At 41.9% G+C, this 573,570-nt stretch overlaps 17 protein-coding genes and 2 long non-coding RNA genes across 53 annotated transcripts; 8 read left to right on the top strand and 11 right to left on the bottom strand.

Annotated features, from left to right (window-relative positions):
* Positions 1 to 17,934: 17,934 nt before the first annotated feature.
* LOC120757882 (leukotriene B4 receptor 1-like) lies at positions 17,935 to 19,190 on the bottom strand. Its single transcript, XM_040075572.1, has one exon. It carries the CDS (start codon positions 19,188 to 19,190, stop codon positions 18,180 to 18,182), a length of 1,011 nt encoding a protein of 336 aa, XP_039931506.1. The 3' UTR covers positions 17,935 to 18,179.
* Positions 19,191 to 33,152: 13,962 nt separating this feature from the next.
* On the top strand, positions 33,153 to 52,027 carry PLA2G15 (phospholipase A2 group XV). The gene is made up of 6 exons (XM_040075108.2): positions 33,153 to 33,358; positions 40,447 to 40,603; positions 41,963 to 42,081; positions 44,404 to 44,502; positions 44,937 to 45,161; positions 47,841 to 52,027. Exons 1-6 carry the CDS (start codon positions 33,220 to 33,222, stop codon positions 48,350 to 48,352), a joined length of 1,251 nt encoding a protein of 416 aa, XP_039931042.1. The 5' UTR covers positions 33,153 to 33,219; the 3' UTR covers positions 48,353 to 52,027.
* Positions 52,028 to 99,175: 47,148 nt separating this feature from the next.
* SMPD3 (sphingomyelin phosphodiesterase 3) lies at positions 99,176 to 202,171 on the top strand. Of its 5 annotated transcripts, none has more exons than XM_040075062.1 (9): positions 111,909 to 112,130; positions 112,253 to 112,533; positions 167,252 to 168,872; positions 180,767 to 180,842; positions 187,193 to 187,348; positions 191,233 to 191,322; positions 192,138 to 192,201; positions 196,537 to 196,699; positions 197,622 to 202,171. In XM_040075062.1, exons 3-9 carry the CDS (start codon positions 167,541 to 167,543, stop codon positions 197,721 to 197,723), a joined length of 1,983 nt encoding a protein of 660 aa, XP_039930996.1. In that variant the 5' UTR covers positions 111,909 to 112,130; positions 112,253 to 112,533; positions 167,252 to 167,540; the 3' UTR covers positions 197,724 to 202,171. The 5 variants fall into 5 exon arrangements, with proteins under 5 accessions (XP_039930999.1, XP_039930996.1, XP_039930995.1 ...); XM_040075061.1 differs by having other exon boundaries at positions 111,909 to 112,156; XM_040075065.1 differs by lacking the exons at positions 111,909 to 112,130; positions 112,253 to 112,533 and adding an exon at positions 99,176 to 99,277.
* LOC120757607 (uncharacterized) lies at positions 193,027 to 201,150 on the bottom strand. Its single transcript, XR_005702596.2, has 3 exons — positions 201,011 to 201,150; positions 197,598 to 197,735; positions 193,027 to 194,660 (listed from the first exon to the last, which is right to left on the bottom strand). It is a non-coding gene; the product is annotated as an uncharacterized LOC120757607 (long non-coding RNA).
* An 11,151-nt stretch (positions 202,172 to 213,322) lies between the features above and the next one.
* Positions 213,323 to 229,989, bottom strand: PRMT7 (protein arginine methyltransferase 7). Of its 2 annotated transcripts, none has more exons than XM_040075059.1 (18): positions 229,893 to 229,989; positions 229,217 to 229,392; positions 228,425 to 228,461; positions 226,970 to 227,119; positions 226,312 to 226,420; positions 225,482 to 225,594; positions 224,034 to 224,275; positions 223,699 to 223,876; positions 222,500 to 222,627; positions 221,560 to 221,719; positions 221,067 to 221,150; positions 219,996 to 220,043; positions 219,103 to 219,192; positions 218,315 to 218,476; positions 215,906 to 215,980; positions 215,343 to 215,503; positions 214,089 to 214,185; positions 213,323 to 213,537 (listed from the first exon to the last, which is right to left on the bottom strand). In XM_040075059.1, the coding sequence occupies exons 2-18, from the start codon at positions 229,309 to 229,311 to the stop codon at positions 213,382 to 213,384; spliced, it is 2,085 nt and encodes a 694-aa protein (XP_039930993.1). In that variant the 5' UTR covers positions 229,312 to 229,392; positions 229,893 to 229,989; the 3' UTR covers positions 213,323 to 213,381. The 2 variants fall into 2 exon arrangements, with proteins under 2 accessions (XP_039930993.1, XP_039930994.1); XM_040075060.2 differs by lacking the exon at positions 229,893 to 229,989 and adding an exon at positions 229,561 to 229,769.
* Positions 229,990 to 230,035: 46 nt separating this feature from the next.
* SLC7A6OS (solute carrier family 7 member 6 opposite strand) lies at positions 230,036 to 233,844 on the top strand. Its single transcript, XM_040074972.1, has 5 exons — positions 230,036 to 230,179; positions 230,821 to 231,198; positions 231,540 to 231,737; positions 232,605 to 232,728; positions 233,161 to 233,844. Exons 1-5 carry the CDS (start codon positions 230,036 to 230,038, stop codon positions 233,280 to 233,282), a joined length of 966 nt encoding a protein of 321 aa, XP_039930906.1. The 3' UTR covers positions 233,283 to 233,844.
* Positions 233,845 to 234,705: 861 nt separating this feature from the next.
* SLC7A6 (solute carrier family 7 member 6) lies at positions 234,706 to 264,461 on the bottom strand. 9 transcript variants are annotated; one of them, XM_040074957.2, is made up of 10 exons: positions 264,400 to 264,461; positions 259,622 to 260,185; positions 255,579 to 255,704; positions 253,635 to 253,779; positions 251,014 to 251,137; positions 239,567 to 239,670; positions 238,422 to 238,518; positions 237,598 to 237,747; positions 236,712 to 236,895; positions 234,706 to 235,540 (listed from the first exon to the last, which is right to left on the bottom strand). In XM_040074957.2, the coding sequence occupies exons 1-10, from the start codon at positions 264,434 to 264,436 to the stop codon at positions 235,446 to 235,448; spliced, it is 1,626 nt and encodes a 541-aa protein (XP_039930891.1). In that variant the 5' UTR covers positions 264,437 to 264,461; the 3' UTR covers positions 234,706 to 235,445. The 9 variants fall into 9 exon arrangements, with proteins under 9 accessions (XP_039930891.1, XP_039930892.1, XP_039930895.1 ...); XM_040074958.1 differs by lacking the exon at positions 251,014 to 251,137 and adding an exon at positions 243,515 to 243,611 and having other exon boundaries at positions 264,400 to 264,445; XM_040074961.1 differs by having other exon boundaries at positions 264,366 to 264,413.
* Positions 264,462 to 276,413: 11,952 nt separating this feature from the next.
* Positions 276,414 to 290,204, bottom strand: LOC120757555 (receptor-interacting serine/threonine-protein kinase 2-like). Of its 6 annotated transcripts, XR_009208206.1 has the most exons (15): positions 290,096 to 290,204; positions 288,689 to 288,760; positions 287,758 to 287,917; positions 286,746 to 286,899; positions 286,388 to 286,543; positions 286,099 to 286,247; positions 284,459 to 284,508; positions 283,729 to 283,890; positions 283,457 to 283,542; positions 282,080 to 282,148; positions 281,879 to 281,971; positions 281,626 to 281,791; positions 280,610 to 280,759; positions 278,168 to 278,744; positions 276,414 to 277,703 (listed from the first exon to the last, which is right to left on the bottom strand). XR_009208206.1 is itself a non-coding variant. In XM_040074953.1 (14 exons), exons 3-14 carry the CDS (start codon positions 287,901 to 287,903, stop codon positions 278,422 to 278,424), a joined length of 1,704 nt encoding a protein of 567 aa, XP_039930887.1. In that variant the 5' UTR covers positions 287,904 to 287,917; positions 288,689 to 288,760; positions 290,096 to 290,204; the 3' UTR covers positions 276,414 to 278,421. The 6 variants fall into 6 exon arrangements, 4 of the variants coding, with proteins under 4 accessions (XP_039930887.1, XP_039930889.1, XP_039930888.1 ...); XM_040074953.1 differs by having other exon boundaries at positions 276,414 to 278,744; XR_005702581.2 differs by lacking the exons at positions 281,879 to 281,971; positions 288,689 to 288,760 and having other exon boundaries at positions 290,096 to 290,197.
* OSGIN1 (oxidative stress induced growth inhibitor 1) lies at positions 282,016 to 337,659 on the top strand. 5 transcript variants are annotated; one of them, XM_040074970.2, is made up of 8 exons: positions 290,064 to 290,203; positions 296,197 to 297,145; positions 319,253 to 319,440; positions 330,931 to 331,036; positions 333,513 to 333,649; positions 333,981 to 334,172; positions 334,511 to 334,602; positions 335,264 to 337,659. In XM_040074970.2, the coding sequence occupies exons 4-8, from the start codon at positions 330,952 to 330,954 to the stop codon at positions 336,255 to 336,257; spliced, it is 1,500 nt and encodes a 499-aa protein (XP_039930904.1). In that variant the 5' UTR covers positions 290,064 to 290,203; positions 296,197 to 297,145; positions 319,253 to 319,440; positions 330,931 to 330,951; the 3' UTR covers positions 336,258 to 337,659. The 5 variants fall into 5 exon arrangements, with proteins under 5 accessions (XP_039930905.1, XP_058278017.1, XP_039930904.1 ...); XM_040074971.2 differs by lacking the exons at positions 290,064 to 290,203; positions 296,197 to 297,145 and adding an exon at positions 282,016 to 282,176; XM_058422034.1 differs by lacking the exons at positions 290,064 to 290,203; positions 296,197 to 297,145; positions 319,253 to 319,440 and adding an exon at positions 282,058 to 282,176.
* Positions 337,660 to 356,725: 19,066 nt separating this feature from the next.
* NECAB2 (N-terminal EF-hand calcium binding protein 2) lies at positions 356,726 to 430,814 on the top strand. Its single transcript, XM_040075241.2, has 13 exons — positions 356,726 to 356,939; positions 365,847 to 365,871; positions 394,169 to 394,277; positions 412,613 to 412,638; positions 415,261 to 415,358; positions 425,426 to 425,562; positions 428,145 to 428,263; positions 428,372 to 428,451; positions 428,742 to 428,798; positions 428,912 to 429,024; positions 429,325 to 429,402; positions 429,752 to 429,843; positions 430,016 to 430,814. The coding sequence occupies exons 1-13, from the start codon at positions 356,742 to 356,744 to the stop codon at positions 430,042 to 430,044; spliced, it is 1,161 nt and encodes a 386-aa protein (XP_039931175.1). The 5' UTR covers positions 356,726 to 356,741; the 3' UTR covers positions 430,045 to 430,814.
* SLC38A8 (solute carrier family 38 member 8) lies at positions 430,742 to 435,185 on the bottom strand. The gene is made up of 10 exons (XM_058422140.1): positions 435,015 to 435,185; positions 434,384 to 434,582; positions 434,015 to 434,168; positions 433,803 to 433,907; positions 433,441 to 433,498; positions 433,067 to 433,181; positions 432,788 to 432,935; positions 432,503 to 432,702; positions 432,280 to 432,331; positions 430,742 to 430,993 (listed from the first exon to the last, which is right to left on the bottom strand). The coding sequence occupies exons 1-10, from the start codon at positions 435,183 to 435,185 to the stop codon at positions 430,897 to 430,899; spliced, it is 1,299 nt and encodes a 432-aa protein (XP_058278123.1). The 3' UTR covers positions 430,742 to 430,896.
* A 2,662-nt stretch (positions 435,186 to 437,847) lies between these two features.
* Positions 437,848 to 462,268, bottom strand: MBTPS1 (membrane bound transcription factor peptidase, site 1). Of its 2 annotated transcripts, none has more exons than XM_040075806.1 (23): positions 462,182 to 462,268; positions 459,902 to 460,394; positions 458,503 to 458,760; positions 457,889 to 458,092; positions 457,411 to 457,521; positions 456,093 to 456,202; positions 455,601 to 455,717; positions 454,580 to 454,647; positions 453,949 to 454,051; positions 453,073 to 453,224; positions 452,081 to 452,242; positions 451,422 to 451,566; positions 450,183 to 450,371; positions 449,440 to 449,612; positions 448,716 to 448,831; positions 446,631 to 446,787; positions 445,731 to 445,855; positions 445,248 to 445,325; positions 443,567 to 443,707; positions 441,061 to 441,192; positions 440,429 to 440,555; positions 439,650 to 439,780; positions 437,848 to 438,638 (listed from the first exon to the last, which is right to left on the bottom strand). In XM_040075806.1, the coding sequence occupies exons 2-23, from the start codon at positions 460,086 to 460,088 to the stop codon at positions 438,442 to 438,444; spliced, it is 3,183 nt and encodes a 1,060-aa protein (XP_039931740.1). In that variant the 5' UTR covers positions 460,089 to 460,394; positions 462,182 to 462,268; the 3' UTR covers positions 437,848 to 438,441. The 2 variants fall into 2 exon arrangements, with proteins under 2 accessions (XP_039931740.1, XP_039931741.1); XM_040075807.2 differs by lacking the exon at positions 462,182 to 462,268 and adding an exon at positions 460,505 to 460,811.
* A 520-nt stretch (positions 462,269 to 462,788) lies between these two features.
* HSDL1 (hydroxysteroid dehydrogenase like 1) lies at positions 462,789 to 468,190 on the bottom strand. The gene is made up of 5 exons (XM_040075808.1): positions 468,143 to 468,190; positions 467,110 to 467,342; positions 466,057 to 466,502; positions 463,961 to 464,188; positions 462,789 to 463,071 (listed from the first exon to the last, which is right to left on the bottom strand). Exons 2-5 carry the CDS (start codon positions 467,327 to 467,329, stop codon positions 462,970 to 462,972), a joined length of 996 nt encoding a protein of 331 aa, XP_039931742.1. The 5' UTR covers positions 467,330 to 467,342; positions 468,143 to 468,190; the 3' UTR covers positions 462,789 to 462,969.
* Positions 468,191 to 468,283: 93 nt separating this feature from the next.
* Positions 468,284 to 479,891, top strand: DNAAF1 (dynein axonemal assembly factor 1). Of its 2 annotated transcripts, none has more exons than XM_040075408.2 (12): positions 468,284 to 468,525; positions 469,666 to 469,801; positions 470,619 to 470,710; positions 471,535 to 471,756; positions 472,495 to 472,661; positions 472,908 to 473,029; positions 473,551 to 473,735; positions 474,165 to 474,422; positions 475,024 to 475,133; positions 477,788 to 477,853; positions 478,912 to 479,260; positions 479,533 to 479,891. In XM_040075408.2, the coding sequence occupies exons 1-12, from the start codon at positions 468,390 to 468,392 to the stop codon at positions 479,628 to 479,630; spliced, it is 1,941 nt and encodes a 646-aa protein (XP_039931342.1). In that variant the 5' UTR covers positions 468,284 to 468,389; the 3' UTR covers positions 479,631 to 479,891. The 2 variants fall into 2 exon arrangements, with proteins under 2 accessions (XP_039931342.1, XP_039931341.1); XM_040075407.2 differs by having other exon boundaries at positions 478,909 to 479,260.
* Positions 479,892 to 481,207: 1,316 nt separating this feature from the next.
* Positions 481,208 to 510,426, bottom strand: HSF4 (heat shock transcription factor 4). 4 transcript variants are annotated; one of them, XM_040075223.2, is made up of 17 exons: positions 510,197 to 510,426; positions 505,551 to 505,604; positions 504,704 to 504,866; positions 504,290 to 504,333; positions 503,805 to 503,954; positions 499,768 to 499,876; positions 498,581 to 498,708; positions 497,603 to 497,727; positions 495,311 to 495,386; positions 493,869 to 493,933; positions 492,097 to 492,196; positions 491,258 to 491,382; positions 489,291 to 489,515; positions 487,909 to 488,014; positions 486,506 to 486,571; positions 484,884 to 484,971; positions 481,208 to 483,793 (listed from the first exon to the last, which is right to left on the bottom strand). In XM_040075223.2, the coding sequence occupies exons 6-17, from the start codon at positions 499,796 to 499,798 to the stop codon at positions 483,597 to 483,599; spliced, it is 1,332 nt and encodes a 443-aa protein (XP_039931157.1). In that variant the 5' UTR covers positions 499,799 to 499,876; positions 503,805 to 503,954; positions 504,290 to 504,333; positions 504,704 to 504,866; positions 505,551 to 505,604; positions 510,197 to 510,426; the 3' UTR covers positions 481,208 to 483,596. The 4 variants fall into 4 exon arrangements, with proteins under 4 accessions (XP_039931157.1, XP_039931159.1, XP_039931158.1 ...); XM_040075225.2 differs by lacking the exon at positions 503,805 to 503,954; XM_040075224.2 differs by lacking the exon at positions 505,551 to 505,604.
* TRADD (TNFRSF1A associated via death domain) lies at positions 507,841 to 519,262 on the top strand. Its single transcript, XM_040075229.2, has 5 exons — positions 507,841 to 507,895; positions 509,142 to 509,293; positions 511,791 to 512,068; positions 513,764 to 513,956; positions 514,900 to 519,262. Exons 2-5 carry the CDS (start codon positions 509,152 to 509,154, stop codon positions 515,205 to 515,207), a joined length of 921 nt encoding a protein of 306 aa, XP_039931163.1. The 5' UTR covers positions 507,841 to 507,895; positions 509,142 to 509,151; the 3' UTR covers positions 515,208 to 519,262.
* On the bottom strand, positions 518,370 to 525,318 carry LOC120757690 (uncharacterized). The gene is made up of 5 exons (XR_005702616.2): positions 525,182 to 525,318; positions 524,367 to 524,485; positions 520,530 to 520,746; positions 519,339 to 519,469; positions 518,370 to 518,464 (listed from the first exon to the last, which is right to left on the bottom strand). It is a non-coding gene; the product is annotated as an uncharacterized LOC120757690 (long non-coding RNA).
* Positions 522,017 to 535,016, top strand: B3GNT9 (UDP-GlcNAc:betaGal beta-1,3-N-acetylglucosaminyltransferase 9). 4 transcript variants are annotated; one of them, XR_005702615.2, is made up of 4 exons: positions 522,017 to 522,202; positions 528,843 to 528,881; positions 529,693 to 531,610; positions 534,348 to 535,016. XR_005702615.2 is itself a non-coding variant. In XM_040075228.1 (4 exons), exon 4 carries the CDS (start codon positions 529,757 to 529,759, stop codon positions 531,002 to 531,004), a length of 1,248 nt encoding a protein of 415 aa, XP_039931162.1. In that variant the 5' UTR covers positions 522,017 to 522,202; positions 525,921 to 526,093; positions 528,843 to 528,881; positions 529,693 to 529,756; the 3' UTR covers positions 531,005 to 533,028. The 4 variants fall into 4 exon arrangements, 2 of the variants coding, with proteins under 2 accessions (XP_039931162.1, XP_039931161.1); XR_005702614.1 differs by lacking the exon at positions 534,348 to 535,016 and adding an exon at positions 532,294 to 533,028; XM_040075228.1 differs by lacking the exon at positions 534,348 to 535,016 and adding an exon at positions 525,921 to 526,093 and having other exon boundaries at positions 529,693 to 533,028.
* A 3,693-nt stretch (positions 535,017 to 538,709) lies between these two features.
* PHAF1 (phagosome assembly factor 1) lies at positions 538,710 to 573,033 on the bottom strand. Of its 5 annotated transcripts, none has more exons than XR_005702612.2 (18): positions 572,475 to 572,674; positions 567,665 to 567,747; positions 563,780 to 563,863; positions 559,127 to 559,170; positions 558,762 to 558,841; positions 554,204 to 554,298; positions 551,677 to 551,774; positions 550,428 to 550,540; positions 548,295 to 548,428; positions 547,619 to 547,702; positions 546,840 to 546,922; positions 546,034 to 546,077; positions 544,176 to 544,219; positions 542,760 to 542,818; positions 541,150 to 541,222; positions 540,629 to 540,714; positions 540,248 to 540,506; positions 538,710 to 538,919 (listed from the first exon to the last, which is right to left on the bottom strand). XR_005702612.2 is itself a non-coding variant. In XM_040075221.2 (18 exons), the coding sequence occupies exons 2-18, from the start codon at positions 572,536 to 572,538 to the stop codon at positions 540,437 to 540,439; spliced, it is 1,338 nt and encodes a 445-aa protein (XP_039931155.1). In that variant the 5' UTR covers positions 572,539 to 572,602; positions 572,980 to 572,996; the 3' UTR covers positions 538,710 to 540,436. The 5 variants fall into 5 exon arrangements, 4 of the variants coding, with proteins under 4 accessions (XP_039931155.1, XP_058278023.1, XP_058278022.1 ...); XM_040075221.2 differs by adding an exon at positions 572,980 to 572,996 and having other exon boundaries at positions 538,710 to 540,506; positions 572,475 to 572,602; XM_058422040.1 differs by adding an exon at positions 572,980 to 573,033 and having other exon boundaries at positions 538,710 to 540,714; positions 572,475 to 572,602.
* Positions 573,034 to 573,570: the final 537 nt, after the last annotated feature.

Below are 573,570 nucleotides of genomic sequence, written 5' to 3'. Positions count from 1 at the left end.
GATGAAATCCCTTGATATTTTTGCTGGAGTTCTAACTTGCTCCTCTGTGCAAATTTTCTTTTTTTCCACCCCTCAGTTTCATCAAACAGACTGGCCTCTGTGCAATAGAAATAGCATCAGTTAGCAAGATCATGTCTTCAAGAGTTAACAATTTCAACCAGCAAATAAAATGACCCAGAAATGAGAATATTTTTTTTTTAAATTTCTATTCTTGTGTCTCCCCACTATCCCATCCAGGAAGAACACGCTGTCTTTTAGGCAAGTGCCCTGTAAACGCTTTCCTTCAGTCGCACACCTGATCCCATCCACCTCCTCAGGAGGAGAAGGTGGGGCTGTGTTTATTGAGCAGCCTCTAGCGGTTCCCCAGGGAGCCACCCAAGGCTGGAACTGTGCGTGCTGCAGAGGCAGCAGGTGCCTGCTCACACTCACACCTTGCACTCAGACAAATGCTCGCAAATTGCCATCTTGCCTAGAACACTGAGATGGCCTTTCTTCAGCCATCTCCGCTTTAACAGAAAAATTCTTCTAGCAATGAAAAATATTTACTAGAAACTAATCATTGGAATAAAACTTCTTTTTTTTTACTGAGAGATTCCTGCTTAGGCTAATAAAATCTTCTTCATTCCTAAAAGAGGTGGTGCTCGGGCAGCAGCAGTGTGAGCCAGCCTCCAGCTTCAGGGTTTGGTTCATGAGAGGTTGTGATGGATGGGGAGAGGACGGCAGGGGATGGAGAGATGGAGCCACCGTGCTGGCAGAGTTCATCCTGCTCATCTTCAACTGCTGTGGAGCTGCCCCGGGCCCAGCAGAGCCCAGGCTGCCTGAGAGTCCTGGTCCTGACCCCAGGGAAATAATCATCTGGGAAAGACGGGGATCTCACTTAGTGTCTTGCAAAATACAGTGAAAAACTTTATACAGGACCAATAATATAATATAAAAATGTTCAGCATATGAAATACTGAATAGATATTAATCATGAAAATATTAATTATAAAATTAATTACAAAGAATGTAAAATGATTTTCATTGCTTATAATTACAAAAATTAATTATAAAGGCTTTCTAGTTGTTACCACTGTTCATGTTTAAATACATAAACTTGGTGCTCTAATAATCTGTTATCTTGAGAACGTAATATATAGAACTTCAAGCTTTACACAGAAATTCGGGGCTCTGAAATTCACAAACCCATATCTAACTATTTTGTAATGATAGACTGATAATAATGAATTCTTCCAACTTCTAGTACCGGATTTTTACACTAAATATCAAGAAAAGAAGATTCAGCAGCATATGAGTTCACAAGTAAAAACTAGTGATCATCAGCAAAAACCAAAAGCTATATTTGAAGCATCTACTTTATAATTCCTCTGACAACATAAACCTTCAAACTCCAAAAAGCTCCTAGCGGTTTTTTGTTTTCAGCCTGATTAGGATTCTGAGAAAAGATTTTTTTCAGCTGATTCTCTGCATTTGCATCCTAAAACTACTGTTGAAGCTCTTCCCACCAGCAATTAATTACTCAGTGCAACGGGCATGTTTTCACTACAACTGAGCTCCACCAGCCCTGCCCCGAGGGGAGCACAGCTGCCCCACCTGTCAGCATGCAAATATGTTTGGTATGCCCAGTCACATTCACGGCAAAGCCTGCGAGCCCACTAGCAGAACGATTAAGGTTTCCTATTACTCTCAGGCACGTTTCCCGCAGATCAAAACAATGGACTGAATGGATACTCTGAAATTAGGAAGCCAAATTTGCAAGATTTTACGCTTCTACTAAAGATACTGTGAAACCCTAAAAGAAAAAAAACTCTTTTTTTTTTAGTTTCTGAAAACCAGTGCAGCCTGGGGTTTGATTTTTTTTCTTTTTTCCAAAATGTAAAATTGCTTTTGGGTGAAAAAAACTTCACCATTTTGGATCGTCGAATAATATTCTGAAGTAATATCTCATAAATCCAGGATCGTGAAATAATTTTGTGAGTCTTATATAAGTACTAAGATAAAGAATATTTCTGTAGTCATTGATTTGTTCTTATTTCTTGGTATTCCAGGCTAGTAGTCAGGGATACCCTCAAAAGGTGGGAAGTGCTAGGAAAGTTTGTCATCCAAGACCCGAGAAACAAAATCTGGACCCTCAAGAAATTGTGGGATGCAAATGGGACCATGGAACAAAAAACCTCTTCAATAGTCTTCTCTACAGAGTGATGGTGTCGAGGTTTTTCATCCTAATTTGGGCAACACAAGAGTTCACCCTCTATCTTGGTCTTTGTGGTTTGGAACAAAAAACTCCAAATGTGCTTGTGTCCTCTTTTTATTTGGCAATAGATTGGTTAGAATTCCCATTTATTTTTTCTTTCTCCTTTATTCCCAATCAAACTGCATGTCATCTCCATTCTTCTTCCTTTCTTCCCAGCAGAGATGAGGGGGAGAGTGTGTAAGGAAACACGTGCTGTGACTGCTAGCTTTAGGGTAATACAGGAGTCTGCCTCCCAGCCACCAAAGCTTGGCCAGGGCACACACAGAGCCTTCACTATCAAAATTTAATTTTTATACTAATTTTTTATCCTACCTTGCATAAGAAGAAGACCTGCATAAGAAAGTGATTTTAAGTGGTGTAAAATTACATTCTTAAAGGCTGAATCTCTCTACAGAGGAAATAAAGCATAATGTGCAGTAGTCCAGGGTGGATTTTATTTCCACATCCTTTAAGCTTCATGTCTCTGCTGATGCTGAAAATCAAAGGGCCAGTTAAGACAGATCTTTTTTTCATCAAGAAAAGTGAAGTATGAGCTATATTTATATAAAATTTTTAGTGACACACTGGATTGTAATCAACTTCACAGTTTAAAACAGACTAATTCCAGTTAGAGAAACTCTCTCACTAGCAATGTTTTGTTCTTACACTTCCTGCCCTTCAAACTGGTGGATAGTTCTTTGTGATGATGATGAACCACTTAAACTTCTGAATGGAATAGATATCAATTTGGAGGCCAGCAAAAAGAAACAACCTGTAGAACTACACCTGAAAATGTGTTCTGTCTATTTGCAAATATACCAAGAAAAATACCAAGAAGATATCTGTAAGTGAATTAGGCAAGTAGTGCCCCAGTTCTGCTTCTTTTTCTGTAGCTACCTGATCGATCATCTTGATGTCAAATTATCAGTTAATTTATGACTGAACACTCCTGAAATATATGCTGCTCTCTAGTGGCTTCCACAGAAACAATGAAGCACATTTCTACAGTCAAATACCATGAAAAGCAAAAATCTACATTTCAAACACTTGAAGGAATTTTCTTGCTATTTTGTGTTTTCTGTAGAAAAGTCTGTTTAATGAGTTCCCTCTCCCCATTTTGGGCTCACACAACACCTTGTGGGGCTGCATAATGAAACACACAGAGTAACTGACCAGTGTTAAAAATCACCATTTTTTCTTAAGTTATTAAAGGTTAAGTCAACTTGGAGAAAAAGGGTTATTTTGAAAACAGATAATTTCCCTGATCTGCTGAGCAGATGCACCATTACCAAGGACTAAGGAAGCAGGTAGGGGTACAAAGTGAGCAAACTTTGTAAACTGTCTTTGTCACTGAGAGAAAAAACTGCACCCACGGTCCAGATTCCTGATTTCTTAAAGATTGCTGTGGAGTGGCTGTGCACAATCAGCTCTTGCTTTGGCAGTAACCAGAACACTACCAAAAGGAATCAGAAGGATACAAAACAATCTATAACATACGTTTTAAATTAAGTCTTTCAGAATTGCTATTAAAATCAGTCAGAGGTTCTGTTACCATCTTTCATTTTTGCCACAGTCTCACCCTTACATTTCAATGAGTTTGGTCCTCCACATTTTCATCTGTCACCCAATACTCCCAGCCACATGTCAGTTTTGGCTGCCTGTTTATTTATGCCCAAACCTGTCTTTCCCACTATCCCTTAAATCTAGAAAACCCTGCTCAAATTAATTAGTATTCAACTTACCAACCTCAAGAAATGTTTATACTCCGATGTTTACAGTAAACTGCCAGTTACTGTGGAGAGGAGGGCTGCATGCAGGGAATTTTGATACCATAAACACTGTTTACTTCCAGCTTCAGGAAGTCTACTAAGTATGCAAATAACTGGACTTGTTTCTCTGTATTGTTTATTATTTCTTCCACCAACTTAGCTGCTGTAGCCATTGCAATACAGCTGAAATAAATCTCAATGCATTGCTTGAAGATAATGGGACAGAAAACTGACTATTGCCATGTCTCTTCTGTTTGATACTGCGGTTTTAATTAGTAATTTCCACATGCCAAGAGCAAAGCTGCCTAATCAACATTTATACTCAGGTAGCACTGTGCTCAGTTCACCTTTTAAAATTTTTTTAAACTCAATTTGATTTTAACTGTATTTAGAAGCAAGATTTTTTTTTTTTTTTTCCTTAAAGCTGTTAGTAGGATATCGTAAAATTTACATTTATCTGCCCTGCTTTGGCAAAGAACATTAAGGACTAAAGCTTGCTCTTTTACTTCAATCCTCACTCCATATCTCAAGGGAAAAACTCAGTCATCTGTAAAACAGGAAATGTAATAGCCCAAACTCCATCAGATCAAATAAGCTTCACCACAACAAACGGATCTGATTCTATACTATATTATGTAAGAAAGAAAATCATGAATCCCTGAAGTTTATAAGCAGGAACTCAGTTTATCCCTGATTTCTAATGTATTTTCTGTGCATAGGCACACACACAGAGAAGAAAAAGGGCTGTTCCTAGCAGCAGTGAATCTTTGACATTTCTGGTCTACTCAGCAAGGGTTAAGAGATAGTTTACAAATAACAAACTTCATTATTGCAGCAGTAGCTCTCACAATGTTAAAGTACGACTCACAGACAAAATAAATTCATTATGTGTTCAGAAAGGCTATTAATTCATGCATGATGTCATGCATTTATGTAGATGAGTTGAGAAAATAGACACACAAAATACTGAACAGAATAATCAGATCTCTCATGGTGTAGGCTCTGTTGTCAAATGCCACATGAGGCTGTTTTCATTTACAAGTTCAAGTTACGACAGAAGGAAAATTCATAGGATAGTTTTGTAAGACACAGGGTTAGCAGGACTTGTGTAAATGCCTCACTGCTACAGTACCTCAAACCCATCTTTCTTCCAATATTTGATTTTGGGAGTTTCCTTCCTTATGAACCAATATGAAAAAGTGATGTAAAACCTCTCAAAGAAGGGACTTGAATGACTGAAAGATGTGGCTAAGGAAACAAGGAGAAAATGAGGATGACTGTAGGAGAAAAAAGTTTCAAACTCAATATAAATGTTAATGTAATATGAATGTTACAATTGTCAGGAGATAGATACAAAAATAAAAACAACAAATGCACCAAAAACATCTGAGAAAGACAATCTAATGTGGAAAGAACTGCCATGAAATCAGAAAGTCTTGAGTCTTTCTCTGAATTATGTCCTGTGTTTCCAATAAATTGTACAGAGGTTACTTAATCTACTACATTTGCTGTCAGTAAAATCAGAGAGAATACTTATCTGATAGGCAACTCGGGGATAGAAAAATCTGTAAGTAATCTTCAGACCTCTCAAGTTTCATGCCCTAAAATGAGATTTCCACAACTGCTTCCAAAACCAAACTGTCATGCAGCCAGCCCTGCATACCTCTGCTGGGCAGTGCCACAGCTTCCCTTTTTTCCCACCTCTCAGTCCCAGTCCCAGGCTCCCTCCAGCCTCTGGTCCCAGCACTTTGCCCACACATCTGTTCCTGTGTGACCTGTGGGCAGGAGGACACGGCTTGTTTGAGGGGTCTCCTGTTTGTGCAGCTACAGATGTAAGATGCTACAGAACTGGAGAGAGTCAAATTCCTTCTGAAACAAACATCTGGCTAGATCCATAACACCAGGAAAAGACAAATCTCTGACTCAGCCCATTTGACAGGGGTTAAACAAATGAGTGAACAATTTTGATGTGATAAAAAGTGTTGTCTCTTGCTTTTCCTGAGGCTTTTTTCCTATTTGCTAGTGAAATCTTGCTCCTTCGCAACCACCTGTGGCTGGTTTTGTTTTGTCTTCTGGGAAAAAAACCTGAAATAGAAAAATATATGTAATTGGAAAAATACTCCAAATAAAATGTTATACAAAAGGCAAGTAATTGTAAAGACAACTATGTTGTTCAATAGCAAACAATATTCACAGATGAAAATTCTAGCAGATGTAGCCAAAGCAACTACAGAAGAATGCAAACATGATTCTGTAGCTAGAAGAAGACTAGAGAACAAAAGATATATTGTTAATGCAAATGATGGAATGGGAAGAATTATAAACAAAGTCATTCACTGAAAGAAAACATTGAATTAAGGGTTCAGCAAATAAGTTAATTTTTTTTTTTTTTTTAAAGCCCCACACCTGGAAATGTAAACAAAAGGAGTATTGAGAGAGAGATGCCAAACAGAAAAGGTTAACAATGGAAAAAAAGCAATTGAAAGCCACAGAATATTTTCCAGCTTGCTGTGAAGGTTGTATTTAGAGTAAGGAGGATGAAGGCAGGGTATTTAAACCACATTAAGTTAAACCTTTAGTTTAAGAAAATTAATTGGGAAAGTTATCTCCTTATTTTTAAGTGTAGTTGATAGACAAATAAGACCTTCCCCTAAATTGCTTTGGGAACTACTTCTCTCTACAGGCTAAATAGGGAGTCCAGAGAGTGACAAGTGGCTGAGCCAAATCAACAGCTTCTGGAGGGAGGGCATCAAGTCCTGTCCCCACCTTTCCAGCTTCTCTTTCTTTTCTCCTACATCTTTCTTGTGTTGCCTCTGAAGTTTATCTGATTCATTTCAAGGTCAGGCAACAAAACTCACTAACTTGGCAAAAAGTGTACACTTTGGAAGGTGGGCAAAGGTATCTTGTGTTGTTTTTTCAGGCTGAACAACCTGCAGCCACATGAGCTCCAGAGGCGGCTCAAGGTCAGCAGGGGGATCACATAGCCAAGAGCAGAGTGGGTTACAGGAGAAGGGCAGAGGGAAAAGGTAAGTGCTTTCTGGCAACAATTAGCTCTTAGCTGAAGTCAGCCAGTTTTGTAACTTAAGCACCTTAGTTCAATACCTTTAGATGGAGGGAACTGTGCCGCTGCCATCTCTTACGTACACACAGGAGGTGCTGTAACTGCTCTTGAACTTGTATCTTCACATCCTTATGTTTCTTGTTCATGTTAACCAAATCATCTCCCCAGAAGTTTATTAAAGCTGAATTAGGAATGTCCTCCACTGCCAAAATCTCCTGTGCTATTCTGTTCCACAGCACTGCATTTTATTATAGTACTGAAAGCGTGACACAAGAGGAAGCAAGTATTAGATTTACACACTTCTTGGTTTTATTGCAAATCTCATTATGCTCCTTGAGTTTTATTTTTAGCCTCAAAACCTTATACAAATAGATGACAATCTGCATTTTCAAATTTTCATTTGGTGGTGTTCTCTGTTTTCTTGTTTATAGAGCCTTTGGTTATTTATTTAAAAATCCCTGATGCTTTAATATACCTTATATATGCTTTGATCTGCCTTAGTCAGGAAGGCTCTGTATGGTGTTCAGATTAAATTTAGCAAACGTACAACTTTTTTTCCTATTTCTAATAGCCAGGCTGCTTGCCCCTATTAAACAAAGTTTAAGCAAAAGGTGAAACAAGGATTCCACAGCCTGTAGGAACAGATGTACAAACAAGCTGCTACAGGGCATGCCAGGGTGTGAACATGCAGCACATCACATGCTCTGCAGAAGCTCTGCAACCTGTTCCTTCTCTAGTTTATGTCCTCTTACTGCCCCAAACTGCACTTTATGATACCTTGTTAGCCAACAGGTCTTTGTGTACGATATGTACTTATTCAATCTACGTGACTGTGCCGGGCCCTTTGTTCTTAATATACAACATTATTTTCTTCTGGGAGTTACAACTTTCCAATATTTTTAGATGGCAAATGGATCTCATATTTCAACCACACGTGCTCATGGTAATAGCCTACTTGCATAAAGAAACTTGTGGACAACAGAAGTCTCATCATGAAGAGTAAATACACTTTAGGAGACCTTTATAAAAGAGAAACCCCTTGAAACTAGCTGTCTTTTGGGGCAATTTTCTATATTCTGGTTCCTTTGAAAATCTAAGAATTCAGCACATACTTATTTTTAAGCTTGGGAGTGGTCACATTAAAGTCAATAAGGGGAAATAATGCGTGCAACAGATTTGCAGGAACAAACTCTTATCAACATTATGGATCTTCCTTGCTTTTATAAAAGTTCTATTTGATTGACTTTAGTAAAACAGTCTATTTATACTGTGAAAACATGACACCCTCTGTACTCCAATCTCTCCCTATGTCCCCCAGGGTCTGTCCCTGCACACAGATGTGCGTACACAAAGACAAACAGTTCCCGTGTGCTGAAGGGCTCCTCATGTTGCTTGAGCAAAAGGCAAAATGATGATTTGTTAGCTCATCAAACCTTTTCTGAATAGGTATCATTTTTCTCTGTGTTCTGGTGGGTATGTAAATATTGTAGGTTCTAAAAGAAACGAATGCCAGAGGCACTGAGGTAGGTGTGTTCCATAAAAGTAAAGCTCAGAGAAAAGTGGTGTGGCTACTGCAGCCCCCGCCCAGCGCAGCGTGCTGGTAACAGGGTGAGAAGTGGAGAGCTGCGAGGAGAGGAGCAGTAACGCAGCAGCACAGCTGCATTCCCAAGGCACCGGCCTCTCCAAATGCGATGCTGCACCATGGGCAGCCCGAGCTGCCACCAGGTTTAAATTCCTGAAGAAAGCTGTCCGTGATAAATAGCTGAAACTAAGGCAGTACCTGAGATAAATATGTAGCAGACTGAGAAGGAAATCCATTTTGAATGAATGTACGGATGTAGCTTTCACCTTGTTTGGCTTCCCTGAAGTATAATTTGCCCAAAATTAAACTGATCTACAAAAATTCTGTCCTGTGCTACCACAGTCATTACATCTACATGGAAAATACCAAATAATTTTGAAACCTAAAATTAGAGACCTCATGTTAAAATCACAAATCATGACACAGCATACCAGAAAATACAACAGGGGTCTTAAATATATTAAAGATTCTTAAAGATATGCTTCTAAGGCATCTTATAGTATCCTCTAGGTTAATTTCTAAAAGAAGGGATTACTTGTGATGAACACAAACCAACTATTTGTGATCTTCCCTGTAAGTGTAAGAAATAGCCTGGGATTCCAGTCTGACCTCAGAGACATATTGAAATCAAATACCTAAAACATAGGGTTTAATTCTGGAAACTGTTATTTTTTAGTTTCTGAATTTTTTTTTTCAGATTAAAACTGCTGTTTTAGATTGCTTTGTGACTACATATTCCTTAAAACATCTTTAGAGACCTTTGCAACCAAAATGCAAAATTTTACTTTAATTAAGTTACAGGGTGCTTTGCCTATAAAGGCAATTATTTATAGCTTAAATATATACTTCAATCATTCCAACTGTACCCTGAGGAAATGTTAATTTTTAAACTTTAATGCACTTATTTTAATGTGACTTTCTCTGTTACTATTTCTGCCTTATTCTCAATTCAGGAAGCTACTTGGAAAACCCTACTAAGGTAAATTCTATACTAGTTTGAGAAGCCGACCTTCCTTAAGCGGTCTATCTACATACCTACCAAAGTAGTGTAAATTCCTATAGAATTTATATCAATTTGATGGAAAAACCTAACAGTTTTGATAATAAAATTTTTGAAGAGTTTTGCCCACCTGTGCCGTGTGAAGATAATTTTGTTAGACTTATATTTAACTATGGTAATACATTATTACACTTATCTCACTCTTACAATGGCAATTACTGTGTAGCCTTGGGTACTTCCCCTCACCTTCTGTTTTCCTGACTGTAAACCAGGAACAACAACAGCACAGCCTCTCTGGTCTGTGCACTGGGGCTTTGTTGGCAGTCAGGTCATCAAGACATCCCTTCTAACCTATTCTTATCTTTGGCTTTCCTTTGGAGGCATAATGAAATTTCTATACGGAATGTTTTATATTAAATACAAAACTGTACTCCTTGCCCAGTATCAACAACCATCTGAAGTTGCTATCAATGTGAATTCTACTCAGAAAGAAACACAAACAACACTCTTCTTTTGAGATGCAGGAAATGCTGGGGCGCTCGAAGGAGTGCCCTCCTGACCCCCGCTCATGTCCCGAGGCAGGAGATTGGATTACTTGGTATCATTGCTTTGGCTTGGATAACTGCTCATAAAGTTACAGAGTTTTAAAATTCCTGCAACACCGCTTCTTTCCACCAACACCTGCAGCTCTGGTATCCATAGGCCAGTTTCAAACTCAGTAGAGAAATATTCCTTGACTTTTACTGCCTTTCTTACCAAGGCTTCCCTTAATTTCTTGCAGACCAAATGGAGTACTACCAATTCTGGTAACCACTGCAAAGAAGCAATTTTTCATTTCCTGAACTTTTTGTTCAGCTTAAAATCCTTCTCCTTTAAATAATAATATAAAAAAAATAATGCTGTACTACTTATTTGCCGTCAGGCAATCATTAATTACACATCCAGAGTTAGAGTTTAAACAACAGATTTCAGAGATAATTAACTGTTGGAATTCGCTCAACAAGTTATAGAAAAGGAGATAAATCCTTAGGTTTTTTTCTGGCATTGTTGTTTTTTAGTTATTACTGTTTATTTAATATATGGCTCTTTGAAGACTTGAATACACTATTATAATATTAATCAAAATATAGGAAGTCGCTAGCTTAAGTGGCTTATCTTTATCTTCTTCTGATCAGACAAATGAAATTTGGTTTCCTGTGGGTTTAGGGTTTTTTTTTTTTTTCCCCCTAGTTTGTTCACTTTACAGCAAAGTACTGATCTAAGGCACGTTTCTACATCCCGGCTACAGCCTTTACCAGTGATCAGAGATACATCATACTTCTCCTTAAACAGGAATGATGGTGAGCTACTTCGGGGATGGAAAGGGGAACAAGCAGAAAGAAAAGGAAGTGGCTTTGCCTCAAGAACCTAAGGTGAAATACGTGTTTACACTTACCTAAAAGTAGGAAACCTCACTTTCCCAAGCTTAGCAATGCCACACTCGTGTTTATTTTCGCTTATACATGTAGGAAACGAGAAGGGTTTTTCTTGGCACACAAAAAGCAATGGCAAGGAGGGAATCAGGAGGGGCTCCGTTGGCGGTTGTCCCTCCGTGCCGCTCCCCGCGCCGACAGGAGCGGCAATGAGCTCCCCTGCCGCGGGGCTGCGGGCTGCGGGCTGGGGGCTGCGGCCCGGCGGGAGCGGCCTGCCTGGGAGACGGGCCCGCTCCCTCAGAAATGGGGTCCCAAGCTGCCATGCACCCCCAGGAACTAAGGGACTCCGGGAGCAGCTGAAGCACAAGAAGGGGCGCTATGACCCCTGCTGTAAGGAGGAATGTGTGCGTGAGGAAAGCGGAGGACAGACCACACTGCCAGCCCGGAGCAGAGGCCAGCTCACCTCCCACAGCTCCCTCACCCGCAGGGAAAAAACACAGCAAAATGCTCCTGGGCTCTTAAACAGTCCTTTGTTTTGATACACTTTAGTACTTGTGGATAACACCGGTAATTTAAAAGATTATACTACACCACAACCCCTCTGTAAAATTATCAGTGTGCCTAAAACTATTAACCTGAGTTAAATTATATAGCAAAGAGGAAACAAGTCATCTATAACTAATGCAATATGGATTTGGTGCTTGGGAAACACATAGCTATGTTTCCAAACACATACCAAGAACTCTTCTTTTATTTCTCTTGTGCTCAGAATGCTAAATATTTAACTTTATTCAACCAATGGTATTATCTAAATGAAATGAAAGATCCTATCATACGACCAGCCCAACACTTACACTGGGCTATTTAATTGTCTGGTTAACTCAAGCAGAAGTTCAGTGACCCACAGCAGGTGAAATTCTCAGCGCAAAGTGTGATAACATCTTTGTGATCAGAACAGCGTAGGCTTTCCTGGCTCTTGTGCTCAGAGGATATCTATGTATTTCCCATGGTTAAAAGATGTAATTTTCTGTATCTTGGAGAGAGCGAAGTATCTTTCTGTGTATCAAACACAGAAATCTGTGATGAGACTTGAAGAATCAAGGAAAGAAAAAGGGTCAGTTGTAGGATATACTCTGAAGTCCTTAAAAGTTCTTCTTCACTTGTAATATTAAAGGAATGTAAGTATAAGTGAAAAAATAGCAATCTGGAAATGTTAAAGTGTAAAAACAACATCATTTTTTCTAGGAAACTCCCCCACGTTTTACAAAGTTACTTAACTTAAGCCATTACATAAAACGGCAATTGTGGCTGACTGATATTGTTCCTTGAATAATTTGCATTTTCCTCTTCTTGTTGTTTGTGTTTCCATTTCTACTGGAAATGTATCAGGTCCCTGGGTGCACTAATTGCTCTTAATGACCCTCCACTCCACACACCCTGTCTCTAGGCCTGGGAGTCCCTATAAATTCAGGCCTGGAACTTCATCCCCTACTCCGCCTGCATTGTTGGAGTGCCCGCTTGAGTTCTGCCCTTGCCATGCCTGTGCTTGGCCATGTACCTCGTTGATACAGCTCTGACATATGGACTGACTTCCTGACATGACCCTGACTGACCTGTGTGGTGCTGCTGGGTCATCACTGGCTGGTCCTAATGATGTTTATTCTCAATGGACCTGATCCTGATCCTGACCCTGACATACAGACTGATTCCTTGGCCTCATCCTTGGGCCAGCGTCATCTGCCCAAAACAAAAACCAGGAGCCTGGAATGAACCCAGAGGCAGAAATTCTTCAATTTTCATTTTACTTTAGTTGTCAAAGAACAAAATAAGGTGTGTAATGTAAAATACTTGGGGTTTAGTGTAATATACAATGCAAGTCTTGGGGTAGAATGGAAATTTAGGGAAATGGTTATTGTGTAGAAACCTTTAATTCATGACGTCTTCTTCTTAGAAGTGTTATGAGAAGTTCTTCAGCAAAATCAGTTTCTTCTGATCGTTTTAAAAGTAGGATTAATCAATTAGTGTAATGCTATTCAACATGACAAATGTAAGAGGATTAAGACAAGCCTTGTTCAAAGACACCAAAACCATTACATACAGAAACTAAACATTGAAATAGAGAAAAAGGGTATTTGAAACGAAATCTATTGATTTTGTTTTCTGCTTTAGTCCTAATACTTCTCTTATTTTCTTAAAGGCAAAGCTTTTGCAATTTTCTTATCATGGATATCTTTAAGGCTGCAAGACCCACGTGTAATTTTAACCACAAGGAAGTCAAGTATTTTTGAAACTTTTTAAGAGCATCTCAAAACTACCAAAAAAGCTAGAAATCAATAATACCACCTGGCAGGAGATGTGAGCTACTCAAATTCAAGTCAAGGTCCAGCTCAACATGCTTATTGGTGCTTTTTCTGGGGGGCAAGGAGAAGCTGTTTCCAGCACAGACTTTTCACAAACTGGCATGAGGCAATTACATTCTGTCAAATCCTCTCTGCTTGCCTAATTTATGCAAGATTTGAAACAATGTGGGCTTAGGCTCCTGAAGAGCAAAAAAGAGGTGAACTAGACCACTCTGAAATGAAATTGAATGCTCAGTATGTTATTGTGGTTTTTTGTGAACATTTCTGTCTCTATGACCTGAACCTTAAATATGGTTCACAATTGAAACAATGAACAAAGTACTTCACTGCTTCTTTCAGTGACTTCCAGAGTATTAAAATTAAGCCTAAGTTTTTAAAATGGAAAAGCCACAGGGTGGCAGGAGAGAACAAGGCATGTAAAAAAAACCTTCTCAAGCACAGCTGAAGGTCTGGGTCTGTATTTTTAAATCTGACAGGCACTAACATAACTCATCAGTTGCAATGTTTAAAAAAGTGTCCATAACTTCTAAGTTCCTGATACTACTCACCAAGTTCACCAGGAATTATACAGTAAATGTTAATATTACAGTAACTTTTCCATCATTTAAATCACTGACATGATACATCCCATAAAAATAATTTTCTTCTAATCTGAACATTTCTTCAACTTCAATTCATTTTAAAATGTTGAATTTTACTAAGAATCATCCACATAATTTAATGGGAAAGAAGGCACAAAGAAATTCAATAGTATACGATTTTCTTATCCCCATATCCATCAGTGCAAGAACTTTCTTAGGACTGTAAACAGTGTCGTAAAATCTCTGAAATCCTTGTGTCCCCCATCATAGCCCTGGTCACACCCAGCTCTTAATGCTAACAGCAGCAGCATAAGCTACTCACCTTCTCAGAGGACAAGTTTATGTCTCTCTAAACTCTAGTTTACTGGATTTTTTTTCTTTAACCTATTGACCACCAGTGTGGATCACACTGAGAAGTTTTCAAATAAAGAGCTGTTTTAGTGATGAACTGATCTGACAAAGCATTCACAAATCTGAAATTGTCCAGAAACTGAATAATTTTCACTTCCCTGTCTGTTCTCTTTCTATATTCAGCTTTCATAGCTGAACTTCTCAGTTTCATTTTAAGTTCATATTATTATTATTAATCTAAACTAACTTATTTCTCCTGTTTTTCCACTCAAAAAACCCAATAAGTTTTCCTTTGTCTTCCCTTTTCCCAATATATGCAGAAAAGAGAATGATACAACAGCTGTACACTAACCTATAGAGAAATCCTTCACCACTGTTAATATTTGCCACTTCTGCATCTTCTAAAATGTGTATTCTTTACCAGACTCTTACTTGAATGTGAAAGAATTTGCATTCCTGTGTTGTTTCTGTGGGTCTGTTAGCTTCCAGGTTCTTTTATTCCTTTCACCCAGGCATTGCAGGCAAATCTTTCATTTAGTCCTGTTAATTGTAACCCTAAGAGTTCCATAACTGCAGACTTAACTGTCTTTAAAATGTGTTTCTACTTCTTCTGCTCTACTTCTTCCTAGAAAATGTTCTGGTGGTTTAAAAAAAATATCCTTTTCTTTAATATACTGCAGGTGCCCCACTTCTGCTTGCAGATAAGGATTTCTGGTTGCCCTTGTGCTGCTCCTCAAATTACAAGTTGCCTGTAAATATTCACAAATCTCCATTGTTTTAATCCAGATATCTGTTAGAACTCTTTTATCATGATGCTTAGAGAAACATTTTTTGTCAGCAAGCAACAAATAGTGTAAGGCTGATGCTTTTTCTTTATGTCCTTTTCTATCCTTACAGTATATTGGCTATGTGAACCAAAAATTCCTTCAATCCATTTAATACAACATGAATTCACTTTAAGCAGCATGATCCTACTACAGTAAATATGAAAAAGTCCTGATGTAAAACCATGGAATGTCTACAGCAAGTTTCAGGCTGGGAAATACTGAAATAAGAGATAAATGTTAGAAGATTATTAATTTTTACAAATGTGAGAAATTCAAACTATCTGGCCACCTCCTAGTACTCAGTGTTCTTAGCAGCGTTGCAGTGACTCCACATCATGTTCCCAGTGTAGTCTGAGGTGACCGGACTCAGGTGACTGAAGTGGCCCCCTCTCAGCTCGGCCTTCTGCCTTGCTGTGTCATGAGAAATAGCTGGACACTGAAACCACAGAGCAGACTTCATAAACAAGGGTAGAGGGGTTAGGAAGTTAAAAAAAGGGAACTCAAATTACATGAGACCTCTATTTTCTCAGGAGAATCTGAGTGTGTGTCGGGCTACTAAGAAGTCACCACTTTGATCTAGTTTGAACAACAGATAGATGTGAGAGCATGTTAGCACTGATGAAGGCTAAATGTGGCTGCATGGCTAGGTCTGATGTGTACCTGCTGAAGGAAGCAGCGGACAACCAAGTCATCTGCTTGTATTTTAGGTGGACTCTTGGTCCCAGTTACATGACTGTTGTGTTGATAAAAATATTAAATCAGTGAGGATTTTAATTGTGCAAACCAACATTTGCAAGAACTAACCCTATTTACTCTATGTAAAATTTAAATTAGTTAATTAGTTACTTTAGTATGCTTTAGTATGTTCTAATACTTCTCAATCAACCTTCAAAAGAAACACAGTTCTTAGAGATGACTGTCTACTGGAGCTAGACATTAATGAGACGGCCATCAATGAGAAATTAAGAGGGACGCCTCTAGCTCCTTGATGGGCCTCTTGATTTACAAGGACTTCAGTTCCATGAGTAAAAAGCTGTGGAGAAAATGTGAAAAATTAATATTGAGGCAGAAAATTCATGCACAGACTGATAGAAAGGAAAATACTGGTCAGGCAGCTTGTACTAAAGTTTGCTTGGGTGTTTTCTCCCCCTCTGAGTTGTGAAATGCTTGACTCCTTGTGGCCTAGAAGTTCAGTTGCAGTGCTCATGTGCTCATGAGATAGTAAATCTCCTCATCTGTTCTGTGTTGTTGTTGTTGAACACTGAGTGATTTCTATCTCAAGAACATATTGGGAAATACAGCTTCACTTTTTTGTGAGTAGATAAATGAAACTGCTGCTTTTTTTTGTGAGATAATGTCACATCACTATATTGAATGTCCTATAGCAATTAAAAGCCATTAGAGGGGTGAAAAAGACTGGTAGGTAAAGGATGGGGTAAAGTCTAAAGGGTTTCATCTGTTCCTTACTATTTGCTGCAAACAAGATGCTAAAGTTTTCTTTAATTTCAGTGAAGGTGTCCTATTGAAGGAAACCCCTCTGTGCTGTAGACTTTTCTCCTATTCAGGAGAAAAAATACTTTTTGATAAAAAGAAGGAATAATGAATACATATGCAAAATTTAGAGAAATATTCTTCCTTTAGCAGCTAAGGATTTTATTCCCCCTGTTTATTTCAGTTTACAAGCTAAATTAATACAACCCAAATATCCTTACACAATCAGACTTCAAAAATTCATTTCTGGTTATTATTTGTGATTTCTTTGTAAATATTAGTAATGTAGCTATTTAGCAGTTGTCCAGAATGAGGAATGTGAAATTACAATATGCTTCATAATCAGTAGTTATCTTGATGTTATTACAAATTATTGACTTAAAAATTTACAAAGCAAGCATAAAAAATGTTAGGCACAATTGAAATAAATAAACTTCAAAAGCAAACACTTGATGCCTGCAATTTTTCACAGTGAGTTTACACACATTCACAAAACTAAAGCCCTTGCAAATACTAATTTTATTGGTTTCTTCTGACAAAGTCCACTGTTCCATAAAAGTAAAAAATAATGCTTTTATTTGCAAGGTGAAGCTCTTATGATATGAGATGCTTTGTACTACCACCATAATTTTCTTACGAATAAAATATAATACTAAAAATCTCTCCTTCCTCTTCATGTGAGCCTGATCTGATTCTTCTACAACTTAATAGACATCTTAGAACTTCTTTGAATCAAAAATTTTGAGGATACTCAAACTACATATTTAATACACAAAATTGCCTCCGAAGTATACAATGCGTTTCCCATCAAATATAGCATGCAGTCTGCAGTGATGTTTGCCATACAACACAGTTCTCACACCTCCTGCTTCTTCTGGAGGGATGTCACACTCCACGTTTGTCTTGTTCAAACTTACTACCCCAAGATAATGCAGCAAATGAGCTTGACTCTGTAAACAACACTTATTACTTTCAAACCCAAATAAAGTAATGAATAAAAATAGCTTTAGATTTTTCCATCGACCCAGAAGAGTTTTATGTCATTAATACACTTTAAAACCATTCTTACCAGTATTAAGAATTTAACTTCTTAAAACTTTAGATTGTATAAGGATTTTTGAACACGTAACAATTTTTTTTTTCTGAAGAAAAACTTAGTTTTAAGCTTTCAAATCCCTTTTTTCCACATGCAGTTCTTTTCTGTTCTCTGCACACAGATTTTCTAGAAATCATAAATATTTTTAATGTAAAAATGCTGCATTACAATTTGAGCTTTAAGCCACCCTGATGAGGTCCTCAGCAACACTGAAATAGTGCTCATTTCAGGATGTGAATATTAACTTATGAACTAAACAAGGTTGTTTATATCAATTCTTATAAAACGCACAAGAAAACATCCAAAAAGCCTTTATTTCTCTCCGGCTTCCTCCAGACTGCTCAGTAAACGAAACTGAGAGAATGTGGAGAAAGGACTGCTGAAGGAATGACACAGATTATTCACTGAACTCCCTGTTAGAGATTTTCTGTGCCTACCAAAGGGTCTTCATGTTTGGTTACAACCCTACTTCTCTTCTTGTCTTCCTCTGTTACGCTCTGACTGATCTGTTCAAACAGCTTTGACATCTTGGCAAACCTCAGGTGGTTCTGAAACCTTCGTGCAGCAAAGGCGTAAAGCAGAGGGTTAATACAGCTACTGATGAATACAAGTGCTCCAGAGATGTACACTCCTGTGTCTACAATGTCTTCCAGTGCTGAAGACATCTCTTCATTTGAGAATTCTATTTCAGTTGAAATAATATCCAGGATGTTAAAGAGATGGTGAGGGAACCAACACAGAATGAATGCCACCACAACATTGGCAATGAGACGTTCTGATCGCTGCTTGGATTGGTAAGTCATTCTGCTTATTCTTCTTGCAACACACACGTAAGAAGTACAAATAATTAAGAAAGGGATTACAAAACCTGCAAGGGTCTCCAGCAGAAGATACGACACTTTCTGTCTATTAGAAGAGTAGTTGCGACACGTACATAGAAGTCGACCGTTTGTTTCTTCTGTCTCTTGAAATGGAATAACAGAAAGGCCAAAGGCAATAGACAGGAACCAAATGAGGAACACAATCAAAGAAATTTTTTCTTTTCTTCTGTATGTTTGAATTGTGAAAGGGTAAAACACAGCCAGTAGCCGCTCCAAGCTGAGTGCTGTAATCAGAAATATACTGGCATACATGCTGCAGTAAATAATGAAAACCAGCAGTTTGCAGAAGATGACTCCGAAAACCCATGCGTCAGCAAAAGAGTAAATCCAAATTGGTAAGGTGATCAGCACAAGGACATCAGCAATGGCCAGGTTCAAGATCAGCAGGACTGAAGGAGATATTTGCTTCATTTTTGTACAAACAGTCCAGATGACGATGCAGTTTCCAGGGGTGCCAATTACAAATGACAAGCCCAGTATTACGCTGACTACTGGCCTCACAATAGTCCATGATGAGTTGTCGCTGCTTTCCTCAGCTTGACTCATTCTGGGAAGTCTTCCGTTCTTGGTTGCTCTGCGCTCTGCTTTTATTCTGCAGGTGTTGGTGAACTATTTCAAAGTTCTCCTCTAACTGATGTTCTGAAGGCTCATACAGACTATGAGCTCACATCCTCATGCTCACTCTTACAGACATCTGACCACATATGGCAGTTCCTGCTGTTTAGGAGGATGGGTACTTTTGCATACAAAGCAAAAGTAAAAGAGGAGAAAGAAACCCGTTTTATGCTATTCTATTCTTGCTATGAATAACTCGGCACTTTATCTTGGGGGAAAAAAAAAAAAAAAAAAAAAAAAAAAAAAAGTGGTGAGTAAACTACAAATGTTTGACACGAATTTTAAAGCACAAAAATTGTGCTTACTACCTTCATGTCATCTTTTTTAATTCAGCAGAAAACAGCCAATCATATTTTAGAAATATCCTGGCATAAGCGAAATCAACTCTTTGTACTGTATTGGTACAATAAAGTGGGTGGGAGTAGTATTTCTAATCCTCTGGGAAATTGCAGTTCTTAACCAAAATATAACTATCAGAGTATTCAGTCTGGATGTACAGTTATAGAAGGAAATGCACAACATCAGAGAGAAAATATATGATTACTTTATTGTCCTGCTGTGCCAGCAGCAGGCTATGACTTTTATGATTTTTCCTAAGAAACTTGGTAGTCAGTGTAGAAATCAAATCCTAAATGAATCCTAAGTTCTTCAGAGTTTAGCCAAAGAGCATGAAACTATTTTGTTATCCTGATTTTGAAACATCTTTTGCAGCTCATTTCTAAAATGCTAGAGGAGGAACTAGAAGAGCAGAGCCAACAGAAATATTCAAGAAGTGGAACTGGAAGGGTATTTACCATAAAACAAGATTCACAGAAACAAAGGAGTTATTTATAGCTTTCTTAAATTTAAGAACCTGATCCAGATTATTTCCCTAATTTTACAAACCTGGCAAATGTAGTGCATGGTACTAAGTCAAAAAGTATTTTTCACCATGGAAAAAGGATTGTAACACCAGCACCCCCAAAGCAGCTTAGCTGGTTTTGCTTTCATAAGAGTATAATAAGATCAAAAGCAAATCCAAAATAACCCCACTGAAGTTAAGTATTATACCTTCAAAATACTATTTGTGTAATACAGATTTTAATTGGAATTTAATCTGATACATTATTCCAATTTCTTTCATTTTAATCTAAATTTAATGAATATCAGATAGGGGAAAATATGAAACAAGTTGTTTGTATTCTGAAGGGAATTTCTGAAAACCACTTGTGAGAATTAAATTATGGGAGGAAGTGCTGGGCAGTATCTCTTCTTCTAATGAAATTACCTTTACACACATTATTTTTCCAGAAGTACCTATGTAGACTATTTTTAGTTTATTGCCAGTGGCATGTCTAGATTGAACTAAGTTGCAGATTTTTACTGGAAAAAGATAATCAAGGGGAGATGCTCAGTACCTCTTGTCACCCAGTGCTTCAGGGAGTGGCAGGTTCTTTAAGTAAAGTCAACCAGGATTATGATTCTTGTGTCATACACTGATTATCAGGACTTTGACCTGAATTGCAGAGGGCTCAGGTGACTAAAAGCCTACATAACCAAAGACTCTAGATAGTAAAGAAAGCTACACTGATTACTAGAAATTCTGTTTAACTGAAAGCTGGGATAATTGCTAAAAATCCTGTGTAGCAGTAAGATACACTAACTACTAGAAATTGTAGATAACAATAAGGTATGCTGATAAATGAATTTTTATGTCATAACAAAGCTCTAATTGTAGCTACAATCTTGTGGCCAGTCCTCATTCTACCAAGGATCCCTAAAATGCCCTGTATGTTCTGTACCATTGCATGACACCTCTGTAGGAGATTTTTTTTTTTTTTTTTTTTTTTTTTTTTTTTTTTTTTTTTTTTTTTTTTTTTTTTTTTTTTTTTTTTTGCTAAAACTTTACTTTTGGTGGAAAAGAGCAGTTGTCTGAACAACAATTGGTAAAAGTATAGTTCTAATCCAGTAGTGTATGGACGTGGTTGTACTTCTGAAGCCTTATATTTTCCAGAAACATGTTTCTCCACTTGAGTTGAAGTTTGCTTTGCCAGATGGCCTCTGCCTCTGGCTGCGACTTTGATTTAAACAAGAAAACAAATTCATCTCTGAATTGCAGCCACAGTCTGGAATTTCTGTTTCTGAAAAATCCCAGAGAAGCGTTGAACTGCTGAGATTTCCTTGAGTAAGACTCTGAAGCCAGGCTATTAAATATTTCAGACATTAGAGTTAACATTAACTCAGGATCATGTTTCTGAGCAATATTATGTGACTGCTGGATCACTATGAAAACTTCAGACTGCAAGCTGTCTTTAATATTCTCTGAAAGTGTCTGTTGTTTATCAAATTTAAATTAGTAGTACACAAACTTTATGGGCAATTTAACAAATATTTCCATCAACAGGGGGAGCAATGTAGCGTAGTCAATAACTGGTAAAAACAACAGTGGCTAAACAATTCAGTATCTTACTCTAATGACCACATGTGGGTGGGCTTTAATGTATGAAAGCATTTGGACATCAGACCACAGAAGGTCTGGTCTACTTCATCACAGCAGTGAAATTAGGCTCCATCTGTATGTTTAAAAAAAAAAACAAAAAACAAAAAACAAAAAACAAACAAACAAAAAAAAACAAAAAACAAAAACAAAAACAAACAAAAAAAAACACTCTTAAGTTTTCTTGTGTGCATGCATATTATATGCAGTGCAGTACAAGAAACTTTCTGTAAGTCTATTACTTTTAGTTTGGCAAATAACTTCTGAAAACTTCCCAAGATCAAAAAGTCCATGCTACTGCTATGATGCATTTTAAAATAGAATTTGCTTTGCCTTAGATGTGTGTTTCTCTCACCTTTCAAATTATTTATTTTACTCTGAATGAGCATGAGCTTCCCTCTGGTGGATGTTCTGTAATTTACACTACCACTGAGCATTTTCAAACAGCTGTGTTTGCATCCCTAAATGTAAATTGAAATTGATATTTCCACCTTTTGCATATTTTTTCTGAGAAACAGAGTTTCACTTCAAAATGCTGAGAGTCTTTGGGCTAAGAGCCTCTGCTCAAAGTGTATCCATCCCTCCATGCTGTAAGAGCACCCCATAAGGATTTACAGAGTAGCTAATGCATGGTAAATGGCAAATCCAGAATGTGGAACTTGTATTTAGAGTTCTACCAAGAAGACTTTTAAAATCCTCTTTACATTTTGTCTTCAGAGGGATTCTTTGGATGTTTGTCTATTAAGTGATTGTAGAATAATGATTATCAAGTATCACTTACCTGCTGAGACGCTGCAAATTGATGTTATAACCTCATTTATAGTTAATGTGAAAGGGAAGAAGTTATTAGTCTTAACTAAGACTCAAAACCCCTCAATTCTTCAGCCATTGAATCGAGGTGTATTTGCAAGATTTGTACAAAAGTCTTATAACAAACTCAAGTCCATGTGCTACTGAGGACAGTGTGAAAGTGCCACCCTTTGCCTTGGTCAGAGAACTATGGGCTACTTCACAGCTGATCTAATTGTTGCTTTCTTGATTACAGGAGAGGCTCCTTATATAAGTGGGATTTCATGGGGATGTCCAGTAGCCAATAATGCCTCTGCTCTGCAATTACTGCAAAGGGAAGTGCAGTGTAGGAAAAGACACACACCAGACATTTCCAAGGTCTTGCAGTGTTTGTGACAGCAGCCCACAGGGCAGCACGTACAAATAAGAACACTCCCAGTGCTGCTTTATCAGAGAGAAAATAACTTGAGGAAGAACTTGGGATCAGTTCCAGAATGTAATAAAAGATGTGCACTTTGCCCTATAAAGTTTGAAACATTCTGTGCTGTGATCATTGTTGTTAATCAGTATTCTAATATTATTAAAAATTTGTATTCCTTACCCAGCTCAGTGGCAAATATCGATAGTTTTATATGGCTGGCTAGAGAAAAGATTTCCTGCTTGTTATGTTCAGGGAAAACTGCTTTAGGACTTAGGGAAGAGCTTCCAAGGCATCTGTTGTGTGTGCATCAGACATGGTTACACGTTGGCACCTTTCTTGCCCTAACAGACTGATCACTGACAATCAAAATATGTTTCCATGGTGAAAACCACAGGGAAATATTCTCCTTGTACAGACCCAGCAGGTGCATTAGATTAGAGGTATTAATTAAGATAGTGGAGAACTGTATTCATAATTCTGACTATAAGCAGGAATATAAAAACAATTATGCAGAGATTACAGGAAAACTTCTAGACACCTTATCTTGACATTATGCATGTCAAGTATTAGTGTCCTGTTACAGTACAAGCTTTTGAACAGTACATGTACAGATTTGTTACAATTTAAGGCAAGCTGGCCCATTCTGAATCAGCAATTACTAAGTAGCTACTTGTACACAAACTGTTGCTAGCCAAAATCCTTACCGATACAACCATATCTGGCGCCGTGGTTGCCACTGGGTAAATCAAATACACCGTTCAATGCTCTTCCTTTTGAGTAATAGCTTACAGATGACAAATACTGCTTGGATGATCTGCTGCCAAGCATTACTTGATTTGGTTTTTTTTAATTGTTTGGTCAAACCTACCGGCATTTCTACCTTGTTTACTGGGATTGCATGTAAATATTATTTTGCTATATGATCAATGTCTCTTTTTGTTATTCAGCAGTGACGAAAGAAAGCGTTTAGCAGAGCATGTCTTAGTGAAGGACCTGTGATTAAAAACCCGCGCAGACACCCGGCAGTGCCCGAGCAGCAGCCCCAGACGGCAGCAGCTGTTCTGCCCGCTGCAGGGAGCTGTCCGCGCACTTCTGTGTTTGCAGCGCAGGGCGGCACTGGGAAACCATCCCCTGGTTTTTGGCTGAGCCTGCAGGCCCCGACGTGATGCTTGTCTCTGCACGGGGTGCACGGCGTTCAAGGCCATGGTCCTCCACAGAACTGATTCTTTTGCATAAGAAGGTTTGGTAATTGTGACTAAAATTTCGATTAAAATATGAAGATTTTTTTTTTGTCTTGTTCATCACATTGTTTTTTAAATACTCATATTTCTAGCTCTCTCAGTTCTACTTTAATACATATCCATTTCCAGTGCTACATTCTGTTAAAAAAAAAAAAATAGCATTAATTTTAATTTTAAAAGTTTATTTTCTATGCCTCTGAAGGAACAAAGTTTGGAAAGTTTTGTAATTATATTAACAATTAGTCCTTCAGTATAATTTTCATTTGTGTGTTCTCTTTGAAAAGCAGATCAAATTGTGATCTCTTGGATTGTGAAACAACCCTGCCCAGCAGATATGAGCACCTCTGAAGACTTATTTAATTCCTTTATTACACATGCCTTAAGCTTGGTCCCAGTGTGACATGGAGTCTTGATTTTATGGCCTTGTGTCAGGAGGTTGGTTAATTGTGCTGAAATTAGCAGACTGTACTGATTTATGGGGAATAAAAAGATCTTTCTTCTGCTCTGTAGCAGCCACCACGTGTGTGTTAGGAATGCCTGTGTGCTCAGTCACTCAGTAATTAGCATACCTGACATTCTGTTCTGCGCAGCCAGAGAAAGCAGCACCCTGTGCCATGCTGCTCTTCAGAATGGTCTTGTCCAAGCATTCTTAATCTGAAACAAAAAGTAGTCAGGGTTCACTCTGAGATGCTACACAGCTATTTAGTAAACACACACATAATATGCTGTATGGAAAAGGTGTAAGATGCAAACTTCAGGCACAGGTAATGTTTTATCATTCTGTAATGTGAGCTATTGTTTCTGTAGAATTTCTGTATAATATTAGAAATTACTGTGAACAATGATAACTTCTCCATTAAATGAAGCGTTTTCACAGGGATAAAGTGGTAGCAACATATAACAGTTTATGAAATTTAATAGAATGTAAAGCTAATAGACTGTAAAATCATCTGACATCATAGTTTTCCTATATTTGACCCTTGAGCCTAATAATATGATCTGGATTTAGGCAGACTTACATCTTATGTTCTAGTGTTGAGTCAGATCAAAAAGTACTTTTAGCCCAGTATCTTGTCTCTGGTAGCCGCCACAAGCAGGTGTTTAGAGAAGAAGGTAAGAACGAGCCATGTGTGCCTATACTTGTCCTACACATTCTCTGGCATTCAGCCAATTACAGCTGAGGAGTTTCTTGAATCGGAGATGGTTTCTGTGTGTTTAATAAAGCTTTGTGGGTATTTATTCTGTACACTTCCTAAATATATCCTTGAACTCAAGTGAACTTTTAGCACTGCAGCTTTGATCCATGCTGTGTGAAGAACCACCTCCTTTTGTTTGTTTGTTGTTCTCCTGTTGGCTCCAGCTGGCTCCCCACAGTTCATCTGTTGGAAAAACAGTGAACAGCACACCCGTGTTCATCCTTTCCACAGTCCTTCCTTGATTAAAGCCTACATCTGTCAGTCATTTCTCAGCTGCAGACTGAAGAGTTCTTACATACGTGAATATACCTACAAACCTTCCTATATCCCATACAGAAGTGGTGCTGTGATTTTCAACATCCCTCCATTCTTATTGTCTCTTCATTCAGGTCTTTTATGTTTCTTTCAGTCACAGGAACAGACTAGTTCTGAAATTCAATAGTTCAATTAAACAAACCACAGTGTGCTGATGAGGGAAAATGAAAGAAATCAACAAATACTGAAGTCAAAGTTCCCCCTTCTCCAGTCTGTTTGTCTCACCTTGGTGCCGAGTAACAAGGCTGGCCATACTGAACTCAAACGTAATTTTTTTTTTTTTTTTCCCTAATTGGGGATTAGTTTAGCTTACATTCAAACAACAAAAATAATAATTAGCTTTTGTCTTTCTCAATGCCAGTCTGTGCTCTAAGATTTAGGAGACTTTGTTCCAAAGGTCACTGTGTCATTCTTCCTTCATACACTCCAGATGCTTCAGAATCATAGAAATCCTCATGTGATGCAATTACCTTGTAATCCTTAAACCATAGATTATCCCCTGACTGGTAGAGCTTTGTATCTTTGCTATGTGTCCTGGTCTGTGCTTAAACCACTAGAAGTTAAGTATAATCTAAAATTACATTTATTTGGTGTTGTATGAAAGTTTTAATTGCATCTGTTACCTTTTCTAGGTAGTTTTGTGTCTTGTTATGCCTGGCTGTGTGGGAAGCATTTAATCCTCCATGGTATTGAATGGTATCTCTTTAACACCTTTTCTGACACAGCAAGTGTGTAACTCCTGTTTCTCTCATGATTGTTGTTTTCCTATCTTTTTAGTTTGTGACTATTCACCAAGGCCTGTGGTATCTCACCATGGTGTCACTAAAGCTCTCACTGCAGCTCTGCTGCCCTGGCTCCCCTCAGGGTTAGCTGCAGGTTCCTCATGTTGGCCCAGTAAAGTGTTTGCCATGTGCAATATACCCTGATACACAGGGCTGTTTTTTGGCACATTCTGGGATTTGTTAGTGAGTGAAAAACAGACAACATAGAACAGAAAACATGGCTAGGATTCTTGGTAGATACTGCTGATGAGTATCAAATTACCAGGGATCCCCCTTGGCATACACTCTTGTATTTCTTGCTTTCAGCAGAATTTTTTTTTCGTGTCACATGATAGCAGTACCCATTTTTTACTGCTTCTTTGGCTTGTAACCTGAGCAGCTTCGCATCCAGCTGTTAGCCAAATTAATTTCACCATACCATGAAGAAACTCTTACGAGTGTTAGTCTATTTTCAGTGAAGCATGGCAAAGATATTCACAACATCTCAAGTTGTCTTTAGTACACTAATTTGAAAAAAAAAAAAAATCCAATAAACCCATCTTCTCAAAGTATGATGCTCAGATAGCCTTTGGCAAGCTTCCCCTTTCTAATATGTCCACAAGTGTCTCTAAAATATCATTATGCAGGTTAAAACATGACAGGTCAGCCAGTTCACTGCTGCCTGTTTAAAATGTCCTTTATTCAGTGTTATTACCAGGAATAACACTAAAAGAAATGGTGTTAGAGGAAATGGTGGAATTTTATCAGACTTTTCAGTTTATATTCACTTATTTGCCCAGCATAACTATCAAAATAATTGTCCTGATTCAAATTTGATCATAGCTATGATTTGAACACAAGGATTAAAATAATGACCTTCAAAAGTCCACTCCAGCCTTAATTTCCCTGTAGCTGTATTTTTTGCAGTGACATGTTTGACAGAGCCTCACATGATGCTACTCATGATGCTGCTGATTGAGCCATTTCCCCATGATTAACTGTTCCCAGCCACCTGTGTGCCTCAGTCTAGAAGGGAACTTCGTCCTTACAGGAATCATCAAGCAATATCTTTTAACTTAATCTGCCCAAAGGATGGGACAGTAAGTGCCTGTGCATTTGTAGCCTATCTGTCCCTTACTTTAGAACATGGTACCAGTGAACAGCAGATCAGGCATTTCTTGTTACATTCAGTGGCAGTCAAAAACTTAGATCTTAACAACTAATTTCGTTAATCTTGTTAATTATGTTCAGTGTTAATCAAGAAACTTTGGTAAAACGGTGGGTCTGGCCTATTCAATTCATAAGTGTAGTCAATTTGCCTATTCATATCTAGTTTTTGGTGTGGCAATCTGCATTTAAAGAATAGAAAATAAATGGATTGTCTAGGAACATTACATCTTCATATTTAAGATGACATTTGCTTTACAGATGCATCATTTAGTAGGATTGCATACACATTTCAGAGCCAGAGACATAAACTAAGGAAAAAAATTTTACATATCCTTTAAATTCAGGTAAACTCTAGTTTTTTAATGCACTAACTAAAGAGAAACGCTAAGATTAGTTCTTATAGGCTGAAGAGAAGTGTTTCAACATATGTGATCAGGGTCAGATGGTTTTCCATCCCTAAGCGTTGGAAAAATTTAGCACTGAAAATGACTGAGTAAAACCTTAAGGAGACTAGACAAAGACCAACATCCCCTTCGATACATGACTAAATTACTGACACCAGTTTCTGTTCTTCTGGACATACACGTACTTCCAGAGATGGATTCACTTTTGTCACTGATCTCTTGGATTCGGTAGCAGCACTGTTGTGTCTCTTCAGAAGCAGCTCTGAGCTAGCAGATTTCCTAAGCCCTGTATTCCCTGTGACTTCCCTGACACCCTGTCCAGCTGGGATACCAAACAGATGTGACACTGGATGAAACTGCTTATTAGACAGTGGGCTCTTGCCTTTTCATTATATGTGGACTAGAATCCTGAAATGCTGCTGCTTGACTCGTGTCACTGTGCCTCTCTAACCACACGCAGTCTTGTAAGACTTGTTAAGCTTTAGAGTGACAGCATACTGAATCCTGCTTTTTCTCCAAATCTTTTCTTCACAGAAAAAAGTACCTTGTCTGCAGATTAAACCGCCTTGTCAGCCTTCTGCCTCAGAGGGTCCAAGTTTCTCTGCAGAACAAAAGGTGTCAGGTTCTACCACTCTTGCAATGTGCTGGGAAGTTGCTGTACTTTGTGGGAACTTGTGCAAGACATAAACTGTCCCCGAGGGCTCAACCTACTCAGTTTTCATCATGACATAGATTACATTTTCCTCATATATTCATCCTACACAAAACTGTATCTCCCCATTTCATCTTCCCATGAAACCTTTTCTTTCTTATTTTTTATTTTTTTATTCCATATATTGCCTAGCTCCAATTTCAAAATTCTTCACTGGTCCAACCCAGAATACCAACTCTGAGTAAATCTTGAGTAAAATTCCCACTAGATAAGTCTGAGCATTCTTGCTAAAAATTTCTCACTCCCAGATTCTAACAAAATTTTCTTTGAGCAGGAATTCTGAAATTCCGAGCATTAGTAATTAAATCCTCACAATTTACTATGAAGCTCCATTACAAGGATGGTTTACAAGGACAAATTGATTTGCTTTAGCAAAATGTGAGCCAAAGGAGTAATATGATCTCTATTATATAGATTAGAAGTTTGAAGATAGTAGAGACAACAGTGACTGTTAATCTGTTAAGTGTGGTTATCCTACCTTGGCTCTGAGTTTGTGGGTTGATGGTTATGTAAACCTGCATTTCAGTACTCCTGCTACCCAACTGCTCTCTTCCCTTTTATCCAGTTTCTATTTGACACTGTAACCAAATTTAGCCTGAAAGACAATGAGGAACACAGTTTTTGTTTGCTGTCCTAATGCTACTGAGCAGCACCATGGAGAACAATATGGAAGTGGATGTGAAGAGCTGCGGAAGCAGGGAGAAGTGAAAGGAAGAAGTGTCTTTGCAGCCCAGGTTCAAATGCATGTCAGGTTGTGTCCTGGGACTGTGCTACTGTGCTGAAGTGCAAGGACAGAGTAGATTTGTCACAACACTTTTGGTTGTCCACACCTTTCTTTGAAACTGGCTGTCTTCTACTCATGTGTGTAACTCAGCACAATCATGTGTGAGGGTATTTGAGCCAATATAAACACCACTTAAAATGGCAAGGATCAGAGTCAAACAGAGAATTCTGTTCAATCAAATAAAAGACATCTAAGCAAATGGTAGATTTTGGGAAAGGATTATTTCTTTTAAATAACCAGTGTGTAAACTCATATCCAGTTAATGGTCTTTGTCAAGCTGCCAGTGCAAGTCCTCAGAGTCTTAAACAAAGGTAATGTTACTGACACTGTAGTTTCTGGGATTTAATATAATTTATTCCTATGGTGTGGGGGTTTTTTGGAAGAAGTAAAGAATATTTTTTTAGAAGATAGATTGTACACATGAAAAAAAAAATTCTATAGTTGTAACAAACTGGCCTCTGAAGTATGGATTTTTTTATTTTTTTTTTTCACTTCATACATAAGTGGAAAGGATGCAGTCCTCCTTTTATCAGTAGTTTAACTGTAACAACTTCATTTTCCATTTCTAGCCAACTTTGGACACGAAACATGTGAAGGAAGCGGTATATAGAATGTATTTCACAAAATAATGAGCTGGCTGGCATTTTACTGGCAGTTCCGATGTGTAGCTGCTTCTGTTATTCTTTGAATCTGCCTTGGATGATGGCTGGTAGATTTCTGTGTGGCTACACACGGTCATGTTCCTGAACAGCTGTTGATCTACAAATGCCCTGTTGTCAAGTCATTCTCTGCGGAGAAAGAGCTGGATTGCTCTTCTAACAAAGCAGCCCTTGGAAATAGTTACACTGACTCAATTAATAGCAGGGTATCGTTAGTTGGAAAGCAATGCCGTGTGTCCAGGTTCTTGGGTTTGTTGGTGTGAGTGACAACAGGACCAGGCACTCAGTGTGAAAACAGAAATTTGCTGTGCATGTTTAAACCTTACAAAGGCAAAGAGCTTAATACACTTTGTGTTTAAATGCAAATGGTCCTGATCTCACAAAAGGAGACAATAAAAGGAATAACTAACAAATGCTACTTGATTCATCAGCTGAAAGACCATTATCTAAAGAGCCTGGTCTTGCAGGAATAGCTATTTTGTGCTTAGAAGGCTTTTCCTGGGACCGAATTAGATGAAGAGTATTTTAATGAAGTTTGAAGACATTCCCAGCTGTCAAAACAGCACAGAGATTTGTAAATGAAATATTAAGATTGGTTTGAAGACATCTTGAGTTGAACCAATGAGGAAATGGTTACAGAAGTGATACATATGTGATAATCACTAGGAGGACTTGTAAATGCTGACAAATGCAAAGTGTACATGGAGCCCAAAAGGCCTGTGCTCTTAGAGGCCTACAGCCAGGCACAGAAAATCTGTCCCAAGATGATGTCCTGATGCCACCCAAGGGAATCCACAAGATGTAGAGGACTTTGACAGGTGTCATTCCTTGAACTTTGTGTCATAGTACAAATGATCCCAGCCAGGCTATTTGGACATGTGCATTCCGGGGCTTTTGAGTATGAGAGAAAACTGACTTCAGACACAGTCATTCTTTTAAATAGTGTTTTACCCTCCCATAAGATCTTTTGCTGTATTTTGAAACTTCTAATTCGTACACTGGGTTCCCTGTTGCAATCAGTTTTAGTCAGTCATACTTACACACCCCGCAGTTGTTTTAGTCGGAGGTCATTTCATGTCAACACTTGCACGGTGACTAAGCACCTGTCTTTGGTTTTGTTGGATGTAAACATAAAAGGTGCGGCTGCTGCTTACAAAAAGGCAGGTCTAGATTTAGACTTAGCCTTACCTTCCTTGAATGATTTGTTGCTTTTTCTTTTCTTATTTAAGGAGGAAGATTGTATCCTTCTCCTTCCATGTCAATGCCAAGACAACATTGTTGTTCTAAACTCCTCTCAATAGGATGTGTATCTGATTTACCAGACTCTGCCTTCACACACAGATCTCTGACATGTCTTTCTTCAAGATTTATAGAAGTTCTTGAATACTGAATTCAGTGAGGTCAGAAGTTCTACTTCTACTTGTCCTTCATTCTCATCTTCACTTGTGATATTGTTCATGCTTATGTATAAACCATTCAAGGTAGGAATATTTCTGAAAACTAGCAGATCCACTGGGGGATACAGGAAGCTGTGAAATAAGCAGTGCTTCTGTCCCAAAATAACTTTATCAGAAATAGCTTTATCCTGAGCATGAATTGCTAACATCTGGCTCAGAAAGTGTTTCCACAGCAGGAGTAGATATATGACTGAATCAAGGAAACCTTGTCAGGCCCATCAGCACAATCACTACAGATCATGAGCTGTGATCACACTGGTTCCAAGCACTGGGTTTTTTTCTCAGTTTAATTTCTACTTCTGTGGATACCCTTCCTTGTTCCTCTCCACAGGCGGACACCCACCAAATGACCTGTACACCAAACAGAGCACGTAGCCCCTACTAACTGGTATTGCTGAAGCACAAAGGCTTATAACCCTTCTGGTTGCAAATTACTGTAATTACAGGTCTGCCTGTTCTTGTTACATGTATAAAGGTCTAATGATTTTTTTTCTCCTCTCAGTATTGCCAAATGCCTGATCTCAGGGTTCCTCTGTACCAATTAGCTCTCATGTTAGTCGGGTGTTGCCTGAAGTGCAGGTATGTCCATGAGCTTCTCTATCAGATGTCCAGTCCTTTGACCGTGTGATACTAAGATTCCCTGCTCTTCCAAGCACTATGGCTTTCTCTTCAATCCTGACCACGCCCCTTGTGCGCTACTTATTTTTAGACATGTTTTGCAGCAAACGCCCATTACTTCGCTGTTAGAATTTATCACCGTCACACAAATGTAGATGTAATAATGAGAGATGAACGCTGTCTCCCCTCAGCACGTCTCCCTCCCTCAGCTGGAGCTGCCGGCCCCAGCAGAACGGGGAGCAACTGTCCCCTCCCTGTCCGGGGCAGCGGCCTGTGCCTGTGGCCGGGGCCGCCGCACTGGCAGGGCTTTCCGGGGGGATCGAGCTCCCACGGCCGGGATCGAGCTCCCACGGCCGGGATCGAGCTCCCACAGCCAGGGCAGCCACATTGACAGGGCTTTCCGGGGGGATCGAGCTCCCACGGCCGGGACACAGCTCCCACAGCCAGGGCAGCCACATTGACAAGGCTTTCCGGGGGGATCGAGCTCCCACGGCCGGGACACATCTCCCACAGCCAGGGCTGCCGCACTGACAGGGCTTTCCGCGGGGATCGAACTCCCACGGCCGGGGCAGCCACATTGACAGGGCTTTCCGCGGGGATCGAGCTCCCACGGCGGGGATCGAGCTCCCACGGCCGGGGTCGAGCTCCCACAGCCGGGGCAGCCACATTGACAGGGCTTTCCGCGGGGATCGAACTCCCACGGCCGGGATCGAGCTCCCACAGCCGGGGCAGCCCCACTGACAGGGCTTTCCGCGGGGATGGAACTCCCACAGCCGGGGCCGAGCGGCGGCGGCCCGGGCCCTCCGCGCTCGGCGGTGACGCGGTCGGGGGCGGGCCCGGCGGGGCGGGCGGGCCCTTTTCTGGCCGTGCCGGTCGGCGGGGCCGCACTCCGGCCGGGCCGCGGCAGCCCCGGCGCAGCGGTGGCGGCTCCCGGCCCCGGGGTTATGCGCAGGGGCGATGTTTCTGCCGGCTGGCGCTAGGCTCCTCCCGCGCTCCGGACGGAGCTCCTTCCTCAGCCTCCTCCTCCTGCTGCTGCTGTGCCCCGGCGGCGGGAGCTTACCGCGCCGCCGGCCCGCGGGGCCGCCCGTGGTGCTGGGTAAGAGCCGGGGGGCGGCGGGGCGGGCGCTGCGGGGCCGGGCCGAGCCCGCCGGCCCCGTTACCCACGCCCGGCGGGGCGGTGCAGAGGGCCCGGGGCGCTGCGGGCTCGGTACGGCCGCGGGGAGCCCCCCGTCCGCCGTCGGCAGTGCCCGGGCTCCGCGGGCCCCGGGGGCGCAGAGCTCGCACCGAGCGGCGGCTCCGCGGCTGCCCCAGCGCTGGCAGCTCGGCCCGGCCCTGCGGCGGGAGGTCAGGCTGGGGCTGCCTTGGCCTGGCAGCGGGAGGGGGACAGACGAGGCTCGCTTTAATACGCTTCGAGCTCATTAAGTAACACCAGAGCATCCCTGCTTAAGTCTGTCTTTGTGAACCTTTTGTGAAAGAGGTTGGAAAGAGATGTGGAAAGAGGAGTGATTGAGTATTTCAGCAGCTGAATTACAAAATTTTAAAAAAAGACTAATTTCATCATATAACATGAAAGATGCATATTTGCCACTGGCCTGTGGTTTCACCTGTTAACACAAACTAGTTTGTAATGAATATGCAGGTAATATTCATATAACAGTTCATAAGTAATATTTATTCGTTGCTTTTTGTATCCATTGATAAGAAGACATAAATAAATTTTTAAATGTTTCAATAACTTGTCTACTGAAACTGTAGTTCTTAAGCATCCCGAGACAGCAAGTACATTTGGTGGCAGTAATGTCATTAGGCAGTCCTGTGAATATATTCAGCATGTTGCAGGTTCTTATTATTGATTAACCTTGATGGTCACAGGGGAAGAAAAACTAAGGAGATGGGGAAAAATATGGGGAAAAGGATTAGCAGTGGCATGTTCAAGCCAGTTCAGTTCAGGCTCCATTTCTTGATAATAATTTAGGTTCTGATGCTAACTTTGTTACTACTGTTGCAGACTTCTGACTTAGGAGGACAAACTAACACAGCATTTAAAAAAGATGCTCTTGTTTTCTTGAGGAACAGTGTGTACAAATCCATAGTTCTTAAAAGGCTGTGGGTCTGGAAGTAGAAACTGTAGAAGGATGTCCTAGAGGCAGGAGTTGAAACAGGAAAAATTCTTTGAATTATGTCTGGGGAGGCTAGAAACAATCTCTTATGCCATTTTTCTACTCTGTATTGCTGGGATGTAGCAATAGGCCTTGGCACTGGCTCCGGTGCAAGCTTCTTGATGACAGATGTTTTAGTTGCTGATCCGATATTGAATGCTATCTGGGAAGGAATCAAAGATTTAAAAACAATTGGGAGAAAGGGTTACTGGTTTTAGAAGTGTAGATTTACTACTGATGGATCTACTGTAAGTATATATGTTCCCTAAGGATGGTTTTAAGAACTGACCTACATTTCCTTAAGAGACGTTGTGGTAAATACTGTGTGGCTGAGCACACATTCATCTGGAGTGCTTTACAACAGACTTTCTTGCTGTTACAGTGAATTTTCATCAAATGCTGCAGAACTTGCATCTCTTAGTGTTCTAGTCAGTCTCTGCATTTCAAAATTTGCTGGAGTTTTTGCTGCAAAAACTCAGCTTGCAGTCCTCATCCTTCTTGCATATGTGACATGTTAAAATAAGCTTTCTAGGAATTACTGCAATAAGGATGATGGAATAGCTTTGGAGAATCATTTAGGAAAGTATTCTAAGTGCTGGCTTAACACAGGTGTTTGGGGGAAGGGAGAAAACCCCACATCACCTGGATACACAAATGAAAAAGATTCAGAGGTGTAAGGCTGCATTATACAAGCTTTAGATGAATTTGGAGCCCATACCAGGTGGGAATACAGAGTTGATCCTCCTGATTTATCAGACTGGCATCTAGACTCCTAATTTCTCATATAAATTCAGCTTTTAAATAAGTTTTTACTGTTATAAGTAACAGGTAAACAGGTTCTCATGATCAAAATACTTGCTCTTGATCTGTTTGGAGATTTACACACCTTAGCAGAAGGGGGAATTAAGTTTGGTCATACTCTGTGTGACATGTTGGCCACCTGGTCTTAAGGAATAAAGAAAGAAGAAATGCTGTTTAAAGGAATGTTGTGAACATGGTGATCACTTCAAAAATGTTTTGGGCCAGGGTTTGTCACGAGACCCAGTGTAGCTTGCTCTCGAACTTTTTGTGTAACGACCCCACTTTGCAGTTGCAATCTCTGCTTACCCAAGTAACAGAGGGAGAACTAGAGCAGAATCTTGCAAAATAGGGAGTGTTGCTCCTATATGGGTAACTTTTGTTCTGCTGCCTGGGTACTGACAAAACTGCTGCTTCGAGTAAGCTCACATCTGAAAACAGCTGAGCTGCATGAATATAACTGTGTCACTCTTGGCCCTAGCTGAGACAGCCACAAGTCTCAGATTTGGAGAGCCCCCAGCTGGCTCAGGTGAAGGGTGTTTCTGTGGAACAGCTGTGCCAGTCTAGCAGCTCATTAATGCTCACCCAGCTTTCCTTGTACCTGTTTGTTGGCCACTTCGTGGAGTCCTTTGTCTTGCTAAAACATGAGGAAAAAACCTGGTGAGGAAGAAGTGATTAATTTTGTAGCTGAATTACTTTAATGGTGGAGCTGGCACAAAGAACGTGGAGAGTTGTGCCACACCACTTGGATTAAGTTGTTTTTTAACCTGGTCTCTGCATCCTCGAGGTGCCTTAGTAGCAGGAGCTGCTCTGCGTGGAGTTCGTGTTCGTTCATACCGAGGGAGCAACACCAGGGACCAAATTTCCACGGGTGGTAACTGACAGCAAAATACTGCAGTGCAATTGCTCAGTTTTCTCTGAGATTTAAATAAAAAAAGCATTGAAGTGTATTTATATGATAGTGATATCAGAGAAGAAGAAGAAACAGGTGAAAGTCAAAACCTTACTTACAGAACCTCCTTGAAGGCCTGATATTAGGTACAATGCTCATTAACCCTAAGGTGATTGTCTCAGATTCATTTCCCAAGTGTTTTGGGAGAAAAGGAGACTTATGGTGCTCACTTGCTTTTATGCCTTTTAAAAAGTTTTCTATTTAGCCAGGATGATATGATCATACAGAAAAATCTTTAAGAACCAAAATAGCCCACTGAATGTTTCTGTTCTACTAAAATATCTACTAAAAATGTATATTACATATATTCCATGCAATTAGTTCTGCATATCTGCTTTATATTTAGATGAATTATAACTTTTCACACTTTTTGGTTTGACATTCAATAGGCTTGTCTTTAATGCTTGTGTCAAGTAGTTTTTGTGGCCGTTCTTCCTCCTTCATTCTCTCATTCTTTCAGTCCATTGATAATTACTGCATAATATTTCATGTCTTAGACATTTTTGGAGCTGATAAGATCCTTATAAGATCAGTACACTTATATGAATGCACTAAACTCTTTACCTTTTAGAGCTGACTCAACACAATAACTATATCAATGTTCTGATACCTTCTGCAAACAATTTGTTAGGTACTTGGCTAAAGTTTTCTAGAGAGACACCTAAATTAAGTTTGTTAATAATTGATTTACATGCAAAAGAGCTTTGCCTGTGAATTCCTGCTGACTGCTAATTGAGCTGTGTGTGTTTGTATGGTCAGCTGGCTAGATGTCAGGAGTGATTTAAATGTTTATGCCTCATGTGATCCAAGGTATCTGGAAGTATCATGTGAGACGTTGTTTGCTTTCTTGTTCCTAATTTTAAACAAGGCCTTTTCTGTGGCAGTCCATGGAGTCTATGAGCTACTTCAAGACATTCTTCTCAGAGACCTGTAGTCAGAGTTTAAAATTAATTTTCCTGGGAAGTTAGTTGATTTTGAAGGAAGACTAGTTTATAGAACCAAAAGCATGATGGTTATTGAGGAAATAATACTTGTTAAAAAGTTACGATAGTTGATAAATACCCAGAGGCATTTGCATTTTAGATAAAAGCAGTAAAAAGGTACCAACTGCTGGCCCTCTCTTTTTTATTTTTCTCCACGTAAAAATATCCTGGCTCCCCACCCTGTTATTGTATAGGTACTTTTTTTTTTCCCCTTAGGATCCTCATATTTGGACATTTGTTGAATGATCTTTTTTCTCTGTTATCTGAACAGTCTTAAGACAATTTGCTTTTAGGGTGCAATTTGCTTATTAATGTCTCTTGGTGGGAACTGTGAATGTGTCATTAAGACTTAAGGATAGTGATAGGCAGGAGCAGGAATATATCCTGAAGCTAATTGCTGCAATTCACAGTCTGTTACCTCTCTTTAACTCTAACGATATTTCTAAATGTGCTTTTCCATACAGTTTAATCATACAAAACCACATCCCAGAGGGAGTTCTACTAGTTTTGTCAGGGCACGTGAGACCAAAAAATTAGCCAAGGATACCATAAATACTGGAAGTGAATTTGGCTTCTTAAGGTGGAGTGAATTTTGTGAAAAGGGAGGATGTGCTAGAACTCATAGAACACAAAATCTTATGGGAATTCTGCTGAGTAAGAAATCTACTTTTTCCAAATGTTGCAGTTCTGAAATCAAGAGAGGAATTACACAGCTGCAAATTAGGGAAGCAGAGTTCTGCTGAAGGTCTTGTCTTGGACATCCGGTCTTAACGAGTACTGATGTATTTTGCAGAACTTCACAAACAAGTTATTTCAGGGTCAGTCTGGAGGCTTTAAAAAGTTAAGAACTCTCTTTAATATTTCCAGAAAAAAGGCTTAGAAACTTTTTGATATTGGTAGTTGAGAAGGTGAGGAGAAAAATTGCATACAGATTACTCTGCCCACAGCTACGTCCTCTCTATGGCCTGAAAGCAAAGGGAAAGATGTTTTTCTACTGTTTTCAAATTCCACCATAGAAAATTTGGAAAACTACATCCTTAACCCACAGAATTAATCTTCAGTGTAATATTTTTTTAACCTGTTACTTATAAAAAACCACTAAGTAGTTCTCCAGCCAAAATGTAAATCATTAACAGTCTTAAACTGGGTGGGTTGATGTCTTAAGGTCTTGCATGTTATTTTTCCATAATCCCAAAACCCAAAATTTGTATTTTGTTTCCTATAGGTTCACCATGAACCATCTTCAGTTTGCAGAGTATACTTTAGAAAATAAAAAAAGCCCCAAGGTGTGAAGGATAGCGATTAGCAGCTTCACTGTTGATATGGAAATGTAAACATGACAAAAACATTTTTGCTAACCCCTGCTTTACAAACAAACAGGCATCATACTTGTACATGAGATTTTTTTAAAAAAACTACAGTATTTATCTTTGCACAGGTAGCACTTGTCCCTTATCTATCGTTTAGAATTGAAAAAATTACCATTTGTCATCTTGTTCCTTATCAACCCTTGAGTAAAAATCAGTATGTCATGTTTCTCGTCTTATGTCCTGAATTGGACACAGGAGCACAGCCTCTCTCCTCCAGGAGCATGAAGATAAAATATCTTAACTAAATGAAAGTTGCAGTTAATCTAAGATGATTCCATTAAGTCCAAGTGAGACTTTGTACAGTTTCCTGCTTTCAGTGCCTTTGTTGATAGATGTATCTTGGTTATAATCTAAAACTTCTTCAGCTGTGAGTTTTCCCTACTCGGAGCGGGAGTGATTGATTGAGTGCGGTTTGGAAACCTCAGCAAGTTCTCCAATCTCTAATACCCTAGATGTTTGTCTAAGTCTTTGAAAGGATAGCTTTGCTGGAAGAACTTTATTTTTTACCTAAGGAAGTGAGATTCCAGGCTGGAACAAAATGTCATTCTTCTTTGTTTTGCATTGAAACTGAAGACAAAATCAACCTGTTCTGTCCTTGGCAGGTCTGCTGCTGAAACTGGCCAGTCATGAAAGATTGATATAAATAGAATTACGTTCTGTTCCTTTTCCAATTAAAAGCACTGATACGGCAGGGGCACGAGACTGGAACAAGTTGTTGCCTTAGTTTTCTAAGCAATTACTACATAGGATTTTGTGAGGTTACAAGACTGAACTTCAGTAAACTCTTTCTAGGGTGTGATGCAATGCTGTAATCTCCCTTACTATGCTTTCCAGTATATCAGAGTCCTTGAAATATGACCTAAAATAAACCATGGTCAGCTACTGGGCCTTCTAATGTTTCACTTGAGTGACAAAAAGAAAGGCCCTAAAAACCTAATGAGAAAGTAGGAGTAGTTAATAGAGAAATTCTGAGGTACATCTTGTGGTGGGGCATAACCTACAGTGGTTGGAGGTTGTAAGAGTGTGGTTATATGAAGTTTTGGCCTTTTTCAGTTCTGCAATAAGTTTTTCTTGTAAAGGCATATCTGGTTTTCCAGTTAAATTAGGCATTCTGCTAAAAGATACTATCTCTTTCCTTAAACCATTGCTAAGTATCTGTGTATTATAGAGCTTGAACTGTTCTGATTATGTAGTTTACTGGGAGATGGGGGAGCAAATCTGTGGGTACGCCTCCATTTAAAAAAGGTGCAAATACCCAAGACACTTTCCTCCAAGTCTTACTGATGTAAGGTGTCCGAAGGAAAAAAAGTAAAACTGTTGTTGCCAAAACCTGAATGTAAAAGATATGAAATTGCATTTTTACATTGTTAGCCAACTATGTCTCATGTTGTAAAACTCCAGTGAAGAAGGGAAGATCTATAATATAAATAGATCTTTTGCCTTTTACATTTCTAATGTCAAATTGATTGCAGACAACTGTTTAAATAGAAAAGAGACTTGCATGTGCAGTTGTGATGCTCTGAATAAAAAGCTCTTTCAGAAAGGTTCAGTTTGTACTTGAGAACACAAGTAAGTTTGGTAACGTCCTAGACAATTTATTTTTTCACACTCATGGCTTTACATGCCCCTGTATAGTCTGCTCTTCGAAGCTAGGAGCTGTTCATCCAGAATCATTCTACATTTTGGGTTCTCAGCTAATGAGCTTTGAAAACATATAAATATTGTCAGGGGGAAATGTGTATGTAGTACCTTCTTATAGCAGTATTTTTTCTCCAATTAGAAAATCTGATCGCGTGTCTGGATGCAATGATAATGCATATACAGGCTGCAGTATTCAGCTGTGTATACTTCAATAGAAAATGTTATATGCTTTAATTAACTGTCTCCTTTTTATCTCTATCTCTCCTTTTTATACTTTCCAGTTCCAGGGGACTTAGGTAATCAGTTGGAAGCAAAGTTAGATAAGCCATCAGTGGTGCACTATCTCTGCTCTAAGAAGACAGACAGTTATTTTACACTCTGGCTGAATCTAGAATTGCTTCTGCCTGTCATCATTGACTGCTGGATTGATAATATCAGGTAAGATCAGAAATGTTGCTCGTCACAGTTCCATCCTTTCCTTAGGCTGACAAGCAGAATGGCTGCCTTTAAATTCCTTCTCTGATTCAAGACCAGTGAGAGGAATGACTTGGAATTCTGCTGGGTAGGCTAACAGGATGGATCTGATGTGGCTCTGTTGCATCTCAGGTGCTGTAACTGCTGATGAGGAGCAGAGGGTCTCTTAGTTTCTTCCACTTTCTCTTCTACCAGTGACTCAATGTAGGTTTGAGCACTTGAGCACACCTCTATGGCCCTTTCTCAAGGAGGAGGTTTTCTGCTCTTCTTTTTTTGCCAAGCAATAGGACAAGAGGAAATGGGCAGAAACTGATGCACGCAAAGTTGCAGCTGAAATATTTTGGTTTTAAAAATTGCCTAATTGAAAGATTTCACACTATTTCATAATTCAATCTGCTTTATTAGTGTTCCTGTAAAAATAATATAAATGTATGAAAACAAGAAATAATTTGCTGGTGTAATTAAAAACTATTGAGTTGGCATGTTGCTTTTTTATGAATGTACTGAGCTGTTGTAAATCAGTCTGCTTTGTCTTGCCCTATGCCTTGTGGATTAGAGAGATTTTTGTTAAGAGATTTGTGCTTCACTTAGATTCTTAGACTCCATCTAGGGGCAAAAACTTGCATTCAGAAATGGTAATTGTGTTGATATGGTACTAAAAACAAACCAACCCCCAACTATAATAGTAGGGATGATTAAAGAAATAAACTCCTGACTCAATGCTCCAGATTCTTCACCTCCTAAGTTGATTTGAAAAGTATTTACACAACACTCAATACTTCAATATGTTTCCTGAGGTGCCAGTTGTTATTAATCAGGAAATAAAGTATTCCGTTATGCTGGTATGAGTGCTTCTAGTTAAATAGAAACTAATTATTTTTAGGTAGATTAATATTTTTGATGTCTGATTTAATAGGTATTTTATGTCCTACTGCCACATTCCTATGCTCTTTACAAGTTTTTTCCATTTTGTGACTTGATGCAAAGTCAAATAGTATAGAACTATATAAAACAGCTTATATTTTAAAGATAAAGTTCAGTCATACTTCCATATACTCAATTTTCAGAGACAAAATGTCTTAGATTCTGCACATAAAGCATTGAAGTAATTAAAGTAATTGTTTGCATTGTATAAGCTCTTAGCCATGAGAGTACTCTGATCGTGTCTGCTGGGTTGGGTTTTTTCCTCCTCCTGAGTAACAGCACTTGAAGTTCTTGTACTGCACTCAGAATGTAATGCCCGGTGTAGTTGAGAGTTGTCATGTGGCAATAAAACATGTTTTATGATTTTTTTTTCATTGTTTTTCTTCCCCTCCTCCCCAGGCTGGTATATAATCGAACAAGTAAGATTACAGAACCACCAGATGGAGTGGATATCAGAGTGCCAGGATTTGGGCAAACGTTTTCCTTGGAATTTCTTGACCCAAGTAAAAGGAGTGTTGGTATGTACAAGCTGTGTCTGCAGTGCTTTGTCACTTAGAGGGTTTTTCTAGTTTGTCTTTATGCAATAAGCTTCTGAAGTATGATTTCAAATTACAGTTCTGTGAGCTCACTTGGCTTTTAAGAGTTTGCATTGCATTGTATTGTTTGTTGCGTGGCCTGATAGGTTGAGACAAGAAGATTCCATGGTGTTGTGTCAAATCTAGGTTTGGATGCAATCTGAGTAGGCATATTGAGGGCAGATGCTCTCTGAAAATGAGATGGGTTGGGTAGAAAATTCTTTGACAGAAGCTTGACAAGCAAAACTGAAATAAAAGCACAAGTTCTTGGTAAGATGTTCTTTAGCCTTAGGAATGGGTTAATTGGGTTGGGACATAGGGTAGCACAGTGCATAGCTCCTTGCGTTTTGCTGGTGTCAGAATAATTATATAAATGCATTTGTGCTGCAAAAGACTTCTGCATTAATGTGTTTGCAGGGTTTTTGTTTGGTGCTTTTGTAGAAGTCATGTTTCAGAAGACACTGAGTTTGATAAGCTGTTGTGACTTGTTTGCTGTGGCTGAAGACTGGAGCAGTTGAATAGTCAGTAGTGCACTGAGCTTCACATGCTGCATAACATGGATCTGTTCTTTCAGGGCAGTGATGTGCTTAACAAACCTAGGGACCAGAAAGGTATTAGAACCTCAAAAAAGCCTAGGGAACAGAAATGCAGAAAAGACTCCATTCTAAGAGACATTAGGAATTCAAGAAGCAACATGGCCACTGACTGTTTAATCCCCACCCAAAGGACAACCAAAAAATGCAGTTAATAATAATCAATACAAGTTTTTTCCACTCTCTCGAGCCCCACGTTGGGCGCCAGTAGAAAATATGTCCTGGTTTGGGACAAATTTGGGAGAAAACCCCTGTATAGGATCCCTCCAAGGAAGCAAACCCACGTGGCCCCTCCCTCCAACCGGTCCGGAAAAAAACCCAAAACCCTCTTTGGAGAAAAGTGGAAAAAACTATTTTACTAAACAAATGAAGTGCATACAAGTATAAAGAATGAATAGTATGAAACAATAAAACCTCTCCTTCTGAAGTGAGATGGCAAATTGAGAAAGTCCTTGCCGTGGGTATAGTTTGGCTCTCTCTCAGTGCCCCTCCTCAGTCCCAGTCCCTCCGGCGCTGCTGGAAAATGCCGAGCTCCAGGCCCCGGTGGGCCGCAGGTGCAGCCCTCAGTGCTCCCCTGGGTTTTCAGTCCAGAGCAGGTTTAAACAGTTCCAAGAAAAAGGAAAAAAAAACAGTCCAGGGAACTTCTCTGCCCTAGCTAGCTGAAACTAACTAAAAGCAAAAAAAAAAAAAAGATCTCTGTCTTGCAGTCTCTCCAAGCCTCCGCCGAACACGCCGTCCGCAGAAGAATGTGGAGGAGTCGGGCAGTTTTCTCAAAACAAACTCCGCGCTTCTCCTTGCTCTTAGAACCAGTCTTAAAGGCACAGGACTCAATATACAGCACAAACAGAACAGACGATTGGGGATACAGGCATCATAAAGTTACCCTAGGACATTCACTCATAACTAGAGCAGGGCTGTGACCAAATTCTCCACTCGAGGCACTGTCTGAAACATTCAAGACTAACGAGTGAGGTTCTGCTCAAAACTTAAATATGACTGTTCAGTAGACTGTTTTGACGCTGTTACTGAATGCATTTAGTCCTGATAATACTGAAATCCTGTGTGTCAAACCTTGAAATAAGTAACATCTTTCAGTATACTGTTTGCAACTGTTTCCCCTTTTTGCTATTAAAGCTTTATGTTCAGTTACTGAAGTCTTAGTCCACTACCCCAGAGATAAGAAAGACAGTTTGGGGGCAGTTTCTGGAGTTCTGCCCTGGGGTACATGATAAGCATTAGTTCCCAAGATGTTGGTGAAGTCCAGGCTAACTGTTATACCCTACCCAATGTTAATTTGCAATCAACAAAAGCTATGACTCTGAAAACCCCTCAGAAATTATGTTGCAGTTCAAGGGTAAGCTTTCCTCAGCTGAGTAAAATTTATCCACTTTGTGTATACTACATTTGGCTGCCGAAATGTTTGAGAGGTCAGCCAACTAGTAAGAAGTTTTAAAAGTGATATTCTCTCGATTTTGGGGGATAGTGAGCATTACTCATTTTGTTTAATATGCATGCAGCTTTCTAGATTCTTAAAGGCAAACTGCAAGTTTAATGTGTACAGATGGTGTCAGAGATGGTGCCTCTGGAACTTTGTTTTGCAGTAGTGTCTACACTTCTGCTTCTCACACTAACCATGTTACTCTTCTGTTTCTCTCTTATCTGATATTTACAGGAAGTTACTTTTATATGTTGGTGCAGAGTTTAGTAGACTGGGGCTACAAACGTGATGAAGATGTAAGAGGAGCACCTTATGACTGGAGAAAGGCACCAAGTAAATAATATGCTGTTACTTTAACAAAACTTTGACTCTCCTAGCCAGCAAATAATGTATTGGATTTGCTCTCCCATCCTTTACAATAGTATCTAAAAACTTAATGTAGTTTAGTTCTTGGGGCCTGGGTACTCCTGGGTGCAAATGCAAGCTCAGTGTTGGGGTTTGGGGTTTTTTGTTTTTTTTCTTCTTTAAACAACTTGCTACTTAAAACTTGCTTAAAAGCAGAACAAAAGAGCAGGGAAAAAAAGCAACAACAACATTTCACCAAAGCACATACACACAAAACCCCCAGCCTTCCCGTTTAATATTGGAATTTCAAAGGTCTATATTATTAATTCCACAGACAGATCAGTACAGTTATTTAAAAGCTTTTTTTTTAAAGCTCAGCATTCACAATTAGTAACTCTCACTGTGTAATCTTTATGTTTTAGATGAGAATGAAGACTATTTTGTGGCACTTCGCAAGATGATCGAGTTACTGTATGAGCAATATGGAAGCCCTGTAGTCCTGATTGCCCACAGTATGGGGAATTTGTACACCCTGTACTTCCTCAACCGCCAGCCCCAGGATTGGAAAGACAAGTACATCAAGGATTATGTGTCATTAGGTGCTCCATGGGGAGGAGTGGCCAAAACTCTCCGTGTGCTGGCTTCGGGTAGGTAATTTGAGGCTTTGCCCTGTGTTTTGCGTGTAGTGCACTATACTAATGAGGCTGTTGTCTGTAAGACTGCAGGATGAGAGTTTAAGGTATCATGAAGGGATAAATACTTTTCTTGTAAGTGATGACAACTTGGTGTTTCAAGCATTGCAGCCCAACTGTTATCTTTCATATTTCTGGGGGTGGACTGAGATTTCTCACATCCTGTGAACCGGAGCTTTCTCCCTTCTTGACCTCTCCTGCCCTCTTTTCAGCAGATTGTTGTGTTGTCTGCTGTTTGGCCTGATGCCTTCTCTTTCTGTCCCTTCTGCCACCAGCCTGGTTGCTCTCTGTTCTGTATTGCAAAGCTACCAAGGACTCCAGAGCATTCAGCAGTTTCCTTTGATTAAAGATCGCACTTGATCTTTAATGCTTGAGGTTAGCATTAAAGGAAATTTGTAGGGATGGTGGGGAACTGGTGTCCACAGTGTAAATGTCAAGTGAAAGTTATAACTCTACAGATTAGGAAAGTGAATCTTTGAGGTCTTGGGTTTAGCACACTGGATATGCCAGAAACTAAAAACCAAAAAAATTGAATAAAGTAGCATAGTGTACTTCACTAAGTAACTGAAAATGATTGTGGAAAATGTTCACTTCCCCCACCATGTGATACCATAATTACATCATGTGCTTTGACATTTAGTTCTTGATGTTTCTGGCTTGGTTTTGTAGCTTGTTTCTGACTTGTTAGCTTTGGATATCCACTATCTTCTTCCTAATCAAAGCTGACATCAAAAATTGGACTTGATCAAAATGCAAAACACGCAGAAAGAGCCAGCCATGCATAGACAGAGCAAAAGAATATTTTGCTTAGCAAAGGCATTTGATTCTGAACAGTAGTGCACTACTCCATCAGTAATTAGAAAACTTGACTCAATACAAACATCCAATTTACACGTTGTTAAAGCTGTTGAAATGCCAGTGTAAAAATTGATTTCCCTTTTTCCACAGGCTTTGTCTGACATATTTGCTTGCTACAGAAGTGGCAAGAAGTGAACAATGTTAATAAGACCCTCATAAAATTACATGATTTTATAAAATTCCATGATCCCATATCTCTGTTGGACTAAACTTTTGTGCTTCATACCTTGTCTATGCTTTATAACGCATCTCAAGCAACGTGGCTAATTCTACTAATGCATAATGAATAGCTAAATTTCTACTAAAATGTAGTCAGTTGTATTTTAATCTGTGTATCTGTTGTATTAAATGTTCATGTTTTTGAGTAGAAGTTTAAGAATTATGTGGAACAGTTGCATGGGCAAACATATCAGAATGTACAGTTTTAGGCTGTTTTTGTCTCAAATATCCCTAGTAAAGCACTACCATCAGCCCTTGGACTGCATTCAATCTATTTAAGAGTTTCTAAAATTATCAGGGTTAGTATGCCGAAAAATTGTTGCTTTAAAGAAAAATACTGCATTTCAGCAGGAAAGACAAGACACTCTATGAATGAATTCTTTCTGCTCCCATTCCTGTTTATGTGATGCCAGGAACTCCATGTCAAATCCACAGCTGTGTTATCAAAGTGGTCAACAGTACACAGGTGGAATTGTTTTCTGGAGATGTCTGTGATACTTTTTCAGCTATTTGTACTTGAGCTTTGCTGGATTCCACTACAGTGGGCAAAGACACAAAGCTTACAGTTGTTTGTTTCTAACTTTAACATCTCAAAAGGTTGAAATGGTAGCATTGTCTTCCTTACACCTAATGTTTTGTTGTGACTGATGTCTCCTGACTTAAATGTGGTTTTGGCCATCCTGTACTTCTTCACTTACAAGAAAAGTAAAGGATTTGAGAAGCACTTTGTAACAATTCTGTGAGAGAAGGCTGGGATAGTCAGGTTCTGTGTTTGATTATTCTACTGGAAATAAATCCTGTGCACATTCCTTTAATTGTTCAGTTCTGAACTTGGGCCTTCTTTGCTGAGAACTGCCAAGCAGTGTTCAGTAGCTTAGTGGTGAGAGTGCACAGTGAAGTGGTTACACCACCCAGGATCATGAGACCCATTTTTCAGGATCTTTGTGATTCTTGCTGTGCATTTGAGTTTTCCTTATTTGTTTCAGACTATCAATGTCTCTTGTGTCTCCTTGCTGAAGCAATAGTGCCACCCCATGGAACTGAAATAGCACCAGAGTATATTTTTTAGGAATAGTGGTTTCGGTTGTAGCATTTCAGTTTTTGTGGCACGGTTGACCTAGACCACTACATGCTGTAACCACCTGGATCTAATAATGGAAAATAAAATTCAAAGTTCAGCTGACAGAAGAATTAAGGTGTGACAGCCACTGTGATAATGAAAACAAACAAGGGATATTAAGCAGCTTTTGATTTTGTGAAGATGGAAGAACAATTGCTAGAATATGCAGAAAGGTGCATGTAAATTATCACTTAGTCATGCGTTAGTTTAAGCCATTTGTTTTAGTCATTCATCAACTCATATTTGAGTTTTGGAAGTTATTAAAAGTCACTTTACAGAAGTTAATTTACAGGAGAATGATAAATGAGGAAAAACTTTTCAAACTGTCACTGTAAAGCCAGGGGGACAAACTTATTATTCATGTGTGCTAGCAATTGCTGCTGATTAAGATTGATGTCTTGCTTTGTGGACAATGAGATTCCATTTTTTCCCCTAAGGTGACAACAACAGAATCCCTGTTATCAGTTCCCTCAAGATCAGAGACCAGCAGAGATCAGCAGTTTCCACGAATTGGCTGCTGCCCTACAACTACACGTGGCCTCCAGACAAGGTGTTTGTGAGCACCCCCACAGCTAACTACACGCTCCGGGATTACTGGAGGTTCTACAGGGACATCAGCTTTGAGGATGGCTGGCTCATGAGGCAGAACACGGAGCACCTGGTGTACCCCATGACCCCGCCCGGGGTGCGCATCCACTGCCTGTACGGCACTGGCGTGGACACCCCCGATTCTTTCCATTATGAAAACTTTCCTGACAAAGAACCCAAGATTTTCTACAGCGATGGGGATGGTACGGTGAACTTACAGAGTGCCTTGCAATGCAGAAAGTGGGTGGACGTGCAAAAACAGGAAGTGGTGATGTTTGAGCTTCCAGGAAACGAGCACATTGAAATGCTGTCCAATGATACTACTATCTCCTATGTGAAAAAGCTGCTCTTTGATTTGTGATAACCTTGTGTTGGTAGTTACTTTCCTCACCTGTGATGCCTTCCCTTAAATATGGATAAATGCCTTTTAATCCGTTGATATGTAGATGTTTGAATTATTTATTTTGCCTTTTTAAAAGGTTGTGTTCAAGTTGCTTGGTGTTCTAAATGATCGTTTGTCTCTAATTTGTGTTTCTGATGCTTCATGGTATTTTCACATTCTGCAAATTTTGTCAAATATGCATTTTGGTTTCTCTGGTGTGTCCAATGGTCATACAGACTTTAATCTGGAGATTGTGCAGCCCCTTGCACATACCACATGGAGTCATAGATCCCAGAGTTCCTTTGTGTGCTCTTTGCAAGTTTGGAGTGGAAGGGTAGGAAGGACAACAATTTTGGATGCCCAAGGGAAGGGTGTTAACAATTTGGCAAACACAGTAAGCTCTTTAAAGGGTCTTGCATATTCTGATCCACAGTTCCCAATGGAATAGTTTGTAAATGTGCATATCTACTAGGTAAAACAGGGAAGAGGTCTGCCTGGAGCTGTGCTACCATTGTTGTAATCCAGACTTTTATTTATTACAGCCTGGGGGGGGGGCAAAAAACAGATGTGTGAACTACTTGGAGCTTCTTTATTAGGTGCCCTGTTGGGTTATTTTAGAAAGAAGAAATTGTTTGCTCATCAACTTCTAGAATCCCTGACCACATTCAGTCTGGGGCCTGAGGAATTCTCAGCCTGTGCTTTATTTCTCAGTGAGAGAATGAAGCTAAACTGTGGTTGGTGCTTGTAATAACTGTAGCACTGTGGAGTGTAGCATACAAATCAAAGCTAATTGAATAGTGGCAAACAATCTATAACACATGGAATTGCATTTTGGGATGGAAAACAATCTCCTGTAGTGAAAATGATAATGGATGGTGGGTGGTATTTAAAGAAAAGTGAACTTCTGAAATGGAGTGGGGAATGGAAGCCAGCATAATATATGGAGTATAAACCTTGTTCTCAGTCAAATACTTTGGCTCTGATCCGGTTACCTGACTAGTGATTAGATCAACATTGCATTCCACTGAAAAGAATTTTTTTGCTTTAGGACTCAAAGTAATTTCCCATGGATTACACGTTTCATTTTTTACTGCTTCAAGTAGTTGGGACACATGGTTCTTTAAATGTTTCTATAAATTGCTGAACATGCAATTCTGTAGTTTCCTACAGTGTTGTTCTACTCAATGTTAAAATAGTAATTTCAGCTCTGACCTCCACAGAAGTGCTGACCTAAAGACACCTTGATTTATTTACCACCTTGATTATAGCAGTCCTGTTAGAGAAATAGTTATACTCAAAAATTCTCTTGCTTCCTTTAAAATCAGTCACCCAGTTAAACTGCACTTAGTTTTCTGAAAACACAGCTTTGAATGCTTTCAAAATGCTAGGTTCTCCAAGAAAAATATTATAAGAGTTTCAGAAACTCATCAAATTAAGGATTCATTACTTAAGAAATTGAATTTGTCTAAAGGCTGAAGTTTTAACTATTTTGGTAGCATGCCTAAAATGTTTTCTGCCATTGGACATACCAATAAGATGGTTGAACTGATGGGCTTGAACTCTTGCTATTGTAGAATGGAACCAGGAGGTAGTTTTAAGGCTTTAGTTTTAATTCGGAAATCTCTTGTTAATACAAAACAATCTGAACTAGGGCCATGAACAAGCTAAATATCTGACTAGGTTTAACTTCCTTATGTAGCTTTATTTCCCCCTCTGTACTTTTTCTTAGTGCTTATGTTGAGGGAGTGTAGACATTTTCCTGATTTTTAAAATGCATCATTGATCTTGTCCTCACTTGCCCAGGACTTCACAGTCCAGCAGCAATATTGCCTAGACTTTTCCAAGTACTGAGTTGCCCACAGCCTTTGTAATGTGAAATTGTTGAAATGAAAAAAAATAAAACAAGCCCACAACTGATTCCCCCCCCAAAATAAGAAACCCTACAACAACAAAAGAAGTTGCCCTTTAGTCAAGTGATCTATTTTATGCAGGGCTTGTCAGCTGGATAAGCTTCAGGCTTGTGTTCCAAGACTGCTCAAAGATGATAAAGCTCTTCCTTGGTCTGACTCAATTTTTGAATAAATGGCTATTTGAATAAATTGCAGAAAACAGCTAATCACAATCTGTATTTCTTGCTGAAGGAGAATGCTTGTTAATAAGCACTGGATTGAGTGGAGCTGGAGGCTGTATTGCAGGATACCAACATAGACATCAAGGGCTGAAAAAGGAGAAAGCAATGTAGGTAAACAATTCTTAACCTGATTGGAGAATGTTTGTAAGATTCATTTGGATCCTTACCTATTAATCAGTAGCATTTTTAGTCTCATAGCAAGAACTTAGCTGCAGGGGTTTTTGTGATTTGAAGTTTCAAAATACATGATTCAAAAAATACTTGTTCTTTTTCCTCTTTTTCTTTAGTACTTTTTAAATACACTTTTTGTGACCCAAAAGAGGGAAAAAAAAGTACAACTCTTTTATTCTTTTCTAATTTTGGCAACCTAGTACTGTGTTTCTGAGATTAGTTGGCTGTATCTTTTAACCTGAAGATTTCTAAACCAGTTTTCTGTTGGTAGACAAGCCCTAGAGTGTCTCCTTAAACTTGCCATAGTTAATGTGGTAAAATGAAGCTGAAGGTTTTCCAAGGCTTTTACTTGTTTGTTCTCTTTGTCCCTATAAAGCATTGTTGTACTGTTGTAAAGAAATGTGTGTAGCTAAGTACTGTGTGAGAGCAAGCACAACGCCTCTGGTGTTCTTTGATTGGATGTGGTGCATCTTCAGGCTGTAGTTTCATGTCCAGAAAGTGTGGGGGGTTTTTTGTTGTTTTGTTCCCCTACAAAATGCTCTTCAGCCCTTTCATTTGCAGTTTCTTGCGTGTTAGGATGCAGCTCTCATTGAAGAGGGGCTGCATTATTCCAGTTGCTGAAATGAAGCACTGCACTCTGTGCGTGAGGAGTGGCTGCTGCCTGCAGCAGATCCTCTGCAGGGACAGCACTGAGCATTGCTGTTACAGACCTGCTGCAGCCACAGGCATTGAGCTGTCTTGATTCTCGTGGGGAGAGAGGTTGGAAAAAGTCTTTAAGGAGAATGTGGCACTTTGATAAGAGGATTAACTCAGGTGCTTTGCCATGCTGCACAGCTGAAATGTCTGAATTCACTAATGTCTCTTTGTTATATCTAAAGCATTAATTATTGTCTCTTTCCATAATTTTTACTTAGTTTTATTCTTCCAGGATATTTTTGGAAACCAAACCTAGTCTTGAGGACCAAATGTGTTTCTTATTTTTGACAATGTTTATAGAAAATGCTGAAGAAGCTTTCAGCTGTCATTGTAGTACTTCTGAAGAGGCTCAGAGTCACTATGTGATTCTGTATAAAAGCAAAGCTTCAATAACTAGCAATAATTGCAAAGGATTTGCAGACCAAAGGAAGAATGTTTGGTATTAAGGTAGTTCTTGGAGCACAGTGTGTTCAAGGCCCTCTTAAATTCAGGGAATGTTTGGCAGTGACTTTGCTGCTCTACACTAATCAGTATTTTGTACAGAACATATTCTGAGGCCTGGCATTTTATATGTTCTTGTGTATGAATCTTGTGTTCAATAGATTTTGAATATTTTATTGTCAAATTTGATAATATAATAAAGTTGATCTAATACAGGTTGTCTCCTGTTGTGAATAACGTGCTGTCTCGGTTCTCAGAGGGGATGAAAACTTGGTGCTCTTTTTCTTCCCTAAAGATGCTTGGTGTCTCTCACGGTAATTACTTCTTGCTTCATCTCCCAAATGCACCTACTGTCTTGTGGTACATTTGGAGTTCAGTGTTAATTGTTCTTGAATTTATGGAGGTATGGGATTGAGACTACTCAATTTCTTCTTGCTTGCATCTTACTTGCTTGTCTTGTGTTTAAAAAAAGGTTCTCAGGATGCCTTATAATTCTGCTCAGGTAATTATTTTGAAATTAGTTTCTCAGTTGTGAAGTGTTTTAAATGCCTGCAGCTGCCTTTATACTGTTGGTTTCCAAACTGATCCACAAACCCATGCATGATGACCATACAGTTTTATAGCTGTATAAAACAACGTTTTTCCAATTAGAAATAGTGAATTGTGTCTCTGAAGAAACTGTAATGCTAGACAGTGATTCTGTGAGCATCTGGGGTCTTTTTTTACATGATAAAGACTGTAGTACCAGTTGAGTGCTAGTGGCTGCTCTCCCTCTCTGTGCCCTGGATCCACTGTTTGGACTTCTTGTCCCAGTGCAGATCTCATTCACACCTGCCTCAAGGTTCATGACCCTGTATGACTGCAGGAGAAAGGGGAATCTGGCCTTCTTCCAGCTGCCTATTAATATGGGGGAAGATCCTGCACTAAAGCCACAAGCTAGTTCTTGCAAGAAGCTGAGAAGGCTGGGAGCACAGGGAAGAGGAGGACAGGGTGGTCCCAGGCCTGGTAGAGTGATGCAAAGCCACGAGAGAGACACATAGTCTGATGCTGGAGTATAAATGTAACACTGGAGTTAGCACTGCTTGTGCAACCTTCAAATAGCAGCACTACAGCTACAGATTGTCTGATGCTATTTTGCTCTTCTATCTTAAATGATTTCATTAATGATGGGATTGCAGTTTTTAGAAATGATGTTGGCTTTCTCTTGCTTGAGTTGTGGTTTTCCTCCGAAGGTCTAGGTTAATAGTTTGATTTATGATTGATGTCCTTTGTGGTCATTTAGATCAGCAAATGAGTTAAGTGGAATATTTAGCTCCCAAATCAGCATCCTTTAGGCAAAACCAGAATGTAGCCCAGGAAATGCAAGGAATTAATATGCGATGTTTTACTAAAAATAGTGATGTTAAGTTTGTTTTAATGGTTTGTGTGTATATATATGTGTGTACATATATATGCAGTAGAGGGCAGTAGTATATAAATTATAGAGGGGTTTTCGGTAGAGTTGAATGGCATCTGTGTTAATTTCACCTGAGAGAGATCCAGAGTTGCAGGAAAATGAAGACCTAAGTTTGATAGCCACAAAATGTTTCCTATCCTGAAGCAATTGCACATATGCAGACTCTGCTACTGGAGGAACTTTTATCTATCTGATATAAAAAGCAAGAAACTTCAGCTTAATTCAAATTTGAGTAAAACAATCTAAGGCATGAATTAGATATTCACTCCCATTTACATGCTCTGATTAAAGCACAAAGTGGACATTACAAATATATGGAGTGAATTGGCGTGTGGTACTATGATGCATGAAAGAGGTCATGTATTTTAAAAAGTGCTGCAAATGCTGTCAGCTCAGTTTTCTTATTGCACTGCTGAATAACGGATAGATCTTGTACCTCAAAGTTTTCACTTTGCTTGTAACCACTGACTCACATCTAGTAACCTTTCTGGGAAAGCAGATTTATTGACTAAGCTGCAATTCCATGTGTAACTAAAAATGTCACCTTATGTGAGTAAAATCATCAAGACAGATGGTAAATTTGACTGCATGAAAATACTCTGCTTACAGATTAAGTTTTTTCATCACTATTAGTATTTTTGAGATTGTGTTATGTCTGAGGTAGTCAAAGAAGCATTCTAGTCCAGTCTAAGCAGGTTAAGATTAGCCAGGAGCACTGCTGTTGTCTTAGCTGTGCTAGCAGAGTCTTTGTAACTGTATTAAAAACAAAAGGCAAGATTACAATATAGGAAATCTCACTAAATACTTATGACTAAATACTATTGTGACCAGTGCAGGTGAAAGATGATAGTGGAATCTGTAACCAGATCTGGGAGACTACACTGGCAAGGGAGGCAGTAATGAGAGGTCCTTGCCTCTCCACATCACGAGAACATACTTTCAATGACCAAACCAAAGCATATCCTGTAAGTGTCAAAACTTGGATTGACCAGCCCTGCTTTACAGAGTTCAGGTCTGGAAGGACTTTGGAAGGAGAAATTATGAATGTTAAAGAGGTTTTAGTAGGAGTAAAATCATAAAACAAAGAATGATATCATCTCAGGTATATGTGAAATCCTCACTCTGGTGTAACAGCTTCAGCCTTGAGCTCTTGTGGTATTTCTAGATGCAGGAAGTACTGTTGTCCCTGTTTGACTCAGACATAGGTAACTTGTTCAAATTCCTTTAGGTAGAATCTAGTCATGTACCTTTAACTGCAAAGTTGTTCTTTTGTCATTAAACCACCTTCAGTCTGCAGATCATTTGCAAGTGAGTAAGTGCAGAGCAGCTGTGCTGCCCTTGGATGGAGGAAAGAATACTTGAGAAAAAAATGTAATGTGTGAATTAATGCATTTTCTGCATAACACATTCCTTGTTAATAATTTCATCCTGCTGAACTAACTCTGGGTTGCAAAGTCATTTATCCCCTATGAAGGTGCATCCTTGTTTTTTCACCTACTGGAAAGTATTTGTTGCTTCACATTTTCCATGTTTCTATTATGTCCATTAATACTTTTATGCCAGGATATGATCCAATGAAGAAAAGTAGAGCCAAAATAGGACATTATGTGGCAAGGAAGAATGCCTTCAAACTGAAAATATGTTTATGATGAATATTAGAAAGATATTCTTTACTGAGAGAGTAGTGAGGCACTGGCACAGGTTGCCCAGTGAAGCTGTGGATACCCCATCCCTGGAAGTGTTTAAGGCCAGGTAGGATGGGGCTTTGAGCAACCTGGTTTAGTGTAAAGTGTCTCTGCCCATTGCAGGGGAGTTGGCCCAAGATGGTCTTAAAGGCTCCTTTGAATCCAAACCTTCCTATGAACACGAAAGATTTTTAAAAACCCACAAAATATTCCATTTAAAAATTCCTCAGTCTAGTTTTGGCTCCTAATCCAGTGACATAAGCTCTTTCTTCCTTGCCTTCAATTCAAACCTTTCCAACCAGGCTTTTGTAATTGAGCCCAAGTTTTTTTCCTTGCTTAAATGATGCTTAAATTTCATCCCTGATGCAAAAATAAACCTTCCAAAGCCAAACACAGCATGAAAATCTTTCACACAGACAGAAGCAAATTTTTGACAATCAAGTGTTATGTAGAGTAGTCTCTTTTTGGAGAGAAACCAAATGCTTCAATAATGCTGCAAATTACTTTGAAGAAACCCATGTTTTCTTAGCAGGGATGCCTATACAAAGATAGCACTTAGCTCAGAGCTTAAGGGTGTCAGGAAATTAGAAAAGAGAACTGAAATGTCAGGCAGCAGGAAGAAATGAGAGCCTGGGCTGGTAGAATGATGTCTGTGGGGCTATGATGTATTTGTGTTTGTTTTTAAAATCTCCTTCATCAAAGCCAAAGGAAAATTCTGACTCTGTGAGAGAGAAGAAAAAAACATGCAGCTATCTGGACTGAAGTTACTGGCATTCTACACAGCAAGAGGCAATTTAAGGCTCCCTGGCCAGAAGAGCGTGATGTTGGATTGCTAAGCAGTGAAGATTGTGGCTGTCTGGGAATCCTGAAGTTATCAAATATTTGCACGGGATCCATGTATAAGTCATGTGTCTCAAGAGAAGATTTCCTGTGAGAAGCAGCAGAGGATCTGGCTTTGCATGTGGAGATAGAAAACATTGTCTCCTTTTCTCTAATTCTACTTAGCTAAAAGTCATTAAGCGCTGCAGGTTTCAGAGACCTCTGCTGTTCATGGTGAGTGACTTGCCCAGCTCTGGTCTCTAGGCTTCAGCCCTGAAGATGTCTCAGTTCCTAGTTAAGGAATTGACACTCACCTAAGAACCACAAGTTTCACTGTATTTTGCCATTTTTTCATGTCTTCCACTCTAAGATTACAGATAATAGTGTACTTCATCTCCCTGTTCAGAGCAGCCTGTGCAATAAATTCAAGGTCCTCATGTTATTCTTTTTCAAGCTGTTTTTGTTATGAGTGTTTTGAGGAGGATCACTAATTTATTACCCCTGAGACAAGGACATAAACACACAAGACAGTAGTATACATCTCTAAAACAGGAGTATCACCTAATTTACACAAGAATTTGTCTCTCTTGCAGTTTAACAGTAGAACAAGACAAGTTTTATTACCTAATTGATATGTTTATGATCACTCTAGAAGGATTCCATTTGTAAAGTAAAATTTAAATCTTTTGTGATGACAGTTCATAGGATTCAGGTAAGGAAATAATCTGCTCCATAGCAAAAGTTAGAGTTTTACCAAATTTATTTTAAAAATTGCTTGATTTTGTTAATCCATAAAATAAATCCATTTTGTCAATGTGATGTAATGACATGTTGGATGTATGCCCAAGTGACCGACTACTAGTAAGTGGTTTTTTTTCAGAAGCATGAAACAATGAGGTGCACCAGAAGAAATACTGCTGCTATGATTCTTTGCTTCTAGCCTCTGTTACATATTTACATTATTCAAAGTTTTATTTAGTTTTTCAGCTAAATACTGGTTTTGTAACACTTAAGGTTTAACATCACCCTATTTCTGTACAATGAAGCAGCCAGGACTTGGGATCAAATCTCATACTTAATGTAAGGCTTTTCTTGGGAATGAATATTTAGCATCAGGCCCTTAAGAGGCAAGATACATTAATGGAATAGAGTAAGATACCCTGCACTTGCTCCTTTCAGAAAGGCTTTTGTAAATGCTAAGTGTATGTTCAGTCACTATTTTTTTCCTGAATGTTTCAGGTCAGTAGAGTAAACAATTTAATTTGTTATTGGTTTTTTGTTTCTATTTCCTGTACTCAAATTAGTAAATTGAGAAATTAAACTGATTTGCCTGGTTTCACTAATGAATGGAAAGTGAATAGAAAGGTCAGGCTCAGACTGAGTTTTCAGAAATGTACAAACACCTGCTCCATAAAAATACTTCTTTTTCCAAAGAAGTGGCAGGTTGAAAACAGGAAATGCCATATTTTTCTCTGCTGACATTAATCAAGTTGTGATAGATACTAAGAGCAGTAGGGTTTAGACCTGACCTTACATTCCATCTGTTTTACTGCAACAGTTCCAGCTGTGACCAGGAGCCAACCAACAGCACCAAAACAGACTGGGAAGCTCTGGCTGCCCTGAGCAAAGAAGAGCAGGCTGTGGAGCTTCCTCAAAGTCACACAACTGACTGCAGCAGCCCAGAGCAAGTCATTGAAAACTCTTGATACTTGTCACAAATTTTACTGATAAATTGTTAGTTACTCCTTTGCTGTTGTCATGTCATCCTTACTATAATTCTGTTATGAATTGGTTGCAGAGAAAGAACTCATTTTCTCCCAAGCTCTGTGTGTGTCATCAAGGCAAGCAGTGAGTCAACATCAGAGCAAATTTGACTTCAGTGGTTTTGTGGTTTCACCCTCTGCAAGGTCCTTGTTTCAAGATGCTGCATCTGCAGCTTTCCAGTGCTCAACACCGGACCACCCTTCTCTGTGTTACCAGCTGCTCAGAGTTGGTGCACAAACTTGTCTCAGTAGCAAAGCTAAAAATTATGAAATGCCTATTAATTCAAAATGGATGTAATGGGTAATTTTCAACCCACTGCACTTGTAGTTTGGGACACAGCTATAAGACTCATTTACTTTTCTAAATAAGGCACCCTATTTCAAAAGGTGTGTGGGAAGTTGTGCACAAATGCAGTCAGTAGGAATTTGTATGCTAAACTCCCACATTGCATTAAAATGCCCTGCACCACAGGAGGTGGTATGTAGGAGTGGGTGGGCAAACTTCAGAACTGAAGTAGTGAATCACTTGAAAAAAATCTCCTTACTCTTTATTTATGTATTCAATTACTTGTTCCAGTTTTTACTCCTAAGCACTCTTATTTTTACATGGCTATTTCAAGGCTGAATAGAAGTGCTGCATTCTTGATGCAAACCTGTCTTTACTCCCACTTCCTCTTTAAATTTGAGATGCAAAATTTTACTGAAACATGATGAACCAATTCCCAGTGCAAGTTCCAAACCTACCTTGCAGTTGTCAGTTATTATCCAGGATCCCCAAACGATGGACCACAATTCTGCTACACGTGAATTAAAAGACATTCATCTTTTGTAGACAAACAAGTCCTGTTGTGTTACTGTTCACCTAAAACAAGGGAGATATATGGCACATATTGTAATATGGACTTCTATTGGATCCGTCAAGAAATGCAATTTTTCTTTTTGGTTCATCCGGGTGTTGAAACTGCCCCAGAGTTGGCAAACAAAATGTTCATTGGCTAAGAAGCTCTCCTAGAAAAATAGCAGTGTTTGAATTCTAACATTGCAGGGCTAGAAAAGGGACAATAGGTGGGTGCCTGCAGGATTCTAGAGCAGCACAAGCATCAGGGCCAGCTGCTTGGACTGCCAGTGGTTATACCAGTGACCAAAAGCTTTTTAAGTGGCCAAAATTGATTCTAAATTTGTGTGTGTTTATGCATTTCTCCTTTTACACAGACTTCAAGCCTGAGTTTGTTGCATCTAAAACTCCTCAGCTTTACCATCAATCTGCTCTCCAAGTTAGACTTACACTGGAAAGTCAGCTATGGAAGAAAGTGCATCTTCTAATTAATTACTGAATTCTCTGTTTCTGGTAATTTGCAAAACTTTTGCCTGAAAAAAACTATATTTAGGCCAGAGACATTATATCATGCTTTAAAATTAGCTTGTGCCTGTTATCTCCTGTTCTAGACTGGCAGGGTTTCATTAGAGATGTTTCCAAAACTAGTAATTACCCTCTTAATGAGCCCTTGAAGATATTGTTTATATTTATAATTAGATTTACAGAGGACACTCAATCACTTCAAACACAGCTGGGTGCATGATGCTGGCTGAGACTGCCAACCCACTGGAAAGTCCAGTCAGACACAATTGCCTTTTGACAAAGTTCACTGAGCACTGAGATCTGGCACCTTGCAATCTGCAAAGCTGATGAAAACACTGCTGCTTTGCATATTCCACTATAAAAAAATGGTGATTCTCTGCTAGAGGAAAGGGTTTTGATGTTTATTTTTTAATCAAGCTGACTCTCAGCTGTGTTCTCACTGAACTCTACAGTTTTTGTGAATATTTGGAATCTGGGGTGGTGGGTCGGGGAGGGTGAATGTGGTGTGCCATTTACTGAGGTACTTAGCCCAAGGACAAGGGGCAATGGCTTATAACAGAAAGAGAGTAGGTTTAAATTAGATTTTAAGATTAATTTTATTCACTCTTCTAAGTCAGAATTGTTAGAACAAGATGTATGAGTCCATGACCTTATGGAAACTTCCTTAACATAACTTGATGGCCAGTCCAGAAATATTGGGGCACAGCATAGCACCAACTAAATACAAATCTACAAACCAGACATTACAGCAGTTCCTAATGTTTCATTTCTATGTTGCTAATAATAAGCAATGTCTTTGACTCTTTAAAATCCAGAGATGTAAGAAGAGAAAATTTATGTACCTGTCAGGGTGATCTGATAACTTGTAGAAGTACTTAACCTATGAAGTGCCTAATGTTATTTATTCTTTACTGTGTAATTTCTTTCTTCTTCAATATATTTTTACATTGCCCTTCTGCCCTCCATTTATGTCAGTGTTTCTTCTACCCATGGTAAAGTTCTAACCTACGGTTTTCATGCCCATGAAAACTAGAGGAGCTCCATGGAAACAAAGGTATTCCTTTCCGAACTGACTGATTTTCCTTACATAACTGCCAGAAGATGACCTGGCAGAGCTAAGGCATTGATGAAGGTGCCTAGAATATGCAGGCAATAATGTATTTACACAGACTGATGTTTGCTTTAAAAATTATTTTCTATTGTTAAGTGCTATTATTGTCTTCTGCAGCTGGAAACTAAACCAGGAAAGATGTATGTTTCATTTTCTCTGTAACATGTTCCTCAAGCACACCAGCTGCAGAATAGAAAGCAAAGTTATAAAGTTGTTAGTAGCATTCTAATTTACTCTAGAAGTTTACATAGGGTTCCTAAGGCTGACTGACAAAATTTCCCCTGAATTTTAAAATAAAAATTAATGTAAAAATTAGGTTTCATCTTTGTCACTCAGCTGCAGCAGCATGTTCACACTCAATAATCTCCATCGCCATAGCAACACATGCTTGTCAAATCAGGGCTGAATTGCTGCAGGAGCCTCCCTGCAGAAATCTGCTAACCCTTAGAGATGCATCTCTAGAATTCACTGGAATTATTTTTACTTTTAGGAAGGTAACATTGTTATATAATACAAGATAAACATCTCAACCTATCTGGTCTGAATCTCTAACTTGCTTTCTAATAAACCGGAGTTCTGAAGCGCTTAATGCAACTAGGAACAGAAGTAGATTATTCATGTAGGAAATTGTAAATGGAAATAGAATCATAGATTATGCTGAGTTAGAAGGGACCCACAAAGATCATTAGGTCCAACTCCTGGCCCTGGAGAGGACACCCCAAAAATCCCACCCTGTGCCTGAGAGCATCATCCAAATACTCCTCGAGCTCTGCCAGCCTTGGTGCTGTGATCACTGCCCTGGGGAGCCCGTTCCAGCGCTCAAGCACGCTCTGGGTGAAAAACCTTTTCCTAATATCCAACCTGATTCCCCACCGGCACAACTTCAGCCCTTCCCTCGGGTCCTGTCACAGCGAGAAGAGATCGGAGCTGACCCTCCACTCTCCCTCCTGTGGAAGCTGCAGCCCACGATGAGCTCTGTCCTCAATCTCCTCTCCACGCTGAACAAGCCAAGTGCCCTCGGCCGCTCCTCGGATGGCTTCCCCTCTATTTAGCATTTAAATAATAGTACACAAACCCTGGATTGATATCCTGTTCCCTTTGGAGTCAATAGAGGCTCCTTCCCCCTTTTATCCTTTATAGAAAAATGTTTGTTCTCTTTTCACCTACAGTCAGTCATAAAACACTCAAGTTCCATTGTCATCGTGCGCAGCTGGATTAAGCGAGGTCGGGGTGCACAGATAAATGATTCGTGCAAGTTTACTTACAAACTTGGCATGAGAAATACTGTTTTGCAGCTCTGAATCAGTTATTACTGCATTTATCATTATTATGTATGCTACCATTTATATTTTCATCATTACCCGATTAAAAGAAAAAAAAGCAATAATAAAATCTCTCAGCTAATGTCGCACATTTCATCTGGTTCTGGGAATTCACCACGTAGAGTGCTAGGCCTGGTTTTCACTCTGTGGTTTAGAGCCTTGGTACATTTTTAATCAATCAAGCTCCAACTGGGTTATTGCAACATTCCTAATTCAAGACGTGACATAAATGCACAATTTAAATGGCAATCTTTAGAACAGATTGAATTTCAGGTTTGCAGTTAATGATCTACTTCCACAGAATATTTCTTCTTTTCAAAAATATGTTTTGAAACCCTTAAAAACAGAGCTAATTATGAACTTATTCTATAGTTTTAGGTTTTCTAGCCTCAGGGTGTGTAGTATTATTGAAATCATTAAGTTCTACTATAGATTTGTATCTGGGTGAGAAAAGATCCCAACCCAAGTGTCCTGGGCTCTACAACATGCACTAAGCCATCTGAGCACCCACACAGTGTGTGTGTGTGTTTATTAAGGAAAGGAAAAGCATGTGCACAAATACAAATTTAAGTTTAATTTGTTATACTTACATACCTAGGCTACCATGCAATAGCAATGTTGCTATGGGAACAGGTTTTCAAAAAAGTAGGAGATCACACATGACAAGCAGCACATTTTTGGATGGTTTTTGTATATTTTGTGCCAGGGTGGATAGCAAGGATGTCAAAGCAAAGGCTAACTTAAAGCCTTATATGCTCTGATCTACAATGAGATTCCATTGATAGTTTTGCATTGTATTTTTTTAAGGATTCTACAAAGCACTACATGTTTCCAGGTGTATAAAAACTCTTTCCCCTCATCTTTATATATTTAAGTTGTAATTTGTTATCTTCCTATCAGCTCCTCAATTTTATTTTCCCCTAAATATATTCATAATGCTCATTTATTCACTCATTCTTCCTGCCCATTATGTACCTCTTTCCGTCTTTTTTCACTCTTTTGCTCTATCTCTATTTTTCTCAGGATTTTGACCCCTCTTTTTATGTATTTCCTAGATTTAACCCGGGACAGAACACTCAGCAATTGCTCTGACACAGAGGCCAGCAGACACCCAGAGCCACTGTAACAGTATTAGAGTGGCACTTTTTTCATTCAATAAAATGGGATATGTGTTTCTTTCTTCCCCTTCCTCAAAAGATAACATAAGAGGAAGAGCCACTTCCGCTTTTTGTTTCATGCATTAAAAGAACTATGGCAAAATGACATACATTTTCATTTGTTCTTTCAAAATCTCTCAATAAATCCATTTTTTCAGGGTTTATTTCCTACTGTGCAGAATAGCAGTTATGATGTTTTCTGTAAACTGATGATAAAACCTTTACATCCTAGCAGAGAATTTCAAAAGCTTACATCCTCAAAGCTTTGAAACAGCAAGGTAACACAGGCAGCCAGCTGAAGAATAGCTAAAGACCATGCAAGTGTGCAGTATTCCAGAAATGTCGCATCAATTCCTTCTTTTTAAATGCCCATGAAAATGTTATTGAAGATTTTTGTTGATCTTAACATAAAAAAATGGTATTTCATGTCTTAATTTGTCTTAATATGCATTGAAGAGCTCTCTAGACTAATGACTTGCCTGACAAGCATCCTGTCCTGGGGTATGGAATCCATATTGTGTTCATTTGACATTTCGAGCTGTTAGTCAGACATCTGCAGTGTCAGGAAAACGCCATCCGAAGTGGAAGGTAATTTATTCAGGCCAGTTCTACTTCTCCAGCTTTCTGATTTCTTCCTGTTCCATGATTATTTTTCTGCATCAACATTTGTGGGAATTTGTAATTCAAATATAGAATTTTTAAACCACCAGCAACCCAGCTTCCATCTGGGATTTGAACAGTCAAGCTGAGCTCCTTCTGCTGCACACAATATTTACACCACCACTGCCAATAAATATTGTGAAATTAGAATTCTGCAGGAAGACTTTCGAACGGAACGGAACAATTTGCTCTTTCACACTCTTACTATGATTCTAATTATGATTCCCATAAAAACTAACTTTGTGAGGTAACATTTTTATATCCCAATCAAAACGTTAGTCACCTAAACCTAAATTCAGGTGCCTACTTAATAAAGTTTTAAAAACTGTGAGTATGGGTGGCATATCTATATGAATATGCACTGAAAGGTGTATATCACCAATTTCCTTGAGTGAGAGTGAACTGTGTGAATTGTATAAATCACTGTTGGGTGGTGGGGGTGGTTTTTTTTGGTTTTTTGGTGGGTTTTTTTTGTGGGGTTTTTTTTCCCTTCTTTCTGTTACAAAAACACAGAAGACTCAAAGTAAGCTTTTACAAAACTTAACATGCAACAAGAGTAGCGGTATAATTGGCTTATACATACAAAAACAGAAGAGATTTGAGAGTTACTGGCTTTAGACTTAATGTATTCAATTCATTAAAAATCCCAAGATCTGCAGTTTTCTACTGGAGACATTAATTTTCAAATAAAACTGTGTTGCATTTTTGTAAGATGTACCGTTTAATCTTTTCCATTTATAGTCTACAACTTCGTCTGCTGCTAACTCAGAAATACAGTGATTCTGAAGTTCACCATCACAGTAAAATTACTCACTATAAGCCATTTTCCCTCCTTCAACTACAATCAAGATAAAGTTGTATTTGTCTGGCAAGTACTTTAAATAGTTCCCATTTCAGATGAGATGGCTGCCAGACCACAAAACAAACTGCATCTACACTGCTTTGCCTCAAACTGCTAAAAATGAAGCTGATTTAGAAAATTGACTCAATGCACAAAATAAATATCAGAAACACAAAGAGCTTAAATATAGTGAGTTTCTCCATTTCTTCCTCTTGTTTTGATGAAAAAGAATGACATATCCTTATGTGAGTTATTGTGTGAGGTAGGAAGAAAAAACCAAAGCAGGTATTATTAGCTTTGTAAAAGGTCTTTAAGCACTCACAGCATACATACTGACTGCATGAAATCCCATCTGTTTGCAGGACAGAAGCAGAACAAGCCAATATTTACCAATTAAGCTTATTAAAAGAATTCAGCATTGCATTACAAAACATATTGTATGAGTAATATTTACAAAATCTCTGGGCCTATTAAAAGTTTTTCCTGCCCAGTTAAATGCATTTAGAAGCCCTTAGAAAATAATTTCTCTTTGTAATTTAGCTTCTTTGTAAGTATAGCATGAAGTGAGCACTCTCATATAGGATGCTATGGGTATCAACAGATCCTTAGGCATAAACACCAAACTGCAAGGCTGTAGCTGGGAAAAGAGTTTTTCAGTAGATGTGTATCCACAGACAACAAGAGTTATTGAACAGAGCACTACATGGCAAATACTAAATTAAACAGTCAGTAAAAACAGATATAAGCATTAGCTCTTTGCTGTTTATGCTCAGTTTATTCCTGAACGTGCAACATTTCAGAAAATCCCCTAACCCTCCAAGTGTACTTCTGGTGCAGGATTTTGCAGTTTTCCTCCCTTTGGGGAATGTGACACTAGATGGCACATCACACCATGAAATGTGTAATGAAGTGTACGCACACGCTGCTTGCACTAGAACACACTGCTCATTTACAAAGCTCCTTAAATCAATACAGTAACATTTCTATAACAGATTCGAGGTCTGCTTCTGAAAAAAGATCTTTGAATAATAATTTTCATGCAGTATTCATAGGTAGATGTTTAATTTACTACCAAATTAATCCTAACAGGCTTTATTATAAACTAAACTTCTATTATATTAGCTGATGCTAAAATACAATTTAATATCCACAAGACAGTTATAGGTATTAAGTTATGCTTTTCTTTCAAAATCATTTGCAAGATAATACCACCATGGTTTAGTTTCACTAGTGATGAGTTACTGTCCAAACTGTTATTTTAATTCACATAGCTTTGAGTGTAACTGTCAAACTTGGAGCTCAGAACTGATGGCTGCTTTTAGGACTCAGAACTCAGTGATTTCTTGCACATTAGAAATTACTAAGACTATAAAGTTTAGCTGTAGTCCTCCAGACCTCGTTTTTTCATAAAGTAAGATTGTATCACAAATCAAAACAGATCCAATGGTCAAAGCTGTACAGCTCAAGGTCTGGAGCTTTCCAGGCAACCAGTATATTTTATTCATAAGGCAAGTATTAAATGCTTTTTATGCCTGTAAATAAATATCTATGATTCACCTAGGTACTATATTTGTGATGCATGGTTGCCCTTTAAATTAGACCTGTATTTTGCATGCCTTGTAATGGCTTGGAAACATTTAAGCAGGAATCTAGCAGGCAGAGTATTCTTAAGCTACACTGATGTTTGATGCATGAATCGTGTAACAAAATGCAAAATAATCTCTGAGTAAGAATTGGCATGCACTTCTTTTAAGCTCCATGAATAAAAAAAAAAAAAAGAGAGCTTCTCTTTTCAGAATAGAAATAAAGGAAGACCTCATGAGGAAATAATTCAGTCAGTGGAAAACACTGCTTATACTTGCCTTCATATGAAGGCAAAGTGAGAACACAGACGAAACTGTAATTTTTTCTGGAAAAGTAATTTTTAGAACTCTATTTCATATAAACTGATTCAAAACTCTAGAATGTTTTAAATTACAATGTAATTGAAAGAAAAGTTAAATGGTTGCCATGGCTGCCTCCAAATGCCTTGATATGCTTTCCTGTCTTTATTTTTAATCCTAACTCTGAAATAACTGTGAATTTATGTCTTTTACTGCCATATCAGCCATTTTCCTTCAGAAGTTTATTTCCCTGCTTGATATCTTTAACTGGTAAGGCCAGACAACTTTGGGATAACAAGTCTCCCAGTCCAACATTTCAGTTCAACATTTTACAGGCTAAAAACAAGACTGGAAAAGAATACTTCAATATCTAGTTCCTCTGCTATGCAAAAATAACTGCAGTTAAACAATTATAGCTTTATTTACTTTCTCAGCATGATTTTTCATGTCTCTGGGTAGATCCGAGCCTAGAATAAGATTCTCTAGCTGTATAACAAGATTTGCTCCACTTATATAGGAAAAAGAGCCCATGGTGCTCTAAGTACAGCTAGGCAACCAGCACACCAACCACAGCTATTTTGGTAGCAACAGCACCTTACAGAGTGGGCTCCACAAAGATAATGTGGTTAAAACTGTATCACTCAAGGAGGTTAAATTGTCAAAAATAGCTTTCCCTCAAATGCAGTAATCAGGCTCGTATTTTTATGTTGAAATTACAGGCAGTTTTGCATTGCAAACAACTTTGTGGCAAACCAAAAATACAGGGTTTTTTTCCCTTCCCGATACCCACATGTTGATTTATGTCATCCATTAGGTAGAAGGAAGTTTCCTCAGTCTTCAAAATAAAGCAATCCTTTAATAAAATGAGTTTGGACTTTGAAATGACAAAATAGTAGCTGGGATAATGTAATCCAAAGACAAGCTCTCTCCTGTCATAATGCTGTGGCTATAACCACCATTATCCCTTGCATCCATTATTTTTGAAGAAAGATCCTGGTCTGTACTACCCATCAATGAGGCTCTGTTTCCAACAGAATTACACTCAATTTCAGACAGTTTACAGAATGCTGTGTTTTCCCCTGTAACTTAAGGGGCAAAATGAAAGTTGAAAGACTGGTCAGATTCTTCATGAGCAACCAATGCTGACAAATTATTACTGAAAGAACTGTGTTTGCTGTTATGGCATCACAGCATGAGGGTGCTTTTAACATATTTTATATAGAGATTATGTTTTAATTGCAGCATTACGTAGCATTCCATCCTAGGATGGACAAATTAAATACAAACAATAACATTGGGGAGATCTATATCTAATCTCAGCCAGCATCCAGATGCATATAGCTGCACAAACTGACAGTTATCAGTGGGTTTGGGAAGACTTCATTTTATTTCTGTTATTTTTGTGAGTGATAGTGTTAGAATTAGAAGCTGAAAACCCAAGGATGCAAAAAGATTCAGAGATAATAACACAGCCCTGAACTAATGACGTACTTCTGTACTATAAGGAGAGCAGTTCAGGCTTCAAGGATAACAACCAGCAACAGTTCTAAAGTCACTGTAGGATCGTGCAGGAGCACAACTATATGCACAAACTTTAAATAGCAAAGAACATGAAACCAAATAACCAGATTAAAAGGTTACTCTTTGAAAAATCACTGGAACTACATGCTTTGTACTTTACCATTTCAAGCCCAGACTTACAGCCTTGTGTTAGAGATCAAAGTCTACAATTAAAGGGAGAGATTCTTTAAAGAAGTCAACAGTTTCCATTTCGGTTAGAAATGAAAGAACTAAGTCTCCTAAACTCCTGATCAACCAGCAAGTTCCAGTCATTTCAGATATTTTTAACATGGCATTATTGAATTTTGAGGGCTAAATATGAATCAAGTCTTATTAAATAGGATCTTTGATGCAGTGTAGAGAAGAAGTTTTGAAAAATATTTTCCTTTAAAACATACTTTTAAAAACCAGAACTACCCTAAATTGTCATCCAGTCTCTCACTGCAGCCACAGTGTTGCAATGACTGTACTGCAGTGCCATCTTATTTGCAGCAACAAAAGCCCTACAGATCTGCCATCATAAAAGCAGAGTTCTGTGGCATGCCACCCTTAATAAACACTAGACAGTTAAACACCTGGTAAATTTATCCTGACATTTCTGATTTCTTTCTTTCTTTGTAAAGGGTACATATTTTTTAGCATTCCAAGTCTATACATCAGCAGAAAGCACAAGTTGTAACGTTGATCACAGTACAAAGCTGATTAAGGAGAAAATAAAAGAAGACAAGGCACATGCTTGGATCAGGAATCTGTTTGCAGTGATAGATAATTTGTACACGTCTCCTCTACTGCATATGGATTTATAGGAAATAAAGCTAAGAGCACAAGACTACTTTCACTCAGGAGTGCAGTTCATGAAGCTATGAAATCACTGAGTACTTTCTTTTAGTGTTTCAATTTAACTTAACAAATGATGTTCTCCATTTTTTGCACTCATTGTAAACTACATAATTAAAAGACATCATGCTCTGCCACTAAAGAATTCTTTTGTTCTCATTCCTTTTCCTAAAATAAATTCAAGTTAAGGTACATTATTATTATGGATGTCTAGGAAAGTAGAACACATCTAAAGCTTTTAAGTTCTCCTTCCCTAATTCAGTTATTCACATTAAATTAAAAACTTTCACTTCAGAATGTGCAGTTGATATTGCTATGGCAACGTTAGAGGAATGAATCCAATTTTTGGAAAGATTTGCTATCCAGATTTGTTGCAATATGACAAGCCATGGTTCCACTCTGGGACCCAGTGTTTCTCACCACACTCAAGCATGGGGGATTAAAAGAACTAATCAGGACCCTGTGCTGGACACTGCAGGTGTTCACAGATTTAACAGTGGCCTAGCAAAAACCTGGAAATCAAAGGTAAAGTCTACAATGAGCAGATTACCGATAACTTATCCAAAAAATGTCAGTAAATTCCCTCAGTATAGAACAGCAAGCAATGACAGCAGAAGAGTAAAGTCTTCCAGTCCTTGAGATGTCACAAATTTATGGACAACAGAGTAAGTCACGTAGGAGTGCAGTTTATTGCAAATTGAATTTATTACCAGCAGTAAAGATTTGGTGTTTTCACTTCTCATAGCAAATTTTTCCAATAACCCTCTGGAAAAGTTTAAGTAAACAGGAGAAGTTTGTTCAAGAAAAATGTTATCTCTATGACTGTTAAAAATGCCCTGTGTCATCTTATCTACAGCAAATGCAAAGGAAGAAATTTAAATATCTAATACCAGAAAGAGGCTTTACTCAGACATATGTCAATGGTGCCAGGCTTAGCTGAATACCATATGCCATGGAGACACGACTTACATTCATATGCATATGCAAGTTATGTGACATTTTGCTGGTCTATTAAATTAATATTTTAAAGGATATTGCAGAAATGGTGGAAAAGGGGTAAAAATCAGATTATATAGGTAGATTAGCCTTTGGCATTCTCTTTATTTAACTTTAAAATACTTTAATATCCGTGTGCATAATATAAGAATAATTCTTTAAAAAATAGAAGCCAAGATATAAGGAAAATTTAGACATAGATTCCATTTAATACAATCTTACCAGATCAAAGCCACCCTAGGCTTAATTTGAAATTCATATGTTTAAAACCACAGAATGGAAACTTCCAGTTATATTGAAAGCCATGTCCTGCATATAGCCTTTCCCTTTTGGAAACTGGAACCACAGCCTTGCTCTTTATTTACTGAACTTTCTCTGTAGCTGCTCATCACTGAAGTCTGTCATTATAGACTCTGCATAGTTCCAGGCCAAAACGCAGAACTATTTATGAACCTTTGTAGCAGCAGAGGTAAAACAGGGATACCAACAGGAATTCAAGGCATGTGTTAACATTCAGGATCTTGAGCAGAATCCTTTAGGCAAACAAGAAGGCGAACAAGAACGACTGCAAATACACTGTACATTAGTCCTGGATGAACATACGCAGCAGAATAAAATGAGCTGTCATTCATTCATTTTACTTCTATTTTTGTCCTTTTCATTTCCAAATGAAAACCTAGTTTGAAAAGAATCCTGATCTTCTCTATGATTTGACAAAACTAGAAAACTTGCTTGAGGTCTTTTCCTTCAGAGAAGTGTAGTTTAATTTTTTCACTTGTGTTCAGTTTTGAAGGATCAGTGAATGAACAACAACATATATTTGCACATCTATCAATGTGGAGAACAAAACTGGAATATTTCTTGATGATGTAGCTATGCTGGCGTAGGGATTAAGAAACAATCATTTTCTAGTCTAAAATCTACATGAATAAACAAAAACTCAGCAAGTAGAAAATTGTCACTAAAATATAAAGTCAATCTGGTACATGCCAACTAAAATGAGACATATTTAGCTGTTAATTTTGCTTTATAAAACACAGTGATTATCTATCCTTATCACAGCTTTTTTTTTCAGTTTACTGCTTATTACAAAACACTGTTAATGTAATATTAACATTATTACAGTCGTGTTTTATTGATGCATATCTCTGTGTGGAACAGAACTTACTGGTTAACCATTGTTATGATCCTTCAGCTTTTTATGACTTAACAAGCAATGTGTACTCACTAGTGTTCACAGCCCAACTATTTAATATCCTTTATTCTTCTAAGGATCTTACTATTAGCTGCAGTTTGATGTGTTAATTCTAAATTTAACTAAATTTTTTAAGATTTATGTGGTACTTGCATATCAATTGTAGTGTTAACTCTTCATTCACAAAATTCTCTTTTTCATGCCACATATCTTTCTTAGGTCATCTCAGACATTTAACATAAAACTAATTGGGAAATTCTACATAGTATGAGTAGGATAAACCAGGTTTTGTAATTATAAAAGACCCCAAGGAAGTGCAAATGAACAGTTCTACATATTTTCCATGAACCAACAAGTTAAAATAAGTGAAATAACTGTGTAATTATGAAAAAAATCCTATCATTGGAATTCCAAGAACAGCATAAGTAACCTACATTTCTTTTTTTTCCATTCCACACAAATTCTCTTGGTAATGTTCCTACCATCCAGAGGTGAACTGTCAAAGGAATAGAGAACATACATAAACATATGCAAGAATCATCAAATCAAAATGAAGAATGCATAGTCAGAGTAATCAGACTTCTCTATTTTTCAGACCACACTTGATCTCATAAAGTCAGAAAATGAAGTGTCATTATGTGCCTTAAACAGTTTTTTTTTCCATTTGTGCTCCAGAAGAGGAACTGTTAGGTGGATTTGAGCATTGCTCTTTCTACAGAAACAAAAGCAATCTTCTTCATTCTTCCTGTTCTATTTAAGTAGTTTCCTTGCTGGCTCTGATGACAGTCACATAATCTCCTAATTCGCACGTAGTGTAGAATCTGGTTTATGACTGGCAAGGTTTTTCATATAAATTGACTACATATATAATGTGCAAATCTAGATGCTAGAAATACTCATCATCTTTTCTGCTTTGCTCAGTTGAATCCCCTTAGAAATGGAGATAATATTATTTGAATATTTCAGACTTTGAGCAGAATGCTTGCTTATCACCTAAAACTAAATTATTTACATTTTTAAAGAAAAATGTCTGTGTTTATCACTATAATTGCCAGTGCAGAGAGGACCTGTTTCTAACACTGGGATGCACAATTAAAAAAAAAAAAAGAGAGAATTTAAAACATCCACATGCATTAAAAAATGCAGTTTAAATCAGCAATCTAATCCAGATCCTAGAAAGGGGCATTAGGATATAATATGCTGTTGTATTTTATGCTCTATTGCAGTAACATGAAATTTAAAAATGATCTGCAGGTTAAAAACATCTCTAAAACACAGGGCTATAGACACTCCTGGAATTATGACAAAGGCTAGTAATTTACTTTAGTTAAAAAAAAAAAACAACACCTTTTAAATTCAAGATTGCAATTAATTACCACATCTAAGGAAAGAACCCCAGAAGAGGCTGTTTTAGCAGAGAGTTACAATTAAGTTCTCCTTTCTTTATCTGATCCTCTCTGTAACATGCAAGGAGCTACCACCAGACACAGATTAGCATCACATTGCTGGAGCTGTAGGTAACTTGCAGAGATATTCCATAATCCTTCACTCAGAGCAGAGGATCCCAGCTCCAGAGGGGCTCATAAGAACACTCTACATATTTAACACATAATGAGGAGAGAGGCTTTGGGCAAGCCAAGTATGTAGGGAGAAGGAAGGTTGTAAATTATTAAATGTTTCAAGAATTAGGACTGTTACTAAATAACTGCACAGTTACACATGCTATATCATTTGTAAAGGGAGGTGATTATTAAACAAAACAGTATTAAAACAGAATGCTGAAATCAGTTTAAAGAACTCGAGAACTGTTCTCTCTTGACAGATTTATACCATAATATTCATAAAATATCCATAAAGATAGATTTTTCAAAACATAGCGAAATATTTAGCCACAGCATTCTGCTACTAACAAAAGAGCTAACTAAATAAATGCTAGCTTGGATAGGCTTAAAAATGCTGCAGCATAATAAACATGTCCATGAACTAATCTCTTACAGAGGGTTGACATTTTGATGTGCTTTTGAGGAAGAAATCTCGGAATATTCAACTGTTTTTCATATGATTGTCTATGTCAGACCAGGTGGCAAAACAATTACAAAATTTTCACTTGCTAAAGTCCTCATTATATTTTCTCTAACTCTTTATTTTTTTCTAAAGCTTCCATTTAAAGTTATTTGTAATAAACAAAAAAGAAGAATCCCCTTCAAACATCACTAAATGGGGTATGTTTCTACATAACAAAAATCAAAATCAACATTCCAGCTTGAATGCATGTTGTGCATCTCCTTGTTGCTGGTAAAGTACATCTTACCTTTATCTTTGCCAATTATGTGCATCATCTTAAGCATTATTTTCCCTGAGAATTGCTGCTCCTCGTAAAACTGCAAAAAAATAGAAAAAAGAAATGGTCACATTGTACTTTCTTAAGGTCATAATATAAATTGTCACTCCTGTTACTATAGAAACAGAATGGATTTCATGATTCTAATGCATGCAGTGATAATTGTTCTGCTTTCAGCCTATGGATAGGTAGTTAATGGTGCCAGTTGCTGTTAGCACAGACACAGACTATTGTCATCTAAGCACAAAGCTGCTGTCTCCTGTCCTGTCACTGTGAGCTTTCCTAGCCATCAGCAATTCATAAGGGAACATTCAGGCAGAATGAAGAGCTGTTCACAGGCCTCCATTCTGTGGCTGAAACAGAATTCCCTGCAGGAATTATGTTTTCAAATGAAAACCAAATAAATATGACACAGCACAGAGTGCTTCTTCAGATTGTCCTGTCACGTCATTGTACAAAAACTTTTCGGAGTGGTAGCTTGTAAAATTTGCATTGTATTGAGAAAAGCTGACATCCTGTCTATAGAGAAAGCTTTCACTGGTACAGCCAGATACCATGAGCTTACAACACACATCTCTGTGCAACTGTGTATTTTAGCCCTGAGTTGATAAACAGAAGAATGGGTGCTTAATAAATGCAAATACTGCAGTTCTGGGAGATCACAGTTTTTCCACAGGTGCTCAAATTTAGGCTCATTTAGAACAAGCAAGTCGAAAGTAATGCAAAGCAAATATGGGATAAGAGATCAACTGTCCAAATTCCAGCATTATCCAGTCTCAACCCAAAACTTAGTTGCATCAGTTTTAAAACAGATGCACTCTAAAATGAGCAGGTAATGTGTTACTAAAACTATTATTATCACTTTTGCTCAGGTTTCACTTAAAACATGAAATATTTATTCCCAATCAGTTATTGTCAGTTCATGTTAATTTGCCCATAACTAATGGAATATTATCCCCCATTATAATGGGGAATATTATCTTCTTATAAGAGATGCCGCTAATGTGTAGTTTAATTATTAATTAGCTTATTCTTTATAAGGATAATTGCAATGCTTAATATAGATTGGTCAAACATATAGATACTTTTCTTAAAACTGATGTGCTTCAAATCAATAGGGTTACAGGTTAACTATAAAACATTGTTTTCTGTACTTAGCCTTCCTCGCTCAACACCATGAAACACATAAATTGTGCACAGGATCATATTTCCCTCTTACATATGTCTGTGTAATTTGCTTCTGAAACTCTTTCACAAACCAATACTGTATGAAAAGCAATTGGCTTTTCTTGTCAATTTTCCCAGTCTAGAACTGACAAAAATGCTGTAATGAATTAGAGCAGTGCATCATCAAAAATAGACATTTATGCAAAGTACTATAAAAACTGAATTATGATTGGGATTATACTTGGAAAGGTCTGTTTAGAGGTCCCATCTGTCAACACAGAAAATTATAACAGACAAAATGTTGATGGTGGTATAATTTGTGAATATCTATAATGACATTAGCTGTTGCTGGCCAGATAAAACCACCAAGCCATACAATTGTACGGTTCTTCCATTCACTATTTCTCCTCAGATCCTAAGAATCGTAACATATGGATTCTTACTCATGAGATTTTATACAGTGTCTCTGACTCCTGAGGTTTTCCCAATTCCCCTGGGAATCTCTGTTGTTCATACATATGTACATACATACCCTACTTACTTTGTATTTAGGTCACATCAGCTGTGCGCACAGAGCAGCACCAAACAGGTCACCATATGTCCAAAAATTCCACATATATTTGTTATGTATGTGCATTCTCAAATGTATTTGATTTACCATGGTGAGCATATACATTTGTTTAGAAAAATGGCAACAATGCATCAGCTACACAGTAAACTTGGTTTTTTGGAGAAATGTCAGAGTTGCCACATGAGTGCTCCGTAGTGCACATACACATACAACTTCTCCACAAATCTCAGACAAATATGATAGCTTTGTGTTTTCTGAAGAGTTTACTTCTTTTGGCAGACAGCCAGGCAGAAAAGATCCTGCTGGAACCCTGTAAGCCATATTTGGTAATATCTCACTTCCTAACAAGCATATATAAAACTATGTGCGAGGAGAAACAAGGTTCTAATTCTCCCCCCTTTGACAGGAGCACAGTGAAAAGAGAACCAAGAGCGTTCTCTGCCAATGTGGCTTGCTGCAGAAAGCTGGGAATGGCTGTCACCAGGATTCCTGCCCTTCAAGCCCTGGCACATTTGGCCACAACCTGTCTCATCTGCTCAGGACAGGCATTGAGCTGGGACTTGGAACAGAAACAAAACGTGATCAGTGAAGTTGTGTTGACTTTTTTTTAACAAGTGTTTGCTTTGAACAATTATAGCTAAAATAAATAGACCATAATAAGAAGCAAGTAATTTAGGCATATTCAGCGGACAACTTGACTTCCATAATACTTTGCTACAGATAATATTAAATCCTTCACCTTCGTTAATGATACTGTATCACAATATACTGTTCCCTAACCTGAACTGAACCAGAATGCACTGTGTGGCAAAAAAACAAATGAAAATTAAGTAAGAACAAATGACATACAGTGGTATGAAGAACAACAGTACAATTAAAATCTGGAGAGCAATGGTCCAGCAAAAGTGGCATTCTTTTCATATTCCAAATATCAGGTATTGAGATCAGTACTTTGTAAGCAAAACTGAAGCATGTAAAAAACCTGTAACATTTCAAGACAAATCACCAATGCAATTGCAGCTTTTTTTATGATGAACAATACAATCATAAAAGGCAGAATGAACTCAGAGGAAAACCAGTTGGAAAAAGTTCACTGCAAAATATGTCTACAGCTCATTTGTGAGCTACTTAGATGAAATTGCATCTCTTCTTCATGGAGAGCTGGGCAGAGAATCTATGTCTGTGATCCAGGTCTTTTTGAAAGCCAGGTTTTGCACACAGAATAAAATCACCTTGCTTTCTTACAGGTGTCTTTTGTAAGAAGCTGTTAATTTTCTTGATGGCTTTTGTGCTTTCATTGTTATTTCCCCATACTTGGCATGGTGGGCAACACCAAAACCAACAGAAACATCTTCACTTTTACCAAAATCTAGGGCTCACAGTACACTTAATAGAACTTTTTAGACACTAATATGGAATAATTCCAGGCCACGTTCCCATACAGATATTAGAGAGGGGATTGAGACAGGAAATTACTTATTAACAACATTTTAATGTAGGCTGCCTTGTTCAGCAGAGCAAATTTGGTCTGGGAAGAAACCTTTCCCCATCAGCTCTTAAAATGATTCAGGTAATATTCTGCCTGATCAAAAGACTAACCAATTTCCTCCTGACCACATCCTTCTCTGCTCTGACAGTGAACGCCATGAAATAAAAACCTGTAGGTACATGCTGGAGTAAAAATATTTTTAGATTTTTAATCCCCTGGCTGGATACAACCATATTAAATATAGATTATTTTTTATGACTAGAGATAAAATGGAATGAAAATAGGAAAATTGTCACTGAATAAAAAATAAGTGTGGCAATGAAGATATATCATGTACTGTAGATCATACAGTATAGAGAAAGGTAATGTATATGTTCATCATATCAGGCAGAACAATGACGATAGTATTTCTGATGTATATAATTTGATATTAATAGTTTATAATTATAGTCTTGCTCTAATTCCATGACCAACACATTCTTGAATTTACAGGGTCTTATTTTAAAATGTCTTCTGTACAAAATGAGATTCAAGCACTTCAGCCTCCATTTACATAGTTATGTTTTGGGACATAGAAAAATGTAATGATTTTCCATTTCAAAAAACTCTAAAACTCAGTGATATTTGTACTTAATACACAAAGCTTCAGTTCCTTTGGTTAGTTTGCAAAACCAGATAGTCCCATTGTGATGAAAGATTCCAAATACAGCTTAGTGTTATAAATAGCATGATGAGCTGACCTTTCAACTAGGTTTTCACTGTACTGGTACAGTCAAAGAAGTTGGAGTCTTCCTGTTATAATTATAAATATGTTGGCTTTCTATTGAGATTTTAGCATATCTTCTTTTATTATGGATAAAATTCATATATTTCTAGAAATACATCTGCCTTTGATACAGGAATAAATCAAGCAAAGCAGTCAATCCTCTCTGTGCAGTTGACCACCCAAGTGCCAAGAGTTAAGTGGGATGAAACTGCAGCAGTGGTGAGCAGTGAAGTGACTGCTGGGAAGGACTACTGGGAAAATTGTTTGACTGCCCACTGAACAGTTTAGCAGCAGACAGAGAGAAAAACCATTAAATACTATGTTTTAAAATATTACCTCCAATTTATCCAATTTATTGCAAGATTCATATAGCCAATCTTTTCTGGCTGGAGCAGAGTGCATATAGGATGGATTGGGGAAAATGAAGGTGCTCCAAAGAGTGGCTCATGACATTCGTGTTACCCTCAATGGAAGTAGTAAGGGTTTCCTGTGAAAATGCTTCTTTGACTATTCCAGAATCCAAATTGACTGAGTTAATCTGGAAGCTTCCTTTCATTTGTAAACTTAAATCCTTTTCCTCGTACATCTTAATGACATACATTAAAACCCAAGGGCAAAGAAAAAGGAAAATACTCAACTCCCTACGCTTCGTGCACATTTTTCTACTCTGGTTACATAAATCTGTCATTTATGAAAGAAAAAAAGGAACTAACACCTTCACTTGCAACACAGGAGGAATATTAAGGTACCTAACTAGACGGCCAGTGGAATGGTAAAAGTAATGCAATTTTTTTAAAGTATTCTTTAATTCCACCCCCTCCTCCCCTCACCAAATATTATTATTTTGTATGTGATTTGGTCTGGTTTTGGGGTTTTTTTTCAGAACTAGCTCTTTTCCCAAAATGGCATGGCACACATCTGAAACACTAATCAACTGAGAGACTGGAAAAGTTCTTAGTGGACGCACCTCTGGCTAGAGTTTTCACAGAATAAACACTGCCACTTAGCAGCGACTGAATTTAAGGGCTCTGCTCCAAAAATAATGCAGAACTCCAGTTTTGCCTATTGCATAGAAGGAAAAAACATTGGAGTTCAACATCTTTCTGCTGACAAGAAAGGGTTATTTGGGCTGAAACTCCATATTAAAGTGTACTGTTCCTTTCTGTAAAGTAAGAATCATTAAATAACACTGAAGTATCTATTATTGCACAGTGTTTAAAACATTTTGAACTCATAGTCCTATTTGTGGATACTTCATTGTCCCTGTTTGAAATTTTGAAATTGTTCACAGCTTAAAGAGGAAACTGAAGGCAGCCTTTAAATAATTGCCTCTGCAGATGAAAGATAACTAAATTTTGAAGATCTAAGGAGTCAAGAAGAGCACAGTAGCACACAAAGCCAGTTTGATTACAGAGGGTCAGACTAGCCTATGTTTCATCAAGTGTTATACATTCTATTTTAAAAAAAACCTTTAAACTTGTGGAAACTTTCAATACATTACAGTATGTAGAATTGAGAGCATAATCCTTCACCTCTGATACTGAGCTGCCTTTGCAGAATTCCTCCCTCAAAATGTCTTCTATGAAGACTTCATATTAGCTAAAATAGTGTGTTCACAGAATTCTCCTCTTTTCATACTCTTCCTAAGAAACAGGTGTTTCTAATATTACTTCTGTTTCCAATGGTCCCTGCCCACTTCTGAGGTCACGATCCATTTTCCAGCTTCTGGTATTTTATTTCTTCTCCTATTGGAAGATCATCTTCTACCAATGGATGTCTGAAAGGAGGGTCATTTGAAACCTCACCACTTATGAGAGGCATAATTGTGTTCAGATTGGACACTGGTATAAACCAGCAGGAGTCAGTAAACAGGCATTGGCTCATTCCAGAGCTGAATTTGGTATTTTGTGTTTACATTAATTGTTTCACCATTTGAAACAAATGTTTATTTAAAGCTGATTGAGGTAAGAGCTGACACAGCGTGCCATTTATATCATCAGTGCCTTTGCCACTTCATCTCCGCAGGTTTTACTTTGAAGAGGCAAAAATAGCTTCATCAGACACTGAAAGAAAATCTTAACGTTCTGGTTAATCAGCAGCAGTCTGTGAAGAAAACAGCAAAGTAATGAAATCTCCACTTCTGAATAATTGTACTTGGGAAGCAGTGAGATTCCAGCATAAATTAACTTTGAGCATCCAGCTCAGTTTCCAGCTAGAATCAATCAATCAAGTACTGAAACTAAATTCACAGCTCTTCACAGCATACTCTTTTAGGTAGGGTGCAGAAAGATTAAAAAATAAAATTAAGTCACTAAATTTTTTTTTCCTACACAGGAGATCCATTATTTGCACAATAGAAATCAGTAACTGATGTAGAGAATTTTAATAACCTTATGTTCTCAATGTTCCAAATCTAAGTGATGGATACATTGGAAAGCACATTGAGGTATATGCCTCAGAATTCTAAAAATGATTTATTACTGGGGAAATGTTAGCAAATTTATCCCAACACCCTGCCACCCAATCTTCTGTTGTTTCACATCTTGTGCAATCTTTGCAGAAAGTACATTAAAAACTCAAGTATAAATTTTGAAGAGGAGTCCACATTAACCATGTTCCTCAGACTGAATTTATTATTACAACTGCTTTTAAAAAGTATAATGAAAAGAAAGCAGCTAAAGGGTTATTTAAGATACTCCATAAAACTTGGGGCCTTCACCACCATGAGGTGACAGGGAAGGGAAGGAGCCTGGAAAAAATTTACCCACAATATCTTGTACAGTGTCAAGTACCCAGTCACAGAAAATGAGAGTCACATCAATAGAATGTATGAGTAAGATGCAAAAATTACATCCTAGGTTAGAATTGGGCTGTTATTGCTGAGCCAAATGTACCTCTAAGATCATTCCACCTAAGCTAATCAGAATTTACAACTTGCTCCGATTTAAGTCTCTGAAGTGCCTGAAAACATATTTTTGTAATTTTATTCCATCACTGCACACATCTGCCTCAAAGAAAAAGTGTCCTTAAATCCATGAATATAACATATGCTACTCATTCCATTCCTTTGGGTACTTGACCAGTCTTCCAGAGCCCAGTGAAATTTAAAAGCCATTAAGAAAACCAGCAGATATTCTAGACCAATTAGAGAGCTGATAAAGGACAAAATTTTTGTGGAAAAATACCCTTCTTGTGACTGGAATTAGCTAACAAATATCTCCATTATTCTGCTGTGCTTCAAGGCAAATACCTGAACATTTAACATCCCTCAAAAAGTTTTAGCAATTTAACGCCTGGAGTTCTGAGAAACTTTTCTGAGGAGGAAAAAAATTTTTTTTTTACTAAGAAACCCATCACTAATTTAAACTGTAACTTGTGTAATCCCTGGAACCTAGCATTTTTCGAAGTGGGCTTTTTATTTGAAGAGAGATTCACTGTGTTTTGTCTTCAGCCTACAATTGAATGGCTTTGCTGAAGGCCTCATGACAGGGGAGTTGATGAGTTTCTGTGGTAAGGAACAGTGCACCATAGCAGTCAGTCTATACCAAATAATTTCAACATATGTAACATCTACCACTAAAAAAGCACCCTGACAGAGGAGCATAAGCTGTTCTTTGCTCAGCAGGACCATGTTTTCATCTAGGTCAGAGATGAATTGAAAGTAGAAAGGTTTAAGTTTTCTAAAAATGTTATCAGTACTAGAAAATGCCTTCCTTAATATGTAATTTTATATTAGAAAACCATATTATTTCAAATTCTGATCAATGAAGGAACTTCTCACTCCATGGTAATCTCTGCATCTCAGACAATTCATCTCCTCACCAATTACCAAATCACTGAACTAATCATCACTTGTTTTACAACAGTAAAACAAAGACCTTTGTAAAACTGTGTGTGCAATGCTGTCGAATTGGCAACCTTTACTCCAGTCTCTTCTGTACTGAGTGAATTTTATTTACTTGTGGTAGTGGGAAAATTATCTGCATTTCTCCTATCCTTTACTATAAGAATTAACCTGCACAATTTTTTGCTCTCTATTTTTTTTTCAGTTAGAGATTGTTTAAATGCTAAAAGATATTTTAGACTCTATTTCAGCAAATTGCTGAGCTAATGTTACAAGGATTCCTTCATTTGCCCTTTTTCTTTCACCTTTAACTAAAAGAGAAAGAATTAATTAACCTGGGACCAAATCTGAAATTAACGCCTCAAAGAAACATCTGAGAATTAACAGTACATGAAACAATTGTGTTTTCTGGAAAAACAAATGGAATGACTGTCAATGAATAAGCATCTTCTTGAGACTTCTTCCAATAAACCAATTGGAAGCTCACCAATAAATCTATACTGCTGGAAAGACAGAACACAGGGCACATAAACCTAAATATGACGGTTTTACATCATTGGAACAAGAGTCATGCATGTAAACTTCCCTCTGCTTGTCGCAGTATTGGAAGTCCTGCTGGAATTGTTTCTCAACCACATAAACTTAGAAGCTGACCAAGTATCAACTGAGAGTTTAATGTTGTAAAACGGAGTGTGGTTTCCTTTCTTCTCATCACTCTCTGAAGGATGATGATTCTTCTTTCCCCTTGCTTCAGAAGCTGGAAGCTCTCTGTTCAGTTGTTATGATATCCCAGGAGATCAAGAGAGACAGAAATTACACTGCCATGACTACAGATCTCAGCCTTTGCTTTCTGACTACAGCATCTCCGATTTCAGTTTTGTTTTTAATGCTCGCTACTGACCCACATCAATGCAGTTTGAAGACAACATTATTATGTAAAAGTCACTACAGAGTCCAAATTAAAGATCTCATAATTGATCTGAATGATGGGTCTAGCCATAGCAAAAGGCTTGAATTGCAAGGCTTGCTTCTCCTTAAACTAATGGTAGATTCCTCTGTGGTCTCAGTTTCACTCTTTATTGCTTAAATTAGATCAAAATACAGTAGTTAGCAATGATATTTTGGACCACATTCATCTCTGAAATTACTCCTGCAACTTGATAAAGTAAAAGTAATCATTTTTGCTTTAAAAAAATCACAGTGGAACTAGTATTTTACTATGAGAAGAGCTAATTATTATTATGCAGACAGGCGGTAAATTTAGAAACAGAAAAATAAAGCTTAAGCAACAGCAATAAATGAAAGATTTAAAACATGTTGAGGTAGCTCCTGGCTGCCCAGATGCCACAAACAAAAAAACTCAGCTGTCTTAAACTAGTGGTTATCCACTTTGTGGTCACTAGATTTTAATTTCCATGGTTTGGGAAAACTTTTTGACTTGTTTCTTTGTGACGAAACTCAACATAACTGCAAATGATGAAAATTATCATGAGCACAGGAAAAGCAAGGCAGTAAAACTACTTTTGCATACTGCAATAAAATTCTATAAAGCAATGTAGAAATGTCTTCCTCAGCAGTAATTAACCACAGGTCAGTTTGTTTCAAGCCAGATTTTGGGTGCAAATCAGCCATTGCAGTTGCTACTCAAACGCTATCCAACATCATTATAAAACTGATTTTACAAACAGGAATTATTCAATGTCATAACTGAAGCAGAACTTTAGCCCTTGTACTTTAATCAATAATGGACCACATATCACAAGAAGAAAGATGTTGGTTTATCACAGTTGCTATGAGAACTAGCAAAGTCCTGGGAATGAGCAAGATTGGCAAACTGTAGCAGCCAGCCCTGTCATGCTGCCACAGCAGACAAGAACATAAACTTCTTGCTTTTATACTTGGCATTATTAAAAAAAAATAAATAAAAATCTATTCTACCTGAACAGACCAGCTCAGCAAGACAGCGTCCCCCTACCAAGGTTATCCATGACACTTGATTGATTTCTGACATCCTCTAGGATTTAAAGAACATTATATCTACATAAACCACTGCAGTATAATCCTAAAACATCTCATCTATCGCAGTTATTTCAAGCTAGAGGTGTTTTAGGGATGTTGAAGGAGAATTCCATGGTAATGCAGCTCAACAGCTGTCAGTATCCAGCCAGTCAAACAGACCTAGAACCAGTACCCAAGGAAAACCCCCTCTCATGTCAAATTGAAAACAACACAAATGCATAATCCCTGAACTGACATGGAAATGAACCTTCAAAGTGAGTTACTCAAGGGCTCCTGCATTCCTGCTCTCTCACTTTTGTAAGGGATATTTATTTCAGCCCTCTTCTCCTCCACCAGCACAGACATGTACAGTCAACAAATCTGGGATCAGAAAGCTACATTTTCACCAAAGATCGATTTTCTGAAAAGCACAATCACAGCACCACAGATGCCCCCGTGTCAGACCAGCAGTGTGTTGCAAATTTCTGATCACAGATGGCTGGGCTTGGCTTCAGTCTCCTAGGAACTATAGCCTAAGTTCTTACTAGTTTGTGTATTTTATAATCCACTTGTACATCAGTAAAACTAAAACCCATTTCTATGCAATGCTCTCCATGGCTTTAAAATGTATTTGTGTATTCCACAGATGCTCTGGTAGGAGATCAGTGATCTTGCCAGAGGGGGGAAAAAAGAAATCTTCTAAAAGGTCATGTTTACTAAACTTGAAATGGTATGCTACTGATTTGCTAAATGGACAGATTAGGCAAAGTGCTACTATGAAACATTACTGAGCTTTCTTTGGCCACTGAATACTTTGGAACAGTCTACAACAATCCTTTACCATTAACTGCAAGAAAACTGTTGCTGCAGTTCATTTAATCAGAATTCTTGCAAGCACAGTTTCTTGTCTACATGTACTTACAGGCCAAGAAATCACTTACTACTGAGTCATTACAAAACCTCTTCTGGAAATTACTCTCACTGACAAAAGCCAAAACTCAATTCTGTATTGTTTAGTGTCCTCTCAGAAAGAGTCAGCACATAAAGATTACAAAGTTTCATGTGAATGATGAAAGAATTTAATTTATGCCTTATTTTCAACTTCTTGTTAACAAATATTCATCTGTTTGTCAAGGAGGATTTCATCCTTAGATCTGTTCTTTGCTACTATATGTAATTGTCATGTCAGATATTATATGGAATACACATTTGTCTTCCATCTATAAATTAATCAAGCTAAAAAATTGCAACAGTTTTTCATTCTCACATGCCGAGAATTGTGGGTTCTAGTTGGGAAAACCAAAGAAATTAAAATATCCTTGTTTTCTTCTGTGGTTTTTTCTAACTTGCATAATATAATGGAAGAGATCAGAATCAGTCCAAAGGATGTAAAGAAAGTGATGTTAATCTCATCCAAACCCATACCAATTATGTCTAATATATTTATTTACATAGTTCAGAACTAAATAAATACAATGATGCATAGTGCTTTTCTACTGGACTTTCCTCTTTCCTTATGTTATCTCAATCTATTCAGGGTGTCTGACGTTGTAGCAACTTTTATTTTACATTTTTTAGTATGTAAATACTGTTTAACTGATATTTTATACACAGAGGATTAAGTTATCTACTTGAGCAAAGACTTCAAAATTAGTGCTTTCTGATGATATTTTTACTCAACTGAGCAGAAGCTAGAAAGACAGAAATCATTATATTAGCTTGATTATGCCTATGATTAGCTCAGTCTTGTCTCCAGTGCTGGCCGATATCAGACACTGATTGCAAAAGCACAACAATTTTGAATCCACTTTGTAGGCAAACCAGGGAGTTACTTTTTTAGGTTCTGGGCTTGCTGTAGAGGTGAAAGTTTTCTAATAATTCTTAAAACCCCACAACATCAATGCAGTAAAAATCATACCAAAGTGTACAAAAAGGCAAAATTCTGTTCTGTAGTTAAAACTAGAAGAACTTTAAGAGTGTACCTCCTATGTCAGCTTAGAAGTGCCTCTCTTCCAGAGGGCTCTAAAGTCCATTTCTCAATTTTTTAGCAATTCTGATTCTAGATGCTGGGAGCAATATTTTACAGACCACAAAATGGCCTGGGGCCCTATGGAAGGGAGGAGGTAAAATGCTCTGTTGGATTTGTGGTAGAAGAGAACTCCATGGCAGATTTAACAGGTCCTGCAGAACCCAGTCTGAATGAACTCAGGAAGGTCACAGCTGCAACACAACGAAGGAAGGTTTCAGAGAAGTGTTCAGAGGAAGTTCAAGAAAAGCCAATCCTTTCTAAACTGAAAAGTGGGCATGTAAAACAAAGTCTGAAGTTCTGGACATGATTTTGACCCTCCTTAGGCTATAATCTTGGTTATACAATGCCACCCAATTCTCAGATCCATCTTATGTGAAAGATATTTATGTTATTATCTTGGTGAAGTCAACACCTAGGAGCTTAAATAAAGAACTTTTAAAAGAATTGCTCTAAGTGCTAATTTCTGTGAAGACTTTAGACCTCAGATCTCTTTTTCCTTGATACCTGTAGATTATTCCCAGTTCCTGCATATGAATTTCCCAAACCTAAAACCTCATTTTAAGATACCAGAGAAACTCAATTTATGTCAGTTTTCTGCTTTCACTTATAGTAAGAGCTAGGCTAGATTTCCCGTTACATTGTATAAACTACATTTTGATACATTTACCATGCTTTATAACTCACTCCTTCAGCTTCATAAAACAGACAGAAGACCCCAGAACTGGAGAAATGTATTTGTTTGTTATACCAAGTGAATTCAGAGTGCATATGAGCAAAGGGAGGGTAAAGAAAAACATAGTGTGAACATCTTAATAATTTGTAAAGGTTTCTGGTTTTACAAATAATATAACCACCTATGTATTTGAAATTAGGTGTTGTGAATTCTTGTAGCAGGTGGTAAGATGCCTGCTGCAGGTCATGCATGACAGTAGAAGAGTAAACAAAACCAGGCATAGCTTGTCCCGGTGAAAGGAGATGGGAACATTTTGCACAGAGATTGCATTTTTATTTGATTAAAACTTCAGCACTGCTCATGGCATTAAAAAATTTAATTAATTTACTGGAAGATTAGTTTCAATGCTGTGCCATTTAATAGAAACTTAACCTGCAAGCCAGAACTTCTGAGGTGAGCAAGACAACCAGCATACTTCAAATACCAATGTAACTCTTATTTAACAAAGCATGTACATATTTCTAAAACAATCCCATAAAGATCTATTGACAGCAGGAACACTCTCTATTAGTCAGGGTAAAAACAGGAGTTACTATCAAAAGTGAAGCTGGCAGAGTAATGTTTTTCCTGTTCATCAGTGTTCTGACAAGAAAAACAAATTCATTGCAGTCACAATGAAATCAAGGCTTTATGTGCATTCATGGAAGTATAAGAGGGAACTCTTGTCTCAGGTATTCACTGTTAAATTCAGATCCAAATCCTTGGCTTAGTTAATTCAAACCTGCTGCTAATATCCATACTACTGCCCCTCCATCCAGACAGCAGGTTTGCTCCAGAACTTCCTTGTTGATGGGATTTCATACCTGAACAGATCAACAGAGAAAAAAATACTAAGAGCTGCACCCTGAAAAAAAACTGTTTAGAGAAGAGAGCTCAAATGCAAACCAGCAAGTCCAGGTAAGAGATTATATTTTTCAATGTGCTCTTGACAATGGCTGTTATTATTTTTTGGCACACAGGTAGTAATTTTCAGGAAGTAATGAGGATTTGCTGTGTTCCAGCACAGCTTCTGCACACAGACGCTGTGAAAATACACTGTTGTCAAGATTCACACAGTAAGAAGGAGTGAAAAGAAGGATATTTGGCAGAAAGTTTCTCCAATTTGCACGACAAGCTATGTGTCTCCTTCCCATTCTCTTTGTGAATAAACAGATAAAAGGACTTAACAACTGTGCAGGGCTCCTCTATATATGTGGAGAGCATATGAGAACACACATGACTTTTTAATTTTCTGTCTGAAAAAATGTACAGAATATCAAGTCCTTGTGCTTGCTAGCTCATTCTTAAATACATTCCACACCAAGTTATTTTAAAATAGAGTGAAAGAAAAAAGGAAAACCACCAACAATCTTTAATGTTGTTCACTACTTGTGGTTAAGAAGTGTTCCCAGAGGACTCCAAGTGTATGTGTGTTTCAACACTTTTTATTTTAGTCTTCTGACTGAAAAATTAATTGCTCTTGGTCCTCTGATATGTCTTAGCAGATGATGTCTAATGACAAGATTCTGGTGTTTTAATAACAACAAGAAGAACAGCAATCTTATTTTATGACCTATGATTGGTTCTGCACCTCTTCTGTATTACAGTTAGATCAAATAGTAAGTAAATATATTTCTTGGCAAGTTTTCATATCAAGTGACACTTGATTGTGCATAAATAAATCCAACAAATGTTAACCAACTAAGCAAATAGTGTTACAATGCCACAGCACTTGGGAATGGTGATTATTATCAGGAACAGTAAAAAAAAAAAAAAAAAAAAATCTATTTTACCAGATTCAGAAACTAGAGAAATGGTTAATGTTATATGCAGTGCCCCAGCCAATTTACAAGAGCCACCATCACTCTCTTGGATGGTAGCTTACTTCAGAAGAGCACAGCTCATGTCAGAAGGAAGACAGGATCAGCTACAATTTTTTTTTTTTTTTTAATGAGGAAATAAATGTGAAAATGAGAATTGATATTGTGTTAAGCTAGTTTAGGTTTGAAATGAAAGTCAGGTAATTCAAAATTATGATTCTCACAATTAGAAATGGCATTTCCCCTTTTCTGCCATGACACAGCAAAGCACCTGCTCACAGGAACTTCACAGCAAACAGATGCGAATCTTCTGCTCCAAAACCCACCTGTGAATCCCTAAACCAGAAGATAATGTTTTATCTTTTATTTGCTGACCTTTGCTGGGATGCAGAGGAGACTGAAGTGTACTGTTTCAGTATGAGCTGATATGACTTAATCCAGCTGAGTATTCACCCTTCTGTAACCTTTGGTTTAGATGAGCTCTGGAGGGCCCAGACTTCTCTCCCTGGGTAAGTGAGTACTGAGCATAAATGTGAAGTGATGGTCTAGAGCAAAGCCTCTGGGTGTGTCTGGGGTTTGTATAAAGCTCTGTTGGTAGAATGGAAACGTTTCATGCTGCCTTTCCTTGTTCTGAAACTGATGCCTTTGTTCAGCCCTAAGGAAGTGGCCTGGAATGAATGAACTTGCAAGATTTGTGAAATAAAGTTTTAAAGATGCAAAGCACATAGCCTTAACAAAAGCAGAACTGCCAGGTGGTAAATAAGCTTAATGAAGAAATCATACATATCCTAACAAAAATCTTCTGGACACAATGTACGAACATGAACAATGAATATCCCAACAGTCGGCCCACCTCTTTTGGCTAATATTGAACCTGCTCTCATTAAGACCAAGCTTTTAAAGTAAACTCTACACTAAAAGTTTTAAAGCCCTGTTATATGAGCTAATGCTTTTTTCTGTTCTCATTCCCTCTCCCAGGAGAAATTATCTTCATACTGCATTCAACAAATATGCATAAGCATGATCAAATGGGTATATTTTATTTATTTCTGCAGAAGCTGCAGAATTCTCTTGCTTACTTAGGTGCTCTAAGCATTTGAAAATGAAAGATATTTCACTCATCTGTCAAAATAAGTGACAGAACCTTTGACACCAATGATCTAGAGAGATGCACAACATAAATTAGGCAGGCCTGTTGCAATAAATTGACAAATTGCTTTTACAAAACTGCTCAGCCCCACTTGGTATATAGAAATTAGCAGAAGAGGTTCTTAGCACCTCATCAAAGTGAGGAAATTTAACACTTTGGATGTCACTGCCCATGGCAGGGGTTTTGGATTAGATGACCTTTAAATGTCCCTTTCAACACAAACTATTCTATGAGTAAATGTTTCTTCTAAAATTGAAGTATTGTGTAATAAAATGTCTACATTTTAAGTTTACAACTTGACTATTGGAAATCTTGCTTTTAGCAGGAAATATTCCAATAGCAGTGGTGATTAAATAGCTTAAAATTTCTGGCACTTCTACCATCGTATCCCTTGAACTGTTAACTTGCTACTTTTCCTGAGCACATGTCTTTATGGAAGCCATTAGTGAAGGGGATGGGGCAAAAATCTTCCTTGGAGGAAATTGTGTCCCATTCCCCTTTCCCCTCACCCTCCTCCACCTCTCAATTCAATTCTTGATTTTAATTTCAGTGAAGATACAATTTTAAAAATGAAAAATTGGTTGGGAAGGAGAAATAAAGGGTTATTTAAAGGGCTTTAAACAAAACCACATTTCTGTTCATTCTCAATTTCACATCTAAATGGCTCGTGGCAAATGCTCAGCATAGATAAAAGTTCATAATCTTTGTAATAACAATTTGCCTGCTGTTCAAATCCATTTTATTTTTTGGTTAACTGAAGATATTTTGGAAAGTATCATAAAATCATAAGAAACCAATTACATTGTTTTGTTGGCAAAATCAATTTTTTATATCACAGGGTGTGAAACTGCTAAAATGCTAAAACTGGAAATTCAAGGATGAAGTCACGTAGAAAAAGAACTCTGAGAAATAAATTAGGGTGTTCAGTGTCATCTTCATATTCTTTTAGTTAGCATTGGAGAAAGGAAGTATTTAGGACAGAAATCCAGTCTGAAGCATGTTTTCTGCCTTCAGTTAGTATCCAGCCTGAACAGTGTTCTGAAGGTGAGATGATCTTGCACCTATTGTACAGTTTGAGGTAGTTCTGCACCTACCACAGTGAACACTTTCAAAAAATGTACTCAAGTGCCTGCGGGAAATAAAAGCAAGTAGCTTGGTAGTCTGTCACTTGAGAAATAAGTCTCTCTGACAGTAGAAACCAAAAGTTTTTCACTAGAGGAAAATACTATGTAATAACATAAAAAAAATCTAACCTCCCTCAAATTCTGAGTCAGCAAATCACTGAGATTTCTACCAAATTCATGTGTTCAGGTTCAATCTCCCTCCTGATTCACTTATTGAATCATCCTTAGAGGAATAAAGGATTTAAATAATCAGTAAGTTTTTAAGACCAACTACTTAGTGAGAATATCTTTAATCAAAAAATCATAGAACATATAGTTTTAAACACTAAACTCTTTTAAATACAGAAAGAGTCACACAATAGAGCCAACTTGCAAAATCACCCCAAGTAGCCACAAATGTCTTCAAATGCTTCATTGTGGATTTTTTTTTGGTTTGGTCTTTTGTTTGTTGGATTTTGTTTTCACCAAGAAAATTAGGAGAAAATAGAGAAGCTGTTAATTCTAGATTTTGGTCTGATCTTTTGATTTGTTTTAATGTAAATTTTGTCTCATCTCTCTAATATTTTTTTTTCTCAGAGGTTTCTGTTTTAGCAGATATTGAATTTGTTTCATAAAGCTCATTAAACTTTTTCCTAACTTTTTATTGGAGTAATTTTACAGTATTTTTTTCATCAGATAGGCAGTATATGCCTTCACTATGGACTAATACTTAATGAACCTTGCTTAATTCCTTCCCTCCTCCCTGTACTCTTTAATGATCTATATTCAGATAAAATATTCTTGAAGTAATCTGTTATTCGATGTTAATCTGAGAATCAAAGTCATTTTTTTTACTAGAACCTAATAAGGCAAACTGTTTATGGCAATTATTCAATATTAAACTAATTTGAATTACAAAACATTCTGAAATTTCCCAACTTGGATGTCCAAATGTAGGCTGCCTCATCTATGCTTAGGAATCTAAATTAATGGTCTGGTTCTTCAAATATGCTAAGAATTTTTTTTCTCTAATAAGGCTTAACTAATTAAATCTAGCACAAATTTAGTATTTTTGAAGGATTATGAAAGGGGCAAATACTTGGTTTTCGCTTTACAAATAGCTCGCAAAAAGAATAATGATATTTTAATGTTTTTATACTAAAAAGTAACATGATAAGTGGCTTTCTACTCCAACATAAATAAAACATTAAACAAAACAGTAAAATCATCCATAACATCAATGGAGTTGTCTTCTAAAAACCAAAGCATCCAATTCAAATGAATAATGAAAGGCTTCAGCACAGTTTTTACGCTTACAGTATTTACTTATAGATCATCTAATTTCCTCCTAAGGCTAATGTGGAAACTGGAAGCTGCTACCATACAGAATCAATAATCCTCTTAGAAGCTTAGTGTGCGATACAGGGGGCGTTGCCAAAAGTAGTCGGCCAGAAATTAAATTCATTTCAGTTTTGTTGCTGTTGCTGTTGTTTTAAGGAGAAAGCAGCTCAAACATTTCCCAGCATCTCTCATTTTGCCTACTGGCTTTTCCTTGCAAAGGATGATGTTCAAATAGTCTAAAGGTTTGTTTGGCTGGTTGGACACGATTTGAACTTGGAGAAAAAGCAACAAAACATTTTGTAGTTCATGATTTCTGTGAAATGTTGGTCACAACAAAGAAGGAAAAATCAGCTGTATTAAGCAGCAAGGCATGTTTAATAGCTTCACTGCTATTAAACATGCCTTGGGGCCTGAAGAAGGTCAAGTCACTCTGCGGGGGAAGAAATTATCTGGTTGCGTTAGAAAGTGGAATTCCAATAAAAGATCACATCATATGAAAGGTACACATGTTCTTCCTAGGAACAGCAAGAAGTAGAAACAGACTCAAATATAGAAGATGTTGCACATTTTAATTAATGCCGCTCTCTGACAACATCAAATACCCCAGTGCTCTGTGTGGATCGGCCTCTTGCACACTGGGGGAGAGAACCCAGTTCAGGCCAACATGAAAAACCTCCAGTTATGTAACTTAAGTGAACCTCTGAATTTAACTACAGAGTCCAGCAGTATTTTCCAGCTTGTGTTCTTGAAGTCAAGTCTAGAGAGCTACTCTTCTACAAGTGATCCAGCCTAACTCCTTAAAAGGATAACATTTTCAGAGAATGATTGGAATGGTCCACCATTAAATAGCTGCATCAGGCACTCCCAAGGAATAAAGCATTCAGAAGAATTATCCACTTCATCTAGAGTCACTTAAATGTCTAAGTTATTAAAATATACATCCCAAGTGTTGAGTGAGAGATCTGTAGGCACATTTAAGCTTCCCCACCACTGGGCCATCCAGAAAAATAAATATTAAGCATGATTTGGAGAGCTTCCAAGTCAAATGTAAGAACAAATTCTTAGATTCACTGACAAATTATTACTTTAATGTTATTTTTTTTAAGCTTTGAACAGAAGCTCTGCAAACCCCTTGTCTCCACAAGGGAAATTCAGACACTAAAAAGTGAAGGGAAATAATCAATTAAATGTGAGTTGTAAGGAGAAGGTAGTCTATTATTCTGAAATATCTATAATCCTCAAAACTTGGCAATACTATGCAAAGGGAGAGAACTGCCAAAAATCAAGCTAGGAGATTGCACTTACTACTTGGTATTAATTTCTATTCTGATTAAATGGCAAATCCAAAAATCATGGAAGGACAAGCATCTTTAAAAAATCAACTCAAACTAGTAAACACTCAAAGTACAAAGGACTAGCCAGAAAAATCCTTAAATTTAGTACCTGAGATGTGAGAGAATTTTGTGTACTCTACTGATTCCAGTTTGTTTTTTTTTTTTTTTAAATCAAGGTTCCCCTTTGTCTGGGGACCTTCATATGTCATGTAAATCCAGTAACGAAGGAATGTGTCTGCATTCCCAAGGATGGAAAGTGAACAAGAAGGAATAGAGATGAGTGTACAGCGCTGAACAAAATTATCAAAAATTGGAGACATTTTTATTTGTCCAGAGAAACCAGGTCTGTAGTGTCTATTACATGTCATTAAAATTATTCACAGGACAAGAGCTTGAGATGCCCTGATGTTTCTGGTTATTAGGACAAGACTAAAAGCAATCATCATTGGCTATTGCTTGCTTGGAAACTACAATTATCCTAGCCAGTAGGACTTGAAAAAGGATACCCATTCTCCCAGAAATCTGAAGCATAGTCTACTAGTCTGGATAATTACACTTAAATTGCTGCTTAAATTGCAGATCCAACTATAATTATTCAATCTGCTGAGCAACAAAAAGATCTGAAGCTGGAAATAAACATTTGGCTCCTATTTTACTGTCTTTTGTACATTTTAGCTAGGAACATAAGAATGGACCGTGTGCCTTCAACCTAAGCTTATCTGTTTTTCTGAGTGACTGTCTGATTTTAATCCTTCTCTTTCACATTTTTCTTCCACTAGGATCTTTCTTGATCTCAAAATATTTTTCAGATGGGAATTAAAATGAGATTTCTTGGACTTCTAATGAACAAATAAGAGAAATACAGGTCAAGACAGAGAAAAAAAGAAAAAAAAATCAGACTGCTTTCCAATCCTGATGAGGTAAAAACAAACCTACAAACTTCAGAATATCTTGTTCCCTGAAGATATCCAAATACTGCATAAATCAGTCACCCTCATTACCTTATATGAAGTAATAAAACCTCTTATGATTTTGAACTCAATAAATTGTTGTGGCACCAGATATCTGATGATAGCTAACTAAGTTAAGTGTAATACTGCTGTCTTGAATTTAAACTCTGAGAATTGAGAGAAATATTAAGTGAAAAAAAGTACAGGGAAATTGCTTTAATTATGCTATTTTTAACTCTCAATGTTTTCTAAATGCAATCTGCTCTATGCAGTTGATTTGACTACAATTTATATTAATGAAACATTTCAACAGCATAATGCTTTGCAATAAAAACTTGTAGATATGACCACAAGACTGATATAAAAAGAAGGTTTTGGTGGTGGTGTGAAGAAAGCTTTGTTAGGTTGCACCCAGTAACCGACACAGGTTGTGGTGGCTTTCCCCCCCTTACACGGAAATAGAAATAATCTGTCATGTTAAAAATTATCTCAGATTAAAAGTATTGCATTTTTTTTCCCCATTAGAGGAAGATAATTCTCATCCATATCCATAAAAATTTCCATCCATAAGTTACAGGCATCCTCAAGCTAACTCACGTACTATAAATAACAAAAGAGAATATTCACTGTCAACTACCGCATATCTTCATGTCTTAATCCATGGTAACTTTCCTTCTGGTTGTGACCAACAGGTGATTTAAAATAATTTTTGTAAGGCTGTAATAGTGGATTTATACACTGCAAGCATTCAGCTCTTGATGGTAAACTGAATTTAGACTCTCTTGTCAAGCAAATCCAAGTAATTTTGAAAGCCAGGAAATCCTGGCTTATGGGTTTATAACCTTATGGGCATTATTCTGATTGCATTTAGGAAGGTGAATGAAATAATTTTATTTTTAAGGATTCAGTGTTTAATTAGCACACTTGTTTTACTAAACTAGTTGTAGGGACATGATAAGTTTGTCTGCCTTTGGAAACTGACACTTGAAATGCTACTCCGCTAAAGAAGTTAAACTAAAAGTAGAGAAGGAGATTAAGCAAACTTGCTTTTGGGGGACCATGTCAATAAAATATTTTTCATTGTCATACAGCACTATTAATGAAAAACCCACCTAACTTTACTCTCTGGATCAACTTTTGTCTTCTACTACCTTCAGATATAGTTTAGTCATCATGAGATGCCTTTTCCTTCCTCGGCGACAGCAGGACAGTCAATAAAATCCATTCCCTTTTCTTTAAACAAAGCACAGCTGCCTTATGATGAACAAAACACAGATTTTTTCCCATAGAAAAAATATTCCTGCTTCAAGTTTCTTTCAGTTCATGTAGGTTTTGCAGTGAGGGTGTCAGAAGCCACAGCATAAAGTTAGACTGGAAAAATTAATTTCCCACTGTGGATACTAATAAATGGATGTATGCAATTAAATCATATCATAATTTAAAAAAGTCTCTTCATAGCAATAACAGAACAAAATTTGCTGACAACACTTCTAATACCTAGCCTGTTGCCTTACTGTTCACTATACCTTGCTTTCTCTGCTTTTTCCATTCTCTACTTTTATTCCTTTACCTGACTTGCTTTCCAGCAATACAGCTCAATTAGAGATACTGCATTGTGCTCCATTTCATTTCTGCAAACATGACAACTGTTGTCACCCTCTGTGAAGCCCACCTGATCACCTTCTTGGATTCTCCAAATCTCAGCAAACTACAGCAAAATATTGGACTGTCTAATTAAATTCTTTTAGCATTATTGTCTGACAGTTTCCTGTCATAATTATGAAGTCTTGCACATTTACAACTATTTCACACTTTTTTTTCTTCTGGTTTGTCAGCTGATGCTCTAAAATCAACTGCTTTCTCAGTTGAGTCTATTCTGTCTGTGCATTTGACATCTATGCTCTAAGCAGTGTTAAACAAAGCATTACGACTCCATACATAGATACTGTGCCACAGTATCTCTTACTGATAAAACACTGAACCTCCAATGGCAGAATCATGAAAGACTCCTGCAAGACACATCAAACCAGTTTGCAGTAATCTCTATGTGATTTGGAAGGTCTAAAAATAATTTCAAAGCCCTATTTAGAGAGTGACTACTTAAGGCCTGATCAAGGCTGTACCTATGAATTTTTTAAAACAGTTGTATTTTTTACCAAATACCTTGAATTTCTTCTTTTATATATCCTTTCACTTTTATGAGACTCTAACTGTATATGGCTGTGCCATTTATTTTAGCTATTCCATTTGGCACAATCTCAGCTTTTCTATTCTGCTAACAACTTAAGATAAATTAGTCTTACTTTATTCTGTCAGTTTATTTCTTTGCAAGGCAAAGAAAATGTTGGCCCTGTATGGTTATAATTTACTGAGGATGAGAAAATGGAGGTAGTGAGGGTGAATCATCACATCTGCTGTCCCTTCATTTAATAAGAACAAGCCTTTGAAAGCAAAATTGGGCAGTCCTCAGACAGAATGATCAGTGATCCTTCAGTATGTCTAATTAAATGTTTACTAAGCCCATCAAGAAGAATTTGGATGTACAAAACCTAAAAAGAAGAAACACATTGTGGTATCTGTTGAAAATAACAATATTTTTTTCTTCCTTTCCTTCATAAGATAGATGACCTACTGAGAAAAATGCAGGGATTTCATTGAAATTGGGAAGAAATTTAATCTTCTGTCTGGGTTTCCCTGAATCTGTTTTATGTGCGCAGGAAAATGGGAGTCACTGTCTCCAGGGTAAGCAGATTGGTTGCTGCTGACAACAGCACACTACAGCTGCTGTTAGCAGAAACCAGGATCCATGAATCCAGTGATTCAGCTGTACTTGAATGGCTGATGGCTTCTCATGTGAGGTCTCAAAGAACTTTTCATATTTGATTTGATAAAGATATTCCAATTTTACTTCCGTCTGGAATCAAGTGTAAGTGTAAAAACCTTAACCTAATTAGCCAGACCTAATTCCAGATTTGAAGGTAGTTCTCAGGAATTTCTATGAGAGCTTGGAAGCAAAGCAATGTTTATTCTTGTGTTTTGGTGCCCAGAAAGTTACAGTTCAGAACTGGGGGTATAAAAGAGGAGAGTAGGAATGATGTGAGCTTTTGATTAACTGTGTTACTATGTATTAAATTGTAGTAAATTGTTCCAGTCACTAAATCCTTTAGTTAAGACAATTTGAACTGTGTAACTGTTTGAAGTAATATATTTAGATTATTCACAATTATTTCAAAAGAATTTTCAATGTGTCTATGTTTCTATTTTTCTTTGCAAAGCAGAACATGGTTAGTAGTTTAGCAGAACCCTTTCAGCTAACAAAAGAACAAACTTCATTGAGACCAATGGGGTGGGGAAACAAGGAGCAATGAGTAGGCAGCTGTCCTCCACATTAGCCCTAAAAGGTTTGCTTACTTGTGGTCTTGTAATTTGGGAGTGTCCTATAGCTGCCTATACTCCAGGTTTTCCTCAGGCCTCGTGTTTGCCTCAGCCAGGCTCTTTGGCAGGGCAGGGCAGGTTTCCCACTGCCTCCATCTCAGGCAGCCTTCTGGAGAGGAAGCCTCAATTGCACACTACAGCCACAGCCTTGAGGAAGTACTATTCTATTGCTCTATTGTGAAGGAGATGCCAAATGGAAGAAATTGTTTTCTGTAATTTGTTCTTTTCTGTATCAAACCCACATCTTCAATAATCTCAAGAGTCATTATTCAAAGTGAAGAATTTGCCATAATATTTTCATAAATACTTTCCACATTTTCAAATGAGTTTCAATCAAACAAAAATTGTAATAACGTAAGTGCTGTTTTAAACTTATCTAGTATACTTTGTTACAACTTTCTAATGATGAAAAGTTCAGCAAGGTAGGGAGCAGAATATGTAATTCTGATCTAAGTGAGTCTTGTGGAAACACTGGGGAAGGTACTTCAGGAAGCAATTTAGTAGTCAGCATGTAGCAAAGTTGAGAATAATTATCAAACAGCTGTATATATTCCAAAGACTTATGCTGTGATCAAGTTAGCATGCTGGTGGCGTAGAATGTCATATCATATCAGGCATCCATTACAACAAATCTGGCAGTACTTAAATCCATGAACTGCTGTGCAAAATGTAACATCAGTGTCAACTTCCCACCCTTTCAGGATGGCTGCAGAGGAGATCTTGCTCAGTAGGGTGTGACTGTGTGATCCAGTTGCTGTCTGGAAACCTATTTCATTTAAGACCTACCCAAGAAAACATCCAGAAGTGGGGAAGAAATTGTTATAACATCTACCCACCAAATGAAGCAGTAAACCTAACTCCTGCACAACTGATTTAGAATAAACCACATAGGGATGAAAACAACCCAAAGGGGGGTTTTGCTAACACAGTATAAATAAAAAATACTGCTCTGTTTATTTGGCTGCCCCAGATTTCTGTCAAATTTCTTGAAAGCTGGCGGTACAGTTGCTAAAACCTTCTCTTAGATGAAGGCAATGCTTGAAAAACATGATTTCAAAGCATCAAAAGCAGGGACCTTCATGCAGCTCAAACATACTGGATCCTCCACACAAGCCTTCCGTGTCTTTCAATGCCACATAATTTAGGGTGAGATGGGAACACAAACTTCTAAATTTGTTTGGTAACTACTTGTTGTTGGGGTTTTTTGGGGTTTTTGTTTGTTTGTTTTTGTTTTTAAATAACACTTGAAATATCCTTCAATTGTAGGCATTAGCAAAAGAGTAAATTAACTTCTAATTTAAAACTACACTAAATAATGACTTTTTCATTTGATGAGCCAGTAAATAGAAAATGCTTGGAAATCCTGTACCATTTCATTTGTAAGTTAACTTATAATACATCCTGCTTCAGAAAATGCTTCATGACTACATGAAAAGCCCTGTATAAACATAGATATCAGAGGTGTCTTTCTAAAAGCCATCTGCAATTGGATTACAGGAATTTTTTTCCTACATTTTCTGCAATGTTTTGCTTTTGATGAGGCAGAGTCCTGACTCTGTTTAGCTGCTCTGAACAGCTGAACGTGTACTATACAGCATACAACATGCATCTTCTATCTTCTGAATCTTGGTGGCAGAAAGGAAAGCAGCATATCTTTCAGGACTCTCTCAAAGCCCATGAGAACCATGCTATCATTTATTTTCCACACCTCCCCCCCCAAAAAAAAAAAAACCAACAAAAAGGACAGGTGAACATTATGGGAATGCTCTCCATATTAAACCAGAGGAAGAGCCAGAAAGACAATTGCTGGGAGCAGTAAGGCAAGTGTTGAAAATCCAGTTGATGTGACTTGATGTTATTAGAGGTTCTCTAGTCTGTCAGCTTATATTCAGCGATTTAACTGGTTTTTTTTTTTTTTTTTTTTTTTTTTTTTTTTTTTTTTTTTTTACTATTTTTTAAGGTTCATATATGTAATTCCAAGATACCATACATTCATTATGTCTTATGTAGGCTGCAGAGTAGCATATTTTGTGCTTTACTATAATAAAAAGTTTTTTCTGCCTCCATCAAAGGGGGGGCAGAAAACCCAAAAAAAAGGACAGAATCAAACACTTTGGAAAGTCTCCACACAAAGCGCTGCAGTGCCAACACCCCGGGGCAGCCGCGGCCCCGCGGGCCTCCGTGCGGGCGGAGCTCCGCGCTCGGGGGGCTGTGGCTCCAGGCGCTCTCCCGGGAGCTCCCGCCGGGGCAGAGGCGATGCGGCCGCCGGGATCGGCCCTCGCGCGGCCCCCGGCACCGCCCAAGCGAGCCGGCGCTCTCCGCGCTCCACAAGCGCCGGGACTACACCTCCCGGCTGTCCTCGGAGCGAAGCCGCCTCCTCTCCGCGGGGCGGCTGGGAAGCGCGGTCACCGCCGCCCGATCCGCTCGGACGCCGCCCGGGCCGGGGCCCCGCGGAGCGCGGCGGGGCGGGGCGGGGCGGCTGCAGCGCGGCGGGCGGCGGGCGGAGCGCGGCCCCCCCGCGCCCAGGGGCGGGAGCGCGGCGCCGGCCCCGCCCGTGGCGCTCCGTGGAGCTGTTCAGCGCCCAGGTGCTGAGTCTCCCCGCGGCTTACGGAGGCTCCGGCGGCGTTCCCTTCGCGCCGCTCCCCGGCGCGGCCATGGCCCCGGCGCTCAGCCGGCTCCGTCAGGCGTTCTGAGCGACCGCCCGCCCGCCGCGCCCCGGCGTGGATGCAGCAGCTCCAGGCGCCCCTGGCTCCGCGGGGGAAGGCGGCAGGTAAAGCCTTTCCCTTCCCGCCCATCCGCATCGCATCCCCGCCCGCCATCCGCTCGGAGCTGCCGGCTCGGGGGTCCCTTGCCGAGCCCAGAGCCGGAGGCTGCCGGAGGCGCGAGTTGTGTGCAGGGAGCGAGCTCCGCGAGGCGGACCGCGGGGAACAAAGCGGTGCGGTCCTGATGGGTTTTGAGTAGTTTCGGTATTTTAGTTTCCGGGAAGTGGGGAAGGGAAGAGCGGGATGACTGGTTAACTGCAAATATCTGTACTTAGATGTAGGGGGAGATACCCCTACGTATATTAATTTGCTCATGGAATCACATTCCTATTCTCATGGTTCAGCAGGGGAAAAGACGTGTTTGTCATACAGGTAAGACAGTGCTATAGTCAAGACTGCAAAATGGTTTCCTTGAGTACCCTCCTTAACTGTAATGCTTGTGTAGATTTTGCACTGCAATAATTTCTCATTTCTTTCCGTGCGGATTGGCAGCCCCACTGAAGAGCTAGGACAAGCAGCAGAAGGTCAGAGTAGCAGCTACAGTATTTCTGTGATAAGGTGTCAGAAAAAGAGAGGAAAAAATTCCACTGTATTTAAGGCCAAATGGCAAGTTGCATCCTACATGAAGTCATTTACAGCCAAGCATTGTGCTGTTATGCCTGATGCTCCAGGCTTCATCTTAGTGCTGGGTGATGAATAGGGATTTGAGCAAGCATATTAACCATGCATAATCAAGCAGCAAGTGTTCTTCACTGCTTGTATGTGTAGTACCTTCTGTCACAGGATCAGCGAGTATTCCTGAGTTATCAAAAGACTTTTCCACCCTAAACTGAGTAGGATGCAGCTGCACCCTTTTTGTGTTGTCGGTACGACAGGTTAACTTGCACTTCTGAGACCGGCAGAGGAAAGGGAAGCCTGGCAAAACAGAAACTCAGCACTTTTCTCAGGTGTAGATGGTGAGAAAAGTTTAACCCGGGAGACTGCATGGAGTCAGACCGGGAACTTGTGCAGTTTCTGTGCTGATTTTCAAAAGAAACTGAAGGACCAAACTAAGATTAAAAAATAGCTTTCTTTAGAAAATCAAATGCAGTCTAATTAGCATACTCTTAGCAATTTGCCTTAACTTGCTTCTGCCCTGTATCTAGAATTTGTGTATTAAGCATCTCCTGCTCCCCATGTTACTGTATCATTGTCAGAAGAAAAGAGCCAGAAAAACAATTGCAGGGAGCAGTAAGGTAAGTGTTTAAAAGCAAAATTGTGGGACACACATAAATTCCCATTATATTAAAGATTCTCCAGTCTGGACAGAAACATAGTACTTCTCATTTTCGTTGACTTGGCTTTATTTTTTAATTTTTTTTTTTGTACTAATGATCAGGGTTTAGGTATGTAATTAATTTCTAAGATAGCGTGGATTCAATTTGTCTTATAGAGGCTGCAGATTAACAGATTTTATACTTTACTGTAATAAAAAGAAGTTGAATAGATTGAATGCAGTCTGACAGTCATCTCACATCCTTCCAATAGGCACCTTGGACATGCAGGGCCATAACATCTGGCTTTCAACAGTAGCCTTTTAGGGATCAATTGAGTTAATAATTACAATAGTGCTTTACTGTAAAATTAAAAATCAATTTGTGCACATGACTGTGTGCAAGGCAAGCTTCCCCTCACACTGGCAGAATTAGATTTCCTGACACAGCTCCTCCCTACGTCTGCCTTTTAGTCTAAGCACCATCAAAGCCTCAGAGCACGTGATCAGCTATGTGTGATTTAAGCGATGCTATTGAATTTTTTCCACAGGGAACAATTACTATAGAGTGACAAGTCAACCATTTTGATCTTAACAGATCCAGCTCTGTTTAGTGACGGTAACCATAGCATATTCTGCCTACCCCAGTCTGAATATCTCACTGTAGCAGTTTGCTTCTAATTTAAAAGGACACTGTTAAACCTTAAAGTAAGTTCTCATTTTTGGGGAGGAATAAGAGGCTTTATAACAGAAGTACATTGTAGACATTTCAGCTCCATGTTTGCAGTTGCTGCTGCCTGCAACAGCCCTCAAGAAGCCGCTAAAATATGAGACAATCTAAGCAGCATGCTCTGACCACACCCCTACATTGCCATAATTCATAAACTGAAACTCTATGCTTACTGCCACGTTCATATTTCTACCTGGTCGGTTAGGACAAAGACAAAGCTGCTTTGTCCTAATGAAGCCAGTGCAGCATGCTTTTAATAGAGCCAACAATCTGGGCTTCCCAAAATATATTAAAAAAGACTGTTGTGTTCCCCCAACATTGTTTATGCTAAAGGCTATTGCAATTGAATATTTCTGCTAATTACTTGTATGTCAGATTGGGCAATAAGCAATCAATATATTACTGATGTAGGATCCACTGCAACTTTCTCTGTCCAATTATCATGCATTCAGCACAGTAAATGAAATCTCAAGTTGTGATTTCTTTGTGGAAATGTTTATTTTAACTTCCAAAGGAGATTGCTGAAGTCATGGAAATGTTTCCATTACACTTAAGTAAGTAAAAGTCTATTTTTCAAAAAGGTTTGCACAGAAACCTGACCCGGATATATTTTTAATGTTAGAGCCACTGTTATGGTCACACTATACAGCAACACAGAAAAGGTAGAGGTTTTTTTAAGAATTTTAAAAAAAAATCCTTATAAGCACAATCTGTGCAAAAATGCTATAGTTAATAATCAGCATGCGCTATAGAAAAGCAAGACTTTTTAACTGCTGTCTGTATGAGGGAGAATGACAGGACACATACGTTTATATGGTATGGAGAATCAAAGTACTCTGTATTACCAAAACATCATTTTAATATTGTCCTCTATGTATGGCTGAGATGGCTTATGCATTTTCTACAGCTCTAAAAAGAGAAAAAAAAAAAGTATTGCATAGTGCCAATTTTCTGCTTGAATTCTAACAATTCTTGGCATTAAACATAACTAGATTTTACTTATCCCCATAAATGCCTGCAAATTGTTATATGATACTCCCAAGTCTACTCTTTAAAAAAGGCATTTAAATGCACACTGCAATAAGCAATTATGTACTGCTTCATTTTAGAAGAAAGGGCCTGCTAACTCAAAAGGAGCAATCCCAGTGACTTGCTCCAAGTAGCAAGTAATATTTTCAGTGATTTTTGAAGGTATACCTTCTAACTTCTAAATATTTGACTGTAGTGTTTAAGCTTTTAAATTCTCCACAACAGAAGAAAATTGTAGCTGCACTCCAGCCATTATTGCTATAATCATGTATTTTTATGTCTCGTAGGTCAAAGCCGCTCTAAAATCTGGGGAAATGTTATGCTATGGTTGAATTGTGACATTGTTGTAAAAAGGGACAATCCATAATTTGAGCTGACAGCACAATGCTGACAAGATTTGCAGAAATATTCACTTCTGTTTTATTTTGTCTTGAACAAGTAGTTTCTGAGAAATGGGCAGTTTGGAGACAGTATGTAGAATTGGAGTGAATACAAGATTTTCTTCCTTGAGTAAGTTCTACTCAGCTTGGTTTCTAGTGCTTGGGATGGGGGCAAGAAGAGGAAAACTATGGGATAGAGGGCAAGCCCTGGACATACATTTGTACTTATCCACTGGGAAGTCACCAGATTTTGGTAATTCCCGACTTGATCGTGCACATATTGCCCTTTGAGAGCTCTACTGTCAGAGCCACTCAGCTTTTACTCTAAAAGGAGGCAGAATGCTGTCATACCTTAAAGAAGTGACCAGCAAACATCTTCTTGAGTCAAAGCAGGAGCAAGCAACTTCATGATTATAGAAAATCTTGGTGAATATAAGGGAGACAGAGAAATCTCTGTCTTGAATCTTGTGCTACATGTTTGTGGTTTAACAAGCATATTTAAAGAAGCTCACTCTGTGTGAGCTGACCCCAGTCTCCTCGGTGGGAATAAGTGCCTGGGCAGAATGCCTGCTCCTCTGTCAGTGATGATTATTCTCTCTGGCCTAATACTTGATAGTTTGCATTCTTCACTCACCTGCTATTTTACAGAGCCGAGGTGATGGACCTGGACTAGCACCTGTTTGCAAGAACTGCACAAAACAAATTCTTCTATTATTTTTCAGATTTCTTTTTTTGCTTTTTTTTGAGACATGTCTGAGGCTGCTATCAAGAAATTACACTTGGGTTCTTTTAGATTTCTTGCAACTTGTCCTCAAAAAATGCAAACTGACAAAATTTGCAAATACAGACATCTGAGGTATTCCACATGATACACACAGGACCAAATCATTGAAAAATTCTGAAACAAACAAAATTTCCACTAGTTTCCATTTAAGATGGTTATACAGTCTTCTTTAAATTTGGAACCAAGGTGTCTCAGAAATTATAAAAGAGTAATGTATACACAACCAATATTCCACTCACAAGAAGTTTATCCTCTGCCTGTCCACTTAGCTTTGTGCCAGCTTAAAAGGATTATTCTTGCTACATTTGCAGTAGAGAGTTGCTCTGGTGACACGGTTTGCTGTCTTTGCTTCTAATGTTTTTTGGAAGTGCATTAAAACTTCAGCATCACTAATACAAAGCATAAAAAAAATTAAACTGGCATCCTAAAAGTATGGAAAATGATTTTTTAAGGTGCCCTTTGTTAACATTCACAGAGCATCTGTTGAAACTTGCATTTGGAAAGTAGTGTGTGACCTATGACACAGCTCAACTACAGAATAAGAACAAGATTTAACAGTTCAGTTCAGTTTTGAGATAATTAAAAATGTATATTCTTCAGATAATAAGAGGATGTTTACTCTAGAAATATGTTACCAGGGAACCATTTAAAATTAAACAACATAAGCTGAGAAGTTCTGATTTAAATATGAATCACATCAATGCTTAGACTTCTATCACTCTCTTTTGGGAAAAAACCCCACAAGATGCATGGTGAGTTCAGAGCAAACGGCAGAGAGCACATTCTGGGCTCTGTTCTGGGTAGCTGATTGCTGTCTCAAGGAGTACAGTTAGGGAAAAAATTTAACGTGGGTTTACTGTACAGTCACATCCCCACCTCCACTCCCTTGTCTTCTAAAAGACATCAACTTGAACAGCATTCTATTACTGTTACATAATTTCATAGTTTAACCACATACAGCTGCTTAAATCTGAAAGCTGAGATAATAAATGCAAGACAAGTATTTTCTCTGAGGTACTTAAGACTTCTGTTAACTAGTGTTCCTCAAGTACAATCTATTTCAGTATTAACAATAGCAAAAATACCCTTTAAAGTGACAAGCTGTATCTGCCACTCAAAAGTATACAAGCTTTAATATATTTTAAAACTGACTAATATATTTTAAAAGTAAAAGAGAGATAATAACTGGATTCCATCTGTCTCTCTTGACTATTTCTAAATGACTTAACGTTGATTAACAGTTTTGCTTTAACATAGGGTTTTAATGATTTTTTAGCTCTTTCCCACCTATACTGTAATTCAAGTATAGTAGAAGCTTTTCACTTTTAAGCAGGATGTCTCACTTCAATCTTTTCTCTGCCAAATGAAGAGTCAAGTGGCCATTTTATTCCTTTCACTTACTCCAAACATTGATACAGCCGTGTTGGAAAAAGGGGTAAAATTCCATAGATTTCTTTAGGGTAACTGCATTGCAAAGAGGCTAGCAGAAAAATTCATGACCAGGAAGCTGTGAAAATTGGTTTTCTTTCTTTATAAGGGAATTACTGGCTGGAGAAAAGCAGAGTTTAACCCTTTCTGGGAAGAGTTAATATCTAAGGAAAGGAAGCAGCAATCTGTTGAGAGGCTGTAGCTTTCTGTACAGGCTACTCCACCCTTCCCGGATTGCTAAGCAGAACTGTCATTGAAAACAAAGAGAAATTCTGTCTCAGTGAGAAATGACAAGTGAAAATACATCAGAATTATAAGTGTGCCCTGAAACACTTCAAATATCACAGGCTAGAAGAAGAAATACTCAGTTACTGACTCCTTCATCACAGTTACTTCTGTGAAATCAGCACTGCCATAGAGATGAGAGATCAAAGATTTACAGCTTTTCCTCTAGGAGTCCTTCATTGAGCTTAGAGCTGTACTCCATTGATGACCCTACCTGCAGAAAGAAAAGACAGGGAGAGTCTAGAAAACACAGCATGGACAGGAGTCTCTTATCCAAGCTAAGGAACTGGGAGCAAAAAATGAAGAAAGGTAAGAATCTTGTTAAGTTTATTATTTTTTTGTCAACTGACATGTTAGTAGATCTAGTCAGAGGATAGAGAGCAGTTGGTGTTCTCTTGTTGCCATGACTGAGAGGAGAGAAGGATAAAATCCCTCTTGGGATCCCCTAGTGCCTCTTTGAGAGAGAAAGAGAGGGAGGAAGAGTCCCTGACTATGAATTCCTGGGCAGGTAGATATAGACACTGCTGGCACAGGCTGGAGCAGGGGATCCTTGCTAGTCCCAGAGGATGCACACAGAACCCCTTTTTCATGACAGAGCTTTAAGCTGTTGTTACTCTGCAAGCATGGCAAGACAGAGCAAGTAAAGATGACCCTATAGTCTTAAAACAGTCCTTCATTGATTCTAGTCCCAGGGAAACTTTTCTTACTCCCACAGCAAAGCTGGAAAAATTACTGAAAAAATCTAGTCCAAATAAGGAGCAATTATGTACATTACTCTATTTACTGCCAGGGTATCATTATATGATAAACATTCCTCTGAAAGGACAATGTACAATGGAAATGAAGTACAAGAAGTTGGCTACCACAGCCTGGCAAACCTAATTCCAATGTATATTGCTGCAAACAAATGTGAATATCTTGGATATAAAAGGATTTTTATGCCCTGCAAGAAGGCCTGAACTTGCCATTTCACCTTCCTTGTTAAACTATTAACTTTCAAATTTTCAGGCACGGCTGAATCTTTATTGAACATAGACACATTTGTTGAGAGTTTCTCTGATGCATAGCACACAGGCTGCTGCTGCACATACCTAATTGCAACAATCCTACAAGAAAAGGCTATGGAACACAGAAGAATCAATGTGAAGGTACAGAACCCTCCCTACCCTACCAGACCACTAGGTCAGCACAAAATAAGTGTTCCTTCTTAATGTTGACTCTTTGGACTTTCCAAGACAATCTTGACAAGTAACTTACAGCAAATACATGATGTTCATCTCAGCCAGCAGATACAATGAATTGCTTTCATTATTTCCCAATGGCAAGGTCCTTCAGGTCTACTTATACATTAACCTTGCAGATTTTACACATTAAACTTTAGTCAGCTAAGCCCAGTCCTTAAAACTGGGTTTAGAAAGAATGAAAGGAAAAACAAAACCCAAAAGTAGGTTTCATTCAGATCTCTCATTCTCATCATGTCTTAATGTTTTTAACTATTACTTCTCACGATATTTTTTCTTGCACAAACAAGTTTCAAATGTCACACCTAAGAGGAGGAAAAGGATTTTTAGTTTGTTTAGTTATTGTAAATAAATACATCCATCATGCCCATTCACTCCTTCACCATGTGGTCTACCAGCAGCTACACAGAATTCTTCAAAAAGGCTCCATAACACAGCCACAAAGAAAGTTCTCCTCCAAGCCATCTCAGTTTCTAATGAATAGAAGCTAGGAAAATCCTGACAGATGGAAGAACCAGTAAACAGCTTCAGTCCTGGAATGGCTGCATATTAACTCAATGTCAGGCAGAGATTACAGCTCTAATTTCATAATCTGCCTCTGAAGAGTTACTTCTGACAATACTGCAAGGCCCAGCTCCAGATTTCTCCATTCAGAACTTACCTATAAAGTAATATCTGTGCCATGACACAGTCATTTTTACAGAATCTGAAAAGTCCCTTATGTTGTCATATTCTTTTAGCCTTCTGATTGTTTGCATTTATTTTTGTAGTGGAGTCTTCTCATGGATTGTAACATAAACAAAGTGATTATTTTGGCATTCCTTCTTGGAGGAGGGACAATGGAGGAACTTCTAGTGTGAGCAGTGGGATGGAGATGTATCGGCCTTGTTCTCCAATCCCTGGTCATTGTCCAGAATCTATATAAGCAAGGTCAAGAAAATAAACTTCCCTTTCTTTGCCCTGAACTTGACTGTGTGAGTACCATTCTTTTTGTATCCTCTAGCGACACCCTTAATTCAGTTTCTTAATGAACACATGATAGGTAAATGGAACAGCATGCCATGCCCTGTTTTTAAAAGTATGAAAAGGAACAGTAAACTCTACACAGTGATTTTTCTATTACTTTAGGATGTTGCATTTCTTGCCAACTGGATGGGACTTGCTCACATAGTTTTGATAAAATGTAAATCTACATAATTATAATACAATGTAAAACTATGATGAAACTAAAGCCACTATAAAAAGGTTTTATTAGCCTAATATAAAAATTTAATTTTTATTCACTTCTCTCTTCTTTACCTATATTGTTGGAAATCCCAGCTGGTGTGTTAGCAGGAATTCTCTTTGGTAACTGAGATTATTGAATGTGTAAAATCTTGAAATCTTGCGAGGCCTAACTTTTTTTTTTTTTCTTTTTTTTCTTTTTTTTTTCTTTTGTTTTTTTTTTAAGAGGGAATTAATTGAGATTCCTTTTAGTTAATAGCATGCTAAGTAGTAGCTAGCTCCTTCTAGCCTAGCATGTAAGTAGATTTTGTCTGCTCTTAAAATACCCCTCCAATCATATTCTGAAGAATAGTTTTATTCTTCTGAAACCAGTTTAGATGTTATTTCAAGCAGAGTAAGTTATTATAGGTAGAGTATTCACCTAACAACAATGACATTCCTTAATGTTCATGGGATAATGCTACATTTGATGCCTGACTACAGAGTATATCCTGGTAACAAGAAGGGAAGATAAGTTGTAGCTCACCAGTTTCTTCTGCAGCTTTCTTGGATTTGGATACTTGCTCTTTTTAGCATAAGACATCTGTAGCTTCACTTAATGAGAGAAGAAGTATATTACCAGTTCTCTGTTGAAGATTTCTGGACAGTTTCAAATTTCTTTGCCTCTGCTGGTTATATTTAATCATAAGACTTGCCATGATCACACCTGAGTACCTCACCTAATAGGTTTTTGGAGACAATCTCTGCTGTCACCTTCCTACTGGAAGTCACATTCTGGAGTTAGGGAGTTGATTTTCCTGAGACAAAGACAGAAAAGAAATTAATTTACTCTCACTCTCTTCTATGCTGCTGTCTTGCTTGACTGTTTTCACTTCCTGTGCACAAAGGAAAAAGAAGGCCTGAGCAATGGCAGAAAACCAGGGTGTAACTTAGTAAAACTTTTCTGTACTACTGGAATTACTTATTACACTGGCATAAATTCTGTTACCAATATGGTAATGCAGCTGTAACTTTCTAGCCCAGAAGGGATGCATATATTATGAACACAATTCTACCACCATAAGAGCATCACACTATGAGAAGGCCTGGTTCAGTGGCAAAGTTTCATTTGGAAGCAAATCTTCCCAAGATAGGCAGTCCCTTATGAGAGGCATTAAATGACAGGTCTAAATTTATCCTGGAGGTCAAAAGTACAGTAGGGAAATAAAATCCATCTTACTAATTATTAGTTACGACTGTAAGCATGCTCCGTTTTCTTTATCATTAAGAAATGCTAAGTGTGGAAGAAATCCAGAAGATTACAAACAATGACATCTAACATGCAAATCAACTGGGAGTTTTAATTTTCTGGGGCTTCTTCAGCTGCCAGCTGCAGATGCTTGGCTGACTAACTGGCACTAGGAATAAACAATATTTGAGTTTGTCAAGGAAAGGAGCAGAAGGTCTGAGAAAGGATTAACAATATACATTAAAAAGAAGAAAAGCTGCTGTCTCTACTGAAATTATTATCTGTGTGGTTCATTTCCACAGCTGAAAATTGCACTAAACCCAAGCAGTTGTTTATAAAGCTCTCAAAACTATCTAACTGAATCTTAGCTGTTGGAGGATTATAAAGCACGTATAGTGTATAAAAATAAACCAAGCTGCTACTATAATAAGGAATACTATACTCTCAGGACTTTGTAAAGCAATTTTGCATCCAGGCCTGACTGGCTTACAAGCAAATAGAACTTTTCATCAAAAAGATTGCTAGATTGTTTAGCAATATGCCAGCCCCTGAGCTACAAGACAATCTATCCTAAATGTAACACTGATACCACCACAAAGAAGTTATTATCTGACTTATTGACAAAAGATAAAGATCTTACACTTCTCAGGAGCTATTACCTGACTCGTGTTATATCTGAAAGTACTTAGATGCTTCTTGCAGTGATTGTAGAGTTACTGTGCCCCAACAAACAGATCTGGATTAGGCCTTCCTTGATTCAGACATGCAATCCCCAGATAGAATTCAGGGACAAGTTGTCAAATTGAAGAAAATCACTCTAAAACTTTCAGGAAAAGAAACTAAGTGACAGACAAACAACTTGCAAAGGAACCTGTGAAAAGGAGGATGCAGAAGAAAGCAACCATTAAGAGCCAAGGACGGGACAGAGAGGATTGAAATATAGGATATTTGTGCAGCATAATATGTTGTGCAGCAACAATTGTTTTAAAAGCTTCTGAATAAAAAATTAACAGCTGATGGCATACTAACTAGGACTTACATCTAGTCTGAGAAGGAGAGCTGTTAAGATAGTGAGCCAGCAAGACAGATGGCTCGTGAAGGAACTGACACTGCAAGAGCTGGAACATTCAGTAGAGAGGAAAAACAACAGCTATACCCATGAAAGGCCTGCTGCCAAGCACATAAGTGAAGTGAGCAGAATCACACAATCTCAACAGTTTCTATAAAAATGTCGATGATGTGCTGAAGTGCAGGCAATGTATAGGGCCCCGAGCTGACAGTTCTGCATCAGCGTAGAAGTGAATAGACAAAGGAATAATTAAAAGGTCATTACCTGAAAAAACAGCAGCAAATAGCTCAGAGATGTGAAATTACACAAGTGAGTGAAAAGAGATTCTACAAGTAAGGAATTGCTCATAGGCATAAGCACTGAAGAGATAAATATATCACCTAGGATTCATTTGCATATATACCTCTTGTATTCAATATGAATTACAGTTTCAGAAGCTAAGGATTATGACATCACCTCACCCTTCCTCCCCAACTTAAATCTGCTCACTAAGAATAAAATAGTTTCCACAAAGCTTGCATTTCTCACAGCTACAGATTTACTATCAGTAACATTCCAGACATTCAGAACAGTCAACTCCAAGGCCTGCACCTTGAAATCCACTAAATATTTGCAGTCAAGTTTCCACATACTTTCAAATATTTTTCGTACAATCCACTTCTCTTTACACTGACCAAAAAAAGAAATCCCTGAAAAATCTGGCCATATAATACTGTTGAAAATTGAGTGAATTAAATGCACAGGGTTTAGGGGTTTACGGTAGGAAGAACAAGTGTAAGAACTGAACGGCTTTGCATGCACAAGGAGGTGCCGTGAGGCCTCATGAAAACTGATCTTGAATTTTAATACTATCATGAGGAGAAATAGTTCTGACAAAAAAGGAGGCTTAGAATAATACCCAAAATGAGCACCTTATTTTAAAAAGAGTTTCTACATTGACTTTCAGTTAGCCAAGTTACTCTTTCCTATTACTTTTCCTTATTAGTTTTCCAGCCCACTACTACTGCCAATCATTGAGAACAAGAGGTAAATTGTATCCTTCTTTTGAGTTCTGTGATGGCGTTTCTGTATTTAGCATTACCACACAGACATACACTGAAGTACATGTTGATTTCATTAATTGTGCAGTGTATAAATGTTTAAGCTGTACAGTTCAAGAAAAAACAACTCATTGCTGAACAGATCTCCACAAATTATTTAAGCACTGATGAGTCTATTACAGCTACTGCAGTAGAAAAATGGCTATGGCATAAGTAGAATATTAAAAATCATGTCAGATTTCATACAGAATATGATTATCTTTCTGGTATTTGGGAAATTAGATTACTTTTCGAGATGCAGAAAGATTTTAATATAGAGTCCAGGCAAACTAATTAAATAAACAGCATGGGACGGCTCCACAACATTATAGATCACACATTAATGCAAAAAGCCAACATAATTATGAAGAACTCAAGTCAGGCATCGATAAAAGTAGTAGGGCTTATTCATTAGTATCAGTTAAGGCACCTTTTCTCCGATTTAAGAACTGTATTGTTAAAAGTTTGTTGCATACCGTTAAAAAGATAAAGGTAAGGTGGGGTGAGGCTTTTCCTCAAGAGGGCACTGACACTGTATTCTGAGGCCAACGTTAGATATCTCCGAACAGATATAACATTGAGGTGAATAACACACGGATCACACTTCATCTAGAGGAGAACACCGGCGGAGGTTTCACCCTTCACCAGAGCACCTGGCTCCCGAGAACAGGAGAATCTCTGACCAGATCTCCTGAGCCACCGCCGCCTCGGCGCCCCGAGCATCCCCGCCCTCACACCGCGCCCCCGGCCCTCACAACGAGGCCCCGCCCCCGACGCTTGACAGCCAATCAGAGCACGCTTGCCGCCGTCCCTGCCTCTTGGCAGCCAATCAGAGCGCGCGGCGGGAAAGCGGGAGCGGCGCGGGCGGGCAGGCCAGGAGCCTCAGCAGCCAGTGCCGGCCGCTCCTCCGCTCGGGTGTGTCACGGTAGCCCTGCAGAAGGAGGGAGAATGAAGGAGAAGAAGCGAGGAAAAAGCCTGGAGGAGTGCAGGAATAGCAGCAGCTGACAGAGGCTGGGGGGCGCGGCCACCATGTCCGGATGTTGTTGGTCATCTCCTCGAAGCCAGACTTTTGCTTATAAAGCTCTCGGTTCGCTTTTTCCAGCGTTGTCGTTGGAAATTAACCCTCCTGAAGGTGCTTAACAGCATGAAGCAAAAAAGGTGTTTCAATGGCAGGAGCTTTATTAAGTAATTTATTATTAAATAAGCATTGTTTTAATAGATTATTTTTATTTTTATTTTTATTTTTTCTGTCAGTGTGCAGATCCTTTCCCAGACTGTACCGAGCCTGAAATCAAAGCCTGGTTACAGTTTCTCTTGAAAGGAGATGCGAGGTAAAGCTTAGGGCAGATGTGCCCATTTTCAGGGCATCTCACGAGGGACCGGTTCAGTGCACAAAACGGGGAGTTAGACAAGAACAACAACAAATGATAATCCTGCCGGATGGCTTTCCTCTGAAATTACTGAGAAATGATGGAAACAGGAAGCTCATGGAGCTGCCATCCTCTCCCTCTTAAGTGAGTCAACTTGTAAATTGGGTAAGCACTCTTAATCCTCGAGGGTAGGCTGGGGTGACTCTTCTGTAAGCCTCCATCAGATTTTATTGAGGCTTTAGGATCTTGGGATCAAATTGATTAGCTATTCTGTGCTGTGTTTGCTCAAGGGACAGGAAGGAAACATTAAATTACGCCCACCTGAGGTTACTTGCTAATGAATAATGTAATTATACACCAGAGTATTAGAAGGGTTTTACATTTAATCCCTTAGGTTTTTGTTTTCTCTTAAGAATCGTCTATCTTTAGATAAGCTAGAATTAACATTGCCTCTTTGAAAAGTCTGTATTTGTTACAACAGTAAAAATAGTTTTTGTTAGGAAAATAACATGTTTAAATTATCAGGCCAGGTGGCTGAAGTGAAAAGCCAACTACTTCATGCATTTGCTTTAAAGGCAAGAGTTCCTTAACAGATGCATAGAGACTTCTCATAGCTCTGAAAAATGATGGCTCTTTTCCTATGTGGCAATTCAGGGATCTAATGGAAAGTGACTTTTTAGTGTAATAACTACGTGAATTGGCCAAAACTGTCATTTCTGTTTTACTTTTAAACACAGAAGCATAAACAACTACTATACTGCTAAATTCTAATATCCTCAAATAAACTCCAGTAACAGAACAACATTTATTTGTGTCTTTGGGACAAAGCATTGTGCTGAAGGCAGGATTTTGGCCTTGGTATTTCATATTAAAGTTCAAAGATGTGAAAGCTTTAAAATATGTAATTCAATCTCATTTTGCACAACACTTTCCTTTTGGAGTCTCTGGGGTGTGTGTTAAAGCTAAGTGATACCATTCTAGCCCACGTAAATAGCAAATGGTTATGTTCTCTTTCACAACTGTATAAATTTACAGTCGGATGAATATTCTGGTTTTGTCTTTTTTTTTTTTTTTTTTTTTTTTTTTTTTTTCTCCTATGGTGTGTAAACTGGGATAATTTACAGACCTTGAACTTGATTTGGTTACAGGAAAAGTAAGGTGTGAGGGATTGCTACATTTTCCTTCAGGCCAGCTCATTGTTCTGGCTCTTACCTACTGTCTCTAGCAACACCTCAGGCTGATATCAGTGAGGAATTGGCAAAAGAAGATGTGCTCAGTGCTGACTCAGAAAGACTGATGTATAAATAAAAAAGAGGCTAAACCCAAAAGTGGATGGTGCCAGTAAATGTAGTAGTAGTAGTAAGCTTTGTGATTTCAAATAGATTTATTCAGTAGATTTACTCTGTCTGTTCTAGGTTGCCTCTTGCCTTGCTCCTCCCCTGGTAGAAAACCAGTCAGGATTCCCTTTAGTGACTGCAGTGTTGGTTTTGAACATACAAAAATGGATTTTAAGAGCTTGGAGCCAGGTTTTCAAGTACTTGGCATCTATAATTGGGGCAGGTTTTCAAAAGAGGTTAGCACTGACTGTTCTGAGCTCTTGTGAAGATTTGTCCATTTTGATTTTGTGCCTAGCTGAACTGATCTGTTGAAAATCTGGTCTCCATAGCTAAGGATGACATTCTTAGAATGCTGTGAGGGCAGGAATAACACTTCTGAGGAAAAAAAAAGCTGTAAAGCACACCCCACTCAGTTCAGTACCCCAAAACTGCCACCCAGAGAGCAGAGTATGAGTAACACAGGGTTATAAGTTGGTGTCTGCTGCCAAACAGTTTTCTAGGATTTCACAGTGAAAACAAGTATGGTTTTGCTACTTCTGTTCTGGTTGTGTTTATTTAAAGTAAAAGCTGCTGTGAAAAGAAGCTATAAATATTAGTTATAAGAGTGCAAAAATGTCCTATGTGTTTGGGAAGCCACAAGAGAAAAATGCTTTAATTAAAAGTTACTGCAGCTGTCATTAATAATATTGTGAGTTCTGAGATAACTGCTTCTAGAGTTGTGCTGCCTTCTGACCTGGAGCCTGGGATAAACATTTTGATTGTCTATCACTGTAATCAATAGTGTAAATCCTACTGATTTTGATTTAGCAGTGATGAGTCCTATGTTAAAATAGTAGCATTATGGACAAAATTAATGTTTTGTGTTGGGAAAAAAAAAATTAAATCAGCCATGGTCTATCTTTTTTGCTGGCAGAGATGTTACAGGGTGGTAATATTGATTTATGTGGTCTTTCTGGCTAATTGTGTCACTTACTATTGCAGATTACTGCAGAAGATTTCTATTCCTGTTTTCAAATAGTTCCTTGTAGTTGAAATGAATTTAGTGTCCATTTCTGCCGTGTTTTGGCCTTGTTTTTGGTCTCTTAATCACTGTGCCTGAAGAATGAATTATTAATTGTTGCAGCTGAAGAAACAAACCAATAATTTTCTGTGGCCTTTTGAGGGGAAAAGATGAAACAAACCAAAACAGAGATTTATCTTTTGCCCACACTGTACTACTTTTGTGCTGTGCCTGCACAATTGAAGTAAGGACTTTCAATAATCCACAATAATACTGTGATTTTCATATAGGAAGGATGGGATACCTGTCTACATGCTAGGATTGCATTTATAGAATAGCTGAGTGAACCTCTGATAAACAAATGAAAATGAACTGCAGATGACTGCATTTGAGTTGATAACTCTCAGAGCAGCAAGATTCAGAGACATTCACATAGAGGTGATAAGGAAAAAGAGATGAGCTGTTGTTGAGATACCTGCTCTACAAACCTTTCACAAAATTGAACAGGAGATTAAGGCATGCTGCTATTTCTAGCTTGCCAGTGCTAGCTGGAGTGAATTTTAAGCTTTTAAAAAAATTAATAAATTAGAATAAGATGAGGATTGTAGGGAATGAAAAAACTTGCATGAAGGGAACTGCCTATAAACACTCACTGCTCTGTGAGCTCCAGGTACAATCTTATTCTGCTTCCATTTTGTCTGAGTGGTTGAATGGAGGTTATATTTCACTTGTTATTTAACTGTCATGTTGTGTCATTATTCTGCTTTGTTGGCATCAATTGCAAGTAAGTTTAATATTAAAGATTTTGGCCAGGCTTTGAGGAGTGTTCTTGTGTTCCTTGTTAGCCATGGGCACAAAGTTCTGCATTTTTTTGTGCTTATACTGTTGCATATGTACATACTGATAAACACGTGTCTTCTGAAGTCACTGTGCCACATAGATTCTGTATTTACTGATATCAATTCCACGTAGCAGTTGCTAGTATTTAATCTCGTGGTTTATTTATTTTTAGAAGTAGAACTTGTACACTGAAATGGCAAAGCAGAGCCTGTCCTGTAGTTCCCAAAGCTGTTTTCCCAGGCACATGGCTGCCTCATTGTGCTTTCTCTCTGTCTTTTATGGCATGTTCTTCAGGGTCACACTGGTAAATGTACAGCTTGGGAAAGGGTGTGTTTTAAAAAAATTTTGTTTTACTGATTATTTAGTATCTCCAGTTTTTGTGTTGAAAGAATCTCAAGGCTAAAGTAGTCTCACAGCAATCACAAGCCTCATTTTGGACAAAGAATATTTGATGTGCTTATAATAAGACTGAGCATCCTTTTGTCACACTTTTGGAGTGGTTGGGTAACTTAGCTCTCTTTTACATCTGTATCCCTTGAATGTCCTTCTGCAAATGAAAATTTAATTTGGTGAGGTTAATACACTGAATTTGATTCAGCTCGATCCTCACTGACATTGTGAGCCCATTATGGCATCATTACTCTCCAATTACAGGCATGAAGGTGAGAAGTGACCTAGTAATGAAGGGTACACACCCAGAATGGTGTAGTGAGAATTTTACTTGAGGTGTAAGGAGAAAGAAAAAAAATCTACTACACTGATATCTGCCCAAAAGGCTCTTTGTCATAGGTGACTACTTTGAAAGAGTCCCCAAGAAGGGCTTGTGCTGTTGCTGGGATGTGTTGCAGGGGCAGATATCTATAATTTCTATAGTTTTATGTGCTGCATAGTAGTTGCACAGAAACAAGGTCAAGCAGTTTGGTATCTTTATATTTATTTAACTTGTGAGAGTAATGTCTAAGCTACAGTTTAAAATAATGTAAGATGGAATGAAATTTTCTGCTTTAGTGCTTAATGTTCTTTCAGTTTTGAAAAAAAAAAAAAAACACAAAAAACCAAAAAAAACCTTGGTGTCAAATGTACTCTAGAAAACACAGATATTTACTAGCACTGTTATTTAGACAATTGTATTCCATGGTTTAAGATATTAAAAACCAACTTTGCCTTTCCAAAATGTCCTTTCTCTCGTGGGAGTAGAATTTTGTGAGAGTTACTGTTATGAGATCCTACAGGATACATTTTTAGAGAAACTGTAGCTGCTGTAGGATCACTTTATTGCGACGGTTCTGAATATGCTGCCGTGAACTGAAGGCTTGAGAGGAAGCAGCAGGATAGTAAGTGTCAATAGGAGGCAGAGTCCACGTAAGTTACATTGTATTGAAGAGTTTAATACTACTTCTAGTGGATGAGGATTCGCATTCTCAAGGAAGAACAGACCAACAGAGGACTGGTGGCCAGAGAAAATGGAATAAACCTGAGCAACTAGGAAATGACTTTGGTACAGCAAAAAGTGAAATCTAAGAAAACTGATAGAAGCAGAGGCAAAAGCTGCACATTCTTTTTGAAGGATGTATCTGAAAGTTGAGGTCTTCAGACAGAGCAAGGGATCCAGTGGAATATAAATAGTGAGGCTGTCAACTGGCAGAGTAGCAAGTAATAGTGAGTTTCATTTAGATTCTCTTTTTTTCCTTTTACCAATTTATCTGCAAATAGTCACATAAAGATACCAAAGCAGTCAGTTGCAGTGCGGTGTGCTGCGTAGTACTGTGGGGATGCAGACCCATGTTTAGTTTCAAGATGATGAAAATCAGTGCTGCTACACAGTTTTTATCTGCATCAGTTCCTTGGTTTAGTTAACTGTGCAGGGCCGCATGAGGTGCCAGTGACAAGTGCAAAAAATACCATGCACACACATATAGCAGGCAGGAAAAAGTGCAAACCAATCCTTTCTGGTAAAGGTTCACAGTGGCCAAGTCAAGAGTTCTGTGAATAGATGAAAAATGGTCTTGCACATAGTTTAGCTACTTCTTGCCATTTGGAATATTTTATTAAATTATTAAATGTCATCTTGCATTTAAATTTGTCCAGCTTTCTGCTCTGGTTTACTTTCTGGAAAAAATCACTGAAGTTTTCTAGGTGCCATGGAGACAGCACTGCTGTCAGAAATGTTTTCAGTGGGGGCCTGGAAAAGGGGGCCAGATGGCTGCAGTTGCTGGTGAGCATGGCTGGCTGTTGGTGCATAACCCAGCAGCGGAGTGCAGTGCAGAATTGCTGAGCTGGCTGTGGATGGGGTGAGTCAGGCTGGCAGCAGGGTGGAGGAGCCTTGGAGAGGCAGAGCTGTGAGCTTTCCCTGCTGCTGTGGTCACTGTGCCCTGTGGTGTCCCCACGAGCACAGCCACATCACATGGCTGCACTGGCTTCAATTCCTGCCCGCTCAGGAGCCTCTCATTTGCAGATCTGGGCCAGATTACACTGCCTGTTCACCTCTGGGTTGTTTTCCGTCCCAGGACATTATGAGATATCTTTCTGGTACTTATGTTGTCTTGACCTTTATAGACCTTTATTTTCTAGGGGATTCTCAACCCATGGGGGCTTTTATAAGACCTGATGACCAGGGGTGAAGGGACAGTGCAGGTGTGGATTGAAGTGCCTCTATTAATGAAATTAATTCTTGGGTTTTTTTAAAGTATTGAACTCTCGGGTGATGTTAAATGCTGTTGCCTTAAAAAGCTCATCACAGTATCTTGCATTGAACTGGAGCAAAGCCAGAAACAGTACCACCAAAAAAGCTTGCCAAATTCCAGACTTCTCCCACACTTTGAGAAGAACCTCCTTTTCTGTGAGCCTTGAATTCAATTTTGTGCAGTTGACATCAGTGTAGAACTCTGCTGCCAAGGTCACTGGCTTGGCTCTTGAGTCAGCCACAGTTCTCCGGTTGGCCTCTTCAGCACACGAGTGACGGGATCTTGCCAGCTGCTTAGCTGTGGTCTGCTCTGCCTTATCCACTGTGTCACTTGCTTTTAGTTTTTATTCTGAAGTACAGATGAACAAAGAGTCTTGGTGGTTTATTTATCAAACTTTCTAAAAAACCTCTTTTGTTTTACCTTTCCTCGTGTTTAGAAGAAGCTGCTTCTAAATATTTCTCAGGGTCACCTTTCTTCCTTTCAAGTCCATCCCTTTGAAACTCTTGTTTGCTGTGATACCTTTAAAGACTTTAAAGTGATTAATCTGTGCTTATCATGATGTTCATTTGTATTTTCCAGTGACTGTGTTCAGTTGCTTAAAAGTAAAAAGAAATATTCTGTAAGCTCTTCAGAACAGAGGCTGGCTTTTTGTACAAGTGTTTAGCACAGCAGGGTCCCGAAATCCAGGCAAGGGCCTACAATACCACCTCAAGAGAGAAGGAAAAAAATGTTTCCAGGTATGAATTATTTTTTCATATGAAGGTAAGTGGGGGGTGCCTTCAGGGATCATTTCTTCATAGTGAAATGTGCATTAATTCTAAGAATATGCAATGATTTTTAATCAGGCTGACGTGTCTACAATGGAAAGATCAAGATCTTATTTTTTTATTACTATTATTTTTTTTTTTCTCTCAATAGTATTTAGGACATTTAGTAGCATTTATGTGAGCTAGAATGATCTATGTGCCAAAATGATTCTGCTGCAAAGCTACAATTATTCTGTAAACTTCAAAATCCAGAATTCAAGATGAGAAAAAGCTGAGAATTTCTGCACTTGATTGGCTCAGGCTGAAAGCTAGAGAAAAAGCAGTTTGCCTTTTATGCATTCTGTCAGCTACAACAATGCTAACCAAAGAAAGTGTCATCTCCCTAGAGTCTCTTTTCAGACAAATGTGCCATAGGGCAATAATGAATCTTAAAAGAAATTCATGATGGGAAAAAGCAGTGTTTTGCATATAAATGTTTCTAATGGAGCTATGAGCATCAGTCTTTTGCTCTATTACTTTGAAAAATACTATGTGAATCCTTGTAGCTTTTAGTAATTTGAGACATGAAAGGTGTTATTTATTTTTATTTGTGTTATGTTCCTTATAAAATATTAAATAATCCTTTGGCCAAAAGTACTATTAGCTCTTTGAGATTCTACAGAAATATTATTTGTGAGTTCAAAAGCTTAAGTTGCTAATGGGTGACTTAGATGTAATCATCTAAACTGTCATCAGCAGAGAACAATTCCTACTGATCTCCTAGACAGGAGTACTAGAGATAACTAGATTAAAATTTGTAAGGAAGTCTATTTCTCCAGTATTGTTGACCTGATGAATTTTTTAAGAACAAAGTTATACTTTAAAGCCCCAAATAAGTCACTTAGATTTTGAACATTTTTCTCTTTGTATCATCTGTCATTATTATCTTTAGGGCCTACTCAGCGCAGATTTCCAGCTCATCTCTTTCACCATGGGGAGTAAACTCCCTGATTGACTATATTTTATTTTAAGAGAATTAAGATCCCTGTAATTTGCTGGAACCTTACAAGAAAAAAAGCCTAACTCCGACTATGTTAGGAGTTGTTAATCAAAAGTCAATTAGATCAACATTAAATTGAAAAGAATGTTAGAGGGTGGTTTTTTTTTTTTTTTTTTTTTTTTTTTTTTTGGTATTGCATGAGAAATTGATGACTGTTTTGATTGTCCATCTTCATGCCACAGCCATCTCACACTCTGCCCACAGAGTGTGTCATCAGGAAAATGCAACTGTGCCAAGATTCTGCTGCCACGTGTGATTGAAACAAATTTTGACACTTCTCGGAAATTTCACAGGCACATATGCAAGCTGAATTCTGTGCATAGGTTTTTTTTGGACCAAGAAAATATTTTACTGTTAGTACAAGTTTTTCCAAATTTGGCTGCTGCAAAATTCTTCTTGTAATACTTCTTTTTAGTAAAGCGGGAGTAAATATGTAAGCTGCACATGGGTGTTCTTGTTTGTTGTTGTTCCTCCTCCTTGCAGAACACATCTCCAGGGAATGACTATTACAGGATGATCTGACTGGGAAAAATCTGTGCTCCATTAAGGTTTTTGTAGAAGCAGCAATCCAGCCTATTTAGCAAATAGCAGCTTTATCCCATTGTCCTGTCATTGTGTTCCAGTGATGTTGCCTGAATAAGTTATGATAAAATAAAGGGAAATCGAGTCCTAATAAGTGGATATAATGTCAGTAGGTACTTTTCTGTGGTTCTGGAAAATATTGACAACAAAGAGTTTCATTTTTTTCTTGGGTGTAACTGTGACCTGGTTACATTGTGCATAATAGCTATTTTCCCCAGTTACAGTTTTTCACTGGAAATAAATTTAAGTCACTCAGGAGTCCCTGGCATTTCTTGCAACAGGGAGGGAATGAGAAACTCAAAAGACAAGCCCTAATTGCTTACTGTGTTATGTTTTTCATTGTTATTAGGAAGTACTGTAGTGATGGCTGCATGTTTCTAAGGCTTTTATCCAGTGATTCTATTTTCCTGACATATCTGGGCTCCAGTGGGGTCTGCAAATATTTTTGCCTGAAGACAGAGCCAGTTATGATGTGCCTTGTGCTGGTCAGTGTTTATTTTGCTAGAGTGTGGCAGTCATCAGTATCTGGTTACAAAAATAGTGTAGAATCCTTTGGGATGATTGTGCTGATTTAGAACTAAGAAGACTCTGTTTTCAAGGTTTAATGCAAGTCTGAAACTGGAGGAAATGCACCTGGTGGATGAGATGAGCAGCTGGTTCTGAGTTACTTGTGTGCAGGCATTATTTGCTTTGCCATATGCAACGTTTATCACGGATCTGGATTCCAAAGTAGAGTTAATTTTAACTAGATTTTTTCCTCTCCTAGAGTGTTTTGATGATTTTTTTTCATACAAAGTTTTAAATAGAGGAAACAATGAATTAATGGTGTGACTTAAATCTGTCTTTTGCTTTTGAAGTCAAGCAGTCAGCCAATAAAAACCTGCAAATAAGCTGGTATTGCACTCTAACCTCCAGAACCAGAGGAATTTGCAAAAGGTTAAAGGTTGCAGATACTTATAAAAGTGTTGCTAGACTGTATTTGTGGACTCTAAAGATTATGGTGTTCTTAGAAAAGTCTGTGGAACTACTCTTTGTATGATGTATCTTTTATGTTTTTCTCAGAAACACCGTGAGAGAATAGCAAACACTCTAGAGAGGGGGAAGGGAATACATGGGAAAAGAAGACATGTTCAGTTTGTAGTAGAGATTATTTTTGTTCCTGAGTATTAGAAATCTACTTATAACTATATCAAAATCTACCAATATTTCACATTCATGAATCTTATGCCTATTAATAATCATCAATGTATTCTTCATTCTTTGCTGCTGGGCACTGGGAAAAAAAAAAAAAAAAAAGATAACATTACAACAGTCCTTATTGGTTCTAATATCTTCAGTGTTTTGGTTTAGAATCAGAAATGCAAAGGTTTTCATGTGTCACATTGCCAGAGGAATACTTTTCTTTAACATGTTTTACTTTTTCTCACTTCAATAGTGACATCTCATAGAACTGGCTGATTTATAGCTACTGTTCAATTTTTACAGAAAAGTAGAATTTACATGAATTTCCTGTTTCTAATCCCTATTTGAGATAGCATTCTGTGTGTAGCAGGCTTTCTTTTCTTTAGTAAATCCTGTTTGAAAGAATTATCTGGTTTCAGAAATTAGTTCTGCTCCATTGTTAACTTCACAATTCTTAATTTTCCTTTGCTGTAAATCTGACTTCTGAAAAAATCTGTTGTTTTTCAGACAAAAGCATTTTTTCCCCCCTTTTGTGCATGGAACTTCATTCATACTATTTCTCCTTGCTATAAAAAAAAGTTGAAATTTGAATTAAATTTTGAGGGAGTGAAATTTATTTAATTTAGACTGCCTTTGTGTTAAATTGTTGTTCTTCAAAAACACTTAAGAGTCTTAATGTCCTCATTGTAAGATTTAGGGACTGGGAAATCCGGATTCTTTCAGACTTCTGATGTTACTTGATGGTTTCTTGGTGTGTCAAGTTGAAATCTTTCTTCTTTGTGCCTTTAGAAATGCTTACAAGTTATCCCTGAAAAATGTGCTGATTTATAGATGATAGGCAGTGCACACAATGTTTAGCTTTGAGTTTAGGTTTTTGTGTGATGCCTTGTGCCTTCCCTTGTAGGAAAACTCTTGTCTTTGAGTATTCTTAACTGCCAGCATATGATGAAAATACAAAGATGTTCTTTAGATACAGGTGTTTTTCTGTTCATGGTTTTTTTTTTTTTTTTTTTTTCCCCTGTTTAATTAGAGCTGAATTTTTAAACTGGCATGGATTTATCAGTCCAAGTGACCTTTTCTGCAGGTAACAAGGGAACAAGGACAAAGAAACAGGTGTTCTGGCAGGAAGTTCCAAACAGAATAACTCAGATTAGTTTCAAAGGCCAAATGAAACATGCAGGTTACATTGCTATGAGGAGTAGTCAGCTTGTGTAGCTTTGTGCACTACAGCATAAAACTCTTGTGTGCAAAACATCTCAGCTAATCCTCTGCACTTTTTTGGCTTTTTTTCCATTTTCAGTGGAAAGACAAGGGCACTTCTCTGAGAAGTGAGTCTGAGTGAAAACAGTTGCTTTACAGAGGTCAGAGCAGTCTGCCCTGCTATGCCCAGAACTTTTCTTGGATATATTTGAAAGCAAAGAAGAGCGCAACACTTTGGCTGTGTCTTTTATCACTTGGGATAATATTTAAACCCAGTATGCTCAAATGTAGAACAGTTTTGCTTGAAACAGGTTTTGTCCACACCTAGTTGCTTGTAAGAGGTGCAGTTGCTAATTCACAGCGCAGCTAAATGACTGCCAGCTCCTCACAGGGACTTGTGGCACCAGCAAGACATGCTTAATTTATCACATGCACTTCATATTGCTTTCATTTGAAAAGTGGAGCAGTCTGTATTTACTCTTATATTTACTCCTTCTTGATGTCAGGTTGATGTGTTGTTAACTCTAACGCTTGTGCTAAAGGTAACAATTAACTTAAATAATCAGGGCCGAAAGAAAATAGGAAGAAACCAGATATCTAGGGAAAAGAGAGCATTGTCGTGTTACTTAAAAACTAAAGCAGACATCTGATACAAATAAAAGTTGCAGTTTACAAAATGTTACTCCTGCCGTCTGCCTTGCTTGCTCAGGTGAACTGTAATTGAAGTGTAAATATTATGGAAATCGGTGGGTTTTTTTCAATCCTTAAAGACCTTGAGAATTATTAATACCAAGCTTTTGTGGAATGATGGTAAGGAGTAATTAGTTTGCCATGCCTGTGTCCTGCTTATATGTCTAAGGTATGTGTCTTACCATGTGTTTCTTTAGCCTTAAACCAAGAGAAAGTAAACCAACTTCAGATATAACCCAGTCTGGATAAGCACTGAAAGTGCTACATACTTAGAAATTGCAATACTTAAGAAAAAATTAACTAATGTTAGTGTTGCTCTGTAACCGAGGACACACTGGAGGGTAAGTGAAACTCAACATTTCACATTGAATAGAATGAAGGGAAAATAGACTGTAAAGGGTATCCATGTATAATCTAGTTACATAGACTGGCAAAGCAACACCATCTTATTGATACTAATGTGATGCTGATTGTGACTGTTTTGATGTAAAGTTGGAGGTTTCCTGCTGTAAACCTTTTTATAGGAATCAACAAGTAAGATGGTGTGAATTTGCTATTTGTTTTCTCTTTTCAGAGTTGTGGGAGATTTGCACGTTCTGTTGTAGTGTGTGTGAAAGACTGATTTATGCACAGTTATATGGATTGGGCATATGCAATTAAATACATTACATAGATTTTAGATTTGTTTGCTTTGTTTAGGTTTTTTATATTAATTTTTTAATTGTATAAAACCAGATGTAAGTAGCTTTTGTCAGTAGATAGATGTATCTTCCAGATGTGTGGGCAGAATCTGGCTATTCTGTGCTATAAAACATGAAAAAGAAGTAAAAATCCACATTAGAAATTTATATTTTAGCACCATCTGAAGATAGGTGCCTTTTTTTTTTTTTTTTCAGCAAGCCTGCAGTTGAAATAAACTGCGTTGATAAATCCTCAGAGTAGTTAAGTGTACTAGTTTCTGTTATTACTGCATTGCAAAGCAAGTACTGTCATATCAATTGCAATGAAGTACTATCTCTCCAGACTTTTTTGTTTAAATCTGCATAGCATTTATGCTCATGTCTTGTACTACTGTTCCTGGGTATAATGAATTTTGCCTTCAACATTGTAAGGAAGGCACATTTCAGAAGACAGTTACTGTAGATTTGCAGAATTATTCAATCAGATATGACTAAGCCTAAATAAAGTGTCAGGTATTTTTGTCAGTGATATGGCTCAGAAGCTGCTTCAGTGTAGGTTAAAAACAAACAAAAATGTGTAGTCTAGGTAAGGTTTTGGACTTGTGCTTTCATATTCCAAATGATGACTCAGTGATATTACAGTGTACTGTGGAAATGTTCTCTGACACACAGTCATCCATCACTATGAGTCTGTGATCCCATAATAAGAAGTACAGAGATTAATGTTTTATTACAGCAGGGTAGCTTTTACAATTACATATGTAATGAGAGAGGGAGCAGGGGGATAGCAAAGTCTCCATCTTTCTACAATTAATATGGAACTCGATGACAAAAAAATGAAGAACATCATGATCCTGGAAAAATTAGCTGGCTTAAGTTTCATTCTTCCCCACATCATGGCTCATTAATGAGGAAAATCCTTTCCATTGCTATTTTGTACAAAATGATATTCAGCAAGAACAAAGAGTGCTCATATCTCCTAGATGACACTGAATCCTCCCAACAGCCATAAAGAATAATTTCATCTCTGCAAATGCCTGTAGTTCATACTATGGTTTCTTTCACTATGGTTTGTAGTAGTGAGGTAGCTCCTTTCAATAGTTGGCTCTTTGTGTTCTTCAGCTTAGAAATTTACTGATAAGATGGGAAGAACAGCACTGTGTCTGCTTGATTCTGCTTTCTGTCCTGCTCTTAGGCTTTCTAAAATTCACAAGCATGATCTGGTATAGAAGGTGACTACTCCATAAGTCAATACTGTTTTTCTTCATAATTTACAGTTATGAATGGTGGGAAAGTTTTTTGTCATTTGTTCATTCCCTCAATTTGACTAGTACTGACCAGTAAAACCAGGTTTAACCTGAATACTGGGGAAGAGCAAGGTAAGGAAATCTACCCATAGTGACCAGAGTCATTCTATTTTGTTGTTTTCTTCTAATTCAACACCAGTTCTGGATATGATAAACCAAACTAATGTGTCCCCTTTAAAATCTGGTAACGGTCACTGAAAGCTACAAGATGAGAATTATACACCTGATTAGGCTTCATTTAGTCAGTAACAGACTCATCAATTTTTCAAGGTGTAACAAGACAGCTGAGGACCTGCTACACATTCTACAGCAGTCTCCTGAAATGTTAAGAGATCAATAGGCCTGTAAAAGGTCAGGGAGTGGGGCTGTTTAAAAAAAACCAGACAAACCAGGAACAACTCGTATTGAAGAAGGGTCATGGAAAGGAGAGAGAAGATGATTATCCAGCCAGCATCACAGCTTATCGGGGACACAACACTAATGCAGTTAATCTGTATAAACCTATTATAGACAGCAACTAAAAATGGGGGGAAAGGCATGCTCCTGAAACCTGGGAGCAAGGAGAAATCCATTTAGTTGTTGATTTGCTGTGGATGGTACTTGCCAATGTCCACTGTTGCAGTCAGTGGATAACTCAGCAGGTATCCTGCTGATTTTGTAGCTGACATTTGGGAGGTGGGCACAGTGGCAATAATGCTTCTCATGTCTGTTGTGTGTCACTGTATTGTCACTGTGTAGTGTAATAGGAATATGATTTAGGGAGCAGCCTTAAATTATTGAAATTGATAGGTATTTTGTTTATCTGCAACTGTGTGGTCAGGTTGACTCCTTTAGTGACCCAATTTGTAAAGCAATAAACATTCTTGAACTGTCTTCAAGCTTGTTGCTTTCCCCCACTGAACTGCTGTTAGGAGAAAATCAAACATAGCATCTGTTTCTCATTGACAGAATTAATAAAATAGAATGCAGACAGGATACAGAGCAAGTGCAATTTCAGCACTGCTGTTATGCATCATTGTTCCCCAGCAATGGAAGAGACAAGTTCAACTTGATATCCTGCAAGAGCACTCAGGGTGAATTCCTTTAAGTAAAGCTGTCAATTTCATTGTTACATCTCAGGTTTATATCAGAAGTTCTAATTGAAATATATGTAGCTTCTGTTATCTGTATTCTCACTTTAAGGAGAAGGAAAGGAACAAGAGTCTGATGCCAGAGTTGCTAGATTGATGTCAGAATTACCTGTTCCACTTCAGAGACTTGCATACTTGGTTGCCTGCCTGCTGTTAAATGTAACTGGGAACTTTAAAGGGCTGTTAAACTCTGTGGAGGTGCTTGCAGGGTTATACCCTCATTTTTCTTCTGCTCACTGCTTTGCTCTGTGGTGGTTAAAACATTTAAGACCCTAGTTTGAACCATCTGTTAAATAGACTTAATATTAAATTTTGGAACTGACTGGATGCTCAAATCAGCAGATAGTGTTTTGAATGGACATAGCAACATGTTCAGACAAAGAAGGAAGAAGAGCAGTAGAGTGTTAGAGGCTTTTGAGAGTCTTTTAATTAAACAACTCTCTCCCAAAAACCATAATATGCAGAGTGGAAAATTAAATCAGCACACGTTAGTTAGTGCCTTACCACTAAATAAGTTTTTTTGGCACCAGAACCAAACACTGTGGGAGACAGATATGAAAAAAGTTTCCACTTGGAATTTTATTTGGGTAGAGAGTTTGAGATAATTATTACAAAATTACTGTGGCTCTATAGGGGAATAAGTCCATAAAAACTTTAGATTTACTGGTTTTTTATTAATGTAATTGCTGTCTTGCTATAATAAAATATATTAAAATATTGCTTAAAGTATGTCTTATTAACCTCTCAGCAATCCCAGACATTTTTAAGCAGTGAAATTAACATTTGTTTAGAGCAAATAAAATTTTCAAGTTAGGAAGAGCTTACAGAGAGTTACAAGCTGTGCAGGATTATTTTTCACCCATTTTTCTTTTTTACCACAGCAATTAGGCAAGTTGCCAGGCAGCACAATGGAAAAGACATTTTCTTTAATAGAATTTTTTTTTCTACAGGCACTGCCGAACACATACAGACATCTCCTGTATTTTTGTTCCTGGTGATGCTCTCTCCCTGGTTGTATTTTTTGTGGCAAAGACTTTAGGTCATTAATTAATTTTTTTCTAAGTTTTCTACAGGCTATTTGGGGTTTGAGCCATGTCAGCTAGTAAGACAATTGCTCACACTGGCCAGAGTGTTTCTGGGGTTTTTTTGTCTTTGAGATACCATGAGGATAATTGATATGGAGCAATGTTAACTAGGGTACTGCACAAAGTACTTTCTGGAATAACATGTGCACATAACTGTCCTGCACGTTTTACTGAATTTACATGACTGTAAGAATCCCTCTGCAGTTCAAGTACTCACCTCTGTAGCTCCTGATTTCCAGCATGAGTCTGTGTCAAGAAAAACCACTTTACTGCAGTAGTTCCTTAGCTCTTTGTTTCACACTGATTTTCTATCATTGCAGGACTGGCTGTGTTTTCAAGAATAATTTCTTTGGCTGAAATGTTGAGAGCTTTTTGCAGGCAACCCAGCTGCAGAGAAAGGTTTTTTGTATTCTGCCTCATTTAAAAGGCTGTAACACAATTTAACTCCTGTTATTGACCCATAGTACGTGAGATTTCTAGAATATTCAGTGTGATTTTATGGTACTTCGGATTTTATTGAAATCTAGTCTACATGCTGTGTGGATTTGGTAGCATATGTTCTTCATTCTGCTACTGTAGTTCAACTATTAGAGTATGAATAATCAATTCTGGAGCTGATTTTAAAAAATCAGACTCTCAGCACTAGCAATTCACTTAGAAGTTGGAAGTAATTTTCTTTTCCTTTAAATATTTTTAAGCCTACATTTAGGCTTTCAGATATCAAATATGGGTTGGTTGGAATGAAAGGTGTTGGTAGTGAACAGATAATTTGATTTTAACCAGTTTTCATGGCTTCAAAATGCATGACCTTGAAATGATTTTCTGTTGTAGGCTTTCACCATCACTAGAAAGCTGTTTAGCAGAAACCAAACTGTTCTCTTCCAAGGTCTGTTGTGAATGCAAAAGTCCTCTTCTCAGTGCTGTAAATCTTTTTTTTTATTATTATTATTATTATAGTTCAGTGAGTTACTTAGCAAAAATATACCCCTTCTATTGTAGAGGCAGCTGTCTTTTAATGTTTATTATGCCTTTTAATTGAGACTCTAGTCCCAGTTTGTGTTAATGTAGCCTTTTCAGGAGGATAAAATACAGAATACAAAAATTTATGTTAGGTCTTAAAACTTCAAAGGCTTTTCATGGGCTGAGCAAATTTTGTATTAGGTTTTAAGACTTTACAGCCTTGTTTTGAATGGAGCAAATTCTGCAAGTTATTGCATCCAAAGAATCTGTGATGCTGGTTACTGAGAGAGCTTCTTCTTTACTTTCCATTTCTACAAGTGAAATGCAAACCTTTTGCGTGATTGTTGCCATCTTTCAGAAAATCTATGCTTCTTTTTGTTTGTGGGATGAGTTGAGAGGTTTTGACCATTTTATATAAGCTCTACAGCACTGGAAATATTTTAGTCATAGCACAGTAATAAGTGCCTGTTCTAGATTTGATTTCTGTACAGACTGAATAACTGGAGTCTCAACAATGGATGTTGTGTATATATATGTTTTGATGTACTAATACAATAAATAGTAATACAATAATAATATGCAAGCTGATGTGGAACTTGGTCTTGCTGAAATAAAGGGAATTAACTTGAGGATATAGAGGAACCATTTTCCTATGACTCTTAATTGCATATTCAGTTGATACTCAACTAATAAACTTCCATTGCTTGACTCGGGGAGGGGCACGGCCTCATAAAGGATCCAGAGAATTACAGTGACAAAATGGAACCATGGGGACAGGAATGTCTCCATTGCAGAGGTTGTGCTTCTGCCCCGGGCTTGCAACATGACCTCAACCCTTCTGTGAGCTGCATCTCAAAAGCTGCTGGGAGAGGATGGGATCTGTAGGTCCCCACCATTTTCACTCTCTTCATTTCTAGTTGTAGGCCAATTTCACCTGGTACACTTAGACCTAGGAGAGTACACTTAAATACAGGTTTTGTTCAAAATGACTTCAAAATTTGCATTCTAGACATCAGGGGTTTTTTCATTAATTTTTTATCTGTATTAGAATTCAAAGAAACTTGAGTGGGGAATTGAGGATATTTTTGCATGCTAAAGAAAGTGATTTTAGTATTAACTTTTCTAAGAGTAGGAAAAAATATCTACAGTTAAAAATTAATTGCACATAGAAAAAATACATTTGAAGTTGCTAGTAAAGAATTTAAGGTTTTGTTCATGGAAAATATAGCACATCTTCCACTACTTAGCTTCATGTATATAATATACTGTTTTATTTGAAGATCTCTGTTGGGGTGGAACAATTTCTCCTAGAGTATACAAAGCTTAATATTATTGTCTGGCACACATCCTGCTGAAGGACCTGGGAAGTGTCAGAAGTTTGGTTACTGAGGCTGATTTTTTTTCAGTTTCTTGCTTAGTTTGTAAGATGATATAGCACGTGCTCTACAGGCATGTCTGTGTATGCCATATACCTGCTGACATAATTTTTTGTTTCAGAGTGTCTCCACCTTCTTGATATAAAGCGATCATATTGACTACAGAAAAGTAAATTAAAAAGTAGTTGTGAGTCATGCTGCTGTATTGAAAGAAAAATCCTTATATGCTATTTTGCAATCTAATCACAAAGGCTTTTCCTTGCAAAAAATAGGATTAATACTTGGATATTTGTTCCCTCTTCATTCTTCCCCACCATTTCCCCATGTTTATAAATGTATTGCAGACCACGTGTTGATTTTTTAATCAACTATTGTGACCCTTTCATGGATGACATTCTGTTCCCTTAGACTGCAGCTGGCAAGTGGGGAAAATGGGTCACAACCATGGAAAACTGTTTAGAGGCCCCAGATATTGTATTTGCCTGGTAATTGGTTAGAAGCCAGTGTGGTACTAAATCTGAGCAGAAACTGCATCATTTTCTTCTGTGGTTCCTCCTAAGGAGCAGTCTGAGAACGGAGATACAACAGCAGCAGCTGCTGGCCTTGTGGCCCTCAACACTGATGGAAGTTGTTCACTGCTCCCTTCAATCTGAAACAGATCAACTAATACATTCTGGTAATAACTTCTTAGCTTGTAGTGACAGCGTATGTAGAGATATTTCATCTAAAAACTAACCCGAAATTGGAGTCCCTGTTAGGCAGCTGATGCTCTAAATCTTTGCTGTTTCTTTCCCCTTCTGCCTCTGGCTTTGAAACGCTGCTGGGAGGGTTCAGGAGCTCGGTACTTGTCCAGCCAGTAGGATGGAGTCCCAGCTGCACCGGAATGTTCCTTAGCTGGAGTTTCTGAGCCCAGGGTTGGTGTATTCTCTTGTTTTACTCTATTAGCTGGAAGTTTTGTTCAGATTTGATAAAAGCAGGAAGGACCGTCCCTATATAGAAAAGCTGTTTCATTATGTAACTTATAAGTCTTCTATCTATGTGAAATGTAATCATTTCTCAAAGTTGGCAGTCACTTTAAAAAATTATATACAAAGGCATTTTGCTATTTTGACTGTGAAATATACAATTGGATTATTTCAAACACATGTGAACCAATTTAAAATAGAAAACTAATAAGTGCTTTCCATTAAATCTGTTGATATTTATGGACTGATAGCTATGTGTGAATACTTACATTTTTAAGGGGAAAAAATCCTTTCACGCTTTCATTTATTTAAAAAAAAGTTTAATAATCTTCATTTGTTTGACTCAGAGGTGGCTTCATTTTATTAGAGATTTGCTGTCTCATTTTTGAAAAGCCCATTGTTTGCTTCTGAAAGGTTCTTAATAGAGCTTTAACAGGAGACTAAATTTGAACAGCCAGAAATATTTGAATAAAAAGTTTGTTCATTCTCACCCTGGATTGTTTAAATTTTGTTCTTTAGAACTGCAGCAAGAATCTTGAATATGTCTCTACTCTGCCTCTGGTGCAAATTTAGCCCTTGAATTTTTTCTCTACCAGCAAAATCTTGGATGTTCTGCTGATAATCAACATATTGCTATTTGTTACTATACACATCAGAATTTTACTTCTGAAATTAGATATTAGGAAATTGAATTTCTTTTGACTTGTGGGGATAAAAAAAATTATATACTTAGATATTTTGCACACAGACTGTTCTAAAAATATTCAAAGTACTAGATTATTGTAATTCTTGTAATAACTTCTATTTGATCAAAATGATGTTGAGTTATGCCTCAGTAACTTTGAGTTATATAAATCTATTTTCTGGTTAAGAAACAGTAGTATGCAGAAATAAGAGAGGACTGAAATAAAGCTTGAAACATCAACCACCAATCCTGCATCCTGTTTAGGCAAGGGTTTTTCACTCCTCAAGGTCTTGTGTAAGTGCATGAAGAACCAAGCCTAAAAGACAGGCTGAGATAACTGGTTTTTTCCTGAGGAAAATGTACTTTTGTTTTATTCATAAATCTGAAAATAATGGATTAGCACTTCAGCCCTAGCTAATAGTTAAAGGAAGATTTTCAAACACCCAAGTTCTATCCGTGTTTCCTAGCTGGGGACCAGAAATTTGTTATTGCTTAGTAAATTTACATGCAGGGAAGTCGTATGCAGTAAAACAAACTGTATCATTACATTTGTAACAATGTCACTAATTCCATGTAGTCTGAGAATATGAGAATGGAATTGTGTTCCTGATTGCACATGAGAAGTATAGATTAAAACTAAGTCTAGTGGTCCAAATATTTCACTGTTCACCAGCTGATGAGGAGCAGGTACTTTATAGCTGTGTCTTCCCAGCCTCTGCACGGCTGAGAAAAGCAGCAGTTACCATTTCCCACCTAAAACCAGTTCCTGCTGAGGAATATTGTAGAAAAGGAAACAGACTTTCTTGATGATTTTTTACATACATAGGTTATGTAGAAAATATGGATTGACTGAAAGCAAAATCATTTGCTGAATAGGATTTTTTTCTGTTTATCTCTTGCCTTAAGAAAAAACAATGTAAAGCCAAAATTATTGAAACATTATACTTTCATATTTTCAAAATTTAATATTTAGGTCGTTCATTAAAAATTCTTTTTTTCAGCTATTTTCTGAAGAAAAGTTCTAAAATCAAAACACAATTATTCAAAATTAATGACTTTGGAATCAAATTAAGATAGACGGGACAGAGAGTGGAAAATTTTCTATTTCTGAGGAAATATTTCAGTATTTTAGACCTTTGACTGTGCTGACAAAATAATTGCATAGAGAGATTTTCACAGAAAGCTCACAGAAAAGAATCTCGCATATTTTGGACTTCTTTTAAAACCTAGACCCAAAGGTATTTTCAGATGACTGTGTGGCCATGACAGAGGTGAGAGCAATGTCCGCTGCAATAGTGAACCACGTGTAAATTTTGATTGTGGACAATTTGTTAGCAGTTAAATCTTATCGGCACTAATAATTTGGGCCAGAATTGTACAAAACCGCAAGAGGCAGTGACCACTCCATCAAAGTTTGTCTTTTCTTCCATTTGGGTTGGTGAGAACTTTCAGCAAGGCAGGGAGATGGAGAGGGGAGAAATGAGCCCTGGAAATCCGAGAGGGCTGTGAGCAAGAGGCAAGAGCCTGAATCTATAAACGCTGGAGTGGGGATGTGACCCAGCAGCTGTGTCTGAGGAATGGCAGGGATGGAAGTGGGAGTGGGGAACAGATCTGCTCTTTCCCACAGGATTTTCACCGCATGTTTTAGCTCCCCTGTCACCTAAAGGGGAGAATTCTCTCATCTCCCTCAAATCACTTTCTTGGTGCTTTTTTCACTGCACGCTGTCTTTTGAAATCTACAGTGGGTTGGGGGTTTTTTGGGGGGGGAAGGATACGTGTGTTTGCTTTCTTTGGGAAATGCTGTCTTTTTACAAATTTTTAATGAATTTTTTGCATTTAATTTCTCCTACAGCTTTCTTTATTCTGTACTGGGTGCTCATTTCCTTTCTTTTGGCTTGATTTCTTTTCTTCCTGTTTGTTTTGCTCATAGTTTTGCTGTTGAAGTTTTCCAGAGATGCTCACAATTTTAAAGGTGTTTTTGTGCTTGGAAACCATAGTATTTGTGTATATGGGAACTTTTTATCTCTCAAAAAGTTTACAGACATTGTGGGCCTGTGTTTTCAAAAATCAGCTCAGCCATACTCACAGTAAAATGTTAAAATTTTATTTGCAGGTGTTGCTTGCATAAAGCCAAATATAATTGCTGGAGGAGTCAGCAGGAAATTGAATTCACTTGTACATGTACCAAGTTCACAACTGACTGCAGTGATGAGCAGCAGGACCCTTGTATGTCCAACTGCTCCCCTGCAGAAAGTCTTGGAATGATTTGAGAACCTGTCATCAAAAGTTTGTCCTATTATTGCAAAGGTTGAACTTGTCCCACATAGAAGACTACTTAAATCACAGTTGGTAGTCTCAAGCTTCCTATTTTCTTTAAAGTCAGATTTGACCAAAATATTAGTAACCAGCATGGCTTTTTCCCTTGCTTAACCACAGGGTACAAATCTCAGGTTTTTAACTGCTGCTAATCTGTTGCTGAATCCCACTGAGGAGAAAAGGTTGATGCATAATGATTTCCAAATAGGTATTTAAAATTAGAAAGCAATATTTTAATTGGGAAATTTTACAAAGTTCTCCTTGTCTAATATTAAATTTGAAAGTTTTGCATTAGAAATATTTTGTTATGCTGCAGTACTCTTCAGGGAGAAATTATTTTCAGGGACCAATAGCGTACTCATGGTTTTGTGAGGAAACACTAAACTACTGGGGTTGGTAAAGTCACTTGGTTTTGGTTTATTTTACAAATCTTCTCAAGAATTTGGTAATGGATTTTGTTCTGGAATGTTTACTCCAAGTAGCTGTGTAATCTTGGTAAAAGTAGGTTGCTGGGAGGATGTTTTTTCTTTTCAAGAAAGCTGTTTATAGCTCTTGAGTCTAGAAAGATTGGTGCATGAAAATTGACTTGTGAAAGCAGAGATGGTTATTTATAAGATAAAATCTGTGTTAGTAGCATTGCAGAAGCTTTTTCTTCCTTAAAGTCTTATGTGAATAGTCATGTTACTATTATGTGTTCATAATCATTTCTATTTAATCTTTCTTCATTAATAGCTGAGTACGCAGCTATTCTCACCTTTGGCATGCTGGTATTGCTAAAATCAGCAGCGTATGTGCTAGGACCTGGTGTGAATGTTCAGCTGTGTGCTTCCTGTTGATGTTAACAGAATAACAGAGCAAATGTTTTAGGACCCAGATCTTGAGTCCAGGGAAGTCAAGAATGTGTGTTCCTGACAGACAGGTCTAGGAAGGTGCTGTCTCCTGTGGCCAGCACTGGTGGAGTTACAGGGGCTCTCTCCATGAGGACAGCAGGATGTGGCTGCAGCCAGCATCTCTCTGCAAAACTGCAGTAATTATCTGTCACTAGGATGAGGAGATGTGCTGAAGTCTGCTGCTGAGAGAGGAGGGTGCTGAGCACAGTGCTGGAAATATCCTTAGCTGGCTGCTGAATACAGGAAAGAGAAATGGGTGTTTTGTTTTGCCTTTCTTTTTTTTTTAAAAAAAAAGAGTCCTGAAACTTCTGACATTAAACATTGTTTAGGAACATGCATATTGAATAGCCTTTGTTTATTTGTGAGAGATAAATATTGTAAAAAATGAAGATTTTTATGGGAAGTCAATATGTTCTGATATCTGTGAATTTAAGACACATCTGCACATCTGCTGTTAATTTCTTCTGTGTTGTACAAAATGTTGAATCAGTGCCTCTGAAAACTGATGGGGGATATGTCTTTCAGTCTGGCAGATTCAGAACGAGGTAGTTCAGAAGCACAATGAAAAGCAGTCATTGTTTTGTCTTATCACTTTTGTGCCATATGTTCATTTACTCAGCTGAAGTGGTGGCTGTATAAGACTATCCAATCTTCTCTACAAGATTGTCTGGAACTGTGTAAAGGGTTTCTGGCAGGTGTTTGTAGTAACTGTTGAGCTTAGGACTCGTCTGTACATTTCATTTTGCTTTTGCCACTTTTTTACAAGAAGTTTCTAAAGTGATTGGAGCTTATTTTCTTCAGAAATGTTGATTGTAAAGCTCTGATTACTGCAGAGAGTGCGTGAGGTGCTCGGTAATTCCAAATGGGATTAGTGGAACCTGATGGTAGAATAAAACCATAGAGCTAAATGTCAAGAATGAGGCACTGATATAAAGTAAAACCTTTCATTACCTGATTACCAAAACCAGCTCTAATGACTGTGCTTTGGCACATACCTTTCTCATGCTTTCCTTAGCAAAGGTAAATATGTACAACTCTGAAATTGCCATTGTTGCACAATTCTTTTTCAACAAAAACCTCCTGTGTTTCCCTTGAAGTTTCCTCTTCAACAGGCATTGCTGAAATTGATGAGAGAACAGTAAATATATCTCATGTGAATGATAGCAAGGCAAATAAGGTGGTAAAAATGTATTTTTTGGTTGAGGTTTTTTCTTATTGTTTTTTAGTGTGCTAATTTTAAGTCTGTTGTGACTGGAAAATATTGAAGTGTGGAACATCTCAGTTGTGGCAGAAATTAATGGCAGGGCCGAGTGATGCAGTTGAAAGTACAAAACAAATGTAATGTAATTTATTTGGCTTCGGTGACTTGCACTCCTCAAGAAAATCTGAGGTGTCTATTATGTATGACAAATGTGCTGGTGAATCCAGGCTTGGAAACACAACTTTTGATTACTACAGGGAATACTGTACTTGATTTTGTTGGGCAAGATTTGCCAAGAGCATAATGAGAATTGCTTTGTCATTTAATAGATGCTTAAAAGATGCAGTGAGCTTGGATGAGATGTGAGGGATCTCTATTAAGGAAGTGGTTACTGTAAGCCCCAGTGATGCTAGACTGCTAATACCATCTGCCCCTTTGTCTTCTGATTGTCTTATTTGAAAGTTTTCTGTTTGTGTAGTTTTAGAAGCTGCAGTGCTTCAATGTGTAGGATCTTTCAGCTATAATAACATTTTACAATATGGGTGGGGAAATTATTCCTGTACTGTTTGCCACCTGACTGTAAAGCATGATGAAAAGTGATTATTTCTTTTTTTTTATAGTGCAGATAATAGTAGAAGTGTCTTGTGGAACGTTTGAGATATATATTTACCAACTGGTGTGCCTAAATCAATGACAACATTTTCTGTTTATATGCATCCCTTCTGAAGGTTGTACGATTACAAGGTGTATGATGTTTGACCAGCTGGTGAGACATATATGCAGGGGATATTTATTAACTTTTGAATGGAAAAATCTGAGCCTTGGTACTAGACTTTTCCCAAACATTCTTTCTTGTTCTTATTTGCAGCACACTGTATATTGTGCATGGCAGTTACCTGTGTTTTTTCTAATCGCATCTGATACACTGTTATGAAGACACCACTGGTCAGGAGCCTAAATCTGGAGAGCAACCCCTTAGAGGTCACCTCTTATTCTTTACTTAAACCTGTGTAGTTTTAGTTGGTTTGCTAGGAGGGAATTCTCTCATTGCAATTGCAAAATACAGTAAGGTTTGGATATTGGTTTCAGTTTAAAAGGGAAGAGCAATAATGGAAGGGAAGAGGGCATTTTTGAAGTCTAAGCAAGTGTCTGTAAAAAGACTGTTGCATTTCCAAAAGAATGGAATGCAGAGAGGTCAAAAAATAATAAATAACAGACTTAATAAAAGATGTAATTAAGCAAGATTAAAGCAATAAAATATCTAATGCAAAGGAGTGGTGATTTCTTTTAGTCATGTTGGCAGTAATAACAAATTTCTCATGGGAAGTCTTGGTCAGTTTTAGACATTGACATATACTGCTGTCCTCTAAGCAGAATTTACAGGGTACAGAGAACAAATTAGATTATTTCTGTAAGCTTAGAGGTTTACTAATATGTAAACCACTATACATATTCTGAGTGATTTCACATCTATGATTTTGTGAAGTGTTAGAATTCTCCAGGGTGAAGAATGAACAAATAAAGTCAGCATTTGTTCCTGAGTGAAAACCACTCTGGTCTCCGAGTGGCTGATGAGCTGATTAAACTGGTGTGGGCTATTGACTCTCACAACAAATACTCATCTTTGGAGCAGGAAGGGGAAGACACCAGGTGCAGGAGAAAATAGAGCTTCTCTTCTTGCTGTGACTGTTAAGTAATGAATGATGACAGACACAGAAACTCAGATACAAAACTGCCATTGCACCTGTTGCTCTCCTGCTGTGGGATTTCGATGGTAGAAACACCTTCTAACAGTGTTTGAGAATAATTTTGGAACCATGTGTTTACCTTGCTTTCTCAGTATCCCACTCTATTTACTGTGGCACTTTGTTGTCTGTTTATGGGGAAGGACTTCCTGGGAATTCTATTTGAGTCAGTGAAGTAAATTCTGTCCAGCGTCTTGCACCTGACCTTTCAGATGCTGAAATTCCAATTTCCTGATCCAGATGGTTGAGGAAATAGAATAAGTCTCTACAGAATCTTTACAGATGCAAACAGTTCATTAATAATTCAAATTGCCTGAATTAAGACAGTCATTCCATTCTTTATTCAGTGTCTGAATTAGTGTAATCTTATTTCCTTTATTTCCTGTACTGCCTTTACCAAATCTTATTTTGATATAGCATATGATTAGGCCATGCTATGAAATAACATGTTGTAAAGGGTTTTATTGAATGACTTTGGTCTTAATAATTTAGACAGTGATGACTGGAATGTATTTGAAAAGAAATCTTTACATATAAGACCCAGAACAAATAGCTTGTAGAGTTATATAATTATGTGCCCTCGTTTGTCGTTACATCTCAGGATGACAATCTGGTCTAACAATAATTTGGATTAGAACTTCCAGACATAATTAGGTCTTCTGTTCAGTATATTCTGTGTATGTGGTTTTATGTAACTTTGGTGCTATTTAAATATTAGCTGGTTTAGCATTAGTTTTAAAATTGTTCATGGTTGTTTTGTCTTAAAAATGAGGTAACATTATTATTATTACAAATGAACATTTCTTTCACTATTAGGTGTTTTGAAACTAATCTCGCACTTCCATTTTGGGCACTAAAGGTGTCCTCTCTCTCTCACACGCAGAGGGTTGTGAGAATCCTTAAAAATGCTAAGTTAGAAAAGGAAGTAGGTGATCCTATGAATTTAATATAAATAAAATTTAACGGTGTTTCTGAGCAATGGGAACAATATGGAAATGAGTGGTAACACTTTAACTTTACGGGGGGAAAAAAAAAAAAGCAACTAATTTTTTTTAACTCTCATTGTCCATATAAGAAATGTTATGTTTAGATGGTAAGTTCATTGCAAAGCTGCTGTACAGAACCGTGTGTCAGTCAGCCAGAAATGCTGGTTAACCCATGCTGCCAAGCCTGGATCCTCACACTACAAGAAACGGCAGAGCCCTGCAGAGTGAAGCTTATGAAGCTGAGCTGAGCTCAAGTGCAGGTCGGATGCCTTATTGCTCAGTCAAGAGGAAAAGCTGTTAAATACTTATGAGTTCCTGACTGGTTTTTGGCAGTACCTGCCTAATCAGTATGTTCCCAATAACATTTATTAGCGAGAACTGGACTCTCCAGGAAAGTGGGGATTCTACGTACTAATCAGAGCAGGTTTGCATTTTTTTCCCCCTGATAATAACATTGTAAATGGATTAAGCTGTTTCAGTCCTTCATCTTGTAAACATTTCTTTGAAACATAGATAATTCCTCTCTCTCCTAGCTTCTTGTTTTAATAAAGGGATTTTCTTTGAGAGGGAAAGAATTGCCTGATTTAAAGTATTTACCTTTCTAATAGCCAGGCTCTGTAATGCTTGGCTGTAGAATTGACTTGCAATCGGTTGCATTTTGAGTTCTACAAAATCGAATGGTAAAGTAAGAGCATAACATGAAAGTCCCAGATCAGCCCCTCCCACACCTGCAGTCAACAGAAATGCCATTTCTGTAAACACCAGGCACACTGCACTGCGAGTGACAAGGCTTTCTGGCTTCTCTTTGTCAGGTAGCAATTGTTAGGTTATGTGAACAAGAACACAGAAGGATTTCCACGTCCTCTTGTCTCACTGATAGTGGCCAAAGCATTTTCAATGCTTTTTAAAAGGTCAGCTTTGTTGGTGGGAAGCAAGAAAGGGCAGTGGTTTTAGAAATCTAATGTTAGGAGATGTGAAGTGGAAGAACTGAGACATGGGAGGGATCCTATGAGCAGCCAAGACACTTCTGTTAATTATATTATTTTTTTAATTTCTTTTTTCTAAAATCTCTAAGGAGCTGGAAAAGAATGAACTTGAGATTTGATTAATGGTTGCCTAGACTGCAGTTTGAAAGAAATGGATAGAGTGCTTTTGAAATAGATTTGACTTTTAAAAAAGAAAGATAATCTGTTATTGCTCTATTTCTTACCTCATCATCTGGCAAATGAGATACACTTTGAAAGAACAAAACATAACTGAGATACCAGTGTGACAGCACATCTAATTCACAATCACAGAAACTTCCAGAAGGCACCAGAATCATGTTCTCTGTTTGTTTCTGCAAGAAGAGATTGCGCTACTCCTACACGTGTAGAGAGCCATCTCGTACTATAGGTGCCTGTAATGCCTGGAGGGTTGTTTTGTGCAAAAATAAACATTTCCTAAGCACTGAGTAAACTCCTGCATATATAAAAGAGAAAGTTATATAAACCTTTGGATTGGCAAGACTATTTAATTCATTCAGTATTTGTCATGGGATATCTCATAGCCCCTGGGCATCCCCATAGCGTGTCCACCACAAGCAGTGTCTAATGAATTTGTAAGGTATTTGTTATGCACCACACGCCTTTGACTGGATCATGTCAGTCTATACTGCACAAATGGAATGTGGAAAAGGGCTGCACTGATAGGAAATGGTTCACTTGGTCATTGAGGCAGTCCTGGAGACACTTACAGGCAAAGTTATTCTGCATGCATTGGGATTTTGACTTCTTTTCTGATCGCCTTCTAATATCTAGTGTTTCATTAGTCTGCGAGTTATTCTTCTGAGATAAAAATAATGGAAGTATGAGGAGCTCTTTTCTTTGTTTTAAATTTTAAACTGCCATTTTTTCTGTATTGGATCTACTAAGATGATGACTGTTATTACGATGACTTATTTAAAGGCTTTTTCCAGTTCTGACCATTCTTCTGCTTTACTACTGAAAATGATAATGAAGATATCAGAGTGAAAATTAAATTTAACCTGGTCTTTTCTTAACACATGACTCTAGTCAGATGGAAAAAGTTGTTGATGTATATTTTTTCATGACACTGTTTTGAGGATTATAGACATGTTTAACTTAATGAGGATTTGGGGTTTCTTTTTTGTTTGTTTTGGGGGTTTATTTTTGTTGTTATTGTTTTGTTGTTTTTGTATTGTGGGTTTTTTTTGTTTTGTTTGTTTGTTGTTGGTGTGGGTTTTTTGCTTTTTGTTTGTTTGTTTGTTTGTTCATTTGTTTTTAATAATCTACATTGTGCTTCTGCTCTTTCCTCATGTAGGATTGGTCGTATTTTCAGACAAACTCCCTTCTTTTTTTTTTTCCCCCCCAAGTAAGTAGTGCTATCAGTCTAAATTTACCTGATCCTGAAACTAACAAAAAACTCATATGACTGCTAATAGGGAAAGAAAGAAAGACATAGAGCCTGCAGTTACCATGCCAACACTGTTCCCTGGGGTGTAGCAACACAGAGATGGATGCTGTGAAATTAAGATCTGTGTGATAGGTAGGAGGTACCTTTGCACTACTTGGAGCTTTCACATACACTGTATTTTACCATTTTTATTTTTAATGTTACACACTAACTGCTCTTTATGTTGTTCCCTTCACTCTGTGTGCACATTACATTTTCCTATTTTTGTGGAATGAGAGAATTTGGTGTTTCAAAACACAGAGTGTATATAGTAAGTTTCATGAGAAAGGAATAATAAAATGGATAAGATCTGATGAAGAAAGAATGACTTCTGACTTGAATTCTATCTCGAATTAAATTGTCTCTGTAAAGCTGTTGGAGTGCTACTCTACTTTCACCTCACACAAGCACAATCTGTTTCTGGGGGCAATATAAGCAAAATGTTTCACAAGAGAACCTCTTACAAAACTTACACATGAGACTGGGGCAAGACAAAATTTACTTTGTATTTCTCTGCTTACATGTGATTTTTCTGTGTTTGCTTACAGCTGATCTTTAGGTATTTGTTAAATATCAAAGACAAACTTCTTTTTTCTTAATGTACTTGATGTGTTTACCTAATGCTGCATCATTCTATGAAGTTACAGCTTGTTCCTCACTACATAAGTACTCCTTCCTCAGATTCAAGAAGAGGGCTCTGTTCCATATTCCCTCTCCCACTCTGTGCTTTGTAGGCTGATGGGATGACAAGGGATTAGGGAGTATAATTAGTCAATATATAAGATGGTCATAAATCAATAGGACCTTGATTAGAATGGTGTATTATAATTCTACAATACTGTCTCATTTGAATGTTTTATTTAGTGGCTGCATAGGAAAACCCCTTTCTTAATACTTTCACACACTTACTTCTTGAACCAAAACATTTCTGAGTTAAACACCTCAATTTTCTTTCTTTTTTTCCTGCTGCTTTATTTGTTTCTCCATCCTCCAGTCATAAATACATGCAAAGCAGAGGCAGAGCTGTTTATAACATGGTGAGATTGCCAGGTTGGTTTACTTGAACTTTTTTTGAAGACTGTGGATTGGTTATGTAAGTAGAAATTCTGTGGGATATTTTACTGACACTTTTTCAAGTCTCTGAGAGGTTACTTTGTGCACTAGAAATGCCAGTATTGAAGGCTGAGACTGAAAGCAGCAGAAAGATCATCAGCTCCTAAATTTAAAGTCTGTTTAGATTTGTTTTTGTGGGTCTTAATAAAGATAACAGTCTTTAACTCAATAGCAGCTAATTGAAAATATTTAAATTGCAATGTTTTTGCATACTGATTTTTGCTGAGGTCAGAAAGCAACAAAGTGATATTCATGGTAACTGCACTTACATAATGTCCCAATGAGGTTTTCTTCCTTCCAGGCCACAGCTACATAAGAAATGTTCAGCACAGCTGCAAGTGCACTTTGTCAGTGTTAATAATTAACATTCAAAAAGCAGCTAAAACAAGAACTCAGCCAGAAAGGTAACTAAATCTATTACTGTGAGTTACGTGGAAGTATAAAAGGGATTAATATATGTTGCAATGACATTTGAAAAGCTGGTCTGCCACACGATAAAAACTTACCAAACCAAAATACCTGGCTTGTGGTTTAGATCTACCAGGCACAGCTAAGTATACTGGGGACTTAGAAATTAAAATTTAAAAGTAACTGAGATACTAATGCATCTGAGTCGTGTCAACCAGTGGTTCCTTCTGGGAGTGTTTTTTTGAGGTGGCAGCTAAAGCATCACATATTTAAACCTTTGCACTGAACCAGGCTCAGTGAAGCTGTTCTTGACATCTGCAAGGATCATGTTAATGAGGCTAAAGTATAGAAGGGTGGGTGAGAGCAGAAAATCTAACTAGGAGCTGCTGCATAACAGCTGTTACATCAAAACATAGGAACAGTACACAGATGAGGGACACTAATTTTGAAAGATAAATGTATATTTTGTGGGTGATGCACATAATTGCCTGTCTTGGATATATGTCTGATACAGTTTGTCTTGGATTGCCTCAATTGCATAGTAAACCACTTCCCTGTGACTCCGTATGAAGAAGGAATTCCTTGAACAACTGAGGCTAGCTCCTTATCTGTCTACAAAATTTGACAGTGAAAGCCATGGGAGTGGTAATTCTGACTTAACAAAGATTTTCATAGCCTGAATCCTTTCCCGTAAAACCTTATGAATTAATTAAGCTGAGGAGAAGGATCTGGAGCTATAAGTTACTAAAACTTACTTTTTTTGTGTTTTTAAAAAATTCCCTTGAAGTGATTATATTTTTCAGATTGTAGCCTGTAGGGGTTGTGTGTTGATCAGTGTGTAATAGTAATGAACTTTTCCCTTGAAAATATCCATAATCATGTATCAACTTAGCAGAATTTTTCTTGGAAGCAAAAAACCTTTATCTCTAATCTTACATCCTCAGTTTTGGATTTCTGTTGGTCTTTTAGCAACTGAATTCCATAATGCTGAATTCTGCAGATGGAACTGGAATGAAACTTCTGTTGCCACACAGAATGACCATTTGACATTATTCTTAAATGCCTGCTGATACTATACTAAAAAGAACTCTGTTATTATGTTTGTGATCCAGCTTGGAGGAAAACAGTTTTTCAGAAAAACCACTTTCATTTGCTCATATTAGCTAATGAACTAAGCAAGCCTCAAATGTGACACATTTTAAAAACAATATGTATGAATTTACTTTCTGTAGAGAGTAATGCCACTTTTGCAGCTACGTTAATGGGAACAACCAGGAAACAGTGGGACACGGCTGCTAGATGAGTTCTGTGTACCTGAAATTAAACTGAATTTTTTAGCCCTAACTAGTGGTTAAAGTAAAGCTTTTTTGATTGTGAATCACAGGAAATGAGTTCACAGAGGATACTTTAATCATGCATTGTCAGGCAGAGCCCCTGGAAACATGATTTAAGTGGTAACTCTAAGTATGGCATCTACCTACCTTGCACTGCACAGGAAATGAGCTTGGTGTGCTGATGCATAAGTGAGGCCATGCCTCTGGATCAAACCCATCAGATTGCCTGAATGTGGAAGTTAACCGCCTCCATAAATATTAACTCTAACTGCATTGGGAAAATAGAGGGCAGATTACAACGTCTAGTTAATAAACAGATGCCTTCTCTTTAGCCTATATTGCCCCTTATCCACTCCCGTTTTCATCAGGAATGTTTTCAGAAGATTGGCACTTGACTTCTCCTGTAGTGGATTAATTTGTCAAACAAAGCCCAAAGCCTGGGGTTTGCAGCTCGGTCGTGGCGTGTGCTCATATGCTAATCTTCATATGCTGAGCAGCTTTCCAGCTTCAGTCCCAAAAAATGTACTTAAAATGGAGATTGTACGTTCCCAAATAAGCCTTGATTTGCAGAGTGAAAGGGAAAATCTCAGCCAAAGAATGGGCTAAAAAGGAGCTGGGCACAGTTGATCATAATCCAGGGCTGGCAGCAGGGATTATAGTAAAAATATTACCAGCTGTATGACACTGGCAATGGGAGTCTCTCCCAGGAATCTCTTTGAATATTTAAAGTCAGTGCAGCAGAGCTGTGTGATTAGGACATCCCAAGATGATAGCTAAGTCTGTTGAATATCCCCATGCAATTCTAAAATCTAAGAATAAAATTGGCCTTGCTTAATTACTGCCCAAGAAAAGAAGCTAGAGTTGAACTGTATATCTGAGGAAAAAAAATAATAATTAAGACCTCTATATGCTTGTAATTGTGATAACATGGGAAAGAGATTCTGAGTTTTGCCGTGATGCTGCCTGACAGGGCTCAGTGCTGCTTGTTTTCTTGCTTTTGCTATCAGGAAAGCTGGTTAGATCAGCCCTCCTAGCAGATCTTGACAAAAATGAAAAATCCCATGAATATCTTATGTTGATGTTGGTACTGGTAAGGAGGTAGCTGTACTTAATGAAGCACCAAATTCTTCAAGTTATTTATTGTTTTCTTTTGAGAGGCATCGTCTTAATGCCAATGCTTGAAATTTCATTTTGGTAATGTTGGTTGTCAGAGTAGTTGGAAATTTTATGTAATTGTCACTCTTTAATGCTGTTGAACATGTTTACCTGTGAGGAGTGTAGTGACTGCATTAAAAAATTAAGATTATGGTAATGCAGTTCATCCTGAAAGAAACCAATATACAACAGTCTCAACATAACCCATTGTCACACTGGGTAGGTTTGCTCCTAGCACACAAGCTAGAATGCAGAACACAAGGTGATCAAGGGAAGGAGAGGAGCTGTTCAAGTGCATTCACATACAGTGTCTTTGCCATAAAAAGAATAACAAATACATGAGAGATGTTATTAGACATTCTCTGCTTTGTTTAGGGATTTTCTAAAACACTTCATCGTGAATGCACAGAAAGTGGAAGTGACCTTTGCAAAAAAAAAAAGAGCAACAACATTTGATCTGAAAATTCTCAGAAGGTTTGGTTTCACTGTCTGTTATGGTGTGAACTAAAGAGGAGAGCTTCTGCTGTGGGGTTTTTCTCCTTTATGTTACAGGTTTTTTTTTCTTCTTATACTCCCATAGAGTACTTTCCTTGAAGCTTATGCTGTGCAAGTGTTTGCAGGCACAGATGGGCAGCCAGGCATGCAGGGTTCAGTAATAACAAATAATAATAACATTTTACCTCTTTTGTCTGTATTGTGATAGCAACATGTATTCCATTAGCACTCTGGTTGCAGTGCTCTTGTCAAGATTCCTGATTTTGCTGCTGGATTCTAAAAGCACTTGGTCAATTGATCTTGGAAAGTGCTGAGCTTTTTCCCCAATTCTTTCAATGCTGGCTACCATCAAGTGAAATTTTTAGCAGTTTGATTCTAGCTGTAAGTAGAGGTGGATAAATCAATAAATGTTTAATTTTTATTTATTTATTTATTTTCTAATACTAGAGAATCAGAAATATATATGTAAGAGAAGTTTCTTCTTTCTGCAGTATTTGTAAAATTAGATGAATAATACAAGGATCTCCATAGGACACTGGGTGCTTTCCTTGTAGTCAGTAACTAAAAGTGTAATTTTTTACTTTCTGGAGAACTTCCTGTACTGTATGCTCTGCACTTACTCAATTTTTAAACTTGTGTATGAATAGGAGGCTTGTAATATGTGAGTCACAGGTTGTTTATTTCTTTGCATTTGAACTGTGTATTTTAAGTGTGGTTCTAATGGCACATTTTTTTCATATATAACCACATGCCTAATTCTACTTATAGCATCACTGTAATATAAAATGTTGAAAAGGAGAACAAATATGATAGGAAAGGCCAGTGAGTTTTTGAAATTTCCCAAATGTGAAAGGCTATCAGTAAATGGTGTGGGATCCTAATTCAAATCTAGAGTTGCAATGTGACTGTTCCAAACTTTGCAGCTGGTGCTTATCTGTGTGTCTGACAGAGCAAAGTGTGGACTTCAGTAACACATACCCTAACATTCAAGTGTTATTTAGTTTATATATGCATTAACAAAGACCCTTTGCAGTTGGAGTCATTACTCTGCAATCCTTACAAGGAGAACTGTGAGCTTGCTGGTTCTCTGACCTTTATCCTATCCCAGCCTAATAGGGTAAGAGTAGTTGGGTAAATGACAGGAAAAGCCTGCTAGAAGCCTTAAAGAAGAATCAGCCCAAATATAAACAGAGAAAAAAATCAGAGAAAAGCTGTGACCTGTGTATTTTGGAGAACCCTGTTGTCATACCTTCGTTCAGTTTTCCTGTAGGTTGGGGATAGGAAGCAGGGACCTCCCATCCCTCTAAGTGCAGCTGCTTTAGTAAACTCTTCCCTCTATCCAGAGTGGGGGATTTTGCTTCCTCCTTGTCTATTTCCCTGAGTCTTTACTGTCTTCTGCTGTACTTTGGAATTGTTTAGATTAATATTCTCTGCAAAGTGCTGTATACTGGAGAGGTTTGGGTTAAAATTTCTTTGATCCTATAAAGGACAAGAAGCCAGCTGACCATGTTGATAGATCTGTGGGGGAAATAGGGAAAGCAAACAGATCATTAAATAAATGACTGTTGTGGGTTGATACAAGAGGATTTAAATAAAAGATGTTTAGAAGACATTGTTTGAAAAGATAATGATGGAAGCTCTGTGAACTCTGCAAAGTAAAGATGGAGACTTATTTAAGCTACTGACTTCTAAAGAGATCAGAAAATCCCACCTTCAATGCTTTGTGTGGGGGGAATTCTTAATTACAAGAAACTTGTAGCTCTTTCTGTAGAGGAGAAACAAAGGACTGACTTGTAGTGTTGGAAAAGTCAGAGCTGTAACTAACTCACTTCGTTGGTGGCTTTCTATCAAAGACATTTGTAAAGGCATTTAAGCACCAAACTGTTCTTCGTGCCTTTGAAAAATCCCTCGTGTGAGAGCAAGGAGGATTTAGCAAGGGTTATCATTTGGAAAACCTTTGATAACACCACATAATTCAAATTTCACATTTTCAGGACAAACAATCTTAATTCATTCTTAACAGCAGCTTGCTTACTGATTAACTCACGCTTTCTCAAATACATTCTCAGTAATGAGTGAATGTCTGGATACCTGATGTGGATCCCTTAAAAGATGAGTTGTGAGCAGCGTGCCCTGAAAGAGGTGCCAAACACAGAGCAGTGCATCAGATCCTTGTTGACTTGCATAAATGTGCATTAAATCTTCCAGAGTGCATCTCCATATTTATTGCAAACTGGATTTGGTGCTGCTGCTTTCCTTCATGTTTCCTTCCTAGCTAACCCCTAGCTTCTAAGCCATGTAGCCTTGGATCCGTGCTGAAGTCGTTTGCTCTCTTGACATCACATCTTAGCAGTGGTTTTGTGTAGTCAGGGCTCTCTATCAGGCTGAAAGTTCTTATCAGTCTCGAGCTGCACATTGCCACCTAATTTCCATGGAGGTTATTCCAAGGAATATGCACAGGAACAAATGCTGGGGTACAAGCTGAGTTTCCAAGTGCAAAATCAGCTGTGTTGTTCCCTTATACTGGATACCATGTGGGGTGTCCCTGGGAGGCCAGGCCCTGGCTGCCACCCTGATGGGACACTAAAAGAGTTTTGCTGCAAAAAGGTGTAAAACCTTTGAAGAGAAGATGGAGATCATAACTATAGAGATGGAAAGTGCTCTTCATGAACTTGTCAAATACCCATCTCCACACAAAAGTCCATCTTGGTGACTATTTTTAGGAACATCACATCCAATGAAATGCCAAGTTTTTCTGAATTTCATTTATTTACAATAATCATACTTCTGCTGCAGATCTGGGGGAGAGACGCTGCATTTATGCCTTTGCTTAATAGTAAAACTAGCTTAATCTTCTGATTTCAGAACCTGTTAACACAAACTACATTTGAAAATTATAATTATCCTTTAGTGAAATGGCATTAATGCGGCTAAAACCTGCTTGGTAGCTGCATGACATTTTAAGGAATTTTGTGATTTTTGTGTGCCATGTGGCATCAGTTTACAGTACTCGGTGTCCTTTTTAAGGGATGCTAGACTAGAAGGGACCATCTGGGTTATCAAATACAAAGCCTCAAAATTTCAGGCAGAGAGAAACAGGCTTGGTACAGAAAGGCCCACAGAGTAGTTTTCTTTCAAGTATTCTCCCTTGCCAAATACAATAAAATCATTCTCAGAACCTTACAACAAGGTAAAAAAAGTTTTTAATTAAGAAGAGAGAAAACTACTGTGTCAGGTTTATCAAGACCAAGAAGAAAAGCTGAAGTGTAATGGATTGCATAGAAGCTGGGAGAAAAGAAAGAGCACTTACAATTAACTGAGAGCAGGATTCAGAAGACTTGCAAATTTTTCCAGTTTACTTATTGCCAGCTGCATTTCTAAAAGCAAAAATGAGCACTGCTTGGCACGCTGGTTGTATATAAACCTCTTACCAATTTGGAAGGGACATCAAAACTGTTGAAGAACGTCTGTCCAAAGCACAACAAATTATGATTCCGAGATACAAGGAATGTTTTGTTTCATAGTATAAATTATCTTTATATTTGAGAGAAATAGAAGCTAACTCTTATGAATAAATAGTTTAATAGTGCAACTATTCATTGTAAGCAATTTTTAGTGGGTTGATTTCAAGTTAACTTTGAAAAACAACATCTTTTGTTCAGAGAAAGGAGCTGCATGTGTTACCATAACATTATGCAGATCAGCTGCCATTACGGTAGCATTTATTTTAATAGGAGAGGTTTTCCTGCGGTGAGAGGGACAGGCAGTTTAGTTCCTTCTCGAGCGCAATTCTTTTTTCTTAGTGTCTCTTGAAAGAGATATCATTTTTTTTCATATCTGTGAGACAATGAACAGGTGTATGTACGTTTAATGTATCTGGAGTTTCTTAATCCACAGGGGCATGTACTCTATTGAATTAATCTCCAGAAGGGAGTTACACAAGGGAAATTCCTCTTCCCTGGCCCTTTTTCCCTCTCTGTACACGGAAGAGAGAGATATTCCTAATGAGGATTAAGTATTTTTTACTCTTTGCATATTATCTGTGATTACTTTAAATTCTTTTTCATTGCTTTTAGGAAGGTTTTGTACCATAAAATAAAAATAATTTAATACTATGAGGAAGGATGATCTGGCAGTGTTAAACATACACCACAGTGAATCCACCAGTTCTTTCCTACAGCTTTTACATGAGTGATGATAAAATAGCTTAACAGTTCTGCTTATCAATATTAATATATGCAAATACATCCAGGAGTGTTGCTGCAGACCTACATACTCATCAGTTCATATGGAAGAAGTCTTGGGTGAGTCAAGTCAGGAGTGTGGTTAGCAGGGTACAGAGTAAGTTCCCTCTTGAGAACGGTTTTTCCAGTGTTTCTGATTGGTTTTTGACAGGTGTCCCAGCTCCTGCCTCTTATTTAGATATAGTTAAGGTAAAATTTTCTTAATTTGATTAGAAATATTGCCTAGCAGAGACTGAAAGGTTGGTTTCCATGTGTTGTGTTTAATTTATATAGTACCCATATTTATTCAATTTACAATATTAATAAATTATATAAAGACTTTAAAAATGCCTTTTTCAACCTACTAATATACAATTAGAACAGTAGGAAGGAAAGTTATTAAATAACTTTGTGGATGGAAACAGAAATTTTCATTAAAATAATTAGGGTTACCTCATGCTTTCATAAAACCAGAGCACAATACAGGAAGTACGGAACACTAGATAATACATTCCAGAATGTTAAGAGTTAGAAATTAAAAAATAAAGCAGAATAAATAACAAAAATGAAAAAAAAAAATCCCTGTGTATTTCTCCAATGTTTGTGGAGCTCTGATTTTTTTTCTTAATGAAAACATTTCTGTCAAGGCAGATTTTTTCCAAACCCTTGCAAAGAAATAGATTCAGATTCTGTTCCACCTCTCATGAACTGTGTAACTTCAATATTGGTAAGGTTTTTTTGGCCCTATCTACATCTAGGTTTAAAACTGTCCTGTTGGAGTAAAAACTTCTGGTTAGCATTTCCAGTGCAGACACATAAACCAAAAAATCTGATAAACAGTGCACACTACTGAATGTTTAAAAAAAATGCTGAAGAGCATTTAACACAGAATTTCTGAGTGATATTGTAAGAGCATTGTTTCTGTGAAAGACAGCAATATCCTGCTGGTTAGATAAGCAGCATTACTGCTTTGTTGGGAGCTTCTTGCATCATTTTTATGAATATAATATTGCTTCTTTTTTGTTGTTTCTCATTGTTTCATGTTGCTTTGCTATTTGCATGCAAAGAGTTATCTCTCTCTAAGTTCCCCTCTTCTGTCTGCAGGAGACAAGGAGCAGCTTTCAAGAATCTCTTTGACATCATTTAGTAGATTGGACTGAGTGCTAATGGTGCTTTAAATTTTATCTTCTGTATCTCAGGGTGTGATACTAAATATGAACTGAAGAATTTCGGCACACTTAGACTGAAAAAACCTGCTCTGGTCGAAAATGAAAACCCCAGAAGTGACTGAGAAGCAGACAGAGCCCTGTCTTTAGGAGATAAGGAGGCTGGGATAAGTTGACACCAACATTTATGTTTTCCCTCAGTAAGATAGAGAAAGAATGTGGAAGAATTAATTTCTTTTAATTCCTTCTTCTATTTACCATATTCTTACATGCAATTAGAATTAATTTTGAAAGACTCGTTCTGGATCTCTGCATTTGGACAATGGTCTCTGCTCTTTGGTAGCTGAACTGTCAGCTGTTGCCTTTGCTGAGAAGCTGGTGAGTGAGGGTTCAGTTACCTGGGGCATTATGAATCCAGGGATGATGCAATTCTGCCTCAAGGGTCTGATCTTTCTGGGAATGTATTTCTAAGGCCTCAAAAATTTCAGACTGAAAGGTGAAGATTGCACTACAAGTGACAAAGCCTAGCTCAAGGGATGTGAGAAATAACTGTAGCTCTTACACAGCAGCAGGTAGCTGCCTGCATGAATCTGATCTTTCCCCCATAGTCCTTAGTTCATTGCAAGTGATGGTCTTCAATATGTTTCTAGTGACGATTCACTGGAGGATTCCAACGTGGGTCTTTACAGTGAGTAATTGGAATATGCTGAATACTTCCAAATGGTTCTTTGGGGTATGTGTATTTATTTGCTTTATTAGAATTTGTTTTCGGGGGTGGGAGTGAGAAGGGGAAATTAATGCAAAATAAAGTTATCTACCTCTATGTCTTTAATGTGAAATAGGTATGGCTGCTGTAAGTTGCTACTCTTGGTAAGAGCCTTCTCTATGATCTGAACATAGCATCTCTCTTCCCTGTATTCTGCATTTGCACTGACATAATGATTCTGAACTTAGGATCAATAACCTAAGAGAATTAGTCATTATGTATGAGTATGGTGGTTTTTTCCCAGGGAATTTAATCAGTAACGCCATACACAATTAATTTGAACAAATCTAAGCAGGGTACAATGGGATCAGGAACAAGAATTTATTCTTGACAATCAAGCAGCACCTACAATAACTGTTCAGATTAAAATTAGAATTTGAGTTAAAATTCAAGTGATACCCATTTGCCTTTAACGAATTTCTTGGAAATAATCACTGCTGAAGTACATATTGAGCCCTTTCATTAACCTCTAAAAGAATGCCTCTAAGTGTTGCTCTTGGCTGAGATGTTAATATGCTAGTCATGCTGATGACCTGTTCACAAAAGCTGAATTACCAGCTGCATTTGCATTGCTCTACAAATGAAGAGTGCTATTTCAGAGCTGTGGTGTTCTCCAGCTACAACTGTGTGCAATTATTTGAGTGATAACGCAACAAACATTAATTACATTGATGAAAATGCATCCATTTTTAATACAATGAGTATGAAATATATGATGGGAAATCCTATACAATGAACAAGAATTTTTCCATCAAAGGCAGCAAAATAGACAGTTACTGCACTCATAAAAGGTTATAGTGAAGGGGTGAGACACACGGCAAGAAATTGACTGGTCTCAGCGAGGAGAGTTGCTTGAGTAGCATTGCACAGCTGATTGTTGCCTCAGAAAATAAAATTGCCTCTTTTCAGAGGACAGCTTCACTTCTGTTATGCTGACTGGCTGAGGGTCACAGCTCACAGGCTCCTGATCAGGGAGGTGCCTCCCTAACAAACCGTGCCTAAATCCGAGGTGTACCACAGCACAGACCTCGGGCAGGGCTGGCAAAGGGGGCGGGGAACGAGGAAGGGCACACAGAGCTTCAGAAGCTCCTGCAGGGGCAGGTGACAGGTGCAGGAGCAGTACCTCACTTTGCTCTGTGCCTTTGCCCCAGCTCCTGCTGCTGGCAATCTCTGGATCACTGTGTGTGCTTGTGTTGAGCAGTGGGCAAGGAGGCAAAGGCAGGCTGGGGTCTGAACTGGGACCCTGGGTGCCACAGGTGGCAGAAATGGTGAGGCATATCTCAAGGTTTGTGAATCAGTGCTCTGTCCTGTACTGGCTGCCAGAACCTGGTCGTTACTCTGGTCATGACGTTTATCCTCCTGATACAATAGAAGAAAATAATGCAAATTATGTAAAGTTACAGTGTTGGGTTACTGTGGAGAGGTCACCCTTTGTTCTGGCCTGACAGTCCAACTAATAACAATGATGGAATTAACTGTCTCTTTGAGATGAAAGCTAGTGAAAAGACACATCTCAGGTTCCTTCCTGTAATATTTCTCTTTATTTAGTATATCTTGAAGATAGATTTTTAAGCCTAAAAGCAGGTAGAAGTGCTATGTTGAAAGCAGACATATGCTGTATAAAGAGAAAAAAGTAGAAACCAGGTGTATTAGCAATACTCACATGTTTGTGTGCATTTAAAGAAATCCATGAAACAGAAAATGTTAAGGAGAGTTAAAAAGAAAAACATGTTGTAAGATTTGTGCTTCCTTCTGTGTGAATGGCAAAGTATTTTATTGTTGATTAGTTTTTTCTTGTGTAGTTATACCTAACCTGTTGCTGTTGGGAGAATTTTCATGATGTAATAGTAATAATAATAATAATAATAATAATAATAATTCAGTTATACTTCCCAAATATGAAGAAATATAAATAATTCAAAGGATTTTTTTAAATAATAAAGGATGTAGTCACAGCCCATAGGGAAAAAGAAATGGGGATAAATATGTTCAATAGCTAGTAAATCCCTAGAAAGTAAGGCAAATAGGTTTGTGTCATAAAGCAAAACAGTTGAGTCACTCATCCTGTGTCATGATTACTTTTAGTATTTGATGGGAAAGTTTCCTAGATTATCCATTTATAAATAAGATTTTTTTTTCATTGAATTACAGTGTGAAGTCTGGCCTAGCCTCACCATATGAAACTGAATTTGCAGTAGTTAACCCCTATCAGCTTCCAGCCTCCTTGTATGAGGCCCAGTAACAAATAATCCTCAACAGTTCCTTGTTCAGTATTACTCAAGTCCTTTACTCTGAGATTTATCTTAAAATATAGCACTGCTACTGACGAGTATCAATCTGTTTTTTCAAACATGTTTTAAAACATATCCCAAGATTACAAAAGAAGGTCATCTTCTGGGCCCCACTGGGGAAGGTTGTTTAGAAGGTCCATGCATGGGTAGAAAAAAGAAAAAAATATAGAAAATTTTAAAATTACTTTTAGAAACTTCCCCCCCAAGAAAGCCAATAAACCTTTGAGTTATTTCAACTTTTCAAATATTATACTAAGCACCAGGTAGTAGAGAAATGTCTTGGGTTGAGGTCTGTCCTGTAAAATAATCCGTGCCTGTGCCGCCTGGAGTATTTTGGAGTTTGAGGTTCCTGATCTTTTTTCCTCTACCAAGTCAAGTTTTCATTTGAAGTACTTCTTTCACACGGCTGTTGCCACAAATAGATAGTATGAGTTTCTTCAGGGACTGACACTGATTGTAGCTGATTTTGGCATTCTTGAAGAGCCACAGCTACAATCTGAGAAAGGATCAGGCCTGGCGGAACTGCTTGTTGCAAATCTGTGGTGTAGATCTGTGGGTATGAGCCATTGTAGGTGGACTTGGTGAAGAACTTTCAAAATAGGCTCCTAACTTAACAGGCACTGGGAACTGTGAAGTATTTTACATAAAAAGTCATGGGGAAATATGCGTTACATAACTCGAGCAAGCGGCTGTAATGGAGCTGGGGAATGCAAACAGCTCCCGAGGGTCCTGGGACAGGGAGCAGCCCCCAGCCTGCCTGGAGACATCAGCCTTAATTACAAAAGAACTTGTTTCCTCAAAACTTGTTTGTCAGAGCTCTTGCAACTGAAAAGAGTAATGAATGTGATAAAACAAAGCAGCTACTTGGTTTCCAAGAAATATTCACAAACATAGAATTAGTGCTTTTATTTGTTGTTCTTCTGCTTTGTTTGTTTTCAGATGATGCTGCAGCACAGAAAATACTCGGTTGTAGAAAATGGAAAATCCTTTAAGACTTTATTTTATGTAGAAAATAGAAAATTATTTAAACCTGCATTTAAGTTACAGTTGACTTAAAAAAGCACCTCTGATTCTGGAGGAGCGGCTTTGGAACTGGAGTGAATTTGCTGTGAATTGACTTAGCTTCTATTCATGCCTTCCTTTCTTCTTCTGTTACTTGCTTTTAATTTCATTGACATATCTACTAGTGGTGTAGGTAAAAACATGGTATGCTAATGACAAAATTAATATGCCAAGCAGCACATGAAAGCACCTTGACAGGTTTGTGGTTTACCAACACTGGTTTTACAAGATTAGGCTGGAAGTCTCCAGCTGCCTTATGTGAGTTGTTTGCTCAGTCTCTCATAATGCTGAAAATTGAGTTATTATCAGCTGAGTGAGCAGCCAAGTGTTACCATCTTCAGTGCTTACCAGTTGGGCTTCTTTGCCTTAGTGAGCCAGTCATAATTTTCAATTAGTTTAAGGAAAATAAATTCAGAGAGCAATTTTGATCTCAGCTACAAAATGACTTGTTTACATGCTTAAGACAGTTTGTGATACAAAGAAAAAATTATTCATACATAGGGAAAAAAACCAAACCAGAACACCAACTGGTGTTGAATTGAAGAGTTGAATAGAAGAGTTGTTTTATCTGTGGATGGTTGAAATGGCTGGATCTTGCATGTGATGCAAGCTTACAGCTTTTGGCCAGTGGTACAGTGCATCCCAACAGATGGATGACGCTTTGCAGCAGGGTGAGCAGCAGCAGTACCTGTGCTGAGTGTCCTGAGCCAGGGCAGTGACCCCAGCCCAGGCCCTGCCCAGCCTGGTAACACCTACTCCAAAATGCAGCAGCAAGATTTAGGGACTTGGTGGTTTTTTTGGCTGTTGGGCTCGAGGGTGAATGAATGTGGTTTGTAAATTAAAGCTGCCTGTTCCCTAGGAGAAGGTGATCCAGTTTAGAGTAACTATGTGGAGTGTGCTGTTCCCCAGGTGTCTCTGTGAGAGCACTCTGCTACTCAGAGCTAAGGCAGTTATATCTCCTGAGCAGATTGCAAGTTGGTGTCCTTTTGGTGTGAAAAGTTTGCAGTTTAATTGCATAGACATAAGTGATTTCTTGTCACCTGTAGCCAAGGCACAGTGGAATTGGAAGTTCTGCTGTGTTTGCTGTACAATATAGTTTTATGTCACTTACAGAAGGCCTCAGGTCTCTTGATTTAGCAGCTTAACAGCTGTCAGATTCACAGAACAAAGTCAGAATAAAAATTAATGTTCTCTTTTGTGAATTCTCTTCACTAGAGGTAATCCGAAGGCTTTATTTCTTCACTTTTGCTGGTGCATTTACTGCACATAACAATAATTATCTGAGACAAAAATCTACTGTACTTTGACTCTCGTTGATAGTGAGGCTCATTACACCCCCATTATAATTATTACTCTCTTTATGTATACCTCGTTAAACACTTCAAAAGCTGGCATCCAGGGTATGCTGTTTTAAGAAACTATTTAAGTGATCAGGATGAATTATGTAAGACGTGAACAGTATGTTCCTTCTACCTCACTTCAAATCTTACGAAATTTCGGATGCATAATAATCAGAATTTTACAAATAATATTATTCTGTCTAACAGTTCTCTGACACTTTCCCAGTATGCATTTGCTTCACTAATGCAAATTTATCTCTGGGAGCAGTCCTAATAAAGGCAATACAGGAGTAAAAACCATGGCTAATAAACAAAGGGCATCTCTGTGTACAATACTCAATAAATGTGTGTCCTGAAAAGTGTAGCACAGGCTAGGGGCAGCCAGCAGAAATAGAAATGCAACTAATAGCTAAGAAGGATAATTTAAAAACAAACAAATAACCAAAACCTCAAGCATTTGTGTTTTATCAGAGAAGCAGTACCATTCAAGACACGAGCTCTTGCCTCTTGGTATGTGACAGCTTCAGCTGTGTAGTGGGGATCAGATAACCCAAAGCCACAGAGATTACCAGCAGCAGAAATGTTGCTTTACAAAATTTCCATCTTTTTCCTTGGCATTTCTTTGGCAACTGTCCTGTGACAGGAGATAATACAAACTTAGACTGAAATATGATTTTCATTTCAGTGCTGAAGAGCTTCACTTCCAAGAACACAGCATTCGATATATGAAAGCCTGCTTTTCTATTAAAGGCAATTGAATTTTTAGAAATGTATTTCTGCTCTGCAAAATGACTCTTAAAAATTGAATTCTGAAGTGAATCATAGGGCAAAACGAGTTTATTTAATAGCAGGACAAGACTGTGCTGGTTTGGGATATGTAGCAAAAGTCTCTACAGTTTAGGCATTGCTATTGATAATTCCTCTGTGTGGATGCTGTACTGTTTAGCAGTTCCATGAACCTGATAATTTACACAGATAATTTGCATATTTTACATGTCTGAGGATGTTCTTTGAAAACAATGGACTGCACAATTCGTCCAAAGAATGAAACAAACTTGACAAAAACATCAATGCAGGCCTTGTAAGGCCAGACTCCTAATTATCTTTTTGTGGTAGAATTGGTTGTGCAGAGTTCACTAAAAACAACCATTTTAAAAGTGGTTTGTTGCTTGTGCTGTGAATATGCATCAGAGGTATGTTAAAAAAAAAAAAAGAAAGGAAAATTTTTTTTTCTGACCATATTTGGACCAAATTTTAATGTACTTCATTTTTAAACCCCCTGGAATAACAGTGTATATCCAGAGTATTTTCTCGCTGAGCCATTGTAACAGTAAATCTTATCTGAGTAAAAGCAGCAATAACATCTGTAATGTTTGCTTTGCACCCTAAAACTAATACTGAGATCAAGCTGTTTATAATGGAGGTAGGCCCAGATCTATATCAGAGTCATCACTTCTAATTCTCTGCAGTTTTTTTTTATTTGGACTGAGATCTTATTTAACTTGTCTTATATTTTTGTGTATGAAAATATCATGCATGGAATGCCATGCATGAAAATCTAATCTGGAAATACCATTCGTGCACACAGCTTCTGGTTATTTATTAAGGAACTGCTGTTTCAATTAAACATTTTACTTTTGGTCACAATAAAAAAACTAGTAATAGTTGGACTCCATAGACATTTTTAAAGGCATATAAAATATTTAAACAACTTATCTGCTGATGACTAAGAAGTGTCCAGTGTACTTCATTTGTTGGTGATCACATAAGAACACTGCAGAGGGTCTTTTTAGATGTAAGCAAACACTGTCCCTCTTGCTCCTTCTGGATGTAGGAAACTTCCTGATTTCATTCTAGTTCCAAGAGTAAATAAAAAATGGGGTGTACAATGAAATATTTGTAGATTGTCCTGATCTTTACAAAAGCATTTAATAACAGAAAATACGACAAAGATTTGCTCTATTTTTATGGAAATAAAAGTCCACAGAATAGTGAGGTGAAATTTCTATCCATATATGCGTACCCCACTAAAGTATCTGCTCGTTTGCACTCATTCCTTGTTTTTAATCTTTTAGATTTTTGTCAGATTCTATTGCTGGGTTATGCTACTCTCTTGATTTAGAAGTAGTAGAATGTTGGGTATTTAGCATAGCTTTTCTTGTTTCTCTTCTAAATATGGACCACTTTGATTAACAGCAAAACAATTTTGATATTTCAGGTGTGTTATGGATTAAACATACATTTTGTGTACTACAAGAAACAAGATTATCCTTTATTCTTGTTTTTTCACAGAGATACAAAAGCTTCAGGCTCAGAAATAAGATTCCCCTCTTCCAATCCCACCTCAAATTTTGTGTTCTTTTTTCTACCAAGTCCTTTCCCAACTCATGCCCAAAAGCAGTGATGTCTGAAGGGCAGAGATCTCTGAAACCTGGAACCTGAAATGTTGAAAGGGAGCCAGGACCTCTTCTGCCAGCAGAGAATATGGGAGACTCTTGGGCAATTTAGTGTAGAATGCCAGAAACCTGGTTCTTATCAGGCAATGTCAGGAGACTTCAAAGGATGCTTTGTGAGTGAACATTGCTTCCTGTGCTTTAGCAGTGAGGCATCCAGAACAGACTGAGCATATTCTCAGTTTGTCAGGATGACTTGGAAGGCAAAGAGGAAGGATCAGCGTTTTCTGTGTAAGGCAGTGGTTAATAAAAAGTGAAGGAAGTTTTAGGATAAGTGGGAAACATATTGCAGTCCTTCTGTTTTGCATTCTTGTGAGAGTCAAAAAGATTTTTTTCAAGAATGTAATTTTGGCGGCAAATGCATTTAAAAAAAAAAACACCGTAGGGTTGTGGTGTTCCACCCTGAAGGGAAGCACCCAAGATTTGTATAGGCCCGTGCTTGAAAAGGAACCGCAAAAGTCAGAGGCTTTCAAAAAGACAGTTTTATTGGTAAATTATATGCTTGGCATGGAAATTGGTATGTTAGTCCCTTATCTTCTTGTGTAAACACAGTGGTGGATTTTGAATAAAGGGTAGAGTGAAAGAGAGAGGGAGAGACGGAAAGATGACCAGTGCTGGCTCCAGCGTTGATCCAGCACCCCGGGATGTGCACGCCGGGGCTTTGTGGAGGTAGGTTTTATAGATGTTTTCCCCACCTTGGAGGTAACTTTCTCACTTTCTATGCAAGTTGTTACAATGTGCAGTTCATTCTTGTTGGCATGTCTGGAAATGGATCAGAGTCCTTGGGGGGTCAGGGGTGGTCTTGTTTTCCCCGTACTGAGCCAGCCTTTGGTCCACGTCTGCTTCTTGACCTCAATCCCACGGCTGTGCTGTGCTGTGCTGTGTAGCAGCAGAATGTGTAGAGAGTCAGAACATTCTTGACATGGGGCTTTTTAGGTGTTCCTGCTCTCCCAGAGCTGCCCAGCCTGACAAGGAGGAGCGTGTTGCTGTGGAGCAGGCAGCAAAGTTTTGTAGTTAGAACGAGCCATGAGGCTTCCTAGAGAAAACCTGCACATCTTCTCCCTGCTTTCTTAGGGGTGGTTTTAAGACAAGTCACCACACTGATTTTGTGGTTTTAAATAATCCATTCTTGAGTATTTGAGAGATTAGTAGCTTTGTAATATCTGAGCTAAGTTTAGTTATGCTTTATGTAAAGTAAAGACGCCAAAAAGTATTCTTTCAGAGTGCTAAGTGATTGGATGGGGTAATTTAAAAAAAATCACAAAAAAATCATTCAAAATTATCGCTTTCTGTCTTCTTTTACATTCTACTCTGCAAGAAGAAAATATGAGAGGATTGGCACACTTTAGTCTACCAGTGTATTACAGTGACATGAATGCACAAATAAGTAAATGTAATATTTTTGCTTGAATTTGCTATCACATTTGAAAAGCCGCAAGTGTCAAGTGCTCTGGGTTGGTTTTTTTGGTTTTTATTTTTTTTTTTGTAAAGAGAATTTTAATAGATGTATGTTTGGCTGTATGAAAATATACAACAAAAGCACTCAGCCTATCTTGGAACAATTTGATCGTAAAAAGTTTGAGTTGGAATTCTTGCATTTTTGTCAGAATAGCTTGACATAGCAGCAAGTTTTGGGGGAAGGACTCGGTATTTATGTGTGGAGATTTGAGCAGTGCTGGGTTTTTTATGATTGCCACCATACAATTAGATCTCTGGGTCCTGGGGAAATGCACCTTTGTCAGTAGAGCTGGAAACTGTGAGTTAAGGAGTCTAGTCTTGGGGTTTCTATGAATATTTATCTAAGTTAAAAAGGCTCTGCTTTTCCAATTTTCCATAAGTAGAACATGAACAAATGTACCTTAATTTTTTTTATAAGGGTAGCTGTGTTTTAATTCAGTTGCATTGTATTTTAATTTTATTAAGTATTTTGAGAATTGTAGGTAAGCATTTTTTATAGAGGAACAGATATTTATTGTCAGCAAATTGTTTTAGATTTAATGTAGGTTAAGGTAACTTTTCTTCTGCACCTTTAAGAACAATTTCAACAGTATAAAAAATATCCACTCTGGGGAAAAATGATTACTTTATTCTTCTGTTGAGCTGTCTTGGAGTAACCAGGAGCCTGGAGGCTCAAAGTGCTGCTTGAGAAAGTACAGCTTTTCATTCTACAGGGAGCCGGTGCCCCCTGATAATTTATGGGTAAGGCATGGCTGTAGTCAGACCTCTGTAGGATTTAGATGGTGAAAGATGAGTAGGGAAAATTTTATCTCCATTTCTGTCTTGTGTACCTAAAGCCAATATTGTTCCATCTCACTGAGTTTTGTTAAACAAACCATCTACAAGGATCAGATTTATTTAGCCATTATTGAATTACTCCAGCTCCTGTAAAATACAAGGCTAAAGCACACTAAAAGGTGATTTTGTAAATAGAGCCCATTCTGTTTCTATTGTATAAACAGAGCTCAGTGTCACAGATTCATATTTTTGTAGGCTGCAGTTGTCTCACTATCGAAGTTCACCAAATAAGGTCTCAAAACAGAGAGTGTTTAGCTTTCCAGGTGCTGAGTGAGATCACCAAGTGGTCAGATGAACTTTTTTTTTGTCTAAATCTTGCCTGATAGCAAAGCTTTTCTGAAAACTTGGAGCTCTCTGTATTTGCAGTTATTTGCATCCATCAATGATTTTGATTCTACTTCTTACCAGTTCCCAAGGCCGTGAATAGGAATTGATAATTTGGAGATATGTGATTGTCCCATCTGCTGATTAGGATTTTTTTGGTATGGATTCTGAAGTAGTTACTTTAACAATGCACTCAAATTTATGTTCTAAAATAATGTCCTTGCAGATCAGAACTGACATTAGTTGTTGTTACTTAGTTTGCATAACCATGATATTTTTAGAGGCATTCGTGGCTTTGGCCCCTCTAAAATACAAGAGAAACCATCAGTCTGCTTCTATTTCCACTGAAATAAAAATAATTGAAGAAAGTTTATGGAGTCCAGATTTTTGGATGAGTCCTCATGTCCTCCTGTGAAGTAGAACTAAATACCCTTGTAAAAAGTTCCCACATGGCTTGTATTTGATTAGTTAGCTGATGTTCACAGGCTGGTACTGGTGCACTCACAGTCGGTAACAGAATGCACAAAGCTTTGAGATGTATTTTAGAATTTGGAGCTGGATTGGTGAAGTTTTCTGGGTTTGGGACAGGCTTTTGGGGAGTAATTGGTACAGCTGGGGTGTAACCACAGCATTCACTGTTGGGAGTGCAGCTTGTGTGTGTAGAGTAAAGAATAAACCTCTCCTAGGCTTGAGAGCTGTGATATGTCCCTTCTGCGTTTATGACTCTGGATGTAAGTTTTGAGCAAGTGTAATCTGTTCTGTCAGGGTAGGCTCAGTGTTGCTTGCAGGAATGTGAAAGCTGATTGTTTTCTGCAATAATGCATTCAGCTTCTATTTTTCATCCATTTTGAAAGAAAAAAGGGACAAAACTGACAACGTTTTTAACACTTTTCAATGGGTTATAATTGTTTAGTTCTTTTTTTAACTTGTGTTTCCACACATTATCATAATTGAATTTATTAAGTTTAAAGCATAACTCAATTTATTTAGGTAGCAGAAGGTATGTGGGTATAGGTTTTGGCCTAGGAATATGATCTGGGACTACCAAATTCAGATAATTTGCTTTTGGAAATGAGAATCTGTTGCCATGGCCCACGTAACTGTAAAGCTCAGAGCAAGTTTTACAGTGTGATCACAAAAAATTTCAGCACTTTGAGAGAAAATCTCCCATTTGGTGTGAGGAGGTATGTAGGGCACCAGGCCAGCTCAGTTTCTCTGCAGCTTCAGCCAATCTTTTGTCAGATGAAGGGGATGACTCCCACTCACTCTGCCCTTCTGGTGAGCGTAGGTACCTTGGTCACTGCTGATGCAGCTCTGGCAGGATGTGCTCCAGCATGGAGTGACCAGTGGGCTCCTAGCCCTGGTTCAGCTCCCTTCAGCTGTGGTTAATGACAACAGCATATCTCCTTCAGTGTTCAGCTTTTATCCATTCAGAGAGAGGCATCAATGAGATTCCAAGAACTCTTTAAGAAAAGTTAGCCCAAGCTTGATCCCTGCTTGTTTTGAACAGAGATTGCATCATCACAAGTCTACTCCCTAAATATGCCAGAGGTTTGAGCAGCTCCCTGAACTTGTGGGGGTGTTGGGTTTTTTTCTGCAGACACGTGCTTAACTGCTGATATCACTGGTATTCAGTGAGACTTGTAAATTCACACTTCTTAGTATTTTATTTTTTATAGGTTAGTTCAATTAAATTAGACATCATGTTTATACTGACTTCTTGCCTGATGGCAGCCTATGGACAGAAGAGACAAGCTGCAGGGCAGCCTGGCAGTGTTTGATTACCTTCTTTAGAAAGAAGGGAGAGAGTTTAGGCAGAAACTGGTAACTGAATGATGCAGTTGCAAGTCTGCAAAAACACTGTCCTCCTTCCCTTCTCCTCCTGCCAAATCCTTTGAATAGGTTCTGCTTTATTCATCACTACTGGTGATTCACCAAATTCAGCTTCCCATACCAAAGAGGATCCATGTTTTTACTAAGTTTTTACAAAGATTTTCCTAAGCTGTAAATTGTCATTGACTTAGGTGGAAGTTAAGGTGAGCCAGTAAATTCTACTTAAATTCCCTTAGCCTGCATTGTGAACTCCTTCGAGGGATGAGTCCCAACCAGGATGCCAGGGTTTCTGTTAAAACATCAGGCTGTGAAGTGATCACAGGGGAACAAGGAAACATCTTCATTAGAGCCACTGACCCCTTGAGATGGCTGCATCTCTGTAATTACAGTCATGTACTCAAGCATGGAAAGCAGTTCATATGGTTTTGGTCTTTTAGAGTAGGTTTTTTTCCAGAGGTTAGTTAGCTGTTGAACTAGACTCTAATTAAAAGCATGTATAAGAATAATCAGGGGAAAGACACTGAATAAAGGAAGGGAGATTTTATGAAGCATGTCTGGGAGGAAAACCAGATGAGAACAATGAGGAAAGCAAAAATTAAGTTGTGGTTTGTCTAATAAGCCTGAATGACATGAGAGCCTGAGTGAGAATGCCCTCAGTTACCTCAGATCTTCATTTCACCTGTGCTCACTTACAAACACTAATTTTTGCTGTTTCACATGGTGTAGTGGGACCATTTTTGTGAGATCGTTTTCTCTGATTCAAATTACAATGACAATAAGGAAATCAAGGTGACAAAAGACTACAGCCTAAATAAACTGCTTTTCTAGAATTCATTTTTAGATAAATATAGTTAAAATTTTCACTGGAGACCAACTGTCAGGATTCAAGAAACACTAGTTTTAAAGAGTTACCATCGGGTAACTTTCCAAATCAGTTAGTCCCTTCAGCAGTTTTATTCTGTTTTTAAATAAATAACTGTTCTGCCAGGGATTTACTTATAGTTTTGGAAATACAGTTGATATTACTATCATCTTTGAAGAAATTCTAGTTATCTGAATTTGAAAGTCTATTGTCGTTTCTAAGCCAAAGGAAGTTAAAACTTTTCTGACCATTTCTAGACTGTCCTCATAACCTTATTATTGCAAAATTTGTTGTTTTTCTTCTGTTTCTCTTATCACTTGTTGACTTGTATTGTCCTTTATTTAGTTTGCAAGCAATGCTGGAGCTAGAAACATCTCTTTTGATCTACGATGTCTCTATCATACTTCTGGGCATAATTATAATCATAAAAATCTTTGAAACCTTTCTAGCTGATGTCTTGTTATCTCTGAAGTCGGGATGTTCTATACTGCCACCATAAAAAAAAATTAAATAAAGTCTATTTTTAGCCTTCAAACACTCACAAAGTAATAAAAACCACCAAACGAGGCTGCAGTTTACGTCTTTGTAGCATACAAAAATATCTATTTCATTGCAATATCTTAAATTCTCCCTTAATCTCTCAAACCCCTATGAATAAAGCATTGGATTACCAAGTAATACCCTTCATCACAAGGAATTAGGCACTTTAGCTTTAGGCTCCATCTAAACCGCTGCATTATGAGAGTTGTTACTGACGTCATGTTTTCCAAGTTCCTGTTGACTCACATGGTGCCATCCCTCACCCTTTAAGAGCTTGTTGAGGTAAAATCTGTCTCTCATGACCCTCTTAATTCTCTTTTTTTGGGTGGCTTTGAGGCACTAGCGTGCATAGGATTTTCTAGCAAGGAGTCAGAAACTTAGTTCCTGTTTGTGTGTGTGCCAGTGAGTCTGTAAGAGAGCTTTGGTGAGTTTTGTGACTGCTTTAATCTGTAAGTTTAATAAGTCAGGATAATAATTTCCTTGCAAGAAAAAGGTTTTTAATTAGGACATTGACATGTCTATGTCTCCTGTCTGCAACATGCAAAAATTTAAAGGACATCCAGCTAATGATTCCCTCTTCCCTTTTGTCCCGCTATTTCATTTTAAAACTTGCTGTGGTACCAGAGTTTTTGTACTTCTGTGTCATGAGTTGTGGGAATTCTATTAGAATTCATGTAATAAAATGCACAGAATACAGGTGTGTACTCAAGTTCTTATTGCCTCCTCATTTCAGCAGGCTGGCAGTGAGGAACGTAGCTGGCATCTGGTCAAAAACTTTCCTGATTTTGAAATATGCTCTCCCTTTTTAAGGCAGAGGAAGTGTAGGAGTCAGCAATGTGGCCTTGAACCATCATACAGCCTTCAGTATTTACAAAGAATCATATTCTTGCTAAAAGTTGTTAAAACAAACCTCAGTCCAAACCAATTTGCTTCATGGCATGTGCTGTGCAATCTTATCCCACGAAAAGATTTGGGATTGCATTGATTTTTCTTTCATTTTACAAATACATGATAGTATGTTGGATCTACAGTAAGCATGAATTCCTTTTACGTAGAATGTCCCCACAATCCGGGTAATTGCTTTTGTGGAGCTGTTTTAGTTGGATGTTTCATGGTTTGCTGGACAGCTTTATCTTGTAAATTTATCTTGTAGATTATTGATACTGCAATCCATAACAGAACTGGCAAGAGTTGTATTGAATTGTTGTTGGTTTGTTTGGTTTTTTTTTTTACTTCAGCGCATCAACAAGCAAGCATTGACGGCTCTATCTACAAAACTGTCACTTGGTTTTATGTTCCCCAGGGAGTTGTAACATCCTGTCATCATATACTCAAGGAAATACCTATTGAAGCCATAATTAGGCAATTTTTATGGATCCATTGTGCTTTTGCATTTTGTTCTGGTGTGTTATTTTAAAATAGTAAAAATCAAATTGACCTTATATTCTGCAACGTTGCTACACCTTTCATCAGGAAGGTTGTGAGCCTGAAAGTTGGAATATGAGGTTTGCAGTCTGTCCTCACTTCACAGATCACAAACACAATGTTCTGTTTACCCTTGGCATGGCTGTAAACAAGAATCTTTCTGGTCTGCTGAGTGATTATGTAAATAGGGCTTTTATAAAGCATTTTAAGCACCCAGTAGAACAGAGTAAATTCTTTAGAGTTTTTTTCTTTTCTAATGGTAATTACATAATTGGATAGGTTTTAGGTTATTTTTTTCCATCTGATATGTAGATGCCAGAGTCACTTTTGAGCATTTTTACTGAAGAATCCTAAAAATTATTCAGGAAAACAAATCTGCTAGGCTTCCCCCTATTATCAACATCCCAAAATGTCTTTGGCAATGAGTAAATGTCAGACATTTGTTATTTGGCACTTGACTTGTCCCTTATTTCTTTGAACTCAAACATGTTGCATAAGATTGGTAAAGTTATGCTAAGCTAATAATTGAAACAAAACAAAAAACCCTAAATCCTCCCTTGATCCAACCTTTCTAATTTCCATCTAAATACACGAGATGTAATAAGCCTTTAATTGTTGTGAGAAAAACTCAATCTGCTTTAAATTTCCAATAAGTGTTACTTAAATTTCCAATATATTTTGTCTTTTGTTTCTGCAGATTTCTTTTTGCCTCTGGAGAGTTTCATTATGGCAGCCTCCAGTGAACAATGACATCCTTTGACAAATACAGATGCCAAAAAGCCAGACGAAAACAGTGGCCTTGTTTCGTTTTTACTCCAACACAGTGAAATGGTGCTCTTAATGTTTTGTTATTGACTCTCACTGGAAAAAAATACTAACTCCTGACTGGACCTTTTTTCCCCCAGCCCTCTCCCAGTGTTCTTATGGATGCTTGACACAGTGACATCATGTAGTAGGCCCTGAAGTGTTGTCATAATTGAGTTGCAATGGTTTTATACACTTCTCCATTTCCCAACAGCTTTCTGTCAGTTCTGCATTCTTTTTCCTGGGGCCTGATTTTCCCATGTTACTGGCTAGCAGACAGGCTCGTGGGCTCTTTTGTTCCAACCACCTATGAAAAACGTCAAAGAGCAGATGACCCATGCTATTTTCATGCACTCTGCATCATTATTACCACTCCCATCTACCTGGCACTCTTGGTGGCCTCTCTTCCTTTCGCTCTGATCGGATTCTTGCTCTGGTCCCCGCTGCAGTCAGCCAGAAGGCCCTATATCTACTCCAGGCTGAAAGACAAGAACCATGCCAATGGAGCCACGCTGCTCACTGAATGGAAAGCTGCAGGGAGTGGGAAAAGCTTCTGCTTTGGCAGTGCCAACGTTTGCCTGCTGCCCGATTCTCTGGCAAGGTTTAATAATGTTTTCAATACGCAGGCCAGGGCTAAAGAGATTGGCCGGAGGATCCGAAATGGGGCGAGCAGGCCACAGATTAAAATATACATAGATTCTCCTACCAACACATCCATCAGTGCAGCGAGTTTCAGCAGCCTGGTCTCCCCCCAGGCTGGAGATAACCGTACTGTTAATGCTGGCATCAAAAGGACAACATCAATGGAGTACAAAGGAGACAATTGTGGCTCAAACAACGGCGAGGAGAACAGAGAAGATAAAGGTGGAAGTGGAGAGCCACACGAGGGAGAAGAAAACACTTGCATTGTCCCTATCAATGGAGAGGAGAACGGCCACCTGTCAGACACAGAAATAGACACCGTCAACGGCCAGGCTCGTGCCAGTGGCCCAGCAGAGCCCTCACTGGAAGGTGACGCAGAGATCTCAAAAACACCGAACCACAAACAGAAGGAAGGAGATTCTGGGAGTTTAGACAGCTGCTCTGCCTCACGAGAGTCCCTAGTCAAAGTCCGTGTTGGAGATGGTACAGTGGACCAAAGCACTGTCAACAACAAGCTCCTCTACAAAGCTTCAATCATGAAGAAAGCTTCAGTGCGGAAAAAGAAACACACAGATGAGACCTTTGATCATGAGATCTCCGCTTTCTTCCCTGCCAACCTGGACTTTCTGTGCTTGCAGGAAGTGTTTGACAAAAGAGCTGCGGAGAAATTGAAAGAGCAGCTCCATCACTATTTTGAATACATCGTCTATGATGTTGGGGTCTACAGCTGCAACGGCTGCTGTAGCTTTAAGTTTGTGAACAGTGGTCTACTTTTTGCCAGCCGCTACCCTGTTATGGATGCTGCCTATCACTGTTACCCCAATGGAAGAGGAATGGACTCCTTGGCTTCCAAGGGAGCCTTGTTTCTCAAGGTAAGAGCCTTTTTGAAGCTGCAAGAATTGATTCTGTGTATGTGCCAAGTTATAAAGTTACATTATTTTCTCATTTTTTTAGACCTCAACAGAGGCAATATTAAGATTTAGATTTCCTGATATAACTTAATGGGTTATAGACACAATTTTTATGGGATCTGTAGCTTGAATACTGTGTTAAAATGATGGATGTGTCTGAAATAACGAGGGATTTTTGGAGACAGAAATGAAGTATGATTTCAACACTCAAAATTTGAAATGGTTTTCATGATAGTTTAGTTTCTTTCTTTACAGAAATTTTGGTAATCAAATGCATAAATTCTGAGCCTCATAACATGAGTACAGTGCAATTGGCATTACTGTTGGAAACCAGCTTGTGCTCGTTCTGTGTTTGGGAATCAAAAGAGAATCAAAAGCCTAAATGTCGGTATAATAAATCTAAAAGAATTGCAGGGAAATATATGGCTACTCCGCTCTCTTGCTTGCAAAAGAATTAGTAAGGAGAGATATGAAGAAGAATAAACAAGACAAATGTGCCTGGGACGCTGGGGAGAGCAGAGCTTTTTTGCATTATTAACACAGTTTACTTAAATTAACTAATGGCAGAGAGAACAGGAAGCCTGAGGTTATATGTCTGTAAATCATGAAAAGCAGAAATGAAAGCCTGCGTGCAATGATTTGCTTTTGCATTTAATTCTTGGGAGTACCCATCTGTGCTCTTTTGAAAGTGGACTCTTCTAGTTTACTGTTAATCAAGAGCCAAAATTTTTGCCAGACATCCAAGTCTATAGATCCAAACTTATAACAATCTGAAAACATGCAGAGTACTGAATTTCAGATTTTGTGATTTAGTCACAGTTTGGAATGGATTTCACTGACTGAGTCCTGACCAGCAGGATTGTTCTGGCCAGCACTCTGCCATCCCATTAAGAATATGGATTGTGAACAAGGATCAGTGGAAGGCTTTGTACTATGTAGTTTTTAACCAAAGCAAAAAACTTTTGGTACTGTGACTTATGTAAAAAAATCCCCAAATATTAGATTTTTGTTTCCAATAATAGTTCAGCATTTCATTGACATGAACAAAAGCCAATCCCTATCTGAATGCAGGTTTCCAAAAACTGGGTCTAAGCTTCCTATGTTGCACTCTTATGTGTTTATAAACAGCAATAATTTATTTTTTAATCACAAATTGCTGCAAGCAAAAAATGAACATAGATCTTGTGCAGTATAAATATTTCTGGGGTCACAAAGCCTACCCTTGAACATGCGCATATATTGGGGATTAAGAGATTAAAACCAATCTGTTTTTAACTGCCCATTGCTGAGTCATTGATTTGCCACCCTGCTAGGCAGGCTGCAGTGCCTCCATTTCTCTTGCAGAAAATTAAGCCTCTTTTCAAGATTCCACTGGGATGACGAACTTAATTATGGATCCAAGTTGTTAAATAATGTTACAGTTGAGCAGGGAATAGAGGTCAATTATTATGAAGTTCCAAAGATGATTCCATTCTTTTGAATATAAGAATACTGCCCAGCCATAAGACTGGTTTTCCTCCTGTCTGTGACATTCTGATATACTTTTCTCCATACCTAAAATATTTTTCATTCTGAGTTAAATTTATATTAACATGAATTTACTTTCTTTCTTAATTGTACATTAAATGACCAGTTGTACCTAGGTCATTACTTGATGACAGCAACAACATGGAGTAGGAATAATTATTTAATTTTGTCTTTGAAATAAAATAGGTTTAGAGGTTTTCTTGATGTGGTGCTTAGTCAGCAGCTGGGTAGGTGTGGACTGCAGAGACAAAACGACATCCAGTAAGTAGAAGCCTGGTTTGTTTGTGAAGTCAGTGGGAATCAGTGCAGTAACTTCAGAAGCCTCCAGCAGTTACACTGGGGCAGCAGGAAGCTGGCAGAGGGTGGCACAGCTCTGGGTGGCAGGTGTTGTCCTGGCCAGCACTCTGCCATGCCAGTGGACAGCTTATCTCCCTGCTTCCAGCCGGGACTTTTACTGGCCCTTAGAGAATTTCGAATGTCAGTCCTACATTAGAGTTTCTCTGATTATAAAGAAAGTAAGAGCTTGCAGAGCAAGAGTGTGCTAATTGCTTCCCACTCTGTAGGGGCATGGAGTTGAGCCTCTGTCCTTTGCAAACCCTGGGTTTTTAAGTTCCTACCTCCTGTGGAATGCAGTGTTCCCATTTCTGAAAGGCATCAATTGAGTTCTGTTTTGGAAGGATACTTGTGAAGGCTGTTTCCCTTGCACAGCTTCCATCTCTGAGTAAAGGAGCAGTTGCTCTCTGTGTTGGTTAAAAGCCAAAAGTTGTGCAAAACATTGAGGGGAGAAGGCTCATGTGTTTTGAAAACATGGATAAAGCCAGTTAATGTTTTCACTCACGGGGAGGAAGAAGCCTTTATTTCAATTATTCTGAGCCTAAAGAAACACCTAACATCTAAATTCAGAAGAACGTTTAGAGAAATAATCTGATTGTTGCTTAATAAGTATGATTGTCTCCTTACCAGAAATAGAACTGTTAGGGAGATAAACTAAAGGTCTCAGAATTAAACATTTAAAGAAAGAATTTGAAAATTACAAAACCGCTTTGGGGGACTCTGACACAAAACAGATCCCTACTGCCCTGGTACAAGTGTTTTGCACTTTTTTTTCATTTTAGAATGGGTTCTAAATAAGGACCGATTTTCCACTAAATAAGAATATTCAATTTCCAATGAATAAGAAATGATTTTCCATTGCCCTTGTCTTCCCTGCCCTGTCTTCACTATCTAGATTGTAAAGTTCAGGTAGAGATTTGGAAGGATTTGAGAGATTTGCTTAGTCATATAAAATTATTTTACATGAGAGACTTACAGAGCTCAAGGATTATTATTAGTAGCTGTAATAACAATCAGCTCTTACTTACTGCTTTTCATTCCTATGTCTCAGAGTGCATAATGAAGAAAGGTCAATATCTGCTTAATAGAAGGAGAAACTAAAGTACAGGAAGGTAAAGTGATTTGATTGTGGCTTAACACCTAGGGTGTTACAAACAAGGATCCAAGTTGGAAGTAAATTACAGTGGCTTTTAGCACAGTTTCATGCTACCTAACAGCTATCTGGAGACCTTGCAAAGGAAGCCTGCCTCTGTTCTCCTAAGGATGACTGCCACACGAGGTGCCACCACTGGCGTTTTCCTGACAGAGATCAGACTGGTTTTCCCATCTGGAGAGGCTGATGCTTTCCAGGTCAGGATGAAGACATGAGGATGACGTGGTTGTGAGGAGCCTTTTTGTGAAGTCCATTTTCTGCAAAGCTGGAGGACTAATTTGCATTTGGCACTTGGAACTCTTCAAATTTTACCAGTGTTTTTGTCTCCAATCTGAGGGTCTCATTGGGATGTAAGAAAAACACGGTCACAGGCAAAAAAAGTATATGAATGGGGAAAATGTCACATCCAAGTGACAATTTTGTGTCTGAAGTGTTAAACCATTGTTCTTAGTTGCCACTAAAGACTCGGAGGAGAAGTTAGCAAATACATAAATCAGCCAATCCATTTTCATACTTTGACAGTCTGGGCCCTTGGGAGACTCTGCCGTGACTCTGTTCCAGTGCAACATTTCACATTAATTTAAAATGCCGAAGAGAAGAGCCCTTGAGTCGCTTTGCAAGTTTTATAACTCCTGTTGTCTCTGCTGCTGCTCAGCTGCAGATAGAGGTGGGAAGTGGCCTGGCACAGCCACGGTGCTGGTGACTGGCGCTGAAAAGCTGCCTTGGGCAGCTCTGTCTGGAACGTGGTGCAGATTGCAGCGGTCTCAGCTCCTCTGCAGCTGCAGGTTTGACACACACATAATATTAATGCATCCTAGTTTTGATGGATTGAAAAGAGTTATAAAAGACACATCCTTTCCAGAAACTGGATGTTGATTTTACAAATCAGCATTGTCAAATCAAGTTTAAAAAGAGTCCGTGAGTGCTGAGCAGAAATTGTGTAATGCATCACCAGTCTATAATTTACTAGAAGGTTTTAAAATGTCAACATCCCTCTTTAGACAGAAGGTCTAGTGTGGAGCCTTAGTTATGCTGTGCCAGGGGTGCTGTGTAACTTTTGGACAGCAGTGCAACAAAAATGGAAACTTGACTTGGAATGGAAACATCCTTAACTTGACCTGGTGAGTTTGCCCATATTTTTCCAGGTGCAGCAATTTAATAAAAACTCACTTTTGCTGACAAATTTCACCTCTCTTGCCCTTAAATTGTAATAGTTGTAACGGTAATGTAAATCTAAGCTACCCAAGAGATGTAGATGCACAGTCTGAAAAGGGAGGTGAGAGAAAGAGGCATCATTCTCAAAATGGCTGTTGACTGAGAGAGAGGTTTTGGGGGCTTCTTCCTCCCAATGGGACTGGGAGATACAGAAGTATGGTGTGCAGAAGGCTGTTCTTCCTACTGTTCCTGCTAGGAAACTATTCTGGGTTCCAGCATCTGCCAAGAGAGTCTATTTTAGCAAAATTAAGGGTTTTAAGTTAAAACACAGTATGTGAACATAATGCAAAAAACTACAGTCTGACGTGGGAAGTCTGAACAGTTAATAGTATTCTTCAAAGTCAAAAGGAAAAAGAATGTCTTGTGGATTTTGCTAAATTTCTGCAAGAACTTGTGTTTAATTAATATTAATTCCTAAGGTTATTAACAGATTTACTTTTCAAATGCTCTGAAAATGAAGGCTGTTCTCAGGGAGTACAGTAATTGTGCAGAGAACGTGTTATTATTCATTGCTTAAAGGAAACCTAGCAACCTTTGCTTTGTGTGCAAAGCTCAACTTGTTTTCCAAAGAGCTGATATGGTGGCAACAGATGGTAGAAGGAGCAGCAGCTCTGATTGCAAAACTGTTTTGAAGCACAATTTTTACTGTTTTATCCTCTCAAGGAGCCTGCTTTGTGAGAAAATGAGGGTTCCCTGAATTAACCTCTGTGATTCTCCTTTTTGGTATTTCTGATGCAGATGCATTTTGCTCGGGTAATTCCAGCTGCCTTTGCTGTCCCAAGCCAGCTCGTGTGTGCTGTGCCTGGGAGTGAAGGGGCAGCTGCTGCACTTCCACCTGCGTTGAGGGGAAAGGTTTGGAGCTCAGGAGTGCACAGAAAAGGGGAATGGCTGCTTTCTGACCCCAGCAAAAGAACACCTAGAGTTTTCAGTGCTTAGATTTTCTTGTCCTTGATCAGTTGTCCAGTACCTACAGTTATCCCAAGATGTATAAAAGAAATGTCTGGTGCTGCTTATGAATTTGTTTAGGTGACTCTGAAGCTGTGCCATTTAAGGCAGAAGGGTAACCTAAACATTTTCCACATGCTGAGTTTCTGCTGTAAAATGTTAATGCAGGAATTGGATGGAGTCCAATAAACGGAGAGTTTTTTAAAAAAGAACAAAAAGACTCTACCGTGGCTCTGTACCATGTTCCTTCACTTTGATATAATTAATGCTATTAATCATGGTCTTTTTCTCCCTCATTAATGGGGATAAATAAAAACTGTTGTGCAGAATGAAATACAGATTTGAGAAAATGTGAGTTGTGGGCTTTATCCTCTTCAGAAGAGGAAGAGCCCTTCATTTGTGGCACCAATTTACAGCTACTTTCCCTCACATACAAGCTTAATGAAGCTTTGCCAAATAACAAATTCTCTGAGTTCATGGAATGGTAATTGTTGCATGTGGCAGGTGGGAAAAAAATAGGATTCTGAAATAATCAAGTGCAAATGTAACTAGAAAGAATTGCAGAGCACCTCACTGTTTTGGGTTGACTTCTGTTACATTTTAAACTTGTTTTATATACTTAAATACCATGTTAATAGTAATAAATTAGGGATTTAACTAATGTGTCCTCTTTAGAAGGTGTTATATATTTCTGAATGCAAAAGGTGGAGCTGTTAAAGGACTGAAAATAAGATAGATTTTTTTTTTTTTTTGCACCATGTCTAAGGCAACCAAAAATACATCTTTCTTGGGAGTTATGACTAATCCAAGTCATCTCTGTGGGACAGGAATGTTTGAAGTGGGAATGGGAGTAGCTGCAAGTTCTCTTTGGCATCTTCTGTTAACACAGGAATGAGAATTTGGGCACACAGTTTGGCTGTTCCAGTTAGGTTCTTAGTGCTGACTCTCCTACTTGGAAATTTGCTGAAATGGGAAAAAAAGTCCAGGAGCGGATACAGTTTGGAAGATTACGGAAACATTGTACTGGAAAGAAAACAAATTGTATTTTCAATTTCTTTCTTTTCCCTTCCTCACTGTTAACTCATTATAATTGCACTGGATTACATAATGGCGTTCCCACTGCAGTGGAAATAGGGAGGTGCGGAGCCTGTTACCAGCACACCCCAGAGCACCGGCCCTGCAGTGCGTGTGCAATCTCCCTGTGCACGTACACTTGCTTTAGCCACAGTAATTCACTTGAATCTCAGGCTCTTTTTAAGGGAGCTTCCCTTGAACTGAAACAATATTGGCTACATATGGTAACATGAATATTTCTGTGGGAGTAAGTCACATCGACTGTAAATTCTATTTCTGTGCCCTGCACTTACTCTCTGTCTGAGGTGTTTTATTTCCGACACAAAGAGTTACTCAAGGCCCCTGTGCAGGTGATGTTCTTTACAAATGCCAAGTTCATCCTTTTGTTTTTAGGGAGGGAGGGGTTTTTTTTCCCCAGAGCGTGCAGAGGTGCTTTCAGCCTGGTTAGCTTTTCTTCACAATATGACCATCATTAGTGTGGTTGCTGTCATGACTGTGAATTCATTTCCTGTAGAGCTCTGAAACTTTGGGTACTTATCCTCTTCAGAAGAGCAGTGCAGGGAGCAGTACTATGGTTCACATTTATTTCAGTGGCAAAATTGACACCTCTATGGTCACCTAAGTGGATGAAATGGATGGTTTTGCCCATTTACAGTCCAAGATGTGATTAAGCTGTACTGGCTGAAGCTGGAATTAACTGTGGAGATCCCAATTTACCTGAAGGAGTTTCAGTGTTACAGGCAGGTTATTTACCTTTCCCAGCTCTGGCTTTATTGGCTATCTGGAGATGCTGGGGTGGCAGACTTTGTGAAGATTTTTTTCCATGACTATGCCAAAATTTTAGTTATCCTCTGCTTTGCATACCAGGATTTGCTTCCCCTGAAGGGAGAGGCATTGAAATATGCTTAGACTTGTATGTAAATAACTCCTTTGTTTTGGAAGGTGCACATTTAAGAAACTATTTTATTTTGGATATTTTTGAGTGGCTCCCTCCTGGCAGTGTGAAGCTCCTAGAAAATGTCACTAAAGATTAAGTTCTCCCCGTAATGTTTTGGGTTTGTGTACATATTATTGGTCAGTATTTGAGACTCTACACTGGTTCTTTAATCAAGTGAGAGTTCTCATGCACAATTCAAAATTTTAATCATTAAAGAGCATTTCCTTCAAAACACCTGATGATTTGCTAGCACAGCAATGACCTCTCTGAAGCTGTTTTTCAAGGTGGTAAAGAAATACCCCAGTACTGAAGTAGCATTCTCATGGGTTTTGTTTAAGTATCTGTTGATGCTTTTCTTGACATCCAGACGTGATAGAATTGTTTTGCACTGCTGGAACAGATGTGTGTAAATATAAATTCTTAAGAGACAAGGTATTTGTCAAGTTTGCAGCTTTGTATACTTCCTATGCCAGCATATGGGAAACACGAGATGTGCAAGATTTTCCAGTTAGCCCAGGAAATTCCCATGATAGCAAGCAGTGTGATTAAATCCAAAGTTATTTTCCCTGGCTGTAGCTCTAAAATTTCAGTTCTTGCTACTCATCGGTTTTTCTTCCTGTCAAGAAGAATCCTTCTGCCATAACCTTGTTGGCTTGATTTCTTCCATAAGCCATTTATTACCTGATACCAGTCTCAGTGGAGGAGAGACCACTCCTCAGTCACGCAGGACAAGTTTTGCAAAACAGTTCTAGGAATATCCCCCATCTTGCACAGCACAGCACAGCACAATCCCAGCGTGGTCTCTCCAACAGATTGTACTAATGTGCTGTGGCACTGGGATGAAATTTTTTAATAAAAAGTACTTTAGTGTGCTTGACACAGCCAGTACTAGGAAAACAAAAACTCGGAGTGGTCAGTTTTGCACTTATTTATTTCATTTACAGGTAGGGGGCAAATATAAATATGCAGCAGCAGAAATTGGCATTTTGGATTCCAAACACACCCTCAGTAGGATTTCTCCCTTAAGGAAAAAAGTCTCTTTCCCATCTGTAATGAGGTTTTTATGCCCCCCTCCCAAGAGCAAACAAAATATAATTGTAAGTGGGGTAATAAGGATCTGAATCCACTCTTAGCTTCTCAATTTTTGACTAACTTGATTATTGCAAGTCTGGGGAGAATTGGAATACATCTTGCATATTTCAGCATAATAGTGAAAAATGCTAATTTTTAATGTGAAAATTATATAACTGGGCACTTTATTAAACCACCAATAGGTGCTGTCAGTTTTAATTTTACCTCTAGGTAACACTAGAGTTTAACAAGTTAAAAGTTCACATACCTTTTTCCTCCTGTAATAATTTGAAAATAAGTATTTTAAACCCTTACATTCAGATATTATCTTCCTGTACGTTTCCATACACAAAGAGGAATGCTTCATGGCACAACCAAGGCTGTGTGATGATTTTTAGGAAGCGGTGCCTGAAGTAGGTCCCTGCAGAAGGATGATTCAATAAATGTGTTACTGACACACAGGTACCAGCGTAGAGCAGCCGAGGTGAGCTGAAGTCAGGCTTATGGTGACAGAGCCACTCTGACTCCTCTGTTTACATATATTTCCTTTGTAACTGTGACTGTAGACGTTTCTTCTGTGTTAAGCAGCTAAAATTGGATTTGAGAAGTGCTGACTTGGCGTGGTGGAAGTGGAGCCTTCCTGCCAAGGTCCACGTTGGAGGCTGAGCCGGAGGCTGAGCGCTGTCCTCCTGCCACGTCGCTGCCCCGGCCGAGTCACCACCAGCCCAGAGAGCCTGGAAAATGCAAGTCTGAAATAGCTACGGGACCTGGCCACACTAGAGAATGTTTTCATGTGGAATTATAGGGCTTGTAGTTTTCAGAGGTCAAGTAGGTTTCCTGTCTGCACAACCCGCAGTCCTTGTCCATGTGCAAAATACCAAATTAGACTGGATAAACAGATTTTTCTTACTATTTTACTTCAGTAAATATTAAATACAGTAAAAATAAATACTTTACTGTGCTTAATACAGTAGTGCTTCTACTGTAGTTGGGAACTGACTAGGAGGATGCAAAGGTATTTTTTTACTCTCCTAGTAGTTGTCACCTATGTTTGCCTCCATTATGATTATATACCAAATATCCTCCATGCAATGGTTGCCTCTCAAAAGAAATTACAAAACCCTAAAAGTCAAAAAGGCTGGAGGAAATGTGAAATCTGGGAGACGAGCTGCTTTGGATGCACTTCTATGCTGGCACTTTCCAGGGAAATTGTAATTATGTTAATGTCTTCAGCTCTTGTTTTTGAGCTTTATTTTTTTTATTTGTCAGAGTGTTTCTGAAAGCACCTCTCCTTTCCCCGTGGGTCTGTGTTCCAGCAGAGCCCTGCGGCACCCTCCCTGCGGGCGTTTGCTGTGCTCAGCACCCTCCATACAGCACAGCCAGGCTCCATCCTGGGCCATTTCTTACCATTTTTGACAGCAGAAGATCCCAAGTCCATTTCAGCACAGATCTGTGCATAAAGGCACAATGAACAATGCACATTTATTCATGATTAATGGAAATTAGCGTGATCCTATGCACAAGTTGGTTGAGGAGTACAAGGCCTTGTCAGGCACTCCACCAAGGGTGCACAGGAAATTCTAGAGGCAGTTTGAGCTGACTCTTTTCCTCAATTGGGCTGTAATTTATGCTTGGATGTTCAGCTTTTACACTCAGATCTTTTATGCTTTTTGAATAGAAACACTGGACTGATTCCATCTGCTTTAGTCAATAAGGGGATTATAAGGAGCACATTCCTGCTATAGGGCAGAACAATTTATGTGCAGTATTTTCCTTCCAGAGTGGTTATGGTGGATGACATTGAAAGGTGTGTGACATCCAGGCTAGTCCTCTGCTGCAGGAAACACTGCACATTTGCAAACAAGTGGAGACTTTTTATCATTTAGGTTTTTGGGGTTTTTTATAGCATTGAAGAGAAACCCTGATTTTGAATTCCTAAGTTTGGAAAATATGGTTCACCCCCGTGCCTGTCCTAGCCAGTAGAGGAAATCAAGTGTTTTCCACTTTTCTACTGGAATGGCACATGTTGTGTAAAAGGGCTGGAGAGAAAGCTCCTTCTGATTCAGCAGTGACACTGAGATGTTCAGGCAGCCTGAGGGAGGAGGGAGAGGTCTGTGCAGGGCAGCTCTTGCAGCAGTCCCTGGCAGCCATGCAGCAGAGCTGCCCATCCTCTGAGCCTGCTGCAGCCTTGTGAGCTCAGGAGGATCTCCTCCTCCGGGGGTGGACGCACCAGTGCTTGCCTGCATTTGCCTCGTCTCCCTCCGCCTCCCTGAAGCAGGTTAGCTGGATGGGAACAGCATTAATAAGAATACCATCAACATCCATCTGTAAAACTGCAAAGAGAACTGAACAGACTGGGGACAGAATAATGCCAGTTGTTTATTACCTACTCCCTGGCTGGCACAAACCCTCAAAGTTAACCCTCGTTGTTGGGTACAAATGACTTCTAAATTCACTTACTGCAAAGCTGCCTTTTCAGTTATAAAATGAATCAGATGGTTCTTGAATAGCTGAAAAACAAGAAAATCAACCAAGCTGACAAAATTTTGTCAGTATGAAATGGAGCTCTGCTTGTTATTTAGAGGTGTCAGATAAAATCTGAGCCTAGCCTTGCGAAGTGGAGTCATCTGTGGTGGTGCTTTTTCTGAGCCCTGGGTACAACTTTCCTCTGTGGGCATTTTCTTTAATTCATGCAGTGTTGGCACATAAACTGTCAACAAGAAAACCATACTCTCAAACGAGTTTCTTGCCGCAATCCAAAACTTATCCACTTATCATTGGGAATTTTGATTTGCAGCTAAGTCCTGAACTACCAGAATTCTCAATAGAGTTGAAAACCTAAACCAGAACCTGATTTTGATTTGCTTGTGTGTATAGCTGCAAGTACAATTTTAAAGCATTGTATCTTAAGATGTAGATGAGGAATTATACAACAGTCCAGCTTCCCTGGAAGCTCTTCCTCTTCTGTGTGTAAGAACAGGATTCCGCACAGTGTTTTTTGTCTGCTTGACAAGCGTGGGGGCTGCTGCTGTGAGCTGAAGGATGCAAACACTGCTGGGGCATACCGAGGCCCCCAACACCTTTCCACAAGAATGTAAAAAATCCATCAAAATCCGAAACTTACAGTGGAATGGAGAAAACATGATCAAACCCAATATTTATTTCGTATTTCATCCTTTTCTCTAGGCTCCCTTGGCATTTTTTTCCTTTTACATTCCAGTCATAGGCTGGTAGCAAGAATTAGGCTGCTGGTAATGCCAGTTTTATGAGGCACTTGAGTGGTGGGCCTGAATCATACATGGAAATCGGAGCTGGGACAGGGAGCCAGTGGGACTGCGAAGAACAGGAGAAAGTAACATTTTTTATGTGTTGCAGATGAAAATCAAAACACAGAACATGGTGATGTGCAAAGGGCCAGTTCAGCGTGCTGGCCACAAGCCCCAGTAAGAGCAGTAAGCCTCAGTGTGCGCCTCTGGTGGTTTTTTCTGATTTCAAAATGGAGTTGCCTGGAAAGAATGGTAAAAAAGCTGCACAGATGGGCTTGGAAGTAGAGTTGAAAGAGCTCTTCCATTAATCACCTTTTTATTTCTTCCCTTCCAGGTGCAAGTGGGAAGTACACCTCAGGACCAAAGAATTGTGGGATACATTTCCTGCACTCACTTGCAAGCTATTGCAGGTACTGTCCTAGGATTCCTATCTTTGTTTGTCACTATTTCCAGGCCTCGGGTGGTATTTTTGTGCACAACATATTATATATATATATATATATCTTTGAGTGATGGTATTCCCCTCCTGTGTTTCTGACAGTCAGGTGCAGCGTGCGCTGCAAAGAAGGGCAGATGAGTACCTCCAACCCTTCACATATTCAGTCTCAGAGTAATTATTATAGGGCACAAACGAAAACTACCCCATGGGAACTTCTCTTTGCTCCCTTTCAACCAAATGCTGCTATTTTAGAAATACATTACTATCATTGTTACTCAACGGCATTCAACAACCCTCACAGTGAGTATCAGCATACAAACAAAAATCTCTTTGTACATAACTGGGGGATGATCAGAAGATACATGTTGGGACGGTACTTCTAGCTGCTGATTTCTGGTGGAAAAAGCCAAAATTCTCTGGCTTTTGACCTGCACATTTCATCTATAAATGACTAGCAAGTTAATACACTCACTGGAAAATTCTCTTGGTGATGTGTTTAAAAGCAGTTGTGTACCTAGAGTAGGTGTAGTTATAAAAGCCAAATCTACAGACCTTTACTTACGATCAGCATCTTATTTAGCCAGAGGGCTGGATCCCATGTATTCGACAGGGCTGTGGTTGTGGTGCTCCTGGCTGCTGGAGGCAGGACAGCCCTGCCACACTGGCCGCTGCCAGCCCAAGTGCTGGGGCCGAGGCAAAGCCGGGACCGCCCGTGTGAGCGGAGCGTGCGGGGCTGCTCCATCCCTGCCTCAGCCACACGCACCTGGGAACACAACTGCCAGTCCCTCAGGTCCATTAGAGACGCTGCATGGTTCTAAAAAAGATTAATGAATTTTTCAGCTACTTTTTAACAATGTAACATCCTGCTCTGCTTTTCTATTTTTAACTTATGGTAATGTACTGTGAGACTGCTGAGATTTACTGCTGTTCCACTTTAGTTTAGGTTTTTGGGGTTTGTTTCTATTTTTCAGTCCTGTTACTTTTTGCTAGCTAGTCATGTATTCTGAGTTAGTTCTTGATAACCACATTGTGAAATCCCTAAAATATTAAAGAGGAAGAGGGGGAAGGGAATAAGAAAGGGGAAGTAATGCTCTATTTTCAAAGTCAACCTGAAGTTTGTTCAAGGGTAAAAGACAACGTTTTATTTTCTTGCTTTATATTTTTAGGCTTATCTGGTTCAAACTCCATTCAAACAGAGCAGACAATGATTTCAGAGTCTGTCCCTAGGTATATCGTATTTCTTTATAAAGTGAAATGGAAAACTAAAGTTCATAAGTTCGGCAGAGATGAACTTTTCTAATTTGCATAATTTGGTTCATAACATTAATGCATTAAACAAATTATCAAAAAACCCAGTTTAACGATGTAAAGATGTGTATCTCCAAAAACAAGCAGTGATTAAAAGGTCAGCCATTTAAATCATCTTGTCATACATGGCTGAGTGCAACCTGGTTTCCCTCCTAGGATACATAAACTTACACTTGACAGTGCTGATACTTACATGAGTATTAATTAAATGATCCAAGTGCTCGTGATCAGGGAGCAGCTACTACTGCTTTTCCCAAGGTATGTGCTGGCTCAACTCTGTTCTGAGCAATTACTATTTGTTGAGACCTGACCCTCAACTTTTTCAAGAAATTTAGAATTACTTGTAGCTTTTCCTCAGTTTTCTGCCCAGTACTGGTTGCTGCTACGAAGAAGCTCTTTATTTCCACTGTGGAAATAGTTGCATTTCAGTGACAAATGAAGGGATCTTTTAATGAGATTTGATGTAATTATTTTCCACGGGGCTGTTAATTTTGCATGGTTCTTTTATGTCTGTTGATTAGTCAGTGATTAATGTTCTGGACAGGTTTTGCTGCCTTGAATCCACCCACGTCCCGAGTCCCATTGAGTCACGGATCTCAGACACCCCACCAAGCCACCAGTACAGAGTAAACCCCAAGTTACTCCAGCCCTAATTCCAGTGATGTAGCCTGCTGGATGCTGTCTCATAACCTGTTCACACCCCTGCTCTGCATTTAGTGTGGGTGTAGCCATTGGCAGCCCAGCTCCTGGGGACCCACACTTCTCCAGCCCCAGTTTCAGGCTCCCAAGCCTATACAGCACTGAGAAAGCTCTCCCAGTGTTTGAAATTGTGGTGGTGCAATCAGGAGTAGCTCCAGTGCTGAGCACCCTTAGGCAGGGATTCCACAGATGTTCCTGAAGCAGCAGAGCTGGTGTATCCACAGCAGGGCAGCCTGTCCTTCCCCTCCCGGCAGCTGTGCTACCCCAGCTGTCACAGGCTGTGCTGCACTCGGCTGGGGACCTGACCTAGCAGAAAAGAAACCCAGCAGAAGAAAGGGGGACTTTGTTCCTTCGTGGTTTTAGGTGGTTTGTTCTTAAATTGGTTAATTTATTTCCTCAGTCTGCCCTGGATTAAGTGTTACAAGTGCAGGGGTCTGCACACAGTCAGGCGGGACACAGCCTGTCTCACAGCTGAACCGAAGCCTTTGGTTTGTGACTTGGAAACATTTTTTCCTTGTGATTAGGCTTGACATGCTACACTTTGCAAGGTTTTTTTTGGCTCTTCTTCCCCAGGTTCCCTGCCAATACATCCCATAGTGCACTGCCTCCACTAGATCTTTTAATTTCCTGCGACTAGGCCTGTTTCTGCTTTGTCCTACAACCACAGTGCTCCTTCCAATGCCTTTCAGAATAGGATAGAGCAGCCAGTGTACAATACTTGCCTGAGCTCTGACCAGAGCCAGGGCTTCACTCAAGTGTTTCCCAAGTGAATGGAAAGGGCAAGTATGATTATTCTACAATGAACAAAGGTGAAGCGTTTATTTATGCTGGCTGAAGTTTCCCATATTACCCTTTCATCCTTCCACAAAATATGAAGCTGAAAGGAGCTTTCAGAGAATTCGGAAATGCTGACTGCAGGAACCCATCACGACACAATTATGTGCGTTTTTCCAGGCCAGTTGCTGAAGAAACGAGTGCAGAGCAATTAGCACAAATCTGTATTCTTTGGTTAATCCCTGGTGGCTGTCAGATCACTGATTCTATCTGAATGTTTAAGAAGTTGAACCTTTGTTGGGAGTTACTAACTAGTTCTTTTCTGTTAATATTTACTGAACTGCCTCTTCCCCTGAGTATGCTGGATGCAACTCTAGCTTCTCTTCTACTTGGGTGTCTGCTGAGTTCACTTATCTTCATCTCCAAAGCTATTGATCATTGGGAGCTGCTGAGACTCTGATCTGAGTAGAAACTTTTGCATGGGGATACCGGCAGTACCTGCTGAGAGCTGCAGGGAGCTGGATAATTCTAATCTCAGAAAACAATTACATTCAAGTGATTCATTAGAGAGATCCCATCTCGTCTCCTGGAAATGCAGCTGACTATATGCCCCTGCTCCCAGTAGTGCTCTGAAGATCAATTACTTCTATGACTTCTAGTGGGGATAGTGAGGGATGCTGGGCTGTCACAAGTCCACACTTTGCTAAAGACAGACGAAAGTCACATTCCCAGAGCTCCAAGGCTCCTGTTCACCCGTCAAGCCCTGAGGTTAAAAGCTGTGCAGGGCTGTTACAAAGGTTCAGCATCCTCAGAGAGAGATGCATGTCACTATGCAATTAATGCTTTTCTGGTAACAACAATGCATCTTATCAGGCACAACATCATTTTGCTTGTGTGTCTCTTGTTTTTCTCAAGATTTCTCTGTTGGTGAATTTTACCTTTTTGTGTTCCAGTTAAGTTAGTTTGCTGTATTTTTCACACTGATCTGGGACAGGTTGCTGCCTGAGTTTTATGCCCACGTGGAAATGGCCCTGTTATTTTATTTCTCATTTGGTGAAGCCACGCCAGATGGATAATTCACAGAAAATGAATAAAAAATCCTTGGCCATCCAGGAATGCAAAAGTGCATCTTAGAAAATGAAGCAATTTATGTAATTGGGACTTTGTGGGGAATGAGATTTTACTGCATTCTTGTCAACAAGCACCATGCTTAAAAGTTATCTTATGAGAAAGCAATGGCAGGTCAGGAAATGTGCAACATAAGGAGAGGAGACAGGAGAGGAAGATTCAGATGCTGCAAAAAGAGGACAGGCCATGAATTTGAACGAGCTTCACCAGGAATGAGAAAGCTGGGACAACTTCAGGAGGAGAAAACTCTTGTCCGAGTGTAAATACCTGATGGGAGGGTACAAGGAACGTGGAAGCAGCCTCTCCTCACTGGGGTCCAGTAATGGGACAAGAGGCACTGGGCACAAACTGAAATGCCATTTAAACACAGGAAAACGGGTTTTATTGCAAGGATGATGAAGAATCAGAACAGGCTACCCCGAGGTTATGGAATCTCCAACTATAGAGATTTTCAAAATCTGCGTGGATGTGGTCCTGAACAACCTGCTGGAGCTGATCCCTGTTTGGGCAGGGGGGTTGGAGTGGATGATCTGCAGAGGTCCCTTTCACAAGCTCCTGCATTCCATGAATCTGGGATTTTCCCCTGTCTTCAGCTGAGCAGGATGGATCTGTTAGTCACGCACACCTTTTGTAGTGAGTGTCACCTGCTCCAGGCTCTGTTTATTCCATGTGACCTATTTCTTGTGCTTTTGTTTAGCTCCATCTTCACTGTGGGGCTTTCTTGTGCTGTCGTAGCTGGGGCTTTCCCAAGAGTACATCGTGTCAAGCTGTGTGAGTAGGGTACACTCATCGTAGATTAGGGCATAGATCTGGGAAGCACATCTGCTTTTACATTACAGCCCAGCTGGGAAAGGTTTGTTAGGAGTAAAAGAAACAGAAGAAAAAGATCAGATTCTTGTTGGAATTACCAGCCTGAAGAGATGAGTCAATGTCAGAACCTACTTAAAATCCTCTTTCCCTAGACATGGTCCTTTCAATATTTCTTTTAATTATTTAGCATGACATCAAATAATCCTTGGTTGAACATTTCTGATTCTGTTTGTATTTAACTGTTGCTTTAACACCTTCCTGCTCACTCCTGCTCTGAGATGATGTTGAAATTCCAGCCTTTCACGGGGTTATAGTGGTGGGAAGTTGAAGCCCTCGTGGCTGGAGCTTGTGTGCTAACGCAGGGACAGCGCAAATGCTGCAGAGATCACTTTGTAAGGGTCTCTAAAGAGTCCTGGTGACAGCTGCAGTTGAGATGAGAGATTAATAAACTGTGAGGGTGCAGGCTTTAATATTCACCATCTCCACACTGGCCTCTGAAAGCAGCTCTGGACATGCATAACTGAACAGGTTTTACAAAGTAGTAAATTATGTCAAAGGAAAATTTTACTCAGACTAAGTAATATTTTTGGGCTTGCTGCTTTTCCTTCTGGTTCTGGCATTTGAAAACCAATACTTTATTTGAAGAAAAATAATGTTCTGACTTGATATATCTTTAAAAGTCTGAAACAAGAAAATGATAGCTGTTAATTCTAGGGACACAGAAAACAAAACAAAAGGGGAGACACTATGGTAAAGAATTGTTTCTAGAATGTATAATTCTGCTCCTTTGTCTGCATCAAAATGATTTGCTGTTATCATTGTAGGAAAGAGAGACAGTAATCATTTTTTATTAGACTTCATGTCACCTACTGTGCTCGAAGTTGAGTGTGGTTCGTTGCTGTAATTAAAGTGCTGGTTTGGGTGTCAGATGATTCCATTTGGCAACCAATCAATCTCAGCCTTTCCCGGTGTAACTCCACAGAACTGATTAAAAGAATCTGGTTCTTTTTTTCTGAATTTCTGCCCACCTAAACCCCTACCTTTAAAAATATGAAAAATACTTCCAGTTTAGGCATTCTCCTGACCACAAATAGAACGTTTCCTCAGATGAACTACTATAGTATAAGTAAGCTGAACGTACCATTGATGTATATTTACTAATTACACTTGAAAGCTAAACTTTTCCTTTTTAAAAAATTAGACAGCAAAGCAAGATCAAGTGATCCACCCCAGAACATAGTGTCTACTTCTGACTGAGGCAGGACTTTGAGTTTCTGGTTAGAAATGTAGTGCATCAGATTCTCCTATGACAAGAAACATCACTGTTTGGGGTGGTTGCCTGCAGCACAGGGAACTCGTCTTCTCATTTTTTCAGATGTGCCTGGTTCCAGAAGGAGATACTTAAAACCATCCAAAAGTGTGGTTCCTAATGGAGCTCCTAACTGGCTCAGCACTGTGAGTGCTCTTCTGGCCACAGTATTTCTTATCTTGCAGCCTTTTTCTCAGGATTTCTGCCAATAGCTCAGCAACTCATATATGGCTGAGTAACATCTTAACAGGAGGTCTTACTCTTTGTTTTGGTTGTTTGTTTTTTTGCCACAGGAGACACTACTGTTCGATGTGAGCAGCTGGATATGCTTCAAGATTGGCTGTCTGAATTCAGAAAATCTACCTCCTCCTCCAGTACAGCCAATCCAGAGGAGCTGGTGGCTTTTGATGTACTCTGTGGAGATCTCAACTTTGATAACTGCTCCTCTGGTAAGACAAGGTTTGACTTTTCCTGATGTCTACCAGTCCTGAAAAGGAATGTTCTTGATCCCTGTGGGTTTTAGCAGTATATGACTATATACTAAATTATGAATGGTTTTGCTGGGAAAAACTTAATTGCTGCAGACACCTCTAAAATAGGTATGAGTTCTGAGTGTGAGCTACTCCCCTTGGCTCATCCCATGAGCTCTGTGGAATTATTAAGCATGATGGATTTTAAGGCACAAAAAGCAATCATTTGTGACTTGTGGTAGCAATAATGAAGACAGAGCCAATGGTTTCGCTTTACTTGAATTAGGTAGACGTTTACTATGCAACAGTTTTAGTTACTGATGAGACACATGTAGAAAAAGTAGTAAATTCATGCAGTTAAAAATAATTTGGTAGTACATATATACAGACATAGGAGACTAATGCTGCAGAGAGAATTCAACATTGCTGAATCAGTCTTGGAAAAAAATTAACTAATGCTATGTACTTTGGGGTCTTTTATTTTAAGAAATTTGTTTTTTTCCTTTTAATTGGATGCCGAGGGTACTAGAAAAAGAACTCCACAAAGCCATAATTAATGGGTGGTGAGTTCCCAGAGATGGAAGCTTTTTCCTAACATGAACATTATGCTGTGTGACAGCTGAACTGCCAACGTGGAGTGCAGAGCATAGTGTCTTTGTATCCTCTGTTCCTCCCTCTCTGTCCAGCTCAGGCTCCAAAGTGGGATTCAGCAACTCAGATCACAGTTTGGGGATGAAATGTGAATTTGGCAACAGCACTCAGTGGATTCTGTAGTCTTTAGAAGAAGTCTCAGGTAACTGAGATAGAGAGCGACAACTGTACCAGAAGCAATTTCAACATAAAGCATTGTCTGATCTAAAAACCCCCAAACTGTTATTTCTAATCTCATTACTTGTATCAGGCACTTGAAATGGAGGATTTTAGCAAAGTCTTGTAGAAAAGACCCCCAGCTCTTCTCTCAGTCATTCCTAGCTCATATGAGCAAACTGTAAATCCATCACAACTTAGGCTCCACAGCAAACTCGGAATGGTTCGAGTGCTGGGTGCTGCAGTCAGACAGACTCATCTTAGGGTGCAGGATGGTGCAGCAGTGCTAGGGAGTTTTTGAGGGAATACAAGAAGGAAATGGTCAGTGACAGCTCCTCAGCTGCCCGAGCTGCCACACAGGCCGAGGAGGCTGCAGCAGTGCCAGGCAAGGGAGGCAGAAGCTGGGGACACAAACAGAAGAACATCTGCTGTGATTTGACCATTTCACTCGACTGTTGTTGGCTGGATGGAGTGGCCTGCAGGCAAAGGTGTCCATCAAGGAAATAAAGAAGCTGCTGCAAAGTGAACAGGAGACTGCCCAGGCAGATCACAAATGGAGAGTGAATGGGCTCTGCAGCACGAGGAGAGGAGATGGCAGGGAAGCTGTGAGGCAGAACATATGGTCAGGACTCTCCACCTGGGAAGTGTTGGCACTCTACCCAAGATCTTGCACGAGCCGCAGAGAGCATAATTAATGCAATTCTGGGCTGTCTTTTTAATGAAAAATTAAAATAACAATTTGCTTTTGCAAATAATAGTTGTAAACATTGCAACTACTGCTAAAGAGGATTGAAAAGTGGGTTATAAAAATTAACTTTATCTGTGCTATCTTGGATGCTTATCTACATCACTCTCCCCTTTAAAATGCACCCAGCCTGGAAACTGGAATTAAGCTGGCTATTTATTTTTTTATTTTCAGATTGCTTTCTTTCCATATGTACTAAGCAAGATTAATGTAATGTTTTAAAGTTCTCTCCTCCCTTTTTACATTACTCATTGTTTTAGGAACATTTGTTAGCATTATAGGTTAATTGAGTATCTTAAGTTTTTTTAAAGCAATAATCAGCTTCCTGTAATTCTCTTTGTGATTTTCTGTATCCTTTCCCACTCCACAGACTGATACAACAGCTAATTAATGTTTCAGTGAATACCAAGCTTCTATTCTTAGTTATATTGACAGTACAGTTTTCAAAGATCTTTAGGTCTGTGAGTGACCTTATGCTTATGACAAATTTTCTGCAACTCAGTGTTCCCCTCCAGCTTTACAGAACATTATGGCAACATTCCTACAGGGAATTCACACTTAGTGGGAATGTTATCAGAAAGTTACTTACTGTCATCTTGCTATGGACTGACTTGTGTAAAAGTCTGTTATGTTTTTAAATGTTTTAGCATAAGAGAAAAAAGCCTTCCAATCAGATCAGCAAAGTTTTGTGTTATCAGCTGTGACTTGTCATGGTCAGCCCCAGAGTTGTAGATTAGTATTTTTTAATCTATCTTGGTTTTGAGGGAGATTCTGTAGATATATGGTACAATGAGGGAAAACTTGGAGAAATGAAAAATGGCAAGGATTTAATCTTCTACTTTTCCATAAACACTAAACAAACCAATTGGCTGCTCAGACAGAAAGAGCAATTCTCTGTGTTGTTCACATGGCAGAACTTAGGGAGGGGCAGTTCTCCAACCATCTGCCACAACTCCATGATTCCCTGAAACATTAGTTTTTCAATCTCCTTGCAGTTCTGAGGCTGTTCTCAAGACTGAGAGCTAGCTGGAAAGATGTAATGAGACAGATGAACTGTCATTCAGCTGTACTAAAGACTCTGAATAACAAAATGGCAAAGGAGCCGACAGCTGTGAGCACAGCACTGCTCCACTCCACCTTTCTATTCAGCGAGAGATCAGCAGCTCCTTCCTTAGCAAGACCAGTGTTTTACACGAGGAGATTTGATGTGATCCTTGGTATGTGAGCTGGGCTCTGTCAAGAGACACAGCTCACAGTCCCGAGTTTTGTTTTGGACTTCATTTCCCATTTTCACACCCGCTCTTGGCATAGACAGTGACAAATACACGACAGCAGCAGCAGCTCCAAACTCAGGTGAATAATCTCCCAGGAGACAGCTTCAAGTCTTGCTAAGATGTTCTAGCCTTATAAGAGGTGTAAGTGCTGTGAGGAAGCTTTCAGGAGCTGTTTGCAGTTTCTTTGCCATGTAACAGTGGAATTGTTGCCGTGGACATTCTCAAGTTCCAGTTTGTTTCCTGGCTATGGGGATTGTGTTGATAACAGCACACACAGAACAGGATCTTGCTGGTTTGCTCAGGGTCTGAAATGCTGGTATGTGGAGTTTTGTGGGATATATTACCAAGTGATCCTAGGATCTTGATTTGCTTTATGCTTTCAATGCAAGGAGCACAGTAGCAACTAAGAAGAATTTAACTTAAAGTTTGATAGGTCACGCTGATTATGTTTAGAATGGCTTTAATGCTGTAGATACATCCCAAGTAAATTATCAGTTGCCTGTCCTTTCTTGTATCTGTTATAGTTTGGAAAACATTCAGTCAGTGAATTCTTCTGAAGCAAAGAAAGCATAAGGTTTTTTCTTCAAACTCACTGAGATATGTAAATATGCCCACAAACTGGCACTTCCTTTGCCATTGGGAAGCCAGCCCAGCTCTCCTCTGGGTGTTCTATCTCAACAAGAGTTTACTGTGTAAGCAAACAATGGCAATGGCAGAGGGACGCGATACACTGGAAAACATTCATTTCAGCTTAGAGCTAAAAACTACCAAAAATATCTTCCATTGAAAAGACTGTAAGAAAGCACAGGGAAACACTCTTAATAGCAAGCATTTTCTGGAATTTCTGACCGAGGCAAGATCCTGCTGTGCAGTAAAGCTGTGGCTGAAGCGACTCAAATCAAAGCTGTGTATTTAGGACTCTCCTACTGAGGAGAAACGAGGGCTTGGTGCTGCTCTTGTGGCAGAACACACAGCTGTGCTCAGGTTCACAACCAGGAGCTGATGTGCCTTTTCTTGGGGTTGTTCTTTCCCTGCAGAGGACAAGCTGGAGCAACAGCACTCTCTGTTTACACACTACAAAGACCCGTGTCGAGTTGGTCCTGGGGAGGATAAGCCTTGGGCAATTGGTAAGACCTTCTCTAGCTCTCAGTGGGGGAACACCTCCCTGTCTGTCACCCCCAGCCAGCTCTAAGCAGCAGCTGCTTCAGCTGACCAGCAGGAAGAGTTTGGTGGAGGCCAAATATTTATAAGGGGTATTTCTATACCATAAATTTGATAGACTGTAGAAATATCTTGTGCAATGACAATTAAGAACCAGAGATCTTGAACTGCAGTTCACATTCTAGAAGTCATGCATCAAGCTACCTGGATACCTTCCCCATATATTCTACTTTAAAATAATCTCTAGATTACTTAAGGGGGAAGGTAGCCAAATTATTGTTTCTGTACTTTGTGCGTGAAGTGAAAGCCTGCAGCTTCTGCTCAGTGTTCCATTTGGTGCTCAATAAATACAGTGAGGATGTAACAAAGCAAATCAGCTCTTAGAATTTGTAAGGTTTGTATTACAAAAGATTTCCTGGAACTCTGAGATATTGATATCTGGCATGACTCAGTTGAACTTGCTGAAGTTTTAGAACAGGGGTTAATACTTTCTCCAGAGGAACTTTAATAACTGTGAAGATACTAAAGATAAGTAGAACCTTTTAATAATGAGGCTTTACTCTGTGGTAGGAGAAAAACAAATTAAAGTCATGGGGGCTGAAAGTGGAAGCGTGGAGACATTTGCAAGGTGCCAGGCAGTAGGGAGGTCTGGGGACAGACGTGAACACGCTGTGCTCTCAGAGCAGTCCCCTCTCCCACACCCCTGTGCCTCTGCAAGCTTCCCAAGAGGCACGTCCTGGGAGCTCTGCTGGGACACTCACAGCTCCCTTTCTGTTCACAGGTACCCTGTTGGATCCTGAAGGATTATATGATGAAGAAGTGTGCACCCCAGATAACCTACAGAAGTATGCAATTCCTAAGATTTCCACATGTTTTAGTTGTGTAAAATGCAAGTTCATTGCCTGCTGTTTAACTTTTCAAATGTTCAGACTGAGAGGTATTTGATAGACTGAAAACAAAACAAATAATCATATTTTTACCCAGGGGTGTTTGGGGAAGAGGATAAAAGGGGCAGGAAAACAGGTTGGTTCTCTAAGTCAGTTAGTTGGGTAACTGAATTACCCATTCATTGCAGTAGTCAGTACCCCTTAAAACACCAGCTCAAAAATACAGAGAGGAATTAAACTGCACATCAGACAGAACTAGGAATATGGCTAAGGATCTTCCAGTGATACTAGTGCAGCATCACCTCTAAAGAGTGTCTGAGATTGAGAAACAGGTGTCTTTGCTTTGAGCTAGGGGAATTACGAGAAATAAAAGAAAATCTTAATTAGCAGAAGTCCTAAGATAAATTTCTTGAATACCTGTTTGTTAAACAACATGCCAGCAGAGAGAAATTAATAAGCTTTGTACATTTTAGAGCAGCACTTAATGAATGTGGCAATCCTTTTGTCACCTTCCCTACGATGAAGGCGAGTTTACTGTGCTAAATAAATACCTTAGCCTCATTACACACTATAAAAGATGTTCTAACTATGCATTACTAAAATATACTTCAGAGGTAAAATTATTTAAACTAAGAAGTCAGTCCAGCTGTTTCTGCTGACACTCATAATGGAAGTGGTGCCTTATAGGATGTTGATGTAATTACTCACCAAGCACAGTGCACTTTATGGCATAGATGGACACTTGGTTGAATGCATTGAGTGAGGCCACACCCTGAAGTTTTATTTCAGTTTTGAACAAAGAAATTGAATTCTAGACATCAGGTTTGGCTTTAGTTTACATCCAAAATAAAATTTTTTTACAGTGAATCCTGCTTTGCACATTTGAGAGATTACAAAATTTCCAGACATTTCTATTCACATGTTAAAAACATAACTTTAATACATGTGAAAGGGATTTCTGGAAAGCAAAAATAAGGTAATTTGGCCCTACAATCAAATTTGTTAATGCAAATCTGTATGTGGGTGTAACATTACATTTTATGCTTTCAAGAGCAAAAAACCCAAAACACCAAAACAAAACCTAACCCCCTTCATCCCCTAAGAAAACCAAAACCAAACCAAAACCAAACCAACAAAAGAAACAAAACCCAAACAAACCCTGTGTTTTAAAGTGGCCTTTTCAGCCAATGTGTCACAAAATTCCTGTTGGGCTATTATGTTTTATTCCCTGAAGGATTACTTGTGTTCAGCAACCACGTTCCACTGACAAATACATGACTAAATAGGGAGCCATCCAATAATCAATAACAAATGAAGAATACTACCTCTGCCACCTCTGGGTGTGCACTGATGAAATAACCCCTGTGGGGCTGTAATTTCCCCAGGCTCTCTCCGCAGGAGTGCATCCTCTGGAGGTGCTCCTGTGTTGGAGAAGCCGTGGTGTCCAAGGGAGGCCAAGGGAGCCTGTGCTGCTGCCTCTGCAAAGGACAGGCAAACAGGGAATGTGCAAAGAACTTCAGGGAAATTTAAAGCAATTAATGGAATCTGGGCTTTAAAGACATGTAAAAGTTAAATAGCACAGTGGCTGAGGGGCACTATCTAGCTAACAAATATTGTTCTTATACACAGCAAAGCAGGGTACCTCCTAGAATTGATCCATTCTCAATTTTTTCAATAATAAACCTTGATAAAGCTTTACAGACATTTAAATTGGCAATATCAGCTATCCAGGGAATTATTTCTTCATCAGCACTCTTCTCTGGTTTATAAATAAAATTAAGTATTCCACATTACTAAAATAAATAGGCCATAAAAGCAGCAGAACAACTCCTTCTTAAGCATCTCTTTTGTGTTAAGCACAGTACGTAAAACATTGGGCTAGAACAACAGACTTGGTACAAATAATGAGAAAGTAATTTATAATTATCAAACAGTTAATTAGCTAGATGCCACAGTCCTGGAAGCCACACAAGCTTCTGCTCAGAAAGGCTTCAGGAAATGCACACAAATAATCCCATCTCACAGAGATGACTGTCATCTTTAAATTAAGCACTGGAATAAAGCCATTTTTACCTCTGAACCCTGACCAGAGGCAGGCCTAGGAGAGCACATTCCAGCATAGCTAAGAAAAAATTTAAATGCAATTTTTTTCAATCTCCTCTGCTGGACAGGGGCTCACAACTCTGGGCCAAAGGCTTCAACAGCAGTGAGAAAAGTCTTCCTTAGCTCAGGTGCTTCTGGCCAGGATGAGAGATGGTCCCTCGAGGTTTGGGATGAGGGAATTTTGCTTTATGGCTCCCTTCCAGTCACTGCTCTCGGTGCTCCTTGGCTCGCTGCAGCTGGGTCAGCACCACACAACCAACAACAGAGGGATGGGGCTTTCCCCCTCCAGCTCTGGGGGGTTTGGGACTAAAGCCCTGGCAGGGAAAAACAAAGTTCCAGTTATTTTATTCTCCCTTTCTTCATATCCTATGAACCACGACAGTTATTCTGATCAAACTGAGGTTTAGTTGTGCAACTCAGCCATGATTAGAAACATTCCCTCGGGTTGTCAGCATTTAAGTGGCAGCACAGCAGAGCCAGCTGTCCTGTGCTTGTGTCAACTCCCTGGAGAGACAAACAGCAAACCCCTGTGCACAGAGAGGTGCAAGTGCTCAGCAGCAGCACATGCATGCACATTTACAATTTGCTTCCCTCACGTATTTGAAATTAATATTTCCCTTCCATGAGCACCTGGGCAGTTTAAGTGAATACCCAGCACTCACAGACTTTTTAAAAGACAACTAAAGCTGAAACAAATTCATGTTTTAAATTAATGCAAATAAGATTTTTTGCAGTATTGCTGCAGAGCTAATCAGCAGTTTCTTCTATTTTATTACTTAATTAGCTTCACTAAATATAAATACAAATTTTGAAAGAGGTCAATACCATCAAAGGACTTGCTTCCTTGAACCTAGAAAAAACAATCTAAGGAAGTGAATAATTTGCAAGAGCTCTTTGGAGAATCAAAATAGGGTGCAGACAATAAGCTAATTTAATGTGAGTTATTATCAAAACAAAGCAACACATAAAAGAAAGTTTACTTTCATAAACTGATTACAATAAGCTCTAAGAACCTTCAATGCCTTCTTAAGTCCAAAGGTGGGTTAAGAAAAGTTCTGACCAAATGACTACATGATCAGAGTTTTGTGACTGTTACCTGCTGCAGCGCACACAAAGTGCACCTCAAATGGATCAATTGACCCAAACTTAGAGGTTATAACACTACTGAGACCTAATCAACTGTAGCCAGTGCTGGGTCCCCTCTGCCACCATTCAGGTCCTTCCAAAACCCCAAAATATGACAAAGCAACCATCTGAATCTCACACATTAAAACCTATCACAAGTGCTTGTCCCTTGTTTTTCCTCCTTTATGTGCTCTCACATGTATGCATTAAAAAAATTCTTGAACCCAGCTCCATAAAACCCATCCAAGTCAAGTCTTAAAACCTACAGGTAATGTTTAAGCACCCAAAATAAGTATTTAAATGGGAAGGCAGCATCTTATTTCCTTGAACACAGGATTGGTACCTAGAAAAGCAATTCTCAGTTTTGTGTGCTTCTGGATGTGGCCTTGGGCTGGGTGATCTCCTTGCAAGGCAGGGGCAGTGCTAACACACCTCCTGAGTAACTCCTCCATGTGAAGGAGTTTGCAGTGCCATGTCCAGGAATCAAGTAAATTAAGCTGTCATTTCTAGTGAAGGAAGAGCTTGGTAATCTGATGCTGAAACTTGCTCAAGAGCAGCCACCATGTGCCCAGATGTGTGTTCCTGCAAACCAATCCTCACTCACACCCTGTCTGTAAAGCTGGATGCTGTAATTTCAGGAGCTGGTCTGATCAGAATGGAGAGGTTTGTATCAAAGCGCTCAGGTTTGTACTAAAGCAATCCAGGAAACAACTTCCTCCTCTGCCAGTTTCAGCAACACTGGCAATCAGCAGAGGGGCTCTGAGCTGCCTTACAGTACTGACAGCAGCTTCCCCTCTCAGTGTTTGCTCTCCTGGCTTCAAGGGAGCTCCAGCACAGCACCAGGGATACCAAGAGCAGGCTTTAAGAGCACTGTCAGCAGTTAGAGCAGCCTCATACTGGAAATCCCACAGGGAGAAAGATGTGCTTTACAGTTTTAACAGTCCTTTGGGACTGGGATTATCCTTATCAGGGATTTGGAGAGAACCTTGGGTAATGTGTAAACGGCCACGATGAGCAAACGTTTAAACATTAAACTTGCTTTGTTTGGTTTTTTTAATGAACTAGGGTGCTGGAAAGTGAAGAAGGGAGGAAAGGATACTTAGTCTATCCCACCAGCAAGAATCACAGTTCCAGTCAGAAGGGGAGGAAGGCATCACTGAAGGGAAACGGGAGGAGGATTGACTATATGCTCTATACAGAAGAAGGTCTCTACCTGGAATGGAAAGTGGTGAGTTTTACAGTTGCCAAAAAGGCTGTAACTTGCACAACACACTCCTCTACTCCTGGGAGGACCCGCTGCTTTGCTATTTCCCACTTCTGCATGCAGGTACCATGTTTGTAAAGCTACTACAAAGTTGAGTTTGAGGATTCCAGCAGCAGCACTGGTAGGTGTACTGCTCTTCTAAAGCAACCAACCAACCAACCTTGATTTCACTCCTTTTAAGCTTTTGCCTAACTGTTTTGTCTGATGCTTTTCCTATGCCTGCAGTCTGAATATTTTTTAATCTTTTCAAGTGTCTGGATGTTCCTCTATGCCTATATAAACCTTATATATAATATAAATTTATATATAAGGTGTGTGTATATATATATAAGGTATATATATAAAAGGTGTGAGTGTATCTATATAAAAGGTTTATATATATATATAAATATATATTATATAAATATATAAAATATAAAAAATATATAAAGTTACAACTTTGCAATACGTAGCTGATATAAGCTACCCAGAGGGAGAACTTGTAGGGCGCAGTCTGCTTGCTGGTGTAGGGCCTTGCCTTGTACAGAGTTCCATGATGAGAACAAGGAACCCCTTCACATCTATTTGCCATACCCTGCACGTGGATCACCTCCTGCAGCACTGTAGATGAGACTGTCTGGAACAACATAGATGTTACTGTGAATGGAAAGAAAAGGTGCAAGAGATTTCATCCAGACCAGCTCAGCTGCGTGCTGCCAGCGGCTCACCTCACCCTCTGCAGCACACTGCCATGCCCTGAGCGGCAGCTGCCCATCAGCCCAGCCAACCCAGGCTGGTCCCACACCACTGTAATACACTAAGGTAGTTCAAAGAGGCTGAGTTCTGATGTGTGGAATGACAGACGGGTTTTTCAGCTCCTTACCTTACTTTTGTCCTCCTTCTGCAGGAAGTGGAAGAGTTCAGCTTTATTACCCAGTTGGCAGGCCTGACAGACCACCTACCAGTAGCAATGCGTCTCATGGTGTCTACGGGAGAGGATGATCCTTAAAGCCGACCAGGTCTGAGAGATTAGAAGAGGGAAACGTGAATGATATTTCAAAAATATCAGAGGATAAGAATGAACTATTCTGGTGCCACGTTAGGAACGATGACCAGACCTGACCTGGGCTACTCCCAGAAAGTACCAACAATGTGGATCTAAAAAGGGAAGAAATGGAAGGGGCTGTGGCCAAAAGCCACTGTCACAAGTGGCTCAGGCAACAAGGCAGGCCTGTACTACAATGCTTTCACTGTGGACCGAACGGAACCAAGATGGAAGTCCTAATTCCTTCTGAACCAGTGCCATTCTTACTAAAACATGTTTTTATACTAATATATAGCACAATTTAGTTTGTACTTAGTCTGTGAGTTAGTGCCGCTCAATGGTTTTTTGCATCATTTCTTTGTCTAACTACGAAGCTGCAGCTTTTCCTCTTTCTTTAGCCTGTGACAGTTGTAGTTCGTGCTTGCAGCAGCCGCATGCGCCCGCACTGCATGCACCGGAGAGAAACCGGGCAGAGAAACCTGGCAACGGCAGCAGGGAAGGGAGGGCACAAACCAGGCCTGGCCGAAGGGGACTGGAAACCCTTCTGGCAGTGCAGGTACACCTTAAACCAAACAACTCTCTTCAATTTGCAGACCAGTATCTTCCTGTCTGATTTAAGGATAATTAAAAGGTTTGGAATTGAGACTTTGGGAACACAGTTCCACCCTTAGTCCAGCTGTGTTCCCAATGAAATTATGAACTGTTTTGTCTGAACGATGACTCCAGAATCAGGCCTTCAGCTTTCTAAATGCAACTTATTCCCTTAAGAAGAAATAGTTTCCCTGTAATGTCTTTTCTTTCCCATGTGTGGGACAGTTCTGAATTATGGTATGGGATATGTATGTTACAGTAGAGTGAATAGATTCCTGTAGTACCATTGGTAACACCAGAGCCAACATTCTGCCTTAGCTAGAAAGGGTAAGTGGGAAATGAATTGTAAAATGCATGCTAGATATAGAGTAAAAATAAACATAAGTGACATTTTTGGGGGGGTGGGGAAGGTGTAGAACGGTGTATGATTGATAAGGCAGAATAACCTGACAATTTTCTAAAGGAATCAGTACACTTAAAGGGGAAGTGGAACACGGCCAGCAGGAGAGTAGAGAATAGAACTGTGACTCTTGGCCTTTAGGTAACTGCTTCCCAGGAACAGAGGCTGTTTTGATGTCTGTGAGACATGATTCTCCATTTGGTATACACTCATAGACTTGAATGGGGGTCTTGCCATCTGATTCATTGGTTCTTTCCACTAAAGCTCTTCAAATGTGGGGCTCCCCTCTGCCATCTTGTCCCCATGACCTGACCTACCCAGCCTCTGTAACATTAACAAAAATAATGAAAAACTGAGAATCAGGTCCATAATGAAACTTGGCATTTTTTTAGGGATTTAATTTCAGAGGATTTGTGTTGTTGGGAGAACATAGAGACCCCTTCTGTTTTAACCATTACTTAGTTCCTTCTCCCTATCTCCTGTTCAACTTTTGTGTTATTTCCTCTTGTATTACAAATTCCCTGTGTTAAGCAGAGTTAACCCAATATCAGACGTACTCCATTTAATAACCTGTTTTAGTTACGCTGCCCACAAACTCCTGAGGACGCTCTTGTTTTGGTTTAGTTTACACCTGCTGTGAATCAGCTTGAGCTAAATCAGAATAGATCTAAAATAGGAATCTCCGTCTGCACAGCCTCTGGTACTTGCTTAGTTAGCTACAGTAAACAACAGAGCTTGTACTTAGATCTGATTTTGCAAACGGCGAAACTCGTAATAGTCATGAGAGTACAGGACTATCAGTATTGGCTAATTCCAAGGAGGCAGCAAGGCCACTGCTCACCCTCTCCCGCTGCACCTGGTCTTGACACATCTTACGCCTCGTTGTCCAGTCCCAGGGTTCCTTCAGCAGAGACTGCCTCTTAAAAGTGTACTGTGCCAAACCGTGGGGAAGTCTGAAGTGTAACCCGTGGGGACTCAAAAATGGAACCAGACTCAGTTCCCCTTTTTATAAAATTAGGAATTCAAGTTTACAGAATCAGAGACTTTAGTGTACTACCCCAGTGCACCACCAGTTTCCCACTTTGTATGTCTGTCTTTATACAGAGGGTGCACATACGTGCAATGTGTTTTTCGGGTTTCTTATCGCTCGACTCAATTCAGAAAAACTTGTACCCAAATCAATGCTTTTTAATCCTGTTTTCTACCTTGCTTGTATTTTATTAATCTTTTCTAAAAAACCCAAACAGTACCAGTAGCAATTTGTGTGCTGTCCAGCAGCTATTTCTCAGTAGTAAGACTAACTACAAGGTACGGTATTTTTAATAGTTTTCCTAACGATGTAAATTACGATTTGATATCAATTTCACCAAGTATCAGTTGCAGGAGCTGAATTTGACACTGTGTGGGATACAAACATAAAACTACTGCCAAACAATGTTACATTATTTACAGTAAAACTAACAGTCTAAATTACTTTAAAATTTGTTCTGTGGCTTCGTGCTGACTGAAAAGTCAGTCACTTTGATCAACTTTTTGAGATACGCCGAAAAAAAGGGTTTTTCAAATTTGAAGTAAACCGTTTTAGATTTTGATGTTCCTAGTTCCTCAGTGCTCAAGAACTGGCTAGCTGTAAAATATTCTCTTACACAATACACATACATTTAACCAGTGTAAGTAGCTCTTTCTAATTTACTGTCTTAGGGATGTGACTTTGCAAGGGAGTGATGCTGGGAGGTTCAGCACGGTGGCACCACTGTACAGATGCTCCTTGGTTTTTTGCATTGATCCTGTGCCTTCTGATGCCTCGGCAATGCTTGCAGGGGTCAGAGAGTGTCTGTAGCAGTGAGCTTCCCCTTCTAGGACAGGGACCTTCAGGAGAAAAAAGAGTTTTGCCTACACCACTCCAGCCACCACAGTTCCATCCAAGAGCCCACAGACTCCACTCAGACAATGCCTGTACTGGCACGATCTCAATCATCACAGGCCTTAGGCAGACACTATACAATAGAATATTTGCATTAAAAAAAAAAAAAGGGTGGGCGGGGCTGGGGTGAAGAGAACACACCCAGGACATCAAACCCTGCAAAGGTTTTTCAGATGTCAATCCTACTTTGCTTATGGATAGCATGACCCAATTTATAAGTAGAATTTTATATATAAGAAATCAAGTTAAGCTTACTCTACTATGCTTATCCCCCTTTGTACTGGGATTTCAGGCATCTTCAAGCAGTGAGTGGTAAGACTATGCTTGGTTTATTACCTGCCTCTCACCAGGGATGCTGGAGATGAAGTGTCGTCTTTTTACAAAAGCTAGATGACATCTTCTGTTTCTCTCCTTCAGCTCGCATCTTACAACAGCACTTGCAGAACAAGTGAACAAAAGGCCCAAAGAGGACAGCTGAAAACCAAGCATTTCCAGAGATTTGAAGGTGTCAGGTCCTGACAAAGTTGGTAACTTTAGATTACTTCAAAAATGCACCCTAGAGATGGATCCACTGAGCACCAGGGAGGTAACCCCAGCCCCATTTGACTCATTCCAGTGCCCAGTTTTATTCCATCCCAACCTGGACACTTGGCAGAAGCTGCCTAAAGCAAACAGAAACTACCAGAGCCTGGCTCCAGGAGAAGCCTGCAGCCTGAGAAGTTTTGTCCTGCTGGCTGCAGAAGGAGTTTATCTGCTTTGTGCCAGCATCATGAGAAAGTTTTATCCCAGAAACACTCTCAGTTAGTCTGGCTAGACCTTCAGGCCTATTTGTTGGGTAAGACAGTAAGATTTAAGGAATGTTCAATTCCAAATAGGATTTTTTTTTTTAATGGCCTTTGTTTGGTGGTGCAGATGAGGCCGATCTGATGGTCCCCAGTTTGGTGTGTGAGCTACCCTGGATCACACAGCAGCACAGCAGTGTCAGCACATATCATCAGCTCAGAAATGAAGCAGTTTTGCCTCCTCCTGGCACTACAGGATGAGGACAGAAATACAATTGAAGCACTTTGAAAACCTCCCAATTTTATCCATTATGAGGGTCAAATTGTTACTGAAGGTCTCACTTTTCCATGCCATTTTGTTTTAAATATAATCTTAATGCTTTTAAAGACTTGTATTATTGCTGAGGTTTAGAAGTCCTGTAATAAGAATAACCTTTTTTTATTTCAATGATTTTTCGGTATTGTATCCTTCTGGAACCTAATGTTTTTATATGGTAAGCACACACCTTCTGACATTTTGTTATAAATGTATTTAAAAAAAAAAAAGGAAAAATTTAAATATTTTCATTGGTTTCTTTACCTGCAAGAAAACCACAATCACAGACCTGATAAAAACAAGGTATTTTAAACAATATGGAGGGGTTTTTGTCTTTTATTGGTGCTGAAAGGAATAACTGGTTGATGCAAACAAGATAATAAAATTTCAAGGCTCAAATGATTCTGCGCAGTCGCTTTCTCTGGTTTTGTGATGTGGAGTCTTGTAGAGTCTGGTGTCACCAAGAGAGATCTGACTCCAAATCACAGTCTGGTGGGTGGGTCAAGTACAGCTCACTGTGCTACACCTGTTCTAGTGAACTTGCAGAAAATACAGGATGAAAGAACTGAGTCCTTTTAACTCCCCCTCCAGTGCCCAAAGAGCCCCTGCACAGAGCAGTTTTCCAGGTGTGCAGCCTTCCTGCAGAGCATTCCCCGTGCAACTCACACCAAGTCCCTGCCTTAAGGACAAGGCTCTGCACTGGAGCCTGGCCCCAGACTGCAGAACAAGCAGGATGCACAGCTGGGCACCACAACACTGATCTGGCCCCTGAGCTCAGGGAGAGCAGGTTTTTATCTCTGTGCTGTCCGGTCAAAGATAAAAAACACACATCACACCCCATGTACAATTGCTGATTTAACAGAACAATGTCAAGAGAAAATCCATTTAACTGGTTTAGTCTTCCTGAACAGTCCTGTAAAAGCCAGTAGGGAACCCCTCCTTGAAGAATTTATTTTTTCCACAAGCAGAAAGGATAAAATCAGTGGAATGAAAATGGGTAAGAAAAAGGACAGTGCACAGGTTTCTTATCGTTGCCTCAGGAAGGTGCCACCCCATCCTGTGAGACAGGACATTAGAGATGGATTTCTGCAGCTTTCTCCATTGCTGCACAAGTGATTTTTGTCTGCATTCTGACGCTACCACTGCATTATACTTAGACTTGATTTTCCAGTGGTAGATTCCTAGACTGCCTCTCTTGCAATACCTGACCTATTTTCCCATTGCTGCAGTTGGTTATTATGTGAGCAGCTCATGAGTGGGTTCCCTTCTATGAAGTGCTAAGGAACTACAAGTTAAAAACACAGTAATTTCTTGGATATTTGCATATTGCAGACAGTTATAAGAACAAGTATAGAAAACTGCAGCTCCTTCCTGCTCCCTGTGCCAGGAGTTGCAGTGCAGCTCATGATGAACCTGTGCCTACAGCTGCCTGTGGGTCAGCACTGTAACAGCACTGCCATCTGCCTCTTTGGCTGTTTTACAGACTCTCTTGGCAAAGCACAGTTATTAATACACAAACCTCCCAATCCCACTGAAATTCCTGCTCAGAATGCTGCTGAAACCATTATTCTTGTAGCCCTTTGACTATTTAATACTTTGGTGTAGCAATTCTTGTTGCAGCAAATTGAAGTGGCTCGTCTACATTTTCATGACCTTTCAGAAGATTATTCCAGATTTCCCATCTACCACTCCTAAATCTGTATCCCCATTTTCTTCCATGCTTTCCCTGACATTTAGGGAAGCCTCCAAGAAGCTACTTGTGAAATCAGTGTGTGGGGCTTGCTAGGAATACTGGAAGGAGAACAACAATCCCATTTCTCATATTTTACATAATGGTAGATTGAACCACTGCTCCTTACAACCATTAAATGTGGATGGGAAGATATATGCATTAATTGAAGGAAAGATTAGAAGAAAATGGGAGGAGGAAAAAAAAATCTGAGAATAGTTACAGAAAAAGATGGAATCTCAATCAACACTTAACTCAGGATGTATATTCCTCCTCCCTAAATGTCCTCAAACCCTTTCCTGAGTCTGATAAACATTTCATACTACTGAAGATCCCATGAGCTGCTGGAGTTGTGCTCAACCACTGACGCCTACCCTGTGGTACCAAGAATCACATCTGAATGGAAAACTAATCAGAAAAAGAGATTAACTATAATAGAAAAATGCTACAGCTTTCTTGTGTGCTTTAAAGGATGAGATAACTGAATATAACCACAGAATAAAGGGGCATTTTCTACATGGTCCTATTAACACACATCCTATTAACAGCTTTCAGCTGGCTCCCCTGTCTGTAAATGGTGGAATTCCTAGAAAACAGCACCTGCTTACTCTGCCCCCTGGAAGTGTCCCTAAGCTGATGCTTCACCTTCTGCTCTTCCCACAGGAGCATCTCATCAACTCACAGTGCCCACCACTGCCAAACCTTCTCTTCTCCTTTTTTAAGTAAACCTTTGATGTCTCCAAAGCCAAACCCAGCAGAACAACTTCAAAGTGCTTCAAGTGCCACAGTATTTGGTAGCCAGGTGTGTCAGAATATCCTTTGTAAACACCACAACAGAAGCCCAGAGCTCCACACAGCTTTCACAGTTACACTACAGCTGATACACCAGGCTTTGTGCCAAGCTCTGCTAAAGCTCCTCAAGACAGCAGTTTGTGTCCAAAGCAACCAAAAGCCTTCAAAGTCCCATTCCTATCTGCAAATGATTTGACCCTTCCAAATCCCAGCAACAAGATGCGTCAGCGTGCTGAGCTCAATAGAGACCTTAATGTGATCCTGAATGCTGGGCTGTCATTAGGACAGGAATATTGGGAATATTGATATCCCTGACCGCTTTCCACCCAGCTAAAATGGAATTTGCCTCACAGATACACACATTAAACACTGTATTAGCTACTAACTGATATAAATCCTTCTGCCTTAATAAGCCCAAATGGAGGACGGTGGCCAAGACACTGCAGTGTCAGAGCAGGGAGCCAGAGCTGCCTGCAAAGGACAGAGTCTGCAGGGCAGGGGGGACAGACTCCACAGATGTGACCTGGGACCCAAGAGCTGAGCAGGACCATGCACACAGAGTGCAGGATGCAGCTGTGCTAAGAACTGCTTTATTCTACAGCAATACTACTGGAATTTTGAGATTCTGGATTCAGGGATGTCCCATCCCTGGAAGTCTTCCAGGCCATGTTGGATGAGAGCCTGAGCAACCTGATCCAGTAAATGACATCCTCTCCATGACAGAGGGGCTGGAACTCAATGCTCTTTCAGGTCTTACATTCCAACCAAAGTCATTCTGGGATTCTGTGGATTCAAACAACAGAAGGAGTTTCCAATGCTGCCAACAGCATCACATGCTGCAGTCTGCTCAGAAGCCTCTGAACATCGTGGTAGTGTGATGTGGGAGTTCAGAACCTGACATTCCCCAGCGCTTCTGATCCCACCACATGAGCAGAAATTAACAGAAAGAGATGAGCTTGATGAGGGGAAGATGACATTTTTTCACATCAAAAGTAATGAGGTACCTTTCTTCTCATTAAAGAGGTTCGTGAACTTCTAAATGAGCAGAGGATTCTCATTTTGAACACCCAGCCCTGCTACATTGTGGGTAATGTCCTCAATACCTTCTCAGACCTACCTAGGTATAATTGTTACCTTCTTTGTAACAAGTTCTTAAATACCGAAAGGCCAATTCAGTCTTTTGAATACCCAGCAAAATCCAGCTGAATCTTTCTCTACATTTAAAGCTGCAAGGTCTACAGAACACCAACTAAACAAAAATGTTGGGCCTAGCACGGTGCCAAGCACTATGCTAAATATATTTCTAATGAAAGGTGTATTACTCAAGACAAACTAATTATCAGTATGCAACCTGGTCCATTATCTCAGCCGCAAAAGCAGACTGTTATGAAACAGATATTTAAAACTATTTTCTGTTATTCCTTGGTTACATTTAATTCCTCTTTTCCACATTTGCCAACAAAGTTTTTACAGCCACAGCAAACTCAGACTTTAACCAAACGTCTTGTGTGCCACAACAAGCACATAAGAAGGACTTCATGCTGCAGTCACTTCATTATAAGTGTTCCTGAAACTCTGTGCCACTTTTGAACTCACAGTGCGTACCTGGTGAGATCCTTTTGCCCACAGCTGACCTCGAGTGTCCTTTCACCTCACTGCAGAAACCTCACCATGTTTCAAAGCTCTGTTCCAAAGTCAGAGCAAATCAGAAGCTGTAAATGTAGCATTTATTATATACTGGCAGAAAGAAACACTGGGTCTGGTCAAGTATAAGAGGTCCTTGTCCAGGCCTGGATTCCTGGGCTGACAATTAGAAGGTTTCTGACCACAAGACCAGGAAAGTTCAAAATCAGCTTCCAAATGACCATAATGGAATGCAAAATAAACAAAAAAAGATTCCTCTCTGAAACCCCAATGCTTTTAAAACAGAGCTGAATGTATTTTTACAGAGATTCTATGCTAGAGCCAAAGGGATGATACAGAACAACCCAGAAGGTCCCACTCAGTCCCGTGTTTGGTTTGAGGACAGGGGGAAAAGTACAGAATTTCTTCTGCTTCTGGGTTGTGCTTATTTATAAGGGAAGCATAATTATCTGTTTGGGACCTTCAGTTTATTATTTAAAAAACCCCAACACTGCTATTTTTACTCATGTTTTAAACATGGACAGAACTGGAGCTTACAAGCAGAAGCTCTTGAAGTATGAATAGCTGCCTTTCAAGGCTCTGTATGAGAAGACTGTACTGCAAACACAGGGGGCAGGGGGAATGGAAGGAAAAGGAATGGGAGGAGATACTGGATCTGCAGACATACTGCAAAGATAGGAGAACATCTAAAAAGATTAAAAAAATGCAACATAAGAAGTTAAGTACATTAAGAAAGATTAAATGGCCCTTAATTGCTCCAGAAACATTCCCCAGAACACACACTGCTGACAAGTTTTGCTGGCGACAAGCATGACTACACCTTGCCTTTATTTTTAGACATGCTTTTTTTGTTAAATCTTATTTTAAATGTAATTATTTGATTAGCTGTTGCCCAGCCAACCCAGGGAAAGCAAATACAGACTGTCTCAAAAAGAGAATCAGAGCTCTCAGCTTTTCAGGGAGGTAAAAAATGGAGCAGTGTATCTCATTCCCAGCTCGAGGCAGGGACACAAGCGGAATATTCTCCCTGCAAGCAAAAGGATATGGGCTGCAGCATCCAAGAAAGCAGCAGGAAGCTGGCACTGGATGTAAGGTACTGCATGGACCTGAACAGATGATCTCCTGTGAGAAAATCCCAGTACTTATTCAGGGCCTGCCTGACTGGCACAGGGACACAACAAAAATAGCACCATTCTAAATGGGGACACATCTGCCATCAAGGGTGCCCTCAAAGAGAGTGGGATAAAACAGCATCACATCCTCACCAAAACCTCCCACTGATACCTGTGCTGCCACTCTGGAACAAGGAACACACTGCCAACCATTCCTGTACATTAACACACCCACAACGGGGCAGCAGGAGCTCAGCCTGGGCACTAACCTGCTTTGGGAAGCACTGCTGAGATGCTCTGAGATGCTGGTGCCCCTTTGGAAAGGAGATGCTGCTCTACCCTGCTGCTTCATTCATGTCACCTGTGACCATGAAACAAACCCCTCAGCCTGGCAGCACTGCACATGGATGAGACTGGCCTTAAAGTGCCTCGTGCCTGTGACAAGCACAAAACAAAACACGCAAAAATTAAATGTTTTGTCAGTACAGACCCCTGAAACCTGTGGAGCAGAGCACCCTGCTACAACAGACATAGAGACTGTTTTGTACTGAAATATGAGGACATGTATCTCCTAGATATTTCTCTTCCTTTTTCCCTTTTTGAAGACTTTTTTTCATGTATATTGCAGGGTATGTGCCAAGATAATGCAAGAAAAGATAAAAACCTAACATTTAACACAGAAGTTGACTTCACAGTTCATTTATTCTGCCGTGCAACACAGACAGAACTGCTAGTTTTTGCTGAGCACTAGTCAGTATTAGCAAAAAGTGAAGGGGCAGGGCAGGGCAGGAATCCAAGACCCTGAAATCTATAAAGAAATTTATTTAATGCATGAAGGAGAAGAGATGCAGCTTCCCTAAGTTTCATACAAAACAGAAACACATACTAAGCCATCATAATGCAATATGCCAGCACAGTTTTCAACACAGGGCCACCCATAAGGTCCTGATTTTCAGCAAGGCCAAGGCTCGAGAAGAAGCAATGCCAACAGGGTCACTTAAGGGCACATCACCTGAACTCCACTGACAGAATGAAACTACTTGAGTTGGAGTCCAAAGATCATTGTTACTCAGCAGAAACAGGCAATGAGAAGCATTATGGAAAACTCGTGAACAGCATCAGCTCAGGAGGTAAGAGACACAAAACTCCAGTGCTGATTTAAAACAGCAGGAACACGAACAGTCAATATCAAGCCACTGCCTTGGCCCTCAGTAGCATGTCCCAGCACGCCAGGACACACACGTGGCAAAAGAGCCAGCAAAATCATATGGTCTGAATATTCTCTTCACACCAGTTCATTACCCCTGTGTGCTCTTGGTTCCCTCAGGCTGAAGTCACACAGATACAAACTCATCACGTGAACTCTGGTTTCCCAAGCCCCACAGTTGCTCACAAAGCACAGCAGGCCTCTCGCCCAGCTGCTCTGTCCCTGTGGCTGGCAGCAGGAGCTGACACCTTATTTTGGGTGGGACACAGCCCAGGGTGCTGGGATGCACAGGGAGGGGTAAGGAGAGCGTGTCCATCCCCCCCTGCAGCTCAGCCCCTCAGGAGCCGGGCGGGAAGGGGCACGATGGCAGCTCGGGGCCGTCCCTGGCCAAGCAGCCCCTGGACGCTGGTGCTGCGGAGCAGCCAGTCCATTCCCAGCTCTGGATGCTCTCCCAGCCTTTCCACCCCACGGGAGGGTGCCTCATCCCCTCTCACCAGCCCCTGGGCACAAGTGACTTTGCTGCTGCCTGTCAGGCAGGCAGGAGATGAGACACACAGATCTGCTGTACAGCCCCTCCAACATTCCTAGAAACCCTGCAGCTGAGCAGGGACACGGCGTTTCGGAGCGCTGCAGCAAAGGCTGTTTGTCTCCTTCCCACCTCATTCATCGCTGCAGCTCGATTTATTTGCTGATTGTCAGGAGTGTGAGTAAGTGGTTTCTTAGACACCCTAACAGGAAGCCAGAAGGCGCCTTATGTGAGGACAGATAGAGCAGGATCCTGCAGAAGCAGCAGCACCCTCAGTAACCTGCAGCACCCACTCCTTCTCCCAAAGCACGAGTACATCACTTCCCCAAGGGAGTGATGTGCAAGGCAAGAGAGAGCAGAGGCTGTGGAAAATGACAGGAGTGAGGCACAATCCACAGCAAAAGGGCTGCTGCAGCTCATCACGCAGCTGCACTTCAGCAAAACCCTGAGGAAGAACCAGAGGGTCCACAGCCAGTCTTGAGTAAATTAAAGACAAGACACCCTGAGACTGTGCCCACACCTCTGTCAAGAGCAGCCAGACCTGCACCTGCAGGGCTTTCCCTGGGCACACAGGAAAATCATCAGCTCTCATTCATTCATTACTGCCCTCATCCACAAAAGAGGCAGCTTCAGGGCTCTCAAATCCTAGACAGAATCCTGCTGGGGGGGGAAAAAAGTGGGTCATCTTCATGACAGCTTTTGAAAACAAAACCAATGCTCTATAGCTTTGTAAATATACACACACACACACACACACATATATATATTTATTAAATATGTAACTTCTATATAATATATTTCACATGTGAGTTAAAACCCAGGTGGTTTTAATTACTGAGCTAGCCAAGTATTTACTGCCTCTGAGTCTTTATCTGCTGCATCTCAGTCAAACCTCATAAGGCTGCATCTGAAATCACACTGTGCTAAGAAAACAAATGATTAAAGCAGAGCTAGGGAGTCAGGGGATTAGTCTATTCTGCATGGCCTTGAGCAAGTCATTTTTAGCTCTGAGGGTCTAATCTTATAGTGAGCCTGGGGCAGATGAAACACTCACACACCCACACAAACCACAGTTAGTTTTTTTCTCATCTGAAAAACAGAGATGATAATACATACCTCTCTGAGAAGCATCTTAATCACTAATCTGCATTAAATGCTTGGAAATGTGAAGTATTACAGCGATTAAGTACAAGCCAAATTAAGATTTTGCAATGCTATCAGAGTCAATAAGGTAGAATGACAACACAAGCACCCATTGTATTCAGCTCACAATCATCACTGGAAAAATCCAACACTAGGAAGCTCTAATAGTCTCCTCCCCCCCCTAAGAACCAGCTGTAACTACAAATAGAATACAAAAGATGAGTGACTAAATGAATTAGCCCTGAACTGCATCCTCTGTCTTGTTAAATGCAGGAAGCCCACATAGAGCAGTTTCAAAGGGACTAATGAAGGAGAAAAGCAAGCTCCAGGATCTTAGTCCTTGAACTACCCAGCTTTCAGACAAAAGGTACCAGTTCTGCAAATAAAGGAACAAATCTTGCAGCTGCCGTGATTTAGAAAACATCCCTTAAAATGCAAGACTTGTCCTTCATTAGAGCCATGACAACTTCACTGTCCAAGGAGTACTATTCACTCTATTCAACATTTTGTTGCCTGCCTGCTTTAACAGTAGGTGCAGGTCTGGATTAGATTTACTAGCAGTTGCCACTTTTTACACTAGTTTCCCACTCCATGCATGTATGTACAGTGTATCTCGTAACAGCAAAAGTGTGATTTGCACGAGACAGCTGCATTGCAAGTCTGCATTTTCCTGATTTATAATGTGCTAGAAATGTAGAAGTGGGTTCTCAGCACCCTCTTGTGGAGCTGAGCCGTGGTAACCACCACACCTTAGTAACATTTCACTGCAGTTCAGAACTGCAGAACAGTTACTTCTGCAGTAAAGCCAAAATTGGGAAGTTAAATGTGAATGGCAATACCTGGTAGTTTATTATGGCTTTTACTACCTGACTAAAACCTGTGTCTCACATTAAAAAGCTGTCCAGCTATACACTGGATCTATTGCAATATCTGAACTGTAATACTGTTAGTTCAGTGCTGGCAGAGGATCCCGTTTCTATTAGAACATGCAACTGTGCCTGCAGGTCTAGTCACGATCAAAGCTGTTGTCATTTAGAAAAAAAAATTGCCTGTGGTGGCAGCACCGAATAAGTTCCTTCCAAGAGAAAATAAGATTCTTGCTCTGCTTATAAAGATGCCCATAGCCAGTAGCTCTTCCAGCCCAAAATATCACTGCAATGCTTCTGTCAGGTCTGGGAACAAATGGGAGGCTGACTGCTGCTCCTGGGTAATGTGGTTTTCTGACAAAGTGGTTTTCCTCCCCAAAGTGTGTGCCTGCAGTAAAATGTCCTTTGGAAGAGGACAGAGACAGAAGCAGTCTTTTATTTTGTTTTTGCACACATGTATAAGAAATGGCCAGTGTCCCCCTGTAAGCAGCTGTTTTCCATACAATTTACAGATCACATTAGGTTTTTAAGCCCAACCTGAAGAATTCATCTAAGTCAAGGAAGACTGATACATACAATAAATTGTCCTCATTACACACACCTGTGGTAAGGGCTTGCCTCAACTTAACAGCTCCCAGCAATTTTAACCAAATCCTTAAAGCAGTTGCAGTGCCTGTCTAAATGCACAAGCCAAACCGGCAAACACTACTGATGTTGGCAACACTCACAGTGAATTAGAACATGCACAAGGTTTCTTGAGAGTATCCATCAGATTTTGCTCCTCTAAGGAACCCATAGATGCTAAAATATGCTCAGCATTCCATCCTTCCAGTGGTGGGTTTTATTTTTTTTTTTGCAATGCAATTTTTGCTCCAGATGTACTGAAATTGAAGATATTCTTCCTTACATCACACAGCACTCAGCTCAGCCCTGGGAACACAGGTTGCAGATGGTTGCTACTGCATCCAGCTTCTGCCCTTCCCTTTCACTGCACCCACCCCTGAGAACCTCTACAATCCGAGGGCTCAAACACAAAACACAAAAAGGGTTTAACAAGGATGACCCTCAGTCACCACCCCTAATATCCACCTCAGGGAACGTGCAACTTCAACATATGTAACACTGATAACAAAATACAAATTCCCATCAGTGTGGATTTCTTCCCTTTGGCATTTTAACAAGTTTATGTTTTATGAACAGCAAACGATATATTCCAGAAAAGTCTGTAAGAGATAACAGACTAAAGTTAAGCATCTTAAAAGTGCAGTTTTGAAAAGTGAAATTCACAGACCTCAGCAGGAGCTACAGGGCTTCTGCTCATCAGGAAAATGGATCTAAAAATTAGGAATATTTCAGAAGGCTTGTGTCTATAAATATGATCACACTATTAGGGAAAAAGATGAATTTTTACTCACAAGAATGACGTATCATGGTGACCAGAAAAGCAGAGTAGGGGAGGCTCCTGCTTCCTCGTGGATTCTTTATGGTAATCCTTTCCCTTTGCTAAAGCTGCTGCTCAGAGGAAATAGGAGTAGCTTTGGTAACTGTTATCCCTGTGCACAGCTGACATAATTTGGGACTGGCAGGACATTGATTTTCTATCAAAACCTTAATAGGTCACACATACAAAGCAGATACACCAATTGATTGTTCATCTAAAGCAGAACTCATTTCACACAACGCCACTGCAGCCAATGTGACCTAGAGAGCAACTAAGAAAACCTCTGCTACTGCAGAGCACCATAAAACTTAGCCAAACTGGCAGGGATTATTTAGACCTCTGATGGAATGAATTTAAGGCCACATTTTTAATCATATATTGAACATTACATATCTCATAACGATTTGCTTTTTCCTTATGACTCTTCCCCTTTTGTTTCTGGTCAGACTACCATCATATTGTCACTTCCAATAATTTGAATATGTACATTTTCTAATTTCCAGTCACAGCTTTCCCGATTTTGGTCACTTTTTGGCAGTGAACTCTTCAGAAATGCAGCATCTCAGAACATCAGCTGCAGCAGAACATCAGTGCACCACAGTTTAATTCACTGGCCAATTCAGCATAGAACCAGCCACAACCTGGGGAAGACTGAGAACAGCTAAGCTGTTTCCTTCTCACTTTTAAATGTACTAATATACATACATAGCTTGATGTGGGATTTCTTTTTGTGCAATGTGGAGATTAATTCCCATTTTATGGTGGTAAGAGCACAGCCTAGAAATAGAGGTGTTTAACTCACTTTTCTCTAATGTCAGTGTAAGGCCTGGCATCCTCATCCAATGATGTGCCATACAATAAACAGCTGCTATTGTCAACTGTTTTGTACCTCCTTAACACTATGTAAAACCCCAAATAGATGATGAAAAGCATGTGTATATCTGTATATAAACCCTGACAAGAATACCTGTCCTGAAGAAATGGTTCCTCTCTACCTCACTAACTGTATTTTGAAAACAAACCCCAAAAGGTTAAAAGTATGTTAAAGAACAGTATGCTCTCTGAACAGAATGAAAGAAACCCTCTGCTCTACAAAAAAAAATACTGTATGTTTATTATAATTTAAGAATATGAGCAAGAGGAAAGTATTTATAATAGCTTAAAATCCATGGCAATCTCTCCTGTCTTTGTGTCAAAAGTTATAGCATATGTGATAGCAGTAGGGTCTGACAGAATTTCTGATTCAATAACAGAGCTGAAGAAATAAACAGCTTGCTTGCAGTGGGGATTCCATTCACAGTTTCCCTACAGGAGAGAGTTAAAAGTGAAAGCAGTCAAAATCTACAATATTATTATAATACAGTAACAATGCAGCCAGAGTTCTTGTTCCCAGCTGAGCACACAACGATCAGCAGTTACCATTTACACTGCCATCCACTCCACTACAGAACACGTAACTTGACATACCATCTGCTACACCACACACTGAAGTCACTGACTTAAAAATGGATTTGATCAAAGAATATTGAGATAGAATACTAAAAATATTTACTCCTTCCCCTCCAAATTTTTGCTTTTGTTAAACTGAGACGAGGTTATCTATATGAAAAAACTCTGCTTTGACCTAGCAGATCCTATTTAAATTCTGAATGTGATCCCAAACTAGGGAGCATCTGGATGCAAATCAGACTCTCTCGTTTTAAGGTACATCCCCTGCTCCCCACAAAAACATGAACAGATATTTTTAGTAATTCTGATGACACAGTATTCAGTGTTACAAGGGGTACTACACAAGCCAGCAGAGACTCACTGCCATCCTACAGACTTCGACATAATAAATGAGATTGAAGATCTACCTTTTCATTTGACAGTTGCATCAGTCCTGTACTAACAGAGATATCAGCAGTAAGATGATATTCCATCCACAGAACTGCTCCGTGGCTCTTTCCTTCCCTGGGGAGAGATGCAGGATAAAACCTGTGACTTTACACAATCCTGGCAGCTTAAACACTGCACTACTGTTTAAGTGAGAGCTACAAAAGCATAAACAACTTCCTTCCTTGAAAGAAAGCTGAACAGCTGACTGAGCTGGTAAATGGAGGCAGAAACTTTAAAGTATTTGCAGATATGAAATCTAAAAAAAGGCAAGGAAGAGAACATGTCATAACTACATCTGCTCAGCAGCACAGCCACTTAACCAGCACTGAATAACGTGGCATGAATTACACAGCATACGCTGAGAACTTCCTTTAGAGACCCCAGCTTCTACTGACTCTGAATTTAGAGGAAGTATTTACCACAGGCACTTCAAGTGCCTGCTCCACAAGAAGCAGAGGTCACGCCACTGTGCTGCCTGCAAACACAACTGCTGCAAAAGCACAGAGACCCCACACAGATGGCTCTGGACTCTATGAAAGCTTGGATTTTGTTTAATGAGAAACACAGCATTGTTCGAGCTACGTAAGCCCTAGGTAGTTAAAAAATAAACTTTCTCATTTTTTAATTCCTAACAGCATTTGAGGTTTGAACAGAATTAAGTACAATTCACAGTTATAGTGGAAAGTATCTCAGAAGATGTGGGAAAATATAAAAACTGCCAGGATTATAGTCAGAAGGAAGAATAGCATATACATTAAAAGCTATTAGCACAATAATTTTAAAGCTATTAAACATAATAATTTATTAAATATGGTAATTTGACAAGCCAAGTAGAAGCTTTTTCTGCAAGAATTCAGCAGTAGACAACAAACAAAACATTAAAAACATCCGGGTAATGTTTTATTTTCTCTAAACTATAAACTAATCTATTTAAATTTTAAATCATGGTGAGAACTAGTAAAATGTCATTTTTTTAAACAGAGGCATATTATCTTATCTAATAATATGGTATCACTGTATTATTGTTACAGCCTACTGTGAATACTCACAGGAAGCTTGTGTCAGAGCAACTTCCACATTCTTAGGTCACATTATTAAACAGTGCCAAGTACATTTGCACCAGTTAAGCGTAACACACTTAGAGGAGCTCTAACCTCAACTCCTCTAAAGAGCTTGAATAGGAGGTAAAGAAACAGACAATGACAGGAGTATTTACTGCAGAGAAAACTGACCGTAAGAGCTTTACAGAGCCCTCTGTGCTCAGACAGTGCTGTGGTACAGGCTTTGTGAAGTCAAATGTCAAAACTTCCTGTGGATCTGAGAGTGACTTGCAGGGATATTCCCATAGCGGGTGAGGTTCCGCTTCCTTGGATTCCCTAAAATTCAGAGAATCCTGAAGAAAGGAAGGAATAAAATTAACTGAAAACAACAGAAATGCAAACCCAGAGTATTTAAGCAATAAAGCTGCAAGAGGGCACAACTGCACTTCTTAGGCACAAGGGAGAAAATGTCCTACATGCATAAAAACAAATGCTGTGACTAGGGTCCTCAGCCCTGAAACAGAAATGGGCACTTTCAAAATACAATGCACTGAAATTTTTTTCTCCCTCAAGATGAATTCCACTCTATAATTGTCTGCACTCCTCCACAATTAATCTAGAGCAGAGCTCTAGAAACAATCTCAAACAATGGTGCTCTGCCTAATACACAAGTATTTCAACAGTCACTAAATGCTTTATTAAGACAAACTGAATTTTTGTTTTGCTAAGACTTGTGCTGAAATTATTTTTCTTACTTTAATCATATCATCCATAGTCTGGACATCAAAACCTTCACAGGTGCCACAAGGACTCCGGATTCTCCATAAATCCTATAAAAAACAACAGGATTTTGTTCGATTTTATTAAAGGAAACAGGAAATCTTGAAATAATTTTAGCTGCAGCTTAGACATTCAATAGCAAGCCAGATACTATTGCTAAACCATTACAACTACTGCAAGAATCAGATGATAATTCTAGGAAAAGGGGTTTTTTTAAGTTGGCTAATTCTTTAATTACTGTTTTCAACTCTAAAGAACTTTTCTTACAGTTTCTGTGTGTGGCTTACTTTAGTGCAGGTATGGATTTGCCAAGATCTAATCCTTACAGCCCCTCTACTTTCACTATCCAGCACAGGTAAGTGCTCCCAGTAGTATCAAACATCTCACAGCCTAGCAGAGAACCACACTTCCCTTTAGCCCCACAAAGTGGAGTGGGATCATTTTAGCCACTTCGTACCACGCTTCTCACTGACTTTAAAAACCCACTGGACACTGACTCAGTTCAACATTTGCCTCTTCTTAGACCTCATTAATGGTCTCTTACTAGAACACAAACACTCATTAGCTGTGGATATATACATTTTATTACCTGTCCATTGTCACACTTAATCTGAGATGCTCCTGCTTTACAAGCTGGCAGCAGGACTGCTGTACATTTAAACAAATACTGTTATAATTTTCATGCCTGACTACAGCATGAACTAGAGTGACTTTCAAGAGTCTCTGAATGGTACACCCAGAACTACCAAAACACACAGGCTGCTGCTGTCCTAAATGCTCTGCTCCCTAAATGCAATTTTGGATGAAACTGAAGTAATTCCATCAGTTTCTTTCTCCTGGATTCAGGTTTTGCTAATTGCTTAACCATGATGACATATCCATCCTGAGAGGACAGAACAACCTACAGAACAGGTTCTGCAGAAGACCTTGCAACACTGCGTCTGTTCCCTCCGTCTAACCAAGAACTGGCAAATGCAGAGGTTATTTTTAAAATCCCACTGATTCCAGTCTTTTAATCTAGATTCACCACTGAAAAAAGATAATGTAAAATTAAAGCAATAGCTTTGGGGTGGCCTACTGGAACAAAACACAAGTTAAATATTCTACCAAAAATTTTATGTGGAATCATCTCTGAACAAACCCTGTATATGAAAGTGTAAAACTGAGGCTTAGGTGATGTTACTCTACATTCTGCTGATTGCTGAATAATCTTCAGTCATTACTCTGCATGCTTTGGTTTCCTCATCCAGAACATGAAGAGAAAAATGCTTACTTCCTTAGAAAATGCTCTGAGCTCTAGAGAATTAAAGCCTCTAGATAAGAGAGCATGGAATTAAAATTTACTGCTTATTTCAATCTGATTACTGCTGATTACTTTAAATATCTGCTCCGTGTTACAGGATTCAGATTTACATTATTTACTCAGTATATATTTAAACTCTGTACATTTTTGCAGAAAACTGAAAAAATGCGCATCACAGTTGATTAGTCCCAGAGGGGAAAAAGAACAAACCTATTTTCACATGCACAAATCAAAGGCAGAAGTAAGAGAACAAGGTAAAAGAGCATTCGAATAAAGAAACTGTTAAGGGGGAGAAGGCTCAGACACAAAAACTACACAGCTGGTGAGCCAGAGGGGAGAAAAAGCTCCAAGAAAGACCTGGCATTTTTAACAGATAAACTGAAGGCTGTGTTGAGGTGAAAATTCGTTAGGTTATAGGCGTTTTTATTTAAAGTATGTACATTTATTTACACAATGCCAGACTTCAGAGCTCCCTCACTTAAGCTACTGGACTTTGCATATTAATGATGAAAGTACTTAATTTCTATTTTCATGGTAGGTAAGTGCTTCACAATCTTTTGTTACAAAGTCCTCAATAAATGAAAAAAACTACGTTTATAACTTTGTACAATATCTGAAAGATGACTTTTCAAAGCATTTTTAAGATGTGCCCACATTCAGAACTGTGCACAGCCTTAGGCAGTTAAAAAAAAAATCCACGTGCAATTAGGAATCTTGCCTACAGTCTTACAAAGCCTCATTTCAAAACCTGATACGTTGCGGAGTATCTACTTTATACATATATTTATATATTATATATACAACAAAATATCTAATTTTATAAATAACTACAAGTGTCACATGCCTCACCAATCTCTTATCTAAATAAATATCTTAAAATATGTAGCCCTTTCATTTTAAATGGCAAAATTACTTGAGCTGATTTGCTGACAAGAGATGGCTGAAACAGCAATTCACCCTTCAAGATAACATTCTTCCCTCAGGAGGTAAGTACAGAACATATTGGACAGCATTAAGGTGCAATAAAGCTGTAGAGTACTCAGTTTCAGGTAGATTTATGTAAGTATCTGACCAATCTCACCTGGAACTCCACAATCATCATATGCAAAGAAGCAGACTGAGGCAGGACTGTGACATTGCTGGCAAGGTGAGTGCTCACAGCTGTCCTGGCATACCAGAAATACAGGTTATGCCACGGCAACAGACTTGTCGTGAAAAACGGCTCTCCCACAAGGACAGAAATCTTGGCAAAGAAGGGAAGAGATAAAAAGCTTTATAATAAAGAACAACAACTCACAACACGGGCTCTTTAGGTTGTTTAGGTTTTCCAATAGCTGCCAGTGCAATATATTAAGTGAAATCATCTAGATAAAACTCCTGCTCCCCAGGGATTTAAATACTGTACACTGCACATACAACATACTGGACATTGTTCTGTGGGTTTAGTTACCACATTTTATATGGAATTTTCCCAGAACAAAGTTTGTGAGAAAATACTGCAGTTTGAGTTTGGAAGGCTTTGTAATGAGTTCTAGAATTCTGAAGTATGTTATTACTTCCAAACAGGTTGCAATCTTCTTGAGTGGCCTGTGACAGAGCTATGGCCTTGTAGAACCAGTTAAGCTGCCTTAACTATTGGGGCAATCAATTATGCAGCAAGGAAAGTCATACCCTTCAAAAACAAATCAAAACCCTCCCACAGTCTTTACTCTCCTTTAGTTTTAGTAGCACATGGTGTCAATCATTTACTCATTACATTTTATATAATTTGGGGTATAACAGAGTTCACTGTGGTTACAATTGTTTTTTATCTTCTGCTCCTTACCAGCCCCTGAAATTCAGTATAATGGACAACTTTATGTAACATACCTTTTTATCTTCCAAATGAGAAGGCTTCAGTAACTCAGGACGTGCTTCTATTATTTTAATTTTATCTTCAAGATGATTTGCTTTAAAAAACTAAAATCAAAAAGTAACACGCTGACTATATCGAAAGCCACAGTTGAGACCAAATTAATAATTTTATCGAAAATAAATTAGAAAAAAACCCTCAGCAGACAAATTTTATCAAAACTGCCTGCCATAACTCATGACAAGGGTAGAAATCCATTCTTGAAGGCTGCATGCACCAAGAACCAATGTGTCACACTCATGGAGCTGAAGTACATGTCCTCAGTATTCTTTAAATTATCTATATAAAAAGGCAGATAACACATAAGTCGCCTCACCTCGATTCATTTGCAATTTGAAGCATATGAGAAGGATAATTAAGAAAGGTAAGAATCTCTTCACCTGTGAATACACTGCATATTTGGCTTTTCTTTGAGACCAGGTTTGAGTCCTCCCTTGCCCACCATTCCTGGTTCTGCACTTCTGGGCCAAAGGCTGAGCCAGATCTCTTTCAAATACAATGTGTCCACTGAAGGAGCCACAGCCCAAGGATGACTCCAGGAAGCTGCTTCCAGCCCCTTACGCACCCGCTGCCTCTGCTGAACAGGCTCCACTCCACCGGCAGAGCCTCCTGTGCCCTTCCCAAGGCAGAGCAGACAGCAGAGCAGGCACTCCCAACCTGCCTCACTGCAAACAGAACTGCTGGATGCTGCTTGCCAGGTGAGACTGGTGCAAACTTTGGGATGCTCTCACTAATGCTCAGAAATAACAGCCTGGCTTTAACCACCAAAGCAAGGGCAGCAGCAGAGCAGCAGCTCAAGCAGACAAACCAAGGAGAGATCCAGCTTTAATAGAAAATGGAGAATACTCACTTTTTCCATGACAGAACAGGACACACCAGAGTTTTCTAACGTAAACACCTAATGAAAATACACAGCTAGTCAAACTAACTTTATAATTCTTAATTAAAAGAATACGTAACTGAAGAATGAAGGAACACTTTGATGCTCTAGTGAGCACAGTTCGTAAGAACCATGCATCTATTCCAGAGCCCACTATAATGAACCTTTTTAACAACAAAACACTCCCTAAAACTACAGGCTAAATAATTCTGTTTTCACAGCTATACAAGAAAGGAAAAAAAAACCCAACCCAAGAGAATGCAAATATTTATTTTCCACTTTTAAACTGCACACAGCCTATTAACATTTGTTCTAAGCCTTCATTTCCTCATGAACAAATGCAAGCATATTACCAGTGTGCCAAACTGTAAATACTGCTTAACGTGACCTGACTGTATCAGCTGGAAAGTGCTCAGAAGCCTCTTGCAGTAAAAAAAAAAAAATCGTTTTTATCCAAAATTGATGAATTGTTAGGCAATATGCTACATTCCTCAAGATTATATGACATTACACATTCCCAGATATTCAGTTCAACTCGAACAGATTTTCGTTTTAAGAGGTCCCCATCAAGGAGGTCATTTATATATGTGAGACAGCCAGGCAGCTCTCAGTTACACAGACCCAGTACTCTTACTGCTTCCTACCTGGCTCTTAGAGATCTTTCACTCAAGACTAAGTAATAAATGTAATTATGGAATTGCAAACATAAAATAAAGATATCTTGCTAGATACTTAGGCCCATAGAAAGAGTGTTTCCAACAGACAAGATTCAAGATGGTAAACAGGAAGCAGTGGGGAATGAGGAACAGCACTTTCCCTCTAAACTACACACTGGTAAATGTCAAATCTGGTAATTATTATCTTCCTAGACTTCAGCTTGACCAGAGATGAATTTAACCTCCCCTTCAACACAGTGTGAGCCTATTCCTCACTTGTCCCTGAAGAGGCACTGCAAATAGTTTAATAAAGAGCTGGAAATGAACTATGTGAGAGAAAAATACCAAGCTATAATGCAAAGATCTGAAAAACAGGACAAAGTACCTGCTTTGCTCCAAGATAGTGAGCCAGCACAGACAGCAGACTGCCATCACTGATACAAAGGCAAACACTATCTGTTTTCAGAACCTAGAGAAAACAAATAGTCATTGTTATTCTTATTCTAGAAGGAAAAGTTTTCCACACTTTCACATCAAATAATGGTAAAAAAATTCTCATGTAATGCGCTTGGCTTAGGTCTCAAAAAGTTTGCTCAAAAATGTATTGGATGTCTTTATTCAACTACCAATACTATATCTAACAAACACACAGAGCTGCTACAAATTCTATGCAAAAATGGCTGCTTACCATTTAAGAATTTAATACTAAAGTTTTCAAGACAAGAGTATAACTTCCATCTGCTGATGGAAGAAAAATACGCTGTGTGAGCAAAGTCCTTTGCAGGGGAAAAACAAATTCCACAAATAATTACTGCAAATAAACCAGTATGTGCATCCATCAGAGAAGCCAATAAAACCTGCAGGCAACAAGCACTCACTTTCCTCAAGGACTTGATGTATTGGCGTGTTCGGTTCTGATCATTCAGCTCCCCAAAGCGGGGCCTGTTCCAGAGCAGATGAGCACGACACCGACAGACAGGACTCTCCACACGAACATCTGCTTTATGCTCCTCTCCATCTGCTTTATTCTCCCCTTCTCTGTAAAGAAATTCAATGTAGGATCACTACAGCATCAGTAACACGTTTTTGCAAACAGGCACATTTATGCGTTTTGGCTGATATGCACAGTAATGAATACAAACTCTGCTGTCACTTCTTAGAAGTTACTGGCTCTCCAGAGACATTTCTGTAACCTGCACTGCCAAATGAAGAGAGGTCAAAAAGAATTTTCACCTTCTTTTACAGACAAAATCAAGAGCCATCCCCTACTTTCCCACTAACTGTGATGGTTAGGTACTTTGGGCTTTGCCCTTTCAGCAAAGTTACTTGCTTGGATTTTGGATTCCTAAAAAAGGCACAGCAAAATCTGACATTTTAAAGCTAGCATCGGTTTTAAAAATGTTTGCTGCTATTGCCATAACAACCAACATGACTAGGCTCTTTTTATCTGAGCAAAAGGCAGTAATCTCCAAAAGACAGTGCTGACAAGGAAAACAGAAAATAGAATGGCAATTATTTCATTTTACCTGCATGCCACTTCAGCTGTGCTGTATTTTAGGATTCCCAGGAATCAACCATGAATGTTTTATGCTGCTTTGTCAGAGAATGCAACCAGGTATGAGGCAGGAGCTTGCAGTCCAACTGAGTTTTTATGAATAATGTGTATTTTCCACCTGTGCATTGCCCATGAAGCAGCCTTTAATATTTTTCTACTCTTTAGGTTCTTAACTTGCTCTTCTACAAAAGGAGATGCTCAAAGAGTAGCAAATACTCCAGCTCGGAGTAAGACAGCAGCCTTTTTCACACACAGATTGTTACCTGGCTTTCTGCAGGTTGTACCACACAGAGTACTCGTCACGACAAGCAGTCAGGTACAGCTTCTCACCCTGCAGAACTGGCTCCTCACGTGGAAGAAAGTAAACACACTGCATCCAGTGATCTCTCCACTGAAAAGGGTTGATACACAAAACCTTAGGAATTCACTCATAAATAGCAAATGGAAAGTGAACAAATAGTAGGAAATCAATTAGGAAGAATGGGCATAACTTTGAAAATGCATGATTGATTTAAAGAATCTTGTTCAAGTTAGCAAGGCTGAATAAAGACCAATACCCCATACTGAATAATGTTCATTTTTGCAACAGTATAAGCCCGAGGCCATTGGCTTGCTCACTGGCCAAGCTTCTACTTCAACCAAATGAAAAACAACCCCAAACTGCTTTGCATTTATTAATGCTGTTTCATCTCCAAAGTTCACTTGTGTTAGAAACTTGTATTGAACTGCTGACAGCCTCATGCACCTAGAATTGTCACTTAGTGCCACTCTGATCACAGCACAACTATTTTGTGTTTCAAAAAGCTGGGTTTTGCACTGCAAATATCCTATGCTGATCAGTCATTCTAAGCTGACTGAACACCTCCAATTTGATAATTTCAAATTTTGTTCTCAAACATGCTAAGTGTAGACAATCAATCCTTTTGTAACTTCCTTTTGACTAAGTTCATCCTGCTGGTAAATACATTCACACAAAACAACAGGAATTTGACTTAATAGTGATAGTATTTCTGTAACAATTCATATCAATCCAGCACCAGCCTCTTTTTAATGAGAGTATAAATATACTACCATAAATATAACACTTATTTGAAAATTTAATAGAAGAACTACAGGGAAGCAAACCGCAGACTAATATTTTAACCAGGGATAGAGACTAGTTAAGGAAAAAGATATGGAAATCTTTATTTCTTGAACATAAAAGAAATAACAACATCTGGAAGACAGCTTCAGTCTTCAAGCTTTACATGAAAGATTACTCTTAACATTTAACATTAAAAAAAACCTAAAATGGACACACATCACGGCAAAAATTTCTACAATTTGCTCATTTAGCATCTTCCAAACCGTTAAATATTAGCAAAGTTCCCCAGCAATTTAAGGCAGAGCTGCTTTAACCCCCCAGAACTCCAAAGAGCTGCTCAGCCATCTGACAATGGGATCTGAAGGCTCAGTATTTTACCTGCAAAGCAGAAGTGGGTTTTACCCAGTAGGGAGCCATTGTGCAATTTATCATCCCAGAGGGGTCCATGTCAATATCCCACCAGGAAAGCACAATTTGTGCCTTGCCAGATTTCACAGGCTCCAGCTGCACTCTATAGTAGGTAGAAGCACTCTGTACTGGCTTACTGAAATCCACACTGCAGGAAAGCATGAAAATTGTAAAAAGAAATGACAGAAGAAAATTGTAAAAAGAGAATTCTTCAAAAATTCTCACCAGTCTCTTAAGCTGAATGCAGTTTATATGAAAGGCACAACAGGATAACTTTGTTTTGAACAAAACAATGTCTCCCTTACCTGAACATTGTCACCACATCACTGAGGATACTGAAGTCACTTGAAGGCATCTGGTTCAGTTGGATATCACAAACAGAAGGAACACCTGGACAGTTCTCCATTTCTGACGGTGGAACAAGAATTTTTTCACCATCCTCTGCTTCAACATGAACAGGAAACAGTTTCTTCCAGGACCACATTCTTCTGGATTCCACTAACTGGACATACACTCTTGCCCTGTGAGGCACTGCCTCACATCCTTCCTGAGTGTTCAAAACAAGGGTAAACACACTCAACAAGTCTGACTTATTAACATCAGTGAGAATTAAATCAATTGAAATGTAAACCCATTTAAAGAAAAGTTGGACTGGGAGCTCTGAAATCTGAAATACAAGTTATTTTAGAAACTTTTGTAACATCAGAGCCATTTGTCTCTCTGCGAAACAGAATACATGTATCCATCCTGTTCAGTGTGGTTCAGCAAGGCCAGATCACTTCATTAACCATTCAACATTATCAGTTTACTAGCCTCAGTGAAACTTGCATTTCCATTCTTGTTCCGAAATAAGAGATCTAGCCTGAGCTTCTCAAGGCAGAAAACTACTAAACTATCAACAATAAAAGGGAATTGCTGATTGCAATGAGAAAAATAATGGCTCAAATATTTATGCAAGGACAACTCTGTATCCACGTTTAAAGAGCGGAAAACATACAAGTTGTCGTAAAAATCCCACCATGAAATAAGAGCCAAGCATGTCCAAAACAATACTTTTACAGAAAAAGAGGCTAATTTCAATTTAGAGTTCAATATGGAGAGCAGTACAAAATTAAGGAGTGCTACTGTCTTTATGTGGTGTCTTTTAAACTGATGAATGGAAACCTGGAAACCTAAATAAAGTTCTGCCATCCACATTTTAATGAAGAGAAAATATTAGAAAACATAAAAGAGAAAGCCCTAAAATTTATACCCATAGATTTTAAGTCCAAAAAAAGAGATATTGTTTAAATACAGCATTTAAAATGTTTTCACATGTAAAATGCATATAGAGTAGTAAGAGCACAATAGGAAAAAAGAAACAACCAAAAATGAACCAACGCCTGGGAGGTGAAGCTCATCAAATTTAGAATTTTTTAAAACATCTTGGGACAAAGTTGTTATTAAGGAGATCTTCAGATCAGAACTGGATGCCTTTCTGAAAGACATTTGTTAACCAGCAAGTTATTGGTTTCAACACAAAGCACCTAGGTGTAATTTCAGAGCCTGTGATTTACAATATGAACTCAAATAGCTTTATTCTAGGAATGAAATTATTCTAGTAAAATATTGACTGAATAAGGAACTAGCAGAGCTGATGGTGTATTTACCAAGGGATACAGAAGCCTAAATTCTGTATAATCTCTATCCTACTTCAAAAAAAGGCAGAAGAATTTCTCTACTGATAGATGTGACACACTTCCTATTTTCTTACCTGTACAAGATATTTGTGTGCATGCTCATAGGTTGGTAAAGCTCCTTCTCCAATCAGCTCTGTATCAAATAATTCTGTTACCAGGATGTTTGCCCGACACTGCATATCTCCATCTAAAAGACACAAATTAATACTGTAATGCTAAATCTTTATCTAAGTCTTTCAAGAAGATGCTGTCCTGAATACACAAGTAATCAAAAAACTTACTTCTGTTAGAGAGTCTGCTGAAGACTGGAAATTATTTTCCATTTGAAATACAATGGTACTGAGATATTACTAGAACACTTTTTTTCAAAGTAGATTCCCAGTGCTGCTTTCTAGAATGTGGAGTATCATAGAATCCTTAAGGTTGGAGAAGACCTTTAAGATCAAGTCCAACCACTAACCCAGCACCATCACCACGTTCACCACCAAACCAAGTCCTCAAGTGCCATATCCACATGTTTTTGAACACTTCCAGGGATGGTGACTCCACCCTTTCCCTAGGCAGCCTTTTCAATGCTTTACAACCCTTTCTGTGAAAAAAAAAATATTCCTAATCTCCAATCCAAACCCTTCCTGGCACAACTTGAGGCATATCCTGTCATCCTGTCACTTGTCACCTGGGAGAAGAGGCCAACCATCACCTGACTACAACCTCCTTTCAGGCAGTTGTAGAGATAAGGTCTCCCATGAGCCTCCTCTTCTCCAAACTGAACCCTCCCGGCTCCCTCACTGTTCTCAAAGCCCTTGTTTTAATTAAAAAATATATAAGAAATAAGATTAAGACATATTCCTCTGTGGTTTTCAGGTACTTGTCAATTTTTTTAAGCCTAGCCTATTTTCCTCACCTGGGCCAACTGTGACTTCAGTGGAATGCTTGTTGATTATTTTGATCTTGTCTGAAAAACCATTTTTCTCCACTATCTTCACAGCAGCATTAGCCATAGGCTTAAACACCTGTGAACAGCAAGAGTATAACAAAATGCCCCTCAAGTCAGCTTTCAAACATGGAAGGGCACCAACACAAAATGCAATATATTTAGTTTTGAAAAAAAATAACATCTTCTGTATCTTTTCCTATGTTTGAAGTTCACTACTATGAAACAAGTAAACAAGCCTCACTTGAAAAATTCAAAGCTCCACTGGTAATCAGCTGCCTCCAAAAGCTACTCCAATTTAACTTTTGAAACACAAGAATACACATTAATATTGTAGCATTTACGTTAAACTCATTTCTTTGTTAAAATAAAGATATATATATACATACATCAACAGAAGCCCCTGAAGACTTACATGTGATCATGACATGTCAATGAAACCAAAACAACCAGCACTGAAATAGTCACTGAAGTATGCCAAAAACCTGCTGCATTAACAGTGTAATTGTGAAGAGAATTTCTGTTTCATTCAAAACAAAAGTAACAGAGATAACATATTAACATAGCCTGAAAATAAGAGCAGCATAAAGAACATGTTGAACATGTGCAACCCCTAAGAAACGCTCACCTCAATGGCATAGCAGAAATCTGCCCCAGCTGAAGCTGCCATCATGGACAGGAGTCCTGTGCCAGTCCCTATGTCCAGCACAATTGCTTTCTCACCTCTCTCTTTTACTCTGCTTACTGCAGCACGAATACCTTGGTAGTATTTCACATTCTGTGGAAAAGAAAAAAAAAATCAGCAACCTTTCATCCATTTATGGTTTTAATTTTTGCGTAGAAATCTTACATTCTTTGATTGTGAGTTTATAACCAGAAAAAGGCCTACAGATACTCTTTATGCCAAACAATCACATCAAAACCATCTTCAGCAATAACAACTGTATCTGGCAGGATCAGTCTGTTTAAAGTACATCAATATTTATCACAATGTTCATATTACCATTGGTCAATCAGCTATTCATAACATATGTATGATTTCTAAATGTGATGTATTTTCCTGAGCAAATAATAATCAGATCCATGGGAGGTCCTACAGGTTTTCTGATTCATTTTACCCCGCAGGACCACTCAAATTGTCATATTCTCCCTGAGGCAGTACAAGAGCTAAAATATCTTGGTTTAGATTCTTCTCTTCATCTACCAAAAAAGGTTCATGCAGGAGAATTAACCAGTAGATCCTGGGTTTTGGTTACAGGCCATTAAATGGAGCTACAAGCACACCAGCATCAACAGCAGGAAAAAAACAAATGCTGTCAGGCACTAGATACAGATTGATATATATGCTTATATTTCCTTTGTAACAACCTACTGTAAGACATTCCTTACTAAATGATTTATCAAGCCTCTCCAAAGAATACACAATCTTTGAACATTACACATTTGGAAAGCCTGCTAGATCCCTTTCTGAACAATTCTGGTCAACAACTTTGATATATGTAATTCCAGTAGTTGTTTTAATCACTCAGACACAACCTGCTGCCTCTACACAGCTTATTAAATGCCTGATCCCACTGACATGTTTTAATTCAATATGAATTCAAGACTCATCGTGGAAGCACCACAAAAATCCTTCAAAACGTTATTGATGGATGGTTGACTTAATGGCTAGAGGAAAATGAACATTTGAACTATTCACTCCAGACTTCATCATGCCTGTACATGTGGTAGAAATACCACAGAAGAACAGACTTTACTTACATTCCTATAAAAACTAAGAAACCCAGCTTCACTTCTACAGCCTTTGAAATTTCCATCTAATGAGCTCTCTGTCAAAAATGTTAAACACAGAACAGCAAAATCAGCTACTGAATATAAAAATGCTCTGCAGTAAACAATAGAACACTAAAGTCAGATGTAAGAAGGCATCTGTTGATCTAAGGTCTGGTACCATAGAGAGTACAAAAATGTGATCATTTATAATCTCTCAGAGAAACCCATATAATCACACAGTGACAGCTATTCAGGAGAAATGCAACGGCTCTTTTCCCACCATTCAAAAGGGTTTTGCTTCTATACTCACTCTGTCCTTATCGTGAAGCATATCAGCATAGCGTGACCTGCAATTAAAAATATTCCAATTAAAATACTCCATTCTGCAAAGCAACTGGTCCCCGTGGCCCATAAATGCCCAAACAACTGACACACTCCTGGAGGACCTAAAGTGTTCCTCAAATCTAAGGAATAATTCAATTTCAGTGATCTGGCCATCAGCATATAAATCAACTCCTGAACCGCTGGCACAAATCCCCTCCACAGCGATGGACCCAGGTACAGACCTATGGACAAACAGCTCTGAGGTAGCACCTGAGACAGATGGAGAGTCATACAGAGCAATGAAAGGCAGACTGCTTTTTACCAAGACTTAAACTTCTTTGGTTCCCATTTCTTCACGGGTTGCAGTACCCAAAAATACCCCCAAAATTTACCTTCCCACCTACTCTGGCTATTACACTAAGCTCTTTAAAAGCTAGAACAGGAACAGACAACTGGCAGTTACATGTGGCACTGGCACTTAAAAAATTTAGTCAATGCATTTTGTCCCAACTCAGTCACTGTAGGATCAGCCCCACAGAAAACATTTTAAAAAATTTAGAAGGAAACTACTTAAGAGATTGGTTTACAAAATTCTCCATTGACAGCTCTGCCCTGTACACCACTGGGCACATTTACTGACATTTAGACTATTCTACAGTCTGCTCACTTTATGCCCTTCGAACTTCTACAAAGACCCTCCCAAACTGCCATTTAAAAAAGGCTGGATTTGCTCATTTTTCATTGTCCTTTAATGAACAAGCTATGTTTCTAAGCATACCTTGCAATCTCCTGGTGGTAGTCATAGTCCTCACCCTCTTCTAACCACTCCATCGAACCAGTGGTTGGATTGGCTCTTCCACAAAAGGTCTTCATGATGAATCTCAATTTGTATTGTATTATTTATGTATTGTATGCAGCTTCGCTTTCACTTCGATATTATGCACCAAATATCGGCTGTGAGAAAAACCCAAAACAACCATAAAACTTTTAGTAAACACAACAGTTATGTACAAGAACAGTTAGTTCTTGTACATTTCCCCCACTACAACTGCCTAGGCCAGAAGTACTGCTGACCACTTTATGCTTTTTTCATAAGGACGTTTAAAAACTAAAATCTGTCACCTAGTCCTAGACTGAAAGGAGACCCTGACGTTCATCTAGGTGCAAGCCCTAGAACTCAGCGCAGAAAATAAACCAAGACAGCAGTGAATCCTCATGGAAGAACATCCCGAGAGTGAGCAGGTCGGGCCGGCGGCGGCCCCTGTCCCTGAGTCCCCACAGCCCGCAAACCCCGCGCCGGGACCGCCACAGGCCTCAGGAACGAGCTGCGATGGGGCACGGCCACAACGTTCTCCGCCATCCCCTGCCCGGACCAGCGGGGCGGGCCCGAGGAGCCGCGGGCTCGGCCCTCCTCACAGCCCCAGGCCGCAGCTCCGCAAGCCGCGCGTGCCTACCCCGGACACCGCGCGTGCCCTTCCGAGCACGCCGGGCCCTCCCCGCCGCCGCGGCCGCTCCCGATGCCGCTCCCGCTCCGCCGGCCCGGCGAGCCCCGCGCTGGGGCGGTGCAGCGCGGCCGCTCCGCCCCTCCCGCGGCGCCATGGCGGGCGCGGCCGTGCTGCGCGTGCGGAGGAAGCGCGGCGGCCCCGAGCCGGCCGAGGCGCTGCTCCTCGCCTGCAAGCGGCGCCGGGCCGAGCCCGTGGAGACCGACCTCTTCAAGCTGGTGGCCACCGTGTCCTCCAAGGTACCGGGGCAGGCCGGGCGGGGCGGAGTGGGCCGGCCGGTGCTCCTGCAGGGGTTTGGAAAGCAGCGGCTCTCTGTGGCTGCTCCTCGCGGGCCGCAGCACCCGGTGACCTCCGGGACGAGCTGTGCTCAGCACTCGCTTTTCTACACTTAGAGATGTTCTTCACGTGGAAACTACAGAACAGTCTATAAGCGAAGCTTGAATTCCTGCTGTGTGAGTTGCTGAAACTCAGCCCTACAAGGATAACAACTACCATCCGCCATCCAGCCTTTTATATTGATTAAGACTGGTCTGTCTTGGGAAATGGTCTTCTTAGGACACTGTAGAGGATATTATGCCCTAAATTTAGGTCCGTTGCAGTCTTCCACAGGCACGTGTTTTTGTTTGGAGAGCTATTCTGTACCACGAAGTTGTTAAAAAAATCAAATTGAAACAGCCTTAGGACTTCTAGATCTTGTGCTTTCCTTCTTTCTTAACAAGAGAATGTTATGGTTGTTATGTTGCTTAAAGTAATAGTAGAAGTTACTTCAATGTTCTTAGGACTATCGGTACTGCAGTTCTTCTCCCTTCTAGGAAGGAGTATGACCTGCTGTGCTGATGTTATTGTTATATTCCTCCTTCTTTTTGTTCCTTTTTCCCAGAACGAACCAGTTCAGAAGTATGTTAAAGATGCCATCACACGAGACAAGGCCGCTCAAAGCCTGCGCCCCTCTTTGGGAAGCACTCAGCGAATCCTTCAGGAGCTCCGTTCTGCCAAGCAGGTGAAAAGGAAGGAGAACCGGTACCGAGTGATATCCAGCCACCGGCCCCTCTGCCCTGACACAGCTGCACCGACACAGCACGGCGAGGCTGCGCCCCACGGGGACAGCTCAGAGTCTGAAGCACAGCAAGATGCTTCACCAGAGGAGAGCGCTGCTGTTGATAAGAGTTCAGACTGCTGTGGGAAATTCCAGCTGTTTGATATTGTACAAGAAGAGGAGACGGTGGGAGATTCCAGTGGAACCACTGCAAACACACAGGTCAGCTATGAACTTAGCGTGCTTGAAGTACTTTGGTATCACTGTTGAGTCGTACACGTGGGCAGACTGCTGTGGGAGTTTGTTTGCACTGTAAGTATTCCACTATTTAATAGGAGTTCTAACTAGATCGCAAGTTGGAATATTTCATGAGGATCCAAGTGCACTAATGTTGAAACAGGCAGCGTGCAGAGCTGCTGCTTAAGGAAGGGCTTGTACCGCCCTATTTTTTCTTTGCTCTGGTCTGATGTGTAAGTTCTCTTTTCATCTGAAAACTGTTGGCTGTAAATAAGACTTTGCATGACTTTAGTGGAAATACGCATTTTTTAATTTTTTCTCAGCAGAAGACTGATCCAGATGCAATTCTCTGCAATGCAGTAGAGATGATCCGTGAGCGTTTAAATGTTTCTGAAGACAGCAAAAAAGAACATGGTGACAAAGAAGATGAGTATGTTTATGACATCTACTATAAGGAAACATCAGCCCCTGACTGGATTGAAAATATCCTTTCTGTACAGCCCTATAGAGAAGAATATGAATGGGTAAGGGTGTAGAAAAAATAATCTTTCTCAGCTAGAAAGATCACAAATGAAAAATGTTTAAAGTCCTGCTATTAAAAGCTGCCTTGCCAAGAAAGGTCCTTTAAGACAGACACTACATATAGGCTCAGTGACTTCTGTTAGGCCTTTTGTAACTGCTGGTCCCATATTCCTGCAGGTTACTGTTGATCCAAGGACATCATATGACAAAATGGAAGGCATGATGCTCATGTAATGAGAAGAGGCAGTCTGGTTTCAAACTGCCAATTAAATTTTGGCACACGAATGTAAACTTGAGTAATTTTTGTCTTGCTTGTGATTAGGAGGCAGCCATTAAAATGTCAATGTAAATATGACTGAATGAAAAGAAGAGCAAGGGGGGAGAAACACAACTTTTTCAATATTTGAGGACTTGACTATAATCTTCATATGAAATTTTTTTTTTAATAAACTGTTCTTCACTGACTGTGGAGTCAGGAAGTTTAATGTAAGATTTAGTGTTGTACAGCTCCTGTGATCACCAGATTTGTATTTTGGGAACCTGAAACTAGTTTCTCTCTTCCTTGATCTATTACACTAAGTGAGTAGGATTGAGTTAGACATTTACATTGAAATGCAGGAGTGGAACATGTACATGTGTGACTTCACTCATTTTTCACCTGAAGCAGATTTGAAGTGTTACGGTGAATGCAGTGACAACTCAAATTCTTCTGCAGTGTGCCCTGTGTCACTGCAGAATTCCTTCTGCCTGCCATCAATAAGTATTTCCTGGCTTTCTGATCTGTACAGTATTGCACAGGTGGATGAAAACCCACTTAATATTCACTATAAATACAGACACTTAGCATTATGTTTTGTGTTGACATGCAGGTAAATGATGATCCTGGTCCAGAGGAAGCCTATGAAGATGAAGATGATGAAAATGATGAAAATAACTGGCGTAATGATTATCCTGAAGAAGATGAATTCTTACCTGAGGAAGATGGAGAAAAAGGTACACCTGTCATAAATACCATTTGCTTTCCTGCTGTGCATAAAAAAGCAACTTAACTGAGCGCTGCTGGGGTAGCATTCTGCTCTTAAAATGGTGAAATCTCTGTAGAGGAGGATTATCTTTCTTGGAACTAGAAAAGAAATCAGTGTTTTTGAAAAGACAAAATTAAGAATTCAAATTGAGGCTGCTGCAGTTGCAGAGGTTTGCTTACTTAGAGAAAGTATCCATGACTTAGGTCCATGTGCTTGTGAAACACTGCCTCTGCCTTCTAAGTCCCTACCCCAGAGTACTTCAAGCACAATTCAAACCTCAGCTCATACAGAAGTTGGTCAGACTTTGTTAGTTTCTCATGAAGCTTAAACTAGTCTGATGGACTTAAAAATTTAAGCAGAAAGAAGGGATAACCTAGAAGTGTTGATGCTTTCTCTACAGACTCTGAAGAGAGCTTCAGTGATGAGGACCAATATTACAGGAGAAGAACGTGGGACAAATATCGACAGGAGGTTTTGCAGGAATTCGGATACGATGAGATTGAAGATTTGGGTTCTGACTAACAGCCTGGTTTTGGAGATGAAGTGCATACTGAAGGTGAACATCTGCTGCTGCTGTAGAATGTACTATCTGAGCAGCCAACTTCAGCTGGTGGATGGATATTGAACAGATGGGTGTGGCAATGGCCACTTGACAACACAAATTTTTTTCCAAGCACAAGTTGCTCTAAACTTTAAAATAGAATTTTCTGCCCATTGCATGTGTTGAGGTTTTGAAGGGTCCTTTTATTTATTTTTGTTTCCCAAAGCTGCATGCCCAAGAGTTTGTACCTGTAGCAAATGTACAGATATGGAGGTACTGTTGGCAGCAGCCCTTCTGATCCTGACTGATGTGTCAGGTTTCCCAAGAAGATCGATGTGTCTGCCCTGATGGCAAGTGGAAGTCCTATCAAAAGGCACCCTGTCCTACTGCTTTATACTGCATTTGTTTTTAAAGTGTCAAATGACTTTTCTTCACAAGCATTTGAGCATATGAAATGCCTTGACCTGTCCATTATTCTCCGCAGTAGTTTTACTGTTCAAGTAGAACAATGTGCATTTAAATTGTAAATAAAATTTTTTTGACAAGCAAGCAAGTTTTTTTTACTCATTTTAAGATCACAGAAGTTGGTACAGCTGAACCCAGGTCACCATTCTAACTTACCTTTGTACATCTTTAAAACAATTCTGTTGTACTTCTTTGGACACACAAAGTATTTCAGCACTCTCCTACTTGAGTCTGTAAAAAATAGCTAATAGGATTAGCTCTTAGCTGGTCAATGTCATTCATAAACTGAGGCTGCAGCAGTACTTAGGCAAATCAGTTTTTACTGGTAATGTCAAGTTACTGGAGGCAAGGTATTTTTGTTTGCTTCTGAGAAAGGTTAACATGGCAATGCAAAAATCCAAATATCCCCACTATTATTCAAGTCGCTGATGCAACTGTGGTGCATCGGTGTGTATTGCTTCAGCCATAATCTTGTAATTACAAGATTTAGTTCAACTTAAATGCACAAAACCATCCATGTGGTCAAACTCAGATCAACTGAGATACACATTCTGAACTAAGGTAAAAATCTCAGGTATGTTTTTGAAGTACATCTCACTTTGCCAGACAAACAGGCTGGCCTTTTGCTGCACCAAAATTCAGTATAAAAACTCTCCTGATTTTAGGCTTACGGCTTTGGAATTACATAGACTATGAATTAGCATGTCTGTGCTGCAGTTGTACCCTTTACTTCTGTTTTTATTTCTGGTTTTTCTCCCTGCTACTTAGCTGTCAAGATCTAGTATCTGCCACAGAAGGAAAAAAAAATAGTTTTGGAGGGTTTTTAGATGGTCACTTTCTAGTGAACAGCTCTGAAATTTATTAAGGGAATTTTCTGACTGCTGAGGTAACTCAGCTACTGTGTCTTTACTGAAACAGTTCACAGACAAATTCACAGGCTTCAAACTGAACATTTTAATTTTGAAAGTTTCATAAAACCTAACAGAAATTGACAAAGTACTAAAGTTAACAAGAAAAAAATCAACAACCATTAATCAAATCTTTAGTGCCAAGGTGCTTTGCTGATTAAATCCTTGGCACAGTCAGATACATTTCCATGTAGCATAAAGAATAAAATCTTCAAGGAAGAAAGGTTGGTTCAGTCTATAAATAATGGAGCAGAACTTAATTTATCATTAGGGGCAGTAAAACGAATGAAGTAGTCTGCTATGACTGGTTTTCTTCGGGTATAAGAACTGAGATACTACAGCAAATCATTTCATGCAAACGTCCATCAGAATTAAACTGGAAATGACTTAGTCTTTGGAGTCAAAGTGGGTTTTAGTCTAACTTGATAATGCATTACTTCACCACCAGGTTCTGCAGAAATCTAATTTGATCCATTCGCTCTTATCATTTTCATACCAATTCTGAAGAATAAACAGTATTGACACACAGCTTGTGTGAGTGGGTAATGAGGAGGTAATCATTATCCAATGAAAACCTAACCTGAAAACATGCCACAGTTTGGAGGATGACACAAGGGCATGATTCACGTTGGAATCCATCTGCAAGTAAGAACATTGTCAGCATTTCTGAAAGACCACCGAAAACAGTTTTTCTGTGTCTTCGAGTTCCAGCTCTTCCTTTTCATTTGTGTAATTGCTTTATCCTTCTGCTTCTTGTAATGGCTTTAAACTTTAGTTGGATTTCATTTCTAACTTCTTTTCTTCATTTGGGTCCATCTCTGTTAAAACACAGCAACAGAGCAGCTGCATATTTCGTGTGACTGCACCTGCACGGAAATTGGAGATAGATTAGAACAACAGCCGCCTATCTCAGCTCTAATTACCAAACACATCTGACTAATGAAAGCTGTCAGGAATGCTGTCTCACTTCCCTTTAGGGAAACAGTAAGAGTTAGCAAAATAACTGTGTTCCACTCGTTTTTTTAACAGATACTATCTTAAACTGTTCTGTTGATATCCTGGGGTGTTTTGCTTCTTAGGCACCCTGCCAAGTAACTGAAGTAAAATCTTTTTTCTCTATAATTAAGAGCATAAAATTAGTGGAATAAAAAAAAAGTAAAACTAATAGCACACAGGGAAAGCTGCAAGATTAGAGTACATATATTCTACTGCAGCACCACATCCTGCTTGCAGCGTAAGGTTAGGCTATAAACCTTCCTTACCACATCCTTCATCATGGCTGTCTCACACAGTAACAAAAGAGCACCGATGGACAAAAGTTTAAATGTGTGTAATTTAACTGCTGTAATTCGACAGAAGGCAAAATTCCATTCTTTACTGACATAAAATCTATCTCTCTGCAAATAACTGATTCAGTAAAGCTGGACAGTTTGTGCTACCAAGAATGTTCATGCTTTTTCTAGTCATCAATCTTGGTTAAAGTAAAGAGTTTTTTCTGATGTTTTGGCTATTGGTGAACTGTGTTGGCACAGTATCAAGGCTTTGCTTCTTTCCTCTGACTCTGCTCTTCCTGCAGTCGGCAGGATGGGAGAGGGCAGGAAGTCTGGCACGAAGATGAGCCAGAACAGCTCACCCAAACTATGCAAAGGGTTATTTCATGCTATCCGATGTCATGCTCAACAATAGGAACAGGTTGAGCAAGAGGTGTTTGCTTGTGCCTTGTATCTTCCCATACAGGTGTTGCTTGGAGACTGGCTGCACACCGGACTGCCTGTGAGATATGACTGATTGCTTCTGCAGCAGCAGGGATTTTCCCCCTCTTCACTTATTGAACTTTCTTTGACTGACCCAACAGGTCTTCCCACCTTTGTTCTTCCTGTCCTGTCCCTCGTGCTGCTGGGCATGTTGGTGAGCCAGCAGCTCCCTGGGTACTCAGCTGGGGTCAGCCCACTACAGCCCTTTCTATCAACAGGCCAAGAGTCACCTATTTGCTTTTCCTCTTTCCTAACAACATCTCCAGCTAACAAAGAAACTTACCTATAATCCTGTTAATAAATTGAGGTCTCCGTGATGCAGGTAAATAGACTCCCAAGAAAAAGAATGGAATTCCAGATAAAGCAATGGCAATTCCAATCACTGAATTTACAAAGTCACTATAGAGTGGCACTACCACCAGAAATACTGTGCACGCACAGAATATAATTGGGAATGCCAGACTCAGCTGCAGACAGAAAAAAACATGATGTTAATGAAATACTCATTGTCTATAGTTACAAACATTATGATACAGACTTTTCTCTCTGAAACCCACTTTGTGAAATTCTCTGCTCTTCCTCTCATATATATAGCTATTTAGGACCATAAGCAAACGGCAGTATTATTAACAGAACTGTTGCTAAAAATTGCAAAAGTAATCAAGTATGGTAACTTTGCTGTGCTGACAGAAAGTGCATAGTGGCATGAAGTATTTCTAGACAAAACAAGTAAAACTTGGGAAACAAGAATTACTGACTTTTTTGAGTAGAGTGTCAACTTACAGTATGAGAGGGTTATTAGAGGATCAGATATCATCAGAGCTAAATGTGGTCCACAAACAGTTACTTAACTTGAGCATTTCCAATCAGAGAATTCTGGTAGATAAAAGGCTAACTGCTATGTTAGGCTGCTAAGACATTCTCCAGTGGGCAGGAAGAAGGGATACTTATTGAACTAACATATAATAATAGAGTATACTGACACAACAATCTTTTGTTCTTGCCTAGCAGACAAGCTAACTTCCATGGTAAAACATCAAATGGAAACCATGCTCTATGTCCTGATCAATCTGTAACGTTTAGTCTTAACATGTATGGTCCAGATTTTAGACAGTATTTTGTATTATATGGAAGGCAAGAATTTTAAACAGTTGTGTAATAAGTATTACCTTAAGAGGTCTTGGCCTATCTGGCTCTTTCCAACGTAGATATAACTGCCCAGCAATAGACAGGCCAACAAAAAACCAGTAACTGAAGCTGAAGTAATTAATCAGCCTGAAGACATCTTCCACAGCCAGGTAAATAAGGGTCATAAAACACTATCAGAAAAGAACAAGAATAAGAATCTAAACCCAAAAGTTTGAAACTTACTATTTATGTTGGTTTTTGCCCTTAAGTAACACCTTATACTCCTTCGTGTTTGGCACAATTTTATGCCTCAAAAAATCACTCTCTCAGCAATCACCTTGACAACAGTATATTTTGTCTCTTGGGATTTTTTTAAGTTTTCCTTTAAGTAATTCATATTCTTGCTCTGAAAAAGTTGTCTTAATTCATTGACTGGATCATAATAAATTACATTCTGCTTCAGGGGACTGGATTTCTCAGAGCTGCATTTAGATGCAATGAGGATCTGAGAGAAGCACTTTGGGTTCTAGAAATTATTTTGTCTTGAGCAGCATAAATCTTTGATATACAATAATGTCAATTATTAGCTGCAGTTTCATTTGGCTGAAAATGCAATCCATTGTAATCCATGGTAAGCAGAACACCGTTCTTATGGCATGGCCTTCTGCTAAACTGATGTTCTGATTTCAGCATGAAATAGAACACGTACTTGGACTAGTTAGTTCTTTTATACTTTTCTAAGGTTATTTTTTATACATATATATTTGTGTACATTTTTCTAGCCCGGTGTTGAAGCACCATTTTGAGGGAAGCTGTGCTTTGTGTCCCATCTAATCAGTTGAAAAGAAAAGCAATAACAACTTGCATTGAAGAGCAGCGCTGGCACAGGTGTGAACCTCTTTATGTGGATCATAGACAACAGATCAGGAAGGTGACCTTCCCGAGATCCTACAAAAAATAGCCTGAAAAAAAGCAATAAAACACATGTTGAGACCACAAGCAAGAGAGAATACATTACAGAAAATCAAAGAATAACACCAGTCAAAATAAATATTTACAACACTGAATTTCTGCCCTTTAAACTGGAACCTGGATTCAACCCTTCTTATAAAGATGTACTTACATCTTTATGGTACAACAACCATTGAAAGATAGATAAGCTTTTAGAAACATTCTGTTAACAACTATTTTTTAAAAAAAAAAAATCATCCTACATGAAAAATAGACAACATATATGTAACTGGAACAAATTTCTATTGTTTCACAAAATTCTAAAAGCTGGCACTGAAACATTCCAGCTTAGGGAAGAATAGTTTGCCAGAAGAGATTGCCAGGTCCCTAAAATGATGTCACTCAACCACAGGCTCAAAAAACAAACACACAAAATTTTATTACCAACTGTTCTATACTGACTGCTTCACCAAATGATCGTATTTCTTCTCAACAGAGGCACTGCAAATTCACTCAAGGGACAGGAAGAATATTAAAATGCCTGAATAAATCTATTTAAAACTTTGCTAGTTTCATCCACAATCAGTGCTCAAAGAAAAGGTTCTACACAGTACCCTAAGCTTTCTGATTGCAGCTTCATAGCAGTAGCAAGTTTTTAAGGGTTTTTCCAAGTACAAAGTTTTAAAGTACTGATTTTAAAAGGTCAGTAAGTTTTAGATTAATGCGTTTGAAAACAAAAACTTGCAAAAATTACTCTATCAAGTAAAATGGAAGGTAATGCAAACAATCAGAAGGCCTGAGGACTCACCACACAGACAAAATTAATTGGATCTTATAATTATGCTCTGCATATACTCAGGAATGCTTTGGGGAAACAAAACAGTGTTAAGGGTGTATGTACACACACACAGAGGTTTATTTAGATCCACTGTTTTATTGTGGCTATTCATTATGGGTTCAGTTAAAAAGTATTTTTGCCTCTCTCATAATAGATCAGCATAACAGTAACATGTAAAAAGACTTATGAACATTTTTCAGACTGAAAGAGATATGCACTACCTTGATGATGCTAGAATTGAAGCATTAAGTCCACCAAAACAAGAAAAGGCTACAGCAATGGGAATTATCCAGCTGAACATACCAAATATCTGGTCAGCAAATGCCTGATGAAAGGGAAAAGAAAAGGAAACATGAATATCTGAAACACAGACTATGTAAAACAATGATGCCAGAGCTTTGGCAATACGCCTGTATGGAAAAACAGGAACATAGTAAGGATAGTCCCTAACGCAGCACAAAGAATCACACAGCTTTCTTATTTATTTATGGATTCTAAATAAGCACAAACTTCTTTAGCTAAGCATCTGAAGTCGTATTTTCTGCTCACAAAAATAATGCTCCCAAAGGAAAACAAAATGTTTTGAGAATTTTCTTCCCAATCTTAATATATTTTATTATCTAACTGACCTACAGAACACAAGTGAACATTCTTTGGATTACTAAACAGGGAAGTGCCATATTGCAGTGAATAACCATAGCCAGTATCACACCTACTGTTTATATATACTACTCTAGGAATCTACTTTATTTTCCTTTTTTTGCAGTTTCCTAAGTAACATCTTTTCTTTTAGCTCCACTGGCAAGGCCTCTGGGCTCTAGTCTCACAGCCTGGCAAATGACAGAGCAAGCAATCTTATCAATTGCTCAGTAGTTGATGTTGCTAGACAATACTACAAGAAACTGTGGTGACTGTCCATGGTAGAGCTCTGAAACCAAGAAATCAGGAGCATCAAAGTTTAACAGCAAGTGGTAAGAGCCACTGATTGTCAACAGTCTTGGATCTAAAACAAAAATGGGTAATAACTTGCAATATACTCTCCTGGTCTATCCTGTTCAACCTCCTAGATGGAGAAAAAAGGGAGAGAGACTCAGAGTATCAGAAAACACATTTGAAACATGAAGAAATTTAATTCATGCAGACTGACAGGTATTCTACCTCCTGCCTTGGTCTGAGCATTGTACATATCCAGAGTAGCGTGAGGTCAGGCAGAAATCCCATCACTCTGTATTCAGCAGACATCGGTGGAAGCCTTCCTACCCATCCTAATTCTACCTACACATCACCAAATCACTGCCATGGTTTCTTTTACAGAACCAAACTAACAGTCATGGTAGCAAAAGAATCTACATTAGACAGCATGAAGTCATTATTTAAGGCAACAGAAAGGTACATACTCATGTATAGGTAGTATTCAAACAAAGATTTTGTACCTTAACAAGTAGCAGTAATCTAAGTAATCTAAACTTTTTATGAACCTTTCTCTAAATCACTTTCTTATCTCTCTCTTGCTTTATAAATGTCAAGATGCTTAGACAGGAAAAGCATAGATAGTAATTCAGCTTTCTGCAGGTTTGTCTATTATGAACATTTTCTTTGGTTTTTAGTATTTGAGTATTTTTAAACATCTTGCCCTTGACCTCCCCTTCAATGCACTGGTTTTCCTCATAATATTTATGAGCTAAAGAGCTCAATCAAGGGTGATAAACACTCATAACTGGCCTTTATCTGTACCATGTGAAGTTATCCCTATTTAACAGTGGTCAAATTTTAATTACTCCATGAACAAGATCATCAATAGGAGTGCACTACAATCTGTTTTCTTAATGTTTTCATAGGTCAAAAAAGCCTAAGTGCTTGATTTTCATGAGACAAAACCCTGTATATAATGTCAATTTTTAAGCCACAAGATGCTGGGAAATTCATTGACATAAACCAAAGCTTGGCCAGTTATAGTTTCCTGTTCTTTGTCTGCATGGAAAAAGTGCTTTGTCCAGCACATTATCCAGGTTAAGGGTCAGAATCCAACTCTGTGTACCATCATTAACACTAAAAAGCAGAACCTAGTCCATCCTTTTGTGTAATTTAGCTGAGCCTCAAAGGCAGACAGGATTTCCTGCTGCTAAAAGACAATGCAAAACCACATAATCACTTCAACAGAACCTTGCCTAAAGGCTCAATGCATCAACTGTGTCATCCTGGTTCTCAGAAAGGCACCTCACTTCCTGAGCTCTTTTAGATTATCCATCTTAGCACAGCCTCCCTCAAAAAGAAGCTTCAACAAAGAGGTGGAAAAATGCACACAGATTCCTACAGATATTATAAAAAAACCCATGAGAAAAGTATAAAAGAACTAGTCCATGTAAGTATTCTATTTCATGCTGAAATCAGAACATCAGTTTAGCAGAAGACCATTCCATAAGAAATGTGTTCCATATACCATGGATTACATTTTCAGCCAACTGAAAGTGCAACTAATAATTGACCTTATTGTATATCAAAGATTTATGCTGCTCAAGACGAAATAATTCCTAGAACCCAAAGTGCTTCTCTCAGATCCTCATTGCATCTAAATGCAGCTCTGAGAAATCCAGTCCCCTGAAGCAGAATGTAATTTATTATGATCCAGTCAATGAATTAAGACAACTCCTCCATAACGAGGACAAGATGAAAATTCTAATAAGCAATTGCTGTAATAATTTAAAGGAATATTTAAACCTGAACTGCTGATTTCTGAAGCCAAACAATAAGTGACAGACACAAAACTCCTGCAGGATTTTTTGTTTCAATATATAAAGTTAAGATACAGAACAAGATGTTAGAGAATTAAGATGTTTAGTAAAATTGCCTAAAGGATAAGCATTTAGAAAAGTAATATTAACAGCTGAAGCAAAAGACAGGGGAAAAAATCCTATGAATGTAATCTAATGCCAAAGGATGCAAATTACCTAATATATCATTTGGAGAATTTTTTCCCCCCCAAAGATGTTCTTTGCAAGCATTTTCTATTTCCTTTTGAAATATCTGGTAATGGACCAGTGTGAATGACAGGTGCAGGACTAACTCAAATGCTATTTCCATCCTGTAACATGTATACAATTGTTCTAGGAAATGCCAATACTCTTTCACACATCTTGGAAAACAAGATTCATTCATATGAACTGTAAACCCACAAATTATATACAGATCAAAATGCTAACAGATTCAATGCACTCTGGATGCAGGTTATGTTCTACATGAACTGTTGATCCAGCTCAAAGCCTAAATAAATGATTTCCTAGAGCTGCACAAGTCAGACTCTTCAAAAGAGAGAGTAATGTAGTGACAACCTCTACCAAACACTTTCTAATGCTGTAGTTGGGATTGCTGACAGAGCAAAGGGTGGAGAAACCTCAAGAGCTAAACTTGAGGTGAGGCAATACAAAAGACTGAATTGAGAATCATCAAAAAAAGTTCAGCTTGGTTTGCCAAGTAGGACTTGCAAAATTATCTTTCAGCAAAACAAAGCTGAAAGGTACCTAAAGTTTGGGTAATCTATCTATTGGTAATAACCAGCTTCACATGAACATAAAGACTCAACCACCTATAGGGTTTCATCTTCATTTATAACAAAAATCAGCCAAGTTCATTACTACTACTCAGGCACTTGAGTACAAATTTATAAATCCTTCAATACCCTCCTTTCAGCAGATGCCAAGAAATGTCTTCTCTAAAGCTCAGCTATAGTTTCTCGTGAACAAAGACAAACCCAAAGATCTCCACAGTGTTTCTTGCTAAGAGTTACTGAAGCCTAAGTAAAAGTGGCCACAATAAACATTCACTGCATGCATATGAGAGGATTATTTTGCATAAGAAGGCAGAGCAGAGAAAAGTACAACGTGAAATCAAGTTATCAAGCACACACACTGAGTGCACTGCACCAAGAAGGGAAGACAAGAAGGAAAAGTAGAAGAGTTAGTGGCTGCTTTCTGCTAAAACCACAATTGTACAATCACGGATCCCCCACAAATGAGCCAGACCCGGGCTCTGAGCTGAGCTTCTCACCAATTCTACTTTAACTACTACTACTTCTGGGAGTTGTGAAGTGCATTTATAAAAACAAATGAGCTGGCAATGAAGGAAAGAATGAACACTCACAAATATATGTGGAGGATGACAGAGGAGCCTACCTGGAGGCAGCTATAAGCAGAAACATTTAGTCCATCATAACAGGAGAAAGCCACCACTATGGGGATGGATATCATCTCAGGATTCTTCTGAGAAATTCTGAAGAGCGAGAAGGATTAAGAGATTAAATTGTCATCTCTGCTATAGTCTGACAAGTTCTGTAGTCCAGACTTAAATTATAATTGCTTCTAACAGCTTGGAAACAGAGAATTCAGAGAATTGCTGATGTAACACTTGCATTTTCAGATAGTGTTCTTTTATGCCATCCCATCCATTGAATATATAAGGTATACATAGATACATGCACACTGTAGGACATGCACCTGGAATTGTTCCCTTTAATTTTGATTTTTATTCCAAACCATCATCAGGGAATAATAATGAAGGAAGAGGCTTTCCAGCTGTGCACTTCTCAGTCGAACTGCCCTTATTTCATCCTGACTAAATGTCACTCCCAGAAGAATTGTCAAAAACTGAATTACAGCTTTGTTTCAAGGCATGAATGACTGATTAAACCACATTTCATTTTTGTCTTGGGTTAGTCTGATCTCATGATCATCAGCTGGTAAGTTGTGAATGGTTTGCAAGAACACGTTTTTCTCCTTTTAAAGGTCCAAACAACAGTTCTCTACAAACAGGTTGAACTAAAAGAAGCAGAAATTCCAGCATCAAGAATTTTTGGATCCAGCATCCAGCATTTTGCCACAACAAAATACACAGGGTACTGCCTCAAGCTCAGTAATTCAGGCACACAGGTGAGTAGCAAAACCCACATTCATATTACAAATCACAAGAGGAGAACTGTTTCATCACACTTAGCTGCACACTTGAAGTGCACTTAGAGGCACACAAGAAATGTCAGGTTACACTGAGAGCGTGTGGAGCCACAAGCACATGTGAGGCTGGCAAAGCATCAAACAGTATTGATTGGAGGGACAAATGCGGAAACGCAAAGAGAATGTATCCTAACATGAATAAGAAACTTCTACCAAAAAAACCTCCCAAAGATTATGAGGTGTTTCTATAAGGAAAGTTTAAAAGGCATCTACGGAGCTTCTTCATGTAACTCTTTTCAAGATCCTATTGTCCAGGAGTTTTTCCAGATCAGGTTCTATTGATATGCTTACTGTGAAAATCATAGAGAGTAGTAAGGGGATTGATTGATTGATTGATTTATATATGAGCAATCTGACTGGCATTTTGGAAACACAATTCTGCTTTGACATTTCTCTTGAGGTGAACTATAAATACATTCACACATTACAGGAAGATTTGACAGTCAGAACTACAGTATGTTTTCTTAATTTTGAGCTTCTGAGGACTAAGCTGCTATTGCCTAACAGAAACAAACTCTTGATTTATGGCAATCAGGAAGCTGCACATGCAAAAATAAAAGCACCTGAGCAGAAGCTGCTTTCTCCCACTGCCACAGATTACATTGTCAGGAAACTGTGTGACACCTCTCCCCACTAACCAAACTAGATTTAATGTCACACATATTAAAAGAAAGGAAAGAATGCACATCAACCTGTCTTGGATTATGTAACCTAAAAATGTGTATTCTATTTCATCTGTTGAAAGCTGTTTTTTGGGAGATGTTTTATCCTTCTTACTCCAGGAGGGAGGGGGCAGATGACGTCTGATAATGGCCCAGCCATTAAATCCAGGTGGGGCAGTGTTTCTTATCTCTCTCACCACCCCTCCATCCTCCAGGGGGACATCTTCTGATAATGGGCCATCAGGGCCCACCAATGACATGACACATTCCATCATCCCACTGTGACATGCTCCACAGCGGGGGAAGAGCCAGCTGTTCCCAGCTAGATAAAAACTGGGACTGAAGGACACAAGGGATCCTGGTTTTCCACTGGATTCCCAGAGGAAGACTGGACCCATCTCATCACCACTGGACTTTCTACAGGACCATCTCTACTCCACAGAACCACATCTGTTACTCCAGGAGGATTTATCTGGACTGCTTCCTGCACCAACAGGGTGCCAGACCATATCCCTCACTCTGTCAGGGTTTTTCCAGGATTTTTGTTTGCTTCCTTCCTTGTTTTTTTGTACTACTACATTTGTACTTTCCTTTTTTTTAATATTCCTAGTAAAGAACTATTCCCATATCTTTGCCTGAAAGCCCCTAATTTCAAAATTATAATAATTGGAGGGAAGAGGGTTTACATTCTCCATTCCAAAGGAGGCTCCAGCTTTCCTTGGCAAACAACTGTCTTTCAAAACCAAGACACAATCAAAACCAGAAAACTGTAAAGGTGCAAAAGAAAGCAATTTAAATGTGTCTCCTGTAATTCTTGTTTCAATTACCATGCTGTTGATCAATTCTACTCAACAGACATAATTCTCTCCTTGTATAATTGGCAACACCTTTACTGGGAGGAAAAGGTCCCAGTTAAAGTTACCAGTGCAGTAAAAGGTCCAATATAAAATTCCCACTTCATTTTTAGGTCACTGAATACAATCTTGTAGCAAGAGAACCAGCACTACTCTGCTGCATTAATACATTGCACTACTACTTGCATGTAAGATGTCCCTTCTGTACAGCCCACATTAAAATGTCAGCTCCAACAGTAAAACGGTTCCATTCATATTTTCATGGAGCTGCTGAAGATAATTTAATCTAAACCTTCTCAGGTGTTTATCCTCTTCTTGGCATCTCTCATAGCTAGCTGTACAACAAGGGCTCAGTGTTTTCCAAGTCTCTTACCTATCTCATACTGAAAATATAATTTACCATTCTCAAGTTCAGCTCAGCTTTTCAGCTTGGACTTCAAAGCCAGTGAACTTCCATGCAATTGGCATCAGGAATGTTGCACTGGCAGTGACAGCTAGCTCCAAGAAAGAAAGCAAATAACTTACTGAACAACTCTCCCTCTAAAAGCAACTGCCTGCCTCTAGTGAAGAGTTCTTCAGCTGTAAGGTATGGAATGTGCTGTTCATCCAAAGAAACCTTACTGGGAAGTGACCATGCAAGCAAAGAAGAGGAACATTACACTGATGGCTAAGGACAAGCAGGTCTAAGGTCTAAGAACTTAAAAATTTCTGTCTGAATTCAGTTAGAAAAAAGATACTCAACATTTATTAAACTATACACCAAAGAAGAATAAAACACACGGCATCCCACGTTCCAGTTCACTGAGGGAACGTGGCAAAGCAAAGCAAGCCTGCTGTAGAATACAAGAGTACCAGGGTGAATTCATTGGTCTTCACTGGACTCTCAAGATGATATTCAAAGATGCAACTGAAGTCATCCTCTTTATCTCCATTTTACTGACACAGTTGTACATTTCCAAAAAAGATGACAGCTGGCTATGCAGGACAACCAACTGTTTGTTTCAATCAGTTTTAGCTCTTCCAAGTAAAAGAAGTAAGGTGCCAAATATCATCTACTGTAGGAACTCAATCTAAGACCCACAGACATGACCAAACACAGTAGGTAACAAGCTGTGCACTGGCAGCCAGCATGTTTCAGGGCACAAAACAGCTCATAAAGTGCTTGTGGAATCAGCTGCCACTTTCCCAAACAAAACACAAGACAGTAGTCTCAAATGACAACAAAAAAGGTTTTTCAGTGACAGTGAAAGATGAGATAAAATGTCTGCTCTTCTTTACTTGTGTTTGTGCTACAGAGTAATTTTCATATCCGTAAAACTTAATACCAAAGGTTGTGATGGTTTGCATAAGGATGTAAAACAGAAGTCCATTGTGAAACTCTGACAGGAATCATTGAAAAAGTGAGTGATTTGACATGATCAGCAACCATCTGAAGAGCATTTGCAGAACTTTTAAGCTAGCTGTTGCTGTATCACTTAAATTTCTTCAACAAAAAAGCTGTTTAGCCCCAACACTGGGACTGTACCACATGAAACCAATTGTGATGCAAAATATGTGACATTTTATCTTTTTTTTTTTTTTTCCCCACATAATCCCTTGGTATGATTTCTTTTGCCTCACAGCCACCAAGAAAAACAGCACACAAGGTGATGTGGAAAGATACACTCATAATTTTTTTACTCAGAACTTTTAGTCCATTAAGAAACTGGAAATAGTTTCACTCTGTCCCTTTATAGCTCTGTCCTAGGTTACAATGTAAAATGTGCCCAAAGTATGTATTCTATCACCATCTACATGAAATGTTGTTGTGCACCACTGTTTCCCGTGCCCCCTCCCTCCAGACTATCTTCTGTTAATGGCCCATCAATACCGTCCTGCATGACTCATAGATAACTCTCCCCAGGAGCTATCTCTGTTTAATAGGCAATCAAGGACCCATTGCAAAACTGATAAAATGATATCAGTCCATTGTGAGATGCTCCGCCCAGGGGGAGGAGCCAAGCATTCCCACCTGGATATAATCGGGGCCTTGGGACAGCACAGGCAGCCTTACCCACTGGATTCCCAGAGGACAAGAGCTACCAGACCTTTCTGCAAGAACACTGCTTCAACAAGACCACTTCATCTGGACTGCCACCACCACGGTTTCAGGTTGTATTCTGACTCTGTCAGTGATCTTTTGTACCACTGCATGTGTTTTATTTTATTTTACTTTTTTTTTCCTCTCCTATTAAATTGTTTTTCTGACTTGGAGTCTCTCGCTGGTTTTGCCTTCAAGCCAGCACAAGCTCAAAGTCTTTTCATTGAAAAGGAGAAAGTTACTTCATTTCTTCCCAAAATAGCCACAAGGAGGATGAAATGTAACTGCTGCTTGACTACACCACAGACTGTAAAATGAAGCAATATTATTACCATGTTTCTTTAAAAATTCACTAGTGTAATTTTCACCCTACACCAACTTTCACCAACTACATAAAGCGCAATAAGTAATCTGTATCTTGTATCACATATAGAATATCTGAGCAGATGAAAGTAGCTTATTTTTATCAGATTTTTTTGAATAGCTCAATTATCACCTTTCATCACTTATCCACTGAATGCCCTAAGTCTTAAACATTCCACTGAGGATAAAACTCTCTTCCACTACCCAGCGAAATTTCACCATAAAGATTTTTACATTTTTGTATTATAGGAGGGTTTTCAAATACAGCCATTAGCTCTTCCCCTCCCCCCCAATTAAGTATTTGAATTTGAACTGCAAGCGCACTTTTGAAGCAATTCTCCAAATTACTGCCACTTACTGCTTTTCAGTTCATATTGTTAAGCTTCAGCACTAAAAGGAGCTCCCCTTTCAGAAGACAAGATGAAGTACAAGGTGCTGCACTCCCCCAGTGCAACTCAACCTCACTTTGCACATAATGCAAAACACATGCTATGCACATGTCAGGTCCTCGGTGTCAACTGCTCCGTTCTACAGACATTCTTCCAGAGGCCCACACACTTGGCTAATGTCTTTGTAGACTGAGTTTAAAGTTGGTTTCATTAAACTGGGCAATTGTTCATCTCAGTGAGAAGGACTCTTCAATAGCTCACGTGTTAAGCATTAAACTTCGGCTGCACTTTCACCTAATCATCCTAAAAGGGATGGAAGTAGTAGCAATCAGAAGAGCATTGTTTGCCAGCTGATGAGGCATCTCAGCAAAAATACCTTTAGATAGAACATTAGTTCAGCTTTTAAATTCAGGTATTTGACAAACCTGAGATGTAGTGAAAAATTAAACCTTTAGGTTTCCAGAAATCTGCGACATTGTTTAAGTTCCACTAAAATCAGCCCAACAAGTAAAACATCTAAAATAACTTTGGAACTCATAAACATACTTCTTCCTTTCTTCCTGGTCACTCTGTATCTCTATATGCAATTAGATTGACTAAGGACTTTATATCATTTTTAAGTCTTCCTTTTTTCTCCTCTGTTGTAGTGCATTAATTTGGTTTATATTGTGTTTCATTTTTATATTGGGTTTTGTAATGTTTTCCTCTGTATCCCCTGTTCCCCTTGGAAGCTGTATCACGAGGTTTGTCCCTGCTCGGCCCCTGCCCATCCCTCACACTGGAATGTAACCCAACTCTGTTCCACTCCCACCTTGCCCCTGACTGGGCAGTGGCTTTTCCCTGCCTCTAGGCCCTTCCCCCTGGGTAAAAGCCCTGGGAGGGAGGCAGGACGGTCTCTTTTGGTGAGGTCAGGGACGGGGCTCCAGACTCTGCAGGGGCAGGAACCCAAATAAAGCCCTGATTCCCCCTCAGAGAAAGAGCAGACTCTGCCTTTTGCCACTGAAGGTTGTCTGGGTCTCTCTAAAGAACCACCACACTCCTCCATGTTCAGATACATCCCGTAGTAAAGAGGAAAACCTAATCTGTCCAGTTCTGAGTATTACAATTTCATGCAGAGCTGTGAAGCATGAAATGTACACATAAATGAATACATGGACTCAATGATAAATATATACTCACTCTTGGTAAAAAAAACCAATCTGAAAGTACAACTAAATGAAGCGTATATAAAATCACAAAAATTTAGGCATGGGTTTCACACATACAGTAAGGTTCAGGCATTTTTCTCTCTTCCTTTATGTGGCCACCAATGCCGCTGCATTGCTGTCACGCGCTGTGCTCAGGAAGATGGATCGGGCAGGGAATCACTCCCCCAGTCTCCCAGGGTGAATCACTTTTCCTGATCCCATTCACCATCCAGCTGTACAAACCTTTGTGAGGAAAAGGGACAGGAGCAGCAGGGCAGGCACAGAATGCTCTTAGGGGCAGACTGGGCTGGAGAATTTCACTGCTGTCAAAAGAGTGTATTTTCCAAATTTTGTTAGGGAAAAAACAGTGTTGCTTTACAAAAATCAGGACAGACAGTAGACTGTGTACTGGCTTTTAGGTTTGTCTGAATTAAGTAACTCCTCGAGGCCCGACCCTTTGCCTGCTGGGTGATGCAAAGACATCTGAAGTGAGTATTTCACTGACCTCTGAGGAGAATTTTTCACAAGTACCAAGCTTGCACTGACTCTGTCTAGGTCCATAAACGTGCATATGCACATATGCTATAATAAATCTGGGATAAATACTGCTTTCTTAGATGTTCGAGTACATTAGATATCTCAGTAAGTTAGGCCTGTGATAAGGTTAAGTTATAAGCTAAGTTACATGCTGCTAAGTGGTGTTCTTTTGTTAAGTTGCTGAGCTTGACTTATAGGTTGTAAGTTAGCCTAAGTGCCACTAAGTACTATTTAATGTTAAGCTATAACTGAAGCTTAAGGTATAAGTTAAGTTAAAGTACTGTTATGTCTGAGTGTTAAGCTTTAAAGCTGCATTCCTTTTTGTCCTTGCTCTCACTATCTTTTCATCGCACTTACACACACACCCACCCACCCCTAGACAGTTCTTGGCTCAATTCTGTTGTGATCATCTGGATTGGATTTAGTTTTGTTGTTGCTTGGTGTGCCTTAACTATTCTCTAAGTAGTAGAGTGAATCTTGCCAATGACCTCAGTGTGCTGTTGCTTAATATTGAATCTGGTTTTTGCTCATACCCTTACCAATGATTTTTTAAGCGATCTCAAACACTGGTTTGTAACACTGGGTCAACTTACCACTGCCACAGCATCACTAGCAAGAACAGCTTGAGCATCCAGCACTGTATAGTAAGCGATATTGGTCATAATATAGATAACAGTCACAATTGGCATAGACACTGCAATAGCCAGGGGCAAGTTCCTGTAACACAAAAAAAACCAAAACTCCAAAACCCACAACTGCAGGAAAAGAAAAATACCATTAGTAACATATTAAAGTTATTTATTTTTATCATTTACAATAGATAGAAAAGTAATGAAGCCAGCATAAAGATTTCAAAAAAGGTATCTCTTGAATCAGAGTTTGGTTTCTTTTATAACTAGAAATTCTAATATGGAAGACTGGAAAAAAATCTGCTTTTTATATTAACTTAAAACCTAAATTATGTGTAAAAAGGGATTCTCTGCAAGTACTCTTCAAATACTCTAACTTCAAGGTTTCCAGATCTGTAGCAACAGCCTTCAAACTTATATACTTCAAATTATTTCCTAATGTCCATGTTAATTACCACAATTAGAACCCAAAGAGGCAGAGCTCTGAGGTACTGCACTCCTTCTCCCTGGGGAAAGGGGCTGTTCTGACTTCTGGAACTGGTGCAGGGAGATTTATTAAACCAACCCCCTGCTCTTCTCATCTGCACTCACCACAGCAGAGAACAAACTAACTGGGCCCCACAACAGAGATGCAGATCTAAAATTGCTGAACAGCTATGAGTCCCAGCATTTCGTGTATCTCACCAACAAACACGTGTCTAGAAAGCTATACAAAAAAAAAAATGTCAAGAGAAACAGGAAACCTTTAGATGTGAGCAGAAAGGAGTTAACTGTGAGAGAAACTCAGAGCCCTGAGTGTGCAGCTCCACAGAAAGAAACTATAGAGCAGAAGCAGATTTTTAATGTTAGGCTTTGGCTTTTCTCACCCTTATTCTTTCCTCAAACCTCACAGGAATATTCAAAATTTTCAAAAGGGGAAGCAGAACTGACAGCGTTACTCTCGTATTTGCCCAGTTTGAAACCAAACACAGCAGGGTGACATTGATGTGCATTTGCCATGAACGTTGTTTTCAATAACGATGACAAAAAAGACCTCCAAAAAACAAAATCCCAAAGCATAAAAATTATCAGTCTGACTGAAACTCTGAAAGTTTCCTCAAAAACTTCCTGAAGCCCAGAAGCCCAGCTGTTTCTGTCTGCTGCCATGGAAGCAGAAAAACAAACATACACCACAGTCCTCTACATAAATCAGTAAATTAGTAACTGGGAGTTCTGACTGTTCTTTCATGTGCATACTCATAGAGACCATGAATCCAAGCACAGAGAAGAAAAAGAAGCAGAAAACTGTAAATTTAAGTCAGAAATATTACACACTGTAACAAAAATCTCAAATCGCATTTTAAGGACTTTGCATCATCCAAGGTTAACGCCAAGGGATGATGTCAAACGTAATTTGTGGATTACATCTTTTGGGTGGACAAGCAAGAAGGCACTACCAATTCAGTGAACATGAAAAATATGTAATTCTTGCAGTAATTTTGTAGAAGTCTGGAATACCTCATTATTCCTAAGAACTATCAGTGCAGAAAGCTGAAAACTGAAGTTAACTTTACTAGCTACCATTCTACCAAGACTGAAGCTTGTATTGGCAGTGATGCCTATCTAGAGCAAATGATTATGAAGAAATTTTCATCTGCTAAATATCCTGTGAGAAAAATTGTTTTTCAAAACGATACATCTAATAGAAGAGCTATCAAACTGATAACAGAGAACACTATACTAACTTTAAAAGGAAGAAAAGGCATTGCAACAATACTCAAAAAAGAAGCTTTTCAGCAGAAAAAAACACGACTTGAAGGACCAAATGACTGATGAAAGTACAAAACATATGTCTTCTGAATAAGGGCATCAAATCTTTGCAAGATGATTCAAAGAAACAAAGTGTCAATCTGGAATTCATTCTAACTAAAAACAGCTAGGGTTTTTTTAGAGTTAAAGTACTTACCCACTATTTTAATAGATAACTTTCCTGGTTAGATAAATGTTCAGCATAAAACTCAACATGCAACATAGAAGGAAATAAACTGCAAAAGTCAAAATCAGTTGGGAGAACTAAAAAACCAGCTCATTCGTTATCATTCAGCTATAGCAATCTGAGCTATTGCTTATAATAGTATGCAAAATTCAGCAAAGGGTATTCTATTCTAATGTAAAGGTGTCTGCTTACAGACTCAAAACTGGGCAAGATTAGCCAGTCACACTTTTAAAGCATAAATTAATGGAAAAGATTAATATTCTTAAATATGAAATCAGAATGATTGCACAGGTAAACACAGACAACACTTAGGAACCTATTCCACTGCAACACTGACACATTATAATAAATAGTAATAACACCTTGAACTGAAAGCTTATCTAGCACTGAATACAGCATCCTGCAATCATCTACATTTATTTGTTCTTATGTTTTAATTTCTTTCTTACTTTCAATGGAGTTTAGTAAATCTTTGCTAGTGGCCATCCACAGCCTCACCAGCAGAGCACTTCTACTCATTTCTGTGTAAGCTCAGAATTTATTAGTGAATAACAGTCACAAACCCAGCAACTTGGGAACCATCCACATTTAGAAAGATCAAATAATTTACCTTTCTGGGTTTTTGATTTCTTCTGTTACATAATTGAGCGTATCCCAACCAGAGTAAGAAAACAAGGCAGAATATAATGCAAGGGAGATGTCTCCAAGATTAGAAGAGGATCCTTCAAAAGAGTTCTTAAAGTGCCATATATGTCCTGTGTGTAAAAGATGCAATGAAGGACAGGACAATGAAATACAGTAAGTAACACTTTTCCATGTGTTACAATTACAAAAACACCTCAGAAACAATAATTCCTTCAAATCTGCTTATTAAGACCTTTTTTCCAACTCTACTCCATGTTTTAGCCATGAGAATACATAGCACTTAAAACTATTAAAAATTATGGGGTGTGTATGATATTGTTCCACAATTAAACATCTGGTTTGTCCACAGTGGCACAAGAAGTTCAGGAACATTAAGCTCAGAATAAGTTATGAACAATTGGCAATGATAGTACTCAGGTTAAGTGTGTGGGGGGGGTTATAGCATATATATTTAGAAAATAACCCACTCTATTCTTCTAGATACTTTTAAATTTTCAAACATTTAGCCTATGCAGAAAACAAAGATTAGAAATTACTTTAGATAACTCTGACTTCTTTCTGACAAGAAAACCCCATACAAACACCTACACGGATGTTTAAGGTTTTGTTACTAAAAATAGAAAACTGAAAAAAATTAACAGAGAATAAAGTAGTACTGTTAAGGTAAAATTTTCCCAAGCTAAATGTGAGAGAAAAGAAGCAAAAAAATGCCACATATGTATGTTTTTGGACCAGCGTTTGTGAAAACATGTGCCATCTTTTGACTTTAAGCAAGTCAAGACAAGTTCACCAATCACAATTTATATATTCAAACTATATTTATATACAAACACATACAAACCCACCAAAAGCAGAAAGGCAAGTTACAGTGCCTCCAAAACATGTCCTATACTATGCATCCTGAAGTATTTAGACTCCATTAAAACTGTAATATTTGAGGCCTCTAAAATATCTTTACTTATTTCTCTCCTGTACTTTTTATCCCAATCAGACGTTGTTACTCCCCTGGCACAGACGTACGTGGAACAACTGCTGAGTTAGAAAAAGAAGACAATGCCAAGGAAATTAGGTGTGAACAAGCACAGTACCTACAAAACAAGGGACGGGCAGATGTGCTATGGATAAAACCTGGTGCTCATATATGCATATTCTTGATCGGTTCACAGTAATTATCTTGCTCATGAACTTTCAACAATAACCAGTTAGAGCAAAGGACACAAATTGTCAGATTACCAGCAAAAGACGGACCTTTATGGCAGCTTTGAAAGCAGGATAATTTTCTTAAGCTAACACATCAACAAATCCTTCCCAAAGGAAGGGCAAACAACAAAACTAAGTTCAGAATTTCTCTTAATTTGAAGGCACAATGCCCAACACACACCCTTTCTAATTCTCAACATCTATGACAGAACTCAGGCTTTGAGCAAAAATGGAGCTGTAGCTTCAGAAATCTACCTACATATTCTTAGCGTGTTTGTGCTTTAAGTTCAGACACTTTCAGACAGTAGATTCATTTTGTAAAAAAAAAATTCATCTCACTGTAAAGCAGCATGTTCCTTAGACAAATTTACAACTTTCGCCACTCCCACTGAATTTTGCTGTCTCTGTGTATTGCTGTTTTCACTTCCTTTTTAAATCTGTACCGCAGGCTGTAAATAACACAACATTGCTGAGCAATCAATTACCTTCTTTTACCAAGTTCAAAGTCAACTGAGATAAGATAGATATCTCGTGACACTGCTTTATGACAATGCCTAACATTGGTATTACTGGTATTTTCAAGGTGGCTGTATTATACTTTTTTTACTGAAGTATTTCATAAAACATACAGAGGTAGTTTACAATCTCTAGACCAGTCACTCAGTTTAACTGATAAACACAAACCTTTGCTTTAATTTTACAAGCTTACCCCGGCATATTTCAACAAGTCCGGTGATGATGATGGCAATAAGGGCAGCAACTTTAGCATAAGTAAATATATCCTGCACGCGTGTGCCCCACTTAACATAGGCACAATTTATAAATGTTAAAAGACCTAGGGAAGGAAGAAAAAAGAAAAATTAAAAGGCTATTTGAACAATGCTCAGTTTAACTCACTTTTCAAAGCTTTTAATTGTAACCTAAATATGCACTTTGTTGTTATACTAATACTTAGGTTAAACTAAGCCAAATACCCAGGCACTCAAAACACACTGGTTCCAACAAGGCAACAGGTAACAGACGTTTTAAACACTGTTTCAACAAGATAGAAGGAAAGACCTTCCTGTTCTCTGATTACATGCCCATTTTGCCTCATCAGCTGTACTCTGCAACTACCCTGAAACCAAAGAAACTGCTACGTGAAACACTTCATTTCAACATACCAATATAGTTCTAGTAAATGAAAGATTATCGAGAAATTCCTTTGAACAAACATTATTAAAAGAGTGTTTTAAAAGGTTTTTTTGTGCTTTGTTGAGGATGAGTTCAACACCATGGAGTAGCTGCAATGCTAAGTACGGTTACAGGTGACTCAATACTCTTTTCCAGTTCTACTGAACTGTATTATAGAGATAACATATCGATTTTACAAGGGCATGTACTGAGAGAACAAGGGGTAATGGCTTTAACCGGAAAGAAGCTAGATTAGATTAGGTGTCATGAAGAAGTTCTTCCATGTGAGGGTCATGGAGCACTGGCACAGGTTGCCCAGAGCAGCTGGGGGTGCCCCACTCCTCCAAGTGTTCAAGGCCAGGTTAGATAGGGCTTGAAGCAGCCTGCGATAGTGGAAGGTGTCCCTGCCCATGGCAAGGGGTTGGCACGAGATGATCTTCAAGGTCCCTTCCAACCTAAACCCTTCTGTGGTTCCAAAGAGCATATGCCTTACAGGTGATACAATAATCTGGATTTTTACAAACTGGTAAGAAATAATGAGTATTCTAAATGCATTCTAAGTAATAAGTATTCTATTCTATCCCAAAATAAATTAGTCAGACCTATTTCACAAGATTGCAATGAAACTTGAAATGAGACTTTCAGATTTCACAAATATTTTGCAGTTGCTGACTAAACTTACTCACATGACCAACTTCCCCAAGACAGTTCTAATGACTCTCAACATTTTGCTTTTGCATTCATTACCTTTCTCGGAAGTGGAGAGCCAGACAATCTCTGCCTGAACCCAAGGGCTGTATACTAAATAGGATTCAGTATCTTCAGTTGCTCTTTCTTTAACAAAATCCCAGTTCGGTACATATTTTTCTTAGCCAAATTATCACTGTACTTTTGAAACTTCTGTATTGGAAACAGTATTTCCCCCAAATCTCAGCTGTCGCTCTAGCTAGTGAAAAAGTGTTTATATACTACTGTACTTTTTATCTTCATAGAATTTTCTTGTACTGCGTATTTTCAATATGCATATAAATAAAAAATAATCTTGATTGTTTCAGGAGTAAGTTAGCAGTAAATAAAAATTAAATAAAAAGATGTGATATATTATTTCCTTTCCCAAAATCCAAGAATACCATGATACTACAGAGCAAAAATGACCTTAGCAGAGCTACCAAATTGAAAACAGTAACATTTAAAAGATAACAAAAGAAAGGTAACGATCGGAGAAGTATAGCACTAGTATGTTAGACAGCCTGGATAAGCTGGATAAGGTTCAACTGAGTGGGGCAAGATGAGGAGGAAAAAAAAAGGAGTTGTATCAAATTTCAAAAGTCAGGACTGCTGCAGCTCCTGAAGAGCCCTCAGGAAAAAAAACAACTCAGCTCAGTCTCTGCTGTTAAGTATTAATGACTGGAGTATTTGCTCGCTGGGTTTATTTCATCCTACTTTTTAAGCAACTTTCACTGGGATTAATTATTATTAGTGATTTAGGGCTTGATCTCTACTTCAGATGAAATGATACTCCGATACCTAATAAGGGAAAAAAAACCAAAAGAAAGATAATCAATACTCTGAATAAGCCACATCTCTCTCTCTCTTTTGTTAAAAATACAGTTTTCTTCAACTTAAGTATTGTTTAGCCACCTAAAGTTTCTGAGAACTGTCAAGTTTAGTTCTGTAGCACCAGATAACACTCCACTGTCAAAATGATTGTCAAAGTAATGCTGCGCAACACAAAGACCATTCTCACACTAGCTCTAGTATTACTATTATTAAAATTAAAAAAAAAAAAAACCAAAAAACACAACCAAATGACCAAACTAAAAGTAAATCCCACAACAAATCCACCCAGTCTCACATACAATCTGTATCTAACCAATGTGCAGACTTCCACACCCAGCAGCTTCATTTTTAAAGGATTAATCATATCCAGAGCTAGGGATGTGACAAACAACATCAGTCATTGACAGGACACGGAAAAGTCTAAGCTTTAACAGCTAAATGAAGTTGTAGAGCAGCGGTAAGTCTTAACACTGACACTAAGAGCAAGGCAGAACAAGCATAAAACCATAAAACAGACTGTTAAAGTAAATTGTTCCACCTGCCTGAGAGTGATCCTGCTGTCATATGTCTCCACTAAAAATACAGGTGCTATATCCTCTTTATTATCAGCAAATGTAGAGGACATCAAAGTATTTTTCTATACCTACTATATATATATATTAATTTTAATTGAATCACTTTGTCTTAATTTCCTGCTTTTTAATAAACTCCTTTTTATAAGGGCTAACTGCCCTCAGAGTGAGGGGATGCCTTAAATGGAAGAGGAGATTCTCCCACACTCCTGAATTAGCGCCAAGATACCTTGAGACAGTATCTGTTTAAGGCATGTGAACATGATATTACAGGCCCTTCACTCATTTGGAAGGGAGGGAACAGAACTGATTAAATTGACAGATTTCCTGGAAGAAGTTTGTGGTTATCTTTCCCCCTACCTCAACCAGCACGTCAATACTTTCAAAACAGTAACAAATAACAAAAATGGAAGGTGCAATCATCATAACCAGTTATAGAGGTCAAATATCCGAAGTACATGCTACTGCTCTGTCATTTCCCTTTTTTCTTTATAGACAGCTCCAATAAGGAGCATTACAGCTCTTCCAACAGATGCCTCAAAAATGAAGCAGTTAGAAGCAGCACATATTCATGCAGCACATTCGTTGTTGGCAGTAAGAGTCCTGTGTTAGCTTTTTGATACAGAATCATGTCAATACAGGTGACAGGCTCCAGAGAACACGGCTATGGATCAGGTACATCACAAAGCATTGTTCTATAGACTTGCTGAAATACAGTTTTCACTGTTTACTGGAAATGTAAAATAAGTATATAAATACTTCTAATAGGAAACACCTAAAATGAAATAAGACACACAGAATTCAACCCATACAGTTTCATTCTTCTGATACAGAAGCACAGTCCTAGTTTGAAGTGTGTGGGCAGCTGTTCCTCTATATTGAGGAACAGAGCTGGCTATATGAATACAAATATTTCAATATTTTATGCGCACGCAAAATTTTCACTTTTCAAAACAGCTTTGCCACACATACTGCTGTACTGAGGTTACAACTAATCCCAATTATAAAGAATAATCTTGTATGAATGATTTTTTTGAAAGCAGAGTAGTAACTGAACCATGTGACCATTGAGAAATTATTGCAAACCAATTTCACCAGAATTTATAGCATAAAAGCCATTCTGCAACAGCTCTTAAGACCACACCAAGAGCATCCTGAGGTTTGATTTAAAATACCTCTCTCAAGGGAAAACAATTTGTACCCCCACTTGTGCCAGGTAAGTAAGCTTGGAAGAGTTCAACCCCTTGTTCTGCTTCCAAATGAGAAAATGGTCGCTCACTGACTGAACACCTGCAAGTTATTGATGTGCCGGAATTTTCTTTTCCCCACTGTAACTCAAACCATTGCTGATCCAGTATGCAACAACTCTGAGTGTGGTTAAGATTTGTTTCAATAAAATGTACCCTGGATAAAAACTTAGCCATAGTAAATTTCAAGGAATACTTACATTCACAAGCAGCTGCTATGAGACGACAAGCCAGATACGGAGGGTCACAAGAAGGGAAGAAAGGCTGCACTATGTAGTTAGCAAAGGTGATGGCGATGATTGCCTGACTAGTTGGTTCAACAATTAGGAGCGAGGTCCACAAACGAATAAAAGCAATGAAGCTCCCAAAAGACTCCAAGATATATGCATAGCTGGCTCCTGACTTTGTAATAGTGGTTCCAAGTTCAGCATAGCAGAGAGCTCCAAAGACTGAAAATAACCCTCCAATTGCCCAAATTATTAAAGACAATCCGTAAGATTTGCTGTAGATGAGAACTCCTTTGGGAGAGACAAAGATACCTGAACCAATCATATTGCCTACTATAAGGCTTATCCCATTTATTAAAGATATTTCTTTCTTCAGTTGCAATGTATTTTGGTCTCCATCCTGTGTTCCACTTGGATCTGTCCTTTCTGTTTTATTGACGGGGCTGTATTCAGCCAGTGAAACTTGTGATTTTGTATAATCTGTCCTTTCTGCCATTGTGGAAAGACTCTGAATTCTCCACGACTCCAAATCACAATCTAAAACAAAATATAGACAGCTGAAATCATTATAATTTTTTTTATTCTTGCAAAATCTTCTTTCTACCTTTTTATCCTATGATTTACAAATATAAATTAAGATATTTCCTTTTGTTGCTTAATTTTTTTTTTAACTCAAAGTCAAATTCATGCACAGTTAAACAGCAGAACCAACACAGACAAACAAAGAGACAAATTCCTATGTAACTTAGGATAGAGAGGAACTTCTACCATTAGGAAAACAAACAAAACTGTAGGAAGGACAAAATTAAAGGACTCCTATCTTAAGAAGACCAGAAGAAAGGTCAGTGAGATCTTATCTATAAGGAAGCACCATAAGACCAAGATGGAAGTTCGAAGCTTGAACATAGATGCATCGGTCAGAAAATCTGATCTGACATCCCTGAACTAGAATGAAGATATGAAATTATAAAGATTATTTTCAATCAACTAAAAAAGTAACTTCAATTGAAATGGAGTACAGCTTTTTTATTGAAAAATATTGTATCTTTCATCTCCAACTCATAAATCTTTAGAGACTGTGTTCTTTTAAATAATGCAAAGTGAGATCCTCAGTCTAAACTGTTTAGTTGGATGCCTTCTGGTTTATCTTCCCCTCAATACTCCAAATATACACCTTAAACATGCCTAATTACTAACTACACATCATTTATACGATTCAACATCTAGTATAACAGATACATCAGAGGAGATCAAATTTTACACATAATTAGACCAAAATTTTTCTAACTTCTAGAAACTAATCACTGCCATTTCAGAGCTCAAAAGCTTGAGTACTATAATGAGACAAAATTAAATTGACTAGAAGAGAGGCATCCACACAGTTTCTACAGATGAATGCCAGCAAAACTGCAAAGGAAAAGCAAAGTAAATTTATCACACCAGTTGTCACCTGTTCCTCCTGTTATTTATTCTTCCACCTATCTTGTGCCAAATTCATTTGCAACCACTTACAGCCTGACTTTCCATTAGTGATGCAGTAGAGTTAAGTCTTCAAAAATACATGTGCTCTATAAATTCACAAGATTATTCGGCTTTACAAGAGGAAATTATTATCTATAAATGAATATAATCAATAATCAATTATAAATATTATGCAATCATTAGAAAGCTCTGCAAAACAGCAGACCAAATAATCAATGCAGTTGTTTTCATGACTAATTTGTCTGCAAGATGTGGATTTAAAAGAACACTTATGACCCATAAAAATATCATTCAATTCCAAACTTAGTCTTTTCATTTCCATGAAAGAACTCAGGACAGGACACTAGTTGCAGAAGTTTTTCAGAAGACAATTCACCCTGAACAAATGTCAGCAGAAGAAACAAGAATACTACAGCTATTATTACGACATTCTACTGGCACTTGAAAACAGGCCCTGTTCATTTTCAGCCCTTACAGCAAAAGGACAAAACTCCGTAAATACTTTAAGAACTGATCACAAATGTAAAACACCATTTTGGTGGTAACTACACAGATTTATGATTTCTTTCTCACATATCCTAATCATCATTCCCAATTTCCCATTCCTCAGAACACCTTCCAAAGTACAAATCAATCAGAAGCATACACATGATTTGGGATACTCAGGCATCTCGATGATTTAAGTCAATTGAAAAATTCAAATCACATCAAACCTGGTGTGTTAACACAGAGCCAGTACTCTTCTTCACAAGAAGAGTAACTTTGATTTAACTCATAGTCTGGAGTTCAGAGGTGCATCCAATTACCTGTGACTACAGACTCAGCCACCCTTCAAATGCCTCCACCTCAATTAGCAGCACGTGACTGCGGTTCTATAGTTTTATTATTGATGACCTTGACTGTACTTGCCCGATATCTCCACCTAGGAAAGAACAATCGCAGTATCTCTCAACCTTGCCTGTTCCGTCCCTCAACTCTCCTTCTTCCCCTCCAAAGAATTTCTGTTACTCCCAGCTTCAGGATTTGCTTGAAGGCATGTACAATGGTTCACTGAAGATTTGATACTTCATTCTCTTTTATCCTAATATACTGCAGTTAGAAATACTATCAGAACAATCTCTAACACTGTCAAAGCCCAGCCACAGGAGTGCTATGGCTAATGCAGGGTTCTGTCCTCACACAAGCTAACCAACATGTGAATTTCTTCCTTGTGCAACACAGCGTCTTTTTTTTTTGCTGATCACTGCAGCTGTGAGGAGTCTTTTTGCTGATATATGTATTTTTTTTTCCCCCTGAAATGACTTTGCTGTTGGTATAGAAAACTATGATATGAAACCAGGACAGAGTGACCTGAAACTAGGATCGCTTCACTGTTTCACCAAAAATATATCTTCTGGTAAGACCTATAACACCATGGCCAGGGACCAGAGGAGCTGATGAAGGGTAACATGCAATTACCAATGTACTAGCACTGAATTTCCTTTCAGAGGAAACCATCTGCCAAGATCTTTCTCCCACCGAGCAGAACAGTTGTCAGTTCGACCTGGGATGAACCTGCAAGTGATTTAATGACCAAGGTGAATTACCAAACTGCTAAAAGCTTACTGTGTTTGCTGTGCTTTTATACAATACCCACTCATTAGCAAATTCTATATTCCTTAGTTCTTGATTTCATAAAACAACTCTCATTGTAATACACCTTTACATACACACTTTTGACTATTCACATACACCAGGTGTAAAACTCCTATTTCTGAACACAACTGGCCCTATGAGCAAGATTCAAGATTGCTCTATACAGGCAAACAACATCAAAGTATTCAAGTAAGCACCAACAGATCAAAGGCTATTAAGTCCCAGAAATCCTTATTAATTGCAATGTGTATATTTAAGCACCTCATAGTCTGAACATTTACATGGGAAAGGCTTCAAGTTTGTCTAGGATATATTTTTCTTTTTTCTGGTGTGAAAATCACTGCCATACCATACATATGCTTGAGAGACAGGAAGCCCGTGCAATAAAAACAATTCCCAGTGTGAAGATCTAATCTGTTCAATCAAGTCTTTTGTGCTTGCATATACAAATACATCATCTTTAGCATGATAAAAAAAAAAAAAAAATCCTGCCAACAATTTTTGATCAAACACAATTGGTTGTAAAATCCGGGTCTTTTTTTTAAAAAGGACAAGGTATGTTTATCATGTAAAAAGGTATGAAAGAGAAGTTACTATGACATTTTTTTCACTTGATAGTTTATCAGTATGGCAGTAAGCCATATTTTCATATTTATTCGTGTTTTTCATTATTTTCATATTTCCAAGGGAAAAAAAACCTGAAGTAACCCCACAACAGGGACTTTGATCAGTCTGCTGGGAGTGTACTCCTGCAGTGAGAAGAACATCTGGCGAAATTTACACAATAAGCCCCAGGTAAAGAAAGAAGGAACAACAGCAGAGTTTGTTAAAGTAATTCACCTTATTTTTCATGCTGGGGCAGAAAAGTGGAAACCTCTTTAAACGAGGGAAAATAATGCCAAAAGGCATATACTACACCCATGTTTACTCTTTAGGTGGCACTTACAGCCGCACCTGATCAGACTGTAGTTAATACGCTTCATTTAAAAACACATAAAAGAAACAAAAACACTCCTAAAGGTCAGCAAGGAAAGGCGTGCTTGCCTAAGTGTCTCGCTAAGTCCAGCGTCTGCTTCACCGTCAAAAAGCAGTAAAGGAACATGTGGCTTGACAAAGTCAAGACACCATCGAGTCGCCATAAGCACGACCCCAGGGGCTGTCGCCGCCGACCTGAGCCCCCGAGGTCCTGAGGGACACGTCATTTTTAGCGGTGCCACTGCTATTCTCGGAGGCCGCTCCGCTCCCCACAAGCGGTACTGACCCTCCTTCTCCTTATAAAATAAGCGAGGTTCGCACAGATTTCAAGCCTTCTGGGGCAGCCTCGGGAAGGAAGTAGCTGCAGGCACCCGCAACGGCTGTGAGAGACGGGAGGCCCTTTAAAGACTAAACAGAAACACACACGGCATTTATCTTACTGCCGCCGCACACTTTGCAGTCCGAAGCCGCCGCCCCGGATGCTCTGCAGGGCTCTGCTCTGCCGCCGGCAGCCCTCGGACTGAGGCCGCTCCCTGCCCGCCTTCCCCACGATGAAGGGAGCCGAAGGAAAGCGGGGAAGGAAACCGAAACCCCACTCGGGCTGCGCGAGCTAGAACGGCGTTACCTCCGCTCCCGCGGAGCCGTCTCGGGATGCTCACCTCCGGTGCGCGATGGCGACTCCTCCGCCCCGCCCATGCGCCGCCGCAATTTCCACCGCCGCTTCCCTGGCGCCCCCTTTCTCTTCGTTAATGGAGGCTCGAGGGAATAGCCGCAAGCCCCCCAGCTTCGCAGGGGCTGCGCGGGACCCTCCGGCACCGCCGGCCCCGCGGAGTCGCGTCAGCCTCTTCGCTGCCGGTGGGTGAGGGGAGCCGCGATCGCCTCAGCCGGAGCAGGGGTCCAGTCTCCCCGTTTGCCGCGGGGGCAGGATGGAGAAGAGCCCTAGCGCTGAGGGTACGGGAACGGCGCCTTTCCCAGCCGGGCTGGGGGCCCTGCCCTCACCCCGCGCTCCCTGAGGGCCTCGGGGACCCGGAGCTGTCTTGGAGCCCCGGCAGACGGTGCACAAAGTTACATCCACATGAGTTACACCTCAGGCTCGAGGCTGAGGGGCCTGAGACGGTGGAAACCCTAAATTCTGGTGGTATTTTGGGTTTCTACTGTATAGGTCCTATGCGCCACTCATAGTGGATATGGAAATGAAAATAGAATAGTATCGTTTGTGTGTTCCAGCCTCCAAGAGGGGCATAGCTACTCCCAAAATTTGACTCCGTTAAAATACATGTCATGAACTTCCCAGAACCGTGATTAAAAGTGCCCCATGGTGCCTGAGTATAATAGCAAGGAATTGGCCATTCAGCAGATATATCTGGGGTGTGATGAAAGCTTTCTTGTTTTCCTCTAGCAGATTAATAGTTTTATCCTGTCTAAGCCCTTGAACCCCAGGCCACAGCCCCCTCTTCATGTTCTTTTATTGCCTTTTTGCTGCACCCTGCGGGGCAAAGGGATGGTCAGTACCTGGAAAGACAACAGGGCTTAGGAGACAGGATAGTCTCGCTCTAAACAATTTGATTACGCCTCCCTTCCCTGGTACACAGTTATCTACCATCTGACAGATAAGTGAGAGGTGAGGTTTTTTCAAGAGGGTAAAAATCTTAGGGGCAAATAAAAATTGTAAGGCTGTAAAAGAAGGAGGAAGGTGAAACGCTGCTCTGTAATGCCCATAAATGTGCTACTAAATGCAGTAGTGGAGTCCAATTCTATTGCCACACGGCTTACATTTCTGATTTCCATTCTGCTTCCTCTCTCAAAGGTTGTGTGTTTTATCAAGGATTTGTTTTCCTTCGTTGTCACAGAGACAATCAGGCTACCTAAGCAACTGCTGCGTTCATCTGTATCTCCAGATATTCATTACATTATGTTTGGATAAAAATGAATTAAGAAAATGTTGGGTTGTTTTGGTTTGGTTTTTGGGGTTTGTTTTGTTTTGTTTTGGGTTTTTGTTTTTTTTTTTTTTTTTTTTTTGTTAAAAGTTGGGGTTTTAAGTGCACATAAAGAAGATAATTACATTAGACTTTATTTCTAAACTATAGGAAAACAAACTCTGATTTGCAGAAGCCTGATCATTTCAGCTCTTTAATTATGTTTATCTCACAAACATGTTTAGCTTTTGTCAAACACAAGCTATGCTAAATCTATTACCTGCTAAAACTACTGACAGTGTTGCAAAGCCCCAAACAAAACCAGTCTGCTGCCTTCTGGGAGCTTAACAGCCCTGATAGGTGCCGTCATTGTTTTTAAGCCACTTATACAGCATGACAGAAGATAAAAACATAGATGGCATCCCCAGAATATAATCAAATCCTTACAATATGAAACCGATTGTTACAAAGATAACATGAACCAGAAGGCAGTCATTAGAAGGTCATAGTGTTTAGCCATTCTGCAAATGTGCTAGTGCTGTGTGTTCTGTAGTACAGGATTTTCAGGTAGGTGGATGTTTGCAACAGTTGTCTCACACATTCATCAAAAAGTGGATTGAGTGTGAATGTAAAAGATGCAGCTGATTTCAGTTGCTAGATGGCCTTTTGAACTCTCCCGTGATTGAATCTACTGAAGACAGAATTCAGTCCTCAAATAATGCACCCGTAAAATGTGAGCTAATTATAAAGTTGCCTTTAGGAACAAGAAATAGATGAGAACCAACAAGACACAGGAAACAAATTATTAGGCATATACTGGAAGTATAGAGAATTACATTTTACTTTAGAACTTTGAAATATATTTATTAGAGAAAGTGCCCATTTGAGGGTTTCAAAATAGAAGTTCACCTGGATTATGAAAACTTAGAACCATGTAGATGTTGGCATGAGAGATCCAGGTTAAGACACCATCACAGGGCTAGACAATGCTTCTGAAATATTTGCAAGTGAGCAGAAACAAACCTCTGCATAATCATCCAGGTAGATTTTTTTGTCCATTTTGGTAAGGTTCATATTTTATAAATAACTTTCCATTTTACTGTGGAAGCAAAATGTAAGTCTGGACTCATATTTCTTCTCTTGTTACAGATTACATAAATTGTATGTCTCTTCACTGATGCTCCATAAATGGCCACTGGTAAGTTATGTTTATACAGGAGTGTGTATTCTCTAAATGCCAGCAGACAAAAACACAGCTAAAAAAGATTTCATTTCCACTAGGGATCTGATACTAATTTAATCAAGTTAGGATCTTATCGCCTTTAGCTAATGAGAACAAAGTGAGGATGGGTTTTCGTTTAGTCTGTGAGTTTTGCCCGATCTGCTTTTTTGTGTCTGACTAATATTGCCACTTAGATACATCTTAGAAAATGTAATTCAACTAAAAAAGCTTGAAGATTAAACCAGTTAAATACCTGTAAACAAACCAATTTGAAATAGCATCAGATTGCAGGAAACCAAATCCATATGATATTCATTAAATGGTTTTAGAACATGACAAAACCAAGGTAAAAATTGCTGTTAAATCTAAGTGAATTTGGAACCTTATACATCAGTTTTGTACTTGTTCACAGGTTCATTCTGGTGAGTTTAAGCATATCCTTACAGCATAAGTCTCCCAAGAATGTGTTTCTCATGCACTTAATTAATGGAAGAATGATCATGCACTGAGCTCCTTAAGGGTCAGCACTGAAGGGGTGCTGTGTAAATGTAAGTAGTACTTATTGCAGCTTGGAACTTATGATGGAAATATTGCTTCCAGACATGTGTTTGATGGTTTATGCTGGTTCCTTTATAAATTCTACCATAGAGAGTGAGTCCTGAACACTTTGATGTTCAATTTGAAATGTTCATTTTGTGTACACAGGAGCTATTCACAGGGGTCATGAAATTATTCAGGACAGTAAATCTGGGAGTTTAGCGAGATCCCAGCAAATGACAATTTCTATAAGTACTTAAAAGCAGAGATTATTTTTTGGTAGTTTTTCAACCTTAATAATTTCAAACAACAAACACAGTATCAACCCCGTATTTCCAGAAACACAATCATCTCAAAAATAAGTGGAAGTGCACCTGTTTCTTTTCTTTGGTTAAGGCTGAGTGACTTTGTTTACAAAAACAATTCACTGATGCTTTGCCATTTCTTTTTGCCTTCATCTTTCCATCATACAAATTTCTGCAGTAGGTGGTTTGAGCAGGGTGAGTGCAACTTACAGATGGGAGTGACTGCAAGCACCAAAGTGATACGCAATTAAAGGAAAAAGTCTAAATTTAGGCTTCTATATTTACCTTCCCCTGCTCCTAGCTTTGTGTCTCCTCCTACTCCAGCGGCCTTCAGCATTTGAGTGGTGCTGGCAGTAGCCCAACCCCGTCTGTAAGGCAATTCTGTTCACTAAGCTGGCAGAAAACAATACTTTTATGAAGGTTGTTTTTTTACTCTCATAATCACAAAAGTACATATGTGGAGTAAGCTGGGAGCAGAGGAGGAGGTAGTAGAAAATATCACTTTAAGGAACAGAAACTGTGGGATGTCTCTGTCTTGTCCAATTGCAGTTATTTAAATACTCTGAAGATTAACATTAATCCTTCTTTTATATATAGCTTTTCTATACTGAAGTTTGTTAAAACAGACTGCAAAATAAGATTTGACATCCGATCTTTTAGCTTGATTTGTCCTGTCTGGTTCTATTGCCTTTCCGGTACTTTTTTCTTTTCACTGCCTCATCTATTCTCACCAAAATTTATTACTTGCTTACAGATACTTTTGTTGCACATTATTGCAAGCAGTTTTTGTTCAGTGCTGTCCATGCTGCAAAGCAGAAGTAGGAATAGATATATTCTAAAACATGGACAAGTTTTCAAATGTTAATTTTGCTAGTAGGGCAAAGAAACACCAGCAAAAATATCCCCATCTTCAGCTAAATGTCAAGGGTCTCTAGGATTTTTTTAATCACTTTTTTGGTTAATGTTACAAACTTTATATTTAATGTTACATTTCCTTGCTCATATAATCTTCTCTGTTACAGGGGGAATGTGCAATACATCAAGTTTTTCCCAGTCAGTTTTGGGGGTTTATTTGGAAAAAATAGTCCCTTGTACATATACTTGGTTTAAAACAGATGGTTTGACTTAATGTTTTAGACAGCTAAATCATTCAGCTTTGAGACCCTACCCTTTGATTATACAATTTGTCTTATTTATGTTGAATTAGCTTAATGAGTATCTGGATATAAATTAATGAGAGTGAATGAATCACAGTCTTTGTTTTCCTGGAAAACAACACGGGAGTTAGAATCGTTGTTTCACAAGTCTTATAACACTGCAGGGATTTTTAAAGATAATGCACTTTGTCCATGTTTGTTTTGAAGGTTATTAAAAGTGATTATGTATAAAAACAAACTAAGGAGGATTTGTAGGTGTAAAAAATAGCATCTTAAGAATAAGTAATTTTTGTTGTTGTTTCAGGTCCCAAATTAGTATATGGGTACTATGATTGAAGAGTGGGAAGTCCTTGGTTATAATGTTTGTAACCCAGTTCAACAGCATTTAAATAAATTTCTTCTGGATGAGACAGTTTAAAGACGTCTGTTGGGCTGGGTTGTTCTTTTATCTTAAATAACTCTGGCCTTCTAATACGGCTGCTCAGACTTTCTTCAAAACAGCAAAGTTCCTTTCTGTTATAGATTATCCTGTATTATTTTCAGTCCTTTGTTGATATATTTGTGGTACGTGTCTCTCTCTCTCTCTGATCAAAAGCAGGAGTATGGAAGCTTAGAATATTCTGATCATACTCAGCAGTAGTTGCATTGACACTCTGTTTGCAAGCAGCTGGTTACTAGAGGCTGAGGCCAATGTCATCATTTTGTTTGTATTATCATGCTGAGTCCAAACTTTGCCATTTAAATACAACCAGATGTTCCTTAGCAGAGCCACTTCAAATGCAGCATGTTACAGGATAACCCCAGCAGTGCTGATCCAACTCTTCCATCTTTGCTTTTGGTGCACTCCTGCTCCTTTTCTCTTAATTACTGAATTGCCCTGAAACATTTCTACAATACAAATAAACTTGGACCTTTAATAAAAGTTCTCTGCTATTTTATTTAGAGAACTCATAATAACACAATACTTTACAGTATAGGAACAGTTGTTGTATGAACAGAAGGACGGCCTTTATTCCCTAAACTTGCAGATTTCTGGGGGATTCTGTAGTTGTATTTGATCAAAATTTAGGTTGCTTTTAGAAGTAAAGTTTTCCAAAACATAATCTCAAAGACCTTTCTTATAGATTCTATTAGTGTGTGCTAATCAAATATGCCAATGCATGTTGATCTCATACATTTTGCCTCTAAGGGGAACAGTCTCGTGTACATGTGGCAAGAGTGATAAATAAGGTCTAATTAGCAAGCTTTGTAAAAGACAGAAAACCATGTTGTTTCACAAATATAAGATCAGAACACCTTTGAAGTTTTCACTCAAGTTCTTGCCCAAGACTACATGTTCCATGAGGGAGATTTTCAAAATGTCTCACTATATTTAAAAGTACACCTTAAGAATTGAGATGTAAAATACCTTAATGCTAAAAGAGTCTTTAAGAGTTGGGATTTTTTGCCAGTCCGTTTGTAAATAGGATAGACCTATTAATGGGTTTAGCCAGCATAGTTCCAATTTCAAATCCATTCTTTGTTGTTATTAGAAGGCAACCAGCCCTATAATTAAAATGATGGTTGACTTTACTAACTTTTCAGAAATGATTTCTCAGCAGGCTATTTGTGAGTGTTTTGCACTTTGCTCCTTTGTTCCCTGCTTGGCTCTTGATCATTTGGTGTGTGCAGTGTCCCGCAGAGCAAATTGTAGTGGACTAATTAAGAACTACCAAGAGTTTCCCAAGTTATGCAAGATCCCCAGAGCTATGAAAAGCTTTTTCAGCTTCCCAGTCACATACTGTGAAGTGCCATAAATCAAACTTTAGAAAACACTGAAGGCTGTGCTTCAGTCACTTACGGGTATACTTTAGTTCCAGAAGAAAGTGTTTACTTTTGTTGAAGGTTACTGCTATGTTTTTTAGTACTATTTATTCTCAGTTGAAATCCCACAGGCTGTGAACATTCTGAGTACCATTGATTTAATGACACGTGATCACTTATTGGTGACATTGGTGACATTATTGTCTTTACTTTTGCATGAGTTTGGAAGACTAAGTAAAGTGAGAGCAAACACTTGGGCTTCAGTGTTAGAGTTTAGGCAGGAGGATAAAGGAAACTAAACTCCGTGTATCATATTACACTCTGGAGGTCAGGGAGTTATTTTTACCTCAGTGTCATTAGTATGGGAAAGTGTGAAAGACATGTTCAAACTATAGGAGATGGCCCAGTTTTTTGTTAAGGTGGGTCATCAGTGAGACCTTGTGTGTTATGGTTGGAGTCCTGCAAGTGTCCTCACCCCTCACATTGGTCACTTGGTCACGTAGGTTGCTCAGTGTCCCGCTACATGAACAACTCTGTATTTGTCCTTACTACAAAGGACAAATTTTATTACTGAAGTGTTGTATCACTGGGGAAACTGTTATTTTGGATTATTTTATGCTAGAATGACATACATTGTAGATAAACATGAGGTTGTATCATTAAAGCAAAACCCAAAGATCTAGATTAGGTGGTTGTACTGCAACAATCAGGAGGCAGCTACATTGCATGCTGTTGGAGTTAAATCCAATGTATAGCATACAGTAAAATTACAGCTGTGAAATCCTGATAATTGCCTTTTATTTTCTTCCTTTAAAAGGCTTCATTTGTCCAAGAAAAACATCTGTGATTAAGTAGCCAGCTGTAAATACAAACAAGAAAAATCCTGTCTACATGCCCAAGCATATCTTCAAGTCTCAAATCTGGAGTGCACCTTTCCCTCTGCAGCTGTGTCTGTGCACAGTAACTGTGCACAGTTAATTGTCACTGTTAAAAGCAAGAGAGGCCTGACCACATACCAGATAATCCTCCTCTTGCTACTGAGGATAGACATAAAGAACACTGAACAAGAAATGACAGCTTTCACTGATGGGGTCTAATTTGGGTGAAGAAGCTGACAGCTACCATAAGATTTAAACCAAAATAAATAGTCTCAGACCAGCTAAGAATGCAGTGAACTTGGCAGTGTTAGGTTTACAGTTAGACTCAATGATCTTAAAGGTCTTTTAATTTAAATGCTTCTCTGTTTTTAAAAACTAATGGAATACAGGAAAACATTCTTGCTAAACACATCAAAATGCAACAGCTGAGGAGTTAAAATGCTATTATATATCTTTCAGAAAATTAAATGTAATTTTAGTTTTGAAGGCCTCCATATCTCTCCTCTCTTTTACATTTCATGAATTCTCTACATAAGTGAGGGTTTTCTGTAAACAGATAAATCTGCAGGTTTGAATACCAGCATATGATCGATTGCAGCAGAGAGAAAAGGTTTTAGCCAGAGTTGCCAAACTGCATTTGAACCAGCTCTGCAGGAGTCAGAGCAGAAGGGAGGAGGGCAGAGCAATGTCTTGTTTTGCAGAAGGCCTCCCTGAGTGGAAATATTTCCTTGGCTGTAAATCTTTTAGTCCCATACAATGTTTAATAAAACCTGTCCGAGACATGCAGTCTATCAGAAAAACAATTGAATTTCTGGGTGAGGTCATACACGTTCAGCACAAGTAACAACCTAATATTTTTTCTGTTATTTTGTTTGCATTTTAACATTATATGTCATAAGGGGTTCTTTTTTAATGTACCTGTGGTTTCATGCGAAAAGAAGGAGGAAAATACATGAATGTGAAGCAGTTCTCTCAGCAAACATTTAATGGACTGACAAAAATCTTGCTTAATAAAGACTGCATTTTAATAAAAATGGAAACATTTTCATTGTATTTGAGAGAAGATGACCAACTATAATCTGCTGAGAAGCAAAAATGTAGGAGAGCCTTCTTTTCTTTTAAGAATTCACAGCAACATTGTAAAGGGTGAGAATAATCTCCAGGGCTCTTTAATTCAAATTATTGCTATTCATTGTCCCAACAGCTGACTTGCTAACAGGCCCATGACTTCACAGGTGGGTGTTAGTGGAATAAACAGTGATTGAGTTACAGGGCACTTATAAATATTCATGTTATTTAGCTCCAAGCAAAAACGCATTAATTTTCCCCTTCAATCACCTCAAATGTTTATAGCTTGCATAAATAAACTGAACAGGCTGAGGGAAAGGGTTTAGTAAATCACTGTTGTTTGCATGAATTTTGTCGAGTAAAGAACCCTTGATCAGGTAGAAGAAAATTCCATGAATATTGCTAATTTCTCTGTCTTCAATATGGTCTTTAAATCTTTTTTAAACCCCTGCTTGAAAGCCAGTTCAGAATAATAAAGCACAAGAACAGACCAGGTACTCTGTTTCCTCACTGCATGTTCAGTGCCTGTGCTCCAGACTCTTTCATGTGCCCTTCATCTCCTCTTTGCTAGACCAAACACACACAATTTATCAGGTTTCCTCACTGCTTATCAGCTCTCTTCTCTCCTGGGTTCCTCAGTCCATGCTTAGAGCTGAGCACTGTTGTGCTGAAACGCTGCCTGCAGGGAATGGCGAGCAAGGGCTCCCTTGGCACCTTGCACACACAGGTGAACACGGCAGGCACTCGCCGTGCTCTCCTTCCACTTCCCTGTTCTTCTGTGGTAGGAGTGGCACAAAGACAACTTTCTTGGAAACACATTTTGCAGCTGTTACAAGGTTAAAAGTCTCATACAACTGGTATTTCTTATATTTTCCAGGTGTATTCCTTAGTCACTTTTCTCATTTTTTTTTCCCCCCACCAGGTAACATTCTAATGAACTGAAAAAAAAATTAGAGCCCTTTTTGGCCAAAGGACAGTAAATTTAATGTTAGTAGTCATTCTGTTAACTAATATGGTGCTTTTTTTCTTGGTATCTAAAGAAATAACTAACTGTACAGGACTTTCTGGGGTACAGCCAAGTTACTTCTGAAAGGGTGAAATTCAGGCATGCTTTCTGCTTTTATGAAAATTGCTTTTGCTTTGTGGTAAGTTCAAGTACAGGAAATAGGTGTTGAGATTCTTTGGCATGTTACCACATTTTAAGGGGTAAATTCTTAATCTAAATTACTGCCATTTAATTCATCCTGGTTGAAGGAGTCCAGAAGTTCTTTACTGATGCATGTCTTCTCTGAAAGAAGAAAGGTCAATTCATAAAGCCCCAGAAAAATGGCAGTTTGAGGCTATAGATTTCTGTAATATTACTTGGCATGTATTCTTGGCAAAGAGAAATAGAGGCAGGAAATACTGATCACAAATCATCAGCACAAGAGCCAGAAATAATATGTCTAAGCTTCTGATCTACCATTTTTGCTGGGGTTAAGCAAAATACTTACAATTAATATGTTCTTGCAGCTGCACTGAATTTAATGTAACCCAAATAAATCATTAAATATGATCTTTTCTGACCTTGTCAGGTAGTTTAATTTATGGTGGACATACCTTCAAAATCCTGGAGTTTTGTTTAACTCAGCTGACATACCATCTGTCAAATCAGCCATGTATTCAGTTAAGGGAATGTAGTTCCTGGGAGGCAATGAAGGAATTGTTTCTCTAGAAAAGGAACAAAATAAAACTGCTAGGGCCTTTTGAGCACCAGTAAAGTATTTTGCAAAAGGAGGGAGGGCCAGGCAAGGCTGTGTGCAGCAAAAGAATGAAAGAGAATATAGTGCAAGGCAAGATTCCCTGAGGCATAGAAGACCCCAGCAATCCTGGAGACAATATGTGTTACTGGAGGAGAGCATAGTTAATAACTGTACAGATCTGAGGTCAATAAATAGCAGTAAAGAAATCTAAATTTTCTGTGCCTGCCTTGATGATGTTTGGGTCCTTCCCTAAAGTATCAGGCCCAAAAGTACCTCTTTATGCACCTAACCTTCCTTACAAATCTTCACACGATACTCAATTAACTAAACCTAGGTTATGTAGGATTCAGACTTGATACAATAAAATAAGAACCCTTGAGGTTTAGTATGTTTTCATCAGTGCTTTAGGTTTTGTGCATTTTAGACTACTTATGTGGTGTAAAATTCTTCTGTATATGTTAGCAGTCCATTAATGCTGATGTTCTCTGGAACTGTTTTTAACAGGCACTGGTAATGACTTTTGAGTGGTATTTATAGCTTTGTTTTCCTTGCTCTCTACTGGAAGGACTCTCTTAAATGTTTCATTCCAGTACCTCAGATTAATTTTCCACAAATCAACTTCAAACAAATTCCAGTGCAGACATTCTTACACTGCAGAAACTGTTCCATCTCAGATAAAAGCATGGAGTAGTTAGGACAAAGGGCAAGGGACAGTCATCTTTTTGCAAATCAGCAAAAGATAGCTGCAACCAGTGTCAAGAAGAAAATTGCATTTCAATACCTCAGAAAAATAAACATCAGCCTACTCTACTTACCATTCCTTTAATGAATTTAAATAGCTTCATAAAATTTGTACAGCTTGTCATTTTTAACATCTCTTAATTCTAGTTTTGTATTTTCTGAGTAACTGCAACAGTTTTACTAACCAGTTTATATGATCAGTCCTGAAGTGACTTGGTTTTATTATTCTCCTTGCTGTTTTCTAGAGATACCCATGTTTTACATTTCCTTCCTGCAACTCCAGTTGTTCTTCAAATCCAAGTCTTGTTTCTTCTCATAGACCCTAAAGAACAGTTTGATTCTTTAATCTTTCCTCCTGCTCAATGCCATTTATTCTACATTGTTTCGTAATATCAAGGTAACTGCAGAAAACAGAGGTGAGGACAATAGAAATCTTAGCTAATGAAGAAGATTGGGCAGGAGCAAAATACCATATGCTTTCAGCAGTTTGATATTTCATACCAGTGATCAACATGAGGCATTTTTAACAGCTGACACTACAGGCCTTATGAGAGTATGTAGTTTTGGTGAGAAAAAATGATTCTAGTTCCAGGTGACTGCATTTTAGTTTGGTAGCAAAAATTTTTATATCAACAACAGTTTCATTTTAACAAATGTGTAGCACCTCTTCAAAAATACCACACTGGAAAAGCAGACAGCTTGCGCTCCCACTGTTTTGATGCCAGTTCTTCTATTAGCAGTTAAAACTGGATTTAGGTTTGGCAACAGATTATATTCTCAAGTAAGCAGCTGCTTCTAGAAAAGAGCCAAAACCGTTTCTGTGTCAAAACCACAATGACAAAAATTCAACATAGCCTGCCAGCCAGCACATCTTTCACAGGAGTATAAAGCGTCCAGCAGAACAACTAAACAGAATGATTTTGAAATCTGCCATTGAGTTTCAACAGTATTGCTAGTTTCTCTTTTAAAGGTCTGTAACTATTTTCCACAGGTGAATGTTTATTTGTTTTACTAAGTAAACTAAGTAAGTTTGCCTTTTAAAGAGGCAAAACACCATGACGGCAATTCCTTTCCTCACAAGCAAGACATTCTTTTTTAGCAGAGCCTGTTGAAATTTCCCATTTAAAGTGTAGATTTTAAAGTGAAAAAAAAAAAAATAAAATCAACTGTGAAATAAATATTTAGCTCCTTTAATAAGCAAAACTATTGTCAACATATTCTGATAGACATTGCTTTTAATTGTAACAATATTTTAATTCAAGCCCATCTCAAAGTTCAATGAAGTTACATTAAAAAAAAAAAGGTTTGGATGTAACACATTTTTTATTTCTTAAGTGTGCCTAGACAATTCATCATTACTGCATTTACAATCAGCCAAATGTCTGAATTCAATGAGAACTTTGAAACTGCGGAGAGAACAAAAGCAACATAGGGAAACCGATAACATGGTTTTTGCATTTGAAATACCTGTAGATGGTATAAGAAGTTCTCGTGCTAATCTGGTGCCATGAAGCTTGAAGAAACCCCGCGGGACCTTTAAAAATCCAGCACCTTATATCATTATTTTCATTATAAAGACAGTAATCTTATTATTTCCCTTTCAAATTATGCTGGTTTTGTCTGGGGTAGAGTTAATTTTCTCCATAGGAGCTAGTATGAGGCTGTATTTTGAATTTGTACTGAAAACAACGTTGACAATTCAGGGATGTTTTGTTATTGCTGGGCAGAGCTCACACAGAGCCAAGGCTTTCTGCCCCTCACCACACCAGGAGCTGGGAGAGGACAAGCTGGGACAGCTGACCACAGCTGGCCAAAGGGATACTCCAGAGCATGTGGCATCAAGCTCAGCTAGGGAAGGAGGAAAGGGTGGACGTTTGGAGTGATGGCATTTGCCTTCTTAAGTAACCATTACATGGGAATGCTCCCTGCTTTCCTGGAGATGGCTGAACAAATTCCATGTTTTCCTTTGCTTATATGCAGCTTTTGCTTTACATGTTAAATGGTCTGGATCTCAACCAACAAGTTTTCTTACTTTACTGTTGTGAAGCATAGTTGTCTGCTGGGGTTAAACCACAAATGTTCTTTTCAACATCCAATGTGAGGCTTGAAGGGTTGAAGGTAACAACAGATTTGGACTGGAATGTGCTGGATCACATTTATAGCTGCTGTTGCTGTTTATCTGTTGACAGACTTCTGTGCTTGCCATGGGACTTGTTTGCCTTCTGCACACAAGGTGACTGGTGCTCATTAGTGGCTGGTTTGTTGCTTCCACTGCTTGCTGTATCACTTATCTTACTTGACTGTGCCTGGGAACATTCTGATAACAGCAATGTTCTGTGCTGCTGTGCTGGACACACTGGAACTCCATGTGAACTCAAATCAAAGGGACCATGACCTGAGGATGAGTTCAAGCAGCAGCAGGACACTCCAAAGCATCTGTGACCATGGGTGAGTCCAGGCCAGAGCAAGAAAACCTCCCAGTATTCTCAGGCTGTCTCCCCTTAGAGTACACCCATGACAACAGTTCAGCAGGACCACCATTTCTAAATTATCAGCTTGGTATCTTTTCTGCCTGGTTTAGTTTTACATTTGAACTGCAGACATGTTTAGAGAGATACATGGATGTAAAGTATTAACATTTTTCCATTTTCCATGAGTACTCCAAGTCCGACATCTCCAAAACACTGATGTAAGTACTGGTACATTTTCGTATGATCATTTTTAAGGAAAATGAAGTAATTTATATGCATAATATAAAACTTCCAAATATTACTTAAAGCCCTGCTGAAGAAATATTTCTTGATTTTATGCAGCTTTTCACTCTTAACAGCTGGCTCAGATATGAGGGCAGCGAAAGGCAGTTATTTTTTTTTCTTCATCCAGTATTCTGTTGTTCTGTTACCCTTATTTGAAACTATTTATAAACAGCCATTCTTCCATACTGTGACCTCCAAAAAGTCATGATTCATTTTCCTCCCTTCTTTAAAAAAAAAAAAAAAAAAAAAAAAAAAAAAAAAAAAAAAAATCAACTAAATAAGGTCATCTCACTTGAACTCACCTGCTCGGGCACATATTGCACTTCTCCCATCTCTGAGGTCCAAATCAGTATTTGTTATACCAGTCTTGGCAATTTCTGTTGGCAGTGGTTGACTTGACCTTTTAATCCAGTTAGCTTTTTCCACCACAGTACTCAAATAATGGGCTGTAGGAGGAGTTGCCTTTAGTCAGTGGATTGTGAGACAATAATGTGAATCTTTGCCATCACAAATTAGTAGAGCTCAGATGCATACAACAGGCTGCGGAAAAAGTCAGTCACAACAGCAGCCGGTTTACCTTAGAAGGACAGTCTGGGCAATGAATGACTTGTCCCAGAGGACTACATTTTCTCACTGAAAGTGCAGTCACTACAGCTTGTGCTGCCCTCTCCCCGAGGCAAAGGCAGGTGTCCAGCAGCGCCCGAGCACGGCCGGTCACTGTGGGGTACGAGGTGATGCCTTCATAATCCATTCGGGACAGGGATTGCTGCGAGCGAAGCACATCCAGGATGTGGTTGAGGCGTCCTTCTGTCATGCAGTTCAGTATGGTCTGTCTCTGGCAGGCAAGGATTTGACAGCAGGTTCCTTTGCTGTGAGGACCTTGAGTGAAAGGTAAGCAAAATGAGATAAACCAAGTGCTTTTTTCCGCCGGAAGTTGTTAGCAAGTGATAGCATCAACAGCAGAAATATAAACTCAGTAGAGGAAGGAAGAGGAGTTTGTTTGTTTGCATTCTATGTTTGAAACTAGTCCAAAAGTATTTTCATCTTGTGTTTGAAACTCACTAAGATCAGATTACAGCAAGTAGGTGTTTCTAAACCACCCAGTGCTCCTACTGCATGAGGGGAGAAGATTTTCAGGTCTTGCCCTATTCATCTAGCATCTGTATTTAACTTCATGCAAGGCACCTTGACCGGACACAGATGAGCAAACTTTCTCCCATGAAAGTGGAAGGACAGATAACAGGTACTTCAGGGTAGCAGGAGTGTTTGAAACATGTAGCATGAAACTGAAAAAATTAATATACATCAAAGCCAAACTAGTAACAAAAGTAATACTCTTTATAAAATGGTTGAGAGCTTTGGGTTCTGCTTCCTTTCATGAGGTGGTTAGAATACCAAGTGCTGACATTAGGGTTTTTAATATACAGTAAATAGCATACTTCAAGAGAAAATTAATACCAAAAGCCATGTTGCTTTGGAGAACGTGCTTCTGTTATTCTGATTTCTGAGTGTTGCCAGGAGAGTTCTATGATGAACTTTTCCTGCATGGTCTAGTCTGTTGATTTATCCAGAAATTATGTCGTCACTCAAGTCACTTGTCATGGAGAAGGACAGCCAGCTAAGTTAAGAATTTCTATAGGCCAGTTTGTAAAAAGTTAGCATAAAAACCTCACAAAGCTTCACCCACAGGCAAAGAGTTTTCACAAATCAAAAGCTGATCCTTTCTGTCTCTGTTCTGCAGGAAGACCTGAGATAATGTGAGGGGATGAAAGGTCCTGTCACCTTTTTCTGTAGTCAATAGCTGCTTTTGCAGTTAGGCAATACACAGCTTATGATTATGATTGCAAAAGAATACTCCAGACCTAGACAACTAATGTATTTCACATTCAATGTGTGCTGTGTTTTTTGTATTTTTATTATGGTCTTTTCAGAACTGTTTCTAGCCTCAGTTGTGGCCCTGAAAGAAAAGAACAAGCCAATTGTGCTGGCTTGAAAGCAAAACCAGCAAGAGACTCCAAGTCAGAAAAAAACAATTTAATGGGGGGGAAATAAATATAATAATAAAAAATTAATAATAATATAAAAAATGCAGTAGTAAAAAAGATCACTGACAGAGTCAGACCTGACACCATGGTGGTAGCAGTCCAGATGAGGTGGTCTTGTTGAAGCAGTGATCCCATAGAAAGGTCTGGTAGCTCTTGTACTCAGGGAACCCAGTGGGTAAGGCTGCCTGTGCTGTCCCAAATCCCAGTTTATATCCAGGTGGGAATGCTTGGCTCCTCCCCCTGGGCAGAGCATCTCCCAATGGGCTGATATCATTCTATGAGTCTTGCAATGGGTCCTTGATTGCCCATTAACCAGAGATAGCTCCCGGAGGGAGTTATCTCTGAGTCATGCAGCAGGGCATTAACAGAAGGTAGTCCAGAGAGAGGGGGCAGGGGAAACACTGCCCAACCTAGTTTCAACGGCTCATGTAGATGGTGGTAGAATACATACTTTGGGCACATCTTACATTGTAACCTAGGACACCAATGTTCTCAGTGGTCAGTGCCTGAACTTCTGAGAGCAGAGGAGCAGCTGTACACAGAGACATTTGTATCAAACTAGAATGAGTTATTCCTCTGAACACCTGAAAATGTGCACAAAATTTAGAAATATCTCTTTCCTCCAAGTTTTAAACAATTTTATCACTAAGATCTGGCCAAGGTGAATATTGCCAGCTCAAAGTGGCAATGGTTCTTTACCTGTCACCTGTCCCAGGTGCATTTGCTGTGGTCTGTGCTTAAGAGCCAGTGGTGGGGAATTATGCTGACTGCTCTCTTTGCCTGCAGTTGAACCAGATGAAGGAGCTGTGCAAAAGGAGCTTGATTTTCTTCCCTCAGAGCCTAGGTGATCTAGAAAAAAGTTTAAGATGAGCAGACTAGACCTTTAAATTGAACAAGAAAACATTACATATATGTCAGCCACTACAGGAGACAGGAACTGAAGATTTACTTGAGATTACTTTGGCTCTTGTTAATACATGTTTATTCTTAGGAAAACTTTGGCATATATTACTACACACATCTGACTTTTCCAAGTTGTCTGTAGGAATTTGTTATTGAAGTTATGGAATGTTTTATTCTGTCCATAAGTCTGATGGCTATTGATCAGAACTAAAGTGCTTGGAAACACAGATGTTTCTACAGGTGAATTGACTTCTGATGTCTCAACTTCTGTATCTGAAGGCATGAGAAATACAGGCAATCTCTTCTTGACACAAATTTAAGTACTTAGGACAAATCTACATTGGAAAGGTAAAGAAAGTTATCGATATAGAACAGTGATTATCAGGAATTATTCATATGTTCCTGGCAACATTGCCTTTTTAAAACATATCTCCCTTTCTTAGGGGATTACAAAAAAAAGCAGTTATTCCTGGTGGCACAAAGCAGCATGATTCCCAGAAGGGACTTGTTCTCTCAAAAGCAATAGGCAATATTTGATGTGGGAGAGAAAGGCAGCTCTACATTTACAGCTCAGCATTCTTAAAAAAAAAGTAAAGTTGTTGTTTGATTTATGCATCTCAGTGGAAAGTTTTGTGGTGTCTCTGGTTTCCTGCACTGAACTCATGCTTCAGATAATATAGCAGAGAGCACAGCTTTACTCTGAGAAGTGACAATTTTACATGAAAAATTACATTTCTATATATTTTATATATATAATAACACTTGTCCTTTTCTAATAACAGCTGGGGCTGAATATAATTCAAGACAGTGACCTTTTGTTGCTGTTGCATCCTGTGGGGTTGTATTTGATACACCCATTTCAATATTATCTCTTCCTGCTGTATTTGCACTGCTGTCAAGTAGAAGAGTTGACAAGCTTGGCACTACAAGAGGAATTTTCTTGCTGATTAAGTGGTTGTCTTTTTGTGGACAGATGATCTGAAAGAGACCAAAATAGAAAAGAGTTATCTTCTTGGAAACTTTTGTTCCAAAACCTTTTCTAAACAGGAGAGGTTCAAAACAAACCTTGAGAGGAGGAGGTTGGTTTTGCAAGAGCAAGGTCAGAGTGAGCTGCTTGGAACAAGGCAAAACAGCTGGGTTTTGTTGGATGGAGTTATCCTGGTTAGGAACATTTTGCGCAAGTGTTTGCATTATACAACATCAGGGCTGTCAGGAGAAATAAGCAGCTGATGAAGTACTCTGAAGGCTCCTGTGCCACAAACTCACCTCTGAATTCCGTGTGCCTGTCTGCAATGTGTACCTCTCTGAGCCTTTGCATGCATTAAGCGCTCTCTCCTGGAAGAAGAAAACCACAGTAACTGCAGTAAGTGTAGACTTTGTTTGTTCTGCTCACTGCTGCCAGGAGCTACAGTTTGTAGTAACATAACTTATACTGGCAGCATATATTATGCTGTAAGGTGCACTTGTGCATAGTGACAGTTAACTGCGCAGAGCAAATGGGCATAGAATCTGAGAAAATTCTACCCTGTTACTCTTTCCAGGTTTCAAATTATTTTAAAACTCAGTGTTGAATCATGCAGCGAAAGGTGAAAATAAGCTCGTATTGAGAGACATTGGGCTAGCTAGAACATGTTTGCCTTTAAGTAGCCGAACAGCGTGGCCATCCCGTGTTCAGTGTGCCAAGCTGTCTGCAGTAAGGATGTGCCAATACTTGTAACTTTTTTCCAGTTTATACATCCACAGCAGATTCATTAAACTATTTTTTAGATTTTATACTTCAACAGTTGTGAATGAATTTCACAGAAACTTCAGTATCATTTTCAGAGTAACTTTGGACTTATCAGTTCAGTTGTTTGAACAATAAATAATGCTCACTAATAAATCTTCACAATCTAACAAATTAAAAAATAAAACCTCACTCAAGGGAGATTGAAGCATGAAATTATGGAATATTTGGCAGTACCATCTTAAATAAATTTCAACAGTAGTAAAAAATTACTTTGACTCTAACTATGCCACCTATTAAAACATTGATAAAGGCTGTTCTATAAGCCCAGAATGTGGTTGCAACATATAGAAATAGTGCAGCATGTACCAACATACGCAACAAACAGTAATGAATCCAACAACACAGCTGGGTTGTGTAACTCCAGATAGAGTCAGAGTCCTTGTCCCAGGGCCAGAACACGTGTGTCACTCTTTTCCCTCAGTGCCTATGTTAACCAGCTAGGATGTTGCTATGTTTGTGGCAGTCACATTTGTGCTAGATTTCCCATGGCAGTGTAAGCAGATACAGAGTTAGCTCTATCCCCTTCGTCACTGGCAATTCCCCATCTCCTCCTGTGGAATTAGAGAGCCTCTGAGACCCTGGGATGTGCAGTGTCTTTGCCTGAAAGCCTGGCAAGTTAGAAGCAGTCAAGGGTACAGAGCAGTGCAGTTACTGGTATTGCTACCACAGGTACAAGCATGGTTCAAGTTTTGAACTAAATGGTTCTAACCAGAACATACAAAAAACTGTCCTTGGTTCTAGCCCTAATCTGCAGGACTTGAGCTGATGTTTGTTCTCACTCACATGGGTTTGGCCAGTATGACTCCAGGTGGTGACTAGAAAGAAGTTGTCTTATTTTTAAAATTTGTACTGACCTTTGCATCCATCAAATTGTAGATTGCTGCAGAAATCACTTCCTTATTTATACCAGTCAAAACTCCATTTAGAAGGTATACACATTCTGCAGGAGTAATAAAGCATTTTAAATACCACATTGTATATGAAAACACGTATACATTTAGGCATCAAAAGTAGTCCAACGATCTAAAGACCACTTCCACTTCAGTTTTTCAGAGTGCTGGAGCAGTGTTCCCATAAAGACTGCCTCCATTACAAATCTTGCATAGAAAGAAGTCCTGACTGTTACCTGCAGTATGTGGTCTATAATCTGCTTCTTGATGCCAGCACAGAGCAATGAGCTGCAATAGCCTGTTCCTCTCAGGCAAATTGCTTGGTATGAACTTTTCTGAAATGCTTGGCCGCAAACTGTTGCGGATTCCCCTCAAAACATCAAGCAGGGTTGTTTGACCTACAATTTAAAAGAAAATGTCACTGCCAAAAACGATTAAAGACCTCTTAAAATTATATCCAGTGTAAGTCATATTGTGTATTTTAAAACAAAGACTCATTTTTTTAAAGAAAAAATATATTAACACTCTTGTAAGTCCATTGATATCTGAAAATAGAATATTCATTTTTACAGAGCAGCTGTAAAAATGAGTATTCTGCTCATTCAATTAGCTACTTGTCGCTGATTTTAAAATTTCATCTGACAAATATGAAGGGATATTCCTTCTCACTGAAGGTATGTGGAAAACCCAACTCAGAGGCAGTGCTTCAGCAAGCACAGATTGATGATACTAGTTGGGGAAGAAGCTCTGCCTTTTCCTTTCAGAAAGAGCAGCTTCTTTGGAAACATTTAGGATTTGGTGAAGAATTGTAATATTTGTGTCCTCTAACGCGGGGCTTTTTGTTTAGCAGTAAGGGAAGGCAAAGGGACATCTGAAACAACAGTGTTTGTATCATAATTTCACTACAATAAGGGAATTTGTGGACAAGATGTGGACAGCACAAAGTCTGACATGAACAATAAATACCTTCGAAAGGTTTCCGTCTGCTGAGGGTTTCCCAACACAGGATTCCAAAACTGAAAAAAAAAAACCAAAAAACAACAAAACAGTGAAAGATCATTCATTAGTTTGCAATCTGTAGCTACATTCTCAGTTTCAAAAGCAAGTTTATTGCTTTAAGAGAAAGGAGTTTTTCAAGACAAGCACATCAGTTAATCTACAAAAACTTGATTTTTATGCACTAGGTTTCTATTTTTTTCATCAAATTTTGATGGGGCTCCAAATACCTTTCTCCTTTTCCAACATCATAGGAATAATTGCAGTGGGGTCATAGATCTATACATATAACCCACAACTCAGATGCTATAAAATACAGTGGTTTAATAAAAAGTTCAAGCTTCAAAATCAGAGGCAGAAAATAAGACGCTGCTGGATGAGAAAAAACAGTCTATAATAAGTCAGAAACAAATCAATCAAAAGGGGAAGAGACAGTTCTAGGATAAACATATCTACTTATTTATATATCTTCTTGTAGTGATTACAGAGGTTAGATGAGGCTCCTCTTCTGCCTTACTTTCACATAGAGATCTGAAAGGTATTAATGTAATGTGGACATACATGTAACTTAAATGTACTTTGTATTTCATGTATGACAAATTTTTGCTTTCTCTGTTGCACCATTGCTTAGATGCACACATAATCTCATGCACCTGAGTCACATCTCAGCATATTATTATAGAATGCATTATATAATAAGTGTATACATTAAATCATATATATGAATGCAATTTTGGAAATTTAATTATGCTACCTGAAAGTAAGGCTCCACTTTTCCTGTGCAAAACATGAGATTAACCACATCATTTACAGGTCTCCTCAAGTGTATGCATTACTTGACTCATCTTAGAGCCTGCCTGTATGACAATAAAGCAGGAGTTTAAATGTGTAGGTTTCAAATTTCAAAAGCTCAGAAATCAGAAGGGTGGTCTCCTTTAAAAGTTATTTAAAATTTTAGTCCACGTCTCTGTGTGCTGGTCATGGTGATGTGTGTTGTCCATCCAAACCATCCAGACCACTGCCACCTTGAGGTCCTCTCAGTTATTGAGGCAGCCACAATGCATATAACATACCCAAAAGGACATGTGGCAGTGAGTAATCTCCCTCCTTTTTATAAATCACTTTGTTAAAGAGTACAGGTGCTTCAGTGGGTCAGTAACTTATCTCAGAAGAGATTCCATAGGATCTTAATGGGACACTATTGACGGAAAGTTCTTATTTTTACCTGGGCCTGATCTAGGCATAAACAATTCTTTCTGAAACTAAAGCCAACAAGAGTTCACACTTTTAAACTATGTGAAGCAGTTATGAGGCTTCTAAATATATCTGAAAGTTTTGGCAGCTTCTACATTTTTAAAACATTTAAGTCCGTTAAATAAATATTTATATGGCTGACTTTAAGAACAGTTCTTGACCTTGGTGTCTTATTCACCAAATATAGGAATTTAAGATTTAATTTACTGCTGTAATTACCCTCATGTGCCATATTATCCTACTGCATTATGTATGTCTGGCATTTTTACTGTAACGTCTTTGAAGATAAATGTTTCGGCAGCATTGTAGAGTACAGCATGGACTAGGTATGGTGTGCTCTTAGAAACTCCATTCACCTGTAAATATCACCTTCCTGGGAAGGGAGGCCTCCTTCAAGTATTTCGGGAGAAAGATACACTAAATCCTGGCAGTTTTTCTGATGGCAGTTCTGCAGGTCTGCCCTCAGTTGCTGTTTCCTCCAGTTGGTAAGGCCATAATCTGATATCTACGGAAATGCGAGCGGAAGCAATTTTAGTAACAATATAACAGGTCTTGGTATCGAATGTTGACTATTAAGATCAATATATGCAACAATAGGACAATCACTGGATTTTGTGGTAATGGAATAAAAGTAGAAGCTCCTACCTTGGCTCTGTACTGCACATCCAAAAGCACATTGGAAGGTTTCAGGCTGCAGTGACAGAGAGCAGGTTCGAGGCTGTGCAGATGATGCAGCCCTTCAGCCACATCCGACAGGATCCTTATGAGTAAGGGAAAGGCAAGTTCTGGGTACAGTTGATGCTAAGTAACACAAAATACAGGTTTTGGTATGGTGAAGTTGTTCCTGTTCCCATTATCATTTGAGAACAAACAGAACTACAATATGGAAGCACAATGCAGAAACGGAAGAACAGATTGTGACTACTGTCCATAATTTACATGCGGATTGTTCTTTGATCATGTAATTAATTTTATCACCTCAAGGATGACGTCTTTTATCTACCTCATGGATGAGGGAGTGGAGGGATCCGTTGTTCATCCATTCTGTCACTATCCCCACAAGTCCATGGTACTGGTAAATCCCAAGGAAAGGTAGGAGACGTTCAGACTCAGAGCGTCTGACACTTGTTATGTCCTGAAGCAACAGCTTCCACTCCCTGTAAAAAAACCAAGTCAGAGGCAGGTTAGACTGAAGGGAACTTCAGCAGGAGATGAGTGTAGGATGTGGGAATGAAAGAGAACCATATAGCTGAGCACGAGCTAGTATTATTTTACCAATAAATCCAATATCATATAATCTTCCAAACAATTTTAAGAACATGAAGCAGTTGTATTGTAGTGTATTTTTCTAATATAAAGTAAATTTAGTTGTTCTAATATGAAATTAAAGACCTCTGGATGCTTTAATATGAACATAAGAGCACAGTTTGAAGCTGGATTGAAGTGTGAAGGCAGGAAAAAAGAGGCGTATATAAAATGCTAGATTAAAAATAAAGTAAATATTTATCTTTACTGATAACTGATAATACAAATAACTTGTATTCTTTTGCTATTTGTGACATCCCCATTTGCAAGGAAACAATGTGTTTCCATGCTTTTCTCGCACATCTTACTGCTGCGTAACCCTGGCCATTACCTTCCCTCCTCTCATTTCCCTTGCTCTCACCTGTGCATGCTGGTTTAGATTAAATCCAACTGAGGTCTCTTCAGGGACCTCTAGAAAAGAAACACCTTAGCATACTAGTATTACTGATCCATGTTTGTAGACATTATTATAGTAGATTACTTACTGACTTCAAGATTAACCTCTACTTTATAAAAAATTGTAAAAAAGCACAGAGCTTGTTTCTCAGTAAAATTGCCTCCAAGTTGCCTCTTGGCTGGTCAGGATTTCTAGGAATGGAGATGTTCTTAGGGATCAGGCGATCCTGGATATGCCACGATTTGTTCTGGTGCCACCACTGAAGGTCTGTGCTGCCCACCTGTGTGGTTGGTTGGGCAGATAAGACCCTTACCTGTCATCCTGGCTGGTCAGAAGCTTCACAGAGATGGGAGTGTTCCAGGAAATATGAAAGGCTTTGAGTGCAAAGCCTGAGCCTGTCCTGGTCAAGGTAAAGCTTTCCAAATCTTCCTGGGCTACCACAGGTAATGGATTGGCCATTTCTTGATGGCTGGCTTGGGGAAAAAATGGGGCAGAAAAGAAAAAAAGTTGTAAGAGTTTTTTTTGTCACAATTACCAAAGCACAGTGAAGTTGAACCACCCCTTACTTCCCCAGCCTTCATTTCACCACTCTGTGTCAGACTTCCCTTATGAAGAGAGGAAAAATGCGCTAATTGCAAAGGAGTGTCAGGGCCATAATTTGCCATCTGAAGCTGCAAGGTGCTAATTAATTGCTCATGATTATTTATTTCTGATACCTTTGAAATAGCAGACCAGTACTTATAATATTAAATGTGATCTAATGTGATACTGAATTATGTAGACAACAAACGAACATCTTACATTTGCATGTCAGGCAAATAATTTCTCCACATCTCATAAAAGAGGCAATTATTCAATCACTCATGGCAGCATGTTCTGCATCATTCTGGCATATCATCTTTAATACATCATGTGAATGCAAAAAGCAAAGAAAAAAGCAAATTTCTTGCTATTGTGAACTGTCAGAATTCTGCTAAGTGGAGCTGCCAGTAATTTGGGCAGTACAGTGTCTATGCAGGACCTCTCCAGGGCCATCTGCACTTCTCAGACACTTTGAATGGCAACACACATGGACTAGAGACAACTTCTGCTAAACATCACTGCGTTACTACATGAGTAACACTTTTAGTTACATCTGTGAAGCTCCATTAGTCTAGAGATAGCCAAAAAAGTGACTGGTAAAGGAGGAAAGCAAGCAATCTAGGATAACATGGCATAAAACAGGTGGCAATGGTAAGGCTTACTGCAAGATCAGTGGTCAGTGAGCCAGAACTCCTCAAGCTGGAATTCTCCCTTTGGGGTCAAGTAGACCAGGGCTAGAAAAGGAAACAGTGAGGGAACTGAAGTAACTGTGAAGGACTGTTGAATGAGAATTGTGTCCTTTTAGATGTGCTCTACAAAAAGAGCTCCTGGGATGCAGAAAGCCTCGAAGCCCAAATAACCTTTTCTCCACAAGTCAAATAGAAACAAAAGCCTGAAGATAAATTTGCCTGTGATCTTGCTTCTAGTTCATGAACAATTTATTCTTGGTTAATCTCATCATCTTGGTTAGCCTCATCCTTCAGGCACATTCACAATATGAGATCAGTTTTGCCTCTAACCACAATCAAAATATTAAAAGCAGCAGCTGATTTACCAGTTGAGCTTTAACTATATTTGATTCTGTTAGGAAAACAGTTGAACTTTTTGCTTTTTTGTTAATTATTGTCATTTGGAAGCAATAACTGCCTTGGGTGCTTCTCTGAAGTTTCCTTAAAGAAAAGATGAGGCTGACAGGTCAACAATTTCATAAAATTTGAAAAGATTCCTTTCATTCCTAGAATAAAGATGATTTTCTAAGTGAGCAATTTATTCCTTAAAGTTTCGAAGACAGACCACAAAAATCTACCAGTCCTGAATGTAAAGGAGGTAATCAAAATGCTGGCAGACAAAATTATGTCTCATTTTTATTCTACACAGTAATAAATAACAATTTAAATAGCCAAAAAAATGTACTCCTCTCCAACCATAGTGCAAGGAAGACCAAATAATGGTTTTACCACCTAAACCGCTCCTGAAAGTATTTTTATTTGAAGTTGAATCAAGTAATAATATAAGCATTTTTTAAACTCTTGCTAGCTGGCTACTTAGAAAAAAAATTAAAGCTAATCATCAGCTCCTATTTTGGATTTGCAAAAACTGGAGATTAAAAAAAAATCAAAACAGAAACCAATCTTTATTGTTACAAACAATGTCATGACATGCTAAGCACCATTGTCAGTCTGTTTCTACATCTTTGTATTGCAAAGTACCAAGACAGTCTTTCAATAATTCTGCTCTTTTGAATACTTTTTCCCCCATATCCTTTAAAAATCTCATTATCAACCCCCAAAATCAATATTCCAGAGGTGACCTATGCAAGGAAATGATTTGCATTATTTTTTAATAAGACACTAAAAGACTTGGATAACTTTGTCATCCTTGCCCAGCTGTGCAGGCAGGGGCACAAAGAAGACTGCTATAAAGCCATTTATTTCAAGTTTCTAATTATAAGGTAATTTTTAAAAATTAATTCGTAGAAGAATTTATTTATTTTTTTTTTAACTATGAGAGAAACTACGTTAATATACAGACGTCTCAGGGAAAGAAGCTGGAAGTAAAAATCAACTTACCTCTGGAAACAGAAACATAAAACTCTGGAATGATGGAGTGAAACTTTGTGATACCAAGAGTGAGTCGGCTTTGAACTGCATTCAAGCTCAGCTCGAGATTTCCTGCCGGTGAGTCAGCTTGGTTGTTGATCTCTCCTTTTATTGGCTGCCTGCAAACATTTAACATTTCCTGGTCAGATACACAAGCTGTAACTCTTTAGTGGCTGCAGATGAGAGCGATTGCAGAAATAGGGGTTGGAGAGCTGCTCCTTCTATGTCAAGGAATTCCAAGAGGGGAAGGAATATAGCAGTGTAAAATACCATATTGGATACAGCCCAGGTACAGAATTATGTGGAGCTGTGCTCAAACTATGCAGCTGATAGTGATCTCTGCACTGGGTCAAGCTGAGAGCACAAGTTAAAAACCCTGTAAACTTTTTAAGCCAAGCTGTTGTTAAAACAGGAAATAAATGCTGGGTTTCTGGTAGGAGGGTGGGCAGGCAGAGGGTAATGTTGTGTTACAGAGAAGTCAGGTTCAATCCCTTGTCAAACAGCCCTCCTGAAGAGGATGTGGGGGTTTGGGTGAAAGTCAAGCTGGTCATGAGCCAGGAGTGTGCTCTCATCGCAAGAGGAGAAAATTACACGCTGGGCTGCATTAGAAACACGTCAGGAAAGTGAGATCAGCCATGGTGCCTCAGCACCCAGCAATGGTGAGGCTGCTGCTGAAATACTGGAATCAGCTTCAGGGCCCTCAGTTTGAAGAAAATAACAAACTGGAGAGGACACAGTCCAGGGCTCCCAAGATGGGGCCCTGGGACACCTTCCCTACGAGAGGCTGATGGCCAGCCTTGCTTCGGCAGATGCAGCAGGCTGAGGAGATATCAGCTAGGATCCTACAGCCGTTTGAAAGTCAGTTATGAAAATACAGACAAATTCTTCTCCATAGTGGCAGATAACCACCGGTGGCACAGGCAGGTGTCTCAACTTCAGAGGTTCAAGCCAAATGCTAGAAAAAAAAATGCACCAGATGAGTAATGCAGTTCTTTGTGAGACACTCAGGTTTCAGAGCCTCCAACCCTTAAAGGTCCTCTAGATTTAGCTAAACAAAACCATGGCTGACCTGATCCAGCACTGTCAGTCGTCCTGCCTTTAGCAGGAGGCTGGGCTAGAAAATGACAAAAGTTCTGTACACCTTTAATTTTGTGAAAACCTTACAGGCTCAGTTGTGTTTCTGCTAGGCCACTAGCATACACCTTCTCACTGAAAGTTGATGGGACTGCTGGATGCAAGGTGGAAACTTGGAGAGAGAGCAGCTGTTTCAGTTGATCACATTTTATGCAAATTTCTCTATTTATAGAGTCTGACTTAAACCCAGTGTTAGTCAATGAGATTCTGTCCACAGCCTTCTGTTGGTTTTGGATCAAATCCTATCCTCCCCCTCTCCCAGGGAGGGAAGGAGCAGTGAGGCACTTAGCTAATCCTCCTGTGATCACAGGAAAGTCCCTTATATCATAAAATCATGTGGCCAGGGCTGTGTGGCCTGAGAGGAAGCACACTACGAGTGGAAGTTCACGGTGTGCTTTTGCTGACAGCTGTAACTCTCTGACCAGCGGCAACTTTCTCTGCCCAGCACACCCCTCCTGAAGGGAAATTTAGTATGAGAAAGCAGAAGCTGCAAAGGTGAGAAAAGTGGGCTGTATAAATCCTGGAGAAGGCTGGAAGCATGCCAGGTTGTTTTGCTGGCACCACTGGATCCCCCTCGCCTTGGCATTGATTTATCAACACCACATTTTTGTCCATATTCTATACTTCTGTGGAAATTAAATTAAAAATGGTTTCCTCTTTATAAGGTGTTGGCCTGTCTGACTCAGACTGTGCTGCAGGAGATTCACAAACTTCAAAATCCATACAGCTAATTAAAGAAAATTTATCAGAGGAGCTTTGTAGATAAATTTGAAGGACTTAATTTTACGGAAATTCTTTGACACTTAAAGTAGTTTTAGGTACTTCTGTATCTTTAGAATATCATGTGATGGGGAAACAGAGTACTAGAACAATCCCCCATTTGTTTACTCCTTTTGACTATTGTTTTCAGCTTAAAAAAAACCTTTTAGTATAAAACCAAAAAGCTTAATTTTAATCCATATGTGAAGAAAGCAGAAATTACAGGCCAATTTGCAGGTCTGAGCTAATTAAATGTTGTTATTAACTGAACGTGTTAATTAAAAAAAAAAAATCAGTATTTTACCTGAATATAATTTATCCAGAGAATTTTAGAGCTTCCCACGTAATATGAACACTTCTAAATAATGGGCAAGGAAATCCTCTATAGGCTCCCACAAGGCTTGTGCAGAAATCAGACAGTTACGACAACAAAAGTTTAGTTTGACTGTAAATTGTGGAGTTAGTTTGGATTTTGGTTTTCCTTGTAATAATGTAAAATATTCAGAATAAGACCTTGCAGCAAAGAATAATGGCTAAGACAGACATTGAATCATTCTCATCTCCTGTATACAGCATTCATTCATTCATTGCCATACAGGCAGCTAAATACATAGATTCATATACATAGATGCTAAACACGTCAAAGGATGGACGCTCCTGCCAAAACCAGCAGCTGCTTGATGCCCAGAGGCTGTATGCTGTTCCCCAGGACAGCGAGAGACCGAGTTCCATTGGAAATACCACTGAGCACACTTCCAGCCATATGGAAAGGGAAACAGCAATGAACAGAAAGGTAATCTGAAGAGCAGCACTTAAAATGATCATTATGTGAATGCCTGCAGGATTCCTTTTAGTGAGTGAATCCAGCCATCACAGAGGGTTTGGCAGAGAGCATCTGACTAGAATTGCAGGAAGAATTCTGAGACAGTAGGTTATTTCACATATGTACATTCATGCTAGATGACAGCACAGGTCTTTGTCAGCAGAGTGTAAAAAACTCAGAGACCAGCTTTTATTCCATTCAGAAGACAAAGAAAACAGACCCTCAGATTGTTAAAGAATGAACAGTTAAAAACCATCATATTTAATTTTATTTACTGTTTAAAGTATTCAAATAAGGTCTTCTAAAGCCTAACCATAACAATGCAAGAAGAACTAGATTTTTTGCTTTTTTAATCTGAAGTTATTTTTGTGACTCACTCACAAGCTAAGACAGTTCATAGGAAACATAAATGTGTCCTTAACAACACCTTAGCATCCTGAAAGCAGGAATAATAATGATACCTAAAGGATAACGCAGGTGGTTTATAAGTCTTCCCCTCGTAACAGTCACAAAGAGTGGACCCAGTTACAATCAAATTTAGAACAAAATGGAGTTTTTGCAAGCAGTAATATTAAAGAGCCACAGCATAAGACAAAGCATGAATAGAGTGAGTGTATGCAATGAAAGAATGACACAGGACCAGAAGATTGAAGCATTGAGATGACCCAAATACCAAAGCCTCTGATGCATATTCAATAAACACTACACTTGAATATTTCAGAAGAGTTCCCGGCATCATTTCTCAAACTGGCTATTCCAGTTGAGCATCTGGGCAGGATAACTTTTGGCGAAGAGGTAAGTTCTAAGGTGCTGTTTTCTTTGGCATCTTGTCTATTTCAGGAGGACTTACAAGAAGATAATGTTAAAATGCTGTAGGTTTTAGATTTGCAGGATTCAAATGCTATGTAGTTCAGCTTTACAAAAGCTGGGCTGTAGTGCATGAGTGCAGCCAATGATTTAATTATTTTGCTCTGGAAGACAGGATCCAAACAGGCACAGTACTCGCTGTAATAGGATACTTTACGATACAAAAAATCGTGGTGTCCCTTTTCCATTTCATGGATTTGCAGTTGAACTAAGCCTTCCTTTTCTATTTTTTTGTTTGTTGGTTTTGTTTTGTCAATTTTTTTTTTCTTCAAATACCATGGTATTTTGGGAAATATTTTCAACATTCATTTTGCCATTAATGAGATGAGTAAACAAAGGTTATCACAGCTTCTGGCCTTAGGCAATTTCCATAAATTAGTGTCAAGTAGTGTCAAGTAGTGTCCAGCACCTCTGCTAATTAAATGCTGCCAAATAAATCTGTTGATTCTTTACCCAATTATTTATACAGTGAAATCATAAACAGGTGTGACACAATAGTTCATGTAAATTGGAACAAGATGAAGAACTCCCAGACTGCAGAGAGCTTAAGGGATCATTGTGCTACTCGAGCGCTAGTCCTCATCCCAAGCAGTTGTGATGTGTTTTGGAACACAACGTCCTAAACAGCGTTAAGACAGGGTGGAGGAATGCTAAACCTCCAGGTCTGTCAATTATGTACCTGCAGATAAGTAGTTTTAGTAAGCCAGCGGTGAAATGTCAGAGGTCTGCGTTGTGTGACCTTGCTGTGAATGTGTGGCAGAGGTGAGGCTTTATGAGCAGCTTTCAAAGCCTTCACACATACCAAGCAGAACCCAAGCTCTTCTAGGCAAAGACATAGTGAACACTCCCTGCTTGCTCCTCTAAGGGTACCTGTCCCAGGGTGAGGAATAGTGCAGCCATATTCACCAATCCCCTAAAGAATCTTTCCTCTTGGACAGCATAACAGGAATATATTTTCTGATGCCATGCCTGTCTCCTGGATTTTTCCACCAGAAAGTGGACAACGTTTTAATTGGCTTGATTCTAAATGTTGCCTTTTCTCTACTTGGCAAATCTGGAGTGTGAAAATATGCATCTGGGCACAAATTGTCAACAATAATTTTTTTAAAAGTCTGTTCTTGACCAAATGCTGTTTTTCAGTTGCAGTGCTGATTTGGGTTGATTTGAAAATTTTTTCTTTGGTTGGGTTTTTTTTTTAAGTTGCAACAACATGTAGATTAAAAGCATCTGAAACATACAGATTGCTTCTGACTTCTTGTAGTTGTTGGTATAATCAAGCCTGCTTGGAGGCCAACTGAATGTAGTGCCATGGAAGAAAGACTTCTGAACTGCTGCAGTAAACGTCAGTGGGCTTTCAGTCATCTAAAAAACCACTCTGCTTATGGTGAAATATATTCTCTGAATTTAGTTATTAGCATACTGAACTGGAATTAGGTCTAACACTGCCAGAAGTGAGAACTTCCTTCTCTTCTATGGAAAGTAGCCAACTAACACAGAGGATGTAAAAAGTGGAGAATTCACCTTGGTTTCCCAACAGTTTTCCCGCCACCTGTCACACAACACTTCACAGACTAAAAGAGCCTTTGTCAACCTTAAAAAATTTAGCTGGGCTGGAATCCAGCATGAGTGATGTAAAGAGACAGCATCTAAAAACGTGAGAGGACGTATTTTTATTAAAAAAAAAAAAAAATCTGCTTATGGAACTTCAATCCAGTTCCATAATTCAAAATTATTTATAAAGTAGTTTTAACAGATCTTGCAGTAATCAAGGAGCTAAGTTTCAGCTTTCATTTGGAGGTTGCCAAATCAAAACCATCTGAAATTCTATTCATTACAGACCCAATACTTTGGAAGACAATGAAAAGAAAAAGAAAACAAGACGTTTATTATACATAGTCTCATCAAATGCATATTAGTTTGAGTGGCTGAGGTTTTGAATGTTTGAGTTGGTAACATTGCAAACAAACTCCTCAGAGGAGGGTGGACATTGCAGTTCTTTGACTTCTACTTGGCACTTCCAGTAAATTTTTCCGTGGCTTAGTCCGTGGCGATCACTTTCATTTCTCCTGTGAAAGTGATGAGAGACCAGGAACACACAGCAAGAGCAACACACAGGCAGTGTCCAAACAGGCTGGAGAGCCCCAGTGCTGTCTGCCCTGTGAGACCTGTGTGCTAGCTTTCTTTGGAAGTCAGCATTTCATCTGTAGCAAAGACACTGGGGCCAAAATGTAGTAATAGCCCTATAGTTTAAGAAAATGTTGTGGTAATGCAGCGTAGTCTTTTGGGATTGATATTTTTTACTCTTTTAACTTGTCAGTGATCAATCCATTTTAATGCAGGCAAACAAACTTCACTGAAAAGTAAACAGTTCTAATAATATCACTGGATGTACTTTTTTGACTTTTGCAATTTAAAGCTGAAAATAGCGTGTGGCATGAGTGAGAATAGCCTCTACTGGCTGGACTTTGTTCTATTGTGTTCTCTCCAGGAAGCAGCAACAAAAAGCAACGACCTGTTGGAAATTCCCCGATTGTATTGCAAGAGACAAAAAATACCCCCGAGGCGAGGCTTACCCATGTCCTCGAGTGACATATGCTCCCACTTCCTCTCAGCTTCAGTGGTACAGGAAAGCAGGTATCAAATCGGCTCGACACTGAAAAGGAAACATTTAGAATTCATGCAAAAGCTGATAACCCCTAACACTGGCAAGCTTGGGGGAAAGCCATGATTTTCCCAGCTTACACAACTGCCAGCTGTAGGCTCTGGTACATGATTGTGAGAATCAACCGGCACCCAGTGCATTTGCACATCTCCAGGACGTGTTTTCCTGTTAAAGCAAAATACAGCAGCAGACATTTGACAGTTTTTGACAGTGTGTACACCAAACTCAGGGGCTGTCTGGATTAATAGTCAGTGGTTGTGCTGCCCCTCAGATGCAGCTCAAGAGGATGACACAAACAGGAGTCGCATGAAGATCAGAGGGGAATGTCCAGAGCCACAGGCCAGAGCGTGTGGGAATAACCCCAGGCACAGTACATGCTGGCAACAACCAGGTGGAAGGCAGCTCTGCAGGACAGAATTCTGGGGTCCTCAGCAGGCAAGCAGCTGAATGTGAGCAGCAAGGAGCCTTTGTGGCAGACGATGACAAGAATCCTGGGCTGTGTTCGGAAAAACGCTGGCAGTAAGTCAAGAGAGATCGTGCTCATCTGATGCATCCCCTGCTCTGGGATTCCCTGTGCATGATGGACATGGAGTAGGAATAGCAAAGGGTCAGGAAATTGATCAGATAATTGGACTGTCTAACATGGGAGGAGAGGCTGAGAGAATAGATTGCTTAGCTTCATGATAAAGCTCGGAGGGATCTTTCTGATGTACATAAACACCTGATGGGAGGAAGCCAAGATGGAGGAAGTCTCAATGTTCCAGTGAATGCAAAGGTACAGTAAGAAGAACTTGAAGTACAGGTAACTGTTTAAACATAGGAAATCATCATAAAGGTGATTGAACAGTTAAACAACTTGTCCAGAGAGGTGGAAATCTCCATCTTTAGAGGTACTTAAAACCCAGCCAGACATGAACCTGTAAGCACAGATTGATTAAATTCTTTGGGTTTCTGTAAAAAAAAATTTTCTGCAAAATAACTGTGAAATGTTGCTCTAAGAAAGGATGTGACATCAAAGACTTTCAACTGTTCAACATTGTTTTTAGCATTAAACAATTAGGAGAAACCTGCACTGAACTAGTTAACCCCATTTGACTTGAGTTCTTACATATGGCTCCATCAGATAACCAAAATAAGCTTATCTAACAGCTTTAAAATAATTTTTTCCTACCCCATGACATTATGAGGAAGTTGGGGTCAGAGGCTCATGGGTTTCATCACTACTTTTTCTTGCTTGCCTGCAGAAAACAATTGCTTAATTTTCCTGCCCTATATCTCTAATAGGGTCAAAAATTATTTGACTTGTACGTGGTCTTACTTAGCAATAGAACTAGTGGCTTTGCTATGCTATTGTAACTGTAAAAACTCAGTTCTTGAGACTTTCAAAGTGTGCAGTAGATTCTTTCTGCAGTGAAATAAGAGGGAGTAAAGCTATCAGAAGTGGTGATGATGAGAATAGACAGAAATAATGAAGTCCTGACACACCAACAAAGTAACTTGGAGAAGAAACACAGCTGAGGGTTTGAGCTTAAATGCAGTTCCTGAGCCAGTGGGCAGAGCACATGGGTGAAGGTCTCAGAGGAGGCTGATGAGGACAGTGGGGGCTCCTTGGTGCTCTCAGGGCCCTGACAAGATAAATCCCAGTAGTCACAGCTTATCTTCCCTTTAAGGTAGGCTCTTTGAAAAGATTGTGTTTGTATTTCATGTAGATTTACTAGGCTGTAATGAATTTTTAATCTGTAATTGTTCAGTAGGCTTTGGTAGGATCTGTTTCTGAATGTCTAACACTAATCTTGAAAAGAATAATTTCAATAGCATTGTAAACCATAATGCTGCTTCCTTGCAGTTCTCAGTAGATGCTGGCCAAAGCTGTGGAATTCAATACAGTTATCTCTTCTGGAAAAGTCTCTAATTTTAGTCTCTGTCTTCTCCTTTCTCTTTTTGGTGATAAGCCTAGAAATGCATATTTTGACACACTAGTGAATAAGTTTTGATCCTTTTAGCATAGGGAGTGTTTCACAGCCATTGGAAGTTTCATGTCTGTATTTTCCTTCTACAGAAAACAGTTATGATCTATTTAGAGGAACTTCATTAACTGGTAGAAAGCCATGAGGAAAGCATCAAAGAAAACAAGTTTCTGTAAATAGTTTCTAATAGGCTTTGTATGAGCTAGCTTCTTCCCAAAGCAGGAGTTAAGTCTCCTGGAGACCGGGAGATGAAGTTTTTGTTCTTGTGCATGACAGCAGGTCTGATCAGTGTGTAAAATCACAAAAGCCACGCCTAGGATCAGGTTCAGCATGAGAATGGGGTCTAGAAAACTCTTCATGTGACTGTTTACCAAAGCTGTCTTCAGACTTCAGTGCTGCTTGGCAGATGGAGAAAGACTGAAGGATTTCCCTGCTCAGGAACCTTCCTGTGCAGGCACAGTGGCCACTCACTAGAGCCTGCTGGCCACCACTGACCTCGGGTGCTGGAAGCTAAATACTTCCTGTACAGGATGAGTATAATGAATTGAAAATAAATACTTAAAGGTAAATAAAGATGCTAAAAAATAACCTAACCCTGTTGTGTGAATATACTATATTGAAGTTTAGACACATTTTATCCCATTTGCTGCTCTGTTTTGTCTTCAAGAGAATACTGTGCATACTTTGAAAAATCAGTGTTGATTCTGGATCTCAAAGTCAGCAGTGCTTTAGTTTCATGAGGTCACATGTCAGTTTGAGAATTTTAAAACTTTGCCTATTTTTCAAGCCATTGAGTTCACAATGCTGTATTCCACAAGAATAAAAGGTGTTAATTGATATTTATCTTACCTCCTTGCAACTTGATATAATTTAGTTTTGATCAGCTGCCACATTACTACTACTTCTCCCTCATCCTTTGAGTACTGGGAAAAATGTGGTTTTGTTTCTTTTCTGCTACTTCATAAGTGGGGTTTTCGGGTGAATTTTTGTAGCCTAGCTTGCAAAACATCCACTTTCATTCTGAGCCTGTGGGAGTTAATTTTAGTTTCACTTTAGAGGGAAATCTCTCCCTTTCAGCATAGGGGAACATAATTGCTTTTCCTTTTTACCAGTTCTGCTTATAAATTGAATCTCAAGATACTTAGCAGTGTTGCACATGTAAGGAGGAAAATAAGGACTCCTGCAGTTTAAAAAAGCAGGTTGGAAAACTTTTGGTTTGTTTTAGGTTCTGGAGCAGTTTACACGTTGAGAACAGTGTCTCCCTTTCTGGGCTGTATTGTGTGGCTGCTGTTCTCTCTTGATTTCCACAAATTTTCTTTCTCTTCCCTGATTTTACCTCATTGCTTGGGAAGATTATAAACTGTAGCTGAAGCAAGGGTGATCTGCATTTACAGAGCTTAGCACAGAAAGGTTCTGATCAGAGATCAGAGTCACTGTAGCAGTGCTGAACAAGGGGGTCAAAAATGAAATTACAGAGATCCACAGAGTGGAAGGCACTACCAATAATGGTAACAACAGTGAGATTTGTAAGTGAGTGACATGGCGAACAAGAATATGGTATTTTCTAACATTACCTAAGGAGGTATTGTGGCAGGGAGGCACATGTGAACTGGATTTTGAGCTCACAGCAGAGCTGATCAGTAAGAAAGGGAGCAGAAGTCATCACTTCTAAGGTCAGAAGAGATCATTTTTTTAGGGCTGTAGGAGGCAGAAGGGTTAGAGGGTTCCAGCAGGCATCTGGGAGGGTGCTGGGTGTGAGCAAAGGGCTGCACAACAGCAGGAGCCTTAAGGGACTGCAAACTGAGAGATCAGCATTGGCATGAAGGAGTATGAAGAGATGGTGTCCCTCTCTTGTCTGAATGTTAGAACAGGCTTCCAGTGCTCTCTCCAGGTTCCTGTCAGACACAGCCTCTGCCTGTGTGTTACACACACCTCACAAAGTACACTTCCCAGTGTGAGGATGGGAGTTATCCCCCTGTGCCCACAGCAAGAGGTGCTGATTGTCCTGAGGACTCTGCTGTGCCTCGAAATGAAAGGACTTCACTCAGGCTGCTTAAAATACTCTCCATGTGCTGGAGGGTTGGATAGGGCTGCTGGAGTGGGCAGCCTCAACCTCGATGGCTGTGATGGATGATGAGGATGGTGCACTGCTTTGTGTGATCCAGAGCGTAAAACTAAAAAAAGTTAGGTGGAAAAGAGTGTGCCTGTGTCATTTTAGTTGTAGCAATGGCTTATTCTTATGTGGTGGTGGTAAACTTATTTGTGATTCAGATGTCAGTGCTAAAACCTCTGTACAATCAATTATTGTGCACTGGTGACAAAAGGAGGCATCTGATTGCCTGTATAAACTGAGGATGAAAAAATGCATTAATCTTGAAGTAACCATAGAGACTAATAAACGTCAGCTGTAAGTAACATTTTTTATTTGTCTATGAATCCTTTGCAACCAAAAGTTCTCAAAAAAGCTTCTGAAGAGACCTTGACTCTCCAGATATTTTATTTTGCCAAATGTTAGAGTACTGGTGATAATGCATTTGTTGTCTAAGAAAGATTTAGTACATTTTTTTTTGTTGTTTAAAAAAGTCAAGCAGCTATTTACTGAGTTCCCAGATTATAGATATACGCTAAAAAGCCACCATTTTACCTATTCCTCCTGGAAGAGGGATGGTGTCACAATTGTTGTTATGAACACCACACTGACACCAGGCATGAAGGAGACCATGGATCTAGCAAGCTTAGCAGGCATGTTTGAAACTCATTTAAAGAACAACATTCAGGAATGGTAAGTGAATATACTTACTGGTACAGAGTATATGCTTGGTATTCTTAAAATAATATATTTATCCCAGATTTCTGGGTTATTTTTATCGCTAGTCCCAAGGAATGTTACAAACACAGTAATACTTTATACATTTAGGACGCTTTGTAGTTCTGCCATACTGGCAGCAATTCTGCCATACTGGCAGAAGTACAAAGCATTCTAAACATATAAATCCAGATTATTACTTAGCTCAACCATGAAGTATGTTGCAAGCATTAAATGTTTTGTAAAACTTCCAGAATTTTGTGAAACCAGGAGATTAATGTAAGGTGGTGCCAAGATTTACAAAAGGTGGATCCTGACTGCCAGGGTTTAAAGAGAAAATGTGACTACAAAGGAGTTTGGTTGATGTAAGTTTTGAAAAAAATCATAGGAAAGTGAGCAAAGGATTCAGCTGAGAAGCCTTCAGTATGTATATTCACAGAGTAGCTGCATAGATAAACATTGTTAAAGATTTTACTATGCCATGACATTTCAAATAAAAGGTTTTACAGAAGTAGAGGCCCTTTACAAACATCAAGCAGACATGAAGTGCAGGATGAGCTAGTTTGCAGGAAAACCCAAGAAAGCAGGTGTTCGGTAGAACATTTATTGGATTTGTCACTAGTAAGGCTTCACACTGGTTTGTAGAAGACTTGATATTCCTGTCCTCTCTAATTTGAGAGTGAATGTGAAAGCTGACAAAATTTTGTGACTGATGCAAAAAAAATGGTGAAATATTAAAGGGCAGTACAGAAGAGAACTAGGCTGTTCGCTTGCTGTGCTCATTCTGGCAAAAGCCATTTGTCATAAATGAAGCCACTCTATCATGTAGCAAACAAAAATGTGGGCTTGCCTGGACAATAAGACTCATCCTCCAAAACTGAAATTAAATGAAGGCAAGAGAGATAGAAACAGGGTGGTGATGTTTGTGTACAGAGCACCAGCAATGTGGAAGTCCATACACAGCTCCAGCACATCTCTGAAAAGGATGCTAAAAAACTGAATAAAGCAAAGAATGGTTTGCCAGAATTGTTCAGTTTCAGCAAAAACACAAGACACTGGAGAATGTTATGTTTCATTTATCAAAAAGAGAACAAGAAATAACTTGTTTAGGGTGTTTAAACTCTCCCGTGAGAAAGGAAAATGGGACTTCTATAGAAAAAGTAAGAACACAGTAATGAATAAATGTCTGAGACAGAAACACATTGTGAAACAGAGACACATTGTGATTGATTGTAGGAATCTGCTTCATTTTGTTGCCTGTGGCTGGATGGTTTGAAAGTTGGGCGCTTGCTGCAGCCTGGTTTCACCACACTGGGTCAGTGTGAGATCACACAGCTTTGCTCTCTGCCAGCTCTGGTTTGAACAGTAATGCTGGGCCAATGCACGGGCCAGGCTCAAATTCTTCACCATGAAATATATGGTCCCTTGGAGGACTGAGTGGAAAGAGAAGATTTAGTCGGAGGAGGGAAGATGAAAGAACTCATCCTGGAAGTCTCCATCTTGCCGCTGCTGACTTAGCAGAATTTGTGGTTGCTCAGGACTTCATGAAGATGCTTTAGGACATTTGTATTCTTGCATGATCAAGCAGAGTCACAAACTGAAAATAAGCATCCTACTTTTCCAGATTGTATTGCTTTTCCTTGCCTCATGGATGATGTGGAGAATAATGCACAGGCATTCTGCTTTATACGGTTGGATCATTGTCCCCTAAACTGATGTCTCTGCCACAGACTTGTGTGTGAGTGTGGGCACAGCACCCAGTGGTTTGTGCCTCAGTTTCCTTCCCAGTACAATTAACAGGAATATTTTTATGAGGGTAGTTCAGTGTTCATTTAATACTATCCTCGCTAACGAGTGAAAACATTCAAAATAAATTGTGGTATCTTCATGCCAGTACCTTCAAAAATAATCTTCTGGGGGTTGAAGCCCTCCTCTTTATTAGGAAGAAGAGGAATGTTCTTAACTTGAGACGAGTATGCTTGTTTTTGAAAAAAATTATAGTTTTATCTTATCTGAAAGAGTACTGTCAGTGGGTTTAATTTAACTATGGAATAGCATCAGCCATGCAGCAGAGGTCACTGCTGCATTACTTGAATAAATTCTACCATGTGCCTGATAGGCCTGATCAAAAGGATTTCTAGTTTGCAAGAAATATTTGGATTTCAATGAAATTAATATTTCTCTGGAGTTCTTATTTCTTTGAAACAGAGAATAAGCACCAGGTGAGCTACATATCCAGAATTTGTAATCCCAGGATTCTGCAGCCATCTGAAAAACCCTGCACAGTACACAGACGTGTAAGGAATTCTTACAGACAGATATAACACAGGCAGATATTTTCACATCATGTTACTGTTAACACACAGAGAATTGACATGAATCTTTAGAGAAGTCAGAGGAAGTTTGTGTTTGTGTCTGTGTGTCTGTGTCTGTTCTGGAGACAATAAGTTGGACCACATTTAGGAGTCTACCACAGAAGTGAGCAGCTGGGAAGGAAAAGAATGGAAAAGAGACAGATGAGTGATATTCATTTGAGCAATTAAAAAAACCCTCAAACAACCAGTAAACTATCCTCACTATATTTTTCCTTTCAAATTAAAAAAATTCTGAATGGGAAAAATATTATAAATATTATTATAGATAATGTGAAAGGTCCCATCCCTGGAAGTGTTCAAGGCCAGGTTGGATGGGGCTCTGAGCAACCTGGTCTAGTGGAAGAGGGGATTGGAACTAGATGATCTTTAAGGTCCCTTCAAACCCAAACCATTCTGTGATCTTTTTCTCAATGTATACACTGTCAAATAGCATACTAATACATAACAGCTCATGTGCCATAAATTTACAGGTCATTTACTCCTTAAGCATTGTACCTTAATAATAGTTATTTAAGTATACTTTTTCACTTATCCCTGCAACAATTCAGAACTATTCTGAATCAAGGTAGGATAGAAGAGTCATAAGCTGTGGTGTCAGATCTGATGTAAACTCAATAACATCAGGCACCTGAACATTTTTGTCAGGATGCTTCTCTTGATAAGAATTCATTCCACCCAATATTTTACCCTGCACAGACTAAAGAACCTGGAAGAAAGATAAAGAATGTGGTATTATGCCAGTACGTTAATTTTCCTCATTTAAGCAACAACAAATTATTTGTAACTTTAAATTCAAATATGTAAATAAACATTTTAGGCAATCCTAAAAAGAGTGAACCTGTTGAACTTAAGGTTTTTGGTTTTTTTTACTGTTATCAGGGTTTATTTATCAATTTAATCATGGATTTAGAGGGTGTTTGGAAATGTGATGAACTTCTTCAATAGAAAAATTGAATGAATGGCCTTTTTCTATTGAAAGGAACAATAATTAAGCACAGTACCAGATCTCTCTGTTCCCAAGCATAATCCTATAAGAGCATAGCACAGGTAGGAGGAAAAAGGATTTTGCTAACCTCCTTTGTTCCCAGAGAACAATGCAATAAAGATTTACCTCTAGAATTTGGGTTGTGGCAAACCTAAGTGACAAAGCCTCACTGAAATGAAAGGGGTTGTGTAGATTGAAGGGTTTCACCTCTGACCAAGAGCTGGCAGCACCAGTGCTCAAACCATTTCTGAACGGTAATTGCACAGAGATTACTTCCAATCACTGCTGAGACAGGTTAGTAATAAAGTTAATTTCTGGGCTTCATTACACAGGTCTGGCTCCGCTCTGGGTGGTTATTTAAGTGTGTCCCTAATCTCCCTGAGGAGGATTGTAGAATTCAGGAGGTGCATTGTGAGATCGAGAGTTGATCTCTCAAGAGAGGCACAACCAGAACCATGGCTTTTCTGCAGCCCATGCTCAGCTCTCCAAGCAAGACTTTATTCATCTAACTGATTCTACTTAGCTTATGGTTAATAGAATCATATCTTTGGGCCATATTTTCCAACAGGAAGTTCTGGATTATTGGATCCTTAGCCCTTCAAGTCACAAGCTTTCTCTTCTCTTTAGCAATTTACAGCTCTGTTTGGAACTGAGTCCTCAGGCTCTCTGAAAAGCCGCTCCAGGTTATTTATCAAATGAGCCACCAGCACACACAGAGAAAAATATAAACATAAAACTCTAACAAATGTGGATCTGCCCATACCACTGATAGCTCTGCAGTGGATACTAAGGATAGACCACCAGTCATTATGGATCTTGCTGGATTCACTTCTAGCTGAACATGGTTAAAGCAGGGTTGAATATGGATTCCATCATCAGTTTATATATGGTGCTTGTATAATTCTTTCCTGGAACATCACCAGATTTTAGAAAGTAGATTTTTGCATACTAGGCTCACACATAAGTGTTGGCATGAGACAAAAATTCCTACAGTTAATAAATAAAACCAAAATGTCCCAGGAAATCATAACATAAGCACTGTTCCAGAGTGATTTTGGCACTTGTCCCTGGCCTTAAAAGTCCTTTATACTGTTCCATTATAGTCTGTTCTGTTCCTAATTATTTAAGAAATGGAGCACCTTGGATAAATTCCCACCTGATGCTATTGGGCAAGGGCTGTGGAGACCTTTACATAACTGTCCTTCAGCTGGGAAAGATAGCAAACCATTAGCAGCAGAGGCTGGAGGGCAGAGTGAGGGTTTTAATCAAGAATGGGAATAAGTACAAAAATGTGTTGGTGATTCAAGAGAGTTGCACTAGAGATGTGCTGCTATCACAGTTAGCCAGGAATGTCTGGAGTAGAAGTGTTCAGCTGTCTGCAGCACTGACACTGCAAAGCAGCAGAGATGAACTTTTCTAGAAGCATCCAAGGGACTTGCGTGCTTTCCGAAACCTTACCCAGAAACTTGTGTGTGTAGGAAACACTTGAGCTGTAAAAGATGATTAGTGATATGAAAACAAACAAACAAACCAAAACATTACTTTAATATTTCAGTTAGCTCTTAAGTAAAGCAAAAATGTGAGGTATTTCCTGAGTCAATAGCAGTTCTTGCCAAAGGCTACAATCAGCACTCAATCAAGACTGGTACTTCATCCTCATGATCCGTGACCATGCTGAAATAGTTTTAAACCCTCCTGCTCCCTTGCCTGTGGTGTTGTCCTATTTGTTCACCGTCCTTCTGATCATTCCCCTTGGTGTATCTTCAGTAGTTCTTCCAAATCCTTTCTCCAGTTTTCCATATGTGGGAGGCCCAAATGCTTTTCTGCTCTATTTTTTGCTATGATTCATATACAAAATTATCCAGCATCACCTGTTGAGGACTAAGAAAGCTACCTTTTAACTTCTGTCTTCTATCCAGAAGAGAGCCTTTGCTAAAAGTTATACTTGTGAATAATTTAACCATGTGTGAAATTCAGCATGGCTGAACAGAATAGTTGAGGTTGAAAGGGCCCTCTGGAGACCATCTAGTCCAACCCCCTCCTTAAAGCAGGGTCAGCTAGAGGAGGTTACGCAGGGCCACGAGCAGTTAAGTTTAAAATACATGCAAGAATAATCTGCAAAACCTATTCCAGTGTTCAGCCACCTCAACCATAAAAGCAGGGCTCAGCTTTCTCCTGCCTTCTGCAAGGAATTTTATTATGGTCCCTGTGGAGGTCATTGTCCTGCATGTCAAAGAGCTCACTTTGGGTTTAGACTTGGTCTCTAAGTTCTCACTCATTCTTGCTCCAGCACAAATGGAAGAGCTAAGTCTTCACCAAGACTCATTCTCCAACTGAATTCTTAGGCTGAAATATTTTCATCCTTTTTCCTGGTAAAAGTAGGCTGGGCAATCCAGAAGGGTTTATGGAAGTGTGTTTCTTTTAAAGAAAGCCCGCTGGGTTGGTTTAGTCTTACTCCTTTCTGTCAGCTCCCAACCTGTGTCTGCTTCAGTAAACTGCAAAGTGTGGGATAAAGAGACAAAGCTGTGATTTTACAGCATTGTCCTATCTGGTCTCCACAGGGCTCTGCAACAGCCTTTCATGTTTTAAAACTCATTATTGTGCCTCAGCCCCTTCCTCTCTGGAATGACAACCTTAATTCTTACAGCCATTGGCAGTGTCACACGGTTCTCAGTTTCCCTTCTCCATGGACTATATTTTCTGCATATTTATTATGTAGGAACAGCATGTGGCTTGGTTCTTGAAAGTGGGAATAAATCACTGATTTGTCTCGTGTTTTCTGGGTGGACTGGATAGGATCTAAAGGCAACTTCAAAAAATCATAAGAATTATAGAATGGAAGTTCTTAGGGTGACGTTTGGGAGACCATTTCATTATTCTTTGTTCTGCACTGAGCACACCAACTATTATAGATTATCACTGATGATATCTAGAGCAGAACTGACCTTTTCATTTCTGCTGGAAGTTTGTGGTGTTTTACTTTGAAACCAGCATATACTTAAATCTTTGTGGTGTCTTGTGCATATCATACTGGATGGAAAAAGCTTGCACTGGCATGTGAGTGAGATAATTTTTACTTAAATGCCAAATTCATGTCATGAGCTATAAGCACTAGTAACAAAGTACCTTCACAGGCAGATTTATTTAAGTTTCTCAGGACAGGTTTAGTGTTGGTTTGCCTGTTGTCTACAAAGTGCTACACACTTTAAGTGACTAAAATTGTTTTTTAAGCCCAAGTAGTGAATCTATGGCATCTAGAATACATATCCCTAATCTGTTTCTGGACCAAAGTCCCAAGCAGAAATGTGGAGAGAGCAGGGCAGGAGCAGTGAGGACGAGGCTGTGCACGCTCAGGCAAGGGCTGGAGCTTAGAGCAGTTCCTGGGCCAGTGGACAGACAGCACCTGGATGGACTCCCCAGATGATGCTGATGAGGGAAATTAGGACCTGTTGGTGCTCTCAGGATCCTGACCCATTCCAGCAGGTAGAAAAAACTTGCATAAAAAAAGGTTTTGCTTTTGTAAGTGGAAGTCATGTGTTTAGCAATGGTCTAAAGGAATGTGGGTGGAGCATTAGCTGAGAGAGCTGAACCAAATCTGGTCCATGGTGCCAGAAAAGTTTTGTACAAGGAGGATTTGTAATTTGGAATGTTCCAAGGACACATAGTTTTGGAACAAGAAAAAAAAATTATTTTTCTCTGTGGTGGTTTTGTGTTTTGCAGGGTTTCTTTCTTTCCCTTCAGTTACCTAAACACTGTCTTGGGTAGGCAAGCTTAAATTACCTTTTCCACTCTCTAAATTTCTGCTGAAAGGTTTTTTTTAATCTACATTTCCCTTTTTCGTACATATCTATATTATTATAAGTATGTCTTCAGCTTAACTCCACTATACTTTTACTTGGGCACTGGTCTTGGATAAAAAGGACATTAAATATTATTTAGCACAGTATACTAATCTGGGTGTATTTTATCTTCCACTGCAGTAAGTATTTAATGGATAGTAAATAATATTCTTAACTAAGCAAATTCTGGCAATGAGGAGGATGTAGAAGGAAAAGGATCCAATATGAGCTGAGAGAGGAATGTCAGTTATTTAAATGTTTTTGTGCTGTGGGAAAACCATTCCTTCACCTAAAGAACTTTATTTCTCAAAATATCTGTGCATATTCTTGTCTTATTTAGAATGAATATGAAACTTCTTCAATATACAACAATCCATGATTTCTTGAGTTACTGGAGAGTACAAACACATCTCCTTGTAGTACTGTGCTCAAGTTAGTAGAGTAGAAGTTAAAGAAGCTGGCTCTTAATTTCCCCACAACTAAAGGCAGAGATGATTTCAAAACTACTCTGTGAAGAAAAGCCACTCAAACTTATTTGAATACAGAGTAACACAGCCATTCTCAAGCTAATTTGTCTTCAATTTCTGTTCATCTGTTAGTCAGAAAAGTTTTGGTTTTTTTCTTCCATGTCAATAAAATTAAATGAAAATAATACAGTAAGATATTGCATATACCTTGCTGTTATGAATGGAAGCAAATTATGAGGCTATAAGGAGAAACTTCACAGCAAATCAAAGTAGGAAGTATTTCTTGACAATGGATATACAGCCTACTTAAGGCTTCAGAAGAACAAAAGATGGTTTAAATGGGCGGAAAATTCTCAGAAGGAACAGAAATTCATCTGGGGCACCTTGAAACCTTTGAGTTTGACAGTCAGTGCCTGTGAGACTTGCCTGGAACTCCAGGCTGTGGAAGCTGCTGTCCACAGAGAGCTTTCCTTGGCACCTGGGCACTGCTGCTGCTACCCCCAATTTTTGCCCTCTGTGTATAGCAGCTGGAAGATAGGAAATTATCAGAGGTGCCAGTGAAGGAGTCTTAGGAATTCATAGTGCCAGAAGAGGTTTAGAGGGTCATGCAAGATGACAGGGAGCAGCTCATCATCACATGAGGCTGGAGGCATTTTCTGTCTCGAGAATAACTGAGATTGCCTTAGTGTTGGGTGGCTTTGTCATGTGCTCTCTGCTTTGCCCAGAGGACGTCAGTGGAAAACCCGTGAGAACTGAATTCTAAATGTTTTATTACAGGAAGCTACACAGCCAAATTCAGTCTCCTCTTGCCCAGAGAATGATGCCATGTTCTGAAGTACCAAGTGGGCCAGTTTTCTGCTTTTCTGTTTGCTTTAGGAGAGTGATGTGATGTGATTGATGTGATGTGATGTGATTGATGTGATGTGATGTGATGTGATGTGATGTGATGTGATGTGATGTGATGTGGTAATGAATGCTAACCTGCTCCTGCAATTCAGGGACCTGCCTTACCTGTCCCAGAATCCAGACTTCAGAACTTCAGTGTCAAGTTTATGCTTAAAGTCTTTTAAACCCCAAAATTACAGTTATTGGGTTGTTCAGAGCACTGGCAGGACAGCAGAAAGGACTGACTGGAGATCTCATTTCACACAGAAGAAAATTGATTTTATGTTTGACTTACATAAACTGATAAGCTTATCTTTAAGCTTAAAGATAAGCTGACCTTTATACATATTGCTATAACCAAATTTTTCCATTAGATCTAGTACTGTTCTGGAGACAGTTAAATCTATTTGAGCTGAAAGAAATTTTTTAAATCCTAAGTTTCTCCTGAATCCACCTCCAGCATGCTCTAGTCTCTGCCACAATTATTCCTTCAACAACTTCTCTTACTCCTGAAAACCATATTGTCTGTGCTGCTTTCAAGGGACAGCAATCAATACTCAATTCCACACTGCTAAACCCCCTGGTTTTTATTTATCTCATGCTACAAATTTTTTAGAGACTGTTACTCAAGAAAATCTTACACAACATATCTTCCCTTTGTTTCATTCTTCCTTTTAGCTTCATTCAGAGTTCTGAGGCATGATTCAGACTGAAGTGAATAAATCAATTTTTGCTGAATTATTGGCATTTCAGTTAGGGCCTGCGAGCCGGAATTAGATGCCAGTCTTTCCAAATGCATATTTGTATGGAAGTGTGTGCATTTATAAACCCAGAAGCTTAGGCAGTATGTTAATACCCATGGAGATGGAAATCATCTATTTATCCATACAGCGCACTGCAAAATGAGGAAAAGTTAGCCACATTCTCCTGAACGTCCTTGTTTTTGGTATGGAAAAATGAGTTTTAGAGTATCAGGGAGGTCTTACTAAAGTGATTTATTTCTTTGCCTTCCTGGACAGACTGACAGGAGTCTGGATGGGGCTTACTTTCATAACTGTGAGAACCAGAGGGCAGGCTTTAATGGCTCTGGGCAGCCTCACCTGGGATCTCCATGGGCCCAGGAACACATCTGAGCTCAGTCCTGGGCCCCTGGGCCCTGCCTGAGCTGTGCACATGCTATTTTCTGTGCCTGTCTCTGGTGCCTGCCGCTCCTGACCTGGGGAGTGATATTTTTTCTCCCTGACCTTGTCACTGTGGTCCCGTTCATCAGGCACTGGCCTGCACCTGACCTTGGTTATCCTCACTAGAGCCGAGCTGCATATTGAATTCTGGGCTTGACCTCCGACTGGCCCTGCTGCCATGAGCCTTTCTCATGATCCGGGCTCTCAGATGGCCCTGGCTGTCCTCCCTTGCCCTGCTCAGAGGTGCCTTCAGGCAAAGCTTCAAGACTAACTCGAACTAGTTCACAGCTATCTAGTGATTTTCATGACCACCCTCGATATTTTGCTGTTCTCACTCAGGTTGGAGTCAATGAAGTATTAATCATGAGATGTAAAGCAAAGCAAAACCCCAGCTTGTGCTATGATGACGTTGTCATCGGAGCCACAGAAGAAAGTTAATTGCTGTTCACTGCCTAAGGGAAGATGCAAGCGAGGTTTTCTTTTTAAAAAGGTGTTTGCTTCTAATTGACTGTCTCAAGAAACAGTGTGCTGATACAACTGAAGGCAGAGAGCAGGTAGGATGCAAAACCACTGACAGGAAAGGTGAACAAGCAGAATGTCTCAGCTTTTTCTGTTGTCCGTGGTTTGCATTATTAAGTTTCGTTCTGAGAATCCTTTTCCTAATTTCAGCACGGCTTTGGGCGTTACAGTGGAACAGAGTTTATAGAAATGATTTCTGGGTTGGGATTTTAAGGCTGCTCACGGTGGATATGGACAAGTACAATGAGATTAAATTCACTGCAGGAGCACAGGGAGGTTGTTGCTTCCTCTTGGTGCCAAGGCTTCTTCATTTTAACTGCAACGCTGACTTGATTTTTAAATATAAACATTAATTAAAAGCTAATTACTTTAATGGGATTTTTAACAGCGTTATAGTACAAGATCAAATATAGGTCAAATAAATATATGTCAAATAGCTCTTGGAACTCATCTGGAATTGTATAGCAGTGACATAATCTGTGACAGCGTAATTGGATCTGAATCTTCTGCTGAGTGATCTCTCCTATAAATAAGTTTTTATTCCAGATCACAGGAGCTGAAATCAAGCCTTAGATAGCAGTGTTGGGGTTGCAATGACATCCAGCTGTCAGTTGCACTAAGTGGAGTACTATTAACATAGGTGAGACAAACCCTTCTCCTCTATGTGAACACTCCAGCTAATCTTTGAAGCAATGTTAGGCAGCTGTTGGGAACACAGTTTTGATTTTCTAATTGTATCATTCTGCCAAAAACCTGGAAGTGTGAACTGTTAGGAACTTGAAACTCTTGCCTGTGTTTTTGACTGAGAATGCCTTGTGACAGCACTTGAGTTTGCTCTTGGGCTATTTTTAGAAACAATTTGTTCAGTGAGCCTCAAAATTCTGATTATACTGGAATCCATAACATCTGCCAGTGTGTAATCTCTGAAGCCACCTGAGGATTTTCCCAATTAGGTGACTTGAAATTGCATCTTTAATAATGTCTTTATCCACTTAGTAATGACAAAAAGCAAAGGATTTCTGGTAGTTGAGAAGTGAAATGTGAGATGAAGCAAAGATGCTGTAGTGTAAAACATGCTGATCTTTCTAGTAGTGCCTTAGTGTGCAAGCTAGTTAGTTGTCTTTGGAGTGGTGTGTGTATATTTATATTTGGGAATCATAACAGCATCCCTACTGTGGCATGAAATACAGTGACAGCATTAGAAATGAACACTCCTGATATTGGACTGGAATGTTACAAAGTGTTTGTCCTGTTGTACAGAAAAGCAGATGTGGAAAAAACAAACAAACAAACAAACAAAAAATTTGGAACATTACTGTTGTCTCTTTATATTTTTTAAATTGTAAATTTAATTGCTTTTCTTGCTTGCACTTATGGCCTGAAGTTGAGTGTATTATTCATGCTGTACTTATGGAGTCAGGTCCTGCATTGGTGGTTTCTTGGGAACATTGTGGTGCAGTGTGGGCACAAGTTATTTCAAATGCAAATTCTCCTATATAGTACCTGTCATACCATCACTCCATAGCAGTCTAGAACTCTCCTGTCACATCATCTATTGGTTTTGGGGGGGGAGTTTAGTTCTTTGGCTGCAGTGGAATGATTTCTAATTAAGCTGGGCTCAGTAAACTCTCTTCACAATATTTATGTATCTGTAATGCAAACAACACTGGAGTGAGAGCCAGCATCTCGTTGAATGTTGCTGTGTTTTGCTAATTGCTCAGGCTGAAATAATAAAATCTGAACTGGACCATGATACTATACCTGAGTTTCTCTTGTAACTGGTCCTAAAATGCCTTCACTGGTTCTTTTGGTTGCCGTTGTCTCCCAGGAGCTCAGACTGACCTTCCACAAGATGATCTTCCACTTCAAATATCCTCTTGGAATCTCTTCACTGCTTAGAACCAGATGCATTGTCCAGCTCCATTTGTAATGTGCTGCCTTTGCTATTTCAGTATCTTAAAGTCTGGAAGCAGGATGGACCCAGTACCGACCCTCTGAATGCAGTCACACTCTGTGATCTCATCCTGCTCAGCTCTCATGCTTGTGACGCTGTTTTTCTTGGAAATTGCATCTGGATAAGGCTTGGTCATTCCTGCTGTGAAGCTGTATGAGATGAAAGTGTCAGGAGTATGGCTCCAGGCCACTCCACACACGTATCAGTCTTCTGAGTGTGTCAGCTGGAGTTCTCAAGGACCGTGCTGGGTTTAGAGGAACGACAATGAGATACCCCACTGGAAGAGAGGCGGTATTTTTATGGAAGGAAATGAATCTTATTGATGCAATACTAATGAAACTGTATATAACTTTAAAAGCCCTCAAGAAACCGTGAATATATAATTCTGGAATATGCTCGGTTTCTTTTGTGGTGTTAATATACCAAGTGCTGAGATTTTCAGATAACTCATCCAGAGGAATGAGTAATTTTTGAAAAAGGACTCTAATTATATGGTAACAAAAATCAGATGTTCTTCATTATATGTCTGTAGAAATGATTTGCCTGAACTGTTTGTGTTAGCTCTTGAAGCTGTAAAAGGGGTTGTGATCATTTTTCTCAGTGCTGTACAAACACACTTTGAAAAATATTCCCTGCCCATGCAATAGAACTGCAGTCAGAGGACAGGAAATTCAGAGAATTCAAGTAACTGATAAAATGTCATTCAAGTCTGGAAATAACCATCTAGGCTGTTTTTATCTGTCAGGTAATGCTTTTGTTAACTAACAATGTGAACTCTTCCTTTCACATAGATTCAATAGTCTTCTGTTCCTCCTCTGCCTCTTTCCACTGGTTGTAGAAAGAAATCAGGAAGCAACTCTTTATGCTAGAGTGATTTTGTCAAAACATAGGACTTCTAAATTTTTCTGCCCATTGCTTTTAAAATGACATTCAGAGTTTAAATTAATTTAAATATTTCTAATATGTAGGTATAGCTGAAAAGTGCTCTGGAGGACAGGAGAGACCAAAGCAAAGCTCCTTCTGGTACTGTAAGGTGACTGTGGTAGTGTTTGAGTGCTGGACAGTGAGTAGAAAATACTCAGAGAGTTACAATGAGCTAACCCCTGACAAGGACAAAAACCTTTTCCCTCTCAATACTTAGTGCTGATCTTGATGAGGGTGCACAGGTCAGTAAGAGACCACAGCCCTGGGCAGACCAGGTGTCCATCCTTCTGCTCCAGTACTGTTCTGTGTCTTGGAAAGTGGGATGCCTTCACAAAGTAACAGCCCCAGCCATTTTGGAATTCTTAGGAAGGAGTTTTTCATCTTTGATTATGTAGTGAAACTGAACTTGGAAGTGAGGGGAATGTGATTGCAAAACTGGATGAATAGTGGATACTGTTGTCTTTATTGATTACTATTCAGCACTACTTGCAGCTGAACTTCTTATCTGACTTGCCTCACACAGTTTTTTTCCAGGCCTTTTGGCACACTTTTTTTTTTTTTTTTTTTTTTTTTTTTTTTTTTTTTTAATGCAAATAAAACACCCTGAATGGGGCAGTTAGAATAAGGGTAAAGGTCTATGGAGCCTGCTGGTAGACATTTAATGGGTTAGGGAGGAGGAAGCCAGACAGAACACAACTGATCAGTATGATCTTATCAGCATGGGTGAGGACAACATCCCAGTTTTGTCAGCATGAACAGAACCCTGGAGCTGAAAGGTTAAAAATGTCACTGCCAGTCTCAAACTGGCATGTGAGAAGTTGCCTGTCCTCCTTTTGTAAGGGGCTAAAAATGTGCAGATGCTAAAGTGGAGAAATTAGAGTCCATCTGTGCTGCTCTCAGCAGCAGTTGGGGAATTTAAAGAGCAGCTGAAGATGTTTGGAAAGCAAGAAAGGGACCTCTGAATGTCTGTTTGCACATAAATGGACACAGCGTGTGGTGGACTGAAGCAGACTGTTCAGATCAACTCTGAATTATTTGTGCAGGCTGCTGCTGTGAGCCCGAGGAAGAAAAGACTTGCAGCTATACTTAAAGAAGCTGCTACCATAAATACAGCTGCAAGCACATTGAGGTTTCTATAATCTGTGTGGTTTTATTTATTAACTCAATGTTTTGCACAAACATTTAATACTCTTGCATCATGTAGGGCTGTGTGTTTACTGTGTGAGCAGTTGTGCACCTTGTTTTAGTTCCCTTGGTTTCTGAGAAGAGTCTGAAGAGGTTATTTCAGGACGGGCTAGGAGTACATCCATAAGAAATGCAGAGGGAGTGAAAGTGCACAGAGGTGCAGGTTGTATTTTTTTAACTGGTTAGTGTTACTGTGTTTTTCTTCTGTACATGGGCTTATGAAGAATTGGGCATTTCTTTGATAGATGTAGGATGGAGAGAAGCTAGTCTAGCTTAAAGCTCAAGAAAAGACTTATGCTGATTTTTAATATTAATTTGGTTTTTTCCATGCTTAGAAACTGAAGCAGGTTATTTAGGAAAATCTAAAGTCCTACTATAAAAGCAGCAATAAGATCCTAGTTTGATTAGTCTTCGCTTTACCAGGTTTCTTCCTAAAACTGTGAGATTACTGCCTTGGTGCGTGGAAAAACGTTGTGCCTTTTCCTATATTAGAGAAACATCATGACATATCAATTATACAGGAAGGTTAATCCAAATGCCCTTGAAGCTAGTTGGAATGTTTACCTTTGCTTTGACAGGCCTTCCTGTTTAGTGTGGCGTGATTTGGCTCAGACCCCTTTTAAAAGAAAAAACTTTCCAAAAGTAAGGTTTTGGTGATCTTTATCAACCAACAGCCTCCCTCTTGTTAGTGTTTCAGATGAGGAGATTGAAGTGAGTAATTAACATGTATGAGCTGTATTTACAAGCTGAAAAAATGTAATGTTTTATCCCTTAAAGACTGACTGCCTTGCTCAACGGTGAATGAAAACTATAAGAAAATGATCCTGGTTTTTGTGACAAATGTAAGGAACTAACTGGGTAAGGCTGTATGCAATTCTTACAGCTGTCTTATGATATCTCAGCTAACAAATTCCCTTTCATCCACCGCTGATACTCAGCCAGAATGAGCTCCTTTGTCATACCTGATACTAGTGTTTTAATGAAACTCTATAAAGCTGAAATTCAGGTTTGTTTTCATGTATTGCTCAGACACCTCTTGTATGCTTTGGAGTTCTTTCAAAACAGCCTCATGTTTGTAAGGTTACATAAACCAGCAAGGTTTTGTACAAGTTAGAGGGAGATGGGACATGTTGGTCTCCCAGCAGGTGATTTCCTCAGTAGCCAGGAAAGCATCTCAGGAGATGTGGGGTGGTGTCACTCAAATGCAAGACAGCGTGATCTGTGTTTCCCAGTTTTAGAGTGACTCTGTGGTGAGCAGGGTCCTGTGGAACAGGGTGTGCTCTGTGGCACCTCTGTCTGCTGGTGGAAGCTGGTTGCCGCTGAAACCAGCAAGTTTCCTCCAAGGAGTTATTGCACCAGGGAGATGGGTTTGTTTCCCTCAGGGTATTTTCTCCCTCTGCCATCTGTGCCTGGTGAAACTGCCTTCCTGTGCAGGCACAATCTTGTGATGCACCAGTCACTCCTTCAGCAAGTTGCTGGAATATCCGTTCTGCACCAGTGGATATGCCAGTATTATTCCCAAAGAGGTATTGGGCAAATGATTTCCAAAGACTTTGGCAGAATCTATAGAAATCCGGAGTTGATGTCAGGCAGGAAAGGTTTGACAGGGAGTTTTGCCTGGCTCAGTTGTTTCATTTCCCAGCAGAATCCCAAATGCAAGCTCTCTGCTTTGTGCTGTGTTACTTTTGACAAGCTTATACCTGTACCATGGCAGGAAGCCATCTTTTGCAAGTTTTAGAAAAGAATGTTCCCTCTTGGATGAAGAAATAAGGAACAAGAAAAAAAAAAAAAAAGTATGGCGAGTTTCAGTGAGGAATTTTTGTAGGGAAAAGCCCTTGGAGGCAGCATAGTTGCCATTCATGAGTCATCTGAAACACATAACACGAACTGGGTAGTAAAGTAGTCATCCCCATCTCAGAAAATTAAGTTAATTATTATTTCTAGATGATTAGAAAGAGTAGGGGAGAGTGGATAGATGTTTAACAAGCTGACCTTCCAAAGTTCATGGAAGTAATTTCTCAGTATAGGCTGAAGATAAGATCAGAAGTTGTGAGACAAGCATGCCTCCAGAATAAATGCAGCATGCAAGGAGTTTTAACACAAAGTCCAGCAAATATCCTGAAACAGACTACTTGTTTTAGCTATTCAAATATATACTAGGAAATAAATGCTTGTATATTGGAAATTTTTCTGTAGAAACTGCAATTCTGTAGGAAATTGCAACATCTTGGAGAGATGTGGAACCGAGAAACAATGTAGATATAAGGAAGCAGGAATTTCTCTATCCCAGGCTGCCCGTAAAGGCACAGGGCTTGTTGGGGGTTTTGGCAAGAACAAGAGTGCTCGGAGGTGCACTCTAGCCTAGTGATGCTGGAGGGTTTAGCCACAGCAGCAGGAGAGATGCCCATTTACAGAACATGCCTGAACAGAGCTTGGGTGTGTTCCAGGGTGCTGCAGGGCCGAGGGGACTCACAGATGTCTCGGCCCGAGACGAACCCAGTGAGAGCTTGCAACCGTGAATTAAATCCTGGGGGATCATGTGCTATAACTACAAATGAATCTGTATGATAAATAACTATTTGTAAAGAGCCACTATAAATCACTTAGTCTATTGAATTAGAAAGATTAGCGCTTTTTAATGAAGGGCTCAGTATTTATGATCAGGCACAGAAATGTGTGACACAGGTCGGTTGCCTGTAGCACAGCAAGAAATCCGGATAGTTTTTTGTCCTGTGGCTGAAGCACAGGCCAGGAGATATGGGTTCATTTCTTGCCTCTGCTGTGGCAGTTATAGTAAGCAGACATTTAACCTCTTAACTGTTTCTGTATCTTTAAATGATTGAAAGTATTTGTTTGATAACCAGTCACACCTAGGTGTGAGTCAGATAGGACAGATTGACAACCTGCTAAGATTGGAGCTGTCTCTTTTATTACTTAATTCTCTTTCTGTTTTGTAAGAGGATTTTTGCTATTACATGTTCATTTGTGTGCCACTTGGTTATTTGATTGAGTGTTTTTCTTTTTTGCTACACTTTTGTGTATTTGAGGCGAAAGCTGAGTGAGCTCTCAGGATGCAGCTCAGTAATGACACTCCAGCTTTTATTGTGTTCCAAGACTAACAGCAGTATGGTGACAGCTGGGCAAGTTTGTTTGCGCTTTCCCAAATGTCAGAACAAGGAGAAAGCCATCAAGGCTTTACACTGAATGCACGTCATTTGCAAAATATGAAAGCAGTGTAAAGCTGAGTGGGACTCAAAGTCCTCTAACGAGGCTTTATGGGAAACATAAAAAAAACCAAACCCAAGACATTTTCTAAAATTGTGTTCCATTGGAATAGTTTGTATTAATAACACATTCAAAGGTGTAAAATTTCAGAAAAAAATGGGGGTATGTATGGTAAGCTGGCATAATTCTATAAATAAGTGCAACTAAAATTATTTTCTAAAGTTACTTTTTTCTCATTCTCTCTGGAGACCAGTGACTAGCACAATAATTGACCTCATGGTTGATATTTTTATTCAGAGGCTGAACTGATGGGTTGCATGAAGTGTCAGGTATACTCAGGTCCTCAGTGGTAGAGCATCAAGAGGGGTTAGCACTGCAGTGTGGGTGGCAGAAGCTTTGCTCTCCCAAGACAGCAAAGCCCCAAGAGTCTTGTCTATGTTTCCCAGGTATAATAAGCATAGGGAGTCTTTTCGGAGTCCTGGGCATCACCTTTGTGCTGCTTTATATCCATTCCAGGTGAGGGATGGGTTCATACACTCACTGGTGGTGTCTGTGCTTCATCTCTTTCAGATGTGTGTGAATAGCAGCCACTCCTGAGGCAAACCTACAAGAGACTTTGCATAAGCACCTTATGAATCCTTTATTCTGGTGAAAGGATAAGAACAGATCAAGATCAGGCCAGGGGATGGAGAGCAATAAGAGCTCTTTGAGCTCCTCTACTGTGTTTACCTAAGGCCACCTCCCTCCTGAAGTACCAGGTGAGAACATGTTTTTCCCTACGTTCGTGCCCTTCAGTTATTTTGTTGAGGTTTCTTTATGAACAAGGAGTACCCAGAAAGTCTCCAAGGCTTCCCACTTTGCTTTTTATCAGGCAGTGGCTGACTGTATTGGTTGAAGAAAAATCTGTGCAATGCTTCTCAACTGTCCTATTACTTCACACTTTTGCACAATTCCTATGTGTTTTCTCATGCTCTGGCACAGGTCCAGGCAAGGAAGCTCAGTCAGAGTAGGGACAAGCCTGAACTTGAATCTTAGGTCAAGATACAAAGCCCTGTGGAGCTGTCAGCTCAGTGCTAACTGAAGCAAGTTAAGTGCTAGGAAAGGATGAAGGCCAAACCAGATGGTTGATGCATAAACCTGTGGTTCATCTGTGCTTAGATTGCTGGATTACACGCTGTTCTTCTCATCTCAGCATAAGAGACGAGCATCTGGAGAAGGTAAAATGGGTTGATATAGGTTGTGGGACATTTTCTGTATTGGGAATAAGTCAGAAAACTGAGAGAAATATAATAAAAATGTATAAAAATGATGCTGTGGAGAGGGATCAGTTGTGTGATCTCCCTTTACTACAAGTACTAGAGGCCACGTGTGGAACTACCGGGAACAAGACGAAAACAGATGGAAGGAATTAGCAAGAGAACAAACCTCAGACTTCAGGCAGTTGGGTCAGCTGCAAACACCTGGAGGCAGGGGAAGACAGAAGACAAGCATCACACACTTGTCCTGCTCTCCCTGCGGGCGGCTGCCAATGGCCACTGCCGAGGGTGGGACCCGAGGCTGGATGGAGCTTTGGGGTCACCTGGCCTGGGCTGTGCGTGTCCTGAGAGGCAGAGCAGGGCCAGGGAGCTCTGGTTACCCGCTGTGGCGGCTCAGGCACTCCTCCAGGCGCGGTGAGCTGCAGCAGCACGGACAAGGCCGAGAGCTCCCTGTGACACGGCAGAGCAGCTCTGAGCCGCAGTTATTGCTGACAGCCCTGAATGTTATCCTGCAGGGTGGCAGGAGGGAAAAAAGCTTTAGCTAATGTCCCGGTCAGGGCTCCCAGGGACGGATACCAAAGATAGCCCACGCTTCGGTCACCTTGGTGCCACATCATTCTGCCCTGCCGAGCACGTCTCCGATAAGCAGAGCCAGTCAGGAACTCCTCTGCCACAGCGCTGCTGCGTGGCTTCAGCCTTCAGGTAAAGGGTCACTCGGGATTACAATCCCCAGGCTCTTTGGCAGAGCTTTCGCTTGATGATTCAAACTTAATGTTTTCACAATCAAGACAAATATTGGCCAGGCAACGAGAAACACCTCCTCCTTTTTATCTGTGCTTGGGATGACTTCCCTGTGGAAAAAATCAAAACTGCAGCTGGCCTGCCAGCTGCCAAAAAATATGAGTGGATCAAAAATGAGTTATTTCTCTTGATAAAATAATTATTGACAAGGGTCTATAGAGAGTCTCTCCTCTCTACTCTAGAAATAGCTGCTTGATAGACAAAAAATAAAGCCCCCCCCAAAAAAACCAAAAAAACCAACAACAAAAAAGTCACCAAAAAAAACCCCCAACCAACCAATCAAAAACCCAGCAGAACAGTAACAACAGAACATGAGCTAAAATAATTCAAGCAAAAATGCACCTGAAACAGAAATTGCAATATTTTTGGTAGAGTAGCTGGGGATGAGAAACAAGGAAGATACCTCTAGTGAAACTTCTCCAAAAACAGAAGTACAACTTGAAAAATATCTTGGGGAAATTGGATTTTAATCTGGTACAAGCTGAGTATGTATAATGACAGCGCTGCGCACTTGTTTCACTGACCTATGTTCAGCTTTAAGCTTTGACATGCAAAAATTAGTGTCCGTCAGTTAAATGTGGAATTACACAAATTGCAATGTATTTCTAAACCAAATGCTTTGGGGAATTTGTTACTGAATGGCTTTATTCTTCTGCAGAAATCCTGCTTCTTTCTTACCTGTAAATCCACTGAGCAAAATCTTTTCAGACCTCATAGTGAATATTTTTTATGTTCCTAAGACACAGAAATGACCCCAGAATATATGCATGTGTTTCAAAATGGGACATTCTGTTTACATACAGGAAGTAACAGCTCATTTCTTGTTCCAGCCACCTTAAACTAGTCTAGAAACATCTGTCAATTACAGGTGAGAAACCCTGACCTCTGAAATAATTTTGTTACACTTCAACGCATTACTGTTATATTGTGACTAAGCGATAAGATTGTCTTTGTAGAAGATACTGGTTCACCCAGCTTTATCTAGAATAATCCCAGGGGACTTTAAATTTCACTCTTGGCAGTCGGTGTTGGAACTACTGTAGAGGGAAATTGGGGTCTATCACTCCAATTGACCTTATGGCATGCATGAAAGGCTCTTAGGAAGAAAGGACTTGTGTGCAAAAATCACTTAGACTCTTAAAGTTATGGCAGAAAGGAAACATTGCAATTTGGAAATAACAGATAGGCTAACCTGGATCCAAGCAGCTGTTACCTCTGACAGAATCAGGTGCTTAAGAGGAAGATGAAAATAAACCCTGAGGGTAGGAAGCCACAGGATAACTCTAGTCTAGTCCTTTTCTAAACCTCCACAGCTAAAACCTATTGTGTTCTGCTGCAGAAAATCTTATTTTTTGCTGACAAAATTGAACATGCTGGATGGGTAGCTCTGGATGCCCTTAGTTGTACATGTTTCAAAGCCTTTCAAATCCTTTATCTTGATTAAGTGATTCTTGGTAAAGTAGAAAAAACTAAAGTTGGTTTAAAGAGTTGCAAAATGGCTCAAGCTGTGGCAAAGAAATGAATCCAAGAAACTCCAAAGGCTTGCTGCAGCCCTGTTTATGAAAGTTTGTCTTACTGAGTTAAACGAGCTCACAACATCACATGCTCCTTTTCCATCTTTGAATTACTTACTTGTATTTGGAAACTACAGTTTTGCCCTAAGGGAAAGTATGTACAGGAAAGATACTCAGTGCTCACAGTTCAGATGTACCTACTACTTCCAGTTTTCTTCTCTGTTAGTTATTCCACTCAAGAAACGATGAACATTAACTTTTGTAGGATATTTTGTGCTTTGGAACATATGCACACACCATAGTATTCTACAGTAGTTTATTAAATTAATCAGTTGCTAAATGCCCATGTAGACTAAAAGAACATAACTAAACAATGACTGTAAGACTGTAGAAGCTAAAGGCTCTATCTTCAAATGATGCAGCTCTCCAGAACTCATGTAAATATTTTGAATATATTGACATTTAGATAAGAGGAAAATTCCCAACCAGTTTCATGTGTAGTTTAATCTTTGACTGGGTCATGGCTGCTGTTTTTTTGATATGAAAGTTCCAGTGTTTACTTTTTCCCCAAAACATCAATGTTGAGCTCTTGATGAAGGTCTGAGAGCAGAGCTCATGAGCTGAGCTTTCCTCTGCACGTGGCGTTTGGGGAACGAAGAATCTGCAAAGATCCAGTCCTGGGAAATATGCGTGTCAGTAGTCCCTGGAGCCTAAGGGCTGCACTTCTTTGCATCCTACTAGTTTTTGAAAGGAAGCATGTGTGCTAGGAAGTAGAAAGCACCCTCGATTTGGATATAATCCAGCCATCTGAGGAGGGAAATGGTGATCCTGGCCCGTTTTCTAAGGAAATGCCTGCACTGCCACTTGGCACTCTACTACTTCTCTACACGGATACTTCACATGTAAACTATTCATGAAATATATCCACTGTTGCCTCCCAGTATTGTACTGGGAATGTCTCTTCCAGGGTGTGCTTATAGGGACACCTCTCTTGGCCACTGCCAATGCTCTCTGTTATTGCTCTGTAAGCCTGGACAGAGAGGAGGTGTGGAATGTCCCAGGGAGGCACTGGCACTGGGCATTAGAGTACAAACCATGTGCTGTGCACAGGTCCTTGCTGCAGGGCAGCCAAGGCTGTGAATGCAGACAGTAGAGCTCCATAGCCCTCGTGGGTAGTGGGATTGATTGTCACCTCCCCAAGTTTATTTCTTAACAGCTGTTTTTAAAACAAAGCAGTGGAAGTGGCTGACGTCCCTGGCCAGTGAAGGGTGGTGAAAATCTTTGGTTTCATCTCATTGTTTTAGGAAGACGCCCCTCTTGGAACGGTCGGGAAATGATTTCAAGGTGATGAACTGAAAGCAGGGAAAAGCAAAAATCACCATCTTAAAATAGTTCCAGCACAATGTAAGGTTTTTCTTTTTACTCTCCTGAAACAATTTTGCAAGTTACTAAGACAAAACTGTTTCAATCATTTATGTGACTGAGAGGTCAATATTCTTGTGAACAACAAAAGAGTGCAGTGAACCTTTACTTCTCTTCCCTTGGACCCAGCTGCCTAAACAGTGCAAAAAGAGGTATGAACACAGAACAGATATGGCCTTGGCAGGGACATGGGAAAGTTGGGACATGTGGTTTGGGCCAAATCTTTCTTTAGAGGAAGCCATGTGAAAGCGCAAACACATGTAGGAAGTCACAAGTTTAACCGAGAGCAGAAATGGGTCTCATACTTTCAGAGTTGCCTAAGCTGCTTTTTCTGTCAGGCTTTTTTACCTCTGTCATTTAGCAGAGCAGGTCACATATCTCAGACACTCAACTGCTTCCAGAGGTGCTATGGCCATAACTTGCTGCTTCTGACTGGGGGGTGCCACAACATTTACAAGGAACCTCTTGCAGGTGTGGCCTGGGCTCCGGTGTTGGTGAAAAATGTTGGTTTTCTTAGTTGGAGCCAAAAGAAACCAGGTAAACTGCCACGGTATTGATGTCAAACCCTCTATTACCATTACATATATGGGTCCTAGTTTTGGTACATAAGCAGACATATAGCTCTAAGTGTAAGAGCTTTTCTGGGTGATAAAGGTGAAGATGCTCTAGGCAGCAGCAAAGTGAAGCTTGGTTTTAGGTTCTGCACAGAGACCATATGGAACCAAAATACTTGATCATTTTCCAACATTTGATTTTGTATTCTGTCTTAGATTAAATGATGTGCATTCTGTGTGTGAGTGAGTGAATGGAACACTTAATAGGCTCTTAGGCAGAAGACATGCAGAATTTTAGATTTCTGTTTCATCATAATTGAGAGGAACACCAAAGCATCAAAGCACTACTGTGGCTCATGGAGGATCACACTGGGAGTGTTCCTCTCATTATGAAAATCCAGCAGAACATGAAGTTCTAATGAGTGAAACAATGAAGTTTGTCAGGATAATTTAGCATAGAGTCTGGTACACCTTAAGGCTGGCTAGAGGGAAGGGTGGATGCTGGAGAGGTGCTGTAGGAAAGGTTCTGCAATGAGCTGTCAGCAGCAATGAATTCTGACACCAGAGCTTAAGCTCTCCCAAATTAGGAGTCAGCAGAATCAGAGCTATCTGACAAGTTTCATGAGCAGGAGATGGGCAGGTAGAGCTTACATAACCTGAGGTGAAAAGTCGATAAGTAACAGGGAAATTTCTTTCTAAGGAAATGGGGGTTGGTTCAGGTGCAAAGTATTCCCCAGTAGAGTGTTATGGCTTTGTCCTTAAATCTGTTCACCAACAAAATGGCTTTGTCAGTTCAGGGAAAAAAATAGAAGTGAATTGCATGAGTTTGTAGGTCAAGGGCTGGCTGCAAGGCCAACTATAGATTGCTCAATTACTACTTCTTCTGGAAAGTTTATCCAAAGTGTTGGGCTGAGTCATTTGTTTGTGGTCAAGGTACACAAAGAAACAGTTACTTTGATATATGTCTATTCTGTGTGATATATTTCTTGGGACATCAATAAAAAAAGAAGCCTCCAAATTTCTATATTCAGTGGCCTTATTGTACAAGCAAATAAAGGACAGTGGGTTGTTGTACATGAACGTTTTCCTGTAAAGAATTGTACTGTGCACAAAACGATGATCGAACTTGTGGGTTTGGAAGGACATCCTGGTTTTACTTGCAAAGCCAATAGAGATTCTAGTTTTATAAATTCCAGTAGGAAATGGACAGGATCTGCTATTTTTTACATAGAGGGCAACTTTATTTCTGCAGATTTACACACATAAGAAATATTTTTTATTTTCCTTATTACAAAGCCAGCCAAAGCATCATATATGGTTTTGTATGGTATCCATGGTACCAGCAAGTACGGACTTGAACATCTTTGTTCTACAATGTTTGACACGCAACACTGCAATATATTGAAGACAGATTTGAAAAACCAAGTAACAGGCCAGTGTTAAATCACTTAAGCAAACAAATGCCTTATTTTCTCTGAAAGCTTAATTTTTCCATGACTGACATGGACATATTGGTTACATGCCAATAAATATCTGAATAATGCATATAAAAGCCTTTGCTGTCAAAAAATCAGTATGAGTTATTTAAGAGCTCTGTGCAAATGCTACTTTGGATAAAGGCCCAGGAAACTTGAAAGAGTCCTTACCCCTCTCCCCTCGCAACCCCCTTCAGTCTGACAGCATTTACTGAGTCAGATTTTTCAGAGGATTGACTGGTAACTAAACTTTGAGTGAAACAATGGCTTCACGTTTATTAAAACCACTTATTCTGCTGGAATTAAAATAGAGTGTTATATTAAGTATTCTGCTCTGATGGGGGTCATGAGAGTAGAGAAATCCTTCTCATGAACTGCTTTTATCTCTTCGATCACATGAATAAAAGTATGCATCTTAATTGCTTATCAGCAGTCCTGATTTCCTGGAAATTGTGGTTTCCAAACAGATGGCCTCTGAGATAAACATGTGCTGCATTTACTACTTGAACTGAGCACTTTGGCATAAAGGTATTTAATTTGTGAAGGGCACTTTAAAATAGCAAGCCAGATCGATTATTCCCTGAATTGCATAAGACACCTTGGATGAAACCCCTGGTGGGTTCTAAGTTTTATGGAAGCAGTTTGACTCATTTTGCTGCTACTGTGCAAAAGGCTTATAACACTTTATCTCACTGAAGAAAAAGAAATCCAAACTGAAAGAAATATTTTCAGATATATAGTGGTATATATCTGTGATGTCCTGAGGGTTAAAAATGGAAATATTTGCTAAGTGCAGGACTCCTGGCAGGCATGGGTCCTGTAAGCCTGCTTTTGCTGTAGTCACATAGTCAGCTGAACATTACTACATCTCTACATCATTCATTCAGGAGCTGGGAAGGGAAAAATTCCCGCTGACTCATGCTTATTACTGTTTTCCTCGCTCCACCTCCAGTCATTTTGGCTCCTCCTCTCCTCTCTTGCTGCTGGTTGCCGACTATATTTAAACAGCTGTCTTAGAGCAGAGAGAGGATTCCAGGCTTGTAGTTTGGTTGGCTCTCCTGACTGTACAATCCCTTTCATAAAGATCCCACCTCTCCTCAGACCTGCTGCTAAAGGTAAGAAAGCTCCAAATAAGTACAGAGAGCTCTGTCTGGTGTACCCTAACATCAGTTTCTGAGTATCACAGGGGTGTTTTTAGAAAGGTGTTATTAAATACCACAAAGTTGAATTTCTTCCACAAAGTTCAACTGTGTTTGGGGGGTAACTGGCCTGACATGTAAGAGTGATGATACAATGAGAGAGCAACTTCTGAAACTTGCAGGGAAGTATAAAATGTAAAAGCTGGCAAGATCTCTGTTTTTATGAGTTTTTTAAAAGTATTAATTGAGTAAATATTAAACTGGTGAAACAAGTGAGCTGATGAGGAAATTAAGCTCAAGAAGAAAACTTGCTGCAGCTGTATTAGAATTGTTCTTTAAAACTGAGTGTTGTGGTACCTCTTTTAATCCCCCCCAGTGTTTATACCCCAACTGCACTGCTCTCTTGAACTGTCCCCATGTGCTGTTCAGGCCACACTTGGTGATTCTCGATTTAACAAAATCTCATGGCTCTTACAGGGAGAGCTATCTGCATATGGCTGATTTAACCTGGCTTTTCATTTCTCCAAGGATCACAGAGTGTCCTTGTCTTGCTCAATTTATCTTTGCTTTTTCCTTTGCTTACCTAAAACCTGTTTCAGCCTTGCAGCCTGGAACTAGTAAGAGCCACACTGACCGAGTTTGTGAGTTACAGTCCCCCTAGACACGAGGCTGTGTCAGGAAGGTATGCAGAGTTTGGCCCAGAAAGAGCTGGGTGCTTTTCAGCCAGAAACAATTATGTAACATCACACAGGCACTGGAATGCTTTGGAAGCAGCAAGAAGCCAAGTTGTGAAACTTGCTGCATTCTCCCAAATGAAGAGAAGGAAAGGGACATCCATTTAAAGCAGGAAGCTCAAAGCAGGAGCCAAACTCAGTGTCACTAAGCTGACTAAGTGTGAGTGCCCAGCAGCCTACACTACATAAAAGGAGGGTGAGAAGAGCAGTTTTAAGTTTCTTGCTATCTCAGGCTTTTTCCTGGTGCTAACTCATTCAGTATAGATTTACAATTAACTTCGGTGTCCTGTTGCTTTCCAACAGCCTCTGCAGAATAGGTTTTCCTCTGCTACACTGTATTAGCTGCCTAGGTTTTGAGGTATAGGAGTCAAAGACTGGAAAAATTTTTTTTTTTTTTTTTAATTAATGTCTAATGGCAGGAAAAATGAATATTTGGCCTGAAACTAAAATGCCTGAGATGCTCTGAGCTCAGTTTTACCTCAAAAAGTCAAACCTTTACCCTACAGGATGGAAACAGCTATAAACAGGTTTAGCATCTGATTCACTTTCTACTTAAAAAGAGGAATTCGTAACTATGAATTATGGAGACGGCAGCTATAGGATGTGAAAGAGACTTCTTCCACCTGTAGAGAGATGTTAGGATGGTTAATCTCGTGTTGATAGTATTGTTAGTGTCGAACCTTCGGAGAACAAAGTGTGTAGCACTAAAAGGTCATCAGGGGTTTTGTGAAACCAGGCAATGAATAAATCCTTGGTTAAAAATGGTCACTTATGTGCACAAATCCAGTAATTTCATCAGACTAACAATTGTGCTCCTCTAGCTATTAAGGTTTGGTTTAATTCCAGAAAATTCTCCTCTTTGATGTGTCAAGAGGTAGAGAATGGAGGGGGAGGGTGAAAGGAGGAGGGAGTTATCAGTGAGCCAGCAGCCGCTGGCTCTGTGCTTTATCAGGGTGGAGAAGGGTGGCACAGTGCAATGGCCAGGAGCCAAGGCAACCTTCCTCTAAAGCAAACAGGACTGCCAGGCTGTCTTCTCCTGCCTTGTGCCTTTTTTTGTCCCCTTCGGGCTCCCCAGAAAAATGCTGGCGTACAGCAGCACCACTTTGTGCTCACGCCTTACAAACGGGCTTGCAGCTCCTTACTGATGTGCTGCCCTGCAACTGCTGCCATGTGCTCTGCTGGGTCGGTTCAGCAGTCAGAATATCCCACGGATGTTGCTGGTTACCACTGCCTACAGAGTGTGTGCAGTTTTCCCATGCATGCTGCTGCAGGGAGCTGTGGAGCAGAAACCTGGAAGATTGCTTCCAGAGATCTTGCTTTCCTCTTCCAGGCTCCCAGTAGTTTCACAGAATAAAGATGTGTACTTTGTGTTAGGAAAAATGAATAAGAACTTCTCTTCTTGTGTAGTACAATCATGGAGAGGGAGTTATTTGTTATCATGGAGAAGAAACTTCTGCTAATCTCAGCTAGATACTTGTAGTTTATTGTTTTGAGGGGAATGCCTGACTGGTCACACCAGTGTCCTGCTCCTTTGGTGTCTCTGGCAGTCACAGGTCCTAGAGCTGAATTTTACCAATTGCAGCTCTGGAGCTTTGCGGGAAGGAGTTATTTGGGGGTAAACTTACACCACAGTCTGCTGAAGGTGGTGCAGGTTTTGGTTAATGTGGCAGAACCTACCCGAAAGGCTAGGGAGATCCTTGGGTGGCTGGGCTGTGCTCCCACATCTTCCAGGGCTGTGGGAATGCCTTAAGGGGAGTTCATCTTCTGTAGTGAATGCAACTACCTTTGAGTCTCAATTAAATTGAGAACATAAGTTTCTTTGAGATCCAGCTCTCTTCAAAGCTAAATGCTTCAAATTGCTTAAATTGGAAAGCACAACTATAATGTCTTTTAAGTGGTTCGTGCTCTGTCAGGCAAAATGCATGAGAGTGTTAGACTAATGTCTAGTTAAGTGGTAACAGGCAACCAGGAAGTGTTTCTAAACGGTGATCCAAAAATCTGGACAAGGCTGCTAGTTTAGAATTCATCTGGTAAGCCTTCTGTGATGAACCCAGTGCTCTTGGGCTAGAGCTGCTGAGCCCAGCCACGGCAGCACACTGGTGTGTGTGAGAACTGCCACATCCTTGCAAGCAAATGCACTCATAAAACTCCTGCTGGAGCCTGGAATTTGCGAATTGTAATCTCACTGGTGGTTTCTTGGCTGCCCATTCAGTCACCAGGGTCCTACGCTTTGCTGGAGCTGCTGTGACGTAAATGTCAGGCTTAAAGAGGGGCATTGCATTTGTAGGAAGACATTTACTGCAATACCTGTGTCAAAGGCAGGCAAGTGATGTGCCAGGCCTTATGGAAGGGTGTACTGCACTTGCTAAAGATCTTTCTGCACTTGGAAAGGGTGTGGAGAGCATGCCCTACAGGACAAATATGGGCATTCGGTGGATTTTTGCTTAGCTTTCCAAAATGAGGATAAGGTTATTATAAAAGAGAGTGTTTTTTGTAGAATAACGTAAAAGCTTATGCTGGATTTCAGAAATCTCATGTTTGTTGTGGTAAAAATAACTTCTCTAGGTTAGTGACAGTAGAGATGAATTCCATGGCAAACTGAAGAAGTTGTTTGAGGTGATAGGATTCCTGCAGGAATGGCAAAAACATTCACTGTTCATTGGATGTCTTCATAACGATTAGATTAGTTTTGTAGATTCCACTCTAGTGATACCTTAGTCTCCAAGATAATTATGATGCATATTTTGTTCATGTTTTGTTATTTACTTGTTCAGACCTAGAACTCTCCATTTTCTGGAAAAATAAGAAAGAAGGTTCCAAACTAAACCAGCACTTCTCAAAAAACCCTATAGTGATAGAATGATTCCTATTTGAAAATTTCCAATTTGGGCAGAAGTCTTGAGTCAGGTTTACTTTACTTATCAGTAAATGCACAAGTTACTTTAAAAAGTGTTTGTGATAATTATACAATTTTCTACAGAGTATGGCCAGAAGTTACGTTTTTATTATCAAGTTGCAACACCTCATTTAATGTAGTCAGAGGGTTACTAAAACTGTCAGCTGTCCAGGAGTAACTGGAATTCATGTCTGAAAAAGAAAGATAACTGTTGTCTCTCCCTTCTGTGGTGCATAATCAGAGAATTATCCTTTGATTTTGGGGTCAGGAGGAGAAAAAGATAAGGAGGTCTGTCCTGTGTGTGGAAGGGTAATGGGACAGTCTGCAATGCAAGGGTGATACTTTACATGAGCCTGAGTTTGTGGGCTGGAGAAAATCTTGTGGGGTTTTTCTTGTTTCTTTGCTTGTGGTTTTTTGTCAAAAAAAATGCGAATAATTCAAAATATATTTGTTTCAGCAGGTAGATTCCAGAGCATAAATGCTTCCAGATGGGAAGATGTATCCATTAGTGACCAGACCCTCAAATAAGAGTGGGCTCAAGGCACTGCCTGTTGTGATCATAGGTAAGCCTCCTCCTGCCAGCACTGCTGTTCTCTCATGCTGCTGTTGCTTTGGATTTGGTATCTTTAACTTCTGTTCCAGTTCCACATGTTCTCACTTAAACCAGAAATGCCTGACTACTGTTTCTGCATCCTTTCCCAGACAGCCAAACTTCCTATAGTACTAAGAGAGGGACCTTTAAGAGTCATGAGAAGTAAGGAACAAGATATTTTACAGATTAAAATGCATACCTATCTTTAGTGGTAAAATTGGTAACCTTTTGAGCATCAGTTCATCTGAGCCTGCTTTTTGTCTGTTGGATATTTAGAAAGATTTGAAACCCTTTCAGTACTGATAGTTAATCAGCTTGCTGTGATTATCTGTAGTGCTTGAGTTGAAGGTAGGTTTGTGTGAGTTTTTTCACCATTATGTCTGTTTAGAAAGTACTCCGGATGCTGTTAAGGTTTCTTGAAATTTTTCACAGATTTCTTTTAAAACATGAGTGAGCTACACTGATTTTGTACAGATTTAATAGACTCATAAAATGCAGTTTTCTACCAGTTTAAAAAAAAAAAAAAACAAACCCACAAACAGGTTATATAGTAACTGTCTTGCCTGTCTTCCAAAGGGGGAGCTTTGCAGTGAGAGGTGATTCTTGGAGCAAAGAAATGACGTCAGTGCCTTCCCCTCTGACCCATCATGAGCTGTGCAGGTGTTGGACCTTGTTCATCTGAGCATGTGTTTCATGCCTTGCAGAGCTGGCTTCCCTCCTTATCTGGCATCCGATTCAAAGCACCCGAGGGAGCTGCTCCAAAGTCAGAGCACTGCATAAATCACCCCTAATCCTTGCTAACAGCGAGTTTGACAAGGATATTACTACCAGCAAGCTCTTGTCTGAGAATGACTTTGTGCTGCTCAGATGTACAAGTCTCTAGGTGGGGAGGAGGATACTTTGGTACCTCCCTAGAGCACCTGTACAGAGACCCAGGGTGGAGATGCCACTAAAGCCTCAGAAGAGGCAGTGTCAAGATGCACTCTGAGGAGGCTGTTGGGCTGAAGCAGCCCAGCTGTTTCACTGCCTGAAGGTTCCAGCCACTTCCCCAGGCCCTGCTCCAGGAAGGCTGTGTGCTCCCTCAGCTGTGCTGGCAGCCTCATGGAAGTAGTTGCGTTGTAAAATAGCTTGAGCCCCAGATGTTCTTGTCAAACTTAGACGTGGTTCAGAATAAATCCTCTGTGTGTAATTGCTGAGTGTTGTGGACTCAGGTGGTGAAGTCTGGCTTAGGTACCTCCTCGTACTTCCTAAAGCAAAGTAGTAACCTGAAATTTGTTACATTTTACTCTAGCTGCGGTTTAGTTTGATTTTAGTGTTTGTTGCTGTTGGTTTTGGCTAATTTTCCTGCAAGTGGAATATTCCAAACACTGACTTGCAGCTGTTGGTCCGTGCTCAGCACAGCCTTTGTCCTCAGCTGTGACATGTACTGCCCTTCACACAGCTCACTGTTGGCTTTACAGCCCTGACCTCCCTCTTTCTGGAATCCTCAAGGATCAGCCCTTGCTCCAGTCAGCCTTGCAGCATTGGCACTGTGTGAACAAGCTGCTGTCACTTGAGTTCTCCTCCCTCTTTGTCACTGCACTGTCATGGTTGCTGGTCACACAGCAGCAAAGCCTGGGCAGCCAGAGAGGCTGACAATTTTACAGACTGTAAAATATTAAACATGCTGGAGAACGTCCATCTGAAAACTTCCCACAGGCTGGTCTCACTGGGATATGGAGTGACATAATGTAGTTTTTCCACTGGTTGAGTGTTCAGCAAAGGAGTTCAGCCATCCAGCAACCTGTTCAAAGTGCTGTATTCTGGGGGCTTATCTTTTCATGGCAGAGAGACTTTTTCCTTAGCGCACTGCAGTACCACAGTAGGGCTGGTGTCCATTTGAAAGTGTCCTCAAGACCCTTTAGTCAAAGAGGCTATTGCCAAATATCCCTTAAAAGATGAAACTTCTCATTGGGAAGGACTGGTTCCCCTCCACTTCAATAGTCACTCTCTTCTCTGGGTCTTGTATCCTGTGCACTGTGTGCTACTCTGCACTGGGGTGAAATGTGCTTCCAGGAGAGCTGAGGCTCCTGGTCAGTACGTGATCAGCTTCTGAACCTCTAATTTTAGAGAAATAACTCCAGTCATCACCATGCTGGAGGCTTCAAGCTTCAGGTGAGGGCAGCCTCTGCCTCATTTAACCCTGTGTCTTTTTCAGCAAGTTCTAAGGATCTTGCAATGCAAATAGGAGCAGGTGAGGGTAAAGTGGATAGGGTAAAATGGGTAGGGTAAAATGGAAAGGGTAAAATGACTTCCCCAACTCCATCCAATAGATCTATGCTGGAACAGGAAATCACCTGTATCCATAGCAGTGTCATATCTTTTGAATTGGTCTGCATATTAGAAACACTTCTCAAAGAACTGCTCTATCTCCAGAAGTACAAATTCTCCTCCATTTTCTTTTTCAGGGAATGGACCTTCAGGAATTTGTCTCTCATATTTGCTGTCAGGTTACACTCCTTACTTCAAAAGACACTCTCTTCATCCTCATCCTATTCTTCAGAGGAAACTGGAAGAGGCACCAGAAGTCTCTGTTTTGGACCAGGTTCGTGTAAAGATAAACAATATGACATCCCAGTAAAGCATCCTGGGGGTGTTCCATAGGTGATTACCTGGTTTGGGTTTTCAAGGTACACAGACAGAATGAGCCTTAAGCAAATTTTGCTTTGTAGTCCAGATGTCCCTTGTATGAAATGCCAGCATTGCTGCTAAGATCCTCGAGGCGGCCCTTGGGCAAGAGCAGGTCTGTGTGCCAGTAAATGAGCTGCCCAAACACACCAAACCCACGGATCAGAGATGCTGGAGATGCTGGAGTTACAAGCAGTCTGCTGCCTGCCAGTACATGCACTTTGAGCATCTGGTCTTTCTCTCTCTAGGATTTGGAGTATCTGTCTGAAGGCTTGGAGGGACGATCCCACAGCCCTGTGGCTCTTCTGTTTGACACTCTGCAGCGTCCAGACACAGATCTCGGTGGGACAGCAGAATCTGTGCTCACTTGGTGGCATGAGCCTGACAGAGCCATCCCCCACCTGGTCCTTGGCAGAAATCCTCCTGGAGGTGCCTGGCACGTAAGTGAATTGGAGCCAGCTGGGGTCTGTGTGCTGTGTAACACCCAAATGTGTGGACTGGAGAGAGAAAAGCTCCCCTAAAATGCCAGTCAGTCATGTTACATTTTATAGATATATAGACAAGTGCAAGTTTAAAAGGAAAACAAGCATGAGAGGCCTTTCTATTCCCCATCTCTTGTTCTCTTGGATGGTTTCATCCATGGATGGTTTCATCCATGACTGCAGATTGGAGGAAATTACCAATTTTATCATCTGTGCCGTACTGAAACACAGAAAAGTTGCCTTTCACTTTTTACATTTAAAAAATTAAAGTAATTTTTCTCTGCTTCTTGTTCCAGTCTATAGAGGGCTCTATGGTTACCCTGAGCAAAGGGGAATGGATGGGACTCCCAGATCTCCCTTTCAAAGAATGGTTAAAGCAGAAGAGAAGGTGAGATATCCATGTGTTTGCAAACATCTGGAGATTTGTAGAGAACCTGGAATGGACTTCTTGAATGTAGCTACCCATCTGTTATGGATGATTTTAGTGAGAGAAAGGTCACCCTCCTACACCCCCAAAACCATTCTATTCTACACTGAGTGATTCAGATAATGTTACATACAGTGCTGCTTGGAATGTGTCCTTCTCCACACCCATGGGGGAGAGAAATCCGTGACCATGGGTTCTGAGCAAAGCCTGACAGCATGGTCCCCTGGCTTCTACTGCTGCTGCCCCTGATGACAAACATCAGCAGCTCAGCTACCGTGCATTCTCTGAGGTGCTGCTTCCCTTGACACGTGTCACAATTGGTCATAAGAATTCCAGGAGTTAAAAATTGAATGGAAGCAAGATATTAGAGTAAGGCTTAAATAACCAACCATGTTCCTGGGGTTGGGATTAGTGCTAGAGAAAGCTGCCTCTGTCCAACAGCTTCTGGACATGACTGTTGGCTCTAAATGCCAGGAATAACTTTGCTGAAGCCAGGGAAACTAGATCTGTCTTCTCTGGTAGTGCCAAAATAGATGGCTCTAGGACACATTCAGTGCAAGGGGGGACAAATTCCAGTCTCTTACTTAACTGCTGCTTGACCTTTGTTTGTACTTTATTACAGAGGCCTCAGAAACAATAGAGCCACAGCAGAGGACATTGCTCAATATTACCAACACTATGTGATGAAGAAAGGCCTGCAGAAGAATTTCAGATGGGGCACCGTTGTGACCTCTGTGAGGAAAGTGAGTGCAGAGAGCATCTCCAACCACACCCAGAAAGATCTGCAGGAGGATAGTGACTCACTCTGGAACTCTAATGAGAAAAGCACAGAGATCTTTCAGGTGGATGGATTTTTCAAAACTGTGGAAGGTGATAAAGAGCCCTTCACCATCTACGCAGAGAATGTGGTTTTGGCTACAGGAACATATGACAATCCTACCTGGCTCGGAGTCAAGGGAGAAAACCTTTCCTATGTCCACCACCAGCTGTCTGCCCTAGAGGAAGCAGTGAAGAACAACAGTGTTGGCATCATGTCAGACCCAGTCTTGATTGTAGGTGCTGGTCTGACAGCTGCTGATGCGATTCTCTTTGCTCACCATTGCAATATTCCAGTAATCCATGCTTTTCGGAGACGAGTCACTGATCCAGGCCTTATTTTTAATCAGCTCCCCAAAATGATGTACCCTGAATACCACAAAGTCCATCAGATGATGAAAGAACAGACAGCTGCCTGTGCTGGGCCCTATGAGTGCTACATCAGCCTCCCTGAACACCACGTGCTCTCCTTTGGCAAGGACAAGAAATGCATCTTGCAAGACAAGAATGGCTGTCAGAAGGCTTATAAAATTTCCATGGCTCTTGTTCTAACTGGCTCAAACCCCAACCTCTCCTTCCTGCCAAATAATGGCATTGACTTGGCAATAGACAGTGACCAGCCAGTCAATTCAAAGAGGAATCCCATAGATGTTGATCCATTCACCTATGAGTGCACTCAGGAGAAAGGGCTCTATGCTCTGGGACCTCTAGCAGGAGATAACTTTGTTCGCTTTGTGCAGGGAGGGGCTCTGGCTGCTGCCAGCTCCCTGGCAAAGAAAGCCAACAAAAATCCCCCCTAACAAAAAGCCCCATCCCTGTACTGCCTGTACCTGGATGGGTTAGTGATCTTGCCGTGGAGCAGCAGATCATCTGATTTGTACATCCTCAAATCTAAAGGCCGTTCCTGGTACTCTTCAAGGATATTTGGAGAGTTAGTAAGTTCTTGCCAAGTTATTTGAGAAGATTGAGTGACCAAATGAAGGGGGGGTTCCACACACAGCATTACCTTCAATTCCTGAGAATTCAGCTCCTTTTCTGCACAGCTGTGCTCGGTTACTGGGACTGAAGCTTGTGCCTAGAAGAGCAAGGGGCAAGACAGGAATTGCTCTTCTGTCTAAAACCCTCCAGGTGACTGAAAATTGGATTGAGGAATCAATGTTCATTATTTTCAGATAGCAGGCCCACAACACTGTGTCTGTTGGTGTCTTATGGTGTTTTGTCATGAAACAGAGTAAACTGACCTGGTTTTATTTACTCTTGTGGTTTGGCTGTACGTTCTTGTTAGGCCAGAAATCACTGCCAGGTGCTGCAGGTACCTCTTTGGCACATGGAGGGGTACTCTGCAAGTGACAACTGACATACAAACATTCAAAATTGTATTGAATCACTGACACCAGCAACAAGTAATATATGATTAAAAAAAAAAAAAAAATCAAGAGATTCCTGTAATGGGTGTTTCTCCTTCCTACGAAGAAATGGTACTGAGTTGCAAATACTTGGTTTGCTATCTTGTAGCTTCCTGCTTTCTGAATCCTAAACCTGTGATAGCCAAACTCTTGGCAGCTGCTGTAGAGACAAGCAGAACTAAAGGGGAGCTGCAAGTCTGTCTTGGAACTGTCCACATACTGTATGGGGCTTCTGCTGCATAGAGTATTCTGGAAAGGTGCAATATGTTATATACTGGGTGAATTACAAATGTATTATGTTTTTTTTTTTAAAAAATATATTATTTGTATAAGAGGGAAAATGGCACAGTCACTTTTTGGTAGCTTTATGCTATAGATATAGATATGTATCTCAACTTTTTATACTGTTTTTCTAAAAGATTTTTATTCACAGAATATTTTGTTACGGTCTTTCAGTCTGTTCTGAATGAGCTGGGGTGGATGGCAATGATACCCTATATAGTAAGCAGCATTCTCAACAGACCTACAGGGGTTTTCATAGATTTCACAGGAAAAACTGCAGTCATTGTTCATTTAATTTGATGAAAAAACAGACTCTGCTTCCTGTGCTGCACTGAAACTCACTGACACCACAAGTCTCTGAAAAGCGAAGTGGAATGAGACATCTGTAAATGAATTGGCCTGAAGCTGAGATGTGGGAAGGGCTTGTCTGTGATGTTACTCTGTCACACTTGAATCATTTTTCTGACTGACTATTCTTGTATAAAAACTTTCCAATAAAGTGATTTCAGACTTATCTTGTGTTTGTTTTAACTCTGAATCTCTGACCCAGAGAAGACCTAATGAATGAATTGTTCATCACCACCATCTTCTTGGTAATACCAGGGCAAGGTTTGTGCCTGCTAAATCCTTCATCCTTGTGTTCCCTAGGAGGACCTTACTGTGAATTTTCTCTCTATGTATTTTGGCTCTCCATGGATGAAGAACCCTTGTAAAGCACCATGCCTGTCTCTTGTGGGGCTAAGACAATGTCAAACCAGGCTATTTGCCAAGCTTGTTCTTGCCTGGGGGATCTTACATCTCTCTCCTGTTCACCTGCTCTCTCCTGTCTGCAAAACAACCCCAGATTACAGCCTAGACCAGTAAGTCAGTAAAGGCAGTTTAGATCAGAAGGGGCATTTGAAGGTCTCTGGTCCAACCCCACTAAAGTTAGAAGTTGCTCAGTTAGACCTGGTTGCTCAGAGCCTTGTTGGGGAAAGCTTTGAACACTTCCAGGATAGAGATTGCGCTGTCAAGGTTTGATTGCCCCTCTCAACATCTTACCACCTTTGTTGTTGAGAACTGTAAGATATTTTCTTAACTAGTTGAATTGTCCTTATTGCAGTTTATCTACTGCCTCTTTGTTTGGTGGTTTGGGGTTTTTTCACTGCACAGCTCTGTGAGGAGTCTTGTTCAATGTGTTAAAATACCAATACTCACTCTTCTCTGCAGGCTGAGGCTGAAGTGCCCTCAGTATTTTGTGAACACAGAAGAGTGGAGGGAATGGGTTTCCTGGTCTGTGTTGCTCACTGTCCAAAGGAGCGGCAATGCCCCCAGGGCTCTCTTTGGCAACATTACTCTGCATGAACTGGTACTTTCCTCTGATTCTGCTATCCTGGCAATGTGGGCATGCCAAAGAAAGGATAATGTGGTTCTGTGATCTTCTGCAGCTAACCTTTGCTTGAAAAAAGTTCAGTGATCAATGCTCACCTCTCTGAAAATGTTGGGTTTGGTTACACCTTCCCACCTCAGAAGCAAATGAGGAGGAGACCGAAAGCCAAAGAGCATTTAAAAAAACCAAGGGGCATTGGAGTGTGCTGGGAATAAGGTCATAAGATTGGTGCCAAGTGAAAGGCTGCCCTTGCCGTCACCGAGATCGAAGTCGCAGTGTTCATGCTGATCATTCCTGTCCCATATTGCTTTATGCTGAGCTAATTTGCCCTGCACTGGAGAGCTCTAACTAGGTCAGCAGCCTGAGCTCGCGTGTCAGTTTTAAATAACCTCCTTTCCTGCCCAAGAGGGACGAGCTAATTGCCTACCCCGTGCAGGACCGGATAGGGAAGTGGTTCCACAATTGATGCTTAGAAAATATCCCACGTTCTGCCCACGAGGGATGTCAAAGTAGGAGATCTCAATAGCAGAATTGGTGGTTTAGTCATCAACTGCAGGTCCTCAGGGCAAGGCTGTGTGCTTCTAATCCAAGTTGTCATTCAGTTCTCCGTATCCAGGGAGGCAACGATGAATTATTGTTCCAAAACAATCAGCTGTGAGAGTCAACAGACACCGGCTTCGTTATGAGTGGAATTCACCCAAGCATTCTAACCTTGACCTGCAGCATGTGACAGCACCAGGAATAAAACCAGCCTCCTCCTGGGCGCTCTGCACAGCCACGCTCTGCCGGCGATGGTGACGCAGCTCCGTCCGGTGATGCCGTAAACGCTTCAGCCCCGTTTCCAGGGCTGCTGGTGTGCCCAGCCCGGGGCTTGCCCTGGTGAGCCAGCGGGGTACTGAACCCCAGAGACCACCCTGCCTCTCTTCTGTCCCCTGCAAGTCATTCGCTGTCCTCTCCCTGCTGCCCCCTGGGAAAGGTCCACAGCCGCAGTGACCAGAGCAGGTCCGTCAGGAAGCCTCAAGCACAGCCCTGCCCAGCTCAGGTTGGACGGAGTAGATTGGTTTCACCATACAGAGCTCTGGCTGCAGCTAAGAAGGGATGCTCATCCCGCCACAACGAGGGCTCCATGTCAGGGACTCATTTTCCCTTCCTCAGGGCTCCTCAGCCTCCTTTGGTCCCCAGCTGTATCCTTGCAGAACAAGTTCCTGAGACCTGCTGGTACCTGCCAGGAAAAATGGAAAATGATGCCTTCAGAACCCAAATGAAGATCTGAAGTTTACCAACAAGACAAAAACCCAGAATTGTGATATTCTGATTTTATTGTATTTGTGAGTCCTTGCAGTCAGGGCTGATGCATTTTAAACTCACCTATGAGCGTGGCAGAACTGACTGTACAAGTCTGAACTCGGGTATATTTATTATGCAATTAAAATACAAACTTACTGCTTCTGCTTTTTGCTTTGGTGAAGGAAGGTCTTGTGAGATGTCAGAGCATGTTCATTGAGAGCTTTTGCTTCTTAAATGAAGGGAAGGGTGGCCTCTTTTTAAAAGGAGCCATCTTTCATGTATCGCCTGAATTGAAATAATTTCAGTAAAATATTCTTGCAAGTTCCTTTGATTGTTCAGCCTTCACTTTCTTGGCAGCACTTCTGTCTTTGAGCACAGGACTAAATCCAGCCACATCTTGGCCAGACCGCCCTATTTAAAAGATCTACAGAGCATTAGGATACATTGCAAGTCCAATGATTGCTTAATTCTTAGCTTTATAAGGGCCCTTAGGGAGCTGTCAGGCTGTTGCAGATGTCATGCTTTAAATTAACCTTTTTTATTTGTGAAATACAGATATTTGTGGGCAGGCCAGCAGCCAGCACATCGCTGCTGACTGACAGCTCCTGGGGTCAGGCTGAGCTGTTTGTCACTGGGGCACTTGGGGAGTGGTGGGAGAGTCTTCTAGCAGAAGAGGTTCCAAGGTGGAGCCAACCCTGGAGGCTCCAGGGCAAAATATCTCACTTCCAGGGCTCTTATGCAACCCATGAAGGTGGAAGAAAGCTCCTGGCTAGAGAGCAGCTAAGTGGGGAGAAAAAAAAGAGCACAAATTTTGTTGCTGTTGTTGGCTGGCTCCTGCCTTCTGCCAGTCTGGAAAACTGCAAGGGATCCTCTGTCCAGGAAGAGTTTCCTATGACATTCCTGGGGGCAAGCCCTTAGGGCTAGCACAAAACCTGGGTGGTTTGATATGCAACTCAGAGAGATTCTGAGAGATTCTGAGAGATTCTGAGAGATTCTGCTCTGGCATGAGAAGGAAAACACCTCGCAGGTGTTCTGCCTCTGTATGAATGTGCTCTTGTGCTCCACATGGGCACCCACGTTACACAGCTTGGCTCAGGAAGAAGGACCAACAAGTATTTTGATTTACAGGAGCAGAGCAGGCAGCCCTCATGAACTTTTTGCAAATGAAGCAGAATGGGTTTTGTTTTCCAGGCCATTTTTTTCTGGTTGCATTCATTTCTTGGAAGCACTGTCAACAGTTCTACTTTGTTTTATGTCTACGCCACAGCAAGCTGGAAACAAGGGAGGGGAGGGGAATGGCAGCAACCATGCAGGGGCAGCGTGGCCCTGCTCCACAGCCAGCATCACTGCCAGCTGGGAAACTGCTCTGGAAGCTGACAGGGCTATTTACTTAAGATATTTACCCTACAGGTGAATTTCCATATCTCAGTCTCACTGGAAGTGAAGGTGTTGGGAAAATACCTGCAGGAACCACCTTTGGGGACAGGGATGCAGCTGCAGGGGTGCGGTCCTGGTGGCCAGGCACAGCCCAGCTCTGGTGTTGGTGCTGTTCTTTCAGGGCACAGCCCAGCTCTGGTGTTGTTGTGTCAGGGCACAGCCCAGCTCTGGTGGTGGTGCTGTTCTTTCAGGTCACAGCCCAGCTCTGGTGGTGGTGCTGTTCTTTCAGGGCACAGCCCAGCTCTGGTGTTGGTGCTGTTCTGCCAGGGCACAGCCCAGCTCTGGTGGTGGTGCTGTTCTTTCAGGGCACAGCCCAGCTCTGGTGGTGGTGCTGTTCTTTCAGGTCACAGCCCAGCTCTGGTGGTGGTGCTGTTCTTTCAGGGCACAGCCCAGCTCTGGTGTTGGTGCTGTTGTGTCAGGGCACAGCCCAGCTCTGCTGTTGGTGCTGTTGTGTCAGGGCACAGCCCAGCTCTGGTGTTGGTGCTGTTCTTTCAGGGCACAGCCCAGCTCTGGTGTTGTTGTGTCAGGGCACAGCCCAGCTCTGGTGTTGGTGCTGTTCTTTCAGGGCACAGCCCAGCTCTGGTGTTGTTGTTGTGTCAGGGCACAGCCCAGCTCTGGTGTTGGTGCTGTTTTTTCAGGGCACAGCCCAGCTCTGCCCTGGGTAGAGCCGGGCCAGGCACAGCCTTAGAGCTGGGCCAGCTCAAGGGGGGGCTCTGCTTGGTGAGAGAGCTGGGAATGCAATCTGGGAGTGAAGTTCACCAGGGCCTGTGAGCGTGGAAAGCGGCTGCTGATGACGAAGTGCAGATTTGGGGATTTTGTATCGGGTAACTTTCCAAATTTGAGTTGTGCTTTTGTAACCCACTGAACCTTTTGCCGGAGAGGCAAACTTTAACCAGAGGACAAGCAAAGGGCAGGAGGGAATCATCCCTATAATGGCAGATAAATAGAAAACCAGGACAGCTGCGTTTTGTTTTATGAGACCACAGGCAGTTTTAGGCCTAAAACATTCATTCTTTTCGAGAGCCAGCCCAGTGGAGCAAACCTCATTTGCAACTTGGCATTAATACCCGAGTTATCCAGCATTACCGTAACTCGGAGTCAGCAGAGGTCTCAGAGGCACAGAGAGCTTTCAAAGCTAATAAACCAACCGATAGATCTTTCTACTGAAAAAAGCCAGGGAATTTGTATGCCACCAAAAAAAAAAAAAAAAAAATAAAATCTTTGGTATTTTTCTGGGGTAATAAATGGACTTTCCATTTTAAACATTAAGATCTAGCAAAACCAAGCAATGACAAAGTGCTGGGATGCTGAGTGCAGATGCCCCAGTGGCTGCAGTGCCCTGAAAGCACCCTGGTCTGTGCCAGGTTCATCCCATCCCTCATCCGGGCATCCTGCTTGGGGACCAGTGGGGACACAGGGGCTGCCAGGCCTTGTCCAGCTGGGAGGAACACAGTGGGATGGACTTTGTGACACTGGAGGGACGAGATCTTTGTCTTCCCAAGCTGCAATGGTGGCTGCAAAAAAGATGGACGAGTAAAGTTGCACAAGGTGAACGTAGCAGTGTTGTTTCTAAGCAAATCTGAATTGTTGGAAAGTTCATGCCACGTGAATCCCTCATGTTGTGCAACTGAGTTTTCTTTTGTTTCTTTTTTTTTCTTTTCTTTTCCTATCTGGTTGTGGGGATGCCAGGGGTGGATTTGCTGTTTTATCAAGCCGCAGCCTGGGAAGAGAAGCAGCGCTGGCAGATGCTGACGCGTCGAGGATTTCACAGCTGATGCTGCTGAGCAGCTCTTAGGGTGGGACACGCTGTGGGCTCACTCCCACGAGGGGGTGAGTGCCAGCCCTGCCTGGAGCTGGCAGCCCCCACCAGGGCACATGGAGGTGCCTGCCTGCGATGGGGGCAGTGCAGATGGGAGAGGTTTGGCAGCGTCTGCCTCTGAAAGTAGAAAATCCAAGGAAAGGGAAACTGGATATGCAGGGTATCCGCTCCTCAGCAGTTTTCCTGCAGCTCTTGGGAAGGAGGGGGCAGCATGGGCAGGAGGGCAGAGCCAGTCCTGGGCACTGTGGTGGGAACATGATTCCAAGCTCAGATGTCACAATTGAAGTTTTCCCTGAGCCCTTTCCAGCACCTGTTTGCCAAACTCCCTTTGAAGGTGCTGAAGCAGCTTTCCTGTAAATGCTGCTCTTGTCACAGGATCTCTGCCCAGGAAATTGGAGTGATAATAAACAGTAAGACACATGAGCAGTGAGAGGGAAGGGTGGCATTTCACATGAATGAATTACAGGTGATGGACACTGCCTGAAGTACCCTACTTGCAAAAACATCCTTCATGCCCCTTATTGCATCTTCATGAAGCTTGAGCAAGAGGTTTCTCAGGAGGGTGAATAACTGGCATTGTTTTTGCTGGCTGGACTATAACTAGGATGGCTTGGGGCAGCACGTTAAAGCAGGATGCAACCTCTGCAATATATTGACCTGATCAAATGGGAAGTATTAAGAAGGATTTCTCCTCTGAAAAGAAAATCTTTAAAATCCTTCTTCTGTTTTACATGGAGGGGAAAGTAAGACCTTTGGAAAAGTTTCGCTAAAAACAGAAGCAGAAAGCAGCATTTGATCAGGGACTTACAGCAGAGCCTCAGACATTTCAGTCTGTGAATGCTGTAACCTTTGGTATTTTATGGTGCATTTCTGGTCCCCTTTTGGGTTAGTGCTCCATCTCAAGGCTGGGATAAATTTCAGAATAGTGTTACACCAGAACTGATTTCTTCCTCTGCATAATTCTAAGTTCAGTGAACTGATATTTATAAGAAACAAAAGAGATTCCCAGACTATGTTGTGAGGCTCTGCAGCAACATTTTGTACTGATTTATAGTGAGGATTACTGTCACCCTGAAGTTGATATAAGTCCTCATTCATGAAAACAGAAATATTTATATAAGTATTTTTGGGGGGAGTTGGAGAAGCAAGAGTCTGAGAAAAAGTTCAAGTTATATAAACAAATACTCTCTGTCTGATGTAACACTGCAAATACCTCATCTACTGAGTAATCTGGATATGACATAACAAGGGAGCTGGATGAGAGAGGGCCGAGTGAATTGTTCTCATCCTGAAACAAAGGAAATAACTCAAAAGGAGGTAGAATTGCCCATTCCCAGGCTTCCCTGTGACTCTCCTTGTGCTCTGTTATGTTCATTTCCGCCAAAAATTTCCTCTTCCTTTAAACAATGCAGTGGATACCCCTCTGTCCTTCTGGGAAAAGGCTCATTGCAGAGGAATTGATGCAGCTCTGCTGGAGCAGATCCCCATTTGCAAGTGGAGCATGTGACACTTTCCCCGTGTTAGGTCAGGAAAACTGTGGGATTTGGAAAGCAATCCCACAGCTAAAACAATAAAGCCTGGCTCTGGTCAAATGTCATCACAGATGAACCTTTGCCCCTTCCCTCATGTGTGTGGTTCCAATAGCCTTTAATGCTGCACTGAGCAGGGAAGCAGAAATGCACAGGATAAAATTGTTATGTTAGGGGCTGAATGACTCGGTAAAAGGACTAACACTAAGCATTTTCAATACAGAAATATAATTTTCATATTTCTCTGAGTCCATAATACTCAGATTTTCCAGGAAGATATTTTACTAATTATCTCCTAGTTTGAAGTTCATATTACATAGGGAAAACTCAGTCCATTTGTATCATGACTTGAAACTCACTTGGATGTGTTGGGACTTTTTTCTTTTCTAACAGCTCTTGCAGTAACAAACACCAATATTCTCGATAAACAGTCCATCCTGGGAAACCTGAGTCATGGCCAAGGTTGGCTTAGAAATCCTTGCAGTGGGCAGAGGCAGGTACCCCAGCTAGGATTCAATGTGTCCTAGGGATGGTTTAGCAAATAGTTGTCCAGAACAGGGAACTGAAGGAAAACCTGTAACAGGGCAGAAAAGATGTAAGAGGCCAAAAGACGACAAGCCTGAGGAAATGAACTATTTGAGGAGACTTCCTTGGATTCAGGCTGGAGCATCTGAGCAGCTCTACAGCTGCTGAAGGCTCTTTGGAGGCTGCTTCCATGTACAGCTCTGCTGCTGCTGAGGCAGAAGCCAGCTGGACACGGACTGCATTTTCTTGCTCTCCTTTGGATGAGAAATGCAGTATGTACATGGAAGCAGAGGAGTGATTTTATTACAGGGAGATGGGAAATTATGTTGCTTTTAGTTAAAGGTGGACATTTTCTAGGGATGTTTAACTGCCCTCCACCAACGCCATATGGCCCTTGGATGAAGCTGATGCCTGCTGTGTTGTTAGTCTGGGAAGGGCAGATATTTTGGGAAATACCTGCTGGAAGGGCAGTGCTTCACTGACACATAAAGAGGTTCAAAGAGACCTTTGTGGAAGGCATGGGTGCTTTTATCTTCTCTCTGTTTTCAGCTATTGTAAATCTTAGTTGCACTAAGAACCCCTTGGTGCAGGGCACAGATGAGCATCCTTGTGCTGGGTTAGGAGGCACAGGGTGGTATTTATGGCAGCCTGCTTGCCCAGGGTGGGACTGCTGAGCCCCAGCCCCTGGCCAGCTCACCTCCTTACCTGACAGCAAATGTAAAGATGTCCTGGTGCGAGCTGGTGCTTGTATTTCAGTGAATCTTAAAGCAATCACCGTTTATTTGTGTAAGGAACAGCCCCAAATCCACCCTCCTGGCAGTACCTAATCCACTGCCAGAGCTGGGCTCTGCCCATTCTGAGCATTTTGTGGCTGTTCCTGGGCACGGCTGTCACCCAAGCACGTGATATGGTGAGGGCTGTTTCTGGTGCTGGCATGTGAACCAGCACCAGACTGGGCATGGGCAGCCCACGGCTCGGGGGCAGGATGGAAACATGAGGGCATCACATTGTCAAAAACCCACCCCACAAGTCTTGGAGAAAACCTCCCTTGGCAGGTGCACTCAGAAATGCATGGGACTATTCTAAACTCTATTGATAGCCAAAGCTTTGGTGTTTTGCCTTAAAAATTGAGCATCCAATGCTTTTTTGCAGCTGGCCAGAGGAGATGAACACTGGTGTCTGCATTGTGGGTGTAGGAGGCAGCTCTGCTGCCAGGATGTTGTGATTGCCAGCACAACAGAATATGTCCTAAAATAGGACTGAGGAAGGGGATGGGTCAATAACCCAGCAACATCCATACAGCCATTTTACAGAACTATAGAATCACCACAAAATCCTTGAATGGCTTGGATTGGAAGGGATCCTAAAGATCATCTGGTACTAAAGTCCACCCTTGAGCAGCAACATCTTTCATTAGACCATTTTACCAGAGTCCCATCAAACCTGGCCTTAACCACTTCCAGAGATGAGATAGTCCCAGATTCTCTGGGCAGCCTGTGCCAGGGCCCCACCACCCTCGCAGGGGTGATTGGACACTTTCTAGTGCCCAGTCTAACCCTTCCCTCTGTCAGTTTGAAGCCATTTCCCCTCATCTTGTCACTCCAGGCCCTTGTCCAAAGTCCTTCTCCGACTCTCTTATCTTAGACCCTCTCTAGGAACAGGAAGGGGCTCTAAGGTCTCCCTGGAGGCTTCCCTTCTCCAGGCTGTGCAACCCCAACTCTCCCAGTCTGTCTCCATGGCAGAGGTGTTCCACATCCTTCTTAAGGACCAGGGGCCTCAGCTGGCTGCCTGCAGGGATTTTGCAACCAAGTGTCTCCAGCACCTATTGATAATTTATCTCCCCAACTCCTGAATTTCCTAGCAACGAGATTAGTCCCAGCAATACACAGGGAGTGCATTGTTGGCCAGCCCAGCTGGCCTTGCTCAGGGGCCTCACATGTGCTGGGTGTTTTTCAGCAGTCCATGTGGCCTCTTCCAGTCCCACTCTACCTCTCCCCAAGTCAACAGTCCTCCAGCCTGCTGGTTCTTTGGGACCAAACATGCCTGCTCCTCTCAGGAGTGGTTTTGGGAGACTTGTCTCTCTGCTGCAATCAAATCCTTTATGTCCTTGATGTTTACAATGGGCCATTAAGGTGTGCCCTGGAAAGCTATAAAACAAACAGCTCCGGATTTTTTTTTTTTTTTGTACAGGTTTGATACTAACACCTGGGAATGCTCCACAGCCACGAAGGATATCTAGCAGGACAGGAGCACTGAACTGGGAGTCTGTCTGCTGGGATCGTTTTCAAATACAGCTCCTGGAATCACTTGCCGTAATCCTGGAGGCAAAAGTGAAGCAGTAAATCTGCTGTGACTCAGTGTGCACCTGGCAGAGAAACCTTCAGAAACATTACTGGAAGGTGACAGCTTTATCCTGGATACAGCAGGTGAGGTGCCTGGTGAGAATCCCTCTGAGATTGCTCAGAAAAAAGGGTGAACCCAAATGAGGAGCCAAAACAACCCACAGATGCAACCCACATTGTTTTCTCTGCCACAAAAAAACCAGAGAGAGATTCAGATAGTTCATCTCATTGCAATTGAAGATCCTCTATTTCTGAAGCCCTGGAAGCAAGCTGCTATTTAATAGAGCCACTCTTCAATAATCTGAAGTGCCCCCTGAAGAAAGCTGCTGGGAGATGTCTCAGCAGGGAGCCTTGTGCCCTGGTGCCAGGCATCCTGCCCAGGGCTCACACTGCCTGGTGGCTGTCAGGGGAAATGGGCACCTGCCACGGGAGAGCTGCTGCTCAGGGACCCCTGAAGAATTCTGTCCTTTTGAAACTCAGCTTTCTGCAATGTACTCAGAAATCTGGTTGACCTAGGAGTCATTTGCACTTATAAGTTTAGCATGGTTTCATTGAATATTTCTATTTCTTTTCTATGAGGGAAAGTTAAAAATAATTGGCTTCATGTTTCTGCTAAATGCCTCATACAGCATCATCTACAAAAACATGATTTATTAGGTACACTTGAGTTGGTAAAAGACCTGATAGCTCTTGTATCACTTAAGTTTGAGATTTGCTCTGGATCTTTTTCCTGTGGTCTTCCAGAAGTTGCAAAGTTGAAGCTGCCTGGAGTTTAATTGCCACGCTGTGTCTTGCCATCTGAAATAACTAAGTAGCAGACAGAGGAAGGGCAAACCCCTCCGGATACCTCTCACTTGAGCTGTGAGAGGGTTTTCTCGGCAAACCTGTGCCTGGGAGCCCTGGGAAGCTGCTGCTCCCTGCTGTGCCGAGGGCTTGGCACGTTGTCCTGGCAGCAGGGGCAGCCAGCCCAGGCTCTGGCAGCGATGCTCGGGGCATTTGCACAGAAATGTTGTGGAGATGGTCCCCATCAGGATAACCTGGATGTGCTGTTATGTAATTATCTGGCCAGGGACGGTACAGACATGTTTTCAGGGAAGGGATTCAGCTGTCATGTGAATCCCAGAACACTGATCTGGGCTTGCACAGGGTGGTAAAGCTGCCAGGGCAGGTTTTGCTGGGAAAAAGAGTTTCAGGCTCCTGAAGGTGTGTTCAAACCCAACTAAAAGGATAAAACCTCCGTGTGTGTGATTTAAGATGAAGCTGGAAGTGGGAAGATCAGAGCTGGGATCGTACATTTTGGTAAAAAGATGGCAGGTGAGATGGGGAGGACCAGTGGGTTCTCAGGGGTGATGGGATGTCACACAGAGGCTTTGTGCAAGCAGGGCAGCAGAGACAGGGGTAGCAAGCTAGTAAAAAATATGATTTTCAGGGTTATTCCTAAAGTTATTCCTAAACTTCCACCAATTTTGTGAATAGCTATGGGTTTGTAAACTTCCAAAGACAGAGTGGAAGACAACTGGGGTGGGGGGGGTGGGAGAAGAAAAGAAAAGGAAAAAAAAAAAAAAAAGTAGTGATGCATTGTTTAAAGAATATTATGCTGCGAGGACTGGTTGGAAACAGGCTTGCAACCCTCCCTGAGGTGACCCTGTGTCCATCCCACAGCAGCACAGCTCCCTCTCCTGACTGCAGAGCTCAGCATCCCCAGGATGAGCAGTTATTGTGCAGCGTGAATGTCCTTTAAAGCACGAAAGGATCCATCCCTGCCGGGGGGGATGGGCCAGATTCAGACACGTTAAATCTGTAATTATTGCAGGTTCTCTGCTGAAGTGCAGGGCCCAGTGGGACCTCATCTAGCTCCAACTGTCTCCTCCAATTCTCGTTTAAAGAAAATGTGTGTTTTCCCGAGTGAAGGCTGCTGCCTAAGGAGGGGATGGTGGGTAGGAGCATCTGTCGGCAGCACCTCGGTGTGATGAGCTTCTGACCTTGGCCACAGCATGTGGCCGGGCTCAGCTGGGTGCCCGCCCTCCCTGCTGCCATCCCGTGTCCCAGGGCTGTGCAGGGACATCAGCAGTGCAGGTACCGTGCAAACGCTCCGTGCCCAAACTGCACCCATGTGTCAGTCTGCAACGCTCTGACCTTTTGTCCCCGTGAGATTGTTTTGACATCTTGATTGTCCACCTTCCCCAACTGTTAACAGCTCAGATTATCCCCAGATATTTGGTACTTCTGCTTGTACAAGGGCTTGACAAGTCCTGTCTGTGTTACCCGAGCAGCTTTAATTCACCGGCTTGTCGATGGATAGCTTTGGACAGGAGTGAAAACAAGATTGGTTTCTCACACTGCAAACCGTGTGGTCAGCTCCATCCCCCGGTGCAGCAGTCGGGCGGGATGCTGGATCTGTGCCGGGCTTTGGGAAGGGCACAGAACCGACAGAGGAGTGGAAAGGCGGGCTCCGTCCCACGCTCCCCAGCCGTGCCGCACTCCCCGCGCCGCCGGGGGAGCCCGGCAGGGAATACCCAAAGCTGCCCAGAGGGACGGGCCGGAGGAGCTGGCCCAGGCACGGGGCCACGGGCTCCAGCTCAGAGACAAAGCCCAGGTGTTGCAGACAGCTGGGACTCGTGTCAGAGCCTCACAGTGACCCTCCTGCCGGGATCCCGTTCTCCAGAGCACTGCCGGTACTGAACCCATGGGGACTTTTTGTTGCTGTGAGGGGATAAAACACCAGAAAACAACATTTCTGGAGCCCAGAGCCTCCCTGCAGCCTCAGCATCAGGCACTAGGTGTCCTTGCATGCCGTGCTGTGGATGTGCAGCCTCCCGTGCTGCACAGGCTGCAGGTGGGACATTTCCACCAGGGTGACAACCGCTGGAGGAAGGTGCCCCTTTTCCAGCTCTGGCTTTATGGGACAGAAGGGAAGTTATGGAGGAGAGGCACTTGCTTCACTGCCTGTCTTCCTGCTCCCCTGGGAATGCTGGATCGGGAGCTGCATTGCTTTTGGGCATCATTTTCCATGACATCCCAGCAAGCTCACATCCATAAGCATCCCAGCACCTGCAGCTCAAAGTCACTTCTTGGTGATCCCATTAAATTATTTCAAGAGCAGCCTTTTGTTGGGGGAAATCGATATCTGCCTCGAGGGCCTGTTGATGTCTCAGTGAAACCTATTAAATTACATGAGTTTGATCCCAAAGTGGCAAACACAGCAGCGTTTTAAAATAGCTCCACAGCCAGAAAACCCAATAACATGCTCATGAAATGATTGTGTGTGTGTGTGTGTCCAGCAGAGCAGAGACTCTCCCAAACTCTTGGTGAATAATTACTGGAGCAGTGCGAGATATAAATAATTTCCCCGGGTCTGTCACTTTGAGGACAGCAAATAAGGACAAATAAAATGCTGGAGGAAAAATGAATGTGCCTGGTGCTTGAGCAGTAAGGAGCAGCGTTGAGTGTGCTGCTAAATTGATGGTCTGCACCTGAAAGGCCAGCTCACCACTGGGGCTGCGGTGAGCATCCTTTGGAGATCTCTCCCCGTGGCTGTCACGGTGTTTATCCCGAGTCTCATCCACCACTCGTGCTCGTGGCAGTGATCCCATGCCCTGGGGAGTACGGACACCAGCAAGAGCCGGAGCCACGCAAAACTTCTGCTCCTGGGTGTCCCCTGGGGGCAAATCCCCGGCACCCAGCAGCTGCTCCAGCATCCCCCGGGTGCCAGCAGAGCCTTTCCACATCAGAGCCTTCCTCTGCTCCTGCTCCCGGCTCCAGTGCCGTGCTGGCTTGTGTGAAGCAAGCCTGGCTTGTTGGTCCGGTCCCTCTGGGCACGGGTTTTGTGCCAAAATCGCTCCTGCCCTGTGGTTTCAGCATCACTTAGAGGACAGAGAGAAACGCCGCAGGCAAAGGAATCCTCCGGCGAGCTCTGTGCCCTTCTGAACAACCTCCAGGTGTTCACAGCTTTAGCCACAGGCTGAACATGTTAAGAGTAAGAAATGTTTGTATTTTACCTCTCTAAACTGTCCATCCCCTGGGGCAGCTCTTGGCCGGTGCCTTTCCCTGTGCCTGGGCTTTGCCACCGTGCCTGTGCTGGGAACCCCAGAGGGAGTCCCACTTTCTTTGAGAGCTGTCAGGTTTTACTTACTGAGTGCTAATTAACCGTATTGATTGTCAGAAATAAACTGGGGAGATCTTCTTTCCTCCCACAAATGCAGTCAGAGATGGTATCTGCCGAGCAAAGGAGGAAATTACTTTAGAAATTAATTACGAAGGGTATACACAATGGGAGAAGTGCCAGTCCCTCCCTCCCAACCCTTGTTATGAAGAAGCTTGATAGCTCTGATCTCAACACATTCTCAGACATATTTTGATTATTGAGGCAGTGCGAATTATCAGTTTTATGTTGTAATTTGGGAGGTCAGTTATAAAGAGGCAATATTTTATTTAGGTGCAATAACTTAAACTTTTTTAATTGGTGGTCATGCTCACACACAGACTTAGAGATCTGAAAGTCTGTAATTCTCCATTTCCATGTTTTTCATATTGTTATAGATGAGCTGAAATGAGGTGCACCGGGCACAAGAAACAAAATGTAATTTTGAAAGGTCATCGGAAGTGGATTAGCTTGTTCCAGGGTCCTTAATAGTTCTGACCTCAGCTGCATATCGAAGGGAAAAGCATTTTGGTCTGCTTTACCTGAGCATCACTATAAGTAATAAACATGCAAGAAAAACGTTACTGTAGCTCTTCCCTACAGATCCATAATCACAAGGTCTGTGAGTCAGTGGCCTTTAACTTTAATCAAAGGTGTGTTAGTTTGGGCGTTAAATGTTCATTTCCGCAATTACCAAAAGAACAGAGCAAGGTAATGTCTCTTAAAAGCCAACACCAAAACCAACCACCACCCTCTGAATTCATTTAGCAGCCATCAGCAGAAGGATTTGACCCACTGTTTGCCTACAATCCTGCACCTCAGGATAACTAAAAGGCAATATTCTTCAGGTTTTGAGGTTTCCACTGAATGCTGGCAGGATCCCTGGGGGCTGAAGACCACATCTGGAGCTGATGTGGAGGCTCCAGCCCAGGTGTCCTGAACTTCACAGGCAGGAGCTGTGCTGCTCCTGAGAGGTTTGGAGAAGCCACACATCTCCCAGGCCCTCTCCAGGGTGAGCCTGTGTATATCCTGGTAGGTGAGTCTCTGATGAATTAGAGCTTTTATTTTTATTTTATTTTATTTTTAAAAATTATTTTCTTACAGTGATAAATCCTCATATTTCTCTGGAGAACCATCTCAGAGCTCTGGTGAAATCTGGACCTCTGAGAGCTATGACATCTTAATGCTGTATAAGTTTTATTTAATGGTGTTAATTAGTTCCTGCAATTCCCCTTTACCAGGTTCCCTGGATATCTGTGCCTTTAGGATAATGACCAACAATAACCAGACCTCTCAGACCTCTCCTGGTCTCTGCAGCAACTGGGTGCATTGGGTGGGCTGAGTAATTCCTCAAGGGAGCTCAGGCTCTCTCACCTTGTGCTGGACCTGCCTGCTCCCCCTTGGCTGCAGTGCTGCTCCTGGAGCAGGAGGGATGTCTGGATGCAGGAGTAGGTTTCTGTCTCCTTAGGGCAACTCTGGTTGGAAGATGCTCTGGAGGTATTCAAAGTGCAAGCCTACATCTTGTCTTAAACAAGAGTTTAGCTCTTTAAGATCAACCCGATGTAAAATGGTGCATTTGAATCTTTTACAGTCCCTGATTGCAAGGCCTGGATCAGAAACCTGTGATCCCAAGGACGGAGGTGGATTTGACACTTCATCAGTGGTGTGGGCAAGTGGGGTCACCAAAACATGAGCTGTGCAGGGGGGAGGGGGTTTGTTGTGTTTTTAGGAGTTAACACACTGCACATGGCCACGGTCTCCCTGGATCCTCTTCGGCTCAGACTGGTGAGTTACCGTGATGCTCTTGGCAGCGTGGCATTTTCAAGCTGGGATATACATTTTCTGATAGAGTCACCTGGTGATTACATGCTGCATTATAATAAACAGAAGTTAAGGGAGGGACTGAAGTGTCATTTCTGCTTCCAAGCTGGCAAGCAAGGTTGCTGTGCCAAATTCCCATCTCTGTGACGGGGTTGCCATTTCCTCTTCCTGCCATTGAACGGTTGCATTAACCTCAATCCCTCAGTCATTAGTAAATATTAGTAAGTCATTTGTGACCTTTTGCACCAAGCGAGGCTGCAGGTCCAGCCTGTTGGAAGTTTTTAAATTAAATAAAGCTGCCTGCTGTGTGCAGCTAGATGGGGAGAAGGCAGAACTCAAAGGGGAGATGAAAGCCACTGCCTCTGCCTGCCACGCCGGGGTGTGGGCAGGACTTCTGCTCCTCTTGGACCTTTCCTTCAGAGAAGCCCTTGCATTTTTCAGATGGCCTCTCATCTGAAATTACAGCACATGGTTTGTGCTCCTACTCCAAGTCTTTCTGGAAAATACTGGATGTGGCACCTGAATAAGCGCCATATGAGCAAACACTGTCAGTGGTAGAAGTAAACGTTTGCTTCGTGCTGAGCTCCAAATGCACCAGGCAAAAAACTTTGTCAGGTCAAGATCAGACTTGAAACTGGACTGGCAGTACTTTTTTGAGATCTCAGAGTACCTGAACTTGGAGCTGGGAGTGAGAGAGTAGGTCTGGTCTCTACAGCCTTCAACAACCTTTCTGTCCAACTGATCCATCATTTATAATCCTGTGGGGGTCTGGAACAACGCATGTGCCGGGCCAGCGCAGCAGTGGGGAGCTCAGTGTTGAATGTCAGGGTGGAGAAGGTGGAGCAGCAGCTGCCTTTCCCTGCAGCTCTCCCTTCCTCTGCAGGGCAGGGCTGGAGCTCTCTGCCTGCAGCACAGCGTGGGAAGCAAAATGTCAGCGGGTCAGGGGCTGTGCTGCACGCTGGGCTCTGCTGCCCTTGGGCACTTCATGGCCTGACCACACTAAGCCTACAAGGAGCTGTAATTAATGCTTGCTGCTTTCCCATGGATGCACTTTGCCTGCATTTAACTGTGCTTTTTAGTTGCATTCTCTCTCTCTCCTCTCCTCTCCTATTTATTCCTATGCCACTCAGCATCCGCGTTATGGATAAAGCTTTCAGGGCAGCCAGTGGCTGCTGGTGGTCCTGCTCTCCCCACCTTGAATGAAATGCACTAAATGTGCTGGATGCCCAGGGGGTGCAGCTGAAGAAGCAAGTAAACCCTGCTGTCTCCACTTGTCCATCAGTGGTTTGGGTTTTGGTTTGTTCTCCTGGCGCTGGTGGCTGGCTGCTCGCCGGGGTCGGTGCCGTGAGCAGCAGCACAGGGTGCTGGGGGAGGCTGGCAGGGCCTGGGCTGCACTTGTGTTTCTTTGCACAGGACAGGCAGTGTTCCATCTCCCTTGGCAGGAAGCAGGGGATGAATTCGGTACACAGAGCTCAACGTGAGGTCTGTGCCTCTGTCCCCACCCTTGGCTGTGGTGTGAGAGGGGCTGGCACCAGCATATACCTTGAGAGTTCCTCAGTTTCCTACCTGGCTCAGATGAATAGTAACAGTCTTCCCACCTTTTCCTCAAAGAGAGACTTCAGCCTCACAGGAACTGGTGAACAGCCTGGAGTAACGCAGCCCAGTACAAATGGTTGGATTCTTCCTAATGTCTGAATGGCAGATTTTTTTCTATCTGTTAAGAAGGAAAAATGAGTATTTAAATGCCACAGAGCTGGTTTTGACATTATCAAGATCTGGTTTTGACAAAAGCACAGAAATAACCCCAAACATCAAATCCAAGTAATGAATCTTCATGGCAAATAGGAAGGAAAATTCAAAGAACCTAATTTCTAAATTTACTCAGTCAATAGTTTTAATTAGCAAGTACGTATAGTAATCCTAACCTGGGTGTGATCAATACAGTCTGAACCAGCCATTTAGTGGAGGGATGTCTAAAGGAGAAAGGAGGATGTGAATAATCTGGGCATTGCACAAGTGGAAAAAGAGCAGAGTAGAGCAGATCAGGGTCCCTCTGACCGTGAGGGGCACAGGAGATTGGCACCAGCTCATGGCAGGGAGAACAAAATGTGTCTTGGCTTTGCTGTGAGATGTGATTGGGAATTGAGTGGTGGCTGGGTTGTACACCTATGAAAGAACACAGAACCACTGAAGTGCTCTACACAGCTCTCACAAGCCATCATAAACCCCTGAAGTTCCTCTGTTTCCCCCCATGAGTTTTGTATTGTGGAGAAGGAAATCCTGAAAGGCAAGAGCTTGGTGAAAAAGGGGCTCAGCCCTTGGGTGTCCTGACCTACTGCTAGGCTTCTCTGTGCCTCCTTTCTTTAAAAGGCTTTTAAGAGCTTCCAGCAATTTTCCATGTACTCCAGCAGAAAGAACTGAGCTCCCACTCACTTTCATTTGAGCAGCAACTGAGAGGAAAATGCACATTCCCCACCTGTCATCTCAAACACAGAAAATTCACCCCAATTTACCTGAATAAATTCCGCCTGGTAGGCTTTTGTGAGGGTCTGGAGTCTGGTGAACTGCAGTGTGTAAGCTCTGTTGAAAGAAATGATTTACTACTGTTTGTTTCACCTAAAGCCGTGGTTGGTCAGGCCCGGGACACTGTGGGAAGTGTTCCATGGTTCCAAGGGGTGCTGGGCGTGCTGGCTCTGGGGACAGAGGTGTTCAGATCTGGGCACATGGCCCTGGGGGGTCATGAAGTCCTCTGGAGCTGCCTCTGTCTGGAAGATTTACAGTGATTTTTGTCCAGAAGGCTTATTGCCTCCACTGCAAGTCTGAATCTTGACCTGTGAAGCTGAGCACAGGAGTATCTCAAAGAAATATCCTCACAACACAGAATTGCAGGGTCAGGAATATTTTCCAGCTGAGCACTGTGGTTAGTGTTGTAGCCACAGATGCTGCAATACCCCACCTGGAATCGCTTATCATTGAATAGGGGCTTTCTGGAGGAGGGATGGGCGTTCAGGGGCAACTTTTATTTACTAACAAATTTGTTCTTTTCTGCCCTCACAAAGAGCTGTTAAAATCTGCTGTGAGTGTAGAGAGGCTGTGGAGGGGAGAGAACACGGATACGGTCTTTTTAGACATCAAGTCCCTAAAAGGGAGGTTTGTGCTGGAGCCCGGGGGTCTGACCTACGGCCACCCCAAAACTCCCCCCTTGCTCCTGGGGCAGCGTCCCCCGCGGACCCGCCCGCTGCCGGCCGAGCGGCTGTGGGAGGAGGAGAAGGAGGAGGAGGAGAAGGAGGGGAAGTCCCGGCGGCGGGATGAGGCCGGGCTGAGCGATGTGCGAGCAGGCAGCGCGGTACTGCCGGGCCGGGGTGCAGAAGCTGCTGCGGAAGCCGGCGCCGGCGCTGCGCGGGCTGGACGGGCTGCTGCGCTGGGCGGCCGGCAGGATGGGCGACAAGGGCCTCGCCGAGCGGGAGCTGCTGGCCCCGGGCGCCGCCGCCGCCCAGAGGAAGGGCACCTCCGTCATCCTCGATGTGAGTGCTCCCCGCATCCCGCATCCCGGCTCCTGCCTCCCCCCGCGCCGCCTCGGGAGCGGGGATGCTCCTCCCGCGCCGCGCTCCCCGGAGCGGCCGGGCACGGGCTCCAGCCCGGGTCTCGCAATCCCCACCGGGTGGGCGTGGGTGTCCCGCATCCTCTCGCCCGTGTCCCGCACCCACTCGATCCCCTCGGGATCGCCGTTTTTTCCCGGGTCCAGCATCTCCCGGTCCAGCTGGGCAAGAGGCTGCAGCCCGGCTCCTCAGCTTACCCGGACCCTGCGAGCACAGGCTGCGCGGGCACGGGCGGCACCCCGGGTCCTGCACCCCCCGGAGCTGGGCATCAGCCGTGTTCCTCGGACCCTGCATCCCCGACCGGACGGGGATGGGATGCAGCCCGGGTCCTGCATCTCCCGGGCTGGCCGGGTGTAAGAGTGCCCAGATTTAACAAGCCCTTTCCAGATCCAGTGCCCCCAGACTGCCCGGGGTACGGGATTGCAGCCCGGGTCTTGGCCGCACTTGTCCCGGTGCTGCACCTCCTAGATTGTCAGGGCGGCCTGGGTCCCCTGTCCCCTTGCCCTACACTCTCTGGGACAGCTGGAAAAAGGTGCACCTTTGTTCTGCATCTTCTGCGCTGCGCTGGGCATGGGATGCACTCTGGATGCTGCACCTCCTCTCCTGAGCCCTGCACCTTTTATTTTTAACCGGATGGGCATGGAGATGTAGCTTGTACCCTTCTCCTCGCCGGGATTCTGGACTCCCTGGGCTGGCTGGGCATTGGGGTGCCCGGTTTCCTGCACCCCCTGGAAGGGGTGTGCACCCCAGGTCCTGCAGCCTTTTTCCCAGGTCCTGCACCCCTCGACCAGCTGGGATGAGGATGGGCTGTAGGTCCTTAATCTTAGTTTGGGGGGGCTGGTAAGGATGTGCTCAGTGCCTCGATTGCTGTATTTATAGGCTTTCTGATTAGGGAGTTAAGGAGGCTGTTTGCACTTAAATGAATGGGAGAATGGGGTGGAATCAGCCAGAGTGCAAATGGTGTAGTTACAGCCTTTCTGCAGCACCTAGTAATTAAACACACAGATCCTCTGTTTTGCTATCTCCTAGCTTTTTTTTTTTTTTTTTTTTTTTTTTTTTTTTTTTAAGTAGTGAATGCAAAAAATAAACTACTGAGGCATTGGCTGTAGCAATGGATAACTCACGCTCTCCTTGGAGATAGGATAGGTAGTAGTAGCTCTTCAAGGCAAGCCCTTATATTTTGTAAATAATTTGCTGAACCCATAGGCATTGGCGTGGGCTGGAGAGTCTGAAACTCATCCCATCTCTGAACACCCTGAGCTGAAAGGCATTTTGGTTCCCTGAGGAACCGTTGTCTCTAGCGGGCTGCCAAAAGCAGCTCAGAGAGCAGAGCACTTGATCCTGCCCGGTGGAAAGGGCTGGCGGGTGGGCAGCTGCAGGCTGGGGGAATGAGCTTCCAGGGGAAACAGGAAGGACAAGTGCAACCCCACACCCTTATGTCCTTTAAGTTAACTTGTTTGGGAGGGGAGTTCCTGGGGTTTTTTGGTTTTTTGTTTTTTGGGGTTTTTTTTTTTTCCTATTTTTGCTGGATTGTTTTGGTTTTGGCTTGTTTTTTAATCTGTCCTGAAATTGCCAAAATTTTACAATAATTTGGAATCTGACTTTCAGAGCACAAATGCAATTAGGAAACAGGTTTAAATTTGTGTAAGAGGTTTCTTGAATTAGGAGTGTTTTGCCACCAAAATGGTATTTTATCCATTCGATTTTACTATATTTAAGTGATTTTTTTTTCCCCACTTTGAGGTTTGAGCTTAGGAAAAGAGCCGTGAACTTTCAGAATGGGAAACGCAGTAGAGCATTTGTGTTATTTCAGTGGGAAGTACAATAGGGCTGGGTGCGCAGCTCCTGATCATTTTCCCCTTTCACAATGGTACTGGGAGCCCTTTCTCACCTGCTGAAAGTAGAAATGGATTCTGGAAACGTAAGATTTGAGGGCTTAGGTTTTTTCTTTTCTTCCCCTCCTTCCTTAGAACTTGATTTTCGCCTTTTTCTCCAGGCACAATAGCAAAGCCAATTGAAGCCGTGGCTTCGCTGTAATGGGCTCTTCAAGTGCACTGCGAGACCCCCCTTTTATACAAAGGGTTTAAACACGGGGAACAGGTATTTAGCTTAATTTTCACACATTAGCATGAAAGTAACAAGCACCCCACTGAATGCTCAGGGATGACAGCCTGTTTTCCATTTAACTCCTTCACATTTTTGCTGATGGTTGTGCTGGGGAAGCAGTAAGTCCCAGCCATGCAGCCGTGCGGCTTCTCCGTGGGGGAGAATGAAGTAAAAGACCTGTAAGATTTTATGTTTACCTAACACGTTTTCACGAGCTGGTGTGCTATGTAGGGAGTGTCTTGGGGGCTGGGGAAGGAGGGGAAAGCTTGGGTTTGGTTATGAATTTGGTGAAATTGCTCTGACACTAATAGTACCTTAGTTACTTCTTCCTCTTCTGGCTTTTTTTAATCCATCCATCCCCAGTGTTCTTGTTCTGACTCCTCCAGGAGGGTGTCTGGTGTGTCAGAACAAACTTCCCTGTGCTCTTTCCACAAAAGAAACACAAGTGTGCTGTTGTGGGACAAAACTGAGGGCTGAAGAGGAGCAAAACACAAGAAGAGGGTAAGATGTCTTCTGCCATCAACGTGGCTACTGCCACTTGGAGGATGAATCTTAACTTTGGGCTGGCTTCAGTGTTTTTCTTTCATTTTGCCTCTGGCCTTTTAGGTAAAGGATTGAAAAAGGTTGAATAATGTTTACTAGTTCAGCTCGAATGAATGAATGAATGCGGAGCTCTTACAACATTGGTCAAATCATCATAAGGGGTTGAGATTGAGCAAGGGGTCTGTCCCCAGTCTGTGCCTGCCCTCGGGTGCATTGTCTGGGTCTGCTCCAGCTGCAGGAGCCCGAGGCTCAGGGCTGGCAGCATGTCAATCTGCAGCAGGTATTCCCACTCACACCACAAGCTGTGGATGAACACAGAATATCTTCCTGCACCCACAAGGACAAATCCCCTTTATCAAAAACTGTCACAGTGCTGCTCCAACCCACAAGAGGAGATGGTGGCATTTCTAGTCAAGAACAAATCCTCAATGTCACAATGCTTATGAAAAGGAGGATATGTTGTGTGGGTGTATGTTCTCTGTGGGTAAGCCAATGTGAGATTGTATTTGCTGAGTATGAATGAGAGCCTGTGCAATGCAGAGCCGAGGTGGATGGCTCTCTAGGCATAGAAAATGTCTAGGCAGGTGTTGTTCTGTCTGGAGTACTTCAGAGCTGGCTGATCTACTGTCCTTGCTCATCTTTTCCTGCCTTCCTGTGATTTCCCTGCCATCTGTGTTGACAGCAGAGGTGTGAACTCCAGAGCAGGTGAGGCCTGGTCAGTCTCAGCAGCTGCAGGTGAAGAGGCTGGCATCACGGCTCATGTCCTGCTTGGCATCTAAAATAAGGATCAGCCTTGGTTATGAATGAACATCCCCACGGCAGGACTGTGAGTCCCAAGCAGCACTGGCCTCCCTGCCTCCTTTCTTGCCAGTGAGGACTAAATGCATTGATTTTTGGCTTTATTTTAAACAGGGTTTAAAACCTGAAGAACAAAGTTTCATTCATTTCAGGTCAGATGAAGCTTTCTGTCTTATCTACCCTGTCTTTTGCTGAAAACTAATTTTGACCCTTATCTGATTTTTTGTTCTTTGACAGAAAGATAATTTCAAATCCATCTCTCATTCTTATGGCTCCTCTTGCAATCTCACTTCTGTGTCCAAATCTGATTTGTGCTTCTTCAGCCCCATGGGACTGAGTGAGGTGTCTGGACAGGAGATACAGAGAATTTGGTTTGTGCAGTGGTGCATTTCCAAATGTAGATCCAGAACTGCCAGTTTTCCAACCATTCTGTCAATGACATGATTTCCAGTGCAGCCATTAATAGCAAGGCTAAGAATCCCAGGAACCTCTTCTCACTCCTCCTGTTTTGACCTTTTTCCTTCTGTTTTCACCTTTTTCCTTCTGTTTTCACCTTTTTCCTTCTGTTTTCATTTTGTTTGTTGGGGTTTTTTTTTCCCCAAGGTTGGTTCATTCACCTTCCTTTGTCCTTATTTACCTTCTCACTGTGAATGAACTGTGAGGGGTCTTTTCCTCCTCCTTAGTCCTCCCTTTGTGAAATCCACGGTTTGATATTGTTCCCTTGAGCTGTACCTGCGGGCACAGCTGGAGAGGAGGGCCAGGGCAGGCCAGGCTCTCTTTGCTCAGGAACTGCTCTCTGCAAAGTACGCAATCACACAGGAGAGTCCATCCGCTCTCCTCTGATCTTCAGGGCTTTGGAAGTGGGTGCTTGAAACAAAGCTGAACAGAAAAGTAACTTCTAGTGCTGAACATCAGCGGGTCAGAACATCAGATGCAACTCTTACCTTTCTCATGCAACTTTAATTTGGGACAGATAGGTAAAGTCTAAAGAGAAGGTAAGAGTGAAAACAGAGGCTGGGACATGGTGTCAGCTGCTCTTCTCTTGGGGAGGAGGGGAAAGAGAAAAAAGAACTGCTTTGAAGTGGGAAAATGCCCTGAGACCTGGAGCTCTGCAGCAGCCTTGTTTTGTGGGGAAACACTGCAGATGGGACAGTATTTCTACACCAATGGCATATTCCTTGCTGAAACACCAAAATAAAACCTTTCTCCTTGCATGGGGAATACTCATTAGCCTAAGGATATCTAAAGATGTAGTCCAAAGTGACAAAGCTTCAGGTCATTCTTTTCTCACATTTTCACCAGAAAGGGCAACAGAGAGAGGCTGTAGGAGAGGAGATTCCTGCTGGTGCCTCAAGTTTGAGAACTAAAGGGCATACCTGATATAAACCCCTGTCTGAACTCCAAAGGAAGTGTGGAGATTTGTAGGAGAGGAACAGAAAGCCAGAGCAGGAACATACGATGAGGATCAATAGTTTTTTTAGGTCTATGTGGGTCCTCTGGATGGCTTCTCATCCCTAGGCCTTCCTCATGCATGAGACATGATTATGTTTGTCCTCAATTCTGCGCCCAGGTTATGATGGAAAACAAAATTTCAGCTTAGCTGCATTCTATTTTAAATCAACATCATAATAACCTGGTGAAGGGATTATAAACTGCACAAACCTGCAATAATTCTTGCGCTTCTTTGGGGAGTGCTATTGTGAATGTAATAACATCGGTGAGAAAACCTTCATTAAGCAGCGTAAGTGTGGCATGTTCTCATCCAGGAGCTTTGAGAAGGCAGAACTAAATGTTTAAATTTGAAGCCATCATTTTTGTTTCAAGCTTATTATTACCACCAGGGTTTTGAATTGCTTACTTCTGGCAGTCAAATATCCGTAGTAGCCATTTGAGAGCATAGCAAAAACATATATTTAGAGAAAACCTATTGGAAATCTTGACAAAAGTTCTTTGCTCCAGAGAAAATACTGTTTATATTCATCTAAACTGCTGGTAAATGGGTTAAATATGCCACAGACAGCAAACTGCATCCATTGCCTGCATAAATCCTGTAAGATGGGTTAATGCCCATATTGTGGGCACCCTGTGGGCTCACTGTATGACTTAGCCTGTGCTTCAGGAATTTTGCTTAATAGCTTCAGAGCACAGCTGATGGGGGAGATGCTTGCCGTGCTCCTTGAAGTGAATAATTTCTCATTTACCATCTGAAACCCGACGGCTGGAGAGCAGGGCGCGACGGAGCAGAAGGATCACGCGCGGCCGGGCCGTGCGGCCTGCCAGGCCCCGGCCCCTGGGACGGCTCGCGGCCCGCTGCGCGCGCAGGAAGCCAATTGCTGCCGAGGGCCTGGCAGGACAGGGCACTTCTCCATCCATATTTCATCACCCCCTCTCTCGCTGACCTCCGGGGCTGCCGCCTTGACTAAGTCTGAGCGACTTTGCTGCTGAGCGAGGACGTCAGCGCCGGCGCTGCCGGGAGCCTGCAGAGCGGCTGCGGGGCGGATGGGCTCTGCAGCCTCTGCCTTGGAGATGACACAGCATCCTCACCTGTGTTCCCTTCTTCTGGAGCTGCTGGGAGCTGTCATTGCCCCCAGCGCCCTGGGAGCCTGGCACCATTATGGGTTTGCTCTCTGGTCCGTGGGGAAGCTGTGAGGGGCGGTGGTTTCCCTGCCATCCCCAGACCTTACAGCTTTCCCTCGTGGAAAGCCCACCGCCCCCTTCCCAGAGTGGACCAGCTAATCCAAGACCTGAGCAGAGGGCATCTCTGGGCTGTGTGGGGGAAGGCACTCTGCTGAGCTACAACATAAATCCCGGGTCTTCACAGCAGCAGCATTTTTGGCAGCACTGCCAAGCTATCACAGACCATATTACATCTTTATCAGCCTCGCGGTGCTCATTCCGGTGTTCATACCTTGATGCAGTGCCTGCCTGTGCTGACAGATGACTTTGTGTTACATTGTTTTTTCCCTCCGGGTGTCCCAGTTTAATTTTTTTTTTTTAATGTGTGCAAATTTTAGGTGGTTCAATTAAGTTGAGAGAATAAATCCTGCTCATTAGCAATAAAAAAGCCAAGCTGCTTGGTCCCGTAGAATAAACTTTGATAAGTAACACAGCCGAATCGATTTTTTCATCAACACATTCACTAACAAATAGTCACACTTTAGGGAGTATCTGGGAGAGTTAAAGCCCTAAAATATTCACTCACTGAAGCTGGATATAAATACTTCAATTTCTAAACATTTCTTGCGTTTCTTAATTTTTTTTTTTTCCTGTTGCTCCAAATACTCCTTGCGAGGCAAACTGCTCCATGGAGCAGGGAGAGCACTGCAGGTGGAGCCTTTCTCTCATTTTAATCTACATTTTACCTCTTGGTTTTGCCTTCCCATTCTCCCTCTGCCAGCTGGGCTTAGTGGGATGATCTCCCATGGGACCTTGAGACAGGCATTGCTCCTCCTGTGTCAGGCTGGCTGTAATACCTCAGTTTCAAAGCAGTGGGAAGAGCAACAGAAGGGGGTATTGATGAAATAAAATGTCCAGAAATAATCAGCATCCAGGAAGAGAAGTGCCTCATCTGGAGGTGCTCGTGGGGAATGAGGATTTGGGGTGTCCAAACCATGAAAAGAGGAATATTTCATCCAGTGGGCAGGGTATACTGAGCGCAGGTGAGGGATGTGTGCTGAAGCCAGGCAGCTTGCTGGGGTCCTGCTGGGATTTATTCCTTCCTCCCATAGACAAGCCATTGCTGGCTGGCCATTCAAAATCCATTTTTAACTTCAATGAAATCTGTAAGTGTGGAGAGAGCTAAGATTTTCCCTCCCAAAGCACAAGGGGAGTTTTGCTGTGGCCACAAGCTGTAATCCTTGTAGGCAGTTTCTGTGACTCCCAACACTTTGGTTTGGCTCAGGCAGAGGGGTTTTGCCTCTGCTGAAGTAGACCAGAAAATCCCGCTTTGACTCTGCCCCAAGCCGCACAGCCTCACAAGGACTTCGGACAAAAGAATGATTAATGTCCCTTAATTAAGCCGTATTCAGTGAAATACCATATTCTGCAATTCAGCTTGTCTCTTGGGGTTCTTGTTTTGTGCGGTAGTTTCTCTTCTGATATTTTATTTTTTTTAATGGTTTTGTGACCCAGAAAATATGAGATTCTATTTTACGGCTGACTCTGATCTTTTATTCCCTCCTCAGGGAAATTTCTTTGTGCAACTAAAATCTCTGCTCTTGCTCAAATTAATAGGGTCAGGCCTGAAGAGATGATGAGAATATTTTACTTTTCTGCCCATGTTAATTTTTTGGTAATTTTTGTCCAATCTGTGCTAGTGGCCATTTTTGGCAGGAACCTGTAAGTTTCCAGCCTTTGCACAAACCTTTTGCCATTAATTGCATTTTGTTGGCAAGGGCAGTAGAGCAAAATAGCACAGCCCTGGAGAAGTAGATGAAGGATGTAACTTAGGGATGCAGAAGTCATGCGAAACACAAGGAGGATGCCAGCTCAGCTCTGCAGGGGTGACAAAGTAGAAGTTATGGAAAACAAAGATATTGGGCTTACCCAAAAGTGGGGGTCAAGGAACAGCCACCTAAAAAGGACACCAGGTGTTGAAGATGGACCCCAAAGATCCATAAGAGGATTTCTGATGAGGGGTGTGACTATGTGAGATAAAGTAATGCATACACATCGAGTAAGGGGATAGCTAATGAATGTGTTAATCAGTGTGTGTGGTTAAAAACTCAGTTAGGGCAAGGGCCCCCCAAGTGACCAGCTGATTTTGGTATCAGTAGTAGGGGGTTATTCCTCAGATAAGACCAGTGAGAAAAATAGCAGTTCTTTCTGCTCTCTTTCTCTCCGGGAAGTTCTACAGTACTCCACATTATTACATTTTTTTTCTTTGTGAAATGGCTATTTGATTCCTCTCTGTGGGCTGTTCCTCCACATTGTAGTTTTAAGTCTAAATATAATCTCCCTCCCACGCAGGAGACTTGCTTTAAAAAAAAAATGTTGTAAATAATTTTTTTTTTTCAGAAGTGCAGAGCTGTGAAACTTGGTTTAAGAGATTTTATTGACTCCAGAGAAATTGTCTGGACTGGCTGCATGGCTGTTGTAATTTTTTTTAGTTTGTATTTTTCTGGTGTTGGATTCATGGTTCCAGCTTTCTTAAGTGAGGTAGGTGCTGGAAGCATTTCCCCCAGTTATTCCACTTATGTTGCTGTGGGGGAGATGAGCTGAGTCTTGGGGAGGGTGAGCTCAGTAAAGCCTGAATTGGGTCCTGAGGGCTTGGGGCACTTGAACCTGCCCTGTGTGTGGGGCTGAACCTGGTCCTGGTGCAAAGGGCTTCACCCTCCCATGCTGGACAACACAGTAAACAAGTTTCTCTCTCTCTTTCAATTCTAGATTTTCAGAAGAGCTGACAAAAATGGTAAGTCTACGATTTCATACTTCACATTTCTTGATTGGACTATGGTCAGTATTACCCTTTTTCCTGATAGTAACATCCAAGTGTTTAAATTTCCTTCAATTTACTGGGTCAGATGTTGATACACTTAAAACATCAGAAAAAGGGTGGGTTTTTTGGAAAAGATACTCTTACAGCAGAAGTGATACTGGTATGCAAGTTGGCATGGCAGAATCTACCAGATTAAGAGCAATTTCACAAAAACAATATAAAAACAAATCACAGGTAAGTGATAAGTGAGGATCCACCCCTTGGTAATTTTGAAGTACCTTTGCAAAAGAGACTTAACTTGTGAATATTAATAGCTTGGTTCCTGAGGGACTGGACCCACGCATCAAAGAGCAGCACACACTGATGTGTGTTTTCAGTCTGTGCCTGTGGAAAGCTTAACACCTGCACTGAGCCAGGTCTTTACATTTGGAATAACGTGGATGACTCTTCATTAAATGACTTGGAAAGAGAGAACTGGTAAGATAACAAGCTTAAGGAAAGAAGAGTCAGTGGATCTAATGCCAGGATCTTTCCACACCCTGAAAAGCAGTTTTATTTTAGCTCCTAGATAAAATCCAAAGATCTGTTATCTATTCTTTCCCTGTTGTACAAGAACATTAAATATGCATCAAAACTCTGTGTGTTTGCAGAGGGACATGTGGGAGGGTTGTGCAGAGGACCACAGGGGAGAGTTTGGTTGTTCTCTTCCAGCTTCGAAAGGGAGATCCGTGATTTCTGCTGGTGCTCACAGATGCGTATCCTCACTGCCCTGGGTAAGGAGTGTGCTGTCAGCTGGCTCAGAAATAAGCAGTAAATGCCATGTAACTGTGGGCACTTGGTCATGGCAACTGACAGAGTAAGGAGATACTGAAGTTTGTTGCTTAGAAAAGCTGAGCAGTTTTGTGGTGCAGGGAGAGCGGAGAGGAAAAAATGAATCTATGCTCTTGGCACCAGTCTGACTGAGTTCAGATTTAAGTGCTGGGCCGGTATTTGAACTGCCAAGGGTGAGATCTGGGGCTGCACTTGCAGGGGGTGAGGAGACCAACACCACTGAGCAGAGGCAGAGAAAGAGATTTGTCCTGTCTCTCCTAACCCGCAATGGGCACTGCAGAGAGAACAGCTGGAGCTCTGAAGGGAGGCCAGGTGCTCTCTGATGAAGGAGCTATCTCCATCTCTGCTGCCACTCCTGTTGCTTGCAGTGCAAGGGACCTACAGCTACAGAGTTTGGGCAGCACAATGGGTGCTCTCCACGGCACTCATGCTGCCCTTCCCTTTTTGGGAACAAAGCAGCCTGGAGTTAAGTGACACCTCTGCCCCAGGCTGGCTCCTGCAAGGTGACACACTGGAGCATGTGTCAGGCTGGGCATCCCTGCTCCGCAGCCCCATGGAGCAGGGCTATCTGTGACCCTGGGGCTGTCCTCTGAAGGATGTACATCCTCCAGTGATCCTCCTCACATTTATTGAGGTGCTGCTTTTGTCCTGACACAACACTTGCTAGCCATGATGACCAGTTTCACCAGCCATTCATATTTGATGAGCTCTGGATAACAGAGTTTGCCACTCATTATAATTAGCTCAGTGTGTTCCTCTGCAGCCTTTTGGGATCACAGCTCCCCACAGCCCCTCTCTAGCCTCCTGCAGCTCACAGCAGCTGCTGCAGGAGATGTGCAAGAATATTTCCATTAGTACAGGCTCTCTGAAAACTAGGGCTCAGAGGTTTCCAGAGCCAGATGTAATATCTTTGTATTTCATATCCCCGGGGATCTCTTTTTCACAATTTTCCCTTTGACATTCTGGACTTTAATTTATTGATTTGTTGAAATTCAGCCTATTAATGGCTTTACCTGTTACAGCTCCAAGGAACTGTGGAAACGTCAGCCTGCTGCTTTTATGCCTCACAGCAGGTGCTGTGCACAGCCCTCTGAGAAAAATGAAAATCTCACACTTTTCATTTTTATCAGGATCCCAGGATAGGGCCCTGAGCCCTGGACAGACTGTTAAAAAAAAAAAAACAAAAAACAAAAAACAAACAGTGGATTAAAAACACAAGTCCACAGATTACCAAAATATTTCACTCTGTTAATACACTTCTGTTGTCTCCACACCTGCAGAGGTTCCTGTCTGGCAGGGACTTTGACCTTCCAATTAACCAGCGGAGATGGATCATTATCCAGCGCTGTGTGATGGTGGCATACTGGGAACACAGCTCCCAGGGCAGGGAGTGCTGGCAGCTTTACCCAGAACTGGCAACCCTTGCTTTCCTCAACTGTGCTAAAGCCACTCTTACAGACCTGGGTAGGGACCCCATGGAAATCGGGCAGGGGAAAATCTGAACAAAGCTTTGGCTCTTGACATCTGGTTTAACTACCTCTCATTTAACTTTTTCCATGCAGACATCAGATGGTTAGAGGGTTACCTAAAAAGCAAGGGAAGGGATTGTAAGATTAAGGAGAAGTCTCATTTAATGTGACCTCAAGAGGTCTTAAATTTGGAAATCTTTTCAGCATCTTGATTTTTTTTTTTCCCCAGCCTGGTAAAAATGGCACATATTGTGTTAAAGCAGAGTGGCTGGTGCAGACACGGTAACTATGGAGCCTGATAGCGTGAATTTAAGAACATCTCTCTCCTCCCCCTTTCTTCCAAACTTTATCCCATACATTGTCAATTCATGTAAAATTGGATGTTCTTGCTGCAAGATGCTAAACCACATTTTTGCCCCTGCCATGTTCAGGTACTTGCATTTTGGTGAATTGATTCAGTGCCTACATGTTCTAAAAGGCTGCTAATGAAGCAACTCCAGCTCATTAAAAGACATCTTGGTCTCCTGCTCCAGAGGAGTGAGATTCTGTCTGTAATACGAGATAATGACCTTTTCCTCAGTGTTAGTATCAAGCAGTTTTATAACTATCTACATGATAAACTCAGAAAACAGTCTGTATAAGACACCTGGAAATCCTGAGAACATTGGAGATAACTGGATAAACTGACAAATGGTCTGATAAAGAGAGAAGGGCAGGAGCGTAACATGAGAGTGAATAGCTTGGTTAGCTTTAGTCGTGCTTTGCAGGGGCATGGCTGTTAGTCATTCAAAATAATCTTTTTCTTTTGTGTAGGAGTGTTTTTCCTTTCTCTGCTAATAAATCCACCTACTGTCTTGGAATCCTCCCAGTGCCAGTAAACAATAGTTAATCATTTAATTGGCATGTGCTGGGAAAATGGAGGCATCTTGTTTTAGGCTGGTGCAGTAGAGCTGTCAATCATCTGAGTTATCTACTGTGTACTTAATCCTCTCATTAGAAAGCTGCTAATCAATTAAATAGCCCAGGATTCTCTCTGAAAGATTAAAAGAGTTTTATTTTGACAGAACTGCCTAACTGCTAACAATTCATTATAGATATATATCTTCCCAAAAACTGATGTTTTATCTGGAAATCTCCAACTCCCTGCAACTACCCAACCCCCATGCCTTGAGTGCAACTGAATGCTTTAATCTATGGTTTGGTTTGGTGGGTTTTGCTGTCTTTATTAGATCCTGCTCATGGAAATAGCCATCAGTCTGACCCATCCCTGGGTCTGACTTCCCAGGCAATGGGCTTTAGGTGGTCTCCCCTGGACCCCAGCCCTGGAAGAGGAGAGATGCAAAAGGATATATCCAAAAACTCTGCATATGGTTATAAAACACCTACAGAAATTTGCAGGAGGAGCTGGCAGTGGTGCAGTATTTCACCTGATGGTGACCAGGGATGACTTAGTATTGTGGTTCAGTCAAGCTGTCATCCTCCTATTGCTGCTGTCCTTGTGATTCCTGTACCAAGAACAAGCCCACACTGTCCTGGTTCTGCCTTCAAATTATATCTAGAGAAGTCATGGATGGGAATGAAGCCATTCAGTGCATGCTGTCCTGAATAGCTTCTGTTATCAAAAATGAAATAAAATGAAGTGTGAACAAATCCAGAGTACAAATGCTGAGAAGAGGTTTCAGTTTTCAGTTGATCTGAATGGTCAGCTGAAGGCCTGTAGAGGACGTAGCAGAGCTAATAAAGGGGGAAAAAAGGAAACATGAATGAAGCAGGAACTGGTGTTTGGAAAGTGCTTTTTGGTTAAGAGCCATGAGGGCAATGGCATTGTGCCCATTCTTATCCCAGTAGGGCTTGTCCTTTAAATAGCTGCTCACTGATATCTGTTAGTCACTTAAGAGCTCATTAAATGAGATTTACGCTGCTATTCTGTGTAAGGAAAGGTCTGCACATCCCAGTGTTACAAGTCTCGTAGCAAATTACACCACAGACCATGGGGGCACACAGAGAGCTCCTGAGAAGAAGGGAACATCAATAGCTTTGCACATCAGCATCACAGCAACCTGGCCAAGGAGCCTGGTCTGCTGTGAGTGGGGCTGTGCCCTGGTGGGGAGAGTGAGCTCTGCTGCTCACACACAGACTGGCAGTGCTGCGCTGCCTGGGGGCTTTGTGGCCGTGATGCCACCGCTGACGCCCTGGTATGGGGACCTCACAGGCTCCAAAAGCTGGAAAAAGGCAGAAAAACAAAACTGAGCAAATGAAAACTTCAGGCACATCTCTCAGCCCCAGCCTGAGATGTTGAAGAACTCAAGTTCTTTATAATGTCCAAGAAGACCAGTCCTAAGTGTCACCTGAGTAGAAATTAGGCTTGTTAAACATGAGTACACAAAGGAAGAGGGTGAGGTTTCTCCCATGGATCGTGTTTCTTGATGAAGGGATGGTGGGAGAGCAGGGAGAGCCCTGGGCCTTCAGCAAGGGGAGAAGGCTGAATGAATCCTGGTGTAGTGGGTCTCCAAAGGAACACATGGGTGAAGGCACCAGCAATTTCCAGCCCTTCACAAATGCTGTGTGCCTCTCCTCAGGGTCGTGTTTGCAGGCAGAGACAGTTCTCTGAGAACTTTACGGATTTGGGGAATTTGCAGGATGTTTAGTGGTAATAGCTCTCAAAGTCTCACCCATCTTTTCCAGACCCTGCTTGGAGAAATTATTTTGATCCCCTCTAGTGAGCCTAAAGTAGGAAGAAATTTGTGTTTGTCTGTGGATGTGCTTGGAGCTCAAATTCACAAATGCAACCAGACACAGTTTACTATGTAAATGCTTCCTTTTCTTCCTTCCACTCTGAGAGTGCCCATTGCTGATCTTGAGTTATTAGTACAGAAATTAGGGCAAAATGGAGTGAAAATGCCCCTCCAGTTCTGGTAGTGCAGGAGCTCAGAGAAATATCAGGGAGAGGGACAGAGAAAATTATCACTGATGAGCAGATGATCTAAAGACCCCATTTTAGCTTGTTAATTGTCTACAAGTTGTTTTTTAGACTTGAAATACTTATCTTCCCCCGTTTCCCCATGAATCTGAGGCCTTTTTAGAAAATACACTTGAACAGGGTTTGAAGGGGGGCAAGCAACTTGGACTTCAATGACATCGCTTTCAAGGCATCAAGGAAGAAAAATTAAGGCATTGTAACTTTGGGTGCTTTTATTGGATCTTAAAAAGCTGCCAAGTTAGGACACTGATAACTCCAGTGATAACTGTATAAATAGTATCAGAATAAAAAGACCCTGAACACCTAATAAGCTTCTCGTTGCACACATATCTCTTCCTTCCAAAGTCACAAGTCTTCCCCTGCGGTGAATTGTGCTTTAACTGTGTGCTCTTGGGTGTTTTGTAGTCCCTGCCTTAATGGGCTATCACTCTTCAAAACCACTTATTTCTAGACCCAGGTAATTACCTTCTGCATGGCTACTGCTCCTCATGTGCTGGGAAAACCTTGAGCTATTCGTGTCCTGCTGGCGCATCTAAATTAAGTCATTAGTTCTCAGTGAGAATATTTATAATTCTTGCATAACAAAATCAGTATTAGCAGCCACCCACGTATAAGTAGAAAAATTCAGTGATGAATCAGGCCTTCTAACTGTGGATAAATCTGATAGGTTCTTCCATGACCAGATGACCAGTCTAAATGTATTTCTCTTTGTCTTTTAAGTAAATAAGAAAAAATTTGCATTTAGATAGTCTAGACTTCATGTGACAATCAAAAAGCACCTTGTAAGACTGTGCAACGACCTTTATTTACAAGGAGAAAGTTTGAATCTCTTTTCAGTTATTTGGACTCTTTATCATTCCCAATTCTCTCAGCTACCTTTCCAAGTCCTTGCAAAGTTCACAGCACGTGGTTTGGAAGGGATGACATCTGTTTACATTGGGACATGCTGTTCCCAAAATAATAAACAAACCTATCCACCAGATGATGAATTTTGAGATAATGTAGGAATTGTGAAAGGTGGCTGCTGGCCATGTTCTACAAGCTGTCATTAGATGTGTCCAGTACTTCTATCGACCCTTGACCACTACGAACCTAGGAAAAGATTCTGTGATTTGATGTTCATCATTGACTGGCTTGAAAAGGCACTTCCCAGCTGCTCATACCCTTTCAAGGCTGCCTTTTTCATTCTTCGAAGATGTGAGGGTTATCTGGTGCCTGCTGTATGCAGCAGAAGTGAAGAGCTGGGAGATTTTTAGGACCTGTTTTTCTTCTCATGTCACTTGTTACTTGTTAGCAAATTCATCTTCATATCAAGGAGTGGAATTAATTTTTTAATTTTTTTTTTTCCTGGATTACCCTAATTCTGCAGAGCAGACCTTGCATTGGGTGCACTGGGTTAGGACTTTGTTAACAGTTGCACCTTTGTGCTACAGGCTGCGTTATGCAGCAGCCTGGCTTTAGTCAGGGCCCACTGGTTTGCTTAGAGCCAGGCTTAAGCCAGAGAAGGTTTGAGCTGGGCAAGGTTTGGATTCAGCCCAGAAACTCCCCCAAGAACTCAAGTCAATGATGTGACAGCGCATAAACTTTTATTTCCGCAACAGAAATGCCCATATTCCACCTATTTCTGAGCAACACCAATTTATGGCCCATTACTGTCCAGAATTGTTATTTCTGCTGTCCTGTTTCTAAAGCCTTTTTCTGCTGAGAGAAAAGGCAGCCAAAATGCAAAGTACTGTGAGATCCTGCATGGACAGTGGCAATGGAGGCACTATTGGTCCCAGTGTGACCACCGTGAGCGGGGAATGGGATTGGTGGGGCTATAGCGAGCTGGGAATGTTCCTCTCTTCACACAGAGTGCAGCTGGCTTGCTGACACTTCAGCTGATCTCTGATAGCCCAGGTGCCTGACTGATGCTGTGCAGAATGCCCTTTTCTCATTATTAAAGGTACTTTGCAGTGCAGGTGGCCATCTCCTGTGTCCTTGCCCTTTCACTGTAGAACCTGCAGCTAGAATATCAAACCTGACTTAAAAGAAAACTTAGAAAATCAGCTTTACCTAATATTTGGCCTCCTTCAGGCATGCTTGCTGCCTGTGGTGCTTGCTGCCTTGTGCCTGTAGAATATATTCAGCTACACATTGCTGCAGTTCAGGGCTGTGCTGGCAGCTCCTGGCTGCCCTTGGTGCCCAGCACCATCCCTTCTCCTGACTGCTGACCCTTTCTTTCCACCCTTTCTCAAAAATTCAGCTGCTGAATGAATCCCATGGTAAAAGCCATTAACTGTTGTAACATTCAAGGCTTCTTATTTCTACATCAACAATAAATACATTTAAACCTCAGAGTCAGTCAGACATCCAAATATGGAAGCTTTTACACTTTCATATTAGGCTACACCTCAATCCATTAAAAAACTCAGATGATGCTGCTTACCTGAAGGGCCATCCTGAGAGCACTGCAAGAAGCATCGGCCCTTGGGCCACTGCTGACCTGTGCTCTCTGCTGGACCACACTCACAGTGCTCAGACCTGGAGGAGCAGACTAGATCAGAGCTTTTGCATAGGAAACCACCCACCAGTCTGCCCCACACATGGATTTCCAGTCTGATCCATCAGCTGAGCCTTCTTGCTGTGTTTGTCCCTGTTAGAGGTTCAAACCTGCCTGCTCGTGACCCTCTTCCTGTGGTCCATCAAACCTCTCGCCCCCAGGAGCTGTTGCTCCCAGTGTGCAGCAGGTGCTGATCTGGCAGGGCAAAGAGATGCCCGTGTTTGGGCTCCACTCCGTGGCCTGGCAGTGAGGCAGGGCAGCTGTGCTCAGCCTCTGGGGGGGTTCTGTGTGCGTGACAGAGCCTGTCATTTTCACACGCAACGCTCTTTGTCTGCTCTATCCATCCTCTGTCTCAGCTCCTCCTTTCAATTCCCTTCCTACACAGGGCTGGAGACAAGCAGCAGCTGTGAGCGTCCCTGAGAGATGCAGGGAGGGGATGTGGAGCAGGGGTTGCTGCTTTAGCCTGGCAATTTGGGGCTGAGTGTTTGATGCAGAGGGCAGCGTTTCCAAAGGCTCCTCTTGGCTTTGAAGCACGCCGATTAAGGTCTGACACGCAGTGCAACCCAAAGAAGATGGAGTTTATTTTCTTCTTCTCTTTGTGGATTGGGAGATGTGGGTTTTCTTCTGCAAGCCTCATTAGAGGCTTCAGCTGGACAGGAGTAAACGGGATATATTATTGTAAAAAATGTAATGACCATGTTGCATGTTGTGGGGAATGGGAATAAGGGATTGTGGTTTACCGAGGAGACTTTGAAAAGCTGCTCAATTAGCTGAGAGGATTTTTAAAGATGCTTCTTTCCAGAGCCAAAGTTGAGCGATTTAATTGGGGGCTGCAGAGCAAATGCGTGTACATGGTACAATGGTGGCCAGCAAAGGGCATGATAAAACACTCATGGAGTTATTACCTACTTGTAAACCTGACACAAAAAGTGTAAGCTTTACTGATAGCACCCTAAAAGTGGTGGTTCTTGTCCTGTTTCTTCTGAAGCATGAGGATTATTGACCTGGAGAGACACAACTATAGGTATCCTGACAGCAACCTCAGTTGAAACATCATATTCATGTATTTTCCTTGTGGATGGGAATCTGCCCTGACATATCTTCTGAGTTAAAAGCCCTGAACTGATTCCAGCTCCTGTGGTCTGGCTCAGTTAGTGGGTAGCAAACATCAAAGGGGAGATAAAGGCAAAGTATCTGGACACACTCAAGGGGTGACAGCCACCAGCACTTCGTGGGTCTGCCCAGGTTTGGCTGCACCAGGAGCACCTGCTACCTGTGGACAGGGACAAAAGCAGTGCAGGTTTGGTGGGAATGGGGCACTTCTCCTGCCACAGGGAAGCCAGGAGCTTGTGGAGATGGGATACAGCTGTGAGTGTTGGCCCAGCCTTACCCCAGTGTCATGCTCTGATCTCAGGGGAGGAGGGTATCTGCAGGAAGGTCTGCTCTGCATGGAAATGGCTGCACAAGGGGAAGGACTGTACTCTGACTGTAATGACAAGTCAGGGAAGTGATGGACACCAGGGATTTAATGATTTTTGATCTAGCTCATTAATGTCTTGCTGTATCTGGGAAATTTTTCAAAGTAGCTAGAGCAAATCAATATTTCTTCTGCTAATTTTGTTGCTTTTGTTTTGTTGGGTTTTGGTTTGGTGGGGTTTTTTGGGTGTTTTTTTTTTTTGTTGGGTTTTTTTCAGATATGCAATTTTAAAATGCTTGGAAAGGATTTCTGCAGCTTGATTGGATGTAGTATCCTGGCAGATTAAACACGTGCCATAACTGAGATTCAAAAAGGCCTGGTTTTGTACTGCTCCCTTGGTGGGAGTGTCAGTGCCACATTTCCCAATCTGCATTCGAAGGCTTGGAGGGGCTGTGAAATGATTTTATGCAAGGTTTCAGTTGGTGTTCAATGAATTTCCCTCAGGAGGGCTGGTGCACTGAGCTGCCTTTGGTGGAGAGAGGCTCCAGCCTGGATGCTTCACTCTGCTGAGGTGATGAGAGCGGGGACTCCTTAAAATGCCTTTGCCACCACCACAGGCTTCTTGTGTGACCCACAGCTCCCATTATTTCTCTTGCTACACCACCTAAACCTCACTAAGGGCTTCTGTTGCTACCTCTCTTTCTCAGGGCTGTCCTATGTTTGCCTTTAAGTTTAATCCCTGGGAAGTTCTCTCAGGGGCAGTGGAGCAGATCCTTAGTGGAGGAGAAGCGCTCCTTCTGCCCCTTTGCTTGCTTGCTCTCCTCTGCTCTTGTTGCTGTGGGAACAAGGGACAGCACTGCGCTCTGGCATCCTTTTTAATTAGGTATCTTCTGCAGATCAGCTGTATTTATTGAAGATTTTTTATTATAGCTATTAAAATTAAATAAGGCAAAAATTGAATCCAGAACAAATACACTGCTGCAAGTTATCCTCATAATGTGCTAGCAGTTTTTGCCAGACAATAGTGAGAAAATATGCTCTGGCAGCCTGTGTTCAGGCAATCGGCCAGGAACAGCTATAAATCATGTGTGTGTTTTTCTTCCTCTTATCTTTCTCACTCTTTGAAAATACCAGATAACGTATGTGTGAGAGAAGGGTGTATCTTACTGACCTGCAGTGGGGAAAGGCATATCTGAAGCTGAAACAATGATCCATCCACACCTGTAACTCCTGGCAAAGATAATCTGAGGGGCAGGAACTGCTGATCTTTTTTCATGGGAGGATGTTAGCAAAGGGTGAAGATGGATGTTCATGGACTGAGGAGCAGGAGCCTGGGTGTCTGTGGTTTCATGGCTGGCTGGCTGCACCATGGGAAGGTGGTGTGCTGCTCTGGAAGAAGTCTGCAAAATTTCAGAATGTTTTAGAGGTGGAAATAATTTTGAATTCTTTCCTGAGTGGAAGTTACTTTTCTGTGATCCTGCTGCAGCCTCGGTGCAGAGGTGAAAGCTGCCTGTGCCACAGCAGAGCTGTGTCAGCTGCAAAGGGAGATGCTCTTGCCATGCTCCTGCTGCCCCTCAGCAGAACTTCACAGGGCTGGTACAGCTGGGCTTGGGTTCAAGGGGCGACTCAGCCTGGCTTGGGGTTTGGATCCGAGATCAGCTGCTGCTGCCAAGTCTCTGCCTTAATTGGGTGCTGGTACTGAGGCCCCCAGCCTGACACAGGGCAGATGTCAGTGGCTTCAGCCCCTGGTTGCTCATGGCTTTCTAACCTGTCTGCAAGAGAGGCAAGATTTTAAGGCTTTGCCGAGCGTGGTTTTTGGGTGCTTTGCACATTCATGTGGGGGTTCTTTTCCTTTAGCCTCAGTATTGACTCCAGGAGCCCACAGAAGCCCTGCTTCAGACACACGGTGATTTGCCTGTGTATTGCTCTGCTGTGCCAGCACCAAAGCACAGGCTTGTGCCTGGTCTGCTAATGAAAATAAGTGCACTGAGGCTTATTTTCTTTTCCAAAGGACTCTCTGTTCATTGTGGAGATGTTACTTTTCCAGCTGGCTGCTTTGCTGGCTTTCAAACACGCTACACTTTGTTAAGCAAGGCTGCTTTTCCTTCCTCGCCTTTGTAGTACCATCAGTTGCTTTCTTTTTTTTTTTCTTTATACATCCCTCCCCACCTTCTAAAAAAGGTTGAATACTGGCAAAATGTTCAAGATTTACCAGAATCTATACCAGTGTATTCACATTAATAGGCTCTGCAGTGTAGAATAATAATATTATTATTATTATTATTAATAATAATAGGCAATCTGCACCCTGGCAGGCAGAAGCAGCTGCAGAACTGCCATGGCACCATCCTGCCCCCTTCCTTGGCACCAGAACCATCTGCAGAGAGCAAATGTGCAACACTCATTAACCCCCGTGACATCCCTGTGGGGTGGGATAAGAGGCAAGGAAGGAAGGAAGAAGGGGCAGGAAGGGACCATGAATTAATTCGAAATACTTCTGCCTGGAAAGCTGAGTGATAGGAAGACACAGCTTTCTTGTCTGGGTTTCAAACTGGAGACCAGAGGTAGGGGGTGGGGAATGCACGACTGTCCCTGGGCTTCTGAAGCTCAGGCTCTGGCTGCGTGCAAACACGGCCACGTGCAGAATTGTCTTGTTACCTGTTTATAGCTGGAGTGAGAGTGGTATCAATTAATACACTTGGTATGTGTCAAACAGTGGGGGAAAAAAAGTGCTATAAAAGGAAGTACTTGCTTAAGACCGTAAAAACAAGATAAAATATTTATATTTTTCAAAGAAAGGAACCGTTTCCCTCTCTCCTGCGTCCCGTAATCTAGTTGTAGGAAAACAGCAGAGTTTAGATCTTGCAAAAGGTTTTCCTAAGTTGGAAATCCGAGGGGGAAATGGTTTTTTAGCATTTTACTGGAAGAAGAATTAACTGAAGATAAATGGGGCTGTCCATAGCCAGGAATATTAAATCCTCCTATAACAAGAGCAGCGTGAGAGAACGAGGTGCCAAATGCTGAAATCCCGGGGAGATGAAGGAGACGGGAAAAAACCGAGCAGTGGGAGACGTTCTTGCAGAGCGCTGTCTGCAAAATTGGCCGGAGCAGGACGCAGAGCACTAAAACTTTTCAAATGCAGTTGTTGCTTTCTAAATGAGGTGCCTGACATTTCCAAGCTCAGCAGCCGTGGGGAGGGTGACCGCCGCTCGGCGAATGCGCTCCGGCCGTGCTCGCTGCCCTCCGCGGCGTTCCCGCCGGGGCTGCGGCTGCCGGATTGCCTGCCAGGACAGTTCCTGCAGGCCCTCCTAAAAAGACGGATTTGCAATGCCCAAAAGAGGAGGGACGCCAGATTTCTTCTCCCGTTTCCCATCCCTCCTCCCTCCAGGGGGCTGGCAAGGGGGCAAGCGGGCAAAGGAAGAGGGATGGGCGGGTGAGGGTGGATTTGGGTAGAGGAGGTGGAAGAAGAAAGTTTCCATTGGCAGACCGGGGTCCAGAGCAGAGACACCTGCCCTGCTGCCGGCTGGGCCGTGGGGTGGCACCTGTGGCACCTGTGGCACCTGTGGCACCTCAGCGTGTCCCTGCTCCCTCCCGGCAGGGTGAGCCCTCTCCAGGCACAGCATCCCTGCCTGGGGCTCGGGCTGCTCACAGCAGAACTCATCTGGGGCTGCCCGCTGCTGAAGGAAAGATTTAGCAGGGCAAACACATCCACTGGGTTTTTTTCATATCAAGAGCTTTAAACTGGATCGCTGGAGCCGCTTGCTCCCTTCCCATGTGCTTTTTCTGAGAGCCCCACACTGACCTGAGCAAACATATTCATACAGCAAGTGACTGGAAAACCAGGGCACTGTAAAAGAAAGCAGGTTTCTTATTTTCAGAAATCAGTACAGAGCAGGACTGGGCCATTGCAGTACGGCATGAGTAGGGGTATTTTTCCTTTCTACCATCTGTCCTCTAGAATTTTAGTATTCAAGTTTTAAGCCTGCAGTACATATTTCCTATGCTGGACTGCTAAACCTTTGAATTGCCAGCATGCTGAGCATTTTGATCCTTTTATAAAACAAGAATGAGGATTAAACGCTCCCCACGGCACTGCTATTGCAGCAGCACTCAGTGCAGGTTCACAGAGGCTGATCTTGCATCATCATTGTTCTGTAGCACCGACATCCACAGTGGGATTTGGGCACGTAGGGAACCACAGAGGTGATGGTGAGCTTCCTTCTCTCTGCAAAAGCACATCAGTGTGCTCCATGAGAGAGACAGGCAAGGTTTGGAATTAGCTTCTCTTTAATTAGGGTGGATGTAGAAGTAAACAGCAAATGTCACCAAGCCCTCAGTCAGATATATCCTCTGCCCAGGCGTCACAGCATGGCCTGAGCAGCGCCCTGGCCCTCACCAACTCCACTGGCTCTGCAAGGACTCTTTTGTTTCCTGTCTCATAGCTTATTATGTCCTTTTTTTGTGTGTGTGTGTAAGTGAAACACAAATGTTCCAGGCTCACATGTGCACAAAGAGGCAAATAGGCTCCTCATGAGAGGGGTGCTAAATCCTGCTGAATTCACACATGGCTTTGTGCATTGAACCAGTCCAGAAATCCAGCCTGTGCTAATAGTTTGGGAAGGCAGGACATTCTAGTGAGTTTCCTGCAGGGAAAGGAGAGCCTGCAGGGAGCTGAGCTCCTCCAAGGCTGTGATGATTATCTGCTTTCTGGAAAGCTTTTTCATGGCAGGTTTGGCACTGACATGTGAGCTGGTAGTGCTGGGAGACAGAAAACCTCTCTGTAAACTGCTGCTTTGATGAAGCTCTCAGATGAGGCTTCTCCTGCACCAGGACGCTTCTGTCTTCAAATGGGTCCAATCCCTGCTAATAAATCACCTCCTCCACACGAGGAGGGTTTGATCAAACATCACAGGAGATATCATCAAGGGCTAAACTTTCCATTTTCTATTCCATTACCTAGAGCTCATAATGCTCAGTGTATCAGAGCAGTACAGGGTTCCCTCAGGTGTTTCTATTGCCAAGCCAGGCAACCCACAGCAAGTTGTCCATGTGCAGAGTGGCTCCTGAGCTTTCTTTCTTGGTTGCTGGGTTATCTTTACTCCTGCTGTAGTACCTTGGTACTCCTGAGCAGGATAGAGCAGGGCTGTGCTCCCAACTTAGGGCTGCTCAGCTTTGGGGGGAAAAAAAAATATATTAGCAATTTAGATTTCCTATGAGTATCTTGTATAGCATTTCCTGGCATGACACCCCTGTGAAATCTAGATGCTTTGGGGTTCTGGTGGGAGGTTTCTTGGTGTTGTTTCTTTTTTAAAAAACTATAAAAGGATTCCAGTGATTTGCTTACCGGAGCCCTGGGAAGCAGAAGAGAGCTCATAAGTGTGGTTTGTCTCAGAAACTGTTAAATATCCCCCTATGGGCTGGAGACCCTCAGTGCCACTGCTCTCCTGTGTAAATTCGGTTGTGCCAAAAGCAGCTCCACCCTTACATCAGACACCTTGAGTGTCTTGACTTTTATGGGCCACATTCCCCTTTTTCTCCTCCTTCTGCACAATGTATTGGTTTCCCAGCTGGTTTTTCACACCAACATCCAGCGCTTCTCCTCTTCTGACCTCACCTTTGGGCTTTGTAAGACCTTAAAGAGGAAAGAAGAGATGAGGGCAGAGTTTCCTGTGCAGAGGCTGCAGGCAGTGCTGTTCTGCTGGGTTTCAGCATGCAATGCGAGCAGTGCTGCTCTGTGTTCCCACGAGTGCACCACTTGAATCCAGCTTAAACCTGGGCGGTGGCTTGGGGAAGTTTTACATCACAGGGTTCTGCAGAAGGGTCTGGAAGCCTCTCCCTGCACTGCCCATGGGCCTCTCCTTGGGATCTCTCCGATCCCAGTTCTCAGCTGGGAAAGGGAAAGGCTGCATGCTGCTCCAGGTCGCGTGGCTGCAGCAGATGCTGCTGAGATGGCGTGGAAAAATTGTGAATTCAGCAAGCGCTAAGTAGCACACGGCATTAAAAATTCACAAAGATTTCTCTGAAACACAGTCTCCCAAAGAAGCATTTTGATGAGCTGCAGCAGGGCTGGCAGAGTGAGCAGGGAGACCCTTCCCCAGCACTGTGCTAGGAAACAGTCCCATGCAGAGGTTACCCCAGTGGTTTGTGCATTTGTGGTTCTCAATTTTCAATGAAAAACTGCAGCAGAGGGTTTTTTCTCTTCTTTTCCTGTTTAGGAACTCAGTGACAATTGTTCAGGTTTGCTGTGGAAAAGTAAACTAAAAATTGAGAGGCTGTTGTCAGTGTTCAGAGAAAGATATAAGGATTAAACTGAAACAAAACTCGAAATACTTTAGGTCCGGGATTTTCAAGTGTTCCTTTGAAAGCTTTCTTTAAGCAGAGAAGCTAGATGACCCCATTCTTCCCTGGGTAAAAAACACCCCAACAAACAAACAAACTTGTAGGCATTTTTCCGGTGACTTTGTCCTTCAGATAACCCCTTTTCCCCCTCATCTTAGCTTTAGCCCAATTAAAGCAGGCTGGGTTGAATCACCCGCGGGTCAGTGGCTGGGATGCTGAGGACGGAAGGAGCTGATGGGACACGCTGAGGTGGGCGGGGGGCCAGGGGGTGCTTCACAGCAGGAATCTTGAGCTGGCACACAAGTTTCCCTCTGCCTTTCGTGCTGGTACCAGTGGGACTTGCCGGCTTTTGCGATTCGGCTGGGGCGGAGCGCGGAGAGGCGCGGTGGGGATGCTCTGCCTTTGGCAGTGCGGGCTGTGACCTACTTGTGAAGCCGCTGCCCCTGGGTCGGGGGAGGTTCCGGCACTGCGGCTCCCGCTGCAGTCATTCTCGTTCTTACTCTTTACATCATCTGTTGAAATTTGTGTTTTCTCCTTTGTGCTTTAGTCTCTACTACATGGGTCGTTGCAGAAAAAGCAGCAAAACATCTTATCTTTCTCCTCCCTGAACCGAAAAAAAAAAAAAAAAAGAGAGAACCAGAGCAGATATCCATGCTGCAGCTTTGTTAAAAGTAGAAATCTGTGATTACAGAGGTGCTAGTTTAATTTGCTGGAGCAGAAAAACGTACTTAGATTTTGTTTTTTCTTTGCAATCTTTTCAGAGCAGATGTGCCTTCCCTGCAGGACTGCTCTGTTCTGTGCTGCCCAGATGCTTTGCTGGAGCAAAAGCATGAAAGAGTGTAGAAAAGATCTGCATTGATTGCCTTATAGATGTTAAATATCTCTGACAGGGCTGAGACACCCATCCTGCCCTGGACAAACAGCTGGAGGCACTGAGCATAGGGCTCACATTTTCACTGTGAAAATAAACAGGAAATGCAGAAGCTTATTAAGTGGAAGCATAAGAATCAGAGCAACTGTGGTGGATTGAGTGAGTTTGTCTTGGCTGCTCTCCCTATCCAGCCATGGGGAGCCAGGACAGACCATGCCGGAGACCTGCGAGGGCATCCCGTGGGGAAGGACCACTTTGGCTCTCATTTATACTGAAACAAAGACTACCCCAAGAAAATCAGCTTTTGGCAAAGGGGTTTCTCAGAGAGGGACCATCGCACATGAGAAGTTGTTTTGTTTAGAGCCTGAAACTTTTTTTGACAGGGATTTTGAGACCACTGAGTTTCAAGAAATGAAACATTAGTGTTGCAGGGGATCAATGTTGTGAGCTTACACCTGGACTTCACGGTTCAGGAGTTAACATGAGGAAGCAAGTAATTAATTATTCAGGTTCTGCATTTGATATTCAAGCACCTATTGAGCCCTGGCACCGGGATCTGAATGTCCTGTATGCTGCAGATGATAAAGCAGGATGGAAACTTCTTCTGGCTTCTGAGAATGCAAATGAGGAATCTGCTTTTTGTGTTAGTTTAATTTGCTGTCTTCATCTCTGCACAGCTTGTTAGCTGAATGGAAATCTGTTGATGCTGCCAATGCAATCTGGATATTGTTTCATGGGACTGCAGAAAGCGATGAGTTTGTAGCTCTCTAATCTGCAGTAATTTGCTGCTAATTTGTCAACAGTCAACAACTCCAGTGGCTATCAGAGGAAAACAGCCCTGCTGCCTTCCTCTGGTCAGAGTTAGTGAAAGGTCACTTAGAGCACTGCTTCTTATCCTCTGGAGTGTTTTACTAAGGACAGAATAATGCTTGTTTTACAACGGGGAAATAAAATTGCAGGGGAGCTGTTGCAGTGACAGAACCCAGGTGAGTTTTCAGACTTGCCCACTGCTCATTTCTGACACGCCACCATCACACAGGGACCCAGCACAATCACTGCACCCTGGGCACTGCTTTTGGCTGCTGTACTACATTCTTCAGTTAGGCTGAAATGCAACTTCTGCTGTCAGAGATCAGGAAATCAAAGCAGGTATTATAGTTTTACCTGCAGCAATTCCCTTAGATGAGCACTGTGCTTCCCTGGCTAGGCAGCAGTTGAAAAGCTGCCCGTGGCTCCTGTCCAGGCTGTGCCTGGGAGAGGCTGTGGTTGTGGCATGGCAGCAGTGATCCCAGCTGAGCAGCTTCCAGGGTTCTGGCAGCAGTGATCCCGGCTGAGCAGCTTCCAGGGTTCTGGCAGCAGTGATCCCAACTGAGCAGCTCCCAAGGATCTGGCAGCAGTGATCCCCATGAGCAGCTCCCAGGGATCTGGCAGCAGTGATCCCCATGAGCAGCTCCCAGGGATCTGGCAGCAGTGATCCCCATGAGCAGTTCCCAGGGATCTGGCAGCAGTGATCCCCATGAGCAGCTCCCAGGGATCTGGCAGCAGTGATCCCAACTGAGCAGCTCCCAAGGATCTGGCAGCAGTGATCCCCATGAGCAGCTCCCAGGGATCTGGCAGCAGTGATCCCAACTGAGCAGCTCCCAGGGATCTGGCAGCAGTGATCCCCATGAGCAGCTCCCAGGGATCTGGCAGCAGTGATCCCCATGAGCAGTTCCCAGGGATCTGGCAGCAGTGATCCCCATGAGCAGCTCCCAGGGATCTGGCAGCAGTGATCCCAACTGAGCAGCTCCCAGGGATCTGGCAGCAGTGATCCCAACTGAGCTGCTCACGGAGCAGCCTCTGGCAGCATCACCAGGCTGTGCCCAGATCCAGTGTGGTGCTGCAAGCCCAGCTAAGAACAGCTTCAGCCCCAGGGAGTTTCTCTCCCTGCCATACCCTGACCACACCAGGACCATGTTTTTGAGAGGGAACACCATGCATTTTCATAATTTTTTGCTCAAACACTTGTCTCTTCCTCATTTTGAAACTGAGTGCAGGGTACAATGAGCTGAAAATAGTGCTAACCCTGTCTTGGCCCTCTGAAATATTAATCTATCTGCACATTAAACAAAAGCAAGCAAGAAAGCTGGTTAATGAGGAAGAGGAGGAATTAGGGCTGTTTGGTGCCTGTTTCTGAGCTTTCCAAGAAATCTGGATTTAACAGGCTGTTGCAGAGCTCGAGTGTATTGGAGTCAGGAGTGCTGGCTTCTGCTTCAGCTTGATTGAAACTTCCTGATCAATCATCCCAGGTTTACTCTTTCTTTTGATGTTTCTGCCAAATTTTAATGATAAAGTTTGAAAACTTTGGAGCTGGCAGTCTGCCTGGAGCTGATAGTTCACGAATGTTTTAGCTAGCACATTCCCACTCAGGCATGGCACAGAACTACATACATTGCTTTTCTAAATCTTGGTTCTGAGCTGTCCTCAGTCAGAAGTGGGGACATTAATTTGACAGGGGACAGTGTGAGGGCCCTGTATAGGCTCCAGTGTGTTCTAAGAATGCATGAGGTTACTGTCAGTAAGTAACGGTGTTTCCCCACATGTCTTAAGATGAAGCACCTGCTGTCTAATATTTTCTTCTTTCTCTCTCTCCTGTTTGCCATGGCCATGTCCCCACTGCTGCTCTTCAAGGAGTCTGAGAGCTGTGTGAGCCCCATGGTGTGGGTTAGCTGCTCTCAAAGCACTGAGCTGTTCCTTAAACTCGGTGGGATACACAGAACACCCAACTGCTGCTCCAGCAGCTGTGCCCTTGCTGGGGCTGCTCCAGCAATTTCCTGAGAATATCTCTTGTACTCTCCTGCTCTGTCCGAGTGCAAGAGGGAACTGTAGCTTCAGGAACTGATTTCCACCAAAATGAAGGTTTTGGCTGCCTGGAGATGGAAATAAAGTAGATCATAGAATCATAGAATGGTCTGGGTTGGCAGGTACCTTAAAGGTCCTCTAGTTCCAATCCCCTGGCATGGGCAGGGACTCCTTCCACTGGACCAGGCTACTCAAAGCCCTATCCAGCCTTGCACTGAATGCTTCCAGGGATGGGAAGTGACTTGATAATCTTCAGAAGTGATATTTTGACTTGTCCCTACAGAGAAACACAGGTTTCCCTCCTTGCTGCTGGACGGCCAGGCACTGGTGTGTGTATGTGACCCGTCCTCAGCCAGCCTGCTGGAAGATGTTACCCATGGTAGCTTCCCAGAGGCCTTGTCTTCAGATATGGTGAAGGTCACTTGGAGTTCAGAGAGGCATGAGATCCCTCAGATCCCATATTGTTCTTGTAGGAGAGCACAGCAAGTGCTGCAGTGGTTTTACATCTCCACCCACCACCCCAGGGCTTCTGCCTCTCCGCAGAGACCTCACCCAGTGGGATGCACCTGGAGGATCACCATGGCATGGCAGGAGTTAGAGCCTTGCAACAGCTTGAAACCGTGCGTGGCTTTTGATGTGTGAGTGGGGAATTGCTAAAAAAGCCTCCCATGTAAAGCCTCTGCTCTGCTTTGATGTGGCAGGGCTCAGGAGCAGATTTAAATATCTCTCTGTGATTCCCAGGCCACCTCTATTCTGCACACAAAGAAATGCTTAATCTTGCGAGGAATTATGTATCACACTGCAGTTTGCTGATGCATAAAAATTAACTATTTTTTGCATAGCAACATAGCAGCTATGCTATCTAATAATTTAGTATGATTATCCAAATATCGGTTTTTCCTTCTACTATTTATTTTATTGTATTTTTCATTTTCTGTAGTAACTCCAGAATAATTGTTTTTAAGGCACCGCAGGAGGCAGGTTCTGCTCTCCTTTAGCAAGAGTTTTGCCTTAAATGCAAGAAGAAAGTTTTGAAGTTAGGATTTACTGCTTTGGGATGGTTGAAGCCCAGAGTGATCTCATATTAACAACAAGCTGCGCTGCCTTTGGGTTTCATTTTCACTTTAGATCAAATATTTAGAGAGGCTGCTAGTAGCTCATGGGCTTTGACAGGGGTTTGTTAGAGGAAGCTTTGTTGATGGTTTTTAAGTCACAGAATGATTAAGGTTGGAAAAACCCTCTAAGATCATCAAGAGCCCTTCGAGTCTATCACTGTGTCCCCAGGTGCCACATCTACAAGTCTTTTAAATACCTTCACAGATGGTGATCCCACCACTTTCCTGGACAGTCTGTTCCAATGCTTGACCACCACTTCAGTAAAGAAAATTTTCCTAATTTTCAATCTGCAACGTGCTTCAGGAGGGTGACCGAAGAAGGGGTCTGCAACAAGGATGCCTGGGCAATAAACAGAAATTTTGGGGATCAAGTGATAGAGATCAAAGGTTGATGATGTTGCAACCACTCCTCTCTGCACAATCTCCTCTAAAACAGAAATTCTAGTTCTGTTTAGCTGCGTCTACGATGTCGCGTGTTCCACTGAAGAGTTCAAATGACAAAAGAAGGTGGGACATGTGGGGAGGGGGGACACTGAAGGCACTTTAATGAAGAAAGAAGTAGATGTTCAGGATGGCAGAGAGGGGATGGGACTGAGTATTAATGGAGAGAGCAAGACAGGTGTTTGGATATGCAGGGAACCAAAGCCTTTGGGAGAGAGAATGAGGCAGTTTGGGTCAGGAAGCTGCAAGCCCTGCACAGGAACCTGCTGCTTTGCTGTGCTGGCCTGTGCTTGTGGAATTCACAGGGCAGAGACTTTAAATGAGTAAATAAATCAAAGGTGCTAAAAAGCTATGGTTGTTCAAAGTCAATCATCCATGTAATGGCACCCAATATAAAAAGGCAGTCTCAGGTCAGCTAAGATGAAAAATAACTGAGAGGCAGTGGCAGATGTGTGTCTGGAGCTAAGCTGGGTCTGCTGATGGCTGCAACACCTTGGAAACAGATTTCCTGATGGGGGAGAGTGAAGGAACAGAGGTGAAGGTTTGTTCCCAATCCCTGCAGCAGCCACTAGAACAGCAGTGTGTTATCAGCATTATTCTCATACTCCATCCAAAGCACAGCACACTACCAGCCTCTAGGAGGAAAATTAACTCTATCTCAACCAAACCCAGAACTCTCTGTTTATTTATTTCTTTAATACTGTATATTTATGGTGTATAGCCCAGAGGTCTGCTTCATGCTACAGCACTGACCCTGGTGCACAGCCATGCCTCCCCTCCAGCCCCTCTTGGCTGCCCAGGCTGGAGCCCAAGGAACCCATTGAGAATTCACATATTGCCTCTCAAAATGAATTCTTCACCAGATGGTTGCTTGTTGCAAGCTCTGGTTTCCTTTCCTCCATGTTTTCCCACTGCCCTGCCCTAAGCCAGACCATTATGTTCACGTACATGGGGTCCCAGGGCTCAGATCACCTGCAGTTTCCGTAAATTACTACAGAGCTGCAGCACGTGGAGGGGCTGACTCAGAGCTTTCCTTGAGCTGCTACAGATGTGAAACAAAAGCATGGAATCAGCTGTTGACTTTCATTTTCTTTTTTTAACTGAGAGCAAATAACTTGGACAGTGAGAAGAAAACTGAAGCAGGTTACCTCCTGCTTTCTGGAGGAAAATGGTGGCTGGAGAAAGCTTTGTGGACTACAGGCATTTCTGTCTGAATCCTATTCTGACTGCTTGGGTGACTTTTTGTTACAATCTCTATTAAGCAGCAATTGCATTGAACCTAGCCAGGCTATTTACACCTTCGGGAGGTCTAATAGCACCACTTAATTTATAAACAACTAGGAATTTCTTTGGAAGGCATTCCTAGATACCCGTGATGAAAAGTCCAAATTCAGTGTAATGGGTGAGCACATAAACCACCGCCTCCTCACACACACATTTAAATCAGGTCATTACAGCAAGGTGAGAATTATGTGGCAAAAAAGTACAGTCTTCACCAAAGATAGTGAGAGAAAATGTGTTATATCAGTCCTGCCTGTCTCCCTACCTACAGCTTACATTTGATACCTACCCACAGCTGCCATTAAAAATAATTTCAAAATTATTTCTAACTCTGAGATGACAAAAGGCTTGATTTCATGATAAAAGCTGAGCTGCTTGGGGAAAATTCTGGCATGCTAATGGACACTGCTTAATGCCCAGGCTATTTCTCAGGGGAATGAGGCGCAGTTTTCTGACTACAATGGAAATCCCATTTTTATCCTGTCCAATTCCTACAGGGAAGATTCCCAGCCATTGTCTGCTTGGTGCATGCAGTATTACCCATCATCCTAAACAGGAACCAGGCTTTAAGTCATTCCTCAATATCTTATACTGACTGATATGGTAATTTTGAAATAAAAGTCGCTTTTCTCCTATTTTAATGGAAATGAAAAGGCTAATCCAGTCACAGAAAGGATCCTCAGCCCTTCTATCAAGTGCCATGCACAGATTTTGGGTATGGTTCAGTTTCAGTTGTACCACAGAACTTCATCCTATGCTGCAGAGAAGAAAGGAGAAGTGTGAAATTGGCTAAATATTGTGCTTGATGAAGTCTGTGCTTTGATGAAGGCAAAAGTTAACCAAATTCCCCCAGAAGGGATGATCTTTACTCCTGGGGTGGATGACTAGGGAGGGGTATTGGCTGCCTTCATAAGGGACGTTCCTTCATTTGCTTTGTGCACCCAATGTTCCTCCAAGGCCTCATGCAGGCACAGGAAGGAAAGACGTTCTGGGAGGATTAAAACCCCGAAGGTTTCCCTGACACGTGGCACGAAGGAGATGGTGATGCTGGAAGCTTTGGCGTGTGCCCAGCCTGCCCCGAGCGAGGAGCTGCAGGTTGTGCCCACGGGGGCTGTCGTGGCAGCAGATGGAAGACACCACCTCAAAACTGTGTTCATGGCACGAAGGCAAAGGTGGGGATCACGCCCAGTACACAGGAAAACATTTGTCAAGGTTTTGTCAATGAGCTGAGTGAGCAAACCCCCAGATCCTTAAATTCAATCCCTCGCTTTGGATCTGAAACTCTCTTCTGTGCCAGCCTTTGCATTCCTGTGCCAGCATCACCCAGTAGGTCTCACCAGCATTCCCAGCTGGCATTAGAAACGCACAGGAGTGTTTCAGACAGAGATTATTCACCGTATTGCAAATGTCAATATCTCTCTTAGGTTATCTGCACAGATCACTTGCTGTGGTACTGACCCTAGTGAAAACAGCTGTGCTGGGCATTAGTTAAGTTTCAAAATTTTGGAGTCATTCTGTAAATTTCTTCCACTAGAAAATTACTGTAATTGTAGTAATTTCCTTGTAATGATGCGTGTTACGTCTCATTAGCAAAGGCACTTGCAGGGGCTGTGTTCCAATGGCAACGGCGCCGTCCTCGTGCAGAGCCACCCAAACGTGAGCTGTGCCGCTCCTGCACAGCTCCGGTGCCTCTGCAGCTTCAGCCAGGGCTGGAGCTGCATCACCAGCGCTGCTTCCAGCTAAATGCAATTGCCCCCAGCAGAACACTGTGAGGCTGGAATTGAAGTGGGTGGGGAATTTTTTTGCCTGTGTTACTGGTGAGGAGCTGCAGATGAATTTCAGAGAGGGCTGGGTGATGCAGAGGTTGCGCTCCTTCTTTGCCCAGTGGAAAGGTTCATCACACATCAGATCTGTGGGGCTGGAGCGATTTTCCCTAACAGCCCAGGATGGAAAGCTCAAGCCCATATTCCCCTTTGTTTAAATGAATGAAGTTGCTCCTCCTGGCTCCCGAGGGGGCTGGATGAGGGGGTCAGGGTGGAAGCCAATCCCTGTTCTTGCTGGCTCATGTATATGCACATGCATACCCCCAAGAAAGAAGAAAAAATAGAGATACTCATTTTTATTCACAGGCCCTAATAAAATCCAATTTACTTACCCATAGCTGTTGGGCACTTGCAAGTAAGCGGAGCTTAGAGCATTTTGGAACTCGCAGAGTAATAAAAGTAAGTAATGAAGTATAGCCATAATAATAGCTAGAAAATATATTCATGATATATCTGGGAAATATATGAGCAGCCGCAACCTCATGTAATTGAAAACAGATTTAGCAAACTCAGGCTCAGAACAGTGACCTTATTTTGTAGCTGCTTTAAGCCATTTGTATCACTGAGTGAATTTCCAGAAACTCGGCCATCAGATTTCCTACGCTTTGGACGATTTATGATCTCAGTTTGATTTTTCCCTGGACGGTGCTGGTGGGTGAGAACAGCTTGATTTTGTGAGTCAGAAGGTGTACAAGCCACTCCTGGACTCCTCACCTTTTCATGATGGCAAATGGAGATATAACAACATCCCAGCTGGGGCTTTCTAATGCTCTCTCTTTGTCCTTCTCTCTTCATTTAGTTTTAACTTTGATAACTCTGTTGGGCTGGTAATTTGCTTTGGTCTTTGCCTGTGATTGAATTATTTTGAAAAGCTGGGGTAAAATGAAGATTGCTCTCTCAGGAAGAAGTGATGGCAGGATAGCTGTGGCCTGATTATCTCTTTTCTCAGCCCATCAGTGCAAGGGAGGCAATTTCTAGTTAGTGGCACTTGTCCTTGCTGGCAGCTAGGTGTTAACTCGAGTCCTGGGTTTAAAGAGGAGGGAGGAAGGGAGACAGTGGAAATAGGTTGCCTGCCTTTAGTATGGTTGCCCAGATAAAGAAGTCACAAATATTTGTGTAAATTCAGATCTCTAGATCTTAAGATCTTTATGATCTAGATCTCTTCGAGATCTCTAGGTCTTAAAAATGATGGAAACTTTATTTGGTTTTGTAAGCTTTGGTAAAGAATCTCAATTTTTTCCATTATGCTTCCTGTCAAAAGTAGCTCCCAAGGGCTGATGGATCCCAGAGCAGCTCTGCAGGATAGGGCATGGGTGAGGCTGAACAAATTGAGGCTCTTCCTGTCCCTTTGGAGAATTTGTACCTCTTGGACCCGGCAGCTTTCTGCAAAAAGCTGCTTTCTGGAAGTCTCATCCATTCTCTACTGAGTGTAGACACTCCTGCTGTCAGAAAAAGCTGGGGCTGTCCTGATAAGGCTCCCCCTGGACCACAGTGTCCCATCAGCTCTTATCACAGCAGTTGGAGCCAGGGCCTGGTGTCAGTACCCTTGTGGTCAATCCTCCTCAGCAGGGGGTTTTTAACAGTTTAATTTGATCTGGCAAATCCCAGCCCAGTCTGCTTCTTCTTATCACTCTGAAGTTCCCTGAAGGCATCTTTGCCTGCTGGGCTCCAGAAACCCAGGCTCCCAGGCTGTTCCACAATTATAGATATGCAGCTCAAGGATTATCTCATTACTCAGAAAGGCTTTTGCTTTGTGTGTCTGCAGAGAAGTATTCCAGTTTATATTAAATAACAGTCAGCTTTAAGTTGGCTGGTACTTGGTGCTGGTGGTTGGGGCGGAGATGAAAGTCCTGAGAACTGCTTGCAAATAAAATTGGTACTTTCATTCAAACTCTGTGGGGTCAGAATACTTTTATTCAAACAGTTCTGTGGGGTCTCCAGACAATAAAAATTAAATAAAACTCTCTGTCACCTCCTTCTTCCTCCAGATCTTTAAATCATCCTGGTTTTGCATTACTTTGGGCTGTTAAATGCCAACAGAATTCAGTACGTGTTGGTTTCCAGTGATCTGATCTGTCATGGTAATTGGTATCTGTCTACTTGTTCAGAGATAGGAGTCACAGCAGTGTTTTGGCACTGATTTTAAACATAGATATTTCAGAGGCTGCAGCAAAAATGCATCCTGGAGCACATTACTAAAAAAAAAAAAAAAAACAAACCTCAAAACCCCTACAGCAAAACAAATCAAGCAAGAGTAAAATAAAAGACGGAAGTTATAAGACATACACTAGATAAAAGTTGTGGATTTTTTGCCTTAAACTTAGAAACACTTTTGTCTTTTTCAGAGTTAAGCAAACTATAAATTCAGATCAAAGTACTCTCCTGAAAAAAAAAAAAATCCACTTCACTTTACAGTTGTTCTTTCCCAGTAAGTTGATTTATGTGACTTTCCTGGGAATTTATTTCTGCTGCCCTCTGTGTGGAAGGACAGTTTGAAGGTGAACAAGCACTGATTTATGGTTTCCAGGTAAAGTGTTCCAGGTATAAAGAATTGTTTAGCCCTCGTGGGATAGAAATGCTGTCATCCTTTTGATCTCAGTGCTTGAAGATGTGCATCCATTGCCAGTCAGGATCAGAAGAAACCAAACCTTGATCTTGGCTAGGATACTGCATAAATAGGAGCACTGAGGGGGAAAAGCTTCTTATCCAGCTGTGCAATTTGGAGAGGTGGAGATGAGTGATGTGGATGGGGCTCCTGCTCCGGACAGCTTTTCATCTCCTTCAGTGACAGAATGTCACCACTGGGTTGACCCCCAGGTGACACTGGTGGGGTGCTTCAAGCAATAGGTTCTTGCTGAAGTACAGGTGCTTTAGTGCTCTGTAATCAGAAACAGCAGATTTGGGGCCCATTCCCCGGGCTGTGCGCTGGTATTCTGCACCCTGCCTGCTGCAAAAAGGTCACGTTTTGGGGAAGGGATGCAGAAAAACAACAAAGGCAGCTGGACCGTCTCTGTAGCCAGTGTGGTGCTCGGGAAATGGTGCCCTCTTCACCCAGCGTTGCTGCAGACTGTTCCCCTGCTGTGTTCCTTTCGTAATTGCCAATTAAATGGGCATCTTAGACTCAGTTTATCACTGTTCTAAATTTGTCTGTGCCAGGCAAGGGAAGCTGGGTTAGCATTTGGCAATGCAGGTATGTTTTAGGAGCAGTATACTTACTTTAAGGAAGAAAGATTGATGTGTGTGTGGAGAGTTGGCTAATTTTGTCCTCTAGCGTCATTTTCTGAAAAAGAAACAACAGGGTTTATTATTGATTTGATTAAATAATAAATGATACATCCTCCTACCACAAAGCAGGCAGCATTTCCAGTCTGTGACTCTTCTGTGGATATGAATGGAAAGATTTTAAATAATATGTGACCTGGGGTAGTTTTTTCTCCCCCTAGGCACTGCTGCACACCAGAGTGTAGTGTCAGCAGCTTGGACAAAAAATAGTAAATTTAAGGGTTTTTAGAGTTTCTTTTGTCCCTCTCCTGCTGCTTTATTGCTGAACTTCACAGGAGCTCTCTCCCAGCCAGCTCTGTTCCTGTCTGCAGAGCACAGGGAAAAGCTCCAGATTTATCAGTTAAATGTAAGCTTTTGTCACCTTATCAGCCAAACTTGCGAGAGTCCTTCTTTTAGCGCCTTGTATATGAATTTGATAATTTCTTTTTCTTCTTGGCCATTTAAGGAGTCCATAGTAGCCCCAGTATAAATTCACACTGGGACCAATATATAAAATAACACAGAAAGTGTCTGGCCACCTTTCCACCTCAGTGGAATAGCTTCCATTTAACATTTCTGTCCAGAGCAGGGACGTGGACTGGGCTGGAGAGGATGCAGCTGGATGGAAATGGCAAAAGGTTCTGCTGGGTCTGTTGCAATTCCAGCCCAGGGTCTTTTCCTATCTAGAAAATGTCCTTTAACGAGCAGCTGGCATCATTTGAACATAGGGCAGTAAAAACGCTCCATAGTTTCTTAAGTGTAATTCAGTTTTAGGGTGAAGCTCACCAGTTTCTCCTCTCCGGGTTTGAGCCACGCTTTGGGTTAATAGCCCAGTTAGTTGCCAATGGCCATCCGTACCCAGGAGCATCTTCATCTGCCCCTGGGTCAGCCAGAGCTGCAGGTCCCACCCTGAGCCCTGCACTGGCTCAGGGCCAGTTCTGCAGAAGCATTTGGAGATAATTTTGGTGTGAACCTTTGAATCGGTAAATAACTCTTGATTTTCAGCCTTGCCCCCCTCGCTTTGCTGTTCCCTAATGGCAGCTGTGTTGCTGTTTGCAGATGATGGGAAGCTGTCCCTGGAGGAGTTCCAGGCCTTCTTTTCTGATGGGACACTCAACGAAGAAGAACTTGAGAAGCTCTTTCACACCATTGATTCAGACAACACTAAGTAAGTTCCATGTGCTGACACCCTTGCACTTCACAGAGCGTTCTGACCCTGGCAGGGGTCTGCAGCAGCAGTGCTTCACCTCTGCACAGGCTGCAGGAGTGCAATTTGCTTTGCAAAACCTTGCAATATCTCCATTTCTGCTTGGTTTGTGACTTATCCTGACAGCCATGATGACTTCTTTTGTCCTGGTGGTTTTTTCAGGACATTTCCAGTATTGCAACCTGACCTTTACGGCATCTGAAATGATGCTTAGCTTAATGTGGGCATTTAAATACCTCTTTATCTAAAAGCTTTGCTGTGCTATAAAAGGCAGCCATGTGAATCTCTCTAAGCACAGACCTATCCTGTCTCTTTGTGATGTCTCTGTATCCCCTGCACCTGGATCATGCCTGCTTCACTTCCAATCCAAAAAACCCCCTGGAAAGCAGTGATTGTTCTAGCCCTTCAAGAAACGAGTCCCTTTATCTCCAGGGTGAGGTTCTCCCCAAGCCCTGTAGCCACAGTTGTGGATGCTTTGCCTCTGCTCTGCTCCCCACAGCCCGAGGAGGCTGCTCTGGCCGCACAGACCTGGCCAAGGCAGCAGGGCTGGACCCAGGAGCAGCCCTGCTCTGTCAGGATTGTGGCCACCCCAGCAGCAGGGAGCAGTGATGGCAGAGGAGGGCTCTGGGTGAGCCCTCAGTCTGACGTAACATCAAAGCTGAAGCTAAACACGGCACCTGACTGCTCTCCCTGAGCCTCAAGCATCTGCAGGCTGTGCCAGGCTCTCAGATTAACCTGACAGACTCTTTAACAGCTGGTGTTTCCTTTCTCCCTCTGTCTTTGCTGTCTCTCCCTCAGTGCTCCCTCTGCCTGCCTTTGCCTTTGGTGGGCTCTGAGGTGTTCGTGAGCCCCCTGAGAGTGTCTGGTGCCAGCAGCATTTGGGGTCAGCCCAAAGCCGTGGTTTCCAGCAGGTAACAGCAGCACTGGGCACCAGCACAAAGGACACAACCCACTGGTGGGTTTTCCCTTTCCAAGAGAAATCTGTCTTCAAAAGCCCGAGTGGTTTTTTCTATTTGAAAATACAAATGAAAACCAGCTTTGAGTCATATTCCAGTGTGACTCCTGTTCCTCCGGAGAGGAAAAAATCTGTCCAAAAAGCCAAAGAAAAGAGAATCCAATTTCAAATGAGATGTCTTGAAGCAAGAGATTGAAAAATAATAATCTGGTTAATTACAAAGCCTTCTGGCAGCAAGGAGATGGAGTTTTGCCCACGTGAGTGGTGCCTTTTTTTGCCACCCATCCCAAAGACCCCCTGGAAAGCAGTGATTGTGCTGGAGGGCACCAGCACCAAAGCAGCAGCTGTAAAGCTCATCAGCACACCACAGGGACTGCTGAAGAATTTCCAAGAGCAATGTAAACGAGAGGTTTCTCAAAATCCTGTATTTCCAATGTGTGTACTTCCCAAAGTTTGTTCCAAGGTTGAAAACACCAAAGATCAGCTTGATATTTGCCTTTCCCAGAACCAAAGAAAGTTTTAGTGATCTTATTGCTAGAACTGTCTGGGAATGATCCATCCTTTCTAAGGGCTCTTCTTCCACAGGCTCTGAAGAGGTGCTGCCTCATGCTTTGGGGGTGCATTTATGGAGCTCCAGGTGATGCTCCCAGATGGGTTCTCAACACACTCTGGGACTTGGGTGCTCACCTGCCTCTGTTCTGAAATAATTTATGGCATTGCCTGAGCTTAGCAGTGCCCACCTGGCCTTTGGAAGGATGCAGATGGTTCATGTGCAATCCAGGGCACAGGGGGGTGAGTGTGGGGATGTTTCTTCTGGTCTCCTTGGAATGGGAAGTTGGATTGCAACCCATTTTTGCTGGGGGATTGTAGGGATTTTGCAGCTTGCTCCCAGCCTGAGTAAGGGATGTCTTCTGAACTGGACAGAGAGGAAATGTGCCATTTGTAAATGCCAGGCACCAGTGCTGCTGGCAAGGAGTCTTGCTGAGCAGTTCCCAAGCGTGACGAGAGCTCCCACAATTGAGGAGGATTTGTCTTTAGCCAAGCTGGCTTGATACAGTCATCAATACCTGTTAGGGACTGATACTTGCAGAGAGCAGCAGAGCATCTGCTGTTCTTGGCTGGAAGGAAAAGCAACGAGCTGGTCACGCTTCCAAGTTAAATCCTTGCATGAATTGGCACTTGTATTGATTTAGAAACCATAAATACCTACAGCAAATTTATCAAGCTGGGGAAGGGAAATATTCCTTGTTTTTAATCTGCAAGAGCTGTCTCAGTCTTCAGAAAATCTATTCAGAGCCAGGCTCCCTTCTACAGAAGTGTTTTTCACTGTGACCTGAGCAGTTGGCTTGACTGCAGCCTTGTGTCCAGCACAGTCCTTCAAGTCCAAGTCCAGTGTGCTCTTCAGCTTGCTGGGTCTTGTGTTACCCTCAGAGCGAGCTGGCAGCTCTGTGGGAGCCTGGGCAGGGGGGATGCTGCCTGCAGGCACTGGGGCTGCAATCTTCAGTGCTGCTGCCACTGAGTGAGAGAAGTGGAGTGCAGCTCTCGTTTTTCCATTTTACAGGAGAATGTAGGAACTTTCTCTTTCCCAAAGGCTGTTTGAATTACAGTTTTTTGCTATTTGATAGTTTATTTATTTTTAATCTTTTTGAAACTCTGCCTTATCTCCCCATTTTTCTCATATTGGCCGTTGTGTTTGTTTAGTGTGCAAAACCAAGATTGCTATTGAGATTACTTTACAGCAAGAGTAGAAAATGAAGAAAATTATGTTCCTGCTGATTATTAGTAATTGCTGCTACCAGTCAATTACAAAATGTTGATTCAATTTCCTGGAGTATTTTTAGAATCAGAGAGCTGCCTTACTAGAGTGGATAAAATGAATGTGTGTACCAGTTTCTTGACTGGGATTAGCTGGGGAGATAGTGGAAAAGAGAAGACTGGGCAGAGGAGTGGGAGGATGAGGTGGATTGTGGATGAAGGAGTAGCTGTGCTGCTCTGGAGAGTCAGTCCTGAGGTGCTGTGCCTGGAGGAGTCTGTGCTTCTATCCCAGAGAGACCCCACTGAGAGCAGGGTGTCCTTAGGAGGATGCTGAACTGGAAAGGGAGATTCCAAAACAACCCTGCATTGTTAATGAGATTTTTCCATTCTTCTTGATTGCCTGGGAAGTGTCTCCAGGGCATTAATGGTGTGGGGTGCTGGGCATGGGCTTCAAACACCCACCCTTGGTTTTAACACCAGGTATCTCCATGTGCTGTAGGTGCCATCATCACCAAATAATTCATCTGGCAGCAGGAGCATGTAAAATGTGTCATGTGTTTCTCCTGGCGTTTTTTGGCAAAATTATTTTCATAAAGCTGCTGTTGCTTAAAAACAGCAAAAAAAAGTAGCATTTTTCTCTCTGTTGCTCACACTGTCTGCCCTCCTTCTCTCCTCCCAGCTACAGCTGGGGGGCAAGAACAAGACATTGCTGGGTAGTTTTCCACCACTGGTTTGAGCTGTTACTTCAGGAGGTTCCAGCGGTGCCCTTTGGGGAGCTGCCTGAAGATTACTGGAGAGATAATGATATGTTACTATTAATACCAAGGCTACTGGAACAGCACAAATAATGTGCAATATGTATGTGCATGTGATGTATGGGCACACATCATGAAATATGTACTTTTTGTTTAGTGGTAGAAATGGGCTTTAGAAAGCATTGGATTAACGGTTACCTGGGAAATCCAGTTATATTTGCAGAGTTATCTACACACTTTCTTACTTTTTTTAACAAGATGTATCAATCTGAAAAGGAAAAAAGTCATTGCAGATATAAAGCCAAGTTCTAGGATCACAAATGAACAGATGAAGCCATTTAAAGGTATTGCTGTGATCCTGGACAAAGCTTGCTTTGTCTCACTCACAGCTCCCATCTTCTGCCAGCTCCCTGGGCTGGCACTGACTCCCACTCTGCATCCCCTTGGAAGGAAGAAGCACCTTTCAGCCTTTGGGAAAGCACAGGGATGTCACACGTGGCTGTCCACCAAACAAGTGTAGGGGATTTAAAAAATTCCTCTTCTATCTTGTACATTTTTCATAGCTTCAGAGGACAATCCTTTGGGGAGAGATCTGCTCACTGGAGCAGGACTGCTCAGATGAGCTGTACAGGTCCATTCACAGGGAGACAAGGACATGGCATTAGCATTCTGCTGCTCTGTCATTTGTTATCTCTTCGCTAGGCTTACAGCTATTCTTTTAATGGCTTTATTCTCCCCCTCTCCCCGCTCTAAATGAGCTCTTCTCTCCAGTGGCAAACACTAGAAAAGGCTGGAGTGTGCATGTAGGATAATTAACAGAAGCTTCTCAGAAGCCTTTGCAGCTTCCCCAGACTGTCATTTTGCCAGAGGATTGTGACAAATGGAGAGCTGAAGGCTCTGAGTTCTCCAGCCTGAGCTGCAGCCCGCAGTGCCACCTCCCATCCTCGGGGGCACTGACCTGGGCAGGGTGTGGTCCAGAGGGGTGAGTGCAGGGGATGGAGGGGAAAACAGATCATCCTTCTTGAGAACAGGACCTTGAGAACAGAACCTTCCTCCTCTGACCCCTCAGCTGCCCAGCTGCCCCAGGGAGCTGTATTATAAATCCCAGTAATTTGGGGTCACTTTTGGCTGCAGATGCAGGGTATGGTCAGGGTAGCTACCAGCCTGCTCATTTCCAGGGCTGGGGGACAGGTGCAGGGCCACCTCAGAAGCAGGTAATGATCCTGAGGAGCTTCTCTGCCTGCACTAATTAGTCCCACAGCGGAGCAGAGTGTGTCAGACCTGCGAGGATTCTGCCAACCCAGCAGTGCTGCTTCCAGCAGTGCATTCAGCTCCAGCACTTTGAGGGACCCACTGTGCCAGTGAGGACAGGGGGGAAGCTTTGGACTGCCCCTGCTTTTACTGACATCGTCAGCTGGGTCTAATACTTCCCACAGATCAATTTTGATTCTCTGTTGCTTTGAATGCATCAATATCCAGAGGTGAAGATGGGTTTCCCAACACCCTCCTTCCAGCACGCAGTCCTGCTCCAGACCTGGACACCTTCAGTGCCTTCTGGACAGCAGCCTGCTGTCCTGCTCCAGTCCTTACTCTCCTCTGGTGGAAATGATCTGTTGTTACTGTTTGCTTTGGATCCCAGAGTCCCTCCAGGCACTACTGTGAGGTGCTTTGCCTTCCCACTCCCCACCCCAGGTCTGGTGTCCTCTGCTGTGAGACATCTCCATCTGACAGAATCCCCTGTGACAGGAGCAGTTCCCTGCTCTCTGTGCTTTTCTCTGGGTTTCTGCAGCCCAGTCCTCTCAAATTTGAACAGAAAGTTCTTCTACTTCTTGAGCAAGAACAATGATGATTATGATTGAGTACTTTTTTCCTGGTTTCGTTTTTGGTTTGTTTTTTTTTTCCTCCCCCTCCCTAATCTTGGCTATTTGCACTGCAAACCTGATTCAGTGGAGTGCTGGGTTTGTCTGAAGCCTGCACTACAGAGATGGCTGTGCCCATTGAAACCAGCTTCATTTCTGAATATGGAATGTACTCAATTAACTCCCTGGGAAATAAACTACGGATGGTTTAATCAGCCGAGATTTTGATTAACTGATTCAAGAGACAGTTCTTGTCTCTTCTGAAAGGGACAAAATAATTGCACAAAAAATTACATGTCTTGCTCTAATTTCTGGCTCTCAAGAGCATGGGAATTTGGTGGATTTTGTTTATGTGGAAAATGTTTTTGAGTCCTAGCATATTCTTTCTCTAAACATGTCATTTAAACTATACTGTGCTCTTTTTTCTTATTTAAGTGAAGAAATACTTGGTGCCAAGGCCTGTGCTCAGCATCCGTGTGCTGATAGAGACACAGAACTTCTCGGGCTCTCCAAAGGAAAGGAACTTTAAAAACAAATCACCCTGTGGAAAGGTCACTGCAAGAAACACAAAGCTGAAAAACTGCACAGAATCTTGTTTGAACTAACATCTGAGAACATTTTTCTATTTCTAATCCTATTTCCCAGGTGTTTTCCCAGGCAGGCTCTCTGCCAGGTCCCTGGGGAGAGCCTGTCTTGTGCTGAGGCAGATTGGCTCTGGGAGCAGCAGGCTGGAGTTTACTGCAGAGTGTGAGGACTGGAGAGGGTTTATCTGTGCAAACCGAGTGAAGAATTATCACATCAGAGACTTTTCTAGCTGAGAAAGGGGCTCAGCACCTTATTTTTAGTATTGTGCACGGCACTCTGCATCACCAGTTTTCCATTCTAGGGAATTAAAAGATACCGAGATCTTGCATTAAAGTCATAAAAGTGACTGAGATATTTAATTCTAACCAGCCAGTTGTGTTTGATGCATTCAAAGAGATTATAAACTTTGCTTGCAGCTCCAATCTTGCAAATTTATAGAGGGGCGTTTTTTTGGGTAAATGTTCTTAGGGCACCAGCATCAAGCAGCAGACGTGCAGCTGCTATTTGGTGGGCAGAGCAAGGTGTCTACCTTGGGACTTGGTTTGAGAGGAGGTTTTTAGATAATTTTTCAATGGCAGAAGAAAAGCATTCATGAGAAACAAAGATATTGGGAAAAATACAGCAACAGGGTCCAGGGATTTCTTGCTTTACTATCCTTTTACTTGTTCCCTGCCAGTTGTGTGTTACATATCCAAAGCTGCACATTTGCTGCTCTAAATTACTCCTCTCCTACATACAGCTTTGGTAATAAACAAGATACCTGCAATATCTAAAAGGAGGAGAAGGCTGATTTAATTTTACCTCATGCTCTCAATATCTTGTTATTTCCTTCTGGCAATTAGCAACTCATTCAGCTGAGCTCTGAACAATCCCTCTGTCTCTTGAAGTTCAATATTACAGAGATTACAAATAGAAATTGGATTAGCCCAGGCTTCCATATCAAGTGGAAATAGGCAACATGTTAAATATTTGCTCATCAAAAAAGGACATTTCTGACTGTTTCATACCGATGACAGTTTGTGCATAAAGACGTAAGAGATCTCCTCCCTCCAGAAAGAGTGTTCATTTGTTTTAGTGGTTTGCCTTCAAAACTGAGCCAAAATAAATAAATAAAATAAAATAAAGAGAGCTTAAAAACGTGGACAGATGACTTCTTTTGATGTAAAGGAGAGGGCCAACAAGTGGAGGGAAGTGTGTGCCAAACCAGCGAAGTGTATCTTTGCTGCGAGCCAGAGGTGTTTGCGCCGCTTTCTCTCCCCCGTGAAGGTGGAAAATCGCAGCATCCCTCGGCTTCCTCGCCCGGGAGGAGCAGGACAGCAGCACCCGGCCTGTGGAAATGCTCTTCTGGGTCACTGCAGGCTGCAGCGCGGAGCCATCTCTGTTGGAGTCCAGGGCATTCCTTTGGCTGCCCTGGAGGGTCAGGGACCTGGGCAGGGGGGTCTGGGACCCCAGCCCAGAGCTCAGAGAGACACTGGATTTGATTTCAGTCTATGGGAGAGGCTTCTTGCACTGCAGGAAGCATTGCAGGCTACAAGAGTGTAAAAATAGTAGTTTAGTATTTCACAGGGTGAAAAAACAGTGGGTTTAGGATTTTTGGCATTGAAGTGAATGGGGCAAGATGGAGAATTTAACGCATTGTCTCTTTCTTCTTCCTTCTTGTTCCCTCACTCCATTTCTGCAGTGACGTTGGCACAAAGTAGTTAGTGAGGATTGGGTCAGAGTAAAGATGACCTTTTTAGTAATAGTGATAGACATTAGTAATAAATAGTAAATAAAGAATGCGTAGCAATTAGTATAAAAGATAAGGACAGCCCAGAGACAGGAGGAGTCACCAGATGTCCGAGCCGCGGCAAACATCTTTTAGACACTAAGAAAATTGTAAGATAAGAACTAATAAACGAAGCATGTAACCTTGAAGACTCCGTCTTTTCCTATGTTTGGCACAGAGCTTTGCAGAGGGCCAAAACTCTAAAACCACCTGAATGCCGGAGAATTTAAACTCCTAAAAAGGAGCCCCCGACAACTGCCGTCCCTGAGATAGGCAGAGACACATCTCCAGCCCGTGTCAGGAGCCCTCGGAGCCCCCCCGCCTCCGGCTCAGCGCGGCACCCACGGGCCGCTCTCGTCCGTGCCGCCGCGCTGGGGCCGGCTCGCAGCCCCGGCACCGCCAGTGTCCCCGGGCGGGGTCCCCGAGCCCCCGGCCCCGCTGAGATCCCCGCTGTGGCAGAGGGCACGGGCACGGCCCGGGGGGCTCGGCAGGAGCACTGCGGGCCCCGGGAGCGCCGGGCTGCGGCAGCCGAGCTCCCCGGCCTTGTGCCGGGCTCCCGGGGCTGCCCAGGCTGGAAGGGCCCGAGCCCCTCAGCACGGCTTCCCCTTCTCTGGGGTTTAAAGCGCTTCGCTGAGCCCGCCGCAACGGGAGGGCCGCCTCATGGTTCTGTGAACGATCATCGCGGGCTGAAACCCTGTTTTTCCCTTCCCGTTACTTGTTTCACGTTTTTCTGCAAGTAGGGAATCTATGTTGCACGAGACCAAAATAGTGAGCGCAAGTACGCCTGTAAAAGAGTTTACATTCACGGCAGCCCAGGGGTACCGCAAACAGCTGGCATTTAAAAGTCTGCCTCCAGGATGATCGCTTCCAACAAGCCCGACAGCAATACGGGCGTGCTGTGTTTAGTGCCCCCGGAGCGCACACGGGAGGTGAGGAGCTGGGCTCACAGGCAGCCTGTGCTGCAGGATGCGGGCTGAAGGCGCTGCATGGCACCAGGGTGTCAAAATTAAATAATCAGCCACCTCAATGCGACGTGATGATAATACCACAGAAAATCATGGTGTGCTTTGAAAGTGGAGCGGGTGGGGACCCTGAGAGCAAAGGAGTTGTTAGTGCTGCCTCTGTGCTGACCGTGGCACGTCCAGCTCATCCTTCCAAGGACTACGGTCCCAGTTTTACCTGGCACTGGAAGGTGATGAATATAATCAATACAGTAATCATCAATTTAACAAATTTGGAAATGCCATCCCTCCTAGCAGCTAAGTTACTTGTAGGCTGTAATTAAACTTGTCTTTTCTTTTCTGTGATGCACTTGTGGGCAGTGATATTTTTCAAGAAAAAGTAATCCATCAATCACACCACACCCCCCCCCCCAAAAAAAAAAAAAGGAGGGTGTTGATGTAATTTATTAGGAATTTGGCACATGCAGAGACTTCAAAATGTTTCATACTGCACTAAATGTCTGTTTTACTTAAGGTGATGGCTATGCTTAGAAACTGTTGATTAAACTTAGCAAATTAGTGTGCTGCATTGATATATTTTTGATAACGTATTTTATATTTTTTAGCAGGAGTTTTTTTTTGTGTTATCATCTTGTTCAGAGTTTTTGAGAACTTTTCAAGAAATTCTTCTTTTGTGAGTGAACGGTTAAAAGTTCTGGCCAACTGTGAAACAAACCATGAAATGGTTTTATGAGGTACGAGGAATGATCCAAGAGGACATTGTCTTAATCAACCAAAATTCGCTTCCTTGGGCAGGAACAGCTCCATCAATCTTTGCTCTTAGCATACAGATCCTGGGTGGCCCTGACTGGATATGGAAGGGGGAAAAGCCCTCCCCTTGCCCACAATGGAGCTGCAGAAGGCTGCGGTGCCCCAGCCATGGGCAGTGAGATTTGGGGCTTTGTGGAGGGCAACGGTGGGGCTGCTCTGCCTTGGGCTTCTCCTGCACTCCCCAGAGTCTGGGGGTTTGGGTTCATGATCAGCCCTTTGTTTTTGCCCCTCTATGCTGCATTTTGGATGTTCTTTTCCAGAAGCCATAGGGCAGGAAGGGCAGAGCCTCAGGGATGCTGAGCCTGGTTCATTGCAGTACCCAAACTCCAGCTCTGGAGCTGTGTGGCAAAGCAGGAGCCTGCAGTGCCACACTGCAGCTGCTGATGAATGAACTAGCAAATGTCTGGTACTTCACAGGTGCCAGTTTACTGCTCCTGCTTTTTTTTAAAGTGATATTTATTTCTCTTTTAACCACTGAGAGCTTTGAGCACGTTTTTCAACAGCATCCAGACCACTGTTTCATTTTTATCCACATTCAGTCACTTTTCCTGCTGCCCTTGATAATTAGAGCTGGGTGTTTTGTTCTGTCAAACACTTCAGCACAGAGAAAATGTTGTTTTGGTTGTCTTGGAACTACTGATGAAAGAAAGCATCTGGTCTGTGTCGGAGATGATTTGAAGCTTGGGACTTTCTGAGGATGGTCCAGAGGCAGCTGGGGTCTTCACTGTGTTATTTCTGACTCTTACTTATGGCTGTACAGAGGGAATTGGGTTACATGGGAGCTTGGCTTAGCTATAACCAGTGTTTCACAAGTGTCTGTAGCTGCAGGATGCATCAGTATGCCAATGGAGTGAGGAGCTGAACCAGCCTTGAAATAGAGCAGCAGCCTTTGAAAATGAGAAGCTAGCAAATCATGTTGTGATGGTCTTCATCTTCATGGTAAATACTGAGTCCCTGAAAGGAAATGAAATTAGTTGTGCTGCAAAAAGCAGTGTTTAATCCTCCCCCCTCCCCCTGACGAAGTGCCCATGCTGGTTGTATCAGCTGCACAAGCAAAAGCAGAGTGTTCCTGTAAGCACACCCAGGCAAACCCAGCCCAGAGTGTGCAGGGACCTGGTGCTCTCTGTTCCTCACACCCCTGCACAACCTGCGCCCTGCCCATGGGGAGGGGAGCAGGGACATGGCCCTTGTTCCATGGGGGCCAGCAGGGTCACCCCTGGGAGCCTCTGAGAGAGCATGAGCTGCCACTGCAGGAGACTTTCCCCATTTTTCAAAGCCAGGAAGACCCACACCAAAACCCTTTCCATGAAGACTGTGATGAGTGTAAAACCGTGGTGGAGGTAAGGGCCTCTGCCAGGAGAGGTGGGGATGAACCCAAAAGAAGACCAGCACCTGAGATTTCGCAGGATATTCTGCACTGGAAGGATTCCACAAGGATCACTGGGTCCAGCTCCTGTGTGAATGTTCCCTATGGGGATCAGACTCAAGCTCGGTGTTTGCAGCACCTTGCTCAGACCAGCTGAGCTAACAGGGTCACAGTGGGCAGAGCCCTTCAGCTCCTGCATCCATGTTTGCACTTGGATGGTTTGGGACTTTAGGGATTGTGTTTAGCCAGTTCAATGTTCAATAGCCTCCTCGTGTCATTTTTATAATGTTTATTACTGCTACAAGATAAATACAACTGTATTGCAGGTCAGTGACTGGAGAAAGACATCTTCCCATCACATCCCTAATTACTGCTCCTGTGGAGTGCTATGGCAACTGCCTTTTTGCAGGGCATCTGCACTGCAGTGTCACAGGCTTTTTGGAGCAAGTTCAGGCATTTTTGGATGAGTGCCACCCATCTGGGGGTGTTGAGCCTCATGATGTACCAATTAGGGGTCAGTGTTCAGTGGTAGCCACCCTTATTTTTCCCCTCTCTCCTTTTGCTTTGCCATCAGATCTGGAATAGGATTTGTAACACATCTTGCCGTGGGTGTATGAAAGCTGTTCTGAGCTAAGCTCAGGCTCTGGCGTGGTGGGAAGGATGCCAGTGGGCAGCTCTGCCTGTAAACCCTGCAGGCTGGGCTGGGCAGTGGCTGTAGGCACTTTGCTGGGGCTGTGACTGTCCCTGGGAGAGCCACCAGACACACTCAGGGGTCTGCCAGGGGGCTTCCACATCAAGGAGGAGAAGGTAGTAAAGGTCTTCTGCTGATCTTCCCCATCATAACAGAAGGTCACCTAAAGAGCATCTTTGGTGGTGCTGAAACCACAGAGGTGGCTCTCTGAGATGCTTTTTGTCTGGCTTGGGAGGGGGAGCCCATCCTGAAGGGAACTGAGACCTCCTGGTTTCTCTGTGCTTCTATGGGCAGAGCAAGTCCACTGTGGGCTCCCAGTGTGGCTGCAGCAGCTCCACAGGGTCCTGTCGTGCAGAGAGGGAGCAGCCTTGAGGCAGAATGAAGGAGTGTGTTTTATCCTGAGCCCACCAGATTTACTGTGCTTGTTTGTATAGAAGGTCAGTTCAGTTTACCTTGAAAAATCAGTGTTTTCCAGATTACTGTTTTTTAATGAGGACTCTGCTGCCCTGGTGCTCCAGAGGAAAGCACAAGGTGAGGAGCTCACAGCTTTGGGCACCAGCATTTCCAGTGAACGTGGGTGTGTGGTTTGGAAACTGGATCTGGGCAGCATCTGAGCTAATGAGAACTCAGATGGCTTAAAAAGGCAAGGAGCTGCAGAGAAAATCATGTGAAAATATTGCTATTAAAGTATATTAAATACTGAAACATGACTATCCAGTGGGCCTGAATGCAGGGGTGCTGTGCAGCCGCAGTGCTGCTCACCTTCCATCTTGCTGAGCAGAGAGCCACCCCTGTCACAGGGTGTGGAAAGAAGAAAAACTGCCCCAGTCTTGGTCATCATCTGCCTAAATCCCAAGGAAAGATGTGCCAGGGGCAGGAAGAGGCCAAACCCCAGGTTTAGGAGAGCAGAACATCCTTGGGGGACACTAGACTTCAGCCTTCCAACCGGAGAGTGAAAGTCCTGTTGATAGCAGGGGCGAGTGGGAGGAAAGAGAGAGACCATCTCTCAAAGTACACAGAATGTGTTATAAACCCCAATCCTGCACCACAAGTGATGAGACTGTAGTACAAAATTAATATGTGAAAACTTCATACAGAATCGTCCCTTGGCTCCTCTCTATTTCTGGGCAATCCTTTGTCCCTTTTTTTTTTTTTTTTTTTTTTTTTCCTCTATGTTACCATGGCTTTGGAGAAAAACTTGTTTTGTTGCTGGGCTTTCAGAGGCCCTTACTGTGCTCACCAGGTGCTCAGTGATGGAGCACATGCCAAGAGAAGGATGAAGTTATTAGTTTTGTTTTGGAGAAGGCAGCTTTTTTCTCCCCTTCAGGAGCCCCCATGGGAGCTGTTCTCCACAGGTGTTTTAATCTAAATCATTGTGCTTCAGTGCTGGACGTGTCCCAGTTAGGAGGTGATCCATATGCACTCTGCAAAACTTTTCCTCTTTCATATAATACAGATTTTGGTTGAAACCTCTGTCTGGGGGGAATGATGAACCCTGTGCCAGCTCCTGCCTCCTCACTCTCCATGTGTGGTACTTTCTGTCCCACTGGAAAAAGCAGATACCTGCTGGGTTATTTCAGGCTCACTGCTCACTCTCTCTGTTGTTGTACTGAACAGGAAGCAGGGCAGTTGTGCCTGCACCTTGGAATTATTCCTGTGAAGCACACCACAAATTTATATCCTGAAAGAAACAGGGACATTCGGCAGAGGGTAAAGACCATCCCTTAAAGTAAAGGTGATTTACCACCAGAGCCCTAATTGCCAGCTTGCCACAGCTAAAGAAATGAAAGCCCAAACTGATATATGCTCTGAATCCTTCTCTGCCTGTGTCATTTGAAGCTGCAGATGGCTGGATGCCCTTCTGGTTGTGGACAGCCTTGGCATATGATTTCTGCTGTTCCTTTGCATGTGGCACGCCAGATTTTGGAAGTTCTTTTTTAAGTAATACCACAAGAGTGGTTTAGGTTTTTTCCTTAAGCAAACAGGTGGGTAAAGGGGAGGGACATAGACAGGTCTTGGGTAGGATTTACCAGGATTCACCAGAAGATACAATGATGGGCTTGAAAGTTGTTTAATTCCTTAGAATTATTCAGCTCCTGACTGGCATCCAGTATTCAGCATTTCTCTTGCTCTGCCTGGAATAATTTCTCTCACTCTGGGGTTTGTGTAAAAAATGTTTCATTGAGTTCAGAGCTAATGATCAGAAGTGACCATCTGTGACCCCTTAGTAGGCATCTGGATGCATATTTGCCACGTCTGAGGTGCTGAGATAACACAGCGCCGTTGCTGATGGGCCTGGAAGCCTTATCATCAGATATAATAATACTTTCCAGCTGCACTTGTTGTTTTTTAGTCTTTCCTAAATGAAAATGAGTTCTGCAGGTGGCTAATGCTAGAGGATAATTTGTTTCCGTGCTCGTTTGAAGCCTTGTAGCAAACCCAGAGCTGTGAATAAAAGATGGAAATAAAAGTAGAACGTGATTTCAGGAAAAAAACCTCCATTTTCTGTGCTGGAGAAGTGACTAAGCCGTGTGGCTGCTGATGCAAACCTTTCATCTGCCCAAGGAAAGGGGTGATTATCCTCAGCTGAAGCTGATAGGGCACTGAGCAGCATCTGAGCAGCACATCCAGGCAGATATTTGCATGAGAAACGTGAAGATGAGACTTTGATGTATTTGCAACTTCTGAATTCCCATTATGTTTTGGATTGTACTGCCCCTTGGGAGTGCCTGGGACACCTTTCCTTTGGCTAAGTTGAAACCCAGGAAAGGAATTTCATGCTCTGCTCCTCCACATTATCTTTTTCATTCTGAGATAACTTTTCCTCTCCCCTCTTTAGCCAAAGTCTGGAAAAATATGTAAATGACAGCAAGACAGAGGTTGTCAGCCCCACCTTAGGGAGGCAGGGAGATGCTGGGAAAGAGAGGGAGAGAGGCTGGATTGCAGATTCCTGACTGTGTTGGAAGGAACCTCTGCAGGTCAGCAGCAGCACTGGACCAGGACATCCCTGACTTTGCCATGCTGAGACCTCCTGGGATGTTCTTTGGGTAACCCTCTCCTGTGCTGTGCTCCACTGGGTTTGCTTATTAAGAGCTAATGCAAATAATCATCATGGGGAAATTCCAGATTTTTTTTTTCCTGGTGGAAAACATTGATTTGCTTCAACGAAATGTTAGGCGGATGTGGATCAGTGAGATGGAGGCTCTGACCCAAGACCTGGTTGTTTCACGGTGCCATCACCCACCCAGAGGTCTGGCTGCTGGGGTTGGACACTCTGATGCAACAGGTCTTCAGTCTGATGGTGCCTTCCTCCTGGGACAAAGCCTCAGAGATGGCAGCATGTTTCAAGAAAGGCATTTACAGAATCAAAAAAAAAAAAAAAGGCTGATAAACCGATGGAAAAGCAGCAGAGTCAGTGCAGGACAGCTCTGATAAAAGCCATGGACAATCTGCAATCAGGGACACGGCGAGAGAGAGATGTCACTTCCCAGGGGTGCTCATTAGCTCAGGCGCTCATCAAACCACCATTTAACGCTGGGTGGGGTTTTGTGGGGAGAAATGTAATTCTTTCTGGAGTGTGCAGGAGGCACAGCCATTACTCTGGGCAGCCTCTTGCTCGTACCAGTCATGCATCAGTAATTACTCTCTGGGCAAGTTCACTTAATTAAGCCCACTGAGGGGATGCTCTCACAGCATGGTCATTGCTCTTCAAACTCCCACATATGCAGAAGGATTGTCACGCTTAGAGGTCTTTTCTTTTTCTTTGAAATAGTTGGATGTGAACCAGGAGAGAAAACAATTTCCCTGTTGTCAATAGTTTTTCTGGTCAGATGATCCCCGTGTCTTTAACCGGGGGGGAGTGGTGAACAATAAACAGTTGTCCTTTTTTGTGGCCAAAGTAGTTCATGGCCTGGGCTCTGCCTTTTCAGAAGGTGATCTGGGATGGAATCTGAGCTCTTGTGTTTGCTTCCTACTTCTGTTGGACCAGTTAGGTCCCAAATGGCGAATGGAGGATCTCCAAAGTTTATCTTTGCCTTGGAAAGTAACCTCCAAGGGTGCACATCCCCAGCAAGACTGGGGATGTAGGGTTGTGCTGCTCCATGCTACAGCCTCATTGGCTGGAAAACAGAGAAAAGGCCTGGATTTTCAAAAAAACTTGGATTTTCTTGATTTTTTTTTTTTTTTCCCCTTTGAGAGAAAGACTTTTGTTTTGGAACAAGATGAGATAGATGTGGTCTCTACTATGCAGAAAAAAATTGTATGACACAGAAATCTTTAATTATTCCTTCATTTCTACTTAAAATTCATTATATTCTGCTTAATTAGTTGGGTTATGGCTTCAATAAGCTTTTGAATTAGTCATATTAATAATGTAATAAAAATTGAAAATTAATTCACAGCCAAGTGTTCTGGTACTTGAAAGGGTTTTTGATTTTTTTTCCTGAAAACATGAGAACATCTTGTCACGATTTTTCTTTTTAGCTTATTGCTGTGTACAGGAGTGTTAAAAGTTTGGCATCTGAAAAAAAATTGGTAAGGAATGCTCACCTAAATGTTTTCCTGCTGAAAGGATTTGTGATATGTGATTGCTCCAAGATCTCCTCTGAATGGAAGCTCTGGGATGAAGGGTCAGGGATGACAAGGGAGCTAGTCAGGAGCTGCCACCTTCCATTTCACAAGACCTGAACCCCAGATCTTGAATATCTGCATAATAAAAATCCTTACTGGCATAACCCACGGTGGGGCTTAGTTACTAAAGTATTAAACCACCAGATCAGCTTGTAAATCGTTTTGTAGGTGGGTATTGCCCATGGCTGCTGCTGTGCAGCTCCCAAGGTGGGCCAGAAACCCCCCTGTAAGAGTGGTGGGGACGTGGCTCTGTGTCAGCAATGTTCCCAGCAGGCAAACTCCTGGGGGATGGAAACAGCCTGCTCAAGTACCCATTGATTTCTCCTTACAGTTTTTCATCTGAACATTATCATATTCTTTTATTAAGTCAGCTTGTGACTTCAGTAATTTCTTTCATTAGGCTTATTCTGAAGGCAAGATGGCTTAAAATTAAAAGCAACTTCTCAGCCGAGTTAACGTTCAAGCACAATTAAGTTAAATCATACAACAGCGAGATGTGAGGAAATAAAAGACCAATTTTGGCAGCAGCAGATCAATTATTACAATGCAGAATCACATGGAATAGAGTAATTTATTTATTTATTTATTTATTTTTTCTCAGTAGCATGCCCTAGCTGCAAACCCATAACCACATCAGTAGCTGTTTATAAATAATAGCTGTCTTCTGAAAAATATTATTGAAACACTTCGTGGGTGATGCTGATGTCAGAACCACTCTTATGCACGTGCCTGGAAGCAGCATTTGACTTCACAGGCTGTGTGCAGGAGGGAGTGTGGTGAACATCCAGCCACGGTCCTGGGGCTGGCACGGGGTTGTGCCAGCGTTGGAAATGCATCTGCTGGGGTCTCACGGAATTCCTCTGCTGCTGCAGGGCTGAAGCTCTGTGTTGGAAATCACTCATCAGAGTTCTGTGCGTGGCCAGAGCTCCTGGCCCCAGGGGTGGCTCTGTTGCACAGCGCTTTGTCTCTGTGTATTCAGTGGATTTGGCCATGAGAACACCAGGGAAGCTGAGCCCACAGCATCCCCGAGGGGGGCTGTAGGATTCAGGGAATAATTCCAGGGTTTGAGGAAGATGAGAGTCCAAGAGAAGGAAGCTGAAGTAGTGCAGAAGCTCACTTTGCAGAGAGGGGCGCGTGCTGCCCGCCCCGCTGGCTGCAGCCTGCGCCGGGCACGGCAGCTGTGTCCTGCACCACCAGGGCTCCCGGACAGGAGGTGACTCCTTTCCACCTTGGCAGGCACCACGTACCCGAAAGGGGCTGCGAGTCAGCAGCACCTGCTTGTTCCAGGGCGGGTGGCTCACCTCTGTCAGCTCAGGCATTTGTGTGTGCCGGGATCTGGGCACCAAGGCAGGGCTGAGGAGGGTGCTGGCAGTGACAGCTCTGATCCGCTTACGCCGGCAGGTTAGAGAGAGCGGGGATGAGTTTAGTTAAAGAAATAACTTTCCGGGATATAAATGGATGGATAAAATATAATTCTATTAAGGGATCGTTCCAGTCCTTGAATGGCACTAATGATTGTGTGGGAATAGGAGGCACAAAGAGATTAGCAGCAGTCTTTATTTCCCAAGCAGGTTGTCTGTTGAGATGCTGTTACGTAAACTAAATGTTCACGGCTTAAGAAGTAATTGTGCAATTTTGTCTGGAGGGAGTCCTGGGCAAGAGCTGCTTCATAAGGGCAGAATTAGGAGAATTGGTCCATCGAGAAAAGTATATTTTGCAAATTTTTATTCTGAGTAAATGGGAACAAACAGATTCCCGTGCCATATCGAGTGTCTCACCAGGGTGTTGCCAGGCTGGATGTTTGAAGGAAGTCAGAGGGGTTGATGTGCCAGGTGTGCTGGGCAAAAGTCCCCCCTCAGGGGGGGATGTACAATTACCTATTTCCCACTGGGGGAATATCCAAAATAACCTGTGGACCTGTTCCAGCTGCACAGATGCCGAGGATGCCCTGAGTGCACCAGCTCTTCTCTTCTCCACAGGCTGTCCCTGCTGGTGGCTGGGGGATGCTGAGGGGGTGGGTGATGTTGCAGGAGGGCATCTGGAGTTAAGTCTGCTGGAATTCTGACTGTAGCCTTCATCTGTCCTTTACATTAAAGTTGTTTTTCTTTCTCTCTTTTTTTTTTCCTGCTTCCTCCCCTGCCTCGTTCTCCCCCTCTTCCAGCAATGTGGACACCAAGGAGCTGTGTGGTGAGTGCAGTCCCTCCTTTTGGGCAAAAGCAACCATTGTGTGCATGAGGGCCTTCGAAGGTTGCATGAAACCCAGGACAGATTGTGGCAGCTGTGGAGCTGGGGGATCTCAGCCCTGCTGCTGCTCTGCTCCTTATTCCACAGGAAAATTGGCAGAACTTTTTCATTTTCTTGCAACACAAATGGGGTCAGAGCTAAGCGAAGCACATGGACCCTGTTCAATAACAACTGGAGTTTAATTTCTGGAGATGTCATGGCTTCCAACTTCACTCTGAAGTTCAATAAACCTGTGTCCCTCTGCAATACCTGTAACATGTTTCTCCCCAGGCCAGCCTTCGTGTTTCCCAGCAGGCTGCCTGAGGGGTGCACTGTCTCTGCTGTACCTCCCACAGCTTGCCAAAATTAAAGGCTGAACAGAAAATCTGTGATAATATTTTGTCCCACACCTTGACCAGAAAGGGAATGTTTCCTGCTGGGATTTCTGAAGGGCTTTGCTTCAGTAGGAGGTGACTCAAACTGCTCTCTCAGATGTATTTTTCTGTGCATGCTTGATATTGGGAAACGTTTCCTGCAGCCCAGCTTCTTGGGAGGAGATGGGAAGAGAGGTGTGTGGCCTTGCAGAGAGCTCATCCATCTCTTCTCCTCCGCTCCTGTGCCAGGATGCAGAAGAACACCCGAAGCCACCTCAGCAGATCTTCACAATTTACCTTCATCACTTTGCCACTCCCAGCACCAGGCAGTTACTGCTTCTTCCCAAAGCCTTAAAGGCTTCTTTGTCCATGGGTGTGCCTGCACCAGGATTGTCCAGGGTGTCTCTCCTGCTGTACTCAATCCCTGCCCACACCACTTGGAGCAGCCAAGCCAGCAGCAAAAGCAGCAAGATTTCCCCTTTCCACTGGTTATCCCTGCTTGTCCTTGCTTTGGTATGCAGGAAACAACGACTCCCATAAAATCCTTTTGGTTTGCTGAGGCTACGTTGGGTTTGCTCCCATCCCTCCACTCTTACTGCATCGGGTCTCCTTGCCAGCTGACCCAAGAGATCAAACCCCCACAGCTTGTACCATCAACTCTGCAGGAAACCCAGGGGTAACAACGGCATTGTTTGACCCCACACAGCTTTCTCCATCACTGATAAAATCAGGAAATTACACGGCTGTCACCCAGGGTGATCCCATCTCGCTGCCTCTCCCAGGGGTGAAGCTGCCAGGAGGGAAGGGAGATAAACCCATCACCTCCTGGGGAAAGCTAGGGGAAGCCAGAGAAAGGATCCATCAGCACGAGTTCCTGCCTAGACCTGTTATCTGCTGAGTAGCTGCCCTTGCCTGTGATTTATTTGCTTGCTTCCCTTCTAAGTATTAAACATAAACCCTCCGTTTGTCTAAATGGGAGCTGTGGTGTCTCTCTTGAAATGGGTTGTGCCTTACAAAATGTTGAGAGCATCTTAAAAGTTATTTCTTGAGCCCTGCAGCTTCACGTGAATAAGTAACACTAAGCCAGCAGAGCGGAATGCTTTGTCAAAGCCAGCTCTGTTCTCCTCCCATGTGCTCCTCAGTCAGTCTCAAGGGCTGGGCTGTGCCCACAACACCTCATTTCTCCTGAAATGGATGGCTCCAGCTTTTTACTTCAGAACTTAGAAAAAGTCTCGACCTATCAGATCTGCTGAATTTTTCTCTCCTGAGTAGGAAGGGAAGGAACAAACAAACACACTGCCATGAGAGTAAGCTGTTCACTTACCGTGGAACAGCTGCTGTCAGTCATGCTGTGACATTCCGGTTTCTGCCAAAATCGTCTTCCCTTCGGATATGTTCTCAGGCTGTAAATAGCTATAGGCACTTCTAATTAAGCCAAGAAGACCTAATTAGTGGGGTTGTTTCCTGAAGTTTATGTCTTGCTGCACTCCACAGAGATGTCACCTCCGTGTGAAGCTCCCTGTCCTACTGCCGAGGAACAGCACCGGTGGCTTTTAAAGAACAGCTTTTTGTTGTACTCTGTCAATCACCAGAAACAGGGAAAGGACAAGGACAGCACAGGGAGATTGTGGCTCCCTCTCTGAGGAGAACACATGATTTTGGGCCCAGCTTGCAGCCCTGTTCTCTTCCTTCCAAGGTCTATTTTACTCTCAAAAGGTTGTTCGACCTGTGGTTGTGGGCTGAGGTGTAAATGTGATAGGAATATAGGGAAAGATGTGAGGCTGGCCTCAGCTCGTATAAATTAGGGTGAATTGGAAGGTATTTGGATGTTCTGAGTGGCAAAGAATGTCAAGGGAATGGAAAGAGGATTTCTTTTGAGACCTTTTCCTCCATGCCAGCAGTAGGAGGGAGAGAGACCATATACAATCAAATGCAAAAGTAGTCACAGAAATAAAGAACCTGATGAGTTATTTTCAGTGGGAGCTATTGGGTCTTAGATCTCCTTTTTGCAATGATCCCAGACTTCCTGGGAATCACACCACTTCCCATCCCTGCAGGACCAATTGTGACTTTGGCTGAGGATACAGAGTATAAAAAAACCCCTGGGACCATCCCCTCAGGTTTATGTTACCACAAATAATAGATCTTGCTGTGCCGAGTAGCCTCAAGTTACATTGACACGCTCCCAAAACGTTTATCTTGGTTTTCCCAGATTATTTTGCTGACCATATGGGAGACTATGAAGATGTTTTGGCCTCCCTGGAGATGCTGAACCTCTCCATCCTGAAGGCCATGGACTACACCAAACGGGTGAGTGCTCCTTCCTGCACCTCACATTTCACAGGCTCAGAATGAGGGGGATAAAAGTCCCATTAACAGAGCACATGAATCTGAAAGGGTCTCATCCTCTTCAGCGGCGCTGTGTCCTCCTGCTCTGCAGACAGCACAGCCTCTGGCTCTCTCAGGTGGGATTCTGGATCCATGAGTTGTTGTTGGCAGCCCTGAGAGGGCTTTTGGAAACTCCATATTATAGAGCTGCCTTTAAACCCAGCTTCCACCTTGGAAGGCGTCCTGCTTTCCAAATACAGCTGTTCGTGTGTGAAGCACTGAGAGGGCTGTGTGTTTGAAGGAGTGCAGAGGAATCCTGCAAGCACCAAAACCCAGACATAATGACCTGGTTTATATGTGCAAAGTAGCCCTAAGTCCTTAAAAATCCCTCATGTGTGTTAATGACACTGGACTGTTATAGACAGTGACACTGGTCAAGAAGCACGTTGACGTTCATTTATGAATACCTATAAAATCTGAGCTGAGGTACCATAAAAACATCCCTGCTGACAGGTGCACCACTCATCTGTTCTCTTGCCAGGCTGAGAGAAGTGTTTATAGAGCTTCAGTTCCTTTGAAATTATTTTCCTGTCCTTCCACACCACTTAACAGTGCAATGGGGCTGTATCAGTGATATTTATTCCCTCAGGATAATCAATCCCTTCTCCCACTTCCACCTTCAACCGCATTCGCATTGTTGTTTTGTGCCACGATGAACAAAAAGTCGTTTTCCTCTTCACTGGTGAGCAGTGAGGTAGTGTGCTGTGGGCCGAGCCGAGGAGGAAGGTTTTGCTTTTTCCAAGCAGTTGTAAGTGCTTCCCAATCCAGCTACAGCCCTCCTGCAAGCAATCCAAATTTAAATCTCCCTTCCATCTATCTTTGAATCTAAAAGAGACACTCAAATCACTCCACATTAAAGAAGTGACAATGGTAAAAAGTTTCAGGAGTTAGAACGGGAAATGGCAAATTTCTCCCCCCGTCTTGCTGCTGAGTAAAGAGCTCGATTTCCTTGCTTGATCAGAATCCATCCATTCTGATGTTTGTGAGGAAGGCAGCATGGAAAGTGAAGGTATATATTTAACCTGTTGATGTCTTTCCATAATAAATTAAAGGCGAAAGTTTTTGGCCAAGCACTGATCTGTCTGAAGAGTTAGTGATTTTTTTATCAACCTTATGAAAGGGTTAAAAAAAATCAGGACAACATTAATAGCTTATTTTTAATGATTAAGTTTCTGTGTCTGTTCATGTCTCATTTATATTCATTATTAGCGATTTTCATGACCATCAGGTTTGCCAACTCAGTATTTTAAATAAATGTTAACATGCTAATAGAGATCTCAGTAATTCCTTCCAGCTTGCTGTTGGTGATGCCTTCTGCCACTGCTTTCCAATGTGATGTGAATATATATGACTAATTCTTCCTAATTTTGCAAGGGGAAGATGGTCAGTTCCCTGCTCATAAATTAGGTATCTAAGCATGAGATAACTGCAGCAGAAGCAGGGTGGTTACTCATAATCCAAATCCACTCACAAGAACCCCTTTCTCCCTCCTTGATTCAGCAAACCGTGGCAGGATTCACTTGCCTTAATTGCAACAGGTCAAGGTTGTCTGCCTAAACCTGAGCTGGTCACCTCCATGAGGATTTTGTGGAGAGGAACAGGGAGATCTGGAGCACCTTCCTCCTGTGACAGTGAAGGATCACAGCGCTTCATCCCAAATGCAGACACTTCCCAAGCCAGGTGAGGCAGGGCAGCCCCAGCATCCTCCCACCCCTCATTTTATGGGCCTCTGGGGTGTGCTGCTCTTCACTGCCTGGCAGATTTCTGGCGAGGGAACAAGCAGAGCAAGACTCCATCACAGAGAGGAGCTGGCAAAGAGGTGTTTAATGAAAAACACTGCTCCCCACTGTGATTTTGTGAGCAAAGTGGTACAAACCTCATCAATGAATTATTCAAAGGCAGGAGCTTTGTTCAAGTGAAGAAGCAGGGGAAAAGAAAACCCAACAGGGAAGCAGCTGTTGTGAGCTGTAGAGAAACCTGTCTCCAGTGTTCAAACAGGATACATTTGTCTTGGAAGGAATTTAAACGTCGTCAGGTTCCACCACTTTGCCGTGGGCAGGGACACGTTCCACTAGACCAGTGGAGGACAAAGCCCCTCCAGCCTGGCCCTGGGCACTTTCAGGGCTGGGGTTGTTTCCTTCTGCTCCATCTTCTCCCCATGTGATGCTGTAACCAAGGGTCCCACACTGATGGGTTAGCAGGAAGTTTAAAAGATTCATACATTTAATATATATATTTAGAAACACTGGAAGAGGTGAAAGGTGGCCAAAGCAGCAGGTTTTGGCAGAGTTAAGTGTGGTTTTGTGCCCCCTGATGCTCAAGCCTGTTGCTGTCCCTACACCTTTTCTTGTGCCCAGAGCCTGCAAAGGGCTGGGTGACGATGCTGAGCACTGGGAGTTTGAGCAAACCGCTTTGCTCGTGAGCTGCTCCTGCTCCTCCATAATAAAATACACATTTCCTAAGCTGGAGAAACCTGTCGATCCTTTAGGAGCATTCCTATTCCCTCCTTTTCAAACAATGTATTTGGGGCAAACAATAAATGAAGCCTAACCTTTGTCTGTGTTGTCTTTCTGAGAGGTGCCAGCTGACAGGAGGGCATGGAGAACCGTGGCATTTAATTGCTGTTTATATTTCTCACCTTAAAAGACAACTGATTATTTCTTGCTCATAAAAAGAGAAAGCAGCAATTATCTCGTGCTGGAGGAGCTCGTAAAGTATCAGCAGTAATTAGATTCAGTAGTGGAAGGTCTCACACAGCAAAACAAAATCTGTCATTGTAATTATTTTCCAATAGAGTGATGTCCGTGCCGCATTGAAACGACTGCCGGTGACAATTGGAAATGCAAAGTCAAATTGGAGAGAAAGGAAATGAACTTTTGGGTTCTAAATAAAGCTGGCAGCAGGAGACGTTCCTACATAACTCTCTTTTACTGTTGTGTAGTGCAGCAGATCCCAAAGCCAACCCCAGCGGGACGCCGTGGTTCGTGCCCGGTGTCGGGGGCGTGGGGCTGGGAGAGCTGAGGCTGTCGGTGCCGTCCCTCCCCTCGGCCACCGAGTGCCCTGCCCTAGGGGACAGTGCCCAGAGGCTTCCACCACCCCTGGCAGCTTGGGGGGCGGCAGAGGAGGGGCTTACCGCTGCACACCCTCGCCCAGACACCCCGGGAAATGTGACTTTGCTTGGGAAGAAAACGGTGTGGGATTTTGAGCCTGAGGGGCTCGATTGGCCTCGCTCCTGCCGGGTCCAGGTCCCACTGCCAGCTGCACTGGGATTGCTCCTGCTTCCAGCTTCTGCCAATTAAGCATTTCGCAGGACTGACCGTGGAAACATCAGCAAGGCTGACCTTAAGCGGTGAGGCAAACTTTAAAAGCAAGCTGCAAAGAAATCGCAAATGTGCTGAGTGATGAACATTTTCAAGGATGAAGCAGCTCAGCTTTAAAGTCGAATCATCCCTTCCTGGAGATGCTCCTGTTCCAAAGCACTGGTGACTGACCTTGGTGCGTGCCCTGTCCCAGATGGAAGGAGAGTGCTCGGGAAGCAAAATTACCCAAAATTGGAGCTGAAATTGCAACAGCCCATGCACATGCCAGGATGAGACTGGCTTCAGGGAATAGTAGGGTGCAGCAGGAAGTATTTATGGGGCAGCCCTGAGGATTTGAGGGTGGCCCTGGACCAGCCAATGCTTGGTGTTCAGCATCTCCTTTGGTCCTGGAGAGAGAGCAAAGAGATGTGAAAGACTGTGTTTTACTCCTTGCTTGCTCACTGACAGCTCCACTGCCAGTGTCTCAGTTATCTCATTTAATGGACCTGGGCAGGAAATATGACCAAGTGGTGACACAACACACACACCCTGAGAGCCTTCTCCTGTCAGAGTGCCAAACACCACATGTGTGTCTATGGACTGGCACTGCACCCAAAGCAGCTGCAAATGCATTTTCCTCTTAAAATTCATCATTTAGACGTGAGAATATGTAAATCATAAAGGGAAAACTGGGTGCACTGACTTTCAATACCAACTGCTGCTGCTGCTCCAGCAGCAGTAGGGAGCCCAGAGGTATCCACATACAGGTTTTGGATGTTGGTTGTGAGTTAAATTGTTCCTGCAGCAATCCACCCTTCTTGTCTCTGCCTCATGGGACGTAATTGCAGTGAGCAGGAGATGCTGGGCTCCTGGGGCTCCCTGGAGGTGCTGCAGCAGATGTCTTCTCCCCTCTGCTGGTGCCAGGCTGACCATGGGTCTCCCCCAGCGCTCAGCCTCCAGCAGCAAACTGCAAATCGCCCTTGTTTGAGCAGCTCAGCTACAGCCCCAGAGCAAGAAGCATCTGCCAGCAGTCGTGGATGCTAAAAATGGTGGATGGTATTTTTTATTTTACAGCACAGCCCAGATCAGCAATATAGAGTGCTCTTATTTGCATTCTTACCTGCCAAACTTAAGCTTGCCAAAAGTGATATTGCTCTTTTTTGAACGATGACACCTCGAGATAAAATAGTTGCTAGAAATAATCCTCAAAAAGAACCTTTTCCTCCCCTCCTCCAGCTAATCCTTTATCTCAGCCTTTCATTTAACTTGAGCAGGTTTTCTCCTGCCCTGGTGCTCTCACTGAGGGTGTCAGGTTCTGGGGCAGGGCTGTGCCAGGTGATGGACCCGTGGCAGGGTGCAACAGCGGCACAGGGCTGGCACTTCTGGGTTGTGCCCAGCCAGAAAATGTGAGCTGCTCAAGGCTTCTCACAGACCTCTTGCTCTGGCCTTGCCTCATGGTGGTTAAATGAAGAACAGCTGAGGACTTCTGGTCTGTGAAGTCCATGGGGTCCAGTGCAGTGCAGCACAGCCAGGTCTGAAGCACCCCTGTGATGCAGTTAAAGATGTAATCATGGTGAATGGCTGTGGCTGAAAAAAGAAAAGCGTGGTGATGGGTCAGTGAATTGGTGAAGGATGAGTCAACTCTGTGTTTTGAATGACACATTTCTGAATAATTTCTGTATCAATTTCTATAGCAAAAAAACAGATGCTTATCTCTGGGAAAGTTATGGACATTTATAGTTGAAAAACAATCTGAACAGAAAGGAGGTGTTCTTGTTTAACTTCTCAGAAAGTATTTCTGCAACTCTTCCCTGAAACTAATTTAAGAAAACATGGCACCACAAATTAAAACAAAATGTGCTGCTTCAGTTCTGCGAGAACTGAATTTTCCCCAACTTTTCTGTCCAGACTCCAGACCAGAAAGCCAATTCTCTGTGCGATGCCATCCGGAGCGATTTTCTTGCCAGCTCTGCAGGGCTGTGCATGGGATCCAGCTGGGCTGCCAGACTGTGGGGAGCAGGGACTGGAGGGGACATGAATCTTAAGGTCTCTCTTGGAGCTTATTTTTAGATTAAGATCCTCATGCACTGCTCTTCTGCTTGCCTAAAGTTGGCAAAGTTCACGTCCCTCCGTTCTCTCTGAAAAGGAAGAGCATCTTCTCTGGAGGTCTTGCTTGTGCTGTCCTGGCTCCAGCTCCCGTGGACCTCCTGGTTTTCCTCCTCTTCCCTCCCATTTTAGGTGTGTTGCTCCCGGGATTTAGGTAAATTACATGGTGAAGGCGTCACTGCTGTTCTCTTGCCAAGCAGTCTGAGAGCAGCTTTGAAGGAGCCAGCAAAAGGAAGGGCAGGGAGCAAGCCAGAGCAGAAGCGTGTGGCACAGCCAGGCTGAGCCTTCAGCAGCTTGACCATCCCACACTGCTACATCTGCAGGGTCCTCTGAGTGGGTCCTGTTTGGAAAACAAAGTCTGCACTTTCCTTGGAAAACCGAAATAAAATATGTATCAAATTGCTGCCTTGTGGGTATTAAATACCGCTAATTAGGAACGCGTGTGAAGCAAAAGGCTGATTATAGGCAGGGTGTTGAGGAGTAGGAGGCCACACTTCCAAGCCCTTTCTTTGCCTGCTGGATGAGAGCACAAGGTGCAAAGGGGCCAGCAGATACCTGCCCTTCACATCCCTGAGGCTGCACGGAAACGCTGGGATCCCAGCGCAGCAGGGAGGTTCTCTAACAGTGAGAACAGACAAGTCCTGTGATAATTCCCTGGGAATGGTCCATGGCAGGAGACCTTCAGGACCAGACAAGGTAGGCGTGAGACGAGTCCAACGTTGAGATTTGCAAAAGGAGGATTTTATAGCAAAAAAACTTTTCAAATCCATATGATGCTGTTGTCATTTTTTTAAATCTGAACAGGTGTCTCATTTGTTTTTTTGAAGCTGTTTCGGGAAGGCTGAGGGTCTTTCATATGGTAATGCTTTCATTTATCAACTATTTAAATGCCTGTTCTCTTCAGGTTTCTCCTACTGATTATGTGCCAGGCAATCAGTTTTGGGTCTCTGCTTTGGAAGGGATTTAAAAGTCGGGGGGAGGAAAAGGAGAAAGAGGCAGGTCTGAGTGTTATTTTAATTATAAGAAAATATCTCTTGGAAGCAAACAGGCAATTATGAGCAACAAATTTAAATCAGCCACTCAGAAATTACAGTACAACACATGCCTGGTTTTTAAAGGGCTGGGTGGGTGGAAGATAACCTCTCTATCATCCCAGGATGAGGCTTGACGGGTGTTTTATGGCATGGCAATAAGTTTGTTGTCGGGTTTTGTTTTTTTAACTGAAGGAGAAGTGTGGGTGAAGCAGAGTTGCCTTTGGTTCCCAGCTGAAAAGCCTTCTCAGTTTGGTGGCATCACTCTGTGGGTGTGCTTGGACTGTAGCTATTAACATTTGGAGAAGTCACCAGTGTCCCCAGGTGTGGTAATTGTCAGCCAATTTGCCCAGTCTTGCTGGAAGCCAGCACTGGGAAGCCTTGTTGGTCGGGTTGTAACCCTGCGAGGCAAAGGGAAGATGTGGGGAGGTCACAGTGGGTCTCCGAGTTCGTGGGTGGTGCAAAATAATCTATATTTTACATCCTGTAGTCTTAATGAGCTGAAGAGTGACCTTTAAAAATGCCAGCAGAGAAGCTTTGAGATGTTCAACAACATTAAAACTTCCATTCCGACCGGAGACCCAGCCCTGGGCAATATTCCCCCAAAAATGCAAGCTGTCCTTTTCCCACTCTTCTCTCATTTTTGAATGTCTCTGTTTCATTTCTTGCCTTATCAAATCATGATGCTTTCTGAGGCTCTCCTGGGAGCCATCAACACAGTAATCTCAAGGCCATCCTTTCACTGATGTTTTCACACTTGCTGCTCATTGCAAACACTTACAGCTACCTGCTTGCAGCAGCAGAGGTCAAGGCCAGGCAGTTCAGCAAAGAGCTTGCATGGAAATGATGGATGGAAAAGAGCAGGCTTGGAGATGTGCAAGAGCTTCTGGCACAAAGCAGCTTCATTGAGCAGCAGTTATTATATGATCTCCATAAATATTTTAACTTCTCAAGCTAAGCAAGCAAGAAATAACTCTTCAGGGTGGAATTAATAAGACCAAACCTCATTAAATCTCACTAGGATAGTCTGACAAATGTTTTAATAAGACAATGGGAAGGATCCCTTTATGGCTGGTCTTTTTAATGGTTTGTTTTTGCAGCCCTGCAGAAGACACGTGCTAGAGGAGAGCCTGAGGGATTGTTGAAAAAGCCTCTAAGCATTTCTGATTCAGCTCCTGAGAGCAAATGTCACAGCTGGGCTGGCAAATGGCCAGTTAGTTAAGTGGGAGGGAAAAAAAATCCCTGTTGTTTTGATTTCAGATCTATTTGACCTACTGGCCTGTCAAAAAGAGTCAGAACTTCACAAACACCCCAATTTCATCTGCACTGGCTGGAATAGCTTTGTACCCAACATCCATCCATCCATCCATCCACTGAATCTGTACGTAGGGAGTTGCACTGATTTAAATGAATGTGGGAATCACCTGCTTGATTTTTCCTAAAGCTGAACCAATATTATGGGTTGTGGCTAGGCAATAAAAAATCCAACATTTAACTACTCATACTCTCACAGCTTCAGCACCACCATCACCCTGTTGTGCACCACCTTCTGCTGGGGATCACCACATCATCCATATCCCCCAGAAACACTGTGCCTGCAATGGGGAAAGGAGCAAGTTTTCTTGTGTTAGACACAAGTCATTAACTGCTGCTAATTGGATGCTCAACAAGCTGTCAAGAAACTAGTGCTTCCATACCTAACCAGGGGTGAGAAATCAGCTCTGCGATCAGTTTCCCCAAAGGGCTTTTTCCATCAGCCCATTCTTCTTTTATGATTTAATACGGGAGACAAAGGCAGAGTTGAAGGCCCTCTGGGTTCCTGCAGAGCTGCTCCAGTTGCCATGGAAATAACCCTTGTTAACAGCTTCGCCATAAAACAGGAATAATTTGCTTTGGGGAGCTTGGAGCGCTCATGTTGTGCTGCTGCATGCTCAGATAACCAGCAGTGCTGGGACCACTCCAGTCCCCTGAGTGTGGGCATTGCTGATGGAATGCAGGGAGCCAGGAGCATCCACCCCTGTCCCATGGCTCCAAAATTCGTGAATTCCTTGCAAAGGAGTCCCATGCCAGGAGGTGTGAGCACACAGGGACACGCTGCCCAGCAGGGTTTTGCCTGGGCAATGTGCTGTCCCAGCAGGCACTGACGGGCGGGAAAGGGTCTGTGAAAAAGTGGTGTTGATGAGCTTGGGTTTAGGGGAGCCTTTTTTTCACTGCAAATATTTTCAGCTCTGATGCTGAGGGGTTGGCTTGAGCCAGGGCTGGTGAGGTCAGTGGCCACTGAGCTGGCCTTGGTCTGGTTGGAGTGGTGTTTGTAATAAATACAATAGACCAAATTCTATAAATCAAAATTTTAGAATTTTATTGAGAGACAAAATAACCGTCTCTGATAGCCACAATTAAAAGGACAGCGTCGAGCCCAGGATCGGCGCTGGGTGAACGCGGTAACACACTCAGTCAGTCTGTCACCCCCCAAGTTCACATTTCTGGCTTGGAGCAGTCTCTTTTTACACACTGGATCGCTGAGAGAAACTCAGGACTCCGAGGTTCCCTCTTCAGAGGCAGTCTCATTAGATATTCATGTTCGGGTTCTGATGTTTTGAATGGATTTGCCCGGGAAGACAATGTCCTTGATTGTTGTGTCCAGGTGCGGTGTAGAGATGTTAATGTCGGGAGGAGACGGATGAGATATCGATCTGATGTGATCATTTGGTTCTCCGGGTTCTCCATCTCCCTTTTCCGTTGTCTTTGTTCTCCTTTTAACGATTCCCGGCAGAGGTGTCCTCGTGTCCCTTCTGTGTAATTCTTAGCATAGTTTCTTGTGTCCCTCCTGTGTAATCTCTGGAAAAAGAAATTCCTTGTACCCCTCTCCGTGCAGTTTTCATCTCAGTTAACCCGTAGTATATCTGATTAGAAGTAAAACTTATATTTACAGGGGGTGAATTACATCTTATATCTTTTAACGCGAATTAACTTTAGGACATATATCACAGTGTTGAACCAGTGTTGGATTGGTCGGGTCAGTGTTGGACGGCCTGTGCCAGTGTCCCACCCGTGCTGTGACTGTCACGAGGCGTGGGAACGGGACTGTGCCACGGGCAGGGCTCAGCAAGGCTGGGCTGGGAAAGGGGCCCTGGGTGCTTCATGCAGATCAGTTGTTCTATTAAAATATTTTTGGGTGTTCTTTGTCTGGAAAGAGTTTGTACTACGCTGGAAGCTTCTGTCAGTCAATCAGCACACTGGGCCCTTGAAATCATCCCAAACCCCTTTAACTTTGGTGCTGGGTTGGCCGTGCTGTTGTGGGCTGGGGAGCCGTACAACGTCCAAAGCACAGGATGCACTTTTCACACCTGCACCCACCGGCTGCAAGGCAACAGGAAAGTAATTTAAGATGGTGCTAAAGAGAGCAGCTACGGGCTTCGTGCACCGCCTCTTTACGCGGTGGGGACACGGAGGGGACCAGCCCGTGGCGGGCTGCCGGGCGGGCGCTGCGCTGCGCTGCGCGGGGACCCCGGCGGCGCAGGGCGCCCACCGCGCTCACCGTGTGCCTCTGCAGGTGTACGAGAGCGGCAGCAACGTGGACCAGTTCGTGACCCGCTTCCTGCTGAAGGAGACGGCCAACCAGACGCAGTCGCTGCTGAGCTCCGTGGAGAGCGCCGTGGATGCCATCGACGAGCAAACCAACCCCGCCAGGTCTGCAGCGCTCCCGCCCCGCTCCGGGGCGCGGGGGTGCAGGGGGAGGCGGAGGATGCTTCCGCGGGGCGAGGGAAACGCGGCAGACATCGTGCAGGAGCGAAGGGGAGCCGGGAGAGGGGCTGCCTTTCTGTCTGCCTCCCTTCCCGGCTGCCTGAACTCCGGGGGCTTTCCTCCCCTGCCCTCTCCCGCCCTGCCCCTTCCCCTCCCGCAGTCCCCAGGTTCCCCTCGACGAGAGCGGTGTGTGTGGGGATGCAAAGCGGGGACAGCCCCCGGCACCGGGCTGGGCAGCGCTGGGTGCCCGGGGCCGCCTCTCGGAGCAAACCCAGGCAAAACACCTGCGGAGGGGCGGCCGTGCCCGGGGCGAGCTGGGCACAGCCCGCAGGAGCAGCTTCCCGTGCCAGGGGCGCTGCCCGTCCCGCAGAGCGCTCAGCGAGCGTCACCACCCGCAGCAAAAAGGGGCCTGAGCACTGAGACAGGCAGCGCCGTCCCCGTCCCGGCAGCCCAGCACACGCCTCGGAGCTGGGGCGGCGCGGAGGGGACCGCTCAGTGCCGCCAGGGCTGAGCTGTAAGGAGCTCCAGCAGCGAGGTGAAGCCTCAGCACAGCCCGCTCGGGTCAGCGTCACGCAGCTCCCCAGTGTCCCCGTCGCCAGCGCTAACCAGGACACGCTGCCGTGGGAACCCGTCTGTTTGTCGGACGCCCACGGAGCAAACCCTTCCACTGCCGTTCCTTCAGAACCAGGAGGCCTCGGGACGCTTTGGTGGGGAGGTTTTGGCTTCCCCAAGCCGTGGGAGGGCAGAGGGGCACGTGGAGAGTGAAAATCCCAGCTCCTTCCTGAGACAGACTCTGTGGAACACAGTGAGACCTGGGCAGCTCTGCCGCCATCCCACCAGCTTTTCCAGCAGAGATGCTGTGGGTTTCGTCATCTCACGTCTCTTTCTTGTCTTTGTTTTGTGGCAAACCTTGTACAAAAAGAAGTAGGAGCTCCTGAAAAACAATGAAGAGGAAACAAAACCCAACATCAGGCAGAGCAATTAGAGCCCATGAAAGACTTTGCTGGCTTTTATTTGCTGATGTGTGAGCCCAGATCATAATGGGGAGTATTGTAGTTGTTTTCTCATGAAGATAATAGCTAAAAAGAAAAAATGAATCCCACAAAAAATTTATCTCCTGCATCCGCATGAAGACAAAGAGGTAGCCTAAAAGGCACAGAAATAAAGGGCTGTAGAACAAAGTGCGAAGGCAGAGGTCCAAGACGGAGACACCTCATTAAATTGTGATTAAAATAAATCTCTCTCTGTTTTTGCATAATTTCCTGTCTATTGACAGGGGATTGTCCAGGACCAGCAGTGGTATAATTGCACAGCCCGTAGCAATAGGATGCTCCCGCAACCTTTATTGTTGTTCCTGCTTCCTTATCTTGGAGATGTTCTTCAGGACCAGATCCGCACCCCGTGCTCCTGTGTGGAGCCCACATTGGCTGATTTTCGGGGTAGCTGGGGAAAGGGAACACAGCAAATGTGCTTTGGAGGAGGCAGGTGCCAGGGTAGGGACAGGAGGGCAGGGAGATGCTGGCTGGTGTGGTGCCCACTGGCTCCGGGGCATTCAGCATGTTGTCTCCAGCTGGGAGCTGCTTGATTAACAAAAGATGCCAAGAGGAGCCAGGGCTCCCAGGCAGCTCTGTCAACAGTCAGCTGGCACAGAGCTGCTCTTGCTGGAAGGAAACACAAAATCCTTTGAGCTACTCAGCCTCTCCCTCTGTGGTGCAGGCTTCCTGTTGGTGGAGGAGAAAGAGAGGGTCATTGTTCCCCAAACCCATTCCCATCTCACACACGTGGATGGCAGCTGCAAGCCCTTGTGAGGATAGCAGGTCTTAGCATTCTCTCTGGCTTGCAAATAAACCGGGTCCTGGGAGGACCACTGAGGATCTGGTGCTGGATGGTGATTATGGATGCTCCATCAGTAGAAGTGTTTCAGGACAGTTTTTTGGATCTTTGAGCAGCCTCCAGGCCAAATGGGCTTTGTAGACCCAGACAGAGAAAGCAGGGTGGAGGAAATGCTACAACGGGTGTGTTTCCATTCTCCAGAACTGCAGCTGCAGTCTGTTAGTGGGATACCCAGCCTCTGCTCACGGGCAGCCTGGGTGACAGCAGCTTTTCCTGTCTGAAAGTCACCAAAGCCATTGGACTGCCAAACCAGCCCCAGTACGGTGCAGCTGGCTGGGCACAGCTTCAGGGGCCTGAATGCCCCACGTTGTAGGTGTCTGTCTAGGACAGAAGTCCCTGGAGGCTGCTGGTGGTGCCAGGAGGGCTGTGCCGTTCCATAAGCAGGAAAGAAAAACGATGGCTGCTGAGAGCAGCCCACTGCCGTTCCTGTGTTTCTGACCCACTTCCCACACTGGCAGATGCCAAAGGACGGTGCAGGAAGGATGCCTGCACTGCCTGGGCACGGTGGGCACTGTTGCTCTCCAAGGGGTCTGGCATCATTGGCAGAGGTGCCAGAAAGGGTCTCCAGTGCTGGCTCCCCCCAGGGCTGGCTCATGCCACTCTGTCCTGACACCCTGTGTGTTCTCTGGTTGCAGGCACTACCCCAGCAAGGATGGTCATGGCCTGAGTGACACCTGGTATGACAACCCCACGCCCAGCTACTCTCCCACCACCTGGATGGTCCCCAGGGAGCAAGGAAAGAGCTTCCAGGCTGGTAGGTGCTGGCTGCCTGGGGTGGCTTGGAGCACTCCAGTCCCAGCAGCAGCACGGGGGGTGTCCGCAGCTGCTCCTCACTCCGTCGCTGTCTCCTGGCTCTGTGCAGGTTCCCCCGACACCAAGGCAGAGGGGCTGGAGGGGCAGATCAACAGGCTGGCCAAGCTGATTGGCAAGTTGGAGGACAAGGTAAGGGCCAGCCTTTCACTGCGTGGGGCTGTGCTGCCTTCCAGGGACAGTTCAGGGACCTTGCCCCAGCTGTTGTGGGGCAGGGATGAGGACATGGTGTTGGGGACATTGGCTGCAATGGGAGCACGGGGAACTTTTGTGAAGGTGCCAGCGGCTCTTGGAGCCCATTCCCTGTAGAGAAGGGGGCACAGTCACTGCAAATGCTGGGTACAGGCACCCACCAAGCAGGGAGGGACAGGCAGCATCAGCCAACCCACCAGCCCCTCTGCTGCTTACTCCCCTTTTCCCAGACCCTCTGGTTTGACCTGCACCAGCGGCTGTCGGACAGCGAGAGCACGGCTTGCACGGTGAGTGTGCCCGACCTCCACCCATGGGTGCCGGGGTGCCCGTGCAGCACAGAGCCACACTTGGGGGGTGACTGTGTCTGTGTGTCTCACATGCTGTGCTCGGGGCCCGGCAGTACCTGCTCCTGGTGAGGAACGAGATGACGGTGTCACACAAGCACCTGGGCGAGTTTTGCAGCTCCCTGAAGCAGTACCTGAAGAGCGTGGCCGGGGAGCGGGACTGCTTCCAGTGGGTACCATCAGCACCTGCATGTAGGGGGGCTGGGGAGACGGGGGGCTTGGCATGGGCTGGGGTGAGGACCAGGTGAAGCGCTGAGGTGAAACAGCAGGGATTTGGGATGCAGTCATGCTCAGCCACCAACACTGCTTTTGCGTGGGATGGGGGGACGGGGAGGCGGGGAGGGTTTACCCCTACCGGGGCTGCTGGGGCTGGGTCCCCCCTTGGGAGCCCACCCTCGAGCACACCTGTGGCTGCAGAGGGGGGGATGCCCCACATTGGGGGCTCATCCCCTCTCCCTGTCTCTGCCAGCGTCACCGCAGTGAAGCTGCCTGATGGGGTCACTTTCATCGTCTATGAGTTCTGGGAGACCGAGGAGGACTGGAAGAGGTAGGGGAGGGGTTGAAAAAGCCCATTTTGGGATGCTTGGGTGCAGAGAGCTGTTAGAGCAGCTGAGCCCCAAGCTCTGTCCCCTGTCTGATGGCAGAGGAGCTGTCTGTCTGTCCTAGAGCTGGACAGGGAAGTTGGGGTGGGTCTCTCCACCTCCCACCTGGGAGTGCCTCTGGACATGGAGATGGGAAGGGTCGGTGTCCTGAATCAAGGCAGGGTGCTCTGCACAAGGAGAAGCGAGCAGGATTGCTGGCAGCCAGCCCTGCCAGAGCCCGTGGTGCTGTGGGGGGCTGGGTTGGTGTTTCTGGGGGGGTCTGGGTGTCACCTGCTCTCTCCCACCCGGGCGCAGGCACCTGCAGAGTGCCACCTGCAAGAGCTTCCAGCACGTCAAGGTGGACACGCTCAGCCAGCCTGAGGCCATCTCCAGTGTGGCCGTGCCAGGTAGGAGGGTGGGGGACAGGGGCCCTGGGCAGCCAGCACCTCTCCAGCTGCTGGGGAGCGAGGGTGGGCAGGTGGCGTGGTGTGAAGGGCAGCATGAGCTGAGCTGGCTGGGGGTCAGGGTGCCGTGGGGCTGGGCAGGGGTGAGTGACCCTCCAGTGATGCTCCCCTGCAGCTGCCTGGTGCACCCTGAGCCGAGAGTGACCGTCGGTGCCGGGGGCCGGCCAGCGCCTGTCCCCTCTGCGGGGTGGCCGTGGCCATGGCTGGTGTCAGCAGGGCCTGGCTGCAGTGAAGGAAACTCCCGTGTGTGTGTCCCCCACCCCAGAGAGTCCTCCCTCAGCTACCCCATCACCTGGGTCATCTCTCCCTGGCGTGGGGTGCTCCCGGGGGAAAGGACTGCCAGGGAGGGCTGGCAGGGTTTGGGGAGGGGGACATCCCCCAGACATAGGTGGGCAGGGATGAGGGGCGGTGGGTACAGACTCTAGGGAGCAGGAATGGGAGTGGGAGGTGGGAGGCTGGAGTCCCCTTGAGAGCAGGGGGTATGTCGGGGGTCTGTGCAAGTCCCCAGGGGCCACCCAGGGAGGAGACTGGGGGGATTGAAGCTGTGCTGGTGCAGTGGGTCTGTGCCTGCAGGGATGGGGAGCCGTGTCCCAGGGTGGTGGCAGAGGGGGGTTTCCCTGCTCCCAAGGTGCCCCTTAGCCCTCGCAGGGTGTGGGAGGATCCCGAGGGGTTTCCTTTGCATGTGCACAGTTGCAGCTGGTGCCTTGCAGGCGTGAGGGTGGCTGCCTCCTCTCCTCCCTGGGGTCTGTACTTTGTCTGTGTGTCTGTCTGTCTGTGCCAACCCCATACCCACCCTGTGCGTGGGGGTCCCTCAGGGTGTGTGGCACAGGACCCCTGCCAATACCCTCTCCTGTCTTTATTAGCCACTGTACAACGGGGACGGTGATGCCAAATAAAACCACCACGGGATCCAGCGCTGTGGCTGTGTTCAGGGCATCTGTCCGGGGCAGGATGGTGGAGGGTCACGGTGGGATCACGGTGGGGCTCTGTGGTCCCTCAGCGCAGCAGCCCCAGCACGGCCAGGGCAGCGCTCTGCCCGCAGACAAAGGCACCGCCGAGAACGGAGAGAACTCCCCAGGTGATGAGAGCAGCCCTGCAGTGACATGAGCACAGGCTGCCAGGGTAGAGCTGACCTCAGGAACGGGCCAGCCCTGTACCCCAGCTCCTCTGGCTGTGGAGCTCTCTGCAGGGCCAGTCTCCTCTGCCTTGCTCCTGTGCATCGCTCCCCGTCGCTGGCTGAAGAGCCCAGCAGCCCCTCTGGGCCAACCCCAGTCTCCACTGCAACGACACACAAACCTTGGTCAGAGAGCTAGCAGGTGTCACCAAGAGATCACTCCCAATTCTGCCTGTGCCCAGCGCCCTGCTGAAGGAGCAGAGACCCACATCCACCCACCCACCCTGTGCTCAGGCACGGCCACTCCCCACACCCCCAGCCCCATATCCACACTTCCAGCCCCAACCCCGGGCCCCTGGGTCTGTAGCTGCCTGTTCTCTCCTCCCCGGGCACGCAGCCCCCTCGGCCCCACACAAAGCCCCTGGGATGCAGCACTCACCCCAAACCCGGCTGCTGCTGTCGGAGGCTCTCAGCACCGTGCTCCTTCCCGGACTGTTCCCCTGCAGTCTCCATCACCCCAGCTCATGTTGTCTCCTCTCCTCATGACGGGCTCATGCTCTGGCAGGTCTCCCCAAGGGACCTCTCCAAGCCTTTGTTACCCACCTGGGTGCCCCTGCACACCCTCTGCCTTGGCTCCTCCAGCACTTTGGCACCTTTTGGGACACCCTCGCCCCTCCCCAGATGTCCATGGGCCCCCCAGAGCACCCTCCTGACCAAGACCCCGATGTCCTGGGGTGTTCCCTCCATCCACCACACACCTCCATCCTCACTCAGATTCTGCTGCTCCCCCAGGGGCACCACAGACACGCTTAAGCACACACTTATCCCAAACCTCACCAGCTCCATGGCAGGTCCCCTTGACATGGGCTGCTGCTGCTGTGCCCCAGCCCCTCCAGACAGGAGCGGTGTTAGGACACACCACCCTGGCACAACAGACACCAAACACCTAACGGCCTCCTGGATTGGGGCACCCTGCCCCTCTGACCCCCAACGTAACCTCCACTCCAGCCCCCACCAGGTGCCCCGGAGCCACCAAACCTCACAGATCTTCTGTCCCTAAAGCCACTCTGGGCACCTCCTTGATGCCTGGACACAGCCCTGGTATCCAGGTACATCCCCAGTAGAGCACTTCCTTCCACACCCAAATCCCCCTCCTTGCAGGGTTCCCACCTCGACCAGGGTGACCCCCAGGGTTCGTGGCCCATGGGGTACCACCCCCTGCCCCTTCCCTTGCCCCCACAGCTGCTGAGCACACAGACACTCACTTTTTGCGTGGCCCAAGGCTGCGGGTCCCAGTCATGCACACGAGGCACAGCCCTGCTATCAGTGCACAAACTCAGCCCCAACGCAGCACCCCTCACCCAGCCCCACTGCACCGTCCCCCACAAGCACAGCCCCGCGCCCCCAAAATGGGGCCAGGACTGCAGCGAGGCCCTTGGCACCAGTGACCCCCGCACCGCTTTCCTCCCTCCCCGTGCCAACTCTTGCCTGGGAAGATGAAGATGAAGAAGGCGCTGATGCCCCCGATGAGTTCGATGACTTTGCCGATGTCGGGGACGAACAGGGCGATGCCCAGCGTGGCGGCCATCCAGGTGACCGTCAGTGCCACCCGGCCCCACCGCTCCTGCGCCTCAGGCGCTGCCACCGCCCCGCGCTTCGGGGTCGCCCACAAGTCCTTCACCACGGATCTGGGAGGGAGGATGGAGGGGGCCGATGGCACCCGGGGGAGCTGCGCCGGCCGGGGGCACACCTGGCCTGTCCCACCCCCCTCACCTGCCCAGCAGCACCACAATGGGGTAAATGGTGACAATGGAGACGCCAAAGAGCAGGCGGGCGACGATGACGGCCGGGTCATTCCCTGGGTAGGACATCAGGACATCGGACGCCACAGCCTTGCCGAAGGTCAGGTAGCCGTAGAGCCCTGCTGACAGGGAGGTGGGGGTGGGTGGCTGTGCAGTGAGCAGGACAGAGGAATTCGGAGCAGGATGGATGAGCCGAGGGGAGAGGGGACCCCCGGGCACGGGGGAGTGAAGGGTTTTGTGCTGGGGTTACCAGTGAGGGAATAGATGAGCAGGCAAATGAGCATGGAGAGCACAGAGACGGTGACCCAGTGGGAGAAGCTCTGGTTGCGCATGCTGCTGTAGATAGCCACGCATGCCTCGTGGCACTGCAAGGCAAGGGGGGACAGAGCTGTGGCCCCATGCAGGGACAGCGCCCACCCCCAGCATCCTCCCTCCCACCTATGGGTGCCCTGTCCTGCTCTGCCCCATTCCCAAGCACGTGTGTCCTGCCCCACAGCCACCGCGCGTGACAGCCACAGGTTCCCCTTCCAGCAACCTGCCCTTCCAGGGACGGTACCCCCATGGTCTGGGATGCCATGGGGGGCTGCCAGCTCTGCCCTGCCAGCTGTGGCCAGAGTGACCTACCTGGAAGCCAAAGCAGATGGTGGGAATGACACTGAAGATGGAGGTCCAGGAGGAGGACCTGGCATGTGGAGAGGAAGCACAGAGCAAGGGGCATGAGGCTCTCATGGAGAAGAAACCATGTCATAAACTGTGCGGCCTGGATGCCACTATGGGAATCTCTTGCCCAGAGGTTCTGGGAGAAAGGGGTATTGCTGGGGTGAAAGCTGGGGCTGGGAGCTACCATCCACTGCGAGCTGTCCCCAGCTCACCCCCATCACACACAGGTCCCACCACAGCCCTGCCCTGCCTCCAGCCACTGCTCCCGCGTCACTGCTCGTGCCATGGAGTTCAGGGCAGGAGGGACAAGGGGCTGACCCTCCTACCTGGAGGGCTGGGGGGGCTCAGTCAAACGCAGGCTCTCTGCCTGCAGGTAGTATTTCAGGACGATGACCAGAGTGAGGTAGCAGGCAGCCAGCGTGCCCAGGATGCTGTCAGGGCATGGGAGAGCATCAGCACACAGCCAGGAGGGAGGGAGGAGGGGGGCTCCCACAGGGTACCCAGGGGTGGGCCGCCACAGGGATAGCCCAGGTGGTACCTGGAGTACTTCTGGAAGCCGATCTCCCTGGGGACAGAGAGCGGGAAGATGACGAGGACACAGAGAGCTGAGAGGGTGAAGCGCTGGTCCACGTACCAGGGGGGCAGCTGGGGGGCCCCACTCAGCGTCCCATTGGGGTACAGGGAGTCACACACTGTGGGGGGGCAGCAGGGGGTCAGCTGAGCTCTGAAAGATGGCCCAAGGAGGTCGGGAGCATCACACCACGGCAGAACCAGGGAGCCCCACGTCCTCAGAACTTCCAGGAAAACCCTGGAGGTGACCCCAGCCCACGTGGGACCACCTTCCCCTCCCTCCTGAGAGCTGCCGGCCCCAAGCAAGCCCCAAACACAGCGAGGGGAAACAACTCACGTTTCTCCAGCTGGTCGCCCACCACCCTGAGGAGGGCCACGGAGATCATGAAGAGGTTGAGGAGGAAGCAGACCTCGCAGAGCTTCCCCACGGCCGCCCCGCACACGGCCCGGACCACGCCCTGGTAGGTGGGCTGGGCGCTGAGGGCCGCGGCATAGCCCAGCACGGCCAGCCCGCTCACCAGGAACACCAGCGAGCCCTGCGGGGACACCGGCAGCGGGGAGCAGCTCGCCCACCCTCCATCACCCCCAGCCCGGCAGCGGGCCACGGCCGGGGCCCAGGTAACCGGCCAGATCGCCTTGTGGCCCTGGGTTACAAGGGGCAGCAAAAGGATGGAGACACAGCCTTATGTGATACTTTGGGTTTAGATTTGGAGTTTTGGGAGCGTGTACGGGAGCAGACACCCATTTACTCTGAGTTGAGCTACAAGCCAGCTACAAGCGCGGCTTCAGCAGCAAAGAGCATCCCTAGGGTGGCACCGCGACAACAAACCCAAGGGTGTCGCCGGGGTCGGGAAGGGGGTGCCGCGCCAAGGGGGTCCCCGCCAGTTCCCCGAGCACCAGAGCAGGTGCATCCTCTCCCTCCGCTCCCTCCCCGGACCGGCGCCCCTCGGCCCCGCGTCCCTCCTTACCAGCTCCACCAGGAGGGCGGGGACGGCCCCGCCGGCCCTGCCGAAGGCCCAGGGGAAGCTGAGCAGCCCCGCGCCCAGCGCAGACTTGAGCAGGATGAAGACGGCTCCGGCGGAGGAGAGCCCGGCGGAGCGCCCCGCCGCCGGCAGCAGGGGCCGGCCCTCGCCCTCCATCGCGGCGCGTCCCGGCTGGGCTGCGGGCGGGGGAGCGCGGCCCCTCCGCAGGGCCCCCGGGGGCGGGCGCGGAGCGCGGGGCTGCGCGGACCCCCCGCCCCCGCGGGCCCTGGGGAGGGGGCGCCGGGGGACGGGCGGGAGGCGGCCCCGGGAGCCCACGGACAGCCCCGTCCTGCCCGCGGCCCCGCGCCGCACCCCCGGCTCTCAGAGCGCGCCTGGGGAACACAGCGGCGCCTTCGGCTGCCGGCGCGGGGCCGGGACAGGTGGGCTGGGGGCTCGTGTTCTCACTACCCTCGAAATTATCATCACAGGGCTGGGAGGACTGAGGCCTCCCTCATCCTGCTCTGTTCACCCAGACATGAAATTGCCACCAAGGGGCATTAGGGAGTGCCTCGGCATCTGCAGCTCACACCGCTCGTAACTCGTTGGGTGCAGGATGAGGCCAGCACCCCTGCGTGTCTCTGCAGCAGCTAAAAGCCCACTGGTGCTTTCCTACACTGGGAGACTCTGGAGAGGACCCATCCCATCCCACCCCGTGCTCCACGCAGGCGAAGGGGATGCCAGGTTAACAGGATGGGGTGATGGATGCTGCAGAGGACCTGCACTCCACAGGAATGAGGGGCCCATTCCCCACATGGGACAAACAGCAGCTCTGTGCCACTCCTGGCTCGTGCCAATGCCCCAGGGACCAGCACACTGGCGCTGGCTGACAGCCCCTAATGCATTTTTGATTTCCCAAATATGTGCCCTTCTGATCGTGGTAAGACGGATAAAGAGACTTTAATCAGCTGCTAGGAGGAATTATGGATGGCTAATTGTGCCTGCCACCTCCATTACATCTCTGCCGCCTACAGGGCTTATAAACACTTAGAAAGGCCCTTCCAAGCCTTCATTAGCTGCACACCAAAGGCTTCGGAAATAATTAGCCTCTACAACTTAGAAATTGGCCACTGGGCTGTAAAATACCAGCCACTGGGAAAGGCTCTTAATTCGGACTGGTACTTTGATGCAGCTTGATTCTGGTTTCAAGGCTGCAGTGGAGCTCTAATCTCTCATTAGTGCTGCGATGAGGAGCAAGTCCCATTAGCACCGACCTGAGAAGTGGCACCAAAGCTTTCCAGTCTCCCTCTGATGGAAGAACCTCAAACCAAAGAGGCACAGCTCATCTCCCACACCAACACAGCAGCCCCAGACAGCTTCTCTGCTCAGTGGCTCTGGGCTACATCCCTTATATTTCCTTCCTTTCTCCCACTTATCTGGGTGCTTCAGCCCACGGGCTGCAAGCCATAACCCGGGGGTCCCTGTGGGTTGGCAGCTTTACCTGCTGCTGCGTCTCCTTGGCAGGTGGAAAAAGGGCTGTTAATGTTTTCCACATTATAATCTTTGAAGACTGCAGAAGGTACAAAATGCAAATGGACAGCCCTTGTTTCATACAAATAAAAACACTGATCACAATTATGCTTTGCTTCTGCAATCCCTTCTAAGGGCTGGCCCTTGAGGTTTCACACCTTTACTGGCAGATTTTTTACAACCTGGACAAGTTGCACAGCTTCTGCTGGCTTGTCCTATGCGAGACCCTAGTGCCACAGGTGAGATGCTGAAAACCCCCTCCCTTACCCTTATGGATCTGTGTTCAGAAAGGGAGGAGCAAGAGGCTCCAGCCCCACTGGGATGGCACAAGCAGCCCAACCTTGGGACCATCCTCTCAGCACTAACAAGCTTCCACTAATGGCTCCAAAGCAAAAGCTCGGTGCCTTCTCTGCCATGGAAACAGGATGTTGCCTCTTCCAGTGCATCCTCCAGAAGAGAAATGTTGGAAAAAGGCAAGAACTCTTCAAGTCAGGGAAAACTGGTTTGCCCAATCTTTTTTGCAGGACACTCATGCACTGCACAGCTACCTGGACAGGCTTGTCCCAGACTACATGCGGCAAAGTTCTCTCCTGTAGTGCCCCTCCCACAGCCCACCCCCATCCCTGCCAGAAAGCCCTAAGAGGATGGGTGCAGACTGCCCAGCAGGGTTGTCCCTGTCTCCTCTCTCTCCAGCCATGCCCAGAGCCACCACAAGCTCACCCAGGACCGTTCACCAGCACACACTGCTTACCTGCCCCAGCTGCCATTCCATTCACAAATACAGGCAGCCACCAGCTCCTGGCTCTTCCTAGCAAAAGGAGCAATGATGAAAGCAGCTGGCAGAGAAAAGCTCACAGCTTCACTACAAAAGAGGGAAGCTATTTCAATTATGGCAACATTAACTGGCACTGTACAAACAGGGGAAACTTGTGCCTGCATCCTTATTTAAGCCAGTGACAGTTCATAGGCTTTCAAGCAGGACAAACCAAGGGAAACGGGGTTTTCATCTCTGTGACACCACATAGTGCTGTTTGGTGTCATCCCCGTAAGAGTTTTCTGTACAGCTCTTTGAGAGCTCCCTCCTTATCCTGTGCTGCTGAGTTTTGAAGGTTTCCAGAACTCTGTGCTCGCTCAGAGCAAGCACTGTTTATATGATTGCCCAGTTAGTGCTCCAAAGGCAAGTCTGACACTTGGGATACCGCTGGTAAGGACAAAGATATGGTGGGAAGACAGGTGACATGAAAATCTTCTCTACCCAACACCTCGCTCTCTTTGACTGCAAGTGCAAAGAAGAGCCACTTGGCAAGCTGTCTTTGCTTCATATAGATAACATATTTATTGAAAAATCTGCTCCACCAACAACGGTGAAATCGTGACCAAAAATTACAAAACATCATGGTAGTTGGCTTTATAAAAATAAACTGCAGGAGTATGCCTCACTGATTTGTACTGGTCTCTCTCAGTCCCTTCCTCCTTTAATGGTGCACATTATACTCTTCAGCATAATACCATTCTAGAAAATTGCATTCCATCCAAAAAAATGCACTTGTTTTTCCTTAGCAGAGGTCCTTAAAGTGACTTTTCTCCCGCCCTCCCCAACAATAAATATAGAAAATAGCCTCTAAACAAATAAATTTTAGTTTGGTCAGCTTAAAAAAAAGGTCCATTTTCCCCCTCTTGGGATATGTAGTGACTAAGCGGCCATTTAAACAGTATTCAAGTCTTTGGTGGCTTCAGCTGCTTAAAGCTGCAGGTTTTATGTACAGATGATCAACTGAGGTTCTTTTTTCTCTCCAGAAACCAAAGACTATGAGATGATGTCAGGTGCGCATTCGCCGCACCTCCACTGGGAGCGACCCATCGCCCCGGAAAGCAGTCAAAGGTCATCTTTGGCAAGGCAGAGCTTTCACACAGAGGGTGTCTTTGGTAGATGAACCTGCTGCATCAGCTGCGGTCGTTTCACGCGAGGTTTCCGTCTCTTTGGCCTGCTCTTCGCCTTGTTGATCTGCACCACAAAGAACGCCAGGACCACCATGGCACCGAGAAAGGCAAAGACAGGAATGGTCTGTCCCACGTCCTGGTTGTACCGCCCCGGCATTATACCTAGAAAGGCAAAGAGGTCTGGAAGTCAGCAGTCACCACGTGAGCCACGATGGCTTTGTGGTGCTAATGCCATCTACCAAAAGGATCTGCCACTAACTCTCGTTCAAAGCCCCGGCAGCCATTAATCAGATTACACTTCAGACAGGAAGATTAACAGCTGCAGACCGATTAGCGAAAATCAGATGAGGTGCTAACTTACAGAAAAGCACCAGCATTTCCACCTTGACCTCTTTGGGCACATGAAAGCATAGTCCAGATTTCCCTCCTAACAACAATCTTCTGTTTTGCATTAGAAGAGAGATGTAGACACTTGACCATAATCTTACTCCTAAGTAATTGCTGTAATTCAAATCCTGATGGAACAAGCAAAGTGATTTCATGCTTGCTTGCTCCAGAGACTGTGCACACAGCGAGGATGAGCTAGAGAAACAAACCCTTCATTTCCACAGGTGTCTCTGGTCTAGCAGAAAAGACTAGACTGGGAAAAGAGCACATATGAGGCTTTCCATCTGCTTCCAGCTCGGCCTGCAGTGCCAAGCTTGTACAGGAGAGCTGCCCACCTGAAAGCTGTTTTGAGTGCTAGGCATCGTTTGTTAGTGCAACAGCTCACCCAAGGCACCATTCTGACAAACTCTTCTGGACTCTGCTTTTGTGCACTCACAGAAGGAATTTTAATTAGCAGTAGGTATGTGGTCACAGCTCCCAAGGAAGGGGCTGCTGCTGACCCACCAGTCTGAACAGCATCCAAACAAACCTCAACTATCAAAACACACCCACCAAGATCTTCCTCTCAGTATGTTATGCACACTTGCTATTGAACAAACTATTCATATGCAAAAAAAAGCTTCATCAGACAGCCTTTTGCAATACAGTCATACTATTATATGCATGTTTTTCACAACTGAAAATAAACAGTGGCCTCTCATATGGCTGCACTGTGTTTTGGGTTCTTTCAAAGCTTATGCAAAAAGCAAAACCAAAACAGCGATTTTCAAACTTTTCAATATTTACCTCCAGGAATGTCCCATGCTCCACTCTCTCCAGGGGACAATGGCCTCACTTGGGGTCGGTTCTGTCGAAAACTGGGCAGTGCCACTTTATCAAGGTCAATTGAGAGTAATTTTTGATGTTTCCAAAGGTTGCTAGAAGAAATTTAAAGACAGAGGTGTCTGCCCACTTACTTCATTAATGCAAGGAATTTTGTAGCAACATATAGAGAAAGTGACAGTACATATACCACCTACATAAAACTCACTAGACGGGACCCGAATGATGACCCAATCCTTCTCCAATTCACCACAGGGACACAACCTAGATTAGCAACTATTTACCAGCAACTCCCTTTCTTGCACACAGACTTCCAGAAGTAACCACGAGCAGCCCAGCAGACAAGCAAGGGCTGTGTGCTGAGCCTTCCTTCAAGGGACTGACAAATGGCACAAGAGAAGGCAGCACTAGGAGAGCTGTCCAAGAAGATGCTTCAGAAAACTCTTTCCAAGGCACACAATGACGATAGGTTTCATTAAAGTGTTCACTCAAAGCTGGAATCAACTCAATCACAACAGTGACTTGTGAAGTTATTTTTAAAATCCCAGAGTTTCATAGTGTAGCTATTAGGTGAGTCAGAGTTATTCACTGAAGAGGCATTAAGCATTATTTCCTCTTTGCAATCTGGTATTTTTCTAGGAAAAGGCATTACAGCTGTCCCTTTCAAAAGCGGACAGAACAAGTAATTTTTCAGCTGAACTCAGAAGTGAGTCTTCTTGTGTAAGAAAGACATATATACTAACCTGGGGGCAGTTTCATTCAAAGGCTGCGGTTTGGCCCAGGACAGGTGAGGACAAGCAGGAAGGGACCGGGGTTTAGGGTCTCCCAAATGAGCCTCAAGCACCTTTGAGTATCGATGCAAATGGTTACCTGCAACTCACAGGAGAGACTGGCTTACCCAAAGACAGGCAAGATAAATTACCAACACTGACCCTGAGCTAAACAGTGCTTCTGTAAACCCAGGAGCCGTTTACAGTAACGACGACTCACAGCTGAATATCAGAATTAACCTAAGGGTACTTACAAAACAGTAAGGGTCTGCACCTACCACAGCAGTTAATCCACGTTTTTCTGGCAGCACGTGAGATAAGACTGAATGCTTTATAATGCTCTGTAGCTAGTAACTAGAATGCCCCTGCAGAACCAGGCACCTGAACATTCCTACTCCACGAAAAGAACGTTTTCTTCAGTCTAATCACAACTATATCACAACAAAACCCTGCAAAATGTGCTCTCTTCCAGTAAAAGAGCAGAATCTTGCAGAGCTCACGGCAAACCAACCTCACTGGCATGTAACTCGAGGGATCTGCCCCAGCCTTCCTGCCCTGAGAGTCCCCCAGCTTGGGGCTGTGCTCGGCCATCGAGGCTCGCTCACCTTCCATGCGCTCGGGGAGGGAGAAGCCGGCTCCCGACGGCGGCCGCTGCCTGTTCTCGGAATGGCTGAGGCTCGGCGGCATCACCCCGTAGGACGTGTACTGCAGCAGGGAATCCAGGAGCCAGAAGCAATCTGTGCATTTCACAGCCCCAAGACCCAAAACAAGACATGCATTATGCCACATTTAAAATGGCTTAGCCTTCTGCTAAGGAGGCTTTAGTGACAGTTAAAATTACAATCCATTTTGCTGGCTCTTGCTTTTCTCCTGAATTTCTAGGCTCACTTTCAGGAAGATGCAACTTTCAACACATACCTCACATTCCCCTGCAACACACAGACACAACACTGACTGTTCATTTTAAAATATTGTCCCTTGTGTACTAAGCCAGGCTCTTTTGGGGAGCAGAACACACACACACAAAAGGTTTTGAATATAGGAATTCCAGGTTGCACAAGGCCATCCGAGTTTTGACAAAAATCATGAAGTTCTTCAGTGGAAGTAAAGAAAGTTCTGAGCTTCTGGTATAATTTTTACCAGAGAAATGGAGAACCAACTGTTTTTTTCAAGGACAAAATAAATACACCGCAAAAAAAAGTAAGAACAAGGTAATGCTTACAGTGCAAGGATATGAATCATTTGCTTTCTCAACCTTAAAAAAATAAACAAACAAAAGAGAACCATTCTGGCTACATCCCAGCTAAAGGTACAAGCATAACCTACAGCAGCTGTGGTGCAGACCAGGCTGGGAATCAACACCACCATACACGTGATCATGGTGTTCCTGTGCACTTCAAAAGCTCATGATCCCTCGCTTTGATTCTCTCCTGAATTATTAGTACCTTAATCCAGAGCTACCCCTAAGGAACAAGCACTCCAGCTAGTTCACATCACAACTCCAAAGCTTCCCTTTGCAGGAGTAGGACAATGCCTTATCAGATATTTCCACCACACAGCAAAGTGTTTTTCTCAGAACTTCTGTCCCCAGGAACAGTTGGCTGGGAATGGGAGTTAATCTTCATAATCCCAGTGGCCCTTAAACCCTCACCTTTGATTTTTTAAAGGGGTCAAACAGATTTTAAGGATTTATATCCACAAATGTTAGGAATTTTCCTCAGTTAAAGCTAACCATGTCCTTGCAGGAGACACAGCTCCTGGTTCACAATTTAATTTTAAAGGATTTCTTTAGAGCATTCCGTTCTTTCTTGCTTCATACGTCGCACCAAATTTAACAGTATTAGGGAGGTCACAGAGCATTATTTTCTATTACTTATTTAAATGTATGTATCTTCTGTTATGTGCTTTCAACAACCTGCAGGAAGCACTAAGGCACCAATGTGCAGGTGTCAGGGCAACTCACAGGAAGCAACCCAAAGGCAGACAAGGAAAAACCAGAGAAATCTTAGAAAATCCCAAAATGTATGGTAGAGAAAAATGAGCTACAGATGGAGAGCCCCCTTAGAAAGCAAGTTGATTTAAACCTAAATAAATCAGGCAAGGGACAGATTACATAACATAGTATTTTAAAATGTCAGTGACAAAAGCTTAAAAAATTATAGATGCACTTTTCACCACAAAAGGAAAATTCAGTTCTGTTCAGTGGAAATGCAGAAGAAGACTTCGCATATTGGATTATCCTCGTCCCCTCAAGCCACAGATCTACCAGTTTGTGCTTTAGATGTCATGAGAAACCTAAGCAACCTCTTCAAAATGTGCAAAGTCAGATCGGACAAACTGCTAGAAAAAAGATTTTATAAGAATCAGCCACAGTGTGTAGCCAGAGAGCATGGCTTCTCTGGGAGCAACAGAAAACACACACAGCACACACACACCCCACACAACTGCTTCGTAGAGTTGCAAACAAATGCTTTGACAACCAATTCCTACTTTCTGACATATTTACACCAACTGGTTTGTGTCAAAGCAGGGTTACCTGAAAATAGTGATGCACAACTGGAACACTGAACATTACCATAAATCCCCAGAGGAAACATCCCAAAGGGAACAAGGCAGGCTGAGGTGCAAACTCAAAAGATAAAATCCACTGTTTTACAGAAACATTCTGAAGATGTAACTAGGGAAAAAGTGGAAGGATCCCCTAATGGCCTCTTCACAATTTCAGATCAAGAATGCGTAACTATCAGTGCCCTCTGCAAACAAAAACACCACCCCCCGCAAAAAAAAAAACAAAAAACAAAAAACCACAAACTAAGCCCTCTTTGCAAAACAGCCCACCCCAAAAATCAGCCCCCAAAGCTTGTGGAACAGAAAACAAAGCGTGTGTGTGAAACAGCCCCATTTATCTGAGGGCGATCTAATGTGGGGTGCTCTTTTGCTGTAAATGCACCTCACAACATTTCAGTAGAGCTCAGCAGAACTGAGATTAATCCCCAGTAAGGAATATTTAGAGTCCTTAAAACCCATCTGCTTCTGGTGGAGGCTGTAAACCCCCTGAGGACGCTGTCAGCGCAGCACAGCGGCTCTCCCTGCGTGCCAGGGCTCACACACCTTTCTGCCGGTGGCTGTCATCCAGGCAGTTGGAGTCGCCGTACAGAACTATTCTGCCACCGCCTTCCGAAGGGACTTGGTAAAGCCCCAAAATAGGGACGTTCTCAATTACAGCAGTCTCCTGTTTTAAAACTTCAAGACCTAAAGCAAAGCACAAATAAATTTCACAGCCTGCAGAGCGTCAATATCAATCTACCCATGAAACAACACAGCCCACATTTCCACCTGACAAATGCAACAACGCCGCACACCGTGTCACACGTTATGGCAATAAGTTTTCAAAACCCCCATGACGTTTATGATAAAAATGAAACTGCTCCAAGACTCTAATTGTAAAGTTTCCTACTGATAATAATTTTTTTTTTTCTTTCTTTGGTGGAGAAGAAGAAAAGGCCTCACAACCTGGATTATCTTCAACAACCTTGAATAAAAAATTCTAGTATCTCCAGCAAAAGGTTTATAATCAAAATCTTCTGCTCTTTACGCTGTTTACATCCTTCCGAAGAATTCTACAGAAAGCTGATTTTAGGTTAAACGTTTCCTAACTAGCCTTCCTAAAATTATAACCATTAGAAAAAATTAAGACAAATTTCATATTTCTATTTGAAATTTATCCCCTTGAGACACTGTTTAGACAGGAGAAGCAAACCAGAGAGCTCTTCTGCCTCAGGAATTGCAATGAAAAGGATTCAACAGAAAAAGCAGGTCTAGCAGGTGACTTGTCAAATTGACACTCAAGTCTTTCTCTCTCTAACATAAGGAAATATATAAATCATTGCCACACAGGGATATTGTCTTTCCTCCAAAAGGCTACACAGATGAGTTCTACTGTTCCACAAAGTTTCTCCACGAGGTTAACACCTCTGCTGCCCATACTAAGTCAAAAATACAAAGAACTCACTGATCTTCTCTAGCAGTTGCTGAGTTGTACCAGAAGCGCAGCATGTCCTTCTGCTCTCACACTCACTCTACACCCATCTGCACAAACCTGATCTGCAACGCCCTAAGAGTTCTGGTCATTTGCTCCTGTACAGCACTTCCTAAAAGCTCATCAAATACAGGATTTATTTTTTAAACTGCCTGCTGCCATTATATTTCTGAACTACCCCTCCCAAATGAAAAGATATTATGATAAAAGAGAATGGAAATGCATAGAGAACAGAGCACTCAAGTCTGAGACCACAGGCATCCTGTATGCATAAAATTTTCCCTTATGAGAGTTTCTCTGGCGACATTTTGTCTGCTAAAATGTTCCTTATTTATATCCTTAGATCACCACAGCTACCACAACGCTCATGCTAAATATGGTAATGATCAGGGGATATACTTCAGTAGCATTTGAAATTTATGAGAAATGTGAACAAGTAACACAATTACAACACAATTCCTCCCCTTCCAGAGACACAGTGCACACAGATGTTTCCACACAGCAATCACTATACAGGGCTGCATGTAACACTTGGATTTTGTACTATTTAATAACTGTGTATAGAGCCACACTGCAGCTGCCTGTTAGGTATCAGCTACATGTTCGAGGCAAAATGAGAAAATGTAAAAATACAAACCTTATCAATATGGTTTTTTATTTATTATTTTTAGACCTTTAGACTCCACAACTTTGCTTGTGCACTGACCCCAAGTTCTACTCAAAACACAGAGAAAAGGACCAGGACGCTCCTACCTTGATCCTTGAAGGTCTGTGCAATGACGATGCCATCTTCTGGGAACCTTGCAATACTGCATCCCGAGGCGTAATTCACTGGAAGACACCACAAAACTGCAGTTTAGACCAAAAATGACAATCCCTCCCTTCCCTACCCAACAAGCCCAGGAGAAAACATTCCCAGGAACAATGAACCGAATTTGCACATTTTGACCAATGTGTGTATTTGCAGAGAAAGCATTGCTTAAGCACAGCTATCACAGGGTCACCTTTACACACTTTCCAAATCTTTTGATTTAGGAGGGTTTTTTTAATTGAAAAGCTAAATCAAATACCATGAAAAAGTCTACAAAGGAAGAAATAATTTAATAAATCATTTACGAGACTCTTTTCACTGAATCTGAGTGTCTCCCTTGACTCTTGCTCAAACTCAAACTTGCAGAAAACCATTTTCCAAACACCCCAGTGTAGCCTGTGTAGGCAAAGGACTCCAGTACTCACTTTCGTGACTTGCCATGGTAAAATCTCCTTCATACAGCCCATCACTAAAGGCCATATTCCAGACAGAAAGCAGATCATTGAGAGCTGGTATATTAGCACCTCCAGTATCAGGCATCCACCACTGCCTGTAAAAATTACAATGTAACACTGTAATTTTACAATGTTTATTAGTATACAGAATATACTCCTAGGGTTTGGATAACAGAAAGTCACATGTCCCCCTGCATACAGACTTTTCCAGAGCCATTTAAAAAATGAACTACATCTTAAAGCCTTCTTTAACTCCACAGGCATCTGAGCAGCTGTCTCTGACAACACTGCTTTTGAGTGAAAGTTAAGTAATACTGATGTAAAGTTCTCAGTGCATTCCAGCTGCATGAAAAACTTCAATTTACTAGAAAGAAATTCAGTCTTGTGCTCTTTGTTTGGCTAAGCTGAGGTAAAAATGACTACCACGTATTGCTTCTCATTTTTATAATGAAGCAAAATGTCATGTAATTTTTCTTTATATGCAATATAAACATGCAATATTTTCAGTAACAGGTACATGACCTGATGATACTCTTGCAATGCACATTTTCCTTCTACTCTCTCCTCTAAAGTAAAAACATGTCTATTTTTATTTGTTGGTCTCATCTCCAATTTCTTATTTCTTTGCATTGTAAATGTTTTTCTTGGCATTAAAAGTAGAACACGATACCAAAGAATCCTCCACAATCATGATAAAATGGGTAGCTATACTCTTTAAGCTGTAGACTAAGGTCAGTTCTGCTACTTAAGGTAGCACCCTCTTACAGGTAACATCCAAATGCTGAAGTACAGCACATCACATTTGCGATTTTTAGGGTAATATCTGCAATTCTATGGCATTTCCCAAAGCACTTGGAAATAAGTCAGTACCTTGTGTTTTCATCATAAAACTTGACTTTTCTCATCACAGATGTGTTGTACCAGTCACTGAAGACTATCAGCGAAAGTCCATTATCAACATCCCTCCTCAACTTGGTGATCTCTTCAGGGAAATACTCTTCCTCACTGTCCACCATCAGTAAAGTCCCTGTGTGTAAAAGCAGAGACAGGAGCTCTCCACACTGGTGCCTGTGATGTTACCAGTAGTCACACAACCCACACAGAAGCCAACACAAGTGCACATTTTCACATTATCTGGTCCATGTGCCCTGCTCTGGCAGCTCATCTCATGAAGTCATATTTAAGGATGGTAAATGTTAAGACAAATGTATCCCAAAATTAGTTTGGCAGCACAGGAAGTTTTTGGGGTGTTAATTTATGACTCCTGCTTGTGTGGTCTCAAGAACTGAATGCCCACGTGTCAGGGGTGTGTTTTGCAGTTTGGTATCTCCCAAACGCTCCATAAAGTGAGCCAAACTGTGGCACAGCTGGGCAATGAGGGGATTAACCACTGATCCAACTGGAGTGCTAATGCAGATGCAGCCTGGTCAGGAGGTTTTGCACTGCTCAGCTCTACCAGTACTCCCCTCACTACTGCAGACTGGCAGCCAGGTACTCAGCAATTACTCTGAAACACGGATTGAGTCACCCTTTGGAAACTACAGCTGCATTCTGGTAGGCTTGACCGTGAAAGTCAAGTGGCCGCTGCCACTTTCACATAACCCTCTCCCACTCCTGTTAACAAGCAAGCAAAAAACTTTCTCTGCATCACTGAAAAAAACACAACCAGAAAAAGATGCTTTTATTCCTTGAAAATATGCTTTTAAGCCTCTTCTAAATGCCAAGCCCTTTTGCTTCTTCACTTCCTGATCGCCCAGAGAGATGGTGAAATTTCCATCCTCAGAGACAACACAAATCTTGACAGGATGATACCCTGGGCAATCTGATAAAACACTGTGAGCCTCATGTCTCACAGTTCCTTACAACCAAGCCAATTCCACAAGTCCAGGCAGCCTGCATTTGGAAAGCCTCTGATAAAGATCCTGTGGAAATGGGACAGAGTGCACCCTCACCAAGCATGGAAACAATACAAGCTAGGGACAAGTGGAAGATGGATCACAGATCATTGAGTTTTATTCCCCTCATTTCTTCTTCAGGAAATTCTGAAAGCCCAACAATATACAATCAAATGAGGTAAAACACAATGGTGAATCAGAGGAGAGAGAAGGCCCCTAATGCTGCTCTCTATCAAATATAAAACTAGTGATCTCAGAAAAAAACTATTTTGCTACTTTTTTAAGGGCCAACATTTATGTATCCATGTGCACGTCCACTGAACTCTAAAAGCAGTGGCGAGAAATTCACTGAAGAATCAAGATAAGCAAAAGATTACTAATGGCAACAATTCCAGAACTGGCAAACCCAGGGGAATGCACCCTCACCTTACAGTGCACTGAAAAACCCCAGCCCAAAACAGAAGAGGGTTTTTGGAGCATGCCATGGGTAAAACAAGGGGCATATGGGAGCAGAGAAGAGCACAGACAGTTTGCTCTGTCCCCTGCATGGCCAACATATCCAATTTTCTTCCTGATGAACACAGAAACAAACCACATTCTGCTTTGCTATTGCATACGCTTGGATGAACACTTTATCCACTCTTTTATCTAATCATAGATCACTAAACATAAAAAGAACCAGGATGGACACCTTTGATTTTAGTCTGTTAAACAGGTCATGCTTCATTTTGACTGTGCCAGAATCTTTTGGCAAATACAGTACTGCCTTTGTGGGACTGAATACTGAGGAGCTTTTAACCCACTCAGAGCTTTTCCTTCTCTTTTTTTCAAGGACAGAGAACTGCACTAATTCTACTAAACTCCCAAGCAAGCTTCTCCAGCAATACTTCACACAATTAAATATCAGTACAAAAATAATAAATACTCCCAAAGCCAAATTTTTTTTCTACTACCATTAGAATTTTTATTTGTACCCTCATAACATTTTTGGTCTTCCAAAAAAGGTCGTTTCAGGAAAAAGTTAACAGTATGGAGAACAAGGCAATTAACTCATGCTTACCATACTGACTTGCATCAAAACACGTAAACGGGGAACCAAGAACCTCAACAAAGTACCCCATGCTCCTGAGGTGCTGGTACATGTCCCTGAAGTTCGTGTGGATATGGTCACCATTCCTTAGAAAGAGAAGAGTGTTGAAGTAATTTAGATCTGGCAGGTAGAAATCTGATTTCCACCTGTTTTATGTTCTGAAATCCTGTCCACCTGCCACCTCTGAATACTCCAAGAAGCTTTCCAAAAGCTTGTGTCCTGGTCACTGACCCAATTAATCCTCACTGAGATACTGCTGCATGATTTTTCCTATGGATACTTCCCTGCCCCATCTATGAAAAGTCAAAGTCCTTCCCTGCTTTGAAGACAACCTCCCTTAAGAGACAAGGGGTCTCTTCTTGTCTTTTAAATTGTCAGGTTTGTTTGATAAGTGAATGCTGAAGCAGTTAATAAAGTGTCCCCTTTAACTTCCTGCGAGAAATTAGTTCAAAATAGAAAAGTCAAACAAAAATCTTAGTATCTTAAATGAGCATTTTAAAATTTTTCATTTCGTGTGAATAAAACCATAGAGCTCAAAAAAAGCACAGAGTCCAAGCGCTGTTCATGGATTTCTTACAAAAGATAATCCCATGTCCCTCTGAAAAAGGCCGAAACTACGGCATTCATTAAAGTTATCCCACATCATTAACACACAATCAAGAAATACTGATTTAATAGAACCTGAGATAAATACCAATCTAATGGATCATTCTTCATCCTCAAATTATCCCTGGGGAAGTATCCTGGTGGATAACGGAGGTTATGATACTGATCCCAAAGGACTCGCTTACTACGAGGTGGAGTAGGAATAATCTTCACTTTTATTGGAAGCTTCACGGTTGAAGTCTGCTCTGCACCATTCTTAGACTGAAGGACAGAACAAACTACAGTGAAATCTTTTCTCCCCACAGGAATCAGTTAACCATGGATTGTAAAAGACAAAAAGACTGGAGGTAGCAAATCTATGTTTTGTCACCGGTACCAGCTCCAGAGACAACGAGATTACTTTTACCCTAAATTGCTGCAGTGTATTTTTCTGCACTCAACAGTTTATAATTATGCTCAGAATGTAAAATACTTAAGATATGTTACAACTGTGATCTGGTTCAATTGTTCAAAACCTTAAAAGTTTCTTAGGAACAATTAAGCATGGTTCTTGAAGAAACATACTTAGGTAATCTTTTTCCAAATACATGACTTAAAATCCACAATAAACAAGCGAAATTATGATGTTGGTCCCAAAGAGAGGTTTTCTGATTCCAAATTATATGCAATTCGCTCTCAATTATAAAGAATATAATTTTTCTTCCTGACCCAAATTTAACTTATGCTTCAAATGACAGGGCTAGAGCAAACCCTTAAAACCAAGGTATTTGTATATCAGAAAGCGGTTTTGATAACTCTTCAGCCAGAAAATCCAAAGTGCACAGAACTTACTTCATTTTCTGCAGGGGATGATACAGTGATCATAACATGACCCTGAGCAATGCCTTCCCAAGATGCTGCCTTCTTTGCTACAGAGATGGAAATTGCCAAGTATCCAGACCAAGGCCACAAGACCGGGGAATAGGAGAAAGCCACTTCGATGTTATCCCCATTTTGGGGGAGATAGGGTTGCCAGTCTGGCTGTGAAATGAAGAATACACAACACTGGTAACACGGTATTTGCGATCACTACTTTCTGCACACATAGCCCTTTTCCTCTGCATGAAGTAACAAATACCAGCTCTTCTGAAGACTGTATCAGATTTAAAAATGCCCTCCAAGCCCAAAAGTTTGGTGTTGTGTCAGTGAATCAACCCAATGGTGACAGCCTCAATGACCCAGACCAGAGGCTTTTCAGAGGCAGGACTGTGAGAAGCTGCCCAAGTGAACCTGCTTTAACATTCTGAGATCATGTGCAATAATTTATTGGTGAGAACACAAGATTTCCCTTTGATAACAAGATGAGCTAACAGTGGAATGCACACAGGCCAATTACATCAGCTGTTTATTACCATAAGCTAATGACTTGGGTAAGAGCTTCAATGCCCTTTAATGTAAGTTTGAATCTAAAACACACCTCAGGAGTCACACTAAAAAGTTGAAATTACACTCATTTACATTATCTGGACTTACAGGACAGGTGTCTTTTTAAACTTGTATCAATTCTCAAATCTATTCTACTTTTAAACCTAATTAAAAGCTTCCCTAGCCAACCAACACACTCAACATCCCTGGTGTGAAAGAACAGGTTTGGCAGCTGAGTCTGATTAAACTGATACATTCAGGTCACTCTGACCCATGGAAAAGGCTGAATTTAGTGTCAGGATTCTTTACTGAGATCATTTATGTTCCAGGATGAAAAAAAAAAAAAACATATATATATAAGAAGGTCAGTCCAGAAGATTTTAAATGCTATTAGAGAATACAAAGAAATCTCTACGTACATCTTAATTCAAACTGGTTTTGCAAAGATAAAATGTTACACACCCTGAAACCAATGCATTGCTTTAAAACTTGTAGACAGCTCGTGTTGACAAATCCTCCAATGTGGGTGCACCCTTTAATCAAATATTTTGCATCTCTTGCTCCCAACAGTGAGATTTGTTCTATGAAATTCATAACTAAAGTAGTATTTTCTGGGAAGCTTTTAGCAACATTACCAGTCAGAATTCGAACAATGTTAATACTTACCTTGTCTACAATTCTTCCAGTGACTCCCATGCCATTAAGGATAGTAACATTAACAATAGTTGGCATCCCTCCATAATATATGGGCTGAGAACAATAGGGCCACATGTAGGGACATTCAGTCAAGTCAATATAGCTTGGACTCAAACTACAGCAGGACAGAGGAGGGAAAATTTAGAGGAAAAAATTAACAATAAATAGAAGAGTGCGCCACTACACATAACTAAGAAAGTTTCAGATAAACCATGTCAGTCATAGCTTACCAAGCTCTCACCATAGTTCCCAAATATGCCCTGAAATCTTCTTCCCTTCCCATTTTTAAGTTTTGTAAAAACATTTCCACACACAAAAAATGAAACATCTCAGTAGAGGGAAAAGGTCCTTATTTTCGAAAGTTAAAATTTAAGTACTTTTCCGCTGTGTTCTTACATTATTTATAACATCTAAGACTATAAGAGGAATGGATCATCCCCTACACTGCTGTGTGACTTTTCATCCATTCTCCGGTCAAAATTCATGCTTGAGATTATGCAAGGTCTGTGCAAGATCTCAGTGTTGCACAAGCACAGATTGCGCAACTGAGCTACACATGCACCACCTGATCTCTTCAACAAAAGAGCAAATTCTATTGTACCACTGATTAATTAAGGATTAAAATTAACCTGGCTTGTGGTTTATAGCTGTTGAGGATCTGATAAGCTCTTAGAAGATCCAGTTTGCCATGTCCTTGTTCAAACATGTTGACTCCAGGAAGTCTCCGTGCTGATGCAATAAGGGCCTGCTTCATACTTGCTGGATTCACCATTTCACGCTTCTGAACTGTGCTGAAACAGGAAAAAACCAGACCCCTAAATCAGGTAGCTGTAACATTCTGCTCATATTTGTCTATTATTTCTTGATTTCTCATGATACAAATGTAGAAGAAAGACAAGCTTCTGACATATTTCTCTTAAAAACTAATAATACACGTATTTTTCTCCTTAAAATGTGCTCCAGGACCAGCAGTCATTACAATCAGGTCAGTATCTTTATATGCTAAATAAAATATCTGTCTTCCCAGGGGGAAAAATACCTCTGTTGTTCAAACTAAAGTGCACCATTTTTTGGACGAAATATGATGACTTTGAATTTTTATACTTGTTTCTCAAATAAAGGTTTGTCTTATCCATATGGAGTAGCTATCACAAGCACAGGGTATGGACTTATAGTTCCCATTTTCAAATTCTTCAGTGTGCACCAGCTGACTTACACAACAGGATACTGCCCATTAAATCCTGCATCCTATAAAATTTACAAGTACATAGATAATTACCCACTAAAGGTGCCTACTTTGAGCAGCTGCTCTTTTACAAGAGTTGACAGAAACACAGCCATTCCAGATGATTAAAAATGTGACAGAACTGCCTCACTGTACTGTTCTCCCTAACTATATTCTCAAACACCTAACTAATTCAAAACAGTTCTCAAGTTTTTTCATGAAACATAGCGGTAGCCAAATGAGACAATGTCTCAAGCAGAACAACAGTGACTTAATTCTCCAAGTTTGTCTTCCTACATCTAAACACAATTTAGTTTTATTCGATGGATTCCTTTATAGAAAATTTTATGACCCTCCTGATTGATATCTTTCTAGAGATTCTTATTTAAGACTTACCTCACTAAGAGAGTGACAGCACCTGCCACCACAGGAGATGCCACGCTTGTGCCAGAGAGGGAGCGGCATCCACCTTTCATACCAGACCCTCTCACTCCAGAGCCGTAAGTAACAATATCAGGCTTCACTCTGCCATAACCTCCAGGCAGCTCCTGTGAAAAAAAACAAATGGATTACTGCCCTAATGTAAAATGAACACTGACAGCTTCATTTGGGCATTTAAATTAACTGTATGTCATTCAGAAGTAAAATTAACAACAAAATTATCTGAGGTTCAGCATCATAGAACAGCAACAAAGCCAAAGAAGGACTCAAGCTATTTAGGACAAGTTCCCAACTTTTCAATGTTACTGCTGATCAGCATTTCTGCTAAGCAGGAAACCACTGACAAAATGAGAACCATACTGCTACTGGGTACACAAACAGAAACATGTGACAGCCCCCTTGATCAACACTGCCATGCAAGCTCATCCGACATCACATGGGCAGTAAGCACCAGCTCAGCTCCACAGGCAAATAAGTGCAATTTCACATGTAGCACCTGGAAGTCCTAGGATTTTGAAACTGAAAGACAAGAGCAGGCCTTCATGTTTGCAGATCTAACCACACAGACAAGTCCTCAGCTTCAAACAAAAGGAAGTGGATGTTTTATAAATTCATCAAAAACATCAATAGTAGTCAGGACTAATAACGAGAAACCCTGGAAAGAACATTAAGCTTCCTGCTTAAAGAATTACAATTTCTAACTATTCTGATCTCTGGTGAAATCTTTTCTCCAACACACATCTACATAGGACTGCCCATTCAAAAAAGGCTGCCCTTTCAAGGCCCTTATTTTGGCTGCAAATGTGAGCAGCCGCCCTGAAAATATCTTACCCAAGTGGTCATTCCCCTAGATGAAAAGCGAGCTATATTATCTTCAAAGTCAATGCCACCTACTCCAATCACATCCATCTGGTCAGCAGGATTATTGAGAGTGCTAGAATAAGTTGGGAGACAGGAATAAAAAAACCAAGATACAGTCATAAATTTATTCTAGTAACAGAAGCGCTGCCATCAGATTTTTGTCACATACTTATACTGCACAGGTGACAGCAACTTATCAGGCTGTTACTAACTCAGCAACTATCAAACCATGCACCTTGAAAAAACAATCTGTTTTTAGACACTTGTTTTAGAAATACACCACAAATTGTTCTGGGTTGATCCCTTCTACATCCCTTAAGTCCAAGATCAGTACCCAAAGCTGTCTGCTCACACTAATAGGGAAATGTCAGCTGGAAGCACTGCCATTCTTCTTCTACTGACTTTCCAGTGTTTCAAAGAAAAACATTTAGTTAAGTACTTCACAAAATGCAAGTAATAAGGGCAGGGAAAAGAATTTAACTTGAGTCACTTTCTAAGATTAGAGGAAAAAAGGAGAGAAAATTTCCTGACCAAGCACAACTACTTCCAAACCCACATAACAACACCGTTGGCTCTCTTTGAAGCGGTCGCTGACACTCACCCATATAAAGGGCCGTCGTTGCCAATAGCAGAGACCATGATGACATTGTTGGCAGTCAGCTCCCAAACCTACAAAAAACAATGTTTACAATAAGGTTCTACCACCAAAAAAGAGACTTTTCTAACAGACATAACTTCTTTCTGAGCCTTACAAGATACTGTATATCCAGTATTAAGCTCGGAACTTTCTTAAGAGGGTTTGAGCAATAACCCAGCCTTGACAGCAACACTGCTGACAGAATCTTCTTACACCAAAGGAAGAACTCTTATCTGTAACAAAGCACTGCAGGTGACAAAGTCCAGCAATTATTAAGAATCCCCCCCAGTAGTGCTCTGGGGAGTGCAGCGAAGTCACTGTCAAACTAAACTTCAATGGTTTAAATTTAAAAAGGTTATCATAAAAAAAACAAGGAAAAGTTTATACTCTTCAAACCCCTTAACTGGCCTTTACAAAGAACAACTATATCCTTTAGCTTAAAAGTGAATTAATTCGCTTAATGCTTTTGAAGGCCAGGCCAAAAAATTCAGGGAACTATGACATTTACAAAGACAAAAACGTAATTCCATCTTAACCTGAACCAAATCTCTTGGCACACAGCTGAAACAACTACCTGTACTTTTTACGTGTTTGCTCTTAATTCACTAAATCAAGCCATACACGTTTTTTTACCATTAAATAAATTAACCACGCAGAAATTAAAAAAAAACAAGTGGATTTCAGTTAAGTGTCTCCTATTAAAGGTCCTTTTAGTTGTCTGCTTGGGAGTAATTTTCTAGCAGATTATCAAGCATTTTGTTAAAGGGGATTTTCCATAACTCTGTGAACATCTGGGTTGTGTTTGGGGTTTTTTAACTCATTCCTTACATATATTCTGAAAAGCCTGTACACTGTACAAAACTTCTGTCACACAAATGAAACATAGAAACTGTCAGCAGCACCAGACACAAACAAGTAGCTCTGCAAGTCCAGCATTTGTGTGAGACATACAAACATTTTCCCTACTTCATTTCCTCATACTAACTTTGTCAACAAATGGATGATCCATGAAGTCTGGCCCACCAATACTTAGATTCAGTACATCTATCTTCTTTAAAATTGCATAATTAAAAGCATCCAGAAACCAAGATGTATATGAGACCTGTGTAAGAAAGAGGGGAAGAAGTTGCCATTAAAAAAAATCTACTGATTTCATCACACTACAGACTTTAGATAGAGAGGAAAAACAACACCAAAATAAAGCACACAAGTGAAAATGGTCTTAAATTTCTAACACTCAGTTCATTGGAGTGACTGCTCCATTATACACATAAGACTTCCATATACTATTTCTGAAAAATATACCAGATTTGGAAACTGAGAGAAGTCTTGGAGTAAGTCTCTTATAAATAGAAAGCTGTATCCTTTCCACTTATCAATGTCTACACCTATGAGTGTATGTAATACTCCCACAGGAAAGGATTATTCCAGCATTAACCTGGAAAAGCAGGAATTGAAACACATGTAAAACAGCTACCTGATTATTGGTGAACACTCTGAAAATGTGCAGTTCAGCATTTGGAGCAAATCCCTGGCATTCCCTCATGCTGGCTATCACACCTGCTACAAAAGTCCCATGGCCTAAACCTATCAACACGAGAAGGAAACAAAATAAGACATTAGAAGACAAACAATTTCATTACTAAGAATTTTTACTGTTGAACATCACCCATAGCAAAAATCACATAAATTTAACAGATTTTACAACAAACCATAAGTGCTGGGTTCAGTCCTAGCCTTTTTGAACCATATTTTGCTATCAGGTTCAGAGGGAACAGAATTTAAAGCACACTGTAGCCAGACAACCAGCTGATGAAACTTGGGTGATTCATTCTCCAAGTCCAACCACTCCTGATTGCTACCGATGAAAACATGACAAAAACCAGTATTTTGGAAAATGCAGCTCATTTCAAAGTCAATGTATTTTAATACAGACTTCTTAAAGGATTTTTATCCTCAATCTGCAATAACCAAATTTTGTTAAGCATGAGCAATGAGACAGAAAAATCACTTTTTTCTCCTCTCCGCAAAATACTTTAGCATTTGCTTTATTGGACTGCCCACATAATATTTTTATACTCCAAATCTGCCTGTCCAGCAACCCTCTGGGCACAGAACTTACAGGAAGAGCTACCCAGAAGCAGGTGCTGCAATGTAAAGTAATTACTACGTAAACAAAACTATGGAGGTGCACACAAGACTGAGCAATACAAACATCCACCTTGAGCTCTAGGGAGATTCAATGGCCAGCTGACTCACTGACCCAAACTGCATGAAGTTAATCTGTGAAAGTATATGGTCAGGGCAAGTCAGTGTCAACATATGAAAAAGGAACACAAACATAGTGTAGAAAATAAAAGGTGCAGTTATATAGCATAGAAAAACTTCACAGGAAGGTGCCAAACTTTGATCAGTTTAGGACTGCACAGTAAGGAAGGAGAATGTTGTCCCTCATCAGTATGGAACTATGTACCACTGTGTAACAGCAACAGGAAAAGGAGTAGGAAAGACACCTTCACTTATAACATATTCACAGGTGCACAGTAACTTTTCGCCCTGACATTTTCCAGCAGCTATGATGAAGTGTCACACACAACTTCAAGGAAACTTATGCAGCACCCTCCCGGAACCTTAATACTCCCTGCTGAACTTGGCATGAGTACAAAATGCTTGGGACACTGCAAAATTAAGCTTTAAATATCAAGATACACAGTTTTCATAGATGTTAGCAGGACAACAACAAGCACAAAACACATCAGTATCAGGATAAGTTGGAAAACTGCACAGTAACTCACCGTCATCCAAGGTTCTCTCATTAGTCCAGTTTGTTCTTTCCTTTACATTTTTGAAATGTGGATGTTTCTCACTCAGACCCGTGTCAAACACTGCTACTCTCACACCAGCACCTATGAAGAGAAAACCAGTGGTTTTTCTGATTCAGCTCCACATCAAATCTATTCTATCAAATTAAAAGAGAACTTTTGTTTAATGTAGTAAGCAATTTACAATCCAAGACAGTTATAGATAATAAATAAACTTGTAATTCAACTCAGAAATTCAAAGAGCATAAACACAACCAGCTTCCCCTAAAGCACACACATACAAACAAGCACTCCATAAAATATACAATGCACTCCAAACCAAATTATTTCTCAATCTTTACAACCTGGCAGCCAGTGAGAGGTTAACACACAAAAATCAATTAGCCTCTCCCCACACTTTACTTGTTTTTGCAAGAAGGTTATTGTTCTCAGGCAACAAGCAAAAGCATACCTGTGTAACCCATCTGCCAGAGGACATCTGCCTGCAAGGTCTGAGCGACCTGGCGAGGGATGGCTCTCAGCAGGCGCCTGCTCGAGTGTCGGCCCGTGGCGTGCCAGAAGCCAGAACCCAAAGAAAGACTTGCTCTTCTCAAGGGCCGGGATGACTGCCACTTCTGAGTCCACCTGGTTTCATTGCAGTGCAGCATCGGATCCGCTACGTAGAATCAGGGTGAAGAAAATTAAAAACAGCGTCAGGAAAAGCGTAACCGAATTGATTAAGACAAACTTAAGACATCAAACTATTACAACAAAAGTTTTAGATTACTGAGGATCAATTTTCTCTAATCAAAATCAGTAAAGGCTGCTGGTTTATTTACTACAGATACAGAGGTCCCTATTCTCAGGTAACCAACTGCTGAAGAAATGTTTCTATGTTGTAAATGGAAATATAGCAGACTTCAGCAAATATGTAACAAGACCCCGATAATTTTATAACCAAAAGAAGAGATTTCTGTTAATTAAAGAAAAACAGCAGGGCACTTCTCATGAGTGTAATGCTAAGCTGATGGTCTGACATAAGGTTAAGAACAATTTTCCACAGCAGCCACACAGAAAATAACTTACCCTCTGAATACTGGAGTGACCGAAAGACCTTTCTCTGAGGTGTCACACGCTTGATGTTGGGATGATCTTCCAGCGTGAGGACTCCATCCTTCTGCTTCTCGTTGATCTGAATAACCTCAAAATCACTCGGATAGTCACTGGCTGGGTTGTTGCGAGGTACAATCCTCCAGTTCTCAATATCACTACTTTTTAGCGCACTTGAAATAAATTTACTTCGAGCTTTAGCTGTGAAGTATCCATTAAAAGCCACAATATACTCTGGAAAAAGAACACAACTTTATCAGAATGGGTGTTTAAGCAGCTTATGCAAGAATTCACACTGCAAAGTCTGAATTTTTCTTTTCTTTACTCAGAACAAATAATCACAATTGGAGGCGCTTTTTTGTTGCTTTTACAAGTTTGCAATTTATTTCTTCACTGTCTAAAGGGGTGGGGGGTGTTGCATCAGGAAACATAAAAAATATGACAGAAACCTTTGAAAGCAAGGTAGAATTGTAAATACCAGGGAAAGGTGAAGTGGCATGAGAAGAGCAGGGGGGAGGGAACAGATTTATTGTTACAAACTGATCCACCAATTCAGTGTTTCTTGACAGGTATGGCTTAAAGACTCTACATGGTGCTGAGCTTTAGTGGAAATTACTGACACCAACTATGACAAGTGCAGAAAACAAAGTCAGACCCCGCAGTCCAGTCCTTGATCAGCACCAGTGATCTGTCAGCAGGCCCAGCCCCAGCTCACACCACCACATTCACGGTGTTAAGGCTGTGGCCAGCTATGCACAGGAATGTCACTTCTGCCACCCTGCTGCAAGCACCCAGGCACAGCACAGCTTCACTGCAGGAATACTGCGGGTTCCTGAGACAACACATGGATTCAGGGTCAAGGTATCCTACCGCCATCCTCTGCCATCCCAGCAGCAGCACCTGCCTCACTCTGCCTTTCATCTGCCCCCTTCGCTACTAGCTGCCATTTTTCCATGTAAGTATCACTTCCAAACTTTTTCTTTAACAAATCCACAGAGACTTCTTGCTTTTCTCTCCCCTTTAAGGCCCATCTGTGTGGTTACATTTCATAAAAGAGCCTCAAGTGTATCACTGGCCAGGTCAAAACAAACAGCCACTAAACACACCACACTTGCCCACCTGAGCCTTCACACTACATTTTCACTTTAAAATCCTCTGGATTCCCCTCCCCCTTCTCTTGTAGGAACACTGTCTCCAGCTAAACAAAGAACCTTTGAACAAGTGTTCCTCTTTTCAAATACAGAGAATTTAGCAGATGATGTGCTTCTACAGAAACATAGAGTTTTACAATTGCACAAACACCACAAATAGGTAACATACACCTGAACGTGACATGGATTTTTTTTTTTTTTTTTACTGCTTAACTCCTTATTACCATGCTCCACGACCGTCGAAGTGAACTCCACTTTCAAAGTAAGATGAGAACATCCAGGACACGCGTGAGCCTCATGAGAGGAATTCCCAACTCTGGTACCAAAGTGTTTTTTGCCACAGAGTAAAATAACTAACAGAACAAGCCAGATGTTTGCAAACTTCATGGTCATAGAAGAAAATGGTTTCATTCCAAAAATTCCATATATTCAAATCACAATTTTCTTCTTTATAAACTAGTTCATTTTTGTTTCAGTAAATGTTGCTTTCACTGTGCTGATCAACTGGATATTCTGAAAGCTGGATCCAAAATAAGTAGAGATTTCATGGTCTTTTCAGGTCAAGCCTAGTGAACAGGCTCATTTCTTTCTCCGCTTCTTCTCCATTTTGCATTAAATGATTCAGTCACTCAGGATGTGGCAGCTGAGTCCTGTACTCCATTTCTGATGGCAAAGTTAACTCCCTAGAAGAATTAGCAAAGCTGATTGCAAGCCAACCTGTAAGGCAGGGCAAGACAGAAATAATAAGATGCATAAATAAATAAATAAAAATAATATGTAAGAATTTGTGCAACTGTATAGTCTGAAAATCACCAAAAAAACCCCACCTTCAGTAGTTTGTTTTAGAAATAATATTCCTCCTATTTCATTTACAGTTTTTCACCAACACTCAAGTTTTTCCCTTATTCAGACCAGAGCACATGTGAAACACTCAGGCATTAACCTGACAAGAGAAGAGGCAACAATGACCACCAACCTCAACCACACTTCATGTAAGTGGAGCAAAGAGCAAAAAAGACGCGGAAGTCCCACGGCAGGGAAACAGTGCAAAATAAAATACTAACATGATAAAAGTGTCCATGGACACTTAAAAAGCATAGGCTTTTCCCAATTAGAAACATGGTAAATAGAAATAATGCACAGAACTTCTTTTCACACAAGGCGAATCAGATTCAAACTCTATGCCAAAGCCAGGTAAAGACAAGAAATACCAGAAGAGGCAAAGCTGCAGTGACTGTGCCTGAAAATCTACAGGAAAAAAAAAAGTCTTTCAAAAATTTTTTGAGCTGGGGTGTGTGTTACTAAAAACACAGGCACCTGAGAAAGTAAGAGCTGATTATGGCACATGAAGTTAAAGGAAGGTGTTGAAAGTGTTTTCCACATGGAGGGACAGCCTCTTCCCCTTATGTTCAGAAGTGCATAATACACTCAAGAAAAAATGCAACGCTAGCATTCTTCTGAATTCCAAACACTCAACCAGCAACCAAGAGATAAAAGACCATTAAAAGAGCAACATTCATGTCTCATTTGCCACAGCACCTGGAGAAGCAGAACAGAACTGTATATTGCAGCTGTGACCAGGACTGGAAAGCAGGAACCTTATTAGGGGATTCACATGATTTAGGGGAATGAGAGGTTGACTTCACAGCACAACAGATGCATCGAGTCTGAACACAACAGCTGTTACTTCATTTTTATTTAACTTTATTTAGCATTATCAAGTATTTCTTTGTAATAGGGACAGAAATTACCTCTATTTTTATTTGACTGACAAGACCATAACACACTGGGAACTGCTTGTGATTATAAAAGTTTCCCCTTCGGTCCTAACTCAACAAAGAGTGCACTGACTTCTGGCCTTGGCTGAGCTCCGCCTGCCTTATCACTTCATCGGTTAATAACCCCAATAGCAATAAAATAAAACAACCACACAAATAAGCAAAATAAACACCCTTATGGCTGATAACAGGCTGTATGTAAGCACGATAACGAAGTACGATGGATACTAAGAGCAAAGGAGCAGCACGCCCACAGGTTTATTCTGTCTTAACACCCACACCGTGAGGGGCTGGACGGGTGCCACACTTCCAACCCGCCCCTGCCCCAGAAGAGCTACGCCTGGAGTCGCTCCCTGCTTCTGCCGAAGCGAGGGCACTCCATCCCGTGAACTAGAGACGCCGCAAGGACCGTCGGCAGCACTGCAGCAGCACCGTCCCGTCCGGGGAGCTCTGCCAGAACCACAAGCGATCCCAGAGAGGCCCGGTACCGCCGGGGCCGGACTAAAGCCGCAGCGAGCGCGGCCGGGCACCGTATGGGGCAGCGCCGCCGACCCCGGCCCGGGCAGAGCGGAGGTGAAGTGACAGCCGGCGGGGAAAGCCCCGCGCCGCGGCGGCGGCGGGCGAGGCAGCCCCGGAGACGAGGGGCAGCGAGCACCGCCCCGCCCGCGCCGCAGAGCCTGAGGGAGCCGCGGCGCTCCCGGCCCGTCCCGCCCGCCCCGTGCTCACCGCGCCGCCGCCGCCGCCGCCCGGCCCGCCGCCATCTTGAGCGCTGTTTACCGCCGCGCTCTCGCGAGAGCCCCGCGGACGGCGCTGCGCAGGCGCGGGCGGTGCGGGCCCGGAGGCGGCGGGGGCGGCGGCCCCGTTATCCGCCAGCAGCGGGGCGTGAGCCGCACTGCGAGCACGGGCGTTTAAGGCCTTACCAAATTAAATGTCTGGGTTTAAAGCGCCTTTGCCAGCGAGCGGAAGGCGTTGTTGGCAGCACAACAAGTTTTATCCTGCAATTGAAGCAAACGGCTTTGAGGGCCAGCTGAGGTGGGCGTCAGCTGTGGACAGGCCCCTGTCATGGGTCCCTGACCCTGATACTTCCCCAGCTGTCCCCCATCCTCTCCACAACTTCACTGCTCTCGTTTTGAATGGCTTGATTCTTTCTAGGGTCCCGTTTCTGATGGAGTTGAGTTGTCTCAAATTCTCTCAACTTTACAATTGGATGTCACGTAGCACTGTGTGAGGGACTGCCACTTATTGTTAGAAATAACACTGTACCTACTCCTGCCAAATCATCTCAAAGAGAAAGTGAATAGAGATTAACATCAAGAATAGCAGCACTCTGTCATAAAGGAAAGCAGCAGAGGAGCTATTTAATACAAGGATACAGAGGGGATCCAGACTTCTGTTGTCTAGGTTATGTAGCTTGCTTAACAAGGTATGGATAAGTTAAAGTAAGTCCTCCAAGGTTCATTAAATATTTTTGCAGCACTCTGATCCGAATTGTCTCATGGGACATCAAGCTACTCCTATTTCGCCTTGGCTGCCAAAGCTTGCTTGCGTAGAATTCTGCTCAGATACAGTGCAAACCATGCCCACATCCATTCAGGCAGGCACTCGCCCAGTGTGAACTGCGGAGAGGCACAGGGAGACAAGAAAACAGGAAAAAAAAATGAAAGGGACAGATTAAGATATATTCCATTGAAGTAAACATCGTCTTAAACCACTACTAAAGCAAGGCAAGAGGTGCTTGAATATCATCAACTAAGCCTTAAATTCAACCCCTCAGAAGCATAGTAGCTGTTTTAGATGAGCTGAGCAGTTAAGTTATGCAAAAAAATCCTGAATCCCGATTTGATCAAGTACACAACAGCAATTCTGTCCACTTTAATTGCCACAGTTTGCCAGAATGCATCCTGTCTCTTTTATTCCTTTTGGATTAACCCCCACTTCTTCATTTCCATCTACTCAACCCAGTGCTACAGGAAGCCACTAGGTAGGATACACGAGGTGTGACCAACGTGCATAAAACAGTCTCCCCCAAAAATGAAAGGCCTAACAAATGGAGGAGCTGCATGCAGGTAGCTTAGATTAAAATATGAGTTTTTTTCCTGCTTAGTCCATCCTCCCAACCCACTCCTTCCCAAAGCAGAAATATGCTGAATATATTATGACTGAAAAAAAGCTATTTCTGTTTACAGAAGACAGTGAAACACTTGCCCAGACAGCAACACCCCAAGAGAAATTAGATACTCTGCTTTTTAGTAAAAAGTTGTCTCTTTCCCATTTCTGCAGTGCATTTCAAGGGAAGATTAGATTCATTCTCTGATCTTAAATACAAGCATACCCAAGCACAAGTTTCTAAAGCAGAACTAGTGAGAAAATATGGCACAATGCCTTAAAGTCGGCAATACATATTGCACTTTTTCAGAATGAGCAGTTTTCATTCTGACTCCTAAGAAAGTAAACAGCTGATTTACTTCTACTGACAAACATGAAATAGTTTCATGATTCCATTACCTGTATTGCATGCTTCCAGTAACCAGTGGTCCTTATGGATAACCCAAGAGTAGAAACAGCATGACTTGCATATTCTTCAGCAGTAGGAAAAAGGATAGATCTCTTTGACACAGTGCTGCTGAATGCTACCATTTTTGTAGTAGTTACAAATGGCATTAGACTCTGGACAAAAATTCCTTTAGAGGCATACTCATAATGTAGTGATCTACTGAAATAGTCCAGGTAGCTCTAGAAAGACAAAAGCAGAAAGACTTTTTTTACTTTTTTATTAAACAATGAAATCTCAGGGCAAATTTTTATTAAAATTACAGAAAAGTTTTAATGTATTTTATGCACCAGCTCAATAAATATTATTAAATAGTATAAAAATATAGTTTTCTGAAGTATTTTCAACATTTTTACGTGTTGTTATTTGCTATAAGCCTACCACGGTATAGTAACTTGCAGATCAAAGTGACTGCTTATCACAATCTGACAATTTCTGCTTTAAAATGATAGAAAAACATTTATTTCATCTAAAACAAACACCTTATTTGGTGTAGGGGCATTGCAAAGACACTCTACAGCCAGTTCTACCTTCTACGGTAAGAAGAAAATAAAGTCCCATATTCAATACAGGTGAATTTTGCATTCAACTGTCTTCTCCAGAAGCCAGGTTAGTTATTTCCTGCGAGTCTCTTACGCAAAAAGATTCGTTAATGTGTCTCTGCATTATCTCCCTTAGCTCATTTTACTTCTACAGCACAAGAAAGCACAAGGCTGACAACTGGGACTGCTGGAATCAGACAGAAAAATGAGCCTGGCTCAGCCTTACCAGGGCAGCAACACCGGTGCCTTCCCTGCTGAAGCTGCTGCTGTGCCACACAGCCCCTTCTCCCTGAGAAAGATCAGATATCTTTCTGCTCCCAACCAGCCTTGCAAAAGGTTTTGCCAACAGTTTGTTGGGAAAGCATCTTGTACAAATGCTCTTACAGCTGCTTTAGGAAAACTAAAGCAAAACCACTTCAAGCATTATTCATTGTTACTGCACAGAGAAGCTCAGGATGTACAAGCAGCTTGTTCTCACTTCTGTGTTCTGAGGTTTAAAGCTGGATTGCTGATCTAGGATTTGGATTAATTATTTCAGTTAAATGAAGAAACTTTGGTACACTTGCGTTTGTTCTTTTTCATTCAAGCTTTTTAATTGTTTTAATTCAGAGTGCAGTTCTACATACACTTAGCATAATCAAAGGGGCAGATCCTCTGCACAGGAACAGTAACCATAAGCCAGTTTCCACACTGAAGGAAGTCTGCAAGGAGTTTTACACTTTGGAGTAGTAAGAGCTGGTTTTGCTCCAGGCTAAAGGAAATAAAAGAGCTCTGTCAGGAGCAAGGCTACAACAGAGGGCAGCCAGGGACAGCTGGGAACAATAACCACTTGTGTTTAGACACCGGATTTAGGTGAGATCCTTCCACAATCCCAGTTGCTTTTGTGGATTCAGCAGCATGCCATACAGTGTAAATCCACCACCACCACAGGCATTCATTCTTAAAGCATCACCCCGCTGCCCAGTCCTATTCATTACTGGCTGGATCTCTTCAGGAGGACAGTTATGGCAGAGTTCTTTTCACTTGACCCCAAATATGCCACAACACTCCTTGGTATTACATGAAGCAGCGGCTTGATTTGGCCACACTCCGTGTATCACAGTGGTGGCTTGAGGAGGAGTATAGCCCTTTTTGCTACCAAATACTGGGATGCAAGAGGCTTGAAGTATGTGCACAGTTCAGCTGAAGAAATTAAATTCCTGACCCTTTCAATGGGGCCCACAGAATTGCTCTGTGCATCTGAGAAAGACAGTATTTCTCCTAGAGTGACTTATGCCACAGTTCACACAAAATGCAAGAGCCCTGACTTTGGTTCAAAGCCCAGCACTGGTGAGGATGAAGAGCTTACTGCGTAATACATGTATCATTCAACTCCAATATTTAAACAAATCTCTAGAAAATTCAAGTATTTTGATATCCTTGCTGAATGTGTTCAAAAAACCCCTCATAAAAACCAACCTATAATGTATTTTCCAGAGCATGCCATTTAACATTACACTCCAACTTACTTTAGAGGCTCCATAGACTGTCAACATTGGTGTTGGGTGACAACAGACTGCTGAAGAAAGGTTCACAATTGCCCCTTTCTTTCTCTTTACCATGCCTGGCAGCACGATATGTGTCATCATGGTAGCAGAAGCAATATTTACATGGATCAAGTCCCATAGCGTATCCTCAGGCACATTAGTAAAATAGTCTGTGTAGGCATAAAATATTCCTACATTATTCACCAAAATCCCAATTTCTCTGTCTTTCAGAGCCTCCTTAATGGCTGGGTAAAGCTCACGGCCCTTGCTGAAATCAGCCACTATGAAATCTGTTTCCACGTTATAGGTTTCAGATATGCTCCTGGATACAGCCTCCAGTTTCTCTTTGTTTCGGCTGACTAAGATGATGTTGACACCATGCTTTGCCAGTTCTTCAGCATAAGCCTTCCCAATACCATCTGTGCTACCTGCAAGAGAAAACAGCAGTAGAACACACAAGTGAAAAACAGAGCAACACCAGCCTTCTACTTTGACAGTTCTTTCAATTATAGCGTCATTCTTTTTTCTGAAATCATGTGGCACTAAATATATCGAATTCAAAGAAACAACAGTAAAGATAACCCTGTCAGCCACCTTCTGCAATTCCCCTCATAAAAGTTTTATATTTTGTATGACCAGAGAAAGCTCAAAGGAGAACCTCAATGAAAGGCAGGAATGTCAGAGGTACAGGACTCAAACCTTGCTGAAGAGCTAGGGCACATATGAACACCCCATAGGACACTGTCTCCATCTCTGTCTACACTTGCAGGTGATCAAGATGTACCTTGCAAATCTGGGCAACAGTTGCTGTGATTCTTTCTCAGCAGTCAGTCAACTCATTTAGCTTGCCTGAGGAATCAGTTTATAAAGGCAATGAACAAGAGCCACTGCTTAGGCAGATTAAGCTGCAACCAGAGATAATACAGGCCCCGGCCTGGGACATAAAGCTCACCCACTGCCACAAGCCACCAAGTTTCACAGTACTGGCACAGCATGTTACATGTACACAAGCAAATTCACCACTACATCTCTTACCCGTGACCACGGCCCATTTCCCGTACTTCTTGACGAGATCAATCTCTCCAGTGAACTTTGGAATAACGTGCAGCCTGAGAGCGCTGTAAGTGTCCAACGCCAGGGACACACACTTCCTGACTGTGTACCAAGCTCCAACAATAGCCAGGGCTTCTATATAGAAACTGCACGAGCGACTGATTTCTCTGTACAAGAGGGAGAATCGATCCACTGCAGCCATGGTGATCACAAGCCTGGGAAAAAAAAAAATACACAGGCAATTACAATTGCCTCTCGGGCCATGTAAACTTATCAGACTGTATGTATAACCTTTGACGTTCAGCATTTTACAGTTTGAGCACAGTTTTGATGCAGAAAAACCACAAGTCAGTCTGCTAAAATTCGGTTTGTCACCTACCATCATCCTCACTAGTTTAGGTCCTATTTAGCCCTTTTCCTAAGGTTGAGCTATTAATCAGTTATACTACAACAACAATGATCAACGGTTCTGTAAATAAAACAATTCAAGCAGAAGCTGAACAGGTGAAAACCAGTTTTGGAAAATGAAAAACTACCTACAAGAGAGTCAAGGATAACCAGCACAAGAAAGCTGAGGCACAAAGAAACAACGGGCTCTTTCAAGGACAAAAGCTACATGAGAGACAAAGCTCAGAGACAGAACGCCAGTCCCCAGCGCTGTCAAGAGCACCGCATCTGCCACTGTCCTTGAACCACGGCACGGTGCAGCGCATCAGGCACACAGCACACCGCGCTTGCTGTGCCCCACACGGCTTTTACTAGTTAATACATTTTTTTACTAGTTAATACATTTTTTAAAACGAGCACAAATCCGTCCTCTCCTTAGCAGGACCCGATGTGCCGCCCCTCGCCCGGGGCGGGACAACGGGCTCCGGGCGCGCCCTCTCCGCGCAGCCCCAGCGAGCTGGCCCGGCGCCTCGGCCCCTCGCCCACCCCCGGCCCGGGGCCGCCCCTGTCCCGGGCTGTCCCGGACAGAACCCACCCCAGCCTCAGCCCCGGCCCGCCGGCGCCTCACCCGCGAGGCCGGGCCGGGCCCTCCGCCCGCCGCGCCGCCCGCGCCCGCCGCCTGCGCCGCGCGGGGCCGCCGGGAGCGGCCGCGGGGCCTTGTGGGGCTGCGAGCGCCGTCGCCATGGCCACGGCTCGGGCGGCTGCCGGCGTTCGCGCTCCGCTCCGTGCCTCGCCTGCCGCCGACTAAAGCCTGTGGACATTTTGTCTGAAAAAGGCAGAGAGTAAAATCCCATTCCGGCTCGGGGGCTGTTAGGATGCAGGCGGCGCCCGGAGACCCGAGCTGCGGCCTCAGAGGGGAGGTCCCGGCGCCTGAGGCGTCAGAGGCGCCCTTGGGCGACGCCGGGAGCGGAGGTGCGCGCACGGAGCCCCAGGGCAGCGCTGTGAGCGCAGGTGAGCCCCTCCGGCTCGCTCGCCAGCACACAGCCTGCACATCACGGCTGTTCATGCCCGATTGGATGGATGCAAGTACGAGTGTGTGCTTTCCGCCAGCAAAGTCGCTGGAAATCCTGACATAACTGAGGCATACTCAGTTGCTATCTTCTTGTGGCCTTTTTTCCTTTCCCGACATTGCTTTTCTGTTGCCGGAGAAGTATTTCTTGCAGTGTTGGAATCACACAACTAGCCTGACCTCCAAATCACGGAGTGACGGGATGGGTCAGGTTTGAAGGGACCACAGCGGGTCATTGGTCCGAGCTCCCTGCTCGAGCAGGGCTATCCCCGAGCACAGGGCACAGGATTGTGTCCAGATGCTCCTGGAATATCTCCAGTGAGGGAGGCTCCACACCCTCTCTGGGCGAACAGTTCCAGTGATTGGTCACCCGCGCAGTAAAGAACTCCTTCCTTATGTTCGGGTGGAAGTTCCGTGCATCAGTTTCAGCCCATTGCCTCTTGTGTTACTAAATATGTCCGATTATTATGTTTTAATTAGTCATATTTAAGTAAGCTGGTACAATCATCTTGTTTGCACTTTAAGTGGATAAACTGTAAGTGCAATTAGAAGGTTCAGGGCAAGTATCTGAAGAGACAAATACTGAAATTGCAATTAACTGAAGGCAGTGTAAAGACACCTTCCAAGGGGTGCAAAAGGGTAAATTTGTAGAAGAGTTAGACTGACAGTGCTTGGGATGACTCTGATACACCATTGCTATAGTCTCTTTACAGTAAACTCAGATTAGTGTTAATTAAATGTAATATAGATTAAATGTCTAACACCATAAGAACATTGGTGTCAGTACTTTAGTGTCACTGTACATTATAAGAACATTAAGAATAATGGGTACTATCTGACTTCCAGATCTAAAAAAAAAAAAAAAAAAAATTATGCAGATTTCAACAATTCAGTTGCTACTATTTATATTATGATGCTGTGTAAAAAAAGTTGCTTCATTAAAAATGTCAGCAGAAATCTTGGTTAAAAAACTCTCTTCTTGAAATTCGAGTGCCCTTCAATATTTCTCCAATGTAACTGTCAACATGACACATTTTCCCACCCTTTCTGTTAAATTGCAACTCATTTTCTTATTTATAAAGCTGTTAAAACTCAAGAGGAAGAAGTCAACTGTATGTCCAGAGCAGATCAACAGAATGAACAAAAATCAGGCATTGATCAGAAGTCTGAAACCAGCTCATCCAGTCAAAGGAGAGAAGGAAAGAGAGGCTCTGTAAGGTAATACATTGTTTATGGATGTGTTGGCATCAGCAGGAGTTTTGCTGTTCTATGTGTTCATCTCAGTTCTGGAGAACAGTTTTGAAGATGAACTTGAGAATAATGAATAAATCAGGTATTAGTGATATTTCCAGCATTTGTACAGATATTTGGGATTTATGGCCACAGTAGCAAACTACATTCTGACCACATGATGAAGTCATTTAATGGATCTGGAGAAAATTGTGCAAACCCTTGTGGAATTCGAGCCAGTAGATTTAACCATTTCTCTGCATCAGTTCAGACAAAGCATTCTGTTAATTCCTAGTGGCATTCCCAGCCAACCAACAGCTGTACCTGAAAACTTTCTTGAGTGCTGTTTTGGAGTCAGCATTTCAATAAAATGTTGGCTTGGTTACTGTTGATTTTTCTAGGCTGAGAAAAATGTTGCATTTTTGCCACCAAAGGTGCTGTACTAAAGCAACGAGGAATGGGGGAAAGAATTGGAGAGGAAGCTAACATAAAATCATGCTGCCCTTTTTCAAGAAGATGGACTCTCTAATTCCCTACCTGTTTTCCTATGAACCCTCTGGTTTTTAGCAGAAGGGCCTGGTAACTCACTTCAAAGGCAGAAATGAAAAGCCACACTAAAAAAAACCAAAACAAAATACCAGCACTATTTTTTAATCTGGAATATTATTTTGAAAGCTGTAGCTATTTCTCTTGCATGAAAGAATTGTTAATTGTGTTGCAATGGAATCTGTAAGGAAACCAAAGATCTCAGAATGTGCACAGAAATACATTTTTTATTTTGCTTCTGCTTCCTGTACTATTTCAGAATGACGAAAAAGATTCTGCTAGACATCTGTAAACAGCAGAAATTATACTGGACCCCATACTTAAATGATACACTGTACTTGCATTATAAAGGTAAGCTGTGACATGACTGATCATTGTAAGTAGCATTTTAGCAGAGAATCTACTTCATGGCTCACTGAAGTACGGTATCTTGTCATTCTACTAAACTAGAAACACAATTTTATGTAATGATGGATTTGGGAAGCAAAATGAATCAATACAAAGGCAGACAAGTAAAGTGTACATCTAATTCACTTTGTGGAGCCATAGGATCCATAGGAATCGAGGGACATACTTTTTGTGTCTTTAACTGAAACAGGAGCCTCTGAGAGATGTCTTAAAATACTGGCCTGGGTTGCACTCAGAGGAAAATATATGTATTTTCCTTAAACTGTTTGTATAAAGAGCTTTATCCAGGTTCTGGAATTTTTCTACTGCCAAATAAAAATGATCAAGAGGAAAATAAACAGTATTGCTGCGTGTTTGCAAACACTACTGAAAGAAAAAAAAAAAAAAAAGGTTGGAATGAGCATTACTCATCCTCCAGTGATCTCTGAGCAGGTTTTTGCATGATGCAGTTACCTGGTCCAAGTTAGCTTAAGAATTCTTCCAAATAAATAGGATATGCTACCTTCTATATTTGGCCTTGGTTTTGCTATGTATTATTTAGCATCTAAAAGGCTGCTGAAATACAGACCAGAATAGGTGCCAACCCGGTTTTGCCCTTTATGAGCCAGAAACAGTACCATGACCTCAGTGGAAATATTGCAGTAACTCCAGTACCAGTGTTCTCTCAGGCTGTTTCAGCAGCTCTGGTTTAATGGAATTTTCTCGTTCAAAGAGCCATTTTCAGTCAATGCCATTTCATTTTAAAACTTCTTTTTTTTTATCTGCAGGATTTGACCGACTGGAGAATCTTGAAGAATATACTGGACTGAAGTGTTTGTGGCTGCAATGCAACGGCTTAAGAAAAATTGAGAATTTGGAGGCTCAGACAGAGTTGCGTTCCCTCTACTTGCAACTCAATTTAATTGAGAAAATTGAAAACCTTGAGCCCTTACAAAAGCTGGATTCTCTCAATATCAGTAACAACTACATTAGGACCATTGAGAATCTCTGTAAGAACTGTTAGTGCAACAGGTTTTAGCCTCTTGCAAGCCCCTATTTCCTAAACTCTGACTAAGCCTTTATTAATGGCATTAGTTTCAAGGGATTTTTTAATTTGAGTTAGAATTTTGCACAATATCCATATCAAAGCCCACAGGGCTTCTGTGGAGGCCTGTGTTGAGAAACAGAAAAATCTATGTTGAGAAACAGTAAATACATAGAAACAACTTTCACGTGGATACCTAGGATTATGAAGTAATTTTTCCTCACTTCTTAATACCATCTCCATACTTATCAGTGTTGCAGACAGGCTGACAATCCAGTTTTCACCATTTACTTTACAGCTAAGGTGTGCTTTGGCAGTTGCAGACACAATTACCAAATCTTTTATATCTGCTAAAAGATTGATTCTGTCTTCAGCATAAAATAAAAAATTATTTCTGTACATTACTACTTGCATACATTGGAGAATTTTGAAACATAAGCTCTTGCTTTTGTGCAACTGATTAGTTTGAAATGTGAATTAAAAACAACCACCATCCTAAAAACAAGCACCTGTTTTTCCCTGGGGTGAAGAAAGCAGCTTTGGAGGCCTGGCCAAAAAGTATACAGAGCAGAATAAAAAATTTAGAAAAAAACTCCAAATTCAATATATACTAATAGTTTGACGGTGCAGTTTTTTACTTGCTCAAAAAACCCTCTGGGAAGTGACAACTCTTTCCTTTCATTGTACTATTTTTGTGTGGCAGCTTGTCTGAAAGTCCTGCAGACTCTGCAGATCGCTCACAATAAGTTGCGAACAGTGGAAGACATCCAGCACTTGCAGGAATGCCCGAGTATTTCTGTTCTTGATCTTTCCCACAACAATCTAAGTGATCCGAGTATTGTAGCTGTTCTGGAGACCATGCCCAACCTGGTAAGCCAAAAACAGCTCAGGGTTTGTGTCGTGTGTGGATGAACCCCAGCAAGTGGCTTTATTGTGTAGTTCAGTGCACAGTAGGTGTCAGTCTAAAACATTAAATGTGGTTTTGTTTCTGGTAGATTACCTTTAACACCTTGGATGTTTTATTCATTTCATGCTTTTGAAATGAAAGGTGAAGTTCATGTCCAGGCTGGGGTTTTTGCTGCTCAAGCTTAAAAATTGTTTCCCTTGTTTCTCTAGCATGTGCTGAATTTGATGGGAAACGAGGTGATAAAGAAAATTGCTAATTATAGGAAAACACTCACTGTTCGACTAAAACAGCTGACATATCTGGATGACAGACCAGTTTTCCCAAAGGATAGGTAAGAAACACAGCCATCTTCTTGACACAGCAATAAGAATCAAGTGCTAACAATCACTCATCCATTTCTTGTCAATACTGTCAGGGAAGGAAGATTGACCAGTGTAATTTATTGAAGGTGGATGACTTTGAGAAGAGTATTGTACTACAGAGTTCTACATCCAACATACTTAGAAAAAAGCAATGTATTTTTTCCCAAAATAATTCTTGAACAGAATTGTCTCACACCAGCTCTGTAGACCAGAGGTAAATCCTGATTTCAACAGAAACTGAGCGAGTGTCTGGAACGGCTGAGCCAAAATCAGACTAATCTCTGGTGGTGTAATCACCAATCAGCATTTGGCTATCTCTGTTTCTTTTGTGAGATAAATGTACATCCCTGTTGCATAAGGGATTGTCACTGCTATCTGCTTTTTTCCCTTGCAGCTGTTTTATGCTTTTGCAAACTATTTTAAATTTCTCTCTCATTGCAAAGGTGGGCTTTTATAGCTGTATTACAGTGAGCTTTTGTGTTTTCATTAGAGCCTGTGCAGAAGCCTGGGCTGTTGGAGGGCTTGAAGCTGAGAAAGCAGAAAGGGAAAAATGGGAAACCAGAGAGAGAAAAAAAATCCAAGATAGCATTGATGCGTTAGCAGCAATTAGGCAAAGAGCAAAGGAACAGAGGAGACAAAAGTGCATGGAAGGAGTTGCAACAGATACCCAAGAAGGTTTGTGCTTACTGCTTTGGAAGATGTCTGTGACCTCTTCAATTTGAATGTGTAGAGGAGCCTTTATCTGATACATCTTTGGATTGACTAACAAGTAAAACTTTCTCTTCAAGCAAGTGGATTGCACAAAGGAGAGGGTAACCAGCACTTGTTGTTGATCCATCAAAATCCTCAAGGATGCATTTAAATATGTAGTCACTTTTGAGCCTTTTCAAAGTATTAGAAATACCAGACATTTATTACTTTTTTTTCTTCTGGGGAAGTTCTGTTTGCTGGGGAGTTGAGATGGGAAAACAGCATTGCTGCAGTCTTGGGAGGACTACTCATCCCTGAATAGCTGCTCATATTCTAACCCATTGTAGTAGTGTTTGGATATTTAAAATGAGCAGTGGTAGCTCAGCAATTCTAATGAAATTATTTCTTCTGTAGGAGCACCTGCAAATTCAGAAGAGGGTGATGGAAATTCTAAAACATCAGAAACTTCAAATAGATCAGAAGAAGAAGCTCAAGAAAAGACCGAGAAATTTAAAAATGAGGGGTTTGATATTTGTGATGAAGTGGTAACACTTCTACCAAATACAGGACATAACAGAGATTTCACATCTGGAAATACGCCTGATGAAGTTCAAGATGATGCACAGGAACCAGACTCTTACAAATCTGCAATTTTCAACAAGGAGACAGATGGTAACGTACACAGAGAAGAGCCAAACCAAACTGAACATGCAGAGATGATGAGCCAACCTCTTAGTGGAGCACTGCCTCTGCTGGGGCTCAAGCCAACTCGTTCATACATAAATACATTCCATTAGATTTCCACAGTGACTAGGCAAAATCAAGCAATGCTGGGTAAAATATTCTTTAAATACAATGAATAGGAAATTTCTGAAGGCTTAACCGGCAACTTCTGTAGCTTGAAGGTGGAACTCCACTTCTCAAACATGCCAGGTTTAGTGAAAGGCCAGGAGAGTTTACAGACTTCCCTCGCTCCCACATAAACCGGGCAGTCGGTCTGCCAACAGAAGCTGGGCATCACTCCAGAGATGGTTTTGTACCTTCACACATGGAGAAGTGCTTGTATAGATTTGTGGAACACATTATTGCAAAATGCAAATATTAATTTATACAACAGAAGGGAGACGCAGAATATAATAGAAAAACAAAGTGAGCTGTGAATTCTGCAGTGGTAGTCAGTCCCCAGCAGTCTGGTTCTGCAGGGCTTGCTGTTGCAGTGTAGACATTTTTTATTCAGTTAGTTCTCTGCAACTGACTATTGATTATTCTGTAGATCTACCAGGACAGCAGGCAGCTACTGACAAGGCCATGCTTCCTGAGAGGGAGGAATATGCTGAAATTGAACAGTTCAAACTGGAGACACTGGAGACACTTTCTCTCGATGTATGTATTGGATTCAGACTTTGAGAAGTTCACATGTGTGTATTGTCTTCTCCAAGTTAATTCTTGTAACATTCTGACTAATAAAAGTAAATGGGCAGGTTTTTAAGAAAGGCCTGCTGTTAGGAAAAATTAAAAGAAAGAAAGAAAAAAACCCCAAAAAGTAAAGTTGCAGGGGCATTATCCAGTAGAGCATTTATGAAGAATGCTTTAAAAGTTTATTTTGTCCTTAATTTTTTTTATCCTGTAAATCCTTTTGTCCTGTAAATCACCTGAAGTTGACCTTCTATCTTTGTGATTTCTCTGGAGAAGCTAATGAGGGCTCTCATTTAAAACAGAAATTAAAGTGGATAAGAATCTAGTAGACACATTTGTCCTCTTAATCAAAACTAAAATACGTAGTCGAAAATGTCAGCTATTGCAGAAAAACCATAGGGAAGAAATAGCACCTCCATAGTTGTAAATGTTACCCAGCAGTATTAGTATGAATTAATTCTCAAAATAGATCTCTGATGTCTGTTTCCAAGAAGAGCAGAGTGTATATTATTCAGATATATAAATGATTGACATTTGTAGTATGGTCTTCTATTATCTAAAATGTCTCTCTGATGCAACATTTGAACATGTTTACCACATTTAACCATGAGAAGGATATTAGATACCACTGAAAACTACAACCTCACTTCAAAGAAGAAGTGCTCAATATGCCCTAATTAGGACACTGCTGATAAACTGACAGTGTCAGACTATGATATAATCAGCACTAAAAACTTCTGAGCTTATGATTTCCCAGAGCATTTAATACACTCCATGATAGCCTATACTGCCACTGTTAACTACTGGCAGAAAATCCTCATATCTTTGCCATGCTCTTAATTTCCCAGGCAAAATTTCCCTGTTGTTATTGAAGGGCTCAGCCCTCTGCTTCAGTAGAGGGTTTGCTGCTGCCTCCTCCTGTCTAGCTGTTTTTAATCATAGGTTTAAAAAAGGTAGTGGAGAGAATGGGCAGCAATTAAAGTATGCACAATATTATTCTTAAAAGTAAATCTTGAAGTGTCTGAAGTAAAAGTTTTAAATATGTAGTGACACTGTAGGTACCCACAATGTGAAGATCTCCTTGATTCAGTGTTTGTTTTTCCCTTGATGCTCTATGGCACCATAGAAGATCCTGTGCACAAACTTCAAGGCAGTATAAAAGTAACTCCTAAGCACACATCTGTGGGGCTTTAGAGACGTAAAAAGTGGAACTATTTTAATTCTCCAAAAGGAAAGCCAAACCCAAATCACACAGTAATGCACATTTCAGTGTTGTATGCTACTTGTTCTCCAATGACATTTAGTAATAGAAAGAGCCTCTCCCAACAGCCTCCATCCAGTACTTACCCTATGGCAGATATTCCAAAGAATCTTAGTGCTGACATAGCAGGGAATGGCTGGGAAGATGTCGATGGTGAGAGGCTCTGGAGCAGCACCATCATCTTTTTACATATCCTGAGTGTCTAGATGGTCTCAGGAGGAATATAAGGGAGGAGAGTGGAGGAGGATTTGCAGTGGGTGGTTATGACATCCCCATGTCAAGCAGAAACAAGCTCCTGTTACTGCACATGCCTTGGCAGTGTGGGAACCACATTCCCATGTACCTAAGCTAGGTCAATTAGTTGATCTGCAAATGCACCCTGATGACTGAAACAAGACTTAACACCTATTTCATCTCCCTATTGACATCAAATTCCACATTAGGCTCAGATCTTAATTTGTACATTTTTAATGCAATTTTTATAAAACTCTGCAACTTCAGGATATGCTGCGCTAGCTGCAACCATATCAGGAAGGAGAAATTCCCTTTCTTGATTTTAATTGTGTAATAATCTTCACCACACAAGTGGTGGATGTTCCTGATGCTACCACGCCAAGCAGTCTGCTACAAAGTCATTAAGTGCTAAAAATATCTAAAAACAAAAGGAGAGGCTTATCCCAGTATTGACCTGCAGTAAAAAAAGTGGCAAAAAGGTTTTAGTTTCTACCTGTGATTTTGCATTCCCACCTTCTGTGTTTCCTTTCATGTCAGCAAATGATAGTTATCTGAGATAATATTTTCTAGTGGAAAGCTGAAATTACTGGACATGTCTGAGGAAAAACAGTTCTCAGCAAGTTTGCAGTGCTGTATCTTAATTATGAGGCATTCACAGTAAAGCAATGGTTTATTAGGTGTATTTAGGTTAACAGAGATTACTTGATATGCAGTTTCAGAAGACTGCAGGTCTGGATTTGGCACTTGCCCATACAGATGGGTTGCAGTTGGGATTAAGTCTATTGAATAGACAGGAAACAGCTAAGAGAATAAACCATGTTTGCTTTTAAAATCCTGGTAGTGCCTTACTCTTTATCCTGCTTTCCTTCATAATCACACAGCATCGTACAAAACAGCATTCAGTCTGACATCAGGGCTATTGCTTTCTCATTTGCTGTTTCTGCATTTTCCCTTTCCCACATGTGCAAACTGTGCTTGCGAGAGGATGGCAGTGGGGTCCTGCTGGCTGTGCCCTCACACCCTGATGGGCACTGCTTTGAAGAAGTTGTCCAATGAGCCAGAGATGTCACTTCTCATGGGTTACAGTAGCAGTTCCCACTGATTATTGATCTGTGATTGTTTTCAGGAACTGCCTGATTTAGAAGATGTAGTTGTGAGTGAGTTTCCCCCAGAAGAGGAAATCTTTGTTCAGGTAACGTTTCCATTAATTCCAATAATAAAACTTCCCTAAACACATTTACAAAGGTTTTGCAAAATGAGGATCATCTAAGTTGTGAAATGGTGGTTTGGGAGATGAAATCACCTTATGCATTTACAAACTAAAATGAATGGTTTCAGCAGTTCATACCTACATGTAAATATTCCTTTGTTTAAATCTGACTTTTTTATATTCTTTTGTAGCAAAAATAGAATAAAAACTTATGATCAGTAATGCAACAGTTACATAAGTTTAATTTCTTAATAGGTTGTAGTGTTATACTGAAGATTAGTCTTAAAATATACCGTACCAGTATTAATATGGTGCAAACTGCCTGCTGCTGAATAAAATCTGACTTTTCAACTGAAATCACAAAGAAGTTGAAACTCCTCCTCTCTACTGCAGGCCAGTCCTTGTCCATCTTAGCGTTTGCTTTGCTCAAAATAATCTTTCAGGCACAAGCCTGTAAGAAGAGATAGAAGAGAAAAAAAAAAAGAAGAGAAAAAAGTTTAAAAGCACAATTTTGATTTTCATGCTGATCGTGGAATCATCCTGGCCTTGCTGGAGACAGAGGCTGGTAGAGTACATGCTCTTACAAGTCTTTCCAAGATAATGCCAACTTGTTCCTGCAGCCAGCATAAGGCATGGAATTGACTTGCTCTTTTGATCACAGACTCATAACAGGGTTGCAAAATGTCCAACAAAGCCTCCAATTAAAAGAAGGCAAGGAAAGAGGATTAGGGAAGGAGGATGTGTTAGCAGCTGTCCTGCTCCAAAGGCTGCTCAGTTCTCAGCTGGAGACAGATGAAGATGTTGGTCAGGTTCCTCAGTTTGGAGTAAAATATTAGAACAGAGCCCACACACTGCTCTTTTTATGAACTGTTAATTAGTTTATGGTCAGTTCATTGGAGATGCCTGAGAAATTGCTAACCTAAGGTTGATTCACAAAGCAGCAGAGCTATGGGTGAAGCATATATTCCATATATTTTACCCATCCTTTGGCTGTTATATCTAAGAATAATTTTTCAATTACATTTCTACCTTTCCAGCAGGACTATCACCCAAAGATTGAAATAATTTCTGAAGTGACAAATGACACCAGTTCTGCATTAGAGGAAAACAATAAAAGCATGCTTGATAGTTCAATAGAAGAAGTTCCAACAGCAATTTTTTCAAATGTATATCAGAACCATAAGGAGTATGAAAAGGAGCACTTAAGACCCCTTCTCAAAAGCCTCTTTACAGAGCCTGGTAATTCAGAAAGATACCTGGAGATCAAAGATAAAGAAGTATCCCCTTTGAAACCCTTGATACAAGAGGTAATCACTGAGCCCAAAGATCATCTGCTGTTGTCACCAGTCTGTCATCAACCAGATGACCCAAGCTCGTGGGAAGAGGATGGTAAGATTACAGTGACATTATTAATCACAGAGAAAACGGGGGTGGCACAGACACACTAGGGTTCTGTTCAGCTCCTGCTGAAGGCTGTTAGTCACAATCACCTCTTCCTTTTATGTATGTGGAAACCCTAAGAAATTAGGAATTTTTCTACAGAGGCTTTCTTATTGAGTTTCATTTAAATGTTTTTTTAAAATTGGGCTCTATATTTCTTTTTTCAGTATTAAAGACCACGAGTGAGTTTCATTTGCCCTTTGCCTTTGTGCTTCTAACAGGGAATGGCAGTAATGGAGAAGCACAGGGGCTGGCTGAGGGGGAAGGATGTCCTCATACAGCACGAGGTGACAAGGATGGTGAGGATGGATTGGATTAATCACTTCAAAGAAAACAGACCAAACCTGGCACACAGTGTCTGACTGCATGGAAATACTCTCAAAATACGGAGGCTGGCATCAGGACCATTTGTTAAAAGTGAGTAACACTGTGATAGCAAAACTCACTGCCCTTGGCTCCAAGCTCCTCAGGGCAGCTGCCTGTTCACTACTTTGAAAGCCTCTGCTTTGAGGTTAAATTCCAGTCTTGTGTTATTTGTGCCTTTGCACCCTTCTAGAAACACCTTAGTTACACGTTTATATATCAGTTTCATTACAGATGTAGTTTCAAGCATAATTCAGTGTGTCTGTCATTTGAATAAATAAAAATTCTATTTCTAATCACATATATTTTCATTTGGTGTTTTATATTTTAAGTCCATACCAGTGTATTTCATAGCAGATGGACTCCAAGGGCAAATGGAGATTGCTTCTTGATGGGATATTTTACTGAGCTAATATTCCCTGACATCATGATTGTTTATGCCTAAAAAGATGCAGAAATAACATCCATGCACAGAAAATCTGGTTTTACGTTTTAGGGCATATGTAATGAAACATATACATATCTGCTGCTTTTAGTGTTTTTCATTGAGATGTGTCTCAGGATCTGGATTTTGAGTATAGCCGAGTTTAGGTGAATGTCTTTTTTCATATTTCTATACACCTCTAATAATTTGTAATAAATAGAATTGAACAGTTCTTGTAGGTGTGCAAACTTAAAGAAATAAAATATTATTTTGGGCTTGAAAAAATGTATTTCCTATCACCTGGGCTTAGGTGCCATCTGGTGGCAAGAGAACCAGACCTCACAGTAACACAAAACAATTGTGAAAGCCCTCAGAGAGGACAATACAATTGCTTGAAATTTCATCCGTTTTCCACCTTGCACAAATTAAAACATGCTGGCAAAAGCCTTGGCCTCTCCAGAAGAGGGTGTGGACAAGCCAAGGACCTGTGGATCACAGGGTTACCTGAAAGCACCAGCACAGGAATCTGCTCTTCAGAAAGCTGCAAATGCTGCCACTTACTACACTAAAAACAAGTAAGCAGAAAGGATCACATTATTTTTGCAAACAAAAGGTTTAAAAAAAATAATTCCAAGAGTGAAGTTTGAGCTCTGTTATCACTGAAAGCAAGAAAAATAGGACAAATGGGGGCAAAAAAACCCAGCAAATAGTTTCAAGAACTGTAGATTCTTTTACGGTGACCCTGACTTTACCAGCTGTATCCACCCTGAGTGGCATTTTAGTTTGAAGAATTCGGCAGCTTTCCAAGCTGTGTTTACTCAGCCACATTTTCATGGGAGGATTCCCCAGCCCTTGTGTGTTCACACAGTGACCACAACCCACCAGGGATCCCCCACAAGAGAATATCTGAATGCTTAGAAGTGATTTTCACTTGTCCCTGAGGACGGGAAGGAGAAAAGGAGTAAGGGATAGACGAAAGGAGTGAGAGAAATGCCAAAGCAGGACTAAATGAGAAAAAAGAAACATGTTTAATTAGTGATTTCTGTAAAACTTTACAAATGTACAGCATAGTGCAAAAACGCAGTCTCAGCACATCACCTTCAAGTAAAATGAACAATGTAAAAAGCTGAGGAACACAAGCTTCCTTCTTCACAGGAATGGCTCCCGAGTGCTCTTCCTGGAGGTTCCTCTCTCACCATCAAGCTCCAATCTCATGTTTATAGTAGAGCAAAAAGCCTAAAGAAAACCCCACGCACCCTCCTGAGAGGCTGCTCCCCACGAGCACAGGCTGGAGCTTGCCCTGCAGGACACAGCCTGAGAGGGAGCCAGGGCCCAGCTGCACCTGGCTGTGCCCACGGGCAACTCTCCCCAGGGCTTCATTTCTCAACCCCAACCAGACAATCCAGTCAGACACAAGAGTATGCCCAGCCTCCAGCACAGGACAGGCTCCAAAAAATACAGGAAAACTACTCAGGAGCTTGAAGTTAAGCATGTGCTTGAGTACCTTGTTGCATCAATACATTCAGTGTTAACATGACAGCAGCCTAGAGTGTGGAAGTTCAGAGAAGGGTGCAAATCTTGAACATTCACTGTCGGTGTCAGGAGACACCAGGCAGCTTTCAATTACCTATGAGAAAAGAAGTAAACAGAGTGCAACTCAATGACTTTCCATTGCTGGAAAGGGCGAAATAGGGTGGGAATGGGCTGAGCTAGGTGAAATTTCTAAGCGCAGATCTGTCAAAAAGAAATACCTTGTCCAGGATACACTCAAGCACATCATCTAAATACCAGGCCTGTGGGGGCTGCTGGAATTTTCCCTTAGTCCTGAACACAAAACCGGTGGCCAGGATTAATTCAGGAGCTCTCACAAACTCGCTCCTGCACAGACCACACCACCAAGGCAGTGACAGAGCTCCCAGCACAGGAATCAGCTGGGCAAAAATGTGCTCCAAAGTGAATGTTTCTGAACTAACACATTTGTTCACATAGTGATAAATGGATGGAGGAAAGGGCTGTGACAGGAAGGTCCATTTTAAAAATGCTCATCTTATTGAGGAGATTTTTAGCCTGCACTCATCTGACTGATTAGCTACGCTTTGGGGTAGATGCTGCTTGACCACAATGCTCAGAAATATAGTTCATAACCAAGAATTGTCACGGCAATGAAGGCAGGCAGAGCATTTCTTCAAATGATATTAGCACAGCTTAAACCTCCCTGTCTAACCCTTAGGAGGCCTGAGTTGATTGAATTTCCTGGGTCTGTCCTACTGCATTTGGGTAACCTTCCTAAGGTAAAGCAACTCAGGTAGAAGATACTGAGATAAATAATACGTTCTCATTAGAACTACAGCATAAAAAACAAAGCTGTGCTTTGTTGAGAAACTCAGTTGTCAGAAACCACATGGATGGGGAAGGTTAGTTCAGCCTTTGAGGCTGGTCTCAGATGCACAAAGGACAGAAGAGAAGTTTGTGGGACATGGTGGATTAACCATTCTGCCTCTCTTCTACACTGAACAGCTGAGAGTCCTTCTAAAAAGGGGATGCAATAAATTAAACTGTTTTTTCAGATTTTATACATCAATAAACCAACAGGCACGTCTTCAGGGGAAATAGAACAGGTCAAAGCCAAAGGAAAAAAACCATTGGACTGGACATGGAATACTTAGCCAGCACCAAAACCCAGAGTGCACTCCCTCAGCCCTCTCTGCACATGGAAAATTGTGTGTGCAGAAAAGTCTAGCCCTTTTCTATTTTTTAAGTATGGAGTGCCCTGCCTTTATGTCAGAGAAAATAAATTTGGGGCAGAACAAATCCCAAACAACAAAAGCTCTCAACTCAGCATGGGATGTTTTGCAGCCTGTGATGCTCTGTAGCTCCCCTAAGAGCCAGAGGCACATTCTTGGTGGGGTCACTCAGAAAATAAGCTTCTACACACCCCAAGAGATCTTTTTCCTACTCACCCTAGGAGGAACGGGTACATCCCATTAAACCCAGAAAATGGATAAAAAAAGACTTTTTAGAGCATTGGACTGGCATGTAGAACTATTTTCCTGTTAAAAAAAAATCATCAGCAAGGGTCAGGCATCTTAGCTAATCTGTGCTGCCCCAATAAAAACCAACAGTTTGCCATAGCAGGCACTAGTCAGGATCACTATTTTATGAAGTCTCAGATGGACTTTCAAGCTACTCTTCACTTAAATTTTATTAAAAGATTTGAAATTTCTAAAGCATTTTCAAGGAAAAAATATTCCTGGCAAGTTCTCCCACCCCTTCGGAGCAAGCACCAGAAGTAGTATTTTGTTTTAAAAAACACTGAAATCCAGGTGCAGGGAGGGTAATGCAACAGCTACTGACTATTTCCATCTACTACAAAAAATAAAAAAAAAGGGCACAAAAAGAAACTCTCTTGCAGGTTTCTGAGTCAGTTTTGTTTCTTTACATTCAAACCTGTGGATGCTTGGATGGGTGGGAGGGAGTTGTTGTTTCTTGGAAGTGAAATCACTGGCTGTTGTCCATTGAAGAACTCAGGTTTAGAGGGATATCCCCTTGGACACCCACAGAGGACACATAGGAAGCTATATTTTCAGAAGGAACATAAAGTGATGGATTTTCAGGCAAGCTGATGAGGTCGCTCCCAAAGATGGACTGACGGTCGAGGAGGAACTGCTGGGCACTTTCAAGAACAACATCTTTCCCTAGGAATGGACAGCAGAAAATTCAGCTTCTGGAAGGCAGGTCACCAGGTTTACATAAGTAGAACTGAAAAGTGACAAATCCCAACTGTAGCAGTGACTGGGGAGCCTCACTTCAACAAAATCTCCTGGAAACACCCGAGCAGAACTTGGACTCACTCAAAAGCCCATTAAAACCCAGGGAAGTCTATGCAGATCACCAGGTGGGTTCTGCCTGAAAGCTGAGATGCCTCACAAGTGTAAAAGGCATGACTGAATGCTGGAGACACTGAGAAGAGGATGAGAGCAGCTGCTCCTCTCCTTCTCTCAAGATGTGTCTTTCTCCCTCTTTGTAGAAGGGCCAGAAAGGCTTTGCCAACAGGGGAAGCTCAAGGACTCTCTTCAGAGTACCTGGGCTTTTACTGCCTTTGAGGTGCTCATGAAAGAGGCTGAGGCTGAAAGTCCTTGAATGACACACAATGAATCACAGCTGGGGCAGGCTCAGGTGGCTACAGCACAAACTGGAGCTCACAAGAGCTTCTCTTTCAGGTCTGTGCCAGCTGAACACACATGAACATACATCACAATTCCACAACCAGGGCAACACCCCTGGATTCATATCTAAGGTCAGTGACACACTTTATCAGAGTCAGCAAGTGGATCAGCTGGACTGTTCCCTTGAGGGCTGCTGAAAAGTCTGGAGAAGACACAACCTCTGTCTCTGGCTGCCAGGAGCTACTGGGGCACCTCCTCTGCAGCAGGAACCAAAGGAAACCCAGGAGCTCTTACCACCCCTACACACTGAGATCATCACAGTGCTCTGAAGTGGCAATGAACAGGCAGAGAAAACACTGGAAACACTGACAGTCCTGATGGGGACCCATTGCAAAACCAGCTCAATTCCATTTACACCTCAGTTTATCCCCCACCCTTTTCCCACACTCAGGAACTAGTTTAGCAGCTGCTGTGGAAGCACTGCTGACTGACAGCCATGAAAGTAAAAGGACAGACGTGGTTTGCTCCCTCAAACAGCAAACCGTCAATGCTGGACATCAAATCTGACTGCCTGAACAACATCCCACTGCCAAGCCCACAGAGCTGCTGGTGCTCCTACCTGGGCAGGTGTTGTTGAATGGTGGGTTGAACACTTTTGGGGGCAGCTCAGTTGCACTCTTCTCCAGATCCACTGTGAGTCGCTGCATCTTGATGCAAAAATATAAACTACAATGTACAATTATACAAAGACAGGGGAGCTTGTTAGAACTAGGCCATGTCTGAGCCCCGGTGCTTCACCCCACTGCACAACACCCACCAGTAACACAAGCCATCCTCCCTGCCCAGCCTCTCCTCCCAGCCTCACTGCACTTCACTAAAGCAGCCACACCGTGTGCCCAAGGGCACATCTGCCTGAAGGACAGGGCTTGGGAGGTGCAATCCCCTCTCCAGCACTGGCTAATAGGATGTGAAGCTCATGTCACATGAGGGGCCAGGCTGCTCTCACTGTGGCTGCCATACAAAGCAAACCCACAGTAACAAAGAGTAAGAAGATTTTATTTCCAATTTCCTATGACTTTTTTTAAAGTGAAGCCAGTTTTTGCTGACACAGTGCCCTAGGCACAGATTGCACGTATTGCTCCCAGGCTTCTCCATGCTCATGACATTCTGTAGCACAAGCAAGAGCTCCTGGGAAATATAGTGAGCTCAAGGACTGAACTATTGAACATTGCAGCCTCCTCTCCTGGCCTTTTCTCTCATGCAATTCTTTTTAAAAGGTTACAGTCCTTGCTTCCAAGACTTGCTAATTAATATTAACTATTTCTTAAGACACTGTCCTTTCTAACACTCAGGAAGTGGAATCGCCTAGTAAATTCAAAATTATTAAAACCTAAAAGGGATGTTGATACCATGAAGAAGGCTTAAAGACCTTTTGCATTTCATTAGAGTAGATAATACTCTACTTGTGCATCTGTAGAGATATCTGGCAGAACCATCCAAGCCTTCATCCAACTGGATTGTCAGCGAGGGCTCTGAAAATTCACTCTCCATCATACAGGAAAAAGAACCCAGCCAAGCAATACACTTCCAACCTTAATGCTTCTGTGAGTCTATGGCTTCCTTCACTGTTTATTAAACCTGCTCTTTCTCCACCCCAGAAATGTCTGTGTAAGAATCAATTCCAAACAAATACTGCCAAACAATTTCTACTTGTTTCTTCATGTACAGGCATGCAGGAACCCCTGTTCTAATTGCACGGTATTTTACTGCTCCTGAAACATACAGGGATGGCTGCACTTTGTAAAGGCATGTTTTATAAGGAGCTTTGGCACAAAGACACTCCATACATCTGTGGTATTAGTAGGATGTGACATTCTCACTAAGAGAAAGTTTAGAGCAGCCGGGACACCAGCAGTCAGTCAGAGCTTGTCTCCAGACACAGCCTGGCTGAGTGGGAAAAACAGGTCAAGAGTATGATACAGCACTCTCACGCTGCCCCCAGGAGATGCCTACGTGCTGTGCTTTAGCCCACTCTCCCTTCTGGTTATGAAATAACTTCCTCAGTTCTGCACGAGCTCTGCTTCACAGTTCCATTATTATTTAGGCAAGGAGATGCAGGGGAAGGTGCCCTGCAGCGGGCAGGGGCTTTGGAACAGGATGAACATGAAGGTCACTTCCACCTTGGCGACTCTGGGGTTCTGTGATGGTTATTATCATATCTCAGAAATACACGTCTCTTACCGGGGACAGACTGGCTTCCATTTCAGTCAAATTCCACTCACTCAGAGATAAATTGGGATTAAAGACCTGTTGGGACAAAAATACAGTTAGGGCTCTGAAAGGTGCAATGGTTTGAGATTCTCATGCCCTCCCCTGCCTGCTGGAGGGTGCAGCCCTGCACTAACTGAAGCTACAGACAAAGGCTGCTGTGCTATTTGTGGCACAGCTGGGCTGGGCTGTGGGCACTTGTGCTGATCCACGAGCTGCCTGCCAGGGGAGGGACAGCACAGACACCCCGTGCCACTGTCCTGCCACAAACCAGGGCAGCTGCACACACAAATCAAATTCCTTTTCCTCTTGAGTCCTACGATGCACACAGATTTATATCACTTTTAAAAGTATTCCAGAATTTAGTAGCAGAGAGCAGGTTACTGTTGCATCAAGGCTTCGGTGCCAATTTTGAGAAGTCTGAGCAATTTATGAAAAGGAACTCTTGATCTGGGGCAAATTTTATGATTCATTCTCACTCTTGTGACATTAGTTGCAGAGAGAGAGAAGTGTGTCAGTAACAGGAAAACACTTCCTAATGAGAAACAAGAAACAGAAACCAACAGTCAGTGATAGAGCAGGCCATTAGAAAAGCTCTCTGTAAAGTCAGAATCAAGCACTGGGAACTGACTTGAAGAGAGTAAGACTGATTTTTTTAAATTACTTTTTACTCTGTTTATCCATGCAAGTTTACGTGTCTTTATCTGAAGCACCTCCTCAAGGGGGCATATATTTGACATATTGTTTGGGTTTTTTTCTTATATACAGAATTATTTGATTATTGGCAAAAACCTTTCATATACCAACATATGTGCAACAGAGAAATAAACAAAACTTCCTATTTCTGCATGTCTGCTTAAGAAACAGCCACCATCCATTTCTAAAGAAAGGTGATCTAAGAACTGAGACTGATAAATACTTCAGCAGAGAGAAGATTTTACATTGGCTACACATCCCAGAATAGGAGGAAGAGGGGAAGGTAGGAAAAGCTAAACACAATCTAGGAATATCTAAGATGTAGAATATGCAGAAAATAAATTAACCCCTACAAAGCGATAACCAAACTAGCCAGAGAGTCATATTAAACCTATTTTACTAAATGTGTCAGGTCTCATGTTGATTTCTTTACCAAATGCAGTGTTTTGTGCTCCTAGAAGTTCAAATATCCATATGTTAAAAAAAAAAAAAAAAAAAAAAAAGGCACAATTTAAAGCTAAAATCTTTTGAGCAGGCTGAAACAGAGCTGTGACTGCAAAGACTACGTGTGGCAGATAAAATGCCCCAGGAGAACAAGCAGCATGACCTGATTCACAGCCCAAAGGAACCTCTGTGAACTTCACAGCTCTGTTTGATGCAGCCTCCCCAGCAACACTCACATCCAAGAGGCTGGCAGGCTCCAGGCTGTACTGCTGGCTCCTCAGCAGCAGCTGCAGCCCCTCCAGGCTCCAGTCCGTGCCCTCCAACGGGTCTGAAATATCTGTTCTGAGAAAACACAAGGGGAAATATTGCCACAAAGGAAACTTGCATAGATACCTACAGAAAGCAGGACTGAGCAGCCTTCCAAAAGGATGTTTATGTTTAAATCTCATTTTGAAAACTAAGAGCTTGCCGTCAGCCTGGGTTCATGCCATAAAACTTGGTTTAATCCCAGAGTACGACTCAGCAGAGCACACAGGGGACTGGGCAGAGGGTAAAACAAATGACACAATCCCTCTCCTGGGTGACACGTGGCTTGAGGATGGATAGTCTGTGCCCATCAACTCAACACTGGGAAAATTAAAGCTTTCCTTAGAAGAAATCCTTTTAGAGATGCACTTGGAACCAGACCAGGCTGCATTGCCATTCTCCTTGATCCAAGATGCCTGAATTACTGTTAACTAATGCTCTTTAAAGGAGTGGCTTTTAGCTGCAGGCATTTACCCTGCAGGCTGCATTTACTAGAGACATTCAGCTAAATGAGCAACAGTCAGGCCCTGCTGTGATTAAACCCCCCAAAAGCTACATAAAATTTCTCTTAAAATCAGGTCTTTTTAAAAAGGGTTCTTTTTCTTCTAGTAATATGTTTTTAAGCATCCAGTGAGTTGAGAAGGAGGAATTTGATTCTCAGTAAGGACTTAAAGGAAAATGGAAGCTTTTCTGATAATCCTATTGAGTGTTTTGGGTTCCCCTCCCTCACAGTCTTCCTTAAATTGCTGCAGTTGCTATCAAGAATGAAGTGCAGTTAAGTTCTAGTTAAGTTCCACATCATCCACCCAACTGCACCAATCTTTCCTTCTGCTGGTGAGGACTCCTGGACACTCTCCCATGACATGGGTCCTGTTGGGATTTCAGTCTGGGAGCACAGCCCCAGCAGTGGCTCACTGGGATCACCCTGGGGCTGGGCCTAATGTCACAGTGCCAATCCCCAGGGCAGGGCTGTAGCACAGTCCAGGGCAGGCCTGCAGACACAGATGCTGCTCTGGGCTCCAGTTTTCACTCAGACCTTGGGCAAATCCTTCTCAATGCACAAAGCATCTTCCTGCTCCTACAGCTCTGATGCACATCCTCTGACAGCTCTTCCTCTGCTGGGTCCCTCAAGCAAGTGACCCACATGCCCCTACCTCTGTGAACTGTCCCCTGGGATTCAGGGGTCCTCTAGCAGGTGCCACGCAGGTTCAGGATGGAGCTCACCAGGCTGAACTCAGCTGCTTGAAGTCACCCTCCCTCCCCTCCGTGGGAATGAGCAGGCAGGGCCACAGCTCTCCCTGGCTGTCCTCACCTGTCCAGCAGTGCCCTCCTGCCTCTCCTCTCGGGTGCTTGGGAGGTGCCAGGTGGGGCTGCACCACAGCTGCCTTTGCCCTCCAGGACAGACTGAACCATGGCCACCGGCAGCACCGGGGGCTCGGAGCAGCCCCGGCAGCCGGGCAGGGGCACCTCGGGCTCCGCGCTGGCTTTCACTCCAGGGCTCACTGGCTCTTCCTTGATCAGCATGAGGCACTTCTCCCTGCACCAGAGACACCACTGAGCACCACACACAGCTGCTCTGCAAAGGCCTCGTGCTACCGCCAAGGGCGAGAGCACAAGGCATTGCTTCCACCTCCCATCAAACTGCCCCAGAAAGTCCTTCCATATCCTCAGATGGACAAAAGAATCCAGCAGTCTCTTCTTTTCAGCAAGCTCCAGAAACATGCTCAGCTGAAATACCTGCAGTCGCTCCATCAGTCACAGCTACAATGGATTTCTTCCATTCAATTGTTTTGTAAATACAGGAAATAAATTTCTGTGCACTGATCATTTCTTGGGTGAGTGTTAGGGACAGGTTAAAGGGACACTGAGCTAGAGAGATTCCTCTGAAACAGAAAAGTCTCCATCCTAGAGACAGGAATAGGATCAGAAAGACCATCCCATGCAGGAGTTAGCATTGGATCAGCAAGCACTTTAGAGATCCCAGAGACACAGGTCAGGATCTTGTGGCCCTGTAGGACCTGAACAGAAGCTGATGAGATCTGACAGTCACAGTCAGACATTTTACTTGGTTGGAGGCAGAGGTTTGCCTTTTCCAGTGGGAGAGGCATTCCACATTATTTCCAGATGGACAAAGGACAATGAAGTTTTGTTTAGAAGCATTTTTGTGTAAAAACCTACTCTGTGTTACTTGTAGGAGACTTTAGAGCTCCCTGTGAACCTGCACAGCTGAAGCCAAAGTGACAAAGGCATGGAGATAACAGGGGTGGTATGTGACTGGTATGTGACACTACACAGCTTTCTCAACACTCCTTTCAGATCATCTTCTCATCTCCTGGGGCCTAAATTCCCACCAGAAGCACAGCTGATTTAGGAGGTACCACACCTGAACTGACTGGGGCCATGGCTGGCTCAGATGCTAAAGTCATGCAGACACAGCACAGACCAGAAGCCACCAGATGGCACTCAGTAATTAGTAGAAATAAGCAACTTAACTTGAGGGTTATAAAGATTTTCTGCTTTAGAAATGGCTTCCAGGTTTGGTTTTTTAAAATCTGAAGCTCTTTACATGCTTCTAGTTAATTTTATGGCTATGATTTCAATTATGGAACAGATTTACAGGCAATTTCTAGAGTATAACTGCCTTGCCTCTAAGCCTGAGAAACTGTTTCCATGATTCATCTGTCTACTTACTTTCCACTGACATAGCTTTAGCTCTTCTGCTACTAGCCCTAAATACACTGCATGTCTGTGGCAGGAAGAGATAAGCATTAAAATACCTCTGCATTCAATTCTTAAGTTACTGGGGCCTTTTCACAGAAAAGTTGTCAAACATCGGAAGTTGTTGTGATGCAACCTTACAGTTCTCATTAGCTGTTAGATGTAAAATTTGATTGTTTCTTCTTTGCCAAAGCCAAAAGGAAACCCTCCTTTCTCTCTCAACAAACCAAACAACTGTTAGTATCTCATTATTTGATTAAGTCTGAGACAGCCCCTGTCTTGAGGACAAAATATAAAGAAACCTGGAATATTTCTCAAAGAGGGGAGTGGAAGTTCTCAGCATGAAACTCAGAACTTTGTTTTGAAAGTTATGCTGTTATTACCCCCTCTCTAATTCTGAAAATCTGACCCACTTTGCAAAGTATTCCATCCCATAGCTGTATAGATTCGTGAATCAGAGAGAAACTTTGGTAAAATTACAGCCACAAAAAACTCTTGAGAAGAGTTGCATAAGCATGTTTATACCCAGCTCTCCCTATTATTAATCACAAACATGTTTACCTGTCATTTTCAGGAGAGGATTGCATATTCATGATGTTGGATGGTGATGCTTCAGTAACATCAGATATGATGGGTCCTCCAGCAATTGCAGGGCTGTTTAAGCAAGAAGCAGGCTCTGTAGATGGCTAAAAGAAAAGCAAAAGTCATGTAAATTTATCCTTCTAACCCCAAAACAAGTCCAAGGCCCCATCTGAGATGCTTGGGGTTTATTCACTGTGACTTCAAGCCCCCCCTGCATGGAAACCAAGAAAGCTTTTACCTACTATGCAACATTACCATTTCCTCTCACTTTTCCTCCAACCACACAGAGGTACAGGTGTGAAACAAACCCTGTGAAATGTCAGCAACCAAGAGGTTTTACCATTGACATTTTGCCTAGACTGCTCAGCTTCCTCTGGAGGGAAAAGATCCAACACAGCCCACCAGGGCCATGTGAGCCTCTTATCCCAGCTCACATATTTTAACTGCATGACAGAAGTGTCTGGTGTCTGCTCTGATGATGGTGGGGATCCCTCAGAGGCTACAAAAATCCCATTTTTAGAACTCACTCCTTCCCCTCTTCCCTCGAGGTGAACCAGGCTGGGGTAACAACATGGAGAGTTCAGTGTGCAGGGTCTGCCTTTCCCCACCGAAGCCCATGGCCTCCCTCATGGAGGCGTCCATGAAAATGGAGAGCTGAAGGAGTTTGAAATGTCACCCAGCTTAGCAAACCTGGTTTCTTCTTCACTGCCAAACTCTTGCCAAATTACCTACTCCATAATCTCAGTTACTGCTTCAAACCCTCCCCCCCGTCCCGGGCAAGGCCATGCCACAGAGCTGAGGGGCTGGGCTGCACCCACCGACTGGATGAAATAGGGGTCCTGGAGGGGCTCTGCAGACAAATGCCGGCTGAACTTGGACACTGGTGGAGCCGAGATCCCGTTGTCAAGCATCAGAGGTCTGTGAAGAGAAACAGCTTTGTCTTCCAGCATGTACTGACTGGCTCCTGGCTGCTCATACACAAAACATCCCTCAGCCAAGAGCTCTTCTCCCCTGGTTTTACTCAGCTGTAAGAGTCTTTCTTGCCCAGTGTTATAGGCAAGGAAGACCAAAAACAGTTTTGGAGGAGGCCACCATTAAAAAAGAGCATTAACCAAACAGAGAAGGGAAGGATGCAGAGCTGCCCACCCTGCCCAAAGCTACCCAGAGCCCCCAGGCAGCACTCTGCTCTGCACCAAGCAGCTCCAGGCTGCACACCATCCTTTCCTGCTTCCACTTAGAAGAGAGGTGTGAAAGCACAACCGTGAAAGATAGAACACTAAGGATGCAGATACACACACAAGAGCTGAGGTTTTTGGAAGACAGGCCTTTATGTTTCCAAGGAAGCAGAAACTCAGATTACCTTGCACAACACTGTTCAAATTGTAGCTGGATTTATAAAGTGTGATTATTCCTCTTCATAAGGGAATCAATACAGTTGCTGTGCAGTTGCTGTGCAGAGCTGTGCTCTGCTTTTCAGCACAGTTTCTCACTAATTATTTGCCTTTTTACAAAAAAACAAGTGGTCTAAGGCATTTCTTGAGCTGCAAAGCTTTTACAGGGAGGACATAGCCCTGACCATGAAAGTTAGAGGTCAGATCTGGCATCTCATTTCTCTGCTTGCCCACTCTACTGGAGGAAAACTTCCCCAGTCATGAACCTCAGCAACTCAGCAGCTGCTATTCTCCCCATGAGCCCTTTTCTTTGCTATCTGCAGTGTTTAGCTCTTCCAAGAGGCTCAGCAGAGGGGGTAGGCAGAGATGCACATACCCTGCTGGCTTGTACAGATTATGGGCTCCTTCATTCAATCCTGTGTTGCCTTTAGAATCCTCACGAGATGAGTCAGTCAATAACAAGGACACTGACTTCATTAAAACTGACTCCTTTGAGCCACTGGTGGGAGGTCTGGCTCCTTTCTCTGCAGCATTTGGTCAAAGGCCACAAGGTAATAAAGGTGGGAACTGGAGGCAGGTCCCCGTCCTCAGCAAATTCCACTCAATAGTCTCTTCCCCTTCTTTAAATCACAAGCACCACAGGGCAAGAAAGGCATAGCTATTCTCCCGAAAGGCACTAAGCTTCCTAATTCAAGTCACTCTATTCACTTGCCTTGAAGAGCCTATCTAAAGATACCCCTCAACTAAAACTTTTCCCCACCTTCCTCTTTGTAAGGCCTGCAGGTAAACACCACCAAGCCAGTGTTGGATACACACCACATTCAGTGACTGTGGGTCAAACTGAAGGTGTCTGTGGGTTGTTCGGACCCAGCCTTGCTCCTGCTGATGACAAGTGGCAAAACTGGAAGCTGTAGGACCAGCAGTGGGGTCCTGCCCTCTGGCTCCCCGTAGTTAACACTCCCATGTGCCACTGCGCGCTGTGTTCCCCAGATAAAGGTCCCGAGCTGACACGGTGCTTCTCTAAAGAGCAGTGAATGGGGCCTGTCAGCAGGTCTGACTCTGCACTTCAGCCCATTCATTGCCCATCACCATGGAGCCCTGGTCCGGTGACCGCCTGCCTGGGCGAGCTGAGCTTGTGCTTTTAGTGAGGGGGCAGCATTATGCACCCGTGAGCGTGTGCACCACACACGGGTACTTACAGCTTCCTCTTTATCCCAGCGCTGCTGGGGCTTGATTGGAGCTGGCCAAACAGAAACTGAATCAGCTGTCAGGAGAGATCAAAATCCGGTGTTAATCAGCAGAGTGATTCAGCACTCCCTGCTCTCGCAGCCGTTCTTAGCTCACACATTCCTCCCTCCCAACAGCACCCCAAAGCTGGGAGCAGCCATGGAATACCAAATTGTCCAATGAGACATTGGAGCCTGAAACAGAAATGAGCTGTCCAAGAACTCAAACAGCCTGCCTGGCTTTCAAGGGACACAGCCAGGTGCCTGCTTTGTGCAAAGGTTCCTGGATGCATGTGCTCAGCACTTTCTCTCTCCACTTTGTGCATGAAGAACTTCAGCTGGTCCTAACAGACCTGTGAAGTGCACATGCAAACATTCCTAGGCCTGGAGTTAGACCTGGGTCCATTAAAATTTTCAGAGACATTTAGAAGAGGTGCTGTAGAGTCTGACAAAGACTTGGAAAGTGAAAGAGGCAACTCCCTACAGAGAGCCTGGATGGAGGTCTGAACTCTTTCAGTTGAGTTTTCAGCTCTGTGAATGTCAGTGTTGATGTAACAGGACACTAAAAAAGAAGCAGAGTAGCTTTGGAGAGGAATCACTTAGCAACAGATGCCCAGGTCAGCTTGAACTTAATGCTCTGCTTTGACCTCCAAACAAAGAGAGCATTATTATTATATATCACAGCTGGCTCTTGCTCATTGCTCAATATAACAAAATAGAGTTGCATAAAAGCCTCTACAATGAAGCATGTGGCTGGTCCAGCCTCAGAGCTGGAAGAAGGCTTGATAGCCTCGTGCATTTCTGTCCAGTCCTATGACTCCGGGATGCCACGTGAGGGTCAGAACATGGGGACTGGGATGTGTGACGTGCTCAGTCATGTCAGCACCATCCAGGAATCACTGGAGAGGCCTTTTCTATACTGACATGCTATATTTTAAGGGAGATGGTTCTGCAGCCTAAAAGGTTCTACAGTAATTCCTCAACTATACCAATAAAACCAGGAAATGTAATAGCTGCTGTTACATTCCCCCCGTGGGACAGTGGGTGGCCAGTTCTGCTACCTGCAACTTCCCACTGGTGCTGGCAGGAGTGGGGCTCCTCCCATGAACAAATGGAAGAGGAAGATTTGGAAGCCCAAACGCATTGGCACAACCAGAACACAGCCAACACAGGGCAGTTAGTGAGAGTTGTGCTCTCTTGCTCAGGATTTCAACAGAAAAGTGGTTTCTAACATCACACAAAGGACAGGGAAATTAAAATCTTTTGCTTAAGGGCACATAAAAGCATCACACAACTTAAAAGAAAGGGAAAATAATTACACTGCGATATTACAGACTATGGAACAAGGGGAAAAAAATCAGAGGAGGACATAAACCAGGCAGCACAAGGGAGTTTGGGGTTTATATGACTACTACCTTGTTGATGACCTTCTGTTGCTGTGAGTGGTTCTGCCGGAGAGAAACAACTTCCCGCCAAAGAACTTCATTTTGCCTGAAAGTGAAACAGAAATTTTCCATGAGAACAGAAACATCAACCACCCATGGTGCTGCCATGATGCACAGTACATTCAACTGTGCAAAGTCTGTCTCACTTCCGGGCTCTTGCAGTGTTTTTCTCTTTTCAGGTGTCCCAAACAAGGTCACACAATTGCTTCCTTTTTCTTCCTTGACCTCAAAAGAACTATAGACCAAAGCACGCAGGAAAAACAAATAAAGAGAAGCCAGTATTTATAGGGGAAGGTAACAAGAGGACACGGGTTTTTGTGGAACATTTGGGCCAAACTCGGAATTTCAGCAAGGCCTGATTTGTGACTGAGGGTTATTTGGATCACCCAGACTGTCCTTCCACAGGAGTCAAGAAAGCCCAACCTCTCCACAGCTGCACCAGTGCTCCCAAAGACAAGATCCTGTGAACAGAGACCCTGTGTATTCCACCTGCTTAAAACTCATACAACTGGTGGTTCAAATGCATGTTTGGTAGTGACTGGAGCAGATAAAAAGATGCTCCTGCATCTCTTGAACTAGGAGGACTGTGATGATTTTATTAGCAAGAGACACTGATTTAACCCAGCACCTGTGGTTACACAGCTTGCATAAAGAAAATCTATTTTGTCTGTAAATGAAGCAGCACAGAGGGGAGATTACAGGCTTCCTGTAACAGTCAGCCCCACTAGGTGGGATGGAGAGATGCAGAGTTTATTTACTGTGCTGCCTTCAAATCTTCAAGGCAGCCAAGTCCATGCTGCAAAAGGTTTTGCCAGCCAATTTCTCTCTAGAGTATATGGATGTACCTAAACTGTCAGGCCAGCAAAACCTATCATACAGGTGAAACTGATAAACCTTTTTACTTTTTAGTCTTTCTAGTGTGGATGGATGCTAGAACTGGGAAGGTGAAGTCCAGAGATCTGAAGAGCACAGTAGAACAGCGTGTACAGCAAGAATCTCTGCAGTGACCTTTCTGTACTGGTACTGACAGGATTTTCAGCAAAGCAACATTCCTTAGTCTGACAGCTTGTACTGGAGTTATGTCCTTATTGTTCTTCACCAGTGTAAATTTCTTAACATGGATTCAGCTTGGGATTTCTCCTCTGTCTTAGTTTATAAAAATCAGATTCTTTACATCAGCTGAATACAATTTTGCCAGATGGAGGAAGGAGCAAGCAAATCAAAAAGGAGAATAAATTAGAATCAAGGCCAAATCATTAATAGTGGAACTCCTTAAAAATTAAATCAAATGCAATCCCAGAAACTCATTGGATTTCACAGTGCAAACTCATGCATGTGCTAAGTGTGGGAGTCACTAAAAATCGATGTAGGATAAAAATATGTATCCATTGCACGTAAGGCACTGGGCTGGAAGGAAGTTTCCCAGTATGCAGCATTCTCTCAAGGCCCAGAATGACAGAGTCATCTGGTGGTGTATGAATATCAGCTCTCATTATAAAAGAAGGTCTATTTGATTATTCAAATGCTTTTTAAACAAAGCTCTCTGTAAAGATTAAAAGTCTGGAGGCAAATAAAAACCTCTCCAAGTACATGATTTATAAAATCATATCCACTTCCTAATGTTCTAGTGACCATGTCTGAGTCAGAAAATCCCAGAGTCTCAGACAGCTGGAGGTCAGGCAGCCACATGCAGGAAGCATTGCATCAGCTTGGTTTGCTCTTACCCAACAATTCTGGCCATGTCAGATGACACAGTCTCAGGGAGTCCATGGACTAAATGACACAGAAGTTCTTATGTTATTTATCATAACATAGTGTATTTTTTAGGCTAGTCATAAATTTTGGAGGTGATGGATGGTAGAAAGATAATTTCTTAATAGCTGGAGTGGACTTCATATTTCTGCCAAGAACTCTTGCATGTTGAGAGAGTTACATCTTTACCACCATTTCCATCTGGAGGAAATAGTTATCTAAGTCCCCAGCTTATGCACATATCTCCTGTCTGACCTTCTCTGTGCTTTCCTCATCTGTGAAGGGAAAACAAACAATACAGAGACACTGAGCATTAATTCATATTTGGTAGATCAGGTGTGCATAGAAATCCTACATGTTGTTGTCTCAACAGATCTCTGGTCAGCCCCTGGCTGCACGTGCTCCCTGTGGAGGGAAGTGTACAAGGTTCCTCCTTTCAACCATTCCCCACAATCCACCACTCAAGAGAAGCAAATGCCCGTAAGAAGCAGCCTGAGTAGATCAACTCACTGCTTCATGTCCTGCACTTGACACTCCATGTTCTCCTGCTGACTTCTCAGTATCTGTACCTCGTATAGCAACCTGCTGAGGTCCTCCTGGCGCATCTTGGTCTCCTCACTTTTCACTACTGACACCTGAGGAGGAAAAAAATCAAAGGGAGATTTTACCTGTGCAAGAAGGGCCATAGACAGAGAGAGTCGTGGTGGCTCAGGTGCAGGACTGTCACCAGCTGAAATACCAGCACAGGCCACGTGCCAAAGAGTCTGAACTATCCTAGGGGTACTATTGCTAGAGCCAAACAGAGCAAAGTGCAGGACAAATCTATCCATACAGAGGGTCTGCTGGGAGAATTACATTCCCTGTTAGAGTGGGGACCTATTTCAAATAAGCCTGGGGGGAAAACAGAAATATTTTGAGTATCAGGGAGGAATTTATCTAGATGAACTTAATTTTTCTACTTTAACTACACAGACACCCAATCAAACCTCATGTTTTACAGGTATGAGTCTGACATAATGCTTCAGATTGATATAGTACATTTGGACTTCCAAAATGCTTTTGCTCAAGTCCTTTTTCAGAAGTTGCTATGCTAATTCAGTAAGAGAACAACACTTTGGAGGATTAATAACAGGTTAAAAGACAGAAAACAGAGGGCAGGAGTAGGTTGTCTCTTGTGTAAGACATGGCTGTTGACACCCAGCAGGACTTACGCCGTATTTCTCTGGGAAAGCAGTAACCATTCAAAGGCAGAAGGGTGGGAAGCAAGCTTGGCCCTGCTGCACTATACAAACGTCTTGCGATACAAAGCAACAGAGCAGAAAAACACAGACAAAACTCTGATGCAAGCCAAGCCCTGCAAACCAAGAACCCCAAGCCCAGGTGCACATGTGTGTGGGGAGGACAGGAACAAGACAGGAGTGATGCTGGAGTTATGCTGAGCAGGATCTGGCAGGCGCCTGTTCCCCCCTCCCACACAGTGCCCCTCACCTTCCTCTTGATGTGCTCCAGGAGGTGCTCGTGGCCCTGCAGGAAGCAGAGGTGCTGGAACTCAGTGTCGTCCCGCTCAGGCTTGACAAGCCCCCCCTGCTCGATGTTCACCACCTTCCTGAAGCCGTCTGCACAGAGAGGACACGGCTGATGGGCCGACAGGACCCGGCACTCCCTCCACCTCCCACCCTCATCACTCTTGAGGACATTTCTGACCACCCTCCACACTTTTTGAGCTGCCAGTGCTCACACCTGGACATGCTTTTGGGCCATATCCACCAGAAACCCAGGGCAAGGGAGAGCCCTGTGCATCCCACTGGCCATCCCTGCTGCAGCCTGTGCAATGAAAGCCTTTCCACCATGGGCAAGTTGGTCTGCCAGGAGCTGAAATGCCACCTCTTAGGCAATTCCTGTCACGATTTGCAAGCCAAGGGATTCAGGGGAAGGTTTTGCAAAGGCACAGACCATCAACAGGTGCCACTTTTGGAAAAAAGTTCCCGTGCACATTTGGAAATCTGCTTTGAGTACTCCTCTGAAGTCCTCAAAAGGTTCCTATGCTGTATTTAAAGACTAGCCTAAAATTTACAAAAATGCTACTATAGAGTGAAATAGCGAAGTTAAAACTTGACTAAGAAACTTAATTATTCATTCAAAAAATTCCAAAAACTATCAGAACAGTCATGTTGAAGTGGCTGAAAATTACACCTTAACCTCCTTTAAGGGGTAAAAATGTCTGATCAGCATGACAAGGCTTGCAGGGAGAACTGTCTGTTACTAGTTCAGTGATACGGCTGGTGAAAGGGATAAGCTCAGGGCACACGACCCACAAGAGCAGCATGTTCTGGGGGAGGGGTCACAGTTGGCGGCTGGATAAAGCTCCATACAAAATAAAATGAAAAATGAATAATAATAGGTCATCAAATCAATGCAAGAGAAGCAGAACACCTGGTAAGTGAAAGTTCTTAGCTCACACCCTGGAATATCTTCTAAAAGAAATTCCATGCTGGAATTTAGGGTAAATACAAGGAGATCGCTACTCTGGGATCTGAGAGGCAGAGTCAATAATACCACAACAAGCCATATACATGAGAGCCCAAACTTTTCTCTGCACGATTCTCTCCCGTGCCTCCTGTCAGCCCCCATATCTGTGGGGCCCTCGTGTCCTGGGCCCTGGGAGCTGCACTTACACATGTTCAGCTGCCGGACGAAGCTGGCCATGTTGTTGTGCTTGAAATACTTGGGCAGCACCTCTTTGGCAAAGCGGCCTTGGTCGAACACATGGAAGCTGGTGCCATTCTGCAAAGGAGATAATGACAAAGGCAAAGTCAGGGGAGCGTCCCTGACCACGGGAGGGGCCCAGGAGAAGCCTTACAGCAGGGGAAGTCTTGTTCTCTGCATTGTCACCTTGAAGCTAAGAAGAGTGACAACAGCCCTTAATGACAGATGTACTCCTTTCAGTTTGGTACAGTCAGGCCTCTGTGGCTGCAGGTTTGATCCTTTTCTACTTTTTGTCACTGCTTAGTTGAGAGTCTTGGACATGGGAAAGAAACCACTGACTTTTGTGCCCAAATAGCTGGTAGGTAGTCTGTGATCATCCCCTCTTGCATGGAATTCACAGAACTCGAGTGTTAAGAAGGCCCCGAAAGTGGGAATTGCCATTTTAACCCCTGCCATTATAACCTACTTCAGATCTAATCCAAATCCATCTGCTCCAGAGCACAGCAGTCCTGGAGGAGCACTGCCTGGAGACATGGCACAAGAAACACAGCAAGGCAAGAAGCAAATCATCCCTGGAGACACCACACTTGCCCAGAAGCTCCACACACCTTTTATTGATTTTTTTTAATAGTAAACAGCCACAAGGGCAACCCACAAAATGTTGACAGTCACGCTTTGCAGTCCAAGCTAGCAACACACATGTTAATCAGATAAATCTTTCATTTCTGGGGTTGCATTGCAAAGATCTGTGACTGCCAAACAAGGCAAACTGCCTGGGATTGCTGGCAGAGAAGATGCACTGCAGGCCATGTGCTTTCCCAGCCTGGCCTTTTACCTGCTGACAGCTACATCAGTGCAATGACATCAGCAGATATTAGGGACTTGCCTCGGCTGCAGCTGAGTTTCAAGGGACAAGAGCTAAAGATACCCGAGCCTGCGCCACGTTGGCAAGGAAGGGTCTGACACCAGCACACCACAATCATCCTCCTGCCATGTTCAGTGCTATCACCAGCAGTCAGAGGTGTCCGCTTGGCTGGGTATTCCACAGGGGCTGGTTTGTAAGATCCCTCAGGCTCTGTGTGCAGTAGGAGGTGTGAGTGCAATGGTGTGAGTCCCACCTCGCACCCATCACAGGGTCTGCAGCTGCAAGGGTGCACTTGGGGAAGTCTGGCAGTCTCTGAAACAGGGAGTGCAATCAGGGCCATGAGAAGCTCAGTGACTAAAGAGGGGATGGTGTGTGCCTGCAGCCTGCCCATGGCCACCAGAAAGCAGCCAGCTGGCAAACCCTGCTGCCCTACACTACATTTCCATCACCAAATGGTGCCAGCTGCCTCTGTGCTCAGGCTCATTTGGCAGCTCTAACAATTAACACCCAAAACACAAGACTTTGGGTCAGCTGCACTTCTTGCTCCTTGTTTACGACTGCAAACACTGAACATGACTGTGCCTCAACAATGCTCTTTAACCATTTTGGGGTCTTTCCTATCATTCCTTACCCCATGCAGCAGAAGCAAAGGCTGATCAAGCACTGAAAATATTCACTAACAACCTGCATGCTGGAATTTTCCTCACAGACAGAGTCTGCAGACAGGACATCAAGGACCAGGGTTTCCCAACACTGCAGACACTGTCCTGGGGACAAAGCTGGTTTATTCTGCTTCCCTTGTGCTTCTGCCCCCTTACTCTGGGATACAGTTGTGTGTCCCAGGCTGGACCCAATGATGGAAAACGAGAAGCATGAGAGTTTTGTATACCTCAACAACTCCTTATGTTCTCAGAAGCTGGCACACTCAGAAAGGTCCCTACAGACACAAGAGACTTTGAGGCTACTGTGTGTTCACTGATGAACTGTGCATGTGCCAGTTTGCTCCCACTCTGCAGCTGTGCCTTGGCTGTTTCACACCACAGGAGCATAAGCTCAGAGAACCTCTGGAAGTCTTTTCTGCCTGAAGCAAAACTAACTTTGCAGCACGACAGTCATGGCAGATGCTTATCTTAACTGCTTTTGACAGAACCACCAGGACAGACATGTTGTGCTCTGACAAGACAAGTTCTAGTCCAAGAATTTTACAGTTCTCCCTTACTGCATCTTCCATTTAAAAAATTAACTGAATTACTTCTTGCCCAATCTACCACGGACACAGAGAGCAGACTTTAGTGTATATATAAACCATTCCTGCATTTCCTCTCCATCTCTTCTTCATGCTATGAAACAGTTCACAGGTCCTTATGGGTCCTATTTTCTAGAAGTACTGATTATACCCAGAAATCTCATGTATGCACACAATCTCAGCTCCAACATCACCAATGTATAGAGGCTGAAGAATATGAGAAACATGGATACCTGCAACAATGGGAAAATTAGATACCTAAAAGCTTTACCAAAACCTCCAAGGATTTAGTTGCAGCCTATGTTAGTTTGCAGGAAAGCAGAGCATGGTGGTGGTCAGTCAAAAATAACAGTGTTCTAAATGTAACAGAGAGGAGACTACTTACACAGGTTAGAAAATCATTTCTAGCTTTAAAATCCTTATTTAAAACACACAATACCAAAACTTGGTGGTTCTCAGAGGTATGGCCAGCATCAAACAACCATGGTCACAGATATGCAGCTCAAATCCTGTCTCAGGTTTTGAATGAAAACTCTACAGGACACAAAATATATATAAGAAAGGCTGCTTTAGACTTCTTTTACCACCCCTCTTTAAATTTGCTTGTGTTACAGATTCTTGATTTTGGAGAACAAGTTTATGCACACAGCTTATCTAATAACTCCCTGCTGAAAACAAATCGTTATTTGCAGCAAGTCTTAGGTCAAAAGCACAACGTGCTATCAAAGTGTTGTATAAAGGGGACAAATAATTTTACTTCTGTGGTTGCACTTCGTCTATTAATGCCTCTGTGACAAATAAGAAGCCAAAGCAAAGCAATCTATCCCTGTGAAGCTGTACAGACAATATATACCCAGATCACCATGATCATCACACAGACTCGTTGAAAAATCAAGTAAAACTCTTCTAAAACAATTTAGGGTGCCAGTCTGAGACCTGTTTAAATTATAGGTTTGAGTCTGAGTTCTGAGTGCTGTTTATCTGCTGCCATCTACCTAGACAGTTGTGATAGGCTGCTAAGAAACACATGTGAGATAATAATACCAAACAGCAGTGAAACTTTTTAATGGCTCTGCACATTTCCCAGAAAACGTTAGGGAGCTGCAGATTCAAGCAAGGTGAAAAACATTTCTCTCAAAGCACGTGGAATTCTTAGAACCAATACATTAGATACTTTTTAGAATGTTTCAAGTGAAATGTGTAAATATTATAATTAAAACACCCACAAAACAGTTGCCCCTCTGAAACAGAAAAGCTACAACATTTCAGATAAATAATACAAGTATATCCAAAAGTGCCTGTACTTGAATCCTTGCAATCTGCCAGTAACTGGGCAGCACCTGCCAAGCAAAGGGCAGCTCCTGTGCCATGCAGTTCTCAGGCCTCACACCTGAGTTTTCCCTGTTGTTGCAGGCATTAGCGACACTCTGTTGTACTCACAGAACTCCAGCAGATGAGATGGTTCGTTTCAGGGTCTTCCACCAGCGTCCAGAGTTTTGTTAGGAAGGCTGGGACATTGCTGGAGTATCCATCCATCACCAGAGAGCTGGGTGAATCCTGCATAGCTTTGCAGTGTCCCAGCTAAACTGACCCCATTGCCCTGGGCGCGCCTGCTTCCCTGCACGCGCCTGCGTCCCACAGAGAATGAACCACCCAATTTTATCCCAGGCCAGTGGAAAGTAGGCGTCCAGGGAGTCACATCAGCAGTGCTGCTCGCACTCTTAAAAACTCAGCACAATGGGATGGCATCACCAGCCCCAGAGAACAATACACAGAATGAAAATGCACTGCAGCCGATCTCGCAGCGCTGTGAATAAATACGCAGCGTCATGCAAAGGGAACACGTGCTGCCCACCTTATGCCGGGAGGTGAGCAAGTCACCAGAGCAAACCCACCTGCCCAGAGTCTGTGGGACACTCAGGCACACAAATCCCAGGTTTGTGAAGGCAGCCGAGTTGTTATTTTGGAATTTTCTTGCCCTAAGCTTTGGCTGGCACAGACGAACGAGAGCTGGCCAGACTCAGGGCTGTACATCTTCAGCAAGACTTTGAAAAGTCAAAATTGTAAGCAGGTTTAGCTACTGTTATTTGTCAGCAGAAATTATTTAACTCTTGCATGAGAAAAGAGGATGCTAAAAAACAGCTACACATAGAATCTATTAGACAATATGGTTTTATCATTAATATAAAAGCTTTAGATAGCTCTAAATACATGTGTGGCTTAATGCCAGGGTAATTTCAACTCAGAAACTGCTCTTTAAATAACACAACATATAATAAAATAACATAAAATGTAAAATCAACATTAAATTTTCCTGAGGTCCTTAGCAAAAACTTGCAAAGCTCAACATTCCTGCTAAAAAATGAAACAGGGTTCTCACCTGATGCCTACGGAGTCCTGTAAGGCCAAACACTGAAAAGAGTCCTAAGGTGAGAGGAGACAAGATAAATAAGTGTCACGATAAGGATAACAATGCATTAATTTTTTTCTTGCCCTTTTCAAAGGGCAACTTAGAAGAGTGTATGTAGGAATGTGGTATTTCCCCTAAAACCCAAATCACCATTAGTGACTGACAAAACCCAGCAAGCAACACAAATTTTATATAAGCAGAAAACATCATCACACACAGAAGTCACAAGGTCAATAGTGCCATAGCAGAGTGGAGCAGATGTTTGACATGCACTGGAAACAGCAGTCAGGTTATTCCTGCTTGGACAGAGGATCCCATTCCTCTTATCTGACTCTGTGAAGTGCCAAACAGAGCTGGAACAGCTGCAGGCCCTTGTCTGAGTACCTGAAAGACTCTGTGTCCATCCAGAGAGATAATACAATATTCAGACAGGGATTTCTTCTGGGATGTAATGCCATAACTCTGGCACTGGAGCAGACATTTTGCTAATTCAGGCAGGTTTAAACATGGGAAAACTTCCAAAACTGCAATCAATTCTCAAGAGTCCCTGTCGAGAAAAATAAAACAACAGCAACAAAAAAGGGACAGAGACACACATCAGGATTTAACTAACAAATCATAACTGGACTATAGAGGAGGTTAAAAAAAAATCAAACTTGAAATTTTGCCATATTTTGAATTTGAACTTAAAAAATTATGAAAATCTCTTGGTCAGTTGCTTCACAGTTTTTCAATCAATCCTAAGAAGTTGAGTGATATTTTTCAAGAGTTAAAAATGTCAGATCAAAGCTTTTCTGGGAAAAAAAAAAAAGGTCTTTTTTTCCTACAGTGAGGTTTTGCTACTCTGAGTAATAAAAATGCAAGGGAATTTTCTGGTACTGCTGCACTGGTATTCAAAAAGCTGAGACAGATTTCTCAAACTGTGGGGGAAAAACCTCTTTGCAAGCAGAAGCTCTGCACAGAAAACAGCCTCACATATCCATTTTTACTGATTGTGCAACAGAAGGCCTAGAGTAGAAACCAGCAGCTTAATGACAGTGGTCCTTGCCTGTGAGGAGATGTTGCAGCTTGGAAAAAAACCCCTTTTTTGACTTTGACTCCAATTTGCAGGAACTGGACTTACAAAGCCTGACATAGTAAGGGAAAAGTGTATTTTAATCAAACTTTCCTGTGTTCTATAATGCAGAAGAATAAGTGCCTGGGAAGAAAGTTTAGAGCATCAGATCATTACCTAATTTTTCCATTTGCCTTCTTCCAAAACGTGTTGCACCTCTGTTCTGGATTTCTGCACAAACAAAATTACCTCCATGATGTGTTTTTTCAGCCCTCTCATAACCAAGCAAGAGATTTTCAAAAGCAAACATTCCCCTTCCCAGGCCAGCACTGGAGTGTGGGCCAAGTCTCACAATCTCACTCTGAATTTCATGGTGTGCCCTCTCTCTGTGGAAGCCCCAGGTCCCAGAGTCACAGCATTACCTCAGCAACACAGGTTTCATTTAAAGGAAAACGTGTGCACCAAGAGAGCCTCAAAGCAGGGTCAGAGGTGAAACCCATGAAGCAAGCACGGAGCAGCAACGCAAAAAGCGTAATGCAGAGGGGAACACAACTGCACATTTTTCTAGAATTTGACGCGTGACTCCCGATTTTGAGTGTGAGGTGGCAGCAGCACAGCAGCAGTGCTATCTTATCTACCATCATATCAGCAACAACCCCCTTCCCACCCAGCCCTGCTACAGCAGCCAAGTGACAAGGTCCTGCTTCCTTCCTGGGACCTCAGCATCTTCTGCCATTTTCTCTGACAATGACCTTGACAGCTTGGACATTGCTTTTCTACTTTTAGCTGCTTTTAACACTGTCTCTAGCACATATCTGCCAAAGTGTTACGGCAAAATGAGATCTCATGTGTTCAGCTCCTTTCATTTTATGATTTCCTTAAAGCCTTTGGAGCCATTAAGAAGGATCATGAGTCTCATAGACAGTAAGAGTGTGCTTTTAGCCTTATGATTGCTGCCAGCTCAGGACAGCCTATCCCATCCCAGCCCCAGTCCCCCAGGCAGACTTGCCACTGAATCCTGACACCCCAATTTTGTGCCAGCTGAGCCCCACTGAGCCACAGCCTCTCCCCTCACTGCCATCTTTACTTCCCAAGTGGGAAACAACAAGATGAAATTCCAAGTGCTCATCAAGCACTTTGATTTTGCCCCATGGGATGCTCCCAGAAGGAGCACACTCAGCAAGAGTCAGCAGAGGAGAAACTTGGGGCTCAGCTGCCCATTATTTTTTTTTACCCCCACAATATACAGCAGGCAGATTGGCTTAAAGGAAAAAAACATTTCCAGGACATGGGTGGGTGATGCTCCCCATAGTAATCACACTGTGGTTCCCACCTGGTTCTGAGAGCCAGCACTGCTTCAGGTTTGGCTTTTGTAGTGAAATGTTGGGACATCCAGGTTCATTTAGCCCCATCAGACCTTAAATGTATGAACTCACTTGCTTAAACTGTTAGCAAGTAAATGCTTTGTTTCCAGAAGCATTGGCACAATCAGGCCTGCTGACCCTGAAGGGGTCTGTGGGCACTGCCTGCCCCCCCTAAATCTGACCCTGTGAACCAGAGCACCCGGGAGATCCAGCTCAGATAAACCCCTTTACGGATCTACTTGAATCACGTCTTCTCTTTAGCAAACAAATTAAGTTCATACTGTTAAAATACTGTTGTTGTAAAATAGCATCAGATATACAGGCATTTTCAGTGTTTGAAAATGCTTCCTGCTTTTTTTTTTTGTTTTTTTTTGCAGTTCAGTCGCCCAGTTTGCACAAACCACTGCCAAGCCAGAGTGACTGCAGCTCGCACATGAGCCCAAAACCTGGCCCCAGGCCCATGCCAGCTTTTCACCAGCTGGACACAAACAGGGGAGCTGCTGTTGTCCTTCAGCTCACAGGGCACCTATGCAAGGCAGATGCAGCCTAGGCAGGAGGCTGCTGCCTGAGGTTTAGCAATGGAGACCCAAATCATGCTTTGACTGGCACAGAACCTCTCGTGGACTCGGGAAACGCTGCTTCGTTCTCTCTACCTATCCAAGCTCTCATTAGCAGCACCACAGGGAAAAGCTGACAAGTGCCAGCCGGGACCCACCAGCCTCGTGCGTGTCAGCCACAAGCCACGCAGCGGCTTCGTGCCACCGCACTCGCCTCCATCCCTAGTGGTCCAGAGATACACGTGCCAGCCCTCAGGCAGCTCTGGAGCCACCTGAACAGAGCATTTCTGACACATCCTCACCTACACGAGACACCAAGGGACCGAGCTGGGTGGGCGGCCTTGCGGCGGGGACACCTGGAGGCGTCAAGGCCCGGCCGGGACTCCCCGGCAGCAGCCGCTGCCCCGCGCAGGCCTCGGGGCCGGCACCGGCCCGGGCAGGCCCGCAGGAGCAGAAGGGATTACAGGGAAGTGCGATGCCGCCCGCCGTTCCAGGGGGCTGTTGGGATTATTTTCGCCTTCCCGTTTCCCCGCCCGCAGCGCGGTGCCGAGCGGCGCCGCGCCGGGGCGGAAGTGTCGGGGCCGAGGCCGGCGGTGAGGAGGTAAAGCCGCCCGGGGCCGCGGGCCGGGGCTGCCGCGGGCAGGGGGCCGGGGGCGCGGGCCGGGGCCGGGCGGTCCCGCCGGGACAGCGCAGGGCCGGGATGGAGGGGCCGCGCTCCGGGCCCCGCGGTACCGGGGCTGAGGGGACACCCGGGCACCGAGCGGACACACCCGGGCAGCCGCCGGCCCCGCGGGCGGCACAGAGCTGCGGGACGGGGCTGGTGGCTGCTCCAGCGCTTCTCCCTTAGGGACAGCCCCCTCCCAGCGAGGCTGTGACGGGAATTGAGCAGCAGCGGCCTGACGCCTGCAGAAGTCAGCGAAAAGGCAATAGCCATGATCACAAATGTGACTTAACGTCTGGGGCCGATTTTTAATGCACCCCACAGCGGTTTGACCGCGGAGCGCGGACTGGGATGGGGCAGCGCTCGCTGAACGGGAAGATTCACCCGCTGGGTTAACACTGCAGAGGCACAAGAACAAAGGGCGTTAACAAAGCACAGGGGTACCCGAGTCACAGAATTACCGAATGGTGTGGGTTGGAAGGGACCTTTCCAAGGCCATCTAGTTCAGCTCCTCTGTGGTGACCAGGGACATCTTCAACTAGCTCAGGTCTCTCAGAGCCCAGTCCAGCCTGGCCTTGAATATTTTCATAGATGGGGCGGGCATCCACCACCTCTCTGTGCCAGTGCCTCGCCGCCCTCACTGTAAAGAATTCCTTCCTGATATCTAATCTAAATCTGCCCTCTTTTAGTTTAAAACTATTACCCTTGTCCTGCCTGTGTCCTATTACAAGAGCTCTGGGCCCTGTAAATAACCAGGGAACCAGGACCTTAAGGAGAATGTCTCTGGTTGCAATAGGGCTTCAGACCACGGGAACGTGCCAGGGCCAGGACTGCTGGGTGGTGCCTGGAGCACTTCAGTCATTTCACATTTTGCCAGCTTGGCTAGTCAGTCAGAGGCACAGGGACTGATACTCTGCTTCAGAGTATCTTTGGGCTATAAAATGAATGGACTCCAGTGGAAAATGAAAGCAAAGCTTTGTGAGCCTCTGTCTTTGGGATATTTGTCCCACTGTGGTTTGCTTTACACAGTAACAGTAAACCCCTCAAAGGTTACACTTGCTTTAGCAACATCAGCACTGCTCCAAGAAATAAAACTAAATCCCCATAAATCTGTTATGCTTGCGCTGTAGCACTCCCCTGGCATCAGGCCAATTTCCCTTATGAGCTTTCCTGTTTGATTTTGTAGGGTGCTGAAGATGGCAGGCAGCTCTGCTCCTTGGATTGGCAGTGCTTATCTCTTCCTTCAATCGACCTGCAAGACCATCGCTCTGCCAGCCCTCTATGAGAGCTCCCAGAAGAAGCCTTGTGTGTTCAAGGCCCTGAAGCTGGCATTAGCAGGTACCCATCCTCTGGTATCTTGGTGTGCATTGCCACGCCTTTCTTTAATCTCACCCTCACGGGTAAGGAAAGCTCATGTTCACTCTGTTTAGGAAAGGCAGTAAAGTGGAGCAAGCTCAGCAGAGGTTCAGCAAGACGGCTGGGGACTAGAGGAGAGGTTGTGAGGAGAAGCTGAAGGAGCTGGACCTGTAGAGCCTGGGGAAGAGAAGGTTTTCGGGGACCAAAAGCCTGTTGATACCAATGGGAGGGAGAGATGGAACCACACTGCTCATAGTGGTGTATGGGGAATGAGAGGCAAATGGCACAAATTGAAATGAGATGTAGACACCAGATAGAAAGACAGAAGTTTTTCCGATTAAGACGGTCAGGCAGTTTCCCAGAGTGACTGTGTATTCTACATCCTTGAGGGCTTTCAAAACAGGAGTGGATAAAGCCCTGAGCAACGGGTTCTGACCTCTGAGCTGACCCTGCTTTGCATGGGAGGTTGGGCTAGACACTGCCTGGGCTTCCTTCCAACTTAAACCATCCTATCAATTATCCAACTTTATGAATGTTTGTTTAAACCCATTTATGTAAGAGGGGGAAAGATTGCAATTGCTATGAAAAAAGATTTAATTGCTGTCTTTATACCACCACAGAAACATGATTTCTGCTTTGAGAAGCTGGTTTTTAAATCAAGTGATAGCCAGTATAAATTCATTTCTATTCAAATTCTGATATAAACAAACACACATTAGCTTGAGGTGTATGTAACTCTATTTACATAAAAAAATACTTGAGATGCAAATAGCCATAAAACGATATAATTTCTGTATCCACCCTTGCACCAAGCACACTGCAGGGTAATAGTAATTTGAAGAGTTTATCACACTTACCTAGAAAGACTCTCATAGTGTTCTTTACCTGTCACACAGTTGAGACTCTGTTGTTTAATTGGGCTTGTCCAACTGTTCTGCAGTTTCTTCTGGAAATCATGCCAAGCCAGTTTATCCAATACAGGCCTGCTCATCTTGCAGCTCATTCCAAATACGGGAAACAGGAAGCAGGCAGCTTAACACAGTTGTCCAGTTAGGCTTCATTTATGGCTGCTTTGTGGCACTGGAATGTGAATCTGCTGAAAACTGAAATCCTACCATGCTTATTCAGACCTGAAAAGGACACGAAATCCTAAGCTGTCTGAGGTTTCATGCAGAAATGCCTGCAAAGTCCTGTCTTTTGAGGCAGCTTTACAGCTGTCTCGTACACTCTCCATAAAGGTTTCCATGTCTGTGCAGCTTTCCCTCCCCAACCCTATTATGGAAATTTTGTTTAATAAGCACTCATAAAAAACAAAGCATGAAGGAAGTGATTAAAAAAATCAGCCTCAGTGAATTAAAATGTATTTTCTAGGTGCCTAAACCCATGTGTCAGTTATACATCTGATCCAAACTAGACCACATGCAAACAGGACTTAGTAGATGTAAAGCCACAGTTAGATACTATACTTTTAAATGCAAGGTCATTTATCTTGCTTAATGTGGAGCACACAAGTCTGCCTTGCCTTAGGTTTGTCCTCCATGCCATGATGTGGTTTAGAAATTCCTGATGTAGTGCCAGTGTGAGCTGGTGCCTCCATACAGCCCTGTGCAGTGACAGCCCATGAGGTTCACTCAGGTCTGGAAGCAGTACAGCAGCCTCACATAGGCCTCTGCTGCAAAGAAAGAGAAAAACACATACTTAGAACTCATCATCAGCATATAAAATCCTGTCAAGACAAGGATAATGAGCACAGCTAATAAAAATTAAATTCTGCTGGGAGAAGGAAGAATGAAGTCCTGGCATTTTCTGTGTCCACATCGCTTGTGCTCCTCCTACACTAATGTTAGAGGGTACATCCCTGGCTTTTCCTTGTTTAGATTTTACCATGAATTAATTCTCTGTGCAAAATAACAAGTCAAGGCCCAATCTCAAGCAGCTTAATCCCTGTGTCTGAATCTGTCATTTGCCATTTGTGAGATGTTTTAAAGGTTCAGAGAGACAAAAGTTACTTCCAGACACAGGCTGGAGAGGAAACACTGGATTTCTTCCCAGGACCTTCAATCACTGTGTAAAACTCCAGTCACAGGGATTGAAGGTTGACTGAGCTGAACTGAGCTTTCATCTAAAAAACTTTGCTGTGCTACCAGTTTATCATAACCATCTCTGCCCTGGAAATGGAACCTCGAATTTAAAACTTGCCCTAATAAGCAGTGTTGATATAATTACCTGGGATGTAGTTCCATACATCTTCAGTTGGACACCATGCTTCATGGAGATCAGTGGTGGCAAGGCAGCATGAACTTAATCCTTCCCTCTTGGTTTAACACAATTTTCCACCCCAGAGGACTTTATCACAAGGAGAATTCTAAAGCTCCTCCGTTGCAGGAGGATGTTGGATGGAGGCTTGTTGTGGATGAGCGTGGGTCTGGGTGGGCTGGCTCATGGCTGGATTGTGACTGTGCTCCCTTCTCCCTGCCAGACTCCACTGGCAGCGTGAATGGTGTGGACATGCTCAAAGTGCACTGCAGCCACCCACACCTGATAGTCCAGCTCAAGTTCTGCAAGCAGGAGAACTGCCGCCGGTTCCTGCGCAGTTACCGGGAAGGAGCGCTCCAGAAGTCACTCCAGAGTCACCTCCAGCTCTCCTTGGCCACAACCACAGTGCCTCTCAAGGTGGAACTGAAGGCTGGCAGTGAGCATCTTGACAAGATGCTGAAGGATGAGGATCATTGCCTGGAGTGCATCTACAGAGAAAAGGTGAGCAGGAGAGGGAGGGAGGCTGGACAGCAATGAGGAGGGGTGGCACAGGGTGGGTGCAAATCTTGTTCTGATGCAGCATGTTGTGTTAACAAACTTCTCTGTCCTTCAGCTCTTAACTCTAATGTGGAGAAATAGCTCTGCCCTTCCTCAGAAAAGAGCTGTGCACTTTCCTGGAAGGGCAATAAAGTTACCTAAAGCAGCCTGCAAAGATCCTGCTAACTCAATATGGCTTCTGTGTATAACAGCTACTGTGGCTGTTATCCCTGCTAAGACATGGAGTTCTAGACAGTGCAGCTGACAGCACAAGTGGGCCTCAGTACAGCTGTGAGGCAGACAGAGAGGAGCAGTCCTGGGTGGAACCATCACTGCTCTGCACCTCCCTCCCCTGCCTCACACACCACCTCCTCCCAGAATGGCAAAGCTGGCTGCACCTGGAAATGAGCAATGGAAGTGAGTGCAAACACTGCACATCACCCCAAAAACGTGTCAGAGTGGGGACACACAACATCTGCTACTCAGATGCTCCTACTCAGCAGGAGTAGGCTGCCCTTCTGAAGGCAAAGCCTCTCTCATCTGACATCTGTCTCATTGCACACTTTGGCACTGGCACTCTAATCCTGCTTGCAAGAACAGTGAGATCTTGTCATCTCACTACAAGGCACTTGACATGATTAAACTCACTAACTTGTTCCCCTCCTCTTTTTTTTTTTTTTTTCCCCATCTAGAACTTTAGCTCTGGTTCCTCTAAGTGGCCCTGAGAAACAGGCACTCACTATCTACTCAGGAATATTAGGCACAAGAGCATGTTTTGCCAGGTTGCTTTTCTGTAAGCACAGAGAAGGAAACTCAAACCTTTCATGCCCAAACCAAACAACATGGGATAACCCAAACCCTGTGAACTGTGGTTTGCTGCTCCCTCCTGTGCTGAACTAGCTGATAAGATAAAAGAAATGGGCTTATTCTCAGTTACCCAAAAGTGACTCAGTCTGACTGCTGCCTAACAGTGCAACAGGAAGAAAGATGGCACTGGGGCACAGCCTTCAGCAGCTGAGAGCAGTGCTGGGTACCTGTGAGCTAAACTAGTGTTTGCCTCTGATTGAGGCACAGCACTGCCAGGTTTGACTCTTCCCATCTGCTTTGCCTTCTTTACTCCTTTTCTCATTACTTGCTTTTTGGCAGTCAGACTAATTGTTTCTTGGCTAATGAAAAAAACTGTCTTGGTGAGGACCCAGGAACAGCAAACCTTAAAGAGCAGAGGGGCAGAGAGAAAGGATGGGTAACAGGAGCTGCCTGCTTGGGTGGCCACGAGCTGTTGGATCAGGTCACCCTGTTCTGTGGGTCTGACCCTCACAGGGAGCTGGGAGAAGCCTTGCTGCCAGCAGTGCACCCTCACTCTTGCAGAGGGCTGCTGGAAATGAACATGGGCTTGCAGCAGTTTTGTGCAACTTGTAAGCACTCCCTGCTGCAGGTGGGAAACCCGGGGGGAGAGATTGTCTATTACACAATTGTAATTGCTTATTATCACATTACAGATTCAAATCCACACATTTACAGCTAGAACTTCATTAGACCACCTCATTTGGCTGGTTGACAGCTCATGCTATATCTGTTTGCTCCTCTCTTGACACCAGCAACTACAGCTTTGCAGGGTGGTGGCCCTGGCAGGTGTCACTGATGCTGTTTGCGTTACAGCCTGACCGCCTGCCGGATGAGGAGATCACAGAGCTGGAGAAAGGCCTCAAGAGCCTGATGCTTCACCAGAACATCAACAACAATGTGGCTGGAAAAGACTGCTCGTCTCTGAAGTCCCTGTCTCGGCCTTATCTTCCTCAAGGCAGCTCCCTTCCCACACAACTCACCTTCATCTTTCAAGGACAACAGTTTGGTGAGTAGCTGGAGTTGACCACCAGGGCCCTTGGTCTGCCCCACAGCCCAGGAGGGAGAATTATCATGGCTACATATTGGGATCTACCTCAGATAAAGCAAGGATTTCCCAGCATTCCATAAGAAAGGAATTACAGTAGGCCTAACATATTGCCATGGTGCTTCAGATCAGGCCTTAACCTGTTTTCTTTTCTGGGGTAGCACACAACCAGATGTTTCAGAGTCTGTGCCCCTTCCAGGTTCCTCACATTTTAAAATTAATAGCGAAAGGAAGAATATAGAGTATTTTTCTCTTCTTCCATGTCACTTGGTTGAGGTTGAGTTAATAGTGTAGGTTGGATCAGACTGGGGAAGTTATTGTGGGCACCCTCAGCTCTGCTTTCAGACAGGACTGATTTGTCCAGGTTCCCTCAATTCACCGGCTGGCTTTGGGTTCTGTCCCTACAGAGAGCTTTCAGAGAGTCTCACATAGCAATATCAGATTGAGATAAACTGGATAATTTCTGAGCTTGCTTAAGCTGTATACAGTCTCCAGTGCTAGACAGGTGAAGAGAGAGCTCCTGTCAGCATTTCAGTGTTTTGAGGCTGTTTAGGTATGGAACAGGGGGCTTTGTCAGAAAGGCCTTACCAAGTTGCCTTTGAAAGGCTAAAAGAAAGAGGGTGACCTTCCAAAAAAAAAAAAAGAAGAAAAGAAAAACAGGTCTGGCAAACCACAGGACAGTTCTGAGGGAGAAAAAAAGAAAATAGGCCTTGCCAAGACGGCAGGGTAGGGGCAGACCCAGGTGCTTCATTGTTGTGCAGGATTTCTTTAAGGGAACAGCTGGGCAAGGCAGGGAGCTCAGACTCCCTGCTCCACAGAATATCGACCAAACCTTGAACTGGCCCAAGCTGTATCACATCAGCCATGAAACTTCTCTGTCTTACCTGGCCTCTGCCCCTTTCAGACAACAGAACAATCACACCAGACGACCACCAGAAGTTTGCCAAGTCCGTGTCCAAGAAGTGGAAGCAAGTGGGTCGCTCTCTGCAGAAATCCTGCCGGGCCCTGCGTGACCCTGCCATTGACAACCTGGCGCTGGAGTACGACCGGGAGGGACTCTATGAACAAGCCTACCAGATGCTCCTCAGGTTCATCCAGTGCGAGGGCAAGAAGGCCACGATAGCGCGGCTGATCGCAGCCCTGGAAGAAAACGGGCTCGTCAGCTTGGCTGAGGAGCTCCTGGGCCTCCATCCCAGTGAGGACTGCTCCTAGAGCCCGAAGGACAGCACCATTGCTAAGGGCTTTCCTGCTTTAGCTACTGTATGAAATGGCTGCTGGTGTCTGGGAATGTAAAGTCCTGAATATCACCACAGGTTTCCATCTAGGTGGAAGTGCTCAGGGAGGAAGTTCTGTGTTTGCAGAAGCCAGCATGGAGCTCTGACTTTGCTTAATTCATTGTGTTTCCAGAAACAGAGCACTACCTTCCTGTGAACTGGTGAGAAGCTTTCACCCTGACTTCCTTCAGGACTGTGACAGGGAAGCAGCCAGACAGAAAGCCCTAAGGGAGAATGAGGGAGAGGAGAAAAGCAAACAAGGCTTCTCAGAGAATTTCTCTGGAAGGAGACAATGCCACTGCTTCTCAGGCTGTGTCCATCACCTGGAAAGCTGCAATATATTTTTATATTGAAAACATTTTTGCCCTCAGCCATGACATCAAGTAAAGACAAAGGGGAAAGTGTCAATTTTACATTATTTTTCTTCTTTGTTTGAAGAACGAAGAACACCCATGCAAGAGTATCAGTTCTACCCGGCTCTATTATAGCTCCTTCCCACCTCTCACCACCTGAAGGCTTTCCTTCTACCTGGGACAGCCATAATCTTCCACAAAAGATTGCTCCTGTATGACAAATGGCAGGCACTGAACAAACAATATGGACAAATCAAATTCACATAAAGATCGTCAGCATTTTCTCATCTGTGGTAGACAGTACTATGTTAATTAGCTCTTGCCTATCAGCCTGAGGAAGCCTGCAGCTATGGAAAGCAAAACACAGTGCTGGAAGAAAAAGTCTCCTTATCAGCAAGTTATCTGTGGAGCATGGATTGGAACTGCTGCCCTCAGGTGCATTGCAGCATCCAATGCCATCCTCAGACCACAGAGCTGTGCAATCGCCAGACCCAGCTCGTGCCTTCACTCACTTCCTAAGAACACACCTTACAGCCTGCTGGGCCCCTGGAGGGGACAGCTCACCCTGCTGTGTCCCACAGGTGTCAGGATCTACAGAGAGCCTTTCCCTGGCACTGCTGTCACTGTGTGACAATCGAGCATCAGCTGCCACCGTGCCTGGATGTACCTGCACTGATTTTTAGGGTAAAAATGGTTTAAGAGACAAATCTCCCAAACCCCAGGGCTGACTCCTGCTTTCGGTTCCCATGGGAGAAGCTGAATGTCTCCTGGTATGGCTGATGCAGACTGCAACAGAGCAGCTGCACTTTTGCTGTAACAAAGCACAGAGCAACAAGTGTCTGGCATGACACGGGTCCCATGAAGCACAACAGCAACTCAATTACCTTTGACATATTCCCAGTGCTTTCCTGATGGGTTTTTACTAACACTTTTCTATTCATTCTATCCTTTTTTGCCCTTCCCATCCGTGGGAATAGCCAGTGGGCCATGGAAATGTTTTCAGATACAGAGGGGGACTCTGGCCACACACAAAACGTCTGGGTGCACATGTGAATATCAGGCTGCTAGCAGTCATGGTGGGAACAACTCTGACTCAGGGCCTGATGGCCTTTTAAACCACAACTCACATCTTAGTCCTTCCCTGGAGTCAAAGCTGTAATTAATAAGGAGGAACATAACCTCAGATTCAGGGGTTGGCTCAGATCCAAGCTCCTGGGGCTGGAGATGTTCCTGTACCTTCTGCTGGAACACCTGAGCATCAGTCACTGGAGACCTGGATGGGCAGGATTTAGATGGCCTGCTTCGAGCCAGCTGGGATCCACATGCCTCAGATGAGCTGAGTATCACATCCTTAATGTAAGCCAGAAAAACATGAGTTGTTTTCTGCAGATTTTGAACCCCTGAGGTTACATACAGAGCCAGAAAAGGAAAGAAAAGGGTTAAGTATGGAGAGAAGGTTTTCAGGGTGTGAGTGAATCTGCTTCCATCTTGCCCCTAGCTTCCAGGGAAGCAGGACTTCATGCAGGCACCATCTCTGCAAAGACTGTGGCTCCATCACCTTTTATTAAGCCATTTTATTGACCATTGCAGTTTCATCTCCTCCATTCCTGCTCCACACCGTACCCTCTCCCCTGCAGTAGTACCAGTGCTCTTCCCAAAATGAAGCAATTACCTGTCTGATAGTTTTGCTTTTGGGACCAATACAGTGGTGCTGATCTTAGCTAATTTAGGCTGCTGTGCAGCTATACCTCAAAGCATTTAGCTTTCCTGCCAAATTCCACCTGGGGAACTCTGTCTGGCAGAAATCCACTTGACAGATTATATTTTAAAAAATTAAAAAAATCAGAAACTTGAAAATTACTTTAGGAGCAAGAGAGTTTGCTCTTGATTTTGCAGAAATGACTTTTTAAAGAACACAAGGTCATGTGCATAGCCTGCTGTCTCATTTGCAATGAATATTCCTAAGCTCTCAGACCAGCTATCCATGTGCACAACTTGCACACATAGTTATAAGGCAGCCCCTGAGTAGTGAGAATTACTAGTTTTTGTAGCAGCCGTTAATGCTCAAAATGAGAAAATCTTATTATTCAACATCTACTTCAAGTCCAGAAAACTCTTTCGCTGCTGTTACTCTTTTACAGAGGACTAACCATGAATGCTTTCTACTGAATGCAAGCATTGTGCATTTTCTTTTTGCCAGTAACTGGCATGTGTATTTCCTCTTACTCATGTATTCCCTGTAAGAAGTGCCATTAAGTGTTGGAGCCCCTGGCAACCCTTCTGGAATATCATAATCTCTAACAGCATTCACAGGTGCCTTCATTGCAGAGACTTGAAGGAAAAGTTTTTTTCAGTGATATTCCGTGGTGAAATTGTCACGAGCACGTGGCAAGGTTTAGGACATAGCAGTGGCTGTTTCATACCTCCTTTCCATGACCAATCATCATCATGGTGGGAGATAAGCCATGAGCAGTGCTGCTGCTGGAGAAATTTGCCTTATACCAGTGACTGTTCTTCTCCATATACTGAGATATATCTGCAAAAAAGAAAAATTCGGGGGTGATGGCAGTATTTCAGAATCAAACACAATATTAAAGGCAAATAAAGGTTCTAATCAGTTGCATTAAAAAATGTAAAAGAGAAAAAACATAAAACAAGCAGCAGAAATCAGGCCAAAATGTGCTTACAGGAAGAGATCCAAGAGGGCTTTTTTTTCTGGTACAGAATGCTTTTGTAGTTTTAACCATGTTTCAGATTAGAAGGAGTCTCCATTCAGTCTGCCAGAAGGAATAAAAGATGCATCCAAAGGAGAATCTGAATGATTTGTTTTGGCATAGCTGACCTACAGTGTTCAAACAGATGATAACAAAAAGGAGAGTGAAATTAAAATGCTCACCAGATATACTTTGACATGAGGTATCTGATAGAAGCAAAGCTGACAGGATGCCCTGATACAAAATTGTCCCAAAGAAAAAGGTCTATTCATTTTGCCCTTCATTTCAAAGCCAGGTTCAGCACTGGGGAGCTGTCCTGCTGTCTGAGTCACTGTCTCCCCTCTGCTGTTCCCAAAGGAACCACAGACTGAAACCAGAAGTGAGCACGGACAGAATGAGGAGCCTCAAATTCACTTGAATTGCTGATTTAGTTTTAACTGAAAATTCTGGTGAACCTCTGGTATTGTATCCTTAAACCAAGGAGGAACAAGGAGAGGAATCAAGAGGGTTTGTTGAGTCTAACCCACGTATTGGAGTGTGTGCATGACACTGCTGCTTTACATTGGCAGGAGTTTGGCCATGTGTCTTCTGTATGGAGATGGACTCAAACAGTGAAGCATTTTAAGGCCTTGAGTCAAAAAATATGTATTCTTTTTTTTTCTGGATTGAATTTTAAACCCACTGAAGGGAGCTGGCTGCACATCTCTGATAGAAACCTGTATGAGATGTGTGGTTAATGTCTCTTAGTTTTCAGTTGAAAAATCCCTTGCTGACTTTTAGTTCCAAATTACCATGACATTCAGCATCAGATCTGGATCAGCCATCTGCAGCTATGGACTGTAATGCCAGGCATACTTGTGTCTAGGACATTCAGCCTCTGAGGAATTGTGTTTTACAGAAAAAGCTCTACTATATATAGATATATTTTCCACCATTCTTTTTTATAAATAAATATGTACTTTTGATGGAAACTGCCTCAGAGAAATTTATTGAACACTTAACTGCAGTGTTAAGAACAGGGGTCAGTGCAGTTCTGGACACATTTGGTGATCATCCAGCCTGAGGGTGGATGCACAGCAGGTTTCTGCCCAAAGTCACATGTTTCTCCTGACATGCCAAGGCTGGTGTCCCACCTGCAAGAGAATGCCCCTGATTACAAAACCAAGCCAAGCCTCCGTGTTTGTTCAGTTTCCAGTTACTGCTTGAGGAGCCTTTTTCAGCCAGCATGGCCAGAAGGGGAGGTTTGTCCCACCCCTGGCACCTGGAGGGGCTCACTGTGTTTCTTTTGGTGTTGTTGGATATCTGGGACTGCTCTAAGGCCACAGCACCACTGTAATCCCAAGTGCCTCGCTACCAGGGAGCTCTCTTCCCAAGGCTGCCCCATAGGTGGGGAGCCAAGGAGCTGGGATATAGAATCTCTAGCAGCTTTGCACAGGAAGCCACTGCCTGACCTGACAGCTGAATCCAGGGAAACTCCTTTTGCCATGAACTTGAGCAGAGATATATTTTATCCTGAATCTCTTAAATCTGAAACACTGTTTAACAATCACAAGATCAGCCCTTCTTTATCTACCACAAAGCTGCATTCCCAGCTGCATGGCTTGATGCCTGCAGGAGGGCACAGAGCGGAGCAGGGCTCTGCCCTACAGCAGCTGGAAGGACACACCAACCTGGGGTCAGCAGGGCTGACCTGCTGAGGAGATCACTGAGATCACTGACCCGATCTTCTGACAACACAGGATGGACCAAAGGCACCTTTGCTGGTAGTGAGAAGAATAAACCAGCCATGGATCAGTGCCCAGGGAGTGAGGTCCACGTGAGACAGCCACCAAGAAGCACCCATGGAGGAACTCCTCCATCTCCAAGCTCCCTGTGTGACTCCCCAAGCCACGGCAGCCACAAAGGCACTGCACGTCAATGAAAGCCTCTGTTTTCACTCTCACCCCATGGGAACAAGCAAAGAGGGAGGCAGGGTGGCAGGTCCCAAAACCTGGGTGAGGGATTGTGGTGGAACTAACTGCTGTGAGTCCCTGGTGGTTTCAGGGAGCAGTCCCCCTCCCTCCACAGCCAGCCCTGCTGAGAACAGGCAGACAGGAGCTGGTCTTTGCCTCTGTGACCATCAACTGCCTCCTTACAGAGCAGGGATGATGCGGAACCTGGGGCTGCTGCTGCAAAAGAAAAGAACAGAGGTACCTTGGGCTGGCACAGGGAAAGCAAGCTGAAGCTAGGTAACGTTCATGGCTGAGGTTTGTGATCAGCTGTGCTGTTCAGCAGGGACCTGCTCAGGTAGCTGCCAGTCGTGAGGAAGGCACTTTATCAGCCTGCAGCACCTGAGTGCAGGGTCTGAGGCTGGCCCATCAGGAACCCACTCTTCATGAGACAGTGTGTTCAGCAAAGCACAACATTTGAGCTGAAATAAAAAAATACATTAAAAAAAAAAAATAAAAAGGCAGAAATGCTTACAAAAAGGAGATTTTTATATTATGTTTTTAAAAGAGGTGTTTGTGAAAACAACAGAGTAGATCAAAACCTGCTCTTATGACAAGTAAATGAAAAGCTTTGCTTCCTAAAGCGGCTGTGGTCTGGGCGCTCTCCAGACCCTTGGCCTATGTCAGAGGAATAAGGGTCATTGTTTACTATGCAGAGACAAAGAAACAGCCACAGGGATGGCAAGTGCTATGGCTGCACTCAGCTGGCAGATCAGTAGTGATGGCACGTTAGATTTGGCTCCAAATAAAAATTGCTTCGAAATATTTCAAATTAAATAAATGAAAAATTAAAAAAAAAAAAAAAAGTGGGGTTTGAGTTGTTTTGTTGTTGTTTCAGGTTTTGAAAGGGACCCTTGAATTTGTCTTCAGCCTCTGCACGGCTCGCCTCACACTTCCTCCCATCATTTCCCTACTAGGAAAAGAAAAAAGCAACCCCCAAGTGGATTTAACTTCTGAGCTGAACCCAACCTCTATTTTTCAATTTGACTCTTAGCAGAGGTCAATAGTCACAAGGGAATTAAAAGAAAAGAGAAAAAAAAAAAAAAAAAAAGAAAAAGAAACTCGGAAAAATTAGTACATTTCCTATTGAAAAAAAGTTACGTGGGGTGGGAAAGAAAAACCAGCCTTTTTGCAGAACTGGTGAAAGTCTCCAACCTGGCTGAGCGTTCTCTCCCTCGACACCTCCGCCCTGTCCCGCCGGAGCCATCGGCGCTCCCCGGCCCCGTCACGTGTCAGGGCTTGGACGGGGACGCGGCTCCTTCCCCTGCCGCTGTGCTCCCCTCGCTGCCGAGCTGGGGCTGTGCGCGGGCCCCGGCCGCTTCACAGCTCCAGCCCGCTCCCAGCCCCGTTCCGGCCCGTTCCAGCCCGCTCCCAGCCCCGTTCCAGCCCCGCTCCCAGCCCTCTCCAGCCCCGCTCCTGTCCGCTCCCAGCCCCGTTCCAGCCCCGCTCCCAGCCACGCTCCTGTCCGCTCCCAGCCCCGTTCCAGCCCGCTCCCAGCCCCGTTCCAGCCCCGCTCCCAGCCCCGCTCCTGTCCGCTCCCAGCCCCGTTCCAGCCCTCTCCCAGCCCCGTTCCAGCCCCGCTCCCAGCCCCGCTCCTGTCCGCTCCCAGCCCCGTTCCAGCCCTCTCCCAGCCCCGCACCCAGCCCCGCTCCAGCCCTCTCCCAACCCCTCTCCAGCTCCGGCCCGGCCGGCTCGGGCAGCTCCGCTCGCTGCCGTTGGGGAAGGGACCCGAGCGCTGCTCCGCGCCCGCAGGGTTCCCTCGGCTTCGCTGGAAGGCTGAGGAATGTCTCTCACTAACTACATCCAGATGTGCCTCCTTGGCAGCCCGCTGCACAGACATTACCGAGGGGACGCAGGATCAGCGCTATCAAATGGGATGTAAGTATCTGCTAAGTGTGTTTGATCTGGGTGGGTCGGGGAGAGTTGTGCAGCGAGCAGGGGGGACTGGAGTCTGTCCTTACTGCTTCCCTTTGCTCCCAGCTTCTCTTTTTGCCTTGTTGCTCTTGAATGTTACATGCAACAACCTGGCCCGTGATGGTTAACACGCAGCAGGGTCGGCTGCAGGCTCAACACGCAGGCTCCAGCCCTGAAACATCTACTTTACACTTTACTTCCCAAAGAACTTTCTTTGAATGTTCAGGTTGTTTTTACAGACGTGTGGGGGTTCTTTAGACGATGCCTGCAGTGCTCTGAGACAGAGTTTTCTCCCAACCACAAACATGTTCCAGTGGTGGGACGTTACATTTACAAGCTATTCTTCACCAGTAAAAGGACGTGAATCTTCCCCATGTTACACTGTGGTATGCTTTGAGCAAAACATGGGAGTTTTCAAGCTCTCTAGTGGCACAAAGATTGAAAATAATTTAGCCCCTGTGAAACAGGCAGTTACTGATCATATTTTTTAATAGCGTTTGGGCAGATTCTGAGAAACGTATGTGTTGGGAATAATCTTGAAATTAGTGGGGCACATCAGCATGTACTCCCTCTCCCATCTGAGCCTGGGTGTAACAATACATCCATGCTACTGCACTGCAGTTGCTGGGCTTTGGGGTGCATTGGGCAAATTATTTATCAGAAGAGGGTCTGGGAGCTGAAAAGTACTGCAGCCTGGGGAGGGCTGGGAAAGGAAGGTGTTTGTTTCAGTGGGACTGTTTCTTACCCCTTCACAAGCCTGCAAGGCTTTATTCCCCTCCTGGGGCCCAGGGAAATTAATGTTTGGAAGAGAGATGGCAGGTTTCTCACCTTGGCTGCTCGAGAGGGGCCTGTCTCCCCAAAGCACTCAGGGCGTGAGTTGAGCTGCTGAGCCCTCTGCCATTCTGAAAATCACACTACCAAAGAGCAAGACCGCATCCGAATGTAGGAAAGTACCTCCGGAGGTTGCTGAGCCTGCAGAGGGTCATTGGGCGTTCCCTTCTCCTACCCTGCAGGTAGCTGAGCACTCTCGTTAGAGATGTGGTGCCGTGCTCAGGGGGAGCTGGAGTTTTCCCGGTTTGCTGGAGCCCGGCCCGGGTGCCTGGCACAGCACAGTCCTGTGCGCCTCTGCCCCCACGGCGCGCCCTGCCCCAAAAGGGACAGAAGGCAGCACGCACTGCTTAAATCAGCTGCAGCCCCCACACTGTGCCAGTGTGCCTGAGTGACTTGCACTGGGCTAGCAGGGCGAGGGGAGCAGGGTGCTGGCAGCCAGCCTTTCCTGGAGCTCCGTCCTGCAGGCAGCTGCTCCTGCCCGGGATCAGCTGCCATGGGACTGCACCAGGCCCCAGCGAGGAGGGACAAGCTCCTTTCTGGGACCTCTGCACGTGGAAACAGCCATCTCAACAGCCTTCACACAGCAGCTCTGCAGTTCCTCTCTGCTTAAGTTTGTACAATCCATAAAAACTTTGTGACTGCGGTGGAAGGTGAAAGGAGGCAACCGCAGCAGCCATTTGCAAGCAGTGATCCAACGTGACTGGCATTGCACAGGGATGCCTGGCAGTGCCAACAGGAGAAGCTGCAATAAAATGGAACCAGCCAGCTGGGAAGCTGATCAAACCATATATTTGAGTACTGGGGCAAGCAGATAAATAAGGCACCCTGTCCTGCAACAGCATGGATCTCATCCATTCGTTTGCTCTGGCCTGGAAAAAAATTTTAAAATGCACAGAAAAGCAGCTGTGACAGGAAAGTTGGAAATTGTCTTTGGAGCAGGGCCTGCATTTTTGTTACCTGCTTCCTCAGTATTTGACTCAACAGAGCTTTTGCCTCCAGGTGCTACAGCAAATAACAGCAGCAGTGATGCTGCAGTGCTGTGACTGTGGCACTGTCCGAGCTGTGCCATCACGTGCAGCTGAGCCTCTGCTTCTCTCACTGTGCTCCCTTGGTTCTGGTTCATGAACCCAATTCCTGGGATAGCTTTCAAGACAGTCAGCTAATTAAATCCCACAGCCTGCTCTCAGTTTGTTTATAGACTCCAGAACTTGTAAGCAGCTGAATAGGATGAGGTTTTATCTGGTAAGGCAGCACAGCAAATGTTGGTTAATTCATTTTTCTAGAGCTTTGCACTTACCAGCAGGCCAGAAGGGGTCTTTGTATTTTAGCCACCTCTGTCTTCTAATCGAGAAGAACAAATAATTCGGCATCACTTTATAATCCTTTAACTCCAAATGAGATCTCTTCACAAATACCCTGAAATGCAGAGAGTTGTTGCTCAACACCAGGGCACTTAAAGCAGTAACTTTAATGAGGTTATTGACTTTGCCTAGAGTAGGGGGGTAGAAAAACAAAGAGAGAAACAAACAAACCCAAAACCCCAAAATCATGAAGGAATAAAAGCCATTACATGACTCCTAAACATAGAAATGGAACATGGCTTCTTCCCCTGCTCCAACACACAGAGCTACTTTTCCCCTTTAAACACTTCAAACCCAGCTTAAATCATTAAACTCAAGTTGTTTCATGCAAGTTTTTGTATGTGGGGCAGAACAAACCTCACCTACATGACCCCACATGTGTCAGCACTGGAAGCTGACACATTTCTCTGTGGGTACCCCAAAGGGCCCAGATGAGGTTTTGCCAGCACAAGACTGAGAACTTGAAGCCTTTGCACTTCACTTCAGGTTCCTGTAGAAGGGTAGGAGAAGGATGGTAGCTCAATGCAGCTTGAAGAGGGCAAAACGTGTGATTCATCACCTGAAACAATGCCTCCCATGTCCAAATGTTCAGCAAGACATTTAAACTGAACTGGTGCAGACACAGTAGTCAAACACTCCCAGCCCTCAGGGGCTCAGAGCCTGGGACCAAGGATGTCAGTGGGAAGATGCGGGCTTCAGGCAGTGCAGACTTCTTGGTGTCAGCATCCTGTTCTGCTGGAATAAAGCTCACCTGCACACTTCTATTTCACACAGCCCCAGCTGCAGGATGGGCAGAGGGTATATCATTATTGTTTTTTGAACAGTGTCAGGACTCTGTGAGGCAGTGGAACCAGGTGAGGAGGGTCCTGGGAGCTTTCTTTGCTCTTGCCAAGGGAATCTGCATGGAAAAATTCCTGTAAACAAGACAGAGAGACACACGTGCACAGACTTTTCCCCATGCAGGCCAGAGCCCTGGCAGGTCCCAGTATCCAGCACTGGCTGCTACAAGATGTTTTTGTGAAATGCATTCAGCCAACATGAAATGAAAACAAATATCCCAGACCTGAAGCATTGCCTCGATGCACCACCACCACCCAGAATTAAACAATCTTCTCTGATGATTACAAAAAAACCTCATCAAACCCATCAATGCTGGATCCCAGACACTTTCTTTAGCTCATTTTATGGAGAGACAGATAAGACACCTCCATCAGCAGCCACACCCCCACATATTGCATGGCCACACAGTGTTCCTCTGCTGCCCAGCCCAAACCTCCCAGCAGCAGCTCCAGCATCAGGAGGGCGCTGGAAGCACTTCCCATGCAGCAGGGAGGAAGCTGATTTGAGGATACCCCACAGCTGTTTGGTGGGGATGGATGTTTCTGTGAGCCAGGCTGGGATGAGTGGGCAGCAGAGCTCGTTGCTGATTTTGTGCCCCCATGCTCAGTGGATCATGTTTTCAGCTTGATTATCTCAGCTGCTTTTCCCAGGGCTGGCTGGATGGAATAACCACTCCTCAAGGCACAAAGCAATGTGCCAGAATCACCAAGGCTTCTTGACTGAATCTGGGGACAGGATCCAGAGGACTTTTTCCCACTTTGGCCCTGAGCAGAAGCACCAAGTGATGGAGATGTGATTACTGCTGCAAAAGAAGATTTCCAGGGTGAGCTCAAGGCTTCACATCATTCAACTGGGAATGAAGGGCTAGCAATTTATTTTTTTGTAATTGTCATTTGACTGCTTTTATTGCAGTTGTTCTTGGCCATATTTCAGAATCCTCCTCTCAAATAAATGAAAACCAGGCAGAGGACTGGGCCCTCTGCCTGAGCGTGCAACAGCGCAGGTCAAATTCCCTACCTGGATGTTCACCAGGGTGCCATGCCCAGTTCTGGCCACTTCCAGCTTTCCAGCCTTTTGTTGTCTCTTGGGCTTCCAACTCATTCCTTATTTATGGGCTCCTCATCTTGCCACCCGATGGATATGGGACCTGTCAACCTCTTCCTATGCCCTGTTCAGCCCTCTAACATTGCTGCTGCTCAGCCGAGGATGCAACATCCCCAGCCTTCCCCAGGACCCTGCTGGCTGTGGTACACAAACCCTATTATCCCATTCAGACCCCATCAAGCCAGACTCAACACCCCTCTGTACCCATCCCCAGACAGCCAACACAGAGAGGGATAGCTGCCTGATTTTCCAAGCTTGGAGGACACAAGAGGCAGCGCTGGCAGCCAGGCCATTCCTGAAGGCACTGAGTGATGCAGCAGTTTGTAAGCCCAGCTCTGTTTCGTGGGTTGGATGGAGGCTCCCCACAGCAGCGTAGGAAGCAGAGGATAGACAGATATGGACACTCAGGGATGTGCTGTGCTGAGAAACACTGCTGTGCTCTCATCTTTCGTTCGGCATCAAATATTTCCTGCTCACTTTGAGAGCCCTATAATTCTTTTCCCCTGGTGTCAAGATGGATGAATAATCCTTTTGGCTCGAGGACGTACCAGAGCGTCTGCCAGAATCATCAGTTCCTCTGTATTCAAGAGCAGAACAGCTTTTCCCACACTGACATCCATGGATAGAGCTTACACCGCTGTAATAATCAAGGGTATTTTCCTTCCAAAGAAGGAAATACCTAACAAAGACTGGAAAATCCATATAATTAGGTCAAGGAATCACTTCAAGGGCTGGCAACTTCTTTTGAAAATGAGAAGTCTATATTCAGCACTGAACTGTTTTATTTCGGCATGGAAATCACTCTTTCGGATCCTTTATTTTCAATAAAACACAGAGGAAAATCTGGGCTATCAGCCCAGGCTTGTAACAATTCAGGGTTTTTCTTGGCTTTTCCAAGGGCACTTATTGCCAGATTCTGAGACGTTGGCAGTATAAATCTGCGAGCCATGGAAATTACGAGTTTCATGGACACACACATTTTATTCCAAAACCTTGCTGATAACATTAAACACAGAAAAAAGCCAGGATTTTCATCCAGCTCCTTAATTACCATCTGGAGTCTGGCAGCTGAAACGAGATCAAACTTTTGCATAGAAAAGCAAAAAGGAATTTTCTATTACTGCGAATAAAGAGATGGGACTTCAGATGTAAAATGCAAACCAACATCCTATACATGTCAGGAGGGACTGTTTCATGAGGCTGAACAGAGTTATGAGCCAAGCCACGTGGCAGAAAGAACATAAACAGAAAACAGATCCCGAATGTTCTGAACACTTGAATTTGAAACTTTGATACATTAGTATCAAAGTAACGCCAGTGAAAACATCTGCCTGGCTTAGGAGAGGAGTGAAAGGTAAACAAAATAAGCTAACAAATTAAGAAAAGCCTCTATCAGAGAGCAGAAAAAGGCAAGAAACAGGGCCCAAGGGATAAAAAACATGGTCATCAGGACAAGGCCAAAGTGATTTTAAATCTACCAGGAATGCAAAGAGCCTTACACCAAGGCATGGGTATGCTGTTTTCCAAAATAACAATTTCATAAATAATGGAGACAAAGCAGATGAGGTCAGTAAACATTTTGGAGCTGTACTTAGGAAAAAGATATGCAGTAGCATATGATGATGAAATACTCTCAACAGTAACTTGGAGGTGAAGTTAACCAGTAATGAGGAAACACAGTATTTAAATAATGATGCCCAAATAATGTGCATCTAAGAATTTTGAAGGGTCTGGGCAAGAAATCAATGGGTAATAATTCAAGTAATAACTTTTCTTCCTCATAGGTCTTGAAATATTGCTTAGATACCACAGGTGCCACTGTTTTATTACTTCATAATTACAGACTCGTCAATCTAATTTTGAGTTCGAAAATTTAACATTATGGCTGATACAAAATTGATGGTTAATGAACAATTAGCAGGTGATCCAATCCCAGACAGTAAAAGGAGATTTGCTGAAAACAGATACCACCAAGTTCTTACCAGGCGTTTGCACCTTGTCCTACCACTGTATGCCCTTGTCAAAAGTTCCTCTCCAGCTTTTTTTATCCCAGAGGTCATCTTTGGATATGATCTCAGCTAATTCAAGACAGAGAACTGTAACAACTCCACAGGTAGCTTCTATTAGCACAGCACAGGCAAGAGAGAGACACAAATCACATATGAACATGATACATTATTAGCGGATGCATACCTGTTACTTGTGGGCACTTGGGGAAAATTTTGGGGTGGGGCTCAACTTCCTTCTCGTCGAGGATGGTAGGAATGATGATGGTCACTCACCTCCTCCTGGAGCAGCTGTGGGGTCCCTCTGTCCAGCTCTGCTGCAAGGAGTGGCTGCACCTACAGGGTGATGGGAGGAGCTGCCTCTGCTGCAGCTGCAGACACCCGACCAGCTCTTTCCCTGAACTGTGGTTACCTGCTACTTGCTGCCTTCTTACGACTCTTTCATTCTCATTTTGTTTGCAGTTGAAGAACTGATCGAATAAGAAGATCTCCAGGAAAAGTGTAAGTGAGGAAAAATCCTGTATTTCAAAAGGCAGCTTCATCTATCATATATGAACAACATTTTCCTAACACCGTGCTCTGTCTTGCTTCTGCATATTGGGATTTATTTCCCCACCTCTCGCTTAGGGATTAGAGTGATTTGGCAGAGGAGAAACAACCACGACCCCTTCTAACCTTATTAGTGGAAGTTACTTACAGTGGTTTAATATTTTAAAAAGAGTACTAGCAGGAGAAAGGTCCTGTGTGAATTCTAGATTGTACCCAATGTGTTAATTTTGAATCCAAATCACAGTTGGTTTAACAAAAGCTGGCTCTGTGTGCAGTGAAACACCAGCAACGCACTGCTATGAAGAGTCTGCCCTTCAGCAGTCAGCTCTGGGCCTCCTGGTTTGAGTCAAAAAGGGTAAAAGGCAGCAAATAATGGTTGTCAAGCTAGGGGAAAAAAGGTAATTATTTATGGGAGAATAGCATCAGTCATCATTTTCCACTTTGCTTTTCCCAATGAAATCTCTGAAACGACAAAACACGTTCAACAGTAAGGGGTGAAGGATTTGGGGTTGTGCTCAGAGAGTGGTTTTCAGGATGATGGATGACTGCTTAGTGACTGAACCTACCAAGTCACAGAGCTGGCACTGGGATCAGCAGTAAATTTGCAACCCTGTGTGCCTTTGACAAGTTCCTCAACATCTCGGTGCTTGTGTGAGTAAAATGTGCTTTGCTGCTGGGTTTTTAAATGATGTTTCAGTTAGCCTTACCTGCTTGCTTCAGACCTGCCAAATCCTCACTGCTGGCACACTCTGTTTATTTACAGATGGACAGAGGTGCCAGGCAGCTCAAACACAGCTTTTAACAATCCCAGGAACACCAGAGAGACAATGAGAGTTCGCCTCAAAGGGGATGTGATCTGTACCCTCTTCTTGCTGGTAGTGCTTTGTTCTTTGCTGTACTCCCAACTGGAACATTTAGTCCCGGCAGGAAAGAAGGAGCCAACACAGAACAAGCCTCGAGTAACACCAAAAACATTCTCCAATCCCAGAGCACCTCAGAGGCTGATACCAGCAGAGGCAACTGCACCCAGAGCCCAAGTTACCCCTGTCATGAGACAAACAGAAGTGGCCGAAACCAGGGTCCAAACTACAACTCCAGCCCCGCTGACTGATTCTGCCTTCAACTTCAAGCTCTACCTCCTAAACAAAGATAACAGGAACTTCAATCTCCTCATTAACCAGCCCAGGAAATGCCAAAAAGCACCAGGAGGTCCCTTTCTGCTCATTGCTATCAAATCAGTAGTTGAAGACTTTGACAGGCGTGAGATTGTCCGGAAGACTTGGGGCAGGGAGGGGTTGGTGAATGGGGAGCAGATCCAGCGAGTGTTCCTCCTAGGAACACCAAAGAATAGGACAGTGCTGGCAACATGGGAGACCCTGATGCACCAGGAGAGTCAGACATACCGGGACATTTTACTCTGGGACTTCATGGACACTTTCTTCAACCTGACCCTGAAGGAGATCCACTTCCTGAGCTGGGCTGCTGAATTCTGCCACAACGTGAAATTCATTTTTAAAGGTGACGCTGATGTTTTTGTCAATGTTGAGAACATTGTTGATTTCCTCAAGAGACACAATCCCACTGAAGATCTCTTTGTTGGGGACATCATCTACAATGCCCGTCCCATCCGTGTCCGGAAGAGCAAATACTACATCCCAGAGATCATGTATGGGCTGAGCATCTACCCCGCCTACGCTGGAGGAGGAGGCTTTTTGCTGTCCAGATGCACCATGAGGAAGCTGTCTAGGGCTTGCAGAGAGGTGGAGCTGTTCCCCATTGATGATGTCTTTTTGGGCATGTGCCTACAGAGAATCAACCTCAAGCCCATTTTACATGAAGGATTCAAGACCTTTGGCATTGTTAAGCCGTCTGCTGCCCCACACCTACAGACGTTTGATCCCTGTTTTTACAAAGATCTCATGGTAGTTCATAGCCTGAAAGTTGCTGAGATCTGGCTAATGTGGAACCTGCTCCACAGCCCACGGCTTTCCTGTACTCAGAAGAAGCAGGTGAAGAAGCCTTTCCAATGGAAGAAGAAAGCTCAGATAACAACACCAGCATCACCCCTCAGATAATGCAGGCAGAGTGCAGCACACACAGCAAACCAGCCAAGAAAGGGAGCCTGGAACTGACACAGCCCAACAAACCAACTTTCCAAGTATTTTAGCAATTCTTATTTACAACGTTAAGAGAGGACAACAAACAATTGCAGGAATGTGCCTGAATTCCACATTTGCACATACGTATCACGTGAGTCCTTCTGTACTAATGAGTCTAAATAATCATAACATATATATAATTTATTATTATTTATTAGGATTAGAGTATTGCTTAGTGGGACAATGTGTAAAAGCACATTGAAAAATGCAGTCCTTGGAGATTTTTCAGCATTGTTAGAGAAGGAAGACATAGGAGAAGAACTGGGAAGCACAGGGAACACTGTCAACATGCTGCTTGACTTGGACTCATTGAAAAATGACCAAACAGTAACTAAGGTACAGGAAATCAAATCCCCTTAGTGTCTGCTCAAATCACAGCACTGCTGCCTGGTTGGTTTTCTACAAGACTCAAAAGAAGAGAACAAACAGCTGTTGAAATGAGGTCCTAACTTGCAGTTCGGATGGATAACAAGAAATCAAACTGGATGCTGAGGCTGGAATGGCTAGTGGAGCAAAGGACAGGTAAGTAGGTAATTAGAAAGGAGCAGACTTACAAAGGGCCTTTAGAGAAAGGACAAGAACTTCGAGTCGATCACTTTGAGTCTTGATTTTTCATCATTCTTCTCAGTTCAAATATCTGCTCTGTTGACATGCTCAAGATTCAGGGGACCAGTGGAAGTGGTTTTGGCACTTCCCTGAGCTCAGGCTTTCTGCACTATGCTGACTAACATTCAGGGAAAATTCAGAAGTCGTCAACAGTATTTGATCACTCTCACAATCTGACCCAGATTTTCAGAAGGTTTGCATCTGGGGAGATCCTTTGGCCTTTGCTTATAAGCATAACCCCACACAGAGCTGCTGCTTACATCACACTTGGGAGCTGCTTCAAACCAGGGTGGACTGGGCTGGTTTCTACAGACCTTCACGCTCTTGCTTAGCACAGTCAGCTGCAGAGAGCAGCCAGGACTTTCATACTGCTGCGGGTGTCATGTGGAGGGAGAAAGTTTTCAGACAAAAGGACTTCAGAATAAAAGTCCATCTAAATTTATTCCAAGAAATCAAAACCACACAGCAATCTTTCGGCCGGGCTTTCCAAGGTTCAGTTGGGAACTTTTTAAGTATTCTAAGCATCAGACAAGAACGCTGAGTTGCTCAGTTTTACAAAGTATAGTCCAGACTTTGATGCATTTTGTTTTTCCCATCAGCAGACTACCTTAGAAGAATATACTTTTATCAGACATCAAAGCAGAAGTGAATTCCTCTAAATCAGGGTTTAAAAACTATGAAATTCATGGAACGAAGAGCCTGATTTCACCTCTGATACCATGTTTGTTAATTCTTTTACAAGTTTTTACCCCCTCAACAAAACTCCTGTCCTTCAGAGAACCCCTCGGGATGGCACATCCACACAGCTTCAAAGGAAACTACAATCAGTCATAAAAGCCCAAAGTTCCTTTCTCTTGCACAGAGCCTGCAGCACAGCTGCATTTCATATCCGTGTGTAAGCTCCCTCCTGCCCCACAGCAGTTTGGGCTCAGTACTGGGACTAACGACGCAGAGAGAACAGCAGGCTGGGACTCTCTGTGCAGACTACAAACAGGAGCTTTACACCTTGGGAATCTTCACCATGAGCTCTAGCCCTACAACAATGTATTTCCATGAAAAGGTCAGCTATATAGAAATTGAAAGGTTTCTACTTTTGGGATATTTTCGGGATGCAGCCCTGAAATACAAAATGTTTACGTGAGCTTCACAAGGAGCTTTGCAGGGTGTGGAAATAAGCCAAAGCCTCCCTGGTAGGACAGTCACCCCCCACCCATTTCTGCTAACATGTGTGATACTTGTGTATTTATGAGACTGTACAGAAATGTATTACCTGTGAGTAGTTCACAGTTTGTGAAATTATTTATACCATCATTAAAAGACAGCATGCAGATGTGCCTCTAGTTGTCAGAGTGAGTTTGTCAAGTACACCTGCACACATGTTGTAAGACTAAAACGACAGGAATTTTTCATGAAGACAGTAACATGAAAAATACATTATTCATTATTTTGGATAACTTGGTAAGTCTTTCCTCATGCTGGACTTAATTTAAAGGCAATCACAGAAAAATAGAATTTACCTTCCAGTTTCCTATAAGGCAACTAGTCAGGTTCAGCAGTCCTTACAGGTGTTTCCTTTTACACTTGAAAATGTAGAGATTGGCTCCTCCCTCTTCAGATCTGCAATCTATCCACAACACAGCATTAATGAGTGTGTTTTGTCCCAGATCAAAGTTGTCGTTCAACATCTGTGTTGACACAATCTGTGCCAGCACATATCCTGATGGCAGAAACAGAGCTAAACTGTTTACTCCATTATCTTAGTCTATAGAATAGCTCATTTCTTTTATCCAGTGAATAGAGTCTCTCTTGATGAAAGATCCATCTGTTTTTGTTCTCCAGCCTCTGCTGCATGGCCTATTTGACCTGGCTTTAAATTTCCACTTGCCTCTGCAGCTGAGCTGGAAGTTCACAGATACCATATGTGAGCATTATGCTTTGGGGAAATGCTGAGAGCTGTGCTGCAACCCCTGCAGTTTACTCAATTCTACTTACTACCATAGTAGGCAAAGGCTTTGACTTCACCTGAGCTGCAGATTGTTTCCTTAAGAATGAGGGTCTTTTCAGAAAATCCTAAAGTCCCAGGTTGGTAGGAGAACTGGCAGGAAGGACCTTCTACCAACCCTTCTGATACATCGCAGAAACCCAAAGCCATCCTTTTCAGAATGACATTCTGAGTAGGTTTTATTAACTTGCTAATTGAGTGCACCAGTCATGCTTGCTATAAATCTTTGCTTGGCAATTTTTTTCATGACTAACCCAGGACAAGAAAAGAAAACAAAAACATCCTAAGTGGGTTCTACCGGTAGCAAAAGGCAAGCAGACTTTTTTCTCAGTATAAACTTCTGAAACGAATACAGTACAGTAAGTTTTATTGAATCCCAAGGATCCACACACAGTCAAGTTTTGTTCCTACTGTACATAAGCGGCCAGATTTGGTCACTGTAATGAGCAGAGCTGGCTTGAGCCTCACATTCAGCACCTCCAAGTGCATCTCTGGACATAAGAATTGGTAGTGAATGCCAAGATCCGTCATTCAGTCAAGCCACTGCAGACTTGGATGTCATAAAAAAGCAAGCCAAAGAGGACTCTGAAGCAATTCAGTATTAAAATCTTGTGCTTCCTGTCTGCAGCTTAATTATTCATCTTTCTACAGCAGGTTCTCGGAAGCAAACCTCAACTGCAAACTCAAACAGTACAAAGTAATCAAACAGCTCAGAGAATCTTCACTAAATATCAGCACTGAGAACATTCCCCGGAGAGTGCTGAAAGACCATTAGATCAGAGAGGAAAAAAAAAGTCTAGCCCAAAGCCCAGCACGAAAAACTGCTGATCTCCTGAGCTGTACCTCTTCCAGCTGGACTTGCAGGTCTCAGGACTCAGCAGCCCAGAAAATCAGCCCACCGTGTTTCCCTAATGATGCTACTAACTGCAGTAACAGTTCTAAAAACCAGAAAACTTTTAAATATGATTTTTCATCACTTTCTACACTTATGATCAGTAAGAAAACCATACTGAGGATTGAGAAGGGAAAGTAGAGAGGAAAGTAAACCCAAAGGAGGAGCAAAACTGAGTCCCTCCAGCAGTGGCAAACCACCAAGCTCCCACACCATTCCCGGTCAACCCAACGCTCTCTCCAAACCATTCCAACTCAGCTCATGGATCTTCTCTCTCTCTTTCCCTTTCCCAGCCCATCTGTTGACAAGCCATGTGCTAAAACCTTGGAAAAAACATAAAATAGGTTTGCAGTGACAGCCTTGTCCCAGGAGGTTTCCCTGAGCTGGGTGGGAATCAAGGTGTGATAGCAAGACAAATGGTGTCTTACAGCCACAGAGGCAGAAAAAGGTAGAATAATCTCTGTAGCCTCCCTGCCTGTGGACGCAGCAGAGCTACCCAGCAAGGGCCATGGTAAATTCAGGATTTCAGGGCTGCAGGTTTTCTGAGATGAGCAGAGGGGAAAAGGGAATACAGCAAATCCAGCTGGTTTGATTATGTAGCTGATTAGACTGCACATTGCATAATCATGCAGGGATTTTTGTGATTGGTATTTAAACTAAATGTCTCTCCGAAGGATAATAATATGAGAATGAAACTTATGCACTCAGTAGAATATATATATATATAGTGTAGGTGTAAAGCATTAAGGCACTTAAAACCAGCTTCCAGAAGTGGGATATGCAGTACTTTAAAATAACTAAAGGAGTAAAATTTAAAGGGGAGCTCATTAATGTATGAAATAGAAAAGATTACATTAAACCATTACAGCTAGTCCAGAACAAAAGTCAATGTAATAATGGTATCTTACAGCACAGAGAGTGCCCTACTCTGCAAACTCCAGCTTACCTTTCCTGCTGTTTCAAGCACTCGACTTTTCCACACCAGGAGGAGAAACGATTTTACCTGCTGGAAAATAGACATCCCCAGAACCACCACAAGACATGGGATGAAAGCTTTGGCAGATAAACATTTTAACAGTAACTTTATTAGTTACAGCAAAAGCTCACATAGGCAAAGAATATGGTATTTAAGTTGGAACTGACCCCTCTAACACATACACTCCCCAGAAAAACAAATCCTTCATGGGCTCTGCTTCACTGAGCCTGTTTTTAATGCTTAAGAGTTATATCCCCAGTAAGCTCCATCTTTTCTTTCCCCTTGTTTTACTTCAGCCTTACCTTCTCTCTGAAACAACCTGGTTCACACTTTACATGAAAAGAACCAGCCAGAACTACCCAGTATTTTAACTCCTCAGACACACAGTGAGGTATTTATTTGGCTACACGTGCTGTGCCAGATTGTGCCTGACGGAGTCGGGCAGAGAGGAGGGGGCTTTGCACTGGTGTAGTCAAGGTTTTAAAAAAAAAAAAAAAAGGTGTTTATCAGGCTAAAGTTAACACAGAACAATTGTAACTAGCATGGAATAATGCTTCTTGCATCATAACATGAAAAATTATTCTAAACACATGTGAACCATGCGAAATTGTGCCAAATCTGACAGCTTGGTCTTTGTCCAAGTACTCTGGAGAACGCAAGCAGAGAGGGCTTGGACATAACATTTCTTTCAAAGTAAGAGCACTGACTCACACATGCAGATTCACTCTCAATGTATATTTTGAGCCACCAAATACAAAAACCGAACAGAAGTTCTGGCTTAAAACAGCTAAGTGACTAACAGGTTCTCAGAGCAGGTATAAAAGTCAGTGTGAAGGGGGCAACAACACCCTTGATTTCCTTCAGGAAAACAGCAGCTGGCCCCTAACCTCAAGCCAGCCCCAAAGCAATGATGAATCACCACCTTGTAGTGCTGAAAAATTTTGTTTTAAACAGGTTGGATGGGAGCTCTGGAATATGAATGATCATGGTCACATGAATCAGTTCTCACACAGCATATGATTACTCTCTTAGAAAAAAAAAAAAAATCTGTTTAGAATTAAAAATGTGACTGTTCCTGGCAACAGAAGATTGCTTTTTCTTGTCAGGAACTGCATTTTTGGGGAACAGAGGGTTCTAGTATTACACAGCAGCACTCATCTATACAGCACTGCCTGGAGCCATCACAGGAGCCCAGGGACTACTTGAAGGCCTGAAGAATATGGGAAGAAATGTCAGCTTCACCTCCTTAAAGAAGGGCACAACAATCAGTTTTACTAAGTGTAAAGAAATGAAATACTGTGGATAGTACTGCAATATTCAAGTTAAGCAGACACACACACAAACTCCACACTTCTTTACAAAGGAAATGGCACACATCAGAAGGGGATCATATGCACTACATGTTTTATTAAAAATGCAATTGTACTTAACTTTGTATCAAACAGTTTTATCATAGGAAACCAAAATGAAGGACCAACGCACATGTTGCCAACATGCAGGATCTGCATCAAACCACATAGGACTAGTACAAGGAACAAGGCCACCTGGCAAAATGGGATCTGATGCAGGGCAAACCTCTCAGCTCCTTTGGGAGGGGGAAGCAGAGCTGGCCCCTTGCTCCCCCCCGAGCAGCCCTTTACACAGAACAGCTCTTGGTTTAGATGCACTGCCTTGTCCCAGCCTCCCTTCCTGCCACACTGCCATCCTTGCCTTATCCCCAGGAGCTCCTCTACTCCTTTCTCTCTTCTTTCTGATTCACACCCACCATCAGTCCCCTCTACCCATTCCGAAACTTCTCATGCCAGCAAGTCCTTAAATGCTCCACAACGCTTCTCTAATGCATCTGCTCAGGAACAGCTTGGCTTGGCTTAGTCCAAATAGGAGCAAACAAATCAAAACATCTCAGACAAGAGAGTTGTGAACAGCTGCATTCACAAAGGGTGGGTGAGGAAACCCATAAGAGCAGCTCCACATTACCTCTCCTGGTGCTTCTTCAGATCTGCCTCTCCCAAAAGTTAAATGCTTTGAGCTCAGCCCAGCAGCAACAGCCAAGATGCAAAATAGCCTTTAATTTTTTGTCTGTGCAGAGAATTTTTTAATATCAAGGGGCTGACCTAGAGAAGTGTATGGATTGTTAAGAGAGAACTGTTAATTACCAATACTATTTCAGTCACTTGAACTCACCAGATCATGGTAAGTCAAGCTGGGAGTCACTGTAGCTATTAAATACCTTTGGTTAGCTGCTCCTCCTGTCCTAAATCTCAGGGTTCATGCTACAGCAGCAGGCCTGACCTCACTCTCCTGAAGAAATTCAACTCAATATGCTTGAGAGCAGGATACTGGTGGCATCTGCACAGCCATTACTCAAATCATCCCATCAAGGATTTATCTCCTCTTGCAGCCTGTCTGGAGCCTTTATCAGAAAAGGATGAATTAAAATTAATTGAAGTTAGCATCAGGATTGCTGTCACATTTTAGTACCAAGAATCAGCACACACAGCATCTCAGATCTGAAACCATAAAACTCTGCAGGAGCTCACTGAGCCAAGCAGCAGGGAGTCAGTTTGTGCTCCAGCACCGAGGGATGCTGCACTGCAGGAGGAGGGCTGAGAGCTCTGCCTGCCCCACACAGGCAGGGCAGGAGAAACACGAATGGAAACCCATTCCTTGTGCCCTGCCTTAACCTGTGAGCTGCTCAGGACAGGGAGACTCCCACAGCTTTTCTGTGCAGGCCCTTGGGGCACACAAACACAGCAGAGAACTGACACTGCTGCTTTCACTGCAGGCTTTTCCTCCCTGCTGCTGTGCTTATTCCCCCTCTTTGAAGCTCAATCCCCAGGGGCCCACAGGAGCGTAACAATCTCATTTCTGAACACAATGCAGAGCTCACTGTGCTATCGACCACAGTTTAAAGATTTCCCTTCTCCACTTCAGGGCAAAACCTTACAAAACGCTTTAATGTATCTACCAAGTTATGTTAGGTACTGTTTCTTTGGAGGACATTCTGAACTGGCTATAAAGTCACTAAAGACTAGTCAAGTACTTCAAATACAATGTCTGAAAACCAGTAAAATAAAAATACTTGATAAGAAAAGAAAAAGCAAGAACATCCATAATTTTATTACAAAAACACCCAGCAACTGTATTTAACACAAAAACAGTAACTGAGAGTCTCTTTATTTTTCTTTCAGTGTACATGCTCATTATTATTCCATTTAATTTACAGAAGGGCTATGTAAAATGAAATTAAAATTAGAGAGGAAACAAAAAGGAAGATTGAGGCATAGAATTTTCTTAGCAAGCAACGATCACAGGAGACAGCACAGATTGAACAGGGATTCAACAGGAGTGACACCTAGGGATAAAGGTAAACAGTAACTTTTTCCTTATCCATTAGATTCTCCATGGGGCTTTTTTGTTTGTTTTAGCAAAACAGTTTAGAGTATCACAGTATACAGGAAGACTAAATGGCAAAGAACGTCTCACACACACACACACATTTATCCCTGCTACTGGTCCAGAATCCAAAACTTCAGTTAACATTCGATTTCCTATCTCTCATTCATTGATAAACTATACAGGATTACACTGTACATGGAGTTAAAATTACAAAAATGTCATATTTACAAAAATCTGTACACACATAGTAAAACTCACAAAATTGTCATCTATGTATCACAAGTTGCGACACCAAAATATTAAAAATGGGATAAAATTATACATTTCTCTTGTCCATTTTTAAAAAGGGTTCATTATTTCAAAGACAGACCACCTATTTCTCCCAAATAAGACTGGTAAGAGAACTAGAAACCTAAAGTATCCTCCTGGGATAAAATGTCGCGAGCAGCATCTCCCAACTAGAAAGAAGCCTATATCCTGTCTGCTGGGGTGGGGTGTGCAGTTAGCATGTATGTACAGAAATGGTGAAACTACAACGAGGATGTCTTTGGCTAAACCTTTGGCATAAATTAAAATCACACATCAAAAGTTACAGAAAAGGTTATCCTGGTGATGGCGGAATTCCAGAATTTCTTTCTGAGATACCATTATATACAGCTTTTCTTTCTCTGAGGAAACAGAGTAGGAATAAAGGATTTTGGAACAGAGGCAAATGAGGCAACATTATTTCTTCGTTAAATTTTTCACTAGTATGAAAAATTGTATCAAATCTTTTCATTAAAACATAATTCAGTCATAGAAATAACCCCTTCCAGATTTTTTTTTTTCTTTCGAAATTGCATATGAAAAAAATTAGTAAACCAGACATGACAGAAAAAAATTGTATCAGCATATCAAGTACATATTAGTGCAGGAAGGTGGATAAATTTGATCCACTGTATAAATAAGCTTTATGCGCAGTGTACATTAAATAACCACCACACCCCACTCACACCCAGTACACAGATGCTCCTCAGTGAAGATAAACGTTTATCAAGTAATTAAAGTGTATGTAGTGCAAATGTTACAACCAAGTATTATGCACATGCTACTTGCTTGGTTTAAAGTTACACAAAGATGTGGTGCCTGAAATCATGGACATATATACATCCTTGTCACACTTGGTACAATGTCCTAAGCCACAGAAATACCGAGGTGTTGAGATCTATATATATATACACACACGTTTTCTTAAAATGTGACCACCACATCAATACAGTAACACAAACAGACTAAAATCAATACCTGCTTCCAGATGCTCCAAGGCTCAGAGAGTTTGTGCTTCTAATTCTTGCAGTCATTACGTGCCCCTCTTCCATTTCCCCCTTCTGCCAGCTGAGAAGGAGGGACAGTCTCTTCAGGTCTGTGCTGCATAGGATGAGGGCAACGGAGAGGAATAAATGACGGCACAGGCACCTAAGCTGCTTTCCTCCATCAACAGTTCCATGCCCCATGATGAAGGGTTGAGAGAATTTCCTCTCCACACCGCTCCTGGGTGGAAAGGCTTATTGAAAAAAAAAAAATAAAATCATAACGTGCTTTCCATATTATAAGTGGCAGCAAATCAAGGCACGCTGTACTAATTCTGTAGCATTGAGATTAGCTGACTTTGCAGGGGATGCTCACTGGGGAAGGTCCGACGTTCTCAACTGGCTGCTGGGCCGTGTGGGGCCATACAGAGTAACAGAAGCTATGTGATTATTCTGCATCACCTGCAAAAGCACAGCAGGGAAAAGGGAAATTAAAAGAAGTGCAAGACTGAACAGAAAATCAGAAGTATTAAAATGGTGAATACAGAAGTAATCTGCCTGAAGAAAGAAATCCCAACAACAAATGACAGCAGCAAGCTCTTGGCTAGTTCCTAAAAGCAGCTTCTTCCACGACACAACACCATCTGCCCCATCCAGCCACGTGAACGTATCTCCTGCTAGCGTGAGTTCCAGGGGACAAACTCAAAGTTTCAGCTTTAACGTGCAAATGTACAACCTTAGAGAAGAGGTTGCAAAGTTCTCTCTTTCTGCTAACTAAAATTACACCGCTCCCAAGCACTGGCTTTTACTGCAATCGGGAGGAAGAAGCCACTCACAGTAATAGCAAACTCCTCATCTTCCCATGCTCAGCTAAAAATAAAAGGTTTTTTTCCTAACCTCAAAGATCATTCGCTGCAGTCCAAAGCAAAAGGTTGACCCAAACGGGTTAGTGTTGTTCGGAGATGATGACCTGAACAGAAAAGAGGGGAAAAAAATTTCTAAATGAATACATGAGGATCAGGAACACTTTAAGGAGGAATAACTACTCAGCAACATAAGGTGATTTACAGCATCTTTATCATGGCTTTCATAAGAAGTACCTCTGTATTATGCAACACCATTGCTAGACTCCAAGTGAGCCAAAGGAAACTCTGCCTGGTGCAGCAGGGCCATTAATAACACTTGGGGACAAAGTAATCAAAAAGCCACTAGTGACCTCTACAGGAAAACTCTCCTGCACTTAACTTGAACAGGAAGAACCCTAAAAAAACCCCAGATACACAGGAAGAGACAAGCACCGTGTTTCTTACTACACATTATTTTTGTGCAAGATCCTTCCTTTTCTGTCTCAACCTCTACCCTATCTATTTACTATATGTAGTCCATTATTCATATTTACTATATACTGTCTATTAATCAACTGGATTTAGCATGTTAAGAAGATCAACCTATATGATGCTGAAATAGAATAATCCAGGTTTTATTAAACAGTATTTTTCAAGATCTATGTACCACTTTTCTTCCAGTTACTTCTGGTATTTTTGGCTTGTACATTGACAATTTCTGTTGACTGCAATGAATTTTAGATTACAGCCAAAAAACCCCTTAATGAGTATTTACCTTTTGTCCTTTCTTGTAAACTGGTCAGTTTTTCAAATTGCATGTCTGAGCCATTTGAGATGTGCTCAGTAAAGCGCTCTCTGGTTGAACTACTGTCTACAACACAGATGGAAAAAATAGAAGGGCTCTATGTCATCACTATTTCACCTTAGCTTTACTTCATTCACATGGGTTCTGCTCTAATCATCTCACTGGTATTATAGAGGAGTAAAGAGGAACACAGAGCACAATGATTAAGAGGGGAAAAAAGAAAAAAATTAAGTTAAATTCATGTGTAAGTCTGATAAAAATACATTAATTTATCTGAAATTGCTGTGGTATTTGCAAAGTACCCATCACTTACACTTGTCCTGAGATAAAAATCATGGTTTCACATCATAAAATGATAACTCTGAAAACAGATAATGCCCATTTAACTCAGTATCCACCTCAACACCTGCAGAAACACAGCAAATTTGAGGGCTATTCTATCTTAAGCCAGGAACTGTAGAAGTATGTACGTTCATAAAAACAAGCTTCTTCGGACAGCCTGCTGCATGTTATCATATACATATATAGCGTGCTATATAATGTCATCTTATTGAAATACTTTCTAAAAAGTATAAAAACTCTGCACTATTTATTACTCATAAAGAAAGAGACTTTTTAATGCACTGTTTTCTCCAAGATCTTCTCTGGATTTTGCATTTAAAGGAAGTTTGGAAATGCTTTCACCCAGCATGTCAGTTTATCTCCTCTGAGAGCAGCTATCTTGTCTTGTTAGTGGCCAAAAAACCCCTGAAACTTTAACAAGTAAAGCAGTACAAAAGTAACCAGTGCCACAAACACTCTTCCTCATCCTCTGTTGTAAGCCCAATCCTTGCCAAGCAAAATAAAGAGATTTTTACCTGTGAAGTACCACTGGCTTCTCTACAGGGTGCCCCAGCAGATCTTGAATACTGTCCCACTGTAAATACATCAATGAATTTATGTTAAAATGAGGCACAAGAAAACTCTTTATCTAGGAAGAGTGCCATATACATTTGTTTGTGACAAACCTATTGGTCAAATACACCTGAAGTTGTATTTACAGAAGTATTTTTTGACTGGAGCCATACTCAGTAATGGAACTATCCACTGCTAGGGCTAGTAAATTCTCTTAAGGTATATTCTTATCTAAAAATAGTTTGGAGTTAGAATTATTAATACAAAAATTTCTATGGGTCTTATGGATGAAATGTAGCCAGAAAGTCTTGTGGCATTTTAGGGGCTCCTCAAGGGCCAAAGCAGCTGTGGAAAACTTCAACAAAATGTCCTCTTACATACCTTTGCAGAGAGGAAGAATAGCCCCACTGCTACCTCTCCCAAAAGTCTTTCCTTGATTTAAGCAGAAATACTGGAGAAGAGGAAAGCTACACTATTTAATGATTGGGAAGTGTCCAACAGTTTTCCTCACTTTAATGAGACTCCAAGAAGCTGCAGTTTTACACACAGGACTGAAATCAGTCAAAGCACTGAAGGGAGTAAGTTAATTCAAACCAAAAAGTATAGAATGGCATCTTCCAGATTGCTGACTCCAATTTTCCTTCCCAGTAGGGGATCCAAAATTCACCAAGGGAAGCCTTCATTTGGCACCCCAGAAACCAAGAGAGCAGCACTGCCCCTGGCTGAATGTTGACTGCAGAGACACTGATGAACAGTTTTTGAGAAGTTATTCAATTTAATGCAGCTGTCAAATATGCAGCAGCAACTGTCCAGCTGGGAAATCCATTTAGGTGGTAAGGCTGCAGAGCCTTCAAAGAGCCTGCTGTCATCAGGTGGTGTCACACCGGCAGTGACATTTTCGCAAGGCTGCTGCCTAAGAAACATCCCATTACTGGTGCGCTTCAGAAGAAAGTGGAAGGGCACTGGACTCTCTTGTTAAATAGTACATGTCTTCAAGAGCTATGTTTAGTACAATAGCTCTGTGAGAATTTTGTTTAGGAATATGTCTCCAGCTAACATTCAGCCACCACTGCTGTTCCTTTCCCCTATCACTTATTTCACTATTTCTACCTGCAGCTGCAGTTAAAATGCAAACCATGCCACAATGTAGTAATTTAGTTTACTTGAAGTGTGCTATTATGAATGAATTCAATCTTTTAACACACAAAGACATTTAAAACACAAGATACACATCAACTTCTGGCTTTCTACTATTATATTTTAAAACAACATGATACCACTGCTGTAATTTCTTTGAAGTGTATTGCAAAGTTGGCATGAATAATTTTTATTAGATGTTTAAGAAAATTAGGAAAACACTCAGTTCTGCAAAGGCTTACCTTGCTGTATGTTGTACATGTTTCTGTCTGTGAGTCAGCACTATCTATGAAACAAAAACAGAAAAGCTTTTATAGCTTAAGCTTGAACAGTCCCCTGCATGATCCTTTATTCTGGCATGTTAATTCAAGTAGTAGGAGACACAGGAGCATTAGATCAGGTCATATACAAATTCATCAGCATTCATTAGCAATCAGAATTGTCAGTAAACACTGACTAAATGCCACTTAGGGTGATAAAGCAAACCTCCCTATTTACAGCAAGTCCCAGCTTTAAGATTATAAAAGCTTAAGCTTTAATCTTAGATGGAAGAACATCACTGTAAAAGAAACTCCATCTCTTTGCACTAAGCTAACAGGTCTAGCACAGCCACTCGAGGAGGTAACATGACGTGCCACTCATTAAGTCCAAAACACTTCACTGCACTTGGAAAGAAAGCTGGCTAAAACTGACATCTGGAGAGTCAGGAGCTGGCAGCCTGAAATCAGTTAAAACATCACTCTGCCAAAATAAAGATGGCAGAGAGCTTGGGAATCACAGCCTACCAATTAAATAATAAAAGGACAGCATTGCATGTACAACTGCAGCCTTTAAACAGAAACTGTTTGCTGGTGGTTTCAAGTACTTTCATATATGTCCTACATACATCTATTTGGGTACTCCTAAATACTGAAAGCACATTCCCAAAGCAATGGACTAGACACTAAACATGTCAAACATAGCTTTCAGTCAAGTTAAAGACCATTTGCTCCTCTGTATTTTTTCCTCTCTAAACATGCTCTCTTTGTGCTAAGAGTTCAGTGTCCGTGCAACTTGAACTCCAGCTCTTAACTTATTGTCTGAACTTGAACTACTAATAAAACTGCATCAGGCAATGCCACCAGAGGGAAGAAGATGGGCACATCAAAACTGTTATAACATCTGTTCACAACTTGTTACATGTCCTGGATATAAGCTAGAGGCCAGAAAAGCTGGTTAGAAATGCCATACAAACAAAAAACCAGACACGTTAAGAATAAATTCATAATGCTACTTGAAGTAAATAAAATTAATCACAAATTAATGCTTTGAAGTACAATAACCTAAGGGAAAAAAATTTTAGAAGCGAGAATTTTCATGCTCATTCTCTTGGCTGAAGTATAAATCAACTTTCATGTAAGCCATACAAACATTGTTTTTCCAGGTTTTTAACCCTCCATACGCTCAAACTGCTGTGACAGCCACAGGAGAATTGCACTTCACACAGCAAAGTGCTTGCAGTAAATACCAATCAGAATAAGGAAAACATCCCTGGCCGAAACCTAGGCAGCATCTGGCATTCTCAGGATAATCCAAATCCAGTACACATTTTTTCTTATGTTGAAGAAGTCTACTTCAATCACCGTGATCTTCAGGCAAACCCCACTTTGCTCAGATTAGTTACATGCACAGAGCTGGTAATATCTTAGTATCTTACCAAATCAGCACTTGTGATTATAAATTTCTTTTCTCAAGTAGAGATTTTCAGACAAACACAGACAGACATACTCTGTCTGTAGCACACAGACCTAACATGTTCTGGATGTTTATTTTCATTCCCAGATAGACTAGATTATATTAAATACCAGTGGACTGAACAGATGAGCTCAGACTAACGCTGTCTTACAGATTTTGAGCATCCAGGTACAAGGTAATTGATTTTAGCAGAGCGGTAGCATTACGGGATATTTTGATGTTACAATTAAATTTCTTCTCTGTCTCAATGACTGTCACTGTTAGCGTCCTCTTATGATGAAGGACAGTCAGAGACAAGAACTGATGCCAGCTCCTCCTATGGAGCACTCTGTGCCCCCTGAAGCAGGGCAGCAGGGAAATGCTCACCTCTCTTAATGACGAGTGGAATCTTGAATTCACAGCGATGGTAACTAGAAAGTGCAAATCGTAAAGCTATTAGAAAACAGAGAAGCCAAGATAAACTGCACAGCCACAGACTGACAGCCCTTAATCATCCCTTTAATGAAAAGTCACATCAACAATAAAATGGAAGTGAGAATCTATGACAGCAGATTAAGTTCTCACTTAGATCATAAAGGCAGCAGCCTGGGAAGGTCCTAAGAAAATTTTCTAGAGGACACAAGAAGTCCTTCAGCACAAATTACTCTATTGTTACACAGAGTGAATGGAGAAATATTTAGCTATGAAAAATAGCACTGCAGATTTCACTGTCACTAACTGCTTTAATCAGACATCCAATCACTAACTCATACTCCTCCTCTAAAGGGTTTACACTTAGAAAGTATTGAAAACACGCTCAGAAGCATGAGTTTTTTAATCACTAACTGAAATCATGTTAGGAGAAAACCAGCAACATAGCTACCAGTAAATGGGCACTCTTGCTAATACAAAGTTTGCCTCTATCAAGAGTTTACACATCAAACCTGGACCAAGAACTACCTTACCTCATTCACTGCTTTAAGACACACTTTCCAGCATATATAAAGGCATTTAAAAGTAAAAAGAAAATACTACTAAAAAAATGTTACTAATGATATCTGAAACTTCCACAGGTTACTAGATAAACCAAAGAGACTTGTGAAAAAAAATACTGTAATTCTATAAAGGGAACATAAGATTTCTTTTTCAGTTGTTTTAATGTATTCCTTAATAGATGAGATCTGCACACTCACATGTTGAAGTTGTAATGACCAGGATAATTTGTATGCAGGACAAATTTCTTCACCTTGTGAGTGTTTGCATCAAAGAGAATATCCTGCGGAAGTCAAAAAAAAAAAACAGATGAAGCAATTTGGATAGAAGGTAGCCTTCCCCAGACCAACCCTAGATTACTTAAAATAGCACCTGTATAGAGTGACATATATTTATCTCTCTGGAACTGAATCAAACTAGGATAAGTACTGTTTGAAAATCAGGCTATTTGTAAATTCAAATAACACATTTCCTCCAGCACTCAATCACAACTGCAGCTTCATTTGCTAATGTTGGCAAGGTTTCTAAGGAGGTCTTGTTTTTCTGCAAATTATTTACAGTAACGTAGACTAAAGCAAAACAGTTGCAAGAAGAAACGTGAAGGAAGATTTAACTATACTCCACAGCTCAGCAAACTCTCACAACTGATGTTATGGCACACCTGCCTCAGTTCTGTGGGACGAGGGCATGGATCTCAAACAAGAACTAGTTACCTATGCATCAGACACGACAGAAAAAGGAAAAAGCCCAAGACTCCAAAAGTGCAAAGAACCCTCCATCCACTGGTGGAGATAAAACACTCCTGATTAAATCTGTGTTAAAGTAAGTCAAGTGCAGCTTTTCATAAGCAGAGATTCCTAAGGCAGCAAACAAGAGTTTTGCAGCCTCTCATTTCCCACAGCCTTTAGCCTCCTGAAAGGATTGCTGTGTAACTAAATCAGAAGTTTACATGAATTGTTTAGGGAAGCTTTCCACTCACCACTCCAAGTGTGAAATAATTGAAGAAGTAGTCATTGCACTTTGATGGGACCTGCTTATGGGGCGAGGGCGAGTGGATTTTCATCTGCAAGAAACACACTTCTCAGATGCATTCAATAATGCTCAAAGATAATGCCTTTAATAACATCTCTATATTCAAACAATTTGCTATAATCTCATTTGAAGCCTTTGTTCAACTGTGTAAGAGTATGCTTCATGACAGGACCATCACCTGCTTGCAGCAGCACAGTGATAAATCAGCTTTTTCAGTTATCAGAATTAAAAGGTTTACTCACATGATGCTGCGTAAAAACATTAGGAAAAGATCAAAGTATATGCTAAGGTTATTTTACATACACTAAGTGAAAAAAACGAGGAAGCACATTTGGATACAAAAGTGCTCCCATTTGTAACAATTCTTAAAGCAGTTAACACTATGCAATTTGATTTTTTAAATAAATTTGAACAGATTTGCATCAATTTAGATTTTAAAAAAGCTTCTTAAAACTTATTATATAATGGTTCAGCCTGGTCTATTATATCCAGTAATATGTCAAGCATTTGTAATTTGTGCTACATGGCAGTTCAACTCCACTGACCTTGCCAAACACAAGCACTATGATGAGACTGACTGAGACACCACTGAACAGAGCCTGTGCCTGAACAAATTCCCTCACCTTGTCTTCGGACTTGTAGAAGACTTTGTGTGGAGAGCCCAAGGTGCTGAGCACATCCTGGCAGGAATCACCGAAGTACACACAGCGCTCAAATACCCGCATCTTGGCATCGGCTAAGACACCTGGGCCACAGCCTGAGGAATGGAAAACAACTCTACATGCATCCTTCCTGATCACAGAATACATCAGTAAATCAACACCAAAAGGTTGGCATTCCTCTATTTATCACAAACCAAACAGCTGCATTCCTCAGACAACAGTGCCAAACTAAATTTAACCATTTACTTTGCAACAGTGTAAATATTTCGTATCAGAGCAGCGCATGTGCTGACTGCTGCCTGGTTCCCCATTTTAACCTCCAGGTTCAGCCATACTACCTTCACTTCCTTGCCATGCACATAGACATGACTCGGTTTCCCAGCCCATCTCAGTTTGGTCAGGTGGCTATTAGCAGTAACACCACTAATTATTTCTATCCCTAGAATATTCTACTTTAGCAGCTAGAGATTTATCTCCAGCTAAAAACGTCAAGCGCATAAAGTAAAATCCCTCATCCACATTAACTGTATCACAAAACACATTCTTTACTCAAGATTCCCATAACTTCCTAAATCAATAGCAAGTACATCCCTGTGCAAACAACATTAAAACCAGATCTTATTGAATAGCCATTACACAGATGAATTGCAGACATACGTTACCAGATGTTAGGAAATGGAAAGATGCTGCAGTTTGTGAGCCCATTTGCTTTCAGGAATGCAGCATCTTACATTTACCAGAATGCAAGCACACATATGCAGCAGTTACTGCACAACACAGGATGTGCTCTAAATACACACTTAGCTTTCCTCACTATGCATTATTTATGTAGCTAGTTACCCACTAAAATAAATCAGAAAAATCCAATTCGGTCATCCTTGATTTCTTAAGCAACAGTAACTTCAAATTAATACATGGGCAGAGAAATCTGAACAGGTGTGTAATATGTTGCACAAGAGTTTCTACAAACTTTGTAAGAACAGCACATGTCCAGATTGCCTCTCTGCAAGTTTGTCTGAAAATCAGTGATATTTTAATAATTATTTTACTCATTGATAGCATCTCCTTTAAGTCACATGCATATACATTTTTAACAAAACTTTACACTGTAACTGTCCAATTTCTCAAAATCATTCACCTAACTATGATGCTATAGCTAACTCCTTCCCCAGCACGTGAGGATATATGTTCTCTGCACTAGACAGCTCTATCTTATCTTCCTCTGTAGTAAGAGAAGCAAAGCAGCTTGAAAATATCTGCTCCATTTTTATTCATAAGTTTTTATTCTTCATTTATAATCTTCATTTTTTCAACTTTTGCATATTGTTAACATATTCCAAGTGTTTCCTCAATATACATAGAGCTAGCAATCAGGACAGGTCAAGAACTGAGCCTCCTAGTGAAAACTGTTAAAAACATCTCAATATTAGTTCTTAAAAACATGGTCAAGTCTCAAATTATGGTGACTGAACAATACTCCTTTGCAGTTGTTATATCTTTCCCTAATTTCTAAGCACCCTTCTATCTCTGAAAGCACATACAAAAAGAGAGACTCAGCAGCCTCTTCACCTTCACCACTGTCTCCTACAGTAAATGAAAACAGAACTGAACTCAGGTGCAGTTTAAGGCTGCAGCATTAACAGTCACTTGCTGGCATTTTTTAAAGCCTTCCAGATTTAATCACAAAAACATCAACATCATACAGCTCCCTGGAATCTCAGAAAATGCTCACATGAACAAGGTTTCTTGGTTTGTCATGCATTTTTTTAGTGATGTACTGAGAACAGTGATCTGTTTTGTTCTACACATACACCTGGAGACAAATTCCATTTCCGCAAACAGATTCTAAAGACTTGGAACACGTGAGGGCTCCAGTTCTCAGTGATTTCTCCAGGGTTAGGAAAGTGTAGTAACAAGCTGGTTCATGTTCAAAAGGATTTAACTGGGTTTTGTCTCCAATAGTTCAAAATAAGGTAGATATAACAATTTGATAATTATTGAATCATCACAAATAACCTGTGCTCAATTTACACAGGTTTACCCCTCTTTTCCTGAGGAGAGCAACCAGTGCAATGTTCTGAGTGTCTCCAATACCTGCAGTAAGTAGGCGAAGCCGTAAACCTGAGGGTCCAGTTCCATCTCGCAGAACATCGACGTTCTCAGCGTACACATTCCCAAGGAAACAGCTGAGAGGCATCAAGGGAGCCCTGGAACCAAATGTGCATACACAAAATGTGCATAGGATTTGCTTCACCTTCAAGTTTTCCTTTAATAAGCTGGTACCAGTTCACTGGAAAGAAGTAGTCTCACAGTCCCAAGTGAGAAACTTTTAATGGAAAGGCATATTTTTCTGTGTATCAGCTTGTATATGCTCCCTAAAATTCCCTGTTCTTATGTTATTGTGTTCCTCCTCTGGGTGAATGACAAGCTAAAAGCTGGGCTTTGAGCTCTCTCTCTCTCTCATACACAACAGGGCCCCACACAACAATCAGTGCTTTCACTAAGGCTCACCATGTCACAGATGGGGCAGACAACAGCACTTTTCTCAAGTGCACTTATTTCTAATTAAGAGACAATGTCTGCATAAACAAGGCTCCCTCCCTTCTGAGCAGTAATCCAAGGATGTGTTTATCTCCTGGCCTTAAAACTCAACTGTCTCTACAAAACAATACCATCTCATCAGTTTGGGTATTTCTAACATTAGATATCTCAGAATCCTAGAATGGTTTGGAAGGGATCTTAAAGATCACCCAATTCCAGCCCTCTGCCATGAGCACAGACTCCTTCACTAGGCCAGGTTGCTCAAAGTCCCATCCAGCCTGGCCTTTAAGACAGTACACTCAGTCAGGTATCTATAAATACACTAACATATGGCAGATTATGCATATGGCATATTTTATTAGTTTTGTTTAGCAAGAGAGTTTAAGACCCTTGATAGGGCCCTGCCATGACATACATATTATCAATATGCTACAAGTTTTCGGACTGCCTACACCAAGTTTGATTTGCTTAGGAAGAGGTCGTCAGCACAAACATTTAGAGGAAGAATAGCCTAAACATGTGTTACTAAATTCACTATGTTCCCTATATTAATTAATTAATTTTCAGGTCAATTGAACCTGCCTACCACAGCTGAACTAGGCTCAATTTACAGCAACCATGAATCAAACCAACATTTGATTATAAGGTCTGAGGACAACATCTACAGAAATCTGACTGAGGTTGCTACCTAAAGGCATTCTGCACATTACCAAATTAATAGAAGACAGACTGAGCAAAAGATATTCTATTTAGCATTATTTATCTAAATAAATGATGGAAGAGCACGAGCAGCTGTACATACTTGGTGTCCTGCAGACTGTTTCCGTTGTAGATGTACATGCGTTTCACAGTCGCGCCATGTGGAATTTGAAGAGAGGCCAGACCATGGGCAAAGTTAGGCTGTGGAAACACAAAATCATTCTCGTTACACAACACAGCAGACACTTGAGCTTAAGGGCAGAAATTGCTTTAGAGATGCAATATTATGCTTACCAATTCAAGTAAGTCTCCAGCAAAAGACAAGGGGGCAAAATAAAGAAAAACCCAACCTCCAAGGTGGTGTTTCTTTATATTCCACCACTCCTGGATTCCTGAGCTGGGGTGAAACACTCACTAAGTTTATTCATAAAAAGATACCATCAGTCTGACAATTAACCACTGTGTGTACTGAGAGTTCAAATTTTTCCTTGGTTTGATCACTGCCAGCTAGCAATTCCCAAGTACTTTTACTGATACACTGTATTTAAGGTCTAAGCAATCATCTGTCTTAAAGGAAAATTTCCCTTATTTGTCTCCCACTGCACTAATTTCAGCCTTTTAAAATTTTTGCTGGTTTCCAAGATGCCTTATCTGATGAAAAGAAACTTATTCATTAAATAGATTTTCTGTTCTCCTTATCACCACATTCTTACACATACTGTTTTGACAGGGATTTGAGTGCTCACATCAAATAGAAAGCATGCTAAGGAAGTCAGATTGACTCTTACTGCACTAGAAGAAGGAATTTCTTTCAATTCTGAATGTGACAGGACAGTCAACACCAATAACATACTCTTCTGACACTAGACAGAAAAAACCCTACATTTGTCACAAGCAGTCAACAAAAACAAGATGAGTAACATGCAAACTATTACCTGGTCTACTTTAGCAGGACATCACATAAAGTAAGCACACACACAAAATTCTTAGGAAAAAAATTAGCCTAGAACAATGACTTTCACTGCTGTAGGTATTAAGAAGGGAACCTCCACTACTTAGCAAATCTAGAGATGACCCAATTTCAATTATCTTCCTGAATCTGCCTAGAACATTAATATCTTTTGCTTCTTAAAGTAGTCAGACTTCAGATTACTGAAGTGAGAAAAAGTTCCCATGTTCTCTTCACTTGCAGCTTGTTTCCAGCTATACAATAAACTCCAAAGTTTCCTTTGTAGTTTTACCATTTCCATAAGCAGAAGATTATACTGCTTTGCTAAGTAGCTTAGCATTCCTATACAATCTTCCTTGAACTTGACAGATTTTGACAGATTCAAATTTGACTTCTCTGCGATATTTTCTAATGTTCCTCTCTAAAAATCTCCACAAATACTTATCTTCCCTGTGGATTGCTTCATACTACTCTGTTTTCAAAACAATCCTACTTCCACCTGCTCCTGGGGAGACTTTGGCATCATACTCTGTGCAAAGAACATTTTACTAACCTAACTAGAGCAACTGAGACACTTAGAGAATGCAAAATTATTTTATCCACTGTTCTAGCAGTTTTATTTTAACATCTTTTAAGTAGTTCTGCAAGGAGCAGGGAGTGGTCTCAGTGATCCCTAGAGGTTCCTTACAACTTGAGATATTTTACGATCTTTTCTTGACTTCCTCAGTAGTTTGGCTGTATCAATCATCAATGCCCTGGGAACTCTTGCATGAAAAGAAACTATTCTTTGTTGGGGCATTATTTTTGTTTGGCTTATTAGGTTTCTATTCACCTTCCAATCTGAAACCCAGCTGACCTTCACTACGGCTAAACAATAACTTCCCCTGGTTACCCCCTGTGACATGTCAACCACAACCACTAAAGCACCAGGCTGTGACAAAGAACATGTGTCATCATGTTGGTTGATTTCTTCTTTGGTTTGGCTCTTTATATGCTCCTTTATTTTAATGCTATTTAACTGGTAAGGACAGATTATACAACTGAGAGCATTTCCAGCCTCACACAAAACAAGTTACACATACTTTTTTGTTAGTACAGAAGGAAACCACAGAGGACCTGATCTTGTTTCCACTTTAGACGGGGATTTCCAAAGATTTCAGAGAATGCAGTAATGCATTTAATTATTCAGTAACTCATCCAAACATTTGGTGAATATGCAAACAGGCATTACAAATAAAACTCATTCATTTGGCTTGCTAAAAGCACTCATACTGAAGGACACTTAAGATGAAAATGTATTTTATGAAGTCTATCCTACTTTAGCTGCATAATCACTTTGACAAGATTCAAAAATATCTGATAAAAGAAAAGCTTCCCAGTAGGTTGTTTAATATTTATGTATTTGCATAGACAGCACTGATATTTTTAGAAGACACCTTTCACCAACAGAATTGCTAGTCCCAATTCATGATGCAAGCAAAACCCCTCAGCACACACCTTTTGTCAACAGGAAGTAAATTTTTAACTTTGACATGGTTACATAGCATTAATAAGAACACAACTGAGGAGTTCAACTCCTTCTGAATTACTGGTTTCTTTTGCTTGCAAAAGAGAGCAAGACACAATGTAAGTGATACTTTGCAAGTACCACGGAGGCAAAAGACTAAGAATGATTGCTGACCTCGTACTTTGGGGTTTCAGTCCAGGAGTCTAACTGAAAAGAAAACGACAGTCCTCTGAAATTGAGGTGAAAGAGTTGCTCAGCTGAGTTATACACTAAAAGGGAAAAGAAAGTAAAAACAGAGTTACCAAAATAATCTAAAAATTCTCCAGTTCATATCTAACAGCACCTTCATCCCCTCAATGAATTTGTTACATCTCAGAATGCAGGAGGAACACAATTTTAACTCGATGCAGTAAAAACACAGCAATAAGGGAAACCATAGATTCATTCAACCCACCCCTAACAATACAATTATACAACATGACACAATCAATTATACCTTAATATCTCTAAAGTAGTTTAAATAGCCACTATTAGTACACAACAATTCTGTTCATTGTTATGTAAAACATTGGACGGTATTAACCAGAAAGCCTCAGAGATGTGCACAGAACACTGATAATTCCCTCTTTCACAGCATGGGGCAGCACGAACAGGAGTTCAAAGGTGAGCTCAGTGTGACCTGCACTTCCACCTCTCCTCCCAAGAGCTCCCGTGCCCGGATCAGCTCTGTGCGCTCCCGGGTAACACGGCCCAAGGAGGAAATGCTTCAGACACACAGGTCCTAGGCCATTTACAATGATAATTAAAAATAGCATCACTAGAAACAGCAGCCAACCAGTCAGCTCCCACAAAGAGCACTAATAAATTAGAGCACGCACAGACTTCCAGCTGTCACCACATCACGAGATGTCCTGATTCATTGCAATCAATTGCTCAACATGAACTACAAACAACAGTAAATGTCCCAGTACTTACTCTAACAAGACATACTGTTTTCTGAGACTGTGGAAAGATTAAAAAAACAATCCCAGAAGACTGAGAGCTTGGGAACTGTTTTGGGATTGATTTTAAGAACTTCAACCTGTGCCCGGTAGCCACTGGGGGAACAGAGTGTTCTACTAACACACAGGAGCTGACAGCTTGAAAACACCAGAGGCTAAAAACAATAAAGAAACCCTCTAACAGGAAAAGCTGCTTTCTTCCACTTTACCAAAGAAATACCAAAGGCTCAATATTACCTTTTTTCTTACCATGTTATAATTAAAATGACATAGCAGAGAGAGAAAATGCATATAAAGAAATATTTTATTCCCTCCCTCCCACAGTGTCTTTCAAATGTTCAACTTGAAAGACATCACAAGGTATCTGGACAATGCCAGGCCACCCAGGAAAGAAAAATAATAGTTGAGCAATAACCATTAAGCTTTGAAAACTCATCATTTGCCTTTTCTACAGAATGTGCAGGCTAAGAGTCTTTTCCACGCTTGTCACTAAAAGGAAAACGTGCGGAGAGAGGGAAATGTTTTGATCGGCAGGAAAATTACACAAATCTCTCTCATGTGATAAATTATGATACATCTTTTCCAAAGCCCACAGCCAGCTGGAGAACTATTTTTCCCCTAGTCATGCCAAGTGTGATATCTGATTATACTAATCGCATCAGTTCCCATCTCCTGCGATGTTTGCTGATGCTTAGGTTTAAAGGGCAAGGAATTTTTTTATTCTTGGGAAGTTCTCTCATGTCTCCCTCAAAACCATAGATCACAACCACATGACTGAGCAAGGTATGGATTTATTATTATTTTTAAAAATTTTTTATCACACAAGTACCCCGCAAATTCTATTCAAAATTGCTGATAGAAGCAAAAAGACTGCTTCTTTGCTGCTGCACTCTGGGAGGAGGTTTGCCTTCCAGGAAGGCAGCAGAGTGTGACCAGCTGGGAAATATTTCTGTAGAGCTGACAGAACAAAGCCACCAACACCAGCAAGGCTTCAAAATGGACACGGCTTTGGTAAAAGCAGAAGCAGATCCAAAAGTCAATTCTCACTGGCATCAAGCACAAGACTTTTCTGGCACCTTAGGGGAGTCTGGGCCCTGCTGAAGTCCAAGAGTTAGAGCGCCAGAACACAGCAACCCCATCCATGCTTGCAAGGCCACTGTGGTAGGAGGGAAGGAGGACTTTTTTCTACCTTATGACTTGAGTTCAACCCCACAGCCCTGATCCTTGCTGAATGGCACTTCGGCACAAAGCCACATCCATGAGGACTCATGACAGGATGTGGTTTCAATAGAGCCACTGGCAAAAGCAAGCCCTTCCCAGCAGGAGGTCAGGTCAGAGAATCATGGAAATGTGGAATAAAAATCTTGGCTTCGATGAAGCTGTTGGCCTCCAAAGTGGTTGTTTTTCAATAAGCCCCATGACAAAGGTACTGCACTGTTTCAAACTAACATTAGCCAAAAAGTAATGAACCTGGTTGATTTTTCTGATGATTCTTCTGTTTTAAAACCACTGATCTGGCAAAACCGAAAATGCACACTGAAAGTCGGTTTCAACATAAAACTGTTGCTAACCTTTTGAAATTTATTTTGAAACTAGCACTGTATCACGTTGCAGGAAAGTTCTGCTGCAACCACCTTGGTTTTAAGTGAAAGACAACATTTTGAGTGCAATTCTAGTGGAGGCTAACAGAGATAAAAAGCAAAGCACATTTAAAGGGCTTGCACTGGAGGTTTGGAAAAGTATTAGCACAGAGAAGTAAAGGGATGGTTATGTTCCTTTCATTCATGGAAACTAGCATTTGGTACTTTGGTCACATTAAGAGGAAGGTTTCTCCTCCCACCCCAGCTCCAATTTTTGTGGGACATGAAAACACCATCACCATCCCCCCCAACATGATGAAAACCATTCTGGTTCCTCACCTTTTCTGTTTCAGAAAACACAAAGGAAAGAAAGAGTTATCAAAAACTTATGTTGCATAATACAGTTCAAACGGTTTGTGACAGGCAGCTGAATACAGAGCATTTATTTCTGTTAAGCAGGCTGCAATGGAAGAAGTACTTTTCTAATGAAGAAACTTGAATAAGCAAATGCACTAGTGAAATGGTAATAGAGGCCAACATTCTAATACATTTTCTTATCTACATGTCACTAGATGAAGAGTAGTTATGAAATACTATCACCAGATGAAGCAAGTGTGCAAGTTTTCTTAATTGAATATGACAGGTGCTCAAGATCTGCAAATTCAGCACAAGGACATGTGGTGCCAAACTATGTTTTTAAGTGCTTGCATACAATTTTATGCAGTAATAAAACATACTATCACTTCCACAGGCAATGCTTATGGCTAGGTATGTATTTTGACAGTTCATATTATCACAATTTTGAAAGTGCTCCACCTCCACATATTAGCAAATAAGTCATCATCACAGAACAAAAACAAGCCACCCAGGACATCCACTTTTATCTTTACTTCTACAGTCTCTTGTACATACCATTTCCATAATAGATCTAACCGTAGATTTCAGAGCTTCTGTCTAAGAGGAGCTGTTAATGTCAGGACCAAAAATTTTAAAAGGCTAATTCTGATCCTTGGAGTATTACAGCTAGAAATGGTCCCAGCTTCATTTATCTCAATTTGATATTCATCTACTACTGCAGGCTTTTATGCAATGATACTGCTCTACCCATGTGACCCTCCACAGTTAATAAATCCTGTTCTGTAATGTGCAAGAGATTGTCTGCAGAGAGCAGAGACAAAGGCTGGATATGCAATCACCATCCATCACAAAGAACACTCACCTGTTTGGGATCAGCCTGACTACTGCAAATGAACCGTCTTAATTTAAAAAACAGAAAATGAGGTTCTGAAAATGGTATCTTGACTATATGGAGTTAATGTTCTTCCTCGTTGTGCCAGTTTGTGGCTCCATTTCTTGAACCTTCCTGGGCAGTTTAATTATAAATATCCTCTTCAAAGTTCCACCACTGGTTTATTTTCATAGCCTAACAACCCCCTGAAATACACTTCTCATTTTCATACATAAACACGGAGCTTAAAGATAGTAATTTTCCTGCTGCAGAGATGGTGAACAGCCAAGTGGCTTTGCAAGAGTCAGAGTGGGTTCAGCCAGGTTAAACAAACTTGTCCTGGTTCTGCTCATGCTGCACGTAGACTGACTTCACACCTCCCCAGTGCTCCCAGTACAGGAGGGGGCCCAGGGAGGTGTAAGCCAGTTACACACAGCTCAGATTTGATCCTGCCTAGCAGGGGTATAACCACATTGACAGAGCAGAGAGACTGAGCAAACAGCCCTGGCTGACTCTGCACAGAGAGCGGCTCAAATGTCTGTGCTCACGGTATACACAATCCCTAAGGATGCTTGAGAGCTGACCATGCATAAAGACTTGTAACAACAACAGCATCAACAACAAAGCTCACAGTTTTCTGGTACTGGCAGTTCAAAACACATCATTAATGACATCCGAATACACCACTCTGTGCCAATGACTCTCTGCCTCACCATTTCACTTTCAAAGAAGAGTCACAATTGAACTGACAATACATTTTACATGATTTCCCAGCTGTAGGACTATGACCATTCTGGAACACAGCTCTAGATCATATGACAACAGAACTGCCTACACACTGCTCTAGGCAGACATACTGGAAAGGTTTCCTAGAAAGAAGTCTGTCAGGCTAAGTGTGCTTCTCAGAATTTTTTCTGGCTTACCTCCTGGATGTGTTGCTCCAAATGACTGATCAATTTGTTCTATGGTTGGAGCAATTGCCTGAGAGTTAAAATGGACACCACTGAAAAAGAAAATAAAATTAATCTGCCTGAAGGAAACCAAACAGATGCTAAAAACATTTACTAATGGCAATACCACATCTAAATTGTAAGAGGTCTCCAAGACCAAAGAGTAAACCGGTAATTGAGTGTCATGATCAAGAAAGGATGATTATGCACACTCCTTTATGACAGCTATTTTTGATTTTTAAAACAAATAATTGAAAAATGAATTCAGTATTTTAAAAAATGAGCAAAACCAGCCACTCTAACCAAAAGGAAATCATGGGAGGTCTTAAATCACTTACCAATATTTTAACTTCACCTTAGTCAAGTCATAAACTTCAATCACCTGAAACACCAGAAACAGAAACATTGCCATAGTTCAGACACTTGCAAATCATTACAGAGGTAAATCCTTGTCAAAAGGCAAGACTAGCTAGTGCTGCTTGCTCCCCTTCTTACAGAACTGTGCCAAGATAAACAGTGTCAGAGATCAAACTTCAAAAACTGACCCAGCAACTGCACATCTGAAATAAGGACTGAACAGCTCTGGGTTCAGGAGAGAACCCCCATATCCCATGTACATCAGTACTGCCTGCAGAAAGAAATACTGCCACTGACACATCAGCTTCTTGATTTCTAGGAAGTTTACTCTTAAATTCAAAGGAAAGCAATAGCAAGGATTAGCTAATTAGGGAATCCTCTGATGAAGGTCAATGGGTTGCTCCTATTATCCTGAAGAATGCCTGTGCAGGGCACCAAGTCCTAACACTGACTGCACTGCTGTAACTTTCCAGGGCTTCTACAGTAAAAGAAGAACACAGCAAGACTTAGCAGTAATATCTCATTTCAATTCTACATAAGATATCTTGCAACCTCACCAAGCTTTACAGAAGACAACCAGAAGAGCAGCCCATGAGGAATCAGGGCTCAGGAATCAGCCATAATACCGGGTTCTGACATTCAGTAAATGTTTTAGACTTTACTGAATATTCCAAGGAGCTTTCCACTCTGCAGAAAATATTAGATACAGATCCTTTGTTCTGAATACATTACTGCAAGCATGCCTCTAAGACTGATATCATATGATTTCTATGACTGTCACTGGATTTTGAGGCTGTACTGGGCCTTAAGCAGATGATTTTTGGCAAGTAGCCATGGACAAACACAAGCTTTTCCACCCTACATATGAGCTCCTGTGTCAGCAGGAAAACAAAACATGTACCACTCAGAACCACTGTAAAGCAAAGGTAAAACAAATTTTTTGTTTTGTATAATCCTCCAGCAAATCATTGGCAGATTCTGACAGGACACACTCGTCAAGCAAGAGAATAAAGCAGAATTTCCCAGGGAGCTTGCTACCGAGTGTGGCTTTAAAGCCTAAAAATATCACCAGCTGAGAAGGAAATCTTGGTTTTGGGAGATGCCCAGCAAATAACCCTAAATAAAACAACTTGCAATGCTTAAACCACGGCCTCCATATATATTTAGAAAAAAAAATAAAACAACATTTAATGGCACTTCAGAATATAAGCAACAAGCAGGGCACAAAGCAAGTACCAAATTAGCATTTTGGCAGAACCAAGAAAACAAATATTAATAAAATGTATTAATAAAATACATTTGCTTCTTGGAAAAACCTAGTTATCTAATATTTTAATTCAAGTGCAGTTGACGTGTCCAGATTTCCTTTACTGTTAAAGCCTATTAAAAAAACAAAGGCTACTTTTATGAAAAGCTAGGAATGATTTCACTTTTTTTTTTTGTGCTCTTGCACATCTTTTCCCTCCATAAATTTTTTTCTGAAAATAGAGAGAACCAGCCCCACCCCAGATCTTGTTTTTCAGCCACTACTTTGTGCACTCGGCACCTCCTCAAGTTCTGCTGAAACTGCATGGTACGAGATAAAAGGATGAGCTGAACAACCAGGAGCAGGGCACAAAGAATTGCAGTGGCACAAATGCGGCTCCCCCCAAGAGAAACACCCTGAGAGCAGCCAACAGGCACCAGTTTGCCAATAGTCCTCCTCCCATGACTCAAACAGATCAACTCAGGTCAACATTTCTTTTTACCAACAGAGGAGGAATAAACCAGTGCAACGTACCAAAAATTAATGGCAAAGGACCTCATAAGTCGTGAAATTCATAATGAAGAATAGGCCAGAGCACTTGAAAAATTCTTTTCTAAATTAGAGCAGCTCCACTGACAAAAGGATCGGTGTGATTCTATGTGCAGAGAACACAACTGAGAAGACCAAGGACTGTTCAGTGATGGGTTTACTACACAGTTGGAAGACAGTTGCTTTAAATGAGTAAAAGCTGATGTTTCCTCACACTCACTGTTTTGATAATTTCAGATGTCTATTACCAGCAATAACAGACCAATGCTGTGAAACCCAACTCTTTTTCCAACTCAGAGGGAGCATACATGAAAGACCTTAATGCTAAAATTGCCTTCAGAACCTGGTCCAGGATCTACCAATTCACATCAGCAATATCTCCTGCAATGCTCTGGCTACTGAAGGTATCCTTCCCCCTTCTCCCTGAAAAAAAAGGGGGAAACTTCTTAGGATTATTGCTGACTATTCCTACACCAGCTTCCTTGGAACTGTCAAGGTTTTCCATCTTAATAGCCTGTATTTCAATCTCTTTCACTGTCAAATTTATTAGCAAGTGTGTATTAAAAAATAACAGCACACAAAGAGAATAAAGGTCTCCTGATTTTTCCAGTTTTGCTGCTGCAGAGCAACACTGAAAACAGAGTCACACCATCTTAAAAACAGGCATTACTTAACACCAACTGTATCCTCTAACAAGTCCTGTTGCTCACTGCTGAACTGACCCCATCTAATTTCTTCTAGAAAGCTTTCTGAACATTTTTACAAGTATAAGTTTTCATAGCACTGTATGCATTTACACAGCTTGACTATTCATAGCTCAAACAAACAGACACTAGACCACTGCACCACAACAAAACAGAAGAGATTGTTTTTCCTGTTGTTTTTTTTTTTTTAACAAACCTAGAAACACATACCAGAAGAGTTTGGGGTTTCTGTTTTGTTTTTTTTTTTAAAAAAGTAGTTTTTAAATACAGAAAAGCAAGAAAAGAAAGGCAAGAAATACAAAAAGGCAAGAAGAGTTCTTGCATGGCTCTTAGTACACTGAGTGTGACGAAATCAGACCCTCAGAAACTAGAGGTGAAGAAACATGGTGTACACTATTTACAGCACCTCAAAAACACCACAGGATTGCAACATCCCCCCAAAAAAGTCAGTCACCAAGCCATGTCCTTGAAACAATTACGCCAATTTTGAATTCAGTCTCTTTCAGAATTGCATACAGTTAGAGAGATTTCGTACAGCTGACAAAGAACTTTCAAGGTATTCTCTTAAAAACTGTAAATCCACATACAGAGTCTGAATAAGTAAATTCAAAAACTTGTCAAAAACAAGAATTCCATTATTATAGAATGACTTCATGAACTGAAACTACCATAAGGCAATTACAAACAGAAATCTGGGGGAAAAAAAGTGCTCAGTTGAGCTTGATTTGAACTGAAAATTTTCTTCAAAATATATGTTTTTATAATGAATATAAAATTCTTTTAAAAGAATTCTAGCATACCATGGTGTAACAGGCTATTCTTAGAGAAATAAGTACTTCCACCAACTAATCTGGGTTGCTATTCAACAATTTCATATATATGAAGTACACAAAGAGCTTGAGTTTCAGCTGAGAGCACACACTTCTCTCCTACAGTAATTTCTGGGGATAAAGCAATGGCTGAACTTTAGAGAGTGGTGTTTTTCTCCTGGTTTTATTTTAGATGTGAGTAAAGGGCAGAGGGCTCCACCTACCACTGTTCCAAACCCTGCAAGTATGGATATGAGCAGCATATTCCAGACTTACCTAAACTGTAAGCATCCAATTTTTTAGTATTGCGTTTAACTCCACACTTCTGCTTTCAAATGTCAAGCAGCACAGTAGTTAGAGCTGTTCACTCTCACCCAATTAGCCAAATCAACACTTAAACACTTCTGTCACAGAGACATTTACACCCACAGGGTGAGAATCAGTGACAATTGTTCAGCACAGCTGGTCTAGCTGAAAGGACCACTCTGAATAACTAAGAAGTTACACAGAGATATTTTAAAGGTGTCAGTAAGGAGGTTTTCAAATTTTTGTACTCATCTAGTCATACTTTTACAGCCCCCCAGTTGTTCACTTTATATGAATAAAAAATACCACTTCCATTACAGATACTTTGCAAGGATAAATGCCATGGGAAAGCAGTGACCAGCCTGCCTTTTATTTTACATCTTAACTACACTAAGCATCCTTGAGAGATGCAGATCAACTCTTGATCACCTAAAAGCACAAAAGCAAATTGCATCAATTGCAAGAATCAAAACTTATCCAGAACAAACTGAAGTCTGTGCAGGAGCCAGCTGCTCACAAGAGGCTTGGATGTGGCTTTCTGAGGGGAATCACACACTCACAGCCACACAAGTACTCTGCAAAGCTAGCTTCAATGAAAACTACGAATAGGAGGCAGTTTAACTTCATAAATAAAATGACAGCCCAGATAAAGGAACAGCCTGGGCAGAAAACAACACTGTCTGGTTTGCATTAATGCTGATCTGATTTGAAACCCAAGGCTTAGCTTTAGTAAGGGCCTTGTGCACTTCCTGTGCCACTCGAGACATGATGGGCAAGTGAGACCACACTGCACCATGACACTGCTGTGGCACCTGCACATCCCCAGACCACAGGTAAGGTGTTTTACTTCCACAGAGATTTAAATCCCAAACTGAAGAAATGCAGTGCATACTCACAAGAGTACTCTATGTAAGGCAAATTAAACGTCTAAAGGAGCCACACACTTATGCTCTGTTAAGTATCAGTACATCCCAGGGTTTTGGTGTGCATTGTCTGTTTGCAGGAGAGGTGCTTTATTACCTTGAGTCTCTGATTGAAAGCATCAAACAGCAGTTTGATTCCATCCTGAGTCAGGTTAAGGATGAGGTCATGGCTAAGAGGTGACTGTAAAACAAACAAAAAAAAGCTGTTAGGCTTTTAATTTCAAGACTTCTTTGTTGAGACGTACACCACTGTAGAAGTATACATTGCTTTCTGGGGTGCTTTTGTTTTTCTAAAGTAACCAATCACTTGTTCAATGAACAAGCATAACTAAAATACATTCAACCAAACCTCTCAACCCTGTCAGTTTCTTTATGAAAAGAACTAGAAATGCCTGTATAGTATCAGTGTCCTGCAAAAACTCCTAAAAGTGTCCTTTTCTATTGCTGTAAGGGGGGGGAAAAAAAAAACCAACAACAAACCACCTCAAAGCAATATAATCCCCAACCCCATTAAAAAAAACCCAACAACAAAACCCCACCCCAAAAATTAACATTCTCAGTTTAGCATCAGAGACATCATCTAGGGACAGCCTCTGCTGCATTCTTGGCGCACAAAAATACCAAGTCTCACAGCAGAACCAGGCATGTGCTTGACAAAGAGATGGCTTTCCACTTCAAGAATCAAACTGTCACAGTCTTTTTTAGGCCTCAAAAGGAAGGCTTCAGACTCTGATGTTGTGAATTTAGGTTTCCTTAGTTACTGTGAATCATAACAACTAAAGGCTTAATTTGCAGTCTGCTGGAGTCAATAGGAGACATTCCACTGGCTTTCCTGGTGTCTGCATGGGCTCCGTGCCCTCTCAGTCTGCTGGGCCACTGGGGAAGCTGCTCTCCGCTCCACCAGTGCAAACCACACTGACACAGTCACTTGGCCCCAGTTCAGCTTTTTGATCATGTACCATCTAAAGCACATTTGCTTCAAAATGCTCTATCCCCCACAGCTGTCTCCTCAGAGGAGAAAAAAGGTTGAATGGCAGGCAGGCAGCAAAATTCATGCCTTAGAACTGCAACAGGCAGTTTTCTAGCAAAAGACAGAATGGGGATGGACAACTGGGGCAAATAAAGGCTTCTAAAGTGGACAGCCACACCATACAGCCCTTTCATGAATTAAGCGTAAGCTATCTTACTTTGCTCTACTGAGAGGAGCTCTGGGATTTAACTGTCAAAAGCGCAATTCTCATCCTGTTTTCTCACATCAGCACTGTCTTCTAGCCTTGATACTTTCTAAGCATTTTCATGTGCATGTCCCACCCCTTCCCAAACCATAGAGTCAAGTAATCAGATCCTAGACTTCACATCGCTAGGCCAAAACAAGCCAGGGGGCTTTCCATCCCCTGTGATGCAGATTTTCTATTCCTCTGGATCACTGTAGTAGCTTTTCCTACACTTGGCCCAGTTTGAGCTCATCTTTCCTGAACACCAGTGATCTGGTGTATCAACTCTCTCCTAAATGAAACTTCCACAACATTTCGCACAATGCCATTGATACCTCACTCTTGCTGACAAACTTTTATGGCTCTGTGTAGAACTGAAGCAGCATTGCAACAGCACTATAAGCTTGAGATAAAAAGGCCTAATGTTGATCAGTTGTTTTCTAATCCCTTATAAATCTAATTTAGAAAGGCTACAGATAGAGAAAAAAACCCTTGTAATCTGGCATCCAAATACACCAGCAGAGTTGTTCTGCTATTGGATATGCTCTGCATTTCATTGGTTTCTAAACAGTTTTCAGAAGGTTATTCCAAAATTAATGAAAGCATTACAAGTACTTTTGAGTGGGTGGGAAAAAAAACCCAACATCTGAGGAAAAGCTTGATAATTAGTACAGCAAATAGCTTCTGTTCTATGCTGGCATATTTTCTAATACATGGAAAGACTGAAGGGCACAAATTTAGCTCATGTGAGTTTTCATACACAAAATAGAACCTCAAGTATGAAAGATGATGCCAAGAAGCAACAGGAGAGATCTTCCTGAAGGAAGCACCACAGATGTGCAGTTACATTGCTAATCTACATAAAGATGCAGGAAAAACTTATCACTGAACAATCCCATCAAAAAAAATCCAGAGGAAGAAGCTCAGGAAAACAAAGGCACTTAGTACCCCACTTAAACTGACCAAAAATAAGTTAAAGTTCTTTTACTCACAGAAAAGGATTCGTCGAGCTTTTTTGGCACAGTTTGGGCATCCCATTTATGTCAAGTTATAGAGAGCACCATGGGCAGATCTAATTGCATTTAATTGCCATATAAATCTTTGAAAGGAAATACTCACTGCTGGAGATCCAGGATCAGAAATTCAGAGCTTTATATGCAAGAGCTTTAAATAACATTTGATCACTGTGCTCAAAGGCATTCATTTACAAGGCAAAGAGCAAAAACATGAAGGCTGTTCAGGTACAGTTTCTCTAGATAGAAGTTGTGCATGGCAAAGTTAATTTAAAGCTTTGAATCTTCTAAGAACTGAACTCTTTGTGTTCAGCTGCTAATGAAATGCATGACACTCTGCACAAGGGTGAGGACACAGCCAGACAGTCAAATGCAGGCCCTGAGTGGTGTGTGAAAAAAAAATAAATAAAAAAATCAGGCACTGAATTGCAACAATATACAGGAAAAAATACTCATCAAAACTATCCCAGAAAGTTGGGAGGAACTATTTTGTTGGATTATGCAGATGCTAAAACATCTTTACATTTATTATATTTTGTGGGGAGAAAAAAACAAAACCCAAACCACTAAAGCTGCCCTCCACAGCCAGAATAGAAGTTCAGTGTACACAGGCAAGAACAATGTAACTTTGCAAGAGGCGTAAAAAATCAAGGAGTGTTACATCTCTGCCTGAATCACTAACCCTTCTGTGATTCTACAGTCTGAGTGGAACAGGAATGTCATCATCTATCTAAACAACCCTAGAAATAATTCAAATGCACTGTGGTAAGAAAAACTAAAACCTGCAAAGAATACAAAAAACAAGGAATGCGTTCACTGCCAGACAGATGCTCCCAGGCATTCATGACAAGAAGTCAGATTTGCAATTCAGTCATCATAAAACCCATAAATCCACATAAAGTGAAAAAAAAAAAAATCATTTAATAACATGAAATATGTATCCAGCACTGAACACCAGAGTCAAGGTTGTTCTTAGACACTCAGTATTTACTGCAAACAAGGCCTGAATCCTTATTCTGATACAAACTAACATTCTGCCTTTTTCCTGATGCAAAGAGCTGTAATTTGCACCGTATGAATATCATCTTCTTACTAACGTGCATTGCACATAAAACATCTGGAGAGTCCTTTGGGACATCTGAGACTCCTCTGTCCTGTCTCCCTTTGTACTTCCATCAAAATACATTTCACTTGCTTGATCTAGCTGAAGGGTTTTACTTCTAGTCCCCTTTTCAATGGGACATATCAGGAACTTAATGCTGAGTTATGAAGAATGATTAAAATATTTATAGCTGGCTTAAATCACTGCACCCACTCTCTGCAGACAAACTTGCAGATGCATAGAAAAGATGCAGAAGGTTTTTGGTGGGGTTCATCACCACCGGACCAAACACAAAAGCAGAAAGTAATGAGTGATTCAGTTCTTTAAATTACAGCACCACTTCACAATGATAAAGTAAATAGACTAGAATTAAACTGCCTGGCTAATTACATAACATTTCACTTAAAGGAAAAACAATGCCACGCCTCCATTGCATATACAAGACTGATAGCTGTTAAATCACTGTACTGCCGTGCTGAGGATTATTACATCTGACATGACACTTATAAAACCTGCATCTCCCACGTGGTGGCAATAATTTGGTGTAGATCAATTTCAAGCAGCCCCACAACTCACACAATACATACATGAGCACAAAGTATGTCTCAATTCATCATGACGAGCATTTCCTGGCCAGCCCATGCACTACTCACCTGCTCACTGTAGAGAACCTGGACATTTTTGATAATGCGACAGTGTTTCTGAAGAATTGCTACAGCCTGAGCCAATGGCATTCCTGAAAATAAAAACAGGTGTATTTCTTCAGTGCACAGATCAGCTAAGAAAGATTTTTAAAAGCAAGGTTACACATGAGGTAACCGAACCACCATCAGCAAACACTGAGTTACAACAGAGAGGTATGTGGTCAGCAAACAAGCTGACTTGACTCATGGTATCAGCACAGACCCGGTGTTTGGAAACAAAAAAGTCATTGTTTATCTACCAGCTGTTAGGCATATATGAAAAAAAGTATCTCTAGACACAAAATTAAACAGCAAAGTTGAAGCAGAAAGAGCAAAGAGCTTGCCACAGCCTATGCACAAAACTTCCTGATTTTGGGGTCATCAGTCCAATAACTCATAAAACTGCCCATATCAAACTCCACCAGGGCTGGCCAGAGCATTCCTACACACATTCAACAGGCTCCTGAAACACTTTTTATGGCACACACTTTTTAATTAACCTTGATGAAGTACGGGGTATTCATACCAGACACATACAAATACTAACACAGTAATGATTCTCCTTAGACCTTAGAGACCACATTAACTGCTGATATGGCTCTGTTTGTGTCAAGGAAGAATCTTTATCTTCTTAGTTTACAGACAAGATATACATACTAAAAATTTGGTTCAATTGAGGCAATACACTTATAGTCACTCATCCTCTCATACAATTTCAAGGGCTTTTTTTCCTTCCTTAGAGTGTATCTTATCTTTACAACTATATATTTTTGAAAGCAGAATGGAACAGCTGAATCTGCAGAAAAAACAGCAACACATGGTCACATCATTTATCACACTAAAAACCTTTGTTGCCTTTCCAAATGAAATGTGATCACATTCCTGGATTCAAAGCAGCCATTTATAAAGTGAGGTTATGAGCTCATAATTGTGAGGCTTTATTTTCCTACTAACTGCTGCAAGTCAATTTAGATTAGTTATCTGACATTTTATTTCCATTTCTTGCCCTATCCTTTTCTATTTCTAGTTTTTAATGTTAAGAAAGTCAGCCTGATTAGGGATAATTTACCTCAGAAACTACACTTTTATTACATTCAAAACTTTTAGTTACTAGCTACACCTCTCAAACTCAGACAGCATGTCATGTTTTAAAGCGCCTTTTAGACATTCTCCACAGTATCAAAGTGAGAAAACTCTCTCTCTCTTTCCATATATATCTATTTATAACATGCACACCTAGCTCATCATGGGTACTGCTTTGAAGTAATAATGGCATAACACTAAAAAAAAAAAAAAAACCAAAAAATATAATTCTCATTGCCATGCCCATATATTGCTGCTTTGCTGAAATGATGAAATTAAGTTTTGGCAAAACAGATGCACAGATTAGAACTACAGTGATTCAATTTGCAAATACCATATACAAACATGTCTGCAAAACTGGTTTTCACCTTAGCCTATAATCCTGGGGACAATTTGGTTTGCAGTTAGAAATTATACATCAGTAGATGATATGAAGTAAAAAAAGAAGAGTTATTATTTTAATAATGGTAATGAAATTAAAATGCAGAGCCACACAATAAAGCAGCACTGTTTCCTATTACCTAGGAAATAGCAGTTGCCTTGTAGTCTAGGCAGCAGAGTTTGAAGATGACAGTTCTTACGTATAATATTTTCAAAATGGAACAGAAACATGAATAGCAGCAAGAAGCTAAGATCAAAGATGCTGCTATAAAAGTTCCACATTTCTCAACCCAGTAAAAAATATGAATCCAGAAAAAAAAGTAAGGTTGACTGAAGAACATAAAACCCACATCCTAAGTCAGTATTCATAAAAGACTTGCAGAGCTGAGATCATGAGCTCATTTAAAAAATAAACCAGTGGCACAGGCTGAAGCCCAGCCAGCACAGCTGACAGTGCCCATACACCGATGGTGCCAGCAGCCCGTGAGGATTCAGTCAAAAAGCACCCGCTCGAAGAAGTGCAGAAACACCGAGTTGGGGCTGTAGCTCCATGTAAACTGATGCAATCCTGGCTGGTAAGTGTGCAAACAGATGGCTCATGTGACTCTCTTACTCACAGCTTCCTCAGGCTGCAAGCAAATGGACATGGACTGGCTTGGTTCAGTTTTCAGTAACAGAGAATCAAAGAGATTTGGCCATGCAGCTGCTTAGCAGAGCTACAGTGAGCAACCCAAATTCTCCAAGAACAGTTTACAGGGCCCAAAACGTGTTGAGCAGACAGTATCCTCCCTTTGCCTCCGTCTGCAGAAAGTCAAAGGAGGAATAAAAAAATGGGTTATTTTTCTCCAGTCTTCTCACACACAACATCCCCTTTTTCCTCAACATTCGTCAGCCTTTGCAGTCAAAGAGGAAAACAAAGAATTCTTTTTCCCTTGCTCATCTGGGGAAGCAAACATGGTTTCCAGCACATCACACAGTCAACCAAACTGAGCCACGGCAGTAATGCCCACAAAGACCAGTGCTAGTCTGTCACAGACCTTTCCCTCTCTAAATGCTGGAGCGATACAAGCAGCACAAGACAGTTCTCCCACATACACTGGTCATGAACATCAGCCTGTGCTAAGATTGTGTGGCTTGAAGGGATGGGGATAGAGGAGTGAATAAAGATTAGGAGAAAAATACAAGAAAATCTAAGATGAATCATAATGCATTTAAAAAAGATATGTGAAACTTGGTAGGAAAAGAAAGTATAAAGTGCAAGAGAAATGCAAGTATGCCTTAGAAATTATACATCTCAAACACTAATAATATAGCTATAGGCAGTACAGAATTAGTATTTAATTGTTCTCCTTTAAAAGGCAGGAATGTAGCCCGAGAGGTGCAGTGGCACAGGTATCTAAACTCAGTCTCGGTGAAATTTTTTATGCTCTAGTCACATAGTGAGTCAACACTGGAGCCAGAAACAGAATCCAAAAAGTCATGTACAAAATTTTCCTGGCATTTCCCCTCAGTCATGTCCATTGTGGGCACAGTACTGGAAGCCAGAGACAGCAGCAGTTCAGGAATACTGCCATTAGTTCTGCTAAGAGCAGAGCTAAACAAATAATGAGTAGAACAGTGCTGGCAGTAAGAGTCCCATTTACAGCAGCACTACCAACCCCACTGCCACAAACAGAGCTGAACCAGCTTTGTCAGCAGGGACAATCTTCACACAACATTGCTGGAGCACGACAAAGTTCAGTATCCTAATACCTAGTCAGCAGGTCATGCTAATTATATATTAGACACATCACGTGGTGGCTATGTTTACTCCAAGAAATACAGCTGAGTTTCCTCCCTCTCCCATCCATGCATGTGTGTGTGCATGCACATAGACAGAGACACTGTAAAACATTAACCATGAGACTGCATTAACAGGCTCTCCTTGGAGAAAGGAAAAATATGTTCTCTTTCCTTTTCTTGTTTTGATACAGAGAATGGAGGGGAGCTGGTATTCTGTATTTATGAAGACAGTCAGGGTATGCAGTTGGAGGTTGCTTTTCCCCAGGTAACACGGGCACTAAAAGATGGCAGAAGGTCACACAAAGCTGAGCACAGAACATTTAGGGTACAAGGAGTTCACCAAGATTTCAAAGGGTGGGACCTGAGGTGCTATAATTAGCCTCCAAAGGCCATTTAGCCCTGTCAGTAACCATCAAGCTGTGCTTGACTGAAGTCACAGCAGCATAAACAGCCCTTTGTGTTTGATGGGTTTCATATAAATAACTCCAAGGCACAGCACCACTCCTTAGGTCCAACCTAGTTCAGGGCAACTGTGTAACAGTGTCTTTAGGAACAGTCTGTCCCCTGGCTGTCACAGGTGACAAGAGCAGCAGCCCAAGTGTAACTCAAGTTCAGGCAGACACACAGGGCTGACACACAATGCCTTGTTTACATCTACCAAACTCCTGTCACAATTAGCTTCACACAGAGCTACAGCAAGGATGGAGAATGGAAATAAAAGAGGCCAACACCGACAGGTCATACAACCACTCAGAAAAGGTGACAGTGGCAGTATTTTCTGAGAGTTTTAAGGACTATCAGTATCTGCTTGAAAACACAGATCAGGAGAAGAAACCACATCACCTCATTTCAGTTGCGCATTTAAGTGTCCTGCCTGAGCAACAGCCAAATTTGCATCAGCTGGGGGAAAGCTCTTTCTCATCACAGAAAGCAGAGCAGTAACTGGTATGGAAGCGCTACTCAGCGAGATGATAAATACAAATGATTGGGGGAAAAAGACTCGTTATCTAACCCTGAGAAAATATCTCCAAAGTTTACTTTCTCCACTATTTCGCAACCCAAGAACAACACAAAGAAATTGTGAAACTCGACTCACATTTATGAAGGCTTTGTACAGAAAAGCACAGCATTTACAGTAAGTATCAGTGCACAGTTGAAGCCGCCAATATCACCTGACACATATTCAGGTGACAATCAGCACATTCATGCTTCCTCTTTCAGGAGTTATTTAAAAGAATGACTAGTCTTAGATGGCAAGACAAAAGAAAGCAAACGAGCAGATGAAAGCACACAATCAGACAAACAAAGCACAAGTTGACACGCAAACGCTAAAGATGAAACTATAAACTACTGAGAAATCCTTAAACCTCGTACTTTAGTGTTTTTAGCAACAGCGAAAAGCGAGCTTTGGCTCTCGTTCCCTTTCTCTCTCCAACTCCCCGAAAGCGCTGGGAGAGCCCTTACGGACGCCGGATGCCGCGGGGACCCCCATCGCCCCGCACACGCCCAGGGCCGGGGGAAGGAACACACTTACCTAAGGTGAACTCCCATTGCTCGTTCCCCAGAGACCGCTCGGGCACCACCTCCAGATCTAGCATTGGCTCAGGTAGCGCGGAGGCCGCGGGCTGGCACGGCGGGTCACCGGGTCGCTGCGCCGGACCCCTGCGGGAGGGACGCGGGAGGGAAGCGGGAGGGAAGCTCGCAGCCCGAGCCCGGCCCCGCCACCGCCCCCTGAGGGGACTCGCCGCCCCCAACCCCCGGGGGCAGCGCTGCCTGACAGCGGGGCCCCCGCGGCGGGCTGCGAGGGGGAGGCGCGGGCCCCGCTGCCACAGCGACCGGCCGCCCTGCCCTCCCCGCCCCGCGGCCCCGCCGCCCGCGCCCCCCGGCCGCTCGCCCCGCCCGGTGCCGGAGCGCGGGCGGCGGGGCCCCGGCGGGGCAGGGGAGCGGCCGCGGCTCCGCCGCTCGTCCCGGCGGCCCCGGCCCGGCCTGAGGGGACGGGGGGGCTCCGACCCCCCCCGCGCCGCGGGGCCGCGACTCACCTCACTTGCGGCTGCTGAAAAAGTGCTTTGCAGCTGTCGTCAGGCGCGCCCGCGCGGGGGCGGGGCGGGGGCGGGGCTGGGGTGGTGTGCCCCGCCCCCCGGCCGTAGGCGAGGGGGGAAGGCGTCGGCTTGGCGTCAGAGAAACTGGGGTTCGAGTCCCACCCCGGCCTTGTCGCCAGACGAGGTCCAGACCTGCGGCCGCAGCCCCGGTTAGACCCGACACAATAACCTCGGGGTGCGAAACAAAATAACCAACCCAAACCGCAACCCAGCGCCATCCCGTTTTTCCAGTTGAAAGGCCAGAGTGGAGGAAGGAAGAGTTAAGGAGAAATTAGTCAGTGGCGCGAGCAAAGTTACCGGAATGAGCTCGGTAGTGACTCAGGAAGGAAGAAAGGAGTAACGAGGTCATTGGCTTTGCAGTGCTGTTTGAGCAAACAGGGGTACTGCCACCCAAGAGTTCTGACCCCAGGAAAGCCCACATTTCCCTTGGGACAGGGCTCACCATGCAGGAACCTGCTTTGGTTACACCCAGAGACCCCAGGTGCAGAAATATCCACAGAGCTGAGGAGGAAACCGAACTCTCCCAGTATG

The sequence above is a fragment of the Hirundo rustica genome, chromosome 11, assembly GCF_015227805.2.
Source record: "Hirundo rustica isolate bHirRus1 chromosome 11, bHirRus1.pri.v3, whole genome shotgun sequence".
Classification (NCBI taxonomy): Eukaryota; Metazoa; Chordata; class Aves; order Passeriformes; family Hirundinidae; genus Hirundo; species Hirundo rustica.
Note: the sequence above shows the minus strand (reverse complement) of the source record. Positions and strands in the feature narration are given on the sequence as shown.

What these genes read in the sequence shown, in the direction of transcription:
- SLC7A6OS (XM_040074972.1), top strand. Translation starts at nt 230,036, where the DNA reads ATGGCGGGCGCGGCCGTGCTGCGCGTGCGGAGGAAGCGCGGCGGCCCC. An exon ending in TGGCCACCGTGTCCTCCAAG is followed by an intron (nt 230,180 to 230,820) that starts GTACCGGGGCAG and finishes CCTTTTTCCCAG; the next exon opens with AACGAACCAGTTCAGAAGTA. An exon ending in TGAGGAAGATGGAGAAAAAG is followed by an intron (nt 232,729 to 233,160) that starts GTACACCTGTCA and finishes CTTTCTCTACAG; the next exon opens with ACTCTGAAGAGAGCTTCAGT.
- HSDL1 (XM_040075808.1), bottom strand. Translation starts at nt 467,329, where the DNA reads ATGGCTGCAGTGGATCGATTCTCCCTCTTGTACAGAGAAATCAGTCGC. An exon ending in CAGTCTATGGAGCCTCTAAA is followed by an intron (nt 464,189 to 466,056) that starts GTAAGTTGGAGT and finishes TTGTCTTTCTAG; the next exon opens with AGCTACCTGGACTATTTCAG. An exon ending in ACTGGAAGCATGCAATACAG is followed by an intron (nt 463,072 to 463,960) that starts GTAATGGAATCA and finishes GCCTCTCCGCAG; the next exon opens with TTCACACTGGGCGAGTGCCT.
- PLA2G15 (XM_040075108.2), top strand. Translation starts at nt 33,220, where the DNA reads ATGTTTCTGCCGGCTGGCGCTAGGCTCCTCCCGCGCTCCGGACGGAGC. An exon ending in GGGGCCGCCCGTGGTGCTGG is followed by an intron (nt 33,359 to 40,446) that starts GTAAGAGCCGGG and finishes TATACTTTCCAG; the next exon opens with TTCCAGGGGACTTAGGTAAT. An exon ending in CCCAAGTAAAAGGAGTGTTG is followed by an intron (nt 42,082 to 44,403) that starts GTATGTACAAGC and finishes TGATATTTACAG; the next exon opens with GAAGTTACTTTTATATGTTG.
- PRMT7 (XM_040075059.1), bottom strand. Translation starts at nt 229,311, where the DNA reads ATGAAGACCTTTTGTGGAAGAGCCAATCCAACCACTGGTTCGATGGAG. An exon ending in TGAAGTCACAGTTGGCCCAG is followed by an intron (nt 225,595 to 226,311) that starts GTGAGGAAAATA and finishes TGTGTCTTTTAG; the next exon opens with ATGGAGATATGCAGTGTCGG. An exon ending in CACACAAATATCTTGTACAG is followed by an intron (nt 224,276 to 225,481) that starts GTAAGAAAATAG and finishes TTGAACACTCAG; the next exon opens with GAAGGATGTGAGGCAGTGCC.
- PHAF1 (XM_040075221.2), bottom strand. Translation starts at nt 572,538, where the DNA reads ATGCTAGATCTGGAGGTGGTGCCCGAGCGGTCTCTGGGGAACGAGCAA. An exon ending in CTTTCAATCAGAGACTCAAG is followed by an intron (nt 559,171 to 563,779) that starts GTAATAAAGCAC and finishes CTGGTGTTTCAG; the next exon opens with GTGATTGAAGTTTATGACTT. An exon ending in AGAACGTCGGACCTTCCCCA is followed by an intron (nt 540,507 to 540,628) that starts GTGAGCATCCCC and finishes TTTTTCAATAAG; the next exon opens with CCTTTCCACCCAGGAGCGGT.
- LOC120757555 (XM_040074953.1), bottom strand. Translation starts at nt 287,903, where the DNA reads ATGGCCAATCCATTACCTGTGGTAGCCCAGGAAGATTTGGAAAGCTTT. An exon ending in CAGACGGAAACCTTTCGAAG is followed by an intron (nt 283,891 to 284,458) that starts GTATTTATTGTT and finishes TTTAAATTGTAG; the next exon opens with GTCAAACAACCCTGCTTGAT. An exon ending in GCACCTGGGACAGGTGACAG is followed by an intron (nt 278,745 to 280,609) that starts GTAAAGAACCAT and finishes CTTTCACTCAAG; the next exon opens with GTCCTCACAGCAAAGGAACC.
- SLC38A8 (XM_058422140.1), bottom strand. Translation starts at nt 435,185, where the DNA reads ATGGAGGGCGAGGGCCGGCCCCTGCTGCCGGCGGCGGGGCGCTCCGCC. An exon ending in GGGCGACCAGCTGGAGAAAC is followed by an intron (nt 434,169 to 434,383) that starts GTGAGTTGTTTC and finishes GCCCCCCCACAG; the next exon opens with TGTGTGACTCCCTGTACCCC. An exon ending in AGCCTTGGGCCACGCAAAAA is followed by an intron (nt 430,994 to 432,279) that starts GTGAGTGTCTGT and finishes ATGTCACTGCAG; the next exon opens with GGCTGCTCTCATCACCTGGG.
- SLC7A6 (XM_040074957.2), bottom strand. Translation starts at nt 264,436, where the DNA reads ATGGGCGGGGCGGAGGAGTCGCCATCGCGCACCGGAG. An exon ending in CATAGCAGCTGCTTGTGAAT is followed by an intron (nt 255,705 to 259,621) that starts GTAAGTATTCCT and finishes TTCCTTCCCTAG; the next exon opens with GTCTTTTAACATTTATAAAT. An exon ending in CTAGTGATGCTGTGGCAGTG is followed by an intron (nt 239,671 to 251,013) that starts GTAAGTTGACCC and finishes CCCTTTCATCAG; the next exon opens with GCATTTGCTGACCAGATATT.
- LOC120757882 (XM_040075572.1), bottom strand. Translation starts at nt 19,190, where the DNA reads ATGAGTCAAGCTGAGGAAAGCAGCGACAACTCATCATGGACTATTGTG.
- B3GNT9 (XM_040075227.1), top strand. Translation starts at nt 529,757, where the DNA reads ATGAGAGTTCGCCTCAAAGGGGATGTGATCTGTACCCTCTTCTTGCTG.
- MBTPS1 (XM_040075806.1), bottom strand. Translation starts at nt 460,088, where the DNA reads ATGAAACCATTTTCTTCTATGACCATGAAGTTTGCAAACATCTGGCTT. An exon ending in TGAGAGAACCTTGGATGACG is followed by an intron (nt 456,203 to 457,410) that starts GTGAGTTACTGT and finishes TCGTGTTGATAG; the next exon opens with GTTTAGGCCATGGGACTTTT. An exon ending in CTGGAAGAATTGTAGACAAG is followed by an intron (nt 450,372 to 451,421) that starts GTAAGTATTAAC and finishes TTCATTTCACAG; the next exon opens with CCAGACTGGCAACCCTATCT.
- SMPD3 (XM_040075065.1), top strand. Translation starts at nt 167,541, where the DNA reads ATGGTTTTATACACTTCTCCATTTCCCAACAGCTTTCTGTCAGTTCTG. An exon ending in AGGGAGCCTTGTTTCTCAAG is followed by an intron (nt 168,873 to 180,766) that starts GTAAGAGCCTTT and finishes CTTCCCTTCCAG; the next exon opens with GTGCAAGTGGGAAGTACACC. An exon ending in ACCCCAGATAACCTACAGAA is followed by an intron (nt 192,202 to 196,536) that starts GTATGCAATTCC and finishes TTAATGAACTAG; the next exon opens with GGTGCTGGAAAGTGAAGAAG.
- NECAB2 (XM_040075241.2), top strand. Translation starts at nt 356,742, where the DNA reads ATGTGCGAGCAGGCAGCGCGGTACTGCCGGGCCGGGGTGCAGAAGCTG. An exon ending in CCATGGACTACACCAAACGG is followed by an intron (nt 415,359 to 425,425) that starts GTGAGTGCTCCT and finishes GTGCCTCTGCAG; the next exon opens with GTGTACGAGAGCGGCAGCAA. An exon ending in GAGCAAACCAACCCCGCCAG is followed by an intron (nt 425,563 to 428,144) that starts GTCTGCAGCGCT and finishes CTCTGGTTGCAG; the next exon opens with GCACTACCCCAGCAAGGATG.
- DNAAF1 (XM_040075407.2), top strand. Translation starts at nt 468,390, where the DNA reads ATGCAGGCGGCGCCCGGAGACCCGAGCTGCGGCCTCAGAGGGGAGGTC. An exon ending in CCAGTTTTCCCAAAGGATAG is followed by an intron (nt 473,030 to 473,550) that starts GTAAGAAACACA and finishes TGTTTTCATTAG; the next exon opens with AGCCTGTGCAGAAGCCTGGG. An exon ending in AAGAGGAAATCTTTGTTCAG is followed by an intron (nt 477,854 to 478,908) that starts GTAACGTTTCCA and finishes CTACCTTTCCAG; the next exon opens with CAGGACTATCACCCAAAGAT.
- OSGIN1 (XM_040074971.2), top strand. Translation starts at nt 330,952, where the DNA reads ATGCTTCCAGATGGGAAGATGTATCCATTAGTGACCAGACCCTCAAAT. An exon ending in AAGTCTCTGTTTTGGACCAG is followed by an intron (nt 333,650 to 333,980) that starts GTTCGTGTAAAG and finishes TTCTCTCTCTAG; the next exon opens with GATTTGGAGTATCTGTCTGA. An exon ending in TGGTTAAAGCAGAAGAGAAG is followed by an intron (nt 334,603 to 335,263) that starts GTGAGATATCCA and finishes ACTTTATTACAG; the next exon opens with AGGCCTCAGAAACAATAGAG.
- TRADD (XM_040075229.2), top strand. Translation starts at nt 509,152, where the DNA reads ATGGCAGGCAGCTCTGCTCCTTGGATTGGCAGTGCTTATCTCTTCCTT. An exon ending in CCTGAAGCTGGCATTAGCAG is followed by an intron (nt 509,294 to 511,790) that starts GTACCCATCCTC and finishes TCTCCCTGCCAG; the next exon opens with ACTCCACTGGCAGCGTGAAT. An exon ending in CTTTCAAGGACAACAGTTTG is followed by an intron (nt 513,957 to 514,899) that starts GTGAGTAGCTGG and finishes TGCCCCTTTCAG; the next exon opens with ACAACAGAACAATCACACCA.
- HSF4 (XM_058422042.1), bottom strand. Translation starts at nt 503,472, where the DNA reads ATGCAGGATTCACCCAGCTCTCTGGTGATGGATGGATACTCCAGCAAT. An exon ending in GCTGGGATAAAGAGGAAGCT is followed by an intron (nt 492,197 to 493,868) that starts GTAAGTACCCGT and finishes TTCTCTTCACAG; the next exon opens with ACCTCTGATGCTTGACAACG. An exon ending in ATTCAACAACACCTGCCCAG is followed by an intron (nt 483,794 to 484,883) that starts GTAGGAGCACCA and finishes GTCCATTCCTAG; the next exon opens with GGAAAGATGTTGTTCTTGAA.